Source organism: Ceratotherium simum, chromosome 5 (assembly GCF_057802395.1).
Source record: "Ceratotherium simum simum isolate JZ-2026a chromosome 5, ASM5780239v1, whole genome shotgun sequence".
Taxonomy (NCBI): domain Eukaryota; kingdom Metazoa; phylum Chordata; class Mammalia; order Perissodactyla; family Rhinocerotidae; genus Ceratotherium; species Ceratotherium simum.
The window spans coordinates 16,205,109-16,678,009 of record NC_141904.1 but is presented as its reverse complement, the minus strand read 5'-3'; the positions used below and the strand labels follow the sequence as shown (position 1 = coordinate 16,678,009).

At 37.3% G+C, this 472,901-nt stretch overlaps 2 protein-coding genes across 9 annotated transcripts; one reads left to right on the top strand and one right to left on the bottom strand.

Moving 5' to 3' along the window:
* The first annotated feature begins 22,991 nt into the window (after positions 1-22,991).
* On the top strand, positions 22,992-99,143 carry PCCB (propionyl-CoA carboxylase subunit beta). 5 transcript variants are annotated; one of them, XM_087430528.1, is made up of 15 exons: positions 22,993-23,206; positions 25,814-25,933; positions 26,944-27,012; positions 29,700-29,756; positions 31,224-31,337; positions 43,409-43,519; positions 56,868-56,976; positions 60,412-60,532; positions 62,311-62,392; positions 76,230-76,353; positions 89,194-89,301; positions 89,555-89,655; positions 90,043-90,141; positions 91,131-91,230; positions 98,460-99,143. In XM_087430528.1, the coding sequence occupies exons 1-15, from the start codon at positions 23,024-23,026 to the stop codon at positions 98,579-98,581; spliced, it is 1,620 nt and encodes a 539-aa protein (XP_087286654.1). In that variant the 5' UTR covers positions 22,993-23,023; the 3' UTR covers positions 98,582-99,143. The 5 variants fall into 5 exon arrangements, with proteins under 5 accessions (XP_087286657.1, XP_087286654.1, XP_087286655.1 ...); XM_004419342.3 differs by lacking the exon at positions 98,460-99,143 and adding an exon at positions 92,229-92,545 and having other exon boundaries at positions 23,009-23,206; XM_087430529.1 differs by lacking the exons at positions 43,409-43,519; positions 98,460-99,143 and adding an exon at positions 92,229-92,545.
* STAG1 (STAG1 cohesin complex component) lies at positions 98,550-453,215 on the bottom strand. Of its 4 annotated transcripts, XM_004419340.3 has the most exons (34): positions 453,021-453,214; positions 350,982-351,093; positions 344,268-344,370; positions 329,975-330,139; positions 281,638-281,734; positions 258,500-258,576; positions 242,572-242,776; positions 231,802-231,953; positions 229,671-229,744; positions 219,558-219,681; positions 206,661-206,759; positions 206,035-206,114; positions 199,830-199,937; positions 197,166-197,280; positions 187,268-187,385; positions 180,014-180,117; positions 174,334-174,426; positions 174,145-174,234; positions 173,778-173,981; positions 172,206-172,276; positions 170,492-170,579; positions 151,241-151,321; positions 135,168-135,260; positions 133,013-133,187; positions 130,821-130,960; positions 127,948-128,049; positions 124,337-124,485; positions 123,518-123,646; positions 109,318-109,523; positions 105,324-105,498; positions 103,025-103,135; positions 102,360-102,474; positions 100,677-100,757; positions 98,550-100,589 (listed from the first exon to the last, which is right to left on the bottom strand). In XM_004419340.3, exons 2-34 carry the CDS (start codon positions 351,008-351,010, stop codon positions 100,566-100,568), a joined length of 3,777 nt encoding a protein of 1,258 aa, XP_004419397.1. In that variant the 5' UTR covers positions 351,011-351,093; positions 453,021-453,214; the 3' UTR covers positions 98,550-100,565. The 4 variants fall into 4 exon arrangements, with proteins under 4 accessions (XP_004419397.1, XP_004419398.1, XP_087286652.1 ...); XM_004419341.2 differs by lacking the exon at positions 103,025-103,135 and having other exon boundaries at positions 453,021-453,215; XM_087430526.1 differs by lacking the exon at positions 151,241-151,321 and having other exon boundaries at positions 453,021-453,215.
* Positions 453,216-472,901: the final 19,686 nt, after the last annotated feature.

Below are 472,901 nucleotides of genomic sequence, written 5' to 3'. Positions count from 1 at the left end.
GACTCCCCCGCCGCCGTCGTCGCCAGCGCTCGCACGCATGCGCAGAACACACTCTCACCCCTCCCCCCGCCCTTTCCTTTCCCTTCGCTTCCCTTTTCCCCTGCTTCTCCTCTAAGAGCCCCCCTCCACACTCTCCCCAAGCTACCGGCTCCCTCCGCGCATGCGCATTCCCCTACCCAGTTCCGCCGCCTTTCGCCCTTACGCGTGCGCTTTGACCGCCCACCCAGAAAACCGGATAAACACATCAGCCCTATCACGCCAGCCCCTCCCTGCTGCCAGCCCACCCTGGTCTCACTGCGCATGCCTGGCTCTCCACTTACGGCTCTCAGAACGGAGCATGCTCTTTGCGAGCCGCTTGCTCTCTCCGCCCCTCCCCCATGCGCTCTCAAATTCCCTCTTAGGCGTGTGGGCTGTGGTGAAATGTTCGTTGGTTGACCCATCCTGGCCCAGTGTGGGCTGTAGGTTTCCCCACTACACTGCTTCCTCGGTGCCCGCCAACGATGAGGCCCGACTGGTCGCGCCATGTGGCACTCCGCCCTGACCTCATCGGCCTCTCCTTGCCCTGCCTGACCACTGTGTGAGGAAATAGCCCCGCGCGGCCCCAAGCCCCGCCCCCGCGGCCTTTCTCCTGGACCTGCGCTTCCCGACCACTGACAGGGCGCTGTTGCGGCTCTTTTGCCCTGGCCGAGCCGGGAAGGCGGGCAGCAGTCAACGTGGCTGCGCACCCAGCGGGCGTTCGGGCGGCGTTTGCTGGTTTAGGGCTGCAGCCGGCGTCGACGGCAGCCTGAGGTCTCTAAGGCCCCGGCAGGCGATCTGTAAGCGGGGTGGCTCGGGCCCACCGCCCCTCTCCCGCCGGTCACAGTGCCAGGCTTTTTTCACGGCCTCCGGTCCTCGGCGTCCGACGCGAGCGGCCCGGCCTTCCAGGGGCGCCCAGCAGGACCGCACCGAGCTGGTAGGGGAACAGAATCCAATTTGAAAACAAAACGAACCCCTGTTTTAGCTCCTGTGACAGACCTAGCCCTTCTATGTGATAAATCTCTTGAAGAATCCGTGGTCTTGCTTTAGAACGAACCCAAATCCTTGCAAGTATTATCTGTGTTTTTAAAATAGCATTTGCCTTATGTTTTTGCAGGAGACCAAGGACACTGAGATATAGATAAACAAAAGCCTAACTTAACATGATTCCCCTCCCCTCTAAAAGTACAAAACCTTTTTTGAACAGCACAAATAGAAACAGAGCATAGGAACTATTTCTTATCTCTGGATACACCAAAGCTCTTTGCATAATTTTTTTGCATAATTTTAAACGTGCTCTGCACGTTTGCAAAGTGAAATTGATGACATATGTAAATCTTTTGTGACACAAATACATGTTAGTTTTAGGGGCTTGCCACGGAGTAAAAATGAGTAGTTAAGATATCAAGGGAACCCATATAACCTCTGATGTATAATTTCTATTACCATTTGAAGACAGGTTTATTTTCTTTACAAGGCCTAGTATATTATCAGCACTTAAATATTAAGCAATAAAAATCTAACTTCCTAATTTTGTTAAGCAGCCAAGCAGAAATTAAACAAAACTGTGCAAAATATATTTGATGGTCTTGTTTCTGGAAAACAGCAAATATTCTAAAATTCATTCTCATTCTTAAAAGCCCCATCTTCCTTTTTTTGGGGGGGGGCTCGGTAAGAGATCTTTTCTAAGCTCATCTTCAAATAAAACTGTTATAATATACAGTTCTATTTTTTATTCCAGACTCTAAGGTCTTCTCCTGCAACAAACAGGTGGTTCTCCCTCAGAGGACAGTAAAACAATCAGCACTGTTTCCTTTCAGGCAGCATAAATTAGTAGTCATCCTAGGCAAATGATTACTTGCGGGGCCTTAACCTTGCTGATTTTCTCATAACTGGATTTTTTTAAATCTCTTGAGATGTGCACAACCCAAGTTAAGATTAATTCTATTGATGGTTAGTGTGTGTTAGAGACAGAGAGAGAGGGAGAGAGAGGGAGTCAGGGAGGAAGAGAGAGAAAGAGAGGAACTTAAGCCAGTTCTTTATTAGCTTCTGAAATTGGTTGCAAATGGTGATAGGCTATGGCACGTAGAGGCAAAGCATCTCCACATTGAAGTATATTCCCTCTCAAGCAGTTATTTGGATGCTTGAGGCTTGCCTAAAAAAGCAAACGAACTGTTTATAGAAAATAAAGCGCTTGAATCAAATATTTAGGAGAGGGCCAGCCCGGTGGCTTAGCGGTTAAGTGCTCGCGCTCCACTACTGGTGGCCTGGTTCGATCCCGGGCACGTACCGATGCATCGCTTCTCCAGCCATGCTGAGGCCGTGTCCCACATACAGCAACTAGAAGGATATGCAACTATGACATACAACTATCTACTGGGGCTTTGGGGAAGGAAAAAAGGAGGAGGACTGGCAATAGATGTTAGCTCAGAGGCGGTCTTCCTCAGCAAAAAGAGGAGGATTAGCATGGATGTTAGCTCAGGGCTGATCTCCCTCACAAAAAATATATATATATATTTAGGAGAAATTGTGTATATAACACAAATCCCTTAAACTATCAAGGTAATTTTTCATATTTTATGTTTAATTATTATTTGGAAGTAAAAGTGTTAGGGTTGCCAGATTTAATAGAATACAAGATGCTAGTTAAAAAAATTTTTAATAAACTTTTTGTTTTATAACACTTTTGAATTTACAAAATTTTTACATGGATAGTACAAACAGTTCTCACACATATTCCACACCCAATTTCCCATATTATTAACGTCTTACATTAGTATGGTACATTTGTCACAATTACTGAACCAATAGTAATACATCATTATTAACTAAAATCCATATTTTATTCATATTTCTTCCATTTTTCTCTCATGTCCTTTTCCTAATGCAGGATCCTATCCAGGATCTCACAACATTTAGTCATGTCTCCTTAGGCTCCTCTTGGCACCCAGTTAAATTTTCATTCAGAGAAACAACAAATACCTGTTTCCTTCTTTTTTTTTTTTTGTGAGGAAGATCAGCCCTGAGCTAACATTCATGCCAATCTTCCTCCTCTTTTTTGCTGAGGAAGACTGGCCCTGAGCTAACATCCGTGCCCATCTTCCTCTATTTTATATGGTACGCCACCACAGCATGGCCGGACAAACGGTGCCTCGGTGTGCGACAGGGATCCAAACCCGGGCCACCAGCAGCAGAGCACACGCACTTAACCACTACGCCATGCAGCCGGCCCCCCTGTTTCCTTCTTATTGTCTGTATTTCCTACCCATTTTGAATTAAAGCTCCCCATTTCTGTCCTCCAAGATTTCCAATTACTTACCTCTTTCATTGCACTTATGCTATGTGGCCTTTGTTGGTTTAGCCCTATCTTCTCCCCATTATACTATAACTGCTAGAAAGTTAGAGTTTCTCCCTCTTTGCCTTTCATCATCATTGCCTAGCATAGGGTCTGACATATAGTGAGTACTCAGTAATTGTTAAAAATAATGATGAATTAATAGAAATGTGATAATGTAAGTAAATCTCCCAGTACATTGTGTGGTGCCTAATAGGCATGGCTTTTCTTTGGGGAGAGGCATAAAATGTCTGGCAAATTTAAAGACAGTTCTTACTTCAGCTTGATCAATGTCAATTCTAAGATCTTTAATAAAACTAGAAGCGTGGATTGATTTGAAACACGCAGAATAATCAATCAACAAGTATTTATTGATTGCACTCTAGTACTTTGGGGACAATGAAGTAGATGCAGAAGTAGTTGTAGTTATGCTTTCAAAGAACAAAGATCAGGCTGGCAGTAAGTTAGAGGGACTTTCTGAGGGGTTAGGCCCTTTACAAAATTATTAAATAGTTGTTTGCCTTCCTTCCCCCTCCTCTTTCTCCCTCCTCCTCTGCCTCTCCTTTTTCTTCCTCGACCAAAAACTAGAGATAATGTTCCCTCTTCCACCTTCCCAGGTTGCATTCTCCCTAACTGCCTAACATCTCCACTCCGCTGCCTTCACCACTGTACCCACCTGCTATGGACTGAATGTTTGTGTCTCCCTCAAATTCATATGTTGAAATCCTAACCCCCAATGTGATGATATTAGAAAGAGAGGCCTTTGGGAGATAATTGAGATTACTGCCCTTACAAAAGGGACCCCAGAGAGCTCTCTCTCTGCACCACGTGAAGATACAATGAGAAGTCAGCTATCTTCAACCCAGAAGGGGGCCCTCACTAGGCAGCCATATTGGTACCCTGGTCTCAGACTTCTAGCATCCAGAACTGTGGGAAATAAATGTTTGTTGTTTAAACCACTCAGTTTATGGTATTGTGTTATAGCAGCCCCCGCTGACTAAGACGCCATCCCTACCAAATTTTAACAAGTGCTCAGTCTATCGTCATTGCGGAAAGAAATCAATCTAATTGACTTCAATTTATGGGAGAGTGATAATAGCTTAATCTAAACTCAAAACAAATCTTCGGAGACTGGCCAGAGCAAATACCTCTTGACAGGGAGCAGTAAACCAGAGGACATTAAACCAGAGCCTAATCCAGACCAATCCTTCTATTCTTTCCTGACCACTCTTCTCTGACTGTTACCAAACTTCCTCCTCCATCTTCTGCTCTCTAGCTGTGGTCATACCTCTCACCTTCTCAGTCCTAGAGCCCCTCAAAAGAACCACTTCCCTTTGCATATCAATTCCTGTTGATATTTTTTCTATGAACTTTTTCAAGTGAATATATCTATCCATTTATTTCATCCAAAAACATTTATTTAGCCAGTCCAGCACCCATTTATTTTATATTTCAAATAGTAAGACTGCCTTCAGCTCTTCATCCCTAACTCGAGCTTAAACAAAGCAACTGGCTTTATTGGTCATCCGCCTAGCACAGTGCCAGACACATATTAAGGTACCCACTAAATGTTACTGTTTTTATTCCCTAAGACACTTTCAACGCTATTCAAATGCCTATTAAATTTGTCCATTCATTTATGCAACCAACATTTATTGCCAGTTATTTGCCAGGCATTCTGAATACAAAAATGAATAATTCAACAGTTTCCAGCCCTCAAAGACTTCACAGTCTAGTTGGGAATGGCAGCTATGTACACAGCTAATTTATAATTCAGAGTGGTAAGGATTTAGGGATGCACTCAATGCAAATCTAAAATGCCTTAGCAGATATTCCTGTTACATTATGGGTTAAACAAGCTTCTGTGGACTTTCCTGGGAAAATAACTGCAATTATTCGTAGCATTGTTTCTAAGGGGAAATATGTTCTGCATTCCAAATGGTTAATTTAAAATTGAATTTTTGGAACACCGCCTGTTTGTCCCTGGGGGCTATTTCTCCATTATCTAAGATCCCTATCTGTCTTAGGACAATTTGTATCTCTTTGCAACTCCCACTTGTTCCATATGGCCTATGGTGCTACCTGAGGGTTGCATAGTCTCAGGGTCAACCAACTTACTCTCCAGAGCTCAGCACTACGTGACTGTGACAGTCCTTTAGTCAAGCAGGTTGAATAAAGCAGGTAGGACTAAGGAAGCCTCAGTCCTAAATTTGACTGTTCAACATTTTACTATTAGGGAAGGTAGATGGGAAAAGTCCATCAAGTGAGGGACGAGAGTTTGGAATTACTGCCATGTGAAATAAGAGAGAGAGCTGCTTAGGGACAGGAAAAGGGATTTCAGGAATGGTTTCAAAAAGGGAACATCTCTTAGTTATTTTTAGGAATCCTATTTTATCTAAGTATACACTCATGGATAATAAAGATTTAATTTAAAAAATGGTCTTTGCAACTCAAAGACAGACTAGGGACTAGGAATGAAGATTTCTAACTGGAAGTTGAGCAAACAAGACTTTATGAGCCAAATTATCCTTCTTGTTATTCTTGAGCTTTGGGAGGCAGCATGGGGTAGTGGAATGAGCATAAACAAACTTTACTCCAATACTTACTGTAGATTTGAGGAAAAAATATTCAAGCTCTCTGAGCCTTAGTTTTCTCATCTATAAAATGGGGATAATAATACTTTCCTTGAAGGGTTACCATGGGGAGTCATATCTTCATCAAATGTGTTTCTAACACAGGCACTATGGATACACAAGTGAAAATGACAGTCTCAAGGAGTTTCAGTCTACCAGCTAGGACAGAAATGAATATACAGTTATAATGTGATGAGACAAGTACTTCAATATGGTGCTATAAAAGTGTGAGAAGGGATACCTAAACAGAAAATATGGAGGAAGTGTTATATGAAATGTGACCTGGAAAAGAAGTAAGAGAAATAGGGGGAGGGCAGAAAGAGTCTGTAGACAGAAGAAGGAAGAGCATATAGAAAGGCCTAGAGGAAGAAGCTTGCACATTTGGGAAACTTCATGTAGTTGAGCAGGGCTAAACCAAATATAGTACATGGGGAAAAGTGGTGAGAAATGAGGTTGGAGTAATAACCAGAGACCAGATGACGAAGAATCTTATGGACATTATAAGGGTCATCCTGAGGGTAATGGGGCATCATGGAAAATAGATTTGGGGGGAATGCAAGGTTAGAAGCTGAGCAACCAATTAAAAAGCTATGGTAGTATTTCACCAAAAGATGATCTTGCCCAGGCAAATTATGGTCCAAAGGCCAAATCTGGCATCTTGCCTATTTGTGTATGGCACATGGGATAAGATTGTTTCTTATATTTTTAAATAGTTTTTAAAAATAATAATATTTTACAACACATTAAAATTATATGAAATTCAAATTTCAGTGTCTATAAATAAAGTTTTATTGGAACACAGCTATGCTTAATCATTTATGAATTGTCTAGAGTTTCTTTTGCACGACTACAGCAGATCTGAGTAGTTGCAAGCTACAAAGCCTAAATATTTACTATTTGGCCTTTTACATAAAAAATTTGCTGACCCTTGTTCTTGGGCATCAAGCTAAGATGGAAGCAGTGAGGGATGAGAGACATTAAGAAGACCGAATCGATAAGACTTGGTGAATGGTGGGATATGAAAATGAGGGACAAAGATGATATCCAAGTTCTCTAACTCTGGCAATTACAAACACTTACATGCCCTTACCACGTGCCAGGCACTGATCTAAATCCTTTAAATATATTAACCCACTAATCTTCTCAACAACCCTATGAGGTAGGTACTATTATTATCATCCCTATTTCACATATGAGGAAACCAAGGCATAGAGGTCTAGTAATTTGTTCAAGGTCACACAGTTAGTGTGAGATGAGAATTGAATCCATGCTGTCTGGATGGCTTCTCTACTCTTAACACTATTCTAGAAATTCACGGAGATAGGGAACTCAGCAGGAAAAATAGGTTTGGAGGGACATGATGAAAGCAGGTTTTGGACAAGTACAGTTTGAAGTGGTGTGGGACATCCAAATGAAATGTCCACTAGGCAGCTGGATAAATGAGTCTGGTACTCTGGGTTTAGGGGAAAGGGATCTAGATTGGAGGTATAGACTTGGGAGTCAGCAGCACACAGATGGCCACAGAAATCATGGGAGAGAGAGAGATTACCGAGAGAGTAAGAAGAGAAGGCTAAGAATGAAACCCTGAGGACCACCAATATTTAAATAAAGAGCAGGGAAGGGGATCCCCAAAAGAAACACAGAAGGAACAGTCTTAGAGACAGACAGCAACTGGAAAGATTTTCCACTTTTAGTGAGGTAATGTGTATAATGCATCTAGCAAAATAACTGGCATATAATAGGCATCACAAATGGTAGCTTCTTTTACTACTGAAGTCTTATTTGAAAGCTCTAGTCCTTTCTTAGCCACGGTGTGGGGCTGTTCCAAACCTTTTTCACATCCCCAAGTCTTTGAACCCCCATCTCACCTTGCCTTCCAATTCTTAGCAAAGGACCTTACCTCTACTTTAAGAAGAAAATCAGGATCTCCTTCTTCTCAACAGTAAAATATTCCATAATTCCCTATCTCTCATTCTCTCCTTCTGTTTCTGGCTTTCTCCAGGGCTTTGCTCCGTGGTTTTCCCAAGTGTTACTTCTTCAGCCCACCACCCTTTGTTGCTATATTCCCCAGTTCTGCCTAGCTATGCCATATGCTTCAAAAATCATCTCTCAGACCACATCTTCTCTCTCTTCCTTTAATCTGTCAAACTTTCAGAAGAAGTCAACCTTATTTCAATTTTTTCATTAACCACTAACTTTTTAATCTCTTGAAATCAGATTTCTGTCTCCACCACTCTACTGAAACTATATTCTTCAAAACCCCCACAGAGGTTCTGTACTGTTTGACCCTACTTTCAACAATGCTATATTAAATTGTCCTTTCTTGTCCCTGTATTACATCTTGGGTAGATTCTATAACTTTCCAGTTAATAAAGTCCAGTCTAGTTTAAAACTTTGAATCAGGATTAGGTTTGGCTGAAATCACAGAAAACCTAAAATAACAATGCTTAAACCAAATAGAAATTTACTTCTCTCACGTTAAAAAAAAAGTCCAGAGGTAGGCCATGCACAGGTGGTATGGCAGATCCACTGTCATCCGAGTCCCAGGCTCTGTCCTTATGCTCCACCATCCAAATACATCTACTTTTAAGGTTATCTTTTAGTCCAAGACGGCTACTGAAGCTTCAGCAACTAGCAGTTTCTGCTACAAAATATTTTAAAATCTCATCTCTTCCTCTCCCTTCACTCTTCAAGATCCAGCTCCTCTGGTATGTTGGCACAAATAGGAGAGGAAAAGGGACAGGTGTAGTGCTCTTAGACCCAAGCCTAGAAGGGCAACTCTGGTAACGCCTCTCCTCCTGTCAAGTAGAGGAGTCCACAGAGCCAAGGAGATTTGCTCAAGAGGCTAAGAGGTGGCCAAGGGACAGCAATTGGTATTACAGATTGGATGTCTGGGTTGAAGTGAGCGTGTTGAGATCTTTGAAGAAGGAGAAAGGGTCAGTGTAGGAAGAAAAGGGAGGTGGGCCAGGAGCCATGGTTGGGAGACCAATGCTACCTTTTCTGCCACATTCTGATGCGAAACTCCAAGGATTTCAATAATTCTCAATTCAAACCTGGCCCTCCATGTTGTTTTGAAAATATATTTGTCAAAGTAGGAAGATGAAACATATTTTATTTAAAAGTTTGTAAGTTTGATTTATAACTTGTAAATATTTAGACATATGGTATGTGGGCTGCCATTTGTACTCTTGCCTTAGGCCCTGCAAATAATCAGGGTGGACCTGGACAAGTGGCTGCCCCACTGGGAAGGACTGCAGTTCTTGCTCTGATGGTTACCACTGCTTCTCTGTCTAACATTCACTGGCAAGTAAAGTTCTGAGTGGCAGGCATCCAAGTGCAGAGTCTCTCTTAGGGCATGTGTTTGCATTTTTCTAGGACTACTTCTGGGTGTCCACTCACATATGCCCTCACATGGGAAAGTATCTCAGGCTTGGCCACTTCCAGGGCCTCTTCAGGTCACACTCTCAGCACTCTATCCCATAGCCTCTTGCTGCAAGGACCATCTTACCTGGTGATAGCTTCCTTAAATGGGGAACTGCCACAATGACTCAATCCCAGCTACCTTCCACAGGGCCCATCTAACAGGAAATACTCATCCTTGCTATGAGAGATAGTGGGAGTTTAAACTAGTCCATAGCCCACCCCCAATCACTGTTTCACATCTCTCTCCAGCTCCTTTCCATTTGCTCAGATCAAGTCTCCTGCCAAAGAATACATTCAACCAAGAAGTCAGCCTCCCCTTCCCACCCACCCCCATGCCAACCTCCCTTGGCAATGGGAGTAGAGAAAAAGCACAGCTTCCCTGGGAGAACAAAAAGCCTCTTGCCATAAACATACAACAACAAGGCTGGATTCTGACTCTCTATTTCTTCTCTCTTTTTCTATGAACTGGAAAGAGAGAGAGGGTTGGGGTGGTGGCTGGTGGTGGCAGGGCTGGTTTGTTGCCTCTTAGTCCTGAGGAAGACAGCTGCAACAATTGAGGTTCTCAGTTTCATTGTCCTCAGCTGTGGGCCCTAAGTTCCAATTCTAGAACAAAGGAAAGGTACCATTCAACAATATCAACCTACTATACCACATCTTAACACTTATTTTCCTTGACAGCTCTGAAAAAATTTTATCATTCATTAGATCTTTCTTCCTAAAACATTTTTTTCTCTAGTATTCTGTGATTTTGCACTGTCTGAGTTTTCCTACTTCTGTGCATTCACTTTCTCATTTGTGGATTATTTCCTTCCATTTCAATTTGATATTAAAGATGCCCCTAAATTGAAATCAGCTATTTACATTTCTGTCTCACTTATTAGACTATAAGTTTTTTGAGGGCCTGAAGTATTAGCTCATTTATTTTTGAATGAATGAATGAGTGATTGAATGCATGAATTCAGGCCGCAGCCTTTAGCCCTTCTTATTTCATACTCTCTCACTCTGGCAACTCATCCACTCACTCTAATGAATTGAACTATCCCTTCTTCTTGAATAACTATTATATCAATATCTTTACTTTGGGGCCGGCCCAGAGGCGCAAGTGGTTAAGTGTGCGTGCTCTGCTGCAGCGGCCCGGGGTTCACCAGTTCGGATCCTGGGCACACACTGACGCACCGCTTGGCAAGCCATGCTGTGATGGCGTCCCATATAAAGTGGAGGAAGATGGGCACGGATGTTAGCCCAGGGCCAGTCTTCCTCAGCAAAAAAAGAGGAGGATTGGCAGACGTTAGCACAGGGCTGATCTTCCTCACACAAAAAATCTCTCTCTACTTTGACATCTATTTTGAGATTCAGATTCACATCTCTAGCTTCTTGCTTCCATCTTCACCTAGATATCCTGCAATCACCTTAAAATTTAAATATCCAAAACCAAACTTATCATCGTTTTCCCAATAATCAGATCTCACTTTGCTCTTCTCTATTCTGTCATCATGCCATCACTCTCTCTTTCCTTAAAGCTTATAACCTTGGAATTACCACTTTAACCACTCCCCCCAACAAGTCTTGTCAATTCTTTTTCTTATTATGATTATTGTGATTCCACTTACAGGAGGTACTTAGAATAGTCAAACTCATAAAGACTGAAAGTAGAAGGGTGGTTTCTAGGGGCTGGGGGGGTGGGATAATGGAGAGTTATTGTTTAATGGGTATAGAGTTTCAGTTTTACAAGATGAAAAGAATTATGGGGATGGATGATAGTGATGGTTGCACAACAATGTGAATGTATTTAATATCACTAAACTGTACACTTAAAAATGGTTAAGATGGTAAATGTTATTTTATATGTATTTTACCACAAGAAAAAGTAAAACAACAAGCTACCTTATTACAAATGTTAATTGTAAACAATTTGCAAACACAAACAAAAAAGACCACCTATAAATCTACCTGTTAACAATTTGTATGTCTTTACAGACCTCTATTTATGTGTACAAATACATATATATTTTCTACCAAAAAGAGATCTTGAATATAATTCTATTTGGGAACCTTTTCTTTTTCACTTGACATTATGCCATAAGCATTTTTTCATGTGGTTAAATTTTCTTCTACAACAGTGCTTCTCAAATTGTGGTCCCTGGCAGCATCAGCATCACCCAAGCACTTGTAAACGCAAACTCTTGCACACTACCCCAGACCTACTGAATTAGAAACTCAGGGGGAGCCCAGCAGGCTGTGTCTTAACAAGCCCGCCAGGTAATTCTGATGTACACAGAAGTGTTAGAGCCACTGTTCTACAATGTGACTTTTTAACAGGTGATGATAGTCCATTGAATAGCAATACTGCAACCTATTTAAGTATTCTGCTATTGTTAGACATTATTATTGGACAATAACTAAGGTTATTAATAATAACACTCCAGTGAATACACTGAAAACATCTATGGGAGGGAAATAAACTTCTATTTTATTTAGGCCATAGTATTTAGGGGTTCTTTTATACAGCAACTTAGCCTTTACCCTAATGTACCTTCTTCACCTCAAACTTACAGTTGACTTCAAGCCAGACCCTCTAATGTAAGTCTCCCAGACATATAATTCATCCTACCCAGTATTGACTTATTAAGCTATATAAAACTCTATCTTGCACAAATATCACCACCTTCCTCTGGTCAAGAACTACTGTTCATTCATTTATGCATTCATTATTTAAGGTACTATGCTAAGTATGTTTCAGTCACTGTCCTAAGTGATATAAGAAAAACAAAAATACAGACACAAATACCTTGCCCTCATGTACCTTTACAGTATAGTTGGAGAGATTGACAAGACTGACATTAATCAAATATTCACACAAATAAATATAAAATGACAACTTTGATAATTACAAATAAAAGGAGCTTGGTACTAGGAGACATGTAAGAGAAGGATTTGATTTAGTTAAAGAAGTCGGGGAAGACTTCTTTAAGGAAGTGTCAAATTGAAATATGAGGATGAGTAGACATTAACTACTGAAAAGGGGAGAGATGAACCTTCCACCCAGTGAAGGCAAAGACCCTGCAGAAGGGGAAACTCGGTGATTGTAAGGGGTTAACAGAAGGCCGGTGTGGCTGGAGCAGAGCAATTGGGGGGATGGTACTAGATGAGTCATAGAGATTGGTGGGATCCAGGCCATGCAGGGTCTTATAGGCCACGTTAAAAATTTTTGTCTTTATCATACGAACATTGAGAAGCCATTAAAGAGTTTAGGTTTGAAGTGGCATAACCATGAAATATTTGCCTGGATGGATTAATTAATTAACTAACTAATTAATTAATTCTATCCTTAGACTTCTGCTCTTCTCTATTTATATTCTCTCCTGGGCAAATCACCTACTTTAAAGTCATGAGGAACTGCATAAAGGAGACTGAGAATGAGTGGCCAATGATATAGGAGGAAAACTAGAAGTATATTATGTCGAAGAAGCCAAGGGAATTTTTCACAAAGGAGGAAGTAAAAAAAGAGAGAGTAATCATTAGTATTCAACGCTGCTGAGAGGTTAGGTAAAATGTAGATATAATATGCCCTTGGCTTCCCAATACCTATAGAACAGAGTCTAAATTTCTTACCCTGGTATTCAACACAACAATTCTATCTTTACCTATCTTTCCATCATTTTTTCCCATGACACCGCTAAAATGAGCCTTTTAGATAAAGTGTCCTGCAGATAAGCTGCCCTATTTATTTTATCTAGAACACATAGTACACTCTGCCTACCCATCATCTTTGGATGTATCTTCTGCCCATTACCACTTATCAAAATCCTATTTATTTTCTTGGCCCTGACCCTATTTCACCTCCTCCATGAAGATTGCCGTGATGGCCATGAGAATATACCTCTCAGATCTCTGACTGCAATGAGCATAAGTGACTGAGGACCCCAGCTAGTGCCCTCTGAAATTCGTCACTGTGTTTGCACCAAGGCTCTGCTTCCTACAGGCTGCTCCCAGCCAGTGACTGAGCATGGCAGAGATACTAAGACAGGCTCATTCTGGGAGATGCCAGACTCCTCTGACAGGTGACTTTGGGAAATCACAAACAGCCTTGTCAAACTAAGGTCTAAGATGCTTCCATCCAGTCGTCCTTCCTTCCTTCATTCCTTCACTCAGGGTCAGACTTGCATTGTAGTCTGATGGCTCTCTCAGCCTCCCTTATTTGCCTCCTCATTTTCTCTCATAGGCATTTCATCTAATAAATTTATTGTACAGTTAATTCTGTCTTGCATCCCCTTCTCAGGGACCCTGACTAACACAAATGGTACCAGGAGTTGTCCAAGAAAACAAATGGTTAGATAGGAATTTGGGTTTTGTTTTTTTACTGAAATATATTGACATATAACCTTAGTAAATTTAAGGTGTACAGCATGCTGATTTGATACATTTATATATTGTAATATGACTGCCCGTGTAGTGATAATTAGTACTTCTATCGTGTCACATAATTGTCATTTCTATTTAGTGGTTGGAATAAAGATCTAGTCTCTTAGCAAGTTTGATGATTATAACACAATATTGTTGTCTGTATTCACTCTGCTGTGCATTACATCTCTAGGACTTATTTACTACTCCTTGTAAGTTTGTACCCTTAAACTACATCTGCCCTAGCCTCCACCCCCATCCCATGGTAACCACCATTTTACTCTCTGTTTTTATGAGTTTGGCTTTTTTAGATTCCACATATAAGTGATATCATACAGTATTTGTCTTTCTCTGTCCGACTTATCTCACTTAGCATAATGTCCTCAAAGTCCATCCATGTTGTTGCAAAAGGCAAGATGTCCTTCTTTCTCACAGCTGAATAATATTCCATTGTGTATAGATGTACCACATCTTTAGGTAAGATAGGAATTTGGACTGGTTCATCTACTGCCTATCAGGCAAAAAGGATGCCACCCTTGTTAGTAGGTGGGGCATAGGTAGTTCCCGGCAGAAGGTAGTACTTCAGCTAATAAAGATTTCACTAGTGTTAACCTCGGGAGATGTCCCAGTGGAGGGGAGTACTGTGGCAGATGTGATGATGCAGACGTTTGAAAAACATGGGAGAAAACAATGCTTACAAAGATAGTAAAATTGGGTGGTTACTACCAAGTTGTATTGATGCCCTGCAGAGAAATCATGAGAGACTAAGGGCCATTAACAAGCAGTTTTTGGTTTAATGAGAGAGCCATAGGGCCTTTGGGATACTTACAAAGAGGCCTTTATGTCTGTCAGGGCAGGGAATACATAGCTGAGCAGTAGGATGAAGACCTAATTGTTAGAGAAGCAGAGCTCCAGAGACGTTAGAATGCTCGGCCAAGACAGGTCTGGAATGGCCTTCTAAGGGCACTGAAGTACAGTATAGAGGCAGCAGTCTGGGTGGGTGGGCTGCCCTCCTTCAAGACACAGTGTAATACTAAATCAGAGACCTCTATGTGGTGAAGTGTCTTCAATTGGAAGAATACATGGATCTGGGAACCAAGAGATAGAAGCAGGAGTGATCTCACTTGTTATCACACCCAGTGCCTCACTGAAGGATTTTGTGCTTCCTGTCCCCACAACTCTTGACTCTGCAGAGTTAGAGGTCCTAGAGCCCAAAGAGGGAACACATTTGCCAGAGGATACAGCAAGGATCCCATTGAATTACAAGCTGCAGCTGCTGTCAGGGCACTTTGAACTCTGCGTATCCAGGAACCAGCAGGTAAGAAGAATCACCATCCAGCAAAAGTAATTGACATCGATCAGCAGGAGGGCTGCTTTTGCACAATGGGGACAAGGAGGAACACATGAGGAAACCAGGCCATCCACCTGGGTGCCTCCCGGTACTCTCTTGCTTTGTCGTAACCATGAATGGACATATGAAGCAACCCCGGCCTGAGAAAGGTATGATTATCAATGGTTCAGACCCTTTCAGACTGAAAATTCAGGTCACATCATTGGGTAAGTCACCAAGACCTGCCGAGATGATCACTGAGGGTGAGGGGATTTGAGAATGGATAGTGAAGGACGGAGAGGATGAGTACCAGTTGTGGCCCTGAGATCAACTGCAGCAACAGAGGCTGTAGTTTGTTCCACTAAACACCCTCTTCTGAGTTTCCCCTCAGGAAGAAAGGCCCACAGGAACCATAGAGGAACTGCTTCCCAAACCTTTGGGAAGAGGTAGGTCTATGTGGGGCAAAGGGTAGACTGTGGTGGCCATGGGAATGTACCTCTCAGATTTCCCATTGCAAGGAGTGTAACTGACCAAGGGCCCCAGCAGCTGCCCTCTGAAATCCATGGCTGGATTCACTCCGAGGCCGTGCATTTTGCAGGCTTCTCTCAGTCAATGACTGAGTATGACAGGGAAACTGAAGCGGCCCATTCCTGGGAGACATGGGACTCATCTGGCGGGTGATTTTGTTCAAAGACTCCCTGATGGTCTTGCTCCACTTTCCTTACCCTGTTCTACAGTTTAAGAGGCTTCCATCCAGCCTGGCTTCCATCTTTCCCCTCTCCTTCACTCTGGGTCAGATTCACCTTATATTTTCAGTCTGAAGGGTCTTCTGGACTCCCCTGCCTCTCCCCATTTTCTCTTACAGTCATTTACTTAATACATTTCTTACACATTCAATTCTGTCTTGGCATCAGCCTCTTGGAGGACCTGACCAAACACCTGCCCTAAGCCCCCAGCTGTCAGTGATAACTTCCTGCTTTGAACTTTTATAGCACTTCCCTCCACCACTCATCTGACACTTCCCAAAACAAAATGTATTTCTATGTACACATCTCCCCAATTAGTTTAGAAGTCTTTTGGAGATAGTCACCATTACGTCACCCTTGCCAACCTCTGCACTTCACCAAGTGCCCTGCACAAAGGAGTTTGGTTCAACCATCATAGGAAAGAAATTGTCAGATGTGCTGAGTTGTTCAGACAATCCTGCACCCCAGGATTGATGGTCTCTACTTAAACTTGCTAGTGCACTATCCCTTTCCCTACTCCACAAAGCCCCTACTCAAAACGGTTCCCCATCCTCTCAAGGTCCTTTAATCCTCAGTTCCCTGCCCCACCCCTCATACATTTTACCACATGCATTGATCAAGTAGAGGGTGTGCCATAGACAGCTAACCGTCAACCAAAAGTTTGTGACCCCCCCTTCTGTAGTGTGGAGTTGTTACTAGAAAGTGGCTGGCCACCAGGAACTACACTGCCAAGATTCCCCCTGTATCCAGGGGTGGCTGGGGTCTTTAAGAAGCAGGACTCCTCTTCCACTTATCTGCTTCCCCATTCTCCAGTTGAATACAGAGGACTCTAGGGCGGGTGAGGCCGCAAGATGGAAGAGGCCTGGGTCCCTGAACCACCACGTGGAGGAAAGCTGCCCACTATGTGGAGGAACACCTACACTGGAATGTTACATGAGCGAACAATAAGCTTCTATTATGTTAGGTCACTGAAATTTGGGAGTTTGTTACAGTTGCTATCATTATTCTAAATAATAAAGAAATCATTTGGGAATTTGTTTGTTACAGTTGCTAGCATTATTCTAAATAATAAAGAAATCATTTGTCCTTTTTTGGCTACTCACCATCTTAACTCCCTTTTATTTAGCGGGAGTCTCCCATTACGGGACTCTTGATGCCAAACGGGTTAGATCCTTCTCATGCTGGGGTGTGGGCATGTTACTTAGTCTCTGACAATCTGACGCATTCCCACTCAAGACTCTGAATGTGGGAGTAATGCAAAGATACATGACAATATAGAAACTATTCACAGTGGTGGTATGGCCTTGAGAATCCAGGGGCAGTGGCAGCAGGATCTGGCAACAGAGGTTTTTAGATCAATGTCTTAACCAGACTGTTCTTGTGGCATGACCTTGGCTGTGTTTTTCTGCTTTTAGATTCACTTGCTTTTTGACTTTTCTCCAGCCTTCTTGACATTCTTTCCTTCCAATAATTAATTTTCTTTTTTAGATGTCCAAAATCAGTTTCCATCTACACTATCCTTCCCATCTACACTGGACTCTCCTCCCAAACTAATAAATGGGATGACCATTTATTAAGCACCTGGTGCACAGGCAGCACTGTGATAGGCTCTTTACGTATGCTATCATACTTAAGTTAATCCTTCCAACTATTCTACAGGGTCATTATTATTATTGGCATTTATAAATAGAAAAATTGCAACTCAAAGAGATTGACTGACATTCCCAGTCATGCTCCTTGTGGAGTGTCACTTGGAATTCAGTTCTGATAGCATCAAAGCATATTTTTCCACTGCATCAGAAACCCTTCACCAACTCCTAATTACTGCAGTGCTTCTTTCTATGGCCTTTTCTAGCCTATGACTGATCCTGGAAGTGAAGAGTACATCCATATTTACCTAATCCTTTCCTACATATAAATATGCTTTATCCAACATAAAAAACGGGTTGTAAAGAGAGTTCTGTGGTTGCAGCTGTTTTCTAAGGCTTCAAAGAGTATGTGTTTTTCTTTTCCTTTCTTGTCCTTCCCTTTTCCTCCTTTCTTGATTTCTCTTTCTTTCTCTCTTACCCTCCCTCCCTCTTCCTTCCTTCCTTCTTGACAAAATAACAAACCCAGTGTGATAGCAGAGAGTGCATGGTGGCATCACTTCATTCAGTTCTCTTGCTGACTTTCCTTACACTGCACTGCAAAGATGATGCTTCTCAATCTTCCTTCCTTCTTTTTCTCATTCACTCAGGGTCACACTTGCATCAATCACAAGGTTGAAATTTTGGGGGGAGTTGGATGGGATGAACCATACCCTAATTATCTTTATTACTTTTGATGTTCCCCAATAAGTACCTCTCAAATGTCAACAACACTCTCAGGAAACCATATAGGTTTCCCATGCTCCATGAGAAAGCAGCTGTCTCTAGTGATGGAGCCGAGGGTCAGATAATTCCAGTTCCCCAGAGAAACTGAAGTAGGGAGAGACCAAGTTTATTCAGTGATTGAATACCTTTCATGTATCAGAAACCATTAGGCACTGGAAATACAGAAATAAAAATCATAAAATCTTTATCCTAAAAAAGCTTATAATCCAGTGGAGAGTCATATATGAATAGTTAATTTTTTCCAGTTTCTAGATGTTAAACTTAATTGCTTCAGAACAGCATAATTCATACCAAATGCTTAAAATCATCCATTATAATAGAAATAGTTGTGAAATTATCATAATTCTTATAGCCTTTTAGAAATGTAGCAGGAATTATAAAAGAAAAAGAAGTTAGGAAAAGAAGCCACTAATGAAAAGAAACATTTTTAAATCTAGTACCATGACTCTGGTCTTAGAACTTTCTAAGCAGTTGGAAGGGGGCTAGGAAGAAGGAGGATGAGGAAAAAAGAAAGAGTATTTCTTGTATCATGGCTGAATTTTACCTTAAATACAATCCACTATCTAGAAATGGAATCACTAAGGCTCTTTTGGTTGAAATGGGAATGGGCATCCTCAAGGGCAGTAGAATCAGTATATCAGAAGGCAATACTGGAACTGTTCTTGTAAACTCAAGCACTTTTTCTTCAAATCCAAATCCTTTTCATATCTTCTACTATTCCAGCAAGATGTACCTAGTATATCACAGTTCTGAACACATATATGCCACAAGAACAGTCTGGTTAGGATGTGGGTTTACTTCTGGCTCTCTATTCTGTTCTGTTGATCTATGTGTCTGTTTTTATGCCAATACCATACTGTTTTAATTACTGTAGCTTTGTAATATAGTTCAAAATCAGGGAGTGTGATGCCTCCAGCTTTGTTCTTCTTTTCAAGATTGCTTTGGCCATTCAGGGTCTTTTGTGGTTCCATACAAATTTTAAGATTATTTGTTTTATTTCTGTGAAAAATGCTATTGGAATTTTGATAGAGATTGCAGTGAATCTGTAGATTGCTTCGGGTAGTATGGACATTTTAACAATATTAATTTTTCCAATCCATATGCACAGAATATCTTTCCATTTATTTGTGTTTTCTTCAATTTCTTTCATTAATTTCTTATAGTTTTCAGTGTATAGGTCTTTCACCTCCTTGGCTAAATTTATTCCCAGGTATTTTATTCTTTTTGACACACTTGTAAATGAGACTGTTTTCTTAATTTCTATTTCTGAGAATCTGTTATGAGTGTATAGCAATGCAACAGATTTTTGTATATTGATTTTGTATTCTGCAACTTTGCTGAATTTTTTATTAGTTCTAACATTTTCTTTTTGGTGGAGTATATAGAATTTTCTACATATAATATCATGTCATCTGCAAATAGCGACAGTTTCACTTCTTCCTTCTCAATTGGAATGCTTTTTATTTCTTTTTTTTTCACTAATTCCTTCGGTCCATCTTGCAGACAGCACGCTGTGGGACTTCCCAGCCTCCATAACTGCATGAGCCAATTCTTGTAATAAATCTCCATATATATATCCCAATGGTTCTGTTTCTCTGGAGAACATTGCAGGTAGTGGGAAAAAGTGAGCCTGATGTGGAAATCACAGCAGAAAGAAAAGAAGGGAGCGGAGGGTGTATTGTGGAGGTCAGAGAGTGCTGAAAGGGTGGTACCAACAGATGGCATAAACTTCAAAGGAAGAGCAGTGCAGCAAGAGTAGAAGAATGGTCTAGAAGCGCCTCTGGAAAAAGAGGCCAGCTCTGCTCATTTCCCACAGAGCCCAAGGAGTCAGAAAAGATGAAGAATTTTGAAGATGGCTTGGAAAATGTGTGTGGTCTGGGGAAAATGAGGTTCCAGGTCTTAAGGACAATTTTAACTAGATTTTAAACCAGGGATCTTGTAACCCAATCTCAGCAGACAAAGAAACACAGACCAGGAAAAAAAAGTGAATTTAAAGTACTTCAGTTTTTTCCTTCAGTTTTTAAAATAAAACACTAAGGAGAGAAGTGCATTCACAAAGCACAAGAAATAAAAGTCCTCTCCCCACATGGATGGCAGCTGCTCTCCAAAATCTCCTCTCTCTCACATCCTTTACTCCTAAACACCCCAAATTCTGTGAGGTAAGAAGACACCTGGACTGTACTGGGCAGAACTGACTGAGAGTCCCAGCTGCTGTTCCAAAATTAACAGCTGAATTTGTGCTGAGGCCACACCTCTCACAGGCTGCTCCCAGACGAACAGGGCAGGAATACTTTGGCTCTAGGACTCCTTGACAGCCTTGCTGAATTTCCCTTAAAACTGCACAGTAGTCTAAGAAGCTCCCAGCCACCTTTCTTCCTTCTCTCTCCCCTTGACTGGGGGTCAGACTTGCATTGCAGTTGGAGAGTTCTCTCAGCCTCTCCCAGGTGAGGTCCCATTTTCTCTCCCAGGTGGTTCCCCTAACTGATTTCTTGAATGTTTAATTCCCCACTTGGCAGCTGCTTGTGAGAAGACCCAGACTAACACACTCTCCCAAATATGTGTGACTGATTCCAAATTAACTCTTTCCTTCCATTTCATCCATCCTTGCTGACAGTGCTCACTGACTGGAATAAAATGGCCAGATCAGGGTGACTCCTGTCTCAAAATGGAGAAGTAACTCAAACATAGCAACCCATCAAGGGGACTAGGGACAGGAAAATAGTCCAGAGCATGCTAGGATTCTAGAGGGCAATTACTGGGTAGTTCAACCCTCCTCCTACCCCACCCTAGGCTGGGACTTGCATCTGAGGTAGGAGGAATACAATATAGATCTATAGAACTGTGTATGGAGTACCCAGGGGTAGGGCACTAGGACAGTGAGGAGGAAGAATGGGAGGAGAGGGAAGACGAAGGGGAGGGAGAGAGAACCACCTGGAGGAGCACTTAGGTTCAGTCTAACAGTCATTTATAGATCCATCCTGCACTGGGCTTTCTGCTAAGCACTGGTTATTCAAAGTCAAAAAACTTCCTTGCTTCCCTGAGGGACCAATACTTTCCCCAACCCAGGCAGAGGGAGGATCAGGGTGGACTGCGTTGAGGAGATAATACCTGAGCAGAGCCTGGAAAGATGCATAGGTGTAGGAGAAAACCTCCCAAGCCACATGCAATTGCCTATTTGCTAGCTCAGTTCAATTCCACAAATACATTCTGAAGACTTCTTATGTGTTGGGCCTTGTTCTAGGTGCAGGGGCCATGGGGGTGAGCAAACCAGCCATTGTCTCTGCCCTTTGGCTTGGGAAGATAGCTAAACAAGCTTAACACAGTGTGAGATGTGCCATAGGAGAGGGATCTGCAAAGCACTTTAGGAGAAAGGAGTCCTACTGCTTCCATCCCAAATCAAGTCCCAATTTCTGAACACGGCAAAATTCTTCACACTCTAACTCCATTATTGCTTTCCAGTCTCATTTACCATCATTCCCCCAAAAGCTGGGGACACAACTGTGTGTGTGAATCTGAACATGCCACTACTCCTGTTCCTTGGCATGCAAGTTACCTTCTCAGAGATAGTCTCCTTGACACACCCAGACTTGCCCAAATTCTCCCCCGTACTACCAGGACAGTCCTTGGTCTGTCTACCTCTTTAGGTTGGTGAGGTCCTTAAAGCAAGGACTCAACTGCAGGGCCACAAGCATCCTCTCCGGAATCAGACAAGATACAGGTAGGCTTCATCTAGCCACATGACTTCAGGCCTTGGACCCTCAGCTTCCCTGCATATCTAGCTGAACAATTACTACTCCAGGAAACGTAATAAGTATTGGTAGTTAGTTCTCGGCACATAGTAGGTGCTCAGAAATGTTTGCTGAATTGAATTGTATTAACACTAAAGTCCCAGGCCAGACTTTGGACTTTATGAAGACCCTGGCTGTGAGCTGGAGCTTGGAGGGGTTAATGATCAACTTGAACAGTTTTCTGTGGCTAAGAATGTGAAATATACACCTTGTTCTTTGCCTCGACGACCTGCCTGTTAGCTGGGGAAACACATGGACAAACTCCCAGGAGTTCAGTTCTAAATCCCTAGAGCAGTGGTTCTCAATACTCGACCAAGCATCAAAATCACCTAGCTGTCACCTGTTGAAACAGATTGCTGGCCGCACCCCCAGAATTTGGTTCACTATGTTTGGGATAGAATCTGGGAATTTGAAAGGTTGCATTTCCCACTGGCTCCCAGGTGATGCTGAAGCTGCTGGGCCCACACACTGAGAACTATTCACTGGAAGAGCCCCGTGCTCAATATATGGCACACAGCATGTCTCTGTGTTTGAATCCTGGCTCCACCACATCTTTAGTCTTGGCTCTTGACCAAATCACTCTACCTCTGTGCTTCACTGGCCTCAGCTGTAAAATCAGGATAATAAGCTAATGCAACACCTGGCACAGTGTTCAAAAAAATGTTGGTTAACTCTTATTATCTGTTCATTTCCTGGAGGAAGTGGGACGACAAAAGTAGAGGTCTAGGTAGTCAGAGAAGAGCAAGGACTAAGTCCATCTTCTGTGCAGCCAGGCGGGCACAAGATCTGAGGACCAGTACTATACTCCTCTGGGCGAAACCTAGCGGGATCTCGGGTCTCGAACTCTCGGGATTTCCGCCCAAGCGCGTTCTGCATTCCTGAGTCCCGCCCACGCTGCGCAGGCGCAGACTCTGCAGTGCCCACGCTTGATGCACATGCGTACTCAGGTGCGTCGGCTGGGAGCGTGCCGCCAAAGCAAAAATGGCGGCGGCTGTGCGCGTGGCGGCAGCTGTAGCAAAGCTCCGCGTTGTAGCGAGCAGTCTCCGCGCGGCGGTCCGCAGCGTGTGCAGCCAGCCCGTCTCCGTTAACGAGCGCATCGAGGACAAGCGCCGCACCGCGCTGCTGGGCGGAGGCCAGCGCCGCATCGACGCGCAGCATAAGCGAGTGAGTCCTGAGCGGGCTCAGGCCAGCCCACCCTTGCGTTCGACCTATCACAGCGTGCCCGCCTCGCGGCGCCCGAGGCCTCGCAGCCAATCCGCGCGGCGCCGGGGAGGGGCGGGGACGAGAATGTTCACCTTGAGAACCTGTTGCCTTTTACTAAAATGAGGATAAGCACTTTTGTGCTTTATCACTCTGCTTTCCCTTTGCAGTTTTAGAGAGCTGGCCGGCCTCCAGTCGGCTCACCACTCAACAGCTCTAAACTTTAGGACAAGTTACTTGATCTCTAGGAGTCAATTTATTCTAAGCAGAAGATAGTAGTAATTCTCTCACAATCTTATTGTAGCGTAGACAGTGAAGCAATAGTAGGCGCTTAAACAAAAATGCCGCTTGTTTTTCTCATGCCCCCTGAAAGAGGGGTGGTAGGTTCTTGCTCTATTTATGGAAGCAGGAAAATCGAGGCATAATGGCAAGGGAAGTAACATGGGCAGACTTTCACATTAACCTGGGGTGGGGTGTGTGGTGTGACCGCAGGGAGCTTGTGGAACCCCTGCCCCAGAATGCCAGCGGAACCCCTTTAGGGTCTCAGTGTGCATCGACCTGCTGGGTAGGAAAGGTGCGTGTGGGAAGCAGGTGGTTTTTCTGGAAGTGCGCAGGCTACTCTGGATGAGGCTGCAGTGAGCAGCTGAGGCACTGTCACCACCACCCAGGTTTGGAGGCGAGAGGTGAGAATCGCAGCTTGCCTTCGGAGATATGCTGGGTGAGCCATTTATTTATTTTTTGGTGAGGAAGATCAGCCCTGAGCTAACATCTGATGCGAATCCTCCTCTTTTTTTGCTGAGGAAGATTGGCCCTGGGCTAACATCCGTGCCCATCTTGCTCTACTTTATGGGACACTGCCACAGCATGGCTTGACAAGCGGTGCGGCGGTGCGACGGTGCGACGGTGTGCGCCCAGGATCCAAACCTGCGAACACCAGGCCGCTGAAGCGCAGCACGTGCACTTAACCGCTTGTGCCACCTGGCCGGCCCCTGCGTGGGCCATTTAATCACAGAAGAAACTGAGGCCCAGATCCGTGACCTGGAACTTGAAAGGAGCCTCGCTCAGTGCGTCCCTGACACGTGTGTGAGTCTGGATTGATGTGCTAGATGAATTAAATAACCTGGAAGATGCAGAAGAGAAATTCTGAAGGGCACTGAGGCACAACTCACAGCATGGGGAATGTGACTGGGGTCTTCAGTGAGGAGATTTGAACCAGCCCTTTATTTAAATCTAGATTGATTGTTGATTTAGATGTTGTAAATTCCCACTTGATAAGGGCCTGAAGGTGACAGTTCCTTTTTGACACTTGGGAGTAATTTTGGTTGATAGTGTGTCAGCAGTGCTTTCCCTCCCTCCCTCTGGGGTGGCTCTGGGGTGAGGGAAATTTTACATCATCCTCTGGAAAGGCCTGTCAGTGCTCCCGTGCACTCTTTCTGTTAGGACCCGTTGCTCAATTCCTCCCTGGAACATCACTCCACCCCTTCCGGGGCAGATCCTAGTGGGTTTAGATGCAGCTTCCAGAAGCTGTTTTTCTTTTGCCAAAGCGGACTTAGTCAGGAGGCTGACTTGATATAAATCCCCCACTCCACCCTCTTTTAAACAGTTTTTGGACTACTTCCATAGGATAGATTCCCAGAAATGGAATTACTGGGTCAAAAGATACGAATATTTTTAACACTTTGGTATATATTGCCAAATTGCTTTCTGGTAAACAACTTCTACTTTACACGACAGCGTATAGGATTGCCTGTTTAACATAACCTCACTGGCTTTGGCTACTTAAGGGAAAAATATAGCCAATTTGAGGTGTTTTTTTTGAGGGTGGAGGAGCAGGACAGTGGGCCCGGGTGTTTGGCTTGGTTTCAGGGCTTGGGAGCCCGAGCAGTGGAGGTGCTTGCTAGGTTGAGGGCTCCAATCTCAACCCCTCCAAGAAGCATTTTTTTACTCCTCTCAAGTGAGTTCTTGAGCATTCTCCGTCCCACTCCTTTTCTACTCAGCCGCTCCCTGCTGTGGGGTTGTCTCTGTACCATAGCATCATTGTCAGGTGTGGGGGCCCTGCTTTGGGACAATGTAGGATAGTAGAAGAAGCCCATGGAGCACGTAGTCCTGGAAGTGTCTTTGGGGCTAGGCCCTAGTGAGGTGAGCCTCTGTGGGTTTCCCTAGAAGAAGCCTGTGGATCTAGGGGTGTAGCCTCAGACCCTTCACTAAGCCTGCTTTACTTTTCCAGCTCCTTTTTCTCCATTCTTCTTTTTATGGTCCTTTAGGTCTCCAGTAAATGTTTGTGGAACTAGTTATCTTGTTCCGGGGTCAGGCTCTCCTTAGCCCCGCTTTTCCTCTCCACATTTCCCTCCTCCTACTTCCTTATTTGCCCTCCACAGTTGGCTCCTGGAGCACCCTGTCTGCCCTGATGTCCTTATTGGCTGAAGTCTACTGATCATACCGGTCTCTTGGGCAGGTTGACAGAATAGGAGTGAAGGGGAAAAACCTGTCCTCCTGGCCCTCCCATGAGCACTCCTTGCTTACTAACTTTATCTATGAGGACATCCCTGAGTGATTTTTGTTGCATTTTAGGGAAAGCTAACGGCCAGAGAGCGGATCAGTCTCTTGCTGGACCCTGGCAGTTTCGTTGAGAGTGACATGTTTGTGGAACACAGATGTGCAGATTTTGGAATGGCTGCTGATAAGAATAAGGTATCTGTTCACAATGGTGGTGTGAGCCTCCAAGTTGCACCTTCCAGCTGTGGCCCTGCTGGCCTACCCACTAGACTAATGAAGCCTTTCTGGGACTCAGGATACATTGAAAAATGTTCAAGTTAGGGCCCTGGAATTGCAGGAGTGCCTCTGGAGAAGCACTGCTGGGGCCTCCAGGTTCCCCCACTTACTTCCCTTTGTCTGCAGATGAGTGCACTGCCTATTCCTTATGCAGTGTGACTCTGGCCCAATTCCAGGGCTCTGGTTGTGGGTTCAGAGTTCTTGCAGTATAGAATGACAAACTTGGAAGGAAAAGTGAGAATGTCTTTTCATTGTGCTCTGGTCTGTCTAGGCACCAGAGACCCCAAAAGGCCAACCACTTGCCTCTTGACATAATTTTATGCTTTGGGGTTTTTGGTATTAGAGTCACTGACACTTCTTCTTTAATTGGTTGTTCTCCATGGGTGCACAGAGTTCTTTGGATTCATTCTTGGTCACTTTTCTTCAGGTCTGTATATATGCTATTCGTGACCAAAGATTTGTAAACTTGGCACCAAACCACCTGGCTCCATTTGAACCATTATGGGCCACATATTGATTGCCAAGATTCCAAGCAAAATGATGAGTTTGCCTTTTTAAGGTTTGGGGGTGGGGTATGTGGCTTTTAGAAGTTGCTATGTTTCTTTATATGTCCTTCTCCTTCCGGTGAGCATTTAGTAGTGGTGATCTTCGGGGGTCTCTTGATTATTCTGCTTTTAGGAAGGAGGATGAGGTCTAAGACAACAGTGGCCTTCACTTCTGTTGTTGAATCAGTAGCCCAGTGCTTGCTGTTGCAGAGCTGGGAGGGGAAGGGGAGATTCCTTCATCTTCCTTATTCATACTGAATTTTGAGGAATTTGGGGTGGACTTTTTGCCGGGATTGGGGTGGGGTTTCATTGGGGCATAATTGCCAGATTCATTTAAAGAAGTATTTGAGGTTTTTAACCTTTATTTTTCTATTTTTCTGGCAGTTTCCTGGAGACAGTGTGGTTACTGGACGGGGCCGAATCAATGGAAGATTGGTTTATATCTTCAGTCAGGTATTTCGTAACTCCAATGGACTGAGCGTTCCTGGAGGGCAGAGCCAGGAGCAAAGTATATGAGAAAAAAACAGTCTTGGGGGGAATTAAAACTTGCCTGTAGTTTGGGCCAGATAAGGGATTTACTTTGTTTTTCAGTGCGTATGTCCAGAGTATCATACTATGTGTTTTTTCTTAGAGAGAAAGAATCCTTAGTCTGATTGGGGGAGGGTCACAGGGCAGTAATCAGGTTAGAAGTCCCAGGAATCAGGAGTTTATTCCACGTGAGTGAGATTCCTGTTGGCAGTTTGGGTGTGGCCTGGAGGGCAGCAGTGCGTGGGCCTGAGAGAGCACGGTGGATGCAGCCTGGGCGAGGACGCTTGACTTTCAGAACCACAGGCCCCAGAGTTTTGGGCGTCCATGAAAGTGTTCAAACAAGTTTTGTCAGGCTGCATCAAGACAGATGTGGTTTCTTCACACTGAGACTGTAGGAGAACGTAGTAGGCAGAATAATGGCCCCCGAAGATGTCCAAGTCCTAATCCCCGAAACCTGTGAATGTGTTACCTCACATGGCAAAGGGGTGTTAAGCTCGTAGATGGAATTAATGTTGCTAATCAGCTGACCTTAAAATAGAGTATTCTGGGTTATCCTGGTGGGCCCAATGTAATCACAAGGGTCCTTAAAAGTGGAAGAGAGAGGCAGAAGAGGAAGTCAGAGTGATGTAGTATGGGAAGGACTTGACCTGTGGTTGTCGGCTTAGAAGGTGGAGGAAGAGGGTCATGAGCGAAGGAATGCAGATGGGTCTAAAAGTTGGAAAAGGCAAGAAGACAGATTCTCTCTTGGAGCCTCCAGAAAGGAGCATAGCCCTTTAGCCCAATGAGATCTATGTAGGACTTCTAAATTACAGAACTGTAAGGTATTAAATTTATGTTGTTTCAAGCCACTGAATTTGTGGTAATTTGTTATAGCAGCAATAGAAAACTAACACGACGGGCATGTTGTATACTTTTTTGGGTTTAATTTTTTTCCTCTCCTGAGAGGTAGAAATACATCTATAAATCTAAATATTTAGTCCCTTTTACAGACCTAAAGTTATAGAGCTTGTTTAGGAACCTGAAATGTTTTCTGGGTTTGATATTAAAATCATTATGCTTGGTTAATTTTAAATTTGTATTTAGACAATACTCATTTGCTAATTGAAATGTTATAAATGGGTCTACCAAAAGCTTAGCTAGAAGGAATCGTCTCTGTTTTTTGTAATTTATGAGAGCTAGGCAAAAACTTGTACAGAAGGAACCATTAATAAGATAGCTAGAACAAAGAAAGTTACTGTGATTTGTGGGCACGGTGTTCTCCTAACTGTTAAGCAGATACAAAAATTCATTCAGTTGATACTTTTGAGCACTTCTTATGCTCATGGGGTAGGGTAGAGGTGAGGGGGAGGTGGAGATGACTGAGAGAGAATTCTTATCCTGAAGAAGCTAATCATTTTGTAGATAGAATGGGACAGAACAGGAGTGACTACAGATAGGGTGAGAGAGGGTCCGAGCAAGTGCTGTGGGCTCAGGACAAGGGAAGATCACATCCAGGATTGGGGAAAGCTTTATGGAAAGTGGGGCATTTGAAATAGGCCCTGAAGGATACTGAGAGTAGGGAGTGATGAGCCAGCTTTTTTTAGTGATCCCCAAAATGTTAATATCTGTGTGCATTTTTTCTGGAGAGCTTCTGTTTTTCCAGAGAAGCAGCTTCAGTCTCTTGCCTGATAATTGGCTGTAGGTGTGTTCTGGGTGGGAGAGTATGGGAAGGGAGGGGCCAGCACTGGCTCAACATTCAGTGTACAGGCTCCCAATCTCAGCTGTTCTCAGCCTCACCTTTGTCTTCTTTTGTGGCTGGTGATTGTGAGTCCAGAAGCCTTCTGCTTAAGTTTCTTTAGAGAAGAAACCTTTCTCCTCTCAAGGTGAAGGAGAGGCCCTGTGGGGTCTAACTGCTCCTAACACAGACTTCACATCAGTCTGTTTTTCACCCCTCCTCCCCTCCCACTTTCCATGGTTCCCGAGTTGTCCCCTCCTCGTGGTTGCTCCCTCTGCAGGTGTGTGGGCTTCCATTTGCTCCCTCTAAGTCAGATACTCTGCTTGTGCTTTCAGTTCCCCTCACATTTGTTCAATGTCTCTTCTGCTGCTGTTTCCTCTTCCTTTTTTGTCCTCATGGGCTGAGTCTGTTTTTAATTCCCCACTGTCTTTTTGAGGGGGTTTTAGGAAGGAAGTCATTCTTGCAAGAAGCCCTTTATATCAGAAGGTAATGAAAATCCATAGGCAAGAGGAAGCATGAGGGTTCTGATTCACTTTTTTCACCTCCCTTGTCAAAACAGCAAGTGTTTCCTAGCAGTAGAAATGCCTGACTGTTTGACATCCATTGAATCTGATTTTTCAGGTTAGTTCTGCATGAAAAGTTTTCCTTTCCTCAGAGCTACAAATCATTTTTGTAGAGCAAAGGCTAGGTCTTTTGCTCTTGATGATACATTAACTCCTTTTAAGATATTTTATTCACTATTCCATGGAATAATTTATGTCACACTTTAGTCTTAATTTTTAAACTTCTGAAAATCTTGTAAGATCGTTTGTCTGAACTTTCCGTTTCCTCCTCTTACTGGTTCTTTATCTCTGGCTAGTCACTATATTTTATGTTGATTTCATTGTTTTCTTTTTAGGATTTTACAGTTTTTGGAGGCAGTCTGTCAGGAGCACATGCCCAAAAGATCTGCAAAGTAAGTATTTAATACTGAAAACAAATCCAGTACTTTCATAAGTCTCATAGTGCATGTTGAGTGTTGTTGGGGTGCAAGACACTGAACTGGGTATGTGGGGTGGGGCAGAGGTGTGCAAGATTTGCTGCTGACCCAAAGGTGCCTTCAGTCCAGGGCAGGAATTTCTTAACAGTTTTCGTACCATAGATCCCTTTGGTAGACTGGTGAAGCCTGGACCCTCATTTTTTTTACATGCATACAGTAATATGTAGGATCACAAAGGATTAAAGATATTTAAAACAAAATCACATTTGTAAAGTGCTTCCTTACTAATGCATTAATAAGATTTAGCAGTGGATCTAAACTGCTATAATTTCAAAGTAGGCATGAGTGAAAATGATATTTCAGGATATCTGCAACAACTTTAATGTGACATAAAAATATCTGTGACTTCTATGAATGACAAAGTCACAGGTATTTCTAATACTACTGTGGTTTTTTTTGGCCTGTATTCGTAATCGAAGGAAATGCTAAAGATCAGCTAGAGTTAATAAAGATAAAGATGTAAGTTTTTTCCCATCCAGGTTCATCAACTCCCTGAAATTTATTCACAGACCCCTTGGGGTTCTGAGGATCCCAGGTAAAGAACCCATGGTCTCAGTGGAGAGTCCAGGTGCTAAAAGATAAAGAGCAGTGCAAGGATTACATGATGGTATTTAAAAAACCCTGCCAGAGATTAGATGCTTTGGAGATGAATAAAAGTGTAGACCATATTTGGGGAATTTTGGAATTAAAGGTAGAGTTGATTGGTAGTGGCGGGGCAGGGCTTCCTTCTATAATGGAACACCTGGATTCTAGACATGGTCCTGTTGTATATTACCCCTGAGACCTTGAGCCAATCACTTAACTTTTAAACCTTCCTAATTTTTCTCCTGCCTCCTATGATGGTTAAAAGAGATAATGGAGTGAAAGTGCTTTGTAAACTGTCAAGGGCTGTTAGTAACGTTGTTCATTAGGCTGTGAACTGCTGACTCATGAGGAAAATCTGTCTCATTAGAAGTAAAAGCAGGCCTGGGCCTGGCCTCGTGTTAGCAGATGGGTCCACACTTATTTTCACAGAAATACTACATTGTCATTCTGTCTACTATCAGCTCTTTCAAAAGAGTAACTGGGAACAAACTGGTTGCTGAAAAATATTACGACTTGGGCCTGTGGCTCTAGAAAGGTTGCCATGAGCAGTCTTACACCCTGGTAATGGGAGGTGCTTTGGCTCTTGGATGTTTGGGGGCCATTAATCAGCCCTTTAAGTATCTGGTTCTCTGTCTTCCATGAAGATACCCAACCATGATGGGATTGAAGGCAGTGTTACTGACTGCTGTTGTGAAAAGTGCATTCAGAAAATTTTCTAGAAAACACTGTGGTGCTTTGTAAATGCTATTTTTGATAATGGGATCAGTTGTCTCACAAAAGATTTCTCTGCTGTCTCAGATCATGGACCAGGCCTTGACGGTGGGGGCTCCAGTGATTGGACTGAATGACTCTGGAGGAGCACGGATCCAAGAGGGAGTAGAGTCCTTGGCTGGCTATGCAGACATCTTTCTGGTGAGAAACCTGTTAATAGAGAAGAGAGTAAAAAGAACAGGGCCTAGTTCTCTAAGCTGTGTCCTGGTCAAAGCTTCACATCTCTCCTCATTGTTCTCTCCCTTTGTGTCTGTTCTGTGGCTCTTTCTTGTGTCACTGGGGTGGTGTGAAGGGTGGATGAAAAGCAAGAGAGAGTAGATGGGAGGGTTTTTTTTTCTCATAGCTGCTTGGGAAAACAAAATTAAAGATCATTCATAAGGGAAAGTCACTTAAATATTTATCTTCTTTTTTCAGAAGCAAGGGAGAGGCTTAAAAGGTTAAAATGAACTCACTTGCTAGAATTAGAAATTTAAAAATGCAGTGCTTTTTATTTTTTGGTTAAAACACAAAGTCATTGTACAAAGTTGAAGTAGTAGTACAAAGAAAAAAATCACCCCAAATGCCACCATTCATAAACATTTGGTGAACATCATTTCACATATCTTTTTGCTTACTTACAGACCAAAAGAGAAAGAAATGAAAAGAAACACAAAAATGTATTATTTGAAATAGAAAGTATATTGTGAGAGATACAGTAAGGGAGGTTGAGGTGAGAGAGAGAGACTGCCAGTTGGAAACTGGAGAAAAGAGACAGATCAGCAATTCCAGGGAGGGGAGGAAAGAGAGGGAGAAGGGAGGAAAGAGACAGGCAGACATTGTTTCTAATCAGGCCAGCTGTTCTTGTCATCCCCTGGCCTGCAGGCTTATGAGGGTTTTTATCCCTAGCCACTGCCCTTTGTGATCAGTCAGAAAAATGTGTGTTTACTTTGTGGAAGATACTCTGCTGGTTGTGAGAGTACTTATGTTAGTTGAGAAGCCACTTTGTAGATCTTAAACCTACCTTTTAATCTTTAAACTTGAGCTCTAGGAATAACCTGCTGGGTAGAATTAGTTCTTTGGGTGGCTTGACCAGAACAATTTAGGCCTGGAAGGTCTCCTTTGGCCCCCAGCCTGGAAGTTATGCCTGTGTTAGAAACAAAGGAAAGGGTAGCCCTAAGAGAAGTGGTGTAAACCACTGCATTTTAGACCTCGTCAGGATTTTAGAATATCGTCTAGTCTAACATCTTTATGGGGGAGTGAGATTTTGTTTTGTTTTCAGGGCATATAGTCTTTAGTGACTTTAAGATCTGCTTTGCTTAATTAATTGCTTCCTAATGCTGCATGTCATATCTCCATCCCCACCCATTTCTTCCTGCCTGTATTATTTTTTGTTTTTTTGTAACTTTATTTTGATGTAATTTCCAACTGCATAGAAAAACTGCAAAAATAGTACAAGGAACTCCCATATGTCCTTTACCCTGATTCACCAGTTGTTTACATTTTGCCCGTTGGCTCTAACATTGTCTCTCCTTATATCCATATTTCCATGTTATATTTTTCTGAAACATTTGAGAGTAAATTGGAGATTGTGCCTTGTTTATCTCTTAAATCCTTGATTGTGTTTCCTAAGAACAAGGACGTTCTCTTATAACCAGAGTACACGATTACAGAAATCAGGAAATTTAACATTGATTCATTAATATTATTCTTATCCATGGTCCTTATTCAGATTTTATCAAATGAGCCCTATGTAGCCCTCTACAGCTTTTTTTTGGTTTTTTCCTGGCTAGGATTCAATCCAGGATTAAGTACTGCCTTTTGTTGTCATATCTCTTTAGTCTCCTTTAATCTGGAGCAGTCCTCCATGATCTTGACATTTTTTTCAGCAGTTTTGTATTGAGGTATAACTTATAAACCATAAAATCCATCCATTGTAAGCATACAATTCAATTATTTTTAATAAATTTATAGAGTTGTGCAATCCCACAATCGGTTTTAGGACCTTTCCCTCCAACAAGATCTCTCCTGCCCATTTGCAGTCAATCTCTACTCAGCCCTAGGCAACCACTGATCAGCTTTCTGTCTCTGCAGTTTTTTCATCTGAGTCTTTTCACTTAGCATAATGTTTTTTGAGGTTCATTCATACTGTATTTTGTATCAGTGCTTCATTCCTTTTTATTGCCAAATAATATTCTATTATGTGGATATACCACATTTTGTTTATCCATCCAGCAGTTGATGGACATTTGGGTTGTTTCTACTTTTGGCTATCATAACACTGCTATGAACCTTTGTGTATAACTCTTTGTGTGGACATATGTTTTCATAACCCTTGGTTAGATACCTAAGTGTGGAATTGTTGGGTCTTATAAGTTTATAACTTTTTAAGAAACTGCTGAATTTTTTCCAAAATGACTGTACCATTTTACATTACCACAAGTAATGTATTGGGAGTTTTGGATTCTTTACATCCTTGCCAACACTTAGTATTGTCAGTCTTTTTCATTACAGCCATTTTTAGTGTTATATTGTGGTATCTCACTGTGGTTTTAATTTGCATTTCCCTGCTGACTAATCATGTTGAGCATCTTGTCATGTACATGTTAGTCATTTGTGTATCTTCTTTGCTGAAATATCTATTCAGATTGTTCATTTTGTAATTGGATTTTTATTTTTATTTTTAAAAGATTTTATTTATTTTTTTCCCCCCAAAGTCTCAGTAGATTGTTGTATGTCATAGCTGCACATCCTTCTAGTTGCTGTATGTGGGATGCGGCCTCAGCATGGCGGAGAAGCGGTGCGTCGGGGCGCGCCCAGGATCCAAACCCGGGCTGCCAGCAGCGGAGCGTGCGCACTTAACCGCCAAGCCATGGGGCCGGCCCTTGTAATTGGATTTTTAAGTTGTAAGAAGAATTCTTTATGTATTCTGGGTACAAGTCCTTTATCAGATACATGATTTGCAAATATTTTCTCCCAGTCTGTGACTTGTTTTTTTATTTCTTAATGGTGGCATTTGAGTGCAGAAGTTTTAAATTTTGAAGTCCAATTTATCACTTTTTCTTTCATGGATCATGTTTTTATTGTCATATTGAAGAACTCTGCCCAATCCAAAGTCTGGAATATGTTAACCAATGTTTTCTTCGTGGAGTTTTATAGATTGGCTCTCTTAGATCTGTGATCCATTTTGAGTTAATTTTTGCATTTGGTCTGAAGTCAGGGTCTAAATTCATCCTTGTCCCATTACCATTTATTAACATGACTATTCTTTCCCCATCAAATTATCTTGGCAGTTTGGTGGACAGTCAATTGGCTATAAATATAAGGGTTTATTTCTGGACTGAATTCTTTCCATTGTCCTATGTGCTTATCCTTACATTAGAACCACACTGTCTTTTTTTTTTTTTTTTTTTTTATAATTTTTATTTCTTGATTGATTTTTCCCCCAAAGCCCCAGTAGACAGTTGCATGTCATAGCTGCACATCCCTCTAGTTGCTGTATGTGGGATGCGGCCTCAGCATGGCCGGAGAAGTGGTGCGTCAGTGCGCGCCTGGGATCCGAACCCAGGCCGCCAGCAGCAGAGCGCACGCACTTAACCGCTAAGCCACGGGGCTGGCCCTACACTGTCTTGATTACTGTAGTTTTCTAGTAGTTTTGAAGTTGGATCAAGTCACCCAACTTTGTTGTTCTTTTTAAAAATTGTTTCAGCTGTTTTGGGTCCCTTGCATTTCCATATAAATTTTTGCATCTGCTGTCAACTCTACAAAAATGCCTGCTGAGATTTGATAGGAACTGTATTGAGTCTACAGACAATTTTGCAAGAATTTACGTCTTAACATCTTGAGTCTTCCACTCCATGTAGATGGAATGTTTCTCCATTTATTTGGGTCATCTTTAATTTCTCTCAGCAATATTTTTTTTTGTGTGTGTGGGGAAGATCAGCCCTAAGCTAACATCCATGCTAATCCTCCTCTTTTTGCTGAGGAAGACCAGCTCTGAGCTAACATCTATTGCCAATCCTCCTCCTTTTTTTTTCCCCAAAGCCCCAGTAGATAGTTGTATGTCATAGTTGCACATCCTTCTAGTTGCTGTATGTGGGATGCAGCCTCAGCATGGCCGGAGAAGTGGTGCATCGGTGCGCGCCCGGGATCTGAACCTGGGCTGCCAGTAGTGGAGTGTGCGCATTTAACCGCTAAGCCACAGGGCCGGCCCTCAGCAATATTTTGTAATTTTCAGCATACATGTCTTGTGCTTCTTTTGTTATTTATACCTAAGTATTATTTTTGATGGTATTGTGAATGGAATTGTTTATTTCCTTTTTGAGTTTTTCTTTGCAAATGTATAGAAATACAATTGATTTTTATGTGTTGATCTTGTGTCCTGCAGGCTTGCTAAACTTGTTTATTAGCTCTAAATGTTTTTGTGTGTGAATTCCTTAGGATTTTTTATATATGTGATCATGTCTTCTGCAAATAGAGATAGTTTTTAATTTGGATGCCTTTTATTTCTTTGTCTTGCTTAATTGCTCTGGCTAGAACATGCAGTACAGTGTTGAATAGAAGTGGTGAGAGTGGACATCCTTTTCTTGTTCTTGAACTTGGGGAGAAATCATTCATTATTTTACCAGTAAGTATGATGTTAACTGTGTGGTTTTTTTTGTAGATGCCCTTGATCAGGTTGAGGAAGTTCCCTTCTACTTCTTGTTTGAATATTTTTATCATGAAAGGGTATTTAATTTTGTCAAATGCTTTTTCTGCATCTGAGATAATCATTTGATTTTTGTCCTTTGTTTTGGGTGTGTTACGTTTGTTGATTTTTGGATGTTAAACCAATGTCGTATTCCTGTGATAAATCCCACTTGGTCATGGTGTATAATCCTTTTTATAAATTGCTGGGTTCTGTTTGCTAGTATTTTGTTGAGTGCTTCTGAGTCTCTATTAATAAGAGAGATTGGTCTTTAGTTACCTTTTCTTGTGATGTCTTTTTCTTCCTCTCTAATTTTTTGCTGCTCTGAATTATTTTTTCCCCCAGCTTTATTGAGTCTTATGATGTCTTTTTCTGATTTGGTATCAGGATAATTTTGGTCTCATGGAATGAGTTGGAAGTGTTACTGCCTCTTCGGTGTTTTGGGAAGAACTTGTAAAGGATTGACATTAATTCTTCTTTCAATGTTCAGTAAAATTCACTAGTGAAGCCATCTGGGCCTTGACTTTTCTTTATAGGTAGTTTTTTGATTATTGATTTCAATCTTTTTGTTATAGGTTTGTAAGATTTTCTGTTTCTTCTTGACACGGTTTCAGTAGTTTGTATTTTTATAGGAATTAGTCCATTTCATCTCAGTTACCTAATTTGTTGCCATACAGTTAGTTGTTCATATTATTTTCTTATAATCTTTATTTCTGTAGTGATGTCTCCTCTCATTTCTGATTTTAGTGATATGAATTCTTTGTTATTCTCTTTAAAGGTTTGGCAATTTTATTGATCTTTTCAAAGAATCAACTTTTGGTTTTATTGATTTTTCTCTGTTTTTATATTCTATTTCATTTATTTCTGCTCCAAGTTTTATTTCTTTCTTCCTGCTCGCTTTGTTTTACTTTTTCTGGTTTCTTAAGGTGGAAACTTAGGTATTGATTTGAGACTTTCTTTTAATATATATTTTTACAGCTATAAATTTCTCTCTTAGCAGTGCTTTCACTGCATCTCGTAAGTTTTTTTTGTTTTTTTCCCTTTTTCTTTCCAAAGCCCCAATAGGTAGTTGTATGTCATAGTTGCACCACCTTCTAGTTGCTGTATGTGGGACTCCACCTCAGCATGGCTGGACAAGCGGTGCGTTGGTGTGTGCCCAGGATCCGAACCCGGGCCGCCAGTAGTGGAGCGCTTGCACTTTACCACTAAGCCATGGGGCCGGCCCCCTACTTTTTTTTTTTTTTTTCCCCCTGCATCCCATAAGTTTTGATATGTTACATTTTCATTCATCTCAAAGTATTTTCTAATTTCCTTTGTAATTTCTTCTTTCACCTGTTGGTTATTTAGGAGTGTTTTCATTTCAATGTATTTGTGAATTTTCCAGTTTTTTTTTTGTTATTCTAGTTTTATTCCATTGGGATTGGAAAAGATACTTTGTATGATTTCAGTAATTTTTAATTTATTGAGACTTATTTTGTGGCCTAACATGTGGTCGCTCGTAGAGAATGTTCCATGTGCACTTGAAAAGAATGTGTCTTCTGTTGTTGAGGGGAGTGTTCTGTATATGTCTGTTATACATACTGCTTTATAGTGTTCAAATCCACTATTTCCTTGCTGATCCTCTGTCTCGTTGTTCTATCTATTACTGGAAGTAGGGTGTTGAAATCTCTAGCTATTATTGTGTACCTGTCTATTTCTCCCTTCAATTCTGTCAATTTTTGCTTTGTATATTTTGGGGCTTTGTTGTTAGGTGCATATATTTTTGTAATTGTCGTATCTTGGCGTATTGAACTTTTTATCAATGTGTCTATCTTTGTCTCTTCTAACTTTTTGAAGTCTGTTTTGTTTGACAATAATATAGCCACCCAGCTCTATTTTGGTTACCCTTTGCATAGAATATCTTTTTCCACCCTTTTACTTTCATTTTTTTGTCCTCATATCTAAAGTGAAGCTTCTGTAGATAGCATATTGATAGAGTCTTTCTTTTTAAATCAAATCTACCAATCTATATTAATAGGAGAATTTAATCCATTTACATTTAATGTGATTACTGATAAAGGATTTATGTCTGCCATTTAACTATTTCTTTTCTGTATGTTACATTTACCTCAATTCCTCCATTAATGCTTTTTGTGGTATTTAGTTGATTCTTTTTTTTTTGGTAGCATGCCGTCTTGATTCACTTCTTTCATTTTTATTTTTTTTTCTCTAGTGGTTACCTTGAGGATTACAATTAACACCTTAAATTTACAGCAATCTGAGTTGAATAATCCCAGCTTAGCTTCAGTGATAAACACTCTGCTTGTTTGCATCTCCATCCCTCCTCTTCTATATTGTTATTATCAGAGATTACATCTTTATACATACCCATTAACAGATTTGTAATTGTTTTTTGCATTTGTCCTTTAGATCAGATAGGAAGAAGAGAGAAGTTACAAACCAAACCAAAGTACGGTAATTCTGTCTTATTTTATTTACTTAGGAAGTTGCATTTACTCTAGTGTTCTTTATTTTTTCTCATGGTTTCAAGTTACTGCCTCCTGTCCTTTCATTTCAGACTAAAGGATTCCTTGTAGCATTTCTTGTATGGCATGTTTACTTGCAAACAAACTCCTTCAGCTTTTTTTTTGTCTGGAAATGTCTTAATTTCTCCTTCATTCTTGAAGGATAGTTTTGCTGGATATATTTGAGGTTTTTTTTTTAATATATATAAATATAAAAATGTATTCGAGTTTATTTTTATATATAAATATCCCACTGCCTTTTGGCCTCAGTGGTTTTTCATACGAAATCAGCTGTTAATTTTATTGAGAATCTCTTGTGTGTGGTGAGTTGCTTCTCTCTTGTTGCTTTCAAATTCCTCTCTTTGTGTTTGAGTTTCACCAGTTTGACTATAATATGTCTTGGCGTGGATCTCTTTCAGTTCACCGTGCGTGGGGTTCATTGAGATTCTTGGTTGTGTATATTCACATCTTGCATCTAATATGGGAAGTTTTTGGCCATTATTTCTTTTTTTTTTTTAATAATTTTTATTTATTTATTTTTCCCCAAAGCCCCAGTAGATAGTTGTATGTCATAGTTGCACATCCTTCTAGTTGCTGTATGTGGGATGCGGCCTCAGCATGGCCGGAGAAGCGGTGCGTCGGTGCGCGCTTGGGATCCAAACCTGGGCCGCCAGCAGCAGAGCGCACGCACTTAACCGCTAAGCCACGGGGCCGGCCCATGGCCATTATTTCTTCAAATATTTTATCTACCTCTTTCTCTCTTTCTTCCTCTGAGATTCCTATAATGTGTATGTTGGTACATCTGATGCTTTCCCATAGGTCCCTCAGGCTCTGTTCATTTTTCTTCATTATTTTTTTCAGCTTTTCCCCAGACTGGATAGTTTCAATTGTTTTCAGGTTCTGTGAATCTTTCTTCTGCTTGCTGAAGTCTGCAGTTGAACCCATCTAGTTTGCTTTTTATTTCAGTTGTTGTACTTTTCAACTCCAGAATTTCTGCTTGATTTCTTTTTATAATTTCTATCTTTATTGGCATTCTCATTTTTTTTAATATAATTTTATTTATTTATTTATTTTTCCCCCAAAGCCCCAGTACATAGTTGTATGTCATAGTTGCACATCCTTCTAGTTGCTGTATTTGGGACGCGATGTCAGCATGGCCGGAGAACCGGCGTGTCAGTGCGCACCTGGGATCCGAACCCGGGCCGCCAGAAGCGGAGTGCGCACACTTAACCACTAAGCCACGGGGCCGGCCCAGGCATTCTCATTTTGTTGAGACATTATTTTCTTCATTTCCTTTAGTTCTTTTTCCATGATTTCCTTTAGCTCAATGAACATATTTAAGACAGTTCGTATAACATCTTTGACAAGTCCAGTGTCTGGGATTCCTCAAGGATGGTTTCTGTCAAATTCTTTTTCCTGTGAATGGGCCATACTAGCCTATTTCTTTGTATGTTTTGTAGTTTTTTGTTGAGTACTGGAAATTCTAAGTACTGTGTTTGTAATGTTGGAAATCTAATTCTCCCGCTCTTCAGAGATTGCTGATTTTTGCTTGTATGAGTCCTTATGTGACTTTTCCAAGCTATTTTTGCAAAATGTTTTGAGGTTGTCATTGAAGTTTTAGTTCCATTGTCTCTGCAGTCAACAAGTGATCTGACAAAGATTTCCTTAAATGTCTGGCTCCGAGAAGAGGTGAACTGTCTCTTTAAACTCCATTTCAGCTGAGAAGCTGCTTGAGTCTTTCAGGGTTGAAACAATGGCCAGCCTCTGTGCTGGCCCCTTAGTGATCAAAAGCCATGATCAGTAATCACGACACACAACCCTGATTTTTGGAGGACAGTTTCCTTATTGCCACCCTGACACCAGCTAGCTACACTAGGAACACAAGCTGCCCAGTCCCTGTGTCTGCCTGCCACAGGATTGTAGGGTATGGGATGGTAGCTGCTATGCTAAATTTGGAAATTGACTGAAATTTACCTGCCTCTTCATGAGACTCTCCTCTGGATGCTACAAGTGTTGCACTCCAGAGTCCCAAAATAGTTGCTTGAGATAGTTCCTGCCAGCTCAATAGTTGTTTTGGTAGAGAGATGGATTCTTAGAGCTTCCTATTCCATCATCTTTCATGACGTCGCTCAGCTCTTATGTTAAACACATTTTTAGTGTACTTTTCTAATTTCTCTTTTTTTTAAACTATTTTTTGAGGGTTTTTCTTTTAGTGGTTGCTCTAAGGGTTACAATATGTATCTTAATTGGTCATAATCTACTTCAAAATAATACTGAATTCTGGTAAAATGTAAAATTTCCTCCAATATAGCTCTGTTTTATCTCCCTTTCTTTGTGCCGTTATTGTTATATGCCTATGTTATAAGCCCTACAACAAAGTGTTAGAATTATTGCTTTATATAACAATTTTGTCTTTTAAAGTATTAAGAAGAGAGAACAATATTAAGAAGAAAGAATAGTATTGTATATTTAATCACATATTTACCATTTTTAGTTTACTTGCTTCTTGTGGACTTGAAGTACTGTCTGGTGTTATTTTCTTTCACCCTGAAGGACATCCTGAGCTGGTGTGGGCAGTGGTAGCAGCCTTAGTTAAGAATGCCACAGACTCCCAGTGTTCTTATCTCAAGTTGAGCATTTCGTTAATAAACAGTTCTCAATTTGTTAATGTTTGGTCTGATTTCAGAGCCCTGAAATGTTTGTTTTTGACAATTTTGTCCAGTTTTATAGTTGTATTTTGAGGAGAGTGTTTTCTGAACTCTTCACTCTGGCATAGTTGGGAGTCCACCCACCCATCTTGATATTTTTTGCAGAATATGGACAACTTCTTTTTCAACTTTGTTGTATTGTGGTTAAAGACATATAATATAAAATTTACCAACTTAACTATTTTTAAATGTACAGTTCAGTGGTGTTAAGTACATTCATAATGTTGTGCATTCATCACCACTATCCATCTGCATAACTCTTTTCATCTTGCAAAACTGAAACTCTATGCCCTTTAAACAATTACTCTGCATTATCCCTTACCCCCAGCCCTTGGCAACCACCGTTCTACTTTATGTCTATGATTTTGACTAAGTACCTCATATAAGTGGAATCATACAGTATTTGTCTTTTTGTGACTGACTAATTTCACTTAGCATAATGTCTTCAAGCTTTATGTATGTTGCAGCATGTGACAGGATTTCCTTCCTTTTTAAGGCTGAATGATATTCATGTATGTACATAGTACATTTTGTTTATCCCTTCGTCTATTGACAGGCATTTGCATTGCTTCCACATTTTAGCTTTTATGAATAACGCTGCTATGAACGTGAATGTACAAATATCCTTTTGAGACACTGCTTTCCATTCTTTTGGGTGTATCCCCAGGAGTAGAATTTCTGAATCATATAATTCTACTTTTAATTTTTTGAAGAACTTCACTGTTTTCCACAGTGGCTATACCATTTTACATTGCCACCAACAGTGCACAAGGGTTCCAGTTTCTCCACATTATCACCTTGTTTTCTGTTTTTTTTTTGTGAGGAAGATTGGCCCTGAGCTGACATCTTTGCCAATCTTCCTCTATTTTGTATGTGGGATGCCTCCAGAGCATGGCTTGGTGAGTAGTGTGTAGGTCCATGCCGAGGATCTGAACCCGTGAGCCCTGGGCCCCCAAAGCAGAGCACGCAAACCCAACCACTACGTCACCGGGCTGGCCTCATTGTTTTCTGTTTTTTTGATAGTAGCCGTCCTAAGGCATGTGATGTGGTATCTCATTCTAGTTCTAATTTGCATTTCCCTAATGATTAGTGATGTTGAACTGGAGCGGGAGGGGCTTGCAACAATGGAAGGACGTGCAGCAACAATGGCCTGCCACCTCTGTCACTGCACCTCTGTGATCAGAACCCACAGTTGGCAATTAGAGTACAGATCCCCAGTATTTGAAGGACTAGGTCCTGTTTGCCTACTCTGGCTCCTAAAGGCTTTGTGTAAGCGGCTCTGGGAACCCATGCACACAGCTGCTTGTGCACACCTGCCTCCCTTGTGGCTGGGGTTGGGGGATGAGTAGCTGCTACTGTGCTAAGAGCTGAAATTGACCAAAATTAACCACAATTTACCCTCCACATCTTCCCCTGGAAGTTGCAAGCCTTCAGTAGACTCCAGAGTTCCAAAATAGTTACATTAGACAGATTATGCCAGTGTAGTTGTTGTCTAGGTGGGGAGAAGATTCCTGGTGTTTCCTACTCCGCCGTCTTCCCAGACTCCTCTATCTATAGATGTCTTTTTGTACTGTCCTGAGATTTGTCGTATGATTTATAGAAATTGGGCTCAGAGCCAAGGGCAGGGCTAAAAGTGGACATACTTCTCTTAGGCTGATGGTGTTCAGGGGAAGGAAGGAAGTTGGGGGTTGGGCAAGGAGTCATTGGGCTCTTATCTTGCCTGAGTCTTCCAACCCCCAATTTTGTCTTTCCCAGGAGATGGCCTGAGGCTTGGCCCGTCACAACATCTTTGTCCCTATGGAGCCTTTCTGGCTCATGCTACCTCCCTCTTTCCCATATGCCCTGTCTCAGGCGGCAGACGTTGAAGACTCAGGGTAGAATAGCACCTGTCTCTTAGCCTTGCCTTGTAACTGCTGGGTACCCTCTGTGAACAGCGTGAAGGGGCTCCAGGATAAGTGGAGCCTGTATACTCTAAGGTTTTTGTTCCTTTTTTTAACCAGCTTTATGCAGACAGGGGTGCTGGGCCTGAGGTGTGTTTGGAGCTGGGGTAAGAATGGTGGAATTCTCTCTGAGCTCATGTCTTGTTGGAGGTTTTGGGTAACTACTGACAAGGAGGGGAGAAGGTATAAGCCCCAGAAAGTAATATGCCAGCCATCTCACAAGTTATGGCAATAAATTGTGTATAAATTCTGGAATTTACTGATTCGGTCTCTTGCCTCCAGGATAGAATTTCTGTGACTAAAAGCCAAGTGTAATTTTATTGTTGCCTTTATTTTTCTGCAGATAATGCCTTGAACACCTCTGTAACCAGATGTGTTTGCCTTTCTCTTTTGGCAGAGGAATGTCGTGGCATCCGGGGTCATCCCTCAGATTTCTCTGATCATGGGGCCTTGTGCTGGTGGGGCTGTCTACTCCCCAGCCCTAACAGACTTCACGTTCATGGTAAAGGTAAGAAAGAAGGGCCTGTTTCTCCTGCCCTTTGAGAGTTGGGCAGTACTTCACCTGCAATAAAAATAATAACTGACCCAGATCTGGGTTCTTATCTGTGTTCTCATTGGCTTTCAGCATAATGATGATAAGGTCTTAGTGGAGAGAAGGTTCTGGCACAAAATCTGTAGCTTGTTGGGGGTTCAGTGGCAGAGTGTGCTTACATGCTTTATTGGTGGGTGATTTTGCTTGTTGATCTGAATTGCAAATGGTTTTCAAGTAATAAAGTATCCTGTCCTGTGCCCAGACAGATGATTGTTTACTGAATCCTATTCAAAATGTTGCTGATGGAAGGCTTTTCTGTGATCTGTTTTATCGGGAAATTGTTTCTTATGTTCTACCTTTATTTCTTCAGCTGTGTGCTATTTTATTAAGTTTCGTCTGTAATGATAATGGATAAATCTGATCTCCAACTTCATTTTGAGAGGTACCTATCTTTATTACATGATTTTGATGGAATGATATTTTAAAATGATTTTTAAATGAAGCCTACTTGAATTTATACATGAGTAATTACTCCTAATCTGATACTTTTTTAAAAAAATCAGTCTTTTCCTCTTAAAATATTTTTAACAATGATGAACAATAAATGCCAAGCAGAAAGATTGGGGGTGGGGGAAATGGTCATCCAATGTGAGGGGAACAGTGCTGGAGGGAGTGTAAATAGGAAACACTTTTTTATGGGGTAGTTTGGCAATAGGAATTAAAAAATTTAGAAAAATGCTTACCCTTTGACCCAAGTGTTTTGTTCTTAGTGAGAGAATGAAAGCAACCTAAATGTTCAACAACAGGGGTGGGTTTTAAAAATTAAGATGACCACATCTCTTACTTCCTGAACAAAGCAGAATTCCCTGAACTTTGCCCACTAAATCTATATATACCGTACCTACCTGGTGCTCCCCCAGTCCTCTTCTCCTTCCTGCCTGGTAGGATTGGAGGTGTGGGATCAACTCCTCTGGCTAAGGCTGGCTAAGGCCATACTTTGCCCTTCTCCTTATATACATGCACATTGCTAAGTATAACTCGCTGCACCTTTTCAGTAGCCTTGTGCTGTCAGTTCTCTTTTATATACTATCTTCAGTCTCTGCCTTGGTACTGGATCTTCTCAACAGAACTTAACCATGTTCAGGTCTTTCCTGTCTTCAAAACAAAAAATGCCTCCCCTAGTCTGCATCTCCCTGTGGCTGTTGCCCTATTTCTATCTTCCCATTCTCTCATTAACACATTTCAATTTAGCTCTGTCCCCTCAGTCCACTAAACCTGTTTTTCTAAGGTCATCAGTGACTTCTGTATCAGTGTGAATGCTCTTTAACTCTCATTTTCCTCAATCTTTCAGCAACGTTTTTTTTTTCTTGGCTTCCATGATGCCACACTCTGGCATTTCTGGCATTTCCTCTCACATCTCTGACCTTACCTTCTTGGTTTCCATTGCCATTGCACCCTATTCTGCTCGCTCTAGTTGCTAATCTAGTTTGTTCTAAACTGCTTTCTCTCTTCTTTTTTATTTTCCAGCTCTGTTGAGATATAATTGACATATAAAATTTGTACACTTATATTGTAAAATGGTTACCACCATAGCCTTAGTTAGCTAACACCTCCATCATGTCATATAATTACCATTACTTTTTTGTGGTGAGAACATTTAAGATCTACTCTTAGCAACTTTCAAATATGTAGTACAGTATTGTTAACTGTTATCACCATGTTGTATGTTATATCTCCAGAACTTATTCTGGAAGTTTGTACCCTTTGACCAACATCTCCCCCTTTCCCCAACCCTCAGCCCCTGGTAACCACCATTCTGCTGTCTATTTCTATGAGTTCAGCTTTTTTAGATTCTATGTATAAATGAGATCATACAGTATTATCTTTCTTTGACTTATTTCACTTAGCCTAATGCCCTCAAGGTCTATCTGTGTTGTCGCAAATGGCAAGATTTCCTTCTTTCTCATAGCTGAATAATATAGTCCATTGTGTGTGTGTATTTGTGTGTCACATTTTCTTTATCCATATGGATATGGATTTCCAATGGAATAATATTTCATTGTGTATGTATGTATATCACATTTTCTTTATCCATTCATCCATTGATGGACACTTACATTGTTTTCATATCTTGGCTATTGTGAATAAAGCTGCAATGATCATGGGAGTTCAGATATCTCTTCAAAGTCCTGATTTCATTTCCTTTGGATATATACACAGAAGTGGGATTGCTGGATCATATAGTAGTTCTGTTTCTAATTTTTTGAGGAATCTCCATACCGTTTTCCATAGTGGCCATATCAATTTACATTCCTACCAACAGTGCACAAGGGTACCCTTTTCTGTACATCCTCACTAACACTTATTTCTTATCTTTTTGATAATAGCCATTCTAATAGGTGTGAAGTGTTACCTTATTGTGGTTTTGCTTTGCATTTCTCTGATGATTAGTGATGTTGAGTACCTTTTCCTGTACCTGTTAGACATTTGTATGTCTTCTTTGGAAAAATGTCCGTTCAGTTCCTCTGCCCATTTTTTTAAATCAGATTGCTGTGCAGAAGCTTTTTAGTTTGATGTAGTCCCACTTGTTTATTTTTGCTTTTGTTTCTTGTGCTTTTGATGTCATATCCATAATATTGTTGCCAAGACACTGTCTTTTCCCTTATATTTTCTTCTAGTTTTATGGTTTCAGGTCTTTAAGTCTTGAATCCATTTCAAGTCAGTTTCTTTCTTCTGCGTGTGGTTATCCAGTTTTCCGAACACTATTGAAGAGGCTGTCTTTTTCCCATTGAGTATTGTTGGCCCCCTTGTCAAATATAGTTGACTGTATATGCAAGGGTTTATTTCTGGGCTCTTGATTCTGTTCCCTTGGTCTGTGTGTCTATTTTTATGCCGGTACCGTACTGTTTTGATTACTATAGCTTTGTAATATAGTTTGAAATCAGAAAGTATAATGCGTCCAGCTTTGTTCTTCTTTGTCAAGATTGCTTTGGCTACTTGGGGTCTTTTGTGATTTCATACCAGTGTTAGGTTGTTTTTTCTATTTCTGTCAAAAATGCCGTTGGAATTTTGGTAGTAATTGCATTGACTCTGTAGATGGCTTTGGGTAGTATGGACATTTAAACAAGATTAATTCTTCTGATCGTGAAGATGGGATCTCTTCCCATTTATTTTTGTCTTCTTCAGTGCCTTTCATTAAAATCTTATAGTTTTCAGTGTACAAATTCACCTCCTTGGTTAAATTTATTTCTGAGTATTTTATTATATCTGCTATTGTGAGTGGATTGGTGTTCTTTATTTCTTTTTCAGATATTTTGTTGTTAGTGTACAGAAATGCAACAGATTTCTGTATGTCGATGTTTGTATGCTTTCTTTTAATTCTGCTTTCATCCCAGTTAATCCCGTCCTCCACTTGCAGAACTTTAGTTAATATCTGCATCCTGGTGCCACCGCCTCTTTCTTGTCCTCTGCCACTAATCACGTCTTAACTGTTTTACATCTTAAATATTCCACGTGTTTAATGAGAGTGCAATAAAAATGCCAGCAGTTTCTTTTTTAAAGGACTAGACAAGGTAAGGAAAGCAGTGCGTAAGGATAAATATTCCATGAAAGAAGTGTAATGAAGGGTTAGCCTCACCGGGTGATAAAATATATTATGAAGCTAAAATAACTAAAATTGTTTAATCGACTTATAAATAAATAGAAAGACCAAGGGAACAGAACGGAATTGAGAAATAGATCTAAATATACTTGGACATATAGTTTATGAAGAGAAGGGTATTGTTCTGTTAGGGTCACCGATGATGTCAGTTTTTTGAATCAGTGACCCTGATTCCTGTATCACTAAATCCAGTTGACATTTCTCAGTCCTTATCTTGCTTGCCCTTTCAGCAGCATTTGAGCTGGCTGATCACTCCTTCCTCTCTGAGACATCAGCGCACCAGACTCTCTTGGTTTTCCTCTTCTAGCTCTTCTTTCATTTCCCTGGTCTCAAGAGTTTAAATATCTATCTGTATAGACAACTCTCAAATCTATTTCTTCAGGTTGGAGCACTCCTAAACTCCAGGATTATACATTCAACTGCCTATCAACATTTCCATTTGGACTTTAATGGATATCTTAAACTTGATAAGTTTTGATCTCTACCAAGCCTCTCTTACAGTCTTCCCCATCTCAATAAATGGCAAGTCCAGTGGCTCAGGTCAAAAACATTGACACTATTTTGACTCAGCTTTTTCTGTCACATCCCAAATTCAATCAATCAGAAATCATACTTGCTCTGCTTCAGGATATAACGTAAAATATAATCAAATTGCTATATACTTCTTTCTACTTACACTGCTACCATTTTGGTTCAAGCAACTGCCTGGATTATTGCAGAATCCTTCTAACTAGTCTCTCTGCTTCTGTTTCTGCCTTCTTTCCCAGTTAATTTTTAAATTGCTAATCATTTTTAATTGTCTAATGTAATACATACTCAGGGAAGTACATAAAATATGTGCAGTTTAGCAATTATTGTAAAGTAAAAATCCATGTAGGTAACATCCAGATCAAGAAATGGCCCTCTGGAGCCCTGCCTCCATTACCTTCCTGATAGTTATTGCCTCCATCCGTCCTGCCTAGAATTATTATCTGTTTTTATGGTAATTTTTTCATTTGCTTTGCTTTAGAGTTTAAAGTTTTAAATTATGCCTCACTACACAATGTGGTTTAGTGTTACCTATTTTGACTGTAGTGTAAAGTGAAATCATATAATATGCATTGTTTTGTGCATGGCTGTGACTTCTGTTTTTTAGATTTATCCATGTTCCTTGTAAATGTAGTTCATTAATTTTAATAGCTATGTATTAAATTATCTTAATGTACTCATCCATTTTACTCTTGATTGACATTTGTATTTCAAGATTTTTGCTACTGCAAATGATGCGGATATAAGCATTCTTATACATGTATCGTGGTGCACACATGCTTCAGTTTCTCAAAGTATGGGCAATGTTAGGCCGTAGGATAAACATATCTTCAGTTTTTCTAGGTAATGCGTATTTACTAAAGAGGGTGCAGCAATTTACACTTCTACTAGCAGTGTGTGAGAATTTCCACTTGTTCCTTATCCTTGCCAGCACTTTTATTAACATAATTTAATTATGCCAGTTTACATGTGGTGTGATCTCTCGTTGTGGTTTTAATTTGCGTTTCTGAGACTAGTGAGGTTGAGCACCTTTTCATGTTTTTTCTTTTGTGGCATGACTGTTCATCTGTTTTGCTCATTTGAAAAAAATTGAGATTTTTGGGTTTTTTTCTTACTAATTTTTAGGAGTTCTTTGTATATTCTGGATATAAGTTTTTAATCAATTATGTATGCTGCACCTGTCTTTTACCACTCTGGGACTTGCATTTTTCCTTCTCTTAGTGCTATCCTTTAAAGAGTTTTTAAAAAATCTTTTTATTTTGAAATTTCAAATTTACAGAATTCTTAACCATTTGAGAGAGGATTATATGTATCATGTCCCTTTACCCCTTAATTCCTCAGTATATAATTCTTAAGAACTAGGATGTTTTCTTACATAACCAGTTATTCAAGGAGTTAATAACACTGATACAATTTTCTAAAAAATTATGGTAAAATATACATAAAGTTTACCGTTTTAACTGTTTTTAAGTTACAGTTCTATGGCGTTAGGTACATTCACATTTTTGTGCAACCATCACCACCATCCATCTCCAAAACTTTTTCATCTATCCCAACTGAAACTCTGTACTCATTAAACACTGACTCTTCATTCTTCTCAACTCCTAGCCCCTTTCTGTCTCTATGAATTTATGGAATCATACAATATGTGTCCCTTTGTGACTGGCTTATTTCAGTTAGCATAATGTCTTCAAGGTTCATCCGTGTAGTAGCATGTGTCAAAATTGCCTTCCTTTTTAAGGCTGATTAATATTCCTTTGTATGTATATACCACATTCTGTTTATCCATTCATCTGTCAGTGAACACTTGGGTGGTTTCTACCTTTTGCCTGTTGTGTATAATGTTGCAGTAAACTTTGGTGTACAAGTATCTGTTTGAATCCCAGTTTTCAGTTCTTTTGGGCATACACCTAAGAGTGGAATTACTGGGTCATATATAATTTTGTTTAATTTTTTGAGGCAACATCATACTGTTTTCCACAGCGGCTGCACCGTTTTACATTTCCACTTGCAATGTGCAAAGGTTCCATTACTTTTTATCCTTGTCAACACTTATTTTCTGTTTTTTTTAGTAATAGCCATCCTAATGGGTATGAAATGGTATCTCATTTTGGTTTTTATTTATATTTCTCTGATTAGTGATGCTTGAGCACTTTTCATATTCTTATTGGCAATTTATGTATCCTCTTTGGAGAAATGTCTATTCAAGTCTTCTGTCCATTTTTGAATTGGGTTGTTTTTTTTTGTTGTTGAGTTGTGGGAGTTCTTTATATATTCTGTATATTAACCACTTATCAGATACAGGCATACCTCGTTTTATTGTGCTTTGCAGATATTGTGTTTTTTGCAAGACTCTCCATGAGCAAAAATATTACAACTTGCTGAAGGCTCAGATGATTAGCGTTTTTTAGCAATAAAGTATTTTTTTTTTTGCTGGGGAAGATTCACCCTGAGCTAACATCTGTTGCCAATCTTCCTCTTTTTTTTTTGCTTGATGAGCATTAGCCCTGACCTAACATCTGTGCCAGTCTTCTTCTACTTTATATGTGGGACACCACCACAGCATGGCTGGTGAGTGGAGTAGGTCTGTACCTGGGATCTGAAACTGCTAACCTGGGCTACTGAAGCGGAGCACATGAAACTTGAACCACTTGGCTGTGGGGCCAGGCCCAGCAGTAAAGTATTTTTAATGTATATATATTGTGTTTTTAGACAATGCTATATTGCACACTCAATAGACTATAGTATACTGTAAACATAAATTTTATATGCACTGGGAAACCAAAAATTTTGTGTGACTTGTTTTGTTGTGGTGGTCTGGAACCAAAACTGCAGTGTCTCCGAGGTATGCCTGTGTATGATTTGCAGATGTTTTCTCTCATTCTATGGGCTGCCTTTTTATTCTGTTCATAGTGTCCTTTGCACAAAAGAGTTTAATTTTGACGAAGTCCAGTTTATTTCTTTTGTTGCCTCTGCTTTTGTTGTCATATCCAAGAAATTTTTGCCAAATCCAATGTCATGAGACTTCCCCTATGTTTTCTTCTAAGAGTTTAGCTCTTATGCTTAGACTTTGATCCATTTTGAGTTAATTTTTCTATATGGTGTAATGTAAGGTCCAGCTTCATGTTTTTGCGTGTGGATATGCAGTTTTCCCAGCACCATTTGTTGAAAGGACTGTCCTTTCCCCATTGAATGGTCTAAGTATCATTGTTGAAAACCATTTGACCATATACTTGAGGGTTTATTACTGGGCTTTCTATTTTATTCCATTGGTCTGTATGTCTGTCTGTCTTTATGCCAGTACCACACTGTTTTAATTTCTTTAGCTTTGTAGTTTTTTGTTTGTTTGTTTTGGTGAGGAAGATTCACTCTAAGCTAACACCTGTTGCCAGTCTTCCTCTTTTTTCACTTGAGGAAGATTAGCCCTAAGGTAACATCTGTGCCAGTCTTCCTCTATTTTGTATGTGGGTCGTTGCCACAGCATGACTTGACGAGTGGTGTAGGTCTGCACCCAAGATCTGAACCTGCGAACCTTGGCTGCTGAAGTGCAGCGTGCCAGGCTCAACCACTACGCCATGGGGCTGGCCCCTGTAGTAGGTTTTGAAATCAGGAAGTGTGAGACTTCCAACTTCGTTCTTTTTCAAGATTGTTTTGTCTATACAGAATCCCTTGAGATTCCACATCAATTTTAGGATGGATTTTTCTATTTTTGCAAAAATTGTCATTGGGATTTTGATAGGGATGACACTGAATCTATATATGGCTTTTGCTAGTGTTGACATCTTAACAGTATTGTCTTTTGATCCATCTACAGATGTCTTTCCATTTATTAGTGTCTTCTTTAATTTCTTTGAGTGATGTTTTATAATATTCAGTGTACAAGTCTTTTGCCTCCTTGGTTAAGTTATTCCTAAGTACTTTATTCTTTGAGAAGCTATTGTAAATGGAATGTTTTTATAATTTCCTTTTCAGATTCTATGTTGTTAGTGTATAGTAATACAACTGATTTTTGTGTGTTGATTTTGTATCCTGAAACTTGGCTGAATTCCTTTATTCCAACTTTTTTTTTGTGGAATCTTTAGGGTTTTCTCCATACATGATGTCATCTGCAAACATAATTTTACTTCTTCCTTTCTGATTTTGGATGCTTTTCCTTTTTCTTGCCTAATTGCTCTGGCTAGGACTTCAGTACTCTCTTGAATAGAAGTGACAAAAGCAGGCATCCTTGTCTTGTACCTGATGTTAGAGGAAAAGCTTTCAGTCTTTTGCCATTGAGTATGACGTTAGCTGTGGGTTTTTCATATATGGCCTTTATCATGTTGAGGTGGTTTCTTTCTATTTCTAGTTTTCCAAATATTTTTATCATGAAAGGGTATTGAATTTTGTCAAATGCTTTTTTCTGCATCGATTGAGATGAACATGTAATTTTTTCCCTTGTTTCTTTTAATATGGCGTTTTACGTCAATATTTGTGTGTTGAACCATCCTTGCATTTCAGAAAAAATTTCACTTGGTCTTGGTGTATGATTCTTCTAAAATGTTGTTGACTTGGTTTGCTAGTATTTTGTTGAGTATCTTTGCATCAGTATTTATATGGGATATTGACCTATAGTTTTCTTGTAGTGTCTTTGTCTGGCTTTGGTATTAAGGTAATTATGGACTTCATAGAATGAGTTGAAGTGTTCACTGTTCTTCACTTTTTTGTGGAAGTTTGAGAAGGATTGGTGTTTAATCATTCTTGAAATGTTTGGTAGAATTCACCAGTGAAGCCATTTGGTCTTGGGCTTTTCTTTGGGAGATTTTTCTTTACTGATTCAGTCTCCTTACTAGTTATAGGTCTATTCAGATTTTCTGTTTTTTCGTGATTCAGTGTTAGTAGGTTGTGTGTTTCTAGGAATTTGTCCATTTCATCTAGGTTATCCAATTTGTTGGTGTAGAATTGTTCATAGTACTCTTGTAATCCTTTTTATTTCTGTAGTATTGATGGTAATGTCCTCATTTTCATTTCTAATTTTAGTAATTTGAGTCTGTCTTATTAGTCCATCTAGCTAAAGATTTGTCAATTTTGTTCTTTTTGAAGAACCAACTTTTGGTTTCATTGATTTTTCTCTATTGTTTTTGTACTGTGTTTTTCATTTATCTCGGCTCTAATCTTTATTTCCTTTCTTCTGCTAGCTTTGGGTTTAGTTTTTTCTTCATTTTTTTAATTCCTTACAGTGTAAACTTAGATTATTTGAGACCTTTATTCTTTCCTAGTCGTAAGTGTTTACAGCTATAAATTTCCCTCTTAGCACTGCTTTCACTGCATCCTATAAGTTTTTGTTTATTATGTTCTCATTTTCATTTGTTTCAAGATTTTTTAATTTCTCTTGATTTGTTCTTTGACCCATTGGTTATTTAAGAGTGTGATATTTAATTTCCACATATTTGTGAATTTTCCAGTTTTCCTTCTGTTTGCTTTTAGTTTGATTCCATTGTGATTGGACAAGATAGTTTGTATGATTTCAATCTTTTTAAATTTATTAAGACTTGTTTTACATATGCCTAATATATAGTCTATTCTATTCATTAGTTTTGTCTACTCTACCATCCAGATTCCAGTTTGGTCAGTTGTCTCACTAATGTTCTTTATAGCATTTTCTTTCTCCAGTACAGGATCCATTTTGGGATCACGTAGTGCACTTAGTTTTCATATCGCATTAATCTGGAACAATTCCTCAGACTGACTTTGTCATGATATTGACATTTTTGAAGGCTACAAAATGAATTATTTTGTAGATTGTTCCTCAGTTTAGGTTTATCTGATGTTTCTTCATGATTAGATTCAGATTAGGTATCCCATCCTGTCTACTGCACAAGTGATGTTGTATTCTGCTCAGATTATCACCTCTAGTGACAAGCGATGTCCATTTGTCCCTCACTGGTGATATTAATTTAATCACTGGTCAAGGTGTTGTCTGGTTTTTCCACTATGTAGTTACTGTTTTTCCCTTGGTAACTGATAAATGCTCATTGGGGAGATACTTTGAGACCATACAAGTATGCTGCTTCACATTGCACTTTTCCTCCTTGATTTAGCATCTATTGATGATTATTGTTCAAACCATTCTTTATAAAATTATTTTCCAACTCCACCACTTGCTTCATATCAGATAGCATTCTACTCTAAAGAAGAGCCCTTGGGCCGGCCCCGTGGCTTGGCGGTTGAGTGCGCGGACTCTGCTGCTGGCGGCCCGGGTTCAGATCCCGGGCGTGCACCGACGCACCGCTTCTCTGGCCATGCTGAGGCCGCATCCCACATAGAGCAACTAGAAGGATGTGCAGCTATGACATACAACTATCTACTGGGGATTTGGGGGAAAAAATAAATGAATAAATAAAAGTATAAAAAAAAAAAAAAGAAGAAGAGCCCTGCTTTCCTGGGTATTTGTTTTTTTTTTTTTCTGAGGAAGATCAGCCCTGAGCTAACATCCATGCTAATCCTCCTCTTTTTGCTGAGGAAGACCGGCTCTGAGCTAACATGTATTGCCAATCCTCCTCCTTTTTTTTTCCCCAAAGCCCCAGTAGATAGTTGTATGTGATAGTTGCACATCCTTCTAGTTGCACTATGTGGGATGCGGCCTCAGCATGGCCAGAGAAGCGGTGCGTTGGTGCGCGCCCAGATCCGAACCCAGGCCGCCAGTAGTGGAGCGTGCGCGCTTAACCGCTAAGCCATGGGGCCGGCCCCCTGGGTATTTGTTAATTTCATCGATTTATTATTAATCACATAATGGGTTTATGGATTTCCTGTTTTACTCAATGGTTTATAATCCATTACTGTCATTTTTTGTTTTGATGCTCAGATGATCCTTAACTTAGCCAGTGGGAGTCCCTTTAACCTGGATTCTGTGCCCTTTTGATACGAGAACCAATGTCAGATGTATACTTTATGGGTAGTATATTTTAGTTCTTGAACTTTTTCCTACTCCAAAGTCATGAAGATAGTTTCTATTTTCTAGAAGCTTTATTATTTTGCCTTTTACAATTACATCTATAATCCAGTTGGAACTGATTTTTATGCACAGTATGAAGTAGAGGTAGTTTCATTTTTTCCAATATAGGTGCCTAGTTGATCTAGAGCCTTTTATTGAAAAGAACATCCTTTCCTGCTCTGTAATGCCACATATGTTGTAAATCGAATGTCCATATATCAAGAGTTTTTCACTGAGCTTTCTTGGTCTGTTTTATCTCTGTGCTGGCACTACACTATCTTTTTTTTTTTTTTTTTTTTTTTTTTGTGAGGAGATCAGCCCTGTGCTAACATCCGCCAATCCTCCTCTTTTTTTGCTGAGGAAGACGGCCCTGGGCTAACATCTGTGCCCATCTTCCTCCACTTTATATGGGACGCCGCCACAGCATGGCCTGCCAAGCAGCGCGTCGGTGCGCGCCCGGGATCGAACCAGCGAACCCCGGGCCGCCGCAGCGGAGCGCGCGCACTTAACCGCTTGCGCCACCGGGCCGACCCCAAAACACTACACTATCTTAATTACAGTAGCTTTATTACAAACGCTGATATCTGGTACAGCAAGTTTTCTCTCCTTATTCTTCTTCAGGTAGTATGGGATATTCTTGGCCCTTTGTATTTTCACGTTTTTTTTTTACAACTTTATTGAGATATAATTGGTATATGATGAACCACACATATTTAAGTTGTACAATTTGAGTTTTGGCACATGTATACAATCACGAAGCCATGACCGCAATCAAGATAATGAATGTAGCCATTACCCCTAAAAGTTTGCTCATGTATCTTTGTAATCCATCCTTCCCTACCTCCCAGCCCTGTCTTTAGGTAACTATTCATCTGCTTTCTATCACAGTAGGTTAATTTGAATTTTCTAGAACATCATGTAAACAGAATAATACAAAATGATATTTTGTACATACAAAATACATACAAAAAGTATACATTTTTTGGGAGGGAGCTGGCTTCTTTCACTTAGGATAATTATTTTGAGATTTCAGCTATTGATAGACATTGGGTTGTTTACAATTTGGGCTGTTACAAATAATGCTATTATGAACGTTCCTTTATGAGTCTTTGTGTGGAGTGGGGAAAAAAGACCTATCTATCTAGCTAGACCTTTCTAGCAAGATTCCAAACCAAGGAGTTATAAAGACTGATACAACACACGTAATAGTCTAAGGACTAATTTCCTTCGTATCTAAAAACAACTGATAGAAGAATGGGCAAAGAACTATGAACAGTGTTGAATAGAACGTGAACAGAGATGACTGTAGTAAGATATTCATTGCAGAATTGCTTATTATAGCAAAATACTGGAAACAACCTAAGTGACAATTAGCAGGTGATAGTTAAATTATGATACATATCCTATACTGATATGGAATGATCTTCAAGAAGTTTCAGAACAGTGTGTATAGGACACTGTGCTAGAAAGAAAATAAGAGGGCAAATGTATATATTAATGCTCATATATGCATGGATGTCTCTGTAGGGAGAGAGAGACTGACAGTGGTTGCCTTTAAGGAAAGGGGAGGCCTGGAAATAAGGCCTGGCATATACGTAGACTTGCTTTCCACCATATCCCCTATTCTTCTGTGTAAATTTTTTAATAATATGCCTTTATGATCTTTAAATTAGAAACTAAAAATTAAAAGCCTGTCACCCTCTTACAACACCAAAGCATTGATTATTCTTGTCTCCAGGTGGCTTGACTTATAGTGGCTGGTTAATTTTAGGAAGATGCATACCGTTTCAGTGCTTCGGTTTCTTTGTCTATAGATGGGAGTGGTAATAGTACCTAGGCATTAATGACACAATCCCATGAAGTACTTAGAAAAATTCTTGGTGCACAGCAAGCTCTGAATAAGGGCCACCTGTTATGGTGTTCTACAGATAAATAACGCTGAAACGTTAGCCACACTGTAAGTCATTCTGCTGAGATAGAACCATGCAATGAGTGAGGGAGGGAAAACTTGAGTCTTTAGTTTGGATAAGCATCTAAGATCTGTGTCTTTACCTGGTTCTGCCACCACGTCACTTCCTTCTCTGTCTTCTCGGCTCTGTGAACTCTAAGGCTACATCTAGCTCTGGTGTTCTGAGATTGATTCTTCTGGAATTCTGTGATTTCAGGACACCTCCTACCTGTTCATCACTGGCCCTGATGTTGTGAAATCTGTCACCAATGAGGATGTGACCCAGGAGGAGCTTGGTGGTGCCAGGACCCACACCACCATGTCAGGTTAGAGGCCTCAAGTCTCACCCTACCATTTTCAGACACTGAGAAGAGGGCATTGCCAAGGAGAGAATGGTGACAGTCTTTAAAAAATATCACTTAATTGGCAGAATTTATTTGAGATGACTGTGGTATGGTATATTGACTACAGAGGTAGTGATCAAGGTAGATTTAGTATCTCAAATTTAAGACAAATAAAAATGCTTTGATATTCTTTAAAATTCTTAAGCTAACTGGAATGGTGTTATGAGAGTTATGATGTATTTATATATGTATAGTTGAACCTTTAAAAAAATGTTATTGTGACCTTTTTTTACTCCAAAGTTGAGATATGTCTTAGAGAAGATAGCTGTAATGAGGTGGTCATGGCCCATGTGTGCATGAACTTGGTCATAGTTCTTCACCTCTTTGAGATTACGTGCTACACATGCAGAGTTTAAAATGTATAAAGATCATTCTATATTCTATGCTTTGGCGTTGAAACAAAAAGTTATTGTTTATACAGAAAGCCATGGAATTAGCAGCAGGGCATGAATCTGATATTAGTGAAGACATATTTGTCATTGGAGTAATGACAAAAATTTGGAATTCCAAATTTTTTTGGAAAAAGGCATCAAGTTGTGAAAGGATTTCCTATGCTACAGCAATCAGTGTAACTGAAGACAGGAGAAATTGCCTCTTGGAAAGACTTCAGGCAGTGACAGGCTGCTGTGACCGATTTATGCGCCACATTGTACTGTAGTTAAGGCGTTGGGTCATCATTTAGTTGTCAGCATTTTTTTCTTAGTGTAAGTAGAGAGGTGTGTCTTACTATCAGTGAAGTCTTGGATTTGATGAAATATGCTTTTTTTTTTTTTTAAATTCAAAGCTTTTGATTCCCTCCTGCCCACAAAAATTGTACCTCCCTCATCTCAGTTGGCATCAACTTTGTCTCATTCCTTTCCCTCACCCATCAACTCCATTCAGCTCCATCTCCGCCACACATCTAGAATTGAAACACATTTCATCGTGGACTCCCCCACAGCCTGTCATCACACTCTTGTCGCAGGGCTTAATTGGCAGCAGTTTTTCTTTCTTACTGGGATATAAAATAATGTGTTGGGTCTTGATGGTGTTTTAGATTTGATGAAATATGCTCTTTATTTTTCCTGATTTCAATAGTATTATGTACATGTTTGTGGTAGACAATTTAGAAAATACAGGAATAAAAATCATTAGGGATTCCATCATCCATAGATAATTGCCACTCATTTTTGCTTATTCCTCTGTAGTCTTTTCATGCAGATGGATGTGAGTACACACGTATATACTCAAGCGTAGGTGCATAATACTTTTCTGTAGCCTGTTTTTTCACTTGACGCCTTAAAGTATTGAATGTCTGCCCATGACATTAAATTTTCTTCAGCATAATTTTAGTTTTAAAGGCAGCATTTGATATTCTTTCTGGGCCTGAGGCTCTAGGATGGGCTGTGTCTGATGTGCTTAGCTCTGTATCCCCAGAGCAAGACCCAGAAAGTGCTCTATACATATTTTTTCTTTCCTTTTCTTTTGGTAACAGCTTTATTGAGATATAATTCACATACTGTGTATACACATGAAATATCCATTTGAAGTATACACAATTGAATGGTTTTAATATACTTAGTGTTATTCAGTCATCACCACAGTCACTTTCAGAACATTTTCATCACCCTAAAAAGAAACCCCATACCCATTAGCATTTGCTCCCCATTTCCCCCCAAATACTCCAGTTCTAGGCAGTCACTAATCTACCTTTTGTTTCTATGGATTTGCCTATTCTGGGTGTATATGGAATGGACATAAATGGAATCATACAATGTGTAGTCTTTTCTGACATGTTTCTTCTACTTAGCCTAATGTGTTTAAGGTTCATTTATATTGTAGCATGAATCAGTACTTTATTCCTTTTTATTGCTGGATAACATTTCAGTGTATGGATATACATTTTATTTATCTGTTGATAGGTTAATAAATATTTGGGTTGTTTCTACTTTTTGGCATCATGAATATGCAGCTATAAACATCCACGTACAGGTTTTTGTGTGGGCATATGTTTTCGTTTCTGTTGGTTATATACCTAGGAAGGGGATTTCTGGGTCAAATGGTTACTCTGGTTAACTTTTTGAGGAACTGCCAGACTGTCCTCAAGTGGCTGTACCAATTTATAAATATTTCTTGAATGAAAGAATTCTGTCGTGTTGAACATGCTTTTTATTCATTCAGCAAATATTCATTGAGTGCCTATGTCTCAAGCATTGTTCTGTGTGCTAGGGATACGTTTGTGAAAGAGACAAAGATCCCTGCCTATATGGGGCTAATATTCTAGCAGAGGAGATAGACAGTAAGCAATAAACCTTTGTAAATAAATACATTATATAGTATGTCAGAAGGTAATATGTGCCATGGAAAAAGTAGAACAGGGTGAAAGGGTTGGGGTTGTTGCAATTTTAAGTAGAGTGGTAAGGGTTAGGCCTCACTGTGAGGGTGACAGTTGAACAGATTTGAAGGAGTTTAACTGCGTGAATATCTAGGGGAGAAGCATTGCAGGCAGAGGGAATAGCTTATGCAAAGGCCCTGAGGAAGGAGAGTAACTGGCACGCTCAGTGAACGGCAAAGAGGGTGGTTGGAGTAGAGACGTAACATGATCTGACTTAAAGAGCTCACTTTGGCTGCGAGTGCCACGATCCCAGGTGAGTTGCAGGTCAGGCTGTAGGGGCAGCGGTAGAAGCAGGTAGTCTAGTAGGGTGAACTGAGAGAGTTTCTGGCCCTACTTTCTCTGTCATGTCTGTGGCTTTGTTTGGCTGTTGTGTGATTTCAGAGTGTTCTTGAGGAATGATGGCTTGATTCCTCACCAGGGCAAGGTGGTTCCCCTCCTTGCCTTTCACTATTGCTGAGTCCCATGATATTATGTGCCAGCTATTATTCTTATTTAAAAATTTTTTTTCTAGCTTTATTGAGATAATTGACATATAACTAGGCATATTCTTGATGGAGGACTACAGTGGTAAGACAGGTCCGGTTTATCCTGTTGGAGCTGATGTTCTAGGGGAGATGTAGGCAGTAAACAGGGATATAAACAGGTGCTGCAGGGAAAAGTGTGCAAAGAGAACTCCCACATGGTACAGGGATGGCAAGTGAGGGGGTGTGGGGAAGAATGTGTTTCTAGAGAGGGGCCAAAGAAAGCACTTCTGAGTAGGTGACATTAGAGCAAGGAGTGACCTCTGCAGAGGTGTGGATACAGAGCAGAGGGAACAGGCTTCATGAACTGAAGATCAGCCTGAAGGTATGTAGAGTGTGGGGAGGACAGAGCTGTCGGCACAGTCTGCTGTAGCATGGCCTAGCAGGGCAGGCGGGCATGAAGCAGCATCTTTGGGCTGACAGTCTTTGCCCTAGCCCTTTGTAGCCTCCCTTTTTCCTCAGGTGTGGCCCACAGAGCTTTTGAAAATGATGTTGACGCCTTGTGTAATCTCCGGGAGTTCTTCAACTACCTGCCCCTCAGCAATCAGGACCCGGCTCCCGTCCGCGAGTGCCACGATCCCAGGTGAGATGCAGGTCAGAGCACCTTCTGTCATTCACAGGATGGCTTGCACCTCTGTCCCTCTGTGCTCGCAGGACCTCCAGGGTCTGCCCCGTTGGGCAGCTTGGAGCAGACCGTGGAGTGGAGTTCATATGGCTCCCAAGTGTGGGCATGGTGCTGGCACGTCTGGGTACAGGAGCAAAGAAAGATGACTTTATTCACTTTTTTCCTCTCTGTAATATCTGATTAGTAGCTTGGAAGTAAAGAATGGCAAAAAAAAAATTGATTTCAGAGAGACTATTGATTTGTCCAAAATTGGAGATGGAAGTCATTTTTGTGTTTTGACATGAAATAAATAAACGTGAAACGGTGCAGACAATGTGCGCTTTAGGAGATGTGCTTATGCACACCTGCCTGTGGCCTGAGGCTGGGGCAGTCCGGGAAGGGTGTGTTGCTGGCCACCTAGTGAAGGCCTCGTTTCCTTCTTGCTGTTGGAGCCACTGCCTGATGTGGGGGGTACCACAGAGTAAGCCAGAGGCCCAGCCAGGGAACTATTAGTCCAGACCTCTGGCTGCTTCTCCATTTTGTTTCATCTCAGATTTTGAAGCAGTTGGCCTAGACTTTCTTCTGCATAAGGGATTTGGAATTGTATCCCTTGGGAAGAAGCCATTTTTAGATACTACCCTGTGGGGTGGACCTGGGTTCCCACCTGCCTGGCCCTGTTGGGGCCAGGAATGCTCTGAAGAGTCATGTCCCCAGGGTCTCACCCTGTCTGCCTCTGCCCTACTCCTCAGGGGACACAACCAGTGGTCCATTATATGTAGTTGTGAAAAAGGATGGTCACAAAGCCCAGAAGAAGCGAGCACAGCCTCCTTTTCTGAGCATCTTTACTATTTGGGGTCCTTGAAAGGTTTAGGACATTATTTGAAGTGTTATGGCCCAGGGGCCCAGAAATGTCTCAATAGCCTGGTTTGGCCCAACTGTATCTCCTCTCTGTACCATCCCAGCTGTCTGCATATGCATAAACAGCAAATAAAAAGTAAGGGAGGACTTGATTATCGGGTGAGGTACCCCAGTGCATAGCTCTCTGGGAAGTTCTGCTTGATGGAGCATGTGGCTTGACCCAAGGCCAGACCTCAGCCCAGGTGCACCTCTCAGCATCAGAACAACCTCTGCCTGTCCACGTGGGGCAGGAAAGGTGGGCCCTGGCTCCGGCTTCCTCCTCAGCCACATAAACACAGGAGGAAGCCGAGAGCCATGAGCCTGTGTGACTGTTTAGTCCTCAGTGATTCTGCCCACCAGGGGGCCTGCAGTTTTGCTTTTTAAAGGAGCTCTAGCAGGTTTACCTTCCAACAGGGAACGTGAACCCACAGCAGTTTCAGCAGAACTCTGACTTTGCATTTCCTAGTCCTTGTTATTTTATTTTTGATGTCTCAAGACCTCCCAGGACCTCCCAGGGCAGTGTCTTGTTCACTACAATGCCCTTGTGCCCCATAGAGTACCTGGAATGTAGGACGTATTCGGAGAGGATAAATGAAGGAATCACATTCAGGGGAATAAGCTCATTTTCTCCTCTAAATAAAAACAAAGATCTTTTGGGTTAATATCAAGCTCAAGTTCAGTGTAATATGGTAGTAGCAAAGGAATGCATCTTTGGGGACTGCTTTGCGAACCCAGCAGGTTCAGTCCAGCCCCCAGGATGTGTCTCCCCTTCTTCCCTCTCTTCCTCTTCCATCTCCCACCCACAGAAGGCAACTGGCTCTTCTGATATTGATTGTATCTGCTTCTTTTTCTATCTAAAGTGACCGTCTGGTTCCTGAGCTTGACACAGTTGTCCCTTTGGAATCTACCAAAGCCTACGACATGGTGGACATCATACACTCTGTAAGTGCTGCATCTCACCTGTGCTACCTTGGCCATGTCCATGGTCACTGTGCTTTGGTTTAGTGAGGATGTCTTGGACCCACAGGCCTTAACATTGGGCAATGCAGGCAGAACATGGGCGGGCACGGGACCAGGGGCCACCGAGTAGTGTGTTCTGGGAAGAGCTAGTGACTATAGCCACCCTGGTGGCTCAGATGAACTTGATGGCTGGAGGGAGGAGGAGCCGTTTGGGCCAGCAGAGCTCAGGGGTCTTTAGATAGCACTCTGAGGTGCATAGAGAAGGGGCCGTGTCCCCAGAGTCTGGAACTGAGGCCAGGGTGACTCTTTGTTAGGTACCTTTGTTTGGAGCCTTATGCTCAGAGGGCATCTTGTCTTTCTAGAGAAAGGAGAGTATACAAGGTGTATCCTATGACAAAGTCGAGGGGTGTGTGTGTGTGTTTAGGTTTGGGGAGGATGGGAGTCATTTGTACCTTTTTTTGGTGTAGTACATTCCTGGGTCATTTGGTAAAGGAGGACAGTGTTGGGGCAAACTGGGGGCATCTGTCTCCCTTACCCTCACATATGTACACTGTGCTCTTAGGAGTCTTTGCTTAACGGCGCCTCTGTGGGCACAGGCTCTCCCAGAGCCCTGGCTCTCGCAGGGACCTGTTCCTTCTCTTCCTGTGCTCTGGGGAGCCAGCAGGAGTCAGCAGTCATGGCCAGACTCTGCCCCTCCCCATTGCTGGATTCTGTAGCCTGTTGAGCACCTTTAGAGCAGTGAAGACTTGACCCTTCTACCAGCATGCCCTTCTCTGACCTCAGCCTTCAGTACTCTCGCCACCTTCACAGCTGTCCCTGTCCCTCCACCTCTGCTCCTTGACTCTCCAGCCCTCAGTCTCCCCATTCCTCTGCAGCCGTCAGCCCCTCCTGGCCTCTGTTTTCTTGGCCCACCTGGGACTCTGCCATTTTACCAAGTATTAATGGTCAGGCACTGTTCTCAGCGCTGGCGCTATATGATACTGTGATGGACAAAATCCCTGCCTCAGAGACCTCACATTTGAGTGAGAGAGAGAGAGAACTAAAGCATACATGGCATGAGTAATGAGGTCCAGAAATGCTATGAAGAAGGGTCTCTGTCCTCAGCACCCCTGATTCTCCTTTTGCCCTGTAGAACCCTGTGCCTGCTTCAAGGCTTCAGCCATCCATCCAAATGCTGCCTAGGGGGCCCGAAGCTGCTGGAGGAAAGCCCCAAGAGCCCTACTCCGGCCTTAGCTGGGCCCCCGGTGTGCCTCTCTGGCTCGAATATGTGCTGTGGGCCTCCCCTCAGCACCTGTTCTTGTCTTCTTCACTTTTCCTAAGGCCTGATCCAGCCCCTTACTTCTTTCTCCACTACTCACTCTGATCAGATGACATAGGCATTTTCTTCATGGAGAAAATTGAGAGCATCAATTTTCTTTTTTTTTTAAAGATTTTATTTATTTATTTTCCCCCCAAAGCCCCAGTAGATAGTTGTATGTCATAGCTGCACATCCTTCTAGTTGCTGTATGTGGGACGCGGCCTCAGCATGGCCGGAGAAGCGGTGTGTTGGTGCGCGCCCAGGATCCGAACCCGGGCCGCCGGCAGCGGAGCGTGCACACTTAACCGCTAAGCCACGGGGCCGGCCCAAGAGCGTCAATTTTCTTACTCCCTATAGGTGAGCATTTCTCCATCTCCACTGTCCTTCCCATGTCTCCCCAGGCTCTAAGAATGAGGTGCCTCCACCTGGGCTCTTGATTCCATTCCTCTACATCTAAGGTCTTGCTTTCTTGACTGGTTTTTATAAATCCCTAATTACTTCTCCCTCTCTTAACTCCTTCCTCTTAGCAATAAATGTGTATGAACATGTATAGATTTCTTGTCTGCTAAAAAAAAAAAAAAAAACCATCTTAACCCATAACTCTATTTAACTGCTGTCCAAATTCTTTTCTTCATTTTCTTTCAAATTACTCTTGTCTCTTCTTCCTTTCCTTCCCACTGGAATCTGACTTCTGGTTTTCTCCCTCTGTTGAATGACACACCTCCAAAAGGACCTCTCTAATTGCTAAATCCAGGGGACTAAGGGCATTAAAAAAGTATGGTTACAGAGGTAACCATTATAAAAACAAAAACAAAAAAAATCTTCCTAAGTAACAAAAAATTATAGAAAAGACCAAATAAAATGCATCACATAGAGAAACAGAGAAGGCTCCCTGGTGCTTTCTTCCAGTCACTGTTTTCCCCCAAACCCCTAAGGGAAGCCATCGTCCTGAGTTTTAACAGTGTGAATTAGTTTTTCCTGTTTTTGTGTGTTATATAAATGGAGTCACACAGTATATGGTCTTCTGTATCTGGCTTCTTCCACCATTGTGTTTGTGAGATATGTCCATGTTGTTGCATATTGTTCTTGTTGGTCTCTTTATAGTCTTGTGTGTGAACAGACCACAGTTTATCTACTGTTAGTGGGCATTTGGGTACTTGCTGCTTTGGGGCTATTACAAATACTTCTGGTATGAACATTCTAGGATGTGATTGTGGTAAATCAAGTACACATTCCTGTTGGATCCATACCTAGGAGTAAAAGAACCATGTCATAGGTTAGGCATACATTCAGCTTTAGCAGATATGGCCAAGGGGTTTTCCAAAGGAATTACACCATGTGCACTCCTGCCAGCAGCATATGGGGGTTCCAGTTTCTTCACATTCTCACCAACACTTGGCCAATATCATGCTGTTTTAGTTATTGAGACTTTATAGTATGCTGTCACATCTGGTAGGGATAGTTCCTCTTGATTATTCTTTTTTCAGAGTTTTCTTGGTTAGTCCTGCTTATTTTTCCGTATGAACTTTTGAGTCAGTTTGTCTTATTTTAAGGTGTGGAAGTAGGGAATCCTCTTGTTGTTTTTATTGGGATCCTGTTAAATTTATGAACTAACTTGGGAGAATTGACATCCTTATGAATCCGAAGTAACCTAAAAACATAGTTCATATTTTTATTTGTTAAAGTGCAGTTTTTTCCCCTTGAAGATTAAAGTTTTCCTTGTATGGATTGTTCACATTTCTTGTTAAGTTTATTCCTAAGTATCTTATCTTTTTATTGTAAATGGGGTCTTTTCTATCTTCTAACTGGTGAAAGCTATTGATACTGTTTATCAATTCTATATCCTGTTACCTGTTAAGTTCTCTTATTTGTAATAGTTTTTTACTGTTAATTCTTTTGGGTTTTTCAAGTGTACTAATATACTGTCTACATATATATAAATAGTTTTATCTTTTCCTTTCCGATTATTTTATGTCATTTCTTTCTCTTGTCTAATTGTGTTGTCTGTACCTCTGTGTTTTGTCAAATGCAATGATGATTAATGGTTGTGATAGTGGGCCTCTTTGTCTTGTTCCTAACTTTAGAGAGACTAATTTTACATCTTTTTTTAATGTTAAGAAAGCTATTTTAATTTTTGTTGTTGTGTACTTGTTTTTTAAAATCAGGGATGAGTATTGAATATTGTTAAATGCCCTTTCAGCATTTATGGAGATGATCACATGATTTTTCTCCTTGGATCTGTGTATAAATGTCTGAATATTGAACTAGTCTTACACTCCTAAAGTAAACCCTACTTGTTATATTTTTTAATGCTTTATTTTGAATTTTTGCATCGATATCATGTGATATTAGCTGATTTTTTTTTTTTGAGGTGTTTTTAAATCGGTTTTTGGTATCAATGTTGTGCTTCTTTCATGCATTAGTCTGCTAAGGTTGCCATAACAAAATACCACAGACTGGTGGATTAAACAACAGAAATTTGTTTTTCTCATAGTGCTGGAGGCTAGAAGTCCAGGATCAAGGTGCCAGCAGGGTTGGTTTCTGGTGAGACCTCCCTTCGTGGTTTGCAGATGGCTGCCTTCTTGCTGTGTCTTGATGTGGCCTTTCTTTTGTGTGCATAAGGAAAGAGACATCTCTGGTGTCTCTTCCTCTTCTTATAAGGACAATGTGTCCCATCGGATTAGGGGCCCACCCTTATGACCTCTTTTACTTTTAATTATCTCCTTAAAGGCCCTGTCTCCAAATATAGTCGCATTGGGGCTAGGCTTCAACTTAGGAATTTTGCGGGGGACACAGTTCAGTTCATAAAGTACCTTAAAAAGAATTTGCAAGTTTTCTATGCTCTGGAACAATTTAATATAGCATTGGGATTATTTGCTTTTTAAAGATTTAGTAGAAATTCTCCTGTGAGCTTGTCAGAGCCTATGGGTTTTGTGGGGGGTGGGGGGGTGGGAGGAACAGCTTTTTGATAACTTCCTCTGGTCTTTAGTGTTAATACGTCTCTTGAAAATTTATCTTTGCTGGGGTCAGTTTTGGCAGAGTATGTATTTTTTTTCTATAAATTACCTGTTTCTTCCAGGTTTTCAATTTTGTCTGCATAGGGTTGTGCACAGTAGTCTCACAAGATTAGTGAAATCTATTTCAGTGGTTTTCTCCTCTGACATTTCTTGTTTTATGTTATCTTGATAGGTTACCTACTGGTTTATCTATTTTATTCTTATATTTCAGAGTCAACTTTTTCATTTAATTTTTACTTTTTTAAAGTCTGGTATTTTCCGCTTTTATATTTGTTAATTTCTTTTCTACTTTCTTTCAGTTTATCTTCTTGTTTTTCTCCCCCCTCAAGCTTCTGAGTTACAAGTTTAATATATATTTTATTTCTGTCATTTTTGATATTGTAGTTAAGTCCATTGTAGAGAATGTAGTCAAATAGCCACATCTAACTGCAGGGGTGGTGGGGCTAGGAAGTATGATAGCCATTTGCCCGTGATTTCTGTTAACAGTGGTAGAATAGAAGTGCAGGCTGGATTTTTGGTGGATACTTAGCAGTCTCTGCTACACTCTCGTAATGCTTTTTAAATAAAAGCAAATAATATGTACATAAGAAAAAACTTTTTAAGTACAGAAACATAAAGCGAAATGCAAATCTCTCTTCTATGTTCGTATCAGTCTTCTTTCCCGGAGGTAACCACTATTAAGTTTCTTGTGTATCTTTCCAGAAAAAAAATTTATATGCCAAACATATATCCATATATATTGATATTTGAGTTAATTTAACTGAAAAAAGATTGTATTATACACACCTGCACACCTTGCTCTTTTTTTGCTTTCTTTTCCTATCATGGCGTATGGATTTACCTTATTCATTGTAATGACTGTATAGTACTCCACTGTATGGATGGAACGTTATTTAAACATTACCCTAATGATGGACGTTTAGATCCTTTACAGTTTTTGCTCTTACCAGTGCTGCAATAAACAGCTCTGTGTGTATATTAGTATAGTTTTGTGACTATATCCACTGGATCAGAACCCAGCAATGGAATTTGGTCAGTGAATATAAATATTTAAAACTTTAAAAAAAGAGATTTCTGGGTAGTAAAGATAATGGTGGTCTCCTAAATCCAAAACTCTACACAACCTCCAAAAACTGTACAGGTCAACAAGAACAACCAATAAAACTACCATTCCCGTGCATAACTGGAAGACAGGAAGCCACAAACTTCAAATAACAATACGTAGAACAATAACCACCACTTTCTGGTTGGGCTGTTGGAGTTCTCACTGCAGGTCTCTGGAGAGCTGGAGGGAGTGTTGAGAAACTGCACAGAAGAAAGATAAGAGAATTTAAACAAAATCACTCTCAGGAAGAGAAAGTTCACTGTAAGAGTGAAAATACTGGAAGAGAGTCCTGTTAAGTAAGAGCGATGACTTCAGGGAAGGGACTTAATAGTGCACATAGGAATAAAGAAGGCAGTCGTGGAAGGGCATTGCTTCTGGGGAAAAAGAGTAAAAAGGAAGGAGGAAGCAACTTTGGAAATTATGAAGTGAAGGAAAAATGAAGCCAAGAGGTAAATTTATGTCTGCAAGATAAAAACCGGAAAAACTGAAGGACATACTACTTTCCTTGCCACTCTCCCTAAAAATCGAGACACCCATTAACTAAACTGCACTTTGCTATACTGACAGAAGAGGGCACTCTTGAACTGGGATTCTTGTTTGCCATCCCAGACTGCCAACCCTGTCCACAAAAGGCCGAGATACAGTAGTTTATATATAACTACTAAATAAGAAAACCAAAAATGAGAATAAAAAACTTCCATTGACAAAACTCTTTTCACTGTACAAGTCAATCAGGAAGCAGATGGTCACACTGCAGTCTGAGTTCAGTAACCTCAAATGGGCCTTTGAGGTTATGAAAATCAGAAATTCAGAAACTAATGACAGAGTGGACAGAAAATAGGAAGAAGTGAAGTTAGAGCTGATTTAATTAAAATGGGGGGAGGGGAACAAAATCATATATCAGAAATTAAGACAAAATTGCAAAGTGCTCTAGGGAGAATGTATTTGAATGAAATTTAATAAGGAATATTGAAGAAAAGTGGGAAAACAACCAAAAAAGTGAAGATAAAGAAAAAGGTAAATATCAGAAAAAAGTGACTAAAATGGAAGACAGGCAAAGAAGACCAAACATACATATAATTGGAGTGTCTGAAGAAGAAAAACCAGGAACAGAATTAATATTTAAAACTATAATCCAAGAAAACATTCCAGAAATCAAGTTAAGACCCAGATATATGTAATGAAAGAATCCACCAAGCACCCAGGAAAATTGACTTAGAATGATCCAACTTGACTAAATATCCACCTATAACTGTTAGATTTTTAAAATAAAGAAAAATCCTTAGGGCCTTGAGGCAAAAAGATTAAATAACTTACAAGGATAAGAGAATTAGAATAGCATCAGACTTGTCAAAAGCAATGTGCAAAACAAGGCAACAATGGAAAAGCACTTTCAGGAGACTCAATCATATATTAAGACTAAAGAAAACCAGTTTTAAATATGCAAGAACTGAGGGAATTCTGCGTTCCCTGGCTTTTCTTGAGGTATCTATTAGAGGATGAGCTTCATTCAACCAAGAGATAACTGGAGAAATTTCAGCAAAAGGATTGATGGTGCTTATTTAATTATAATTCTAAGACTAAAACAAGGCTGGGAATGAGGTGGAGAACGGTGTGTAAATGCCGTTTTAGTTGCTGAAAAAATGCAACTGAAAGATGGGAGGAGAAGGAAGATAGAAAGAGTATAGCAGAATGAGTTCACTGATTGTTGTGAGTCTATAGGTATCATTAAAAATAGACAAACCAGGGCCAGCTCTGGTGGCCTAGTGGTTAAGTTTGGCACGCTCCGCTTTGGCGGCCTGGGTTTGATTCCTGGGCATAGACCTACACCACTCATCTGTCAGTGGCCATGCTGTGGTGGTAGCTTGCATACAAACAAAAAAGAGGAAGATTGACAACAGACGTTAGCTCAGGGCAAATCTTCCACAACAGCAACAACAACGGCAACAAAAAATAGACAACCCAGTTGATAAAATGTTAAATAAGGAAACAGACTAAGGGCGTTAAAAAGGTATAATTACAAAGGTAACCACTAGACCAAAAATATAAACTTTCCTAAATAACAATATAAAACACATCACATAAACAGCAAATATAATGTGGTACATAGAGTAATTATTAAAAAAAAGATAAGAGAAAACAAATATGTCTGTTATACCAATAAATACAAATGGCTTAACTTATTAAACTCTCTTATCTCATTTATTAAAAGAAAAGGATGTCCAATTTGCTTCATAAAGCAAGACCAACTATATGTGGTATACAACAGACACTTAAAATGATTCAGAAAGGTTAACATAGGGGATGGGCAAAGGTATACCAGGAGAATAGAAACAACATAACAATATTTGTGATCCTAATATTAGACAACATAAAATTCAAGTATTAATTGTGACAAGAAAAGACATTTTCAAATGCTAAAAGCCACAGTTTACAATAAAAGATCTATGCCTCAAATAATCCAGCTATCATTTTTATAAAGCAGAGACTATAGGAGATCCACAGAGACATAGGTAGAAACTAATAGTAGACTTAAACACACCATAATTAGTACAAGGCAGGTCAGATGGACAAAAATAAGTAAGATATAGGAGACCTTAATAACATAGTAGGTAGAAATCTTATGGATGTATTTCAGACTTTATAGCCTGTAATAGGCAATAAATCTTATTCTCCATTACACATAGGACATTCACAAAAGTTGATCATATATATTAGGTAAGAAAGCATCATTACATTCCATAAAGTGAAAATATTATAAACAACACTGATCAAAACTAGAAATTTATAGCAACGACAAAAACAAAAGCACTGTCTCACTTGGAAATAAATCTTCTGTTAAACAGTTCTTGGATGAAAGGAGAAAATATAAGCCAAAATGACAAAATTCTAAGAGAAAAAAGATAACTACATAACACTACATATCAAAATCTTAAACAAAAATTAAAAACACAACATATCAAAATCTATGGAATGCTTTGAAAACAATGAACAGAGGAAAAATTTATAGCCTTAAGTGCTTAGGAAGAATGAGAGAAGGAAAGTAAACTAAATTCCCATCTCAAGAAGCCAGGAAAGAAAATGTTCAAAAAGAAATCACAAGAAAGGATTTAATGAGGATAAGAGCAGAAATTTTATGATTTAGGAAATAGAAAAATAGTAGCTTTAGTTAATGAAATAGAGTAACCACTAGCTAACTAAAAAAAAAAAAAAAAAAAAAAAAAAGGAGAAAGCACAAATAAAAATATGGAGTGAAAATGGGGAACAAACATAAAAGTAGAAGTAGTTTACAAATCATAAGAGATTAGATGAATTGGATGATTTGTTTGGAAAAGACATTTTACCAGAAAATGACCCCATTAGAGGTAAGTTTAAGTGGCCCAAATTCCATAGGAGAAATTACTTCACAAAAGCCCAGATGGTTTCACGGGGGAATTCTATGAAACCTTCAAACACCAAAGGGTCACAAGGGTACATAAATTGTTTCCGAGCATAGACAGTAAAAAAAAAAACAAAATGCACCCCCTTGCTTCTAAATTCTTTTTATGAAGCAAGTATGACATTGATACCTGAACTTGACAAAGACAGGATTTAAAAAGATTTCAGATTAATATTACTTACCAATATTGATGCAAATAAATATTAGCTAACAGACTCCATCACCATGTTAGAATTATACACTATGACCAAGTGGAAGTTATTGTAGGAATGTGAAGTGGGTTCTAGGAAAACTAATAATATACTATATTAATAGATATAAGAGAGAAAGATCATGTGATTGTTTTCATAGATGCTGAGAAAAGCCTTTAAGGAAGTTCAACACCCATTCCTGATAGGAACACTCAAGAAAAGAGGAATTGATGAATACTTTAATATGATAAAATTTAGTATACACCTTTTCAAAACCCATCGTCTTACTTCGTAAGGAAAGACTTAGTCCCATTAAGATCAGGAACGAGGCAAGGATACCCACTGTCGCCACTATTTACTTAACATCGTGCTGGAGGTATTAGCCAATGCGGTAAGACAAGAAGAGGATCAACTAGAGGGAAAAGCCTTGGAAAAGAAGTTAAGCTATGTTTGTAGATGACATAGTATGCTAAAAATGCTAGAGAATGCATGATAAAATTGAGACAATAATTAGGGAACAGGATATGAAATTAATATATAGAAAATCTTCATATACACAAACAATAACCAATTATATTATGGTAGCATAAAAACTCCTTTTATATAGCAACAAAGACGATAAAATATCTAGTAATAAACTTATAGGGAAAATTGAAAAACATCTGAAAAACACAAAAGTAGTCTTGAGTAAATGGAGAGACATCCCTTGTTGCTGAATATTGGATTAACATCATAAAAATATCAATTCTTCCTAAGTTAGTTTATAAATGTAACGTAGTCTCAAACAAAATTTTAAAAATAGAACTAGGCAAATTTATACAAAAGTTTATATGGATTAACCTCAACTTGTTTTTATTTATTTATTTATTTTTAAATTTTATTTATTTATTTTTCCCCCCAAAGCCCCAGTAGATAGTTGTGTGTCACAGCTGCACATCCCTCTAGTTGCTGCATGTGGGACGCGGCCTCAGCGTGGCCGGAGAAGCGGTGCATCGGTGGGAGCCCGGGATCCGAACCCAGGCCACCAGTAGCGGAGCGCGCGCACTTAACTGCTAAGCCACGGGGCCGGCCCTCAACTTGTTTTTAAACTAGATTGCTTTAAAAAGGACTAAAAGTTTCCCTTAAGTTTAAAAAAAAAAAAGTTCATATGGAAAAATAGAAGAGTAGAAATAGCTAGGAATAGACCACAACACAAAAGCTATGGCCGTATTGTATATTCAAGCATACTGTAGTTAAAACTGTGTGGTACTGGCACATAAATAGATCAGTGGAATAGAACAGAAAAGCTAGAAGTTGATTCAAGTACTTATAGAATGCAGGTGCATGTAATACAGGTATTATCTCAAATTCAAGGGGCAAAGATTAGCTTTTTATTTATTTTATTTTTTTATTTTTAATTTTTTTGTGAGGAAGATCAGCCCTGAGGTAACATCCATGCCAATCCTCCTCTTTTTTCTGAGGAAGACTGGCCCTGAGCTAACATCTGTGCCCATCTTCCTCTACTTTATGTGGGACGCCGCCACAGCATCGCCTGACAAGTGCTGCCTCCGTGCACACCCAGGATCCGAACCCGGGCCGCCAGCAGCAGAGTGTGCACACTTAACCACTACGCCATGGGGCTGGCCCCGATTAGCTTTTTAATAAATGGTACTGGACAACTGGGTAGCTGGTGAGGAAAATGTAAAATTAGATCTGTACATTATACCATAAACAAAAATAAACTACAAATAGAGAACTAAATATAATAAGTGAATCCATATAAGCACTAAAAGAAAGAATAGATGAATTTCTCTGTAACTTTAGGGGAAGGGAAAGAAAAGACTTTGAACTATGACTCAAAATCCAGTTTCAGTTAAAAAAAATTGATAAATTTGACTATGTAAAAAATTTAAAAATTCCGCTCTGCATAGCATAAAACTAAACAAAGTCAAAAGATAACCAGCAAACTGGGAGAAAATATTTGCAACATATATCACAAAGAACTCATATCTCTAATGTGTAAATAATTCTTTAAAACTGAGGGAATAAAGACCAAAATTGATAGAAAAGTAGGCAAAAAACATAGATAACTCACAAAAATATAAAATGGACCTTAAACATATGGAAAGATGCTCAACTTGACTCATAATGGTAGAAATGTAGATGAAAATTACATTGAGTTATCATGTCTCATCTGTCAGATTGACAAAAAAAAAAGCTTAAACACTTCCCACTGGTAAGTCTGTGGAGCAACAGACGCTCTCGTATGTTGCTGGTAGGGGGATATGGTAGTACCTAAGACTAAATAAGCATTGACACTTTGACCCAGCAGTCCCACTTCTAGGATTTATCCTGGAGATACACTTTCCACCATATAAAATTATAGATGCACAAAGTTACTGTTACATTGTTATTTGTAATTGCAAAATATTCTAAACAACTTGAATATAAGTTTTAAAATAATGTAAACAAAGATTAGTTAAATAAACTCTGGTGCCCCCAATAGAGTACTATGCAGGAGTGAAAAAGAGTGAGATCTCTGAGAACTGATATGGAGTGATTCTCAGGAAATAATATTCAGTGAAGAAACTCAAAGTGCAAAAGAGTATCTGTAGTATGTTACTTTCCATCTAAGAAGGGGGAATTAAAACGATATGAATGTATCTGCTCATTTCTGCACCACACATGAAAGATAAATCCGAAAATAATGAGATTAATAACAAGGTGAGTGGAAGGGGTGGGGGAGTGACACTATCAAACTATATTAATAAGTTTACATATTAAAAAAATGAAAGACGGAGGGAGAACCTTTAAATGAAATAAAAACAAATGAACCTGTGTTTCAAATGAGTAACTTTCAGACACAGTATTTTGACTATATACCTTTAGTCTAAAGACAGAAATAGTTGTAAAGAAATACTGAATTTTAGTTACGTTTGTTTTGTTTGCAGTCATAGGGGTTAGCAAATCTGAAACTATTTTCTCTGTATTTGAGAATTGAATAAATAAATAAATACATTTTGAGGATAATGGGAATCAGATGTCCACTCCAGGAGAAAGGAGTTATGAATATGGAAAAGGGGAAAACTAGAATGTATCCTGTAGTTGAATTGGACTAGAATTGGAGTTATCAGTATGAACTCATGGTTTTCATATTACTTTTAGAAATAAGTTTGTGTCTGCGGATTTCCTAGTTCCTTCCTCTGGGACAGCTTCTTAGATGCAGACCCACACCCATACCCATACCCATTCTCCCTAAAAGGAACTTGGGCCCCTTGGAGAAATGGCTCATCACAGTCTTGAGGCAGGAAAAAATAAAAGATGAACCTGAAAGTAAGGTCATTCCAGCATGTAAGATAGGGCTCAAAGAATGATGGAGAAACATCAAAAGACCATAGGAGCCACCTTGAATGAGCTTGCACTGGCAAATATAGGACAATTTGAACATAAAATAATGATGGTAAAAGATTACAATCTACATAATAAAACAAGAATCCATAAGGTCATACTTGTGGATGATATAAGTAAGTAAATGAGAAAGGCAAAGACCTTTCTGACGGTAGAATGTGACTAATAAATGGAGAAGGAAGCGTGGAGTTAGAGAAATCACTGTTTGGCAACTAGCATGGCGGTAATTGGGTCAGGCAAGAATCATCAATGAATATTAAACTAGTGGGTGAAAGTTTGATGAAGAATAGGATTTTTATGTAGTTGCAAAATATTTCCCCACAAAATACTTATTAATTACAAATGGAAAAATAGTAACTCTAGAGGGAAGAAACCTGGCATATATCACCACCATTAATGGACAAATCGACGTCATGTGCTCTTGATGTGATTCACTGAGAGGGTCATTTCTGTGATACTTGGCCAAAAATGCCTAACCTGAAATTAAACATGAAGAAACATTAAACCCAAATAGATGGCAAATAACCAATCTGTGGAAAGATGTCATGATCATGAGAGACAAAGACTGAGGGAAACAAAGTAAAGGAGGCTAAAGAGACATGACCATTAAAAACACTAGGTGATCTTGAGTCAGAGTCTAGGACCAGAGTTTTGTTGCTATAAAGGATGAGATTGGAATAACTAAATAATATATGAGGTTTTTTAATAATTAAATAAAGTTTTATAATAGATAATAGTGTTAATTTCCTGATTTTGATAATATCACTGCAGTCATGAAATAGAATGTCCTTGTTGTTAGGAGATACACGCCAAGGAACTTAGAGGTAAAGAAGCGTCATGTCTGTAACTTACTCTCAAATGGTTCAGGAAAAAAAGTGTGTGTATATGTATCTGTGGAGAGAGAGAATGTATGTATGCATACACACACATAAATATAGAGAGAGAGATTGAGAGAGAAAGGGGGTAGGCAGGTAGGAAGGGAGAAGGAACGATAAAGCTTGTGTGGTAAAATGTTAATAAATGGGGAATGTGGGTGAAGGATATATAAAATTTTTTGTAGAACTTTTTGGGAAATTTTTATGTAAGTTTGAAATGATTTCAAAATAAGGTAAAAAAATATAATAAATAATGCCAAATTCAAATAGAACCTTTAAACAAGGGAGCGCTGGTTTATCCTCCCCAGCAGAGTGCAAGAAGGCTTTCTCCTCCAGCAGGGAGGAGGTGGTGTCTCTCTGCCTGTTGTTGTGCTTCCTCGGAGAACCTGCGGTGGTGTGGGAGCTAACCAGCCCTGTAATTCTGTAATCTCAATGTCTGTAATTCTGTAACATAATCATATCTTGTTCTTTATCATTTTGAGCTCAGGAGTAAATTTATCCCTGCAGGTTGTTGATGAACGAGAATTTTTTGAGATCATGCCCAATTATGCCAAGAACATCATTGTTGGTTTTGCAAGAATGAACGGGAGGACTGTTGGAATTGTTGGCAACCAACCTAAGGTGGCTTCAGGTAGGAGGGAGCAGCTCTTATAAACGTTGGGTGGTGGTTGGGGGCCAGGGCTGCCTGGGCCCACCATGTCTGCCTCTGCCTTCTCCTCAGACGAGGCCTTCCATGGCCAGCAAAAATCCCTCCAATAGATGTTGATGTAAAAGCTCCTTTCTCTTTTAATGTTAATTTCTCAAAATGCTTCTTTCATACTTCCCTATTTTTTCAGAGTTTATAGATAACTTTCCTCCTCAGCTTATACGGTCTTTACTTTTTCAGAGGTCTGCTTTCTGTCCTCTCTAGTTAGATTTATGACTCCACCACTGAACTGTGAGCTCCACGAGCGCAGGAGTGGTAGTGTCTTATTCACAGTTTATCTCCAGAGCCTTCAGTGGTGCCAGGTACATAGTTGGTGCATGACAAGTTAACAGCATCCTGCTGTGTCTGTGCCCCACAGCTTTCTGGTGATGTGACCAGACCTGAGTCACAGCCAGGGTGGGGACTCTTCCATGGCTGTGCTCTGAGTGGGGTGGGGACTGTGGGCACTGTGTTCCGCCTCACTATTTTCCTCCTTAGATTGTTTTGAATCCCTGTGTAGGATGAATATGCCCTCCCTTATTGACTCAGCTCCATCTTTTATTTCTGCCATGGCCATTTTTATGGGTCTTTAGAAAAGTAAATAAATATTTTTTACTGTGGTAAAATATATATAAATATTTTTTACTGTGGTAGAATATATATAACGTAAAATTTGCCATTTTAACCATTTTTAAGTGTATAATGCAGTGGCATTGATTACATTCACACTGTATGCAGCCATTACCACTATCTATTTCCAAAAAATTTTCAAATAACCCCACATAGAGACTCCTTTCCACTCTACCCCCAGCCCTTGGTAATCTAAGTCTACTCTGTCTCTGAATTTACCTATTCTAGATATTCCATATAAGTGGAATTGTACAGTATCTGTCTTATTTCACTTAGAAAACTGGTTTCAAGGTTCATCCATGTTGTAGCATGTATCAAAACTTCATTTTAACTTTTCATGGCTGAATAATGTTCCATTGCATGTCTATACCACATTTTGTTTAATCATTCATCTGTTGATGGACACTTGGGTTGTTTCCATTTTTTGGTTGTTTCAGATAATGCCACAGTGAACATTGGTGTACAAGTATCTGTTTGAATCCTTGTTTTCAGTTCTTTTGGGTATATACCTAGAAGTGGAATTACTGAGTCATGTGGTAATTTTATGTACATTTTTTTGAGGAAACACTACTGTTTTCCACAGCGGCTACACCATTTTACAATCCCCGCTAGCAATGCACAAAGGTTCCAATTTCTTTCCACTCTCTCCAACACTTGTTATTTTCTGGTATGTTTTGATAATAGCCATCCTATTGGGTGTGAAATATTGTCTCATTGTGGTTTTCATTTATGTTTCCTTAATGATTAGTGATGCTGAGCATCTTTTCATGTGCTTATTGGCCATTTGTATATCTTTGGAGAAATGTCTTTTCAAATCCTATGCCTGTTTTTAATTATTTGGCGTTTTTTGTTGTTGAGTTGTAGAAGTTCTTTATATATTCAGGGTATTAAACTCTTATCAGGTATATGATTTACAAATATTTTCTCCCATTCTGTGGGTTATCTTTTCACTTTTTTTCTTTTCTTTTTTTATTTTTGAGGAAGATTGGCCCTGAGCTAACATCTGTGAACTTAACTGTGTCACCGGGCTGGCCCCTGTCTTTTCACTTTCTTAATAATGCCATTTGATGCACAAAAGTTTTAAAATTTGATGAAGTTCAACTTCTCTCTCCTTTGTTTTTTGGTTGCTTGTGTTTTTGGAGTCATATCTAAGAGCCTATTGCCAAATCCAATGTCATGAAGCTTTCTACCTATGTTTTCTTTTAGGAATTTTATGCTTTTAGCTTTTTCTTTTAGGTTTGATCAATTTTTTTTTGTGAGAAAGATTGGCCCTGAGCTAACGTCTGTTGCCAATCTTCTTTTTTTTTCTTTTTTCTCCCCAAAGCCCCAGTACATAGTTGTGTATCATAGTTGTAGAGTCGTAGCTCTTCTACGTGGGATGCTGCCTGAGCATGGTTTGATGAACGGTGAGTAGGTCTGCACCTAGGATCTGAACTGGCGAACCCCGGGGCCGCTGAAGCAGAACACGTGAACTTAAACCACTATGTCACCGGGCTGGCCCCTAGGTTTGATCAATTTTGAGTTGATTTTTATATATGGTGTGAGTTAGGGGTCCAGCTTCATTCTTTTGCATACGGGAGTTCAGTTATCCCAGTACCATTTGTTGAATGGAATATTCTTTCCCTGTTGAATGGACTTGGCATCCTTGTTGAAAATCAGTGGGCTGCAGACATATGGATTTATTTCTGGACTCAATACTATTCCATTGGTCTATATGTTTTTGGTCTATATGTTTATCCATATGCTAGTACCACACTGTTTTGATTACTGCAGCTTTGTAGTAAGTTTTAATATTGGGAAGTGTGAGTCTTTTCACATTGTTCTTTTTTTTCAAGATTGTTTGGCTCTTTGGGGCCCCTTGCAATTCCATATGAATTTGAGTATTGGCTTTTCCATTTCTGCAAAAAATAGGCTGTTGGAATTTTGATAGGGATTGCGTTGAATCTGTAGATCACTTTAGGTAGTATTGACATCTTAACAACATTAAGTCTTCTGATCTATGAACACAGATGTCTTTCCGTTTATTTTGGTGTTCTTTTATTTCTTGCAGCAGTGTTTCATAGTTTTTAGTGTACAAGTCTTTCACCTCTTGGTTAAATTTGCTCCTAAGTGTTTTATTTTTTGAGACACTATAGTACTTGGAATTGCTCCCTTGATTACCTTTTTGAATTGTTCTTTATTGGTGTGTAGAAAGACAACTATGCAACTGATTTTTGTTTGTTGGTCTTGTAACTTGCACCTTTTCTAAGTTGGCTTATTAGCTTCAGTAGCTTTCTTATGCATTCTCTGGGATTTTCTATATATGGGATCATATTTTCTGCAAGTATCATTTTACTTCTTTCTCTCCAATTTGGATGTCTTTTATTATTTTTTTCTTGTCTAATTGCTCTGGCTAGAACTTCCAGCACAATGTTGAATAACAATGGTGAGAGCAGGCGTCCTTGTCTTCTTCCTGATCTTAGGGGAAAAACTTTGTCTTTCACCGCTGAGTTAGCTGTGGGTTTTTCGTATGCCCTTCATCATGTTGAGGAAATTTCCTTCTATTCCTAGTTTTCTGAGTGTTTTATCATGAAAGGGTGATAGATTTTGTCAAATGCTTTTTCTGTATCGAGATGATTGTGTAGTTTTTGTCCTTTGTTTTATTAATGTGTTGTATTACATTGAATGATTCTTGTGTGTTGAACCACTTTTGCATTCCTGGGATATATCTCACTTAGTCATGGTGTATAAGCCAGCCCTAGTGGTCTACTGGTTAAGATTTGGAGCTCTCACTGCCGAGGCCCAGGTTTATTTCCTGGTCAGGGAACCAAACCACTGATCTGTTGATTGTCACACTGTGGCTGCCACATGTTGCTGTGATGCTGAAAGCTATGCCACCACTATTTAAAATACCACCAGGGTCACCCATGGTGGACAGGTTTCAGCAGAGCTTCCATACTAAGACGTGGAAGAAGGACCTGACCACTCACTTGGGAAAACATTGGCCGTGAAAACCCTGTGAATAGTAGTGAAGCATTGTCTGATACAGTGCTGGAAGGTGAGAGTATGGTGCAAAAAGACCAGGCAGGGTTCCCCTCTGCTGTGCACAAGGTTGCTAGGAGTTGGAATTGACTTGATGGTTCTAACAACAACATGGTGTATAATTCTTTTTTTTAAAATAAACTTTAATTTTTAGAACTTTTTTAGGTTCACAGTAAAATTGAGTGGAAATTACAGAGGATTCTCATATACACCCTGCTCTCACACATGCACAGCTTACTCCACTATCAGTATCCTGAACCAGAGTAGTACGTTTGTTGCAGTTGATGAATGTACGCTGACACGTCATTATCACCCAAAGTCCATAAGTTTACATTAGAGTTTACTCTTGATGTTGTATATTCTGTAGGTTTTGATAAATGTATAATGATATGTATGCACCATTGCAGCATCATACAAAATGGTTTCACTGCCCTAAAAATCCTCTGTGTTTCAGCTATTCATCACTCTCTTCCCCCTAACCCTGATAACCCCTGGCAACCACTGATCTTTTTACTGTTCCCATAGTTTTATGTTTTCCAGAATGTCATATGGTTGCAATCATAGCCTTTTCAGATCAGCTTCTTCCACTTAGTAATATTCAGTTAAGTTTTCTCTATGTCTTTTCATGTCTTGATAACTCATTTCTTTTTTTTTTTTTAAAGATTTTATTTATTTATTTTTTTCCCCCAAAGCCCCAGTAGATAGTTGTATGTCATAGCTGCACATCCTTCTAGTTGCTGTATGTGGGACACGGCCTCAGCACAGCTGGAGAAGTGGTGTGTCGGTGCGTGCCCGGGATCCGAACCCAGGCCGCCAGTAGTGGAGCGCGCGCACTTAACCGCTAAGCCACAGGGCCGGCCCAGATAACTCATTTCTTTTTAGCATTGATTAATATTACGTAGTCTGGATGCCCCACAGTTCATTTATCTATTCACCTACTGAAGGACATCTCAGTTGCTTCCAAGTTTTGGCAATTATGAATAAAGCTGCTAAAAACATCTGCGTGGACATAAGTTTTCAGCTCATTTGGGTAAGTACTGAGGAGTGTGATTACTGGCTCACATAGTAAGAGGATGTTTAGTTTGTAAGAAATCACCAAATTGTCTTCCAGAGTGGCTGCGCCATTTTGCATTCCCACCAGCAATGAGTCAGAGCTCCTCTCGCTCCACATCCTTGTCAGCACTTGGTGTTGTCTGTGGTCTTGATTTTCGCCATTTTAATAGGTGTGTAGTGGTATCTCACGGTTGTTTTAATTCGCATTTCCCTGATGACATATGATGTGGAGCATCTTTTCATATACTTACTTGCCATCTGTATGTTTTCTTTGGTGAGGTATCTGTTCAGGTCTTTTGCCCATTTTTTAATTGGGTTGTTTGTTTTCTTTTTGTTGAGTGTTAAGAGTTCTTTTTATATGTTAGTTAGCAGTCCTTTATCAGATGTGTACTTTGTGAACATTTTCTCCCAGTCTGTAGCTGTCTTCTCATTCTCTGGACAGTGTCTTTTGCAGAGTAGAAGTTTTTAACTTGAATGAAGTGCAGCTTATTGATTATTTCTTTCATGGATCATGCCTTTGGTAGTGTATCTAAAAGGTTACTGCCATACCCAAGGTCACCTAGGTTTTCTCCTGTTATCTTCTAGGAGTTTCATAGTTTTGTGTTTTACATTTAGGTCTGTGGATCCATTTTGAGTTAATTTTTGTGAATGGTGTAAGTTCTTTGTCTACATTAATTTTTTTGCTTGTGGATGTCCAGTTGTTCCAGCACTATTTGTTGAAAAGACTATCTTTGGGCCGGCCCCGTGGCTTAGCGGTTAAGTGCGCACACTCCGCTACTGGTGGCCCGGGTTCGGATCCTGGGCACACACCAACGCACCGCTTCTCCGGCCATGCTGAGGCCGCGTCCCACATACAGCAATAAAAAAGGATGTGCAACTATGACATACAACTATCTACTGGGGCTTTGGGGAAAAAAAAAAAGGAGGAGGATTGGCAATGGATGTTAGCTCAGAGCCAGTCTTCCTCAGCAAAAAAGAGGAGGCTTAGCATGGATGTTAGCTCAGGGCTGATCTTCCTCACAAAAAAAAAAAAAAAAAGACTATCTTTCATGATATTGCCTTTGCTCCTTTTTCCAAGATCAGTTGATCAGTTGATTATATTTATGTGGGCCTGTTTCTGGGGTCTCTATTTGTTCTTTTGCCGATACCACGCTGTCTTGATTACTGTAGCTTTATGGTAAGTCTTGTAATTAGGTGTTGTCGGTCCTCTAACTTTGTTTTTTAATCTTGTGTTGGCTATTCTGGATCATTTGCCTCTCTATATAAACTTTGGAATCAGTTTGTTGATATCCACAAAACAACTTGTTGGGATTTTGATTGGAATTGCATTAAATCTGAAGATCAAATTGGAGCAAAATGACCTTTTGATGATATTGAGTCTTCCTACCCATGAACATGGAATATCTCTCCATTTATTTAGGTCTTTCATTTCGTTCATCTGAGTTTTGTAATTTTCTTCATATAGATCTTGTATGTGTTTTGTTAGATTTATGCCTACATATTTCTTTTTTTTTTAAAGATTTTATTTATTTATTTTTCCCCCAAAGCCCCAGTACATAGTTGTCTGTCATAGCTGCACATCCTTCTAGTTGCTGTATGTGGGATGCGGCCGCAGCATGGCTGGAGGAGTGGTGCCTCGGTGCGCACCCGGGATCCGAACCCGGGCCGCCGGCAGTGGAGAGCACGCACTTAACCGCTAAGCCACGGGGCCGGCCCTGCCTACATATTTCTTTTTTTTGGATGGTGTGCTAATGTTAATGGTATTGTGTTTTTAGTTTAGAGTTCATTGCTGGTGTATAGGAAAGCAATTGACTTTTGTATATTTGTATCCTGCAACCTTGCTAAAATTACTTATTAGTTCCAGCAGTTTTTTGGGTCAATTTTTGGGATTTCCTAATAAACGATTATGTCGTCTGTGAGCAAGGACAGTTTGATTTCTTCCTTCCTTTTATATATTTTCTTTTCTTGTTTTATTGTATCAGTTAGGACTTGCAGAACAATTTTGAAAAGGAGTGGTGAGAGAGGACAGTCTTGCCTTGTAGCTGATCTTAGTGGGAAAGCTTCTAGTTTTTCAGTTTCATATGATATTAGCTGTAGGTTTTTTGTAGATATTCTTATCAAGTTGAGAAAGTTCTTCTGTATTCCTAGTTTGCTGAGAGTTTTTATCATGAGTGGGTGTTGGATTTTGTGAATGCTTTTTCTGCATCTATTGATACGTTCATGTGATTTTTCTTCTTTAGCCTGTTGATGTAATGGATTACATGAACTGATTTTCTTTTTTTTTTTTTAATTTTTACTTATTTCTTTTTCCCCCAAAGCCCCAGTAGATAGTTGTATGTCAGCTGCACATCCTTCTAGTTGCTGTATGTGGGACGCGGCCTCAGCATGGACGGAGAAGCAGTGTGTCGGTGCGCACCCGGGATCCAAACCCGGGCCGCCAGTAGCAGAGCATGCACACTTAACCGCTAAGCCACGGGGCCGGCCCCATGAACTGATTTTCAAATGTTGAATCAGCCTTGCATACTTGGGATAAATTCCGCTGTATAATTATTTTTATACATTCCTGGATTTGGTTTGCTAATATCTTGTTGACGGTTCTTGCATCTGTGTTCATGAGAGACATTGGTCTGTAGTTTTCTTTTCTTGTAATGTCTTTGCCTGGTTTTGATATTAGGGTAATGCTGACCTCAGAATGAGTAAAGAAGTATACCCTCCCATTCTGGAAGAGATTGTAGATGTTTTGTAGAATTCACCAGTGAACCTTTCTGGGCTTCATTTGTTTTTTAAATCATGTAAAAAATAAAAAATGGTGTTACAAACCAAAAATAAAATAATACTGGCTTTTATATTTCTATCCATGTAGTTTTCTTTATTGGAGATCTTTATTTCTTCATATAGCTTTGCAATACTGTCTAGTATCCTTTCATTTCAACCTGAAGGACTCCCTTTACCATTTCTTGTAGGGCGGGCCTAGTGATAATGAGCTCCTCAGCTTTTATTTATCTGGTAATGTCTTATTAGTCCTTCATTTTTGAAGGACAGTTTGCCAAATATAGACTTCATGGTTGACAGTTTTATTCTTTCAGCACTTTAAATATGTTATCCCGTTATCTTCTGGCCTTCATAGTTTCTGCTGAGAAATCAATTGATAATCTTATTGAGGATCCCTTGTATGTGATAAGTCACTTCTGTCCTGCTACTTTCAAGATTCTGTTTTTGTTTTTTGACAGTTTGACTGTAATGGTCTCAGTGTGTGTCTGTTTGAGTTTATTCGACTTGGAGTTAGAGTTTCTTGGATTTGTGGCTTTATGTCTTACATCAAACTTGGGAAGTTTTTGGATATTGTTTCTTCATATCTCTCTGCCCTTTCCTGCCTCTTTTCTCCTTCTGGTACTGCTGTGCTGTATATATTGGTTCACTTGACTGTATTCCATAGGTCCTTTAGTCTCTATTCACTTCATATTTTCTTTTCTTTCTGCTCCTCAGACTGGATAATTTAAAGAGTCTTATCTTCAAGTTTCCTGATTCTTTCTTCTGTCTCCTCAAATCTGCTGTTGAGCCCTTGTAGTGAATTTTTCATTTTAGTTATTGTACTTTTCAGCCCCAGAATTTTTGTTAGGTTCCTTTTTATAATTTCTGTCTCTTTATAGATAGTGTCATTTTGTTCAGACATTGTTTTCCTGATTATTTAGTTCTTTGTTCATGTTTTCCTTTACCTCTTTGAGCATATTTATGACAGTTGTTTTAAAGTCCTTGTCTAATAAGTTCCATGTCTGGGCTTCCTCAGGGACAGATTCTGTCAATTTATTTTGTTCATTTGAATGGCTATACTTCCCAGTTTCTTTGTATGCCTTGTCATTTTTTGTTGAAAACTGGACATTTGAATATTATGTGATAACTCTGGAAATCATGTTCTCCCCCTTTTCCAGGGTTTGTTGTTTTTTTGATTGTTGAAGGCTATAGTAGTCCATTTGTCTAGTGACTTTTCCCAACTATTTTGCAGAGACTGTGTTCCTTGTTGTGTGGTCACTGAAGTGTTTGTTCCTTAGCTTGTGTCCAGCTAGTGTTTTGACAGATTTACTTGAACACCAGGTGTTAAAACAGACAGACAAAAAAATATCTCTCCTAGTATTTGTGAATTGGCTCTGTGCTGGGGCTCTCCTTCAACATTTAGCCTAACTTAAACTGAGTTTAGGGATCAGCCCGAGGTTAAAGCTTAAGGTCTTCTCACAGTTTGTTTTGTAATGTTGTGTTTTCATTTTTATTCATCTCAAGGTATTTTCTAATTTCCCCTTCTCAGGTCTTTTCTGAGTATGCACCTAGGCATACCTGTTTTTTCCTACAATCCCCTGTATACATAGGTGCTCTTGAATGCCCTAATTTCCCAAAGAAACTCTCTCCCTGGCTTTCTTCCCCCTGGGCCTTAGGTGGTTTCAACTATAATCTTTTGCCCCAGATGTCTGCAGGTTGTTCCTTTGCCTTACAGTGTTTTTGAGCAATACCTGCCACGTTTCTGGCCTGGGTGAGTTCCGAGTTAGATGAAACAGAGATGAAAGCTCTGAGTATTTCAGGCAGCCCCAGACAAGTTAGAACAGACCTACATGAACATTTGTGACTGAGGTTGTCTTTGCTGCCTGTAGAACCAGCGAGAGTGTGGAGCAGGTGTAATTAAAAATGCCACAAAGATTTTCCAGTGTTTTTAAGTTGCCTTTTTCTTGATTCAGCTTTCATTTTTCATTTAAAAAACCTTTGCCTGTTCCAGAGTTTTGACAAAATTGGTTCTGACAGTCTCTGCTTATTTTTTGATGTTTCTTTTGGAGGACAGGAGCTTGGAGCTGCCTACTCCACTATTTTTTTTTTTAGAAAAAGTGTTTAGGAATTGACACATACTGAAAATGCATTTTGTTCCTATAGTAGGTTCTCACCTGTTGACTTATCCCTTCAGTTCTTCCTCCTAGTGTGTGCTTGACATGATTTCCTGTCTGCTGAAAGATCTTTCTTGTCCCGTGACTGTATCTGCAGGTTCTGGTGCCCTGTAGCAGAAATTGACTTTCACAAGCCTGCTTTTTAAGAAACTGCTGGCTTGTCCTGGGAACTTTATCTACAAATGCTAGGATGTCTACCCCAGGGGTACACCCCAGCTCTGGCTGGAGTCTGAATACTTGGTTCCGTTGTGGTTCCTTGACTTACCTCTTTCTTGACTCAGTAATTCTTTTTGATGTTTATGGAGTGGCAAGGTATGGAAGTTCAGTACATCACTGCTTTTTTGAAGAAAGCCTCATTCATTTCATTGACTTGTTCATTGCCTCTCTGTTACTAAAAGGCAGCCTCAGAGACTCACAGAGGAGGCCTCCATTCTGGTTCTCATTTTTTCTTTGTAGGAATTAGCCAGGGCTCATTGGGCACTCTGGATGCCAGGCACTCTGACAGGCCTGGGAAAGCCTGATAAGGCCAAGCCCCTCGACCTGGGGCCCACTCCATGGCAGCTCAGGGCCACAGGTTTTCCATTTCTGACTGTGTTAATTTCCCTAACGGTTGCATTTTGTTTTGGTTGTCACAGCTCATCTTTTTTTCAGTTTGGTTTTTATCCTAGCCTTTTTGTACTTTTTGCAGTTTCTTAATTTAGAATTGTCTTCATCTTGGGACTCATCATTCAGATTCTTTATTTCAGGTCATTAACATATACTTTGAATAGAGAGGGAGGAGGGGAGATTTAAAAGAATTTTTTTTATTGAGTTATAATTTACACACAATAAAATGTACAGCTTTTAAGTTCCCGTTTTGATGGGTTTTGACAATTTGACAGTTGTATACAACCTTGTAATCACCGTCCAATACAAGATGTGGAACATTTCTGTCATCTGCAAAATGCATTTGGCAAGAGGGAAGTTTCGCCTATTTTTTTTTTTTTTGAGTTGTTTATCTTTTCATTGTTGATTTCTAGAGTTCTTTATATATTTTGGATGAGTCCTTTGTCAGATATACATATTGCAAATATTTTTTTCCTGGTCTGTGTCTTGCCTATTCAGTTAATTAATGGTGTCTTTTGAGTCATATTATTTAAAAATTTTGATAGTCCCATTTATTGATGTTTTTACTTGTGATTAGAATTTTTTGTGTCCTGTCCAAGAAATCTTTGCTTCCTACAGATTGCAAAGATAGTCCTGTATTATTTTCTAGGAGCTCTGTAGTCTGAGTTTTAAGATATATGATCCATTTTGAATTAATTTTTGTGTACAGTTTATAGAGTGAAACAGGAGTCTACATTCATTTTTTCCATACAGATATTTAATTGTTCCATCACCATTTGTTAAAAAGACTTCTTTTCCACATTGAATTGTTTTGGTGCCTGGTCTAAAGTTAGTTGTCTGAGTCTATTTTTTCACAATCTATCCTGTTTCATTGTTGCTTTTGTCTACCTCTATGCTTATGCCATACTGTCGTGATTACTGTAGCTTTGTAGTTCTCAGTGGTTCTCAACCTGGGGCAATTTTGGTATCCTGGGGACATTTGGCAGTGGTGGAAACATTTTTGGTTGTCACAGGTGGGGTTGGTGGGGGTGTGCTACTGGCATCTAGTGGGTAGGGGCCAGGGATGCCATTAAACATCCTATATGCACAAGACAAACCCCCACAACAAAGAATTGTCCAGTCCAAAATGTAGATAGTGCCAGGGTTGCGAAACCCTGCTTTGTAAGTCTTAAAGTCAGCTAGTATAAGTCTTCCAATTTTGTTCTTTTTTTTTTAATACTGTTTTGACTATTCTTTCTCCTTTGTATTACTGTATGAATTTTAGAATCTGCTTATCAATTTCTACAAAAGAACCTCCTATGATTTTGATAGGAATTACTTGAAAATATAGATCTGTCGAGTATGTATAGCTATTAAACTTTAAATCTAAAATAACTAAAATAGTATAAATAAATACAGTTAAATACAATTAGAAACTTAGTTTCTCGGTTTACTAGCCATGTTTCAAGTGCTCAATAGCCACATGTGGCTAGTGGCTGCCATCGAATAGCACAGCCAGAGAACATTTCCCTCATCATAGAAAGTTCTTTTGGACAGCACTGATATAGATCATTTTGGAGATTGATTTATTCTTCTGATCCATGAGTATATAAGTTTTTTTGTAGATAATCTTTATCAGCTAGTAGAAGTTCCATTATATTACAAGTTTACTACTAGTTTTTAATTAAGAATGCATATTGAATTTTTTCAGATGTTTTTTTCTCTATCTATTGAGATGACCATATGATTTTTCTCCTTTATTTAATAATTCCATTGGTTTTCACATATTAAATCAACATTGAATTCTTGGGATTAATCCCACTTGGTCATGATGCTTTAGTGTTTTTATATATTGCTGGATTTGATTTGATAATATCTTAAGAATTTTTGCATCTATGTTTATGAAGGATTTTGGTCTGCATTCTTCTCTTATAATGTCCTTATTTCATTTTGGTATCAGGCTAATGCTGGCCTCAAAGAATATGTTGGGAACGGTTTTAGGAAGAGAGATTTACTAGTAATTGAACTCTTTACTCTGTGCCACTTTACAATACCATCTCTTTTAATCCTTACAACTATGGTAGGAGGTAATAACATCCTTACTTCGTAGGTGAGGACCCTCAGACTCAGAAAGGTAAAGTAATTACGCAGGGACACATAGCTATAATTGGTGGAGCTAGAATCTGATTCTAAGCTACGGGGACTTGCTAAGACTAACCTCTGAATGATACCTCCCACTGCTGGTTCCACCAGGGTCAGCCAGGCTGTGCCTCAGATGGCAGCAGTCCTTCAGTTTACAAGGCAGAGCCTGGCCACCCCTACGGGCTATGCTCCCAGCAAGAGAGTCCTTGAGGCTGAGGCCACTCCTGGGCCCTCTTTGGCCAGTGCCAGGTGGGTTCTCCTGACTTCCCTGATTTTCCTGGAGTGTGAGGGTTCTTCTTTACCATTGTCTGATGAGGAGACTTGGTACCTCCATAGAAACCAGCTCTGGATGGTTGCTGAGGGCACATTTCCATTGTGGGTGGAACTAGGAATTGCTCATAAGCTCAGCATGGATAATCTCTCTTTATAGGATGCTTGGATATTAATTCATCTGTGAAAGGAGCTCGTTTTGTCCGATTCTGTGATGCGTTCAATATTCCACTCATCACTTTTGTTGATGTCCCTGGCTTTCTGCCTGGTAAGTCACTGACAGAGGTGGGGGCCAGGAGAGGTGGTTTTGCCCAGTGAGGCACCCACTTTATTTGGAGATCTTCTTGCAAAATTTCCCTAAGTGACTTCTCCATATTTTGGGTATCTAGAAGATGGGGCTGTGTAAGGGGTGGCCCTCTCCTGACCCTTTGGGGAGCAGGGGAAGTCTGCACAGCTGAGAGTGGCAGGCAAGCCTTTTGAGGACTTTTGTGGGTATCTGGTAACTCTTCCTCATGACCTAGGCACAGCACAGGAATACGGGGGCATCATCCGGCATGGCGCCAAGCTTCTCTACGCATTTGCTGAGGCAACCGTGCCCAAAGTCACAGTCATCACCAGGAAGGTGAGGAACTCACATTGGAAGCTGCGAGCCCACTCACTCCCAGCAGCATGGCCATTGTTGGAGGTCTAAAAAAGGTCTCGTGAGGACAGCATTTACAGCTCTGCAGACACACCCTGCAGAGATGTCCGTGTTGTCTCGGGAACTGGAAGCAGCTGGGAAAAACAATGAACATTAACTGTGAAAGGCCTCTGGGCTGCGCCCATGTGTTCTCTGCTCTGGCTCCCTGGCTTCACAGACGTTGGGCCTTCAGTAGTCCAAGAGGGCTATTCTCGCTTTTCATCCTCATTTCATTTGGCTTCCTGGGGTCTTTCAGGAGGAAAGGACAGATCATCAGGACATGATCTGGTTGCCTCAGGCTGTAACATTCAGCATTTGGGTCTGTTCTAGGCCTATGGTGGTGCCTATGATGTCATGAGCTCCAAGCACCTTTGTGGTGACACCAACTATGCCTGGCCCACAGCAGAGATTGCAGTCATGGGAGCAAAGGTGAGGACCTCTAGCTTTCCTTTTTCCTGGGTCTAGTACTCTCCCAGCAGGAGCTCAGAGCACAACTGGGAAATGTTGGAGCGGGGTCAGGACTCCAGAGCATTAAGGCCTAGACCTTGGCAAGTCTCCTTCCTGGGGCCCCAGGGCCAGCTCTGCCTCCTGTCTTGTACTCTCACTTCAGGCACATGCTAGTGTCGTCATGCTCAGCGTGGGAGGGGCCCAGAGTGGGTTTTGAGATTGTTATAAAGGGGAAAAGGTTGCGTCAGCTGAACTAGCTTTTGGGAGGATTGGACATCCCCCCAACCACATCTCATCTCCCAGGGAGGGTCCCAGAGCTACTCCTTTCAGCCCGTAGAAGCTGAACTGTAGTTCTGACCCTAGTGACTCCGGGTAAGGTACTTTCCTGCTGCTCAGCCTATTCCCCACTTCTTTCCTGCTTTGAAATAGCTGTTGGAATTAAACCAGATAACTCGTGGGGTCCCCCTGAGCTGACGTTTAGGGGTTATGATGTGAAGGCCCATCTTTCAGTTCCTCATACTTCTACATTTGCAGTTCAGTCTGTTCTTCTCTGGCCACTGAATTGTGTACTCAGGGCTCAGGATAATGAAAAAGGAAAACAGCATTTTACTTCCCCCTGATGCAGGGGACCATGGATCTAATAGTGGAAAATTGGCCAAAAATCTTGGCCTCAAAGAAGAATAAGTGCAATTGGAGAGGGTAGGTTGGAATCTGGGGAGACAAGCTGCTGACTTTGCCTGGGCTGCCTGTCATTGGGGCCACAGCTGAGTGTGCCATCACACAGCCCCTGGAATCATGATGGTTGACTCCAGGCAGTGCCTGCCTCTATGCCCTGGCACCTGGAGCTGGCACTTCTCTCCAGTACACTTTGATTTACCAAAAGTTCACAACCACAGACAGTGATAGGGAGTTAAGGGAGGTCTGCCCAAGTTGGGACCTCCAGCGAAGTTCATTAACTCCTCTCATGACAGGGTGCTGTGGAGATCATCTTCAAAGGGCACGAGAATGTGGAAGCTGCGCAAGCAGAGTATATTGAGAAGTTTGCCAACCCTTTTCCTGCAGCAGTGAGAGGTAGGGACTGTGGTGGGGATGGCAGCTTTGTTTTGGGGGGCACTTGGTCATTCTTTTACTCCAAAAAGTCTCACATAGCTGCCTTTTGCCCTTACAGTTGAATCTGGAGACTGGTGAGGGTTGGGTTGTCCCTGGGCAGTCATCACTTAAGGGCAATGGGGCCTGGAATAGGCTGCTTTGGTAACCAGGATCAAAACAACATTGCTGAAATGACTAAATTTCTTAGTGTGGTTCCAGTTACCTAGTACTGTTTAAAAATCTACCCCCAAAACAGTGGCTTAAAGCAACCTTTTTTTTTTTTTTTTGATCATGGTTCTGCGAGTCAGTGATTTGATCTAGGCTCAGCTGGTCTTCCCTGGGATCAGTCATGCAACTGTAGTCATCTGGTGGCTTGAGTGGGGCTGGATAGTCCAAGATGGCCTCACTTACGTGGTTGGTGCTGGCTGTCAGCTGGACTCGCTCTCCACTTGGTTTCCTGTTCTTAAAGAGGCTAGTCCACGCTTCTTGATGTGGCATCCTGAGGGAGCGGGAGGGTGAGAGGGGAAGCGCCAGGCACCTTGAGGCCTAGATTTGGAAGTTACATAGTGTTCCTTTTGCCACATTCTGTTGGCCAGGTGAAGGAATAGAACCCACTTCTTGATGGGAGGACTGGAAAAGTCACATTGCAGAAGGACTTGTATATAAGGATTTGAGGAATTTTAGCCATTTTTGAAAATACAAGTGTATTTTCTTAATTTTATTTCCCATCGAATTCATCTTGGCAGAGAGGGGTCAAATTTTCCTTTTCTTGCCAAGTGCTCCAAGGACAGAAATTGAGGGCCTGCCAGAGGAGCAAGGGATGCAGAAGAGGGTTCACAGGGCCCAGCCCTTCTTTTATCAAGTGGGGCCCTGCTCACACTGTTGGCCCAGAGATGGTGCCCAGGCACACAAGCACAAGATTGGGGGAGTGGCATCATTGAGGATGCAGATGATCTACTTCCTTTTCTGTGCTTCACCAGGGTTTGTGGATGACATCATCCAGCCTTCCTCTACACGTGCCCGAATCTGCTGTGACTTGGATGTCTTAGCCAGCAAGAAGGTGCAGCGTCCTTGGAGGAAACATGCAAATATTCCATTGTAAATGAATCAAATGAAAAGAAACAAAGAGCTAATTACTGCCTGGCCATTCACACTGATCCCTGCCATTTGCAATCATGAAACCTGGGAATCCAAATACTAGTAATAACTTGCAGTGGCTAAGTTTATTAAATTCCAGAAAGATTTCATTTGTCCCTTACTGTAAAATTATTTGCTTTATTAAAAATCTTAACTGGTATTTTTTGAGCATAAATTTCATTTTTTATGATAGAAATCTGAAAAATCAAGAAAACTACAAAGAAAACAGTATAGTATTGTCACCTAGAGCTGACCCTTATTTGACACCTTTTCTTTTTTCCCCCCCAGAATTATTTTTTTCCCATTGGTGAGATAATAAGCTTTTAGGGCAAAGTACTTATCTGCTTAGGCTTCAGTTTCTTTACTTTTAAATAGTATGCCCTATCTTTAATTCCTCCAGGAATTGTTGAGGATTAAATGAGATGTTTGCTTTTTTGTGTGTGGGTGTGTCTAGCAGAATAGATGCTCAGTAAGGTGTAATACCCTATATTAAGTTCTTTCCAGAAATGTTCTCACATTTTATTTATTTTTTTTAAAGATTTTATTTATTTATTTTTTCCCCCCAAAGCCCCAGTAGATAGTTGTATGTCATAGCTGCACATCCTTCTAGTTGCTGTATGTGGGACACGGCCTCAGCATGGCCTGAGAAGCGGTGCATGGGTGTGTGCCCGGGATCCGAACCCCGGGCCGCCAGCAGCGGAGCGCGTGCACTTAACCACTAAGCCACGGGGACGGCCCCTGTTCTCGCATTTTAAAAACCTATTTTGGAAATTTTCAAACTTACAGAAATGTTGTAAGACTTGTATTGTATGCCCTTCACCTAGATTCTCCAGTTCTTAACATTTTTTATGTTTGCTTTAGCTCTTCCATAAATTTATAATTATTATTTTTATTAACCCAATTTGAGCATAAGTTGCAGAACCATGACCCTTTGTCCCCCAAAATGTCAATGTTTATTTCCTAGGAAACAAGGCTCCTTGTCTTGTTAGTCTTTCATGACATTGACATTTTTGAAGAGTGTTCACCAATTATTTTGTAGAATGTCTCTCGGTTTGGATTTATCTGATTGTTTCTGGATGTTTAGATCCAGGTAAGATTAATACATAAGAGGTTCTTTCTGTGTATCACATTAGGAAGCACATGATAATTTTTCCCATTATTGATGAAACTGATCATTTGGTTAAGGTGGTGGCTGTAAAAGTTGCCATTTTCTCTTTGTAATTAATAACTAATCTAGGGAGCATTCTTTAAGCTTGTCTGTCAACAAACTTTTATCCAGTACTTTTAGTATCCATTGATGATTCTTGCCTCAATCAGCTGTTCTGTGTTGACTGTAAACAGATGTTGGATTTCTAACCCTGTCATTATGTCTCCATTTATTAGTTGGTACTCTACTGGAAGGAAGAGCTTCCTCTTCCCGTTTTAATTTTTTTAGTATCAGTTTAGGCTCATGGATTTTTTTTTTTTTTCCTGAATAGTTTATTTTTCTTACTATGCCATCACCATCAAGTTTTCACGTTACACTAGTTTGTTACATTTTTCTCGTTGTCTCATCCATACTCTACCCCAAGTTTCTTGCGATTGGGATCCTTTTATTATTCATAATTGAAATCTATGCTTGGTATGTAGTAGGTGTTTCATAAATGTTTGTTTTAGTGAATGAATATATTTATCGGTCCATCAAGGAAAAATACAGACTCGTGAATTCTTTTAAAATTTAATGTGTTATTTATTTTGATGCTCAGGATTTCCTGATTTGACCAGTGGGTGCTCCGTCAGGCTGGTTCCTCCATCCTTTTGAAATGTCACAATAATTTTTTCCACACTTCTTTATTTTTTGACACAGAATAATGTACCAGGCTCCTCTTATATTTTCCTTGCCCAGCCCTGGAATCAGTGAATTCACCAAGAGCCCTGGTTTCTTTTAGTAGATGTCATTTAGAAGATAAAATTGGCACTAGATGTTTGCACTGATACTGGGGTGTCATTGCTTCTAGGTATTTTCAGCAAGCTAGGAAATATTTATACAAATATGTTTATGTATATATATGGGGAATAGGTATATATATTATATATTTTTAAAATCATGAGTTCATACTGAAACTTTTAATTCCAGTCCAACATATGGGTTCTGCTTTGCCTTCCCCTATTCCATATCTGTCTGTCTTCTCTCACAGTAATAAAACTGGCTCCCATTATCTTCAATATATTTTACTCATTTACTCAATCTTACAATAAATACAAAAGTTTCAGAACCACTACATCAACAATAAACCTTCTAAAGTAAAGTTCAAGACTTTTGTAGTCTTGTTTTGTAGTTCTGTCTTTGAAGGTACAATGTGGTCAAGTTGCTTTGATTGGTAACTGTGTGGTCATGATATCAATTTGAAAGAGTCAGAGTCCTTTGTTTATGTCTGTAGACCACTTTAGAGTTTTTCCCCATCCTCGTTGACTTGATTTTACTGAGTATGTAAAGCATTAACAGTTGTATCAGAACTGGAGATTTTAAGTGGTTCCAGCATAAAGGCCAACTATGGAGTGCTGCTCCAGGGTGCTCCATGGGGTGTGCTTTTCTCTACAGTGGTAGCCCTGGGTCCTCCCTTTTCCAGCTTTTCCAGTCCTCCCTTTACCTCCCTTTTCCACCTTTTCCAGCTTTTCCAGTCCTCCCTTTACCTTTTCCAGCTCCAAAGGTCTGTAAGCACTGGTTGGATGTTGCTTCAAGCTCAACTTGTCTCAAGCCAATATGTGACTGTCTATCATCCACTTTCCCTGTTTCCACCAGCCACCCCACCATTCCAGGTAGCCAGGCTATGCCCTTGGAGTTATTTTTTTAGTTCTCTTGAGCATTTTTCTTCCTCTCCAATTGGAGAATAGGAATCTCCCATTCTAACTGGGCTTTGAGTACTTTTGCAAGTCACCCTACTAGTCTCTTTCTGTGGCATCCCACTAAGCCAGAAATCTTGTTCTGAGCTAATAGACTAATTCCAGGTCCAGATGTTGTTGCATTCCTCTGCTCTAGCACTTCCAGTGGATACTACCTTCCTCTCCAAAGTCTTTAGCCCACATAGAAGGTTCTAGTTTGTCCCTCCCTTGCTTGCTTAGTGTTTTCTGAGCCCACAGTCTTGTCATCTCCATCTTGGACCACTCTTGCTCTAAGTAGCTCCAATCTGCTCATGCTCAAGGGCCTGACTTCTCTATTAGTTCATCTCAGCTTGTGAGCTCAAACTGATTTCCACTTATAGCAGGTAGTTTTTTGTGTGTGAGGAAGATTAGCCCTGAGCTAACACCTGTTGCCAATCCTCCTCTTTTGGCTGAGGAAGATTGGGCCTGGGCTAACATCCGTGCCCATTTTCCTGTACTTTATGTGGGACACCTGCCACAGGCGTGGCTTGATGAGCGGTGCGCAGGTCCACACCCGATATCTGAACCTGTGAGCCCCAGGCTGCCAGAAGCGGAGCGCACAAACTCAACCACCACGCCACCGGGCCAGCCCCATATAGCAGGTATTTTTTTAAGCACCTGATTGTGCCTTTTTTTTTTTTTGCCTTATGCATATTTTTGTCTTCCTAAGTAGGTGATGAGTTCCTAGGGGGCAGAGACTATGTTGGCCAGACGTTCTTGGTACTCCTTTTTGGCACCTAGTACAGACCAGAAGAAAGACTGTAAGCTACTGGAAGCTGGGAAAGGAGTGGTGGTAGACTACTTGGCTTTTAGAGGCCTCGTGGCTAAGGAATCATGCAGGTTGGTTAGCTTGTGGCTCAACATCTTAAAATTGCCTGGCCAATCCAATTTTTGGGGTCAGCCAACCTAGGATTTGGACTGTTTGGGGGATGACTGTGCTATAGTCCATATAAAAATAATAGTACACACAAGCTCGTGGTTTTTTTATTTTCTTTTGGAGGAAGGAGTCCGAGAAGTGTTGTATCAGGTTGTGAAATCTAGGCGCTGAGAAGGGCTTGTGCCTGGGCCTGCTATGCAGTAGAGGAACCAGCCCAGTAAAGCACTTGGGCAAGAGGCTTCTGGAAAGCTTTGGAGTAGAGATGGTGGGGGAGGTCATCCAAAAACCAAGCTGGTGGCCAAGGAAACATGAAGCTGCAAGACCTTGGAAGCTTTGTCAAGTAGACCAGCCTCTGTGGACTGCAGAATGCCTTGAGAATGGTAGCAATGAGTATTCTCATTGGTTGCTATGTAGGAATGCCTTTCCCAGCTGGTATTCTTGCCTGAAGGGGAAAAAGAAAAATGTGGAATCTTTTAACCAGAGAAGACTTGGGTTTACTCAGCCCTGCCAAGTGTCTGTCTTTAGCCTGAGAGCAGGTAAATACGGTGCAAGTCGTGGTGGAGCTAGAAGTCACTGCGAGTGTCCTGCTGGACCTGCTTCTGCCCCAAATAAGTAAACCAATTTGTCCCAAGCCACACAGCTGATGTGTGGTAAAGCTGGGATTTGAACCCAGGTAGGTTTGTCTGAACCCCAAACCTGTCTTCTAACCATTCAGAGTGAGTGAGTATTGCCTCTCAACTGATGAGGTAGCTGGGATGAGTTCCTAAGGGTTGAGGTAAGAAGGTGGGGTCTGCTCTACTGGAATTGTCTCAACCCAAAGAAAGAGCTAGTAAATTTGGAAAGCTTTTCTACCTCATGCATGATGGCCAGTCATCTTTTTGAGTTGCTAGAGTAATGGGGAGGACATCCACAATGCAGCCTTCCAGTGCTTGTTAGAAAGTGCTTATATTTACAAAAAGTTCTTCCAGCTTCACTTCTCACCATGCCTTGGTCTCCCCAGCCCAATTCTCTGCCTCTGGATGCACTGATGCTGGTGCTTTAGATGTGGTCTGCCCAATCAGAGAAGCCTGTGAAGGAAACTCACCCATACACTGAGTTAACACTCTTGATGGTGTTATTGAACCAGCCTAGACGTCACCTCTTTGACAGATGTGAATATTTTATGTCCTGCTGGTTCCAAAGGGTTTCTGGAGAGCTGTGGCTTTATTCTTGAAATGAGAACTACTGGTCCTCACACTCTTGCACCTCTGTCAGCATGGGAGCTCCTCCACCATTCCAAGCAGGAGCTGTGGCCACTTAATGGTCAGTGCCTAAGTCTGAGGCCTCTGTGGAGTCCGGCCAGCACATCTGGGCAGATGTGGCAGCCTTCGTAGGTAGGTTCTGACCATGTCCCTATTGTCCTGGATGGTGAGAAATGCCTGCTTTATGTATCCTTGGGAGCAGAAAGCTGTCCTTCAAAAAGTGACAGCTGATTGATTGAGAGAGAGCCTGACAGGGCAAGGCACTTACTTAGGGATGACAGGGACAGAACCTTACCTGAGTTTGGTCTGATATGAAAAGCCTGAGTGGCACTAAGCCTTTGTTTCCCATGAAGATACTGTTCCTTGTTTGATGGACTCTTCTGGGAACAGGGCCAGATAGTCACAGTCAGTCAGGTCCTAACTGGGAGATATGCAAGCTTGTCCCAAGGTAGAGTCACACACGGGGAAAGCCCTGGTCTAGTCTCATAAGCTTGTAACCTTCAAGATGAGCAGCTATGGAGACAGACCCATTCTCATCACCCTCCCTCCCTGGCTGCCTGGAGAGCTCACCTGCTCATTTATCCTCTGCATCCCTGCTTTTTCTGCAGACACTTTATAGACTATCAATCAATCATCTTATGAACACAGCCCAAACGTCAGGGCCCGGCCCATAAAGTGTAGGGTATGAGTTTTTTAAGAGTGATTGATGTCTGGCACCACTATCAAGAAAAACCGTCACTTCTGTGGCCATGTAGAATCCAGGTGGTCTTGAAAGGGCAACTGCTAGGGGGCAACCATGCATAAGCCCAGGATCTGGATCTAGGGCAGGGGGAAGGACCCAGGCTACAGACAAGTGGATAGTCCCTGAATGCTGCCTCCAAAACTCAGCCTGCAAGAGACTTCCTCTTGAACCACAGACAACTTGGTGTACCCACTCTCTCATGGGAAATGCAAAGAATGAAAGAAAATTAATGAGCTAGTCCTAAATTTCTGCTTGCTTAAGAAAACAAAATAAAATACCTTACTAATACAGTAATTTTGCCATCATTTAACAGATTATCTGAACGAGCAACCTCTCTCAAGAGCAGCAAATCATCTCTTTAAAGCTTTACCTAGTAGGAACAGTAGGATGACTACCACAAGCCTGATTTTGAATAGTTTATTAAAGGAAAGGTGAAGCATCAGTTTCAAATTGTACAAAAGGAAAAAAACGTCATATTGCAAATGTACAATTTACAGAATTACTAGCAAAACCAATCAAGGAGACACTGAAAATACAAAAATTCGATTGACTTCAAACCGAACTGGAAACCCATTGGAGTAGATATTTAAGCCTTTTTTGTTGCATGGTAGTCCACAATTCTAAGTCAGCATCTGTTTTCCACATGAGACTGTCAAGCAAAGGATCAATCTGTGCATGTGCCAGGGTATCTCCTGGCTTGCTCCCTGGCCAGAACCACAGGCAGGCAGGGCTGGCATGGTGGACAGTCCAGTCATTCCTGCCCCTTCACTTCCAGTGAAGCCCACATTTCTAGAAGAAAGTGAGACCCCAGCCCCCCAACTGGAGCCCAAGAATTGCTAAATTAGCAGATAAAACATTTTCGGCAACCAAGTTTTTTCAGAACTGTACAAATGTTGAGAATATCTGTTTTGTGTATATTTATTAAAAGGATGAATAAAATAATCCATTTTGCTTTCCCACACAGAAGATAATCATTGGGTGCACAGATTTTTTTTTTTTTAAAAATGCTTTTCGTTTTTGGTAAAAAGGGAAAGCCTCATGATTCTGTTGCAGCTACTTTAAAAACCAGCCCAGAAAGAGCTGTGGATGGATTGGTTTGGAAATTCTGAGGCTTACTTTAAAAATCAGAAAGGAAGAAACTAAGTGGGCTTTTTAAAGCAATAGCAGCAAGTCATAAAAGGTCTAAGCAGACTGTAACTCTAAACCATCCAAGGCTGTCCTGAATATTCATAATTTCTTTCCTCCAAAGAATTATTCTTAATATGCACATTTAACACTGAAATGTAGCTGTATTTCAAGGTAAGCTTGGGAACGTCACCCTCTAAGCACAGACTTCTATGCAGCACATACTTCTATAATCGGTAAACTTAATTCACAAAATTAGCGCATAAGGGTATTAAGTGCATGGGAAGTAGACACAGTTATGTTACACTTAAAATTACTTTTGAATGGCAAAAGAGTTCTTCATGATTATCTTTTTAAGAAAACGGAAGTCTATGTAACTTGAATTTGGCAGGGCATGAAATAAGTGGTAAAAACAGCAAATTGATATAACTTGAGAACCGTTTTTGTTTTACTGAGAATACTTTATTTGCTGGTAGAAGTTGCTAAAAATGCACAGAACAAATACCAATAGAAAATGTACTGTATTTGAATCTCCCTATTCTATATAAAATGAACAGTGTACAGCATCTGTTGGAAAAATGGCTGCATGGACATTTCTTATTTTATGCCCCCTTATAAATAAAAATAAACCTTTTTATTCAAGAGTATATAAAATCTGGGAATTCATATCCATATCCACAGAGGGTGTGTGGTTTTTGGCAGAGATGCACGGTCAGAATTTCATCTTAGCTTGTCAATATTCTGCTCCACCATATTTCTATATTCCACAAGGTCAACCAAATCCAGTGAGCTCCAAAACACTCTTCAGCAATTAGGATGAGCTGCTTACTCATAGGTTTAATAAAAATGGTTAGCTTTTAAAACATAAAAAGGCAAAATGTTAAAACGGGTTTTAAATTGTACAACAGGAAAATAAAGTTAAAAATATTCTTTTTACTCAATGCTGAGTTTTCATAAAACAGGTGTATAACAGTGTTTATCTTGACAGCTGTTTTAAAAATTTAAAATTTCTTCCTCCCTCCAGAAAAACACACACATCTGTATTGGGATAAGTCCAATATTAGGACACAAATGATTTTTCAGGTCAGTCTTTCTGAGGTGACATTCACCAACATTCCCTTGGGTAATTTACATGCTCCTCTCTGTCACTGCAAAAAGGGATTGACCTCAATCATTTGATTAAAAAACAAATCAGATCACATCAAAAGTGTTTTCTCCCCATACAAGCTATCACAGTATATAGGCCTCTAGCTCTAAATAATAGAGTTCCAGATTTGTAAATTTTCTTCAGACTTCAGAACATAGGCATTCCAAATCCCTAGAAAAATGAAACAGAATTATTAACTTCATGCAAAAACAAGACCCAGAAACCATAAATAAAAAGCAATAATAATTTAACATTTACTGAATCGTCTTCTATGATAGCTGCAGAATCAAAGAAATCTGGCCTCAGCTCAGCTCTCTCTCGCCGATTTCTTGATGGGGGCTGGAAAGAGAAGCCAGTTAATTTTTTCCTGAGATACATTAAGACAATGAACTGTGATAATAAGCTGCTAATATTTCTGAAGATATCATAAATAATACAGAACTGTTAGGGGTCAATTTTGAAAGGAAAAGAATCTGGCTATTATATGGAACATAATTAACAGTGCATTTGGCTTTTAATTACCACTTAGACAAAAAAAGAGGCTTTCAAATTATGAATAAATTGAACATGTAAATGCATATAAATTTTTGGGCCTATAAACATAGAACATATCTTTCAGTCATGGAATAATTATAAAATTGATCAAACACTAGGTGACAAAACTTCACTGAATTCCCCAAAGCAGGAAGATGGAAAGCTACTGATGGGCTGGGAAGAGGGAGGTTACACATTGGAGTGACATGATCTCATGGAAAATTTAAAACATACAAAGCAGAATGTTATGGGCTAAATTTATGTCCCCCCCAAATTCATATGTGGAAGTCCTAACCCCAGTACCTCAGAATGTGACTGTTATTTGGAGATAGGGCCTTTAAAGAGGTAATTAAGGTAAAAGGAGGTCATATGGGTGGGTTCTAATCCAATATGACTTGTGTCCTTATAAGAAGAGGAAACATGCACAGAGGAAAGATCATGTGAAGACAAAGGGAGAAGGTGGCCACCTACAAGTCAAGGAGAGAGGCCTCAGAATGAAATTAACCTTGCTGACACCTGGATCTCAGACTTCTAGCCTCCAGAACTATGAGACAATGAATTTCTGTTGTTTAAGCCACCTGGTCAGTGGTATTATGGCAGCCCTAGCAAATTAATACATAGGGAAAGTAATATAATGAACTCCCATGTACCATTCACCCAGCTTCAACAATTGTCAAACATTTGGCGAATCTTGTTTCATTGAATCTCCTGTTTTTTCTTATGTCATTTCACCTATAACGACTTCAATATATGTTGCTAATGGATAGAAACTTTTTAAAAAACATAACCACTATGGCAGCTAGACTTTTGGTGGTGAACAAGATATAGTCTATATAGAGTTGAAATATGATGTACACCTGAAATTTATATAATGTTATAAACCAATGTTATCTCAATAAATGTAACAAAAAACCATAACCACTATGTATTACTATTCCTGACAAAGTTAATAATTTCTTAATATCACCTACACTTAGTCCAAATTCAGATTTTCTTACTTCAAAGATGTCTTTTCACACTGAAAATAAGGTCTATTTTCTGCATTTGGTTGTTAATACTGGAGCACAGTGCATATTGTCAGACTCTAAATAAAGTAGAAGAGACCAGACGCATATGCTATAGGGAAAGACAGATCCAGTGTGAGCTCTTTTTCAAGAAGGAACCAGTTCCTGTTACTGTCAGAATTCAAAATCTGACTGCTTTGAAAGCAGGCTTAAAATACACACAAGCTCATCCAAATGCCCACAAGCACTACGTTGGCCCTGCCCACTGCTGGTCAATGTTAGCCCCGCCTCCTCTCCTCTCCACCTTACTCCTCCTCCCACAGGGTTCTGAAAACAAAAGCATCATCTTACACCAATACCTTCACATGTTTTAACAGAAGAAAAATGTATGGAATTTCCTTACCAGATCAATAACCATGGTGTCTTCAAATTCTTCATTCATATCTTCTAACTGGCTCCGGGATGACATCATCACATCTTCAAAGATGGGCTCAGCATCTTCCTCCATTAGGCCCCGACTGATAAGGAAAAAGCAGTCAGAAAGCTGTTCAGACTCGTCAAATTTAGAGTCCTGGCTCTCTCCTACATTAGGTCTTCTAACCGATGAAAGCATACCTTCCAATTACAACCTATACACTGCACAAATTATGATACTGACCTCTAAGGTAATTAAGGATCATTCATTTGGTTCACTCAAGATTGCATCTCAACTCATCAGAAGGATGTATAATTTAAATGCAACAATAGTATTTAACATTTATTTAGCTATGTGTCAATTCCCCAAACTCTAAGTGATTGGTACTATCATCCCAACTTTACAAAGGAGGAACGTGAGGCACAGAGGTTTTAGAGCTTGCCCAAGGCCACACAGCTAGCAAGTAGCAGTACTAGAATTTAAACGCTGAAAGCTTTGAGAGCCCATGCCCTCCATTCCCATCCTATGCTGCATAGTGTATCCTGAATTATGATTTTAACTCCTAAGACCAAACATCAGAGAAACTCAAGTCATTCCACAAAATGACCAGCATCACATAGCCACTGTGTTCTTGTGACACTTGTAACACTTACACGGCATGCCTTACTCCAGTTCTCACTTTCATGTAGTTCATTCCTGTTCTGTCCTTCCGACTTAAGTCTTCTAATTTCGGCTGGCCTAACCAAGAGATCTGCATCTGAGGACTAAGAGAGGGTAGGTACTATTACTCATTTTGTGGCAGCAGATAATGAATTTTAGCTAATCAGTCCCATGCTAAGAAGGCCACAGTTGGCTGGCCTAATTCTCATGTAGGGGGAGTTAGCTGGATTTATTCCAGGGCCAAGGGTGAGATCATTGTATCCAAGGATCTCCCTTTGCAGAAATAGCAGTAATTGCCCAAAGAGATCCCTAAGTCTCTAAGAGAAGCTGGCTGTGGCTAGTTGTTAGGTGTGAAGGAAACCAGAATATGTCACCCCAAGATATGCCTCTTTGAGATAAAAATTATTTTGAGCTGCAGGCAATTATGTGCTAAGTGCAGAAAAAGTTCCCCTATTTCTGCCTAAAGGCAGGAAATAAATTCTCCTTTTACTGGAGACAGACTCTTATCAGCCTAGAGATGGCACCAGAGGAATCCGCAAACCTTGTGAAACTAAGCTTTATCTTCCTACTTAAGAAAGACAAGGACTACTTAGTCCTAGTTGGACTATCTCTAGTCCAAACCTCTTTGTCTTATCAATTCTTCACAATTTTATTGTTTCTTTGTCTAAAAGGTATAAAAACTTCCTCCTCTGGTTACTTCTTCAGGTCTTCATTCTCTTGTGAAATCTCTCATGTACATGTAAAAATTCAATAAAATGTGTATGCTTTTCTCCTGTTAATCTGTCTTTGTCAGTTTAATTTTCAGACCCAGCTAGTGACCCTAAGGTTGAGGAAAACTTTTTCTTCCCTTACAGGTACTTAAATTATTAACATCGTTCCCCAAATCCTTGTCAAACGAGCACTCCTCAGACCACTGTATCCAGCTGTTGCCCTACTCACAAATGTTCCTCACAGCCAGTCCCCAAAGGGACAGAAATGATGGTGGCTGGTGGCTCAGAGTGCTCCAGAGTCAAACAAGGAAGGGTATAACACATTTTTTCTCAGTCCTTTGGAGGAGATTTGGAGTCAGGTGCATGCTGGGCCAAATCTTCACATGTACTCTTATATTTATTGGCTCACGGACACTTGCATAAACACGCCTCTTAGGAATTTTATAGGATGTAAACTTTAATGATTTTTAGTAGATAAAATCTGTTGCATGAAGTTCTCTAAAACAGCTGTCTTATGCGGGGCTACCACCTTGATTAAACCTATAAACCTATAGCAGGGAAAAGAAGATGGATCACAGCCAGGAAGGACTGACAAGTGGTAATGTCAGGGAAGCAAGGCAGGCTGCTCTAAGGAGGGACCCACCCAGTAGGAAGTGGAGTGGGAATGCTGGTCATAAGGCAAACCACCCTCTAAGAATGCCCAGTTATGCAATGGCTAACAATGATTATCCTTTCAGCTTTGAGGAAAGGCAGATCTTCAGAGCAAAGATGCCTTATAAAAACCCAGGATCTGAATACTTCTAACACTGCCTCTTTCCGTTTTCAACCTGCTAAATTTGTGGAGTACAAGTGAGAATTCTCTCATCCATCAGAGCAACTGATAGCATTACCTCAATAGGGATAGAAATGAAAGTGAAGAGCTAAGAGATTTCAGAGTTGGATGAAAAACAACAAAAAGTTAAGATATTTTTTACAGCAAAAGTCATGCCACCACTCTTGCCTTTTCCACAATTTTCAGAGCCCTGGTACTAGAGAAGATTTTAATTGCTAGTGTGGGAAAAGGTAAGACCTTGATTCTCTCTTAGCGAAAGGGCAACTATTCTCAGGATTTAAATATCTTAATTCTTAATCCACAAACAGTTTAAGTTCAAAATATAAAATTAACCAAGATAAAGTACTATTAATTAAATGGATGATAAAAGTAATACCTAGTCTATCTGGTGTTCAGACTAGTAACAACCTTAGCAGAGACTCTCATATGCTCTCCTGCCAAGGAAGTAACCTGCATGTGTTCACGGCAAATCCCTGAGAAGAAACAGACTTGCCCAATAATCTGCAAACTCCAACTGAAATCAGCACTTAGTGAGACACCATGATTTAAAGGTTTCCAGACTCTGAGGAACTGATATCCACAAGTTTTTGCCGACTTTTTATACATCTTCTAATATAAATTATTTAACCTCTATTTGTGGTGGTGTTTTCTCATGAATTGACCAGTAATATGCTCTGATGAACAAATAGAGTTCTTCCTTCTTTAACAGTTAAAGGTTTTATGCCAAAGAAACAAATTTTTACTACTTACTTGTGTAAAAAGTCAGGTTCAGAACCATGTTCAGACTCAGGTTCCTGAATCTGCTCTCCCATGGGCCGGCTATTCTCTCGCAGTACAGTGGAAGTGAGCTGTGGTGCTGGCAAGGGGCCAGGAGTTTGAATCATGGTGTCAGTCCTGTTCAGCCATGTATTATCCAGATTTTCATCTGTAAAATTCCAGTTAGAGTCACAGAATATCCTGGGTGAACTCTGGTAGAAGTTACAGCATAGACTTGAAGAGCACGGCTCTGGAGTTAGACTGCCTCATTTGAATCCCAGTTACACCACTCACTTGTGTGACATTATGTAAGTTATTAAACTTCCAAAATTCAGTTTTCTCATATATAAAATGGAGATATCAGTACCTAACCTCATAGATTTGTAAGGATTAAATGAGGTAATGTATGTAACCATCAAATATTAGCTATCCTCACATTATCATCTCTTCCAAGTCCCTCCATCTCTAAGGATTAATTCACTATATAAAGGGAAGAATGGGGCCAGAGACCTCTCTAACCTTCCTTTGCTCAAACAATAAAGGGCCTATTTACTGGGCCTTACAAGGGCCCCAGGCAGCAGCACTTAAAGTCTGGCTGGCTTTTACTGAGAAATCAGCAAATCCCGTTGCATAACTGGACACTGGTCACCAGAGACATAACTCTTTTTGCAAGGTCATACGGGTAGGGACGGGTTGACAGCTCACTGTTTTCATGCCTCCAAGTTCTACCTCTTCAGGGAAGCCTTCGCTGATCACCCCAGCCACCCCTCAATTATTCTCTTAACTTATAGAGGAAACAGAATCATTCCTGCTCACTTAGGACTTAATTATACACTGTCCTGCATTGGCAGGTGATTTGTCATGTGTATATGTTATCTCCGTAATTAGATGTAAGTTTCTTCAAGGGACGAGGAACTATTCTTTCCTTCTTCTGAAGATCATTTACAAAGATTTGAGCAGATTAAAGCATTATTTGCATACCTAAACTATAGCCTGATAAAATATTACATAAAGTTTCTACCTATAAAAATTCTAAATTATTTTCTTAATATGAGATGACTTAAAAAAGTATTACTGCTATGTTTTTCCTTCTGAAGAATTATAATCACAAAGTATAATATCAATCCTATTGTTCTTCCTCCCTCATTAAGCTTCAGAGATGTATGCATGTTAGGTTCCTCATTAGCCATCAAGCATTCCATCTCTCTGTGTAGTATTTCTCAAGTTTCCAAAATTTTGTCAGACACATATATACATTCTGTTGGCTTTTGTCTCTGGAAATACCTACCAATTGTAAGGTCATTCTACCAACCTGAAGTTTACTACTGAATCTCTTCTTAGTTAATCAGCAAGGATATGTTTCATCTTCTTTTATTCATTCCACTTTTAATTCAACATTTAATTCAAAACTTATTCTCTGCCACACTTAAAATGTTATGATCATAAGAATAGTATCAAAAGGTTCTTAACCTGGTAAACGCATCTTTCAGCTCTCTACTAATTACATGTCATCTTTTCCAGAAAATCTTTCCCAATTTATTACAAGTTTGGTCACTCCCTGTATGTTCCCAGAGAACCTTTTTGGCCCATCAGAGCACTTACCATGCTGAACTGAAATTGCCTGCTTCTCTGTCTCCTCATCTGTACTAAGAGCTCTTTTATTAATACCATATCTCCAGCATCTAGCTGGAGTTCTTAGGAAGGTGCTTGGTAAAGATTTACTGAATGAGTAACTTCAGGAAGAACTCACTCTTCTTGAAGCGATCCCTCCTAACCCCTAAAGATTCCTCAGAAACACTTCTTGCAAAGCTCTCTCATCTTCATCCCAAACAGATGAAACTGCAGTCTAAAGGTTCTGGGCACATAACCTACTTTAGTCACTGGGTAAATTTCAAACTAACATAGAGCACATTTTCTTTTTTGCAACTTAATTACCAAATTAGGTTATCTGGTCCATATATGCTTCTCTTAGTCCTGAAGCTGATAATACTGACTGCTTCATTAGTGAAATTTTTTTTTTGGTTATTTAAATTCTCTAAGCCTTAGTTTCTTTTGTGTAAAATCTGGATATTAGTGTTGAACTCAGAGTTGATTTATAAAGCATTTACTATATGCTAGAGATTGACCTAAGTGCTTTACAAATATTAGTCAAGTAAATTATTAAACAATATAATGCACATAAAACACATTCCTGGTACATGGCAAGGATTTGATGAATGCTAGCTAATATGAATATTACAACTATGAAAAGCTGTGAGTAGGAAAAAAAAAAAAAAATATATATATATATATTTGTGGAGCACCCTGATAGAGGCTGTTCTAGAAGGCATTTTCAAAAGGAAACAATGGGAGTCATTCTTTAGAGAAAAGTTCAGGATGCTACAGTACAGAGTTTTCAATTTTAATTCTCTGGACCCAAAAAGATTTTACGTCCCACACATGAAACTTGAAAGGAAATCTTAAACTTGAACATTAATTCTATAATATTTTCAAATCTTTTATTCTCTTTGAAATATACATTCAGCCTAATCCACTGAATGATGCTAGATAAGAGGCATTACTATAGGATGATGATGATGACATTCTGACAACAGCAGCTAACACTTATCAAATGCTACCAAAAGCACTGTGCTAAGTAAGCACTGTGTGTACTAAGTGTTTTTTTTGGAGTATCTCATTTAATATTCACAATGGCTGACAGGATAGGTACTCTGATCATCCTTCATTTGATCAGTGATTGAGGCTTAGAGAGGTTAAGTAACATGCTCAAAGGTTACATAGCTGAAAAATGACAAAGCCAAGTCTGAATTCTAAAACTTTGATTTTAGAGTTTGTAGTCTTCATAAATCGTCAATACTGCCTCCCCAATGATGAGAGAAAAATTAGATTTAAATTCTAATTAATTTTGCCACAGATTTAGCAAAATCTTTGATGAGTCACTATTTTTTAGGCAGCAGAGGTGAGATGCTGAAAGGTAAATAGAAGGTTGTAAAAAGGAGCAATGGAGCAGGATTTAGATCACTGCCCTCCTCTCTTGGTTTGGAGAATATTTATTAGAAGAAGCATGGAGAAGGGGGAAGATTGAGGAAATAAGCATTTGAGTTTTCTCTTAGTTAAAAGAGTAATGCTTTATTTTAATAAAGCAATTTTTAGCCTTTTTGATATAGGAATATCTACTATTGATCACATTTTCATGACAATTCAACTCCCTGTTCCCCACAGTCCATAAGGGTTATGAAACCAGATTTGGCCATCATTATTTTAATGTACAAAAAATAAATTATCCAGGGTCAGCCTGGTGGCGCAAGCGGTTAAGTGTGCGTGCTCTGCTGCAGCGGCCCGGGGTTTGCCGGTTCGGATCCCTGGCGCGCACCAATGCACTGCTTGGCAAGCCATATGTGGCGGCGTTCCATATAAAGTGGAGGAAGATGGGCACAGATGTTAGCACAGGGCCAGTCTTCCTCAGCCAAAAAAGAGGAAGATTGGCAGATGTTAGCACAGGGCAGATCTCCTCACCAAAAAAATAAATAAATAAATAAAAAATAAATTATCCATCCAAGTGGTAGAAATGGAAAGTTGTTCTGATATATTCAGTTTGTTGCAGAGGGCTAGCCTCAATTTACCAGAATCTCTCCTATATTAGGATGAATTTCGATAAAATACCATTGTGACTATCTTAAGTTTTAATGTATTAGAGGACTATGGTATAGAATCAATTTTATAAACCTTCATAACTGATTCCTCTTTTTCTCCATGCCTATCTTCCTCAGTGTTCCATGCTCTTTTAACTTCTTTTTCCTTGACCCTTTTCTGTCCCACTTTGTCTATTCCTACCTTTTTGCTTGAACCTTTCAATGTGTATCAAACATACAAGGAAATAATGTGCTTAACAGTGTCATCTTGCTGCAAACAAAATATCGTTTGCCACTTTATTTATGTCGATAATATCAGGCAAACTATTTGTCTCATAGTGTAAAGGCAGACTTACCTTCTACTCGTTTTTTGTGAAGTGGGGGTCGTCCTTTCTTATTCCTTACTGAGGAGGTTTTGCTGCTGCTGCTTCCACTGTTCACAGACATTCTATCATCTTCACCTCCAGTGACTAACGAATTTCTATAGGAGATGAGTGGAAGCCATACATCTTCCCTCCTTTCCATCATTTGCTCCGTAAGGAATTTTTCTAGGTATGAATGACTAGAAACACAACAGAAGAAGCAGTGATTTTCATGGAAGCAGTTCATGCATCACTTATTTAATTTTTTCATAACCTGACGCTCTCTCTGAGGGTTCTGAAGACTCCCTAAGGACACACATTAAACTGTTAACAGTGGTTACCTTTGGAAAGAGAGGGACTGAGAATTTAAGATTTTGCTTCACATATTCCTGGAATACTTTTAAGCAAGCAAATGTATTACTGAGAGAGAGAGAGAGAGAGAGAGAGAAAGAATGTGTGTGTGTGTGTGGTCCTTCCTATATTTCTTCCTTTGCTTTTAAATACCAATGTTAAAAAAAAAAATAAGAAGTTTGGCTCAAAAAGGTTACTGAATTTTCTTTTATTTGTTTATTTATTTTTTTGTGAGGAAGATCAGCCCTGAGCTAACATCCATGCTAATCCTCCTCTTTTTGCTGAGGAAGACCAGCTCTGAGCTAACATCTATTGCCAATCCTCCTCCTTTTTTCCCCCCAAAGCCCCAGTAGATAGTTGTATGTCATAGTTGCAAATCCTTCTAGTTGCTGTATGTGGGACGCGGCCTCAGCATGGCCGGAGAAGCAGCACGTCGGTGCACGCCCGGGATCCGAACCCGGGCTGCCAGTAATGGACCGCGCGCACTTAACCGCTAAGCCATAGGGCTGGCCCCTGAATTTTCTTTTAAAGTATTCAAACCAAGGCAGGATTTCTGGAATGGTGGAGGGAGAAGCCTGGCATACCCTCTCCCCAGTAAAACAACCTTTTAACTGGTGAAAATTATAAAAGATAATCATTTAAAGTCTTTAGAAATTGTCCTAAGGGCACACAGAAAATGGAGAAACATTTATTAAAGAAAGTCTATTAAACCTCAGTAAGAACAGTTACAGTTTGTAGCATTTGAACCACCATCTGCTCCCTTCCCTTGTCTCCTCTCCTCTACCACAGCTCTGTGTTATGGAAACTCTACTCTAGGAGCTCTACTCTGGGCAGACACGGATAAGAAGACGGGAGCTTCCTCTCTCTCTAGTTCTCTGTCTAGAGCTACCTTGGAAGAAGGAGGCTATTGGCGTGTTGCAGAAGCTCTATTCTGGGCAGCAGCTAGGAGGAATGAGGCTCCCTTTTCCTTCCCATCTCATACTTGTGGGGTAGTAACTACCCTAGGCACAGCAGGCTGAGCATACTGGGGCCCTGAATGCCCCACTCCACCTCAGCTCCCTTGCAGAGCAGAGGTTCCATACCTGGAGAGGCAAGCCAAGAACCAGGGGTTATCCCTGGCCTCTGTTTGTAGAGGAGGGGTATTATTCTGGGAGTCAAGAGAGATGCTATCCCAGCCCCCAGCTCCTGTTCAATGGCATACAGATTCTGCCTAGGGGCTGAGGCAGACCATAGGATGAAGCTTTGCAGCTCTGTCTGGGTGGACTGACTTTATCTGGAATAGAGTATAGAAAATTCCTTGCCTAAGGGTGTTGTTAAAAACAATGGAGATCTTGATGAAAAGTAAATAAGAGGGTGCTGGTAGCTCTTTGATACTAGTGGCAACAAATAGAGAGTAGAGCCAGAAATTTAACAGAGAACCAGGGAAAAGACAGCCAAGAAGAGCCCTCCTGGGATCACAGTCAATCCTGGGAGTGGGCAAGGCTCTGTGCATATGCTAAGCTGCACCCACTCACAGGCAAACAGAACAGGGGATGGGGGCAGCCTGAGATCATTCCCAAGGCCCCACACAGATCTCTCAACACAGGGAGGAAGCCTCACTGGCACAAAGGGCTTAAAACACAAACTCTAACCAAACATTGGCTGAACAATATGCTGCTCTGACCCAAGAGCAACTCCCAGTAAGCCAGACTTACAAGTAAAATCACATGTGGAGAACAGACTGGTGGTTACCACAGGGGAAGCGGGTGGGAGGAGGGCAAAAGGGGTAAAGGGGCACATGTGTACGGTGATGGATGCCAACTAGACTTTTGGTGGTGAACACGATGCAGTCTATACAGAAGTCAAAATATAATGATGTACACCTGAAATTTATATAATGTTATAAACCAATGTGACCTCAATAAAAAAAATTTAAGGGCCTGGCCCAGTGGCGTAGTGGTTAAGTTTGCGCGATCTGCTTTGGTGGCCCAAGGTTCATGGGTTCAGATCCCAGGTGCAGACCCACACATCGCTCGTCAAGCCATGCTGTGGCAGCATCCTATACACAAAATAGAGGAAGATGGGCACAGATGTTGGCTCAGGGCCAATCCTCCTCACACACAAAAATTTTTAAAGAAAAAAAAATTATATATGAAAAATTACAAAACCACAATGGGATAACCACTTCACATCCATTAGGATGTCTACTATATTTAAAAAAAAAAAAAAAAAAAAAAAAAAAAGGAAAATGACAAGTGTTGGCAAAGATGTGGCGAAATCAGAATCCTAGAGCACTGTTGTTGGGAATCTGACATAGCGCAGCTGCTGTGGAAAACAGTTTGATGGTTCCTGAAAAAATTAAAAATAGAATTACCATATGATCCAGCAATTCCACTTCTGGGTATATACCCCAAAGAATTGAAAGCAGGGTCTCAGAGAGGTATTTGTACACTCATGTTCATAGCAGCATTATTCACAATAGCTAAAAAGTGGAAGCAACCCAAGTGTCCACCAACTGATGAATGGATAAGCAAAATGTGGTCATAACAAATGTGGTAACAATGGAATAATATTCAGCCTTAAAAAGGAAGGAAATTCTAACACATGCTACAACATGGATAACCTTGAGCACATTATGCTAAGTGAAATAAGCCAGTCACAAAAAGACAAATACTGTATGATTCCACTTATATGAGGTACCTTACGGAGTCAGATTCATAGAGACAGAAAGCAGAAGGGTGGTTATCAGGGGCAGGGGGTAGGGAATGGGGAGTTAAGTGTTTAATGGGCACAGGGTTTCAATTTGGGAAGACGGAAAAGAGTTCAGGAGATGGACGGTGGTGGTGGTTGCACAATAATGTGAATGTACTTAATGCCGATGAACTGTAATCTTAATAAATGGCTAAAATGGTAAAAAAATAAAATCACGATAGACTAGTTTCCATTTATGCATGTAAGGAGTTTGGAAGTTGCCAGTGCATCCTAACAGCAAGTAAAAAGCTGAACAGACTGAAAAATTAACAACTCTTCTTGGATCAATCAGAGAGGAGACTCACTGCCCCCAAGATTGACACAGGTGAATACAGGGGGTCACAGCTTACTGGAGCAGACTCATGAGTGGAAACAACCTTGGGAACCAGTGCTGGAGTAGGAAAACCTGTGTAATTCACGATTTACTGTAAGCTCACCGTGGACAACTCAGCGAGTTAAAAACTCCAAGGGGACCCAGTCATAGGGTCCACAATACTGTGAGATTTACCTCCAGAAGCTCAACCAGGTTCCCACAGTAAATATCAGAGAAAATTCCTGTTGTGTTTCCAGCAGGGGGAGGGGAAACTAGTTAACCAGAGCTTAACTTGCTGAGGTATTACCAGAGGTTAAGTGACCTGGGGGAAAGGAAATACCCAACTCCAGCCCATTCTATCTATTCTGTCCAACCTAAGGGTGAAGAAAAAATTGAGTAATATGTGTTAAGTTCACAGTCCAGAGGCACAGGCTCACTAAAGGACTGTGACCTAATGAAAGGACTACAGATAGCTTCCCCGAGCCCAAACCTCATCACCACATTACTAAAGGTCTATATACAGCAGTTGCTTTTACCCAATACATCATGTCTGGCTATCAAGAAAAAAACACAGGGGGCTGGCCCCATGGCTTAGCAGTTAAGTGCGTGCGCTCCGTTACTGGCGGCCTGGGTTTGGATCCTGGGTGCGCACTGACGCACCGCTTGTCCAGCCATGCTGAGGCAGCGTCCCACATACAGCAACTAGAAGGATGTGCAACTATGACATACAACTATCTACTGGGGCTTTGGGGAGAAAAAGGGAAAAAAAGGAGGATTGGCAATAGATGTTAGCTTAGGGGTGGTCTTCCTCAGCAAAAAGAGGAGGATTGGCATGGATGTTAGCTCAGGGCTGATCTTCCTCAAAAAAAAAATAAGAAAATAAAAATTAAAAAAGAAAAAAAAAAAGAAAAAATTAAAGGCATACCAAGAGGCAAAAAACACAATTTGAAGAGACAGAGTAAGCTTCAGAACCAGACATGGCAGAAATGTTGGAATTATCAGACTGGAAATTTATTTATTTATTTTATTTTATTTTTTGTGAGGAAGATCAGCCCTGAGCCGACATCCATGCTAATCCTCCTCCCTTTGCTGAGGAAGACCGGCTCTGAGCCAACATCTATTGCCAATCCTCCTCCTTTTTATCCCCAAAGCCCCAGCAGATAGCTGCATGTCACAGCTGCACATCCCTCCAGTTGCTGCATGTCAGACGCGGCCTCAGCATGGCCGGAGAAGCGGTGGGTTGGTGCGCGCCCGGGATCCGAACCCGGGCCACCAGTAGCGGAGTGCACGCACCTAACCACCAAGCCAGGGGCGATCGATATGCTAAGGGCTCTAACGGAAAAAAGTAGACAGCATGCAAGAACAGATGGGCAATGAAAGCAGAGAGATGGAAATCCTAAGAACCAAAAAGAAATGCTAGAGATATAAACTGTAACAGAAGGGCCGGCCCCATGGGAAGTGGTTAAGTTCAGCATGCTCCGCTTAGGCAGCCTGGGTTTGTGGGTTCGGATCCTGGATGTAGACCTACACCACTAATCAGCCATGCTGTGGTGGTGACCCACATACAAAATAGAGGAAGGCTGGTACAGATGTTGGCTCAGGGCTAATCTTCCTCAAGCAAAAAAAGAGGAAGATTGGCAACAGATGTTAGCTCAGGGCGAATCTTCCTTATCAAAAAACAAAACAAAAACTGTAACAGAAATGAAGAATGGCTCTGATGGGCTTATTAGTAGACTGAACACAGCTGAGGAAAGAATCTCTGAGCTAGAGGATATATCAACAGAATCCTCAAAAACTAAAAAAGCAAAGAGAATGGAGACAGAGAAAACCAGAATAGAATATCCAAGGATGGTAGTACAACTACAAAACGGGTAACATATGCAAAATGGGACTATCAGAAGGAGAAGAAAGAGAGAAAGGAACAGAAGAAATATTTGAAACATTAATAATGACATAGAATTTTCCCAAATTAATGTCAAACACCAAACTATAGATCCAGAAAGCTCAGAGAACACCAAGCAGGCTAAATTTCAAAAGAACTACATCTAGGCACATCATTTTCAAACTACAGAAAATCAAAGATAAAGAAAAATTACTGAAAGAATCCAGAGGAGAAAAATACCTTTGCTATAGAGGAACAAAGACAGGAATTATATCCAACTTCTCCTCAGAAACCATGTAAGCAAGAAGAGAGTGGAATGAAATATTTAAACGGTTAAGGGAAAAAACCCACCAGCCTAGAATTCTGTGCCCTGCAAAATTATCCTTCAAAAAGAAGGAGAAATAAGGACTTCCTCAGACAAATAAAAATTGAGAGAATTTGCTGCCAGTAGACCTGCTTTGCAAGAAATGTTAAAAGAAGTTTTTTAGAGAGAAGGAAAATAGTATAGGTCAGAAACTTGGATATACATAAAGTAAGGAAGAGCACAGAAGGAGGAATAAGTGAAGGTAAAATAAAAATGTTTTTCTTATTCTTTTTTTTCTTATTCTTAATTGATCTAACAAGTAAGTTTGTTCAAAATAATAATACCAACAATGGATTTGATTATGTATGCTTAGGTATATAAGTGAAATGAATGACAGCAATGATACAAGGGATGGGAAGGATGAACTGGATTATTTTGTTATCATAAGGTACTCACCCTACCCGTGAAGTGGTATAGTGTTATTTGAAAGTGGACTTGAATTAGCTGTCAATGTATATTGCAAACTCTAGGGCAACCACTTAAAAAAAAGGTATTGATATGCTAAGAAAGGAAAGAAAATGGAATCATATAAAATGCTCAATTAAAACCACGAAAGGCAGAAAAAGAGTGGAAGACAAAAATAGGAGCAAAGATCAAGGACAACAAATAGAAAACAGAAAGGAATATGGTAGATATTAATCTAACTGTATCAACAATCAATTTGAACATCCGTGGTCTAAATGCACCAAGTAAAAGACACAGATTGTCAGAGTGGATCAAAAAACAAGACCCAATTATAAGTTGTCTACAAGAAACCCACTTTAAATATAAAGACAAGTAAATGGATAGGAAAAAATATACCATGCAAACACTAATCAAAAGAAGCAGGAATAGCTATATTAATTTCAGACAAAGCAGACTTCAAAGCCACGCAAGTTATCAGGGATAAAAGAAGGGCATAATATACTGAGTAAAGGGGGACAATTCTCCAAGAAGACATAATTTAAACATTTAAAAGAATAGAAATCATACAATGTCTGCTCTCAGACCACAATGGAATTAAATTAGAAATCAATATCAGAAAGATAGCTGGAAAATCCCAAAATACATGGAGATTTAACAACACACTTCTAAATAACATGTGGGTCAAAGAAGAAATCTCAAGAGAAATTTAAAAATATTTTGAACTAAATGAAAATAAATACACAACTTATCAAAATTTGTGAGATGCTCTGAAACAGTGTTTAGAGGGAAATTTATAGCACTGAATGCACACATTAGAAAAGAATAAAGATCTAAAATCAATAATCTAAGCTTCCACCTTAGGAAACTAGGAAAAAAAGACCAAATTAAATCCAAAGTCCAAGGAAAGGAATAATAAAAATCAGAGTAGAAATCAATGAAACTGAAAACAGGAAATCAATAGAGAAAATACAATCAAAAGCTGGTTCTTTGAAAAGATCAATAAAATTGATAAGCCTCTAGCCAGGCTAGCTAAGAAAAAGAGAGAGGACAGAAATTACTAATATTAGAAATGAAAGCGGACACATCACTACAGATCCTGTTGACACTAAAAGGAAAATAAAGGAATACTATCAACAACTCTATGTCCACAAATGATAATCTATATGAAATAGGCCAATTCCTTGAAACACACAATTTGCCAAAACTCACACAAGAAGAAATAGACAATCTGAATAGGCCTATATCTATTAAATAAACCAAATCAATAATTAATAACCTTCCAAAAGAGAAAGCACCAGGCTCAAATGGGTTCACTGGTGAATTCTACCAAGCATTTAAGGAAGAAAATACACCAATTCTCTACAATCTCTTTCAGAATACAGAAGCAGAGAGAACACTTCCTAACTCATTCTATGAGGCCAACACTACCCTAATACCAAAACCAGACAAAGACATTACAAGAAAACTACAGACTAATATTTTCATGAACATAAATGCAAAAATCTTCAATAAAAATATTAGTAAATCGAATCCAATAATATATAAAAAGAATTATATAAACCATGATATAACCCAGGATGTAACCCAGGTATGCAAGGCTGGTTCAACATTTGAAAATCAATTAATGTAATCCATCACACACCAACAGGCTAAAAAAAGAAAAATCAAATGATCATATCAATAGATACGGAAAAAGCATCTGACAAAATCCAACATCCATTCATGATAAAAACTTTTAGTAAACTAGGAATGGAGGGAAACTTTCTCAACTTGATAAAGAATACTTACAGGGGCCGGCCCTGTGGCTTAGCGGTTAAGTGCGCACACTCCGCTACTGGCAGCCCAGGGTTCGGATCCCAGCCACGCACCGACGCACCGCTTCTCTGGCCATGCTGAGGCCGCGTCCCACATACAGCAACTAGAAGGATGTGCAACTATGACATACAACTATTTACAGGGGCTTTGGGGGAAAAAAAGGAGGAGGATTGGCAATAGATGTTAGCTCAGAGCCGGTCTTCCTCAGCAAAAAGAGGAAGATTAGCATGGATGCTGGCTCAGGGCTGATCTTCCTCACAAAACAACAAAAAGAACAAAAAAAAAAGCTATAGTATAATCATTTTGCAATATATGTATATCAAATCATCACACATTGGACACCTTAAACTTACACAATGTTATATGTTAAATATATCTCAATAAAGCTGGGGAAAAAAAGGAAAAAAAAAATCTACAGTAATCAAGATAGTGTGGTACTGCCAAATGAATATACACATAGATCAATAGAACAGAATGGAGAGACCAGAAACAGACCCACATAAATATGGTCAACTGATCTTTGACAAAGGAGCAAAGGCAATAAAATGGAGCAAAGACAGTCTCTTCAGGGGCCGGCCCCATGGTGTAGCGGTTAACTGCGCGCGCTCCACTGCTGGCAGCCCGGGTTTGGATCCCAGGCGCGCACGGATCCACCGCTTGTCAAGCCATGCTGTGGCAGTGTCCCATATAAAGTGGAGGAAGATCGGCATGGATGTTAGCCCAGGGCCAGTCTTCCTCAGCAAAAAGAGGAGGATTGGCATGGATGTTAGCTCAGGGCTGATCTTTCTCATAAAAAAAAAAAGATAGTCTCTTCAACAAATGGTGCTGGAATAACTTGACATCCACAAGCAACAAAATCAGTCTAGACACAGACCTTACACTCACAAAAATTAACTCAAAATGGATTACAAACCTAAATGTAAAATGCAAAGCTATAAAACTCCTAGAAAATAACACAGGAGAAAACCTAGATGACCTTGGGTACAGAGATGACTTTTTAGATACAACACCAAAGGCAAGATCCCTGAAAGAAATAATGGATAAGTTGGACTTCATTAAAATTAAAAATTTCTGCTCTGCAAAAAACGTTGTCTGGAGAATGAGAATACAATTACAGACTGGAGAAAATATCTGCAAAATATACATTTGATAAAGGACTGTTATCTATACAAAGAACTTATAACTCAATAAGAAAAAAACCAAACCAATTAAAAAATGGGCAAAAGACCTGAACAAACACCTCACCAAAGAAAACATACAGATGGCAAATAAGCATATGAAAAGATACTCCACATCATATGTCATCAAGGAAATGCAAATTAAAATAATGAGATACCACTACACACCTATTAGAATGGCCAGAACACTAACACCAAATGCTGGTGAGGATGTGGAACAAGAATTCTCATACATTGCTCGTGGGAATGCAAAATATTACAGCCACTTTGGAAGACAATTTGGTGGTTTCTTACAAAACTAAACATACTCTTACCACACAATCCAGCAATAGCACTCCTTGGTATTTACTCAAAGGAACTGAAAACTTATGTCCTCACAAAAACCTGCAGTAGCTTTATACATAATGGCCAAAACTTGGAAGCAATCAAAATGTCCTTCAGTAGGTGAAAGAATAAATAAACTGTGGTACGTCTAGACAATGGAATTTATTCTATACTAAAAAGAAATGAGCTATCAAGCTATGAAAAGACATGGAGGAACCTTAAACGCATATTACTAAGCGAAAGAAGTTGATCGGAAAAGGCTACATAGTCTATGATTCCAACTAAATGACATTCTGGAAAAGGCAAAACTATGGAAACAGTAAAAGGATCAGTGGTTGCCAGGGGTTGGGGAAGGGGAGGAAGGACGAACAGACAGAACACGCAGGATTTTTTGGGAAGTGAAAATAGTCTGTATGATACCATAATGATGGATACATATTATTATACATTTGTCTAAACTGACAGAATGTACAACAGCAAGAGTGAACTGTAATTGTAATGTAAACCATGAGCTTTAGGGGATTATGATGTGTGAAGTTCAATTGTAACAAGTGTACCACTCTGGTGGCAGATGTTGATAATGGGGGAGGCTATGCATGCGTAGAGGCAGGGATTTTTGGGAATTCTCTGTCCTTCCCCTCAATTTTGCTGTGAACCTAAAACTGCCCTAAAAAATAAAGTGAAAATAAATAAATTGAATTAAATTAAATCACATGCTTCCCTGTTAGTCTGGGAGACTGTGCATGCCCAGGGCTGTCCTTCTCAGGAGTAATCAGAGAGGGAACTTCCAAGCTGCTAGTCCCTTGGCTGATGGTGGGGCAAGGTAAACAGCCTGAACTGTGATAGCAGCCTTCAAGCAACACACACATCCGAGAGTAAAGGTAAAATCTAACTGGCTAAGGAGGTTTAAGCACAACCTTTGATTAAAAGAAGTTTATGTTGAGACAGGGGTGACCCCTAGGTACCCAAGACAAGTGATAAAAAATAAGGGAAAAAAGATCTGAGCAGGGACAGCAGAGGCTGCGCAGTGCAAGAGAAACAGACTTCACAGAGTCTGTTCATCCAAGACTCATCCAAGACTCTAAATAAACAAATGACCAAGCAAACAACAACATCAATCACTAGAGGGCAGAGAATCATTATCAAGAGTAGTAAGTTACTATTTCACAATGTATCATATATGCAATATATTATCTAAAATGTTCAATTTTCAACAAAAAATTATGAGACACACGAAGAAATAGGAAAATGTGACCTATATACAGCAAAAAAGAAAAAAAAAAAGCAAGCAATAGAAACTTGGCCCACAAAGATTGCAAAGCAATTATTATAGATATGTTCAAAGAACTAAAGAAAACCATGTCTAAAGAATTAAAAATATGATGGCACTCTCTTTCATTAAATAGAGAATATGAATAAAAAGATAGAAATGATAAAAAAACAAGAACCAAATGGAAATTCTGCAGTTGAAAAGTAAAATAATGGAAATTAACTACAGGGGCTCAACAGATTTGAGCTGGCACAAGAAGCAGTAATCTTGAAGATATATATCAATAGAGATTATGCAAACTGAAGAGCAGAGAGAAAAAAGAACAAAGAAAAATGAACAGAGCCTGAGAGAAACTGGGATATCATTAAGTGCACTGACATGTGTAATGGGAGTACCAAGAGAAGAAAGGAACAGAAATAAATTTGAAGAAATAATGGCTAATTACTTCCAAATTTGATGCACAACATTAATCTAAACACCCTCAAAGCTCAACAAAGTCCAAGCAAGATAACTGCAAAGAGATCCACACCCAGATGCATCATAAGCAAAACACTGAAAGCCAAACATAAAGAAAAAATCTTAGAAGTAATAAGGGAAAAGTAACTCATTACACACAAGGGAACTCCAGTAAGTTTAAAAGCTGACTTCTCATCAGACATAATGGAGGCCAGAAGGTAATAGGATAACATAGTCAATGCGCTAAAACCAAACTATCAAACAAGAATCTTATATCTAGCAAAAGTACATTTCAAAGCTAAAGATAAAATAAAAATACTCCCAGATGAACAAAAGCTGAGAGAATTTGTTACTGGCTGACCTGCCTTACAAGAAATACTAAAGGAAGTTTTTCAGACTGAAAATAATGACACCAGAGAGTAATCTGAACTTCAGTGAAAAAACAAAGAGTGCTGAAAGGTAATTACTAGGTAGTTATAAATGACAATATAATTGCATATTTACTTATCCTTTATTCTTTTAACTTATTAAAAAACAAGTGTATAAAATAATATGTATTACTGTATCATTGAGCCAATAACAGAAATGTTAATATATCTGACAAGAAACAAAAGAAGTAAGTGGGAGCAAAGATGTGTAAGAGTAAGAAAATGATGCTAGATGGTTATTTCCAATCCATAGGAAGAAACAAAGAGAACCAGAAATAGTAAATAAGAAGGTTAATATGGGGCCGGACCCGTGGCGTAGCGGTTAAGTGCACGTGCTCCGCTGCTGGCGGCCTGGGTTTGGATCCTGGGCACGCACTGATGCACCGCTTGTCAGGCCATGCTGTGGTGGCATCCCACATAAAGTGAAGGAAGATGGGCATGGATGTTAGCCCAGGGCCAGTCTTCCTCAGCAAAAAAAAAAAAAAAAAAAAAAAAGGATTGGCATGGGTGTCAGCTCAGGGCTGATCTTACACACACACACACACAGAAGGTTAATATAACAAACTCTATCAATATACACTTGGCTCCCTTTCTTCTCTCAGCTTATTTAAAAGAAATGCGATTATATCAAGTGATAATTATAACAATGTACTGTTGAATTTTTAACATATTTAGATGCAGTATGTGTAACAATAAAAGCACTAAAAAGAAAGGGAGGAAATGGAGCTATATAGGAGTAAAGTTTCTATATCTCCTTAGAATAAGTCTGAAGTAAATTTTATAAGTTAAGAGGTATATTGTAATGCTTAGAAAAACTGCTAATAACTAAAAGAATACAATTAAAGATTTCTGAAGGAATTAAAATGTTACACTAGAAAATATCCATTTAATATAAAAGAAGGCAATAAAGGAGGAAAAAACAAAGACAGACATGTAGAAAACAAGTATAATGGCAGAGATTAGATTAAAAAAAAAAACCCCAACCATGATCCAACTTTATGCTGTCTACAAGAAACACACTTTAGATTCAAAGACAAAAATGCAGAAGTGTAAGGATGTAAAAAAGGTATACCATGCAAATGATAACTGAAATAGAGCTGGAATGGTTACACTGGTATTAGACAAAACAGACTTGAAAACAAAAATTCCTAGAGACAGAGAAGGACACTTTATAATGATAAGTATAAGAGTCAATCCATCAGCAAGATATAATAATTATAAACATATATACACCTAACAACAGAGTCCAAAAATACATGAAGCAAAAACTGACAGAATTGAAAGGAGAAATAATAATTCAATAGTAATAGAGATGTCAGTACTCCACTTCCAATAGGATAAAACAACCACACAAAAGATCAACAAGGAAATAGAAGACTTGAACAACACTATAAACAAATCTATAAGCCAAGTCTGGATCTGACAGACATCTATAGAACAAAACTCCACTCAACAACAGCAGAATACACATTTGCCTCAAGTATACATGGAACATTCTCCAGAATACACCGTGTTGGTCCATAAAATGAGCCTCAATAAATTTAAAAGGATTAAAACCATACAAAGCATGTTCTCTCACCAAAATGGAATGAAATTAGAAAACAACAACAAAAGGAAAATTTTGCATTCTTCCTGCATTAAACATAAGCTTTCTAAGGCAGAAACTTTGTATTGTTCACTGCCTGGTCATATGAAAACAATAGCTATAGAACAGTACCTGACCGTATTAGGGGTTTAATAAATATTTTCTGACCAACATGAAGTCAAGATCCTTCCTTAGAACTATCACTAATATTCATATAAGCTTTAACTGTCTCTCCAAATTTCTGTTGATTTAGCATATTATTTAACTGACTCACCTTCCTATCAATGTATAAAATTTGGCATCCATTAGAGAATCACTCTCTTAAAAAGTTTTCTAGGGCCGGCCCCGTGGCTTAGCGGTTAAGTGCACGTGTTCTGCTACTGGCGGCCCGGGTTCAGATCCCGGCCGTGCACCAATGCACCGCTTCTCCAGCCATGCTGAGGCCGCGTCCCACGTACAGCAACTAGAAGGATGTGCAACTGTGACATACAACTATTTACTGGGGCTTTGGGGAAAAAAAAGGAGGAGGATTGGCAACAGATGTTAGCTCAGAGCCGGTCTTTCTCAGCAAAAAGCGGAGGATTAGCATGGATGTTAGCTCAGGGCTAATCTTCTTCACAAAAAAAAAAAAAAAGGTTTCTAGTTTGTTCTAAATAAAACTTATTCCATCAAAATTTTTTTTGAAAATTGCATATATTATTTTTTAAACTGTTATTATAAAAACTAGAAAATAGAAAAAAAAATCTTCTTGAAAGAAGTTAAATAAAATTTAAAGTAAAACTAAAATATAATTAATATAAAAAGAAGAAAGGGTTATACAATGGCTAAGCCAATGTTCATACATCTTCGAATTGCAGAATAAGAAATCATTTCCACTTGCTTAATTTAATCTTGCAAATTCTAGGGTACTAAAAGGTGAGCAGTGAGAGACAACTATATATAAAAACTTGAAAGAAAACTACAGTCCTTAAAACAGAGTCTAAGTTATCAACAGTAATCATACCTAGATGATTAAAATTTTCTCAAAAACTAAACATTTAAAATTACAATGGTGTCATGATAACAGCCACTTCTCTTGCAATGTGCAACTTACACAGTCTTTTTGTCCTGTCGAAGAAGTTTTGAAGAAAATTCACTTAGTACTTCCAGGAAAGCCAGATTAGGAGGTGGATATTCTTGTCCTTTCTGATTTTGGTATTTAAAGGCAAATTCTATGCCATCCCTGAAGTAAAAGAAAATATCATCTTATTTTTCTGGATAGCTAGGGTGGTTCTCTCAGTGGGCTAGAATTTTAAAACAGTTGGGAAGGCAGCGAAATCATCACTAAAGGTAGTAAAATCTGATAAATTCAAATGGTAAAATAATGTTAATTTGTATGACATATTTGCATAATATTTAATTTTATTATTTACACTAGAAAACTAAGTTGTGAAAAATAGTAATAAAAAATAATTAAGCAGCCACAAAATTAAATTCATATGTGTATCTTTTAGGGGTAACAGAATACCCTGGAAAGATAATTAGATTGCCAGAAAATTTGGTTATTAGAGTTGGTCATGGTACCAAGCAGCTGTGTTGAGTTTTTGTAAGGCACTTAATTTTCTGTCATTCAGTTTTTAGTTATCAAATGAGGTTGACCAAATCAGTATTGCACAGTTTTTAAATTCATGTCTCCCACAACATTTTCTCACCATCTGATAGACTAGACAAGAATATTTTATTAAACTTTACTTTCTTATACTTCATAAGATGAAAAAATGGGCGGTTTAAGTGTTTTTCAAATTAAAAATGCCCTCCTAGTTGAGAATCACTAGACTAGACAATCTCTAAAGTTCTTATAACTTGAAAATTCTATCATTTGTCATTTTAAAAATGGGTCAAATAATAGAAAGTGTTTATTTAGCTCACTCACTTGTGAAGTGTGGCAACTGCTTCTCGTGTCTTGATTTGGTCCAGTCCAAATGTAAGGGCAAAGCGACGTGCCAATTCTTTAATGCCACTCACATGGGCAGATGTCCTATCTAGGTTGGGACCTTGCTCTTGAACAAGTTCATTAAACAACTAGTAGAAAGAAAAAAGAGGAAAAAGCCTACAGCTAAGAAATATTTATTTTTGAATAAGCAATATAATGTAAAAATATTTAGAAGTCATACAATACAATATGTATTTCCCTCCTTCCATTTAACTGTAGCCACACCATTCTTCTCCAAGTCATCTACTAGTTTCTTGAGCTCATTTTCATAATAGTTGTGTGATTAAATGCAAAGAGGAATTTATTTTTAATAAGAAAATAATGCATTTTGGGTTGGGAAAAGGAAGTATGTTTATAGACATACTATATATTCATAAACATCTATTATTCTTTTTGTTGTTGTTTTCACAGGAAAGGCAATATATTAAATATAGGGTTCAGAACTTTTTGTTTTTTCACTTATTATACCTTAGACAAGAACAGTATGTAAGAGAAGACTATTTGGATATATGGGGTTATGATTTTTCCTACCGAATAACAAAATATAGGAAAAAGTTCTTAAGCTGAGTGGAGGGGTTTTATAAATTACATATACGTTACATATATTGTGTCAAAATAACAACAAAAAGAAAACTCTGGAGTACTAAAGAATATAAAAGCAATCATCATGTTACCATCAAAGTCAGAAACTTAACTGTATCTGTACACATCTGCCTCCCCTCCTATTATGAGAGATGAATAGTCGATGCGTTCATCTAAAGCCACCCCCTCCTTATATCCTGGATCTCACTCCCTTTTACCTACTTAGTGCTTTTGCTCCTGTGCTTACTGTTCTCTCCTGCATCATTCACTATTCCCTCTCTACTAGATGCATACATCTTTAAAAAAAACCCAAAAAAACCCTACCTTCTTAACTCCAATCACCTCTGCCAGCTACCAACCCATTTTTCTGATTCTCTTTATGGCAAAAGTCCTGAAAACTATTGTTTACATCTGTTTTCTTCACTTCCTCACCCCCAATCTCTCACTTCACTCTAATCACACAATTAAATTGAAATAGCTCTTCTCTTCTATTAACTATGTTGTCCACCTTTTTAGTTTTCTTCAGCAACAGACTTGCCTAAACTACTTACTGTGCCATGACTGGAAAGAGCAGTTTTCCCAGAGATTTTGAAATTTATTCACAGGTAATTCTTTATAAATGCTTCAACTTTAAAATGTTTTCACAGATAGTTGTACACAATAGCTTCAAACTTTAAAATTTACATTTAAAGTGAATACAAAGAATGCATTTCAGGGGCCAGCCTGGCGGTGTAGCGGTTAAGTGAGCGCGCTCTGCTGCGGCGGCCCGGGGTTCGGATCCCGGGCGCACACCGATGCACCGCTTGTCAAGCCATGCTGTGGCCACGTCCCATATAAAGTGGAGGAAGACGGGCACAGATGTTAGCCCAGGGCCAGTCTTCCTCAGCAAAAAGAGGAGGATTGGCGACAGATGTTAGCTCAGGGCTAATCTTCCTCACCAAAAAAAGAAAGAATATATTTCATTGTACAACATTCACAGAATAATAAAGTAAAAATTCTCTTTTTATCTTTCCCACTAAATATCATTCTTCTCTCCAAAGGTAATCAATGTTAAAGTTTGAAAGTTTTCTAGACCACTTTAGAAACATTAATATATTACATATACAAAGTTTTAACTTTTACATAAATGGTACTGTACTATATATTTTGTCCTGAAACTTACTATTTTTCACTTAATATTTTGTTTTATAAATATTTTAGATACTTCAGAGTATCACAGTTTATTTAACCATTTCTCTGTTGATGGACATGTAGATTATTTCCAACTTTTCAATAATACAGAGATTGCTGCAATGAAATAGCTTTTACATATATATCCTTTTCCACCCCTGCACTGTATCTATATACAGTCGTGTGCCAACTAACGATGTTTCAGTCAGCAACGGACTGCATATATGACAGTGGCCCCATAAGATTAGTACCATATAGCCTAGGTGCGTAGAAGGCTATACCATCTAGGTTTGTGTAAGTATACTCTATGATGTTTGCACAACAACGAAATCACCTAATGACACATTTTTCCGAGCGTATCCTTGTTAAGTGACATATGACTGTAGATACCTAGCAGCAAAAATACTGGTTTAAAGGGAATACATATTTTATTTTTTTTTGTGAGGAAGGCCAGCTCTGAGCTAACATCTATTGCCAATCCTCCTCTTTTTTTTTTCCCCGCAAAGCCCCAATAGATAGTTGTATGTCATAGTTGCACATCCTTCTAGTTGCTGTATGTGGGACGCGGCCTCAGCATAGCCAGAGAAGCGGTGCGTCGGTGCATGCCTGGGATCCGAACCCGGGCTGCCAGGAGCGGAGTGCACGCACTTAACCTCTAAGCCACGGCGCCAGCCCGGAATACATATTTTAAATTTTGAAATATAATGCAAAATTATATTCTAAGAAGGCAAGAGCAATTTCTTTCACATGAAACTTTTTCTTCACATCTTTATCAATCATTGGCATTATCAATCATTTTAATTCATGCCAATCTGTTCAGCAATATCTCCTTGTTTCACTTTGTATTTCATTATTAATGAAGTTATGCTTCTTTTCATATGTTTATCGGTTTTCAAGATTTCCTTTCCTGAAAAGTGATTTTTCATATCCCTTGCCTACTTTTCTATGGGATTTATTTATCTCTTTTATTGATTTGTAGGATTTGTTATATATGATTGAAAATATCTTCCCCCAATCTGTTATTTATTTTTTAACTTTGTTCAGAGTGCTGGTTGATGTATAGATCTATTTAAGTTTATATATACCATCATTTTTTTTTTCACTTTGTGGCTTCTTTCCTCAGTAAGAACTTCCCTACTCCAGGATATTAAAATATTCTCTTTTATTTTCTTATAAACTTTTAATTTTTAACATTTATATATAATTTACCTAGTAGTTATTTGGGTATATGTTAGCTAGGGCTATAAATAGCTATTTTTCCAAATACACAGTCAATTGACCCATCATCATTTATTAAATAGGTCCAATCATTTCCCCACTGATTTGAAACAGGACTTTTATCATAGACTAAATATATACATACATACCTATGGCCACTGGGCCCCCACCCCAATCTCTATATTAATTTACTAGGCATTTACTAGGAATCTTATTTATGCTATATATGTGACATATTCTCTTATTTGGATATTACTGTTGCCTCTTCCTCATTAAATACTTTTAAAATGTATTTTTGTTTTTATTTTTAAATAATTACTTTTCAAATGTCCAATTTAGCATTTCATCTGGTCCAAGAGTAGATCACTTTAGGATTTCATCTATTTGAAATGTGAACTATAGTATAATCTTCCAAAAGAAAAGACATATAAATATATCTTTGTACCAGAAAGTATCCATTGTAATGTATTTTTATAATGACATAATTTAAATGAGGTAAGATACCTAGCACATACTAAGCACATGGAAGTGCTCAATAATATTAATTCTACTCTTTATCTCTTTCCTTTCAAATTTCTTACCTGCTGTAAACTGAGAATGAGGGTCTTGGCACACTGAATTTTATCAATCTGCCTGGTTTTACTCAGTGTTTCCTTAATAATATCACCATAGTCATTGTAATACTGTGAGAAAAAGAAAGAAAACATAGTTTTAAAATTATTGAAATTTCATGAGATAAAGAATGGGTTGGTGAAAGAAATGGAAAGGTGTGTATAGAGGTATTTAATTTCTCCTTCTTAAACATACTGAGAGTTAAAAGATATTATCTAAAGTTAAAGGAATATACATTTGATACTTAAGATTATGAAATAATTAATAATAGTAAAACTTAAAAAACTAGGAATTCCAAGAGGAGAGGAAGTGATACAGGTGAGCAAAATTCCTCATTCTTTATAACATGCATTTCATAGACATCATTTAAAAGGTGAAAAATCAAGAAATAGAACTTTGGTAGAAAGTTCCTGAAGAACTAAAACCAAAACAGTTAAAACTGCTTACCTCTGGGGAGTGGGCCTAAATAAGGGGGTTGTGCAGGTTACGGTAACAGACTTAACTTTTCATTTAATACTTTTGTATACTATCTCATTTTCTTCCCTAATATGTCTATATTTTACTATTACAATAAAAAATAAAAATAAAAACATTGTGACTGAGAAAAATTTAAATAATTTCTTTATAATTCAGTTTTTTGACACAGGATTTAAGGAATTTTCCTTGTGAGTACATAATTAGGAAAAGCTTTATTTGAAACCATTAAACCCATATGTTATTTCCAAGCTAAAGCCTAAAACCTATAACCTATGTGAAGAAGTGAGTATATCAGCTTGGTAGCTGGATTTTTATAATCTTCAAATAGATGGATATGCTTCCATGATATGAGGTGCAAAAAGGGAAACAGCTCAAAAGAATCATCCTTTCAGTGCAATTAAAAATTATCCTAGTGCAGAAAAGAAAGAGAAAGATATATTGACACTAAAGTGGTTCAACAGGCAGATCTCTAATAAATTCAGGTTTGTAATGATCACATAAAGCAGTGGGGCAAAAGCCACATAGCCAAGGATATATAACAAAGAGTAGCAAATAGCTATTAGAATACTCACAAAAAGATTAAAGCCTATACACAGCAGAGGTATGCAAAAATTGCTAAGGATGATAAACACTTTGGAGAAGGCTCACTTCTTGAAACCAATGCAGTATTGTTAATGGATGACAAGGAAAAACCATGGTAAGCTCATATTCATCCATCCAAACCCTGTTTAGACATTACAGTACTTTAGGAAGCCTTCTCTAGTTCCTCTCACGTCTCTCTCTATATATCCTGCGCTTGCTTTGTGATTTGTACATCTATCACTACAATAATCATGCTGAGGCTTTATGGTCCAGTGGAAAGAGCTAAGCTTTGAAGCTAGACAAACCTAAAATCAAATCCCAATTTTTGCTACTTTAATAGTTGTGTAACCTTGGAAAGTTATTTACCCTCTCTGAGCCTTATCTGTATCTCTGAGCCTATCTCCTTATCTGTAAATGATGATATTATTTCCTACCTCACAGGGTTATTGTAATCAACAAAGATAATATAAAAGTTGAGAACAGTGTCTCAAATATAAATGGCACAGAACACATAGGGAGCCATTCATTATTAGCATGTTACATTATATTATGTTTACATTTCAGTTTCTCTGTTTATCTGTAACTCCTCAGTGCAGAAGTCATGTCTTACTTAAATCTCTGGCTACCCGCACAGTGATCATCATATTACAGTTGTTCAGCAAAATATCATAAATTAGTTTCTATGTCATAACTAGAATTGGACCATATCTAAACATGGATAAAGACACAAGTGGATTAATGGCACACACAATATTCTGAACATGGGCAAAATAAAATATTGTCCCTGACAGGAGAACAAGGCAAAAACACGTAAACTGAGAAGTGTTCCCTCCTCTCTGTGCCTGTCAGGCTGTATTATAAAGATTTCTGAGCACTGCTTTTTTAGGGGGTCAGGAACAAAATGGAGATTATAGAAAGGAGAACAGCCAGTGGGGTGAGCACCTAACAAAGTGCTGTCATATGAAGAATGGTTTAGAACTCTTCAACATCTCCTTACCTCCCTCAGGAAAAAACCCAAACTCCTCACACAGTATATAAGGTATAACCTGCCACTTTCTTTAAATCTTATCTCTAGCTCCTTTCTCACAAGCAATCTCCGTTACTATATCAAATTACTTGCATTTCCTCCAAACAACTCCTATTCCTTTGTGTCTTTGTACATGAAGTTCAATCTGCCTATAAGTCCTCCCACTGCTTCTTTGCTTGACTAATTTATGCTTATTGTCTCAGACTTAGTTCAGAAGTCACTTCTAAGCAGTTTTCATTAACCCTGATATTTCTTAAGAGTTGGGTATCTGTTTTATATATTTCCAGGAACCCCTATACATACCTCTCTTATACTGTATAATGCAATTGTCTAATTACTTGACTATCTCCAGCTTTAGACCACTTTACAGCAGGAATTAAGAAAGAAGTCTTTGTAACTTTAGTGCCTGGCAGGTGGCATGGTACATACACACAGTAGACACACTTATAAAAAAATCTGAAGAAATGTCATAAGAGAGATTAGCTTTCTTCCACGTTGATCAAGAGAGTCCACGGCCTCATGAAAATGAAAAAGTGCTCTTTCATATAAATGTGAGGCACTCCCACTTTATGGAATTGATATAATAGTAGAGATTGATAAAAAAGCTTATACTTATATAAAAGAGAGAAACTTTGAATACATCAAATAATCATTATATAGGTAAAAGCTGTCAATTTTAACTTCCGTCATCATCCTTTCGTTTTTAATTTCAAATTTCTCTGCCACTTGGAGAAAAATAAGAATATGAAACTATACCTTCATGTAGTGTTTGAAGATGTCTGCAGCTGCATGCATGTCAACAATATCATAAATGATAAGTTTGCTAAAGGCAGCAAGTAGATTCCTTCTTTTATGTAAGGCCTCAATTTTATTAGCTTCATCTTCTTCATCACCCTCTAACCAAAGAAAACAAATTGGTTATGAACTTTGGCCCTTTATCCGAGGTAAAACCATGTAGACAATCTGTATAATAAAAAACCAGCTTATATTATAAGCTTTACAAATAGGTACAATTAAGTTTTAGATGGTATAAAAGCTGTTAGTTATACCGATTATTTTAGGGTGTTATATTTAGTTTATATTATATACTATGTTATATATAGTTTATATTTACACACTTATCTAACACTTGTTAGGCACTAAGGTTCCTATCTTCTAGGAGACTCTCATAGCAAAGACTGAGATAAGCAAACCATATATAAAGAGTTTTTTTCCTGATACTTTTGTCATAAACTCTTGCCTGTGTACCTTAAAAATGCTATCTTTTCTTATTTCAATATTCCTTATGTGCAAATATATTTCCACAGAGAAAAAATTTCTGGAAATTTTAAAGACACAGGGAAAAAGTTTCCTTCCAGAAAAATATAAGGGGAGTAATGGAAATATATGGGGGAGTTAGTTTTCAGTGCTTGTCCTAAACATGGTTATATTATCAGCTGAGAAATAAAATACATTTTGCAAACCATGTTATACACATACTTTTTTTTAAACAAAAGCCTATTAAGTACTTTCAAAACAAGTAGTGTTTCTTCCTCAATTTTTAAATTCTTAGATCTCCCTGGCTTGTCTATTTCTAATCCTAGGAAAGTTTTCTCCATAAGGCTCCAGATAATAAAAGTTCACACATCTGTTATAGGCTCTGTACTGATCCTCTCATGTCTTGGCCTGCCCTTATTTGGGGACAGTGCTCTTTCTTCACATGTATATATTCATAAAAGAATTTACTCTCAACTTCTCTCTTTCCTTTCTACTAATTGGTCCTGCTGTGAAGCATCAATGCTTTGAGAAGTTGGAAATCTTTTTGCTTAAGAGAAGTAGCAGGTAAATTTTATCTTCTGAGATTAATATGGACTTTAAATATACTGTTTCACAGTCTAGTATTTTCTAGAACTGGTTTAAATTTTAGAAAATTTTAAATTTTCTAAAAACTGTTCTGTTTTAAATTTTCTAAAATAGAACTGTGGATCAGATATGCCACAAATCTTATTTTAGAGAGCTTAAGTCATCTATTTCACAAATAACCTATTCTATATAACACACATTTACAATTATTTATATTCAGTCTAATTTTGCTAAGTTATTGCAGGCTTAGCACAATTTTGACTGGTGAGGTTTGATAACAGTCTTTCAGCACTTAATATCTTATAGTTATATTTTGTTAATTTAAGTAATATATGATGATCATTCAGGAATAGAAAGCAACTCAGATGCTTTCCTTTAGAAAAATTGTGAACCTGGATGCAGTTCAATTAGAAACAATATCTATCCTACATATACATTTTGCACGTGGGAAATGACAAATGTACATAATTGTTCATTACAGCATAGTTTATAACAGCAGAAGACTGGGAACTAGCCAAACATCAATCAATATGAGATGGATAATACCTAAAATATGCTATATTTAAACAATGAAATACTATGTAGCTATTAGAAAAAGACTAAGGAAGCTCTGTGCTTCCTGATAGGGAAAGATCTCTAAGGCACTATGTTAAAGGAGGGAGACTTCATTGTGTACATTTTTATTCTTTTTGGTTTCTTAACTACATGAACCTATTGTTATTAACATTTTTTTTTTTTTTTTGGTGAGGAGATCAGCCCTGTTCTAACATCTGCCAATCCTCCTCTTTTTTTTTTTTTTTTTTTTTGCTGAGGAAGACTGGCCCTGGACTAACATCCATGCCCATCTTCCTCTACTTTATATGGGACACTGCCACAGCGTGGCTTGCCAAGCAGTGAGTCGGTACGCGCCCGGATCTGAACCCACGAACCCCGAGCCGCCGCAGTGGAGTGGGCGCAATTAACCGCTTGCGCCACTGGGCCAGCCCCTTAACTTTTCTTTGAGAGAGAAATTCCAGTATTTTTTATGATTAAATTTGAATTTTTTTTCCCTCATAATTTTTGGGATTGAGACAAGACCGATACTGACAAGAAATAGCTACAAATACCCATGCTCTGGTTCTCCTCGTCCTGGTCAATGAAGACGTGATCCATCACAAAACTGAGGAGTTCAGACTGGAGCCCAGTATCTGGATTAAACACCAAAGGCTGAAGGCCTTCCCTGCCACCTGTCATTAATTGGTGGCTAAAAATCATCAAAAGATCACAGAGTAACATGAAAGCCTGAAATGCAAAAGGAATTCATCAGTAAAATATTATATAAATATAGCTAAAACTACAAATCAATGTCGATGAGAACATACTAAATTAAATACAGTTCAATAACAGTACCATAACAGAAATTTTGAGTATTTAAATTCCAACTACTTAGTTTTAATTTCCAAACAATAAAATTACTTTTTCTCATTAAATACTAGTTATATTTAAGACTTTTTCTCCCAAATAGAATCTATTTCTTTTACTTGGCTGTATTAACTCAAAACAGCTGGTAAGACACTTTGACTTGAAAAAAAATGAGGTCAACTCAACTCTGGAAATACGAAATTGATACAATAAATTACCACAGAGGTTAGAAATCAATCACATACTCCTTAATCAAATAGTAAGCATAAATCTTAAGAAAAACTGCATAATTCAACAAATTACAATGCAGTATTATAAACCTATAAGCTACTATTTTGGATTCTTCTTTAAAAAAATCTAACATAAAAAACAAATCTCTAACAGTAGGTTTAAAATTGAATTCAAGACCATTAACATAAAAACCAATATCTAAAGGCTTCCCAACAAAGTTAATTACATAAGAGAACTTTCGATACATTTCTCCAAAGAGAAAGCATTATACTTATGTTGCCAAATTTGCCCTATTTAATGGATAGTATGAAATAAATCTGTGTCGCCAGTTTATTTTAAGTGAAAGACTCTGTTGTGGGATAAGTGAGGGCTCTGATACTTCAAAACAATCCACTCACCCCCTCCAAAAATCGATTTCTACGGGAAAGCACAATTTTGGCATGTGTTTGGAGACAGCTATATACTTGCCTGTCCACCTCCAGCAAAAATCACGGCAGTTCCTGCTCTGACTACACAACCATGAAATACATAAAGATATTTAGAAAGAGCCACATGAAAAGAGGGAACCGTGAAGAGAATGTTTTTACTAAGGCCATAATTTTGGATATCACCAAACAGTGACGACGTAGAAACACTGAATTTTTGGCTTAAATATCCAGAGCTAGGTATTTTTAGACAGCACTGGTGGGATTCAGAAGGTTTAGAGAATAAGGTTTAGGAAAGACCATCTCTGTTCCCATTTTAAGTTAGATGCTGATAACTCAATAGAAGAGACCTGTGATAACCTATTTGTAAGAGATAGCAAAGGATAAGTATTACTACACCCTTTAACTAGACTCTTTTTCTAACCAACATCGTAATAAAAAACAGTATGGAAAAGATATATTCTGTTTTATATAAAAGTATTTCCTAATAGAAGAACAGTATAATTAGTTTACAAAATTACTTCATGGAAATGGTACTGCTTTGGGCTCCACTTTGACCCTCTTCAGGCTGCACTCCTTCTCAAGGAGTGAGGAGTCTGTTGGACCAGATATAATGGGATAGCCTACCCATAGCCCTACTTTTAAACCTTCTAAGTCCAGGTACAGGGACTCAGGGATTCCTTGCCCTATCAGACCTGACTCTGCTACCAGAGACTGCACAGACCACGTCCCTAGGCACACTGCATCTTCAATGTGTATATTCCTAGGCCCCAAGGTGGTCAAGGAGCAGCTGTTTGAGGGGGTGATGTTGACTGAGTTTGGACATGTGGGCTGAAGTGTTCACATGCATGTGTGAGAAGTTCTTCCTGGTGTGGGAAAGAGCTGAAGGTGAGATGAGAAGAGGGCCAGCTCCCCAACCCTCCAAGTTCTGGCATAGAACTCTTAGGAGTCAAGAATTCTAAATTTGAAGCTGACCTTCCAGGTCATTATAACAGTAGACTCATCAAGGTAAAAAGACATAAACAGGTTTATTAGCTGGCTTTGTAACTTAAATATTCAGACATCTATACTCTTGTCCCAGGTCCCATAAATGTTAGGGATGGACCTATATGCTAAGAACTGCCATAAAAAATTACATCTTCCAACTGTTCTTCAATACATTTGAGTTATTTCTATTGAGAGCTCTTAACTGATAATTTCTTACCTGTTCCTTTACTGGAGTATTAACATTAGATAAGCACTGTTGGCAAACAGCCAAAAAGGATTTCACTGTTTTCCTCAATACCAACAAATCCTCCTGTAAGACACATTCAAATTTGCAAGCATGAATTACAGTATCCCAGAAAACTTATCCAGAGGAAATAATAAATGGGACATAACCAAATTGGTTTATTATCAAGGAAATTCACAAAACCAAATTTATTGTTGGGAACCAAATCATATAGTAATTCCTAGTTATCCTAACGGAAGGGGGGGGGCAGGGAAACTGATAATCACAAACACTCAGTTCTATTTAGCTATGGAATGCTCAGTATGATTTCCTCTAACATATTTTCCTTTATAAATATGGTTTACTTAAGCTGACATTAAAATTGTTAACCATTCCTATAATACACACTACCTGGTAGTAAGGTGAGGGAGCACAGCAGCTCATTGAAAAAATCAATTAAGCAATAAACATATATTGAATTTCTCCCATATTCTCAGCATTCTGCAAAATGTCAAGGGAAAAAAGATAACTTTAAGATAGTGTCCATGCCCTCAAAGAGTTAACAACCTAGCAGGGAGTTAGACCAATTAGAGGGTAATTTAAGTGTTCAAATTTTTTTGTATTAACTCTAACTGTAAGCAGAGATAGCTGAACGGGATAAACTTTCATAGGAGGATGGGCTTTAATTTAAGATCAGATAGGTGACTAGGATTAATTAGATGGCCATATAATACTTAATATCAAACATCTGAAAAGTATAAAAGGAAATTTAAATTTGTCAGGCTATAATGTGTCAGGCACTGGTTTGAGAGCTTACTGTTATATATCTTTATATTGATTAGAAGAAGTTGTCATTATTAACAAAGGTTTGAAACCAGGACTGTCTGATATCAGAGCTCATAGTCTCACGGACTAATGAGCAAGACGTACGCAGATAATTCAATATTAAATCGATATTTAAAATAGTAATGAAGAGTAACTAAATGAGCAAAGGCTGATGCAGGAATCACTTTAAAAAAGCACTCTATTAAATTAAAATTCTTTAAGCTACTCTTATTTTGTACAGATGACAATATTTATTCCTTTTTGGAATCTACACATCCCAAATAATAATACTTAAAAAATTATACGCATGTTTCCTTTTGCTAATATGAGTACAGTATTAGGAAGAAGGAATAAGCTCATCTTCTGCAGAGTAGTAAAAAGGACATTGCTTTGAGAATCTTTGATGTTCCTGCAGATGAACATCCAATAACCAAACCTCAACATTCCTTAACCTTCTTTAATTTCAAAGATTCACAATGCATTAGGAGAAACAGATAAGGGAACAGGCAGCTGCAATAGAATGTAAGGAGTGCTATGTTGGAAAACCTAACCTAGAGCCAAGAGCAGTCACAGAAGGGTTCCCAAAGAACATAATATAGAAGCTGAGTTCTGAACAACTAAAAATTATCTAGCTGTAAGAAAAGGTGTTCCAGAGGACACAGAATGTTCAAAAGCCTAGCAGTGCTTTTGAGAGACTGTTAATTTATTGTAGCTGGGGCATAAATAGGGAGGAGTGGCAAGAGAAAAGCTGAAGAGGAAAACATAACCCATTTCCATTTAAATGAAAGACCATTTAAGATGCTATGTTAAAATCATTTGGAGATTATCCTGATGGTAATAAAGAACTACTGAAGAAGGATTTTTATCATGAGAGTGCTAAAATTTTGTGTTAAAGAATCATATTCTAAGCAGAACTGGGGAATGATGTGGAATAAGGAGGCTAGTTAATAGTAGATACAGTCTTCTGTTGATGGCTTATTATGGACCAAGCACTGTTTTAAGGGCCATAAATTTAAATCTCACAATCACCCTATGAAGTAAAGTGGTAATATTCCTATTTTACAGATGAGGAAACTGAAGTTCAGAGCACCCATAGATTCTAAGTGATAGAGTAAGGACTGAAACCTAGGGTTACCTGACTCTAAAGTCCATGCTCTTAATCATTATTCTATATTTTCTTACATATTAACAAAGGCCATAGGAATAATCTTGAATGAGGGCCTGAAAATAAAATGTTGGCAGTAAAGATGAAAATAGATTGAAGAGAAATTAAAGCAGCAGAAATGATAGAATTTAGGAACTAATCGGAACAGAGGCTGTTGATGATTACTCCTAAATTTCTAGGTGGTCTGTACTAGACAGATTATAGTATAAGTCACCGAAGTAGTTAACCCAGGAACAAATGCTAAGGTAACAGTTCAATTTTAGAGATGATGATCTGAGATCCCTGAAAGATATCCTATTGGAGATGTCTAGTAGGCAGCTGAATATATGAGTTCAAAGCCCAAGGGAAAAAATTTGAGCAAGAATAGAGATTTGGGGGTCCTCAGCATTTAGTAAGTGATGGAAGTAGATGAGATTATTCAAGGGGAATATGTAGAGAAGGCCGGCAAAAGTATCCTGGGGAATACGAATATTTAAAAGATGGATGAGGGCCGGCCCCGTGGCTTAGCGGTTAAGTGTGCGCGTGCTCCGCTACTGGCGGCCCGGGTTTGGATCCCGGGCACGCACCAATGCACCGCTTCTCCAACCATGCTGAGGCTACATCCCACATACAGCAACTAGAAGGATGTGCAACTATGACATACAACTATCTACTAGGGCTTTGGGGGAGAAAAAGGAGGAGGATTGGCAATAGATGTTAGCTCAGAGCCGGTCTTCCTCAGCAAAAAGAGGAGGATTAGCGTGGATGTTAGATCAGGGCTGATCTTCCTCACAAAAAAAAAAAAAAAAAAGATGGATGAGAAAGAAGAGCTTATGAAGAAATCTAAGAAATGGTCTGTGAAGCAGGAATAAAACCAGAAGAACATGGCATCCCAGAGGTATGGAAAGAAAACACTTAAAAATGGAATAATTTAACAATGACAAATGCCACAGAGAGAAAAGACAGATAAGGATTAGCAAGTATCCCAAGGATACAGCAATGATTAAGTTGTGAGTGACCCTGGGGAGAAAACTTTCAATGGAATTACAAGAGCTGAAGTCAGACTACAGATGGGTTGAAAGGAAGATAAAGAAGAAGGCCTCTTTCAAAAAAGTTTGACTGTAAAGAGTCAGAGAAAAACAGGATGGCTCCAGAGAGGTCTTTTTAGGATTCATGGAAGATTTTTTTTTTGTCTTTGTTGACCTTTTTAATAGAAAACTTTTGAGAATGTTTGCTGAATGAATGATGGAAAGAAAAACAAAAAGAAAGCCATCCTACTAACTAGCTATGTGACCCTAGAGAAATTATTTTATATCTCAGGATTACAGATTTTTAAAATCTATAAACAAGAGAGTTGAACTACGGGGGCCGGCCCGGTGGCACAAGTGGTTAAGTGTGTGCACTCTGCTGCAGCGGCCCGGGGTTCGCGGTTCGGATCCCAGGTGCACACCGATGCACCACTTGGCAAGCCATGCTGTGGTGGTGTCCCATATAAAGTGGAGGAAGATGGGCATGGATGTTAGCCCAGGGCCAGTCTTCCTCAGCAAAAAGAGGAGGATTGGCAGATGTTAGCTCAGCGCCAATCTTCCTCACCGAAAAAAAAAAAGAGAGAGAGTTGAACTATGTATTCTCTGAGGTTCTACGGCATTCTCTGATATTCTACTGAATTAACTACTAAGCACTCAAATGAGAACAGATAGGTGTTAACTGGTAAACCTTCTAGTATTTAAAGGATGAATGTTCACTGTTCCATTGCTAGTAGCTAGAACAGTGCTCGGCACATGGCAGGTGTTTAATAAATATTTACTGAGTGAAATGCAAGTATACATAATACAGAAGATACCACAATCCTAGGGGCAACAGTGTAATATGTTTATTTTCTCAAATAAACAGTTAATGTGTCATATGTAAAATGATTACTTGCCAATTCACCTGAACAGTTGTAAATTTAACAACACAACTAAGTAAGCAATCTACTGATGACTACTCAGTAGCAGTATTTTAAGAAGAAACTGGAAATCGGAAGCAACCAAGGAAATAGAAGCTAAAGGCCTTCTTTAGCAGTAGTTTGGCCTAGATTTGGATGCAACCTCAATATTATTTGAGTGCTCAAGAAAGTTAATTTAATTGTAATTAGATTCCATTGAGAGAAATATAAATACCAACAGTTTAGGTAAATGGGCACAGACACTGCACATTTAATAGAGTTAGCTAATCTCATATAGTAAATCCCTTTGAACAGCTGGGAATAGAATTTAGGTTCTTGTGGATTTCAGAACACAGTGCTTTTTTGCATTGCACAACTTTCCGCTTCATTATGCTAGCATCTTACATTTCATTTGATTTAAATAGTTGGAATGATGATTCCCAAGACTGTGATTTTGTTCCAGTTAAGGCAGGCAACCATTACTGGGACATGTGATAGTATCTTTAGAATTTTCAGGATGTTAAATTAATTTTTTAAAAGAGGTTCAGGATTTGCCAGTTTAAAACTCCAGTATTGGGATAACAAATAAGTTTCATAAAGTGGCCTTTGTTCTTACTGACCTCTGAAAAACAAGAATAGATGATATTCAAAAGGAAAAGAAAAAGAAGAAGCAATATAAAAAGATTCTGAATAGGGCAAACAATAAGAGCTTGGACAAAACAGCAAAAATTAGCACATTTACTTCAAACTCCTTTAAAATAGAAATCATTGACTGTTTTCAAATTTGAGAAAATTTGTTACATTCCTTATATTCCGGAATAGAATACCTTCTTGTCTCTCCTGCTGTAACAGCTGTAAGTCATTATGAAAAAAATTAAATATGCTTAACTTACACTGAATAAATAGGAGCATTTTATATGCAGTATTTCATTTTTTTCTGGGCTAGAATTCCATGATAAAATTAACGTTTACTGGCACTTACTCTGTACCAGGCACTAATCTAAGCTTTTCACATATTAAGTCAACTAATTCTCACAACTGTGATGGGTATTGATATTATTAATCACTCCCATTTTACATATGAAGAAACAGGCACAGGTATTAAATGCAGGCCCAAAGACACACAGCTAGTAAGTGGAGGAGTGAACTAACCCAAGCAGTTTGCCTCCAGAGTCTGTGCTCTCAACCATTTTGCTATAATGATTCTTTCTATAATATGAAAAAATTAACATGTTGAAGAAACAGGCAGCCTTATAGAGGTAAGAAATTTGAAACTCAAATTACTCAAATATATTTATATACAAACAGAAAAGCCAGTCAACCCAAAAGATGTTGAAAAAGAACAACTCAAGAACAAGGTATGCTAATTATCCAGACTGCAATTTTAAGAAACTAGAATGTTTAGGGAGTACCTCTACCACTTGGAACACGATGGAATTTTACTTAAACTACCTTTCTAGCCAGAGACCTGAATTACAGGGGTGAGAACTGAAAGTAAAGAGTGAATGGAAGAGTAATTCTACTCCTTTCTCTTAGTCCACATAAACTATATGGACTAAGTATACAGCACTTCTTTTCAAATGCTTTTTCCTACCAGAAATCTTATTTTCTCTTATTTTCGGAAAGCACCTTGGCATCAAGAGCACTCTTCCTAAAGTAGCTATGGAAAGGAATTCCAACGGGTCAGATGATAAGATTAAACTGAGATTTAAATTAAATAACATCTTGGCTTTATTCTTTTGTATCAAGGACCTAAACCAGGTCAAAGATCTCAGAATATGAAAATAAAGCCTGTTAAGAATTTAGTGATCAATTTTCATGATAAAAAGAGGCATAAAACTAAACTAATTACTCAGAATAGGCAAAGAGGGTAAAGTCTAGTAAACAAGACCAAGGGGTTACCTTACTAGGCCAGGGATCGGCAAACTTTTGTGTAAAGTGTCAGATAGTAAATATTTTAGGCTTTATGGGTCATATAGTCTGTCCCAACGACTTAACTCTACCATTGTAGCATGAAAGCAGCCCTAGACAGTACACAAACGAATGAGCATGGCTTTGTTCTATTAAAACTTTACTTACAAAAACAGGTGTCAGGCCAGATTTGGTCCATGGGCTGTAGTTTCCCTAGTCTGTACTGGGCTATAAAGCTCTCTGGAGGCATAAACTATGTTATGGTTATCTGTACTTAGAACAGTTACTAACACATAATGAAGATTATTAAATTATTTTTCAGCTCAACTAAGTCAATATCCATACTAAATATGAAAAAAACTGACAGAAGCGAGAGATAAAAAGCCTCATCATTGTCGGAGGGTAAATAAACCCTATGTCACACTTTTGAAATTGCTTTCTTATATGAATAACTGCTACCAGCTTCTCTTTTGGGGGCGAGGAAGGGAGTGTGCTACTTTTGTGAATACACAATAAAATAACTATTGGATATTTAAATCCCAGTTGTAATACCTAGTTTTCAGTGTTGTTGCTGTTCTTGGCGATTTGAATCCCCACCTGCTGACTCCTGCAAATGCCTCAAAGGCTAATCCACTTATGATCCAGGCACCCTTATGCTGCCTACTGTAGTTCCAAAACATCTTCTGATTTCTCTTTCCTGTAGTGTACAAAGATGAAGGAAGCTAAAGGAGGAGGAGTCAGAGGGACAGGGGAAAAGTAGTGACTATTAGGACCAAAGTGAGAGATTTGAATTCTCAAATTATTCCAAAATACAGATGGAGGACAAAAATCTACCATGCTGTATTCCAAACCTACACTAGCTACTGAGCATGTTTACATACTCCCATAGCCTTAGATAATAGTTTATTTAGTATCAATTCTTGGTTTTGGTAGGGGAGAAAATTAGGAAAGCATAGAATAGGACTGCGATTTAATACCATCAAAACAACAGTTATTGTTTACTGAAACACGTCTTTCAATTTAATCTTCCCAACAACCCTATCCAGCAGTGACGATCACACATTGGGAAACTGAAGTTCAAAAGAGAAGGAGCCGGCCCAGTGGCGCAGCGGTTAAGTGCGCATGCTCCACTGCGGTGGCCGGGGATTCGCTGGTTCGGATCCCAGTGTGCACTGATGCACTGCTTGTCAAGCCATGCTGCGGTGGCGTCTGACATAAAGTAGAGGAAGATGGGCATGGATGTTAGCCCAGGGCCAATCTTCCTCAGCAAAAAGAGGAGGATTGGCATCGGATGTTAGCTCAGGGCTGATCTTCCTCACACACACAAAAAAGTGAAGTAACTTGCTTATCTTTGTCACAGGTGGTAAGAAATGGAGCCAAAATGTGAACTTGGATTTAACTCCAAAGACCACGTTCATCCAAAGACCATGTTCCAACACAAAAAGTGCTGGAAATACACCCTATTTATAAACTGGAGCTTGTTATATATATAAATTGGGTCAGCAACAAGAAGTCATTTAACAAATACCTAGTAATTATAGAATGGCCACTGGAAAAAACATTTTTAAAATAAAAAACCTACTGTAGGGCGGCCTGGTGGCGCAGTGGTTAAGTGCACGTGCTCCGCTGTGGCGGCCCGGGGTTCGCAGGTTCAGATCCCCGGCGTGCACTGACGTACCGCTTGTCAAGCCATGCTGTGGCGGCATCCCATATAAAGTGGAGGAAGATGGGCACGTATGTTAGCCCAGGGCCAGTCTTCCTCAGACAAAAGAGGAGGATTGGCACTGGATGTTAGCTCAGGGCTAATCTTCGTCACAAAAAAAAACAAAAAAAAAAGATTAAAAAAAAAACAAACCTGGGGCTGGCCCGATGGCGCAAGCGGTTGGGTGTGCGTGCTCCACTGCGGTGGCCCAGGGTTCACTGGCTTGGATCCCGGGCACGCACCGATGCACTGCTTGGCAAGCCATGCTGTGGTGGCTTCCCATATAAAGTGGAGGAAGATGGGCATGGATGTTAGCCCGGGGCCAGTCTTCCTCAGCAAAAAGAGGAGGATTGGCAGATGTTATCTCAGGGCCAATCTTCCTCACAAAAACAAACAAACAAAAAAACAAAACCTACTGTAGGAAGGAAAAATGCATTACTATGTCACTCGGGATATTAAGTATGATAAGACACCTATTTCCTTTCTATTCAAATAAATGTCATGAAAGGAAAGTGAACGTCTTTTATCGCTAATTTTGGTGGAGAAAATCTCCAATCTCTGCACTAGAAAGTGACAAGTGTTATGTTTTGTTTAAATAATCTTAATGTTATTTAGGCCTCTGATAAGTTCAGTTAAAATACATTTTTACATTATAATAACTGTTGTTTAGAATAGATCTTCTCAGTTCTGGCTCATTACTTAGATAATGAGGTACTAAATATCTTAAGGAGTTTGAGTATTTAGAAGTTAGATGCTTTCAAGACCACTGTCCCTGTATAAGTAAAAATAGCATCCAAGTGGACAGGCTAGTGAAGCTGAGGAAGCCTTATGCTGCCCTTCAAGGGGTAGCAGGGTATTCCCTACCGTAAATCAAGCTCCAAGACTGTAGGCCCAGAAATAGGGTTGCAAACACAGCATGGCACTCTTAATGGAATGTTGGAATGATAACTCATAAGTTCCTTTCTAAGTTGAACATATTTACTTCTGGTTTCCAAAGGATTTTTTTTTTCCTCCCCAAAGCCCCAGTACATCATTGTATATTCTAGTTGTGAGTCCTTCTGGTTCTTCTATGTGAGCTGCCGCCAAAGCATGGCTACTGACAGACAAGTAGTGTGGTTCTGCACTCGGGAACTGAACCCGGGTCGCTGAAGCTGAGCATGCCGAACTTGAACCACTAGGCCATCAGGGCTGGGTCTCCAAAGGATTTTAGAATGTTAGAGTTGGAAAAAATTTTGGAGAAGTTCTGAATTTGGTATAAACAGCCATTTACTTCTGTATTCCAGATTTTTTTTAAAAAAAGAACATTCTGAGAACTGAACAAGAAATGGATATAAAATGGATCATTCTCCTCTAACAATCCCAGACCCACCATTCAGGCACTTGAGATAAGACATATATTAATAGAAACATAACTATCAAAGAACGACTCTGAAGTCATGAAGCAATCAAAAGGAACGGCTTAAAACTAACTAGACAGTTATTGAGGATAGCATTCTCAAGAAATAAAACGTAGGGGGAAAAGATTCTAGAAGAAAAGAATGAAGTAAAATAGTTATACACTATTAAAAATTTGTTCCTAGAGGGATAGCTATTATTTCCCACTCTTGGCCCCATTCCCTTCCCTCTCAAAGCAGTTAACTCTGACGATGGAGAGGCGCTATCTGTATTTTGTTATTATAGGAATTTGGGGCAAGGACCTGAGTGAGCTATCTCTTTCTTATTCATTGGTATTCTAAAGGACTTGGAAGAGAAGAGGAAAGGAAGAGGTGTAGTAAGCAGTCTGCAGATTTTTATACATTTGAGCCTATTTCTAGCACTTTTCTAGGAATGTATGTTTGTATGAAGAATAGCAACGTTAAAGGAGTCTCCTCACAGGGGCTGGCCACCACCAGTCTCACTCTAACTCCTCCCTTCTCCAGTCTGTTTGGAGGTAAACAAGCTGGAATTTGCAGAGGAGAACCTTCAGTCAAGAGGGTAATGGAGGAACAAATTTTGCAGCTAAACATCTCAAAAATGATTTGATTTGTAGCTACCTGAGGAATGTTGACTTTAATTTAAAGGATTAGAAACACGGCCAGGGTCCAGAAGGCAGGAATTTTTGCCCCAGGCCCTCCCTACTGCTGTCTAGAATAGGAACATGCAGGGTAAGGCAGAGAGCACTACAAATTTAAGACTACAGAGAGTAGGACAGCTCCTCCCAGGAGAAAAAAAAAATTGAGGATAAATTCTAGGGGCAATAGGGGCATTATTTTAGCCCTAACTCTTATTTACCTGGCTCTTTAAATGTCTTTGTGTATGTCCAGAAGGAGCTGAAGGAAGAAGGATGTTTTCTGCTACAGAGAAGAGAAACTGAAGGCTGCTTCTACAGGACCAGCACTAGGGGGCACCGGAGCAAAGTATACTGAGCATGACATGTGAGACTGCCAAAGAGCTTCCACTCTGGAAATTAGGGGAACAGAGGAAATACCCATTGGTGAAACCCAGTGCACTTCCATTTCAAATAAAGATCTAATCCTGTCCTTGATATAATCTTTTCATACACTTCATTTTATAAAGTAGTGTTCACTGTTGAGTTAAATTATAACTTGAATGTAAACTTCAAATATAACTACCATTCATAATCTCCTGAATGACAGTGTTCATGACAATAAAGAAGAAAAATAAATTTTAGAAAGTACTCTCTAAAAAGCAATTTGGCAATATGTATCAAGCCTTAAAAGTATGTACAATCTTTGACCCAACAATTCCATTCCTAAGAATATAATACAGATGAAACAATTCAAAACATAAATAAGCTTCGGCACCAGAATGCCCATCATGGCATTAATTTTATTAGTTAAAATGTTTAAACAACTTAAATATCTAAGGGAGGAGAGTGGTAAAATAAATTATGGTATAGCTACATTAAAAATATTATCTATAAACATTTCTTAATAACTGAAGAAAACGTTATGTTAATTGAAGAGGAGACACACAATTTTAAACACATTATGATCTCAATAAGATTGAAAAATATGTAAGAAAAAAATACTATAAGAAAATACACCAAAACATTAATAGTTGTTATCTACTAAAATTTGGATATTTTATTTTACTTTTTTACAATGAACACATACTCAAGTAAGAGAGCCCTAATTTATGAAAGCTACTCTATCTTATATTTTACAACAAAAACTAATAAGCATAATTTATTAATTAAAAATGTAAGTGTCAGGGCCGGCCCCGTGGCTTAGTGGTTAAGTGCTCGCGCTCCGCTGCTGGTGGCCCAGGTTCGGATCCCAGGTGCGCACCGACGCACTGCTTCTCCGGCCATGCTGAGGCCGCATCCCACATACAGCAACTAGAAGGATGTGCAAATATGACATACAACTATCTACTGGGGCTCTGGGGAGAAAAAGGGAAAAACAAAAAAGGAGGAGGATTGGCAATAGATGTTAGCTCAGAGCCGGTCTTCCTCAGCAAAAAGAGGAGGATTAGCATGGATGTTAGCTCAGGGCTGATCTTACTCACAAAAAAAAAAAAAAAAAAAAAAAAAGAAAAGTAAGTGTCCTCTTCAGAGATTTAAATGAGTTTCTACACATGTAATAATGAGTACAGAAAAACAAACAGTGGTCAGCTGGCTAGCTCCCTCACTAGCTAAATGGCTCATTCCATATTAACATAATAATTATTCAACAAAAACTCAAAATTAAGTCATGTAATAAGACTTTCAAATTGTCTCTAAATGATCAACATTACAAATGTTAAATATATAGACCCCCAAGGGTCTACTGTATTATATTTAAATTTCGGGAAACAAATTAAAGGGAAAAAAATGGATAGAGGGTTTTAGGTGCATCACTACCCAAGTCCTTCCTATACTTTATCTGTAACCCAATGGCATTACAAACTGAAGCATTTAAAATCACAGTAACTTCTCATTTAAATGCTCTTAAGGATACGGAATGATGAAAGGAAACTGGGTACGTGACATAACTTTTCACTATCCAACTGATCAATAACAGACATTTCTAGTTTGTGTTCAGTGAGGAGTCAACTAATGTGCCCTTAGAAAATTTGTTAAAAAGAAAACAAACACCCACAACAAAACTCTCGGGAACTACTTGTAATAAAAACTTAGTAACACAAGAATTTAAAGAGTACTAACAGAGAGACCACTAGATTGAGATTCAAAAGACTTGTGCTATATAAGTCTGTGATCTTAAGCAAGTCCCAATTTTTGTATCAGGTTCCTTATCTGTAAAATAGGATTATGATAACATCCACTTCATAGGATTATAAGATTTAATTAAATTAGAGCATTTATATTCAAGTGATTTAAGAAATGTAAGACATACCAACAAGGTAATAACAACATCCCCTTCTAGGCCTTATCTAAAATGAACAGGATTCATCAGATCATTTCCAAATTCCCTTATAGCTCTAATGTACATTTATAAACAACAGAATAATGCTGCTACAACAAATAAGATATAGAACACACTAAGCATTTTCATTTCCAAGCTCCACAACTCTGTGAGTTATATCTGATAACCCAAAACCTAAGATTAGAATGGAGAATCAAGATATTTTTGCACTAGTAGTTTTTATTTTTTATTTTTTATAATTTTATTTATTTTCCCCAAAAGCCCCAGTAGATAGTTGTATGTCATAGCTGCACGTCCTTCTAGTTGCTGTATGTGGGACTCGGCCTCAGCATGGCCGGAGAAGCAGTGCGACGGTGCGCGCCCGGGATCCGAACCTGAGCCGCCAGCAGCGGAACGCGCTCACTTAACCGCTAAGCCACGGGGCTGGCCCACTAGTAGTTTTTAAAAGTTAATTTTTGTGATAAAATTATCACTGTTAAATATTATTAACAACAAAAACAATCTCTCAAACAGTATCAAAAGGTATAAAGCAAAAGGTGAATTTCTCTCCTTATGCCTGCCCCCAAAGAATCTGTTTCCCAGAGGTGACCACTATCAAGATTCTTGTATATCCATCCAGACACCTTTAGTACAGCAATTATTAACCTTACCATAGATTGCAGAATATAAAAGCTAGAAAAGATTGACCCAATACAATTTTCAATTTTATAAATAAGTAACCTGAGATGCAGATAAGTGATTTTTTAATTGTTATTACTATCTGGAAAACACTTAACAACTGATAAAATGCTTTGACATAAATTATCTGCTTTAAAATTATTTAAGTGACTTGCCTCAAGGTTATATACACAACAAGTTAATGATGTGGCTGGAACTATAGTTAGAAAGTTGATTATCTTACCAAGTGGGATCTTTTTTTTTTTTTTAATTTTTATTTAGTTATTTATTTTCCCCCCCAAAGCCCCAGTAGATAGTTGTACGGCATAGTTGCACATCCCTCTCTAGTTGCTGTATGTGGGATGCGGCCTCAGCATGGCCGGAGAAGCGGTGCGTCAGTGCGCGCGCCCGGGATCCGAACCCGGGCCGCCAGCAGCAGAGCGCGCGCGCTTAACCGCTAAGCCATGGGGCCGGCCCTCAAGTGGGATCTTAATAATACAGATTATATGTATACAAAGCTTATGTATGTGGCTCTAAAATTTTCAAAAATATCCTACATCATATAGGGGATTAGAAAGTTCGGCAATTCCTGATCTAGTAATTATTATATATAAGAGTCATTAAAATAATTGTTTTAAAAGGAGTAATATTAGCAATGAAACATTGAGTTTTAAAGTTTGCACATGTCTTGAAGATTCATGCTTTTTAAGATTATCACTTTGAGAAGATTATCACTTTTCTTTTTTTTTGCTGAAGAAGATTAGCCCTGAGCTAACATCTGTTGCCAATCTTCCTCTTTCTTTTGCTTGAGAAGACTGGCACAGATCTTCCTCTATTTTACATGTGAATCGCTGCCATAACATGGCAGACAAGTGGTATAGGTCTGCGCCGGGGATCCGAACCCGTGAACCTGGGCCGCTGAAATGGAGCGTGCCAAACTTAACCACTTGGCCATGGGGCCGGCCCCTAGAGAACCACTTTTAAACTATAGATGTAACTGATATACAATGATTACTGAATATACTTTGGATAAGAAAATTACCTAGACCTTCAAAGTGAGAAGAAATGAGAGAAACTTAAATAAGGAGTATTTCACATATGATATACATGCACGCAAAACTATAAGTAGAAATCAACTGAATAATAAAGCACCTAAAAGATGCTGCAGTATTCCTTCTGGCATAAAGAAAAACCAGTGTTGGCCACAAAATCTGCATTGCACTGTGGCAAAGACAACTACGAAATCTGTATTATGATTAATGACAAAAATGAAGCTATCTTTTATTAGAAGAATGTGTCAGACCAAAATTAAACAGAAAGGCAAGGAATCTCAAAATAATTCTGCTGTAAGAGAATTAAAAAAATAGGAAATATTCAAAGAAGTGGGTTTAAGAATAGAGATTCTCACTCCAATTACAGAATATGGTTGTAAAAGAATAAAATTTAAATCAAATTTAATGGAGGAATTAACTATTAATTATGCTAAATTTTTAGGTAAGTATATATTCCAAATTTGCTAAAATGCAATTATCAACATTCAGCTAAAATACAAATAATTCAGTTAACCAAAATGATCTGTGGGAAAAAATGGCATACAAAAATCAACCAGATGAAAAAATCAGAATAAAAGTAATTGTGTGTAACATATAAACTCTTGCTATCAAATTTTAACTTACATATATTCATTCTCCTTTAATTTTACCATATTAAAGAATATTCCAAAAAATATGAAAACATAACACAGTTTTAAAGTGGCTTTTTTTACTAATAAAAGAAGGTTAACTTTGATTTTTGCTTTTCAAGACAGAAATTGTCAAGAAAATAGAGAAAACCAGGAGGCTAACCAGAAAATTACCATCTTTCTAATTAAAAACAAACAAAAACCCCAATTACTTTCCAAAGGCAGAAAAATCCTCAAATTATTAATCAGAAAGGACAAAAAGAAAAAAATTCTTTCTCTGAGAAAAGAATGCTCTGTATCAAGCTGCTGGTTCTAGATGGAAATGTATTATTAACCTTCTTCACCGGTTAAACACTTTCTGTTTTGTTAAGATGAGGATATGTAAACATATTAATATTTTTATTTGGTTCTTTTATCAAGTGTTTGCTCTTTACTCATATGTTCAAGTCTCTCATTTCATGAAATGACTGAAACATTTATTTTATATTTGTGTCAGATAATTCCAATTTATAAAGTGTTTTTTGGTCTAGTTCTCTTCATGGTCTATTCATGGTTTCTTGTTTTCTTTTAACTTGAGTGGTTTTTTTACTATAATCTCATTTTTCTTAAAATTTTATGTGTGGAAAATTCTTTGAGGAAAATTCCTTCAGAAAGAATTTATATTTAATTCTTGGGGATACCACCACTCCAGAACATTTTAAATTGAAATCTCCATTTTGTTTTTAACGGACCATTGAAATAGTATGAATTGAGGGTGGAAACCCATGCGAAAGCTAACTCATGGTTACGCTTTCATGGGAGACCTATTTTCTCCACTTTAATCAGTGACAAATTTTAAGACAGGCTGGGGCCGGCCCTGTGGCTTAGCGGTTAAGTGCACGCGCTCCCCTACTGGCGGCCCGGGTTCGGATCCCGGGCGTGTACCGATACACCGCTTCTCCGGCCATGCTGAGGATGCGTCCCACATATAGCAACTAGAAGGACGTGCAACTATGACATACAACTATCTACTGGGGCTTTGGGGGGAATAAGGAGGAGGATTGGCAATAAATGTTAGCACAGAGCCGGTCTTCCTCAGCAAAAAAAAAAAAAAGAGGAGGATTAGCATGGATGTTAGCTCAGGGCTGATCTTCCTCACAAAAAAAAAAAAAAAAGACAGGCTGTTTTCCTTATATTCCCCCATGGATAGAGCTGGTGGGGTTTATTTCTTATTTACCCTTGTGCTGGGAGTAGCTCTTTAGGATCCCAACTTTACTGGGGAGATGTGCTACCTATTAGACATTCTACCTTGGGAGAGCCTTGGGATTTGTCTAGATTAGAAAAGATCTTCAAGGTTAAGTAGGCTTCAGTGCTCTGCTTGACTCTCTTGGATCCTAGTTTCCCTTAATGTCTGGTTTATATTTTCTTTTTGGTTTTGCATGGTCATGGATAGATTAAAATGTCTTTTGAAAACAATTTAAGTTGTTTTTAACAAGAGTGCTGTTTAGTTTGGGCCCCAAGGTGCCATAATGCCAGAACCAAAAGCTACATCTATTATCTTTCAATATTCTTCTCTTTTTTATACCATGTCACCTATCAGAGCTCTTGTGGTTTCTACTATAGTTATTTCTTATAAGAATTTTAACTTTGTGTATATATACAACTATGTGTCTATGGCTTAAAGACTGGTTATCTTCCAAAGAGGTAAAATATACTTACTCATAGGATAAAGCAGGAACTGATAACAATAATTACTATATCTTTTATTAAAAATTATAATTTATTATAACTGATAATAAATTTTTAAATAATGAGTTAAGCAAGGCTACTTTATTTTAGTAATAACCCTTCTGCCTACAGAAACTCTTACTTACTTTGGAAGGAGAACCATCAGTAATTTTCACCAACTGCCAAAGAATCGAGTAATGGGAACACTGCAGTGCCTGTACGACTATCTGTATCAAATAAAAAAATTCAAACAAATGAGACATAATTTATGTTTGCACAGTATTAAGAGAACAATATTTATCATAGTTTTTATCTTATAATAAGGCTTCAAGTCCAAATTTTTGTAGAATTAATGAGAATGTATAAAATAATATTTAGTTAAAAAAAGATAAATCAACATATCAATCTAGAGAATAAAGATAGAACGTATCTTGATAAATATGGACCCAAATAACACTATGCTTTAAACAAAAAATGTACTATCATGAATACTTTGCTTAGTTAGCTTTTTAAAAGGAGGTTGAAGAAATTATTTTTATCCAGATTTTGTAACTGAAATATATGAAACTGTAAAATTTATCCAAATTTTATAATGAAATGATTACTTATTTTGTTAGAAAACATTTTTAATGTGAAACGTAACACCCATATAGAAATGTGCATAAAACATATATATATAACTTAATGGATTAATATAAATTAATATAAAAATAAATATAAATAAAAATATGTAATCACCATTCAGGTCAAGAAACAGAACACTGCACCTTCTCCCAATATAATATCTTTCCTCCTCCCTAAGAGTAACAGTTACTTTGACTTTATCAGGCAGTCAATACATTTTAACTACGTAAGTCTGCATGCCTAAATACTGAGTTTGTTCTGCCTAGCTGTGAATACTATATAAATGGAATCATGCAACATGTATTACTTTGAATCTGACTTCTTTTGTTTGATCATTTGTGTTTAAGATTTATACATGTTGTTGTACGTAGCTGTAGTTTATTATTTTTTGGTCCTCTATAATATTTAAGATATCCTCCTATTTATTCATTCTATTGTTGTTGAACTTTCACAATGCTTCTAGTTTTAGGTCATTATGAATACTGCTGCTATGAATAGTCTTATTATGTATGTCTCCTGGTGCACCGATGTTTGCATTTCTCTAGTGCAGAGGTTCTAGAAGTTTTTAGTTTTCAGGACTTCTTTACGCTCTTAAAAATTACTAAGGACCCCAAAGAGCTTTTTTTATGTGAGTTATAACTATAAATATTACTATATTAGAAATTAAAACTAATAAATGTTTAAAATATTAACTCATTTAAAAATAAACTCATTATATCATAACATTAATAAATATTTCTGAAAAAGAACTAAAGATTCTAAAATGAAAAAAATTTAGTGGAAAGAATGGCATGGTTTTACATTTTTGCAAATCTCTTTAATGTCTGGCTTAATAGAAAACTGCAGTTTCATATCTGCTTCTGCATTCTGTTACAATATGATGTTTTGATTGAAGTATATGAAGAAAATCCAGTGTCACAGATTATTTAGAAAAAGAAGGTAAATATTAATAGTCTTTATAGATAAACGTGGATATTTTTTAATACGACATCAAAACTTCAATGTATACTTGTGAGAGAATGAGAATGAACAAAGCAAATAACATGTTCCTCTAATTATAAAAATAGTTTGACCTCATGGATTTGCCCTGGAAATCCCCAGGTGTTCCTGAATCACACTTTGAGAACCACTGCTTTAGGAATAAAATTGCTGGGTAATATAGTACATGTATATTTAAATTTATAGTAGATAGTACCAAGCTATTGTCCGAGGTGACTGTATCTAGCAGTTTTTGACAGTTCCTGCGGCTCCATGTCTTCACCAACACTTGATATCATCAGATGTTTTAAATTTGGTGATTTTATTATGTATGTATGTATGTACTAGTAACTTAATGTGGTATTAATTTACACTTTTCTAATTAACAGTGGAGATGAGAACCTTTTCATTTCTTATTACCATTGAATTCTTTTTTTGTGAAATGTTTGTCCCTGTTTTTCAGAGAGACAATAGAACTCAGGAAAATAAAACTGATTAAGAATGACAACATAAAAGAGAATTTCATTTTGGACAGGTCTTTTACTACATTTTTGTTTGAATACATGGTGTATCTTTATTATAATAAAATATATCTGATAATATTCCATTTTTAGTGTGTCTATTATCTTCTCTACTTGCTAAACTAAAAACTATAAGGATGAATATGTGGAATGCTGCAGAAAGTAGCTGAGAGTTTTAGCTGGTTTTTCTTAAAAAATTTCGTTTCAGATCACTTAAAAGATATCTCCAATGCGCCTACTCAGCACTGAAAATAACTCAGAATTAGAAAGATGAGTGGTGCTGCTTCTGATGCAACACTAATGAGATGATGTCAGGGTTTTACTAAACATAATAATTAAATGATTGATTCATGTCAGAATGCCAGAAACTAGACTACTGAAACACTGTCAATTTATGAACATTAATGCTAAAGAAATCACCTCACTATACTTAGAAGATGCTCAATACGGTATACCTACTGGTCCTAAGACACCTTTTGATAACCTCTAACTTACACTATGTATTGGTAAAGTGGTTTGTGTGGAAGGAAAAGAAAAGATTAAAAAGTTTTCACTTGAATTTGAAACAAATTGTATCATTACATTACTTGAAAAACTGACACACAAATTAATAGTAATCAATAGGAAATTAAGATATGGAAAAAACTAATCTTGAAGAACTGCTTAATTTTGGTGACATCATTTATCCCAATCATAACAAATATAATTCCCTTTCTTTCTACACTTCTATTGACCTATATACTAGAATTATTCAAACTGTTCCAAAGTTTTGCAGAAGTTTCTTGGAGGTGATTATGAGGGAAGAGACAGCTGGTCATTCCAATATCTATTTCAAATAGAGCATCCCCATTTTAATCTGTTTCATATACTGGTATTAGTCATAAGTTTAATTTAAAAGGGCTCCACTATATTTTATTACAATAAAAAGCTCATTCTCATTGACTGGGAAGCATTTTGTTTACTCACAGGTATAATTATATAACAATATAGCTGATCACACTTCAAAAGAAAATTCAGAACTCTTCCTTCCAGGTTTTACATCAGTCATATTGATATTTTATTCTCCATACTAGCAATGTTATCCTAACTTGTCTAGAAGTCATTTATTCAGCAACTTTATCTTTCTGCAGTACAGATGAAACAACAAAGGACAAGCAATAAAGAACTGAAAAAGCCAAAAGAGACTGTTTCAACCTATCAGCACCACAGTTCTTCTGCCTTTTCTTGACTAACATTGCTCTGACCCTGGAGAGGATCTTCAAATAACAGCAAGTATTGGTCTGATGACTAAGAACTTCTCCCAACCCTACTCCTCTGTCCTCATGTTTCCACAAGGTAACATTACTCCTGGGAGGACACAGTAATGTGTATTGCACATTTCTGGGCAAACGTAGTTAAGAAGCAGGAGTGCTTTTTCCATCTCCTCCCCTATCTTGCAGCAGGATACCAATGCCCCAGGAGATCTTGGGTCACTGAATGATTGGGTGGTGCAGTGACACCCCACTGTCCTTAATTTTATGGTTATGGGGTAAGAAGTAAATTTGTATTGGGTTAAGCTACTGAGATATTGAGGTAAATTTATTATAGCAGTTAGCATTACCTTAACCAACATAAAAATTCTTTTTTTATTAGCATTTTCTTTAATAATTCTTTTATCTATTTAAAGGAACTATAGCTCTTTATCTTTGATTAGCAGATTGAATCAATGAGAATCATTCAACCCGTGGCTAATGATATCAATATCTTGAAGATGAACTGTATTATTACATGTAAACTGAGACCAAGGGATAAGCTCCTAGAGAGTTTAAGTTTAGAAAAACTGAATTTGCATGGAACATAAAATCCAACTAGAGATTAGAGAATAATAATAAGTAAAAATTATTATGTATATGTAATACATATGCATGTGTAGATATATATTACTACACATACAGAACACGTTTAAAATTCTGAAAATCCACATAATGACTGTGGGATAAATCTGGGCTCTTTCACTTCTCTGTTTGCAAGAGACTTTTTTTTTTTTTAAATAATTTTATTTATTTATTTATTTTTCCCTCAAAGCCCCAGTAGATAGTTCTATGTCGTAGTTGCACATCCTTCTAGTTGCTGTATGTGGGACGCAGCTTCAGCATGGCCGGAGAAGCGGTGCGTCGGTGCGCGCCCGGGATGCGAACCCAGGCCGCCAGCAGCGGAGCGTGCGCACTTAACTGCTAAGCCACGGGGCCGGCCCTTGCAAGAGACTTTAAGGGGAAAGAGGATCAAATTCTTTAGTGGACATGTGGGATATCAGAAGCAGAACTAAACACTAGTCTGCTTCTGATATCCAACATTGGTCTTTCTATCACATTTAGACTAGGTTAATATAAGTAACAATATGTTCTTTTAAAAAGAGCCTTTAGATGCAAATTAATAATCAATATAGCTTCACTAAAAAAGATATGAAGCTGGCAAAAAAGCAAATGACAAGGTACTCAACATCATTAGCATTAAGGAAATGTACATTAAGAGCACAATGAGATACCAGCACGTACCTACCAGTATGTACCTACTAGACTGTAAAGTAAAAGGGATAAATACTGACAATATCAAGTGCTGACAAGAATGTGGAACAACTGGAACTCTCAAACACTGCTGGCAGGAATGCAGAATAGTACAGCCACTCTTGAAAATGGCTAGGCAGTTTCTAATAAAGTTAAACATACACTTATCATAAGATACAGCAATTGCACTCCTGGGCATTTACTTTAGAGAAATGAAATCTAATGTTCATATAAAAGACTGTACACATATGTTCACAGCAGCTTTGGTGTGACAGCCAAAAGCTGGAAACAACCCAAATGTCTTTCAACAGGTGAATGGATAAAACAAACTGTGGTGTATCCACACAATGAAATAGAAACTGAGCAGTAAAAACAACCACCTATTGATTCACACAACTTGGATTAATCTCAAAGGCATTATGCTTAGTGAAGACATTATGCTAAGTGAAAGACTTTATGCTCCAAAGGGTTATATACCATATGATTCCATTTATTTGGAAATCTCAAAAAGAACTATAATGACGAAAAACAGATCTGTGGTTTCCAGGAGTTGTAGGTGGAGCAAGCATGAGACTATAAACGAATCATATGAAGTTTTGGGGATGATGAAACTGTTAGGTATCCTGATGGTGGTGGTGACTACATAAGTCTATACACATGTTAAAATTCATAACTTTACAGAAAAAAGTCAGTTTTACTGTATAATAATTTAAAAAATAATAATCAATATGGCAAAGAGTAGAGTTTGCAGTAATATTTTTCTCAAGGAAATTTGAACAAAAGCACAAACATCAAAGCAAATCATACTGATACAAAGTGAAAAACAATTCTTTAATAAAGAGGAAAGATTCCTAAATTCTACATGTGCTTTGAAAATGAAGGATTATCCAATATGTTGTATTATCAGCAGGCATACTATACTATAAATTAAAAAAAAAATCATTAGAAGGGTAAAAACATCAGGAAAAAAATTCAAACAGTAAAAGTAAAAAAAGTAACTTCTGCAGCTAAAAAATTAAGACTTCCCAAGGAAAGGATTATATAGGAGGATAATGCACATTAATCCTTGACAGTTCTGGACCCTGGCATTTTACTGTCAAGCTTTCTTATAAATTTCAAGAATCTGAAACAATGAAGAGTATGAAGAAAAACATGGTATGTCAGTAATAAGTCCAATGTGGAATACTATATTCTCCTTTTGTAATTCAGTCATGAGTTGCTTAATGATGGGGATCTGTTCTGAGAAATGCATCATTAGGCAATTTCGTCATTGTGCGAACATCATAGAGCATACTGAAGAGGAACAAAATTTGCCATCCCAAAATGTGTCTCTTTAACATGAGGATTATTTTAGGCTGATTATTTTTAAGAAACCAACGACTACGAAAGTTTTTCTTGTTATCTCCCCCTTAACCGCCTAAAGGAATTCAGATTAAAAAAACCTGTCTCAGGAAGTGAGCTATCTCACCTTAGCACAACATAAACTAGATGTTAGGCAGAGAGAAACCTAAAAAAGCTTATTTGTTGGGCTCCTCTCTGTTCTACTGTTTCTGTGTGGCCAAACACTTGTTTTCCTAACGTCTGCTACTTTTCACCTACCTGTGAATTGCCTTCCTTCCCTTTGAAGTCCCTGACTCTCCCCACCCCAACATCTTCTTCTGTCTTTGGCTGAGGATGGTATTTAGGATGAGGGCTTTGGCCATTTTGGCGAGTTACTCACTTTTCCTGGGATTCTCCCATGTATACACGTTACTAAACTTTTATTTTTCTCCTGTTAATCTGTCTCATGTCAATTTAATTCTTAGGCCAGCCAGAGGAATCTAGAAAGGCAGAGGAAAATTTCTTTCTCCCCTCCCAGTCCTTACACAAACTTAGATGGTATAGTCTACTATACACCTAGGCTGTATGGTACTAATTTTATGGAACCAGCATCATATATGTGATCTGTTGTTGACTGAAACATGTTATACAGCGTGTGACTGTATCTTTTATTTATCTTCAAAAGGGGATGTGGTGTATAGTGGAAAGCACAATGGACCAGGAGTTCACATCACACAACCTCAGGTCTGCTCTTACACAGTTCATGTGCACTATCCTTTTCTCCCCAAACACATCAAAAAGGATCTTGCCACTTCCCATCTCAGTGACCTGCTGATGACTTTGAAATTCTAGAGTAATCCAGGCAAACAGCTGTCTAAACAAGATACACAACATCTAAACCATTAAGAAACAATAACATAATACTTTGTGGAGACAGGATTACGGCCCACATAAAAGAGTGGAAGTAAGGAACATCCAAAATTTCAAAAGAATATTCACTTAAAGAGATATTCAAGGTGAAGTGAATGATTCAGGCAGATAGATTTCAAAGATTTAAATATAAAAAATAAGACTATTAAAATAAAAGAAAAAAAAGAACTGGCTACTTAAGTGACTTGGAAATGTATGGAAAGGCTTTCTAAGTAACAGATCAAAGAGAAAAAACATAACAGTAAACAACAGATAACTTTGATTTTATAAAAATAACATGTATATACCAGACACCACGATATATATAATTAAAATTCCAACTGGTAATTATTGCAACGAATGACATAAGGTTAAGAACATTAAATACAGAAAAAAAGCTTATAAATTAAAATGAAGCTAGAGATCTGCTGTACAAAATTGTGCATACCGTTAATACTGTATTATAGACTTAAAAATTTAAGGGAGTAGATCTCATGTTATGTGGGGTTTGTTTTTTTTTTTGGTGAGAAAGATAGGCCCTGAGCTAACATCCATTGCCAATCTTCCTCTTTTTGCTGAGGAAGATTAGCCCTGAGCTAACATCTGTGCCCATCTTCCTCTATTTTGTATATGGGACGCCATCACAGCATGGCTTGATGAGCAGTGCATAGGTCCGCACCCGGGATCTGAACCTGAGGCACCCTGGGCTGCCAAAGCAGAGCATGTGAACTTAACCACTACACCATCAAGCTGGCCCCTGTTATGTGTTTTTCACCACAACATAAAAATAAAATTAATACAACAAAAAGATGGGGAAACATAAAGGTAATTTTACAGAAGTATATAAATAATAATCAGAGATATAAATGTATGAAAATGTAAAATAGTAACCATTTGAAAAAATAACAAGGTTACCAAATGTTCACTACCTGAACTCTGTTTTCCAAACAGATGTTTATCCAGTATCTAAGCTTTCTGCTAGACACAAGGGCTTAAAAACAAATATATTCCCTGATCTCAGAGAAGAATCTAAAGAGAAGACAAATAAGTATCAACTATAACAATTTAATAATTGGTCTGATAACGTACACACAAACGGGGTCAGATGTTGAGGAGTAAGAGGGAGATTTACATCTTAGTCAGGAAGAGAGAGTGATAAGAGAAGCAAAAACCTATACTAAATCTTTAAAGAAAGACGTAAGATTTAACCTGGCAACAAAGGGACAATATAATAGAAGAAAGGGAAATTTCAAAGAATGTTTCACTGATAGACTGTTAACAGGTTGGTACAACTTAAGTGTAAATATAAACTGAGGCTAGATCAGCAGAAACCAAATCTTAGAGGGCCTTATAGGAGAGTGACCATACATCGTGGCTTATGCCTATGTCTTGGAAAAACGATTATTAATACTCCTTTCACTTTCAAAAGAACACTTGTTTGGACAATAACATGGTCACCGTACCATGACAAAGATATCTGGATGTTTTCCTAAAAATGCTAGGTAATACATAGAGAGATATTTGAACAGAAGAGTAACATGATCAGATGTTTTAAAATATCTCACTAGCAACAGTAAAGAGAAGTGGTCCTATTTGTTCTTTGTTAGCTTTTTAAATGTAGTATTTGATACTTCAAAAATAGTTGTATTATAAGGCATAATAATAAAATTAACCTATGAACAGAGTACCAAATTTAAGAACTAGTATGATACCAATAACTTTTTATCTACCTATGAGCTCTTCCCCCATTCCTTAGGGCTGGTAAATCATTCCACTAAATTTCATGTATATCATGCCCTGGCTCTTAAAAAAAATATATTTTCAACACATATATCACATGTACATATCATTAGACAATGCACTGTTTAATTTTGCTAGTTTTGAGCTGTTCAAAAATAATATAAAACTGTATATAGTCTTTTGAGAGAGCAGATGTACTTCACCCTAGCCATGCCTCTGGGGGACCTATGAAAAAGTTAAAAACTACAAATTTCCATGCTCCACCCCTGAAGATTAAGAGTCAACAGCAATAATTTAACCACAAAAGACTCTGAATAGACAAAGCAATCTTGAGAAAAAAGAACAAAGCTGGAGGCATCATATTCCCTGATTTCAAACTATATTACAAAGCTATAGTAATCAAACCAGTATGGTATTGGTATAAAAACATACACACAGATCAATGGAACCAAATAGAGAGCCCAAGAATAAACTCATGCATTTATGGTCAATTAATTTATGATAAAGGAGCCAAGAATATACAAATGGGGAAAGGACAGCCTCTTCAATAAATGGTGTTGGGATAACTGGACAGCCACCTTCAAAAGAATAAAATTGCACCACTATCTTACACCATACACAAAAGTTAACTCGAAATGAATTAAACTTGAATGTAAGACCTGAAACCATAAAACTAGAAGAAAACATACGCAGTAAGCTCCTAGACTTCAGTCTTAGCAATGATTTTTTTGGATTTCACATCAAAAGCAAAGGCAAGAAAAGCAAAAATAAACAAGTGGGACTACATCAAACTAAAAAGCTTCTGCACAGCAAAGAAAATCATCAACAAATGAAAAGGCAACCTATGGAATGTGAGAAAATATTTGCAAATCATATATCTCATAAGAGGGTAATACCCAAAATATATCAAGAACTCATATAACTTAATAGCAAAAAAATAAACAATCCAATGAAAAAATGGGCAGAGGATCTGAACAGACATTTTTCAAAAGAAGACATACAGATGGCCAACAGGTACATGAAAACATGCTCAACATCACTAATCACCAGGAAAATGCAAATCAAAACCACAATGAGATATCATCTCACATCTGTCAGAATGGCTATTATCAAAAAGACAAGAGATAACAAATGCTGGTGAGGATGTGGAGAAAAGAGAACCCGTGTGCACTGTTGGTAGGAATGTTAATTGGTGCAGCCACTATAAAAAAACAGGATGGTGGTTCTTCAAAAAATTAAAAATTAGAACTACCATATGATCCAGCAATTCTACTTCTGGGTATTTATCTGAAGAAAATGAAAACACTAACTCAAAAAGATAAATGCACCTCTATGTTCACTGCAGCATTATTTACAACAGCCAAGATATGGAAACAACCCAGATGTTCACTGATGGGTAAACAGATAAAGAAAATGTGGTATATAAATACAATGGAATATAACTCAGCCATAAAAAAAGAACGAAATCTTGCCATTTGTGACAAAATGGATGGCCCTTGAGGGCAGTATGCTAAGTGAAATAAGTCAGATAGAGAAAGACAAATACTGTATGATCTCGCTTATATGTGGAATCTTAAAAAAAAAAAAAACACCCAACAAACCAAACTCATACAGAAAATAGATTGGTGGTTGCCACAAGCAGGGGGTGGGGGGTGGGCAAAATGAGTGAAGGGAGACAAAAGGTACAAACTTCCAGTTATAAAATAAATAAGTCATGGGGATGTAATTTACAGCATGGTGATATAGTTAATAATACTGTACTGCATGTTTGAAAGTTGCTAAGAGAGTAGATCTTAAAAGTTCTCATCACAAGAAAAAAATAACCTATAACTATGTAATGTTATGGATGTTAACTAGACTTATTGTGATCATTTTGCAATATATACAAATATCGAATCATTATGTTGTACACCTGAAACTAATATAATGTTGTATGTGAATTATACCTCAATAAAAAAGAAATAATTTAACAACTTTTTTTTACAGTTTAAGTAATTTTTGCAATGATTATATAACTTCCAGCTTTGGTTGAAAGGGTTGGAATATAAAAATAAAGATTGTATTACACTTTCCTATGGCTCTTGCTTCTGAAATTTCCATCATGTGATAAATGCTTTCTTCTGTTGTGGTGGTTGTGTTTTGGTCTGGGGCTTTCTAACCTCAAAATATACATTGGCCAGGCTTAATGAAATGGCCTTCATTAAGTATGAGAAATAATTACTCCTCTCCTTTTATTTTTATTCCTTTTCAGTTAAAAAAAATTAAGGTATAATATATATATAAAGGGAAATGTACTGCTTTAATGTACATTTCTGTGAGTTTTGACAAATGTATAGTCACGTAACCACCAAAACAACCAAGATAAAGAATTCCATCATCCCTCTAATTCCCCCATTTTGTAGTCAGCCCCTCCCCACACCCTAGAAATCTGTTTTTTCTCCTACAGTTTTGTCTTTTCCAGAATTTATAGAGAAATTATACAGCATATAGTTTTGTGCATCTGGCTTCTTTGACTCTCTATAATCTGGCTATTGAGATTCATCCATGTTGTTGCATGTAACAGTAGTTCCTTCCATTGTATTGCTGAGAAGTATTCTATTATATGGATGGCAATATAATTTGTTTTCATACATTCACCATTTGATGGACATTTGAGTTGTTTGCAGTTTAGGGCAATTATGAGTACAGCTGCTATAAACATTCAGGTATAGGTTTTTATGTCAACTTAACACTTCATTTCACTTGGATAAATACCCAGAGAGTAACTGCTAGGTCATATAAGTGTATATTTAATTTAGTAAGAAACTGCCAACTACCTTCCAAAACAGCTGTACTATTTTGCTTTCCTACCAGCAACGTATAAGAGTTTCAACTGTTTTATAAAAGATTTGTAGTGGTATCTCATTGTAGTGAGAGACCTTTATATTTTGGGGTACAAGTCTGTTATCAGATACGTGAGCTGCAAATATTTTCCAGTCTATTAGTTTGTCTTTTCAAATCTCTTAACAGTGTCTTTTAAGAGCAGAAGTGCGTAACTTTGATGAATGTCAATGTTTGAACTTTTTCTCTTATGGAGCACGCTTTTGGTGTTGTATCTAAGAAATCTTTGACTAAAGGTCACAAAGAATTTCTCTTATGTGTTCTAGATGTTTTATAGTTGCAGGTTTCACATTTAGGTCTATGGTCTATTTTGAGTTAATCTTTGAATATGGTGTGGAGTATGGATTGAGATTCATTTTTTTGTATATGGGTATCCAACTGTTTCAGAACCATTTGTTGAAAAGATTATCCTTTCTCCAAAGAACTGCCTTGGCACCTTTGTCAAAAATCACCTGACCATATATGTGTGGGTCTATTTCTGGATTCCCTATGCTGTTCCTTTGATCTACATGTCTACCCTTTCTTCATTACCACACTAAGTTACTGTTTATAGTCTTAAAATCAAGTAGTCTGAATCTTCTAACTTTGTTGTTCTTTTTCAAAATTCTTTTGATTATTTCATTTGCCTTTCCATATAAATTTTATTTACTTATTTTTTATTTTTTAAAGATTTTATTTATTTATTTTTTCCCTCCAAAGCCCCAGTAGATTGTTGTACGTCATAGCTGCACATCCTTCTAGTTGCTGTATGTGGGACACGGCCTCAGCATGGCCGGAGAAGCGGCGCATCGGTGCGCACCCGGGATCCGAACCCGGGCCGCCAGCAGCGGAGTGCGCGCACTTAACCGCTAAGCCATGGGGCCGGCCCCCATATAAATTTTAGAATCAAGTTCTCAGTTTCTACAAAAACGTCTGCTGAGATTTTAACCGGAATTGTGTTAAATCTAAGATCAGTTTGGGGAGAAATAACATTTTAACAATATTGAGTCTTCTAATTCACGAACATGATATATCTTCATTTATTAAGATCTTCTTTGATTTCTTTCATTAGTGTTTTGCAGTTTTCAGCATACAGATCTTGTATATATCTTGTTAAGATTTATACCTAAGTATTTAATGGTTTTTGCTGCTATTATAAATGGAACATGTTTTTAAAATTTCAATTTCCAGTCGTTCATTACTAAACAACTAGCATTTAAATTTAAAAAGCAATAGATGTACATGGTAAAATATCCAACAGTATAATGGTGTACAATTCAAATTAAGTTTCTTGACCACTACAGATCTCTAGTTTTCCATTGAGAAATCCACTGTCAACAGTTTCCTATGCATCATCCCAGAAATAATCTGTCAACTAAAAGATGTGTGCATATATAAATCTTCTCATCACCCTTTTAAATATACATACTGTTCTGTTCCTTGCAGAAATTTTTTCATCGAATTTCTTCTCACATAGAATGGTATAGCATAAATAATATCAATCTCATTGTTGCATAGCATTGCATAGAATCAAAACTATCCTACCATATCTAACTGGTCCTCTATTGATGAACATTTAGATTATTTCAAGTTTTAAATTTTTATAAATAATGCTAAGATGAACATCTTTATACCTACGTCTTTGTACACATTTCCAAGTATATATCTGCAGTCTACAATCCTAAAACTACAAAAGCTCAAAGGGTATGTCCACTTTTAATCTAGATAGAGACTGAAAAATAACTTTCTAAAATACCAATTTATTCTCACAATGGTATTTGAAAGTATGTCAGTATTTAAAAAAAAATACTCCATAAGGTTTCCTGATGCATACATCCAGTTGAAAATTACTGGAACAGAGCCTAGTTTGGAGAAAGGGTGAAATTGAGGTTACTGAGACAAAATAGGCAGCGACTGCTGGGATTCACAAGAGAAAATATGAGGGATTAAACTACGGAAATGGTAGTAGGAATGGAAAAATGATGACAGGAAGAGATATTCAGGAGGTAGAATTTTAAAAAAGATCAAAAGTCTCTTGAGATTAAGAACTGCTTTTAATATACCCTTATTTCCTCAGGAACTGACACTGAAACACATTTCTGGCCAATAATGACTAGGTAGGTAGTAAACTGGATGTGTGTGTGGGTGGTGGTGAAGTCCCTAAAGGTTTTCATATGGCATGGCCAAGGAGTAGTCAGAAGCGGGTAAGTGAAATAATTTCTAAGCCCCGTTAAGGATAAGGGTGTAGTCTTCTAAGGAGAGCTTGACTCCATCAACATGCTTCTAAAGAAAGCATGACTACATTATTTAAATAATAAGCCATAATCCATCCAAAAGCAGTAACCTGACTAAAGTTCAACTCAGCCCCTATATTATGTTCAGTCTAAAGAAATGTTGTTGATTTCCAGTTCACTATGATAGATTAAGTACCAGCATCTAATCTCTCCTCACAATTTCCACTGAAACAATAGAAAAGATGTTTGGAAAAAATAAAAACACACAAAAATAAAAGTTTGACATGCGGCAGACATCAGAAGGCATGGGACACCATAAACAATAGTAGTAGAAAATGTAGAGAGATACTGAAAAAAATTTAAAAGCTTGGTTTGAGTGGGTATGCATAGAATGGTATAGCATAAATACCTTAGGCAAGTTATTTAATATCTCTATTCTTCAGTTTCATCATCAATAAAATGAGAATAAGATACATATTCCATAGGGTTGTTATGAGACTTAAACAAATGTATACATTTGAAGACTTAAAATAGTACCTGGTACATAATAAATGCAAAACAAAAGTTTTCTGAGAGGCCTGAAGTTAATGACATATGATTACCTCTCCTCCTTTATGTGTTTAATCATACTATTTTGTTATATAGCAAATATTTACCAAAATAATTTACAAATGTTCTTTACAGGTTTTCAATTTTTAGAATCAACTCAGACAATTCTGGCAACTACATATTAAAGCAGAAGTTTAATATTTTATTTTTCTTAGATGTTATCTAAGACAAGGTTTAAACTTAAAACTATATCAACAGGAAATAGGCACAAAGCTACAAAACAGGATAAGAAGACTTTAAATATTTCTTGCCTTTATTTTACAAAAAACTGTATGAAGAAATACTATAATATATACTGAAATGTGGGTTCTTTATAAGCTGATGATTATCGTGTTATAGAATTGCAATAACATCTAATACTTTTTATAGGTTAAAAATTCATTAGCATAGGATCCCAGAAGGCGTAAACAGACGCTGGAGCATATGCTTGTGCCAGAAAGAATGGAAGAGCTCAAAAAAAGTATCTAAAGTACGCAGGAGAAAGTTTGAAGGGAATTCCCTCTGGCTAAATCTGCAATAATTTGAGCACCAGAATAAATAACAACAGTATTCAATTTAAACCAGTTGAACAGAACAGGAATAAAATAGGAACCCATGAGTCCATACTGATACTAAATTTTAAAAAAATAAATGAATGAATAAGTAAATAAAGGGAGAGGGGAAAGCTTTCCTTATAGCAGAGTGACAACAAATAAATATAAAATAAATGACAGAATTAGAAAATCACCACTTAAGTTACCATTTTGTGACCACGATAGTAAAAAAATAAGTCAGGCAAGAATCATGAATGGATGCTAAAATTATTAGGTCAAAAGTTTGATAAGAAACAGGACTATCTACATAGTCTTAAAGAATCTTCCCACAGATTACTTATTAATTAAAAAAGAAAACGGTAACTCTACACAGGTGAAACTTGGCAGACCCCACCTTACTAAAGTGATTTAAGTTAATATCACCAATAGCGAACAAATTGACATCATGTAACTCCTGATGTGATGCACTGAAGACAGAACACCATTTATGTAGCATTCCTGCCAAGAATGCATAATCTGAATCTAAATATGTAGATAAGGCAAAACTAAATTGAGAACATTCTATACAGTAACTGGTCTGTACTCTTCAAAATGTCAGTATTATGAAAGACAAAGGCTGAGAAACCATTCCAGATTAAGGGAGACAAAAAAAGACATAACTAAATGCAATGTGTTATTATGGCTTTGATCCTGGGCTGGGGAAAAGCGCTATAAAGAATATTATTAATATATGTCTTATACACACACACACAATAAATGTTTTATACACACACGTATACGGAGGGACGGAGGGGGAGAAGGAGAGAGAGAAAGCAAGAGAGCTACAACTGTGGAAAGCTACTGACAACTGACGAATCAGGTGAAGGGAATAAGAGAGTTTATTTTTCTATTATAACTTTTCTGTAATTTGCCTTTAAAAAATTATTATAAGAATAGATAAATTCTTTTAAATTTTGGTCTTACATATATTCTAAAGCTATAATAGTTAAAACAGTACTGGCATGACAAAAGATAGATCACTGGAAGAAGAAAAAAAAAAAAGAATTCAGTTAACTCTGAAGAGTAAGACTGGGAAACTTTTAGCTGAATGGTTATCGTGGAAAACAAATAGTCAAGCCTATGGACAATACAGTTCCCGAATACAGCTAGACAGTAAATTTTAAGGTATCTTCAAAATGTTAAGTATAACTGAGGGTTAACAATAGCAAACATTTCGGTATTTCTTTCATATCCTTGCTCTAAAATCTATATTTCTCTGGATTCTAATTCAAAGTACAGAGTTGGAGTCAAAAAAGTGAGCTTTCATGATTCTATGAAGAACTGGTTGAATATAGTTTTTGGATTTTAAATACTGAGTACCTAAAGAGATATTTCCAAGAGCTGCTAAATGTTAAAATTGCTAAAATGAACAAGAGTACAATCTAGTAGTGATGCACTTAAACTTCATACACATGATTAAAGAATATGTGTCTAACGCCAAAACTATCTTGAGAAAGAAGAACAAAGCTGGAGGTGTCACACTTCCTGATTTCCAACTCTACTACAAAGCTGTAATAATCAAAACAGTATGGCACTGGCACAAAACAGATACATAGATCAACGGAACAGAACAGGGAGTCCAGAAATAAACCCATGCTAATATGGTCAATTAATCTATGACAAATGAGGCAAGAATATACAACAGGGAAAAGACAGTCTCTTCAAAATAAACTCAAAATAGAGTCTTAAATGTAAGACTTGAAACCATAAAACTCCTAGAAGAAAATATAGGCAGTAAGCTCTGTGACGTCAGTCTTAGCAATATTCTTTTAGACTTATCTCCTTAGGCAAGGGCAACAAAAGCAAAAATAAACAAATTGGACTACATCAAACTAAAAAGCTTCCACACAGCAAATGAAACCATCAACAAAATGAAAAGACAACCTAGTGAATGGGAGAAGATATTAGCAAATGATATACCCCATAAGGGGTTAATATCCAAAATATATAAAGAACTCATACAACTCAACAGCAAAAAAACCAAACAACTCAATTAAAAAATGGGTAGAGGGCTTGAATAGACATTTTTCCAAAGAAGACATACAGATGGTCAACAGATACATGAAAAGATGCTCAACATTACTTATCATCAGGGAAAGGCAAATCAAAACCACAATGAGACACCACCTCACACCTGTTAGAATGGCTATTATCAAAAAGACAAGAGGTAACTGTTGGCGAGGATGTGGAGAAAAGGGAACCTTGGTGCACTGTTGGTGGGAACGTAAATTGGTACAATCAGTACGGAGGCTCCTCAAAAAATTAAATATAGACCTACCATAGGATCCAGCAATTCTATCCAGAGAAAACAAAAACACTAATTTGAAGAAATATATGCCTCCCTATTTCATCACAGCATTATTTATAACAGCCAAGATATGGAAGCAAACTAAGTATCCATGAATGGATAAAGAAGATGTGGTGTGTGTGGGTGTGTGTGTGTGTATATATATATACAAACACACAAATTGTATATTATATATATACAATTATATATTATTATATAATATACTATATATACAATTATATATTATTACATAATTATATATATATAATTATATATATAATTGTATATTACATATATGTACAATTAATATATATACACACACACACAATGGAATATTACTCAGCCATTATAAAGAATGAAATCTTGCCATTTGTAACAACATGGATGGGCCTAGAGGATATTTTGCTAAGTGAAATGTCAGGCAGACAAAGAAAAATATCATATGGTTTCACTTACATGTGGAATCTAAACAACAAAGCAAACAGAACAGAAACAGACTCACAGATACAGAGAACAAACTAGTGGTTGCAAGAGGTGAGGGGAGTGAGAGAATGGGTGAAACAGGTGAAGTGGATCATAAGGTAAAAACCTCCAGTTAGAAAATAAATAAGTCATGAGGATATAATGTACAGCATAAATAATACAGTTAAGAATATTGTAATAACATTGTATGGTGACAGATGATAATTTAGCATGATGATCATTTGGTAATGTATAAAAATATCAAATCACTATGTTGTACAACCGAAACTAATATAATAGTGTACGTCAATTATACTTCAATAAAAAAGAATATGTCTAAGAAGTTCAAGTTAAAGCAAATGTCACATAAACATGTTCTCTTATTCAAAGAAATTAAAATAAAATGAGGGTAAATAATACAGATGCAGTGAAAATAAGTAACAGAAAACCAAAATAATCACAGAAGATAACACCGTGAGACTGTCACAAGTCAGTTCTGATAATTATTGATGATGTAGTGAATTAAAAAATAAATTTAGATATAGTTATAATCCCCAAATGAAACAGAGATGTGCTCTTCTTATTCTCTTCTTGAGGAAAATGAGGAAACCAAAAAAGCAATATCTTAACTCTATTATTCTCTTTCAACTTTGAAGCACAGCTTGAGAATATCAGTGAATTGTATTCAGGCTATTGAAAAGTTTGAGATGAAGAGAGGATGGAAGTTGAAGTCAGCAATAAATGAAAAACAGGGTCAAATATTTAGCCTCTTTCCACAAACTACAATAAAAACACCTAACTATCAGGGACATTTGTTATTAAGAATGGCTGTTATATCAAGCAGGGATAAAAAACATGAATAGTGTTTGGCAACTTGAAAGAATTAATCATAGCAATAATAAAACACTGTTTCTGTGATAAACTTGTAATATGAAATTATAACTTTGTTATCTGTTGAAATTCCTATTGCTTTAGTGAAATGAGGTGCCATCTAAGCATTCCATATTACCAAATGCGAATGGATGAGATCATCTTTAAACGCTAGCTATACCTAACTATGGGGTTGGTATTTTGGTCTACACGAATGTCTGCAGTGTGTCTGTAGTATACAAAATAATACTTAACTCTTAACAAGAGATTGTTATTGTTAATTAACAATAATTGTAACTGTTAATTAAAATTAACTGTAATAACTCTAATTGTTAATTAACAACTTAATTTTACATGAGAATTAAGTTGTCTATTCTAAGTGTCTTCCAGACTAGAGAAAGTTTAATTTCTGCCCTTTCCACTCCAACTTACATAAGAATGCAAAAACTTCTAAAATCTGCTACAGGCCCCCAAGCTTATTTAACTATGGTTCTATTACAAAAACGAAGTCATACCTAAGGCTTATTATTATCAATACCTAGAACAGTGCCTGGAATATAGCCATGATCAGAAATTTTCATTATAATGAATTAATCAAGTTTTAAAATTGCTACTGTAGTAAGAGTCATAATGTTTGCCTTAATATTAAATTTTTGAGGTATATTATAGCAAAGGTTCTCTATTTTTTTCTGCTCAAACCTGAAGATGTAACACACCTATGAGTAACATTCAATCACTATGGCAATAATTCTCAAAGGAGGTGGCTGCATTCAAGAATTATCAACTACTTTCTATGAAAGCCTTTTGATAAATCTCAGAAAAGCTTAGCATTCTAAAATGACCCAGAAGGAATACCAATACATTCCTACCTGTTCTGGCATAGCTCCATGTTCAATTCCAGTCTTCAGTAATCTGTAGCAATTACCAAACAGATCCCATTTTGTGAGATCATGAGCACTAAAATAAATAAAAATGCATTAACTTTATTCTAGAGTGAAAGAAAATTTAAATTTGAGCTCAGTTTCAGTGGGTGGAAAAATAAAATAACTTCATTTTCTTATTGAATTAAAAAAGATCCATAAAGGAAATATTCAGTGCAGAAGGAAGGCAGGAAGGAGGGAAGGAGAGATGGATGCAAGTAAGGAAGGAAGGAAAGAAGGAAGAGAGGGAAGGAGTGGGCAGAAGGAAAGGGGGAGAGGAGAAGAGAGGGAGGGGGAAAAAAGAGTGCAAGCTGATATTAGGAATTCATTAAAAGAAATCAGTAACAATAAAACTTCATACACTTAAGTGAACGTTGACCACATAGTCAACATAAGCTCATATTTCATAGATGGGTAATCTTTCTGTCTAGTATAGTTTAAAATACATTTAAACAAATCCATTCACAATTTCAAAATATAAACATGTGTTTTTTTGAAAGAAAGATTTGTATTCACAAGATAGAGATAAAGACAGACAAAACCAGGAGAAAGAAAATATGGCAAAGCTCAAAAACTTTAGTGTAGCTCTTTACATGGGCTGACGACTTCTGAATGAGATAATGCTGACTTTTAAATTCTCACAAGCTCTACTACTAAAAATAGTAGGTCACTAGTTGTCAACTTTTATTTTCAAATGTCAAAATATTTTTTAAAGGAAGAGTTTGTTTTTCCATGGAATTTCAAAAAGTGTACTTGTGGATAAGAAAAGGTTTAGATTTTAGACACTGCTTCGAAATTGAAAGTACTCATTAATGTAAGGGCTACACCTAAACTTTTTTTTTTGGTGAGGAAGATTAGCCCTGACCTAACATCTGCTGCCAATCCTCCTCTCTTTGCTGAGGAAGATTGGTCCCAAGCTAACATCTGTGCCCATCTGCCCATCTTCCTCTGTTTTATATGTGGAACACCTGCCACAGCATGGCTTGATAAGTGGTGCATAGGTCCGTGCCTGGGATCCGAACCTGCGAACCCCGGGGTGCCGAAGCACAGTGCTTGACCTTAATCACTATGCCACCAGCCGGCCCTCTAAACAGTCTTTTTTTTTTTTTTTTTTTGTGCAGAAGCTTGGCCATGAGCTAACAGCCGTTGCCAATCTTCCTCTTTTTGCTGAGGAAGACTGGCCCTGAGCTAACATCTGTGCGCATCTTCCTCTAATTTGTATGTGTGACGCCACCACAGCGTGGCTGTGTAGCTCCGTCCCTGGGATCCAAACCTGTGAACCCCAGGCCACCGAAGTGGAGTGTACAAATTTAACCACTGTGCCACCAGGCCGGCCCCAGTAAGATTTCTAAAAACTGGCAATTGAAAATTATACCTATAAAACTCTAGCTTATATAACAAGCCCATTTAATAATACTAACAAACTTTTACAGCGTACATTCATTACAGTGAATGATAAATCTTCCTCTATAAGTAATTAAATTATAATAAGAACCTCTAATTTATCTGGAGAAAATCTGAATAAGAGAGAAAAAACATCACGACATCTCAATATTTCTCTAAAATTTTCCATTGTTATATGGATGTTAAACGTTACAAACACAGTCTGTTTTATGTTGGCTAATGTGTCATTCACTAAATCTACTTTAAATAAATGACGTACTTGTGAAAAGAAGTTAACCGCTTTAATGTAGAAAGAACATTGTAAATATCATCATCATCAGCTTCTTCTCCCTATAAATAAAAAGTAGACATCACCTCATTACCATAATATTATTCATACTCAAATTCACATGAATGTCTGTTAATACTTACTGTCTAAAGAAAAATTCTTTTTAATTATATAAATAGCACATATTCACTGTTGGTAAATAAGAAAATACAAATAAGCAAAAAACCAAAAAATCAAAAACACTCATAATCCCAACACCCATAGATAACTAATTTTTGCATTTTAAACAGTGTCATAAACATGACTTTGTACACTCTTCTGACTAATACTTTAGAATAAATTCCTTGAAATTGCTGAGTGAAAGGGCATGTACTTTAAAGATTTTAATGGCTATTTCAAAGATTTTACTGATTGTCAGTTACTTCTGCAGCTTCAAAATCACAATGAAAAGTCAAAAATGGTTGAAAAAAATCAAGAGTTAAAAAAAAAGTTAAAAATTGAAAGTAGGGAAAAATTGGTTATATGAGTTAAAAAGAAAATCCTGTCAGCTCAGCCATCAGAACATAGAAAGCTGTGGGGTTCTAGATTGTCTTATACAGATTGGAGGGAGAGGGTAAGAGGTAGGAATCACAGATAAAATTATTAAAATAACCAGTTGGAGATGCTTGCCGCTATCTTGGGCACACCACTGGTAATCAGCCATCTCTTATAAGCACACTTAATTTTTATGTTCTATTCATTAGCACATCATAATAATTCAGTAATATTAAAATTAGGTCCCAAGAATAGAGAATGAAAAAATGAGTCAGAAAAGCCAGATCTTAAAAAGATTTTTCTTTTCTTTTTTTTTTGTGAGGAAGATCAGCCCTGAGCTAACATTGGATGCCAATCCTCCTTTTTTTTTTTAAAATTTATTTATTTATTTATTTATTCCCCCAAAGCCCCAGTAGATAGTTGTATGTCATAGCTGCACATCCTTCTAGTTGCTGTATGTGGGACGCAGCCTCAGCATGGCCAGAGAAGTGGTGCGTCGGTGCGCCCCCGGGATCCGAACCCGGGCCGCCAGCAGTGGAGCGCGTGCACCCAACCGCTAAGCCATGGGGCCGGCCCCAATCCTCCTGTTTTTGCTGAGGAAGATTCGCCCTGGGCTAACATCCGTGCCCATCTTGCTCTACTTTATAAGGGATGCCACCACAGCATGGCTTGACAAGCAGTGCTTCCGGTGCGCGCCTGGGATCCAAACCTGCGAACCCTCGGGCCATGGAAGCGGACTGTGCGCACTTAACCGCTGCACCACTGGGTCGGCCCCATTAAAAAGATTTTTCTCAAAAGAGGAAAAAAAAAAGGCCTAGCTTTAATGAAAACAGATTTTTTAAATAGAAATAAACTATAACCAAGATTGAGCTATATACGATGAACAATCGCAATGATGCTGCTAAGTTTTGAAAGAATTAGGGAATTCTACTAGATTTTACTTTAAAATGGAAACAATTTACACACTCAGCTACCTTGAATAATTATTAGCCAAAATAATTATATATACATATTAACTTTAAAACAGACCTCTTGCAATAGATCTTCCACAGAATGATTGAATCGATCTACAAACTCATCAATCAGCTGGCTTCGAGCTATGTCAACTCTGTTCTGGATGGTATACTCTTCACTGCATAAGATGCTATAGGTTTTACTGCAGGCTTCTAGAACATCTGATTCTACATGTTTCTCCACAACAAATTTAATCTGTTTTAATAAAGCATCCAGATGCTAAGGAAGAAAGAGAGAAAAACTATGATACTTAGATTAATAACTAAAAACAAAATAAGCATCTGTCAAATAACAAATAAGCCTATATGATTACATGAAATTAAAATCATTCAGTTAATAAAACTGACTATAATAGCAGAATTTCAGTTTCATAGTGTCTTACCTTTTCCATTCTACCTGTGCTATAAATTTCTAGATCAAAATACTGTGGGATTTGTAGCAAGTTTGCTACTTTCTCTGCATCTGCAGAATACTAAAAGGAGAAGCAAAGAAAAAAGAATCACTTTAATAGTACAGTGTAATAAGCAAACTCAGTGGCATATTATCACAAAAAATGTAAATGAAACTATACCTTTGATAGCAACATAGGAAGTGTGATAATAAAATGCTCAGTCAATTTGTTTCTATCATCAATTTGAGTTTTCCTTTCTTTGGCAGTTAGCACCTAGAAATAAATTTACATGGGCAAAGAATAAGAGTGTCATGCACTAATTTATAAATCTAGAATGTTACATAGAAGAAAGTAGCACTGGCAGATAACGTAACTGAGAATTTTAAGAGGAGCTTATCAAACTAATTAGTAAAATAAATACATCTCGTTTTACACAAATTTCTAGTTAACATGCACTATTACTTTATTAAATAGCTACTTATTTAGGAATCACTAAAGTTCAGATAAACTATTTGTTTTAGATTAAAGCAAATCAAAAATAAATATTTCTGTAATACCACAGTTATGAATATAAAAATATTGGAACCAATGGAGAAATAATTTTTCTAGAGTTTTAATTTCAATATGTTAATAGTGATCTCCCCTATGTTAAACACAATTTTCTAAAAATACTTTAGAAAGTAATGCTTTTTTAATACTATAAGCAGCTAATAAATTTTCACTTATTTTTAAAGCATATACTAACAATATCTCTGGACTCATTTATATTTGATTCTCCTTGTAATTAAGTTCACAAATCTGTTAGGCAATAATCAAGACACAGGGGTATATATCCTGTGGTCATTGAACAAACTCAAGCTGATGATGCCCATCACCTTAGCCTGTATTCAACTAGTTCCAAAAATAAAATATTAAAATGCAAGCTCAGTTAAGATAATCATTTCCCCAAAATATTCTGCATTTTGTTATCATCTTGAAGAAATTTACCATCATAAATTTGAACGGTTTTATAGAAGAGAAATATTCCAATATAAATTGCCACTTTATAAAAATGAACCTCAATGTTTGAGAATATGTGAAAGAAGTAATAGGGCCTCCTACCTAATTCTTCCTCCAGGGGCTTTATTGTTTTTCAACCTCTTAAATATATAAAATAATCACTTTGGAATGATCTACCAAGTATTGGGTTTAGTTCTGCAGAAGGCAATTACATATGGGATTACATATGAAGTGGAATATATACCTAGGAATGTATTCAGGATATTGAGAAATCTTGAAATTCACCTGACAATATATGAAAGGTCGAAGGATATTGATTTTAGGGAAATAGCTACTTTTGACTAAAGGATCACTATGTCCGGCACTCTATATACATGAATTCATTTTATCCTCATATTATCTCTGATGGGATAGCAAAAATGGCATAATACCTATGAAGGGGGAATTTGCCAATATCTAAAAAAAATTGTATTTAGTTAAATTTTTCCTTTGATCTAGTGATCCCACTTTTAGCAATCTACCCCCACCAACACACCTGGTATAGGAAATGACAAGATTATTCACTACACGTTATTTCTAACAGCAAAAGCCTGGCAACAACCCAAAAGACCCTCAATAGTATATCCACATACTGCATACTAGATCATACAGAACTTCTCTGAATATATATTTTTACATGGTTTTGACTTTTTAACTATGTAAATGTTTTACGTATTTCCATAAAATAAAAATGGGAAAAAACATTAAATCAAAGAGATAAAAATCTCGTTAAATTTAAGTCAGAAATGTTATGAATGTGACTTAAATATATATGTGTATATATAGAGAAATACATAGCTGCCTACCAAAAGTACCTAGCAGAAATGATAACCAATTGACAACGAGTACTCTTAGTGCCCAGATTTTGATCTTTAAATACCACTGTCTATTAAAAGGAACCAAGGATTGTTGGAGATTCCTGCGCTAGGGTAGTGTAGAATCAGCCGACAAGATGACTCCCAATAACCTCTCCCTCCTGGTATTCATGTCCTTACAGAGTCTCTTCCCACAATGAATAGGGCTGACATGTGTAACCAATAGGATATTGTGGAAATGATGTTGTGTGACTTCTGAGGGCTAGATCATACAGAAGTTTCCACCTCACTCTCTCTTGGATCATTCACTCTAGGAGAGGCTGGTAGCCACGTCATGAGAACATTCATATATTGAGAGTTCCACTGGTGAGGAGCTAAGGCCTCCTACCAACGATCAACACTAACTTGCCAGCCATTTGATTGAGCCATTATGGAAGTAGTAAATTAACATCAAGCCTTCAGAGGCAGAAGCCCTGGCTAACTAACATCTGAACTGCAACCCTATGAGAGACCCTAGGCTAAAAGAACAGCTAAAAGCCACTCCCAAGTTTCTGACCCACAGAAACCATGAGATAATGAAGGCTTATTGTTTTAAGACTCTAAGTTTTCAAGTAATTTTTTACATAGCAATAGATAATATAAACAGTAAAGGTAGAAAGTGAAACTGGGACATCTTGCTCTGAGAGAAAGTGCTCAAAAAATGAGAAGACATGTCAAAAGGACAAGAAATTAGCCTGAAGAGGCTCTCAGTCAAAGTTGGGACTATACATATTTTTAAAAGTTTTATTTTGGAAAATTTCAGAAACACTCATTCTGTCATTACTCTTTCATCAATTCCTCTAATTTTTTTTTTTTCTGTAGCAGTGTGAGGCAAATTCGTGGTATATCATTTCACTCATAATATTTAAGTATATGTCCCTAACAGATGTAGGCTTAAGAATAATAAAACTTACTATCTCCAACAAAATTAAACAGTAATTCCTTAGTACCATTTCATACCCAGTCCATAGTTTTCTCAATCTCTACTTTTCGGAGTCTTTCTTATATTCACATTTAATGCAGCTTTTGATACGGTTGAATTTATGTCAGCCATTTTCCTATCTGTTATCTGAATATCTCAAGTCTTTGTTTCTCTGTTCCTCCTTTACTTCCTTCTTTGCAGTTAAACATTTTTTACTGTCCTATTATAATTTCTCTGTTGATTTTGTTTTCCTTTTTTAGGTATGAGTGGTTGCTCTAGGGATTACAATATACTTCTTTAACTTACTACAATCAACTTCAGGATGATATTGAATTAATTACAGCAAAATACAGCAATTTTGCTCCAATATATTTCCATTTTCTTTACTCTTCTTTGTGCTATTGTCACATATATCCAAATATCTTATAATCTTAATACTACAGTGCTATAATTATTGCTTTAAACAATCTCAAAACCCTTTAAGGAAATTAAGAAAAGAAAAAATGTATAACATACACAGCCTTTTATATCCATCATATATTTACCATTTGTGGTACTCTTTATTCCTTCCTGTGGATTAGAGTTACCATCTGGTATTATTCTTTACATACTGGAAGGACTTCTTTTAGTATTTCTCCTAAGGCAGGTCTTCTAATAAGATGTCTCTCAATATTTGTTTATCTGGGAAAGTTTTTATTTTGCCTTCATACGTGAAAGATAATTTTACTGGATTTCGAATTCTTGGTTGGCAATTTTGCTGTCTTTCAATGAATATGTCATTCTACTGTCTTCTGGCCTCCATGTTTCTGATAAGAAGTCAATTGCTAATCCTATTGCTATGAGTTGTTTCTTTCTTCTTGCTTTCAAGATTTTTTGTCTCTGGATTTCAACAGTGTGACTATCCTGTGTCTAGAGTTAGATCTTTTGTGTTTATCCTACTTAGGCTTTGTTAAGCTTCTTGGATCTGTGGATTAACGTTTCTCATCAAATTTGGGAATTTTCTAGCAATTATTTTTTCAAATGTTTTTCCTTCCTGTCTCTTTCTCTTACTCCTTTCTTTTTTGGGACTTCATTACACAAACTTGGTACACTTGATGCTTCACACATTTCTGAGGCTCTGTTCATTTTTCTTCAATCTTTTTTCCTCTCTGTTCCTCAGAATGGATAATTTCTATTAAAATATCTTCATGTTCACTGTTTCTTTCTTCTTTCATCTCAAATCTGTTATTGAGCCCATCTAATAAATTTTAAATTTCTGTCATTGTACTTTTCAACTTGAGAATTTCCATTTGGTTTTTCATTATTGAGATTCCCTATTGCTTGTTATCACGTTTTCTCGTATTTCTTTGAACACATTTTCCTTTAATTCTTTGAACATATTTATAAAAAGGGCTCTGAAGTCTTTGCTAAACCCAACAACTGGGCCTACTGAGAAGCCATTTCTATTGTCTGCTTTTTTCCCTAAGTGTGGTCATATTTTACTGTTTCTTTACAGGCTGTCGTTTTTCTGGACATTTTTGGATAATATATAGTAACCATGGATTTTTAACTTATTTTTCTAAGTTTTATTAAAAAAAAAAAAGAAGTAACCTTTAACTTAAACTATAATTTGTCTCTCCCATGATGTGTGGCTTCTGCTTGAAATTATTTTTATTTTTGATTTTTAGCCTGTCTTCCTAGGAGTCCCCACTGTGTTTCAATAGATTACTGGTCAGCCAATCATTTGGGCTTATGTTCTGCTCAAATACTTGAAATCTATGAGGCTTCTCCACTCTGAGACCTAATCTGTTGGTGAGTTAGAGCACATATTCAAAGTTCAGCCAGTTCTTAAGTCTGGCTTGACTTTTATTTTCTGTTGGATTCTCTCAAGTTTCCTAGTCAGCCAGGGATGTGTGGAGACCTTATCTAACCTTTTTATGGTTTTCTCATTTCCAGAATTTTTCAGTTAGATTCTTGGCTGGTCTACTGTTCTTACCAACTGGGACCACAACCTCTGAATATCACAGCTGTGGGTTTTCTTTGGTTGCTTCTACCAACTTGACCATTTCTAGTTGACAAAGCTGTGGGCTTTTGCCACATTTCCCATATCGAGTCTATCCCCTCTGAGAGCAAAGCTGCTGGTTTTTGCAGACAGTGCCACTCTGGTAAAACTACTTATCTCACCAATCAAGCTTATGGGGTATGTGTGTATGGTAACCTGAGGCAAGAAGGCCATAGACTACCATCACTTTTACCTGAAGCTTTGGCAGTTTTTCAAGAATAAATGCTTCACAATTTGATTTTTATCTTTATCTTTGATGAATTTCCAGAGCCCTGATATGGTTTTTTGTTTACAATTTTTCCAGTTTAAGTTTCTTTGCAGAGAGGAATTGCCTACCTCTTTACACCACCAGAGCCAGTCTTTCCATCTGTGATTATCTCAATTCATCTCTAATCCAATTACACCTGCATTATTAGCCCCATATTACAGATAAGGCACAAAGAAAATAATCAACTGTCCAAAGATTACATAGTTGCTAAATGGAAGAGCTTGCAAACTAGGCAGTTTGTCTTCAGAGACTTTCTGCACTTTTAACAGATATGAATATGAAAATTCTTTTTTTTTTTTTAATAAAGATTTTATTTATTTATTTTTTCCCCCCAAAGCCCCAGTAGATAGTTGTATGTCATAGCTGCACATCCTTCTAGTTGCTGTATGTGGGATGTGGCCTCAGCATGGCCGGAGAAGCGTTGCACGCCCGGGATCCGAACCCCAGGCCGCCAGCAGCGGAGCACGCACACTTAACCGCTAAGCCACAAGGCCGGCCCCTGAAAATTCTTAAAGTACTAGAAAAGAAGCAGGTAGAGGTGCTATAGAAGCATGGAAGAAAAGAGTCTATTTTTGTCACCTGAGTAGACAGGATATAAAGATAAAGCACTACAGCATGTATCATTTACAAAAATATCATGTTTTTTAAGGATACATATACCAGTAAAATTTTCAAATATTTAAGACAGCTAGTTACATTAAAAGCCTTTTTGTAGATTTCTCACTAATATAACTTACTCTCTTGCCAGTACCCCTTCCCACTGGAGGATGTGCCTCAGCAGCTTGACGAATTGTACAAACCATTAGCTCTATAAGAGCACTCTCTTGTCGGTCAGACATTGCTAAGGTGAAACAAAACACATAAGTATGAGAAGATAGTTTTATAATAACAATATATTAAAAATGAATACAATTAAAAAAAACTGCAAACATTCTATTACTGATTAAAGACTGAAGTTAAGCTCTGTACTTTGTCTTACTTTTTCTTTTTTTACGAAGTAATATGTGCTTGTCATAAGTCAAATAAGAAAGAGACATACAAAATAAAGAAAAAGAGGATAAACTGGTTTCTTCTAATACCATACTTACAAGTTAGGCATTCCCAAAATTTTACTGTATTTCCTTCTACATCATTTCAAAGTTCATGTAAGAAGATAGCTTTTTTTATTTTTTGTTTTTTTTTAGAAAGATCATGCTGTATATTTTTAAAAATTAACAAGAGATTTTGAATATCTTTCAAGTCCCTACACACACATATGAATAATTATCTTAAATTATAATCACATAATTTGTGTTCCACAATTTAGTCAACCTTCTCCTACTAATGTTCAAACTGTTTCCAAATTTTTGTCACTGTAAACAATGCAACAATAAATATCAATATACACATATATATGTAACTGATACTTTTATTTCTGTAGCGTAAATTCCGAAGAGAAGAAGTAATGGGTCAAATGTTAAAACCTTGATACTGACAAATCATAAGGTTATTTATTGCTGCAATGAGAATGTTTGGGTCCTCATATCCCTGCCAGCACTGGATGTTATATAAATCCTTTTAATTTTTGGAATCCAATTATTAAAAAACAGTATTTCATTGTTATTTTCTGCCTTCCTATCTACTAATGGAGTATATTTTCTTGTTCATTGGTTCAGAATTTTCTTCTGAGATTTTTCTATGTTTATTCTTTACCCATTTTTCTACTGATAGTCACATTTCTTATCCACTTATGAACTCTTGTATATTAGGAACAGTAACTCTGTCTTCTGAATGATGCAAATATTTTCTCCCAGTTTGTCTTTTTGTTGTCAGTCTCTGCATGGTATAGTTTGTCAGAAAGAAACTGTTAATTTTACATAATGTCACATCTGTTATGATTTGTTTTATGGCTTCTCAGTTTCCTTGTTTTTCCTTTTCAGTTTTACTGAGGTACAATTGATATATATAGCACTGTATAAGTTGTACAGCATAATGATTTGACTTACATATATTGTGAAATGATTACCATAATAAGTTTAGTTAACATCCATCATCTCACATAGATAAAAAAGACTTCTGGGTTTCTTGTATTCCTATTAAAGATCCCCTTGTCCTAGAGATTATAGAAACATATTTTCTTATTTCTCTCTGTCTGTCTGTGCATCTGTTTGTCTCCGTCTCTCTCGCTTGCTTTTACATTTTTAATCTGCCTGGAATTTATTTCTGCCAATAGTATGAAGCATGGGCCTGTTTATTCCCACCAGGTGAACAGCCAGTTATGCCTCCACCCCTGTTAAATAAACCAGCTTACCTTGTTGAATTTAAATGCCGTTTTTAAACATGTTTTAGGCTTTCACATATGCTTAGATCTACAGTATTTCTAGATTCTTTTAGTCTCACTAACTTGTTTATTTCTATCATAATGCCATACTGTTTTGATTATAGCAGCTTTATAATGTTACACTATACCTTAATACGTAATTTAATTCAACTAATTTGAATATTTAGTTGAACAAGTTTCCCTTATCTAGTCCTTTTCCTAAAATTTTTCTAATTTCTATAAGGCTAATAAGCAAACAATTTATTAAGCATTTTCTATGTACAAGGCACTGTCATAAGTGATTTCTATGTATTAACTTTTTTTATCCTTGAAACAATTCCGAAAGATAGGAATTAATATCTTTATACTTTACGGATGGAAAAAATGAGCCACAGAGAGGTTAAATAATTTTTCAAAGCACTGAGCTAGTAGTAGAGCTAAGATATGAACCCAGGTAGTCTGACTCCAGGGTCTGTGCTCTTAAGCACTATGCTATACTGCCTTCTTACATAAGCTTAAAGTTCTATATAAATTTTTAAATCATTTTGCTTAATTACCCCTCTCACCTCACCTCCCAGAACTCTCTCAAAACCCCTGGAATTTGGAAAGGCATTTTAAGAAAATTACACATTACACTGGGAAGAGCTGACATTCTTATTATCTTTTCAGCCAGGAACATGATGTAGCTCTCTTCACTTCTGATATCTTATTTTACGTCATTTAACAAAACATTATGGTTTTCTTTACATTGATTCTGTATTTTCCTTGTTGAATTAATTTCTATTTTTAAATATTTCTGAAGTATTTTTAAATACATTAAATGTATTTAAAGTATTTTTAAAGACAGATTTTGAGACTAATTTGAGTAGTTTAATTCTATCTTTCTGACTCCCTCCCTCCCTCTCTCTCCCTTTCTCTGTGTAGTCTTTTATGTTAAAGCCCAACAGATGTGGGGATTACAGAGTCAAAACTAGGTATAAATTTTTTTTAAACATTAAGCTTTACAAGTTTATACTGATTATTTTAAAATGAATCGGGGCAACAGCAATGAAACGGCAAAGACATAATAACATCTTGTCCTTTAATCTGTACCAAAATTATTCTGTGAAGGAATACGTACTATGTACATCTTAATTAAATCATTTTTTTAACATTTTGTCTTAGGAAAAACACATGAAACACTGTCAGCTTTTCCATTTATACTCCCTGATGCAATGCCTAATAATATGAAAAGGCTTCCCACTCAATAAAACAACTAAGTTTCTATTTTTATGATTTTAGAATTCCATAATTTTTCACATTTGGCTAGGGATAAAGGAATGACAAGGTTGTTTATGAACTAAATGCATTTTCTTTTATTTAGGAAGAAAATCTAGTTCTATGGAAAGCGAGGAGAGAACAACTTATCTCAAGTAGGGAAACATTCTCCTACTCTATACTAAAATCCATATAAGTGTTGAAGAACAACCCACCCAACCTTACAGTGTCCAATGCCATCAATTTTGTTATTTACTTTATAATTTCAAACCATCCATTTAGACAAGGTAAACTCAAAACAGTTGAAATTTAATTGAAATCCCTTTTGGGATATGACAGCAAAACCAAATAATAAAACTGAAAGCAAAGCAGCCTTAAGCCACATACAAGAGCCAAATAGTCACAATGACTGAATCAAATGGGTAGCTGTTTGTACTATGAATTATCAGATAACTACACAACTTTCTAAGTCTTCCGAAATCTCTCTGCACATTATCTCCATTTCCTTACTATTCATTTTACTCTGATAACTTTGAACCCTGACTCCTCTCCTCCTTACCACTGCAAAGAAACGCTTAAAAGTCACCAACAACCTAAACCATCACTAAAGCTAAAGATCTTTGCGTAGTCCTTTTACTCCTCCGCAATATGTGATGTTATTAACCACAGCTCTCTTACCCGGCTTCTATAGGGTATAATTCTCTCTTACCTTTTTAAAGCTTGCTGGAGCTCTCACTCTCTCTTTCTCTTCCTGCTTCTGTCTCCTACCTATAATCTTTAAAACTCAGCCATCGGCTCTTTCTTTCTTTATAACCTATCTTCCTCTTCTATATTTTTATCATGATTTCCCATAGAGACCACTGCAACAGTTACCTTAACTGGTCTTCTGCCTATTCCAAACCATGTTTACTAAAAGCTTTTTTCTTAAAATATGAACTAGATCACATTGCTCCCCTGTTTAAAATCCTTCAATGGCTCCCTATTACACTTAGAATGAACTAAATAAATCCACTTATGAACTAAAATGTTCTACATCATCTGGCCTCTGCCTCTATCTCATCTTGTGCCCTAGCTCACTATGCTTTACCTGTTGCAGCTTCTGGAACATAACAATATCATTCATGCTTCAGATATTCTGCAATTGCTATTTCCTTTATCTATAGGGCTTTTTTGACACTTCCCATGGCTAGTCCCCTCATGCTTTAGATTCTTAGTTCACAGGTGGCCTCCTCAGAGAGATCTTTCTTTCAGGATTCAATCTAACGATGGACCCCTCCTTATTATCATCCATCACAGACACTTATTAACTCTTGAAATTATTCTGACTGTTTACTTGGTTTGGTCTGCCTTCCCCACTAGGAGGTAAGCTCCATGTGGGGAGTGAGCTGACCTCACTGCTTAGTAAAATAGTTAGCACATAGAAGGCGGTCCATATTTTAAAGTTATAAATGAATTATTTACTTCGAAGAATTGCATTTATCCACATTTACTTCACCCATCATCTGGATCATAGAACTTCAGCATTAGAAACAATCACAGAAGATTATCTAATCAAAGGTCCTTTTTTTATAGATAAAGAAGCTGAGACTCAGTGAAGTTAAATGACTTAGTTATGGTATTGTTGTTACCAGGTTACCTGTTACCCAGACCTTCACATTATACTAAAAATTTAACTAACAATTTGATTTCGCCATAGAATACACACACACACACACACACACACACACACACAAACAAAAACCCCCGTCCCTTAAAAACACTACAAGTCAGTCTGAAGACTACTGTGATTTAAATTGTTAGTGGTAGTCTTTGACAATGCATCTGTTTTCCCAAATTCTAGTCATATATCTCCAACTGCTAACCAGACTTTTACCCACTGGAATATCTCCCCTCACACTCCACCTACCTAAAATATAACTTAATTTCTAATTAGTCGTACTAGAAGCATTTTGTTATCATAAAATATAGCAAAATACTAGCACAGAAAACTGATTTGGATGCTATTCCATGCCAGAGCTTATATGAGGCACAGAATGCAAATGCACAAATGTATGAAAAAAGTTGTGTCATAATGTAGATATGGTTCTGCACTTGTTATGCATAATTTCCCCAGCCCTGCCTTCCCAGATTCAATCATACCCTAAAACTGAGGTTCACTTAAAAAATGTTTCATATTTCATAATTCACTTTTCTAGCTTAAATCAAACCAATCAAACCCAAGCCAAACCAAGACAACCTCTTGACTGGAATTAAATCAAACCCAACGTCAACTAAATTTAAACTACAACGAAACACCTAAGACAGTCATGCACCGTATGACAATGTTTCAGTCAATGATGACCGCACACAAGATGGTGGTCCCATAGGATTAGTACCACATAGCCTAGGTGTATAGTAGGCTATACACCTAGGTGTGTGTAAGTATGCTCTGTGATGTTCATACAACCACGAAATCACCTAACAACGCATTTCTCAGAACATATCCCTGTCATTAAATGACACATGAGTGTAGTATATGGTTATTTTAACAAGGTAAATCCATCTAGAACAACCTGATGACTGACAGACTCAGTAATTCCGATTTACTGACTTATACATCTTATTTAAACAAGAGTAAAAAGCTAACAATACCAAAGCATTATTACCTTGGCTCTTCTTTCCTTAATTTATATCCTCTGCCTCCCTTCTCCTTGGAAATAACCTTATAGAGCATAAGGTGATAAAAAGAAAAATGGCTTGTCATCATAAATAAGAAGCTCTGATAATTTGCTGATTCTATAGCCACAAGCAAGGGAAGGAAAATGGATGCAACACACTACTAAATACTATGCTGGGTACTTTGCTCAGCAAAGTGTTGACTGGGCAGTAATGATTAGAAGGGGAATTGATTTCATTAGAGAAAATATTAAGACTAGTTAGAATGTATGAAGTCAGTGAACTTAGCAGAAACATGTATGAGTAAAATAAACAGGAGAAAATATAGAATGTATGTTCATATTTCTGTGATCACAAAAGTGAAAGGAGTCAGAGTACAGTCGAGAGTTTGATCTAGTGAGCCGAAGGTCCTGTCAACTTAGTAACAGGGCCATCTTCTTACCAAGGATATGGAGAAGGAAAAATAAAACCACATGCAAATAAAGTAAATAATAATCAGAGGTGAAGCCAAACATACTATAATAACCTCCACCTTGAAGGAAGGTCTGAGAAAAGTTTGGGAAGGATTTGCATCACAGATTAAGAATACAGCTGTGAGGCAAATATTTTGAGTTTAAAAGAAGCAATTTGGGCCAATTTACTGGAGTTTATCTGGGTCTGATGCATACCCCTTGTCTCTCTCATTGAATTTTGTCAAAGCCAGAGTAGATAATACCAATTACCACCACCGCTTAGAAAGAACACTGGGGCATAGTCACTCTCCTGGTGACCTGTTTGGGGAGTCTACCGCAGGAGATGGCTCGTGCTGCTCTTATATCCCAAAGGGTCGAACCACACAGAAGAGCAGGGGAAGTAGAATAGGGAATCAAGAGTATACTATTCTCGTGCAGCCCTCTCAACAACTGTAAGGTATAAAAGGAAAACAATCTTTATGTTATAAAGAAAAGGAAGCTAAGGATCAGAAAAAATGAGGACATTAGTCACTAAAGAGTTAAAAATCTGAATCTATTTCTTTTGATTCTGAAGTCCATGTTTAGTTCACTACAAGACTCTCTTACATCAAGGTATCATCTACATTCCAGGATTGTTGTATGGATTAAATGAAATAGCAGTTCTCCAAAGCACTACCATGGGCTAGTTTGAAAAACAAGCCACATGTAGGAAAAAGCATTTCTAGTTTTAAGGAGCTAACATTCATATAAACTTTTAGAATATAAATGCTTTAGTAAGTATACATATCCATTTTGCTGTTCACGTTATTATGCAAAGTGTAATAAGATGTATATTTCAATTATCATATAGCAATTATTTCTATTTCTTGAATAGCTAGATAAATGATCTTATTTTTGATTTCCTGACTTTAAGATTTAAGAAAATATAACAAAAGAGGGGATGGTTGTGGTCTAATTAAATCCTTTTGTGTCAAAGGCTTTTCCAAGTTCCCATATACATATAACAAAAAGATTCTGGATGCATGTTTTTTTTTACATTAAGTATGTCAGTATCTTTTGACTCAAATTAGCATAAAGAAAACTTTTTTGAATATTACACGGCACTTACATGGAGTTAAAAAACTTGTGCAGCATGGTAACAGTCAATCTAGAAAGATGTTATAAACTACTGAGACATCCTTATTTGTTACAGAAAACAAATTGTTCTCTTTGCAAAAAGACATGCATGCTTGCGTATATTCATTTTTAAGAAGTGATATATACAAGATGGTATGATTATTAATAGAAACCCAAAACAATATGTAAATCAACTTGTCAAAATACTATACCTTCCTCTCCTTGAACAGGTTCTTCTAATAGCAACTCTGTCATACACTCCCAGTCTTTCAACAGTTCTTGAGAGCTCTCCCACAAACTGTCCACCAAGTAGGCTGCATGTTCATGTAACTAAAAATAACAAATCAAGTGTGACTGAAGAACATTTAATGAAGAAACTACTAGTAATATTTTGAGTTAAAAAACCATTTCTTCATAATTAAAATGGCTTGGTCACAATGTTTCCAAGAGCCACTTAGAGAACAATATATATACTTGTATTCCACTGTCAATAACAGGGATGCAATATGTAGAATCAATCAAAAAAATTCTTTTTATAGTGGTAAGGTTAAGACCAATGGCATCATTTATAGATGAGGAAACAGAGTTTAACTAGTTAACAGAATTCTCGAAATTATAAACTGGATCTAGTTCACTTTACATTACTCTTGGTTTGTCTCTTTGTAACAATCTTTTTTTTTTTTTAAGGAAATCAATACTTTCTCTCAGAATTCCATTTGAAACTTTGGTACCAGCCTTACTTACTTTACATCTTGGTCAAGGTCAAAATGTTAACTTATTCCATCTCTCCTTTTTTCTACTCTCACTTCCATTTAACTCAGTGCATTCCCTATCTCACCCCACACCCACTCCAATAAGCTCTTTGGGAAAGGTAAGTAGAGAAGGTGTTGGTATTGTTCTTTTTCTGCTACTTACAATTAACTTCTCCACTCTTGTATACAAGTTCTTCCACCTTTGAGGCTCATAACATCGAGCTAAACCACTTTCTAGATCAGTGTTTTTCAAACTACAGATTGCAACCCATTCACTGGTTGTTAAACCAATTTAATGCATTGAGACCAAAGTTTCAAAAAATGAAACAGTAAAAAAGAGTGTATAGCACATGGAAAAGTAAGTACTATTTCATATAACTTTTTTTTTTTTGTGAGGAAGACTGACCCTGAGCTAACATCTGTTGCCAATCTTCCTCTTTTTGCTTGAGGAAGATTGTCCCTGAGCTAACATCTGTGCCAATCTTCCTCTATTTTGTATATGGGATGCTGCCACAGCATGGCTGACGAGTGGTGTGTAGGTCTGCGCGCAGGATCCAAACCACCGAACCCGCGAACCCAGGGCTGCCGAAGCGGAGTGTGCGAACTTAACCACTACAACACTGGGCTGGCTCCTCATATAACTCTTATTTCAGTAATCTGTGCTTGTACTTGTGATGAGAAAATGGTTTTCTCATCACGAGTAGTGGCTCAAAAATGTATGCAAGTCACCTTCTAGACCTACTGGTTGTCTGCTGATGTCTTGGCATATTTGGCATGTGAACTGGTTTTCTTCCTCACTCCTAATTCTATCATTATTCTTAAGTTCAATGTGTTGACTTATTTAAAGCTGTGCCTCATTTGACCTCCTTAATTCTATACTTCATTTCTACTGCATTTCAAACCTCACATTCTGGCTCCTGAAATGCCTCAGGAAAACCACACCCACACACCCACTCACAACCCACATACAGTCTCCCAATGATTTCTGTCAAAGCTAGAGTAGATAATATCGATTAGCATCTCTGCTTGGAAACAAGAGGGGCAAAGATTTGCAGCAAAACATCTTCAAACTTTCCAAATTTACATATCCTAGGAAACTATTACTAGACCACCAGTAACATCATTCCAACAGTGAATGACAGTGATGGGTGCACAGCTATGTGAATGCACTTAATGCCAATGAACTGTGCAGTTAAAAAATAGTTCAAATGGGTAAATTTTGTTATGTATATTTCACCACAAAAACAAAAAAAACCTATGTTGAATAAATTTGCTTTTATGCCTAACCACATATACATGTTTAAGTGTGTCTGTAGAATAGGTACAAAGACATTCACAATTATATTTTTGGTGGATTATATCTTCTATACATATAAAATATCCCTTTCTCTGTCCCTCTTAATGCTTTTGGTCCTCAATTCTGGCTTATCTTATATGACATTGTCCCTTTAGCTTTTTGTAAGCATTTGTTAATTATATCCAGCCTTTATCCAGTTTGTTTAATTCCTATGTTTATCTGTAAATTTCCTGGGTTATTTCGATTAAGATGTGTTTGTAAACAACATTTAAATTTCTTTATTTCAACCCTAAATGACAACGTGCCTTTTAATAAAGCATGTTAATTCATTTACATTTATTGAGATTACTGATATTGGAAATATTCCTGGCAACTGATTCCCAGTGTTCTACGGATAACATTTTCTTGTTGTATCTGTATCTCTAACTTCCTTCAGAGTTTTATTTCCTAACTTATATTTTTCCATCACCAAGACTCTGAGCACATTTATTTACTTCTCTTCATTTACTGAACATTATACCTCTACATTTTAAGAATAATTTTTAGATATTTGCCTTTAAGCTTCGTGACCATATTATTTAGGCTTAGTTCTAAGTTTTTTCAGATTTATTTGCTCACCAATGTTTCTTATATTCCTTGTTTTCCTTTTATTGTATCCATTTTTCATTTTGCTAGAAAACATCCTCAGGTAACACTTTGCATATAGGGTGCATGGATAGTAAACATTCTAACTGAATGTCTTTAGATTAGTTCCTTCTCTCCATTCTCTCTGTTCTCTTTAGAGCTCCTACTAGATGATATAATAAATATTCTTAATCTGTACTCCCTGTCTCTTAATTTCTCTCTCAAACCTTTCATTTCTTTCTTCTATTGCATTATTTTCTGGAAAAATTACTTGGTTGAAACTATAGCCAATCTTTGGTTGTGTCCATTCAGGCCATTTAATGATGTGTTTCACCCTCAAATTTTGCAAATCATGTTTTTAACTTCTAAGAATCCTCATTCCTCTTTCATAAAAGCTTCTTCCTATATCTGGGGGTATTAATCAAAAAATTTCATCAATATGTTGGGTTCTGTGCTTCTTTTTCATGGTATTGATTTTTTTTGAGTTTCAGTGTTTCCTGGTTGCCAGTTCATATATGTTAATGAGTCTAGACTCAATGATACCAATAGCTAGAATCCCTTTCTTGGTTTTTTTTGGTGAGGAAGATTAGCCCTGAGCTAACATCCGTTGCCAATCCTCCTCTTTTTGCTGAGGAAGACTGGCCCTGAGCTAACATCTGTGCCCATCTTCCTTTATTTTATATGTGGGACACCTGCCACAGCATGGCTCGATAAGCGGTGCATAAGTCCACGCCTGGGATTGGAACCCGTGAACCCCAGGCTGCCGAAAAGGAGCACTCAAACTTAACCACTATGCCACTGGGCCAGGCTGCAATTTGTCTTTTGAATGCAAAAGTTCCCTTCCCTCTTGGTGGCCATAAATTATCTGGGGCATTCATTCACTACTTTGCTTCTCAGACCAATGTCCACATCCCAAATGCCTGGACCAACATTTCTAAAGGGAGGACTAAGCTCAGCTAAACAACATCCCCTTAATTACTATCTATAGCTTACTTCATTCATCAGCTTCTGCTGATCTTTAATGTATTTCAGATTTCTACCATAAAACCTCAATTTTTTCCCCCTATTTTTGCCTCAAATGGGGCAATGGGTTACTTAACTATAATGGAATTCACAGTCAATTACTTTATGGCTTCCACAAATTCCTCACTGTTCTGGTGAGCTAGTAATATCTCTTTCATCTTGAGTTATTTAGCATGAGGTTTTCAGTTGGATGAGCTGCTGGCACATTTTGAGACTTAAGGTAGTATACAGTCGGCCCTCCGTATCTGCGTGTTCCACATCTATGGACTCAACCAACCATGGATCAAAAGGCCTACAACGGTTGCATCTGTACTGAACATGTACAGATTTTTCTTCCTTGTTGTTACTCTCTAAACAATACAGTATAATACCTATTTACATAGCATTTATATTACATTAGGTTTTATAAGTAATTTAGAGATGACAAAGTACATGGGAGGATGTGCATGGGTAATATGCAAATACTATGCCATTTTACACAAGGGACTTGAGCATCACTAGATTTTGGTATCCGCGGTGGGTCCTGGAACCAATCCCTAGTGGATACTGAGGGATGACTGTAATTCTATTAGCACTGGCATTTTTAAGGATGACTTTTCCATGCCTTGAACCAAGGCATATTAAAATTTAGCATAGGCATGTTGTCGTTGTTCCAGAAATATTTTGTGTGTGGTAGCCAATATTCTCAATGTAGATGCTAACTTCTTTGACCATTTCCTTGTCTCTCTGACCACAAGGCGGTGGCTTAGTAGTCTGCGTTCTGTTAACACCAATAACCAGTTGTTTCAAACTCAATGTGTACACCAGAAGGACAAGAAAATGTCCTGGCCCATTTTCTGATTAAAAATTTCAAAGTCACCAAGATTAGCAACAACAATCAGTTTAACATGGTCAATCAGGAATTGGCTTGACATAATGTTTATGATACAGTCTTTTTGTCTTTAGGCATTTGTTATGGCCACATAACTTGCTAGGCTCAAATCTCTGCAAGAATACCAGGAAAATCCATGTGTGAGAAAAAAATTCTAACGTGGCCAGTAATGGTAAGAAGGTTACAATCACCTTTCAGGCACTTTATACCAAGGACCTTCTACTGGTAGTGAAAGACGAAGCTCTAAGAAGTAAGGCCTTAAGGCATTCTCAGTGGCTATAAAAACTCTGGGTTTAAAAAGGATCTGGAACCCTAAAAATAAAACAAAAATGAATTTTCGAAAAACAGTGGTATCGGGGCCGGCCCATGGCGTAGTGGTTAAGTGTGCACGCTCTACTGCTGGCGGCCTGGGTTCGGATCCCAGGCGCGCACTGATGCACTGCTTGTCAGGCCATGCTGTGGCGGCGTCCCATATAAAGTGGAGGAAGATGGGCACGGATGTTAGCCCAGGGCCAGTCTTCCTCAGCAAAAAGAGGAGGACTGGCATGGATGTTAGCTCAAGGCTGATCTTCCTCACACAAAATAAAAAATAAAAACAGTGGTATCATAATTTTATACAAATAGCCTGAAAATCAGATATCTACAAGCATTCTTTGTACTCTTCAGGAATCAGATGAACAAAAAAGGTAACTCATTATTGGATAGAAAGCTGCTATATAGCAAAATGGATAATTAAAATTATATTAAAATTTATTTATAAATTATATATAACAAATATAAATTAAAATTATACATAATATATTTATATCTAGGTGGATTTTACCCTGCTATATCTAATATAATTTTTTATAGGATTTCCTCTAAGGTTGCATACAAGACAACGAATCTCATTTTCCTGGTGTCATTAATTACAATTTTCTGGCCACATTCTGACTCATTTTTAATTGGCTTCAAGGTTACTCACAATATTTTACTTCCAGTTTTCTCCACCTGCTAACTTCTCTGTTAAATACACTAAAGGAGTTCACCGTATAACGGAACCTTACATTGATTCCTTTTATGAAAAATAACTTACAATGCAAATACAGTCATGTGTCGCTTAACGACAGGGATACATTCTGAGAACTGCGTTGTTAGATGATTTTGTCATTGTGCAAACATTCTAAGAGTGTATTTACACAAACCTAGATGGCATATCCTACACTGCACACCTAGGCTATACAGTACTAATCTTACAGGACCACTATAGGTGGTCTGTTGTTGACTGAAACATCATTATGCGATGCATGATTGTTATCATCCCAAGTTATTTAGTCTAAAATTTCTGAATACTCCTATATTGGGTTTTATTCTCTGCTGAAACAGAGCCAGTCATTGGTGAATCTTGAAGAATATATAATAAACAACAAGAAAAAAAAAGTTATTCATGCACAAGGAGTGAGCACTCAGATTTCTTGGATATATCACTAATATGTCTGTTAACTTTCTGTCCCAAATGACTGTCATAATTAGCCTCAACATTCCATATGCCGAGAAGGAGGGTGACCATACCTCTAGATTGTCCAGAAATGTGCTGGGTTATGCTTATTGTTTTGGAATAATTATTAATAGCATCCTTGTCCCTCTGAAAAGCATCACAGTTGGTATAGTAAATTCTACGGTCTCACTACCTTTAGGGAAATCTGGACTCATTGCATTCAAGTACCATTCATCCTACCATTTGGTATGCATCTAAAATATACCAAGTATTTCGTCACCTGAAACCAATGACTGCTATAAAGGTTGTGATGGCTTAAAAATGTCACTTTTAGGTACAAAAAGAAAAGAAAATCAACTAGTTTAGGCAGATCTCTTAATCTCCATTATTTCACCTGTAATTCATATATAAAAGAGGAAGTCTACTCCATGGACTATAAACCTCTCTCAAGTCAACATTTTAGAATTCTATTATTAAAATGTTACTACTATTTAACATCCTAGTAAAACAAAGAAAGTATGATAATCAGTTCAGTTAACCCTAGTTAATTGATTGGTAATTCATCCATAAGATGAACTCATTCTGTTTATGATTTCTAAGGTCTCTTTCAATTCAACTTTTTATGAGTCTATTACTAAAATATTACTAATTAACGTGTTACAATAAAACAAAGAGGAATTCAGAACAAGACACAATCAGAATCCCACCATACTATAAGAATATGGCTTTAATAAACATTCAGCTATGGATGTACACTAATGTAACAGGATAAGAAGAGAGATTTTAACAAAGAATGTTTCTTGTGAAACATAGGAGACCATAAAGACCAATATTATGATCATGAATCAACGAGAAACCTTTAAATATGATTTGCAGTTGCTTTTGCAGCTGACAAGAATTGGGAAATATATTTTAATTTTCTTGTAACACTTTAGTAAACAGCAGCAAACACAGGAATACAGTACAGTAGTTCCCCCTTATCCTCAGGGGATACATTCTAAGACCCCAGTGGATGCCTGAAACTGCGGATAGTACTGAATCCTATATATAGTGTTTTTCCCTATACATACCTACCTACAATAAAGTTTAAGTTAGGCACAATAGAGATTAACAACAATAACTAATAATAAAATAGAACAATTATAACAATACACTGTAATAAAAGAACTGTAGGGGCCGCGCCGGTAGCGCAAATGGTTAAGTGCGTGTGCTCTGCTGCGGCGGCCCGGGGTTCGCTGGTTCAGATCCCGGGCACGCACGGACGCACTGCTTGGCAAGCCATGCTGTGGCAGTGTCCCACATAAAGTGGAGGGAGATGGGCATGGATGTTAGCCCAGGGCCAGTCTTCCTCAGCAAAAAAAGAGGAGGATTGGCAGATGTTAGCTCAGGGCTGATCTTCCTCACCAAAAAAAAAAAAAAAGTTACTGTAGATCTTAGCAACCTTAGCATGTGATTTTTTTTCTTATTAAGTGGTGAATTTTCATCTTTTTACTTAAAGGAAGCACTTTACAGCTTCTCTTTAGCTTCTGTGAATTGTAAGCATCCCTACTCTTGTGCTTTGGGGCCATTATTAAGTAAAATAAGAGTTACTTGAACACAAGCTCTGTGATACCGAGATAGTTGATCTGATAACCCAGATGGCTACTAAGTGACTAAGGGGCAGGTAGCATATACAGTGTGGATACACTGGACAAAGGGATGATTCACACCCCGGGTGGGACGGCATGAGATTTCATAATGCTAATCAGAATGTTGCAAAATTTAAAATTTATTATTTCTGGAATTTTCCATTTAATATTTCTGGACTGTGGTCAACTGCGGGTAACTGAAACTGAGAAAAGTGAAACCACAGATAAGGGGGGGGACTACTGTAATACCATCTGAAAATAGAGCAGTAATACACATTACAAATTACTGCTTTAAATAAAAGATGAAACTGTGTAAAATTAAGTACTTGTGCCTTTTAATATATCAAAAATAAAAGTCCTTGGGCTTGCAGAGATCCAAAATGTTTTCCTTCCGTTAATAATCAAGTTCAATTAGCCTTGATCATCATATTCCCTAAACTTTTCAGCAAACAGTTTAAAGACTATTTGCATGTCTCATCCCTATCAATTTTTGAATTGTTGCTATTGAAGTCAAATTTTCATACAGTACTTGATTGTTGCATAATACTTTTTTATCCCATTCCTCTAAAACCTAAGGGGGCTAAGGGTATAATTTGAAATGGTCTATCACAAGTGTGATATTTACTTGAGTATTTAGTGTTTTATCTTAAACATTCACAAGCACTTTGTATTTTACTCCATAATATATCCACATTTGCTTTGTTAAAAAAGTAATGATTTAAACCTTTACTATGCAAAGCGTGGTCCCTAGACCAGAAGCATAAACATCAAGGAGCTTGTTAGAAATGCAGCATCTCAGGCCCTACCTCAGAGCTACTGAATCAGAACTGGCATTTTAACAAGATCCCCATGTAATTTGTATACACAGTTAAAATACGTTCTTAAACACATCCTTAAATGCCACCCTCCAGCTTGCTTTGTTTCTGACTTTATTCTTTCTCTATTCATTGCCAATTTACTTAAAACTATCGGCAACTTCTTTGCCACTTTTCTGCTCCACTTTGCCCTAAACCCACTCATTCCACTGACTCAGTTCTTACTTCTCTCTGATTTTAATTTTTATACAGGCTGCCTGTTTGTCTCTTTAGTCCTCATTCCTACAGTTTCTCCAGCACTTTCAAATTTGAGCAGTTCTAGAATCTTTTAAGTTTCTTTTCTTCCCAGAATTCCAACACAAACCAAAAATATTTTTTCCCAGGTAAAATTGAGAGTCTTAGATTTCTAGATTTTCTCCATGTTCTTTGCAACTCTGTTCCCACTCATTTTTAAGCCAAGCAGTTTTTCCATTCAGGGGCTCTTCAGGATTAGTTCACCATTCCTCCAATGTCATACCAGTAGTAGGAAATACAGTTCTAATATCAAAGAGCACTTTAATGGGCAAACCAAAGTTCACTTGCGTACACAGATTCTGATAGATAATATATTATAAATGTTAATTAGAAAATTGTTTAAGTGATAACTGTCAGGGAAATCTCACATGGAAGTACTGCTATGAAGCTTGTACAACTATTAATTAAAACATTTTAATTTATATATATTTTTTCCTCCTTAACTAATATAATTTTCAAATAACATAGAACTAATGGTTTTAACAGCTTGAAAACTTTTCGCAAACTGTTTAAATAATGTAATTTAAAAGCTATAGGCAAGGGCCGGCCTCGTGGCTTAGCGGTTAAGTGCGTGCGCTCCGATGCAGGCAGCCCGGGTTCAGATCCTGGGCGCGCACAGACACACTGCTTCTCCGGCCACGCTGAGGCCGCGTCCCACATACAGCAACTAGAAAATGTGCAGCTATGACATACAACTATCTACTGGGGCTTTGGGGGAAAATAAATAAATAAATAAAATTATTAAAAAAAAAAAAAAAAAAGCTATAGGCAAAAATTCAAGAAAAACAAAAAGCAACAACACAAAAAAGTACGCAGTGGGGCTGGCCCGGTGGCGTAGCAGTTAGGTTCGCGAGCTCTGCTTCGGCAGCCTGGGGTTCACTGGTTCGGATCCTGGGCGCAGACCTATGCACCACTCATCAGGCCATGCTGAGGCAGTGTCCCACATAGAGCAACTAGAAGGATATACAACTATGACATACAACTGTCTACTGGGGCTTTGGGAAGAAAAATGGAAAAAAGGAGGAGGATTGGCAACAGAATAGCTCAGGGCCAATCCTCCTCAGAAAAATAAAAAGTATGCAGTACTGCAATACTGCAAAAATTTAAAAATTGCTAGTCTATATTCAGTGTTGATCCACACCTGCATATATACTCCCACGAAAGGCACTGTCCTGATTCCATAATCAGGCAATCCATGAAGGCAATTTTTAAGAAACAGGCTTGTTTTCTTTGATTGAAAAATATCAATTACAATGAACTAAATGACAATTTTATTTAATATGTAATCTAATACAAAAAGCAAAATAAAGAGTTATGTTAAAAATTTACCTCACTTTCAAGAAAGAAAAGAACCAGCATCCTAATGAGGTTTCCATTTGGACTGTTCCTTCCCCTCCTCTTTGCTAATGCTTCTTCTGCTTGTGGGTCATGTCTGCTAAACAGCCTGGAAACAAGTAATAAAATAAGAACATTACAAATTTACATGGATATGAATTTTAGTCTTTTCCTTCACTACACAAATTATTTCAGTGTTTAAAAAAAAAAAGAAACAACATCAGAGATCAGGTTACTGATTTATTTCAACACAAGTATGTAACTGATGTTTTTATAGGTCAAAAAAATAGGTCTGAATAGTTTTATACAGTTCAATCGTATATAAAGTGTAAAAGAAAATTTCTTTTCTTTTAATAATAAAATAAGAATAATCTCATGGGACACAAAAATAAACCAAACTCAAGCAGAAAATGAGTACAGAGAAGTTAAATATCATTTGGGGTGTCCGGGGGGAAATATATGGCAGGGGGAGAAGACTAGAGTATTATCTTGAAGGTATATCTGCATAGCTATCAGATTGGTTTAGGAGAAAGTTGTGTTTATTTGGGTGGCTTTTGGAGGGGGGAAGAAATGGAAAATGTGAGGGTCCTTTATAACTGAAATGTACAAATTTGGATAATCGCATTCACTGTATATAATATAAATATAAGGTACTAAAGAATTAGCTTAATTTTTCTAATATTAAAATATTCATTTCAGATACGTTTTAGTATTTTTTGGATGCCTGGTTAAGCTTGTGTGTAGCTTATACACTAGACTACAAAATAGACTACGTATGTATGCACATGCATGCATTTATTTTTTAAAAACTTAATCATGCAATTCCTGGGGATACTCTATAGCTCGCTTGTTAAGATTTTAAAAGACCACAATGTTACAGGGTGGGAGAATGCTCAAAGAGATCATTAGGAATCAAAAGTTCTGAAACTGTGACTATCTCCAGGGCAGGGGCATAAAATAAGCTCAGTGAGTGAAGCTCTCATTTACATAGGAATTGGTTTCATTTTTACAAAGAAATAAGAAATAATGGAGGCTTATAGTTGTGGATTTTTATTCCAATTTAAAAATTTTTAGCAAGTATTTCAAACAGAAAAATACAATACAGATAAAATCAAATATATCCAAGGGCTCTTTCTGACTCAACTGCAGCCAGTTTATGGCCTCTATTCTAAAGAGAACCAACCTTTTTAGTCTATTTTTTCTTTGAAACTATAAAAGCAATAAATTCTTTCTATAAACACAATGTTTTCTGGAAAGTTAAGTAGAGAATAGAGACTAACTAGAATATAATAGTCCTGGAAAAGGAAGGGAAGTTAAGACTACAGTACACTCTTGAAATTTATGACACCTCAAGATAAATATGAAAATAGTACTACTCTATTAGCCATAGATGTCAGAGTCACTGGCAAATTCAATATACTATTTTAAAAGTCATGCCTGAAAATCTTGACTTTCTTCCTCACTTTCATTACTAGCACGCACTAGTAGCCAGCTTCCTTCTTAAAGATTTTTCACATAGAAACTACTTTTCCCACTTTGAGAGGTACCACGGAGTAAAGAACAGTTTGTTGTTGCAGCACTGGGATGCAGATGCTGGATGGAGGGCCAAGCCTGCTCATTATCAAAGTTAATCACCCATGCACAACAGTTGCCCAGTGCATGATTTACATCTGTGCTTAGCATAATCACAAATTACTACATGTAATGGACTTCCGGGTTCACCTGCCAATGATCAAGTCTAAGTTAATGACTTGTCAATGACTAAGTTAAATCTATGAACAAAAAAAACAAAAACAAAGCAAAACATATCACACACAAGAATGTGTTTATATTTTAAGAATGAATTAATCTACTAATAAATTATAGGACATACACAGTAGACCAAAAATATATTTCAGAGGCCGGACTGGTGGCATAGTGGTTGAGTTCGTGCGCTCCGTTTTGGCGGCCCAGGGTTTGAGGGTTCGGATCCCGAGCACGGAGCTAGGCACTGCTTATGTTGTGAGAGGCATCCCACATATAAGGTAGACGAGGATGGGCGCAGATTTTAGCCTGGGGCCAATCTTCCTTGGCAAAAAGAGGAGGATTGGCAATGGATGTTAGCTCAGGGCTAATCTTCCTCATACACACACACACTATATATATATATTTCATAAGAATGTTTAATTACACATTCATAAACTCTCATTAGCTCTATGCTTTGTCAAAAAAACAGATGAGGTGTTGCTTTATTTAAACTGCAAATGTATACATAATTTTCAGAATCACTATGGATTACAGATTAAAATAATCCTTACCTCAACAGAAAGAATGAAAAAAAAATATGAAAAGTTGGGAGGCATTTTGAAGGTGATTTTAGATTACAAATTTACCTCAAGAAGATTTTATAAACTTCATGCACTTCCCCAATCTCCACTCGCACTCCTAGCTGAGAACCAGCCTTTTAGATTGTGGGGAAAAAGATATGTCACAAGGGACATCATTCTCAGGGCTGTGACTCATGATGTACATATAGGCTGTGAGGATATTATAGCCCCCAGAATTTGAAATGGCCACTTCTAACACTTTTCAGTCACGATTACTCTCTTCCATTAACTCTAAAACAACGACAAAACAAAATACAAGTGTGGAACCTAGTTTCAAAGATAATTAACTTACTTTTTGTGAAGGAATTCTCCAGCTGCCACAGCAACAGGGCGATGTGCTGAGTACACCAAGTGGTAAACATTTTCACAGTCTTCATTGGAAAGAGCTTCTTCACTTCCACTGAAAAATTCAGAAAGTAACATCTGAGCCAAAACAAATGTTTACTTTCAGTTCTACCTTTATTTACATTTTGTAAAGTTCATTATAAAAGCTCAAGGCATATTGATTTTATTTTCATCCTTTTTTCTTTTGCTGAGGAAGATTCGCCTGAGCCACTAGCCATTGCCAATTTTCCTCTTTTCGTGTGTGAGACGCTGCCAGAGTATGGCCACTGACAGACGAGCAGTGCAGGTCCACGCCTGGGAACCAAACCCTGGGCCGTCAAAGCAGAGTGTGCTGAACTTAACCACTAGTCCACTGAGGCTGGCCCAGATTTTCATCTCTTTTCAACCCTACTTTGAAATAAATATTCCTCTTTAATTAAAAAAGACATTTAATGATTATAAAAAATAGATAAAACAGGAAAATAAAATGTCCACAGTTCTTCCTCCACACACCCATAGACAATGACTATTAATACCTTGGGAACTACATTAGCTCAAATTAGTTCAAGTTCTTTAAATGTGCATAAGATTTTTGTTGACAGGCACTGCGAATATATTTGTCCCTATTTCATAGAGTTAAATTATTATTATGCTATATAACTCTTCTTTCTAGAATTATCTATTTTAAACTATATTTTATCACCATATACAATAGTATTTAGTATTCTTTCTACATAAAATGGATTCGGTAGTCACAACTATTCCTTTACTAAACACAAATTTCCCACCTTTCCATTCATGTATTAAAGTTTGAGCCATTTCTTAGTTTGTTGGAATGCGTCTTTTAAGTATTTTTTTTTCCAAAAAAGGAACATCTGTTTCCTGACTATTAACATGCTTAAAAATGTCTATGATATGATTATAGATTAATGACAACTAAATGAAGTATAGAATTCTTGCGCTGTCAAGATTCTTCACAAGATGTAAGGGTATAAACTCAATCCCCAGAATTTAATCTAGGAGATGCCTCAGAAGCTAGGAGGAGGTTAAGGGATCTGTCAAATAAACATAAAATTGGAGTGACCTTTGCAGCAGCACAAGGTGGTTGCATCACAGTATAAGGGAGAAATTATTTAGTTCTGAATGAAAAAGAGCTGGATATCAAAGATGGAAGATAAGATAGAAGCATTTTTTGAACTATACTTTTTTTCCCTCTCAACAATGCCTGTTCTAATTCTGTGAAGCAAAAATAGTAGCCAGCGTAGTGTGAGTGGGTTATAATAGGGTTGTGATGGAACCAATAAGCATTGGGAAATTAACAACAGGTATAGGCAAACTGGCTAGCTCATGAACTAACTCTCCCTGTATATCCCTTCCATATACTGAGAGTTATGAGATTACAAATGAAGGAGAGAAAATTTTTAAGACTGCCAGGGAGGACTTACAAATTATAAACACAGGCTTTCTGTCCTGTAGCACAATTGTCTCTGCTCATGCTCAACTTATACCCCTAAATTATAAGGAGGGGCACAAGGCTAAGGCCTAAGTTTTAACCGCTTTATCCAATTATATATCGTTAGCTCAATTAGCTAACACCCTGAAGAGAAAGTTAAACTCACAGAAAATTTAACAAGACATCTCAGGAACCCAAGCTCATAAGCGAAAGGAAAATAAATAATCTATACCAAAAAGAGAATTAACAGATGGAGAGAAAAAAGATTTAAAGGAAGTATAACAGCATGTTAAATGTGACTTTACCTGTTGTTTTGGAAAGTTTTGGTAGAGATTCCACAAACCAAGAAAAATAAGGCCAGATCATTTCAAGCAAAAGCTATAAGAAACTGGAAGCTGGTTTTGTGATCCTTAGCTCATTACTCACCAAAATAATAAATAAATAAAAATTAGGAGATTGAGCAATACAATGGGTAGAGAGGATTTCTTTCAAGAGAAAGATGTCAGAGTGCTGTGGTACTCTGAAACGGCCTCCCCAAGCCAAAGTGGAGCACAAAGTTTCCGAGAACCACTATGAAAACTTTATAAACATTCCTTACAATTATGAAGAGGTTTAGGAAATAGTACTTGGTGCAGGGCTTAAAAAAAGTCCTAATGTGAAAAGCTGACTAGAGCAACCTATGGAGGTAGATTAAGAAGAGAGGACTACAAGGGGAGTGAGTCGTACTTCATTCATTCAAAAATGGTCCATTTTCCTGTAGGCCAAATATGGAATACTTAAAGGGAGCTAGCTTGAATAGTTTTAAAAGACTTTGCCCAACAAGACTACTCATAGAGCAAACAACTCCAAAAGAAGAAACCTGAAAGCCAGGGGCTGAGTCATAAAGCAAATAGCCAGGGAGGCACTGTCCACTCTGGGAACTATAGTCACAAATACCTAGAAGTGGGAAGAGCTCTCTGAGAAATCCACAAAAAGACCAATGTACCTAATGAATTAGAACATCTGATACAGCTGGAGGGCCATAACTGTACCATTTAAATAAGACACGTTCTACCCTTATTTCCTCCTATGAAAATGCAGAAATGAACCTTAAAAATAGACTTTCAAAACCAGCCACACCATTTTCTAAATTCATGATGAAAGCAGGATTTTTCAGCCAAACAAGGTCTCAGGTGGTTTGAAAACACTCTTTAAGGAAGTAAACTAGCAGGAAAAGATAATCTTGGAGGCATCTATGAGATAATTAGTCTTCCCTGGAAATAAGGGGGAAAAAAATATCAAAGGAAAGTTTACTCCTGTCTAACTCAGCAAGTATTGAATCTAAATGAACAAGGAAGCAAAAAAAAAAAGTATATTCTTAACAATACAGATCTTAAACTCTAGATGATTCCAATGAAACAGATGGGTGGGTGGAATGTCAGGGTACTTTTTTGTTCAAGGGAAAGATATTGATAAGCTCGTGAAATTTACAAGAAAAATATAACTAGGGGCCTAATATTTTAAAACAGATTTGAACAGAAAAAAACTCTTCATAAACAACAAGGAAGAATGGTATGTAAGGATAAAATGAATACTATTAGAAGGTGTACAGGGCCAGCCCCGTGGCTTAGCGGTTGAGTGCGCGTGCTCCCCTACTGGCGGCCTGGGTTCGGATCCCTGGCACGCACTGATGCACCGCTTCTCCTGCCATGCTGAGGCTGCGTCCCACATACAGCAACCAGAAGGATGAGCAACTATGACATACAGCTATCTACTGGGGCTTTGGAGGAAAAAAAAAGGAGGAGGACTGGCAATACATGTTAGCTCAGAGCTGGTCTTCCTCAGCAAAAAGAGGAGGATTAGCACGGATGTTAGCTCAGGGCTGATCTTCCTCACAAAAACAAAACAAAACAAAACAAAAAGAAGGTGTACAAATCATGAACACATCTGCTGGTCTGTATACTGTGAAGTATACCAAGCAACAACTTATAAGGAAAGACACATCAACAACAGTAATTGGAGACTTCAACACATCCCTCTTAACAAGTAGATAAAAAATAAGCAAAGGTATACACATTTTGAATGACACAGCAAATAAATTCAAAATAATGAATATAAACACATAACTATTTACACAACATAGCTATATGTTGTTTTTAAACACACTGAGAAAATTTAGAAAATTGACCAAACCACTCAGAACACATTCTCAAATAATACAATAAAATAGAAAAGACAGTTTAAAAAAAACCTGATATATCTGGGGAGAACAAAAACATACTACCGAACAATCCATGTTTAAACTGAAAATCATGAAGGTAATAAAAATATTTATCATTGAATGTCTATGAAAATACCGTATGCCTAATTTTTTAGAAGACCAGTAAAATAAGTAGTACTTAAAGGTATTTTTATTACTTTAAATTTAACTATTAAAAAGCAAGAAACAAATGAGCCAAAGAAGCTAGTTCTTTGAAAATACTAAGATGGACAAATCTCTGGCATGACTGATCAAGAAAAAGAGGACACAGATGAAATAGAGGATGAAAAGGAGGAACTAACAAGAGAAATAGAGTTTTATGAAGTAATAAAAATATGAACTATAAAATAATAAATTTGAAAACTGTGATGAAATTGATATATTAAAAAAATTTACAAAAAGCCAAAATGAGCACAAGAAGAAACAAAAGTTAATTTAGATAGATAACCACTGAATAAGCAGAAATGGTAATCAAAGAACTTTTCCTCAAAAGAAACTCAAAACTGATATGGCTTTAACAAGAGAATTCTCTCACAGTCTCAAGGAAGAACTAATCTCTGTCCTAGAAAAATTTGTTTCAAAAAACACAAAAAAGGTGAGAGACTACTGAAGGTATTTCATAAAGAGATTATAACCTTGATTTCGAAGTTGGATAATGGACAAGAAAAAAAATGTCAAATTTACACATGAAGCACAGATGTGAAAATCCTAAATAAGATATTAAATATAACACTGTATTTAAGCAAAATACAGTAAAACCAAATATATCATGTTCAAATAGGATTTATTCTAGAAATGCAAGGGTGGTTTGCCATGAGACAAATCTCTCAATTTGATTCAGGCTCATCAAGGTATGAAAGGAAAATTCCAGAAAACTCAGAATACAAAGAAGCTCTTCATCATGTATCAAAAATCCATCTCAGAAATCACAGAAACAAAGAACTCTAGATGCCTTATAAAGACAAAAAAAAAAAAATCCACCATCAGTGATACTTTTATAGTGCTAGAAGTCCTGGCTAATACAATTAGACAAGAGAATGAAACAAAAGTTTTAAAGTTAGGAATGCAGGAGATAAAACTGAAATTGTTTGCAGATGATACAATCTACATAGTAAACCCATAGAATCAACAAACCATCAGAATGCACAAGAGTTCTAATAGGTTGCACATATAAGACCAACATAAAAATTAATAGTTTCTCTGCCTCAGCAATGAAAACACTAAATACAAACCACATAACAATAAAACGATAAAATATTTAACAATTAACCTAATAAATAATGTAAATACCTCTATGAAAAAATTTAAACCTTATATAAAAGACCCAATGAGATTTGAATAAGGAAATGCATCATTTTCATGCATAAATAATACATAATTGTAAAGAATTCCATTCTCTCCTAAATTTACGATAAAATTAAATGCAGTTCTAATATTTAAAATCTCAGCCAAAGTTCTGGAGGAACAAGACAAACATACTTTAAAAATTCATATAGAAAAAAAATCCACAAGTAGCTAAGTGGATTTAAAAATAAAAGTTAAAGAAGAAGGAACCACCCAATAAGAGAAGGCCATACTTATAACATATAACATACAGTATATTCTAAAGCTACAATAAGAAAGAGTAAAGTACTAAAGCAAAAAGTGGTAAAAAGACATCAAAACAACAACAGATCCTGGCAAAGATGATATTTAGTACATGATGGATGTGGCATCACAAAGAAGGGAGGGGAGGATTTGTAATGACTTTGCTAGCATCTACATTCTCTCACACAGATTCTTCCTAGTTTTTAGTCAAAGCTCTATCGATAAAACTTACTATCACTATTTATAAATCTCTATCATATTAATGACATAATTTAAATGCCTTATTTCCTTTCTCCTACTTCTATACCATTCTAAAGAAGCCTATTTGAAAACGCTATCTCTTTCGAAACCTTCTCTCTCTCTCTTTTTTAAATTGAAAAGCATGTTTCTTCACTGATATTTCCTCTGGACTGCATAAAAGAACTTTTATTTGGAGGAAACACAACAGTCAAAATAAAAACAAAAAGAGAGAAAAACAGAAAACTTTTTTTGTGTGTGTGAGGAAGACCAGCCCTGAGCTAACATCTGATGCCAATCCTCCTCTTTCTGCTGAGGAAGACTGGCCCTGGGCTAACACCTGTGCCCATCTTCCTCTACTTTACATGGGACACCGCCACAGCATGGCTTGACAAGTGGTGCGTCAGTGCGCGCCCGGGATCTGAACCTGTGAACCCTTGGGCCACTGAAGCGGAGTGTGCGCACTTAACCACTAGGCCACCGGGTCGGCCCCAGAGAACATTTTTTTTCAAGCCTAACCTTAAAAGGTAAAAGTAGAACCTAAAGTGATAAGAATATATATTAGGGTTATATATGTGACGTATATCAATAACGCTGAGAAAAAGACATTAAAATATCAACAGATTAAATTAAAATATTAACAAATACTACACTTACTGAAGTATCAGAGTAACCAATCGAATAGCTTCCACAGCAACATCATATTCCTTATCAAGTGTCATTGAAACAATGCGATCCTGAAAAAAAGTTACAAATCAAACCAACCTGGAGCAGAAAATAAGTTGGGAGAGATCTAAAGTAATGTATTTTGGGGAGTACATGCAAGACTAAGGATAGATTAAATGAAAAGCTTTACCCTTGAAACTGTATCATCATAGTCCTAGTCATACAAAGGAAGCACTAGCATAAATGTTGATAATCTACAATCTGTCTCATCAATTGGCATTCTCTAACACTGAGACAAAGTAACCTTAACTTGCAAAATTAATATAATCACAAAAAGCTGTATATAAACAAAGTCTTATTTTAAGCAGGAGAACCTTCTGTCAAAGGCAATAAATAAGAACTCAGAGTGGTAATATCTTTTGCAAAGCAGTGATCCATTCATCTATTTAATATAGCTTAATGAGTGGTGCACAGGTCCACGCCCGGGATCTGAACCAGTGAACCCCAGGCCGCCGAAGTGGAGGGCACGAACTTACCCACCACACCACCAGGCCGGCCCCTATAACTAGCATTTTTAAAGTGAAAAATACAGTAAGCTAAGCATTCTTGACGCTTACCTTGAATCGGTTTGTGAACAGCTCCAATTTGGGGAATAATTCTCTATTGGTATATAAACTTTGTAGAGCTTTCAAACACTTCAGCCTGACTTCTCCTTGCTGCAGAAATACGAATAAAAACACAAGAGACGTGATCAATTCCATGCCACAAAGGTTGAAAAGATTTTCAAGTCTATATGAAGACTAAAGTAATTTTCAGCTTAACCATTCCATTTACTTCATATTGTAATTCAACACAGGGTGGAACTGAGCTATTGTACAGTCTATTGCACTTATATTTAATTAAAAATGCACTGAAAACCCCTTCGTTACTTGACAGTAAGCTACAACTTTTCAAACGTGCATCAATTCTGATTCAACATGGAGTATTTCCCATGTTATATGTGGCACCTTGAGAGAATTTTTAACCTATGATTTTAAATAGAGAAGGGTATGTTAGTATGTCCTTTATGCTACTGAATAATCCTGCAGAAAAGCCTAATTTCATATTAAAGTTATTATTTACTCATTTAACAAATATTTACTGGATGCCTTTTTTATTCCAGAAAGAACAGTTAGGAAAACAAATAAAGAGCAAATGTTTAAATCAGAGGCAAAATGATAGAGTGAAGTGTCCTCGGGCTGCTATTTACTCATGGAATATCTCTAATAAAGTCATTAACTTGGAGTAGATGTTGGTGATCAAAGCACATTCACGATCACCTAGAAATTTAGCCAACTCTCTCAAAAGATTCAAAGAAGACTGAAGTTTCTATGTTCAAAAAGAAGCAACGTGTTGTAAGACTAGAAGTTCAAGTTCTGGAATCAGACAAAACTAGATTTTATTTCCAATTCTGTAGCTTATTAGCTACATGAGAGATAGCAAGTATATTACTCACTCTGATACTCAGTTTTGTCATGTATAAAATGGTGATAACCAACTTCAGAAGGTTGTTGTAAGGATTAAATGCAGAGGTATGCTGGGAAAAGTTTTAACAACCAGCTCTGGGGAATGCGGCCCTGAACTGTTGCATTTGCAGATTTATGGAAAATAAATACTTCCTCCATGGCCAATTTCAAGCTACCAATGAGATGTTATTGAACTTGTATTTGCAAATGGATGTGCACAATCTCGCTCTTGCAAGCTGATTCAAGGTAGCTCTAGCACACCACTGAATATGATGATGTTTGTTGGTAAAGTCTTTAACAGAGATACCTTAGTAGATGGCTGGCCCAGATCCTGTATCCTAACAGAAGAGGCTGATCTTCCCGCTTCCTCCTATGTTGACAGCTAATGGCTCATATCTGCACCTGTCTCTGGAGAACTGACCAGGGTTGAAAAGAACCACCTGGCATAGAGATTCCTGGGAGGTTATGCTCTACCTTGCCTCTCTTGTCCACACCCTTTCCTTCCTCCAGGCTGAGGCCCACAGCCAGTACGGAATGATATAGGGTAAAACAGCCCAACCTCCTTGCCTCAGAGCAGGACAACCTCCGAGGTGCAATTTATTCTTCAAAGCTCCTTGTAAGAGCATGCTGAAAGAAGACTTCGCCTGAAACCACATTTCTGTTAGTGTGTTTTCTGCTTTATCCTATTTTCCTGACTTTCTTATAGGCTTCTCTTCAGAGTACAAACCTGAATCACTAGCACAAAAATCTAACTCAGGCTTAGCTTCTATGGAATGTGATCTAAACAGCTGGTACCAAGCATGGTCCCAGGAAGAAGACTTTAATGATGGGATTCTGGGGTTGGATCACTTGAAGGAAGGATTACTATGAGGAAGGACCCAATTACTGGTGGTAGGTGAAGTACTGATAGTCTCTGATGTAGGATAGTAGCCATTTGCTAGTTCACCTGTGGGTGAAAGGAGATGTGCATTTAGCTTATACAGCATGCCGAGCATTTGAAGGAGCAGGGTGAACGGTAACTATAAGGACTATGGAACTGGGTGACTAAGTGTCACTGAGATGCCAAAGAGAGAAAATGACAGGCTAATTGATCACCCGTTTAAAGCAAGTGTTTAAAGAGACACTTATCTCTTGTAGAAAAACAGCTGATCATACTGAAGACTAGGCTCAGGACTCAATTTTAAGGGTGGCAGAATTTAAGGGACTCTGCACCCAGGCAAGACTCCCCTGCCACAATCAGGGCCATAAAGGAAAGAAGTACAAGTCTAAAGAATATCTGGGTGGATGCAGCTGAGAACCTTGAACTCCAAGTTGCATGAACTCATGGGCCTGAAAATAAGGTTGATGTCCCCTTGTTAGAGGATAATATGTCCCATCGTCCCTCCTACCCCCAGGACTAAATGGAAGCCTCAAACGAAGCAAGTGCCTTAAGGACAATGCTAGTAGCCCTCCTCATTTGCTACACCAACCTCCCCTTGTGGTCACCAGACCAAGGTCAAATCTCAGCATGGCCCAAATGGAGAAGCACCGGGTCGGCTAAGGGAGGAGAAGGATTATATGTTACAAGTGCTGCAGGGTTGGGCCAATTTGAACCAGCAAGAACCAGGAGAATATGCTAGGGAGTGGTTGCTGAGGGTACTGGACCAGGGAGTAGGAATATAAAACAGAACACGGGAGAATTTTTGGATATAGGGCACTTTCCCATAACTCAGGATATAAGGCCTTGTTGAGGGCCCCTGGAAATGGCCTAACACATTGCTGGATGGCTCTTGGAAAAAGCAATGGTGCATATTAAACGAAACAGATGCCAGAATCATTGTGACAGACCATGAAGGAACAAATTTAAAGATCCAGGGAAGTAAGAAGTCCAGAAAAGATCTATTATATAAGCTCAGAAGACCTATCAGTTGAGTATGTTCCCCAGGAGCATCCAGAGAATACTATTTACCAAGGCAATAAGGAAAAGATTGGTGATAGGGGCAAAGGCATTACTGAGAAGCTCCATAGTGACTGTGTTTTGTAGGCTAGGGTGGCAGTAGGAGATACTCAAACTGAATTTAGCTTCCAGTAGCAACAGAGATGACAACATCACAGAATAGCAGAGACAACGCAGCATCAACTACATATTAGATTCAAGGGAGCATAATAATTGTAGTGGGCAGCAAGGTTGAAGGGCAGCCCAGGAGGATCTATGGAGGTGGCTCACAGGACATGGTATTCCTGGAGACAAGACAAGTAGAAAGCCAACAAGTATCACATAATCACAAGAGACCAACAATGGGTGAGCAAAAGACTAAGAATAGCTGTGCCATTGTAAAATGAAAATCCCAGATCTAAGATTGCATGTAAGTAGTTTCCTTACTTCTCTCCAACGACAGATTTGAAAATAAGGCCAAAAAAGAGGAAATTACTCCATCCATCCACGTTCACAGCAAATTATAGGTAGAGCAAAGACATTAATCAAATCTTATCTTCACCTTGTCCAGTGATACCTCCCAATCAACTACCTCTCAAGTCTTGGTTCTTCACCTATAACATGCCCTGCCTACATCACAGGAACTTAACAATTAAATAAGGTCATGCCCATAAAAGTACTTAGAAAACTGTAAAATACTTAGAGGAAAACTCTGGTTGCCTTTTTGGTAACTGCTCTACTATACTCTGAAGCTATTCCTATAAATGCTTTACTGTTCTCCCATTACATAAAATCTTATTCAAATCTCAATACTGTGTAACACAGTGCGTAACAAATAGTCACTGCTCAATAAATATTTTTTTTTTGTGAGGGAGATCAGCCCTGAGCTAACATCTGTGCTAACCCTCCTCTTTTTGCTGAGGAAGACTGGCTCTGAGCTAACATCTATTGCCAATCCTCCTCCTTTTTTTCCCCCCAAAGCCCCAGTAGATAGTTGCACGTCATAGTTGCACATCCTTCTAGTTGCTGTATGTGGGACGCAGCCTCAGCATGGCCAGAGAAGCGGTGCGTCGGTGCACGCCCGGGATCTGAACCCGGGCCGGCAGTAGCGGAGTGTGCGCACTTAACCGTTAAGCCACCGGGCCGGCCCTCAATAAATATTTTTTAAATGAATAACTATATAAATACATGAAAACAGAAAAGAAACACAGAAAGATAAAATGATTTGTTGAGGGAGGGGGCTGTGCATATATGTCAAAGGCTCTTCAACCTATCAATATTTTTCCAAAATTACTTTTGGGAAAAAATATTCAGAGCTATAAACAGTATTGTGTAGCATAACGGCCTGATTTCAAAATGAGTTGTATTTTTTTTTTTTTGGTGAGGAAGTTCAGCCCTGAGCTAATAACACCTGTTGCCAATCCTCTTCTTTTTGCTGAGGAAGATTGGCCCTGGGCTCACACTTTTGCCCATTTTCCTTTACTTTATATGTGGGATGTCTGCCACAGCATGGCTTGAGAAGCTGTGTGTAGGTCCGCATCCGGGATCCGAACCTGCAAACCCTGGGCCTCTGAAGCAGAGTGCCCAAAATTAACCACTACACCACGAGGCTGGCCTCCATAATGAGTTGTATTTTTAAGGGACAATAATTCACACTTCTAGGAAAAAATGCTGATTGTTATTAAAATACGTATGTATAACATGAATCCTTCAACGGGAATAATGTGAAAGAGTTAAAATGAAGCAAATTCCGGTGGCCTGTCAAGGAGTGGATGTGTCTGTATCTGGCAGGAGTGAAGAGAGTAAAGAGAAGGAACAGACTTTTTGTTAGTTTTACTGGGACATAACTGATATACAAAAAACTTCACGTTTGTTTGATGAGTTCGGATATATGCATACATGCAGGATACTATTACAACCAAGGCAATAAACATATCCGTCACCTCCAAAAGTTTCCTTGTATCCCTTTTTCTTTTCTTTTTTTTAATTTGGTAAGAAGAGAACAAGTAGTCTTGAGAGGGACATTGTTATGCATTGTTGGGAAAGGCAGTCTTGTGTATGCAGTCTTCTGACCTCCACTTGGCTGTATAAGAATAAGCCTTGGGCTTGGAACACTTCCTTACCAAGAGATACAGAGGAGCCAACAAAACACACCATGGCATGGTGGAAACAAAAGGGCTACTCAGCCCCATTGAGAGGGTGATGCCAGCTCTGGGGGTGAGTGGTGGTCATGGACTGACTGAGGTGCTGGCCTCCCTCTGGCCATATGGGGATAAATGGGATACAGATGATCTCCTTGTCAACAGGGCTGAGCTGGTGCAATGGATGAGGGTGGAAATGTGAAGTGGGTCCTAAAAAGAGTGGGAAACTATATTCTGCCTCTTGGACGCCTCTGTTCTCCCATGCCACCTCCAACTCCCATGGTATCTCTGGGGTCACAAATGATGTTTGAGAGAAGTAAAGGGGTCTCATGCAGGAAAATTCACCTGATCCAAGCTGCTTGCAGGCCTTAAATAAGACTTGTTTTCACTCAATGCAAAACAACCAATGAAAACAAAACTGTTGAAATGAAGTCCTTTTCTGAAAGTGAAATAGGAAAACTGAAGGACAGACATGGACATGAGCAAGGGGAGTCTCATGCAGCCTGGTCGGTGCATCTGTTTGATGAAGGGGCACTGGAGACTCAAATGTCTAGGGCTGAACAGTACACTTAGGGATGGGGTCAAGGTCTCTGTGTCCCCACTGGGGACCAGAGGCCCTATGCCCCTGTCAGGATAGAAGGAAAGTGAGGGGGAGATTCAGACTTTTATGGAATTCTTGGATACTAGTGCCCAAATGACAATAATCCCAGGTCCCCAAAGGGACAGGATTAAAATAGTGGCTTTGGGTGGTTTTGGGGAGGATGTAGTTACCCATGAGAGACAAGTCCACATGTGCTTATAGATGGGGCCCTGTGGACCATTCAGGCACCAATGGTTGTGGTTCCCACCACCAAGTACATAACAGGCACTAACATTTTGGCTGCGTGCAGTACTGAACACCATCATCGCCTCCAGGGGTATGCACCATAACAAGGACAAATTGAAGCATAATGGGTCAGGTGCATTCTTGGCCAACTCCTGAGTTGCTCAAACCGTGAACCACTGTTCAACAAATATACTGAATCTATGGTAGGTAAAAGGACATTATTCTGTCAATTCAAGACTTAAAACAAGCAGAGGTGCTGATAACCACCCTATCACAATTTAAGAGCCCAGTCTGGCCAGTAAGGAAGGCCTCTAGAGCCTGGAGATTGACGGACTACCACAGGTTAAACAGGGAAGTTCCAGCTTTGGACCCAGCAGTCCCTAATATTATCACCATCACTGAGACAGTGGCAACCCATATAGGAAACTAGTACACTGTTACTGATGCGGCTAATGCCTTTTACTTGATCCCTTTGCAGAATGAGGATCAGGACCAATTTGTGTTTACATGGAAGAGCCTGCAATATACTTTGACTGTACTTCTGCAGGGATACCTGAATTCCTCTGCAATATGCCACCGTGGCAAGGGCTTGATCCTCAACAAGCTTGAGTCCACACAGAAATTTTAGTCATTATATTAACGTCCATTATACTAATGACATCCAGATAGCAGGGTCAACCGAAAAACATGCAGCTATAGTGCTGCACATAGTCAGTGATAAAACGATTAGTGCCAATTTGACTATAAATCCAGATAAAGTCCAGGCTCTGGCACAGCAGGTGCAATGCCTAGAGGCTAACTTGGCAAAAAGCCAAAAGGTATCTGAGAGACGACCAAACAAAAACCGTAGGCCCTGGCAGCATCCACTAATAAAAGGGAGGCCCAATAGCTAGTGGGCCTCTTTGCATAATGGAAACAGCATGTGTCCCACCTACATGCTCTCTTGGTCCCTTTAACCAAGGAGAGCTGTGAACAGCCAGTTTTAAATGGGGCCCTTTACAGCAGCAGGCCCTGGAAGCTGTTCAACAAGCCGTGGCCCAGGCACAGCCTCCAGGACCTCTGAAGCCTGGTAGCCTGATTGAACTAGGTTCCAATACAGGTTTCTGCAACTCTCCCACATTGATTGGAGTCTGTGGCAATAGGAAACTACCACTGGGGTGCACTGGCTTCTTGGATTCTAGACCCACAAAATTCCGGAAGCTGCCACCCCGGGACATCCCTTTTGAATGACATTTCCTTGCTTGCTATTGTGAAATGGTAGAGATGGAGCATCTTACGGCTGGAGGGCCACATGTGACGTGCAACCTCAACTGCCCATTACCACTTCGGTGATGACAAAGCCTACCAATAAAACTGGAAAGGCTCAACAAAGCTCAATCATAAAATGGAAATGGTACATCCAAGATCAGGCCTGGCCAGAATCCCAAGGGACCAGTAGGCTCCATAAGCAAATAGCCAGCTCACCAGAAAGGCCCAAACAACCTTTAGGGGATGCTTTAGCCCCTCCTGGGGCTATTTGGGGCCCAAGATTCAAAGACGTGCCTGCTGACAGTATGGCATGGTTTACTGACAGCTCTGTGAAACTAAAGGCAGATGGGGTCCGCTGGGTTGCAGCTGCCATCCAGCCAATGGATGGCCACCTTTTAACTGAGACCAGATATGGGCCAACCAATGGGCCAAGCTTCGGTATGTGGTGATGGCTGTGCAGGCAACCCTTACTCTATGCCTTGATACATTTTCACCAACTCATGGGCTGTTGCCAATGGCCTAGCCATCTGGTCAGGAGAATGGCAACTAAAAGACTGGACAATTAAGGGAACTCCTGTATGAGGAAAAGAACTATGGCAACAGCTTGCTGCCTGGGAAGAAAAAAAACACATCAGTCATATGGATACTCACAGGAAAGGACCTTATAAAATAAAAACATAAACAGAACTCGCGTGATTCTTACCAATGTATTCAAATCATCCATAGAGGAGAATTGGGACACATTAACCAAGGACTGGGACCCGCTTGAGTCTGGAAGATTGATCACATCAAACCCCTGACCCCAGCCATGGGCACAAATGTCCTCACTGCCATTAACACCTACTCAGGCTATGATATTGCTATTCTAGCCTGGCTTGTGGATGCTGAAACTACCATAGTGGCCGTTAAACAAAACTTATGTCATATTTTTGGATACTCCATGGGACTTCACTCTGACCAAGGAACATCCTTCACTGTCCAAGCAAGACAACAAGGGGAACACTCTCATGGAATATGATGAACTTTCCATGCACCCTATTACCTGCATGTCAATGGAGCCATGGAAAAAATGAACGGCTGACTTAACCAACAAAGAAAGGATACCAAGACAGTCTGCTAGTGGATTGGTACCCCCATCTGACTAGGGCTATATGGCTGCTAAACACTGCACTCCAGTGCAAGGGAAACTGCAGTGCATGCTGAGAAATACCCAGCTTGGATGGGAGTGGACTAGGCAATCGCGTTTAGGCTGTGCCTGCAAAACCCCAATCTCAGGATACCAATCATTCTTTTTCTTTTTTCCCTTTGGAATGTAAGTCTCTGGGGAGGTCTGTGGTTCCGGCTGCCATAGCACCCCAGACAGGGCACCCTGATTCTAATTTGGATGCGATGCTTCCCTTGGGAACCTCTCTCCTATGGGATACCACAAGGGTGGGAGACAAAATCAAGGAGTACCAGGGAACATTTGACCCTTCCAATCAGGTGCGTGATGTCATCGGACATGTTGAATTTGTGCAGGATGTGACCTCCTTTCCTGGACTGGCTGAGGCCAAAAAGTCTGGGTCAAGGAACAAGGGCATGCGTGCTCACAGAGGTAGTAGCATCAGTAGTGGGACCGACAGTCTGGACTGCAATATCTGGGCAGCCAGCACCACAAGTACTAGGCCAGAGCATCTCTGGCCTCAAGAGGTTCATAGAGTGGCAGAGGGGTGGGAACATTAATCTTTCCTCTTCTCATTCCTACAGAATCTTCTGCTGTGCCTGGTACAACACCACCCTGATAAAAATCAGTACAGCCATAGTGAGAGGAGGCAAACTTAAACAATGCTGGATTTGTCATCCCAGAATGAAGTCCCTCTCATCCCGCACTCCCATTGTAATGGTCTGGCTGATACACAACTACTCAGACCTTCCTCAAGCTATCAATGGGTCAAATCACCAGGTGACTCCTTCCACAAAGGTCCAGATGAGGCATGCTCTGGAGTCCCCTGCTTTAATATTACCTATGATGTAACAGAAAAAGACCTCTATACAAGAATGGTTATTACTGATCTATATTGACATTTCAGATTTTGACGTCTCATGTATAACTTTTCTCTCTCTGCAACCACACGGCAAAAGCAGGCTGAGACTAAATATAACTGGACTAGTCAGCACTATGAGAACAAATCCCTGATGAGTGTCACCTGCACCCCTCTGGGTTATGTATTTCTCTGTGGACCCCAATGTGCAACAGAACGTCTGCCTCCACAGGAAGGATTTTGTTGCCTTGGAGTTCTAGGGCTCACTGTCCATGTCAGCAACCACACAGAGCATTGGAAAGGACCCACTTTGCTAACACACCACAGAGTGGCTCACAGTATCCTCCTGGGAGACAAACTAACCACTGGTTTCATTCTGCTGTCCAAATTCTAATATTGGGCATAGGTATACAAGCCCTAGAAAAAAATGGTGTACAACCTGTCCTTAACTATGGCAGAAATAGCTAACGCTACTGTCCAAGCCATACAAGACCAACAAGACTCAGTAAACTCACTAGTCAAGGTGGTGATGGATAAGCAAATAGCTCTCAATCATCTGCTGGCAGAAAGGGTGGCGTTTGTGTTACTGCCAGCATTTCTTGCTGTGTATCAACAATTCACGGAATTTAAAAACTGAGCTGGTGACTATCCATGCTCATGTGGAATGGTTATCAGCTGTACATTCACAGTCCTCCCGTACTCACTTTTTGACTTCTTTAGTTGGCTTAATCCAGGCACTTGGAGTTCCTGGTTGAAGACAGCCTCCAGGGAGGTCTGATCGTCCTCCTGGGTCTGCCTCTTCTAATGACCTTAGTAAAGTGTTGTCTCCAAATGACAAGGAGGCTCTATGAGGAATCCACATCCATAGAGGTTGTTCAAGGACCCCAGTGGACCCAACCCCACCTCCAAGTTTGGGGTGCATGATGGTCCTACAGGATTTGAAATATTTTATCTGCCACTTCGGTGGCCCACCCCAGTGGGGGTGGACTCTTAGGAAAGGCAGTCTTTTGACCCTGACTTGGCTGCATAAGAATGGGCCTTGGGCTTGGAACACCTCCTTATCAAGAGATAAGTGCCCTCATAGCCTGTGCTGAGTTTATCACCTTGTGTGAGAATACCTTTCCTATTTCAGACTTAATGTGTGTTCTTTTGTTCTGCTTAAGCATGTGCCTCATGTGGCACCTGGCCAACTCCACTAAATAAATCTCTTCCCTGAGGGGAGGGGACAGAGCCCTTAGTTCTGCGGCATAAGAGGGGTGCATGCGGGCAACTGCTTTGTGTTGACTGCTGGGAGCGACCTTCTGGTCATGGGGGACTGACACCTACTACTGAAGTTGATCTTGTTCTGTCTCTTCTCTTTGTAAGTAAAGCATTCTTCCATCCAGTGCTTGACTGTGTTGTCTTTTCCTTGGCAACTCTGATATCAAGATGCAGTGGGCAAAAGTGTCTGAACTTCTACTTCTGGTGATAGGCAACAGGCGACATTTGCTTGACATATACAGAGCTAAAAAGGTTTTCACTGAACTTAAGAGAAACAGATTATGGGATGAGTCAACACAAAGAAGAGGTCATGGGGTGGACTAACTGAAAATAGATCCCACCCAAGCACTACAGAGATTTTGATTTGACATGAGGAATCAAGCAATGCAAGGAAGTAGAAGAAATGGTACACATAAGCTAAAAGCAAAAACGGTATAGAGCAATACTGACAAACTGGAAAAGATAGAGAAAGGCAATCTAGTGTCATGAGCATAAATAAAAAAAGAGATTAAAATATTTAGCCCAGAACACAGAGATTACTTGAGCTATATTTAAATTAGACCTATTCTGTGTCACCCTCAATGACAGAACTAATTTTCTACTGACCAAAATAAAACTTATATAAATTGGCAGTATTATAAAAATAAGTTTGTCTTCTTTACGAGGTAGACTAGGTTCTAACTTCTAAAATTCTAAAATCAAGACAGAAGGAATATCAAATCATAAAATTGTACACTTTAAACTAATACAATGTTATATGTCAATTATACCTCAATGAAACTGGAAGAAAAATGCAAGTGATAATTAAAATGTAATCTTAAAAAAAAAAGACAGAAGGAGTTTTATCAGCTCATTTGAAAAGGCACAGGATGAGTCTGAAGGCAGAGGCCATAGCCCACGGAATGAGCAGTTTCAACCAGATGACTAAAATGAGAAAAAGCATATGACTACTGTCCTCAGAGAAAAAGAGTACAAGGAGATTAGAGTGGGAATGACAAAAAGGAAAGTTTAGAAGGGATTATTTAATACTTACATTCTTTTCTAAATAAAGTAATTGGAGATTGTAGGAGAAGTTCATAAAATCATTCTACTGAAAACTGTACTCCTTATATGATTTTATCAACAACATACAAGAGAAATCTACCTATTCCTTTATCTGGACAGAGGATTTCTACAAACATACAGTTACTTTAAAACATGACTTATTTTAAAATGATGTTTATCTTTTGGTAAGCCACATCAAATTGCTGTTTTTCTCAGAATCTGTGGTCATATATATAAATTCTGTTAAAACTAGTAATTATTATTGCTATTTAAATTCAGTAGAATACTCTATTGGGGAGGTGGGGGGAGCAAAAAACTGGTGGGGTAGTGTGGGGAATAAAAATGCAGGACTTTAAATTTATTCCTACTAAAAAGTTTGTCTTGTGGGATTTAGCAGTCTGTTTACGCATGCGTGAGGGCACATTGTACAATTCTACATTCTCTCACACTGTAGTAAAATTTAATTGGATAAACCTAAGATGAGGCTTAGATGTGAAGGTCCCCAATTCCACATGAGGATTAGACAAAAAAAAAACATATAATCAAGTTTGGGATTTATTTGTGTAGAGAAAAGGATTTGAATTGCTAGGGAAGATAAATATTAAAAAAAAAATTCGCGATGTACTAACTGGATTTTCCTTCAAATGAAGTGGGGAAGAAGAGCCCCTTTTAATCATCAATTAAATATTAGTAATTGTGAAGTTGAGCAACCAACTTGTGACGGTTTCCCTACACTCTGAACTTTCTCTTATAGCAAAAATGGCCTATAAAATTCCCGAGGGACCTTTTATTATAATTTATGTAATTTTGTGGTTTTCAAAATATCTTTGATAATACTTAGCATACTGCGATTTAAAAAGTAAATACTCTGCAGGCTGATAACGGTAAAATATAGAAAATAAGCTGTAGAATATTACCAAATTTGCCTTATTTCTATATTTGTGAACATCTGGCAATTCAAGTTAAAGAATGTCAGGCCATTCAATATGAAAGTTCCAATAATTTATCATTGCTACCTTTGGTTATTTTGAAGATTACTTATTCAGGACTCAATAATGTGGGATTCCTTTTAAAGTCAGAGCCTTTTCTAAGCGGGTAGAAGTAGAAATAGATTTTTAGATCAAATATTCTAGAATCCAACAAATCTATTCAATTCTGATAAAACACTTTACTATGATACGACCCTAGAGAATTCAAAACAAGAAAGCTTATTTAGTTTTTATGTATTAAGAGAAGGAATCTCTTTTGATTCCAAACTACAAAAAGATTATAATTAGCTTCTGGGGATACTATATTCTCTTAAAACTTTAGCTGTACCAGGTTGTCAATCTTGGTTTAAGGCAGCATTACAACTAAGTCAGACAGTGTTTTCACACACGGGTTGATGTCTCAGGTTTCATCATGGCTATTAAGTGAACAGTTATTTAGCTGTATCATCTTAAATTTTCATATTATTATAACTCTTGAAAAATCAACTACTGCCATCTTAATTCCTAGCACTCTAGTATTGAGACAAGCATATATTTTATCAAAGCCTAGAACAGAGTAACTTACCCTGTCATGAAGAGTCCAGCCAACATATTTTAGGTAACTGTCATTTAGGAAGGCGTCACTATACATTTTCATCCATACTCCAATTTCTTCAATACAAATGGCTCTAATCTCAGCAATAGCATCACTAGAAGAGGAAAAATAAAGAGAGAGAGAGAAACCTTTGATATATATATATAAATATTGATATTATTCCTAATACTGTATTTACACCTGCACTCTCAAAGGCCTCCAACTTGACTATCTTCTGTTTTTCTTGTGGCTTCCATAAAATAAAAACTACCAATACTAAGCTGGAAAAAAATGCTTCTGGAAATCATCTTATTTTGACTCAATTGCTCTATTTTCATTAGACTAGGAAATAGCATTTGAAGCTTTCTGAAAGTGTCACAACTATTATGGAGTTAACAAACATGTCAAATCTTCTGAGGAAACCAGAGCACTAACATCCAAATATGGAATAATGTAGAACCCAAAAACTGTTCCTCGAAATAACTGTAAATCTTTCTAAGCTGGCACACATCTAATGAGCTCAAAGAAAATAATTTTTATGACCCAGACACAAACTAGTATCCATAAGGCAAAATCGTAGAAGCCAATATTATTTGAAAACGTGTGATAGTTTACAAAACCCAAAGTATTGAGGTAATTGCACAGGGAAGAAGAATAATTCACATTTAGTCACAATGGGAACAATCTTGGTGACTACACTGAAGTGGTGGCAAAACCAACTCCAACAGTCAGGTTTCTGGCTCCACGCCCAGATGGCTTTTCACCTCACTATAAGCATCCCATATAACCCTCCTGAGATGATTTTTCTACTCTAAAATCTGTGAACCGTGAACAAATACAATGTTAATATTTTTACTTTATCTTTCAACAGGTTATTAGCTCTAGATAAAAAACAAACCAACAAATCATATTAAATATAAGATGAATCCTTTCCTTTGTAGATCAGTCTGCCAGGTTTCTGATTTACCATATGTATGTTAAAATTTTAGGTAATTTTTAATTCTCCAATTTACACAGGCAATCATCTGTCAATTAATTAATTAATCTGGCAATAATTTGGCTGAAATCTTAATGCTAATTAAGGAACTTTTCTTGGTTGCTCTTTTGTGACAAAATGGGTGCAGCATTCTAACATCTAATTATCTGCTTTAATAAATCTCAGTTCCTTCTAAGTCCCTGTCATTACTTAAGAATAAAAATGTGAGAAACTTGCTCTTTCAAAGCCATACTACCAATCACAGTCTTTAGTTTTCTTACATTTTTTTGTTAATAGCTTTTCCTCATGGAGAGATTCTATAGCACAGAGGCTAATGGTACAGGCTCTGGAGCAAGACATCCTGAGTTCAAATCCTGACTCTACTATTTACCAGCTGTGCTACTACTATGTTCACTAATTAAGTGTCATCAATCTACAGACATTTACAGGCAATAGAGTATAAAAGTAGCTTTACTAGAACTGTGAAAGGATGTTCCTAGACCTTTATAATACTGAACATTAATGGTTCATATTTTCTTTTTTCTAAATATAAAAAATTTCAGAAATAAAAAAGTTACAGAGGACAATATAATGAATATCTGTATATCCACTGCTCAGTTAAGAAATAAAATATTACAGTTGAAACTTCTTATATACCTCTTACTGATGGATTTCCCTCCCCAAAAGTAAATGACTATCCCTGATTCAATGACTATCATTCCCATCTGTATCTTTATTTTTTTTTAAACCTTTTTTTTTTAATTTTATTTATTTTTTCCCCCAAAGCCCCAATAGATAATTGTATGTCATAGCTGCACTTCCTTCTAGCTGCTGTACGTGGGACGCGGCCTCAGCATGGCCGTAGATGCAGTGCGTTGGTGCGCCCTGGGATCCGAACCCGGGCCGTCAGCAGTGGAGCTCGCGCACTTAACTGCTAAGCCATGGGGCCGGCCCCTATCTGTATCTTTATGCTTTAACTTTGTTAAATATATATTGTTTTACATATTTTATTCTTAAAATAAAAATAAAAAATAATTTATTTAAAAATAAAAAATAATTTTCTGTGAGGACAATTAGCCCTGAGGTAACATCTGTTGCCAATCCTCCTCTTTTTGCTGAGGAAGACTGGCCCTGGACTAACATCCATGCCCATCTTCCTCTACTTTATATGTGGGACGCCTGCCACAGCATGGCTTGATAAGTGGCGTGCAGGTCCGTGCCTGGGATCCAAACCTGTGAACGCCAGGCCGCCAAAGCAGAGTGCATAAACTTAACCACTATGCCATTGGGCCAGCCCTTGAACTTAAGTTTTTATTTAGGATTACTTTCTTGGCAGAGAGAATTCAAATTATTTTCTGCTATTTTATCTACTTCTCCCCATCTTCTCCCCCCTCTGGTAACCACCTGAAACTAACAGAATACTGTATGTCAATGATACTTCAGTAAAAATTAAAAAAATAAAAATTATTTTCTGCTTACAACAAAATAAAATTTAACTCCAGTGAATTTTAATTAAATGTTTCTTGTATTACCCTTACAGATGCTTTCCCAGTAAGGAAGTTGACTAAATTAAAATGACTGCAATGCAAATTTCAGAGAATAAGTCTTGGCTAATGTGGATGTTTTGACACTTACAATTATCTCTCACATACTAGGAATCTCACAAGAGCTCTAGAGTGAGAAATAATTACGAGTGCCAAGAAGGTCCACTATCTAAATTGTACTACGCAATGAATTTACTTCTCTACTAATTTTGTCACTAATATTTGGCTAAAAAAAATTTACGTTTTCCAAAATAGAACAACTATAGAGAATTTTTTTTTGAAATAGCCTAAGGGAGAAAGGAACAGCTAAACAAGCTACTGAAAAGTCACACTGTATCCTTTATTAGACTGAGAACAAGAACTTGAGAATAGAGATCATAACTTACAGAAAGATGATTAAAATAAATATTATCTTAGAGCACGGTAAATGTTAGTAAAGAGAAATACAGGAAACATAGAAGCATGTAAAATGATGTAGGGGAGTAGAAAGGGGCAAGGAAGGCTTCTGAGAGTAGTAATGTTTAAGTCCAGACCTAAAGAACTGAAACGCTCTTGTTTGCTAATTAAATCCAAATCTTTCATTTCATTATTTCAGGATGACCAGAGTTATTTAAAATACATTAGAAAGGTAATATGTTTATTAAATTGGAAATACTTTTATCTCATTTTGTTGAATTATCCATTGTGAAAACTGTGACAAAATACATAGCAAGGCATGCATCACTAATAGTCTCATACAGAGCAGGTGACATGGCTATCTGCATTACTCAATATTTTACTATTAACAGAATTTTATGCATAAATAAGATTAAAAATTGAATGTCAAGGATACATTAACTTTCAAAGAAAAATATCTTTAATTAATATTCACATTTTAACTATCAACCTGACCCACAGGTTAGGTCAAAGATAAAATGTTAGGAAGTACGAAGGTTAAAATAACAGAATGAAAGTTTGCTCAGAATAAATCATATTACCGTATACTATAAAAATAGCTTTCACTGTAGTATAAAAACATGAAAGACTCAACTAGAAAATAAAAGACATCCAGTTTTCACCCCCTCAAAATTGCTGAAAGCTTTCCTTTGTTATCTCTTCTTCCATTAAGTTTGTTCTTATAGCCTAATAATTTTTAATTCTTTTACCATCACTAAAATAACAGATAGTCTTTCTTTTGGTTGCTTTTAAGACTTTCTCATGATCTTTGATATTTTGCACTTTGACTATGGTTATGTCTAGATGTGGAATATTTTTCTTAATCTACTCAACACTCAGTAAGTGATTCCAATCTGAAGATTCAATTTTTTTAACCAATTTTGTAAAATATCAATTCTCTCATTAATACTACTTCTTTCCAATAGTTTTCTCTTCTTTTGAAATCTTATGTAAAGGACTTATGAAGCCTCTCAAACTACCCCTCATGTATCAGAAATGTCGTTCCATATCTTCTAGTCCTTTATACTGTGCCTGGATAAATTCCTCAGTATTATATTCTAATTCACTAATTGTCTCTTCAACAGTCTAAAGTATATCTTGATCACTAAATATATACCTATGTATATATTTTTCATATCCAGTATTTTAAATTGTTTTTATATCCACTTGTTCTTATGTATGCCATTTATTTTCTGAAGGAACTGGATCATTTGGTCTGTACAATTTCCCCCATTCTGGACTAAAATAACACCAAGAGGATTCAGTCAGACAAAATGTTCTTCCATTTTCCATATTTCCTATAAACTAGTAGCTACATCTAGCAGTGTGTAGATTAATATTCAATTTTTGTTTAAACTTGAGGGAGCAGGAGACACAAGGCATTAACTTGAAATGCCATCTCTGCACAGCACCTTCTATTTCTAGTATGTACATGCAGTAACATCTCCCCTTAATCAATAAAGTGGATTAAGCTATACTTCAGAAAAATCGATGACAGATATCCATGATCAATTTGGCAGGCAGGTGACACACTTAAACTATATTTGCAATCCTGTTTTGACCAGGTGAGATTTTAATGTATCAAAAGTAAGGTGTGACAGATCTAATACTAGTTTAATGCAAGATCTGATTAAATAGAAAACAAACCAATCAATAAGGTAACAGTAGGAAACTCAGGAATTGTTGTTTCTATGAGAATAATAGGTTGAAAGCTTTGGCAAGACTTGATAAGGGTGAGTCACTAAAATAAATGCTATGTTATTTTGGTATTGAAGACTGAGGTAAAATCATAAAAAATGATATGGATTCTACATGCAAGATTGCATGGCTGAGCTAAGATGCACAGGATTTATTCTCCCACTTGAAAAAAATTACATAAAATATATAAAATAATGGTTTTTAAATGCTGGATACCAGGCAGAGTAAGACAATAATCTGTGAGAGAGGGTTAACAAGTAAGGTGAGCCTTAAGATCACCCCAGATTGCTGCCTGCTAGGCAGCAGTATAGGCAGGGGAACCCAGGCAGAGCTGAGGGGAAGGAGCTGGGACTCCAGAGGACAAAGTGACTAGATTTTATAAGGCATAGTACCAGAGGGAAGAGATGCACAGAGTGAGCAAGCTCTGGAGATCTGCAGAAAGATCCTATTTATTCTTTAGCTGAGTACGAAACAGCATATACACGTGAACAAACCAGCCACGGCTGGGGAAGAAATGCAAAAAGCAGAGAGAACAATCTCTGGAGCAAACAAAGGGCTGGGAATACTCTGTGTTCCAATGAACCAGAGCACAAAAAGATAAATTAACTACAAAAGATACAAGATAAGAATGACAGCAGACTTCTTTCTAGTTGGAAACAAAGGCAAAGCAGAAGTAGTGGATCAATTCCTTTAAAGTACTGAAAAAAACAAAAATGTCAATCTAGAATTCCAAACCAAGAGAAAATACCTTTCAAAAATGCAGGTGAGGCAATGGGAGAGGAGAGTGGTTGGAAACTTCTTTCCCCCAAAAACAAATACAATCATTTCAGTTTTCTGAAAATCAACCAAAAGAATTGAGAAGCATTTATTCATAAAAAGCTGCTAAACTTTTTGTTAAAACAGTGGAAACCTATGGCATTCTGGCATGGAACTAACCCCTTCAAACATCCTAAAACCTAGAGCAGCAGGTGTAGTAGAGTTACCACGGTTGGGGATGCCCATGAAAACCACCAGTTTTAATGCTAGGGAGCTGACTTGATTGGGAGCCAAGGGTTAAATACCTATATCCAGGGAAGATGCCAATAAAAAAGAGCAAACTCTAAACAAAATGAATTGGGAAAGACCAAAGCCCTACTGGCCTAAAGCTGCAGACTCACTTGGGCTGGGCTAAGCACACAGGTGGACTAGCTAAAAATATGACAGAGAGATCCTGGAAATGAGTCATAGAGTGAATAGATAAAGCTTCCCACAGATAAATGGCTGGCTAGAAGGCTGTGCACCAATTCAAGAGTAACCTGAGCAGACCCATGTTCTCCACATGTCACTGGCTGAGAGGGAGGCTGTGCACAAGCATCAAATAAAAAGTCCCAAGAGAGCCAGGGCTGGTGGAAAGTAAAATCCAGGATAGACTTGAAAAAAAAGATGATGTTTTTATATATTAATAAAGAAGAGTCTAGAACAGAAATTAAGAAAACAATTCCATTTACAACAGCATAAAAAATGAAAACAGAAATAAAATTAACAGAAGTAGTAAAAGACTAGTACACTGAAAATCATAAAAAATTGCTCACAGAAATTAAAGAACATCTAAATAAACAGAGATACAATCTATACTGATAGACTGGAAGATTCAATATTGTTAAAGGGCAATTCTCTCTAAATTGGTCTACAGATTCATTATATTCTCCATCAAAATTCCAGCAAGCTTTTGTGTAAAAATTGACAAACTGATTCTAAAATTTATACAGAACTGTAAAGGACCTATAATAATCACAACAATTTTGAAAAAGAATAAAGTAGGAGGACTTAATACTACCTACTTTTAAAAACTTACTCTAAAGGACAAATACTGTATGTTCTCTCTTACACGTGGAATCTAAACAAGCCGAAATACAGAGTTGAATGGTGGTTGCCAGAGGCTGGGGGATGAGGGAAATGGAGACATGTTGGTCAAAGAGTATAAACTTCCAGTCATAAGATGAATAAGTTCTGGGGATCTAATATAACAGCATGGTGACTGCAGTTAACAATATTGTATTACATACTTGCAAGTTGCTAAGAGAGAAATCTTAAATGTTAGCACCACACGCACACAAAAAGGTAATTATGTGAGGTGATAGAGGGTAAACTAACTTTATTGTGGTAATCATTTCACAATATCAAATCATCACATTGTACATCTTATACTTACATATGTCATATGTCAATTATATCTCAAGAAAGCTTTAAAAAACACTTACTCTAAAGCTATTATAATCAATATGAGTGGTATGGATGTAAGAATAGACAAATTAGAAAATCCAAAAATAAAACTTTGCATTTATGGTCATTTAACTTTCAAGAAAAGTGCCAAGGCAATTCAACTGGAGAAGGATAGTCTTTCACCAAATGGTGCTTGGACAAATGAATATCTATACGCAAAAAGCAGACCTATACCCTTATATTGTACCATACACAAAAATTAACTTAAAAAATGGTTCATATATCTTAACTGAAAAGATTGAAATTATAGAATAAAACACAGAAGAAAATTCTGAGTTAGGTAAAATGTTCACAGATAAGACACCAAAAGCATGACCACAGAAGAAAAACTGATAAATGACTTTATTCAAATTGAAAACTTTTGTTCCTCAAAAGACATCATTAAGAAAACGAAAAGAAAGCTGCCGGAAAAAATTGCAAATCATTTATGTGATAATGGACTTGTATCAAGAATACAAAAAGTACTCCTATAAAATCCCTCTCAATAAATGTCAGAATAAACAGACAGAAAATCAATAAGGATAGAAGACTCGAACAACACTATCAACAAATTTTGACCTAACTAACATAAAAACGAAAGTACAAAATATATTATTTTCCTGAGCAAACAAAACACTTATCAAGATAGACTATATTGTGGGCCATAAAAAAAAATCTCAATAAATTTAAAAGCATTCAAATCATACAAAGTATGTTGTGTGACTATAATGGAATTAAACTAGAAATCAGTAACAGAAAGTTATCTGGAAAGTTCTCAGATATTTGCAAACTAAATATCACACTTCTAAATAATCCATGGGTCACAGAAACAAGTCAAAAGGGAAACTAGAAAGTATTTTGAATTTAATGAAAATGGAAATACAACATATCCAAATTTAGGGGATAGAGCTAAAACAGTGCTAAGAGAGAAATTTATAGAAGTAAACTCCTATATTAGAAAAAAAGGTAGGCCTCAAATCAATTACCTCTGTATCCATCTTGAGAAACTAAAGAACAGAAGAAGCAAAACTCAAAGTAAGCAGAAGAAAGGGAATAATAAAGAGCAGAAATCAATGAAACAGAAAACAGAAAAACAATAGAGAAGTTCAATGTAACCAAAATCTCATTTTTTAAGAAAAATAAATACAACTGATTAGCTCTAGACAGACTGATGACAGAGAGAGAGCGAGCTGTGTGAAATCACCAATATTACGAACAACTTTATGCCGACATTTATTGAATATAATTCAACAACTTAGATGAAGGTATCATTTTCTTGTAAGACGTAAACTGAACAGTCTTATATCTACTAAAGAAATTTAACTTGTAGTTAAAAACATCCCTACAAAGAAAGCTCTAGATCCCAATGGTATAATTTATATCTGAAGAAGAAATAATACCAATTCTATTAAACTCTTCCAGAAAATTATAGAGGAGAGAATACATTGCAACTCATTGTACAAAGCTAGCATTACCCTGGTACCAAAAGCAGTGAGAGACATTCAATAAACAAAAAGTTGGAGATATATATCCCTCTGGAACACAGATGCAAAAATTCTTAGAGAAATTTCAGCAAATCATATCCCACAATACATAAAAAGAACAGTAGGTCATGACTATGTGGGTTTTATCCCAAGAATTTAAGATTGAGTTTAACACTGGAAAATCAACCAACTGAATTCACCACCTTAACAGTCTTCAGAAAGAAAAACAGCATAATGATCTCAAAAGATATAGAAAAGCCTCTGACAAAATCTAACATTCATTCCTAACAAAAAGTCTCAGAAAACTTGGAATAGAAGGGAAACTTCCTCAACTTGATAAAGGGCATCTATGAAAAACTTACAGTTAACAGTCTTAATAATGAAAAACCTTAATTTTGCTTAGTGAAAGAAGTCAGACCCAAACAACAACAAAAAACAGGAGTACATACTGTATGATTCCATTTCTATAAAATTCTAGAAAAAGTAAACAAATCAGTTAGCAGATTAATGATTGTTTAAGGATGGGGAGGGGGAGAAGCGGCAGGAGGGGAGGTAGGGAGGAATTACAAAATGGCATAAGAAAATTTTTGAGGACGATGGATATATTCATTAATCTTGCCTGTGGAAGTTCTACTGGCATATACATGTCAAAACTCATCAAATTATGTACTTAAATGTGCAGTTTACATTAATTATACCTGCATAAAGTTGTAATTAAAAAAAAGAGTACACGGAAGTTCTTGTTTTTCAAATAAATTTGTCAATAATTCATTATATGTGTAGTTTATGTAAGAAAGAGGACGTGAAACTCCAATTAGACAATCCAAACTGAGAGTAAAGACTTGGGGCTATTTCAAAACACCTTTTTTATAATGAATTAAAATTAAGTTAAAACATCAAAGTTACATTTTTCTTTTTTTTCAACGATTTCCCTGTTTCAACTAACTTTTTGAATTACATGGCCAATTAAAGTCTTAAATATGTCTAAAAACAGTGCTTCTATTACCCGTGACTACCTACCTAAACATATCATGCCATGCCTACTTAAGAGAAGATAACAAATGTATGTATACGATTCATTAATTCTCTGTGAAATATGCTCTTTAATAATATAGTTAATATTTTAAAAGTTCATAGGTTTCATAGAAACACAAACTAAACTCATTTCCAACAGAGTATGACAAAAATACTTTGGAAATACTTTGCTTCTACTTTCATGTACGCAGTTGAAGGTAAAGAAATGCAATGTTAAAGAGCTGTTGCATTATCTGAAGAAGTACCCTTTTCTGTCCATTTTTCTCCCATCTTCACAGAGGTATTTTAAAAAGGCTGTTGGTTAATTCGACCATGGAACAAGATGAGTGCCACAGGGCAGGAAGTAGAGCATTTAATTTTTTCAAATATCAAGAAAATCACATCTTATCAAAGCCACATTAACTTCATGATATCTTATTAATTAATATTCCATCAGTACAAATGCAAATCCACTGGATGCCTCTAACAGCATATGTTCTGAATTTAGAAGAGTGTGGCAAGTGGTAGTGGTGGTACAATTTTCTCCACTGTAATAGTATGACATTTATTTAGCTTTTATAGCCAAAGCTGTTTTCCAGAAAACAAAACAAAACAACAAATTAGAGTTTTATACCTTTATAATTACCTAGGACTAACAAGCAATAAATTATTTAAGTTAAAAATCTTCTAAATGATTTTTAAAACCCCTTACCGGTATCTATGAACAAAGATACCCTTAAAAATAGAGTTCATCATATTTTCGATTTCATCTTGATTTTCTTGTAGCTGAAATGAAAAAAACAATAAAAAATATTAATTAAAATACTGATCATTTTATTTGGAATGAACAGTTCCAACTGATTTAATTCCTCATTATTCTCATTCTGGGTAATTATCAACCCTTGTTCTCACTTTCTGCACAGTAGAGATGTTTGAAATTACCAGTATTCTTGCATTATTTCTAAAGCTTTACTACATTGGCTTTAGAACCTTTCTTTCTGTCTCTCTCGATACAAACTACACAGTGTCTAACAAGGAGTGGTGTTGCTAAGTGTGGCCAAATTCCTATCTCCAAAATATCATCTGCTTTGGGAAGGGACCTCAATTTCCATATGTCTTCTATTCAAATCAGTTCCCTGGTTTGGTTTTGCCTTTCTTGGTAACAGATTATTCTTGCTTGTCATATTTTCCACTGTACAAGAAACTTCCTATTCCACCCAGAAGTATCCAAATATTACTCTGCATCTGACGAGCCCATAACAGAGTAGGCTGAGAGCCCAATATGGGAGGCATAATAGAAGATAGCAAGGATCCTAGCCATTACTAGTGGAATGCAGCAACAAAATTAAATACTATAGAAAACATACAAATTTCAGGCAAAACTACTGATCAGAGTTGATGTTTGAGTTGATGCTTGAGTTTATTCACTGCCCGAAAGGAATAAAAGCCCTGATAAAAAATTACATTCAAGGTGATATTTCTTATTCTGATTTGTTCTGTAGTAATACTCAGCGAAATATTTGCTTTTACTGCATACGCGAATGTGACAATAAAATTTCTTCAGACCTATTCTTTTGCTATATGCTTTGTTTCAGATTTTACTGAAATAAGTTTGGGAATACTTTTATAGTTAAGTCATTCAAATTATGGCAACTTACTCTAAGTTTTAAAAATTACTTTTGCTGCATTTATTATATGAAAATTAATTTATAAGAGGCATACAGTTTGGTTAGCAGTACTTAATTAAGCACTGTTTCAAAATTTACTTCTGTAATATTTTAAGTGTAGTATGTGTTATGAGTTGAATCGTGCGCTTCAGAAATTCATATGCTGAAGCCCTAACCCCTAGTACCTCAAACCTTATTTGGAAATATGGTTGTGGCGGATGGAATTAGTTAAGATGGTTATGGTGAAGTAGGGTGGGCCCAAAATCCAATATGACTGGCGTCTTTACAAAAAAGGAGAAATTGAGAGAGAGAGAGAGAGAGAGACAGAGAGACAGAGAGACAGATAGACAGACAGACACAGACACAGACACACACACACACACACACACACACACACACAAACACAGAGAAGGCCACGTGAAGACTGGAGTTATCTTTGACTTCCAGCCTACAGAACTGTGAGATAAATAAATTTCTGTTCTTTAAGCCACTCAGTTTGTGGTATCTGTTATAGTAGCCCCAGCACGCTAATATAGTATGGGTAATAATTTAATCATACGTTTGTTGCTTCTTGTTGTCTCTTATAACCCATTATTCATTAAAAGCAATTTACTTGTAGCAATGTGATATTTTTTTTTCAAGTTAAAATTCTTTTTTCATGACTAATACAGCAGATCTAAAATTTTATTTCCTACTGGGTGAATAAAAATGTTACCTACTAAAAATCTAGTTTAAAATCATTTTCAACACATATATGAAAATTTTATTGTAAAACTGGGATCAATCTTATTCACAAGAATGCCTTATATCAGCTAATATGTAGTCTTCGGCTTTCTCCTGGAAATGCAGCTTTGCTAGCCCCCAGTTCTGACATTAGTATTTATCATACTTTTTGAGCCCATAGCCTGATAATCTTTTTGAGTTACCTAACTCCCAGACCACTTTCTTTTAAAAAGAGGATTGTTCTGTGATTCTCTTCTGCCATCAGAGAGCACTCAGATAATCACTGGCTGAACACTGCAGTTTCATTTGAAAACTTTGAGATCAAACAATATAACTCAAAAAAATAAATTTTAAAAATACACACAAACCTTTTTACAGAGAATAAAAAAACTAATATGATATATTTACTACACATTTACAGGATATAAGAATCTTAGTAACCATGAAACTTACCTCTTTACGTTTCTGAAGCAGTAACTCCAACCTTTCATTGGCCCTCTTTCCAATCATTTTATTTCTCTCAGCTTCATATTGTCTCTGTGTATTATCCTGATGAATACTGAGGTTTAAGGCAACATTCACCAGAGCAGTCATGAGCTTCATGGCTATGAGGTAAAGGAAGATTATAGCATTCACTTATGAATCAGACTTTCATTCATAAGATTGCAAATTCATAACAGAAACGGACGAAGGAAGTAAACTAGTCAATTTCTACATTTTACAATCCAGGTATAATTTAAATTAAAAAGAAAAAGAAAAATTATTTTATAGAAACAAAGTTGTCTTCTTACTCTGCAAAATAATTTTCTCTGCCTCCGTGTCCCTATAGCTTGGCTCATTAACATTGTCCACTTAAAAATAGCCTCATCCTAATTATCAGCAGGAAGGATTTAAGTAATATCTTCAACAATCCCTCTCCTCCGCCCTCAAATACACACACCTTAGTGAGGGCATACTAATCAAGCCTACTAGACCTCTCTTCTGACTACGTGTTCTGTGTATACAATTGCTTCCTTAATATCTTTACTTAGATGTGTCAAAGATGCCTTAGATGGTTACAATCAATTTACAATCTTTACCCCCAAGGATGGTCCTCTCTGTGTTCCTCACCTCAGTGACTGGCATAACCTTTAACCCTTGAAAAATAGACTGATCCTACCAAACTCACTAAATTCATTAAAAATGTATTCTTCGAACTTCTAATTGACCTATTTTCCCAGTCACAGTGTTAATCTACTTTTAAATGTTCACTTGTACTTATAAATCTTGTTAAGTGTTGAAAAACTTCTGTTTCAAGTCCTCTGAAAAGCAGGTATGACAAAACAAACTTTTATTTTTCTATTCCTATTTATTTTCATTATTGATATGGTAAGAGTGTATGAAATACTGGAAAAAGAATAAGAGAGTTTGTACCGGTAAAATAATTTCCCTCTTTTTTCTTTTTAGGTTATTCATCCACAAATACAAACATTCAGTTATAAAAATGAACTGATCAGTGTTTTGGAAGAACTAATCTACTTAGCTGCAAACATATCCATAACCAAATATGAGCATGCATTTCTTTTAAAACTTCACTATTTCCCTTTAACTACATATATAAACATATACACATAATGCTGTATCTCTATCTATATATATACATTGTGACACACACACACAATTTGTTACTCTGAAACTCTATCTACATTTTGGCCAATTCCATGTTAATAGTGATTGCTGCTGCCCTTAAACCAAAATATAAGACATAACTCCTGAAAACAAATGTATTTTAAGTTAGTAACCACTTAGAAATGCATTTAATAAAAATGTTTCCCTTTTTTCTGAGATAGTGTCACAACCGAGTAAACTGAGAAATATTCTTGTGTTTTAAAATACAGGCTAGTGATTTTATAGCATTTTACACATTGTCAGTAGAATATCCGGTGATACCACAAAGGTTAAAAGGACTTGCTAAATTAATCTGTATAAAAAAGGAGACTAGATCAAAGACAGGAGGGATCTGGGGCATTCAAACTGCCCAAGTCAGGGATAATAGTTTAACAGAGCTTGTCCTGGGCATACCAAGTCATACCCAATGGAGCTTCATTCAGTATATACTTCTAGGTCTCTAAAACAAAATGACATGAAGATCAAGAAGTTGGAAAGCATTAAAATTAACACCAACCCTGGCTGGAATTCACCAGTGGAAGCTGAGACACAGATTTCCTTGAATTTAATGGCTTTTGCTTTCAGCTATATATCTCCTTGTGAACCCAGATCTCAAACTCCAACTGTCATTGTATAATGACCCTCCTCCCATCCTAGATATATAAATAACAAAATAATCAATATACTAAAACAAAGTGTAAAATGATCAATATATTTTCAGAAAAGTATTAGATATGATATAGTAGTAGTTACTGAGATAAAATGTTTATGAATCTGTAAAATTTAAACTTCACTGAAATTTTCATTTCACATACCAACATACAAGCAAATAAACAGCTATTAAAGAGAGACTTCTAATTTAATGACATAGATACAACATGGGGATTGTGATGTCTTATTGAGACCACTGAAAAAGACTCATTCCTGCAAAGAGTGAGCACTAATTAAGTTTTACTAGTATTACTAACAGAATCATTTTATAAATTAATAATCCTACAGGAATTCAGCCTGGATTCTATGACAAACTGCATTTATTATATTTAGTAATACCTACTATACTTTTGAAAACTATTATTGTACACCCTAAAAATATGTTTGATAATGGAACAAACTAAATTTTTAAGAGGTATGATTATATTCCTTCTTTAGTTTTAAAAACTTATTTAAACAAACAAAAAGGCTTACAACAAATTTCCACTTTTCAAATGATAAAGATTTAACCAATCCCTTTGTCTCTTAATAACCTAATCAAAATAACAATGAGAAAACAATTTTCATCTTCAATAAATCCAGAAAATACCTGTAACTCCAAACCACAATATATTAATATATGAATATGAAAAGCAGACGGATGAGCAGAGAGCATACAAATCAAACCAAACAGTCGAAAAAGCACGACAATTTATATCTAAAAGAAAAAAAACAGTTTTGCTCTGCAGAACCCAGAAGCATTCAGGAATTAGGTTCTATAGAAGATGGAGTGAGATAAGGTCTGAAAATAGGAGTATTATTTCAAAGTTTATATAATAAGTAACTAAATCCTCAAATCTCCACTCCAACCTAGGCAGTCAGGCAATTCCTCTACCACATACTGATCTTGGAAGTCCAGAAGTGTATTCCCTGAAGAAAATAAACCAAAGATTTGGAATCGTCAGACACAGAGAAAGGATATATGTGAAGTGCAGAGTGTTCCTTCACTCTGCCCAACTCCCAAATAGGACACAGCAACGAAACTTAAGTAGACTGAAAGATCCTTCTGCAAAGAAACTGAATTTCCCCAGGGAAAATAATTATCAACACCAACACTTTAGGGTCTACAATAATAATGCTAGCTGACCACAGGACTACTCTACAGTGGTGCTCACCAAAGAAGCCAGAGCCACTCCCCAACCTTGTCCAACACAACACATACACATACACACCCTCTCTGACAATCAGCTTTTTAGTGTCTCACTCTCAGCAATGACTAGAGAGCCAAGTAAGAGATATGTGAGGAAAGTTTCCAACATGAAAAACATAACATAAAAAGCAAAGAATCAGAAAAGAAGAGGTCAGATTAGGGAGAAGAAAAAAACTTCAGAGTAATAATTAACACTGTCAAAGAGATAAGAAAAGATATTACATCTACAAAACAATGTTAAAAAAAAAAACTTGGAGAATGAGAAAGAATTCAGAAAATTCAAAATGATTGTCAAAATAAAGTTCAATAAAGTTGAGGAAATACAAGAAAAGTAAACACAAAAAGACTAAGAAATGGAAAAGAGAAGAGAAATAATAATAAGAAACTCAGGAATGATTCATGAGATTAACATCCAAGCAACAGGTATTCAACAGAGTGCCCAGCATCATGAATGGGAAAAAATATATACACATCAGAATACTTTACCATGTTATTTCAGAATGCTAGGAACAAAGAGAAAAGTCTAAAAGCTTCTAAAAACAAGAAACAAGATCAGAATCAGAAGTTGAAACAGCACTGGACTTCTCAACAGCAATACTGGAAGCTAGAGGAAAAATTCTGAAGAAAATTTTCAGTGATGAATTCTGTACTGGGTCAGACAATTAAACATAAGAATACGATATACTTTTCAGGCATGTAAAATTTCAAATACATACTTCCCCAATACCCTTTTTCTCAAGAAGCTATAAAAGGCCACCCAAAAAGGAGAGAATAAATTAAGAAAGAAAGCAAAAAATGACAGAGGATCCAACAAAAGACCAAGGATCTAAACAATGGTGGAACAGTTAAATAATTTAAAGGACATCCAGATTTTAGAAAATGAGGCAGCCACATTAAACATGATTATAAAAAATTAAATGTAAAGAAAATGCATACCATAAGCTTGATTATAATATTATTTAAAAATAAAAGAAAAAATCTTCATAAATACGCACATGAGAAGAAAACTTAAAGGACATAACATGTTACAGCACAATTAGGTATCATTACAGCTAATTTTTATTTTTGTGTTTTTCTCCTTTTCTGAATTCTCTATAAGTAGTAGATGTAATTTTATATGTGCAGAAAACGTTTAAATGTACAACATGGAAATATTAATTAAAAAATCTACCAAAAATTTTAATTTCTCTGCCTTCTTTAGAACTAAACCAAGTAAGCTTTGTCATTCTATCATAGTTATAACATCAGACAATCATTGAGTGACTTGTATATGTTAAGTATTTAACATGAATTATTTCATTTAACCCTCACAACACTCTTAAGGGATGGAACTATTAGTATCGGCACTATATAGATGAGGGAAGTGAGGCACAGAAGTTAAGTAACTTGTCCCATGTTATTAAGTTAATAAATGAAATGCAGTGCTTGTAAAGTGATTTTAAAAATCATATTTCTTTACAAAAACTGGCCCCTAAAAGAAAGCTGATTTTCATACATGATAACAAAGTAAGAGATAAATCTAAGAAAATGACAGTTAACTAGAAAACTTAAAACATTACTCTAGATGCCTATATTTACAGATGTGAAAGAGTACTTGCATTTTTAAAGTTTACTATATTTTATGGGTACAGTTACAGGATACAGTGTCATTTGCAGATGTGGCCAATTATTGGACATTAATCCCATATACAAACCCTAGAAACCTGAAAGAAAGTGTTATATCTAGAAGAGGGGTGAGAAAAACAAAGGTGATAAAGTAAAAAAAATGCAATGGTGAAAGTACAAAGCAATGAGCAAGTGAAGACTCTAGAAGAAAAAAAATGAATATAAGAAATATAAAATATAAAAAAGGAAGAGAAATTATTTATACTTTATGGTCTGCTCTTTGATCATGCCAGATTGATCTAAATTTTTCAGGTCCTAACCATAGAAACCAGAAATATTCTACCTGGTTAAGAGTTAGAAAGTACTTATTGAATTTAATAAATAGAATTTGGGACCTGAGAACCAAAAGACAAGTAAAATAAAAATGCATGCTGTTACTTTTCTTAATAGCAATTTTTGAAAGATCTAATTTATTTACTTGTTTGTTTCTGATTTCCTCATTTGCAGTGTCATTTATTACTAAAATAGAATAGGTAGTCAATAAAATCTAAGTAAAAACATAGATGAAGGGAAACAATGAAAACGCTATTAGCTCTTCTTGTCTTTACAGAATAACAGCAGGAGCTTACTAAATGTCAGGCACTGGTCTGAGCTCTCCTAATTTCTTTTAATGAATGAGGTGGCTATCATTATCTTCCTCACTTTGCATATGAAGAAAGTGAGGCCAAATAAGTTAAGGACTTGTCCAAGTTACCCAACTAGTAAAAGGCAGAGAGGGATACGGATCCAGACAGTGTGGCCCAGAACCCATTCTATGAACCTCTATAATATGTAGTTTCAGCTACTGAAAGCCAAAGAAAAGATTTGTCAATTTACAGAGGTAAAATGATTTTCAGTCTATAATTGGAGAACAAAACAATTTCATATACCATATCTTTCCTCAGAGTAAAAATCCAGACATGTGGATCAACAATGCATGATGTGTAATCAACAATGAATCATATGTCAATATAAAATCAACTATATGTCAACATAATAATGTTAAACAATAAAGTATAAAAAAATATTTAGTTCCCAAGAGTCTGGGAGCAACCTCTTGTTAACTACTGGTGAAGACTGGCCTCTCAGCATACTGAAGCCAGTTGACTGTCATATGAAGATCTTAACCACATTTTCCAATTTTTCCAAAATTCACTTTAGAAGAAAATAGAATAGAATCAATCACCATGCTATTATTAATACAAATTTTGTATTCTTTATCCCCCTTGGTTCAAATTAGCATTTTCACCTTAGAACTAAGAGGTAGCCAATATTAATTTATTTGTAACATCATAGAAAATTATGTGAGAAAACAGCAAAAATTTAAACCAACATTACTTATGCTGCAAATTGCCATCTAACAAAAACTTGAAGTCAAGAACTTGTGAAGTACTGGCAAACATTTTAAAAGCAAATGCCTAAGAATAATATAATTATAAATCTGAAAAACAGATCCTTTGAGCATATAGAATTATCTTCATAATACCAAACAACAAAAAGGTAAAACAAAAGAATCCTATTTTGACCTTGAAAAATTTTTTCTCATGAAAATTTCAAATTGGAAAAAAAAAAAAAATGTGCCCAGTCTCAGATTATAAATCCACAAAAATAATAATGATAAATGTTACTTACAGAAAACAAATCCACAAACTATGTTTTAATATATCCAACTGAGATATACAGCTATTTACAACAGAAATAAGGGCACTTAATTCTGAAGATTAACAGTCGTAGTGCAATGTGAAGCTTCTTTTTTAAGATGGGTCAAACAAACAGGACAGTATGTTTTAAAATTTCAATTAGGAGGGCCGGCCCTGTGGCTTGGTGGTTAAGTGCGCGCGCTGCGATGCTGGCGGCCCGGGGTTCGGATCCCGGGTGCGCATCGAGGCACCGCTTCTCCGTTCATCCTGGGGCCGAGTCCCACATGCAGCAACTAGAAGGATGTGCAGCTACGACACGCAACTGTCCACTGGGGCTTTGGGGGGAAAAAATAAAATAAATAAAAAAAATCTTAAAAAAAAAAAAAAAAAATTTCAATTAGGAGAACAGAAAAAATTAGGAAAATATTTGCTAACAGTCTGTTTGGTAAAAAGAATTCCAAAAAAAGAGGGAAAGCACAGTTTACTTCCAACGAAAAAATGAGATTACTTATAACTGCAGAATAAACAGACCTGAAGAACTACAGAATGATCAAAAATTTTTTTTAAATGTGGTAAAAGTATACAATTAAATGCAATGCACCAACACTGACAATAGGGACATATTATTTAACTGATAACAAGAAAATGGGATATTTGGAAAACAAATTAAAAATACTACTGATAAGACCACTCTGATGACTTATGAAGCTCTGCAACTCATCACATCTGTACCCTACAAAACAACTAACCTGATTGTCTCTCTTCTCAGCTAAGATATAAGCAATGTCAAGGAGCATTTTATTCCAAAGCCGATAATCATATCTGGCCATAACTGCCTTGTAACTGTCCATGCACATAGTCTCTGAAGCAGAGGATTAAATGTTCCTGCCCATTTTATCTAGTCCCCAAGACTCGTCCTGCAAAGTGAATAAAAATGATTATCTTTTAATCTACCCCTCACACACATATCATGAAAAAAAAACAAAACAAAAAAACAAAGGCGGCGGCAAAGATGAGAACAGAAAAATCCTTGAAAAGATGGATAATTATTATCCAGCCTGGAATTAAGTTTTCAGCAAGATCTCTGTGCTTTGTTGAAGGGTAGGTGACTGGTATGTCTCACATTTTATGAAACTGAGCCTTGGAAGATATGATCATTAATGTAGACACACAGGTATTACAGTAATATTTTCAAGTAAAATTGAGAATGACTTGAAAAATAGGTTTTAGCTTTTGAAAAATCAGTATATACATAACATTGATCTCCCTCTGTTTTTCTTGATATTTGATTTTGAAAAATAATTTCAAATTCAAATAGGCTAGATGATGATATAAAACGTGCTTAGGTGAGACAAAATGGCATTTATCAAGCAGTTTTATAAGCTATCATGATCACAGATAAATAGTTGGAAGAGAAAGACAGAAAGGTCCTGGAAGAAGAGGGAGCTACTGAACCCAAAAGGAAGAGGAGGAAAGCCATAATTAAAATATATTTAAGCAATTGTAAAATAAGCACATATAGATTACCAAAAGGATAAAAGTCACTGAAAACGGGCCAATAAAAAGGAGAGCTGAAATGGACCATAAGATAGTCAGGAAAATACAGTAATACATTTATATGGCAGTGAAGGACAAATGCAAATGAACCAAAGTGCATTTTTCAGGAAATTGAAATGTTTTAAAAATCAAAATATTCTGCATATTTCTACCATATATTATTCCTTCTCTTGTGTTCTTAAATGGAGTATGTGGCATATATTTAATCTTTTACACAGAATGCACACAGTTTTCTGGATTAAAAAGAGGTAGCTTGCCCCTACAGAGAAGCCCCAGATGGCTCTCTATGGTGTTATTTGTCTTCCGTTTCTGTTATCAGTTGTCATTTCACAATTCTTTTTTTTTTTAATTAATTAATTTTTTTTATTGTGGTAACACTGGTTTATAATATTATAAAATAAATTTCAGGTGTACATCATTATATTTAGATTTCTCATAGTGATAGTGATTTCACAATTCTATCAGAAGGACAGCATCTAATGTTTGCGATCCATTCATTTGTTGCTTCTCTCCTTTTCTCTTGGCCTTGGGACACCACATAACAACTTTTAACGACAGCAACTTCGGCCATTCAGAAGTAATTTCTATTTTATGTTTCAGTTTTGTTTATTTCAAATCAACGAATTTACTATGCATCTGACAACCAGCTAAATGGGCATTATTGTACATAGAAGAAAGTAAGATGAAAAGTAAACAGAAAATATAAAGAAAAGGAAACACCAAAAGCAGAAGATATTAAAAGTCTTAAAATTAGAAAAAAAAAGACTGTATAATATCAGACAATTTTAAAAAAATAAATAGTATATATACAGAACCTTTTTTAAAAAAAGGCAACTGGGTACAAGATCTCTTTTTATTCCTAATACTGAGGAAGAGGATACTCTCAAAACACAGAGTAAACTGTGTTTGATGTTTGTTCTGTACAGAAATCTTTCAACAATAAATTGTGTTTTTATTTTGCCTGTTTAAAAAAGATAAAATTGGGTAAAAGATCTTCCTCTTTTCCTAATAATGAGGAAAATGACACTCTCAAAAGAAAATAAACTGTGCTTCATGTTCGTTTCCTATAGAACTGTAACTAAGAGAATAATGGACATTAATATGGATTAACTATGTTGAGTAAGGGGAAAAAGAGAATTGGAAAACTAGAGGAGTGGAAAAAAATATGGATGACTATATAATATTGACATATTCGCTTTAGGTAACAGGTTAAGCCAGAAAACGACAAAATTTTAAATCAGGGGTTTGCAATATGTAGTCCCCAAAACATCAGCATCAGTGTCACCTAGAAACTTGTTCAACTCTGGGGGTAAAGCCACATAATCGGTTTCAATAAGCCCTGTAGATGATTCTGATGCATGCTGAAGTTTGCAAACCAATGCTTTAAATAAATTAGATAAATGAGAAATTTAAATTTAAATGTAAGACGAAATGCAATTAATGAAACTAAATCTGGTTTTTGTCACGGTAATGTGTAACATGAATATAGACAAAATTACTGCTACTAAAAATTATGTAATTTGGGATTATTTAAATATATGTGTATGTACATACACACACATGCTCTGTATCATATATGAAAAAGAACAGTAATTTTAGGCAAGTACAGTTAAAGTAGTTGAAGGAAAATAGAACAATTGCTAAATTAACAAAATTACCTTGTTACAGAAAAACAAGGAAAAAATTAATAAACTTGTCTGAAAAGTTGTCTAGATAATTCTAAAATGAAAGTAAAATTGAAAACTGTAATCTGTTAGTTCTTCAGATTATTTATGGTCTACCTAAATGAAGTGATTTTAGAGACATTATGTTTAGATATACTTAGGTTATTATAACACTAGGAATAGGAAAAATGTTGGTTAGGCAGCAATCACCTAGTACAATTAGATAGAACTGTTTCAAGTACATAAACAAATAAATATTTACACACATATGATAATGAGCAATAAAGCAACATAATTAAGTGGAAAAAAAAATACTATGAATTTGGAATTTTAACTACAGTCATGAACTGCATAATGATGTTTCAGTCAATGACAGACAGATATATGACGGTGGTCCCATAAAATTAGTACCATATAGCCTAGATGTGTAGTAGGCTATACCATCTAGGTTTGTGTAAGCACACTTTATGATGTTTGCACAACCATGAAAACCCCTAACAACGCAATTCTTTCTTAAAACGTATCCCTAGGGGCTGGCCCAGTGGCATAGTGGTTAAGTGCGTGCGCTCTGCTTTGGTGGCCCAGGGTTTGTAGGTTTGGATCTTAGGCACGGACCTAGGCACCGCTTATCACGTCATGCTGTGGCAGGCGTCCCACATATAAAGTAGAGGAAGATGGGCACGGATGTTAGCCCAGGGCCAATCTTCCTCAGCAAAAAGAGGATTGGCAACGGATGTTAGCTCAGGGCTAACCTTCCTCACCAAGAAGAAAAAAAACAAAAAACAAAAAAACAATGTATCCTTGTTGTTAAGTGATGCATGACTGTATTATTATTTGGATTTATCAAAGAATATGGCCTAGTGGACTCCTAAAATTTCTTTGGTTATAAAATAAGGATGTAGGAAAATAACTAAACATTCAGAGAGACATTTGCTAACATTTGCCAGAAATTTTCAATTTTCATTCTCAAGGCTATCAAATACTAGTTATCAAATAGGCATACATTTTACCTAAACAGATAACACAAACCATTCAGACAAATTTGGGAGGAAAATGGTATTTTTCAGGAGCTCAGTAATTTAAATTAGTATTTAATCTAAATAAAGTTTAATGAGAATAGAACACCTTTAACAAAACAAAATAAAAAGGAAATAAAATGTTGGTTACTTACCAGCAAGGGTACTTGTATGCCTAAAAGCTCTGACCTGGGAGTCTGACAAACCAGTCAAAAGGGAGATTACTGTGTCCATCATATACTCATCATAAATTATGCTATACTGACACTGTCGAATCAGGACTCCAATAAATTCACAAAAGTTTGAACGAAATTTTTTCCACTGAGGTCCAGGCATGGTAAGGGGATAATCACCACTGTCCTAGAAGAGATAAAAAGAACACATTAAATATGACATATGATATCAGTTTGATCAGTTTTTTTCCCTCCTACCTGTAAAGGAACAAAACTTTTTCCCAAAGTAGATGTGGACAGAAATTGAAGGTGACCTACATAGCACATTGATAGTTTTATCTTTTTTGTTTATTTTGGTCTTCCATAACTAAATAATTCTTAAAGTGCTCAAAATTATTATTTAGAACCACTACTTAATTCGTTATTCTAAGCCATTCATTCAAAATAGCAGTTCCAGTTTTGATGTACTTGGGTCCTCGTTGAGATAATTTGAAGTAGAAAACAAAAAAAGTTTTTAAAGTTTAGACTAGAAAGGATATTTGCCATTGAATTCAGATCAAATTATCATGATACCTGTACCACATAGGATCTTTTAATTATTTTAAATAGAATTTTTAAGAACTGAGAATTTCAAAAGTATAATCATTTCATTAAGAAGTCCAAAACTAACTTTTCACATCTGAAACCACAACCCCATTTTTTCCAATTTTTCTATGAACTTTCTATTAACTCTTTTATAGAGTGGGTCTATTAACTCTTCAAAGAAAAAATCTAATATGGGCTCTTGGTATCACTAGATTGTGTCATCTTGTTTAAAACATGAAACTTACAATTGAAGGCAACTAGTTAGAGGTTTCCCTCTCTAGTCTAAAATACTTTAGTAGAGAAACAGAAATTCCTAAGGCAGAGAGTGAGAAATTATGTGAACATGGTTATCCGAATATTCTCAATTTGTGGCTGTTTGCCTTTTCTAGGCCAAACTGTTGCTAGGAAAACTGGTTTTAAGTAAGGACTTGAGCTCTGCTGGTGCCCCAGGAAACAGAACTAATCTGATACTTAGAATAGCAGGAGATCCCAAGAGCAAGGAACAGAAAGCAGAGAATGAGAAGAGCTTGGCACTTAACGCAAATCTCTCAAAAGAAATTTAATGTTGGTGCTACATGAGTTTTATGGGGTTTACTAAGCCCTCCAAAGATCAAAAAGGAACTGAAGGGGCTGGCTGAATCTTGGCAGCCCTAGAGACTGGGGGTGTCAGAGATAGACTGGAGAGGGTAGTAGAGTGGAGAGGTGAGATACTTCTCAAAGGTATCTCAGCAGGCTGCCAGCTGCTTCTATGTCACAGAAGCCCACTAGGGCAGAGCTTCTCTTGCTTTATACCAGATGTGAGATTCAGCCATTTAGTGTTCCACAGCAACAAGACCTGTGGCCCAAGGAGACTGCAAAGAAAATAATCCATCTAAAACAGGCCCAAAGCAAGCAAGAGGAAAGAAAGGCAGAAAAATCAGCACATAGGAAAAACTAAATAAAAAAATAAGTACACTTCAAAATTCAAATGTAGCACAAACAAAAACAAAACAAAAACTTAAAAATCTCTAGGAAACTAAAATACTTTAAGATTTTTTTTATTGAGGTATAATTCACATATAACCATTATATTAGTTTTAGGTATATAACACAATGATTCAATATTTATATATATTTAGAAATGATAACCATAATAAGTCTAGTTAACATCTGTCATCACATATAGTTACAAAATATTTTGTTTTTCTTGTGATGAGAACTTTTAAGATCTACTCTCTCAGCAACTTTCAAATACGCAATACAGTATTTTTAACTATAGTCACCATGCTGTACATTACATCCCCAGGACTTACTTATTTTATAACTGTAAGTTTGTACGTTTTGATCCCCTTCACTCATTTTGCCCACCCCTCACCCTCTGCCTCTGGCAACCACCAATCTGTTCTCTGTATCTGTGAGTTCAGTACTATTTTTTTGTTTTTGATTTCCCATATACGTGAGAGCATATGGTATTTGTCTTTCTCTGTCCAACTTAGCTTAATACCCTCAAGGGCCATCCATGTTGTTGCAAATGGCAAGACTTCATTCTTTTTTATGGCTAAATGATATTCCATTGTGTAGGTACATCATACATACATACACACACACATCACATTTTCTTTATCCATTCATCCATTGATGGACACTTAGGTTGTTTCCATATCTTGGTTGTTGTAAATAATGCTGCAATGAACGTGGGGGTACAGATATCTAAAATATTTTATTTCTTAATTAAATAATTCAGTTGATGAACTGAAGGACAGAATGGTCACTGATAGGAGATACATTAGTAGCCTGGAAGATAATGTACAAGAAATATCTGAGAAAAAACATGTAATTTGCCAGATGGAGCTTCTGGAAAAGCCTTTTAAAATGGACAGACTAGGACAGTTGGACCTCTTCAGTGCTTTGTCCCCTCCTCTTTCACTGACTTGGAGCTCATATGTGGTGCTGGATGTTCAAGAGCCATTCTGCAATCACGAAGGAACAAATATAAAGATAAGGGGTAGAGGGAAACATGGAAAATGTGTAGGTCTTTGCTTTGTTTGGGTGCAGTAGCAACCATGCACTGTCTACTCCCAGATTTATTTTGCATGAGACAAACTGAATTCAACCCTTCATTGGTAGGATTTTCTGTTACTCACAGACAAATGCATTCCTACTGCTATAGCAGAATTATGAACAGTGGGGAAAGATGAATTATTTATGTACCAAATGATTTTGGTACAACTGGCTGTTCATTAGAAAAAAATAGTACGTATTGTACCTTGCATCAAAATAAATTGCTAGTGAATCAAAACACTTAAAAAAATCAATCAAAAAAGAAATAGAAAACATGGGAGAATATTCTCAGAGTGGGAAAGTCTTTTTCTAAATAAAATACAAAAGCCAGAGGTCATAAAAAAGACCAACAAATTCAACCACATAAAAGTAATTTTTGTATTAAAAAAAAAAACACTAAAAGCAAAGTCAAAAGAGTAACAACAAGGTTTAGCCTCCACTTAGGATGTAGAAGGCTACCAACAATGAGAATAAGCTGAATCAACAAAAAATCATAACTTTTCTTGAGCCAAACTACAGCTGAAGTAACTTGAATTCTAAAGAATGATAAGCTCTCCTAGAAGAGATGAGACACACAAACTCTAAATCTGTGGAAAAGCCTAGGAAGAAAAGGCGGCCACCATAAAAATGAACAAGAGGGGTCAGCCCGGTGGCGCAAGTGGTTAAGTGTGCGCGCTCCACCGCAGCGGCCCAGGGTTCACCGGTTTGGATCCCGGGCGCGCACCAACGCACTGCTTGCCAAGCCATGCTGTGGCAGCGTCCCATATGGAGTGGAGGAAGATGGGCACGGATGTTAGCCCAGGGACAGTCTTCCTCAGGAAAAAAAAGAGGAGGATTGGCAGATGTTAGCGCAAGGCTGATCACCTCACAAAAAAAAAAGAACAAGAAATCAGCTAAGGTTTTAATGAACTGTCAAAGACCAAGTGTGGGCTAGCTTGTCAGTGTGGAATAACAAGGAGTTTGCACTCACTCAAAAGCTCTTTTCTACAGGTCTCAACCAGGTACTTACAACAAAGGCTGAGACAAAGCAGAACAAAGAGCACCTCTCTTGGTGGTACACACCTGCAGGGAACGATCCTCAACTTTTGGGGAAAGGTAAGAAGCCCAGCTCATTTCTCCATACCTTTGTTTCCTACAAATCAGATGCCTTAATCTTTGATGGGGGACAGTCAGTAAACTGAGTCACCAATATGGCACAGGCAAAGACCCACTGAAGCTAGGAAAAGAGTAGAAGAAAAAATCCTCAACCTGGGGGAGAGAGGGAGGCAAAACACTGTCCTAGATCCTGAATCCTATACCAATACCAGAGGTCTGCTAGCATTGGGAGAGCGACAGGAAACTCCCACCCTAGGCCAACCACAGACATAAGGCAGAGTTTAGCTGCTAGAGGAATGAGGGACAGGAAAGCTGAGAAGGTCCCTCAGGGGCTCCAGGCACACAAGGCATGCTTAAGACTTAGGCAGGACTAGGACAATAGAGAATCCCCATGCCCTCATCATAGTACTAGAACAAGCAACACCAGTCTACCACTAGGGGGAGAGGCAAGAGTGTGGAGCAGGAGTACTCTGTGGCACAAGAGTGCAGAGGTTGCAGAAAGCTGAGGGCACAGTATGAACAGTGAGAAAAACCCACTGGTATCCTAAGCACAAGGCAACAGCAGCCCAGCACTACAGAAATCTGAAGCCTGTGGTACACTAAATGTAATGATAGCAACAACTGAACACCAATCTACCTCAGTTCCTAACTAGACTATGTATACTATTTTGTCCCTTTTAATTTTTGTATCATGTGCAAATATTGTGATTAAAAGGAGAAACATTATGAAAAAGAAAGAAAAATCTCCCGTACCCACTTCAAAAGCCAGTTTCTTGCTTCAGTCTACTACTAGTTATAAATTTCTCCTTGTTATACATACTTAAACATGTCATTTAAAAAGAACTGTCTAGATGGCCAACAGACACATGAAAAGATGTTCAAAATCACTAACTATCAGGGAAATGCAAATCAAAACTACAATGAGATATCACCTCACGCCCGTCAGAATGGCTATAATTAACAAGACAGGAAACAACATGTGTTGGAGAGGATGTGGAGAGAAGGGAACTCTCATACACTGCTGGTGGGAGTGCAAACTGGTCCAGCCACTATGGAAAACAGTATGGAGATTCCTCAAAAAATCAACGATAGAACTACCATATGATCCAGCTAGTCCACTGTTGGGTATTTATCCAAAGAACTTGAAAACATCAATTTGCAAAGGTACATGCACCCCTGTGTTCATTGCAGCGTTATTCACAATAGCCAAGACTTGGAAGCAACCTAAGTGCCCATCAAGGGACGAATGGATAAAGAAGCTGTGGTATATATACACAATGGAATACTACTCAGCCATAAGAAACGACGAAATCCAGCCATTTGTGACAACATGGATGGACATTGAGGGTATAATGCAAAGTGAAATAAGTCAGAGGGAGAAGGTCAAATACCGTATGATTTCCTTCATTAAGTAGTAGATAATAACAACAATAAACAAATACATAGGGACAGAGATTGGATTGGTGGTTACCAGAGGGGAAGGGGGGAGGGAGGAGGGTGAAAGGGATAATTCGGTACATGTGTGTGGTGATGGGTTGTAATTAGTATTTTGGTGGTGAACATGATGTAGTCCATGCAGAAATAGAAGTACAATGATGTACACCTGAAATTTTTACAATGTTATAAACCAATGTTACTGCAATAAACAAAAAATTAAAAAAAATAAAAAATAAAAAAAAAATAAAAAGAACTGTCTAGTTAATGATGGGCAGTGGGGTATTTAAAACTAGCTTCCTTCACAAAGCAGTAATGTCTTTTTTCAGGAAAGCTAAGAAGATGAAATACTAGTAATAAAAAAAAGATAATAATCAAGTAGCCTAATGTTTTATCCACAACTAATATTTAAGTTCTTCAAGGGCAGTCTCATTATGATGCTTTGCACAAGGAATTTATTGAATAAACTAATGAAAAGGTAAATCATATCAAATAAGAAACAGGTATAGAAAGGCAGAAACAAGCTTAATGTAGGAAGAATATCAGGCAGAAATCTGCAAGAAATATAATACAGAGCATACCCAAAAGGTCTAGTAAGAAAGCAATTCCCCCAAATATGTTCAGGTGAATACAAGAGGAGAAATCTGGATGTAACAAAACATAACATAATATAGCTAGCATTTATATGGTGTGTACTTTTCACATATATAATCCTATATTATCCATATACTGTGGTAACTATTGGTATGTATAAAGATGAGAGAAATAAGATCTTAAGAACTTGTCCTAGATCTCAGAGCTACAGGGTTCTGGTTCTGGGATTGTAAAGTTCATGTATTTTCTACTCAACAATGGAGCTTCATCTGGTTTACTCCAGGAACCTTGAAGGACAGAAGGGCTGTCCAATGATTGCTCTTCCGAGAGAGGAACACTGGGGTTCTGCTCCTAAACGAGGAGACAAGCAACTAATAGAAAAGTAAACTTCAGAAGTTTGGGGGACACTTATGGGGGGAAAAAAGGGAAAAGGGTGCCAAGCTTCAGAGACAAGAACCAGCATCAAAAACTAGATTTAGAACCTCTGACTGGGATGAGAACAACAATCTTGAGAGGCTCACTGCAAGGTAGAGCTCATGCAGCGAGCAGAGATAGAAGGCCAACTACCTAATCCTTAAGCATGTGAATTTTAATAGTAGCCAAGAATGATTTGTAGAAAACAGAAATAGCAATGAATGGTCCTCACAAACATTTGAGAACCCAATTTGGTCACAAACTGTAGACATCTAAACATATAAAACACTAAAAGTAAATCCAAGAGAACTGATTTTTAAGCGAGCTGATGGACAATGTCACAAAAAAAATGTCACATTTTTGGTGTAACATTGGCTTTTGACCACCTAATTTCAACAGACTTATCCAAAGATATATACCACCATTGCTTAAAACAGTAATTGGCAAACACGTGTTTGGAGAAACTATCCACCCACCCAACCATCTATTCCTATACTTATTGAGCAACAAATATGCTCCAGGTACTAGACTAGGCCCTTGGCATACAAAGATGAGCAAAACAAGGATCTTCTTCTAAGAACTTTTACTTTTTTTCCAGCTTTATTGAGATATAACTGACACATAACATTGTGTAAATTTAAGATGTACAATGTGTCGATTTGATACACTTATATATTGCAGAGTGATTACCACCACAGCATTAGCTAATACCTCCATCCCATCACATTACCCATTTCTTCTTTTTGGTAAGAATATTTAAGATCTACTCTCTTAGCAACTTTCAAGTATATAATACAATATTATTAACTATAATCACCATGCTGTATATTAGATCCCCAGAACTTATTCTTCTTATAACTGGCAGTTTATACTCTTTGACCAACTTCTCCTAATTTCCTCCACCTCACAAAGAACTTCTACGTTGAGAAGATGGACACATAAAATAAGTGAATTAAATACAATGATAGGAATTTTATAAGAGTACATAGTACTTAGAAAGGAATGTCAATTCTCTGCAGAGGCAACTGGCAGGCGAAACAGGGTCAACAGCATCCTAGGCGATAACATTAGCAAAGGCCTGTATACAAAGGTACAATAATGGGACTGTAGAGCTGCTTTCAGTTTCACAAACTAAAATAGATTTTGTGGTGGTAACCAAAAAGAAAGATGGGGCCAGATCACAGGGAGCCTTCTTTATGTAATGAAGGTTAAGGAAACCAAACTTTATTCTGGAGGCAATGGGTGGCCACGGAAGGATTATGAGCAGTAAGTATCATGAACAGATGTGAGCTTTAAAAAATATTTCTGATTCCAATGTGGAGAACAGTCAGAAGGGTAAAGGTGAAGGAAAGGAGCAAGGAGACTTACCACTGCAATAGATCCAAAAACAAGAGAGGGAGGGCAGAGAGAGTTTAAACTAAGATAGTAGCAATGATCATGGACAAAATGGGAGGGATGTGATGAATACTCAAATATTGAAGAAATAATATCTACTGAAGTAAGTGACTTGATGGACAAAAATGACTTCTGTTTCTGGTTTGGTTTACTGGATAGGTTTATTTAACAGGAAACAAATCAAGAATTCTTTGCACTTGACTCCCTGTAGGAGGCATAACTTCTGTTTAGAAATGCCTAATTAATATGTCCCCAAAGAAGAGACCAACTTCCTTTAATTCATGAACGACTGATACAGAATATCCGATTTCCAGGCTTCAGGCCACACTGGCTTCTACATTCAAAATAAATCCAAAATTTCAGAAACAGATCAACAGATACTAAACCATTAAGTGGCAAGTTGGCATAAGCAGATAAGCAGAACGTTAAAGTGCCATTATTTGATAATTGCAAAGAGAAAAGTACTTTTACAAAAATATTAAGTGGTCATCACTTTAAACAAGTAATCAATCTTAGCATCACTAATAAGTGGACAACCTGACATTACGTGCTACCTACTGTGACACAAGATGAAGTACACAGCATCACCTATGAAATTTTCTTGCAAAAAAATGTGTAATTGTAATCTAATGGAGTCATTAGATCTAACTTTCAGTTACAAAATGATACCATGAGGGAAAAAAAAAAAACAGAGAAATAAAAATGTGGGATACTTTACAAGATAACTAGGTTGTTGTCTAAAAATTACTGTCATGCAAAGAAAAAAAAAAGCAGAGGAACTGTTTTATATTTTGAAAAAGTCCTGACAATACAACAATCAAATGCAATATATAAATCAGCTAAAGCCACACTAGCTTCTTTGTTGTCTCTCAGACATCCCAGCTATGCTTCTACTTTGGGGCCATTTTGCCCTTCTCTTCCCCCAGATACATGCATGGTTGCTCCATTACCTCCTTCAAGTCTTTACTCAAGACCACATTCTTAGAGAGGTTTTCCTGACCATCCTATTTAAAATAACCCTTCCTCTCCCAATCTCTTTCCCCTTGTCTGCTTTATTTTTCTGCATAACGTTTACTGTCATACTATAATATTTTGCCTATGTATTTTATTCATTGGCTTTCGCTCCCAGCTAAAATGTGAATTTTATGAGGGCAGGGATTTTTACTTGGTTTACTCAGTGCTATATTCTCAATGCTTGGAATGTTTAACAGACACTCAAATATTTCTTCTTTTCTTTTTTGTTTTTTGCTGAGGAAGATTCGCCCTGAGCTAACATCCACCGCCAGTCTTTCTCTATTTTTGCTTAAGGAAGATTAGCCCTGACTTAACATCTATGCCAGTCTTCCTCTATTTTGCATGTGGGTCGCTGCCACAGCATGACCGATGAGTGGTATAGGTCTGTGCCCAGGATCCGAACCTACAAACCCAGGCTGCCAAAGCAGAGCGTACCGAACTTAACCACTACACCACAGGGCCAGCCCCTCAAATATTTCTTGATCAAATGAATGAATCACCACAAAAATAACACTGTCAAAATGGATCTAAAATAATGGTAAGGATATCTGAAAGATCCCTATAGATACTTTTTCCTTAATCAATCATATATTTTGACAATTCGTGTTTCCTTAGCCACAGATAGAAATGAGGAAAATATATAAAGTCAAACCAGCAATGGGACTGCCAAGATCACTCTTTTTAAATATGTCCTGCTCAAAACTGGCATCAATTAGTTAAATGAAGTGCTACCAAATGTCTGGCCTCTACTCTCATCCATGGATTTTCACAAACATTTCATAAAGAGTGGTAAGTGATCTATCAATGGCTTAATAAGAAAAAAACAAGTTTACAAAATTCAAGGTATTGATTACCTCTGAGGAGAACATTGGAATGGGAAAGTGGAGGAGCACACAGCAGTATTAGTAATATTTCAGTTCTTAAGGGTAGCAGACTTACATATCTTACACACCTTACATATATTCTTTTGTGTGTATCAAATGATATATAATTTTTAAAACTGAGTACAGTAAAAAGTGTTTGAGGGGCCGGCCCCATGGCCTAGTGGTTAAGTTCGGCGTCCTCAGATTCGGTGGTCCAGGTTCACAGGTTTGGATCCCAGGTGCGGATCTAAACCACGCATCAGCCAGGCTGTGGCGACAACCCATATACAAAATAGAGGAAGACTGGCACAGATGTTAGCTCAGGGCCAATCTTCCTCACCAAAAAAAACGTGTTTGAAACTATCCACATTAACGTCCTTGAGGATACTTCTAAGATCACTAGAAGAAATTCCAAATTCTGGAGTACCATTATCCAGATTATCACCATGTCATAGGCACCGTTTAAAATGTATAATCACATCTGTGATTTGCATATCATAGTGATTGGAAGAGTTTGTATTTTTATTTTTCCTCAAAAAAGTCAGAAAGCATAAAAACTGTGTCAGGGGAACAAAGAAAAGCATACACTACTTATCCTTGGAAAGATACAGTGGAAAATATTTTTACAAACAAAACTTTGAGTGGCCAAATGAATAAAATTTATTATTAAATATATTGTTTGAATTTTTGTTTTTAAGTTCTATCATGCATTTAACAACAAAAAATAACCATAAAGATTAATTATTTAGACAGATTATTTTGGCTGACTGCCATAATGCAATTAAAGAGAAATTGCTCTTTACTATTGTATCTCTGCTAATTAAGCTTAAGCTAACTCTTTCGATTCTGGAAAAAGCCTCAGACTTTTAAAGTATCAGAAAATTCAACTGGCCCATAAAGACATATATACACCAATTAAGGAATACACATAAATACATTTGGAAAGAACCATGCTTAAAAAATTTTATTTTAATTTTCAAAGACCATATCTTATTCATCTCTGTATCTCTAGCATTTACCTAGGACACTGTCTAGTATGCTTAGGAACACAACGTTTTAAGGATGGCTTATTTATTAGTACTAAATCCAATCTCCTTAGTCTAGTCTACAAGGCTATTATTCACTATCTCTAGCTTTGTATCACACTGTTTCCTCCTATATATATCCTAAACTCCATCTTCCCTATAAGCTCCTTCCTGGTTTTTCTGGTGAACTTCTATTCATCTTTAAACCTAGTTTTTGGGCTAAATAATTTGTGAAGCCCTTACACCTCAGATAATTAACCCATCCTTTGGGTTCTCACTGGGTCTTGTATTTCTCAACCATCAAATTTGTCAAGATATTACTGCTATTAGCTCACAAAGCTGTCTCCCCATTTAGAACATGAACTCATTGTCTCAAGCTACAATTTCGTTGATCTCTAAATATACAGTTCCTAAGTAAAAGTTAGACAAGTGTTCAATAAATGTTTATTGAACAAACACAAAAATAAATTAATCCTATTAAATAAATATGAAAAACCATATAGTCCATTTAACACTTGTTAAAATAAAAAATTATACCTACAATAAATAAAAAAGATACAGAATTTGTTATACCTAGCTTTAGCTAGATAACAGGTCTTAACAATTATTAAAATATATAATAAAATATAAATGTGATTCATTTATATTGCTGCAAAATCATGTTTTGTAGATACATTTTAAAACTGAATAAAAATCTTGAAATTACCAGGGTATAATTATAACCTCAATATATAGTTGATCATGACTAATCCAGATGAGGATTTAATCTAGTACCCACTGACACAAATGTTACTAAGTACTTGCTATTATTATTATTCAACATATTTCCTCTTGTCTCCAATATTTTGCACTGCAAGGTTCACAGTTGTAGTATTATTTCCTGTTATACCTTTTCACATTACAAATTGATTACAATTTCTTGAGTCTTCATGAGTTTTTCTACTTGATTATTTCTTTGTCTTTTGGCATTTCTCATTTCCAACTTTGCTTCCTTTCTTTAATATTCTGTTTACCTTTGTCAACTTGGAGCAGTCTCCAAAGTGATATGTACAACACAAACTGAGTGGTATATTGCAAAAATATATATATTAAGACTTCTCTTTATTCTTACCTAAAAATAAGAAATAAATTAATTGTTACTAATATTTAATATCTAGAATAAGCTTGATGTGGCCTCACTAGGCCCATATTTCAGATTCTTTTGTTACAAATGGTATTTGAGGTATCCTGAGAGAAGAGTAAGAAGAGTTCAATGCTCAAAGGAGTTGACATTAGAAATGGCACTCTTCACTGGTTTGTTCACTTTGTAAGTTATGTATGATCAATGAATGAATTTATGGTTTATACTATCTATTTTTAACTCTTCACGAAATGAAAACACAGATTTCTGGAGAAAACAGAAACAAAAATCTGAATATGTAATCATAACTGAGTAATAAGAAATGTGGCAGCACTGACACTTTCTGCACAAGCTCTTCTTAGACCACTATAAAAGTTAAAGCCATGACGATCTAACGACATCGGACAAGAAACTGATTTAGCAGTAAGTGCATTTAATTCTATAAATAAATATACATAGCTGCAAACCACACCGTAACATAATAAACGAGGACTACGCACTCAGTCTTCCGATTACCAAGGGTGGAATGAAAAAAAAACAACCTTTATCTATTTATATTCACTTATCAGACATTTAGGAAACAGACTTAGTTTAGAACTAAGAAAGTCGGAAACAATCATCAGGCAGTTTCTTCTTAAGCACTCTCCCCACAAGAACTCTAACTAGCCTTTTCACAAGGAGTATGGGAAAGAGGGAGAGCAGGAGAGAATAATTTTATAGACAAAATTAGCCTTATCATAGGTTTTCACTATTAAGACTATAGGCTGAAAAATGTTTTATTGGTGGCATGCACAATCAAAAAAATTTAGAAACTTTAACTTGGGAATGGAGATAATTTGAGCTTTCCTTTACCATATCTTTGGTATTTCCCTTACATTTTCTTAGTTTGTATACTATTTAACCATTTTTACATTTCTTAAAATTTTTAATCCTTTGATTAATAAATGCTCAAATGGATAAACAAATGAAAAGTTCTACATTTAAGTTTAAATAAATAAATTCACAGAAGCATATACAATTAGAATTGAGAAGAGAAAAAAGCTAGAGGATAAGTTGTACTCAATACAGAAGAGCACAATACACAAAATCTCTATAATTGGGAGCAATGCAATACAAAATAACACAGACAAGAATTAAAGGCACTAAGCAAATACATCAAATGTGCTGTGTTGCAAAGGCTCTCCTACACAGATGCTACACTTAAATATATGAAAACTACACACACTGACTATCAGGAAATACATCCAAGAATTTACCTAGGAAGATGTGATTCTAATAATCTGGGGAAGAAATACTACTCCATTTTGCTTTACCTCACAGTGGTTGGCTCCTGTGTTGCTTCTCCAACAGACACACAGGAACCAAGTGTATCTGTTGACTGAAGAGCTATAGATTGCTCTAGGAATTAATACCTTTTTAAATGAGGTTGATATTACAATTACAGAGCACTTCTGGCTGTGTGCAGGTGTGCAGGAGTTTAAAAAAAGTTTAATAACAAACATTATAACCAGATTGGATAGGAGCTACAGTACACTTTTTCAGGCAACAGCACACTCTGGGACTACCTTTTCCAAATTTAAGCACTTTCAATCTCAGCTACTTCTAACTCATCTCACCTTTACTTTACTTTGCTGTAATACAATATATTCATTCATTTAACAAAATTTTAATGGCTACTCCCTGTGAACCAGACATTGTTCTAGGCTCTTGGGATCCAAGGGTTCCTGTCATCAGATCAGAATTTTACCACAAAATACAATTTACCAAAACTAATCTCCCTCTACTCCTGGGGGACTAAATGACCTATATGGTATTTTGAAGGGAAAAAAAACAACAAAATATATTTAATAATATACAAGCATTTAAATGCAGTTTAGTGTATAGAGTAGCAAAAGATCAATACCTTGCTAAAGTGACTGAAGATAAAATAGATAGCCTCAGAGATATCTAATATATAATTCTGTTTTAAATGAATACATTCTAATCATAATCAAACTGTTTTAGTTTTACTGTTAAACAGATAAAAATTAGAATGATGACTTTTGAAACAGTCTTCTTTGATTAGGCCCATAATCTCCAACACTGGGAGAAAAAATATTTAGGAATATGAAATAAATGCCTTTTGAAAAATTTAAATGAACATCTGCTACATTTAACTCATTATCAGTCTTGGTAACAGTTTACTATTTCTCCAATATACCCTGAATATTTGACAACACTCACAGGAACATTTTCTTAGGTATACCATGACCTTCATTTTGCTGAATTCCTTATCTTCCTCTAGTTATCTCAAAATCTTACTATTAAAGCAATGATTTCCTGTCATTGTGCATTTTCACAGTGTATTCATTTCTGTTTTCCCCTCATTCTATTCTCATATATGAAGAGTTTTTATAACTTAAATCTTGGCTTTCTCCTTTTTATTTCCCTCAGAACAGTAGTTCCCAAACTTTGTTGTACATTAGAATCACCTGGTGAGCTTTTAGAACTCCCTATGCCCAGGTCACATGCCTCTCAAATTAAATCAGAATGTCTGGGGGATGTGGGAGGGAGCCAGGCATCAGCAGTTTTTAAGTATCCCCAGGTGATGTTAACGTGCAGCAAAGTTTGGGAACTACTGTCTTAAACTCTCAATAATCACTCCACCACGTGTTAGTGCCCTGAAGGTCCAAGACGCATACTATGTTTTAATCTGTGACCTGAATCATCTGTACTTCAAGCCTGGCATGGTAGCTAGTATAGTAGCCAGTCAGTAAACTACCACTTGCACCTTAATCTGGCTTTATCTTCTATTTGCCACATATAAATTCACAAAGTAACAACAAAAAATATTTTTTAGTGAAAAGTAGTCCCACAGAAAAGTTTCAGAATCCAGAAGATTTTCATAAATACAGAAGTTAATACAGTACATATACTTTATGTTCCATCAAACTCCAACAGAATCTGGGGCAGGCCCCTGTAATCAAGAACATTAATATTTCATCAGCAATACATATAGATAGTCACACTGACTGGGATAAATAAAAATTATAAATAGCCTCATGTCAGTTGCGGCCAGGTTTTACCATCAATTAAATTCCAAAAAAGGAATTTGGAATTTCAGAGCTTTTTGGATTACAGAAATAAAGACAAGCAATTATAGACATATACATGCATGGGTCACAATATAAGGTCTCCTCTACCTCCCATGGAATGTGACTAAATAGTCTGAAAGCCACTGACAGAATGTTTCTGTAAAGACGCACATGAAAATGTTTTGGTGTGTTCTACTAGAGTAAAGGTGAACACCTGATGAGAAAGACACATATTGCGCAATGTGTTTGTTTACCATACATTTGTAGTACTTTTATCAACCAAAAAAAAAATACTACTACTACTAATAAAAAGCCTGACCCCACCCCCTGGAAAGAGTGCGCCTAGAAGAAAACCAGCCTTGTTGTTAGCATTGAAAGTGGAGAAAAAGGAACATCTACCAGAAAATAGAAATTTTATTTAAATCCAAAGACAGAATATTAAAACTGGAATTAATGGTGGCCTAAATCATGACATGAATTGAATTCACCATAAATACAATATAGAAATAAAACTGTGCAAGTGTTTCAACATTTACTATCAGTGTAAAACTGCTTGAGAGAATAGTTCAGTGAAAATGGAAAAATCATGTAGAAAAAATGATTCCTGTATGATTCATTTGTAAAAACTAGCAAAGAGAACATGTATTCTAAATGGATATCAGAAAGTTCTCAAGCAGAGTGTCCTGAACAGAAGCTTAAGTTTAAATATACACATGCAAATGGGGATTGGGGGGAGAGCCACGTAAAATAATTTTGGGAATTCTGGATTAAACAATGTTAGGCAGGTTTTTCTCCATTAGGATTTCTAAGAACCCTAAATAATAAATAATGTGCTTTAACAACCTCCAAGACAGATATAATATGCAGCCAGCTCACACTTCTTTGACCTCCAAAACCTTTTTTCTTTAAAGCATTTAATAGGACCTGCATTCCACAGAACATGAAACTGTTTGAGATGTTATTTATAAATTCAGGAATTTTAGGGGGTCTTCAAGAATGAATGTCAAAAATCAACTTCTACCTCATACCACTAATTTTCTTATCCTTATCAGTCATTCAGTGCTACCTCCATGCAACGCAATCAAATCTGAAAGATCATTAATTTTGGAATTAGTAGCATGGATTATCATATAAATGAGAAAATAGTATACCTTCTCTTACACTAAACACCAAACCAAAACACACCTTAAAATAATCAACATATTCACCATTTAAAAGTATAAGTAGGCAGTTCGTATAAATATTGAAATGCTATACCTCATCAAATTCTTCAGTCATTTTTCTGATGATTTCTGCATTCTGCATATTTCGAAACATCTCTATTCTCACAGTACCTGTGGAACAAGAGATTTTACAGTTAATCTTTTTTAATTCCATGCTAACATTAAATTTAATCCGACCACTGTTTGAAAAGTTTTATATAAAAGTTTTGGGGTTTTTCTTTCCTCCCTCAAACTCCTATCTATTCTAAAAATGTCTCTTGTTTAAGAACTTCAAAGTTCTTTATAAATTAAAGAAAAACTGAATATCTTATCAATTAGATAAGTATAAGGAAAAATACTGAGAGGAGTGTCAAGGAAGGAAAAGACAAAGACATAAAACAATGAATTTATATTGTAAGGAGGACCCTAAGGATTGACTTTAATATATACTGGTGATAACCAGAGATATAGCTGACTGCCTTAGTCTGAAAAACATCCAAGTATAGCGTTATCTTGCTTCATGGCTCTTTCTGATATTCTGTATCATCAGATTATTCTTCTATAAATTAAGACTAAATTTCCCTTCATCTGATAACACATTTCAGTTAAATCTGTTTTCTCTGAACAGGAAAAGTTGTTCAGTAACTTCTACATAATTATCAAACAATCAAAAAGTTAACCCCTTTCTCATTTCATTCTTTCATACTACTTTTATCTTAGCTACTTTATTTTTATCTCAAATATGATTATGTAAATATTATCACTTTTTTTTTTTTAATTTTTATTTATTTTCCCCCAAAGCACCAGTAGATAGTTGTATGTCGTAGTTGCACAGCCTTCTAGTTGCTGTATGTGGGACGCGGCCTCAGCATGGCCGGAGAAGCGGTGCGTCAGTGCGTGCCCGGGATCCGAACCCGGGCCGCCAGCAGCGGAGCGCGTGCACTTAACCACCAAGCCATGGGGCCGGCCCATAAATATTATCACTTAAAATAATGACAAGAGTGGTTTATACCAACACTTGTGTTAAAAATTAACATAATTTAAAGAAACTGAAATAAGACTCAAAATTAAATTGGAGTACCGAGAATCCAGGCTTAATAATTAAATGAGGTTCAGTTCCAACTGTATAAATGTAAAATAGTCAAGTTAAGAATCACATGAATAAGATTCAATGAATCAGTAAGAAAATAATTACTTTATAACCTCTAACAACCTTCTTGCCAGTGATTACAAGCTCCATTTCAAATCACATTTAGGAATGTAAGAAGGAAGAGACTCTGAAATGTACTGTACTCTTATAGGAAAGAGTACGAAGCTGTAGAACAGCCACTAAAAGTCATCAAAGTATGCTCTTAATTCAGAGTCCCAACAAAAACAACGATGGCACATTTGGTACATTAAACTTAATTTGACCTAATTTTTACTAATTTGTAAAATGAGAAAAAGGATATCTGTCCCATCTTTTAATCAGAACCATTTTTTAAGCATGTTTTAATTACTTGATATATAGCTCTCTCGTTCATTTTTTGGAAGCTGAATTCACTAAGTAGTACCACCAACAGGCATTTCCTATACCCAGCTGTAGGCATGAGAGAGTCTAGGTTGGGAGGTAGGTGAAAAGGAAAAATAGTCTTAAAGAGTTCCTCCCCAACATGCAACATCCTAAGCAAAATGGGAAATTTTTACATTGTGATTTTATTTTTTATGCCCCAAACTGTATTTTAGACAGTATTAGTATCAAAGACAGGTTGTTTATGTACTACAGTACAGCTTTTATTTTCAGAGGATTTTAAAAAATTAAATAAACAGGAAACATTAAATCGCTAATTATGAATTATCTCAAGTAAAAGTAACTTTCTTCTTCCTTTTTTTTTTTTTTGTGAGGAAGACTGTTCCTGAGCTAACATCTATGCCAATCTTCCTGTATTTTGTATCTGGGGCACTGCCAGAGCATGGCTTGACGAGCGGTGCATAGCTCTGTACCCAGGATCCAAATCTGTGAACCCCGGGCCACCAAGGCAGAGCACGCAAAACTGTCTGTCAAACATTCCTTTTTTTTTTTTTTTTTTGTGAGGAAGATCAGCCCTGAGCTAACATCCATGCCAATCCTCCTCTTTTTGCTGAGGAAGACTGGCCCTGAGCTAACATCTATTGCCAATCCTCCTCCTTTTTTTTTTTCCCCCTTTTTCTCCCCAAAGCCCCAGTAGATAGTTGTATGACACAGGTGCACATCCTGCTAGTTGCTGTATGTGGGATGCCACCTCAGCATGGCACGAGAAGCAGTGCGTTGGGGGGCGCCCGGGATCTGAACCCAGGCCGCCAGTATCGGAGTGTGCACATTTAATCACTAAGCCACAGGGCCAGCCTCTGTCAACATTCTTACAATCACTCAAATTAAACAAAATTTTTTAACTGTATATAACCTTGTTGGGGTCATGAACTATTCTGTCAACCTGAAATAGATTCCCACAGATAAAAAGCATGTAATTTCAGGGGTTGTTTCACAGTACTCTTGATAAGTAAAATTACATTCATAACTACTAAACAAGCTAAAGAAGTAAAATTAGATTTTTAAGTTATTAAATATGGGAAGAATTAGTTGTTCTTGGGGAGATGGAAATACTTTACATTTTGATTGGAGTGTTATTACATGGTTGTATGCCTTTGTCAAAAGTCATCAATCTGTATACCAAAGGTGTGTGAATTTTAGTAAGGAAATTTGATCTTGGTAAAGTTGATTTTTAAAAAACTCAAGGGGCCGGCTCCGTGGCTTAGCGGTTAAGTGCGCGCGCTCTGATGCTGGCGGCCCGGGTTCGGATCCCGGGAGCGCCCCGAGGCACCACTTCTCCGTCCAACGCGAGGCCGAGTCCCACGTACAGCAACTAGAAGGATGTGAACCTATGACATACAACTATCTACTGGGGCTTTGGGGGGAAAAAAATGAATAAATAAAATCTTTAAAAAAAAAAAAAAAAAACTCAAGAAAAAGAACAATGCTAATCCTACTATTTTAGTAATAAGTACACTTACTGCCAAAAAACGTTCAGTGTAAGTAATGCTCAACTCCATTTTCATGATTGATAAGGCAGTTTTCAGATACAATGGAGTCTTAACTATAATTTCAAGAACTAGCTGTGTTAGTTCATAAAGGGAAGACTATTTCATTACATTAACTTAATGTCGTAAAATGAAAAGCAACAAAACAGTAACTAGCATTAAAAGCAATATGGAAAAAAAACACTTCATGCTTATGAGCGTCTTTAAAGGTGACTACCATATACAAAAAACAATTACTAATAAAATAAAATTAGATGCTTAAAGACAAATGTTCATTTGAAAATAAACAGAAGCTTGTTACTGAGATTTGTTTTAAAGTGGAAAATCCTTCTGCTGCCACCATGACTATTCCAAAGATTAGCCTATTTACTTACTTTCCAACTGTTCATTCTTCTCCAGTTGGGTCCCACAACTATACTGAAACTGCTTCCTCACACCAATTATCTCCTAATTGCTACATCAAACAGCCTTTCCTTAGTAATACTACATCTATTCTATTTAAAGCATTTGCTCATTATATTGGTTTCCATAGCACTATATCCTTGTATGTATTCTCTGACTACTTATTTTGATTTCTTTCACTTACTTTCAGTCATTTACTTGAGTAGAGATAAGTAACTTCAAAGTTCTATCCAACACATTCTTCTTGGTCCCTTTTTACATTTTCTAAGTTGGAAATGGGTTCCTTGAAAAATGCCTGACATCTTAGGCTTTTCTCTCTTCCTATTAAGCTTTTTTTGACAAAGGAAAGAATCTTGCTGTAACTCAAGACTAGTACTCAAAATAAATTAAAAAGCTAATCTCAGTTCACCATTGCATTCTTGGTTCTTAAAGATGCATATTTCTCATAGAAGATTATTTTAAGATTATGGATAATAAAGATAAATTAAAGATCTGAAATAATTCCAATTCCTGGAAACATAAATATCTGAAAATAAAGAATGGAAAAAAAATAAAAGACTATCTTCCACTCTCTTAAACACTAACAAGTTATCTGTGAGAATCCTGAAAGAATAACCTACCAACATACATATTTTAGATTAAAAAATAAAAGGTTGTTTGAGCAGGCCCTCCTGACAAGACTATACTTCTAATGAAGATAAAGGAAGAACTTTTAAAATTGTCATTTTTCTCTATGAATAATTCCAGAAAGAGAAGTAACATCAGAAAGCTACCATCAAGTTCTTGATCATTTAAATTATGTCAAATCACTGGTGAGAGCATAATTTGATACAATCCCTAAGGTATGAAATTTGGCAAACGTCTACCAAAATTACAAAACTTACATACTCTTTGGCCTTGACATTGTATTTGTTGCAAAACATCCATAAACTCACACGTGCAAAATAATGAACAGACAAGGTCATTCCCTGAAGCACTGTTTGTAAGAGCAAAAAGGAAAGAAAGCCCATGTACCCATAAGTAAGAATTTGATTAAATAAGTGCAAGTGCTGATGATAATGACAATAGTGGTGGCAGCTAACATTTAGATGCTCACTATCTGCCAGGCATTGCGCTGAATAAGCCCTTGAAGTTAACACGTTTAATCTTCACAACAATCCTATGAAGAATCTACTATTTTTCTTCTATTTTATAGACGAGAAAATTGAAGCACCTAGAGATTTAGCAACTTGCAAAAGGAGTTTCCCAGTAGCAGATCCATGGTCTACACGCAGGCAGTCTGGCTACAGGGTCCATGACTAACCACTACTCTAACGTCAATGGATGTCATGTAGCTGTCAAAAGCAATAAACCTGTCTATGATTGACATGAAAAGATCTGTAGGATATATTCATACATGCAAAAAAGAATGGATATATATGTATTTGATTGCACATGCAATAAAATATTTCTGGAAAGATACACAAATATCTGGCAAAATTGGTTGCCTATGGGAACGAGAAATATGTGGTTGAGGTTTAGGGATGTAGTGGAGACATTATACTGCATACCCCTTGCATTTCCTGAAATTTGAACTATATGAATATATACAAAATGAATGAACACATTTCAAATAAAAAATTAGACGTTAAAAACTAAACTGAAAGATTGCTCTTAAATCTTGCCTATCGAACACTTGTACAGTCACTATCAAAATGCATTCATTAGAGGGCAGGCATAAGAATGATCCACATAAGTTTGCCACAAATGTGAAATTTTATGTTTTCCTTACCAGCTATTATAGGACACAAAAGATGGATTTGAAAAGCAACATGAAAATAGGGCTGGAGAATATCCCCTTGCATAATTAGCAATACGGACAACAATAAAGGGAAACTGTAATTGTGGTTTTAGCAATCACAACATATAGCAGAATCCCCAAGAAGTCATCCTAAGAGTGGTTTAAAGTCTTTGGAATCCAACATAGTAGGGTTTAAATCTCAGCTCCACCAGTTACTAAGCTCTGGGACACTGGAAAAGTCAATTGTTCAGATTTCTAATCTTTAAAACTGTGACAATACCACTTCACAGCAGGGATCTTGTTTTGTTCAATGCTGTAATTCCTAGTGCCTGGAATAGTGCTTAGCACAAAGCAGGCATGCAAAAAATATTTGTTGAACAAACGACGAAGGATGATATTAGAACTAAATGAGAAAACAAAAGTAAAGTATTTAGCACTGTACCTGCAGCATGTTAAGATGCTCAGTTAGTATTAATTAGGCTCTCCTACTTTGAGCATTGATTTGTTCACAGATTATCATGCCCATTTTGGAGGCAAGCTAAAAGCTCTAGTTCTTTAGCTGAGGTCTCCTGGAAGCCAGATTCCTACTTGTGCATGTTGCCAGGTTAATGCCGTTTGGAGAATGAGGCCAGTCACCTTTTATTCCAGAACCAGGGAAAGTCACTCCAGCAGTCTTAACATCACCCAGCCCTACAGCTTCCACCTCCAAAATGGAGACAATCAGAAACAACAGCACTAAACATCCCTCTCCAAAATGCCTAGAACTCACCGTAGGGATGAGTTGGGATGAGTTAAGAGAATAAAGAAGTCATTGTCTCAAAAGCCAAGTGGGAACCAGAAAACCGTCTTATCCTCATATAAATAAACCCATGGCTTAGAGAACTGTCTCACAGTTGTGATTATATCTCCAGTGACGAGTCTGTCTCTAGATGGCAGCCTGCACTTTGTAACATTCCTTGCAAAAAGCTAATAATACTTCTTCTGTAAATACAAAAAGTAGGTGAAACATCAAACCAAATGCTCAAAAAGAAAAATCACATATTGGCACATGACATGTGAGTACCAATTAACTAGTTTTTCAAGACTGCATAGGGTACATTTCATCCATATCAAGAACAGATAAATTTACTAAGTATTAGAATTTCAAATTTTGGAGCTCAGTTGAGTCATGCTAGTATAGCCCAGGGCCAAAAGCAAGCATTGTCCTAGAGCTATAAACTTTCAAACTATTTTCACCAAATCTTCAACAACTACTAAAATAACCTCATCTTCAGTGCTAGTGCTGTTCACATAAGACAAGAATTAGAGGAAATGACAGTGAGGAAAATAAACTTATTTTTTAAAATGTCTGTCTGCTACCTCAGGCTCTATTACTAACATTAATATGATTCAAGACAGGCAGGGCTTCTTAATCTGTGGCACACAAATTCCTAACTATCTACAAATCTTTGAAACTGTAGGGAAATTTAGGTCTATGCACTTTTGTGGAGAAGGGCCCCAAATTTTCAGGACATTATTAAAGGAATATGAGAACTCAAAAAGGTAAAAACTACACATTAGAGGAAAAATATCACCCAAAGATTTTTTGGTCTTAAGGAATTGAAGGGAGAAATAAAATGGCGAAAGCAAAGAATAATACTAGAAAAGACAACCTTCATAGTGTGGTATAAAAAAACAAAGACTCTGGACTGGAGAATGGAGAAAAGAAAAGGCTGAACTCTTCCTTTCTAATAAATCAGGCCATGAGTGTATCATCTAAGGAGAGCCAGGTTTCTTCTCTAAGTAGCAAAGAAAAAAAGCACAAGTTTGCCATAATGTTATAGGGATCCATAAATTCAGAGTGAAAATTTTAATTTATCAAGTATCTTGTTTATAGCCAACATTATGTATTTGACTCCAATTATAAATCATATGTGTAAGATAATCTCAAATATTTAAATCCTAAATTATTTAGGATTATTTGGCAGTTTCTTATCAAACTAAATATAAATGACCAAGTCCTGTTTCTTTAACCTGTGCTTCAAAGCTATGTCACTAAGAGGTCCCAAATAATCAGAAGTATACTTTTGTAAGGTCCCTCTTAGAATTTTATGTGCCACTAAGACTTCCTCAACTCATCTTTTGTCTAGAATACTTCTTTTTCTATTTCATCAAACTTTTATGTATGTGACTGGAGGAAAAAAAAGCTAACTGGTTGGCCTTAATAAAAAGGTCTCAAAGAGTTTTCATTAAATTGAATTCCCCAGTATTTTTTTTTAAATACACTTTTTATTTTAGAATAGTTTTAGACTGACAGAAAAGTTACACAGTACAGAGGTTCCCACATACACCACAAATTGATCACATTATTTTTTCCCCAGTTTTGTTGAAAAATTGAGATACATCACTGTGTGAGTTTCAGGTGTACAGCATGATGGTTTGATTTACATATATTGTGAAATGACTACCACAACAGGTTTAGTTAACATCCATCATCTCATATAGATAAATTAAAAAGAAAAGAAAAAATTTCTCCTTGTGATGAGAACTCTTAGGATCTACTCTCAACAACTTTTCTATACATCATACAGCAGTGTTATCTATAGTCATTAGGGACATTATATCCTTAATATTTACTTATCTTATAACTGGAAGTTTGTACCTTTTGACCACCTTCCTCCAATTCCTCCTCCCCGAACCCTGAACAACATTATTATTAACTAAAAGTCATACTTGATTCAGATTTTCTTAAGTTTCTACCTAATATCCTTTTTCTGGTCCAGGATCTCACCCAGAAAACCACAAAAAGTGGTAGTTGTCATGTCTCCTTAGACTCCTCTATACTGTGACACTTTCTCAGACTTCATTTTTGATGACTGTGACGATTTGAAGGAGCAGTGGTCGGGTATTTTATAAAACGTCTTTCAATTTGGGTTTGTCTGATGTTCTCACCGTTAGATAGGGCTTATGGGTTTTTGAGAGGAAGAGCAAAGAGATAAAGTGCCCTTCTCATCACATCAAAATAAGGTATATGCCATCAACATGACTAAACACTATTGATTATTAATCATGATCATCTAGCTGAAGTAGTATTTGTCAGATTTCTCCACTGTACAAGTTACACTTTTTCTCTTTTTCAATACTGCACTCTTTGGAAGGAAACTGTACAGCCTATACTTAAGGAATGGGGGAGTTATCCTTCATTTTCTTGATGTTTACGTAGGTATCTACACAAATTATTTTAAATTCTTCTACATGGAAGATTTGTCTATTCTCACCCATTTGTTTCATTATTCAAGGATTTATTTGTATCATACGGACTCATGAAAATTTTATAGTTTGAGTTATAATCCAATTCTATGATATGGGTTTTGTTGCTCAAATTGTTCCAGCTTTAGCCATTGAGGGCTCTTCCAGTTGGCTCCTGTGACTTTTTGACATACCCTTATCATTGTTTTATTTTGTTTTCTTTGAGTACTTATTCACTTTTGGACATTATGAAATGCTCCAGGCTCACCTTGTATATTCCCTGTCCCAGTCCTAGAACCTAACATTTCTTCAGAAAGCCCTGGTTTCTTTTATTGGAGAATGGAATTAGAAACCAAGAACTAGGTGCTAGATGTGCTCGTTGCTACTGGCTCATTGCTAGTCTGATGTCATTTCTTTTAGGCCCTCTCAGCTGAAAGAACAAGGAAATATATATGTGTGTGTATATTAGTGTGTATACAAACATATCTATAAATATTCCTCTATGTAGCCACATATATCGATATTAAGCTGCATATGAGTTATACTAATGCCTTCAACTCCACTACCACATGGGTTATTCCAGCATTCTCCCCTTGCTTACCCATAATCTCCAACTCCAACAGTAAAAAATCTGGTTCCCACCATCAATCATCTATTTACTTAATTTTTCAACTCCAGTATACATGTATAGTCATTTCAGAATTGGTAACCTTTCTCCCATGGGAAACAACTTTGCCAACCAGAGTACAGTACTTACATACAGTTTCCTTTTGCCTTCAGTTTTACAGTCTCCACTCATTTCTTCAGCGACTTAGGACAGCACCTTTCCGCAAACCCCTTCAGTGAGGTTATTTCATGTATTTTTAATATAGTTAGATTCTTTTGTCATAGTCTATATTCATTTTGGGATGACCTCATCACAACTAACTTTTTTAAAAAGTTGGCATGCATCAATGTTTATTCTTTGTGCTGTAAAGTTCCATGGGTTTTGAGAAATGCATAATGTCATGTATCCACCACTACAGTATGACACATACTAGTTTCACTACCCTAATCTCCTGTGATTCACCTATTCAACCCTCTCTCCTCCCCAAAACCCTGGCAAACACTGATCTGTTTGCCATCTATACAGTTCTGCCTTTTCCAGAATGTCATATAAACTGGAATCACGTAGCCGTTTCAAACTTCTTTCACTCAGCAATATGCACTTGAGATTCATCTATACTTTTGCATGGCATGAGGGTTCATTTCTTTTTATCACCAAATAGTATTCCATTGTATGGATGCATCACACAGCTTATCCATTTCAACTACTGAAGGAAATCTTGGTTGCTTCCAGTTTTTGGCAATTAGGAATATAATTACTATAAGCATTCACATGCAGGTTTTTGTGTGGACATAAATTTCAAATCAGATGGGCAAATACCTAAGAGTGTGGATTCTATAGGAAGGCTATATTTAACCTTGTAAGAAACTGTAAGACTCTCTTCCAAAGTGGCTCTACTACTTTTGTATTCCCATCAACAACAAATTCCTGCTGCTTCACATCCTTAGCAGCAATTAGTATTGTCAGTTTTTTGGTTTTTAGCCATTCTAATAGCTGTGAAGTGATATCTTATTGTTGTTTTAATTTGCATTGCCTAATGTCAAAAGATGTCAAGCATCTTTTCATATGCTTTTCACCATGTGTATATTTTTTTCATTGAGATGTCTGTTCAGATCTTTTGTCCACTTTTTTACTGGGATGTTTATTTCCTTATTGTTCAGTTTTTAGAGTTCTTTAAATATTTTGGGTACAAGTCCTTTATCATACGTGTTTCATAAATATTTTCTCTCAGTCTGTGACTTCTCTTTTCATTTTCTTAACAATACCTTTTGCAGAGCAGAAAAATTTTAATTTTAGTAAAGTTTAACTTGTCAAGTTTTTCTTTCATGGATTGTATTCTTGGTGATTCTATCTAAAAAACTCATCACTAAATTCAAGGTCATGTGGACTTTCTCCTATATTTTCCTTTAGAAGTTTACAGTTTTGCATTTTATATTATCTACTTTGAATTAATTTTTGGGTAGAGGACTAAAATCAGTAGATTATATTTGTGTGATTCCTGTAATATTTTTTAAAGGATAATTTAGGGTATAAAAATTTGATATATATACAACTCTTCAGAAACCCACTGGAAAAAGGAAGATAAAAAAATACCAAAATATTTCAGATTCCATTCTCTTCTTATTTTAATAATTTTCACCCTATTCTCTGTACATCTAACAGTTTTTACTAAATGACAAGCCCATCAGGATTATCTGTAGTTTTCATTGTACTCTACCTATAATAATACATGTATATGTCTATATTAAAAAGCTCTTCCAAAAACATGAGAATAATAAGAAATTAAGACTTTTAATTAGTCCTAAGAGATTCAAACTCCATGAAAGTAGAAATTACCTTACAATAATATAAAAAATAAATGTGCTAAACATGTCCAAAGTGTGAAAGTTTTAAAGTTATGAGTTACATTTACAGACACACACCATTTCCAAGGGAAGAAATCACTTTAAATTGATATATACAAGTTCTGATTATGGTAATATTGTAAACAATATTATCTATATAAATCTTCTTCCTAAAATGCTAAATAAATATGAAAAACATTTTGAAATTACTAGTATAAAAACAAAATAAATCAGAAAGCCAAAATATAGAAGGAGCACTGAAATCACTTTTTCTCTGATAACACTTGCTGAGCCTACAATGCATAAGTTGGGACTACTGAGGTGAAGGGTCTAAAAGAAACAACTCTTCCATGAAGTGGGGACTCAAAGAATTTCATCTCTAGGTTAAGGCTGAACTAGCAGTAAACCTAACACCTCAAACTCTGGGGACTACAAAGACAGATTTTTGGATACCGTGTGAAAGGAGATAAATGTACGTGAGCGATAGTAATCAAAAACTGGTGCTCACAAATATCCTAAATTCACATAATCTGATCCAGAAAACTGCAAACTGTATTTAGTTGCAAATGGTCCTAGATTGGTAGTACCCCTGGGCATCTGTCAAGCAAATGATAAATGCTCTCCAGAGGAACATACCGTTATCCTAGGCTTCAAATAAATTTGAGAGAAAACATGGAGCTTAGAATAAAAACTAACTAAACATATCAAGAAGAAAGGCAATATATAAAAGAACAAGCAAAAAAAAACCCCACAGAAATAAACTCACAAAGACTTAAAGTATTAGAATTATCAGATACAGATTGGAAAAGAAATAAACTTCATGTTAAAAAAAGAAAACACAAAACTGAATATCCACAGGGAATAAGCCTATGGACTGCTTCTGCTTCAAAAAAGAACCAACTAACTACAATTTCTAGAAATAGACAACAATAGCAACTGAAATAGATCGGCACAGATGAAAAAAGAATAAGTGGTGAACTGGAAGATAGGGGAAAAATTATACATAATGCAGCACATAAATTAAAAACGTCAGAACGGTACATATAAGACAATATGCAAAGTTTAAAGAAAGTTACTGAGGAAGAACAGAAATAAAATGAGAAGAAGCATTATTTAAAAAGATAACTGATGAAAGACACCAATCCAAAGAAATATGTTTTAGACCTAGAACATAATATAGTCAAACTGAAGAATACCAGAAACAAACAGAAGAATCTTAAACTTGGGGAAAAACAAGCACTGAAAGAGAGAAAAATGATTATTCCAAGTTCTCAACAATACAAGCCAGAAGACAATGAAATGTCCTCAATGTGCTAAAAGAAAATAACTGCCAAAATAACCCATCAAAATAAATTTTAGGAAATAAAGACAAAATAAATTGTCAGGGTGACGTCAGCATCACAGCAGAGTGAACTCATCCCTTAGACCCTCCCACCTAAGAAATGCCGGAAAGGACATTCATAAACCAACAGAGGACATTCACACAACACAAATGATGTCTGAGAGACCCACGCAGCCACGTATCTGAAGGTGGAGGTGCTGGACTCCCCAGGAGGAAGTGGAGGGAGGTAAAGGGATCTCCTCTCCCTCCCCAGCAGCAACCCAGGGTGCGGGACGACACATGGCTCTGAGAAGTGGGGGTGGGGGCTCTCCACAGAAACACCTTCGCTTTCCAAGTTCACTTACAGCCTATGGGAAAGCTCCATACAGAGAAGGGTAAGCTATTACAGGGGTGTCTTCATCAAGCCAGCACCCCAGAACAGCAGACAGTGACGGTCGAGGGAGAATGCCCCTGGGATCACACACGTGAAAGAAAGTGCCCCTCCTCCCGCCCGGCACTCCAGATCAGCCAGTAGGCCAGAGTGCCCACCCATACACTAGAAAAGCAGCAGCTGTGAGTGAGCAAGCTGGCAGTCACAGACAGGCCCTGTCAGCATAGATTCCAAAGGACAGGCACAGGCAACAGGGGTCACGGTGGGCTCAGAATACACAGCTCTTGACCATCCACATCCAGTGGCAGCAGGTGGAAGCTATGAACAGATACCATCATGAGGCGAAGGTACAAATCCATGCTGTCAAATAGTATGAAGAAATATGTTAATACCCCAGACTAGAAGGAAAGTGACAAACACCCAGAAATCAATCCTAAAGGCACAGAAATTTATAATCTAAATGACAGAGAATTCACTATAGCTATCATACAAAAACAATGAGTTACAAAAAAATACAGATAGCTCAATGAAATGAGGAACAAAATAACAAACAGAGGGAATTCTTCACAAAAGAGACTGAAACTAGAAAGAAAAACCAATCAGAAATGTTGGAGATGAAAAACACAATGGATGAGATGAAGAAAAATCTGGAGTACCTGAAAAACAGAGCTGATACTATGAAGGACAGAATTAGCAGTCTGGAGGACAAAAATATACAAATACTTCAGATGGAGGAAGAGAGAGAACTAAGACTAAAAGAAATGAAGAAACTCGCTGAGAAATATCCGACCCAATTAGGAAATGCAACATAAGGATTACAGGTATTCCAGAAGGAGAAGACAGGGAGAATGTAGCAGAAAGCTTGTTCAAAGAAATAATAGCTAAGCACTTCTCAAACCTGGGGAAGAAGCTGGAAATACAATTAAAAGAAGCTAACAGAACTCCTGATTATATCAATGTAAAAAGACATTCTCCAAGGCATATAGTAGTAAAACTGGCAAAAGTCAATGACAAAGAAAAAATATTAATGGAAGCAAGGCAGAAGAAAATAACTTACGAAGGAACCTCTATCAGGCTTTCAGCGGATTTCTCAACAGAAAGCTTACAGGCAAGGAGAGAGGGGAATAACAGATTCAAAATTCTGAACAAAAACTTTCAGCCAAGAAACTCTATCCAGCAAAAACATTCTTCAGATATGATGGAGAAATAAAAACTTTTCCAAATAAACAAAAGTTCAGAGATTTCATCGCCACAAGAACCCCCTATAAGAAACAATCAAGAAGCCCCTCATACCTGAAAAAAAAAAAGAAAGGGTTTACCAAGCCTTGAACAAGGAGAGAAACAGGCGGACAAAAGCAGAAAATTGTAGATCTATATCAGAACAAGTTAGCAAACACTAATGTATAACTTTAAAGATAACGAGAAGGAAAACATAAAAAATAACCATAATCTCGTCATTTTAACCACAAACTCACAACACAAGATGGAATAAGTTGTGATAACAATAACTTATAATGGGAAGAGGAAAGGGATAGAATTGGCTTAGACTAAGGAAAGAAGAGGCTATCAGAAAATGGACTATCTTATTGATGAGATCTTTTATACAAACCTCATAGTAACCACTAAACAAATAATCAGAACAGGGACACAAATGATAAATAAAGAGAAAACGATCATAGAGAAACTGATGTTACCAAACTGAGTTGGCAAGTCCGAAATACACGGGATGTGAAACAAGGGAAATACAGAACAAGAAAGAAAACGTGTGATAAAATGGCAGCATTAAGCATTCATATATCAATAATCACTCTAAATGTAAAGTGATTGAATTCTCCAATCAAAAGACACAGAGTGGTGAGATGGCCAACAATATGCTCCCTCCAGGAAACATAGCTCTAACACAAACATAGGCTCAGAATGAAGGGATGCAAGACGATACTCCAATTGTATAAACATATAAACTTAACCCGTACATATATAGTTTATGCACTCTTCTATAAATATAAGATGTCACAATTACAAAAGGTTTAAGAAAAAATAATATTGAACTACCTACATACACTGTACATGCAAAGAGATAAGAATTCATTAAAATAGACTTCTAAAGAGCAAACTGATTAATATATAATAAACCATAACAAACACTTGTTTCTATCCCTCAAAGCAGACACTGAGACTGTTAGAATACCAGTACAAGTAATTTATTTAGGAGGAGATCCCATAAAATACTGGTAATGGAGTGGGGAAATGAAACAAGGAAAGGCCGACAATAAAAAGTGTGTTATCTAGCCAATTACTACTATGGATAACTGGAGCCTAATTAAACTCCTTGGGAAACTGTGAGTCACAGTAGGCCATGCACTTAAAAGTTATCTCATAGTAGGGGCAAAGGATTTGGGGTATTTATACACTAACTCCCAGCTAGTCACTGGTCAAAGCCATAGTGCCCAACTTGTGCACTGAGATGTCACTGGCCACTGAAGCAAACTCATATGACCACTGTGGGGTATATTAAATGTTCAAAGGGAAATAGCAATATTTACTGTCTAGTACGATAGGAACTATTAGCATGACGTAATTCACAGTTTCAACATCAGATCATTCTTTATTCCTGTTGATAACATCCTATCTTTGAGAAGCTGTTTTCACAAATTCTGCTGGAAAATCAATATATTTTGAAATATATTGATTTATACCAGGTTAAATCAATATAAATCACCCTGATTCCACCAAGAAATGAGGGTGACTTCAAAATTTGAGCAGTTGTACAGTGCCCAACGGGTGCATATATCCACTAGTAAATAATTGTGGTTATTTAAAAACAGAATATAATTTTTATTTTTCTTTCAATTATGTTTATCATTTTTCCAAATAAGTTGTTAGGACATAAATAAATTGTTTGGACCTAACTACTTCAAAAAGAAAGAGTTAGGTATTTCTTTTGGCTTACAGGTTCCACGAAAAAATTAATGAGACACTAATCGGCCTAAGAAATGGGAAAATTTAGGAAACTCTTGGAGTAACTGTTTCTGATTGAGATCAATTCTCCAGCAATCCTACATTCCTAGAAGGTCCTCAGACATTTAAAAGTCCACTGTTAGGGCCGGCCCCGTGGCTTAGCGGTTAAGTGCGCGCACTCTGCTGCTGGCGGCCCGGGTTCGGATCCCGGGCGCGCACCGACACACCGCTTCTCCAGCCATGCTGAGGCCGCGTCCCACATACGGCAACTAGAAGGATGTGCAACTATGACATACAACTATCTACTGGGGCTTTGGGGGAAAAAATAAATCAATAAATAAAATTATAAAAAAAAAAAAAAAAAGTCCACTGTTAGGCACAAGCACTGCAAAATAGAATTACTTGTTATAACCAACTAAGCAAGAAGGTGTTTCTAACCTACAATTCTCAAGTTTGATAAACACACCCTTTATTAACTAAAAACAAGCACATTTTTCAATGAAAACTATTTATAAATATCCAATATATATTTCTGAAGTCTGTTATATACTGTCATTAGTATATACCCAAAAATACATGCCTGTACCAATGGTGTATTAAACAATGATAATATTTTGAATAGAGATAACATATCTTTATTTTGTCATGCATAATACCATAAATATATCCTATCATTCTATGTTGTCTTCTTAGCTTCCTCAGAACTTATTTCTACGAACACTTATGAAGTTACATAGCTTTAAAATGCAACTCAATAGCTTTAAAATGCAAGTCAATAGTGTTTAAATCAACTTTTCCTTTGCCATCTTTCGTACTTCACTGATACTGAATATATCCTATTATCACATTGAATTAATATAGTCTAACTGAAGGGTGCAGCAATAAACAGAATTCACTCCAGATGCTTCAAATGAAGAGATTTTAGTGAACAGACTATAGATGTGTAGGCACAGTTAAGGAAACAACTAGAGGTGCTGATGCAACTTAAGATAGCATAAACAGGAAACCAATACCAATCCCCAGGCTCAAGGGTCAAGATGAGAAAATAGTGATAGTGGAGCCAAATGGAAGAAGGGCTGTCCAAACTCTTCTCATGACATTAAGTTCCAATTTGTCATGTCATTGGTGGGAGTGTCCCTTCTAGCCAAGAACTAGGAAAAAAAGTTTTGTGACTTTCCCCTCCCTTCTCTGGTTCTCTTCCTGCTTTAGTCAATTTTTCAATATCCTTTTGCTCTTGGTTCTTATGTAGCTTCAGGGGAAAATGGGCTGATACAATAGAACACCAAGCTGGATTTTGGAAATCACTTTGCAACACAAGAAGTCCTTATAAAATGCAAATCTTACCTCAACAAATAATAGAAATTAGCCTTTGTAATAAAAAAAAATTCCCTTTTTGCCCTTTCTCTTTTGATTTTCCCTACAATGTGCCCATCATGTAAAAATTTTCAGTGTAGTTTAATTTATCAATCTTTTCTAACTTACAGATTTTTGAGTCACAGTTAATTTTGAGTCACGTTATTAAGAGGTCTTTCCCACTCCAAGGTTATAAAGAAATTCTTCCCTGTTTTCTTCTAGCATTTTTATTATTTCTTTCTTTCTAGTATTTATTTGTTGCTGTTTTTTATTTAAACTCTTGATGCATTGGGAACTTCTCCTGGTGAACATTATGAAATGAGGTGTAGATATGAAATAATTTCCCACATTTTCCCCATTTTTATCTTAAAAAGAGGGTCTTTTATTCCATTATCTCTTCTAACTGGCTATTCTTACATAAACCAAACATATTAATCTATCTATATTAACTCTGTATCCCAAAAACTCACTGAATAATTATTGCTTATATTAGTTTTGCAAACTGATTCTCTTGAACTTTCTAAACACTCAACATGATTTTCAAATAGTGATCATATTTACTTCATTTTATTGTCTAAATGTGTCTGCTTGTTATCGCCAATATAATGCTATACAGGAGCTGTAAGACTGGGCATCTATGACTTGTTTGACTTGAGTGAAAATGACTCTACTGGTTTCCCTTGAGCATGATGTTGGCTTTGGAGTTAAAAGGCTTTTTTTTCCCCCTTTCATTTTTCACTTTGACATTTCAAACTTTACAGAAAAGTCGTAAGAAAAGTACAAAGAATTTCTGAATATCTATCACCAAATTCCCAGATGTAAACATTTTACACTTGTTTTACTCTTTACACTCTTCTTTTACTCTTATCCCTTTACTCATTAAAACTTCAGTGTATAGTACCCTTGAACAAAAAATCTCTTATACAACCATAGTACAATGATCAGAATCATGAAATTAACAATGACACAATACATATGTTCTAATCCACAGAACTGGTTCAGATTTTAGTATTTGTCTCAATAATACCCTTTATGTCAAAAGAAAAATCTAACATCGTGCATTCCGTTGTCATGTTTCTTTAGTCTCTTATCTGGAACAGTTTCTGAGTCATTTCTTTGTATTTCAGGACACCCACAGTTTTAAAGAATACAGGACAGTTATTCTGAAGAACATACCTCAATCTAAGTTTGTCTGATGTTTCCTCATGAAGATTCAGGCTCTCCACTTTAGGCAACAATGCTACAGAAGTGAGGTTGAGTTCTTCTAAGTGCACACCAGGAAGCACACCCTATCAATTGGTTTTATAACTGACAATATTGGCTTTCATCATTTGGTCATGGTGGTGTCTACCACGTTGGTACATGGTAAAGTTACTATTTTACCCATAGAAAATAACAGATATCTTGTAAGGAGACACTTTTAGACTAGGTAAATATTGTGTTCTTCATCAAACTTTCCACCACTAGTTTTATTGCCCAAGCACTGAGTTCAGAAGTTACTTTAGTTAGTACCTCTTACACTCCTTAGTGTGGTTATGTTATTTATGGTATGGCATGGTATGGTTTATCTGTTCTATCTGCATCCAATTTTAGGATTTTCCTTCCATCTTTGTTGATTTCTCTTTTCTTTTTTCTGAATATGTGAAACATTAAGATAACTCTAAAAGTCAGGACTATTCAAAAAGTATATTCAAATTAGTATCATTCCTTCACCCCAATTCCCTCTAAACATTCCACCTTACTTACATAAACACACAGCCTGCAGGTAACCAATCACTATTCTCTGGTTTATTTTTCCTTTTGGTCAAATGAGCAAATATATGTGTATATTTCACTATTTCCCCTTCTTTCTTCAAAAAAAAAGTTGCACACTTTAAACACTCTTTTCCACTTTGCATTTTTCCCTTAAAAATGTATTCTGGGGGCCAGCCCCATGGCCTAGTGGTTAAGTTTGGCACGCTCCGCTTCAGTGGCCCAAGTTCAGTTCCGGATGCAGACCTACACCACTCGTCGGTGGCCATGCTGTGGTGGCGACCCACATACAAAACAGAGGAAGACTAGCACAGATGTTAGCTCAGGGCAAATCTCCTTCAAGCAAAAAGAGTAAGATTGGCAAGAGATGTTAGCTCAGGACGAATCTTCCTCAGTTAAAAAAAGAGAGGAAAAAAAAAGTATTCTGAAAATCTCCCTGCATCAGAGATCTTTTTCTTTTTTACGGCGCCTAAAAACTCTACTGTGTAGCTATACCACAGTTTATTCAATCACTGTCCTATACGTGAGCATTTAGGTTGTTTCAAATATTTTGCAATTATAAATAATATTGTATTGAGTAACCCTGTGCACTTATTTTCATAATGCTGGAGGTATATCTCCATAGCAAAATTGCAGAAGTAGGATGTATAGGACAAAACATAAAAACGTATGTCGTCTTGCTAGATATTGCCAAATCTCTTTCCATGAGAGATGCACCAATCTGTATTCCAACAAACAATGTAACAGTATCTGTTTCCTCACAGCCTAACCAACAGAGTATTGTTAAAATTTTTAATTTTTATCAATCTAAAAAATGAAAACTAGTATCTCAGTGTGGTTGCAATTTGCAATTCACTTATTTCATATGTTTGAAGATCTGCTTACTTAAAGTTTCATAGGTAATTGGGTCTACTTCTGGATTTTTATTATATTCCACTGAGTGAGAGACAGTGTGCTTCCTTTGTTAATCACATTAAGAAAATATGCATCTGTGTCTCTTTTATGAAAACCTTTAAAATCCATTTTGTCAAATGCCTTTTCAAGAACAATGAAGATAGTCAAAAGGAAAACTGACAAGGGATAGGAACAAAAGAAGTCACAGAAAAAGAAATAGACATGGCTCTCAAGCCTCACTTAGAAGAGAAATACAAATTAAAATTATCCATATACAAAAATTAACCATGAATCACTGACCCAAATATAAGACCTAAAACTATAAAACTATTTGAAGAAAACACAGGGATAAATCTTCATGTCCTTGGATTTGCCAACAGATTCTTAGATTTGATACCACATGCATGAGCAAAAAATCAAAAAATAAATAAATTGGACTTCATAAAAATTTAAAACTTTGTGCAAAGGACATCTTTAAGAAAGTGAAAAGAGAACCCACACAATGGGAAAAAAATAGTTGTAAGTTACATATCTGATAAAGGTTTAGTATTCAGAACACACAAAGAACTCTTACAACTCACAACAATAACAAAATCATCTAATTTAAAAATGAGCACAGACTTGAATACACATTTCTTCAAAGAAGATATACAAATGGCTAAAAAGCAGATGAAAAAGATGTTCAAATTCACTGGTCATTAAGAAAATGCACATCAAAACCACAAGATACCACTTCATACTCACTAGAACAGTTAAATTAAAAAACTGAAAAATAAAAGTGTTGGCAAGGATGTGGAAAAATAAAAATCCTCGTACATTTCTGGTAGGAATGTAAAATGGTGCAGCCACTGTGGAAAACAGTTTGGCAGTTCTTCAAAAAGTTAAAACAGAATTACCATATGATCCAGCAATTCCACTCCTAGGTATTTACCCTAAAGAATTTAAAAACAAGTACTCAGATATTTGTTTACGAATGTTCATAGTCGCAATATTCACAGTTACCAAAAGGTGGAAACAACCCAAATGTCTATCAGCAGATGAACGGATACACAAATTGTGATATATATATACAATGGAATGTTATTCAGCGATAAAAAGGAATGAATCATTGATATATACTACTACTTGGACAAACCTTGAAGAAATTATGCTAAGTGAAAGAAATCAGACACAAAAGGTCACATATTATACAACTCCTTTTATATAAAACGACTAGAACAGGCAAATCCGTAGGAGCAGAAAGCAGATTAGTGGTTGCCAAGGGCTGGGTGCGGGAGGCGAATGGGGAATGATTACTTAAGAATATGAGGTATTCTGGGGTGACGAAAAGGTTTTAATACTACAGAGAGTGGCCGCACAACATTGTAAATGCGTTACACGCTACTGAATTGTAACTTTAAAATGGTTAATTGTCTGTTAAGTGAATTTCACCTCAATTTTAAAAAATCACACTGACACATTTTTAAATCATTCACAAAACCAATCCAAAAGTTTGACGAAAACACTTTGTTGAAAAGACTGAGAAGAAACAAGCATTCTCATATACTACCGATGGGAGTAAAAATGGGTACAATTCCTATAGCAGGAAATTTGGCAATATCTAATATAATCACAAATACATTTACCTACAGACATTCTTCCACAAAGAGCAAATAAGGTATACACAAAATATACTGTTTGTAACAGCAAAAGACTACAAATAACACAATGGTCTGTAAATAGAAAACTAGTTAAGTAAATTATTGTACATACACTCAAAGGAACGCTATGATGCTGATTAAAAGGAAAAAAAAAACCACTGAGAAAGCTCTCTATACACCAGTATCTTCTGTGTAAGAGGGGTGGGGAAGGAAAGAGTATATATTTCTACTTATACGTACGGAAATTAGGTAGAGAAACAGACAAATGGCTATACAACAAAGTAGTTAAGAGCAGTTAACTCTGTGGAGATAGATGGGAAGGGAGAAAGTGGTAAAGATTTTTTGCTTTGTATCTTCCAATTTTTTTCAGTTTTTTTTTGAACCATGGGAATGAATTATAAAAGGAAAAATTTTAAAAGACTACCAGTTATTTTAAAATCAAAACCCAATCTAACAGGACACTTAGATAGATTAGATGAGCTAATAAATGTAAAGCATATCACTCAGTACTTGCCTTGCCCAATTTAAGGCTGTAAAATTAAACTCACTTTCCTTCAAATAGCCAAATCTCTTGCCACTCCTCACCAGTCTCCATGGTCTAGGATTCAGCCACAAACTGCCATGCTTTCTTGTCTTCAGGCATTTTTGCACAATCTGTTACCTTTGGCCTTTCTCCCCCCTCTTAACCTTCTTTAACTCAATCTCAGTCTCACCACAGAGTTTCTTCCTCTGGGATGCATTTTCTCACAAGTATCCCCATATCACACATACAGAGAAACACACAGCCTGGGATGGATCAGAAGCCCCTTCTTATTATTCCAACCACAGTGTCCTGTGGTTAGGTATATAGACTCCAGACTGAGGTAAGCCTGACTCTGATACGTGAATTTGGCACTTACAAACTGATGTCCAAAAACTTACCTAAGCCCTTTATTCTCCATTTCCTGATCTATAAAATAAAGATCACATCTGCTTGATAGGATTATTAACCAATATAATATAAGCTAACGTACATAAAGCACATACTAAATAGTCATTAAATAGTAACCAGTTTTATTATTCTTATGATGTCACAGAGCACTTTACTGAACTATTGGTATATTTCCCTCTTTGTTCCTTACAATAAAGCCTCCCTTAAAAATTACACATACTCTAATACTTACTGGGACAGAGACTGTCTGGATAACATTTGTATAATCTGGAACAGTGCTCAGCACAAGGTAGGTGCTCCGTAAATATTTGATAAACTACTTATGTCTATATGGTGAGTGATAGACAGAAATAAGAAAGCCTTCAAGAAATTGATTTGATCAGTGATCAATAAAAGAAAACTGTTCTTTCTGTACTGGAAACAAAGAATGGTGATTTACCAACTGATTTCCTCCACGTAGCAGAATTTAATCTGTTAAGATTTATCTATTCCAGAGAATCTATCACTTATCTGTGAATATGATAAAAATTTCTACTTTAACAAACTGTTTATGGATTTGCAGCTGATTGTCAACTTAAGAAACCTGATTCTGGTACTTAAGCAAATTATTTGAGCTTCAAGTACTTCATCTATAAAATGAGGATCAAAATACTGACATACTCATCTATAAAATAAGGATACAAAATAATGAATGGTAGCAACTACTATAGTTCCTAAGATGAAGCATAGGTACAAATAATATCAGTAAATATTAAGCATAAAAGCTTATTATCTAAAAACTGAATTAATAAATTCATTAAATGAATTTTAGATTTTCTTCAAAATTTCAAAAAATTCAGAAGTCAGTTATTTTATAGGAACAAAATGGACCAGAACAAAATGAAATATCCTTAAATAACTTTACAATAATTTTATCAGAAAAAGATGAGCACATAATTCTAGGATGAATTATACATAACTAATCGAAGGTGAAGTAAATTTGAGACTGTTGGACTGCCAGGCTCAATGTACATCATTTATTCCAACATTCTGTACCTCGACATCCTGAACACTGGATAAAAAAGTTGATTAAATCCAGAAGTGCGATGTCCCTGTCTTGTTTATATGATTCAATCCAGTCATCCACAACGGACTGTGGGGGAAAAAAAGAAAAATGAAAACTTGAAAAAAATTGATATTATAGCAAATAAATTTCCAAAAAAGTTTGTGGTTTTCTCTGTGTGTGTCTATTTAAACAAGAACACTACTTACCTGAAATTATTTCTCTGTAGCCATAAAAGTAGAGATTCCCTCACTTTTAAAGGCAATTAAAAGGTGAGTGACCAGGTTTCCAAAATGTGTTCAAAATAGAGCACAATACGAACCTGACTTTACCAATTCCATTAAGTCGAATAATTATTAAGCAACTATCGATACTAATACTCAAACTATGTTGTGAAAATAACAAAAACAAAACTAATTTCACTTACACGCAAATATAAACTTTCTATCAGAAAACTTAATCTACTAGTAGTCCATAAAAAGAGTACATACCATATTAAAAAATGCATTTTCCCAGGAATGCAAGGATGGCTCAATATTGGGAAATCAAGTAATTCAATTTATCAACAAAGGAGAAAAATAAATTAAATGATTATATTATTAGATTTCTAAAAGTTATCTGATAAACTTCTGCAGCCAAGCTTAAAAATAAATTTCTAGAAAAACTAGGGTTAAATGAAATGAAAGATAAAAACAAAGACTAAAATATTTTTCTTGTTGAAATGCTTAAGACATTTCAACTCAAAAAGAAACAAGACAAGAACACATCCCTAACCACTCAAAACAACTTTTCATCTTTAGTTAATGGAAAAATTAGTAAAATACTGGTAAAGACAATTCTCCTTTCCAACAGCTGATAAGAAAAACCTAAGAGTCTCTTCTAAAGTGACACAAAAGATTAATAAAGGAAAAATCTGACAAGACAGCTGACAAAAGATAAATGTACAAAACAACTTCTTGATATTGGCAATATATAAGAAACATAAATGAATGAGTAGCCTGTTCACAACTAAAAATATCTAACAATAAATTCAAGAAAGGTATAAATGTTAATGAAGAAAATTATAAAAACTCACAGGATATAGAAAATGACCTAAATAAGTATTATATACTGATTTTTGTTAAAGGCTTAGTGTTGATAGTATCAATAAAGTATTTCCAGATAATTAGGCAAATTTAATCTGATTCCCCTTAGCATACTAGTGAGCAGAACTGCTTGGGGTTTTCTTGGGTGGAGGAATGGGATCAGAGGAAATGCATAAAAATAATTTTACATTTTTTAAAATATGTTCTTATCTCTATACTGAGGTATAATTATATACAGTAAGATGCAGAAATCTTAAGTTACCACCTTGATGAAATATTACAAGTACGTACGCCTGTGTAACCATAACCAAGACGAAAATATAAAACATTTTCAGAACTGAAATAGGCTCCTTCATGTTCCCTTCTGGTCAGTAACAATGCCCAGATTATTTCACTAATATTCCTTGATAGTTGACATTATTTTTGAAATTCATATAAATAGTATCATCTTTTGATTGATTTCTTTCAAAGCTGTATCAGTGAGATTCAGCCACGTTGTTATGTATATCAGTAATTTCTTTTTTGCACTGCTGGGTAGTATTTCATTATATCTATATATCATAATTTATTACCCATTTTACTGTTGATGGACATGAGTGTGGTTTCCATTTTAGGGCTATCACAAATAAAACTGTTATGAATATAACTGTATACATCTTTTGATGGACATAAACATTTTTCTCTGCTGTATATAATACCTAGTAGCAGATCTGTTAACATAATAAATGTATGCTGAGGATAAGTATAATACCAAACAATTTTCCAAAACAAGTGTACTAAATTATACTTCCACCAGCAATATAAGAGATTCAGCAATGTGTAAGATCGAGTGCTCCACATCCTCACCAATACTAGGTATTGTCTGTCAGTCCTTTTAATCTAACCCATTCTGGTTGAACACACTTTTTTTTTAATGAGCTCTTCTACTGAGGAACAACCATGTTCCCTTCTTGCATGTGAAAGAGAAGACTTTTTGTTAACTGCAGATGTACATAACACTTGTTTTTCTCTGTCTCATCACATCAGTGTCTGGGAGGTTTTGTTTTAAAAGTAAACAGAAAATTAGAAAATTACAGTTGTAGGAGAGGGTAAAAAGAAAAAGAAAGAATGGGATGGTATCTGTTCAAGGTTCAGCTCTACTGAATAATGTGTCAGGCCTTGTTAGCTAAGAATGGTGGTAAGGACTAAGAATGGACGGAGCAGGTCAAGAATGACTTTGAGACTCACGGCCCAAGCAGAAATGCTTTGTGATCCACGTAATGAAGTGTGGCACAAAGCTGAGGAGGAAGCCATTACCCTAGTTCTACACAGGGCCCAACACTGTGAAGGCACTCTGAAGATGGTGACCAAAATTTTCTTTAATTCCCAAAGTGATAGTATCAATTTGTAATCCCATCAGTTATATATGAAGAGCCCAAAACATTCCAAATAAGACTACTAAGCAGGGACTTGCATTAGAAATGTTAAAACGTAACACAAAGATATTGAAAACAAAATTGACTGAAAATAATATAGGACTAGAAAAGTAATATAAGAGAATAGAGCTTAGAAATAGGTCTAGGCATACACAGAACTTAAGCTATAACAAAGGAGATATTTCAATTTTAGAGGGAAAAGGGTGGTTTATATAATAAATGACACTGAAGTAACTGGTTATTCATCTGGAAAGAAACAAAGTTATATCTTTTAAAAGCTATCACCGAATTGTGGAGGCAAAGGAATCTAAAGAACTAAACTCCAGAGAGATAAGCCCTTCTTGATTTGGCAGAGACTGGTGCCCGTTAGAGGCATTGCCAAGTACAGGCATCAGTGGGTCTAGAGACAGCCTGTCATAATACATAGAGTCTTGGCCGGGGGTCAGGATAAAACAGAAAACTATATAAGGCACATCAAAATCAAATTGCTGGGTATCTTCAATTAAGAGAAAAAAATTTAAAGCAACTATAGCGTATGTATAAGAGACCAAAGAATAAGAAATATGGCACACTTTTCATCAAAAACAATGAAAGCCAGTGGATAATGGAATGATATGTTTAAAGTACTGAAAGGAAGAAAAAATTGCCTATTGGTTGGCAGAAAAACCCAACTTCCTTGTTGCCCCACAAAGATGAACAAATGGACACCTATCTATGAGCAAAAACAGCTCTGGGAGACGTCTAGAGTCCGCTTAGAAGTTTTAACAACAACAAAACTGAGAACATTCACACAAGAAAAGGAAGGCCAATTCATTTTGCCTACATTATCCCATCCCCCAAAACTGGCACTGTTCAGCACTAAGAAGGAAATTCTCAGCTAGAAAGAATTCCTCTTGCGAGGAAAGGAAAAGTGAGATGCCAGCCTCACAGGGCACTGCACAAAGATCCCACTTCAGTTTCACCCTACTCAGAATAGCAAAACTGAGATGTATGGAGACAGCTAGGAACAAGGAATAAAAGCAGAGGCTATTATTAGCAGACAAGTAGTGGGAGTGATCGCGGTTCACAGAGACCAGCTCTGCAGACAAACTCAGCAGATTTAGGACAAAGCCAAAGGCCAGCACAGCGACTACTGACTCCTGCAGATCCTGTCAGCCTTCCCCACCAGAGACACTTGCGTTTGCTGAAGCCAGCTGTCTGACTCCCTCCCTGCTACCACAGAACCCACACCACAACCATTCAAGATCTCTGCAGCTGTGCAAGTGTAAGATACCAGCCACCTGAGTCCCTCCACATCCCCACGGTGCCCAGGAGCCACGCTCACAGCCAACTCAGGCTTCTGCAGCTGTGCCAGTGCAAGACACCAGTCTAGCACTACCTTCCCCCCCGTCCACTGACACCCACCACTGTGCACATGCTCAGGACTAGCCCCTCTTGCTGTGTACCACTGGCCTGACACCCATCATTGACCTCCACTGTAGTGCACATTGGATGGCGGGGAAATATGCAGCCACCTATGAGAGCATCGACAACAAAGGCACCTGCAGCTACCTGTGGGCCTAGATTGGGCCCTGCCTTCTGTCACTGGCCAGCACGACCATACCCACCTGTAGGTAGCTCCTCCAAGCTGTGCACCTGCACACCCCAGTCCAACCTCCAGTCACTGGCCTCCACTGCAGTGTGCGTCCCTAGAGGAAGAGTGTGAAACTACAGGAGAGGACGCTGACAGCCAGGGCCTCTACAGCTTATCAAATGCTTCAAAAAAATTAAAGAGGAGGGAACTTCCCCAAACTCATTTTATAAGGCAAGCATTCTTCTGATACCAAAGCCAGGTAAGGACACTAAAAGAAAAGAAAATTATAGACCAATATCCCTGATGACCACAGATGTAAAACTTCTCAACAAAATATTAGCAAACTGAATTCAACAGCACCTTAAAAGGATCATTTGCAATGATCAAGTGGGATTTATTCTAGGATACAAGGATGGTTCAACATCTGTAAATCAATATATGTGTTACACCACATTAATAGAATGCAAGATAAAAGCTGTATGATCATCTCAATAAGTGCAGAAAAAGCTTTTGACAAAATACATCATTCTTTCATGATAAAAACTCAAACTGGGTATAAAAGGAACATATCTCAACAAAGTAAAGGCCAAAGGTGACAAACTCACAGCCACCATTACACTCAATAGGATAAGGATGAAAGCTTTTCCTCTAAGATCAGGAATAAGACTAGGGTGACCACTCTCACCACTCCTATTCAACATAGTACTGGAAGTCTTAGCCAGAGCAATCAGGCAAGAAAAAGAAATAAAAGACATCCAAATACAAAAGGAACAAGTAAAACTGTCTTTGTTTGCAGATGATATCATTTTACATATAGAAAATCTTAAAGACTCCACCTAAAAACTGACAGAACTAATCAACGAATTCGTTAGACTTGCAGGATACAAAATCAACATATAGAAAACAGTTGCATTTCTATACTAAATAAAACTGCATTTCTATATTAGATAAAATCTAATAAGTTAATAAATGTAATAGCAAAAAACAACCCAATTAAAAAATAGGCAGAGAAACTGAATAGACAGTTTTCCACAGAAGACATACAAAAGGCCAAGAAGTACATGAGAAGATGCTCAACATCACTAATCATCAAGGAAATGCAAATCAAACACACAATGAGATATCAAATCACGCCTGTTAGAATGGCTATTATGAAAAAGACAGGAGATAATAAGTGTCAGCAAGGGTGAGGAAAAAAGGAAACCCTTGTGCATTGTCAGTGGGAACACCAACTGGTATAACCACTACGGAAAACAGTATGCAGGTTCCTCAAAAAATTAAAAATAGAACTAACGGAGAGAAGTCAAGATGGCGGCATAGGCAGACTCTGAACTCACCTCGTCCCGCGGACACAGCCAATTTACAACTGCTCGTGGCAAAAGTACCCCTGAGACAGAACTAAAAACTGCATAAGAGGAACTCCTGCAACAACGGACAATCCTAACTGAGGTAGAAGACGCAGAAACTCCCTTCTGGAGAGGAAAAACGCTGCCTTCACAAGCTGCAGCGCCTCACGGCCGCCGGGAGCAGCCCACAGGTACGCAGCCCTCCCTGGAGGTGCGGGGCCCTGAGCCGGGAAGCGCCCCCGCTGTGGGCATTTTGTGGACCCAGCACAATCGACACGAGTGGCATAATATCTGACTTTGCCTGCTACTAAAACATTGGGGAGTACCCCCAGAAAACCTGGTTCACAAAGACATTAAAACCGGCTCTTAAACGGCCCACGCGCAAACTCACCCGTTTCAGAAAGCAACCTAAAATTACCAGAAAGAAAGGTGCACAGTGCTTTGGTGAAAAGAGACTCACCTAATAGGCCCTGTGTGCATCTCGGTGAGAGGTGAGACCTCTCCAGGGACTAGGACATTGGCGGCGGCCACTGTTGTGGCCTGCTGTGTGCGTGCTGACACAAATGCCATTGGAGTTCTCCCTGGGGCCTGCTAGCCCAGGTCTGCCACCCTAGAGACTGGCTCCACCCAACAACAAGCCCTCAGGCAACTTGTGGGCCTGCATATATTGGTGACTGGATTCTCTGCAGCCTGGCAACTGAGCCCACTTCAGTGGGGCAGGGCATGCACAAGGAGCAGGTTGAGAGTGTGGGGCGGCGGTGGAGCGTGTGGGGCTCAAGCCGTGGAGAGACTGGGTCCGCTTCGGGAGGTCGGGGCATGCACACGGGGCAGGACTGTGTTGACTGTGCGTGTGGACCTGTGGGCGGCAGGGCTTCTCAGGTGCAGAAGACTTGTGCTTCTCAAAGACCCACATAGGGGGTTTGCCCCACCTTCCAAAGCCTGAAACAATTGAGTGCTCCGGTGCCTGAGGCCAGCCCCAGACAGCTGCAATACTCAGAGAACTGACAAGAGACCTAAAGGCTGGAGGCTTATAGCAATTGTAAGGCCCTGAGCCTAACAACCTGCCATGCTGGGGGCCTACTCACTTAAAAGAAATACTGCAATACAAATGTGGTTTTAGAACTTGCAGCCAACTGTGCTGGGGCTCCCCACACCTGATAAAGAGACTGAAGGGCCCACAACAACTACAAGCAGCTGAGCATTACAACAGCTGGTCAGGAGCATAGCTTGGCCTCCCTGGGCGCCTACAGGGAGAGCAAACAGGCCACAACAGAAGGACACACGTAGCCCACATAGGGGTCGCCCCTGGAACATTGAGAACTGAGGGAAGCACATGGCAGGCCTCCTAAGCCATCACTTACATAAGGTCACCTATCCAAGAGCAGGAGACGTAGCTGACCTACCTAATAAGTAGACACAAGCACAGGGAAAGAGGCAAAATGAGGAGGCAAAGGAATACATTCCAAGTAAGGGAACAGGACAAAACCCCAGAAAAGGAACTAAGTGAAACAGAAATCAGCAACCGACCCGACAGAGAGTTCAAACAAAGAGTGTTAAGGATGCTCACTGATGTGGGGAGAAGAATAGATGAACTCAGTGAGAATGTCAACAAAGAAATGGAAGATATAAAAAAGAACCAATCAGAAATGAAGAATACAATACTGGAAATGAAAAATTCACTAGAGGGACTCAAAAGCAGAGTAAAGGATACAGAAGAACGGATCTGTGAGCTGGATGAAAGACTAGAAGAAATTACCCAAGCTGAACAGGTAAAAGAGAAAAGAATTAAAAAGAGTGAGGACAGTCTAAGGGACCTCTGGGACAACATCAAGCGCACTAACATCCGTGTTATAGGTGTCCCGGAAGGAGAAGAGCGAGACAAAGGGGCAGAGAATCTAATTCAAGAAATAATAGATGGAAACTTCCCTAACCTAAGGAAGGAAACAGACATCCAGGTACAGGAAGCACAAAGAGCCCCAAACAAGATAAACCCAAAGAGGCCACACCAAGAGACACATCATAACCAAAATGTCCAGAATTAAAGATAAAGAGAGAATCCTAAAAGTTGCAAGAGAAAGTCAAGTTACATACAAAGGAAACCCCATAAGGCTATCTGCTGACTTCTCAGCAGAAACCTTACAGGCTAGAAGAGAGTGGCACGATATATTTAAAGTGCTAAAAGGAAAAAACTTACAGCCAAGAATACTCTACCCAGCAAGGTTATCATTCAAAATGGAAGGAGAGATCAAAAATTTCCCAGACAAGCAGAAATTAAAGGAGTTTGTCACCAAGAAACCCGTGCTACAAGAAATGTTAAAGGGACTGACTTAAGGGGAAAAGAGAAGACCACAAATAGGAAAAATTATCTATTTCCATGATAAGAGGGTAATGGATACAAATGCACAAAAAAGAGGTTAGATATGATATCAAAAACATAAAAGGAGGGAGGAGGGGAGTTAAAGAGTAGAGCTTTCAGACAGAGGTCAAACTAAAGAGACCATCAATTCTGTATAGAAGAAGGAAGGAACAGAGAAGGACTACTAAAACTCTGAGGGAAAAAAAGTTAAAAAATGGCAGTAAGTACATACTTATCAATAGCTACTTTAAACGTCAATGGACTAAATGCTCCAATTAAAAGGCACAGGGTGGCTGACTGGATAAAAAAACAAGACTCATATATATGCTGCATACAAGAGACACACTTCAGACCTAAAGACACTCACGAACTGAAAGTGAAGGGATGGAAAAAGATACTCCACGCAAATGGCAATGAAAAGAAAGCTGGGGTAGCAGTACTCATATCAGACAAAATAGACTTTAAAACAAAAACTGTAAAAAGAGACAAAGAAGGGCATTACATAATGATCAAGGGAACAATCCAACAAGAGGATATAACACTTGTAAATATCTACGCACCCAATGTAGGTGCACCTAAATATATAAAGCAATTATTAACAGACATAAAAACAGAAATAGACAGTAACACAATAATAGTAGGGGACTTGAACACTCCACTTACACCAACGGATAGATCATCCAAACAGAAGATCAATAAGGAAACATTGGCCTTAAATGACACACTAGAACAGATGGACCTAGTAGATATATACAGACCATTCCATCCAAAAACCGAAGAATACACGTTCTTTTCAAATGCACATGGAACATTCTCCAGGATTGATCACATATTAGGCCACAAAACAAGTCTCCATAAATTTAAGAAGATTGAAATAATACCAAGCATCTTTTCTGACCACAAAGGTATGAAACTAGAAATCAACTATAGGAAGAAAATCAGAAAAGCCACAAATACGTGGAGATTAAAATGCTACTGAACAACGACTGGGTCAATGAAGAAATCAAAGAAGAAATCAAAAAATACCTAGAGACAAATGAAAATGAAATTACGACATGCCAGAATTTATGGGATACAGCAAAAGTGGTTCTAAGAGGGAAGTTTATAGCAATACAGGCCTATCTCAACAAACAAGAAAAATCTCAAACAATCAATCTAACAATGCACCTAAAGGAACTGGAAAAAGAAGAACAAACAAAGCCCAAAATCAGTAGAAGATGGGAAATAATAAAAATCAGAGCAGAAATAAATGAAATAGAGACCAAAAAAACAATAGAAAAAATTAATAAAACCAAGAGCTGGTTCTTTGAAAAGATCAACAAAATTGACAAACCTTTAGCTAGACTCACCAAGAAAAAAAGAGAGAAGGCACAAATAAGTAAAATCAGAAATGCAAGAGGAGAAATTACAACACACACCTCAGAAATACAAAAGATTATAAGAGAATACTATGAAAAGCTATATGCCAACCAATTCGACAAACTGGAAGAAACGGATAAATTCTTAGAATCATACAACCTTCCAAAACTGGATCAAGAAGAAGTAGAGAATTTGAATAGACCAATCACCAGTAAGGAGATTGAAACAGTAATCAAAAACCTCCCCAAAAATAGAAGTCCAGGACCAGACGGCTTCCCTGGTGAATTCTACCAAATATTCAAAGAAGACTTAATACCTATCCTTCTCAAACTCTTTCCAAAAATTGAGAAGTGGGGGAAGCTCCCTAACTCATTCTATGAAGCAGACATTACCCTGATACCAAAACCAGACAAGGACAACACAAAAAAAGAAAATTACAGGCCAATATCACTGATGAACAGCGATACAAAAATCCTCAACAAAATACTAGCAAATCGCATACAACAATACGTTAAAAAGATTATACACCATGATCAAGTGGGATTTATTCCAGGGATGCAGGGATGGTTTAACATTTGCAAATCAATCAACGTGATATACCACATTAATAAAATGAAGAATAAAAATCACATGATCATCTCAATAGATGCAGAGAAAGCATTTGACAAGATACAGCATCCATTTATGATAAAAACTCTGAATAAAATGGGGATAGAAAGAAAGTACCTCAACATAATAAAGACCATATATGAGAAACCCAAAGCTAATATCATCCTCAATGGTGAAAAACTGAAAGCTATTCCTCTAAGAACAGGAACTAGAGAAGGATGCCCACTGTCACCACTCCTATTTAACATAGTACTGGAAGTCCTAGCCAGAGCAATCAGGCAAGAGAAAGAAACAAAAGTGATCCAAATTGGAAAGGAAAAAGTGAAACTGACACTATTTGCAGATGACATGATTTTATATATAGAAAAGCCTAAAGAGTCCACCAGAAAACTTTTAGAAGTAATAAACGAATATGGTAAAGTTGCAGGATACAAAATCAACATACAAAAATCAGTTGCATTTCTATACACTAACAACAAAGCAGCAGAAAGAGAAATTAAGAATACCATCCCATTTACAATTGCAACAAAAAGAATAAAATACCTAGGAATAAACTTGACCAAAGAGGTGAAAGAGCCTACACGGAAAACTATAAAACACTGCTGAAAGAAATTGAAGACGACACAAAGAAATGGAAAGATATTCCATGCTCTTGGATTGGAAGAATTAACATAGTTAAGATGTCCATACTTCCTAAAGCCATCTATAGATTCAATGCAATCCCTATCAAAGTTCCAACAACATTTTTCACAGAAATAGAACAAAGAATCCTAAAATTTATTTGGAACAACAAAAGACCCCAAATAAGTAAAGGAATCCTGAGAAAAAAGAACAAAGCTGGAGGTATCACACTCCCTGATTTCAAAATATACTACAAAGCTATAGTAACCAAAACAGGATGGTACTGGCACAAAAACAGACACACAGATCAATGGAATAGAATCAAAAGCCCAGAAATAAACCCACACATCTGTGGACAGCTAATCTTTGACAAAGGAGCCAAGAACATACAATGGAGAAATGAAAGTCTCTTCAACAAATGGTGTTGGGAAAACTTGATAGCCATATGCAAAAAAATGAAAGTAGACCCTTACCTTAGACCAAACACAAAAATTAACTCAAAATGGATTAAATACTTGAATGTAAGACCTGAAACTATGAAACTTCTAGAAGAAAACATAGGCAGTAGGCTCTTCGACATCGGTCTTAGCAACATATTTTCAAGCACCATGTCTGACCGGGCAAGAGAAACAATAGAAAAAACAAACAGGGGGCTGGCCCCGTGGCTTAGCGGTTAAGTGCGCGCGCTCTGCTGCTGGCGGCCCGGGTTCGGATCCCGGGCGCGCACCGATGCACCGCTTCTCCGGCCATGCTGAGGCCGCATCCCACATACAGCAACTAGAAGGATGTGCAACTATGACATACAACTAACTACTGGGGTTTTTGGGGGAAATAAAATAAATAAATAAATAAAATCTTTAAAAAAAAATAAAATAAAATAAACAAATGGGACTACATCAAACTAAAAAGCTTCTGCACAGCAAAGGAAACCATCAACAAAACGAAAAGACAACCTAATAACTGGGAGAAGATATTTGTAAACCATACGACTGATAAGGGCTTAATCTCCAAAATATACAAAGAACTGATGCATCTCAACAACAAAAAATCTAACAACCCAATTAAAAAATGGGCAAAAGACCTGAACAGACATTTCTCCAAAGAAGATATACAGATGGCCAACAGACACATGAAAAGATGTTCAAAATCATTAACTATCAGGGAAATGCAAATCAAAACTACAATGAGATATCACCTCACGCCCGTCAGAATGGCTATAATTAACAAGACAGGAAACAACATGTGTTGGAGAGGATGTGGAGAGAAGGGAACTCTCATACACTGCTGGTGGGAGTGCAAACTGGTCCAGCCACTATGGAAAACAGTATGGAGATTCCTCAAAAAATCAAAGATACAACTACCATTTGATCCAGCTATTCCACTGCTGGGTATTTATCCAAAGAACTTGAAAACATCAATGCATAAAGATACATGCACCCCTGTGTTCATTGCAGTGTTATTCACAATAGCCAAGACTTGGAAGCAACCTAAGTGCCCATCAAGGGACGAATGGTTAAAGAATATGTGGTATATATACACAATGGAATACTACTCAGCCATAAGAAAGGAGGAAATCCAGCCATTTGTGACAACATGGATGGACATTGAGGGTATTATGCAAAGTGAAATAAGTGAGAGGGAGAAGGTCAAATACCGTATGATTTCCTTCATTAAGTAGTAGATAATAACAACAATAAACAAACACATAGAGACAGAGATTGGACTGGTGGTTACCAGAGGGGAAGAGGGGAAGGGGGGAGGGGGGAGGGAGGAGGGCGAAAGGGATAATTTGGCACAGGTGTGTGTTGATGGGTTGTAATTAGTATATGGGTGGTGAACATGATGTAATCTATGCAGAAAAAGAAGTATAATGATGTACACCTGAAAGTTATACAATGTTGTAAACCAATGTTACTGCAATAAACAAAAAATTAAATAAATAAATAAATAAAAAATAAAAATAGAACCAACGTATGATCCAGCAATCTCTCTTCTGGATATACAACCCAAGGAACTGAAATCAGGATCTCGTAGAGATATTTGCACTCCCATGTTCATTGTATCATTATTCACAATAGTCAAAATATGGAAATAACCTAAGTGTCTGTCAACAGATGAATGAATAATGAAAATGTGATATATATATAATGGAATAAATACATAATATATATAATAAATATATATTTAATATACATTTATATATGTATTTAATATAAATTTTAATTTATTATATATTTTATATATAATGGAATACTATTCGGCCATGAGAAAGAAGGAAATCCTGCCACTTAAAACAACTTGCATGAACTTTAAGGGCATTATGCTAAGTGAAATAAGGCAGACAGAGAAAGACAAATACTGCATGATATTACTTATATGTGGGATCTAAAAAAAGCAAAATTGTAGAAACAAAATATGGTGTTCTGGTGGTGGTTACCAAGGGCTGGGGAAAATGTGGAGATATTGGTCAAAGGGTACAAATTTCCAGTCATAAGATTAACAAGTTCTGAGGATCTAGAATGGTGATTATAGCTATTAATACTGTATTATATAAAGTCATGTGCCACATAACAATGTTTCGATCAATGACAGACCACATATACAATGGTGGTCCCATAAGATTAGTACCATTTAGCCTAGGTGTGTAGTAGGCTATACCATCTAGGTTTGTGTAAGTTTGTGTAAGTAAACTCTATGATGTTTACACAGTGATGACATTGCCTAATGACTATTTCTCAGAACATATCTCTGTCATTAAGCGACACAAGACTGTACTTGAATGTTGCTAAGAGAGCAGATCTCAAATGTTCTCACCACCAAAAAGAAATGGCAATAATGTGATGAGACTGAGGTGTTAGCTAATCCTGTGGTGGTAATCATTTTGCAATATACAAATGTATCAAATCAACATATTGTACACCTTAAACTTACACAATGTTATAAGTCAATTATATCTCAATAAAGGTGTGGGGGACTGCCCATCCAGAATTTATCTGGCAAAAAATATCTTTCAAATAAAAGTAAAATAAAAACTTCTCAGACTATGGGCCGGCCCCGTGGCTTAGTGGTTGAGTGCGCGTGCTCCGCTGCTGGCGGCCCGGGTTCGGATCCTGGGCGCGCACTGACGCGCTGCTTCTCCGGCCATGCTGAGGCCGCGTCCCACATACAGCAACTAGAAAGATGTGCAACTATGACATACAACTATCTACTGGGGCTTTGGGGGAAAAATAAATAAAAATAAAATTATAAAAAAAAAAAAACTTCTCAGACTAAGAAAACTAAAACAATATCAAGCAAATGCACTAAACACTCCTATTAAAAGACAAACTATTCAGACCAGATAAAAGACCCAAGCACATGATATTTACAAGAGTCATACTTTAAATATAAGAGCACGAACAGGCTGCACCAAAAGGACGAAAAAATATATACCATGCAAATGTTAACTACAAAAAAGCAGTCATGACTATGTTTATATCAGACAAAGTAGAAATCAAGTCAAAGTATTACAAACACATAAAGATATATTTTATAATAATGAAGCGGTAAACTCATCAGGAAGATACAGGAACTCTAAATTTTTATATATCAAATAACAAGAGTCTCAAAATACATAAAGCAAAAATTGAACTCAGAAGAAATACACCAATTCATAATCATAGTTGAGATGTTTAACATCTCTCTATTGGTAACTGATAGAAGCAAACACAGAGACATAAAAAATAAGTATATAGAAGATCTGAAGAGCACTACTAATAAACGTGACCTACTCAACATGTATAAAACATAACAACCAACAATTACAAAATACACATTCTTTTTAAGTATACATTGAACATTCACCAAAAGACCAAAAAGCAAGTCTCTATGAGTTTTTAAAGACTGAAAAAATAGCGCATATTCTCTGCCCATAACGGATTTAAATTAGATATCAGTAACAAAAACATACCTAAAATATCCCCAAATGTTTGGTTATTAGAAAATATTTTGAACTGAATGATAATGAAAATATAACTACCCAAATTTGTATAATACAGGTTAAACAGTGCTGAGAGGGAAATTTATAGCTTCAAATCTTTATGAAAGAAAGCTCTAGGGGCTGGCCCGGTGGCACAGGTGGTTGGGTGTGCACGCTCCGCTGCAGCAGCCCGGGGTTCGCCAGTTCGGACCCCGGGCACGCACCGATGCACTGCTTGGTGGGCCATGTCGTGGCGGCGTCCCATATAAACTGGAGGAAGATGGGCACGGATGTTAGCCCAGGGCCAGTCTTCCTCAGCAAAAAAAGAGGAGGACTGGCAGATGTTAGCAGAGGGCTGATCTCGTCACACTCACACACACAAAAAGCTCTAAATCAATGATTTAAGCTTCTATCTCAAGAAACTCACATTACATTACAACGTGGGTTGTCCTCCTTTAGCACAGTAGGGAAGATAAGCAGTATACCTCCAGCATTACCAGAAAGAACACTTCTGATAACATACTGACAGTCCCTCAAAAAGAAGCTTTAGAATATCTGGATCACAAGTTACAGCCACACAATCATTCTGGAACCGAAGCTGACAAAGCCTCCAATATCCTCTAGAAGAAGCTTCCGAGGTTGACCCTGAGAAATCAATAACCCGCTGATGGAAGACAAAAACATAGAAAAGCACAGCAGATTTTTATAATTCAGATTTGGAAGTGGTACATATTACTTTCGCTAATATTTCATCAGCAAGAACTTGTTAACTAGCCACATCTAGTAGCAAGGGGAGTGAAGACATGTTGCCAGTACCCTCTTTGAACTTTCTCCACCATAAAAAACGAAAAATAAATTTTTGGTAAGTGGCCAGTCATCTCTGCCAAAATATGCCCCTCTGGCTACCAGTATTTATACGGCATCTTCTTTCTACACAGAAAAAATACTCACCTGCATGGATATCGTAGTAATGTTTACTGGGGCAAAAAAAATGAAGCAATCTAAATGTCTACAAAGAAATGTTTTATTAAATTATGGTATATACGTACAGTAGAATGATATATAACTATTAACACAAATGAGTTGTATTTATATATTAGTACTAATGATATAGGTTGTTTATGACATACTAAGTGAAAAGAGAAATGTGTATAATATGATTCTACTTTTAAAATAAATGACATCACACACATGCATACACAGTAGCACGGAAAAAGGCATGAAAAAATTTAAACTGCGACACTGCAAGACTTGCCCTGGATTCATTTCAAAAAGTTTAAATCTAAGACTTTACTACAAAGAACATCTCTAAGAACTTAGCCACAGACCCTCAATGAGAAAACCATAACAAGCAGCATCTGAATCACAGATCACAATCAAATGACAAAAATCATGACATCAGCTATAATAATGATTTCATCATATTATAATAGAGGACAGTATAATAAGGAATTTGCAGTAGTTATAAAAATAACATTTTAAAAATTGAGAAAGAAAAACTAAAGAGAAAACAAATGTCAAGGCTAGGAAGAAGAAATATAAATATGTAGAACAGAACAGTCAATGTTGTAGTTAAAAATGAGTTTTAAATCTGCCTCTATGCTTCTTATAAGCTAAACCTAAAAGAAAGATCAATCGATATAATCTGGATATCTACACAATACACTGAGTGCATACTCTTTAAACTCTATTAGATAAATATACCTCTTTTGGCAGGCCATTTGATAGGACCTTAGTTAAGCAGACAAGGGCACAGAGAATTGGTATTCTGTACTGTTGCTCAAGAGTAGATTCATTTGCTTTGGCGAAAGACAAGCAGATGGCAAAGATAACACACTACTTTGTAAACTAAAGACCCTAACTAGGAATCTTGAATGAATGAAGGGCCCTCTCCCTTCCTGAGAATCACTGTGTAACAAATTAATATTCAGATGATGTTTTTCAACATAGCTTTTAGCAATACCATATACATGTTTTCTGTGAATACAAATATAAATACTACATAGGTAGACTGAGAGTTCTTTATTACTCCATGAGACAAGGCTGTTATTTTACCCTCAGGTGTAAGCTAAAATGTTCTTGATTTTCAGAGCTCTCCAAAGCCTTTTTTCTCCTTGTTGTTGATTTTTTTTCTTAATGTAACTCTTCAAGGGCTTGTGGAGAAAACCTGATTGATCCTACACATACAGCACTATTTCTTTCATTCCTACTCCTATTCCTACTGCATTAACTAACTGCAGTTTCTGGCCAACATGATCATATCATTGTCCTTTTATACAATTATATTATTGCCTAAACTCAGAGAAACTTGTTTTTAAGCTCAGAGAAATGGTGTGACCCTTCACGTGACAAGCCAGATTTTATTCCATAGCTAAGAATGGAATCACAAATCACAATATCATTTCAATGCCATTTTTCAGAAAAATAAATATAATGCCCCATGCACAGCATATTTCATACTTTCACTTGATACTACTCTCAGTTTTGTGTTTCTTTGTTTTGTATTATTCTGCTTTTGAAATAGAAAGCCATTATCAACAAGTATACTTTTCAATTTAACCTGGTAACCTAAGTAGGTTTAAAGCTGAGTACTGTAAAATAGCGATGTTTATATAAAACGTTACAGAAATGGTACAGATAAATTAAAATGCTATTTTAAATATCAATCCTCTTAATGTCAAATTTTTATAACATTTCTCTCCAGTTTGTAAGATGCCTTTACATTTGCGATATTTATCTTGCAAAAGCTCTCATCAGAGGACTTTTGGCAAATGACAGCCTGAATATGCATTCTTGATACACTCTCCAACACACTCGCATTCAGGAAAAAACAACTGCTATGACAAGCAAGATAGCAAAACCTGCAGGGTTCAACCAAAGTTATGGGTTCTGTAGGGGTTGCTAGAGAAGACAAACAGCACAAAATTAAGTTTTCTTCTGAGCTAAGCATGAGATGGGTAGATACTGGGAAAAAAACCCAGAAAAGACTAGTACTTCTCCTTCCTTCAAGAAAATTGAAACCTTCAGGGTCCAGCCCAAGAGCGTAGTGGCTAAGTTCACATGCTCTGCTTCAGCGGCCTGGGGTTTGCAGCTTCAGATCCTGACACAGACCTACACACCACTCATCAAGCCACGCTGTGGCAGCGTCCCACATACAAAACAGAGGAAGACTGACACAGATGTTAACTCTGGGCCAATCTTCCTCATAAAAAAAAAAAAAAAAGAAGAAGAAGAAGAAGAATGAAGGTTTCAAAGATTACTAAGTCTTCTTTAGGAAAGTAGAAGCCCTCAGGTGTGTGGTCCTAGGAGGGCCGGCTGCAAATTCCTGGCCTCAGGAGAACTGCAGGGGACCACCAGGATAAGCTGAGTTGCCTCCTACTCCTAAGGCTGGGAAAGCACTATTCAATTAACAGAACTGTTGGTTAGTATAATACTCACAGGAATGGAGACCACGGCAATACCTATTATACATTAATTTGTGCCAATGGAGGGATCCTAATACAGTCATGTGTCGCTTGATGACAGGGATACGTTCTGAGAAATGTGTCATTAGGCAATTTTGTCATTGCGCAAACATCATAAAGTGTACTTACACAAATCTAAACGGTATAGCCTACTATACACCAAAGCTATATGATACTAATCCTATAGGACCACCATCATATATGCAGTCTGTTGTTGACCAAAACGTCATCATACAGCACATGACTGGAAATTTGACTTGACCACCCAAATTGAAAAGAGCCTTAAGAAATCAAAGCAAAATAATATGCCTAAAAGACTCAGCAATCAAGATGGAGAAAGAAACAATAAATTGGGTGTATATGAAACAGATGGGAAATTTAAGCATGGAAAGGACTTTCTGGAAGTTAAAAAAAAAAAAAGGATTTTCAAATTATTCATTGGATGAATGAAAGAATAATCACTATGGACAATGAATTTAATGCGCTGGAAGTTAAGTGGGGGTAAAAAATCTCAACACACAACAAAAATATAGAAATGGCATCCATGAGGAAAAGAGTAAAAGACTTGACAGATACATCCAGGCAATCTAACATATACAGGTGTCTGAGAAGAAGGGAAAAAAAAGGAAGACAGACAATTAAACTGATCATTTTAAGAGGAAAATCCACTGATCAATAAAAGATTTAAATCTGAACATTAACATGGCTTATCTAGTGGCTCCTAGAATTAATGAGAATATGCTACATATAAGCATAACCAGGTAAAATTCATATATTCCAAGGAAAAAGAGAAAATCTTATAAATATCAGAACCAACAATTAAAGACAGACAACATATACAACATATACAAACACACAGAGCATCCAATCTGCATTCAATGCCTCTCTCTTGAGATAACCAAATAGCTGCCAACACCAGACACTGAGGAAAGCCTGTCAATTATCAATTTATGGTGCCTCACCTCCAAAGTTACCCTTCAGTATCTGCTCTACAATAATGGACTCGACTTTATAACCATTTCTCCTTCACAGTAAGCACTATGTTAAGCTTTATTAGCATAGAGCTCTGGAACAACACTGCAGGAGGAAGCAGGCTTCTCCTCCTGGTTTACCTATGTTAAGGTTAGCTTTTCTTGCTCTTGCTGCATAGTCCATCAGCAGTGAGTGTATATAAGGAAATCCAGCGGTGGTCTGGATTTCCATCTGACCTCCCACCAAGAGTGTGCAGTTCCTTTGGCAACCTTGTGCCCTGGCCTGGGATTGGTGATTACACTCCCGATGCAACCCTCCTGATATGGATACTGGCATGCTCCAAGTCTCACGCTGGCAGCAGTGCCTCATCTTCCACTGTAGATACACTGTACAACTGTCTACCATATTCAACACAACTATACCTCAGAGTATTGTTTCCTGCTGCCCAGCAACTGTGAACCAGCTCTCGCTGACACAATCCAGTGAACTTCTCCGTCATTCAATAGGCTGCAATCCCACCTTCCGCAACAAGGTCTGAACCTCAGCCTGGGGAAGGGGACACCCCTTCCAAGTCTGTCCTTCCTTGAGAAATGTCTTTCAGCCCTAGGGTTCCCTTTAGAATTATCTTTACATCTTTATAGTTATTCCTCTATTATAGTTTAGTAATTATTTATAATAAATTTTACCAATTCAAATTACTGTGTGTTTTCTGACTCCTGACTGAATCCACATTGATACAGAATTGGTCCCAGGAGTGGTTCCAGAAGATAAACCAGTAAAGATGAGATTTGAGGACTGGTTTGGTCATGTCCTTGGGATTAAGCACAAAGCTGGGCTCCTTGCCAAGGAAATGAGATGCTAGTAATCTATGGCATGCAGTAGTTTCAAGAAAAGCTATCACCTGTGGTTCATTGTGATGAAGCATCAACTCAAGCACATGTCTTGGGAGCTTAATTGGCTGTTGTATTTGCCATTATGGTAGTAATGATGACTATAAGGACAGCAGCGTGAGACAGATTCTTTTGTGTACACTTGAGCACTTAGAAAACGACAAGCTCAAGTCCATTAACTCTCAGCTTAAGCTAAGTCACAGTATGAAAACCAGAGAGTTTCCATGATTCCTCTAGAAGAATCTCTTCTTTCTTGTAGGTGTGGGGGCTGATATTGCTGAAAATCAAGCCTAAAATTTAATTGTGTAGGTAGCTGAATTACACCAACAGTTGAATTCAGTCTCATCTAGTTTCTCATTTGAAAGTTAGGACCTTGATCAGGAAAGAACAAGATCATGAAACTTGGAACAGAGATACCTGGTTAGTCCTAGATGAAATTAATAATTTTGAACTTTCTTCCCCCCACCCCATCCCTTGCTAGTAATTGGAAGCCTCCCATACCAGTGGGAGTAGGTTGTTTTCCAGTGTCTGAGAACACTAGCCTTCCTTGGCTTGAAAACTCTCTGATAATCTCACATGGGCAGATGTCTTGAAGGGGGATGCTCATTCTCCTGAATACTCACCCCAACCAGCCGCTGTTGCCACTAGATCCATAACTAGGGTCAAATCTCACCATGCTCCAGGGGTACAGGTACATACTATGACCCAGGAGGACACAGCTTACATACCCAAAAGAAACCCAAGGACCATGTGTGGGAATAGATTCTAGAAGTATTTGACCAAGGAGGGTGGAATATAATGCTACATCAGGCCAAACTAATTGATATGGGTGCACTTACTAGAGATTCCAGATTTAATACATTACTTCATGTAGCTGGAAATGGTGATAATAGCTTACCTGGTTGATGCACTGAAAGCTGGATTTAAAGGTTGAGATGCCAGAGCTTTCTGGCATTGATATGGATGGAGGAAAGAATCTAATAATTTAGGAGGTTAAGAATGTTGGACTGGATTTATCATGTGAAAATGTCATACCCCTAACTCCTCAACTATGCTCCACAAGAGGGCCCAGAAGGCAATGAGAACCACATTAGTGAAGGGAGGAACTATATACACATCCTTATAAAGGTCTGTGATTACTCTCCTTTATAAGCCAGGTATGAGCGTAAGGGATGTGGCCATCAAGAAGAGTTTCTAGTTTCAACAGAGATGATGCGATCCAAGGTAACACAGCCCAAGTGGCCATACTTAATCATTAAAGACAATGTGGGCACATTATCTGTTATGGGCAGCAGGGACATACCGGTAATCAGAATGTCTTGGCCTGCCTCTCTGAAGATCTCCTCTTTGGTAGTAGTAGCTAATTGATTACCATGTCCCTAGGAACAAAATAGGTGGCCAGCCGACTACAGTACTGTTTGATTTATATAACAAGAAAAACTCTAGGTCTGGTAGCCAGAAGTCTAACTTACATCCACACAGTGGAGAGTTACAGCTGTCGCACCAGTTGCCAAACCTGGGTTAGTTCACAGATCCAGAGTCTACTGAATAAAGCAGAGATCACGTCTCTTGAAGAAGGACCCTGCATAACCACTGCAAGTACACACTATACATCTTTCCTCTACTCCTTCCCCAGAGACTTGGAGCCATTAATTAGAGGTAATGCACATTGTTAAAAGAAAATATCCAGACTTTTCACATATTAATAGACGCTGTCTCTGAAGTGACCTTAATTCTTGAAGATTAAAAATGCTACTGTGGTCCACTAGTTAAATTAGGGGCTTTCAGTGTTCAGGTGATATATGGGATTGTAACTTAAACCTAAGAGATGGTCCAGGGACCTACCCTGTGGTTCTTTTCCCAGCTCCTGAATATATACTTGGAATAGACATACTTGGCAACTGGAAGAACCCCACATTGACTTTCTGACCCACGGGATAAGGGGCTTTATGGTAGGAATATCTAAATGGAAGTTCATCTAACTTCCTCTCCTTACCACGATAATAAACTAGAAACAATACTACATCCCTGGGGGAAAAGCAGAGTTTAATCAAAGACTTGAAAGAATCAGAGGTGGTAAAACCTATTACATCCCCTAAACTCACCAGTTTGGCCAACACAGAAATCAGATGGATCTGCAGAACAACTATGGATTATCATAAACTTAATCAGGTGGTAGCTTTCACTGTAGTTGAAGACCCTGGCACTGGATATGAAGCTACTGACCTGGCTACTGCCTTTTTCTCAAATTAACAAGGACCACTCAAACTAAGTTGTCTTTACCTGGAATGGACAAAAGTATACCTTCACATTGTGGCTTCAGCACTATGTTAATTTTCCTGCTCTCTGCCATATACAGTTGTCTTGGTTATCTATTATCTCACAACTTCTGTGCTTCAGAAGTCTAGACATGTATCAGCTGAATCTTCTGCTTAGGGTCTCACAGGACTGCAGTCATGGTGTGTGTTATGCTATATTCTCATTTGGAGACTCAAATGGGGAAGAATCCACTTCCAAGCTCACTCACATTGTTGAAAGAATTTATTTCCTTGTGGCTGGTTGCAGAACTGAAGTCCCTGACCTCCTGGCTGGCTATCAGCTGGAGATAACTCTCAGGGACAAGAAGACGCCTACAGTTCCTCGCCACGTGGGATTCTACAAGACGGTCACTTACTGTGTCAAGCCAACAAGGAGATTCCCTAGAGCAAGTCTGATAGCAAGACAGCATCTTATATAACATAATTAATCACAGAATTGCCCTCCTATCACTTTTGCTATAATTGGTGGTTAGAAGCAAGTCACAGGTGTCAACATACTCCAAAGGATGGCTCAAGAGCATGAATACTAGGAGGTGAAAATCATGAGGGGCCATACTTGAGTCTGTCCACCACAAGAGTCCACAGATATCTTGATCATCTTTACGTTCCACAAAACATCACACTAGTTCACTATTTGGATGTCACGTCCCAGACCACTGGATGCCCAGATACTTCACTGAGGTGGCAACAGGCCCCTAAATTTTTTAGGGGGTCATCTCCCACCCTCTATTTTGCATTTGTCTTACTAAGACTTTGGATATGCTTGCTACTTCCTGCTCATCATATCTAATTAACACAATGCTGTCAAAAACAACAGTAAATAATCACGTAAATACCAGAAGAAAAAGCTAAAAGAAATGAAAACATTACTCTGAGGAACAGGACTGGAGGTGGATAGGGAAAGACAGGGAATTGCTATTTTGGTCACTGTACCATTTGATTTTTTAAACAATCACGTACATGTATTACTTAAATCAAAATAAAATTTGGTTTTTAAAAAGAAGAAAATAAAGATATGGATCAAGAAATACTAGGTGAGGGGGCTGGCCCCATAGCCTAGTGGTTAAGTTTGGCACGCTCCACTTTGTGGCCAGGGTTCGGTTCCCGGGTGCAGACCTACACCACTCGTCGGTGGCCACACTGTGGCAGTGACCCATATACAAAATAGAGGACGACCGGCATGGATGTTAGCTCAGGGCGAATCTTCCTCAAGCAAAAAGAGGAAGACTGGCAAAAGATGTTAGCTCAGGGTGAATCTTCCTCAGCAGAAAAAAAGAAAAAAAAAAAAGAAATACTAGGTGAATAAACAAAAAAGGAAATGCTGAAGTGGCACTATTAACATCAAACTGGCATTTAATATCAGAAGCACTAAACAGGAAATAGGTATTATATAATGATAAAAGTTAAATATTCAAGGTATTTAAATGAATAAAACATTTGCTTTAAGTTCGCTTTTACACTTTCGTAATTCTCAAAGCCAATAATTTTTCATCTAAATTCTTTTCTAATTATTTTGTTATTGTTTATATTTAATTCTTTACTACATCTAGACTTTGGTGTATGGTATGAGGTAAAAATCTGTTTTTGTCAAGTTTTTAATCAATTGTCAATTATAAAGAGAAAGGAATAGGCAAGGACATAATTTTTAACATTAATTAAATTATTATACATAATAGGTCTGTTTGTGTTCAGCTGATCCATCTGCCAGTTGTTGAGCCAATAACTTAAATTGATATTTTCTGTAGCTTTATGATACAGTCTACTGATTGGTAGACTGAGTCCCTCATTACTCTTCATTTTCAGAATTTTCTTGGCCACTTAAGTGTACTTTGCTCTTCTCAATCACTTTAGCAATTTCAAAAACAATCCCTAAGATTTTGATTAGTGTTGCATTATATACATCAATGAGTTTTTAAAGGTTTTTAAAGGAAATATAAATGGACAATAAATATTTCAGGGAAAATTTAACCTGACTTTCCTCTAATCAAAGAAACACAAATTCCTGGGGATTCAAAATGCCACCATTTTTGTCTTCAAAATGACAGATACTATTTTTAAATGACAAGTCTCAGGGTTGCCAAGGATTTGCAAAATAGTTATTTTCAAAGCTGATAGGAATAGAGAGCTATTTGGTAATATTTATACAAAGCCTTTAAAATAATATATTTTGAATCAATAGCCCTAGTTATATAAATCAATCCTAAAAAATGATATAAGCATCAAGGTTTTCTAAATGTTTTATTTATGATAATGAAAAATTATCAAACATTCAAAATGAAAATAATCAAAAGGGAAACGGAAACACTCCAAATTATGGAACCCTATGCATTAAAAAGCCTTGTATTTAAGGAATACCAACAATGGAAAAAATTAATCATTCTACTTTTATAAAACAGGTGTAATTTTAATATAAGCCTAGAACAAACTCTAAACAGAAATACACCAAAATATTAAAAATTATGATTATGGGTGATACTTTTCTCTCCTCTTTTAAAAATTTTTTCTAAATTTCTGCCAAGAGTTTATATGAGCTAAATCAAAAAGTAATGGATTTTTACAAAATTATATATCCAAAGGAAATCATTTTCCAACTGTTTACTAAGTGCTGCCTAAATGCATTTTACTGTGGAAGGTGGTATAGTGGATACAAAAAGTGCTTGCCATAGTTCCTGATACCCAAAAACATTTAATATTGGTTTTTTTGGGGCTGGGGAGACACAAAGCTATCATATATGGGTAGCTAGTATCTGGTATGAGAGAAGTCTGTGTATTAAATTTGATTGGAAGAGGCTCCCCATACATTAAGAAAAGCTGAGGGAGTTTGCCTCACATTGAACAGATGCTTTTCAAATAACAGTTAGCTCTGACCACCTGTTTTTCAGTAAGCCATCAGCAGGAGCTGATAATGGAAAACTGAAGAGAAAATGTCCTCTGCTAGTTGCTAATGGTATGATGTCAAACTTTAAGTTTGGATTCTATAAATTAGTGATTCAAGATGTTTGTATTTCATAAACCAGCAAATCTCAAAATATATTTTGAGAGATAAGCAAAGGGCTGTCAACATTTAATAGTAAAAAAATAAATCACAAAGAAGGAGGACGAGACATTTATTACATGCCTTTATTTTTGTCTTTTGTGTGAATTAGTGTCAAGGAATTTGTGGAGTCATTCTGAATTGCTACACTTCTTTGTATAGTCACATCACTCTTATTAAAGAGACATAATGGTATCAAAAGAAACCAACTAAAAATGTCCAAATGAGTTATTTTTATTAACCTGAGCATCTTATTCTAAGCAGTAGTTTCTTAGGTAAACTTTCTAAAACACCTTTAAAACGAATATGATTAATTTGGGGTGAGGGACATTACATATGCTTGGCAAGGTCTTTCCTGGCTCAAAACATGACTTCTCAGAATCCTTCTCCTTATAACTGTTTTCCAGCCTTAACCTAAATTTTAACAGGATGTATTCTAGAACTCAATACGATATCAACAAATACAAAATACATTATTCTACAGAATCAGAACCAGACTGAGCCCACTGAGACGTGAGCTCTGAACTTTATCATAAACCCAAATAAAATAGGTTGTATCCCAAGACATTGACATAAATCAGCCTCATTTGATTCCCACAAGAAGCTTAATAAGCAGATATCAATGACTGATAAGGAAACTACAGGTAAAAGATGTTTAGTGCCTTGCCCAAGACCATCCTAGCTAAATAATGACAACCTTCCACCTTCGTCTTCTAATAGTACAGTATTTTTCCCACTATAGAATAATGGCGGTCAATTATAGGTCAATCAAAATAAAAAACACCTGGAGAGCTTGCATTGAATGTTCAAACAATTTTAAGTCAAATTTATTCTGAACCCTGAAGCCACCATATCTCTTAAAGTGACTATGTAATCGGTATCATCTACAACCATTAAAAACACAAAGTTATCCTGGTTTTTTCCTGTTCTTTAAAATATCAGACAGCTCTTGGTTTCTTTCACTTAATTCACTCTTCCACTGATTTTCCTCTGAAACTATTTCCTCTGAAAGCAACTGGAACTAGCAGTTCACTGTAAAATTCCTCTACACATTCAACCAGTTCACAAAATCTGCCTCTACCTCCTTGGCCCAATCTGAAACTTGGCTGTTCTCCCTGTGGCCTCAGAATACTACGATACTTCCCTTTTTCGTGCTTGATAATAAGTGCTATCTCCTGGCTACTGTCATATCCAAGCCACCCTGTTTCTAACAGCATTCAAAACTGATCAGCCTTTAAGACTCTTGCCAGGTGGTGTACCTCCCTACTACCATTCCTCCTTTTTCTGATATATTAGCCTCTTGATTCTCCCCCCCCCTCCATCCCCAGTCACTGAACCTTTGTATCTTGGTTCATAGTCTTCCTCTCTACCCTAATAGAGCCATCATCCTGAGGCATTTCATCATCCCTATTGAAGATATCTAATATCTTAAGATCAACAATTTTTACTTCCGTAGGTCTGAAAATTATTAATATTTTTACTTCGAAACCCTCCATTCACATCCAAGACATCTAGGAACTACTCTCTGAAATCATTGTTTCCATACTATCTGGTATGATCTCAAGTCTTTGTCCATTTGGCACACAACCCCTTATACCCACACTATGCCTTTTCAAGCCTCATCAAGAACTTTAGTCCTCTAACCTCTTCCTTTATCTTGAGCTCATTTCCTTACCTACTCTTCTTGGGGTGTCATTACATTTATCATACAAACTAGAACATTTGTAGGGTGAAAGAGGGCGCTATTAATAATTATGCTAGAAAAAGTCTGTCCTAAATCCTACAATACATCAATTCAATCTCTTGCCAGTCAATTGCCTTGTGTTGAGGCAGGCTTCAACCACTAATAGAAGGCTATTCTAGAATTTCTGCTCAAGTAGCAAAAAACTGGAGTTAAGGTTATCCTAGTTGTTTTTTTCTCCTCCATTTTACTCCATGATTGATCAATTCCTTTTGGAATTTTTGAAGAAACTAAATATCAAACATTTTAAAAGCCAAATAGTTCTGAAAGGACTTAAACTTATTTAAAAAAAACTTGTCAATGTTTAATAATTGAAGAATAATCTGCTGTTGTATCAGTGTGAGAAAAAGATGTGAAATGGCTGGCTCTGAATGATCAGGAAATGATATCATAGCAGACAAATCTAAACTATATGGGTGGACATGATGGCATGCATTATTATGACAGACAATTTTAGTGAAAATATATCCTTCTTGCTGTTAATGCACAAGCTGTTGTCATCAAGTTGGTAACAATTCTTTCAAAGCACTGAATATTTGTCTTTAATGTGTCTTCTGAGATCAAGATACCTAAATTATGAAATACTGGTATACTCATAAACAAAGGTAGGCTATGGATATTGTAGATAAATGATTTCCTATCATACTGCCCAGCTTACTGTCCAGTCCTGTTAATCAGACTCTTCTTAGTTAAAATATAGGATCTTAGTAAAAATATAGATCAATACTTGTAAGATGGTGGTCCTTTCTGTAGCCAGTTAGGAGACATTCATATCCTAACTCAATGATGCTGCAACCAGAACATCTATAAACACTTTCGAAAACTATGCATGCCAGATCAGTCTTTGTCTTATTTCAAGTAATTCAGAAGCCTCAAAGGACTACAACTACTGAAAAGGAGTTCCTGGCATCAATCATGACTTACATTTTTGTTCTTTTAATTGAACAGTAAATTCACATTTCTAATATTTGGTGACAGAGCTGCAGGAGGAAAATCAAACAATTATATGGTACTGCTACAAATTTAGCCTTCAATGCCATTAACAATCCTTTTAAATATCCTGGATCAGCTTTCTTTCTTCACTTATTTCTTTAAAATCAATTCCAAATTTTTTACCACTCTCCTCATCTATGTTCATGCCTGACAAAAATTCTACCATTGACTCCAGGTTAAGAAATTCTGTACTAGATCAAGGTTCTCATCAGGAGAAAACAAGTCACTTTTGTCTTCTTATCTCAAAGGCTTAGGACCAAAGCCTAGCAAAAAATGAGGAATTACATCAACATGTATATAACTTTCTTTGGCACTTTGGAAACAAATTGTGCAATTTTTTTGGAAGGGTTCTGCTTTACACATGATTAAAGTTAATGTACAGAGTAAGAAACAGCATAAGCACACTCAATCCAAATTTACTGAGGTGGACAAAACAAGAAATCTTAAGAAATCTCATTTATAACTTGATATATCTTTATTCATGTGACGTTTTCTATATTTCAATTCTTAAAGTATAAGCAAGGTATTTTGGCTAGAAGCATTAAAATAAGTTAGGTCTCCTCTTTTTAAAATAAAACTAGTAGAAAGCACAATATTTTATATATTTAAACATCTATAAACAATAATATAAATACATATAAGTATGTACATAAAGGCCATTTTTTCTAAAAATGACTCAATAAAATAAAACTGCTATATACATACATACTCAATATGCTATCTACAAATACAAAATACAGTATTCTACAGAATTAGAACCCCATTAAGCCCGCTGAAAGGTGAGCTCTGCATTTTATCATGAATATATATATATTTATCATAATCACAAACATAGCAACAGTCGTATCTTTATTTACTTGATATGCCCTAGACCATCTGTATAAAATGTCATATACTACAGATGATGCCTTTAGAAGATTATTTAGGGGATATCACAAAGGGAATTAATAATATCTGAAAAACCCAAGTTAATTTAAAGCCACAAGCTTGACATCAGCAAGCACACAAAAAGTAACAACGGCAATGTGTTTACAAAAGCTAAACGTGAAAAATAGCAGGTACCTTTGGATATAATTCTATAGAGGCTATGAAAATTCCTAATTAGAGTTCCTAACTTCCTTTAGAACTTTATAATTTATAGGCAGTTAATGCTCTTTTCCTAGCACTATAATCTACTGTGTTTTGGAGAAATTAAACAAAATCAAAATATTTATGCATACCTTCCCTCTAATTATCTAAAAGCAACCATAGTGTGGCAAATCTGTGTTCTCCCTTCCACAGTATGCACTAAAGTGGGGAAGCAATTACCCAGCCATGGACTACATTACCCAGCTCACCTTAGGATGTGGTAAGTTACCATCAACAGAATGTAAACAGAGGGGCCAAAAGCTTCTAAAAAGTAGGTACTGCTCCATTCTCTCTCCTCTTCCACCCAATGAATGCAAACAACACTGAGGCTCTAGGGGAAAGAGGAGCCAGAAAATGGAAGGAGCATGGAGCCCTGAATCAGCATATGAAGGAAAGATGTCTACCACTAATTCTGGTATTGGACAGTTACATAAATGAGAAATTAATGTCTATCATGATAAGCCACCAATTTGAAGTTTACTTTTTATAGCATGTAGTATTACTCTATGTAGCTGCTAGAATTGCTGAGCACAGGTTAAAATGGCCACAAAATTAATTTCAGAGAGATACTCTAATTACGTGAAAAAACAAAAACTCACTCAAGTAAATACTAACCTATCATTTGAAGATTTGCAAATAGCTATGAAATGAAATAAGCAGTTTACATCTTCTGCCCTAAAACACTGTGTATATTCTACATATTACTTTTCATTCTAGAAAAGAGGGAGAAATCAGGACTCAAGTGCTTAAAAAAATTAGCTTACAGTTAATCACACGTGTTATTAGGCTAAAGCAAGAGTTAAAGATAATCAAACTCAGAGAGAATCAGAAATTTATCAAATCATTTTTATGTCAACATCTTTTCTCATAAATACATTAACACACTGCTCAAAGAGCAAAACAATTCTCTCCTCGCTCATTTTTCTACCGGGGTTGGTAATCAGTAGATATATGCAAGTATACACATACCTTTGAGAAACAGAAAACAACTTAATTAAAATACTATATAACTAAACACAAAAAACTGGAAGAAATGCAGTTTATGTTTAGACTTTCTTACTGTTGCTCTTCAATAACCTAAGAGTTTTAAGGCACTAAACTGACTGTGAAATATCCTGGACCAGTTCCAAATGTCAGTTTAAGATATGCATGAGATGACATGTGACCATGGAGCTTAAACAATGGAGTTTAAAGGTAATCCAGCTGAATCTCTAAAAGAGATCAACAAAAATGATTGTAAAACATATAATCATTTGGGGGGAAAACCATGGGCTATAAAATCTGAACATTTCTGAAGATCAAATTAAGATACTGTGATTCTAAGATATGTGCCTTAGTTTGATAATAACTTGACTGATGTAACTACTTCATTTATCCAATTAGTATTTGTGAAGTTCCATTTATTTCATCTGCCTCTTATGTACAAACTCCCCCAGGATCAAAAAAACAAAAAAGTTGTTTTTTAGTGGGGCATAATCTGATACAAGTTCAAACTCTATCTTTTGCTTTATGTCTTCTTCATAAATTCTATTAAATTTGTTATATTAAGAAAGTCACAAAAATTACCAAAGACAAAATTTGTACAAACATTTTTATATAATAAAACATTTCTAATATCAGCTATAATAAGAGTGAGCTGGAGAATCAACAGTGACAGTTTCTGGACAGAGTCTCCTCTCCAAAAAAAATGTGTTGAGGCAACTATGATTCCCTTTTAAGTGAGAAGCATATGTGTTGGTGGTATAACAAGAGTAGCGTGGCTATTACACAAGTCCAAATAAAGCCAAATTTTCTTCTCATCAGGAAGACCACAATAACCTAGTAAATAATTCAGGATGAAGATGCTCTTCTTTCCTTCGTAATGGAGACAGAGCTAGTCAAAGTAACTCAAACTCAAGAAAGAAAAGCATTGTTCCTCACTTAAACTCATAAGCCTTCAAAAGGTATTCCATCACTTTTAAATGATCCTGGGATGTCATACATAATCAAAGTTATCATTTACTGGAGACCTCTTGTGTCTACCTTTACTTTACAAAGTTAGCCTTTTTGTCCCTGGACCAAGAGAAAAAAGGAATACTATTAGAAATAATTCTTCAAGAGAGGTTGGGATATAAAGACAGAAAGAGAGGTAACCCTAGGACCAGAACTGTTAGGATGGAGGGGGAGGGAGGGAAGGAGATGGTGGTAGGGGAAGTACCTGTTTTAGGCCAAGAATCAAGTCTCACCCTGAAGTGGTCCTGAATCCTATCCTTTGACCCTCCCCACTACAGACCTATGCTGGGTTATATATTAAACTCTCCCAGTCCTTGATCCCTATGTTCTTGTACTTCCCCAACTTCCTCCTAATGGTGATCACCAGAAATGCAATGTCAGCAACAATGGTCACCAGGACCACCACAATGACAACACTGCGGCTAGGTGTCAAATGTTTTATAGGGGGCTGGGGCGGGGGGTGGATTTCTTATCATGTAGAGATGACCAGTAGGGGACTTCCATGGAAGTGAATATTGAGACTGCTATCACCCAGAAAGAATAATTCATCCCTAGCCCTCCTCTCAAAATAGGTAGAGCCAGCAATGCCCATCTCATCAGCAGTCTTCTGAGAGGTCTGCTGCTGCTGCTTAATATAAACAGTGGGTTGCCCGTAGTGCACAACCAGTATGTACTTGGAATGTAGCCAGCAGCCGTCACAAAAGAGCCAGTGCAGCTCAGCTTCCCAGTCTGAGTTTAAAGACACAAGCATCCTGGTAGTACTGCTTTTGCAACAAGAGTGATGATGTTGCAAACCATGGATGCCCATCAGGCTCATCCACCAGCTCAATGACATCTGATTGCACTGCTGGGCCTTCAAACACCATTTCTGTTACATTTGGGGTTGTACCGGCAATCAATATCCACAAAGGTATGCTTGCTAGGCTTCATCAGGCTCTGGCCACTCTTGTGGCCACTCACGCACACCTTTATCTGCAGGAACTAAGAGGGTCTAGAACAGAGCAGTTCAGTTCAAGAGCCCAGTGTCTGGCACCAGCAGCACTCTCACCCTCCACCCCAACTCCCAAAACATCAACTTATTCATGGGACACATGAAGTGGGATGTGGCTCGCTGTCGCCAGTAGTAGGAACATTAGGCCCAGACTCCCCACCTGGATCAGGACAGAAGAATGAGAACTGGACAGGACAGAATGATATTCATGAGGCTTAGAACAGGCACCAATGTCTGCTGCCTGCATGAGAGTCTACAATTGTGTTGCCCTAACAGCTTCTTCCTTTTTTTGTATGTAAATGCAATTTTGAAAAAATCAACATGTACAGCTGCTGAAGTTATGATTATGTATACTGTAATGATTATTAAACATTAACAATTTCAATTATTTGACAATCTACTTGCTGCCATGGAAAAGACCAACTATGATCTTTTACATAGAAAGAAATAAAATATCTAGTTTAAACAACTGTTATTTTCAGTTTTCTACTTCTACCTTCAGCTAAACTTAATCTAAACGCTTTTTTATGTTAAATTTAAATTTATTATGATGTTGTTAAAAATCAGAAAGAATATTTTAATATTTTATTATACGATTTTAAATCTTATACCCAATATCCTGCACTGCAGCACTCACAGCTATGAACACATATTTCTTGTATTACACTCATATATTGATTCTATTCAAGTACTTATATTCGTTTAGTTCTGTAAGGTTTTACTCCTCATCTTCACTGCAGTATTTCCTTCCTTCAATATTTTCTGGCCATTTTTATTATCAAGTTTCATTTCAGTCAATAGTATATTTTGTTTTCCCCTCTAATGTCTCGTTAGCATTTCTTTTATAATTACTCACACTTCTTAGATATTCTTCAGCCATTTTCATACTTCTTCAAACTTTTAAGCTTTTCAGTGAACATTCAGAAATTTAAAAATTATTATAAACATTTTTATTCACTCTATTAATGGCTCAGAAATGCATACCATTCCCATATAGTCACTATGTAACTGTCAGTTCAAACACAAGCTAACAGGTGAGATTTCAATAAGCTTTCCTTGGTGTAGTCATAGAGGCTAAATCTTGGGGGAGAATACTTCTGCATTTGCTATGCTGAGATTTGGTATCAAACCCATTTGTAAGTTGGGGACTAAAAGAAATCAATGTCCTATAAAAGTTCATAGTTTTCTTTAACATCAGAACAAAGCTTCCTCCCTAAAGCAGAGAGAATGACTGATTGCAGACCATCCACTAAGACACCCATGTCTTTCCCAATAATACTTAAATGGACAATATCAGTTTTACCTTCAGAGTCACCTGTTAAAAGCAAACAGAAGATCAAATTGTGTCATTAAGTCTACCTCATTTATAGGCTGACTCCAATTCCTTATCCACATAAGTTATTATTATCAGTACACTAAATCCAAAGGGAGTTTTCCTAGCATTAATCAACAGTTTGTAATGACATATTAACAGATCATCTACTTAGTATGGAGGATTTCCTTTCCCTTCTACGATTAGGAAGTCTATGAGGGCAAGGGTCAGACAAGTTTAGTTCATATTGTATGTCTTACATCTAACCCAATGCCTGAAACAATCGGCTCTCAATGAATTTTTGTTGAATAAATAAACTATAGTCCAACTTTTCCAGTTGACATCTAGAGGTACAAAATGCAAATACCAATGGATTACAGAAATTCATTTAGATGCTACTAACTCATAACTACTAAAGCAACAAATATCAGATTAAATAAATACCTTGAATGTTCCAAAATTCAACATGTATTCAGTGTCACACATCTAAAATTCAAAATGTCCAAACCAAACTATCCCCATACCCATCCTTCAACAACTATACTCTTGCAAATTTTCTTTCAGTGAACACCACCAAGACAAACAACTAAGAATAACCTTAGATTCCTTCTTCTTTCTCATCTTTCAGAATCATTAATATTTGTAGAATTTGTTGTTTCCTCTTCATCCTCACTGACACTCTATAAATTCAAGTTTTCATTACTTCCCACTTGGATCAGTTAAAAAAAACCCTCCTAGGGACCGGCCCAGTGGCGTAGCGGTTAAGTGTGTGCACTCCGCTTCCGCAACCCAAGGGTTCGCAGGTTTGGAGCCGAGGCACGCACCAATGCACTGCTTATCAAACCATGCTGTGGTGGCGTCCCACACAAAGCAGAGGAAGATGGGCATGGATGTTAGCCCAAGACCAATCTTCCTCAGCGAAAAAAAAAAAAAAAAGCCTCCTGGGGCCGGCCCGGTGGCACAAGCGGTTAAGTGCGCACGCTCCGCTTCGGCAGCCCGGGGTTCACAGGTTCGGATCCTGGGTGCACACCGCCGCACCGTTTGTTGAGTCATGCTGTGGCGGCATCCCATATAAAGCAGAGGAAGGTGGGCATGGATGTTAGCTCAGGGCCAATCTTCCTCAAGAAAAAAAGGGGAGGATTGGCATTGGATGCTAGCTCAGGGCTAGTCCTCCTCACAATAAAAAAAAGCCTCCTAACTGGTCTCTCTGATTCCAGCCTTACACTCCTCAAATCATCTAAACTGCTTCCAGAAGGTCTTTCTAAAAAAGCAAATATGATCAAATCATTTTCTTTCTAAAATGCCAGCAACTTCACAAAAAGTCAAAACATTCAATGTTCAGAATCTAGCCTCTCTCTTAGCTCTATTTTTACTAGTGCATCTTACGCCCTCTATGGTCAGAGTACAGATTTCATCTTTGCATGTCCTGTTTCTACTATAAATAAGAAATACCCTCTGCTACTACCTAGCTAACTCTTACTCATCTTTCAAGTCTCAGTTCAAGTTTTATCTATTCAGGCAAGTCTTCTATGACCTTGTCATCTAGACAGGCCTAAGTGAATTTTCAGTGTTTTCAATCATGTATGTTTCTCTTACTAAAGTATTCTCTAATATCTATTTCTAAAGAGACTATATTCCATGAGGGCAGAGCTGTGGCTTTATTTCTGTACTTACAGGAACCATCTATATCTAGCACAGCCTCTGATTATAGGAAGTACATAATAAGTATCTATGAAGCTAGTGAAACTGATTCTTTACAGTTCTCATAGGGAGAAAAGACTAAAAAGAAAGAACAGTCATAAACAGTCATAGGAATCAAGGGTTTGTAGAATGCTGGATAAACAAAAGAAACCAGGTTCTTTAAAACAAATCTTATCAAAGCCTTCACATTTTGTACCTCTCCAAAAGGGAAGTGATATAGTTATTTTCCAAATATACTGACTATAGAAGCCATCCTTTTGGGAAGCATTTCAGACACTTATCTATTTTTATTTCAAATAATAAAAAAGACAAGAAGGTATGGAACATTCACCTTCAACAACACAATATTTTACAGCCATATTTGTTCCTTTTTGCTTCTTTTTCAGTTACAGCTGTAGCTCCCCATATACAACTGTCTAGTCCCATTCTTTCTCCTAACTTCTCAGTAAGTAATCAATATAAAGTCATTATATAATCTTATGTATGTGTTTATACTTTACCCATCATGATAGCCAGAGCTCTAGTTCACTCATTTAAACTGCTACAGAGTCTATGCAGAATAGCAGTATAATGATGTATGCCTGAAATTTATGTTATAAACCAATGTTACTGCAATAAAAAAACAAATTAAAAAAAATTTATTAAGCATTAAAAAAAAACTGCTACAGTGTATTTAAGTGTTTGAATCCACCACATTTTATTTACCAATTGTACTGTTCATAGATATTTAGGTTTTTTTACTTTTTTTTTTTTTTACTATTACAAACAAAGCAGCAATAAGAACTCCCATATTTGCCTCCTTTATAAACATACACAAAAATTTCTCTAGAGGTTACAGCTAGGAATTGAACTGCATTTTATCCAAGTATTCTCAGTTAAAAGAAAAGAAAGAAAAAGGAAAAAGAGGTGGCTCCCACAGTGTAGGCACTCATTAAATATTTACTGAATGAAAGAAAAATGGATAGATCACTCAACTTTTCTTGATGCTGCCAAAATTTTCTCCAAAGGGATTATACAGATTTGTATTAGGTTGCTACTCTATGGCCTTACTGACTCTTAGTATCTTCCAGCCATTTCTATGTTACTCAATATGATGAGTATGAAATAGTATTATATTCTGTTCCACACAAAATTTTATTCCCTAATCCCTATACTTTATTGAATGGGGGCTCTTGTTCCTATTACATGTTCTAATTGGTTATTACTGCTATACAGTAGGCTACTGATTTTTTTAATGTTAATTTTCTCTCTAGGAATTTTGCTGAACACTCTCATTAGTTCTAATAGACTATAGTTCATCTTGAAATTTCTACATAGACAACTGTATTCTGCACAAACATAATTCTGTATCTTCCTTTTTAATTGTTAGAGTTTTTATTTCTTATTTTATTTTATAAGTACTGAATAGTAGTCAATACTCTACTGCTTGGTCCTGTGAATACACCTAAATTTCTCTGTTAAAAATGATGTCATATGAACTATAGGTTTTTGGGAGATAACCTTTACCAAGCTAAGGAACTTCCCTCTTGTTCCTAACTCATCAAGAATTGTTGTTCATCATGAATATGAGCTATGATTTTTCTAAACATTCTACATCAATTCAGATAAGGATAAGGTTTTTTCCCCCATAACATGATTATTTGATATATTATACTAAAAGATTTTCTAATACTAAACCATCCTTGCATTCCTGAGATAAAACCTCAAGGTCTTAAAAAAAGTATTGAGAAGGTGATGTCAGCAATATGGCAGACTGAGCTGTTACCTTTGTCTCTCACCCTCTAAATTACAAATAAATGGACATTCATTAACCAATAGAGAATACCTATAGAGCACAACAGGACACCTGAGAAACCCACGCAGCTATACATCTGAAAGTGGGTGGACTAGATCCCGAGGAAGTAGTGGAACTAGGTGAGCACACCTCTCCCCCGCCCCAGCAGCAGCAAGTCAAGTCAGAGGTCCTCACAAAGCAGCCAGTGCGACTCTAAGAGGAGGCAGTAGCAGCCCAGCCTGAACATGAATGCCTTCAGACGGGTAGCCCAGTGTACAGAAGCGCCCACCATGCCACAGTGGCCCCAAGTGGGAATGCTCCCCACTGAGTGGCTGCAGCTCAGCCTCCACAAAGGAGCCCTGCACACCAAGCACAGAAGCCAGTGTGATGGTAAGAGGAGGTGGGGGTACCCTGGGACACATGACATCGCCTTCACAGGGGTAGCCTGGCCTGCAGGAGCGCCCACTGTGCCCCAGCAGCCCCACCAGTGGGAATGCTCCCCACCAAGTGGCCGTGACTCAGCCCCCGCGAAGGTGCCCCACCCACCAAGGACAGCAGCTCACCCAAACCACAAGCGAGCACAGTGCCAGCTGGTGCCTGCGCAACCCACCAATGAGCACAGAGGCCCCACCCCCAAGAGAGCCACCCAGCAAGCAGCTGTGGCCAGCCCACACAAATGCGGAACAGCCATATCCACACGACTTCCAGCAAATGGGGCAAGATCAGAAACACAGTTCTTGCTTTCCTCCAGCAATGGCAGGTGGCATCTGTGACCTGATACTACCACAAATGCGCCAGCAAAGGATCAGTTCGCCAAACACCATGAAAACCTACAGTAACACTTCACAGCACAAGGAAAATGACAAGGTCTCCAGCAACCAGTCCTGAAGTCACAGAAATTTATAATAAAAATGACAGTGAATTTAAAACAGTGCTCATAAATAAACTCAACAAGTCACAAGAAAACTCAGAAAGACAGTTCAATGAGCTCAGGAATAAAATTAATGAGCAGAGGGAATATTTCACCAAAGAGATTGAAGCCCTTAAAAAAATACACAGAAATTCTGGATATGAAGAACACAATTAATGAGATAAAAGATAATCTAGAAACCATAAAAATAGGACAGAATTAGTGAATTAGAGGACAAGGAATCTAGATATGCTTTAGGTGGAAGATGAGGGAGAAAAAAGATTTTTTAAAAAATGAAAAAATTCCTCAATAAGTATCCAACTCACTTACGAAAAGCAACGTAAGGATTATAGGTATGCCAGAGGGAGTGGGAGAAAGGAGCAGAGAGCTTGTTCAAAGAAATAATAGCTGAGAACTGCCCAAACCTGGGGAAGGAATAGGACTTACAAGCATATGAAGACAATAGAACTCCTAATTACATCAATGAAAAAAAATGCCTTCTCCAAGACACATAATAGTAAAACTAGCAAAAGTCAATGACAAAGAAAAAATATTAAGGGCAGCAAGGCAGAAGAAAACAACCTACAAACGAACCCCTATCAAGCTTTCAGTGGATTTCTCAGCAGAAACTTTATAGGTTAGCAGAGAATGGAAGGATATATTCAAAATACTGAAAGACAAAAACATTCAGCAAGAACACGCTCTATCCAGCAACATTTATACTTTAGATACGATGGAGAAATAAAAGCTTTCCCAGATAAACAAAAGCTGAGGGAGTGCATCACCAATAGACCTCCCTTACAAGAAATGATGAAGGAAGCTTTCATACTAGAAACAAAAAGGCAAAAATTTACAAAACTTTGAACAAGGAGATAAACAGACAAAATCAGAAAATTGCAGCTCTCTATCAGAATAGGTGAGCAGATACTTAACTACAGCATAAAAGATAAAAGAAAGGAACGCATGAAAAATAACATAAACACTTCAACATAGTCACAAACTCACGATACAAAGCAGAATAATTTGTGACAACAATAAACTCAGAAGTCCTCACATGTAACCTCTTTAGGCTAATGGAGATAAGAGGCTATCAAAAATGGACTATCTCATATGAGATCCTTCATACAAACCTCACGGTAACCACTAAATAAAAAATCAGAACAGAGTCACAAATCAAAATAAAGATAAAACTGAGAAAACCATCACAGAAAATGCCCAAACTAAAATGGCAGTCACAAATACAAAGGAAGAGAAATAACAGAAATATAGAAAAACTGTGAAATAAGAGATAAAAGGGCAGTATTAAGCCTTAATATATCAACAATCACTCTCAATGTAAATGGACTGAATTCCCCAATCAAAAGACACACAGTGGTGGGATGAATTAAAAAACAAGACCAAACAATATGCTGTCTCCAAGAAACACATCTCAGCTCTAAAGACAAACATAGGCTCAAGAGTGAAGGGATGGAAGATGATATTCCAAGCAAATGGCAAACAAAAGAAAGCAGGTGTTGCCATACTTATATCAGACAAAGCAGACTTCAAGATAAAAAAGACAATGAGAGGGGCCAGCCCTGTGGCACAGTGGTTAAGTGTGCACGCTCTGCTGCTGGCAGCCCGGGTTTAGATCCCAGGCGAGCACCGATGTACCGCTTGTGAGGCCATGCTGTGGCGTCCCATATAAAGTGGAGGAAGATAGGCACAGATGTTAGCCCAGGGCCAATCTTCCTCAGCAAAAAGAGGAGGATTGGCATGGATGTTAGCTCAGGGCTGATCTTCCTCACAAAAAAATTAATTAATTAATTAATTAAAAGTTTAAAAAAAAATACAATGAGAGGCAAAGAGTACATAATGATATATATAATGATACAATGCAGTATATAATGATAAAAGGGACATTCCACCAAGAGGAAATAACACATGCACCTAACACAGGAGCACCAAAGTATATAACAGACCTAAAGGGAAAAATTAACAGCAACACAACAATAGTAGGGGACCTCAACACCGCCCCCTTAAATCAATGGATAGATCATCCAGACAGAAAGTCAACAAGGAAATAGTGGACTTAAAAGAAACACTAGACCAGATGGATTTAATAGATATATATAGAACATTACATCCAAAAACAGCAGAAGATACATTCTTCTCAAGTGCACATGGAACATTCTCAAAGATAGATCATACGGCAGGAAACAAGGCAAGCCTCAATAAATTTAAGATGAAAATCATATCAAGCATCTTTTTCAACCACAATGCTATGAAACTAGAAATCAACTACAAGAAAAAAGCTGGGAAAGTCATAAATATGTGGAGACTAAACAACATGCTACTGAATAACCACTGGATCAATGAAGAAATCAAAGGAGAAATCAAAAAATACCTGGAGACAAATGAAAATGAAAATACAACATACCAACTCTTATGGGATGCAACAAAAGCAGTTCTAAGAGGGAAATTTATAGTACAGGCCTACCTCAACAAACAAGAAAAATCTGAAATAAGAAATCTGAAACTATACCTACCAGAACTAGAAAAAGAAGAAAAACAAAGCCTGAAGTCAGCAGAAGGAAGGAAATAACAAAAATTAGAGCAGAAATAAATGAAATAGAGGCTTAAAAAACAGTAGAAAGGATCAATGAAACTAAGAGCTGGCTTTGAGAAGATAAACAAAACTGACAAAATCCTGGCCAGACTCACTATGAAAAAAAGAGAGAAGGCTCAAATAAACAAAATTAGAAATGAAAGAAGAGAAATTACAATGGACACCACAGAAATACAAAAGATTAGAAGAAAATACTATGAAAAACTATACACTAACAAATTAGATAACCTAGAAGAAACAGATAAATTCTTAGAGTCATACAACCTCCCAAAACTGAATCAAGAAGAAATAGAGAATTGTAATAGACCAACCACAAGTGAAGAAATTGAAACAGTAATCAAAAACCTCCCAAAAAACAAAGTCCAAGACCAGACGGCTTCTCTGGAGAATTCTACCAAACATTCAAAGAAGATTTAATACTTAACCTCTCAAACTATTCCAAAAAACTGAAGAAGACAGAACATATCCTAACTCATTCTATGAGGCCAACATCACCCTCGACCAAAACCAGATATGGACAACACAAAGGAGAATTACACGCCAATATCACTGATGAACATAGTTGCAAAAATCCTCAACAAAATATCGACAAACCAAATACAGCAATACATTAAAGGATCATACACCATGATCAAGTAGGATTTATACCAGGGGCACAGTGTTGCTGCAAAAACCACAAATCAATCAATGTGATATACCAAATTAACAAAATGAACAATAAAAATCACATGATCATCTCAATAGATGCAGAGAAAGCTACTGACAAGATCCAACATCCATTTATGACAAAAACTCTCAATAAAATGCATATAGAAGGAAAGTACCTCAACATAATAAAGGCCATATATGAAAAACCTATAGCTAACATCATACTTAGTGTTGAAAAACTGAAAGCCATCCCTCTGAGAACAGGAAAAAGACAAAGGTGCCCACTCTTGCAACTCCGACTCAACATAGTACTGGAGGTTTTGGCCAGAGCAATTAGGCAAGAAAAAGAAATAGAGGGCCAGCCCCGTGGCTTAGCAGTTGAGTGCACGCGCTCCGCTGCTGGGGACCGGGTTCGGGTCCCGGGCTGGCACCGAGGCGCCGCTTCTCCGGCCATGCTGGGGCGGCGTCCCACGTGCAGCAACTGGAAGGATGTGCAGCTATGACATGCAACTATCTACTGGGGCTTTGGGGGAAAAATAAATAAATAAAAATTATAAAAAAAAAAAGAAAAAGAAATAAAAAGTATCCAATTGGAGAGGAAGAAGTGAAACTCGCACTGTTTACAGACAACATGATTCTATATATAGAAAACCCTAAAGAATCCACCAGAAAACTATTAGAAATAATCAACAACTACAGCAAAGTTGCAGGGTACAAAATCAAATTACAAAAATCAGTTGCATTTCTATACACTAATAACAAACTAACAGAAAGAGAACTCAAGAATACAATCCTGTTTACAATCACCACAAAAAGAATAAAATACCTAGGAATAAATTTAACCAAGGAGGTGAAAGACCTATACAATGAAAACCATAAGACATTACTGAAAGAAATCAAAGACGACATAAAGAAATGGATAGATAATCCATGCTCATGGATTGGAAGAATAAAAGTAGTTAAAATGTCCACATTACCGCAATCTACACATTCAATGCAATCCCAATCAGAATCCCCATGAGATTCTTCACGGAAATAGAACAAAGAATACTAAATTTATATGGAAGAAGAAAAGACTCCAAATAGCCAAAGCAATGCTGAGAAAGAAGAACAAAGCTGAAGGCATCACAATCCCTGACTCAATATAGTACAAAGCTATAGTAATCAAAACAGCATGGTACTGGCAGAAAAACAGACACACAGATCAATGGAACAGAACCAAAAAGCCCAGAAATAAAAACCACACAGCTATGGACAGCTAATCTTCAACAAAGGAGCCAAGAAATACAATGAAGAAAGGAAAGTCTCTTCAAAATTGGTGTTAGGAAAACTGGACAGCCACACACAAAAGAATGAAAGTAGACCATTATCTTTCACAACATACACAAAAATTAACTCAAAATAGATTCAAGACTTGAATTTAAGATCTGAAACCATAAAGCTCCCAGAAGAAAATATAGGCAGTACACTCTTTGCCCTCAGTCTTAGCAGCATCTTTTCAAATACCATGTCTACCCAGGCAATGGAAACAAAAGAAAAAAAGGGACTATATCAGACTAAAAAGCTTCTGCAAGGCAAAGGAAAGCATCAACAAAACAAAAAGATAAACCACCACCAACTGGGAGAAAATATTTGTAAATCATATATCCAACAAGGGGTTAATTTTCAAAATATATAAAGAACTCATACAACTCAACAACAAAATAACAAACAATCCTATCAAAAAATGGGCAGAGGATACGAACAGACAATTTTCCAAAGAAGATATACAGATGGCCAACAGGCACATGAACAGATGTTCAAAATCACTAACTACTGGGAAATTCAAATCAAAACTACAGTGAGGTATCACCTTACACCTGTCAGAATGGCTGTAATTACCAAGACAAAAAGTAACAAATGTTGGAGAGGATGTGGAAAAAAGGGAACGTTCATACACAGCTGGTTGGAATGCAACCTGTGTAGCCACTATGGAAAACAGTATGGAAATTTCTCAAAAAATTAAAAATACAAATACCATACAATCTAACTATCCCACTACTGGGTATTTACCCAAAGAACTTGAGATCAGTAATTCAAAGAGATTTATGAACCCATATGTTCACTGCAGCATTATTCATAATAGTCAAGACGTGGAAGCAACCCAAGTGCCCATCAATGGATGAATGGATAAAGAAGATGTGGTATACATATATACAATGGAATACTAGTCAGCCATAAAAAAGACAAATTCGTCCCATTTTCAACAACATGGACGGACCTTGAGGGTATGATGTTAAGCGAAGTAAGCCAGACAGAGAAAGACAAACACCATATGATTTCACTCATATGTGTAAGACAAACGAACACATGGGTAAAGAGAACAGATTAGTGGTTACTAGAGGGGAAGTGGGTGGGGTGTGTGTGAAAGGGTTAAAGAGGTACATATGTATGGTGATGGATAAAAATTAGACTATTGCTGGTGAGCATGATGCAGTCTACACAGAAACTGATATATAATAATGTACACCTGAAATTACACAATGTTATAAACCAATATGACCTCAATAAAATAATTGAGAAAAAGAAAGTACTGAACTCAAATTGCTAAGATTTTGATTTAGTTGACCTTTTCTACCATTTCTTTTTCTATTTAATTTCCAATTCTACTTTTTCTTATAGGTGTGCCTCATTTTACAGCGTTTCGCAGATACTGTATCCAGCAAGAAAGATTACAACTTGCTGAAAGCTCACACGATAGTGTTTTTTTTTAATAATAAAGTATTTTTTAATTAAGGTATGTACATTTATTTAGACAACTCTTATATGCACTGGGAAATTAAAAAATTCGTGTGACTCCCTTTATTGCAATATTTGCTTTACTGTGATACTCTGGAACCAAATTCACAATATCTGTGAGGTATGCCTGTATTTTTTTCTTCTAATTAAGTTTGCTGTTTTCCTTTTCATAGTTTCTACTACTTTAATATTAATACATTTAAATTTTTTTTTAATTTTTATTTATTTATTTATCTTTTTTCCCCAAAGCCCCAGTAGATAGTTGTATGTCATAGCTGCACATCCTTCTAGTTGCTGTATGTGGGACGCGGTCTCAGCATGGCCGGACAAGCGGTGCGTCGGTGCGCGCTCGGGATCCAAACCTGGACCGCCAGCAGCGGAGCGCACGCATCTAACCGCTAAGCCACAGGGCCGGCCCTATTAACACATTTAGACTGTATATTTATCCAAGTAGTGCTTAGCTGGCCCCAATATTTTCACTAACATTACTTTCACTAGCATTCACATTTCAACTTTGTATATTTCTTCTCCATCACGTGAATTAGTTAAAAGTCCTTTTTCACTCTTGTGAGTATAATGTAATTTAGAAGGGGAATTTATTTTCTGTATCTCAACATTGTAGTCAGAGGACAGAGTCTGGCATTCCTTGATGAAATATTTCAAGATTTTCTTTTAATCCTCAATATTCTGCAGTTATCTATCCCTTTAATAGCTATGTAATTTTCACTTATCTTGCTCACTTATGAGAACAAACTCTGGATATGAGCTAATGTATCTGGAAATTTCTCCAAAATTATCTCCTCAAAAACTGTATCTCTTCAATTCCCTCTGATTTCTTCCCCTAGTATATTCTGGAACCCTTCAATCCAAACCAAGATCACTCACATTTCTCTGGGCTACATTCTAAATGAATGCTTAATGAATGCCAATTCCTGAATTCTCCCTTTGATGGCATCTAATGTAGCTATTTTTCCCTCAGTAAAACAAATTTTAAGTTTATCCCCTTTTTTGTATTAGAATTTCTTCCCTCTTTTGTCTAGCATCTTAAATATACTTATTTATTTCTTTTACTATTCATCCCTCTGAATCTAATGTTTTTGTGATTACCTCTGCTCATCCTGGTCACTCCACTGTAAAACTAGGTCACATAATGTGAGCTTAGAACTTCCTGCTCTACAATAATATTGGGGATTTCTACAGACCCAGTCACCAACCAAGTATGTAGACACTTCAATTCAGGTTCTGATTATAAGGACTATATCTGTCCTCTCCCTTCCCTCAGCCCTTGATTTCCCATAAGTGAAGTTTTAGTATAAGTTTTTATCCAAACTAGAACCCTCTTGAGTATTAAAGGAATGTCTATTAATAACTACACGGATGATAAGCATAAACTGGGAGTCACAAGGGTAACCTGAGATATATGATCACCTAAACATAAGTCTTAGCCTACGCAGCAGTTATCAGTGGCGTTCTTCAGTCTCTTCACTAGTATGGAGACTCATGTTAGGCTCTGGCTTCGTGAAGTAAACCTGACTCTATTCCTCTTTCTTCGTGAAATATTTTTAGTCCTTTTAACACACAAAAGCCAAACTGTTGGCTACAAGTACCTGCTTCTCCACCCTAACCCCAATCCTGTTCATCACTTTGTAGTTTTTCTTCTACATAAACTACAGAAACACTTACTTTCTAAACTCATTAATTTCTGTATTGTCTTTTTAATATTTTATCTATCAATACTATATGTTTGAAATGAGGAAATTGGGCCGGCCCTGTGGCTTGGTGGTTAAGTGCGCGCGCTGCAATGCTGGCGGTCCGGGTTCGGATCCCAGGTGCGCATCGAGGCACCACTTCTCCGTCCATCCTGAGGCCGAGTCCCACATGCCGCAACTAGAAGGATGTGCAGCTATGACATACAACTATCTGCTGGGGCTTTGGGGGGGAAAAAATAAAATAAATAAAATCTTTAAAAAAAAAAAAAAAAAAAAAAGAAATGAGGAAATAATAAACAGTGAAATTAGTGTGCCCCTTTCAATAGAAGACCCTTATCAATTTTTTAAACATGTACTCCCTTTGCTCAGCAACCACTTTCATGAATATATGCTACAAAAATACTCCCATGTATACATTTCAGATGGATAGATAAGGATATTCAAAGAAGTACTATTTTTAATAGAATAAAACTATTCTTAAATAGTTATCTTAATTATACTTATTTCTTTTTTCAAGAATAATGCAGCTCAAGTGAAAATTGGTTAAATAAATCATGGTCCAGCCATGTTAGGGAGTAGTATACAAATATTAAAAATTATAAGGCAAATTCATAGAAAAATACCCACAATATTGAGTGAAAAATAATTACAGAAGTTTGTAGATTAATTTGAATATAGCTAGGAAGGAAAAATATAATACAAATAATAAAAAACTACAACAAAGGGGGTCGGTCCAGTGGCACACTGCTTAAGTTCATGTGCTCCGCTTCGGCGGCCCGGGTTTCACAGGTTCGGATCCTGGGCGCGGACGTACGCACTGCTTATCAAGTCATGCTGTGGCAGGCATCCCACATATAAAGTAGAGGAAGATGGGTGTGGATGTTAGCCCAGGGCAAATATTCCTCAGCAAAAAGAGGAGGATTCGCAACAGACGTTAGCTCAGGGCTAATCTTCCTCACCAAAAAAAAAAAAAATTATACCAAAGTAAAATATGTTTGGGGCTGATTTCAATAGAGCAATAGTGAGAAAAAGTTGAAAAGGTGGGTTAAAACCAAATTATGCAAAGTCCCACGGTCCTGACTACTAATCTTTACCTTTGATAAAATGTGGATGCAAAAGAACTTAAGCAGAGGATGACAGTATAAAACAGAGTTAGGGAAGAGTAATCTAGATTAAAAAAATAGTACAGGGGTGGCCCAGTGGCGCAGTGGTTAAATGCACACGCTTCGCTGTGGAGGCCCGGGGTTTGCCGGTTTGGATCCCGGGCATGCACTGACGCACCACTTGTCAAGCCATACTGTGGCGGCGTCCCATATAAAGTAGAGGAAGATGGGCATGGATGTTAGCCCAGGGCCAATCTTCCTCAGCAAAAAAGAGGAGGATTGAAATTGGATGTGAGCTCAGGGCTGATCTTCCTCACCAAAAATAATAAATAAATAAATAATTTTTAAAAATAGTACATAGTAGATGAACAAAAACTTATATTAGTCATTATTTTGCTTCAAATAGATGACTAGATTTTGTTCATATTAAATATTGAATTTAAAGATTTTGTTCATATTAAATAAAGCTGGTACTGAGCTTTAATACAATATGCACTAAAATTATCTTTACATATACAAATATAAAATATTTACATGAAAAATCAAAAGCAAAATACTGAAATGAAATTTAAAAATTTTTACATAAAAATAAACTTCCTTCATTTTTCTGCTTCTATTTCCACCTAAAGGCGGGAAGCAATAAAGTAGGTTTCAAAAGTTAATATTTCTGTACCGTTAATTTTTCTATTCAAGTGTAATAAAAAAATAGTCAAGCTTAATGTCTAAAGGTCACAATCTATTTTTAAATTACCTTGTAATTTATAGATTGTCCACTGCTTTGGATAACTAGGAATTCAGTATTTCTTTTACCACATAGCATCATCCTACTACTCACTCCACCTCCCTCCCTTCCCACATAAATTCCGACGCCCCTAAACATATCAATCTGGTAACATACATAAAAATCAATAAACACTATACTCCCTTAAGGAATTCAAAAGGAAATACAGGTAAAAAATACAAAGTATACTAATGAAAAGTTGCCTGCTTTCAGTTCTAAAAATAAATGTTTCATAAATTACCTAAATTTCAAGCTTGAATTGAAAATTAAGTATCAAAAATGAGCAAATAAATATCAAATAAAAAGATTTAACATATCAATCATTGATGATCAAAGAAATGTAAATTAATGAATTATCATTTTCACATATGTTATCAAATAATTCTTAAATATAAAATAGCCAACTGCTAGCTACATTTCTGGTGAAAGATAAACTAGTATAATTTTTTGGAGTGTAACATGGTATTTATGTATCACACAGGTAAGAAACACCTGTAAACTAAATAATTTCACCTCTAATATTTTAAAATGAAAAAAGATGTAGAGATGTAAACACAAATAATGAATAAATTTTATACTAATGAAAAAAAGTAAAGACATACTAAAAAAATAGTAAAATAATTATGATTTACCCTTATAATAAATTAGTAAGAAGCCAATAAAAATGTGCTCTTGCAGAATATTTAATGATATTTGTTGAGTCAATGAGGAGAGAAAACTGAGTAAAAAGGTTATAAAAGATCACATACACACACAAAATAAAGATGAAATATTAATTGTGGTTATTCCTAATTCACCACTTAGAAATTTTTTTTATACCCTTTCTTCTCTCAGATATTCTGTAGTACATATATGTTACTTACATTAAGTCCAATTCTAAAAAAATATATTAAGGCAATAAAAATTCTCTTACGCAGCTCCTATTATATGCAAGTCTTTTTACTCAACACAATGTAATCTAAAGTGTATCTTACTATTAAACAAAATGCCTTTCCTGACACTCTTTACAAAACAATCAAACAAAGAAAAGCCTGGAAGGATAAACTTCTTGATCACATAATCAACAAGAGTATATAAAATGTCAATATATACACTAACAGGTTCCACATAGGTTATTGACTCTGTTGCTTTATAAATAAAATAAAAACACTGAACATTTACCTGCATTGCACTTTTCCCCAGTTTCACCACTTCAAACAATGTGACAGGCTCCCCTTCGCCATTCTGCTGAGGGTGCCCATTAGCTCTTCCACGGCCTGTTCCTCTAACTCCAGCTTCAATTCTACTCTTCTCTCCTGGAGATTTTCGAGGTTTCTTATTTGTAGACTGAATAAAAAGGTCAGGAAAAAATTAAATTAAATGCAGGCATACTATGCTTTATGCAGAATGATCTCAAATATGTTTGATCCTGTGAAAGATAGCTAGCACTACTACAGATAAGAGACATAAATCCCTGACCAAAAGAAGCTTTACAATTTGTTTTCAGCGATAAAAAAAGAAGGTAAACAGCAAAGCATAAGTTAATTTATATAAGGTATGAATATAAAGCAAAAAAAAAAAGAATTAGAATTTTGTAAAACAATAATGCCAATACTGAATATTTTAACCACGCCCCCTCTTCACATTTCCTTCTTCATACCGTCCTCAATACTCTCCTACTTCCTCAGAAATCTTACTTGCATACACTGCATATTCAATTTCTCCCTCTACTAAAGTGCTCAAGTATTTCTCATCCAGCCATGCAACAAATATATGCTGGACATACTTGGAAACATCCTAGGTACTAGAAATACAGCGATAAACAAAACAAACATTCCTGCCTTGATGAAGTTTACATTCTTCAATTAACATCTCACCCCATGCCTCCAATTTTTAAAAAAAGTCAACACTAGCTACCACCTTATATACTTCTCACCTTTAGAATCAAGGGCAATTTGATAGAATTGCTTGCAGTCGCTGTTATTATTCCCATAAATTTCATTCATATATAAACTCATCATAGTTGCTGCTTCACCAAACTCACCAATGAAATAAATGTAATAGACATTTCTTGAAACTCTCTCAATAGGCCATGTGATTTCTTCCTTTCTTTTCAGATATCTTTTCCCTCCCTATATTCCTTACCTGTTAGTGTTACCTTAGGTCTCTCCTGAGAATCTTATCTTCTCAATCTTTATATTCTCTTTGAGTGACTTAATTCACTCTCATAATAGCCTGTTTCAGTTATCAACTTATTGTCCCTCATCACCAAATCCACCCTTATTTGTTTTTGTGATGCTAGAGCTGGACCCTGTAAACATTTCTCTTTTGTCATCTGCTGCAGTGTTAGGCTTTGTAAACAGAGGGCACTAAAGGAACACTACAAAGCATAGCATGGAGGGGCTTCTCTCCCTGCTTTACCATACCTGCTCCCTTGATTTTCTATTTCTGTGTTCTTCATGCACTCTTTCACTTCTCTTAGTAGTTCAGAGCCTTACAACCATTTTTGTGTGTGGATTAATAAATAAGTTTCCTGCTTATTCTTAAATAAATTATTTTTATAACAATTTTAGATTTACAAAAAAATTGTGAAGATAGTACAGAGAATTTCCACATACATCACATCTAGTTACTCCTATTATTAACATCTTATCATTTGTATGGTACATTTGCTACAATTAATGAACCAACCTTGATATATTAACAAAAGCTCATAATTAATTCAGATTTTCTTAGTTTTTGCCTAATGATCTTTTTCTGTTCCAGGACTCCATCCAGGATACCATATTACATTTACATCATGTTTCCCTAAGCTCCTCTTGGCTGTGACAGTTTTTAGGCTTTCCTGGTATTTTGGTGACCTTGACAGTTTTGAGGAATACCGGTCAGGCATTTTGTACAATGTTCCTCAACTGGCATTTGATGTTTTTCTCATGACTAGACTGGGATTATGGGTTTGGGGAAGAAGATATGAGAGATAAAGTGTCATTTTTATCACCTCATATCAAGGGTACATATTATCAACACAATTAATTACTGTTAATAGTGACCTTAATAAGCTGGCTGAGGTGGTGTTTGTCAGGTTTCTCCACTGTCAAGTTACTTTTCCTCCACTTTCTATGATATAAACTTTGAAAGGAAGTGACTACGTGCATCCCACCTTTAAGGGGTGGGGAGTTATTACTTTTATTTAAGAGGTGGGAGTATTTACACATATTACTTGGAATTCTTCAGTATGGGAGATTTGTCTATTCTCACCCATTCATTCATTTATACTAATGTGGGCTTACCGACATTTATTCTATACTTTGGATTGTAATTCAACACTATTGTATTTTGTTGTTCAATTTGGTTCAGCTTTGGCCATTGGTAGAGCTATCAGTTGGTTCCCTGTGTCCATTTGACATATTCCCCCCAGAGAGAGAGAAAAAGAGAGAGAGAGTGTGTGTGTTTAGCACTTGGTTACTTTCTGGCAGCACAACATCCTCTAGACTCACCTTGTATATTCCCTTCCCCAATTTTACAATCAGCCAATACTCCAAGGAGCCCTGGTTCCTTTTACTGGAGAATGCTATTAAGAGATGAAGATCTGGGCACTAGGGTTTTGCTCCCTGATACTGAGTGTCCTTGCTTCTAGGCCCTTAAGCAGAGAAAGCAAAGAAACATATGTTCCGTATATGTACACTGTAACAAAATTTCTGTATGTAATGATCTGTTATCTGTATTAAGCTAAACATAAGTTCATACTGATACTCCAACTTTAATCCATTACCACATCGATGCCTCTTTCCTTTGCTTATCAATAAACTCCCACTCCAACAGTGAGAAACCTGGCTCCCACGAGTATATATGCATAGTAGTATCAGAATTCTTAAACTATACCCCATGGGAAACAACTTTATGAACTCCAGAGTGCTTATATACAATATGGACAGTTCCTTTGACTTTGGTCTTACAGAGTCATTTCCAAAGTTACTTAAGTCAGCAACTCCCCTCCCCACCAACTCCCTTGAGTGACATCGTTTTTTTTTTTTCCCCAAAGCCCCAGTAGATAGTTGTATGTCATAGTTGCACATCCTTCTAGTTGCTGTATGTGGGACGCGGCCTCAGCACGGCCGGAGAAGTGGTGAGTCGGTGTGCACCCAGGATCCGAACCCGGGCTGCCGGCAGCGGAGAGCACGCACTTAACTGCTAAGCCACGGGGCCAGCCCAAGTGACATCGTTTTATACATTTGCAATAGAGTTAGCTTGATTTATTTCATTCTACATTCCACTCTGGTATCACCCTAACCTCCTAAATGATTTTTTTTTATCTGTATTCATAAAATTCACTCTTTTTCTGTGAAGTTCAATTGGTTTTGACAAATGCATAGTGTCATGTATATACAACTATAGTATCATAGAGAAGAGTTTCACCACCTTAAAAAATTCCTGTGCTTCACCCAATCAACCCTCCTACCTTCCCCTGGCAAACACTCAACTTTTTAATCATCACTATATAGTTTTGTCTTTTACAGATAGTCATACAATTGGAACCACACAGTATGCAGCCTTTTCAGACTGGCATCTTTTACTTTAACAATATGCATTTAAGATTCATCCATGTCGTTTAGAGGCAGAATAGCTAATTTATTTTTCTTTCTAAATAACATCCCACTGTATGGATGCACCACATTTTGTCCTCTATTTACCTAATGATGGACATTTTGGTCACCATTTTTTGGCAATTAGGAATAAAGCTGCTAATACACATTCACGTGCAGGGTTTTGTGTGGATGTAATTTTCAAATCAACTGTGTAAAACACCTAGGAGGATGATTACTGGATCATAAGGTAAAACTATGTTTAGCTTGGGGCCAGCCCCGTGGTGCAGCGGTTAAGTGTGTGCGCTCCGCTTTCGCGGCCCGGGGTTCACAGGTTCGGATCCCGGGTGCACACCCAACACACCGCTTGTCAAGCCATGCTGTAGCGGTATCCCATATAAAGTAGAGGAAGATGGGCACAGACGTTAGCCCAGGGCCGCTCTTCCTCAGCAAAAAGAGGAGGATTGGCATTGGATGTTGGCTTAGGGCTAGTCTTCCTCACAAAAAACAACAACAAAAACTATGTTTAGCTTTGTACAAAACTACCAAACTATCTTCCAAACTGGCTGTACCATTTTGCATTCCCACCAGCAATGAATGAGAGTTCCTGTTGTTCTGCATCCTTGCCAGAAAATTGGTATTGTCAGGTTTTTGGATTTCAGCCAATCTAATAGGTGTATAGTGGTACTTCATTGCATCTTAATTTGCAATTCCTGAATTATTAAGGACTTTTTAATAATTTTTACTTTTATATTTTGTGAGGAAGATCAGCCCTGAGCTAACATCCGTGCTAATCCTCCTCTTTTTGCTGAGGAAGACTGGCCCTGAGCTAACATCTATTGCCAATCCTCCTCCTTGTTTTTTCCCCAAAGCCCCAGTAGATAGTTATATGTCACAGTTGCACATCCTTCTAGTTGCTGTATGTGGGACGCGGCCTCAGCATGGCCGGAGAAGCAGTGCGTCAGTGCGCGCCCAGGATCCGAACCTGGGCCTCCAGTAGCGGAGCACGTGCACTTAACCGCTAAGCCATGGGGCCGGCCCCATTAATAATTATTTTTCACATTGAATTTTTCTGTTCAAATTACTGGCAAGGATTTTGTCTCCTGACTAGAACCTGACTGATTCTCTATACTTGCACTACCCAACATGGTAGCCACTAGCTTCATGTAGCTAAATGATCACTTGAAATTCAGCTAGTCAAAAATGAGATTGCAGTAAGTGTAAAATATCCACAAGACTGTGAAGATTTAGTATGAAAAATAGCATATAAAATTAATTTTATATTGATTACATGATGAAATGATAATATTATAGATATATTAAGTTAAACAAATTATATTATTAAAGTTAATTTCCCCCATTTCTTGTAACTTACTAGAAAATACTAAATTGCAGAAGTGGCTCACATTATATTTCCGTTGGACAATGCCACTCTGTTCTAATACTTTAACCACAGTAATCCTTATAATACAAACCTAATCCCATCACTTCCTTGTTTATTTAATCTCTGATCCTCATAACCATCAAGTTAAAGTCCAAACTCCTCGGCATGGCATGTAAAGCCTTCAATTACTACCTGTTCAGTCATCTACCACACCAGATCCCTCTTTACAGGCTACAATCCTGCCATACTGATCAGTTTAAAGTTGCCTGAAAACATCATTTCACACATTCATCTTGTTTAGCTGGACTCTAGATCCTGGCTCCTTGTAACAAGTCTTGTTTCTGTGCTCACTATTTGGAGTAATAGGTTATCTTCTCAGTACTGTGCTCACACGCGTATGTGTGTATAAGTGCTTACACGTTTGTGTATGAAGAGAGGAGGGGAAAAATGTTATTTTTCTTTATTGAATAGGTAATGCATTCACATGGCTCAAAATTCAAAAGGTGATTAAAGTTATACAATGAAAACTTGTCCACTTCTGTCCTCAAGCCACAATCTTCTTTCTTAAGAGGCAATCAACATTATTCATTCCTTAAAAGCCCTTCCAGAGACATTTAAACATATAAAAAACAAATGCATATGAAAGAAATTAAAGAAGACATAAATAAATGGAAACCCATCCCATGTTCATGGATTGGAAGACTTAATATTTTTAAGTTGTCAATACTAACCAAAGGGATCTACAGATTCAGTGTGTAATCCCTATCAAAATCCCAATGACCTTTTTTGCAAAAACAGAAAAACCCATTCTAAAATTCAGAGGAATCTCAAAGGACCCCAAAGAGCCAAAACAATCTTGAAAAAGAACAATGCTAGAGTACTCACACTTCCTGATTTCAAAACTTTCTATACAGCTACAGTAATCAAAACAGTGTGGTGCCAGCATAAAGGCAAACATACAGACCAATGGCAGAGAACACAAAGCCCAGAAATAAACCCTCAAATATACGGTTAAGTAATTTTTGACAAGGGTACCAAGACCACTCAATGGGGAAAGAGTAAAAAGGCAACCCATAGAATGGGAGAAAATATTTGCAAATCATATATAAGGATAAGAGATTAATACCCAGAATATATAGAGAACTCCTAAAACTCAGCAACAAAACAAACCACCTGATTGGAAAATGGGTGAAGGACTTGAACAGACATTTCTCCAAAGATATACAAACGGCCAATAAGCACATGAAAAGATGCTTAAAAACACTAATAATTAGGGCCATGCAAATAAAAACTACAATGAGATACCAACTCACACCTATAATAACTATGATAGGATGGCTACTATCAAAAATAGAAAAGTCTTGGCGAGGATGTGGAAAAATTGAAACTCTTGTGCACTGCTGATAGGAATGTAAAATGGTACAGCCATTATGGAAAACAGTATGGCAGTTCCTCAAAAAATTAAAAATAGAATTACCATACGATCTAGCAACTACACATCTGGGTATATACCCAAAAAAACTGAAAGCAGGGTCTCGAAAAGATATTAGTAAACCTATGTTCCCAGCAACATTATTCACAACAGCTAAAACTTGGAAGCAACCCAAGTGTCCATTGACAAGATGAATGGATAAGCAAATGTGGTATATACATACAATGGAATATTATTCAGCCTTAAAAAGGAAGGAAATTCTGACATATGCTTACAACATGGACAAACCCTGATGACATTATGCTAAGTGAAATAAGCTAGTCACAAAAAGACAAATACTATATGATTCCACTTATATGAGGTACTTAGTCAAAATCATAGAGACAGAAAGTAGAATGGTGGTTGCCAGGGGCTGGGAGGGTGTCGGAGGTGGTAGTTATTGTCTAATGAGTGTAAAGTTTCAGTTTCAAAAAATGAAGAAAGTTCTGGAAATGGATGGTGGTGATGGCTGCACAACATTATGATTTTATTTAATATCACTGACCTGTACACTTAAAAATGGTTAAGTTGGTAAATCTTATGTGTATTTTACCAGAATTAAAAAAAAAAAAAAAACCAAATGCGGGGCCGGCCCCATGCTTATCGGTTAAGTGCACGTGCTCCGCTGCTGGCGGCCCGGGTTTGGATCCCAGGCGCGCACTGACGCACTGCTTCTCCGGCCATGCTGAGGCCACGTCCCACATACAGCAACTAGTAGGAAGTGCAGCTATGACATACAACTATCTACTGGGGCTTTGGGGGAAAAAATAAATAAAATTATAAAAAAAAAAAAACCAAATGCATATATATTTCCACGTATCTATTATATTTTATATTACTTATGCACAGTTCTGCACCATTCTATTTTCACTATCAACATATTTTGTAGTCAATCTATAGCAAGACCTAGAGAAGGTCTTCACTTTTTTCTGAAAGCTACAGTGTTGCATTACATAGATGTATGGTCATGCACCACATAATGACATTTTGGTCAATGATGGACCACATATATGACAGTGCTCCCATAAGATTAGTACCACACAGCCTAGGTGTGTAGTAGGCTATCCCATCTAGGTTTGTGTTAAGTACACTCTATGATGTTCACACAATGACGAAATTGCCTAATGATGCATTTCTCAGAACATATCCCTGTCATTAAGTGACGCATGACTATACGTTAATTTATTTAGCCATTAACCTGTTGACGGACACTTATTTTGTTTTAAATTTTTTACTATTACAAATAATACTGCAACAAATAAGCCTGTGTATGTATAGGAAAGTTTCTCTGTGTCACACACACATACGTCATTATACGTACACAGTATATATGTAGTATGAACTAAACTCCATGAATAAAGAGGAAATAAACCATAATTCTCACACCTGGGAGCCTTTTAGCATTGGTTACAAAGAGGGGAAAAAATAAGAACATAAAAATCCATTTGATCTTACCTAGGGTCTATCTATATTTTATCCCCATTATCACAAGACTGATTTTCTTATTACAGATCCAGACAGTAATAAACAGTAAAGATTCAGAAAGACAAATCAAAAAGCTGATGTTCAGAAAGATTGTCCCTAATAAACAGAGTCAGGAAGAGGGAAGATCATAGTAACATAGGATACAAACAATCTGTAACTTATACCCAAGGGATACAATTTTGCAGTCCTGAGAGTAATTCCTCTCTGAGACATATAGCTGTACTTATCCCACTCAAATCATGCTTGTTTAGGGGTTTGCGGGGGGCAGGAGTGTAGGGAAGATTTAAAAATAAGAATTGTGACAGTTATTTGAAAGAGTAATAATACATACATAACCCTTCAATTACTTGTGACTTATCAGGCTCCATTTCCTATAGGTTTTTTGCCACATGTAGATGTAGTCCCATTCCTGGACAAGGATCCAAGGTGCTCTCAAATGAAAGAAATGGATCATGTCCTATGTCAAACTTGCTTGGCTGGTCCAGTTCTGAGGTCGTGCCATCTTAAGAATGGAGTAATTGCCTTAATTCTCAGGCTACTAATGCCTTAGTAACCTAGCCAGCAACCTAGTTCCTATGAAGCTAGAGTTCTGTCCTATCATTATCAGCTTACCCCAGGGACTGAAGTCCCTGAATACCAGACCATTAGATGCCAGACCCCACAGACACTAGTTCTACCATAGATCTAGCTCAGCACAGATCAATAAATGCTTACTGATCCTAGAGACATAACCTCCCTGGTGGTACATTATCAGCTCACTCCATCTACCCCAACTGTTACCTGCCTAGGAAATCTTTCTTCCATTAATAGCAAGTGGATCTCTTCTCAAATATCTGCCTCAATCTAGGGGACATGTCTAGTTTCTACATCTTGTCTCATGAAGTCTCATGTATTCTAACTCAGAATTCATGCTTAAGAGCCTAAGTGACACCTATGTGGTATTATTGCCAATTATGCATAACATGAATCTAATCCTGAGCAAACGGACAAATTCAAAATGATTCACTCTACAGAATACAAGGTGTTAGAAAACAGATTTTTTTTCACTCATTCAAAACAACTGTTATTTCTTCATTCATCATGCAGTTACTATGTACCAGACACATAAAAAAGTTGATCCTTCCACACAGCACCAAACACAGCTTTCAAAGAACTTATAGTATTTAAGATGTATTTTTCAAGATCCTAATACAAATTTGTCAAAATTGGTGGTGGAGGAGGAACACTCATGCTTCAAATCCCATAAACAGTGTAAGTGAGATGTCTACGGTCCTGAGGTTAGTAATACAGAAACTAGAGTCATGTGTTCATTGCTGCAGCTAATTAAAGGGACACAATGGAAAAAAATGCTAATGAATATCTGTAGGAAAATGAAACTATCTGAAACAAAGTCTGCCTCTACATATTAAGTAATGAAGTTTATGGAAAATATGCTCAGAAAGAAAGCTATACATCCTTTACTGCATCTTCATGAAAATGATGCAATCTAATGTCCGAGTTTAGAATAATCTTTAGGACAAATGTTTTACTACAACTATAATACTACTTAATTTAAATGTGTACCTATACTTCTGGTAAACTGTTTTAAGTAAAAGTCAGCACTGCTGGGTAGGAAAATTAACCATCCAAAATTACTCTATCCCAAAAGCTCTATACAGAGTAAGTTGCACCCTGAATGCACAACAACTTTTCTAGAAGCTCTAAGAGACACAGATACACCAACTTTTTTTTTACTTTTGTGCCTTATTTGAACTTATTTATAAGCTATAAATGTGAAATAACCCCTACCCTTTCACAAATAATGTACATAAACATATTTGGGATAGCTTAGTGCAAAATCTCTACATATATATAGTTTAAAAAAAAAAACCACAAATGACTGCAATATAATATAGTAAACTATAGTATATAAAAAATACTTTTCATGGAAATTTGGTTGAAGATAAGCGTTGGAAGGATTCTATGAAGGGAAAGATTATTTCCAGTGACTGGTAAGCAGGGAAAGTTTCACAGAAGAGATGAGCTGCAAGTTGGGACTTAATGAATAAGTAAAATTAGTAAGATTAGTATAAATAGAATTTAGAAAACAAGGATTTCAGAAAGCAAGAACATCATGAGCTAAAGCGTAGAAGTGAGAAAGCACAAGCCACGTACAGAAGGACAAGAGAGATGTATCTGACGGAATGAAAGGTTATGAGTAGGGAAACACAATAAAATATTAGGTTGCAAGGTAAGTTAGAAGAACACACCCCACAACAAAAAGGCACTCCTTGCTATTTGAACAGGTTAAAAAAAGGTCAACCTGGCAGTATTAAAAATGATAGACTGGAAAAGGGAAAAGACTCAAGGTAAGAAGGTAACAGTCCTATAAAGTGAGGCCTAAAGAAAGGAACTTGGGAAATGTAAAAGAAGGGACAGATGTAGAAGACACTGTGAAATAAAAATTCATCAGATCTAGAATCTCATTAGCTATAGGAGAGAGGGGAAGGGACATGGGGTAACGAAATTTAATGGTGACTCACATTTTAATTCTGGGTTCTTGGAAGACTTATGGTATATTTTAACAAAATTAAGAAAGTCAGAACTAAAAACTAGTCTATGGAAGAAAAGCTAAATGAAAAATTTAAAAGATAAGACAACAAGCCTAGTTTGAGAAAGAAGAGGAGATACAAGTCCAACTGATAAATACATTTCCAAAAGTGATCATAAAAGTACATACGCATAAGCTACAAAAATTATTTTGTAAAGAGATTTTTGTTTCTTAGAAAAATAAAAATAGAAAAAGTGATACAGTAATGATAAATAGGCAATTCAGAAAATTTCAGAACATACTGATAGAATTTTACACCACCTAAAAATTAGCAAAGATTTAACAATCACTATAAGTAAAGGTTAAGATGTGCAATGCCACATATTTTGCTGTGTGAAAGGCAAAACAATAACACACACCAAAAGCTTACAAAACATACGGCATACCTTTCGACTAACCAACTCCACTTTTAAGTATTTAGAACTGGAAAAAAAAAAAAACAAAAAACAATGGCTCTAGAGCAACACTTATTTATTAGATAGTTTACGTCAGCACGGTTTAGATCAGTAAAGAATTTTTAACACAAATGTTCAACAATAAAGAATTAAATAACTTTGTACAGAATACTATGCACCAATTAAAAACTGTGTAAAATATTTAAATGATATCATGAATTCACAATATTCTAAATAAAAGTACCAAATAATTTAGAAGATCCAATTTTTATAAATAAATTCACCTGTTAACCTATCCTTCTGATACTCATTGTTATTACTTCGTTCTGTATTCTCCATCTTCTTTTTATGTGTATGAATACATAGACATAAAAGTAAAAACTGTACCTCTTTTTGGATTCTAGACCAAGAAGATAAAATTTTTTTTTCCTTTTGCTTAGGGCATTATTAGGACAACTGGCAAATCCGAATGAAGTGAATGAAGATATGGTCAATATTATATCACTGTTTTCCTGATTTTCATAATTGTACTATGGTTGTGTAGGAGAATGTCCTTGATTTTAAGGAAATTTATACTAAAGCTTTAGGAATAAAGTGGCATCATGTCTGCAACTTATTCTCAAACAGTTCAAAAATAATAATAGCTATATAACAGATTTACATATACAAACATATAGTTACATGTATATGTATCTGTATACATATATAGAGAGAGAGGAAAAAAAATGATAAAGCAAATGTAGTAAAATGCTAACATTTGGACAACCTGCATGAAGAGTCTGCATAGAAATTTTCTGCAGAATTCTTGGAACTCTTCTGTGTCTGAAATTATTTCAAAATAAAAAGAATTTTAAACACAAGGGGGGAAAAGCGACGATTTAACAAAATTAAACACCATTCATTCATTCAATAAACAGTTATTGAAAGTCAGACACTAGTACACAGCAGTAAACAAACCAGATAAAAATCCCTGCTTTCATGCAGCTTATCTTCTAGCAGGGAAGACAGACAATAAGTAAATAAGTACAATGTATACTACATTAGATAGCAATAAGTGCTACAGAGAGCAGGGAAAACACACACACACACACGAAGGGAACAGTAAGTCTCCTTGGGTTTTCATCTTTAGGGGCGGCCTCAATGAGAAGATGAGACAGGGCCCTGAGACAAGGAGTAAGCCTGATAGGTTTCAGCAAAAGCATATGATGGTGGCTTAAACCAGTTTTGTAGTAAAAAATGACTGATGCAATTTGCAAATAGATTAGACAGGATTTGCTGATAGATCAGATACAGGCTGAGAAAGAGCGAGCCAAAGATGATTACAAGGTTTAGAGCCTGAGCAATTATAGGAATAAAGTTGCCATTATGGAAGAGAGCTTGGCAGGGGATAGGAAGCTTGAGAGTTCAGTTTTTTAAACATCTTGGGCCCATTAAATATCCAAATGAAGATGCTCAATGGGCATTTGGATATGAGTCTGAAGTCTAGGGGTAAAGTCCAGACTGGAGACATAAATGTGGGTGACATAAGCTTAGAGGTGGTATTTAAAGCCATGAGATCAGATGTGATCACCAAGGAAATAGCGTGTGTAGACAGAGAAAATTATGTTCATTATTTGTTAATACAATCATAGGTTGGCATAAACACGATACTGTTTGTTTCGAGATCATTAATTATTTGGGTAGAAAGCTACAATAACAACAAATATGAATTAGGACAACTGCAAAATCAGGGTTAATAAGAAACAAAAGTCTCTGATAATAGTATACCGACAAGAAATACCAAAAATGAGATGCCCCCTAAGAATTTAGAAATAAGGAAAACAATACTGCTCATAACAAAAAGTCCTTATACTATTTGTTTTCATTTGACTGAGTAAATGAATAAAACCAGAGACTCATGAAGTCCTTTCAAAAAGTATGAACAGTATTACAATAGCTAAACAAAGAGTGTATCAATTGAAACTTAGAATTGTTCAAAATGGAGCCAGTTGACAGAAAATGTCCAAGCAATCTTCAGAACTGGTATTGCAGCATAACTCAAATTTGATCATTCTGAAAATTATACCTCTCAATATTAATTAATAGCTTGGCACTCTGGCATTCTTCAGAGAAAGAGTTTGGAAGTTAAGATATCAATTTAAACCCTGGCTTTGCCACTGACACGCTTTGTGTGACCTTAGGCAAATTAACACTTCCTATTTTTATTTCCTACTCTATAAGCTGCATATAAGACCTATTTCATAGTGTTGGTGTGAGGATTAAATGACATAAAAAGCATCAGCTCAGTGCAAAGCTCAGAGTAGAAATGCAGGAAGTTGTGTGGTTTCCAAAATCAAGAAATGGGCCTGAGTCAGGTGGAAGTGTAGGTAGCCATGTGAACTAATAAGTGTGAAAATGTGGACTAAAATGTAACTAACACAAGTCTCTAGAATGCTACTATCCTATCCTGGTCGATATTTTTTCAATTCCATGAACAGAGATGAACATGTACTATTTACCTATTAGATTATGTAGTAGCAAATTCACTAAAAATCAAATCATCTTTCCAACCCCAAAAGAGATAAGTATTTGGATATACAGACTCCTTATCATCAAGGAAAGCAAAATATTACAGGGATACATCTGTAGACACATCAAAATTAAACAGGTTCTAAAGAATAATACAATAGCCTGCTGAAGGGGTGATAAAGTCTCTCTAGGGAAAAAAATAAAGGCTTTCTTGAAGGAGACAGCACCTAAACTGAATCTTGCAAGTGAAGACTTTCAATTGGAGGAGAAAAAATTCAAGTAAGCAATCCTGTAGCCAGTTCATTCTCCTACCTTCAAGCAAGTTTAGTCTTTTTTCCAATTGTGCACCTATAACCCATGAATCCTAGAGAAACCAATGTTAACTTGCCTATAGTCTCAGAAAAATCATATAATAGTACAGGGCTACAAAAGGAGGCTGAAATTTTCCATAATAAGAACTTTCATAAAATAGAAAAAACAATTGCTAAGAGCAAATCACATCATAAAAATAAGTATAAAACAGTATAAGCCTTGACCTCTTAAGACACCGATATTACTGTCTCTGAGAGCTTATGCTGCCTTAAATTAAATGATGACTGTTGTACTCAGAATACATAAAGATATCCCTCAAAGTAAGGATACATAGAGCTCTTCTAAACTTCTCAATCATGTATCAATGAGAATATATTCTGAGACTGGCCCCAAATCCCAAACTAGTACTACCAAAACACATACTTAGGAGCTCACAAGAAATCAGAGTTGCATTTAAAAAGCAGGGAAGTCATAACTAACTACACCTCATTCCATGTTAATCATCTTTATGCCTTCACATGGACCACCATTTATTTACAAGAGAAGCATGGAGAGCAAAAAAGATACTATAATCAATTTCCTTTTTCCAATCACTGCCAAGCCAATTTGTGAAGCAAAGTTGCCAAGAATCTCAAATGTGTCACTGAAATTTTAAAAAGTATTAACAGTACTAGAATTATCAGCTCATATCAAGCCCCTTTACTCAGTAACTATTATAAGAACAAAGAAGACAAGCATAATACATACTGGAGGCCGGCCAGGACGACCCCTCTTTCTTTTTCCTTTGACCTCTGTTTCTTCAAGTTCACTGCCAGCATCGGAATGGGCAGTAGTTTCATTAGTTGAATCCCTAGAAAATGTGATATATTATTTTAGTGAACAAAGTAATTGATAAATATAATGCAGTTCTGTTGCACTACTTTCCTTACCTCCTGCTATACGGCTGATTAGAAGTGGTTTATACTTCTAGAAATAGTCTTTAGCAAATCAAAAATGTTATCCTCCCTGCCTAATATCACATAACATTGAGTGAAATGAATCACCCAAATAGAGAAATAAAGAGGAGGAAACGACTGTGGAAATGGCAGCTGCTATACAAACTATAAATGCAAAACACAACTGTAAAAAACTAATTCTTCAATATAAAAAGATAAAGGCTTAGGAAGAATTTTATTCATTTTATAAAATCATAAGTCAGTGCGCTGGTAAATGTTTAACAACGGGCTCTTCAAAAAAATATATGCACAAGTTATTAGAAATGTTAGCGATATAAAGAATGCATTGCACACAATTTACAAAAAATAATAAAATATACAATATTCTTTATTGTAAATTCCATATAGGCAATTGATTCACATAAAATGATTTTGATAATTTTGCTGAACTCTTGTATCCACAGCTAATCTTTGGTTGCAACTGATGATCAAATAGGGTTTTGACACGAAAGACGGTTGATACCTTTGTTCACTTTAATGAATAGGATGCAAGTGAAATGACAAAGATATTTCTTGGAACTTCACTCATTCATCAATGGTGTGAGCAACTTCTTTACTGAATCAGATAATATTTCTCAAATATTGGAAGGATATTTACTCAATTTTTTGTGCTATCATAATATACTGGCTATAGACCTGACACACCTTTAAGTTTAATCTGCATTATTAACAATTTCTCCATCACTTATTAAGTCTAAAGACAATTTCAAACTAGCAAAGTGACATCATCAAACACAGAGTTGGGAAGTACTGAACAGTAGTGGTACACCACTAAAAAATACTTCCACCATAAAGATACAATAGGTGCAAATAAAAACCAAAAGAGCATAAAAAATAGTAACATGTAAAACAATTAGGAAGTGGTGAGTTTTTGAGTATTTATTACTTTTATACTTAATATGATTTATTTAAAGTTTGTATAATTTAACTTTTTATAATGGCTGTGTTATATTTAATCAAGTCACAAAATTCCTGGAAATTTAATATTCACCTCTCCAGGCAAGTACAGGATGGCTCCAGCACAGCACTGAAAAGGCATAGAGAGTATGAACAATAACTTCTTCATTAAATTCTACAGTACTAACTGTATAAAGGATCTGCATAAAACTGCAAATAGCAGGAAGGGTGCACAGCAAACGGTAAGCCCAACTCACAACCTATTATTTCTCAGTCTACTTCACTGAATGCTCTTAGTTCCATTCCCTCTTTGTGCTGATTCCTTAAAGCTCAATTCTTCAGTGTCTGCTCTTCTCCCCTTACACTACACTCTCTTGGAGATGTCATCCACTTGATGTGTAACTTCTATGCAAATGACTTCAATATATTATCAATAGACCTGACCATCTGTGATTCAAGATTTTTAACTGCATATGTAACATGTTTCTTAGAATGCCACCTCAAATTCAGCAAATACCACATATAAAATTAAGTCCAGGGGCCGGCCCAGTGGCATAATGGTTAAGTCTGTGTGCTCAGCTTCAGTGGCCCGGGGTTCACGGGTTCAGATGCTGGGTGCAGACCTACACACCACTCATCAAGCCACACTGTGGCGACATTCCATATACACAAAAGAGGAAGATGGGCACAGATGTTAGCTCAGTGACAATCTTCCTCAAGCCAAAAGAGGAAGATTGGCAACAGACGTTAGCTCAGGGCCAATCTTCCTCACCAAAAAGAAGGAAAAAAAAATTAAGTGCAATACTGACTTATTTCTAGCTCTTTGCTCATAGCAACATCATAAACTGATTTATTAAATTAATGCATGAGTGTGCTTTAAGTTGTTACACAAATTTATTATTGTCATTATCCTGTCTTACTCAAATTCTTAGAATCACATCAATCTTCCTCTTGTGCCATCAGCTAAGTCCTCCTGAGTTGTCCTCAGTATAATTGTCTCTCATTCTTTCCATGATTATTACCATAATCACCACTCCTGAATTAATCTCAACTTATCTCTCTGCTTCTACTATTTCCCTTGTCCAAGTCATTCTACACACCACTGCCAGTAACATTCTTATATCACGTTACCTCCCTGCTTGCAAATCGTCAAAGGTAATCTGGTATTTAAAATTGTAAATATACTGATCTAGTCCAGGGGTCAGCAAACATTTTCTTAAATGGCTATATAGGAAATATTTTAGGCTTGGGGGTCTTGAGGTCTCTGGATCTACCACTCAACCCTTGATACCATAGCATGAATGCAGCCATAGACAAAATGTAAATGACTGCACGTGGGTATAGTCCAATAATATTTATAAAAACAGGCAACTGAGCTAAACTAGCAGCAGTTTGTCAATCCCTGATCTAGCTGATTTTATTCATCTCTATTAAAGAACAATAAATCATACTGCTTTTTCTCCTCACCACAATCCAAATAGACTATGTTTAGCATATACTGTATGCCAGTTTATATACATTATCTAGAATGAATATGCACAAAAACCTTGTAAGAAAACACATTATTGTTCCAGTTTTACAGAGAAGGAAACAAAAAAAAATCTGATAAACTGACAATCTTGTCCATAGTCACATACCTAGTAAGTAGTAGAGTTCACTTAGATCTCAAGGTAAACTTGAATTCTCTATCTCCATGTCAGAATACCAGAATGCAAATACAATGTTTCATATGTCTCATGTGAACAGAATCCACTAGTGCTTTTGATGCTTATATAAATCTCCAGGCAACTACAGGAGCAGGTTGGTTCCAACATATAATATGTGACCCATTAGTGAAACTAATTTATCCTTAAGCTATACAGTTTACTGACAAAAGAGAAAAGAACTTTTAATTTTGCCAGCTGCAGCCAGCTTAAAAGGTGACAGCTATTACCAACAAATAACTAATATACTCCAATTAGTGTATGTATGTATGCATGTTTGTTTACTAGAATATATGATACATAAATGTTTGTTTTTTACTTTCAAGCAATAGAGAAGATATAAGAATACAAGGAAGAATTTCACTTCGCCACACCTAAATCTGAATCCCAATCTGCAAAATAACATTGTTAACAGTTTGATCAATACCCTGCCATAAATATTTATGTTTTAGCACACAGATGTATATATAAAACAATATATTTCAATTTTTAAAATTTAAAATTAACAGGAATGTTTCATACAAATATGTAAGATTCCTGTATGGTTCCCCATAATATGGATGAAATTTATTTAACTACTTCTCTATCAATAAGAACTTAGATTGTCTCTAGTTTTGCACTATTACAAACAGAACCGAAACAAATGTCCTCGTATATTAACTCTTATTACATATCAACAAATATCTCCCTAGGATAGACGCATTAGAATGCTGGGTCAAGGGCTGTACAGATTCAAACTTCAAACCACTGCTCTACAAAAACCCTGCAAATGACTAATGTTCGCAATTATAAGACCACTGGACATAAATTAAGAGAACAGAAGAATAAGATCAAATCTTATTAAATGATTTTTTTGCTACCTAAAACTCTCTAAATTCTGTCTACCTCTCTCCATTTCCACTGTAATCACTTTAGTTCAAGATGCCATCATCTCTGACCTGGATACTGTAACATGTTTGTCCTAATAGGTCTCCTTGCTTCTACTGGGGCCCCTTCCAATCTAATCACTATACTGCACTAAGAGTGATTTTCTAAGTATATATCTTATTACGTCTCTCCCATGCTTAAAATCCTACAGTGGCTTTCTACTGCTCCTAGGAAAAAAACTAAAAATTCTTAATATGATTTAGCAAGTCCCTGTATGATATAGTCCCACTCGATTCATAAGCCTTACCTCATGCCACTTTCCATCCCCAACCCTGACAAAAGAAGAAAGTGCCTCAAACATACCATGATTCCTCCTACCTCAGTGTCTTCACACATGCCATTCCTTCAGTCTTGAATTAATACCCTGATCCCTTCTTCCCTCAAACCCTCCCTCCACTTCAGATCTAAGTTCAACTGTCTCTTCCTTAGCAAAGTAGACCAAATCAAGGCATGTGTTAAAATTCTCATAAAATCCTCTAATTTTCCTTCATAGCACCAATGGGAGTTTAGATCTATATATCTGTGATTATTTGATATCTATCTATCTATATAAGTTTCATGGCAACAAGGACTGAGTCTCTTCTACATGCTCTTTTCTCCCCAGAACCTAGCATACTTCCTGGTACTGCACTATGTGGTGAAATATGTGGTAAGTGATAATGCCTAATAGTAAATAGCACTAAGGTGACAAATTCATTGGTGATTATATTATCCAAGTACGCCAAGAAATAATAAGGTAACTCATTAGCGTGACCTTTCCAGTGTCTACATTAGAAAAATCACTATTAAATTGAACATTAAGAATCGTTGGATCCAAAATTTTCTTGTTTGTTTTTGAGAACAACTTAGAGATTAATTTCTAATATATTATCTTCAATTTACAAATGATAGAAACTGAAGTTTACAAATACTAAGAGACATACCATGTTTCCTTTCCTCTACAATGCAGATATAGTATTGCTGGATGGATGTATTAAACAAGATTATCTATGCTGCTAATATATCTGGCAAAATCCTCAGAAAATTGTATGTCTTCAATAAATGCTTCTTAGATCTTAACTTGACGAAGAGTACCATCTCCAGCTGACAGACTGAAAGCCAAGCTCATTATTCACCTCACAGATCAACACTATCCACTACCCATAGTCATATTACAGGTTTACATTTTTGTGAGAACAAAAAATCAGTTACAAAACATATGATGTTAAATACTATCATCATGATACAATCTCTCTTTAATTACAACATCTATTTTAATGTAACTTCTGTTTCATATTTAATCAAAGAGATATTTACTAAGGACCTAGCCTAATACCCAGCAGTGTGCCAGAGCCGGCCATACAAAAATAAGGCACAAAGGTGCATAATTTAGGCAGAAACAATAAGAAAGGGTTACAAAAAATTATGTTAGGTACAGTGCTAGGAAAAAAGCAAAGAGTATTACAGGCGCACAGGAGGGAATCTACTCTAATTTTCAGGAGTCAGAGGAGCTTTGCTGGAGGCATGATATCTCAGCTAAGACCTAACAGACTAGGGAGTTGGCCAGGTAAGGACAGAGGTACATAGGCATTACAGGCAGGACGAAGATAAACTAAAATACAAAAAAAAAAAAGAAAATACTACGTGGAGATCTCCAAACTCTATATCATACTCAAGTTAAGGACTAATAATGAACCTGAGGTAAGTAACTAGAAAGAGATTAAATTTTATCTCCTATATTTGGGGAAAAGAAGGAAGGTAGGTATTGATGGTTCTTCAAGCAGATAAAGTAATCTGGACAACTCTTTTCGTCTTAGAGCTCTGGAGGAAAAAAAGAAAGGCCAAGAGAACAATTAACTGGAAGGTGACCACAGTCTCTTGGAAAAGATACATATAAATGAACTGAGACAGTCAAAACATATAAATAATTGCATAAACTGTTAATCATTTTCATTATATCTAAGCCATTGTTATCATATAAGATCACAGTATACAGATTTCTAATAGCATCTTGATGAAACCTATAAAAGGAAAAGTATCTGCCATTAAACTGATCGCATTTCCAAGAGAATCTAAAATAAGACCCAATTCTAGATCTATCCTACAACTCCAACAAATCTAATGAGATCCCACCAGAAATGCCAACTGGTATGTCCTTCATGTTATTCTGGCAACCAGAATGGCTCAACGATCTCAATCTCATGGAAAAGAAGAGGGGACGGGGCGGGGCACATAGGGCACACAGGTGGGTTAGAGAAATAGTGTAACGTAAGATAGGGGTTTACAAACTTTTTCTGTAAATGGCCAAAAAAAAAATTATGCTTTGCAGGTAATTCATTCTCTATCACAACTTGTAGCACAAAAGCAGTCAGAAACAATCTGTAAAAGAATGAGTGTGGTTTTGTTCCACTAACACTATTTTTTTAAACAAAAATAGGCGTCATGACTGATTTGGCCCATGGGTCATAGTTTGCTGACCCCTGATATGATTGTGACATCTTTTTTTTTTATTCCTTGGTGAGGAAGATCAGCCCTGTGCTAACATCTGCCAATCCTCCTCTTTTTTTTTGCCGAGAAAGACCAGCCCTGGGCTAACATCCGTGTCCATCTTCCTCCACTTTATATGGGACGCCGCCATAGCATGACTTGCCAAGTGGTGAGTTGGTGCGCGCCCAGGATCCAAACTGGCAAACCCCGGGCCACCGAAGCGGAGCGCGAGCACGTAACCGCTTGCACCAGCGGGCCGGCCCGATAGTCACATCTGTTTTGTTCAATTCCACAGAACATATTGACATTAAAATAAAAAGAGCCATGGATGGATATAGTAATTATACACTTCTAATAGTTCTTTCAAACATATTGCCTGACTATCAGAGAATATATTTGATCTGTCTCATTAAAGAGAATATTTTGATATAGAAAAATATTATACCCTTTTAAAAAGAAAACTACATACTTACTGTAACACTGGTAACTCTGAAGTAATCATCGCTAGAGAGGACTTTCCACAATGGAGCAAAAGAATCAAGTTCTGTACAACCCAAAACTTTTTAAATAACCTCAAAGGCAATCCTGTTAACAAAAAAAAAAAAGAAAATTATTTCTTTCCAGCTTTATTGAGGTATAATTGAAAATAAAATTATAAGATAATTAAGGTGCACAACGTGATGATTTGATTTACATACACATTGTGAAGGACTTCCTTCCATTGAATTAATTAATACATCCATCATCTCACATATTTACTTTTTTTTGGTGACAACATTTAAGTTCTACTATGTCAGCAAATTTCAAATATACAATACAGTGTTATCAACTACAGTCACCATATTATACATTAGATCCTCAGATCTTATTTATCTAGAGCTGAAAGCTTGTACCCTTTCACCAACCTCTCCCTATCTCCCCCACCACCTAGCCCCTGGCAACCACTTTTTTACTATCTATTTCTATAAGTTCAATTTTTCTTTTTGATTCCACATATAAGTGATGCCATGTGGTATTTGTCTTTCTCTGTCTGGCTTATTTCACTTAGCATAATGCCCTCTAGGCTCATCCATGTTGTCAAATGACAACAACTTCCTTTTTTTTAAGACTGAATAATATTTCACTGTGTATGTGTGTGTGTGTATGTGTATATATATATATATACATACACATACACACACACACCAGGTTTTCTTTATTCATTCATATGTCTACAAACACCAGATTGTTTCCAAAACTTGGCTATTGTGAATAATGCTGCTATTGAACATAGGAGTACAGATATCTCTTTGGAATAATGATTTCATTTCCTGTGGATATATTCCCACAACTGGGATTGCTGGATCATATGGTAGTTTTATTTTTAATTATTTGAGGAACCTCTATACTGTTTTCCATAGAGGCTGTACCCCTTTACATTCCCACCAACAGTGTACAAAGGTTCCCTTTCCTCCACATCCTCACCAGAATTTATCTTGTCTTTTCGATAAGACATCCAAACAGGTGTGAGGTGATATCTCGTGGTTTTGATTTGCATTTCCCTGATGATTAGTGATATTGAGTACCTTTTCGTATACCCATTGGGCACTTGTATGTCTTCTTTGAGAAAACATCTATTTATGACCTTCGAAAATTATTTTAATATAAAATGAATATTCCAGAATATATAGACTACAATCAATCAGTACTACCAGAAACCACACTCCTTGGTATTTGCCCAAGTAAATTGAAAACTTATAGCCTGCAGAAAGGTGTTTACAGCAGCTTTATTGAAAATTGCCAAAACATGGAAGAAACCAAGACGTCCTTCAGGAGGTGAAGGGATAAATAAACTGTGGTACATGCAGACAATAGAATATTACTTGGGACAATAAAAAGAAATGAGATATCAAGCCATGAAAAGCCATGAGGAAGCTCAAATACATATTACTAACCAAAAGAAGGCAATCTGAAACGGCTACAAATTGCATGATTTGAAGTACATGGCAGTTTGGAAAAGGCAAAATTATGGAGAGAATAAAAGGATGAGTGGTTGCCAGGGGTTAGGGGGCAGGAAAGATGAATAGGCAGAACACAGAGGATTTTGGGGGCAGTGAAACTATTCTGTACACCACAATAATGGTGGATACGTGTCATTATACATTTATCAAAACCCATGGAATGCACCACACCAAGAGAGAACTCTAATGTAAACCATGGACTTTGGGTGATAATGACGTGTCACTGTAAGTTCACTGTAGCAAATGTACCACTCTGGCGTGGGATTTTGACAGTGGAGGAGACTGTATGTATGTGGGAAAAGGGGGTAGAGGGGGAATCTCTCTACCTTCTGCTCGATTCTGCTGTGAACCTAAAACTTTTCCGAAAAATAAAAGTCTGTTAAAGAAAACAAGTAGCAGGGGAAATAGCACAAAACAGAGCATCCCAAGACAGGCCATGATACAGTATCAAATAGTGTAACATAGGTATAATTAGAATTACAGAAGGAAAGAGAAAGTACAGGGTACAATAATAACAGAAGAGATAACAGACAAGAACTTTCCAAAACTAATTTAAAATATTAAAATACAGATAGACAAGAAAATTTCCAAAGAGAATTGATACTCTAAAATATAAGTACTGCTAAAAAATAAAGAGAAAATTCAAAAGATGTTAAAGAAACAGGATTCCTCCCATACCGATAAACAAATCAGACTTTCCTGTGGAAACTATGTAAGCTGAAAGATGACAGAAAAACATCATTAAAGTACTGAGAGAAAAAAATGTGGACTGGAATTATATACCCTGTAACAAAAATCTTTAAAAAATGAAGAGTGATGTCATAGAAAATGGAGGAGTAGGAAACTCCAAGAATCAGCCCCTTTAGTGAAGCAAAAACTGACAAAATCAACTTTTACAGACCTTTGGAATCTAATAAAAACTTAGAACAAAGAGATGAACACTTAACAAAGGAACAATCTGCTAAATTTGTTAAGAAAGCACTGTAAGGGCCAGCACAGTGGCATAATGGTTAAGTTCATGCATTCTGCTTTGGCGGCCCGGGGTTCATCAGTTCAGATCCTGGGCACAGACCTACTCACCACTCATCAAGCCATGCTGAGGAGCCATCCCACATAGGGCAACTAGAAGGATGTACAACTATGACATACAACTATCTACTGGGGCTTTGGGGAGAATAGGAAAAAAGGAGGAAGACTGGCAACAGATGTTAGCTCGGGGACAATCTTCCTCAAAAAAAAAGCACTGTAGCATTTTTGCTTACCTGTCTACTATCTCCCCTCTCCCAGATCAACGGTGGCCTTAGGGACCGGAGACCAAATTCCAGTGCAGTTTACTGGAGCCAAAGAGAACATGGACCTTATTCTCAACAACTGTGGCTGTGTGTTTTGAAGGGCTTCCTGGTCGTCATCTTTCAAAAAGATTTAAAATCATACACTACAGATAGCTGCCTGGACAAGAGATAGTGGATGAGAGAAGCAGCAGACAATGTGAAAAGCCTTGAAATAAGGAGTCTGAAGAGAAAGATATTTTGCGAAATAGGGGCTTTAAAGGGCTATCACGTATACCAGGAAATCAAGAGTGCTACATGCATACCCATGGCTGGATGCACACTTAGAGAAGACAGGAGAGTAGTAGCACAGGCCGGCAACTCTAGCTGATCTTTGGGCTCTGTGCAGGCACAAGGTGAAGACAGAGAGAGCTGCACGCAGCCTGGCCCACCTTTGAAGGAATACCTTAGCTAAGAGGAAACATGCAAACACCAAGAGATTACTTTTTTCCTTTTGACTCCCGTTGGCTCAGGAAATGTGGAAGATCCCTGCTGACCGCGAAGATAAAATTTCAGGGACTACACATAATAAGGAACACAGTCTTTGCAAAAATAGTTTGAAAAAGTCACTATACAGATGAGTGCAGCCCTCAAGAAGCAACAACAGTAAACCATGGGGAGGAGGGGAGAATCTAGTGTCCAGAGTTACTATAATATTAAAACTATCCAGTTATTTTTTTATTGAGGTCATAATAGTTTATAACATCGTGAAATTGCAGTTGTACACTATGATTTATCAGTCACCATATAAATGTGCCCTTTTACCTCTTATGTCCACCCCTCAACCCCCTTCCTCTCTGGTAACCACTAATCTGTTTTCTTTGTCCATGTGTTAGTTTATCTTCCAAATATGACTGAAATCATACTGTGTTTGTCTTTCTCTGTCTGGATTATTTCACTTAACATAATACCCTCAAGATTCATCCATGTTGGTGCAAATGGGACAATTCTGTCTTTTTTTATAACTGAGTAGTATTCCACTGTGTATGTATACCACATCTTTATCCAATTGTCAGTTGACGGGCACTTGGGTTGCTTCCATGTCTCGGCTACTGTGAATAATGCTGCAACGAACACAGGGGTGCATAAGTCTCTTTAAACTGTTGATTTAAAGTTCTTTTGATAGCTACCCAGTAGCGGGATAGCTGGATTGTATGGTATTTATATTTTTAATTTTTTGAGAAATCACCATGCTGTTTTCCATAGCAGCTGTACCAGTTTGCATTCCCACAAGCAGCATATGAGGGTTCCCTTTTCTCCACATCCTCTCCAACATTTGTTATTTTGTCTTCGTGATTATACCCATTCTAATGGGTGCAAAGTGATATCTCAATGTGATTTGCATTTCCCTGATGATTAGGATGTTAAACATCTTTTCATGTTCCTATTGGCTATCTGTATATCTTCCTTGGAAAAATGTCTGTTCATATCCTCTGCCCATTTTTTGACGGGGTTGTTTCTTTTTTTGTTGCTGAGTTGTGTGAGTTCTTTATATATTTTAGACATTAATCCCTTGTCGGGTATATGATTTGCAAATATTTTCTCTCAGTTGGTGGGTTGTCTTTTCATTTTTCTTCCTGGTTTCCCTTGCTTTGCAGAAGTTCTCCAGTCTGATGAAGTCCCACTTGTTTATTTTTTCTTTTGTTTCCCTTGCCTGGGTAGATAGGTTATTCTAAAAGATCCTTCTAAGATCATTGTCAAAGAGCGTACTGCCTATATTTTCTTCTAGGAGTTTTATGGTTTCAGGTCTTACCTTCAAGTCTTTGATCCATTTTGAGTTAATTTTTGTGTATGGCAAAAGATAATGGTCTACCTTCATTCTTTTGCATGTGGCTGTTCAGTTTTCCCAACACCATTTATCGAAGAGATTTTCCTTTCTCCATTAAATGTTCTTCGCTCCTTTGTTGAAGATTACCTATCCGTAGATGTGTGGTTTTATTTCTGGGCTTTCAATTCTCTTCCATTGATCTGTGTGTCTGTTTTGCTGACAGTACCACACTGTTTTAATTATTATAGCTTTGTAGTATATTTTGAAGTCAAGGATTGTGATGCCCCCAGCCTTGTTCTTTTTTCTCAGGATTGCTTTGGCTATTCAGAGTCTTTTGTTGTTCCATATAAATTTGGGGATTCTTTGTTCTATTTCCGTTAAGAATCTCATGGGGATTCTGATTGGCATTGCACTGAATCTGCAGAATGCTTTAGGTAATAAGGACATTTTAACTAAGTTTATTCTTTCAATCCATGAGCATGGAATATCTTTCCATTACTTTATGTCATCATCGATTTCTTCCAATAATGTCTTATAATATTCATTGTATAGGTCTTTCACCTCCTTGGTTAAATTTATTCCTAGATATTTTATTCTTTTTTTGAGACTGTAAATGGGATTGTATTCTTGAATTCTCTTTCTGTTAGTTAGTTATTATAGAAATGCAATTGATTTTTTGTAATTTGATTTTGTACCCTGCATCTTTGCTATAGTTGTTGATTATTTGTAATAGTTTTCCAATGTATTCTTTAGGATTTTCTATATATAGCATCATGACATCTGCAAACAGTGAGAGTTTCACTTCTTCATTGTCTATTTGGATTCTTTTTATTTCTTTCTATTGCCTAATTGCATTGGCCAAAACCTCCAGTACTATTTTGAATAACAGTGGCAAGAATGGGCACTCTTGCCTCATTCCTGTTTTCAGAAGGATGGCTTTCAGTTTTTCCCCAGTGAGTATGTTGGCTGTGGGTCTGTCATATATGGCCCCTATTACGTTGAGGTACTTTCCTTCTATACCCATTTTATTGAGGGTTTTTTATTATAAATAGATGTTGGATCTCGTGAAATGCTTTCTCTGCAGCTACTGAGATGATCACGTGGTTTTTATTCCTCATTTTGTTAATCTGGTAACATCACATTGATTGATTTGTGGATTTTAAAGCATCCCTGTGTCCCAGTATAAATCCCACTTGATAGTGGTGTATGACCCTTTTAATGTATTATTGTATTCAGTTTGCCAATATTTTGACGAGGATTTTTGCATCTATTTTCATCAATGATATTGGCCTGTAATTCTCCTGCTTTGTGTTGTCTTTGTGTGGCCCTGGGATCACGGTGATGTTGACTGCGTAAAATGTGTTAGGAATTCTTCCACCTTCTTCAACTCTGTGGAATATTTTGAGAAGGACAGGTATTAAATCTTCTTTGAATGTTTGGTAGAATTCTGCAGAGAAGCCATTTGGTCCTGGACTTCTGTTTGTTGGGAGGTTTTTGATTACTGTTTCAATCTCTTTACTTGTGATTCGTCTACTTAGATTCTCTATTTCTTCTTGATTCAGTTTTGGGCAGTTGTATGAATTCAAGAATTTATCCATTTCTTCTAGATTGTCCAATTTGTTGGCATATATTTTATCATAGTATTCTCTTATAATCCTTTGTATTTCTGTGGTATCCATTGTAATTTCTCCTCTTTCATCTCTAATTTTATTTATTTGAGACTTTTCTCATTTTTTCTTAGTGAGTCGGGCTAAGGGTTTGTCAATTTTGTTTATCTTCTCAAAGAATCAGCTCTTAGTTTCAGTGATCCTGTCTACTGTTTCTTTGGTTTCAATTTCATTTATTTCTCCTCTAATTTTTATTATTTCCCTCCTGCTGACTTTGGGCTTTGTTCTTCTTTTTCTACAAAATGTCCAGTTTTTAACAAACAAACAAAAAATCACAAGGCATATAAACAAACAGAAACATATGGCCCATTAACAGGAAAAAAAGAAGTTGACAGAAATCATCTCTGAGTAAGCTCAGACATTGGACTTAGACTTACAAAAGAAGATAGATTTCCAAAAGATAGAGAGAAAGGGATAGAAAGACTATCTAAAGACATAATGGCAGAAAATTGTCCAATTTTCATGAAGTACAGAAATGTACACAATCAAGAAGGTCCAAACTCCAAGTAGGATAAATTCAAAAGAGATGCACAGAGGTACAAACTAATCAAACTGTAAAAGCCAAAGACAATGAGAGTCTTGAAAAAAGCAAAAGAGAAATGACACATCACATACAAGTAATTCTCAGTAAGACTAACAGCCAATTTCTCATCAAAAACCATGGAAGCCAGAAGGCAGTAGGATGACATATCTAAAGTACTGAAAGAAAACTGTCGAACAAGAATTCTACATACAGCAAACTATCACTCAAAAGTGGCAGAAAAATTTAGATACTCCTAGAAAAACAAAAACTGAGGAAGACTGTTGTTAGACCTGCCCTACCTGACAAGAAATGCTAAAGGGAGTCCTTTATGAAGAAAGGAAATTATAACAGACAATAACTTGAAGCCATATGAAGAAAAAAGAACACTGGAAAAAGTGATTACAGAGGAAAATATAGAAGCCAATATTATTATATTATTAGTCTCTAATTCTCTTTTTGTTTCCTATATGATTTAAAAGACAAATACATAAAACAATAATTATATATCTATGTTAATTGACACACAATGTATAAAGATGTAATTTATAACAACATAAGGGAGAGGAATGGAGATGGGAGCAGAATTTTATGTTACTAAAGCTCAATTACTATCAATTCAAACTAGATTAGTATAAAGTTAGGATATTAATTGTGATCACCAGAGTAACTATGAAGAAAACGATTTTAAAATATACAGAAAATACACAGAAGAAGATAGTGTAGGAGGAATTGAGCAAAGAAGATATACAATACATAGAACAGTTAAAGGGCAAAAGTCCTTATCAGCAATCACCTTAAATGTAGATGTATTAAGCGCATCAGTTAAGAGAGAGATTGGTACAATGGATTAACAAAATTGACCCAATTACATGCTGTCTACAAGAGACTCATTTAGATTTAAATAAACAAACAGGTTGAAAGTAAAAACATGCAAAACGATATTCTATGCAAATAGCAACCAAAAGAGAGCTAGAGTGGCTATGGTAATATCAGACAAAATAAATTTTAAGTCAAAACTTATGAGAGACAAAGAGGAACATAATATATTGGGTAAAGATGGTCAATTCATTAGAAAGACATAACAATCATAAAGAAATATACACCAAATAGGAGAGTTCCAAAATATATGAAACAAATGCTGACAAAGTTGAAGAGAGAAAAAGACAATGCTATAATCATAGCTGGCAATTTCAATACACTACTTTCAATAAAACACAGAAGATGCAGACAGAGGCTCAATAAGGAAACAGAGGACATACACCAACTAGGTCTAAAAGACATATACAGAACATTTCACTCAACAACAGAATACTCATTCTTCTCAAGTGCACATACAACAAGCTCCAGAATAGCTGAATAGGCCACCAAAAAGTCTCAATAAATTTTTAAAAATTGAAATCATAGAAAGTGTCTTCTTTGAACATAACGAAAAGGAGGTAGAAATCAATAACAGGAGGAAAACAGAAAAATTCACAAAAAAGTGGAAATTAAATAACTAGTAGGTCAAAGAAGAAATCACAAGAGAAATTGATATTTGAGAAAAATGAAAACAAAAACACCTTACACCAAAAATTTATGAGATGCAGCAAAAGCAGTGCTCAAAGGAAAATACAGCTGTAACATCTACATTTAAAAACAAGAAAGATCTCAATTCAATAACCTAACTCTACACTTCAGGAACAAGAGAAAGAAAAAGAAACTAAACCTTAAGGCAGCAAAAGGGAGGAAATAATAAAAATTAGAGCAGAAATAAACAAAACAGAGACTAGAAAAGCAATAAACTTAATGAGATTTGAAAAGATCAACCAAATTGACAAACTTATAGACAGACTAACTAAAAAAGAGAGAAGATGCAAATAACTATAATCACAAATGAAGGTGGGAATATTACTACCAATCTTACAGAAATAAAAAGATTGTAAGAGAACAGGGTGAACAACTGTATGCCAATAAATTACATAACCTATATTAAAACGGACAAATTCCTAGAAACACACAAACTGCCAAAACTGGCTCAAGAAAAAATAGAAAACCTGAATAAACCTATAATACGTAAAGAGATTATCAAAAATCTCCCGACAAAAAAGTCCAGAACTAGAGAGCTTCACTGATGAATTCCACAAACATTTAAAGAAATAACATCAATCCTTCTCAAATTCTTCCAAAAAATATACAAGGAAAGACTTCCTAACTCAATCTCTGAGGCATTTCTTTTATACAAAAGCTAGTCAAAGACACCACAAGTAAACTGCAGAACTATTTCCCTTATAATTATAGATGCAAAAGTCCTCAAAAAAATATTAGCAAACAGAATCCAACTACATATTAAACGCAATATGGGTAAGTAGGGTTCATCCCAGGAATGCAACAGTGGTTCAACATTGGAAATTCAATCGATGTAATACATTACTAGAAGGAAGGAAAAAAGAACCACATGATCATCTCAAATCATGACAAAAAGCATTTGACAAAATCTCAAGGGATACCAAAGAGCCAAAATACTCTCACGATAAAAATATTCAAAAAACTAGGAAGAGAAGGGAACTTTCTTAAAGGACAATTATGAAAAACACACAAGTAACTTCATAATGGTGAAAGACTGAAATAAAAACTTTCTTCCTAAAATCAGGAAGAAGACAACTATGTCCATTTTCACCACAGCTTTCAACAGAGTACTGTATGTTCTAGCCAGAGCAATTAGGCAAGAAAGAGAAACGGCATCCAAATAGGAAAAGAAGTATAAGTATCTCTATTCACAGATGATATAATATTTCACATAGAGAAAAATCTCAAAGAATCAATAACAACTACTAATAGAGAAAAGTTGCAGGGTGCAAGATAACATACAAAAATAAATTGTGTTTATTAGAACTAATAAATAAATGTATCAGTGTTGCATACTAAATCAACACACAAAACTCAGTCCTGTTTTTGTACACTAACAATGAACAAACCAAAAAGGAAATGAAGGGAAAAAATTCCATTTACAATAGCATCAAAAGAATAAAATACTTAAAAATAAACTTAACCAAGAAGAAAAGCTTGTACACTGAAAACTACAAAACACTGCTGAAAGAAATCAAAGACACCAATAAACAGAAAGACATCCAATGTTCACGGATGGGAAGACTTAATATTGTTAAGATGTCAACACTGTCCAAAATGATCTACAGATTCAATGCAATTACTATCAAAAACCCAATTACATTTTTGCAGAAATAGAAAATTTCACCCAAAATTCTTATGGAATCTAAAAGAAGGGACCCTTAAAAGCCAAGACAATCTTGAAAAAGAAGACCAAAGTTGAAGGTCTCACACTTCCTGATTTCAAAATTTACCACAAAGCAACAGTAATCAAAAGAGTGTGGTTTTGGCATAAAGATAAACATGCAGACCAACGGAATAGAGAGCTCAGAAATAAACCCTCACATATATGGTTCAAATAAATTCTGCCAAGGGTACCAAGACCACACAATGAGGAAAGCACAGACTTTTCAACAAATGGTGCTGGGAAAAGTGGATATTCACATTCAAAAGAATGATGTTGGACCCTGACCTTAAACTATATACAAAAATTAGCTCAAAATGGATCAAACACTATAGAGTTAAAACTATAAAACTCTTATAAAAAACCACAGAGCAATAGTTTCACTGGATTTGGCAATAATTTCTTGGATATGACACCAAAAGCACAGGCAATAAAAGAAAAAACAGATTAAGATGGACTTCATTAAAATCAAAAACTTTTGTGCATCAAAGGACACTATCAACAGAGTGAAAAGGCAACTCAAGGAATGTGAGAAAATATCTGCAAATCATATACCTGATAAGAATCTAGTATCCAGAATATATATCCTTACAACCCAACAATAAGACAAAAAAATCCAATAAAAAATGGTCAAAGGACTTGAATAGAGACCTCCCCAAAAAAGATATATAACTCACAAACAAGCACATAAAAAGATGCTCAACATCATTAGTCATTAGAGAAATGTAAATCGAAACCACAATATGATACAATTTTGCACCCATTAGGACAGCTATAACCACAAAAATGGAAGATAACGTGTGAGAAAATCTTTGTCATTTTTGCTTAGGCAAAGAGTGCTTATATGTAACACCAAAAGCATCATCCATAAAAGAATAATAACAAAAAAGATTAATTGGACTTCATCTTTTTCCTCTAAAAGACAATGTTTAGAGAATAAAAAGACAAGTCACAGACTGGGAGAAAATACCTGCAAATCATCTGACAAAGAACTTGTAAGAAGAATATATAAAGACCTCTCCAAATTTAAAAACAGGAAAGGAAACAATTTGTTTTTTTAAATGGGTAAATCTGAACAGGGGCCGGCCTGGTGGTGCAAGCAGTTAAGTGCACGCGCTCCGCTGCGGCGGCCCGGGGTCCGCCGGCTCGGATCCCGGACGTGCACCGACGCACTGCTTGTCAAGCCATACTGTGGCGGCGTCCCATATAAAGTGGAAGAAGATGGGCATGGATGTTAGCTCAGGGCCAGTCTTCCTCAGCAAAAAAGAGGAGGATTGGCAGATGTTAGCTCAGGGCTGACCTTCCTCACCAAAAAAAAAAAAAAAAAGATTTGAACAGACACTTCACCAAAGAACATAAATGGGTGACAAATATTCCAATGGATGTTCTTTATCATTAGGGAAATGGAAATTAGAACCACAATAAGAGTGGCTGGCCCCGTGGCTTAGCGGTTAAGTGCGTGCGCTCCACTACTGGTGGCCCGGGTTCAGATCCAGGCACGCACTGACGCACCGCTTGTCCAGCCATGCTGAGGCGGCATCCCACATACAGCAACTAGAAAGATGTGCAACTATGACACGCAACTATCTACTGGGGCTTTGGGGAGAAAAAAGGAAAAAAAAAAAAAAAGGAGGAGGATTGGCAACGGATGTTGGCTCAGGGCCGGTCTTCCTCACACACAGAAAAAAAAAGAACCACAATAAGATACAACTATATACATATTAGAATCACTAAAATTGAAAAGATCATTTCAAGTGTTAGTGAGGAGTCAGAACAACTGGAAACCTCATATGTGGCTGGAGGGAATGCAAAATAGCACTATCCATTTGAAATAAAGTTTGGCATTTCCTTAAAAAGTTAAACATACACTAACCATATGACCAAACAATGCCACTCCTAGGTATTTATTCATAATCACCAAAAACTGGAAATATCCCCAAAAATGTCCTTAAGTGAACGACTGGATAAATATACTACGGTACATGCAGATAACGGAATACTATTCAACAATTTAAAGGAATGGACTATTGATATATGCCACAATAGTGATGAATCTCAAGTGTATAGATTACATATATACTGCTTAATTCCATTTATGACATACAGTCATGTGCCACATAATATTTTGGTCAATGACAGACTGCACATACAACAGCGGCCTTGCAAGATTAGTACCATACAGCCTAGGTGTGCAGTAGGCCATACCATTTAGGTTTGTGTAAGTACTGTAGGGGAGGAAGAAATTTTCCTCTGACATTCTAGGTTCTTCTGGCTGGTCTAAAAATCAAATTGACATGAGACAGATTAACAGGAGAAAAACAAACAAAAGTTTAATAACACGTATACACAGAGAAATCCAGAACAACTAAGTAACTCGCCAAAACGGCCAAAGCCCTCATCTTAAATATCATCCTTAGCTAAAGACAAAAGAAGATGCTGGGGGTGGAGAGAGTCAGAGACTTTAAAGGGAAAGAAGGCAATTCACAAGTAGGTGAAAAGAAGCACATGTTTTAGAAAACAAGTGTGCGTCTGGCCACACAGAAACAGAAGAATACAGAAGGGATTCCAACATAACAGGCTTTTCTAAGTTCCTCCCTGTCTACCAGCTAGTTCATGTTATGCTAAGGTGATAGCTCACTTCCTGAGACAGGTTTTTTGTCAGAATTCTTTTAGGCAGTTAAGGGAGAGGTAACAAAAAAAACTCTGAGTCTTTTGTTTCTTAAAAATAATCAGCCTAAAATAACCCTCATGTTAAAGAGACACATTTTGGGATGGCAAATTATGTTCCTCTTCAGTACAGTCTATGATGTTCACACAACAATGAAATTGCCTAACACATTTCTCAGAACATATCTCTGCCGTTAAGCAACGCATGACTGTATTCTGAAAAACTACAGAGATAAAGAACAGTTAAGTGGTCGCTAGAGGTTGGAAGAGAAGAGAATTGACTACAAAGGGACAGGAAAATACAATTTTGGGGGTGAACAGTGTATGCAAATTAAAACTTTTCTTTTAAATCCAATCAGAATCTTTTGCAGAAATTTCTGAGATAATTCTCAAATAAATATGAAAAGGAAAAGGAACTAGAATAACCAAAACAATTCTGAAAAAGACCAAAGTCAGAAAACTCATATTACCTGATTCCTATAAAAATACAAACTTACACAAGTTTATATAAGAAACACAAAAGTGGAATATTTTACACATTCATATGCATTGTTCACCCAGAAAAGCATTGTGGATATTCTACCTCATGTGTTTTAATTATTATTTCTTAATATTTATATGTCATAAAAGTATTTAAACCATTCCTTAGTGAAAATTTTGTCTGTCTCTAATTTTTTACTACTATAAACAATGCTATCACGTATCCTTCCTAAATTGTATGAACATATTTGTAGAACAGATTCCTTGTAATGAACATTTATAAAACATTCATGCAATTTTTTACTGCCAAATTGCCCTCTAAAAATATTGTGCCAATTTACACTGCTTTTACCAGTATATGTTGTATTAGTTAAATATAAAAATATACTTATATTTAAACTTATTTAAACTAGTAGGGATTCAGTTTTATAGCAACACAACTTTAAAATTTAGAACACATCAGTTCAGCCTTTCTGCTCTAGCCTCTAATCCTCCTGCTTGGAAAATAAAGTCCACTGCCAAGCATTTGGATCATACACCAAGATGTCTAACAATGGTTCCAGGACATTTGCAAGAGTTTGAGAATCTCTATTCAAGGATATTTCACTTAAGTAAAATAATGTGGTGTATTCTTATTCTTTACTCACCCTTTTAATCGAGTCTCTTATTTTATTAGGCACATCCAGCTTTGTCTTACAAATCTGTATGTTTTGCTCTGTGTACTCTCTATAGCTTTAAAAATCTTTCCCTTGGTGGAGAAGATATAAATAAATGATGAGCCCCAATCTTTCATTTAACAATATACCATCCTTTAATTTTTTATTTTTGTACTAATCATAGCTTTAAAAGTCTTGTTTGTATTTAGTACAGTTTTCATAAGCCATTCTACCATTAGTCCCACAGTTCTAGCACTCACATAATTCATCCTTGGTCACATCCATTCCATTTTTATAGGTAATCTTCCTTAAACTGGTATTGTTCTGTAACCACTTGCTTTTCCTTTTTTCTTCTTTATTGAGAACATCTAACATTCATTAAATAAGTATCTACTGAGTACTGCCTACATGTTAGGCACTGTGCTAATTTTCATTTCCCCATTCTTTCTGAGTTATCCTGGTTTTGAAGATCCTCTACCTAAAAGAAGATAGATATGTCTCTCTCTTCAAAAGTTTTTCTATTAAGTTAACACTCCTCATGATCACCAATGTTGTCTTCTAAGCTGACCTGATTACTTCTTCTCCGAGTTCCTGTCTGTTCCATTTCTCCAATCAGTTCTCACACTCAAAATAAAATGCAAAAGAGTTGTTTCTCTCATTTTTTCAAACTTCTGAGGATAAAAAATGGCAACAAACCTAGTAAACAGCAGGCAGAAAATCATTAACGACACAGGTGAACTCAATAACACCACCAGTCAACTGAATATAACTGATATCTGTACACTACTTCATCCAACAACAGCAGAATTCACATTCTTCTCAAGGTCACATGGAACATTCATCAAAACAGATCACATTCTTGGCCATAATACACACCTTAACAAATCTGAAAGAACAGAAATCATAAAATGTGTGCTCTCAGACTATAATGGAATTAAGCTAGAAATCACTAACAGAAAGATAGCTGGAAAATCTCAAAATATTTGGAGATTAAACACGCTTCTAAACAACATGAGTCAAAGAAGAAATCTCAATAGAAATTTTAAAATATTTTGAACTAAATGAATATGAAAATACAACTTATGAAAATTTACAGAATGCAGCAAAAGCAGTGCTTAAAAAGAAATTTATAGCATTGAATGCATATATTAGAAGAGAAAAAAACCTAAGATCAAACTTCTAACCTTTCATCTTAGGAAACTGGAAAAAAAAAAGAAAGGACAAATTAAACAAAAGTAAGCACAAGAAAAAAATAATAAAAATTAGAGCAGAAATCAAAGAAGTTGAAAACAGTAAATCAACAAAGAAAATCACTGAAACCAAAAGCTAGTGTTTTGAAAAGATCAATAAAATCAATAAACCTCTAGCCAGGCTAACTAAGAAAAAAAGAGAGAAGACACGAATTACTAATATCAGAAATGAAAGAGGGGACAGCTGTACAGAATCCCATGACATTAAAAGGTTAATAAAGAGAAAGTATAAACTATGCCCACAAATTTGATAACTGAGATGAAATGGACCAATTCCTTAAAAGACACAACTTGCCAAAACTCACAAGAAAAAACAACAATCTGAACAGGCCTATATCTATTAAAGAAATTGAATCAAAAATTAATAACCTTCCAACACAAAAAGCACTAGACCCAGATGGGTTCACTAGTAAATTTACCAAATATTTAAGAAAGAAATTACACCAATTCTCCACAATGACTTCCAGAAGATAGAAGTAGAGGAAATATCTCCTAATTCTTTCTATGAGGACAGTATTGCCTTAATACCAAAACCAGACAGATATTATAAGAAAAGTGCAGACCAATATTTCTTATGAACATTGATGTAAAAATCCTTAACAAAATATAGGCAAATCAAATTTAAAAACGTATTAAAAGAATTATATACCACAACCAACCGGGATTTATACAAGGCTGGGTAACATGTGAAAATCAAATAATGTAACCCATCACAACTAAGAGGCAAAGAAGAAAAATCACATGGACATATCAATAGATGCAGGAAAAGCATTTGACAAAATCCAACACCATTCATGATTTAAAAAAAAAAAATTCTCATCAAGCTAAAATAGAGAACTTCCTCAACTTGATAAAGAACATCTACAAAAATCCTACAGCTACCACCACACATAATAGTGAGAAACTAGAAGCTTTCCTGCTAAGAAAAGGAACAAAGCAAGGATGTCTCCTCTCACCACTTCTTTTCAACATTGTCCTAGAAGTCCAAGCTAGTGCAATAAGACAAAAAAATAAATGAAAGATATATAGACCGGGAAGGAAGATCACAAACTTGCTTTATACACAAACTACATGATCATCTACATAGAAAATATTAAAGAAGAGACCAAAAAATTGGATCTAATAAGCAATTACAGTAAGGTTGCAGGATATAAGGTATATGAAAGTTAGTAACTTTCATATACATAAGCAATGAACACATGAAATTTGAAATTAAAAACAATTGGGCCGGCCCAGTGGCGCAAGTGGTTAAGTGTGCGCGATCCGCTGCAGCAGCCCGGGGTTCGCCAGTTCGGATCCCGGGCGCGCACCGACGCACTGCTTGGCAAGCCATGCTGTGGCAGCGTCCCATATAAAGTGAAGGAAGATGGGCACGGATGTTAGCCCAGGGCCAGTCTTCCTCAGCACACAAAAGAGGAGGATTGGCAGATGTTAGCTCAGGGCTGATCTCCTCACACACAAAAAAAACAATACCATTTACATTGGCACCAAAAATAAATAAATACTTAGGTATAAATCCAAGAAAATATGGACAAGATCTATATAAGGAGAACTACAAAACTCTGATGAAAGAAAGCCAAGAACTAAATAAAATGGATAGCTATTCCATGTTCACGGATAGGAAGACTCAATATTGTAAAGATTTCAGTCCTTACCAACTTGATCTACAGATTCAACACAATCCCCACCAAAATCCCAGTGAGTTATTTTGTGTATATCGCAAATGATGCTAAAGTTTATATGGAAGGCAAAAGACCCAGATCAGCCAACTAAATATTAAAGGAGAAGAACCAAGTTGGCAGACTGACACTATCCAACATGAAGACTTACTATAAAGCTATGGTAATCAAGACAGTGTGATATTGGCAAAGGACCAGACAAATAGAACAATGTAACAGAATAGAAAGCCCAGAAATAGACTCACACAAATACAGTCAAGTGATCTTTGACAAAGGAGCAAAGGTGATACAATGGAGAAAAGACAGTCTTTTCAACATATAGTGCTGGAGCTGGACATCCACATGCAGAAAAAACTGAATCTAGACACTGATCTTACATTCTTCACAAAATTAACTCAAAATGGGCCTAAACGTAACTTGAAAGTATAAAACTCTTAGAAGATAATATAGGAGAAAATCTAGATGACCTTGAGTATGGTTTAAGATACAACACCAAAGGCATAAGCTATGAAAAAAATAATTGATAAACTGGAATTCATTAGAATTAAAAACTTCTGCTCTGCAAAAGACACTGTCAAGACAATGAGAAGACAAGCCACAGATTGGGAAATAATATTCGCAAAGACATTTTTGTCTTTCTAATATCTGAAGTGTTATCCAAAATACACAAAGAATTCTTAAAACTCAACAATAAGAAAACAAATAAACTGCTTAAAATATAGACAAAAGACCTGAATCAAAACCTAACCAAACAAAACACACAAATGGAGGAGAGCCTATGAAAAGACATTCAACATCATATATCATTAGGAAACTGCAAATTACAAAAAACAATGAGATAGATACCTTTACACACTTATTAGAACAGCAAAAATCCAGAACACTGACAAAACCAAACGCTGGCAAGAATGTGGAGCATTCATTGCTGGCAGGAATGCAAAACAGTATGGCAGCTTTGGAAGACAGTTTTGCATTTCTTACAAAACTAAACATACTCTTACCATATGATCCAGCAATCATGCTCCTAGGTATTTATCCAAAGAAGATAAAAACTTATCTCCACACAAAAAGCCGCATACAGATGTTTACAGCAGCTTTATTCATTATCACCAAAACACGGAAGCAAGTGGGGCCAGCACCATGGCCTAATGGTTCAGTTCAGCACATTCCACTTTGGTGGCCTGGGTTCAGTTCTCGGGCATGGACCTACACCACTAATCAGCGGCCATGCTGTGGTAGCGACCCACGTACAAAACAGAGGAAGACTGGCAAGGATGTTACATGAGGGCGAATCTTCCTCAAGCAAAAAAAGAGGAAGACTGACAACAGATGTTAGCTCAGGACAAATCTTTCTCAGCAAAAAAAAAAAAAAACAAACAAAACACATAGAAGCAACCAAGATGTCCTTCAGGAGGTGAAGGGATATACTGTGGTATATACAGACAATGGACTATTACTTAGCAATAAAAAGAAATGAGCTATCAAGCCATGAAAAGGCATGGAAGAAGATTAAACACACATTACTACATGAAAGAAGCCAATCTGAAACTGCTACATACTATGTGATTTCAACCACAGAGCATTCTAGAAAAGGCAAAACTATGGAAACAGTAAAAAGATGAGTGGTTGCCAGGAATGAGGGGGCAGGAGGGATGAATAGGTGGAGCACAGAGGATTTTTTAGGGCAGTGAAACTTTTCTGTACGATACTATAACGATGGACACATGTCACTATACATTTATCAAAACCTATAAAATATACAACACCAAGAGTGAACCCTAACATAATCTATGGACTTTGGGTGATAATGACGTGTCAATGTAGGTTCATCAACTGAACAGGTGTACCACTATGGTGCGAGATGTTGATAGCGGGGGAGGCTATGTATGTGGGGCAAGGGGTATATGGGAAGTCTGAAACTGCTCTTAAAAATAAGGTCATTAAAAAAAAAAACCCCAGTAAATAATTTATTCATCAGACTATGGTTTTCAGCAGATGCTAATTTATGCCCTTATAACTTAACATTTCTTTCTCCCTGGACAATTTTATGATCTCATGTGGATTTATGCATGGTGGGTAAGAGTGCATGTGTACACACAGATACAGAGGCACAATGCCCCACCTACTTAAACATGCAGTACCCCCATCTATTTGCCATGCACTGTGCCACAAATGATGAGAGGAAGAAAACTAAAATGGCAGAATATTAACTGCTAGCCTGTTCAGTTCCTAGCATAACATCCTGTTTTACAAATTCTTATTAACTGAATCAAGAACAAGGGTTAAAGAGCAATAGCTGAAGCACAGTTTATTTCCAATTACATGCAGTTTCATTTGTGAAGTACAAGGTCCTATTTTCTAATCAGAGGAATTCATCCTCTAGGTAAAGACTTATGTAATACAATCTTATTAATTCAGGCACCTTTTTTATCATTCCTAAAATTTTACCTGAGTTGTCTTAAAGAATCTCTTAGTAGTGAATGTGTACGCACATGCACACACACACACAAATAGGCAGTGGTGGTATATCTCATGATTTGTGAAGCAAAGCAATGATTAAAATGATAATGACATTATTTCTAAAACTGCTTTTATCAATTTTGATTAAGTACTACTCTAACTACACAGAATTAATATACTCATTTACTATCTTTACTAGAATTATGATTATGTTACCTATGTTTATGATATCAAATTAAGAATATTAAGAGAAAAATTTTAGTCCAATACAACATACATGAATATATACTTCATATTATAGAGAGTCTAAGTAGCATTCCATCAAGAAAACAAAGCTCCAATCTCTCTTCCCGGTAAAATTTAGCCTATAAATGAGAAAGATTTTCTAGCTCTTTTAGTGAATATAAAGAATGTCAAAAAAGAATTAGATCCTCAAAGTTACCCAGCAATTCACACTACATGATGGCCCAAATACCATATAGGCAACATTAAGACCAAAGAAACGGGGAAGTAGTAAACTTCTGAAAACAGTAATCTAAAATCTCAAATGTTAAAAACAAAAGGATAGCGGGCCGGCCCGGTGGCGCAAGCGGTTAAGTGTGCACGCTCCGCTGTGGCGGCCCGGGGTTTGCCGGTTCGGATCCCGGGCGCACACCGACGCACTGCTTGGCAGACCATGCTGTGGCGGCGTCCCATATAAAGTGGAGGAGGATGGGCACGGATGTTAGCCCAGGGCCAGTCTTCCTCGGCAAAAAAAGAGGACGAATGGCAGATGTTAGCACTGGGCTGACCTCCTCACAAAAAAAAAAAAAAAAAAAAAAGGATAATCTACACCAAAATCAAATAACGTGCTCAATGGGACAGAGAAAAAAAAAGTTCATTGGTGTCAGCAAGTTGGCTCATTATTCTGCTCTTTCTCCTCTAATAATGTATTATAAAAAGCTATCCTTCTTCTTAGCATTTCTGAGTAACAATCTTAAAATCAAAAGGAAATATAGCAGAGTAGTTTAAGAGTTTGGGCTCTAGAGACAGATTGTTTGGGCTCTTAGAATAGATATGCTTTCTAATTTTGTAACTCACTATGCCTCAGTATTCCCATCTCTCAAAGAGAAATAATAAAAGAAGCCATACTTCATATGGTTGTTGAAAGGAGTAACTGGAAGAATAAGTGTAAGTCTTTAATAAATAAACTAATAATTTTAATTAATAATTATTATTAATAAATAATAATTAACAATAAATAAATATTAAATCTTAGCTACAAGAGGAAGGAGCAGATAAAAATATAAAGGAATGTCAGCTCTGCGAGGGCAAGTATTTTTTTGTCCTTTTTGTTCACTGCTACATTCTTAATGCCTGAAACCTAGGTAAACATTTGTTGAATTAACAATATATGTGTGTATGCATACATGTATGTATATATACATTTTTTTTTTAAGATTTTATTTATTTATTTTTCCCCCAAAGCCCCAGTAGATAGTTGTATGTCGTAGTTGCACATCCTTCCAGTTGCTGCATGTGGGACGCGGCCCCAGCATGGCAGGAGAAGCGGTGCGTCGGCGCCCGCCCGGGATCCGAACCCGGGCCACCAACAGCGGAGCGCGTGCACTTAACCGCTAAGCCACGGGGCGGCCCTATATACATATTTTTTAAAGCAGAGGATGCAAAATCAAACATGAGGAGAACTCCCAGAATAAACAAAACTAAGCAAAGTAGCAGCTTTTCCTTTAAAAGAAAACACAAAAACAGTTGAGGGTTCTAACTGTGACTCATCTAGTAGTGACACTTAATAAAGCTCGTGGAGGGGCCGGCTCCGTGGCTTGGCGGTTAGGTGCGCGCGCTCTGATGCTGGCGGCCCGGGTTCGGATCCCGGGCGCGCCCCGAGGCACCACTTCTCCGTCCAACGCGAGGCCGAGTCCCACGTACAGCAACTAGAAGGATGTGAACCTATGACATGCAACTATCTACTGGGGCTTTGGGGGGAAAAAAATGAATAAATAAAATCTTTAAAAAAAAAAAAAATAAATAAAGCTCGTGGAGGGGGAAGGTGGGAGGCCAAGATTTAGGGGATGAGACCCGAGAGCAGGGTATAATAGAACGGAGGAGAGTTAAGTTTGAAAAAGCCCATACAAGTGATCTTATATACACTTACAATCCCACAACACAGATGAATATCCCTCAACTAAAGGAAAATGTCAGGGCCGGCACCATGGCTTAATGGTTAAGTGCGCGCGCTCTGCTGCTGGCAGCCTGGGTCCGGATCCCGGGCGCACACCGACGCACCGCTTGTCCGGCCATGCTGAGGCCGTGTCCCACATACAGCAACTAGAAGGGTGTGCAGCTATGACGTACAACTCTCTACTGGGGCTTTGGGGAAAAAAATAAATAAATAAAATTTATAAAGGAAAATGACAAGCCAAAATAAGACTCTCTCACACCCAGAGAACTCTGAATATTTTCTGTGTTGACCAATCTCTCCCAAAGCTTTACACATTAACCCTCCGAAAATGCAACTCCATGATAAACATACTCAATCTCTTTCCCAAAATGCTGCTTCCACATCTTCTCCACATCTAGTTACATTTTTCCTTTACTTTCAGTGCTCCCATAACTTTATCTTCTTATACTCCAACACCATGAAATGGCACCAGCAACCTTCAGGATCTCCTACAATCTCAACTTTCACTGCTCCTCTCTCCTTACTCTTACTCTTAACTCCAAAGTGTTTGTTATTTCTCTTACAAAACCAACTCGCTTCTGCTTTTGTGTATGTGCACATACTACCTCAGGCCCCATTCCCCACTCTTCCTGAAGTAAATTGGAAAGCTCTAACTTCAAAATCCAGGCAAGGTTAGGTCTCACACTTATAAGCTTTCATACTACCTTGTACACACCACTCAGAATACTTTTTGCCACGTATTGTGTGTGTATGCACGCACACACACAAATGTATTATTTTATAAATGGCAGCATTAGAAATTTCATTCAGTTTCTTACTTTTATCACACCACTCTATGTTGGTCTTTAATTAATAAACTTTATTTTTTTAGAGCAGTTTCAAGTTCACAGCAACTTGTCACATATTTTTAGTGATTCATTCACATATCTAACTCTTCAGGAGATTGTATCATCTTTTAGGGAGAATTGTCTTCTCTTTCTGTTCCTAAGGAATTGTCTAGTACCTGGAACCCATGAAAGGGACTTAATAATTAGCAAATATAAAAATAAAAATATACCATGCCACTAGGATATAACTATTAATAAAGTGGTAAATAAACAGCTAATTCATTAGTAGTTTGTTTTTAATGCTCCTGTGCATGGGATCTTTTTCTCATTGTAATTTCTAACTAGTTACATAGCTATTACATAATTTACCTTTTAATTTAACTGAAATTTCTCATTTCTGGAAATCTGTAAAAAGCTGGAGCTACAAAAGGAAGTCAGATTACAGCAAGCTCCACCCCTGGTTCTTCTATGGAGAAGAACACAGCCTCCTGGCCAAGGTAATGAGTTGGGTTTCAGGAGTCCAACTAGGGCACGTATAGTATGTGAAAAAGGTAAAAAAAAATCTAAGAGCATCAACTGGACAGATTCAAACTAGAGTTTTGATGAGGGATTAGAATCAGAAGTCAGACGCAAAATAACAAATCTAACAAATAGGAGTAAAATTATAAACGCAAAGTGGAACCAAAAGAAAAGAATCACATATAAAGTACTACAATAAAACCAGAGCAGGTTGGAAACAAACAACAAAAGTTCAAAGACTGCAGAGATTTAATATGCAGATCTATGGCAGAATCGAGACATTTACTCATATCTCTATTATTAATCCAACTTAATCAAAATTTAAGAAAGCATTAGATATGTACTCATTATCATTTTAAAGAGAAAAACTTAATTTATTTAAATATAAAGCCACCCAAAATTATTAAAATACTAAATAATACAACAAATTGATTACAAATAAATATGTTATTGATTGGCCTGCTCTAAATTTAAAGAGCATTAAAAATACCATCAGCCTTTAAAATAATTAGCAAGTAAAAATGAACCCCAAGGAGGCCGGCCTGGTGGTGTAGTGGTTAAGTTCGCACACTCCCCTTCAGCGGCCCGGGGTTCACGGGTTCAGATCCCAGGCACAGACCTATGCACTGCTTATGAAGCCATGCTGTGGCAGGCGTCCTACATATAAAGTAGAGGAAGATGGGCATGGATGTTAGCCCAGGGCCAATCTTCCTCAGCAAAAACAAAAGGACTGGCAACAGATGTTAGCTCAGGGCTAAATCTTCCTCACACACCCCCAAAAAAAGAACCCCAAGGAAATTAAGTTGCCTTATACTAAATCACCTTGCACTAAATATATAAGAAAGAATGCAGGCAAATAGAAAACTTATATACCAGTCTGTCAAAATTACAGGAATTTATGTCTCTATGTGCTTTATGAAAACTGCAGTGTGATTTTTTAAAATCAGAGTTTTTTCCAAAATTCAAATACTACCACCACTTAACTTCTCCCCAGCTAAAAATTACATCTTTTTAAATATTTCACTAATGGACATACCTACTCATACAAATATGAATTATCTGACAACAGCTTCATTAAGAAAAATATAGGAGCCGGCCCAGTGGTGCAAGCTCCGCTGCAGCAGCCCGGGGTTCGCCGGTTCAGATCCCGGGCACTCAATGAAGCACCGCTTGTCAAGCCATTCTGTGGCAGCATCCCATATAAAGTAGAGGAAGATGGGCATGGATGTTAGCCCAGGGCCAGTCTTCCTCAGCCAAAAAAAAAGAGGAGGATTGGCAGATGTTAGCTCAGGGCCAATCTTCCTCAAAAAAAGAAAAAGAAAAATATATCACCAATTTAGTGACTACACAAGGGGAACAATAAAAATGTTCATTTTTATTTTTTTGAACATTGTTCACGTTCAAAAATGAACAAGTGGTTCATTACTTTGTGGATTGGTTCAGGAAAAGTTCTTTTATACCTGGAAATTCTGAATAAATACTGTTTATTGAACAATAATTAAAGTATCTAATTTTGTGTTGTTACTTTAAATCCAGAGAGAGTGCTACCTGTGAGTTCTCCTCAAATCTATTGCTTCACCTTCAAGTAACATTTTATCTTAAACTGTGAAAAATCCTTCACATCTTGAGCACAGATATAATAAGAAAAACCTGAATATAATCACAAGGATAATGAGATAACTCCAAACTGAGGAACGTTCTACAAAATGAATGTCAATATTCTTCAAAAGTGTCAAGGTCATGAAAGACTTAGGCTGAAGACCTGTGCCACGTGAGAGAAGAGACATGACAACTAAATGCAATGTGTGATCCTAGACTGGATCTGGATCAGGAAATGGACATAGTGGGACAATTGATGAAATCTGAATAAGGTCTGCATATTATTTAATAGTATGGTATCAGTTAATTTTCTGGTTTTGATAATTGTGTTGTGGTTATGTAAGATATTAGCATTGGGGAAGCTAAGTGAAGGGTACAGAGGAGAAACTTCTGTATTATTTTTGCAACTTAGGTAAAACTGAATTATTTCGGGAGGAAGGAGAAGAGTCAAAACTAACGCCCAAAGTGTACACTAAAATACAACTCATTAAAAGATCCAAGAACATGAAGAAAAAACAAGTGAGATATTCTATCAAATGATCTTCCCACTTTCTCCCCAGGGTTCAAAACACTTCTTTATTCTTAGTAATTCACTTACATAAGACGGGCATCAGTGCTATGTAGGCTCCTTCTCCCCTCCCCCTACACAATAGATGGTCTATATCTCTTTAAGATTGAAATTATGATAACTATTCTAACTCATTATAATCAAATTGCACTTGAACAAAACTATTTGTACATCCCATAGCGTTCCACGGGACTATACTGTGCAACAAACAGAATTTCAATAAACCCCTGCAAGGAAAAAAAGAAACCACCTGATAAAACCAATGATATTTTTACATGCCTCAACTGTCATAATATTGAATCCCATTAAGAAAATTACTAACCAAAGAATGTTAAAAGCCAGAGGCTACAACGAGAGTAAGTTGTTCCTTTATCCTTTATGCTTATATGTTGCATTTCCAAGGCTCTTGGCTCCTATTAGTTTCCTAGAGCTGCCGTAACAGAGTACCATAAACTGGGTGCCTTTAAACAACAGAAATTTATACTCTCATAGTTCTGGAGGCTAGAATTCCAAAATCAAGACGCAGGGCCAAGCTCCCTTCCCAAGACTCTAAGGGAGGATCCTTCCTTGCTTCTTCTAGCATCTGATAGCCCCAGGTGTTCTTTGGCTTGTTGCAGCATAACTCCAATCTCTGCCTCCATCTTCACATGGCTGTTTTCCCTGTGTCCAAGTGTGTCTGTGTTTTCACATGGCATTCTCCTCCTTGTGTCTTTGTCTTGTCTTCTCATAAGGACACCAGTCATATTGGATTAGGGCCCATCCTGAGTATGACTTCACGTTATCTTAACTTCATCTGCAAAGACCCTATTTCCAAATAAGGTCATTCATATAGGGGTTAGGACTTCAACGTATCTTTTGGGAGACACAAATCAGCCCACAATACCCCTCTATCACATAAAAGTACTGCTTAGAAGTTACTTATTCAACATCATTTTAAGAAATGTTTACTGCACAACTCCTACATGCTACACAACGTTCTAAATAAGTGCTGAACATAGAGTGGTAAATAAATCAGATGAAATCCCTGTCTTTAAGAAGCTGGTATTTCTAGTTCATATAATCAAACAACAAATAAAGAGATAAACATGACAATTTCAGATTGTGAGAAGTGAGAAAGGGGTGATAAAGTACTTTTAAAGGATGGTCTTGAAAAGATTTTCTAAGGGGGTAATATTTGAGCTAAGACTTGAATGACGTGCAAGTGTAATAGCCAAGGGAGGTTGGAGCAGAGTGACTATTCTTGACAATGGAGGGAAGGCATTTGTTTACTTAAGTGATAAGACCACCTGGCAATGGTGCAGACAGTTTACAATTTATCAGGCATACCAACTTTGAAATTACGTGATTTTTTGTGTGTGTGAGGAAGATCAGCCCTGAGCTAACATCCGTGCTAATCCTCCTCTTTTTGCTGAGGAAGACAGGCTCTGAGCTAACATCTATTGCCAATCCTCCTCCTTTTTTTCCCCAAAGCCCCAGTAGATAGTTGTATGTCATAGGTGCACATTCTTCTAGTTGCTGTATGTGGGATGCAGCCTCAGCATGGCTAGAGAAGCGGTGCATCGGTGTGCGCCCGGGGTCTGAACCCGGGCCGCCAGTAGCGGAGCGTGCGCACTTAACCACTAAGCCACGGGGCCGGCCTGAAATTACGTGATTCTTAAAGATTTTTTTTTTTTACTTTAAAGAGTCTTATATCAAATTGTGCACATCAAAATGTTACACACAACTTTTTCTATTATGCTATTTCAACTCTGGATAATCTAAATTTGTATAGCTCATTATCACACCATGAGAGTTTGCTGATCACAAACTGTGAGTTACAAATGACATCAACTTAGTAATTGTAGGCTAAGTCAAGAAAATGTGTTGTTATAATACGAAACAGTAGATTACACAGTTGTATATTTACCAATAAATAAATACTATGCTCCACAATTAAGAGAAAATTAACTTGAGGGATAAATACTTTAGCAGAGATTGAAGAACAGACTAGAGTATTCCCCGAATAGAAGGCTTTTCAGAATCCCCCAGACTGTGAAATTGGGGGTGAAGCAGAAAGTTAGGTGAAATATATGTATAAAAGTCTCAGAACAATCATAACCATACCCTTTCATCAATGTTCACTGGAGCACCATGCCTGCCGGTTGCCCCAGGCAATCATCTTGATTAAAAATACTCCAGGGATGCCTCTGATCAAGTTTCTCCTCTTTATTTCTCTAGTTTTCCCCACTGCCAAGCTCACTACCTTCAATGGTAGTGATTCAAGGAATTAGTGAAGATGCAAAAACTACTGTACTAAGTACAAAATTCTAGGATAATATCATTGTTGTAGCTTAATAGAGTTTAACACACTGATCAGGTTTAATGCAGACTGTTATATTTAATTACCAGTTTACTAGACTCATTTCTTATGTCTCAATTCTCCCAACCATGCAGTATTTCTTTCATGTGCTCTCATTAAACATTTGGTACTCTAGAGACCTCTGCTAATACAATGTGTAGAGTATGAATGAGTCCATATATAACTGTCTGGAACAACTGATATTTTTTGCATTATGTCCTGAAACACTTAAGCATACTGAATGACAAACCTAAATTATACTAAAGTCACCCTTGATTTCACGGCTCAAGAGATACACCTTTTATCTCCCACCCACAAAGGGCTCTAAGGGATATTCTTTTTTTTGAGGAGGGGGAGGAGGATTAGCCCTGAGCTAATATCCTTTGCCAATCCTCCTCCTTTCTGCTGAGGAAGACTGGCCCTGGGCTAACATCCGTGCCCATCTTCCTCTACTTTATATGGGATGGCGCCACAGCATGGCTTGACAAGCAGTGTGTAGGTCTACGCCCGGGATCCAAACCTGTGAACCCCAAGTGGCGGAAGCAGAGTATGCCAACTTAACCGTTACGCCACCATGCCGACCCCTCTGAGGGATATTCTTATGGGAGAGCTAGGTTTTAGCTGGAAGAATCTGGTGAAAAGGCTCAACATATGAAGGTGAGGTCTTTTGGTGCTAAACCTACTACTTTTCTTCTCCAACTACCCCTTCCCCCATGCTCTATTATAGGTAAAATGGTAAGTTTTGCTGTCTTCAGCCTCAATCACCTGTGTTCATACCACTCTCCACCTCCGTTTCACCTACACCACCACCATCCCTCTTCTTCCATATTTTCATACCTTTTAACATTTCAAATGTTACATTCACAGAACAAAGTGATAAATCTTTTCTTCAAAAGTTTCCTAGTGGGGCCGGCCCCGTGGCTTAGCGGTTAAGTGCGCGCACTCCGCTGCTGGCGGCCCAGGTTTGGATCCCGGGCACGCACCGACGCGCCGCTTCTCCGGCCATGCTGAGGCCGTGTCCCACATACAGCAACTAGAAGGATGGGCAACTATAACATACAACTATCTACTGGGGCTTTGGGGGAAAATAAATAAATAAATAAAATTATAAAAAAAAAAAAAAGTTTCCTAGAATATCACCGGCCAGGCCATTCATGGCACCTACTTACAAAACTGCCTTGTTTCATATTTATACATTACTATTTTGAACTTATGGTAAGGTCAAACTCTCAGACATCTTCTATAAGAAACATTTTATCTGGAACACAGCTGGAAACTAGGACAAATATTCTTCCACACTCTGAATTCTCTTAGTTACCCACCAGCTCTCCTAAACCATTATCGCTCCCACCCTCCACATGTAATACTACCCTCTAATCTTCCTCACTGGTATCATCTAATCACTTCCTGACCACCTACTGCTGCTCTTCATCTTCACTGAAGATGTTTGTTATCTTGGTTAGATTTTTTCCCTACCATATGTCTTACCACCTTTGGCAACGTGTATCTAAACCCCAAGTCTCAAGATTCCTGAACCTTTTCAATTCCAAAGACCTTCACACACAGCCTTTGGATTTTATCTACCAACTTTCACAGCCAAACACTTAACCAATCTTATGATATTCACAGCTCTCTCATGCCCTCACTATCCTTACATCTGTTCCTCAATTTCATACACACAGCCTAACACTTACTCCTTACATTGTCTACCCGTCCCTTCATCATCTCCTTTCCTTTACTAAGCCTACACATACACATGAATGATCTTCTAAACCACTTCCTTACCAACACTTTTTATTCCAGTCCTTCGGTAGGACCTATCATGGAAAGTCTAAACCGAAAATAATAATACCACAAACTATCTTTTCTTAAACATCCAAGTTATTGAGCAGTGTTGGAAAAAGAATCACAGAGATATGAAAATTGATCCTACTCTAAATTTTGGTCTCCAATTTCAGATGGAATGTTAATCCCACTAAAGCAATCTTCTTATTTGTCCATGGTGGGCTCCCTCTCCCATTTTCATCAACAACTATTCCAAATTTTCACTAATCTTAAGACCCTTTCCTATGGCCAACAGCCACCCTCCCTGAAGTTCATTAAAAGAAAAAAAAAAAAGAGGTCATTTGTTATGAACCATCTGCTCTATTTTTTGCCTCTCCCTCATTCTTTGTCCTTCAATATTATCTCAGAAAATAAGATATCCTTCCTCTTGTTCTTGCTCCATCCTCCCATGTCAATATTTCATTCTCTACTATCTCTTGCCCTAAGCCTACAAACCACTCAAGTGTCCTCTATCACTTAAAACATAAAGACTGTAGCTCCTTAACCTCACTAAGTACCACCCTCCATTTTCCTTCCTAGAAAAGCGGCTTATATTCACTGCTTCCACCTCCTTGCTTCTCATTCCCTCCTCTAGTTAAAAAAAAAAAAAAAATCTTACTTTAGCACTAATTCTCTGCTGAAACTACACTTCAAGAAAATCACTAGGAAATATTTTATGATATTATGAAATTATTATTGATGTTTTTAATGTTTCTTAAAGTTATTATCTTTCATAGATACATACTAAAATATTTACAGATGAAATGATATGTCAGAGATTTGCTTCAAATAAATAATTGGAGGTGTACAGATGAAACAAAATTAGCCATGAGTTTATAACTGTTGAAGCTGGGTAACAGTTATACAGCGGTTCACTCTACAATTCCATCTACTTTTGTATATGCTTGAAATTTTTCCTTAACAAAAAAAAGAACACAGATCTCTATATTGCAGTATCTCTTTCAACTAGAGCGTAGTTTTTTTTTTTTGTGAGGAAGATCAGCCCTCAGCTAACATCCATGCCAATCCTCCTCTTTTTACTGAGGAACAAACACTGGCCCTGGGCTAACATCCGTGCCCATTCCTCCTCCACTTTATATGGGAGGGCGCCACAGTATGGCCTCACAAGCTGTGCATGGGTGCGCACCCGGGATCCGAACCCAGGCCGCCAGCAGCGGAGCGTGCACACTTAACCGCTATGCCACGGGGCCGGCCCCTAGAGCACAGTTTTTAACCACCACACTGAGTCACCTGGAAGTATTCCCTTCCCCCAACCTCCCAAAACATTCCCCAACCCTTGCCCTCATTCGATAGTAAACTGGCTTTAACCTATGAAATGTGATCCATCCTTTAGATATGTTAAGCAATTAAAAAGGTCGTTAATGCTAATTTTTAAAGTACCTGATGACTCCAATATCTTTATTTCAGATCTGATTTTACTACCACTTACTGTATACATTTTCTCAGCTGCAAAATCGTGACTTTGGTCACGACATTCCATAAACGAGCTTCTCTTCTCAATAGTACCCCACACTTCCCTGTCTTTCAAATAAGAAATTAATTTAATAAAATCAAATTTTAAAATTATGTTTTTCCTCCAAATTATTCATCTCATCTAACAGAATCATCTTGTCACTCAAGCTGGAAAATCAGAAATCCTGAATTCAGCCTTGACTCCCCCATAAAATCCTGAAATCTTGCCCATTTTACCAGTAAAATGTACCTTAAATCCATCCCTTCCTCTCTAATCCTACTCGCACTGCCCTAATAAAGGCCTCCATTGTCCCTAGGAATATCTCAATAGTCTCCTAGTCTTCTTGCTTCCCTCAATTCAATCCTCCATTCTATAGTCAGACTGGTTTATTTGAAGTATTAATTTAATCACACCAGATCCCTGTTTAAAATCTTTCAAAAAGCTCCCTATCATTTCTAGGATAAAATTCAAGTTCCTAAACACAGCAAGCAAAAATCTTAACAATCTGGCTCCTCCCTAGCCTCACCTCCAATCTCTGCCTGACATTTTATTTGGGTCTCTCGTAATACCAAACTACTTGTAGTTCACCAAAAACACCTCTTTGTTTCACACATTCATGCCTTTGCTCACACTATTTCCTCCCTAAAACATTCTATTCATCATTTTGTTTGTTTGTTAAATTGAAAGAGTCTGGTTAGAGTTAATAAAGACTTCAGTAAGGTAGCCAATAAAATATAGAAAAATAAATAACTTGTTTTTATAACCCCCAAAAAATTGAATAAAAAGAATACAAAATAAAGACTCCAAAGTTCATAATAACAATACAAAAATAAAAAGTTATGTATAAACTTACCAAAACATACACAGGATAAATATAAAAATAAATACTCAACTCTTCTGAAATTTATTTTAAAAGATTTGACTAATGATTATCTCTGAATAGTTAAAAAAGTATGGACAACTTTTATTCCTTGCTTTTGTTTCTCTGTACTTACTATAAACAAGTATTACACATGCGATAAGAAAGAACTCTAAGATTTTTTTAAAAAAGATTTGTATAGATCTGGATATAACTTGTTAGGCAGGAATACATTACTATAAAGTTACATACACATATACCTACATATACACACCTCCTAGAGCCTAGCCAAATTGTGAAAGGCTTTCAATGTCAGTTCAGGAAACTTAAGACTTTATTTTGTCCATGAAGCTATATTTTATAAATACTAATTTGAGGCAGGGTATACGAAAGACCAGAAGAATTAAAGCCTAGATATAAGGAAATCAATTATAAAGCTATTAAAATAGTACTGGCAAGAGATGTTAAGAAACTCAACCATGGTGTAGCAGCAGGCAAACAACAGAAGAGATAAGTTCAAGAAAAAAATATAAAGACCAAACTGGTAGCTCTTAGCAGTGAATTGGATGTAGTGGATTAAAAAGACAGAGGCATTAAGAGTGATATATTTCAAATGCTGCACATGAGAAAATGGTGGTAAAACATAAAAAAACAAAGAAGTAATTAAGGATAAAGAATTGGAGAAGGAAGCACTCCCCAGGGGAAAAAGGGTGAAGATAATGGGCTCAGTTTTAGAAGTGTGAGGTGACAATGGATCATTCAGTCACAAATGTTCAACACAAAGATATAAGTATCATGTAATGTACCAGAAACTGAATCTGGATTCAAAAAACATTGACGCTAATCTTGGCTTTGATATTTACTAACTTGTGACCTGGCAATTAAACTCTGATTTCTCGTGCTAGATCAGTATATTTTTCAAACTTTGCTTTCTCTCTCTTTATGGCAGAAGGAGCTTTTTACAAATAATAATCTTATGCAGACCACCCATATAAAGATAATCATATATTGACATCCAACATAAAAGAGTTGAACCTAACAATCTGGGTAGGAAGCCTGGTGCCCTGCCCACTTACCAAACCCACATCTCAGTGCCATGTCTCCAATGACCCCTGAGATACCTCCATAAAATCTTGAGCTCTATGGAAACCAATGGGTGTGGGGAGGGAAACAGAATGGATAATTATTTATGATCACCTTCAATTCTAGCACTTCAGGGGAAGAAGTAACACCTGAAGTCAGGTGAGTGACTCAGAACAAAGGAAAAAGGATTGATAAGAATACCCTTGTTTAACCAGGAAAATGTCACAGACGAAGTGGAAAGATCACAGGGACGTTTCAAGAAATTAAGTGTCTTCTTGTACATAAAAGCAATAAAAGATCTTACCAAGGATACGTAGATTTGACTTTATAAAAATTAAAATCCTGCATATCAATAACAAACAAACAAGCTAAGGAAGCTACCACAAAAACAGCCACAGAGTTAATAATAACATTTGAATAAGTTGTAACTTATTTAAAAAAAAACAAAAACACTGAAACAAAAAAACCTGGTAAACGACAAAGATACAGTGGAAAAACAGCTAATGCACTTGTAGAAAAATTCTTGACATCACCAGTGAAATACAAAACATCATTTCATAATTGCTTTAAATCACATTTCTTTGATCAATAGTGAAGTTAAGCATTCTTCCTTCAACAACATATTTCTAGTGGTAATACTCAATAAAGGCAAGGGAAAATGAGATTGACACTCTCTTATATTTCTGATATTACTTAATATTAGTTAAGAAAGTTTAAATTCATTCCATAAAGTTGGGAACACTACAAAGATGCCACTATCACTGCTACCATATAACATAATAGTAAAGGTCCTGGCCAATGCTATAAGAAAAGAAAAAAAGAGAGAAGAGGAGAGAGAGGGATGCAGGGAGGGAGGGAGAGAAAGAAATTAGAAAGGAATAGACTGGATCATCTACAGAGAAAAAAATCAGAATCTACAGACAGACTGAGAACTAAAGAATTCAGCAGAATAGCCAGATATAAGGTATCAGAGAAATCCGTAACATTTCCCTCCAATAGCTATAACCAATTAGAAAACAAAATCAACACTCATTAACAATGGCAACAAAAACCATATATCTAAACAGGATTTCTCAACCTCAGCATTACTGACATATTGAGCTGGATAATTCTTTGATGCGAGGGCTAGCCTGCGCATTGTAGAATGTTTAGCAACATCCCTGGACTCCACCCACTAGATGCAGTTAGCATCTCCCAAGTTGTGACAACCAAAAATATCTCCAGACACTGTCAAACGGTCCCTAGGGGGATAAAATTGCCCCTGACTAAGAACTAGTGATCAAGAACGAATACTATGGAGAAACAAAAGAAAATCTAATTTTACCAAAATACATTAAAAGTCTTGATCAGTGGAGAGCCAAAACATGCTCTTGGATGGTGCAACTTATGATGTGATCTCTCCCTCAAATGTATCAATTCAATGCAATTCTATTCTAAATTCCAGCTGGGTTTTTTTTTTTTTTTAACTTTGGTAACAGTAACCCACTTACATAACATTTACTGTGTGCCAGGCACTATTCTAACACTATACACATATTCACAAATTTAATCCTCACAACAAGGGCAAGAAAATTCTCTTAATTTCATTTTACAAATTACAAAACTGAAGCATCCAGTGGTTAAACAAGCCTAGGGTCACACACTTACTAAACAACAGAGCCAGGATTCAACCCCAAACTGACTGAATACAGAGTACATGCTCTTAACCACTTCACTATCCTACCGGGCAAGACAGTGCAAAGATATAACCTATGAGGATGCTCTTTTTCAGCACTGTTTTCGATCAGCAAACAGCTGGAAGAATCACGGTGTCCATCACTGCACTGGGGTAACGACTAAACGAAACATGGCAGATGCGCACTATGGAATACTAAGAAGCCGTCAGAGTCAATGGACAAGACAGGCATAGAGCAATGTGAATAGATCTTTAAAACACAACTCTGAATGGGAAAAAATGGTAAAGAACAAAATGATGCCAATTCTACTTTATGTTTGACTTGAAAAAAATCAACACAAGACAACGATATATGTCTTACAAGAACACATACAAATAAATGTATATATACCAAGCATATTAAACAAATGCCTATGGGAGGAGAGGGAAAAAAAATGGATAATGCAGATAAAAGGAAATAAATAAATAAAGTGAAAGCAAGACCTTGAATGAGTCAATAATTACAGTGTGCCATGAACTGAGGACTGGATTAATTCAACACTCTGCACTTGAGGTCCAAAAACTAAATTTAAAATTTCAAAATCAAAAAAGTAAAAGTTCTTCTAGAAAGCAACTAATACATATCAAGACCTTTAAAATATCAATAATCTCTGATTTAGTAATTCCTATTCCATGAATCTGTGAAATAAAAATAAATGTAAATATATTTACATGTAAAGGTGTTCACCTGTCCTGAACTATTTACAGCAGCAAAAAAAAAACCAACTGGAAACAACTTAATGCCCTACAAATAGGGACCAATTACTTGTGAAATATTTTTATATACCATTAAAAACAATGCTTGTGCAAAATTAAACATGAAATGTTTATGATATAATATGGAAGGAAAACATATAAAGGATGACCTCTACTATACATGTTTTACATACACTCAGGTGCACAGAAAAAGACTGAAAAGGAAATGCACTAAAATGTTAATAGTAGCTATCTATGAGTTATGGATTTATATGTGACTTCCTATACTTTTCTTTATATTTCCTGGTATTAAATATAAAATGGAAGTGCTATTAATAATTACATTACGTAACAGCAAAATCCAGTACTACCAGAACTGCCCCAGGTAGACCAGGATCTACACTAGTGTCTACAGACACTACCAATTAAAAATAAAATGATTAAAAAATATATTTCCAAAGGCCATACTTATGTTGCACTTAGGTTTTAGCATTTAGAAGGCATTTATTGAATTTCTAAACTGTCCAAAGGCCATACTTATGTTGCACTTAGGTTTTAGCATTTAGAAGGCATTTATTGAATTTCTAAACTGTTTTTGTCAAAAAAGTAACGGGCGTACCCTATATTTCTATGTGATCTGTTATGAAAAGTTTTTCTTCAATATCCCAAAGTATTTCTTTAATAAAGGAGATAATAAATCAACAGTAATGTAGAGTGTTAGTAAGTACTAATTAATCTTTTTATCACTAGTTATTTTTGCTAGCAAAATCAGAAAAATCTAAGTATACACACCAACACAGCTATAACTTATTTTGTGTATCAATTTCAACACTACCACCATAATCAATAATTCTTTTTAAACCCTAACATACAGTAGACACAGCAGATACTTAAACTACATGTCTTAGTCCTATTTCCTACACTTGCAGAACTAACCTAGCTGAAGTTGGTTTTACAAAGTGAGATCACTTCTAAGGTGATGTTAACTTAATATTTTAATACATTTTATCTGAATTTTAAATTCCATAATTATAGTTTAATTACATTGGGTATTATTTAACTGCCAAAATTAGTAAAACTGCCCTCATTCTAGCATCACAGTTACAAAAGAGGTGGTATGTAGATACTGCTGAAAACTCCAACATTTAACAAGACAGATATTACTGTGCCATTTTGCATGGCTCTATTAATTTTTATTATGGCAGTTCTTAATTAGACTTGACATTACTTACTTTACAGACCTCAAAATCCAAAGTAAACACCACCACCTCCCTTTTCACACCATTCACATACCCCTAAGAGAGGCAGGTTCATGGGACTACCTTAAGAATCCAAGTGAGAGTAGACTCTAACTCTCATAACCAGAATAAATTTAGACATTATTCCTGGTTTTACCACTCTTTCTGATCCTGCACAATTAACAACCTTCCCATGCCTCAATCTAATTCACTCCTCTCAGGTAGGTGCTAACGAGGGTAGAATACAGAACGTAACTGATAGCTGTGAGTGTCTCTTTAAACAATAGTAAAATGAGGAAAAGTGACAACACGAGCTTCCAACATTCTTAAAAGGTTTTGGAAAATTATTTTTTCCAAAAATTGCTCCTGTCTCACTCTTATTATTCATAAAACTACTTCCAGTAAAATTGTGTAACAGTAATATAAGTGTTAAATTTTTGTGTGCTGTTCTGTTAAACTTCAAGAGGTTTAAGAGGATTCCTTCAAAACCTTCTTTCATTTGCTCAATTCTCTTCTCAAGCATATTAGACTCCATTAACAGCCAATCATGTAAGCTGAGCTGCAAGTGACCCGAGAGTTGCCATAGCAACAGCTGCTTTCTGAAATACGTGTTATGCATTTTAAAAGCTCTCACAGAGAGGATACCACATCTATCAATTAACAACCAAAGCTCAACACAGCACATTACCCAAACGAAACAAAAAAAAAACTCAACTACCTTAACAGGGCAACTACTTCTTAACAAAAGGGATATTTGATATTCTTGAACCAAATACTATTGTAATTTGTAAATTTCAAAATCAAGCCTATAATTAATAACACAGAATAGTTGAATACCATGTTTAGTAACAAACAAAATTGATACAGTAAAGGAAAGAAGAATAATCAGGACCACATTTAGCAATGGGCCATCAACAGTAATGAATGAACATATGCTATAATAAACTGCCAAATTTTCATGCAATTTTACTAATGAAAAAGTTGGCCCTAAATATGGTAAACCAAAATGTTTTTCAACGCACATATGGCATATATGTGCGTTTGTGTATGTACGTGTCACACACAAACTTCATAGATAATGAAAAGATGTGCAAGCAAATATTAAATACAGAAGACATTCTACTGTTTTCAAGAAAAATCATTCTTTTGGCAATTCATCAGAGATAGCTATCTCTTCTTCAAAGACTATCCTGGGGAAATTCCTTCTCATTAAGAGATGCACAGCTAGGCAGGGTTAACCAACGAAGTCATTTTAACAGTGTGCAATTCTGCAAAAGAAACTTTCAAAAACAAACTTGTCTCTGCAAAATAACTTCAAAATTGATACTTAATGTCCATAATTAAAAGAAAAAATAGTAAAGTCTTGTTTACTATTGTAAATAGTAAACATTGTAAATAGTTAGCAGTCTTGAAAAATCTATTTCTAAAAGTGTAGTCAAGGGCCGGCCCTGTGGCTTAGCGGTTAAGTGCGCACGCTCCGCTACTGGTGGCCCGGGGTTCAGATCCCGGGCACGCACCGACGCACCGCTTCTCTGGCCATGCTGAGGCCACGTCCCACATACAGCAACTAGAAGGATGTGCAGCTATGACATACAACTATCTACTGGGGCTTTGGGGGAAAAAATTAATAAATAAAATTATTTTTAAAAAAAAAGTGTAGTCAGACATCTAACTCATGAAAATAAATAGAATGCATAAAAAATATTACTACAAGTGTTTTTTATCAGGAAAAAATTGCTACAAATAGGATAACTAGATAAAACATACCGAAATGTTTTATCTAGAATGAGATGATAATCAAAAACTCGAAAGAAAAGTATTTTGAGTAACATACTCTAAAAAGATTAAAGGTGATATATAAGATTCTGTTTTGTACATATTTTACCTTTAAACTTGGTACAACTTCAAAGGAAGGATTAAAAAGAAGTGGGGACTAACTCCTGTTACCTACTAAAGAAAATACTCCGAAAATAAGGTATAACAAGGATGAAAGAGAGAAATTGTTTTAATGGCTGTTAAGTGAGAGAACTAGCAACATGTCACCAGAGCAATGACTAGGTGTGGCCCTAAACACCTCAAAACAACCCAGAAGACCCCATGATTGAAATATTATTGTATTAATGAAGTATTCAGTAATCTATGTTAATTCCTTTTCCCCAAATGCTATTCCTTCTCTAAATAGTGGAAAACACAGTACATTTCTCCTTTAAATAGAAAAAGCTCATCCTTTATTTCAACCCTGTATTCCTTATACAAACTCCAAACACAATCAAACACTGAATTCAAAATCCTAGCAGAATATTAATACTACTAACAGCTAAGTACTTCTAAGCAATTTATGTGTGTTAATTCATGGGACCTTCACAATATCCCTTATTATCTCCACTTTACAAATGATGAAACTGAGGCACAGAAAAGTTACATAACTTACCCAAAATCACATAACCAGTAAGTTCTGGAATCAGTGTTCTAACACAGACAGTCTGACTCTATATCCCTTACCCTTAACTATTATCCACAAAGCCCATGTAAATGAATATGGTTTGTTATCTTCAACCCTTCATCCTAACAAACTGACATTTCTCTAGTCACCTCTCACCCTTTCTCTCCTTAGTCACCTCTCACCCTTTCTCTCCTTAGTTTAACTAACTCCTTCTTAATGATGCCAATTTCCCACCTTAATAATTCCAACAAAGCGAAAAAGAATTAGATTTTTTTAATAAAAATCAAGTAGGTTGAAAACAAAAAAAGACGCAACTGCTTCAACTATGAAGCCTAGATAAAAACTGTTCAAGAGGATAAAATATATGTGATTTCTTTCTTTTTAAGCAAAAGGACATATATGTATAGGTATGATGATGATATAGACAACCGTTATTAAATGTTTTCTACATGCTAAGCACCGTCCTAAGAGCTGTCTTTACATGGCCTAATACTTAATTCTCACAACAACCCTATGAAATAGATACTACTATCTCTGCTTTAGAATAAACAAAGAGGTATAGAGAAGTGAGGTAATTTGCCCAAAGGCACACAACTAATAAACGGCTGAACTGGAATTCAAAACCTCTGACACCTACCAGAGAAAGCCTCACTCTTAACCATGACCAACCAATTAGCACCAGTGTAAAGGGAAAGCAAAGATTTTACAGGTAAGTAGATATGTCACACAGGCAATCAACATGTTGTAATCATTCCTAAAAATACTCATGGTTATGCGCGCAGATTTAGCAATAATAAACTTTTAGAAAAATTTGAAAACACCAAAATATAACACTTGAAGACTGTTAAACTATAGGACTTTCAATTCAAGATGGCAGACTGAGCACACAAATGTGCCTTTTCTTCACCCCTAGTCTTCAGGTAATGACCAAAAGTTGTTTAGTTTGCTTTTAAACAAACTCAATAAGAAAATAAATCAGGGCCGGCCCCGTGGCTTAGCGGTTAAGTGCGTGCTCTCCGCTGCCGGCGGCCCGGGTTCGGATCCCGGGTGCGCACCGAGGCACCACTCTTCCAGCCATGCTGAGGCCGCATCCCACATACAGCAACTAGAAGGATGTGCAGCTATGACAGACAGCTATGTACTGGGGCTTTGGGGGAAAAATAAATAAATAAAATCTTTAAAAAAAAGAAAATAAATCAAATCATAAATCATAAATGTATGGGAGAAAAAGCATTCCATCATCAGATTAGAAATTTTGGGTGACACCTGGAAAATACAAAACAAATGAGATCAGATTAAAAACAAGTGAGCAAAGGAAACTGCAACCAAAAGAGCAGTTTGGGTCTTCCCAACAACCAAAGAGAGGCTCCAAGCTTAAAACACGAAGAGCAGGAGGTACAGGTAGGATATCATCAAGGATATAAATCAGTAAATCAGTAATTAAAGAACTGCATTCCAAATGACTTAGTCAACTAGGCCTCTCCTCCTCTCCCTGCTTGAAGACAAAGACCTCAGAGCAATGGCTGTCAGCCTCAGGACTAAGCCCAGGTACTAGTCTAAACTGTTCTTCAAACTATAGGTTTGAAATAATTTGGCTGGGTTACAACTAGCAATTTTTAATGATCTAGAACGAATAGCACAGAAAATACAAAGTGAAGGTATGCACTGTTTCATGGAACTTTTGCTCAATTATATATCTATAAATTCATATATACGTGTGTACTAAGTTGCAACGCAAAACATTTTATACTACAGATCACAGTTTTTAAAGTTAGAAAACTACTGTTCTAAATAAAGTCTGCAGATCTGTGGAGGGCTCCTACGGTGGGTGTTGAGGCCTGAAAGAAAAGCAGAGCAGCTCTTGAGACATCAAAGCATTCCACTCCCCAGATAAGCCAAGATTAGTTTGGCAATTGTGGGTATGTTAAGAGCCTGCCTCCTCCTCAACCATATACCCTAGAGCACCATCTCCCCACCTTTCTTTCCATTGTCAATCCCCTAAGGAGTTTTTTTTTTTTTTTTTTAACACATTTTCCCCCTAGTCACCCCGTCCCTGAAATTTTAGTACCACAGATACACTGTATATCTGTTTGTATACGGTATGTGTGTCTGCGGTTTATACATAAAAAGGGCAACTTTGGGGTCGGCCTAGTGGCAGAGCGGTTAAGTGTGCATGCTCTGCTTCAGCAGCCCAGGGTTCGCAGGTTCGGATCCCAGGCGTGCACTGATGCACCACTTGTGAAGCCATGCTGTGGCGGCGTCCCATATAAAGTAGAGTAAGATGGGCACAGATGTTAGCCCAGGGCTGATCTTCCTTAGCAAAAAGAGGAGGGTTGGCATTGGATATTAGCTCAGGGCTGATCTTCCTCACAAAAAAAGGGGGGGGGGCAACTTTTTTCTTATTCCCTATAACCAATTTTTACCCCTTTGAGAATGCATGCCTTAGAGTAAATAAAGAAGCCTACCACATGACACCATCTAGGGAGAGACCTATGAATGAAACAAAGCTGCAGCAGAGAACCTCACTTCAGTTACCTAAACTGACCAACTTAATCTTTCTTTTATGAGTATAGATGGACAACCAAGAATTACCAAATCTGAGGAAAAACAAAAGATGAAAAAACAAAAACAAAAAATGATCAAATGGAGGACAGAGATGCAAGCCCGGAGGGTAAAGCTTCAAACCATAGAGGATTATTTCCAGGCCTTGAAATCCAGTGGTGTTTCCTCAGCTAGTTTTTGAAATGACTTGGGACTTGTGAGTCCTTTTTTCTGTTTTCTCCCTTTTGAACCAAAATATCTATAACTGTCATCCTAAGGCTGTTCCACCATTGTATTTTTGGAGGAGATAACATTTCTTTAGTTTCACAGGTCCACAGATAGAAAGCTACGCCCATAGTTGGTTCAGATGATTTAGATATGAGATTTGGAACTTCTGAGTTGATCAAATTTTGAACTTTGAATTGATACTGTAATAGGATGAGACCCTTGGGGACACTGCGATGGGGTGAATGTATTTTGTATGTGAGACGGATATGGATCACAGAAGCCAGAGGAAGGGCTGTGGTAGGCAAGATTTTGGCCCCCCATGATCTTCACTCCCTGCTGTTACTCCTGTGTATGTTTCACTACATGGCAAAAGAGTTAGGAGCCTTAAAATAGGGAGATTATCAGAGATTATACAGGTAGGCCCAAATGTAATCACATGGGACCTTAAAAGTGAAAGAGGAAGGCAGAAGGTCAAGGATCAGTGGAAGAGACAGGAAAGATTTAAAGCTTGAGAGGAACTCAACCCTCCATTACTGGTTCTAAGTTGAAGGGGACCATAAACTAAGGAATGTGAGCAGCCTCTAAAAGCTGAGAATGACTCTCCTCCCCCAAGTCAAAAGCCAGCAAGGCAATGGGACCTCAGTCCTACAACCACTTGAATGAAAACCAATTAGGCCAACAACCTGAAAGATCAAGGAAATGGTTTCTCTTCCAAAGCCTCCAGAAAAGAACCAGCCCTGCCAACAGATTTTGGCCTTGTGAGACCCTACATAGAGACTTAGCCTAGCCCACTGAATTTCTGACCTATGGAAACTATAAGATACTAAGTCTTGTGGTAATTTGTCACAATGGCAACAGAAAACTAATAAAAGAACCGTTACACCAATTTTGCAGATTAGAAATCTTCAGCACAGAGGGCTTAAGTAACTTGCTTAACATCACATTACCAGTAACTGTCAATGCTGGGATTCAACCCCAAGTAGTGTGGTTTGTGTTCCTAACCACTAAAGAAGACATGAGCAACAAGGAAAAGAGACAGCTGAGCAGCTAGAATGAACCTTGAAGACTTTCCTTGGCAGAACTAAGATACATGGAATTATATTTCTTCTTTATAGTTTAAATCAAATCACTTGGTTCAGGACTAAATTATATTTATGTAATTATAATACAGCAAACACTACTGTTGATTTTCAATTTTTAAAATCTATGTATAGTCAAAGCACAGTCCAAATTATAGATATATAAAATTATGTATAAACAAAGCCTTGAAAAGGTAAAAACAGTATCACTAGTTAACAAAAATTAAAAGATGGGAGAGGAAAGATAAAAGGAATGTTAGATACACTAATTCCTGGGGCCGGCCTGGTGGCACAAGTGGTTAAGTACACACACTCTGCTGCAGCGGCCCGGGGTTCACCGGGTTCAGATCCCGGGCGTGCACTGACAAACCGCCGGTCAAGCCATGCTGTGGCGGCGTCCCATATGAAAAAAAAAAAAGTGGAGGAAGATGGGCATGGATGTTAGCTCAGGGCCAGTCTTCCTTAGCAAAAAGAGGAGGATTGGCAGATGTTAGCTCAGGGCCTATCTTCCTCACAAAAAAACAAACAAAAAGATACACTAATTCCTTTATCTTTCAGAACTATAAGATAATAGATACTACCTAAAGTTGATAAATCAAGAAATGATATAAATGTGAATATAACATGAGTATAAAAATGAACATGTGCAGATGTTCTGAGGGTTTGGAAAAGAGGTGGATACTTTACTTTTTATTTTGTGCATTTCTCTGCTTTTTTAAAACCAAGGACATAGTATAACTCTTAAAAATATTTATTAAACCACACACACACCTGGAAGTGTGTCAGGTCAGGTTCCCTGGGAAGCAGACCCAGGATGGAGTTAGAAGTATAAGAAATTCATTATGAGAAATGCCCACCAAGAATGAATGGCAGAAGGAGCAGGAGTTGAGTAAGGAGAGAAAGCCTTCAGGCTGTGATGCAGATCTGATGACTGTGTAAGCTTCAGACCAGTTCACTCTGGTCTGCTAGCCCAATAGGGAGCTCGCTGGGAAGAAACGGCTAGGCCCTAGTGCACTGCTGTGCTCAGTTACTAGCAGAGAGCAGCCTAGGGAGAATGCGGCCACAGCTCAACACTGCAGCAAATCCCAAAAGATAGAGGCTGTCAGCTAAAAACATTCCTCAAGGCAAGTTTCTTTCAAGGGAGATCTAAGAACACCTACAAGGCTATCACAGATGCCGTATAAGAGAATACTCTGCAGCCATTAAAAATGTTAGCAGTATTTTCAACTGTGCTTCCTAGAAGAAGCCCTACAGCCCTTCAGCGGTACCTCCAACGTAGGTTGTGCAGGCTAGTGAAGAAAGCTGAACACGGAGGCTTTCTATTTCCATCTCACCTTCAACCAAAGCAGCTCCACTTTTACCTGTTTTATTTACTGCATTTCTCCCTAAGATCTGTTTGAACAAAGGCCTGCACTGCTAAAAAGAATTGCAAAATCATCTCTGTCACAAAAAAGTAACAAAAAAGTAACAAATGTGTGTTTAGAATTAAAGTTTTGTGCTTGCCCTGTAAGCCTGAGCCTGCAACATGGACAAAAAAGACTGGAAGGATAAACATCAAAATGTTTCAACAGTTGTTACCTAATGGGTGGTGAGATTATAACTTTTTCTTTTTGCTTACTTGCATTTTCTATACTTTTTACAATTCACCCTACAAGATTTTGGTAATAAGAAAAAGTAAATTCACTTAAAAATTTATGTTAAAAAAAAAAGGGCCCGGAACTGACAAATTGACTCTTCTCACAACTTCAGAGCTACATTACTACAGAAAATTATTTGGCCTCTTATTAACTAGTAACAAAATACCACATTTACAAATTATAGCATTCACTTCAAAGAGCACTCTGCCTGTTAAGGCACAATATATGCATTTAATTATTACATGTAACATCTTTACATTCAATGAAATCATTGCACTTATTAGTAGCACACTAAAATATATCACATAATTTTCAGGAAATTTTCAATAATTTCAATATATAAATGTCAGCAGCAATTTACAGTCAAATTATTCATTCAATTTTATATAATCATTCAAGATCAGCAGCAATGTGTGTAATAAAAAGCATATAATTTGCATATTACTCTCTTGGTTTTCCCAACCCTGTAGCCAAGAAAGCCTCTAGTATTCTCATATAATAAATGCAGAATTTGATGTATGAGGCCAAGGTCACCAAATAAATAGGTGGCAATGCCAGGAAAAAACACTGATTCATAATTAAGTGATTTTTAGATTACAGTGGTAAGGCTACTGTAGAACTCACATATTCCACCAGGATCCTAATTTTCCAGAAAAAAAAGTACATTCACTTTCAGGAACTAAAAAAACTCTCAAGTTTCTTTTTCTTTTTATCAACTTGTATTTTCAAGAAAAATCATGTATCTCAATACATGTTTGGATGAATATTAAATGACACCACCAGAGGTTTCAATAATGGATGGATATTCCAGCTCTCGGTGGATTTTGTTTGCTTTCGTTTTGTATCTAAAAAGACTATGCCAGAAACAAGACAAAAACGAAGAGGCTCTTAATTTTTGTGTGTGTGTGTGAGGAAGATCAGCCCTGTGCTAACAGGTGCCAATCCTCCTCTTCTTTTTTCCTGAGGAAGACTGCCCCTGGGCTAACATCCATGCCCATTTTCCTCCACTTTATATGGGACACCGCCACAGCACGGCCTGCCAAGCGGTGCACTGGTGCGTGCCCGGGATCTGAACCGGCGAACCGCGGGCCGCCTCAGCAGACCGCGCACACCCAACCACTTGTGCCACAGGGCTGGCCCCAAGAGGCTCTTAATTTAATGAGATTTTTTTCTCTTTAAAATAAATTACCAAAAATGTGTATACAGTCACACACCGCCTAACACTTCAGTCAACGACAGACCACATATACGACAGTGGTCCATAAGATTAGTACCACATAGCCTAAGTGTGCATGCAGTAGACTATACCATCTAGGTTTGTGTAAGTACACTCTGATGTTCGCACAGTGACGAAATTGCCTAATGATGCATTTTTCAGAACGCATCCCTGTCATTAAGCAACGCATAACTGTATAACCATATAGCTCATGTCTTTTTCTCTTCCAGATGCTTTATATACCTATGACAAACATTATCTCATCCTCTATTTGGTTCTGAGTACAGCCTACTATCTTCACAAATGCAGATGTACAGGAAATAAAAGCTAATGTCTGGACCCAACATATCTCTAGATAACATCTTTGACAGCATTAAGAAAAATGTAAAAATAAACAGAAAGACTCGAAAAATAGAAGGGCTCTTGAAGGATTTTAATGAGAAAGAAATATACTGAAACAAAGCACAGATATAAATAGATACAAATGAACTCACTGATATAAGTGCAGAACCAAAGAAATAAAGGAATAAATTAAAATTCTCCTCTTCAGTGATTTATGAGGTGGCAGTAAGTTGCGCTGTTGACACCCAAGCTAATTCACATAACCCATTCACCAATAAGGCACATTTCTACAGTTTCACTCAAACAAATACCCAGAAACACTTTTCTATTTTTTTGTTACTGTTTACCAAAGCAAGGATTTCCCTGACCTATAGCTGGCATTCTAGCTAACCCACATGTACCTAAACTAGAATAATAGAAATGTCATGAGAATTCAGATTAGCCCACAAAAATGAAACCTACAAACTGAAAATTAGCGCTCTCGCTAAATGCATCAGTTAAGATGGAAACAGCATTTTTAATGGATGTGTGTGCACACAACAGAAGATCTTAAATTTGGAGAGTAGGGGTTAAAAGGTAAATAAGGAAACAGAGTGAAAAGTAAGACTTCTACAATCCCTGACCTCAGAGGCAATCGAACCCAATTTTGTCTGTATCTTTCCAGATGTATTATATGCCTAAACAAGCATACATGTATATACTGGATGTACATTTTTTTTTTTAAGATTTTATTTATTTTATTTTTTTCCCCCCAAAGCCCCAGTGGATAGTTGCATGTCATAGCTGCACATCCTTCTAGTTGCTGTATGCGGGACTCGGCCTCAGGATGAACGGAGAAGTGGTGCCTCAATGCGCACCCGGGATCCGAACCCGGGCCACCAGCATCGCAGCGCGCGCACTTAACCACCAAGCCACAGGGCCGGCCCTGGATGTACATTTTTTAAACAATGTAATTTAGAGAAAGAATAAGACTATGACAAAACTTTGCTATTTTGTATCTTGATATGTATTTGCATTAAAAGTTTACCACAGGGCCGGCCCTGTGGCTTGGTGGTTAAGTGCGCGCGCTGCGATGCTGGCGGCCCGGGTTCGGATCCCGGGTGCGCATCGAGGCACCACTTCTCTGTCCATCCTGGGGCCAAGTCCCACATACAGCAACTAGAAGGGTGTGCAGCAGTGACATACAACTATCTACTGGGGCTTTGGGGGCAAAAAATAAAATAAATAAAAAAAATCTTTAAAAAAAAGTTTACCACAAAACACAGAAATTAACAAAGCTTTGTCACCAAGATGTAAAAATCAACAACTGGAGAACTTGGACCAAGGTAAGCATTTAGCAAATGTACTAACCACTCCACTCTACTCCCAATACACACACACACACACATAAACACAAACAATCTAGTCAAGAGAAGATACAAAGAGAATTAGTATAGCAGGTAAATTTCAAATTTTGAAATAGAAGAGTATTGTTAGACAAAAGCCATAGTAAAGAGGCTATCTAAACTGGTAATTCACACAGAAGAAGAAATAATAGACTAAGCAGAGCATAACAACATGGAGTACTCAAAGCCCACCAACCCAGAAGAAAGATGGAAGAATACATGACTCCCAAAATGAAAACCTGATGTTATCTACTCTTGTAGTAAAAGTGAGCATTATCCTAATAGATGGTACATCTCAATGAAGAGAGAGTTATTTTCCACCAAGTTGGGCAGGGGAATAAGGCATATAACAAATAGAGAGTGATCTTAAAGACAGAGAGTGAACCTGTTTACTTTTAAATTTTCTAGAAATAGCAATGCTGGATTTAGCGCAGTTAAACCTGCATAACTGGGTTATCAGAAATGAGGAAGAAAATCTCAAGAGTTAGTAAGGTAGTAAAGGGTTATGCAATAAAGAGACAGCTAGTATTAGCTTTAAAACATATTGAATGACTGAATTTGCTGACAATTCTAACTAGTTTATACCTTAAAATCTGTTCATCCTGTGATAAAGTTGAGTACAGTCGGCCCTCCGAATATTCAGATTTCGCCAACCACGGATCAAAAGACCTATGATGGTTGTGTCTCTACTGAACATGTACAGACTTTTTTCCTTGTCATTATTCTCTAAACAATACAGTATAACAACTATTTACATAGCATTTACAGTGTATTAGGTATTCCAAGTAATCTAGAGATGATTAAAAGTATACGGGAGAATGTGCATAGGTTATATGCAAATATTACACCATTTTATAAAAGCACTTGAGCATCAGCAGATTGCTGGTATCTACAGGGAGTCCTGGAACCAATTCCCAGCGGATACCGAGGAACAACTGTACATACTGAGCCCAGGATGAATAGATATTTCATTTCCTTATTATTTTGGGGGGAGGAAAAATGGGTACTAATTATAACACATGAGTGATAAGATCTAAAAGGAGCTGAAGGTTAAACAAAGATAAATTTAGGTCATCAGAAATGACTGCTTGATGTAGAGTTTAGAAAACTACTATAACTGAGCCCAACTGCCCTACTATGTTGTATGTATATGCTGTAATGTCACTGCTTTAATATTTCAATCTGTTATCATAACCAATAGCTAAGAAGAAAGGGAGGAAATTTTTCATTTGAAAGCCTGCCCATTAGATGACACAGCTTGGTCTCCAATTTTGTCTCTGTCCCTGAAAGAAACGCAGTGGCTACATTTGGAACAGTTTAAACATCAAAAAAGAATAACTGCAATTGATTATAGAAAACATAAAAACCACGAATCCACAAGGGTACTCAAAAAACAGAAAGAAACTGACTTGCTATCATAAGAATGTACATAACATAAACTCGTTATTCTCAAAAAATTGTTAATTAAAGGTAAAGACTTAAGTATTTTTACACAGAGCTATATAGTTCATCTCCTGGTTGTAGAGGGAAAGTTCTTCTTAACAGAAAAATGCCAGCGAATAAATGTAGAAGAAATAAAAGAATTAGAAAATTACCATTTTGCAATCCTTAATGAAATAACTGATTCAGGTAAGGATCATCAACGGATTCTAACACCATTACATGAAAGATATTCCGGGTAACAATATGACTTCACAAATTGCAAAGGGAAAGATCTGGCAAATCTTACATCTTATTAACTAAATGATCAGATTCATCATCATTAATGGTTGAAAAAAACTGACTTTATGTTCCCCCTGAAGCGATGCAATATAAAGTACACAACATCACCCATAAACTATTTGCACAAAAAAAAAAAATGTTTAACCATAAGTTAATTAAGCATTTAGACTTAATTTTCACTTCACAAGAAATACACAAGATAGAGGTACAAGTTAAAAAACGCCTCTAGGGCCAGCCCCGGTGGCCTAATGGTTAAGTTCAGTGCGCTCCGCTTCAGCAGCCCAGGTTCAGCTCCCGGGCACAGACCTACACCACTCTGTTAGTGGCCATGCTGTGCTGGCAGCCCACATACTAAAACAACAGAGGAAGACTGGCACAGATGTTAGCTCAGGGTGAATCTTCCTCAGCAATTAAAAAAAAAAAACCTCTAAAACAGTCAGAGGTAAAAAAAAAAAACAACCAGGTTGCGACATTTTAAAGATAAGCAGACTTGTCTATTAAAAAAGTCAGTGTCTTAGAAGGAAAAGAGAGGAAGTTATTCTAGATTAAAAGAGAACAAAGACATAACAACCAAGAGCCTTGACGTGGTCCATTACCCACACACACAAGGCGGGGAAGCCACTGAGAAAAACTTTTGGAATCAACTGGGTAAGTATGAATACAAACTTAATACTATACTATAGTGTAAAAAAATTACTGTTATTTTTCTTAGACATAATAATGGTAATCATATAGACAAATGACATTTAAAGGCAATGTAGGCTATTGTATTTATGGAAATGAAAACTTATGTTCACACAAAGACTTGTACACAAATGTTCAAAAAGAGACTTATTCATAATAGCCCAAAATTGATAACAACCTAAATGTCCAACAACAGGTGAATGGATAAACAAACTGAATATATCCATATAAAAAAAAATGGTATGCAGCAATAAAAATAGTTAAAATAAGGATCTAGATGGGAAAGCCCACTGTGGCAGAAACTTTCTGACCAGAAACTCATTCCCTAGCACCATCTTTTCCCCAACCAACTTCTGGCCAAGAGTGACCATTTAACACAGTCCAGCCATTCAGAGAGGAAGACTGCTCTGGAGTTCCTGGAACAGTCATTATTGCTTTCCCTTCCTCTGTCTTTCAGTGTTTAGGGCCATAACAGCCATAAGCAAACATGAAACAGAGTCCAAGAATTAATCATGGAGACATCTGTTCTGATATCACTGTACCAGTGAACCAACACTAGCAATTATGTAAGAAAATCAAGTCCTATTTTATCAAGCCAGTGCAGTCTGGTTTTATGTTATCTAATGCCAAATTCAACCCTAACTGATATAATTACAGTCACCATTTCTTTTTTAAAATTGAGATACAATTCCTATACCATAAAATTCATCCTTTTAAAATATATAATAGAGGTTTGTAGTTTATTCACAAGGTTGTATAATCTTCACCACTATCTAATTCCAAAACATTTTCATCATGCCGAAAAGATAGCCATACCCATTAGAAGTAACTCTCCATTCTCTCTATCTGTAGCCCCTGACAATCACTAATCTCCTTCTTGTCTCTCTGTATTTGCCTATTCTGAACATTTCAAATAAATGGAATCATACACTATATGAACTTTGGGGTTTGGCTTCTTTCACTTAGCATAATGTTTTCAAGGTTCATTCATGCTATAGCATGAATCAGTACTTCATTTCTTTTTATGACTAAATAATATTTCATTGTATGAATATGCCACATTTTGTTTACCCATTCACCAGCTGATAGAGAAAAGAGCAATATGGAAAAGTCAATCGTTTTTGTGCTGGAGAAACAATAATCACAGAAATGAAAGTGAGATTAAAATGTTCTCATTATAGGGGCCGGCCCTGTGGCTTAGCGGTTAAGTGCGTGCTCTCTGATGCTGGCGGCCCAGGTTCGGATCCCGGGCGCACACCGACGCACCGCTTCTCTGGCCACGCTGAGGCCGCGTCCCACATACGGCAACTAGAAGGCTGTGCAACTATGACATACAACTATCTACTGGGGCTTTGGGGGGAAAATAAATAAATAAATCTTTAAAAAAAAAAAAATGTTCTCATTACAACAGAAAACAAAGACCTATATAATACTTTTGAATAAATTAAATAATTTGCCACTAATATGAAGAAACTATACATTCTTATTAAAAGGCATAAACACTATCATATTTGGAAAGCACTATCATAGAGGTGTCAGTTGTCCCCTATATTAGTTAATAAATTTCATGTATTTCATGTATCCAAAGGGCTTTTGTTATATTTTTAAGGAAGAAATGATCATGATTATATATAAAAACTAATGCTGCAGCCCAGCCAAAGATGAAAAAGAAGGGTAAGTCAGAACTTGCTTCAAATATCAGAACATATTAGATTGACGTCACAGACAACAACTTAACATAGTATATAGATACAGAAGAAAAAAAATCAATAAAGTAGTAGACAACTGAGGAAAAAAGCACCATAAAAATGAAAATTTTGAATAAAACAAGGGCAATCACTCAAGTCAGTGTGAAATTGACTTAACTGGCTTAATTTTTTAACAAGTGCTGGTAATCTTCTAGAAGGAAAACTGGATGCCCCAATGTTATAAGAAATACAAAAATAAACTCAAGAATGTGAATTGTTAGAAAATAAAAACAATAAAAATCTTGCGATAAAGAGAGTCTGGGCAATATCTTATTCACAACTTAAAACTAAAAAATGCAAAAGGATTCATATAAAAATTAAAAGTTTTTGTAGGGGGCCGGCCCAGTGGCGCAAGCGGTTAAGTGCACGCGCTCCGCTGTGGCAGCCCGGGGTTCACCGGTTCGGATCCCAGGTGTGCACCGACGCACTGCTTGGCAAGCCATGCTGTGGCAGCGTCCCACATAAAGTGGAGGAAGATGGGCATGGATGTTAGCCCAGGGCCAGTCTTCCTCAGCAAAAAAAAAAAAGGGGGGGGGGAGGATTGGCAGATGTTAGCAGAGGGCTGAACTCACAAAAAAAAAGAAAGAAAAATTAAAAGTTTTTTGTATCTGGGGAAAAATAAAAACATTTGCAATACAGGTAACAAAATATTTATGTTTTAACACACAGTGAGCTCTTACAATTTGAAAAAGACAACAACTCAAATAGAATTTGGGCAAAGGATATCAAAAGAACAATTCACAAAAGAGCAAAACCAAACGCCCACAAAAACAAAAAAAGACATTCAAACTCATTTGCACTCAGGGAAATTCAAATCAAAAGTAACAATGAGATATAATATCACACCTATTAGGCTGGCAAATGCTTAAAAAGCTATAGCCAAATTTCTGGCAGAGATGTAGAAGAACAAGTATTCTCACACATTGCTAGTGGAAAATTTTTGTGGAAAGCAATTTGGCAAATCTACTAAAATAAAAATTATAAAACCCCTTCAATCCAGCATTTCTACTTCTGGAAATCTATCCCACAGAAATAAAAACATCTGGAAGTAAGACATATATTCAAAGATGCAACATTATTTAAAATGGCAAAGAACTGGAAACAGAGAATATTGCCATAAATGTGGGAATGGTTAAATAAATTTTATATAACACATCATGAAGCATTCACTATGGAGTCATGAAAATAGAAATTAGTTATGTCTTAGATGGATAGCAGAGTTATACCTTCGATATGGGATTTCTCAGAGGTATACTGAAAACAGTTGCAGAAAAGTATATATACTGATCCCATTTTTTTAACTCATTGTCACAACAAGCCTATATATGTAATCGGGAATACAAATATCTGTATAAGATTCTTTGAACAAAGACATAAATATAGAGCAATATATAATACTATGCTATTTACACAGATTTAGGATGGGGTGAAGTAGTTCTGATGCAGTGGGAAGGAAAAGTTGAGAGCCAAGCCAAAAAGACTGGCACAGGGAGATAAATCCTCAATTATGTCTTTACATAAAATTATAAACTAAATATTTTTAAATTTCAAACAGATACATCAAGATATAAATTTTCAATATAAGGATGAAAGAATGACATATATAATTAAACTAAACTAAGCATTGATTGTTGCAACAGAAAAAAATTTAAATAGTAGTAAAAAATGTATATAAATATGGAATAGGAAATATCAATTGAATTATACTGAGGAAAACAAAATCATTTAAAGTTGTGATCTCTTTCTAAAATTATATTAAACTGAGAATTATAGTTCAGAGTGCTACAAATGACAACTTGCCTTTGCCCTAGTTGCAGAATATGCGTCTTTTATACTAGAACTGAAAACTGTATCAAACTCACCAATATTTAATGGTATGATTTAAATGAGCAACTTTCGTATGTGAAATTAAACCCTTGTTATATTATGGATCTGCCTGAAACCTTAGGGGAGCAATATACTCCCTCGACTCAGGAATAATCCAAACAAGGCATCATATAAGCATGAGGTCACAAATAAGAACTGAAATACCAGGCTATGCAAACTCTCTGTCTATAAAATAAACATAGCCCCTACCATTTACTAAGGTTGGCATTATATAAACAATAATATATTTATTTTTTTAATGTTTCAAGATTCAACTAAACACTAGCAAACTGAACTCAGTAGTATATTAAAAGAATTATACACCATAACCAAATGGGATTTATTCCTAGAAAGCAAGGATGGTTCAGCATAAGAAAATCAATCAATGTAATACACCACATTAAAGGAATGAAGAGAAAAAATTACATGATCATCCCAACCGAGCAGAAAAAGCACTCAACAAAATTCAACACCCTTTCATGTTTAAAAACACTCAACAAACTTGGAATAGAAGGAAATTACCTCAACACAATAAAGGCCATATATGAAAAACCTACAGCTAACATCATACTCAACAGTGAAAGGCTGATAGCTTTTCTCTAAAATCTGGAGGGAGTTGAGGATGCCTACTCTCACCACTTCTATTCAACATAGTACTAGAAGTCCTAAGTACTAGAAGCCACAGCACTTAAGCAAGAAAAAGAAATAAATAGCATCCAAACTGGAAAAGAAGTAAAACTGTCTCTGTCTATAGATGATATGATATTATATGTAGAAAATCCTAAAGATTTCACAGAAAAAAACTTCTGGACGGGTTCAGCCTGGTGGGGCAGCAGTTAAGTACCCGTGCTCTGCTCTGGTGGCCTGAGGTTCACAGGTTCGGTTCCCAGGCACGTACCAATGCACCACTTGTCAAGCCATGCTGTGGCGGCGTCCCATATAAAATAGAGGAAGATGGGCACAGATATTAGCCCAGGGCCAATCTTCCTCAGCAAAAACAGGAGGATTGGCATCGGATGTTAGCTCAGGGCTAATCTCCGCCCCCCCCCCCAAAAAAAACTTCTGGCACTAATAACAAAATTTAACAAAGTTGTATAATACAAAAAAAATCAACACACAAATATCAGTTGTGTTTCCATACACGAAATATGAACAATTTGGAAATAAAATTAAGAAAACAATTCCATTTTTAATATCATTAAAAAGAATAAAATATATAAGAAACAAATGTAACAGAAGGCAAAAGGCTTGTACACTATAAAACGTTGCTGAAAGAAATTAAAGATGACATGAATGATCCAGCAATTCCTCTTCTGAGTATATTCCCAAAAGAACTGAAAGCAGAGTATTGAAGAGATGACCTGTACACCCACATTCAGAGCAGCACTATTCACAACAGCAAAACGTCAAAGCAATCCAAGTGTCTACCACACAACATTAAAAGAGAAGAACAAGGTCAGGAGACTGACACTATCCAACTGTCACACTTACTATAAATCTACAGTAATCAAGATGGTGTGATGTTGGCAAAAGAAGAGACAACTAGATTAATAAAACAATTTAGAGAGCCCAGAAATAGACCCACATAAATATAGTCAACTGATCTTTGACAAAAGAGCAAAGATGATACAAAGGAGAAAAGGTAAGTCTTTTCAACAAATGGTGCTGAAACTAATGGACATCTACATGCAAAAAAAAAAAAAAAGAATCTGGATACAGATCTTACACCCTTCACAAAAAATTAACTCAAAATAGATCACACACCTCAATGTAAAATGCAAAAGTATAAAACTCTTAGAAGATAAGAGAAAATCTAGATGACCTTGGGTTTGAGACTGACTTTTTAGATACAATACCAAAACCAAAATCCATGAAAGAAACATTTGATAAATTAGACTTAGTTAAATTAAAAATTTCTCTGCAAAAGACACTGTCAAGAGAATAACCAAAGCCACAGATAGGGAGAAAATATTTGCAAACAATACATCTGATAAAGGACTGTTATCTAAAATATACAAAGAACTCTTAAATCTTAACAATAAGAAAAAAGAACCATCCAACTAAAAAATGGGCAAAAGATCCGAACAGACACCTCACCAAAAGATATGCAGATGGCATAAGCATATGAAAAGATACTCAACATCATATAAAACAACAAGATACCACTACACATCTATTAGAATGGCCAAAATCTGGCACATTGACAATATCAAATTCTGGCAAGGATGCAGAGTAATCAGGAACTCTTTTACATTGCTGGAAGGAATGCAAAATGGTACAGTCACTTGGAAGACAGTTTGGCAGTTTTTTACAAAACTAAACATACTTAGCACACAATCCAGCAACTGCACTCCTTGAAAGTTATCCAAATGAACTGAAAACTTATGTTCACATAAAAACCTACACACAGATGCTTACAGCAGCTTTATTCATAATTGCTAAAACTTGGAAGCAACCAAGATGTCCTTCAGCAGGTGAATGGATAAACTGGTATTATCCAGCAATAAAAAGAAATGAGCTATAAAGTCATGAAAAGGCAAAGAGGAAGCTTACATGCATACTACTAAGTTAAAGAAGCCAATCTAAAAACACCACATACTGTGTGATTCCAATTATATGGCATTCTGGAAAAGGCAAAACTATGGAGGACAATAAAAATATCAGTGGTTGCCAGGGGTTAAGGGAGCGGAGGAACGAATAGGTGAAGCACAGATTTTTAGGGCAGTGAAACTTCTGTATGATACTAGAATGGTGAATACATGCCATTATACTTTTGCCAAAGCTCAAAGAATGTACAATAAGAATGAACCCTAATGTAAACTATGGACTTTGGGTAATAATGACATGTCAACATAGGTTCACTGATTATAACCAATGAACCACTCTGTTGCTAGTGAAGGAAGCTGTGTATGTGTAGGGCTAGGGGCTATATGTGAACTCTCTGCACTTGCAGCTCAATTTTGCTGTGAACCTAAATTGCTCTTACAAAAAAAAAAAATGAAATGAAGTATTGATAAACACAATAACATGGATGAATCTCAAATGCATTATGCTTAGTAAAAGAAGCCAGAATCAAAAGGTTACATACTAGATGATTCCATTTATATGACATTCTGCAAGAGGCAGAACTATAAGATGAGAAAAGAGAACAGTGGTTGCCAGGAGCTGGGGTTGAACCAAGGGTTGGTTGACCACACAGAAGCATGAGAGAACTGTTAGAACTCTTCTATGTTTTGATTCTGCTGATGGTTGCACAACTGATGAATTTGTCAAAACTCATGAAAGAGTAAATTTTAATGTATGTACATTATATCTCAATAAACCTGACAACTGGGCTGGCCCCGTGGCTTAGCAGTTAAGTGCGTGCGCTCTGCTGCTGGCGGCCCAGGTTCGCCTCCCGGGTGCGCACCGACGCACCGCTTCTCTGGCCATGCTGAGGCCGCATCCCACATACAGCGACTAGAGGGACGTGCAACTATGACATACAACTATCTACTGGGGCTTTGGGGGAAAAAAAGGAGGAGGACTGGCAATGGACGTTAGCTCAGAGCTGGTCTTACTCAGCAAAAAAAAGAGGAGGATTAGCATGGATGTTAGCTCAGGGCTGATCTTCCTCACAAAATAAATAAATAAATAAATAAACAAACCTGACAAAAGAGACAGAGAAAACGTTTGCTTTCTTTAACATCTCTGAGGATATTCTTTTTTGGTAAGTTATTATTTATGATGCTTGGGATTCTTCATTGTAAATGAACTTTAAAGATTTTAGACATGAACATAATGAATATAGTAATATCCTTTCTGCTTTATAAATTAAAAGTGAGAGTTTATCACACTTAACCCTTTTTACTTTGAAATCTATTACATTTCCTGTCTTCCTTACGGACTTAAGTTTCCTTATTTAATATTATATATCCTCCAAATTAAACAAGTGGTTCACAACCTCAGTCAGAGTGCAGTTCTCCAAGTGTGATCCTTGGACTAGCATCAGCATCATCTGGGAACTTTTTAGAACTGCAAAATCTCAGGCCCCAACCTTGACCAACTGAGTCACAAACTCTCGGTTTAGGGCTCAAAAATCCCCATTTTCACACAGTTTAAGAATCATTAGCCACAACTCAAGACCAATTAAATTAGATTCTCTGGGGGTGGGGGTCTAGCCATCAGTATTTTTTAAACTCTCCAGATAATTCCAATGTGTAACCAAGGTTGATTTTGATTCAGTAAGTCTTGGGTGGGCATCAGAAGTCCGATTTTTAATAAGCACTCCAGTCTTTTCTAATGTCAGTAGCCTAAGGACTTCTGCTTGTGGGGGGGGGAGCATTCAATCACAAATAGTGACCACCACCTACTACTGCACTACCACAATGCACTGTACTTTTTTTATTACTGGTAACCTTCATCTACTTGAACTCTTTGAAATTAGACAACCCAGACATTTTAAAATCTGGAGTCATGCAACTAAGAGGAATAGAAAATGAAGAGACCAAAATTTCCTCAGCCTGAGTGCATTCCCTGGATGTGTAACTTGTTAATAGAGGAGTTAGAGCACATATTTATAGAAACTGGACTACACAGCAAGTGTTTAAATAAACATGAGATACATACATTTAGCACAAGTCAGATATCCCACCATCATTTTTTTTTTATGAAAGGCACATTATAACTATAGAAAACCCCATGATTATCAAACATTTAGCACTAACACAGGTCCTGTTTGTTTCAGATTTTTTAAAACATTTGTTGAAGAAAAGTAAATGATAGTTGAGCCAACTGTCGACATTTGCTATAAATAATTCATCTTGGCATTAAATATTCTTTATAAAACTTAAAAAGTAAAATAAAATTTTATTTAAAATTTTAATATTATAAGACTCCACTTTTAAACAGTTCTTTTCCTTTTTTCCCTGTTTTCCCCGGCTTTCCATTTACAATCTTTAAAAGCAGAATATATATACGAAACATCCTTACATATATATCATTTGACAGTTTACTAATCACTTTCAGCCACATTCTCTCAGTCCCGTTAACAATTTAAAGAAAAGGAAACTGTGACTAAAGGAACTATATGACTTTTTCAAAAATCAAAGTAGTGAGAAAGCCAAGACTTAAACCTACACTCTCCTGCCTCCCAATGCTATTTTATTATAGTAATCCTAAAGACCAGGGATTGACCTCCACCTTAAAACTTACTGGTCCTGGAAGAATAGTTGCAAAGTAATTCTTCTTAAGATGATTCCTTACTTACTAAAAGTGTAATTTTCTCTTCTTGGAATTCTGTTTCATATCACAAAATAGTAAAGAAGTTTGTAGAGAACACACTTTCTTGTTTTCTTGTTTTTTTAACCTATATAAATAGCATGGAAAATCATTGCTTCAAGGAATGTAGTTTCCTGTAAAATTGGGGTTCCTCTTTGTAAAAATCTCCTGTTGTGAGGGATCATTTCAGAAAGTTGAGAATAATAAACACTGGCAGAGATACTGTTCCCAGGGAGACTCTTAGGCAAAAATCGTTATTCTGGAGTTTCTCTGTCTAACAACTCAACCACACCTGCTTTATAGTCAAGAATCAAGAAATTGTTTCCTATTTTGTTCACATTAAACATCTGAACAGAACTCAGCTATTTTAGAAAATACTTTGTGTATTGGTGCTTATAGTTTTCAGAGCCTTTAGATTTGCTTACCAGTACTTACTGAAGAGATCAAACCATCTTTTGCTCCTATTAAAAATGTCTTCCTTTAATGTCTCATTAGCCTACTTCATCTTATAGGGAGATAATGTCTTTGCTGAGATAACTGCTTTATTCAAATACTTAAGGATTCTGTGTCTGATCGTTTATCCACTGTGATAATATAATCTATAATGGCAAAATATATACGTTTGGTCTTCATGGCACAAAGCTCCTAAAACTCTTGTAATTTCCTAAGTGACTAGAGCGATAAAGGTGTCTTGTGTTATTCATAAGAAACCCCTTTCAACTACATCTGAGTTTATGTTAACGAGGTGATTTTTGGAAAGCCCCTAAGGATGGGGGCTGGTTGCCAGGGGAACCAACCAGATTTCAGTGATTAAAGGATAAGACCTTTCAGGGCCAGCCCCGTGGCTTAGAGGTTAAGTGCGCGCGCTCTCCTGCTGGCGTCGCGGGTTCGGATCCCGGGTGCGCACCGATGCACCGCTTCTCCGGCCATGCTGAGGTCGCGTCCCACATACAGCAACTAGGAGGATGTGCAGCTATGACATACAACTATCTACTGGGGATTTGGGGGAAAATAAATAAATAAATAAAATTTAAAAAAAAAAAGGATAAGACCTTTCAGCCCCATCCCCTGACCTCCAGGGAGGGGAGAGGAGTGGGACTGGAAGTTGAATTAGTCACCAGTGGTCAACGATTTAATAGATCATGCCTACCTAATGAAGCCTCCATAAAAACCCAAAAGGACAAAGTTCAGAGAGCTTCTGGGTTGGTGTACACATGGAGGCACTGGGAGGGTACCACACCCCTTCTTCCAGACCTTGCCCTATGCATCTCTTCCATCTGTATGTTCCTGAGTTATATCCTTTTACAATAAACCCATAATCTAATAAGTAAACTATTTTCCAGAGTTCCATGAGCCACTCTAGCAAATGAATCAAACCCAAGGAAGCTGTCATGGGATCCTCCAACTTCTAGCCATTGGTCATTATACAAGTAACAACCTGGACTTGCTATTGGTGTCTGAAGACATGCATGCTCGGGGGTAGGGGAGGGAGGGTGTCTTGTGGGACTGAGTCCTTAACTTGTGGGATCTGATGCTAACCCCAGGTAAACAGTGTCACAAATGATTAAAATTGTAGGATACCCAGCTGGTGTTGTGGAATTGCTTAATAAGTGGAAAATTCCACACATCTGGTCACAGAGCATTCAGTGTTGTAGTAGAGGAGAACTACAGGAGTGTTTTTCCTATTCATCCACTTAACCAAAAATTGTTCCTGCTTAGATCAGTCAACAGTATTTTTTCATCATCACTTGACTATACTGGCCTAATGCTCTTCACTTCTTTCAATGTTTTTCAGTGTCCTTTATAACTATGTTCACGTCCAACAAAAACTTCAAAGGCAAACTCTTTCATTCACTTTCATTCCTAAACACTGCTGACTTTCCTCATTATGCACATTTCCAAAGTGTTGTTGAGCTTTTCTTAACTAAATGACAATTTGTCATTCACCTATTTCCTCTGGCCAGACATAAGAAAAAGTAAAGAGAAATGAAGATATACAAATTTTTCAAAATTGAACAAAATTCATAAAACTTATAGGGTATTCTGAATCAAATGATTAGAAGAGTAACTTCAGACAGAGCACACTGAATCTGAGCCATCTTTCACAGACCTATGAATCAACAGACATCAGTCTATCATAACAGTAGGAGACTTAGTTAAAGGAAAAGTGATGGGATGAATCAAATCCTCAATGTTGGAAGGGGTAGTTTATATAGGAGTTCCTTGACTAAGTAATTCATTACTTAATTTTAGAGTGGGGATCAAGTGGCAATTCAATTCACTAGCCATATTTTCTGTTAAATCTATTATTATAGGAGCAATACGTCTTTCTTCTTTGATCATTTTTCTTCATTTAAAATAATCTAAGATGCCCTGAATATATTTAATTTCAATAATTAAGATCATTATGATGCTTTCTTTGATTTTCACAAGATACAGGATTTTTATTATGAAAGGTTCATGTCATGGTTTATATCTCTACTTTCACTGATAAACTAAGCCATAATTTCCTTGAAGAAAACATAAAGGACTATTTCCCAAAGTTGTGAGAAAGAAATAAAAGATATCTTTCAGGCATTAAATCTACACACACATACAAGAGTTGAGTCTGAAACACAAAAATGCAAATTAGAAATCTAGGCATATGGTTCAAAGAAGAGTGGTGTGAGAAGGTATATCTAGAACTCATGACTTTAAGTGGTAAGAGTTGCAGTTCATGACAAAAGTGGTTTTCTATTGGTCACAAAGTACCAATTTTCTGTAAGTTAAACAATTTTATTAATACAAGACTACCTGATATTTTAAGTTGAACCTATCAAACTACATTCACAAGGTTCCACTTTTATCTTCAAAAGTTACAAAGCTCTTTTTTTATTAAACTTTTTATGTTAGGGTAGGCTTATTCTTAAATTTGATTAAACTAATAAAGGAAGATAATTTTACATTGCAAAGAAAAGAAAATTACATATTTGTCTCTTAAAAATACACTTAAATTTTACCAAACTTTAATATTTTCCTTTAACAATAAGTTTGATTTTAGGAAGCTTTATAAATAGTCAAGCATGATAAAATATTTAATTTCACTAGCAATTAGAGAAAAGCAAAACATAACAGTAATATACTATTTTTATATATTAGATAAGAGAAATTAAAGATTTATAATATTCAGTGTTGGCAACACTCAAACTGAAGGTGGGAATATAAATTAAAAGATCTTAGGAGGGTATATTTAGCAGATATGCTAGGAATTTAATGGACAGAAATATACTTGAGCAACAAAGATCTAAAAACAAAATTGTTTATTGAAGGATTAGAAATTAGAAATAAGCTGGGGCCGGCCCCGTGGCTTGGAGGTTAAGTGCGCGCGCTCCGCTGCTGGCAGCCTGGGTTCGGATCCCGGGCGCGCACCGACGCACCGCTTCTCCCACCGTGCTGAGGCCGCATCCCACATACAGCAACTAGAAGGATGTGCAGCTATGACATACAACTGTCTACTGGGGCTTTGGGGGAATAAATAAATAAATAAATAAAATTAAAAAAAAAAAAAAAAAGAAATTAGAAATAAGCTAAACGTCCATACCACGCCATGCATGGACATGCCACGCATAGCAGATCCATCCTATGGAAATACAATGCCGTTGCTATATAAGAACAAAATCTACCCATATGCAGTAACATTAGGGATGCTCACAACAAAAAGTTAAAAGCTGTAGAGCAAGATGTACAGTATGAGCCTATATTAGTTTCCTTGGACTGCCGTTACTTACCACAAATTTGGTAGCTTAAAACAGAAATTTATTCACAGTTCTGGAGGCCAGAAAACCAAAATCAAGGTGTAGGCATGGCCCTGCTCCCTCCAAAGGCGCTAGAGGAAAATCCTTCCTTGCCTCTTCCAGTTTCTGCTGGCTCCAAGTGTTCCTTGGCTTGGGGCTTGCTTAAATTCAATATTTGCCTCCATCTTCATGTCACCTTCTCCCCATGTCTGTTGTCTTCACGTGGCCTGCTTCTGTGTCTTCTCTTCCAAGGAGACTTGTCATTAGATTTAGTGCCCACCCTAATCCAAGATGATCTTATCTTCAGATCCTTAATTATATCTGCAAAGACCCCTTCTCCAAAACTCACATTCACAGGTTCCAGAGGTTAGGACTTGAACATATTTGGTGCGGGCCACTATTCAACCTTACACAGCCCAGTTACTTTTTGTTTTTGTTTTGTGCTGAGGAAGATTTGCCCTAAGCTAACATATCTGCCAGTCTTCCTCTCTTTTGTATGTGGATCACTGCCACAGCACAGCTGCTGACGACTGGTATAGGTCCATGCCCAGGAACTGAACCCAGGCCGCCAAAGCGGAGTGCATCAAACTTAACCACTAGTCCACAGGGCAGGCCCTATATTTTGTTTTTAATTGTACATATGTATGAGCAAACAACTGTAAGCCAGAAAAAAGGATATGGAAAGATACAGAGAAAACCATTAGCAGTAGTTACCTATTAGGAAGGGAGGCAGAGAATAAAGTGAATGGGAACTCTCATATTCTATTTTTGTTGTTGTTGTTGTTGTTGTTGAGGAAGACTCGCCCTGAGCTAACATCTGTGCCAATATTCCTCTATTTTCTCTGTGTGTCACCACCACAGCATGGCCGCTGACAAGTGGTGTAGGTCTGTGCCCAGGAACCAAAACCAGGCCGCCAAAGTGGCATGCTGAACTTAACCACTGGGCCACGGGGCTGGCCCCTCTCATATTCTATTTTACATACTTCTGAAAAAAAAATTACATAATGTATATTTACTTTCCCACTGTCCTAGACAACCATTTCACCAACATTAAGTCTCTCTTCAATCCCACAACAAATCTCCCATCTTTGCTCTGAGCGTCTCATTTCACTGAGAAAACTGAAAGCACCAGAAAACTTCCACAAACTAAAAACCCCACATCTACCCACCCACCAGCATCTACACCAACATACTCTGCCTCCCTTCCAGCTGCCTTGTCAAAGATGTGATCCCACAATTCCTCAATCTTTTTCCTACATCAATTTTTTTTCTTTTATTGCGTCCTACATCAATTTTTCACTCACTATTTGATCATTCACCTCAACATAGAAGCATGTTTTCAATTTCTTTTAAAAACCTTCGCTGGAGCTTATTTTCTATTCTAGATACTACCCTATTTTTTTGGCTCCCGTTTGCAACCAAGTGCCTCAAAAGAACTGTTTGTACTTGCTATTTCCAACATCTCTCTCCCATTCTCTCTTAAACCCATATAAGGCATTTTCCCCACTATGCCATCAAAAACAGCTAATCAAGATCACCAGTAACTCCTTGTTGCTAAACTCAATGGTCAATACTCAGTCCTCGGGCCGGCCCCGTGGCTTAGCGGTTAAGTGCGTGCGCTTCGCTGCCGGCGGCCCGGGTTCAGATCCCGGGTGCGCACTGAGGCACCACTCCTCCAGCCATGCTGAGGCCGCGTCCCACATACAGCAACTAGAAGGATGTGCAGCTATGACAGACAACTATGTACTGGGGCTTTGGGGGAAAAATAAATAAATAAAATCTTTAAAAAAAAAAAAAAAAATACTCAGTCCTCATCTTAACTTGACCTATCAGCAGCACAGTCAAAACTGAAAATATTTGTCGGCTTCCAGAACACCTTACCCTTCTAGCTGTCCTCCTTTCCTGGTACCAACTTTACTGGATCCTCCTCTCCTCCCCAACCACTTAAGACTGGAGTATTTACCCTTGCACAAAATAACCCATAGTGCTCTTCTATATCTATACTCAGTCCCTGCAAGTGATTTCATCTAATCTTACAGCTTTACAGATCATCTAAACTGATGATCTCAATTTTATATCTCTAGCCTAGAAATCTTTCCCAAACTCCAGGTTTGTATTAAGCAACTTCCTACACTGACATCACCACCAGATATTTGCAAAACTAACTTTCCCCACCACCAGATATCTACATCAGATATTTACTCCTTCAGGTCTTTGGTTCTCAACACGTTTATTCTTACCATTCTAATAAAAATTGCAACCTTCTGCCTCCCAATACTCTCAATTGCCTTACCTTGCTCTACATTTTTCTTTTACAAGATTACTTACCACCTATCATTGATTTACTTACTTATATTTACCTACTGTTTACACAGTGCCCTCCTCCCCCCAACTCAAAAGTAATTTCCATTAGGACAGGAATCTTTGCCTTCTTTGTTCACTGATTTATCTAGAATAGAGCCTGTCAGGTGGGAGAGACTCACATATTTACTGAATTTATTTTTTAATTAAAAAATTTTAATTAAATAAAAAGGCCATTACTCCTTCTGCTAACATTTGTAGTTCATTTGCTACCCAAATTTTACTTCTGTCTAGCTATACAATTCACCTCTGACGCTTTCTATTTTTTTCCTAAAGATAATTGGATAAGTCCTCCTCTGAGACACCGAGTCACATCTACCCAAAGCATCAATCCAGTTTCAGTTTTAAGTAAACTTATTTTAAAACTCATCCTTATTTTAAAGCTCTCTTGATCAACCAGACTCCAGCCAAAATTGCTGGCTTTGACAGAAGATTTTAGTTTGATTTTTTTTTTTTCTTTTTTATTTAATCCCTTTTTGGGAGGGTAGGTAGAGAGCTGATGCAGAATAATCACTTGGGTGGTTTTTTCCAAAATATGAAAAGTATCTTCCTCTCTACTCTGACCCTACATTTTCACATTCTGATTTACCAGAGGGAGACATAAATGGATATATGCTTTCGGAAAAGCCTCCCTAGACAATTTTGATGTAATACAACCCCACCCCAATCGCTACAAGCCCTACCAAGTAGCCATGTCACGTCTACATATGATCACCTTCAAAATTCTATGCTTGTTACCATGTTACATCCCTCAATTCTTCCTCTTGCCTGCTAATGCCTACAAATTTACTATAGAATATTCAAAACTGCCCTATTGTTGAAAAGGAACAGTTTATTCTTCCCTTTCCCTGATGTGCTATGTAGTTCTACACGTCTATAATGTGTGACAATGTCCTTGCAGCTCCTCTCCTTTTTGGCATACCTCCTGAATTGTTTCTTCCTCTCTGTCTAGAAAACTCTGCCTAGAATTGGTATTTATGGAAAACGATTTCTAGATGTTCATGCTATCCTCCATGCCTAATCTTGAGCCATTAAGCACGAAGGAAAGCTTACAGAAAAAGGATCACTAAACTCGGTTTCTAACCTCAGTAATTCTCAAATTCAGCTTTCTCATCTGTTAAATGGGTGCATAGGACTAAATTATTTCAAAAGCTCCTTCCAGTTATAGAATATACGAGCCAATGATTCTGTTATTTATAATGGAATTACTAGCAAGAAATTAACACAAGGTCTGTCAAGAACAATTTAAAAGGACATAAATGTGCTATCTCAAATATTTTAAGTAGACATAACAATTCTTATTTTGAGTTACTGTATCTTCAAAAACCTTTAAATATATTTTATTTAAAAAATATCCAATTAGTCTGGAAAATATTATATTAAAATAGACTTTTTATAAAAACTGATTTTTACCCTTTAACTTTTTGGTTCCTGATTAAAATTTAAACCCTAGCTGGCATACCACCACCATTATTCTATCATCAAATGTCTGTGTGTGTATACATATACAAAAAATCTTATTAAGAAAGAACCTATACTTTAATGAAAACATCAGTACCCAATATCTCATTATAGGAAAATTGTCTCTACAGAATAAGTAGTGCTCAGTCTACCTTTTCAGCACTGTATCCTATAATCAAAAGCAGCTCAGTGCAGTACAAAGAGCTGGAAAGACGAGAACTTGCTTCCTACCTCTGCCACTTAACAGCTGGTATGCCTGCCCTGCCCATGTAAATACACTTAACCTCTCTGAGCATCATTTTCTCAACTAAAAAGATAAAGAAAATACCTATTTGGTAGGGATGCTCTGAGGATTAAAACAGAGCATCTAATGCATCTTTTAGTGTTTTAGGAATACAGCAATCACTCACTAAAAGGTAGCTATTATTTTTGGGACAATCATTTTACAAATCCATTCTTTTTACCCATTGAAATTTCAAATGAAGTCTGCTACTTAACACCATAAAATATGAAGAGCTATTTCTTTGCTCTCCCCTAGTTTTACCACACAAATTAAATTAGACTTTATTTACTGACTCAAAATTAATTTGGTTATTCTTTTACATTTATTTTTTAAAATAAAAATCACTACTTGTTAAAATTACTTCTAACCAATATCGACCAATATTAAATTAATTTAAATTATTAAATTAAATAAGCAATATAAACTTAATAAATTCACTTATAATTAAACTTATAATTCACTTCAATTATCTAAGTTCATTCACAGATTTTAGGCCAGCAAACTATTCAGATAAAATGTCAATATATAAAAGTAAAGGCCAAAGTGACATCACAAAAGATGGCAAAGAAAAAGTCTCCAAGAATCAGTCCCTTCACTGAAACAATATTGAGCTGGCAAGAACCATCAGAATCAAGTATTTCAGAACTCTGGAGTCTAGTCAACTTAATAGCATCCACACAAGTGCCTAATGAAGAAAGAAGCTGGTAAGCTTTGGTGAATTTCTGCAGTTTGTGTAGGAGTTACCATCCTCCATCCACCAGCCTAGACACAGGAACCTGTAGGTACGGCTGCATGTGTTCCTGGTGCAGCTTACTGGTGCCAGAGTGAGCAATAAGGACCTAGGCTCTCCAAAACTGGGATTGTGTGTTTTGATCTGCCTGGCAGATCACTGAGAGACTACCACAGAGGCTGGGCATTGTTTCAACCCCACTGGGCTAATGTGGCGTCCTGGCAGCATCTGTCAAAGAAATTAAGACACAGAACACTTTTTTTTTTCCTTTCTTTATTGGATCCAGGCACTAAAGGACCTGTCAGGTCACTGGGTGGCCAAGAAGATAACACACTTCAGTGACCATATACAAATAGCAAAATGGCAGGCATTCTTACCAGTAAACACTTTAAATGTAAAAGGTTTAAATTCACCAATTAAAAGACACAGATTGGCAAAACTGATTTTAAAAAATATGATCCAACTATATGGTTCTCACAAGAGATTCACTATAGACTTGAAGACACAAATAGCTTGAAAACAAAAGGATGGCAAAAGATATTTCACGCAAATAGTAACCAAAAGAAAGCTGGAGTAGCATACTAACAGCAGACAAAATAGATTTTAAGTCAAAAGTTGTTACAAAAGGGGCCGACCCAGTGGCATAGTAGTTAAGTTCACGTGCTACCCTTCGGCTGCCCAGGGTTCACAGCTTTGGATCCCAGGCGCAGACTCACGCACCACCCATCGAGCCATGCTGCAGCAGGTGTCCCACATGTAAAGTAGAGGAAGATGGGCACAGACATTAGCCCAGGGCCAATCTTCCTCAGCAAAAAGAGGAGGACTGGCAACAGGTGTTAGCTCAGGGCTAATCTTCCTCACCAAAAAAAAAAAAAAAAAAAGTTGTTACAAAAGACAAAGGACACTGTATATTGATACAAGGGTTCATTTGTCAAGAAGATAACAATTATAAGCAAACAAAAAGACCCAAAATACACATGCAGATGCTGAGAACTGAGAGGAAAAATAGAGGGCTGTATACTAATAGTTGGAAACTCTAAAACCTCACTTTCAATAATGGCTGGAACATCTAGACAGAAGATCAATAAAGAAATAGAGGACCTGAACAACACTATAAGCCAACTAGAAACCAACTAGATATAACAGACATATACAGAACACTCCACCCAGCAGGATCAGAACACACACTCTTCTCAAGTACACATGGAACACTGTCCAGGACAGACCATGTGTTAGGCAACAAAACAATCCTTGATAAATTTAAACAGACTGAAATCTACAATGTATCTTCTCTGACTAAAATGGAATGAAACTAGAAATCAATAACATAAGGAAAACTGGAAAATTATCAATATAAACCCACCCTTAAATAAGTCAAAGAATAAACCACAAGGAACATTAGAAAATAACTTGAGACTAATGAAAATGAAAACACAACTCACCAAAACCTTGGGATAGAGCAAAAGCAGTGCTCAGAAGGTAATTTATAGCTGTAAATGTCTACATTAAAAAAGAAGAACTAGGGGCCGACCCGGTGGCGTAGGGGTTAAGTGCGCGTGATCCACTGCAGCAGCCCAGGGTTCGCGGGTTCGGATCCTGGGCGCACACTGATGCACCGCCTGTCAAGCCATGCTGTGGCGGTATCCCATATAAAGTAGAAGAAGATGGGCATGGATGTTAACCCAGGGCCCGTCTTTCTAGGCAAAAAGAGGAAGATTGGCATTGGATGTTAGCTCAGGGCTGATCTTCCTCACACACAAAAAAAAGAACAACAACTATCTCAAATTAATAACCTAACTTTATACCTTCAAGAACTAGAAGAAGAAGAGCAAACCCAAAGCCAGCAAAAAGAAGGAAATAATAAAAAATAGAGCAAAGATAAAGAAAATAGAGACTAGAAAAAAATAGAATCAATGAAACCAAAAGTTAGTTCTTTAAAAGATCAACAAAATTGACAAATCTTTAGCTAGATTAAGAAAAAAATGGACAAAAAGTAAATAAGATCAAAAATTAAAGGGAGGACACTACTACCAATCTCACAGAAAATAAAAGATCTTTAAGAGAACACTATGAACAATTATACACCAACAAATTAAATAATCTAAATGAAAAGGACAAACTACATTTGTCTATGTTTTTAGAACTAACTCAAGAAGAAAAACAGGATCTCAAGACACTTATAACAAGAGACTCAATAATCAAAAACCTCCAAACAAAGAAAAGTCCAGGTCCAGACAGCTTCACTGGTGAATTCTGTCAAACGTTTTAAAAAGAATTAACACCAACCCTATCAAACTCTTCCAATAATTACAAAAGGAAGTAATACTTCCTAACACTTTCTATGAGAGCAACATTACCCTGATACCAAAACCAGACAAAGGTACAAGAGGCCAAAAAAAAAAAAAAAGCACAACTATAGGCCAATATTCTTTATGAATATACATCAAAAACCCTCAACAAAGTATTAGCAAGCCAAATACAACAGCACATTAAAAGGATTATACATCATGACCAAGTGAGATTTATCCCAGGAATGCAGGGATGGTTCAACACAATATCATCAGTGTAATAAGCCACATTAATAAAACAAAGGGGAAAAAAACCCACATGGTCATTTCAATAGACACACACAAAAAGCATCTGACAAAGCTCACATCCGTTCATGCTAAATACAACCAGGAGTAGAAGGGAGCTTCCTTAACATGACAGAAGGAATTGATGAAAAACCTACAGCTAACATCATACTCAATGATGAAAAAGTAAAATAAAAGCTTTCTTCTCCCTAAGATCAGCAACAAGACAAGGAGGCCCACTGCTATTTAACATTGTACTGGAAGTCTTAGCCTGAGGAATTCGGTGAGAAAGAATTAAAAGGCATCCATATTGGAAAGGAAGATGTATAACTACCCCTGGTTGCACATGACATTATCCTATATATATAGACTACCCTAAAGAATCCACAAAAAAAACTAAGCTAATAAACTAACTGAGCCAAGTTGCAGGGTACAAGATCAACATAAAAAAATCAGTTCTGTTTCTATTCAAAATGAACATCCGAAAAGGAAATTAAGAAAACAATTCCATTTACAATAACATTCAAAAAATAAAATACCTAAGAATAAACTTAATCAAGGGGGTGAAACACTTGAAAACTGAAAACTACAAAACACTGCTGAAAGAAATCAAGAAGACAATGAAACGGAAAGGCATCCATGCTGACGGACTGGAAGACTATTTAATATTGCTTAGGTGGCAATACTCCCCAAGCGATCTTCAGATTCAGTGCAATCCCTATCAAAATTCCAACAACCATTTTGCAGAAATGGAAAAGTCCACCCCAAATTCATCTAGAACTGCAAGGGGCCCTGAATAGTCAAAATAATACTGAAAAAGAAAAACAAAACTGGGCCAGCCCTGTGGCTTAGCGGTTAAGTGTGCGTGCTCCGCTGCTGGCGGCCCGGGTTTGGATCCCGGGCGTGCACCAACACACCGCTTCTCCAACCATGCTGAGGCCGTGTCCCACATACAGCAACTAGAAAAGGATGTGCAGCTATGACATACAACTATCTACTGGGGCTTTGGGGGGAAAATAAATAAATAAAATTATTAAAAAAAAAACAACAAAACAAAATTGGACGGCTCACACTTCCTGATTTCAAAACTTACTACAAAGCTACCGTAATCAAAACATTGTGGTATTGGCTTAAGGATAGATACATAAACCCACACAAAAGAATTGAGAGTCCAAAAATAAACCCATACATCTACGGTCAATTGATTTTTGACAAGGGTGCAAGACAATTCAATGGGCAAGGCATAGTCTTTTCAACAAAAGATGTTGGGATAATTTGACATCCACATGAAATAGAAGGAATTTGGAGGCTTACCTCACACCACATACAAAACAATTCAAAATTGATCAAAGATCTAAATATGAGGGCTAAAACTATAAAACTCTTAGATGAAAACATAGGAGTAAGCTGTGACCTTGAATTGGCAGTGGTTTCTTAGATATGACACCAAAAGCACAACTACTTAAAGGGAAAAACAGATTAATTGTACCTCATCAAACCTGAAAACTTTGGACACTATCAAGTCAGTTAAAAGACAACTCACAAAATGGGAGAAAATACTTGCATATCATATATCTAATAAGGATCTAGCACTCAGAATACATAAAATATTATTTTAACTCAACAACAAAAAGACAAAATCTCAAATTTTACAAATGAGCAATGGACTTGAAAAGACATTTTTCCAAAAATGATACACAATTGGCCAAAAAGCACATGAAATAATATTCAACGACCATTCAACTGGTCATTAAGAAAATTCACGTGAAATAGTGAATTTTTAAAAAGCACATGAAATAATATTCAATGACCATTCAACTGGTCATTAAGAAAATTCAAGGCAAAACCATAATAAGATACTACTTCATACCCACTCAGGTATGGAAATGGAAAAGTCAATCCTCAAACTCATATGGAATTGCAAGGTACGCCAAATAGTCAAAACAATACTGAAAAAGAAAGACAGTGGGAGGGCTCACACATCTCAATTTCAAAACTTACTACAAAGCTATAGTAATCAAAACAGTGATTTTTTTTCCTAATCAAAACCATAAAAAATAAAAATAGCAGGTGTTCATGAGGATGTGGAGCAACAAGAATCCTACGTTGCTGGTGGAAATGTAAAATGGCGCAGCCACTGTTGAGAACAGTTTGGCAGTTCCTCAGAAGGCTAAATATGGAGAGGCCGGCCTGGTGGCACAGTGCTTAAGTCTGCAAACTCTACTTCGGCGGCCCAGGGTTCACAGATTCAGATCCAGGGCGAGGACCTACGCACCGCTTATCAAGCCATGCTGTGGCGGCGTCCCATATAAAGTAGAGGAAGATGGGCATGGATGTTAGCCCAGAACCAACCTTCCTCAGCAAAAAGAGGAGGATTGGCAACAGATGTTAGCTCAAGGCTAATCTTCCTCACCAAAAAAAAGTTTATTTTATGTTATGTGACTTTCACCTCAATTTAAAAACAAAAGTAAAAGTTAATGTTGAGAAACCAATATAAACAATCAAACACTAATATTAAATAAACAGTTTCACTGCTTACCGTATTGGTATTTATACTACTGTTAAGGTGCTTAGTTCACTCCTCCAACACCCCAAAAAATAATGTGTAGTAAAGAGTCATGGAATCTTTGAAATGTGTGGTAAATCCTTACAATTATAAGCATATACCTACTTTATAACCAACCCTGATAGAGAATTTATGATCTAGGAAAATCAGATTACAGAATAATTTACACAGGTGAACTGTGGTTCTTTCCTTTTAAATGGACTTTTTCCTAATTAAACAAGGATTTGAGAACTCTAGATAATTATTATAGAATTTATTCATAAAACATAACGTAACATTTTCTTGGCCTATATACCCCCAGAAATATGCTGGGTTTTGTTCTTTTTCCTTCCTTTCTGGATATTCTGTTTCTAAGGCCTAGAAACGTTCACCTACACAAAATTCCAATGTAAGCTTTTATAAAAATGCTTATTTGGGGGCCAACCCAGTGGCGTAGTGGTTAAGTTCGCGTGCTCTGCTTCAGCGGCCCAGGGTTCGCAGGTTCGGATCCCGGGCATGGACCTGCGCACCACTCAACAAGCCATGCTGTGGCAGGCATCCCACATATAAAATAGAGGAAGATGGCCAGAGATGTTAGCTCAGGGCCAATCTTCCTCAGCAAAAAGAGGAAGATTGGCAACAGATTGTTAGCTCAGGCTAATCTTCCTCACACACAAAAAAACGCTTATTTCTCAAAGTGAATTTTCTTACATTATTGAAATCTGAATTCATAATGGTTTTCCAAAAACAACTAAGCTGTTAAAATGTTATTTTATCATTCCCTTCTCCAAGATGTTTCATTTTCCCTTTATTCTGATTCTTTTCTCCCTTACTCTCTATTCCAGTGCTCCAATTCCAGGGCTCCTGTCTAATTTTTTTCTCTCTCACACACACACCAGTATGCAGAATTAAGCCTATACTGAATTTTGTTTCCTTTCCACAGTCCTAGAATTTCAAAGTCTTTTTATATTTCATATCCATTGCAACAAGTTTGCAATTTGCATAATGTACTTCACTTTAATGTTTATTTAGGTCATAGCTCCTACCCCCATTGCAACCATGGACCAGAAGAAATTATTTAATGCAAAGTAAAGTTTACCAAAAAGAAAAATCTAAAACTAAAAAATAGTAAATAAACCATTTTATTTAAGCAACTATTTTTTTGAGTAGCTTAAAACTTTTTGAGTACTTAAAAACTTAAGTAGCATAAATGCACTTAAAAGCCAAATACAGAAAAACACAATCTACTCAACCAAGCTGAGATAAGTAAGTGAAATGGTCATATGAAGTACGTTTTTACTACAAAACACAAAAATCACTTTGTCCAACTTCTTGGAAAATAATATTATCAGAAGCAATTATTTTATGTAGCATCTTGGACTCGCTCAGGCTGCAGGATGCTTTGGACAATCTGACTTAGAGGTAGGATGAAATTTTGTTCACAAAAAATTTGCTACAAAACTCCTGATTAAATTATCCCAATACCTGTGAGCCCTCTTTAAAAAATAATTTAATGATAGCACTTACAATGGAACTAAAAACAATCAAATATGTAAGAAAAAAACTAAGATATGCATAACTTCTATCCAGAAGGCTATAAAGAATGTCAGTTCTCCCTACCCAGAAACTGACCTAAAAGTAACAATGCAATTCCAGTCAAAATCCCAACAGGCTTTGTGATTTGGCTGGGGGTTTTATCAGTTTCTTTGTCTGTCTGGTGGGGGGAGACTGACAGGGTGATTCTAAAATGCACATGGAAATGCAAAAGAATAGACTAGGAAGTCTTGGAAAAGACCAAGGTGCAAAGACTTGCTTTATAGGATACTCAGAGTTATCATTAAGCTCAATATAGAAGGCAACAGTACTAGTGCAAGGATAGACAAACAGACTAATGTAACAGGATGAAGGCCCAGAGCCTAGACCATGCATATATGGACATGGGCTATATAAAAAGATGACACTGCAGAACAATGGGAAAGGTTTTTGATTTTTCATTTGATAAATCATGCTGGGACAATTGGATATCTATATGAAAAAAAGTTAAAACTTCACCTAACACTACACACACACAAAAATTATTTCCAGGTGAAGTACATACCTAAATGGGAAAGGTAAATAAAGCTTCTAGATGATATAGGACAGTAACTTCATGACCTCCAAGTAAGGAAAGATCTTTTTAAACAAGGGACAAAAAGCACTAAGCATAAAAGAAAAGACTGATAAATTAACTACATAAGAACTTGTCTGCACCAAAAGATACCATTTAAAAAGGCACCTTAGGCAACTCCAGAATGGAAGATATTAGTAATCTACTTAAACTGACAAAAGACTCATATTCAGAGTATATAAAAGAGCACCTATGAATCAAAATATAGACAATCCAGTACAAAGATGGACAAGTGACAAGAACAATCACTTCACAGAACACGGTATCAAAATGGCCAAAGCTGAGGTGCTCAACATCATTAATAGCCAGTGAAAATACAAAGTAAAGCCCTCAAAAGCAGCTAAAAACTTAAAAAACTGGCAATAAGTGCTGGGGAGAATATGAAGGAAAGGGAATTCTCATATACTACTGGCAAAAGTAAAGTTTGGTAAAACCACTTTGGAAAACAACTCGGCATTTTCTATTGATGACATCTCTTAGGACCAGGAGATTTCACTCCTAGATATAGATCCAACAGAAATGGCTGCACATGTGCATTAAAAACATACACAGGAGTGTTCTTACAGGCATTTTTGTTTTGTTATTGTTTTTTAGGTGAGGAAGATTAGCCCTAAGCTAACATCTATTGCCAACCTTCCTCTTTTTGCTGAAGAAGACTGGCACTGGGCTAACAACCATGCCCATCTTCCTCTACTTTATATGTGGGACGCCTGCCACAGCATGGCTTGATAAGCACTACAGAGGTCCATGCCTGGGATCCCAACCCACGAACCACAGGCCACCGAAGTGGAAGGCGGGAACTTAATCACTACACAGCCAGGCCAGCCCCCAAGACACTATCTATAATGTCCTCAAACTGAAAATAATCTAATGTACATCAACAGTACAATGCATAAACTGAGGCATAATTGCACAATTGAATACTAAAGTAATAAAAATGAACTACAGGTCCACAAAACATGGATGAATCTCACTAAGGCACCACTGAGTAAAGAAAGCACGACACAAAAAATAGAGTGTGATTCTGTCTATAAGAAACTCAAAAATAGAAAAGCCAAACTATAGCATTTAGGGAGTACAGACTTGAAAGGTAGAAATATTTTTTAAAAACAAGAAAATTATAACCATAAAAGTCAGGATAATGGTTCATTTAGTGGAAAGGGATGGGGCTGTAAGGCAAATAGGCATGCAGTGGAGGAGTTTCTGCACTGCTGACAATGTTCTGGTTCTTGACCAAATTAGAGTTTCACAATGTTTACTTTATAATAATTATTTTAACAGTACATTTATGTTTGCTGCACTTTACGTATTTTATATCACAATTGAAAGTTCTTTTCAAAAGGCGAATAAAAGGGAAAAATCTACCAGACATTTTAGACAATTACTGTAGCTAAAAAAGGTATATATAGGGGCCGGCCCGGTGGCGCAAGCGGTTAGGTGCGCGCGCTCCGCTGCAGCGGCCCGGGGTTCGCTGGTTCGGATCCCGGGCGCGCACCGACGCACTGCTTGGCAAGCCATGCTGTGGCGGCGTCCCATATAAAGTGGAGGAAGATGGGCACAGATGTTAGCCCAGGGCCGTCTTCCTCAGCAAAAAAAGAGGAGGATTGGCAGATGTTAGCACAGGGCTGATCTCCTCACAAAAAAAAAAAAAAAAAAGGTATATATACAAGGTATATATAAATTGATATGAAGCACTTCTAATAGTTCACATCACTTACATAAGTCACTTTTGGCCTGATCACAAACGGTTTCTGCTTTGGTCTTGCGTTCCCTAGTATGAATGCCTGCACCTTCCTTCGCTCAATCTTGCTCTATCAGCTTGTTTTATCTTTTAAAAAGATAGAACATTTAGGGTTAAATCTTCCAAATCTGAGTTTTCCAATGAGTGATATACAAACCACTTGTGGCTAAGGAATAGTTTTAACCAAAAGTTCTTAATCTAAGAGTTGTTATTGATTTTAACAGTTACTTTTTATTTATGGCAAGTGACAGTTTCCCACTCACCATAATATTCTAGTTTCCTTCGAAATCAATTCTGGAGGATAATAAAACTTAAAATTTTTTTAAATTAAAAAAAAATTCAGTAAGTAATAGTAAAGGTGGTAAATACATATGGCAAAATTGTTGACGTTTGTACCTGAATAACTTAAGTTCTGAAAACACCGCTACGACCCACAGCTTTGACCAGGTGCTTCTGGGATGCTTAGCCTACAAACCCATTTTAGTCATGTAGATAACAGAATGTAATTCAAACAACTTGTACTCCTCTGTAAAACCTGAATAAAATTACTGACCAAACCCACAAACATTGCTATATTACAACAACATTCTAATTAGCTATCTGGCCAAAGCAGCTTTTAACATTTCAATGCTCAAAAAAAAAAAAGCATAAAAACATCTGTGCATTCTCTCTCCGGTATACAACTGCCCGCAGTAGAAAGAAGCATAAACTTTCAAGTTAGAGCTGCCCTGGCCTCAAATTCTGACACTAACTAGTTCTAAGACTTTCTGCAAATTACTCCACTTTTCTAAGCCTTAATTTCCTTACATATAAAGTGAGGATAACAATACATACCTTTTGCAAATTACTTCACATTTCCAAGTCTTGGTTTGGAATGAATATAATAATACACTCTTTTCGGCGCTGTCATTAAGGATTAAGTGGGAATTTATGTAAATGGCTTATCACAATGAATTGTACATAAGAGATACTTAATAAATAGTTGCCCTCTGTTTCTCTATTTCTCTTTGCTCTTCTTTGTAAATGTATGGAGCATAAAGCCATACAGTATTGTTACCATTGCACCAACATCTACATCCCCCAAAAAATCCACGTGAACTTACTTCACCTTCTCATTTTATCCTCTGGACAATCATAAGTGAATAAAGAACAGATATTACAATATCTTCATTTCACATGTGGACTGAGTCTCAAAAAAGCAGAGTAGCCCAAATAAATAAATAGTGGAACTAAAATTAAAGCCCACATTTACCATAAATAGTTATCATTGACCTTGATGTTACAGGCATCTTAGCACTAATAAGCAATCAATTCCACATATCAGGAATAGAAAAATTATAGTGTTTTCCAAAAACAGAATAAAAAACTGACCACAGATCTGGGAGTATCTGGTGGATCTACAATCCGTATCAGGAAACATGTTATATAGAAAGTAAAACTTAGGAATTTATTTTTTAAAGCAACTGAATTTTGAATGTAAATAATAAAAATAATTTCCTTAAAGCAGCAATAAAGTGAAATCCAATTAGAAGTGGCAAATTCCTTCTAACCTCACCCCAAGTTCCAAAGATATTTATTTTCATGTAAATGGACCAAATGAAAACATAACCTCAGCTTTTGCATCCTCAAAACTTTATGATTTTTCTCCTAGGAGGGAGGAAAGGAAGACATACAACCTAAAAATCTCTAAACGGGGGACCTTTCTTTTAAACACACACACACACACACACACACACACACACACACACAAACTCATGTACTTATATAAAAGCACTCCAATTCCTGAGAATGGACACCTATTTTTAAGTGTTTCCATTTTTAAATAAAGGTGAATCTTCCTCAGCAAAAAAATAATAATAAAGTAATCAATTTTTACCACTATTCTATGAAGTGCTTTGTCTTGCTGTATTGAAATTTTTCGTGTAATCACATTCATCTAGTAGAAATCTAGGTTTGTAAACATTAAGCATTATGTTTTTCCATTTGACGTAAGTGGAATTTTAGTATTTTTTTCTACCTGGAATAGTAAAACCCTGTGATGCTATGATTCTTATTTGCTGATAGCAGCTAATGTCGTGTGTGACACTGAATTCTAATCAAATAGACATCCTAAACATTCAAATAAAAAGAAGAGGCAAGATGAAACCCTCATACATTGATAAGCAGAAATGTAAAGTGGTATAACCATTTTCGAAAACAGTTTGGTGATTTCTTAAAATATTAAACATAAATGTATTATATGACCCAGCAATTCCACTCACAGGTATCAACAGAAGAGAAATGAAAACGTCTACACCAAGACTTGTATATGAATGTTCATAACAGCATTATTCACAATAGCCAAAAAGTGGAAACAACTCTAATGTCCATGAATTGGTGAACAGATAAACAAAACGGAATACTCTTCAGCAATAAAAAGGAAAGTACTGAAGCATGCTATAACATGGATCATCCTCGGGCCGGCCCCGTGGCTTAGCGGTTAAGTGCGTGCACTCCGCTGCTGGCGGCCCGGGTTCAGATCCCGGGCGCGCACCTACGCACTGCTTCTCCGGCCATGGTGAGGCCCCGTCCCACATACAGCAACTAGAAGGATGTGCAGCTATGACATACAACTATCTACTGGGGTTGTGGGGGGAAAATAAATAAATAAAAAATTAAAAAAAAAAAAAACATGGATCATCCTCAAAAACACTGTTAAATGAAAGAAGCCAAACACAAAAGACCACATATTATATGATTCCATTTATATGAAATGTCCAAAAAGGGAAAATTTATAGATACTAAAGAAGACAGGTTAGTAGTTGCCTATTGTTAGGGGTGGAAATTGGAACTGACTGCAAATAGTCACAGAGTTTCTTTCCGGGGTGATGGAAATATTCTAAAATTAGATTGCGGTGATGGCTGCACCATTTTGCAAATTAACTAAAAATCACCGAACTATACATTTAAAAATGAGAGTATTTTATGTTATGTAAATTATACCTCAAGCTAACTGTGAAAGAGAAGGGGAAGGAGGGAGGGAGGAGCAGGAGGATTACAGTGCCTCTGGGATGAAGAATGAATGGATAGATGGATCTTAAAAAAGTAATTTAACCAAAGTCTCATTCAAATAGATGGCAGAGCCAATACTGAAATCTAGGCTTGATTGTAAAAGCCATATTATTCCTACACACAGAAGTAAGGGTACACCAAAAGCACTGGAAGCAATATATATCTTACTCAACTTTGCAAGGATAAATTCAATTCACTAGTGAAGCAGTACATTGGACACACTGAAAAGGTTCCTTTAAAACTGAGGTTATGGCAAGAATTAGGAAGAATCGAACATAAGAAGATATATTATCTGTATAATGAAGGAAGTAAATACACAAAATCAAAACAAGGTGGCATGGGATGCAGGACTCAGATCTTGTCCATGACTACTGAAAGCTGAAACTGAATTAACCAAATACTAAGGAGTGTTCAAACAAATTAAATTTGGCAGTTTGTCTCCAACACTGTCCCTGGATAGCGTGTCCTAACCCAGATCTGTTGTAGTGCAGACAGATTTATCAGTCTATCACAGCTCAATAATACTGACAACTAAGACAATTCAACTCACTTTGGCTTCATTCCAGGTCAATCTTCAGATTATAATCTGTGTCTGATATAGGTCTTCCTACAGGAGGTAAGCACAGACTAATTGGTGATTGATGAGCACAGACTGTCCATTTCATTTGAAAGTTACATTTCTCAATGTGTATCAATAATCTGTCACCCTCGTTTATACTTTAGACTCGAAATCACCTTAAACCTAAATTACTCCTAGATGTAAATAATAAATTGAACCTCTAACCATATGAATTCTGAGAACCAGAGCTGGTACACAGTTCATCAGTTTTTGCCACACTTAAAAACTGACTCATCAGGCAGTCAGCCTTCCCTAGAGACAGTCTTCTGCCCTGCTGCATGCCTCTGAAAACTACAACTTGTATTTTGTTTGTTTCACAAACTGGATGAATGCTGCTTAGAAATCTGTGAACGTACAAAACGTTCCAACCAAAAGACAACTATTTATATTCATATTTCATAGTCTACAGAGCACTGTTACACTAGCTCATTTACTAGCCAACATCCGCTGAGATGAACAGTACATATATGCTTACTCCCAATACAAATGAGGCAGCAAGGTAAAAGTAATATACAAAAGGACATGCTACTAATAAAACAACTAACCTGGATTAGAATCCAGGTCTTTGGTCTCCAAATCCAGTAGTTCCTTCTACTTTAGACACTACAAGTGTCTAAAAGGCCAACCCAATAAAACCAAGAAAGCCTATGTTTCTGCCAGGAAAAGCAATGATTATTTTCTGTAGTCTACGAGCAGTCAGAGAAATCTTCTAATAAATAAGAAAGATAATCTTACAGAGATCAAGACAGACTATAACAGAAAGAAATGTTCAAATCTGAAGAAAGGAGGGAAACAAAAGATTTATAAAGAATACTGAAGGAAGTACTAACAGAACCAAATAGTTCAATTTGAAACCAAACGAATTTTAATTTCATATGTAAATGAAAACAAAGAAGAGCCTTCTTTGAGAATACTGTTAGAAAAGCTAATGCTCTTTTTGTATTCTTTATCAAAAGGAATAAAACTGCTTATAGATAGGTAGAGGTAAAGTTAATGATGTGGTTCCATTACAAAAGTGGTATTAAGAAGTATACTATGATCCAGCAATTCCACTCTAGGCATATGTATCCAAAAGAAATGAGGGCCTATGCTCACCAAGAGACTTGTACAAGAATGTTCACAACAGCTTTATCATAATAGCCAAAAACTGAAAACCACCCAAATGTCCATGGACACAAGAGAATGGATTAATACATTTTGGTATATTCATACAGGAGAATACTGCATAGCAATAAAAAAGAACTGCTGATACATGCCACAACATGGATGAATCTCACAGACATCACGTTAAGCAAAACAAGTCAGATAATTAACTGATGGCTACAAAAGTTGGAATAGGTGTGGGAGAGGGGAAGGAGAGAGAACTGAGAAGAGATATAGAGAACCTTCTGGGGTGCTAGAAAGATTTTATATCTTGATCTGGGTACATGGGTAAAAATTCGTCAAGCTTATTAATACATGAGTACACTACTCATGTGTATACAGCAATAAAAAAAGTTGGCATAAGATATTTGGAATCTTTTACACAACACAGAGGAGCTTCCTTTAATCTCAAATTTCAAAACAAAAAACCTCCAAAAACATAACTATAATTGAAAAAAGTGATTTTATATTAAAATTAGCCCACAGTAGACTCAACCAAAATTATCACAAAGATACATCCTTCAAATTTTGTTCTAAAATTTATATCTTAGTTTGCTGTATGCCTCCAAGGGTTAGGCATAGCAAAACTCAGGGTAATCTTTATCTAGCCTCATTTTAATCACTTCAACAACTGCTAGAAGTAAAATAATAACTAATTCCAAGTTTCTCAACAAACAGATAAGGTCATCTACTGAGAAACAGAGAGGAAGTGGCAAAATTAAGTGTTCAAGAGAGTAGAAATTTTTAAGTAACTGGTATGAGAAATGAGAAAGATCTAACCAGGAACAAAGATGAATTAATGGATAATGCTGAGAGTCCAATTAAGACTGGAAAGCATGACTACTGAGTGGCTCCAGTCTGCGAAGTTGTGATTTTCTCCAGATGTGCTCAGCAGCTCAGAGCCAGGTACACAGAAATCAGAAAGATTAACTCATCTGTGGTTGGGTATTGGTTAGACAGATGCGATGAAGAGACAAAAGTGCAAAGCAGCTCACAACACAGTTCAAAGTTAAATAAGGTTCCAGGCTAGAAAAGAAAATTAAGGCAGGAGGGGGACAAAAGAGGTGTCGAAAGACTAGTGGGCTCTATAAGATTGAAAAAAAACCGTCGATGTCTACATTCAAATGAAAAAAAACTGTCAATGTCTATGTTCAAAAAAAAATCAGAAAGTTCAACAACATATGCACGAATTCATGAATAGGTCTTTTATAGCAAAGTACCATCTCTTCTTATTTTAGAAAACAGAATGCTCCTGCCTAACAATTTAAATTTCCTTTTTTAAGGGAACTAGAAAGGTTCCAAAAGGAAAAGGTCAAATGTTTAAAGTATTTTAACTGCCAATCAATATGTTCCTTAACATTTCTATGTAAATCCAATGATATTTTTCCAATGATATTTTGAATCAACTAAGGATTAAAATATCTTAATGAATATCTTCCAAATATCTTAGTGAATCAGTAAATCTTTACCAAAACTTTTACTGTAAGCAAACCAGTCACCCCACACATCAATATACCGCCCTTTAATAGACAATTTTTTTAATGTGAGTTTGTGTGTGTGCATGCGTACCTGCTTAAAGTGAGGCTGTACGATGAAAGAATTGTTTCCGACTTCCAAGCTCTGCCTAGCTTGACCTTAGAATGAAAGTGATCAATAACAGCAAGTAATGAATGAATGAACTAATAATAAATTAGACAGTAAAAAGGTGGCTGAAAAGATTTAGGAACAAATAGCACAATACAAGAATTAATCTCAGGGCCAGCACAGTGGTTAGGTTCGCACGCTCTGCTTCAGCAGCCCGGGGTTCGCAGGTTCGGATCCCAGGTGCAGACCCACAATGCTCATCAAGCCATGCTGAGACAGGCGTCCCACATACAAAGTAGAGGAAGATGGGCGCGGATGTTAGCCCAGGGTCAATCTTCCTCAGCAAAAAGAGGAGGATTGGCAATGGATGTTAGCGCAGGGCTAACCTTCCTCACCAAAAAAAAAAAAACAAAAGGAGTTAATCTCAGGAAAGAATAATGTTATCAGCATATCTGAAGCTATAATGAAATAAGCTCTAATAAAAAGTCTTAAAGTATAACAATCAAGCTTGGTCTATGGTACAAATCTAAATTATTTAATTTGGTTGAATTTAAGTACCATTTACTGAGTGTCTATTATTTTGCCCAGCACTATGCTCTGCTGCTACGGAGCACACAACAGCAACATGTCCCTGCCCTGATGACATTTAATAGTATAGAAAAGAAAGCCACATCTGAATTTTCAGTTTATCACAATACAAGGAGTATTTAATTAAGTGCCAAACAAGTATAACAAAGCCATCGTAGAGTATTTGCAATTTAAGCAATGTGATTATTTTACTTTGTTAATGTAATCTCAGAAAGAAATGATCATTTGGGGAAATCAATTAGGGAAAAAAAAAATCACTCTCAGACCTGATAGGAGTATCTGATGTTTCTGGGACGTCTGGCTATGGGGCTTAGACTAAAAAGCCACAGCTGTGTTCCTGGTGAAGGGTGGTTGTGGTAAAAGATTTGGGTATTTTACATCAAAGAAGTTAATACTCACATACACACATGAGCACACCATCATACACATGGGAACTTTGTTTTGGTTAATAAAATTTCAGTATCTATTTTAGGTTATGGTTACTGTTCTTTTAATATACTGCAGCAAAACTACTGGCAAACTGTTTTTCCAAAACTATGTAAATTAAACTAGAACTCATAGTGCAATGTGAAAAAATGGCAGCTAGGTTCTCTAACTAACCAAAATTAAGATACATTTGCCTCTAACTTACCCTGTACTAGCAGTGCTGCTAGTACTGGCATACACACATACACCCTCAAAACAAACATATATACTGAGAGCTTCATTGCTTTAATTCCATCACTTAGCTTACACAATATTGCCTAAGAACTATTTCTTACTTGTTGCCCGTTTTACCCATTCTTTCAACAAATTCTACCACTGTCTGAACAGCTCACTGCCAAATGCACATTTTCACCACCCAGCGATCTCCTTTAAAAGGTGAGCTTCCATTACACAGAAATCATTCATCCTATTAACACTAGTACCATAAGTACTGCTATTCATCCATTTCTACCCATATCATGTTAAATGGGCTGGTACAGGAAGCTTCTCACCATCTACTGTATTTCACTCATACTAACATGTACATTTTTTCTCCTTATTTTAACATTTCTCAGGTAAAGGTGAATCTCACAATCAATGGCAGTTTATGATTGGCATTTTATAATTTATAATATAATTATAATTATAAATGGACAGACAGTAATTAAACAGCTGTCATTGTTCATCCATGAACTCAGTCACAGCTGTTCACTTTGTCATCAACTAAGTTATTTGCATTGTTAGTTTCATGTATGTTGAGTTTACCCTTAAAATGTCTTTTAATACTCTATAATTTGGCATTGAAATGAAAAGTTACTATGTACAAAGGTACAAAAATTGAGATTAGCAAATCAAATACTCATTATATCCAGTAATAATTCCAATTCCACGTTTTCTTGCAAAGCAATAATAAAGTGACTTATGGGATATGAGAACAGCCACAAGTAGATGAAGCTGTATTATGTTTTGTTACTAAGATACACACAAAAGGACAGCCTATCACATGTCAAGCAATGCACATGAAGGCAGAAGAAATTGCCAAATTTCTGGGAATAGATAAGAGTTCAAAGCACTAAGTGGCTGGTGTGACCAATTATAGATTGTACAGGCATATGGCATATGTTTCCTTCTTACAGTACATAAATTACAGTTGTGTCTTCTATTAATGGCAACTCAGGTTCCACGAAATAAGATTTTAAAAATCAAAACCCTTCATTCTTGGTCTTCTCTCCAGTATTCCCCATCTTAGGATGGCACCACCATTCACTCAATTAGTAAAGTCAGAAACCAGGAGATTATCCTTGACTCATCCCTTTCTTTCATTGTCTACTCTATCTCTAAAACACATACAGAATCAGAACACTTCTCAATATTACCTCTATTACATCCATGGTCCAAGGCACTATCATCTGTCACTTGGACACTGCAACAACCTAACCTTCCCCTCTTCCATTCTACCCCCACTACAATCCAATATTCATACAGCAGCTAGAGTAGAAGTTCTCAACCTTGGCACTATTGACATTTTGGGCCAATAATTCTTTGTCATAGGGGGTTGTCCTGTTTATTGTAGAATGTTTAGCAGCATCCCTGGCCTCTACCCACTAATGCCAGTAGGATATAGCATCACCCCCAGCTGTGACAACAAAAATGTCTGCAGACATTGCCAAATGTCCCCTGGGAAGCAAAATCACCCGCAGATGAGAAACTACTGAGCTAGAGGTTTGTTTTTAAAATGTTCCTCTGCTTAAAACCCTCCACTGGTCTCTCATTTTACTTATAACAAATCCTGCACTCCTCAGAGTCCTTACTAACCCAAATACACGCCTACATAATCCAGATTCTGGCCTACCTCTCTAACCTCATGTGATGCCACTACGTTCTTTCTGCATATGCTCCCTCGAGTCACTATGACCTTCTCTCATTTCCTAAAATACCACAGCCATTTCTGCTATAGACATTTTTGCCTTTGCTCTTCCTTGTGCCTGGACCATTCTTACCCAGGTTCTGTGCATGTCTCAGCTTAAACTGTACATCCTCAAAGATGCCTTCCCCAACTTTCCCTATTTATGTATGTATCCCATTATTACCCATCACAGTGCCTCATTTATTCCCTTTATAGCATTTATTACAGTATATGATTATTTCATTTGTCTGATTATTGACTGTCTCTCACATGAGAACAAATATCTCGTCTACCTTAATTCCAGCATCTAGCCAAAACAAAACGAACAAATTCATAACTGGAGAACCTTAAGTACTAGATGAGTTAGCATCAATGACAACCTCAGCACCACCTCCATCTCACTCCCCATCTATATTTATGATCATTTCCTCTTGAAGTGGAAGGGAGCAGAGTACAGGGGAGAAGAAGAGCCTAACAAAGCCCTCATCTGTAAAATATCTTTGCCATCATCATGTTCTCTAAAGGGGTGTGTGCAGATTAAAAGACACATGTAATGAATTGAAAGCACTGGAAGGGTGTGATAAACCACTTGTATTCAATAAATGATGGCTATCTATGTAAAGCACCAAGCACAATGCCTCTAATAGATAAGTGAAAAATAACAGTTCTCCTGTCCCTTTTAATCTCACTCTACCACCACCAGCTTGCCCTGAATATGATAAGAATCAAACTCTGTACCTAAGAGATACCTTTCCCCTTCTGCACTTCCAGGAACATAACATACTAGGTATAACGTAGGTTAGTTATTCATATATGTTGACTAGGGAAAGCCAGATATCCATTAACCAAAGCCAATTCATCACAAAATGACCTCACAATTACATTTCAATTAGTTTCAGTAAACAAAATAACCATATTAATATTCAATTTCTGAACCGAGCTTTAAATTAATCTTGGGGGAAAACAACCTAAATTACTGTTTAACAGTATCAGTGTTGGTTACTAAAAATATCTACTACATCTAACACAAGTTTACTTAGAGGAAATAAAATAGTAAATTCAGTCCATGACTACACTCAAATATTAACAAAGGGCAACAAAGTACTATAAACTATAAAGTACTGAACAATTTTTAGTTAATAATTAGAACTAAATGATTTTTCTTAAATTCCTTTTAATATACTGTTTCTGACAACACTCTGCGTATACATTTGGGGGTTTGAGGAAAGTGATAAAGGAGTATATTATAAAGAGAACATAAAGGAAGCCAGAATGCCAGGGTCTGAATCCTAGTTCTGCTAATTCCTAGCTATGTGACCTTTGGAAAATTCTTAACTTAAGAATTTAACTTCTCTATGCCTCAGTTTCCTCATCTGTAAACTGAGATTAACAATAGCACCTACCTCATAGGGTGTTGTAAGGATTACATAAGTTAATATATGTAAAATGCTTATAACAGTGCCTGGTATATAAGAAGTACTGTTAGCTATTACTATTACTATATATGTTATTATATTGCCATTAACTATTATATTATTTTGTTTCTTTGCAGCATTGCGGTTAACAGCTACCACACCAGACAGCACATATACAAAACATTTCCATCATTGCAGAAAATTCTGTTGAACAGCACCGGATCAGACTAGAGGATAGTTAGAATGCCTGGTGAGATCATGCATATCATCATGTTCTCTAATTTTTTAGGAAGTGCTTAGAAAAAAGCACTCTAAACCCAAAGTATTTTTTAATCTAGTAACTTTGACACATAACAAACAACCTGGGTTTCACTCCTATTTAACAAGTCAAATAAAAGAGGAGTGGGGAAGGAAAACGAGACTCTCTTTTAAAAGGATCTCTAGGGCCGGCCCTGTGGCTTGGTGGTTAAGTGCGCGCGCTGCAATGCTGGTGGCCCGGGTTCGGATCCCGGGTGCGCATCGAGGCACCACTTCTCCATCCATCCTGAGGCCGAGTCCCACATACAGCAACTAGAAGGATGTGCAGCTATGACATACAACTATCTACTGCGGCTTTGGGGGGAAAAAATAAAATAAAAATAAAAAAATAAATAAATAAAAGGATCTCTACTCTGAGAGATAACCAAACAAGTACATTTTTTTATTCCCTGTCTATCCTACATCAAGTTGTCCACTAAACTCTCTCAGCAAATGGTACCATACTTAGAAAAGGAATTAATTATTAATTATATTCAAATACAATTATCAACATATTAAAAAAGCAAATTTGTGATATAAAAATATATGTGCTTCTTTAATGCAATAAATAAAAGATCTAGAGGTGAGTCTAACAGTTAGCCTAGTTTTAAAGTACTGATTAGGATAAATAATACTTTGAGATATCGGCAACATCTGTAATTTAATATGAAAATATTTCTGATTTCTATTGGCAACAAAGACACAAGTATTGCTAATACAGCTGTGATTTGTTGCCTACTCTCAAAATCGAAGAAAATGCTAAATCTCACTTAAAGGTAAGCGAAAATAAAGATGTGATTATTTTCCAGCTAAGTTTATGAAACCTGGGTTTAAAAAAAAAAGACTGCTTAAGAGATTAGACTTTAGAGTCACAAAAAGCTGGAGTCAAACCCACCACCTTCCTACCTAGGTAATACTGGGAAAAAGGACTTAACCTCTCTACCTCATTTGTGAAATGGCAATAATACCTACATAAGACAGCTGTGTTATTTAATTATTATCATACTACTTGACACAGTATTTGACATATCCTCAATAAATGTGAATACTATTACAATCAGTAACCAAGTTCTATCAATTATATAGTTCACAACCCTCACTGTGCATCAGAAACTCAGAAATTTGGTGTCAGTTGGTCTGGAGTAGATCCCAACGACTAATATACATTTTTTTTAATTGAAGTATAGTTGACATACAATATTATGTTAGTTTCAGGTGTACAACATAGTGATTTCACACTTACATATGTTACGAAATGATCACCACGATAAGTCTAGTCACCATACAAAGCTATTACAATATTATTGACTATATTCCCTATGCTGTACAGAATTACATCCCCATGGCTTAATTTTTTTTTTATAACTGGAAGTTTAATCCCCTTAACCTATTTCGCCTAACCCTCTCACCCCCTCCTCTCTGGCAATCACCAGTTTGTTCTCTGTATCTATTAGTCTGTTTCGGTTTTATGTTAGTTTGTTTTGTTTATTAGATTCCATATATTAGTGCTATCATATGGTATTTGCTTTTCTCTATCTGACTTATTTCACCTAACATAATACCCTCTTGGACCATCCACGTTGTTGCAAATGTAAAGATTCCATTCTTTTCTACAGCTGAGTAATATTCCATTGTGTATACCTCACATATTTTTAAAGCTCCCAGGTGATTCTAACGTGTAGCCACCAGCCTAAGGAGAAAGTTCAAACTCTTTAGTTTGGCACACTAGGCACTCTGGTCACTGCTTACAGCTCTGTATTTTAATCACTCCTCCATAGGTACCCCACACTCTGAAACACACTCAACCAATGATTCCTCAAGAAGTGGACTATAGCTGTGGCTCTCCAACTTCAGCCTGCATCAACATCACCTGAAGGACCTATTAAAACACAAATGCTGGTCTCTATCTCCAGAATTTCTGATTCAGTCGGACTGGGGTGACGTCCAAGAACTTGCATTTCTAACAAGTTCCCAGGTAATGCTGACAACTGCTGGTGCAAGGACCACACTTTGAGAACCACTGGGCAACACCAGATCACAACCCTGTCCCTTTGCATTCACCTGGAATGCCATTCCCATCTCCAACATCCCACTGTTGCCTAGCTAACTTGAACTTTTCCTTCAAAACTTATATAAGAATTCACCTTCAGGGGCCAGCCCCGTGGCTTAGCAGTTAAGTGCGCGCACTCTGCTACTGGCGGCCTGGGTTCGGATCCCAGGGGTGCACCAACGCACCGCTTCTCCGGCCATGCTGGGGCCGCGTCCCACATGCAGCAACTAGAAGGATGCGCAGCTATGACATACAACTATCTACTGGGGTTTTGGGGGAAAAAAATAAATAAATAAAAATTATTAAAAAAAAAAAAGAACGTAATGGAGAATTAAAAAAAATATATCATCTTGATTAAATAATAAAGAGATTCTGCAGAAAAACTCTTCTGACTCATGTTTGTTACCTCCTGACATATAAAAATTATTTTATTATTTAGGGGGACCTGACAGGGAGAAGGACATCTCCTCTTACCTTTGCACTTTATGCTTCCAAAGTATCCTGAACCTAACCCCCTCCACAATATTTCATGTATTATCCCTGTTAATTTGTTTTGTTGCTTTGGTGTTTCTGTTTTGGTTTTTAATCTCTCTCAGTAGAGTAGAAGCAAAACCTCCATAGTTATCAACTTTGTGTACTCACTACTAGTCATGGAGCAGGCACTCATATAAGTATTTGTTGAAAGCACCTTAACTGGATTCCCATCATAGAGATGAGACAACTGAGGCACCAGAAATTAAATGGAGGTCACCCAAGACCACACAACTATTATATGGAACAAGAAAGAAAACCAAATTTCTGTAAAATAAACTTCAAACTGCAATGGATTTCAACATGCAGAAATGAGGCTGAGAGAAAAATGGCCTTTTAAGAGATTTAGAGTTTGGGTTCTGAAAGTAAACCTGGGTTTAAATCCTGGCTCTGTAATTTATTGCCTGTGTAGCCCTGGGACAATTAGTCTACAACTTTATATAGGATACTGTGTCTTATGAACACCACTACATAGCAAATCTTATGGTGCCAAAAATAAATGCAATAAGTCATTTGCAATAAATGAAAATACACAGAGGGTGATAAATGTTGGCTAAAGTTATCAGTAAAGATTTACACAGACAGACCCTACAGCTCAGTATTTATGTGCTTTTTCTGCTTTTCCTTTCTTTATGAGTTATACCAATTATACAGTACAATACATAAAACCTAGATAACAGTTTAAAGAATTATAAAGCAAACACTCCATGTAACTACCACTAAGGTCAAGAAATATAATACTCCAAAAGCTTCCCTACAATGTGCCTCTCCCTCATCACCAACTTGGAGAGTTTAATTTAATCTAATCAATTTAATTAATTAAAGATTAAATAAATTTAATCTAACTTGTAAAGATTTTATTTATTTATTTATTTTTTCCCCCCAAAGCCCCAGTAGATAGTTGTATGTCACAGCTGCACACCCTTCTAGTTGCTGTATGTGGGACGCGGCCTCAGCATAGCCGGAGAAGTGGTGTGTCGGTGCGCGCCCGGGATCTGAACCCGGGCCACCAGCAGCGGAGTGCGAGCACTTAACCGCTAAGCCACGGGGCCGGCCCTAATCTAACTTGTAAAAGAGATATTATCAATGTAGCAGTAACAACGTCTCAAGGATGTTGTAAAATGTTTACTGGTACACAGCAAATGCTCAATGAGTATTTTCTTACACACACATATACACCAGAACACAGACATGAGGGAAAGGATACAAGTATGTAATCCAATTTGGTGAGAGCATACAACCCATAGTTAAGCAGAATGCAGAGACAGAGCTGGAAAGCTAGGCTGGGGCCATGTAAGAAAAAGAAGAAAAGCTTAAAAAGTGAGTAACATAGAGGAAACTGAGAAAACTCATTGGGCAGTTTTGGGAGACAAAGCTTAATGGTCTCTCGCTTTTCTGCACGTCTGGAAAACAAAAGCACTGACTGCCTTTGCACCACTCTTTTCATGGATATTTGTATAGTGAACAGTCTTGGAAAAGAGAAATAGCATCTCCCTCAGAAAAAAGGAAACATGCTTACTACCCATTATAGATTTTATTTATTTATTTATTTATCTATCCCCCCCAAAGCCCCAGTAGATAGTTGTATGTCATAGCTGCACATCCTTCTAGTTGCTGTATGTGGGACACGGCCTCAGCATGGCCGGAGAAGTCGTGCGTCGGTGAGCACCCGGGATCCAAACCCCGGCCGCCAGCATCAGAGCGCACGCACTTAACCGCTAAGCCACGGGGCCGGCCCGCTTACTACCCGTTATAAAGAGTCAAGTTTCCCTAAGCTTGGAATTCCTCTCCTGTAACACAACCCACTCCACATGCAGGTATCACATCTTCACACCACCCTGTGCAAACTGGGGCTCAGAGATCTGATGCAAATACTGATTCTGTGGCTACCGCTATTGCCATAGTGCATTGTTCTTAATCTCTAACCAAGGAGGCTCATGGTTCCTACCAGCATCCATTACACTGTGACAGGTTAACTTATTAACCTGCAAGTAGGAGTAAAATCTCAGACCCTCCACACTTCTTGACAGGCATTAACACATAACCAATGTTTATCATAACTGAAAGAGAGATTCCACTTCCGTATTGTTAAAAAACATAAAAAAGCAAAACTCGATTACATGCTGCATTAAGAGGTACGTTTTAAAATAGATAAAAGAGTTTTAAGTAAACAGACAGAGAAAGATACACTATGGAAACAATAAGCTGAAGAAAAGTTGGAGTGGATAAACAAAATTGACAAACCCTTAGCTAGACTCTCTAAGAAAAAAAGAGAGAAGACTCAAATAAACAAAATCAGAAATGAAAGAGGAGAAATTACAACGGACACCACAGAAATACAAAGGATTATAAGAGAATACTATGAAAAGCTAGACGCCAACAAACTTAATAACCTAGAAAAAATAGATAAATTCTTAGAATCATATAACTTCCCAAAACTGAATCAAGAAGAAATAGAGAATCTGAACATATCAATCACAAGCAAAGAGACTGGAACAGTAATCAAAAATCACCCAAAAAACAAAAGTCCAGGAGGCCAGCCCGATGGCATAGTGGTTAAGTTCATGCGCTCTGCTTCAGCAGCCCAGGGTTCACAGGCTTGGATCTCAGGCGCAGACCTACACACTGCTTATCAAGCCATGCTGTGGCAGGCATCCCACATATAAAGTAGAGGAAGATGGGCACAGATGTTAGCCCAGGGCCAATCTTCCTCAACAAAAAGAGGAAGATGGGCAACAGATGTTAGCTCAGGGCTAATCTTCCTCACACACACACAAAAAAAGTCCAGGACCAGACGGCTTCTCTGGTGAATTCCATCAAACATTCAAAGAAGATTTAATTTCTATCCTTCTCAAATTATTCCCAAAAATTAAAGATGGAACACCTCCTAATTCATTCTATGAGGCCAACGTTACCCTGATACCAAAACCAGACAAGGACAACACAAAGAAGGAAAATTACAGGCCAATATCACTGATGAACACAGATGCAAAAATCCTCAACAAAATATTAGCAAATTTAATACAATAATACATTAAAAGGACCATAGACCATGATCAAGTGGGATTTATTCCAGGGATACAGGGATGTTCAACATCAGCAAATCAATCAATGTGACACAGCACATTAACAAAATGGGGGATAAAAATCACATGATCATCTCAATAGAGGCAGAGAAAGCATATGACAAGATCCAACATGTATTCATGATAAAAACTTTCAATAAAATGAATATAGAAGGAAAGTAACTCAATGTAATAAAGGCCACATAGGACAAACTCACAGCCAAAATCCTCTTTAATACTGAAAAACTGAAAGCCATTCCTCTGAGCACAGGAACAAGACAAAGGTGCCTACTCTTGCCACTCTTATTCAACACAGTACTAGAAGTTTTAGCCAGAGCAATTAGGCAAGAAAAAGAAATAAAAGGGATCCAAATTGGAAAGAAAGAAGTAAAACTCGCACTGTTTGTGGATGACATGATTTTTTTTTTTTGGGGGTGAGGAAGATCAGCCCTGAGCTAACATCCATGCCAATCCTCCTCTTTTTTTGCTGAGGAAGACCGGCCCTGAGCTAACATCTACGCCAATCCTCCTCCTTTTTTTCCTTTTTCTCCCCAAAGCCCCAGTAGATAGTTGTATGTCATAGTTGCACATCCTTCTAGTTGCTGTATGTGGGATGCCACCTCAGCATGGCCAGACAAGTGGTGCATCAGTGTGCGCCCGGGATCTGAACCCGGGCCACCAGTAGCGGAGCGCGCGCACCTAACCGCTAAGCCACAGGAACGGCCCCAGATGACATGATTTTATATGTAGAAAACCCTAAAGAATCCACCAGAAATCTATTATAAATAATCAACAAATGGGGCCAGTGCGGTGGCGTAGTGCTTAAGTTCAGCATGCTCTGCTTTGGCAGCCTGGGTTCACAGGTTCAGATCCCAGACGTGGACCTACACCATTCATCAGCCATACTGTGGCGATGACCCACGTGAAAAATAGAAGAAGAATGGCACACATGTTAGCTCAGGGCGAATTTTCCTCAGCAAACAAAAAGGAAGAATCAACAACTACAGCCAAGCTGCAGGGTACAAAATCAACATACAAAAATCAGTTGTGAGCCAGCTCTGATGGCCTAGTGGTTAAAGTTTGGCACTCTGACCACTTCAGTGACCCAGGTTCATTTTCCAGTCATGGAACCACAACACCCATCTGTCAGCTGCCGTGCTGTGGCAGCAGCTCATATAGAAGAACGAGAAGGACTTACAGCTAGAATATACAACCCTGCACTGGGGCTTTGGGGAGGAAAAAAAAAGAAAGAGCACAATTGGCAACAAATGTTAGCTCAGGACCAATCTCTCCCTGCCAAAAAAAAAAAAAATGACTTGCATTTCTATACACTAATGACCATCTAGCAGAAAGAGAAGTCAAGGATACAATCCCATTTACAATTGCAACAAAAAGAATAAAATACCTAGGAATAAATTTAACCAAGGAGGTGAAAGACTTGTACACTGAAAACTATAAGACATTATTGAAACAAATCAAAGAACATATATAGAAATGGAAAGATATTCCATGCTCAAGGATTGGAAGAATAAACATGGTTAAAATGTCCATATTACCTAAACAATCTACAGATTTAATGCAATCCCAATCAGAATCCCAATGACATTCTTCACGGAGATAGAACAAAGAATTCTAAAACTTACATGGAATAAAAAAAACCTCCAAATAACTAAAACAATCCTGAGAAAAAAGAACAGTTAGAGGTATCACATTTCCTAAATTCAAGTTATACTACAAAGCTATAGTAATCAAAACAATATGGTACTGTCAGAAAAAGACACACAGATCAATGGAACAGAACTGAGAGCCCAGAAATAAAACCACACATACATAGACAACTAATCCTTGACAAAGGACCCCAGAACATACAATGGAGAAAGGAAAGTCTCGTCAGTAAGTGGCGCTGGGAAAACTGGACAGCCAGATGCAAAAGAATGGAACTAGACCATTATCTTACACCACACACAAAAACTAACTCAAAATGGATTAAAGACTTGAATGTAAGACCTGAAACCATAAAATTCCTAGAAGAAAACATAGGCAGTATATTCTTGGACATCAGTGTTAGCAGTATAACACGTCTACTCAGGCAAGAGAAACAAGAGAAAAAATAAATGGGACTATATCAGATTAAAAAGCTTCTGCACAGCAAAGGAAACCATCAACAAAATGAAAAGATAACCCACCAACTGGAAGAAAATATTTGCAAATCACATATCCAACAAGGGTTTAATTTCCAAAATATATAAAGAACTCATACAACTCAAACAAAAAAACAAACAGATCAAAAAATGGGCAGAGGATATTAACGTTTTTCCAAAGAAGATATAGAGATGGCCAACAGGCATAGGAAAAGATGTTCAACACCACTCATTATTAGGGAAATGCAAATCAAAACTACAATAAGGTATCACCTCATACCCATCTGAATGGCTATAATTAATACGATAAGAAATAAGTGTTGGAGAGGATGTGGAGCAAAGGGAACCTACATACACTGCTGGTGGGAATGCAAACTGGTGCAGCCACTATGGAAAACACTATGGAGATTTCTCAAAAAATTAAAAACAGAAATACCATATGAGCCAGCTTTCCCACTACTGGCTATTTAGCCAAAGAACATGAAATCAACAATTCAAAGAAATGTATGCATCATTCTGTTCACGTAGCATTATTCACAATAGCCAAGATGTGGAAGAAACTGAAGTGTCCATCAACAGATGAAATGATAAAGAAGATATGGTGTCTACATATACATGTTGCAAATCATGCTATTTGCAACAACATGAATGGTTCTTGAGAGTATTACGCTAAGTGAAGCCAGTCAGATAGAGGAAGACAAATACCACATGATTTCACTCATATGTGGAAGATAAACACATAGATAAGGAGAACAGATTAGTGGTTACTGGAAAGGAAACGGGGAGGAGGGGGAAGGGGGTGGGGGGAGAGAGACAGAGGTAAAGTGGTACACATGCATGGTGATGGATAAAAACTAGACTATTGGTGGTGAACACAATGCAGTCTATACAGAAAATGAAATATAATAACGTACACCTGAAACTTACACAATGTTATAAACCAATATGACCTCAATAAAATAAAATAAAAAAGAAAGTTAGAGTGGCTATGTTAACATCAAATAGACTTCAAGACAAAGACTATTACCAGGGATAAAGAAGGACATTTCATAATGATTAAAAGGTCAATTCAGAAGGAAGACATAACAACCATAAATTGTATGTGCCTAATAACAGAGCTTCAAAATACATGAGGCAAAAATTGACAGGTTTAAGGGAGAAATAGACAATTCCACATTCATAGTTGGATATTTTAACATCCCTCTCAGCAACTGATAGAACTAGACCAAAAAAAAAAAAAAAACCAGTCAAGACATAAATGATTTGAAAAATACCATCAAAACACCTTTATCTAATTGATATTTACAGAATACTATACCCAACGATTGCAGAATACACATTCTTTTGAAGTGTGAAAGGTACATTTACTAAGATAGGCTATATGCTGGACCATAAAACAAGTTTCAATAAATTTAAAAGGATTAAAATCATAAGAGTATATTCTCTGACCTCAAAGTGAAATTAAGTTAGAAATCAATAACAATAAGATATCTAAAATAATCCCAAGTATTTGGAAATTAAACACATTTTAAAGTAATTCAAGGGTCAAAGAAGAAATCAAAAAGCAAATTAGAACCTTTTCAAACTGAATGATAATAAAAATACAACATATCAAAATCTGTGGGATACAGCAGAGCTTAGAGAAAAATCTATAGCTTTGAATGTTTATACTAGAAAACAAGAAATGTCTGGAATATACGACCTAAAAAAAGAGGAGCAAAATACACAGAAGAAAGAAAATTATAAAAAACAGCAACAAATAGGAGGGAAAAGACAAATGGAGAAAACTAGCAATGTTATTGTTTGAAAAGACATCTAAATTGATAAACCAAGAATTAGACTGGTCAAAAAAAAAAACACATTAACACCACCAGAAACTAAAGAGGAGATATCACTACAGATCCTACAGACATTAGAAGGATAAGAACAGATTCTTACAAACAATTTATGCCAACAAATGAAATGATGAAATGAACAAATTTCTTTAAAAATACAACTTACCAAAACTGACAATAAGATGAAACAAACAAAACCTGAATAGCCCTATATCTACTAAAAAAAAAATGAATTTGAATTTGTTACCAAAAACCTTCCCACAAAGAAAATTCCAAGTCCAGATGGTATCACTCATGAATTTTAGCAATTAATACTGAAGGAAGAATTAATATCAATATTACACAAACTCTTTCAGTAAATAGACGGAACATCTCTCAACCTATTTTATGAAGCCATCATAATCCTAATACCGAAACCTGACAAAAACATTACAACCAACGAAAACTACAAAGCAATATCCCTCATGAAGAAATACTTCTGAGCCCCTAACAAAACATTAAATATAAAAAGGATAATACATTGTTAAGTGAGGTTATCCTAGGAATCAAAATTATTTTAACTTTTGAAAACCACCATTTTTTTTTTTTTTTAAAGATTTTATTTATTCATTTTTTTCCCCCCAAAGCCGCAGTAGACAGTTGTATGTCATAGGTTCACATCCTTCTAGTTGCTGTACGTGGGACTCGGCCTCGCGCTGGACGGAGAAGTGGTGCCTCGGGGCACGCCCGGGATCCGAACCCGGGCCGCCAGCATCAGAGCGCGCGCACTTAACCGCTAAGCCACAGAGCCGGCCCATGAAAACCACCATTTATTTATCCATTCTACCACTGATGGACATTTTGTTTCTAAATTTTGGCTACTGCAAACAAGGCTATTGTGAACATTTTTGTTCACATATCCTTGTATACAACTACAAGAATATCTTTCATCAGGAATATAAACACAGAAGTATAACTGCTAGGTTTAGGGTACATATATCTTCAACTTACTAGATAAAACATATCCTTTTGCAAAATGACTGTGTCAATTTACAGTCCCACCAAAAGTGGAAGTGTAATTTCTCCACATTCTCACCAACACTTGATATTGTCAGAACTTTTAATGTTTGCCAATCTGATGGAAGTGAAATGGTTTCTTCTTTTGGTTTTACTTTGCACTCTCCTGATTACCGATCAGATTATAATTCAGCACTTTTCCAACTCGAGGTTCCTATGAGTGATGATATCACATAGGTGAGTTGCAACGAGCATTCTTAATTTTTTAAAAAATGAGAAAATATCTGAGTGCACTGCATAAAGGTTAAATGTTATTTCATGAAACTTTTATTTCCACTGTGTATGTGTTTGTACTAGATCAAACTGAAAAATGTTTTTGTAACTGTGAGCTTCTCGCAAGTTAAAAGCCATTACCATATCTGTTTAATTAAAGCAAAACTCCTTAGCGACATTTGGGCAACTAACTGGTGCATCAACTAGGCCCACAGACCAAGGAACGTATTTTATAAAGAAGATAGGACTTGCCATGTCCTTCAAGCACTAACTGACAAGAACAGAGATTTAGAAGAGGAAGAGGAAAAAACCTGAGGGAAGCAATAACAAGTGTATTATATGGAGAAAACGGTTTTATTCTATAAAACCAACTGGTCTATGACCTACTTAAAGCTCACTTAAAAAGAATCACGTTTCTCAATAAGAGAAGATTTCTCTCAGCACTAAAAGGAAGCCAGGATCCTATCCTCTTAACTACCAAAATGAAAGAAAACTGATCTCTCCTTCTCTGTAGACACAACCGTAATTCCTACCTCAAGAATCATCTCATTCTGGGACTTAACGCAAGAGCTCTCTTTTAGGTCTCTGCTTCCTACTCTTCCCTACAGAGTGTCACAGTAGCAAGAATCACCTAAATTCTAAGGATTCATATTTTTATTCAGCTGACAAAGATGTACCACATCCCTACTACATCACCTCTCTATTAAGAAATTAAGCTATATCTCTCTAACAATTTTAACTCCCAGTTATAGTATTTAAAGCTTGATATCCTTAACTAAAACTGTCCTAATTGCTCCTCTTGCAAATATTTTGCTTCTTGGATTGTTAAACCATCCCACACACCATGACCAAACTTCTGCTACCTTCTTTGTTCCATCAATAACATCCCTACTCTGCCACTTTCAAATAACTGTTCTTTGTCACAAGAATTCCCGCGTCACAAGCTGCTGGACCATTCACACCAAAGCAACTGTCTGGTGCAATGAGTGTGTGAATCTACCTGTCACTTAATAGGAGTGTGACCTTAAGCATTTAAATTCCTTAACTTCTCTGAGATTCAATCTCATCTCTAAAATGGGTAAAACGATAAGTATCAAGGAATAATGAGAATTACATAATCTCTCCTATTGCCTTCCTTCTTTTTACTTAAATTTTTTTGTTTTTAGTTTTTATTTCCTCTAAATGCAACAAAATGCTTTTATAGAGGGAGGCACTTAATCTGAGGTATCAGGAAATATAGGAAATGAAAAAGCGTGAAGAAAAGACAAAATAAGTATGAGTAAATTCATCCAGTGGGATTATTACCCTGTCTATGTGCTCTCCTTGTATGCCCAGATTCTAAAAAGGCAAATGTAAAGATAACTTCTTTCCCCATAGCAGGCAAAATTCTAAGAACCCTCTATGATCCACATCTGTATAACGCCCTCCCCTTGAGTGTGGGAGACATCTGTAGATACAATAAGATATCACTCCTGTGATGGTTATATGGCAGATCGACTTTCTGCATATGTCCTAATCAGTTGAGTTCACCAAAAGAGAGATTATCCTGGGTGGGCCTGACCTAATCAGATGAGCTTTTAAAAGGGGTCTTAAAACGAAGTCTAGAGGTCAGAGACAGAGGGAAGTCAGAGAGACTGGCTCCTGCTTGCCTGGATAAAAGTAAACAGCCATGTTGTGAACTGCCTATGTGGACACATGGTAAGGAGCTAAGAATGGTCCCTGGCCAACAGCTAGCAGGATGGTGACTTCAGTCATACAGCCACAAGGAAATTAATTCTACCAACAAGCAGCGAGCTCAGAAGAAGACCCTGAGCCTTAGATGAGAAATGCAGCCACAATTGACATCTTGATTTCAGCCTGGTGAGATTCTGAACAGAAAGTCCAGCTACAGAGTACCCAGATTTCTGACCTATGGAAACTGTAATATAATAAATGTATGTTGTTTATGCTGCTAAATGTGTGGTACTTTGTTATACATCAAAAGAAAACTAATACACTCCCCTCAATATAGGACAAAACAGCAAAGGAAAGAAACGAGAAAGACGTGTATCTTTTTCCCCAAAGTGTATTATATATTTCCTCACAGCACTGATTATGAAGCTATACAGACCCAGAATCAAGGAAAATATATTAAAACTGTGTAAAATTGCATAAATTTTTAAAGTTTTAACAATTAAAAAAGGGCTTTTTCACACATATCTTGTTAAACAACTACTATATAATTTATTTTCATTTTAGTGACGAGGAAAGTAAGGCTCAAAGAGTGACATCCCAAAGATCAAAAACCTAGGGAAAGTTTAAAGTAACTTAAGTCCAGGGCTCTCTTTTTCCCTACACCACAGCCCCCTTAAGGCTTTAAAAGAGCCATTCAAAACAGCAGTAATTTTATTACTGTCTTCAAAGGAAACAATCCTAGTAACGTAACAATTGTCCATATTTCACATCTATTCAAATATCCCTTAGCTTTGTCAGAACATCAAAACTAAAACGGATGGAATTTCCACTCAAAAGTAGGTTGGTTGTAAAAATGTCCATTGGTAGACCACTTGGATAAATTTAAAGTACACCTTGAAAACGTAAAGAAAAAAAATTTTGCAAAACCAACTGTAGATTTTTTCCAACTTTATTTGGACAGCAAACAATTTGTGTTTATAAGTATTGTCAAAATCAAAAGCAAGTAAACAACCTTTCTGGATCTTTCAATATTTCCCCCATTGGGCAGATACTTTTTAGACTGAATTCTTTATACATTACAAATATGAGGGCGCGGTACAATATATCACACAATAACAAGTCGTTTTTATTTTCAGTGCTGTGTATATCTCCCTAAACGCTTCACCATCAGAATTTGCAATTTTCTTAAACACACAAACACACACACACAGAAAACTAAAAGGTGGAGTCTATTCAAATTCCACATAAGTTACAAATCACACAACTTTATGCCAATTCAAACACTTTCACAAACACTAACTACATTCGCTAAGAAAATGCAAAGTATAGTCCTTTCTAGTCACAACTACAAGGAATAAACTACACTCATCATAACACCAACTTTAACAACAAATAATTCGGTAAGGCCACATACAAATAGCACTGTTTTGTGTCTATAAGCTTCCAAAACCATCCCGTGATTTACACGCTCGGGGCACAATTCTCTGCAATGTGAAGAGACTCGATAACATTTCAAATGTGGGTAGAAGGGTGACGTGACAATCCTAAGACCAGAAAATTTCTTAGTCCCTACAGCACACAAGAAGCACCCAGTTCGGACTCTCCAATCGAGGCCCAGGTCCAACTCCAGGCACTCCAGTTTCAGTTCTTCACCCCGCCCCCACCCCGAGAAAGGAGGGAAAACAACTTTTATTGGCCTCGTCTCCCGGGGCACTGGCAAACTAGCGGGGCAGCGCTCGGGCCTGGACACGTTTCCTAAGGAGGCCTCCGTCGGGGGCGGGGAGCGCAGATAGCGGGAAAGCCCGGCTTCGACGCCCCTTCTCCTCCAGGCGCCAGCCCCCTGGCCCAACCCCCCCAAGAAGAGGCCGGGGCCGGTCGCCACGGCGAGCGACCCCCAGGCCCCTCCGCTGAGGCGAGCTCGTTGTCATGTGACGACGCTGCCGCTAAAACACCGCAGAAACGCAGGGCGGCGGGCGGCGGAAGGCATTCGCAGCAGCCCGCCTCGGCCCGGCCCCGCCGGGCGCGGGCGAGTCCCGAGAGTCCGGGCGGGGGGGCGGAGGGCGGGCTTGGCGGCGGGCCCGAGCGCGCCACAAAGGCTTCCGCGCCCGTCGCCGTAGTGCCCGAGCGGGCGGGGGCACAATATTCGGGGCCCGCGGGAGGGGTGGGGAGCGACGAGAGCTCCGGGGTGCCCGCCGCGCCCACAGCCGCCCCTCCGGACGCCCGAAGGGCCAGCGACCGCCGCGCCCCGCACAGGCCCGCGCGGCCTCCCTCCCCCGCGCGGGGCCCGCGCCCGGCCCGCCCGCTCCCCGCTCGCGCTCTCTCGCTCTCGCTCGGCCTCCATCTTGGATCGGCGCTTCCAGCCCCCGCGCCGCTGCCGCCGCATTCCCCCTCTTTCCCGCCCCCCGCCGCCGTCGCCGCCGCTCGCACTCACCTCAGCTGCCCATCCGGGCGCCGCCGGCCGTCGACCTAGTTTCCCCCCAAAAGTCTCCGGTGTGTTATTCCCGATGTGGGGGGGTTGTTACGGGGTGGTCGCCGGGGGTTCGGGAGCGGGGGCCGCGCCTTCAACAGAGCTGCAATCCTAACCCGCCATCTGGTGGCATTTTCCACACGCCAATGGCGCCGCTGCAGACTTGGGTCCGGACCGCCCTCTGCTGGCCGCGGTGCTTACTGCCTAGCTGACGGGACGGGCCTGCCCGGAAAGGGGAGGGAGCTGGGGGCCGTGACGGGGACGCGCGCACACGCTTTCCTGTGGGGATTGCGCGCACGCGCACCAGCGGGGCGGGAAACGTGGCCGCTGCGTGGCGGCCCCGCCCCCGCACGGAGCGCTAGCCCAGCTCAGCCAATCGCGAGCGGCGGATACCTCTCGGTGAGGGGGCTGTGGACAGTTCGAGGGCCGCCTGAGGCGGGCGGAAGGACGGCCACGGCGGCGCCTGCGCGTCCGGGTAGCGAGGTTGTCGCCCGCCATTTTTGGAGCTTTTCCGAGATCTGGGAGGGAAACCCGCCCTCGGCTCCTTCACCGAGGCCCCTCCCCAGGTCGCGCGACCGGCGCTTCCTTGCAGCCCCGCCCGGCTCCTGCTGCCCACAGCCCCCTGCCCGGGACGCGCGCTGCGGAAACGGGAGGGAGTGGAAGCACAAAACCCTGCTTCCGCCTCTCCGGGGGTTAACGAAGGCCTCGGAGTTTAGCGTTGTGTTAGCGATTTATTGTTGACTGTTGACGAGGCACTTTCCCGGCGAGGGTGAAAAGGTTGCGAGAACTGTTTGGGACCTCCCTCGCCGCCTTTTTAGACGCTACAGTGCCCGCCCCAGGCCGATTGGCGTCGTCCCTGTCTCTCTAAAGCAGCATCCTCTCCGTGGTGCTGGCTTTGCATAAGGCGGCAGCATTGGCTAGTTAGTGAGAAAGGAATGTAGCTAGACTGGGAAAATACAGCCTCAGTTTTGAATTAGACTTTTCCTGCCACAGCCTAAGACTACTCTCAGTGTCTCGAAAACGAACGTGAGAATCCTAGCCTTGTAGCTGCCGAAAGGGAGATAATTGACTAACATGAGGTCCTGACCAAAATATCCCGTTGAACGCCCCTTCCCTACTCTCCATCCGCCTCTGTGGCCATGGCTCTAACCTTTCACCTGCTCACAACTTTTCAATACATAAGTGAATCGTTAGTCTCCCAGGTCGTCAACCCCGTTTATGACTAAATTCCCTGTTGCTATAGCCAGCTCTATTTCAGTGTTGCCTTAGAATCGCTCAACTCCTAAATAGTCTTCAGGGCCAATCTCCAGTAGTTTACTCTTATTTCTAGTTTCCCTCCCAAACATCACAAGGTGTGTGGCTTTTCACTGGAGAAAGTCACAACCTACCTTGTTGGGTTATAAATTCGTGTCTGGAATATAATTTGTTTTACTAGTCTCTGGTTGACTTATTGTGTTCTCCGCAAAGACTATTCCTAGCTTTCCTTGTTATTAAAGGTGCCACTCCCAATCCATACTAATAGATAGCTTCATTTGGTTTCCTGGGATCGAAACACTGGGACTCCAATTCTGGTTTGATATTCTCTCCATCTTAAAATATCTGTAGCCACATCCTGTTCATGATCTCAAAAATTTTCACCAAATTAACCCATTCTCCCATTCTCCCCAAAGCCAGGCGTGCTTCCTGGACTCAATATGCCTTCCCTTCCCACTTCTTCCTTCCACCACTACATTCACAGGGTCATATATCTTCAATATCTTCTTATCCACTGGCTTCGTCCTTTCTGTTTTTCAACAGACAGATTCCGTTGTTTTTAAAAAAACAAAAAACAAAAAACTGAGTGCTACTACTCACTCCAGTTACTGTACTGCCAACTTTACTTTCACTGTCACATTTCTCAAAAGAAGCAGTGACTTCCTTCATTTGCACCTTATTCCTTAGCTTTTATCCATCATAACAGCAAACTGATATTACCCTTTACGGTTATCAGAATTCTAATTTCCAACCATTTTCTCATTCCTCATTTTCTTGGCACACTCAATTCCTATCTCTTTTTTGAAACCCTATTTCCCTTTCTTTTAACACAATTCCTGGGATGTACAACCTACCTGGTTTACTGGTCTTCTGATTCTTTTGCTAGCTTCTCCTCTTTCTTCCATCCCATAGTTAAACTCCTAGCTCTCTGTTCTTTTCTGCTACATTCTTTCTCTTCAAAAGTCTCCCGAAACTACTGTCTGTTCCTGATTTTTCCTTAATGACGATTCCTCATGTTCAGCTTCCTTGCCAAGAAGATCCAGCTCAAAATTCAACACTTAAAATAATGCATCTTCCTTATTTGAATTTCCTATTTTCTCTTAATAGCATTGTAATTTCGGAATAGTGTACTAATTAAGAGCACGGACTCTGGAGTCAGACTGCTCTGGAAAGCTATGTGACCTTGGGCAAATCTCTTTGTGCCTCAGTTTCCTCAACTGTAAGATGGAAATAACAATAGTACCTATCTTATAGGGTTGTTAAGAGTATTAAATGAATTAACACGTATATGGAAATGCCATTGGTATTAATTACAGTGTTGTTATTGTGGTTGTTTTGCTGAGGAAGATTCCCCAGAGTTAACATCTGTTGCCCATCTTCCTCCTTTTGCTGAGGACGGTTCACCCTGAGCTAACATCTGTTGCCCATCTTCCTCTATTTTATAAGAGAGCTGCCATCACAGCATGGCCACTGTTAGACGAGTGGTGTAGGTCCGTGGCAGGGAACCCAACCTTGGCCATGGAAGCAGAGCGTACCAAACTTGACCACTAGGCCACCGGGGCTGGCCCAATTACATTGTTGTCTTTCTCTTGCTTAGAACTTTTTAGCAATGTTTTAAAAATATCCAAGGGCATGGGTAGTTAACTTTATGAATGTATAGAAATTTAAATTTTTCTTTATTTTGCCTTTTCACTTAATCAATAGTTGAGCTGGTGTTTGCAAATAATTACCTAGTCCCCTAGGCTCTAAATTGTAGGGCCAGACTTGACTCTTTTCCTTCAGAGAAGCCTAAGTCCCACCATATCCTCGTTCAAATCCCTTGCTTTTTCTGCTCTATCCTCATTTAAGACCTTCCCTCCCCAACTCCCATTGCCTTACATGAGAAAAGTTATAACAGCCTTCTGAAAAGTCCTTGTCTTTCACTCATCTCCCTTTAAAAAAGCACAAAAGTTTTCTGTAGTTCCTATGGTTTACAAAATATAATCTAAAATACTTAGTGACATTCAAGATATGCTTTGATTTTTTTCCAATTTCTCTCTATTTTGTCACAAATTCTTCAGATTAGTTGATCTACTCTGATAAATCATAAATGTAAGCAAAGTGCAGATACATTCAACCTTTAGCTGTTTGGTAAGATAAAGTTATAGGTCCCATAATGTGTTGACTGTGTTACAGGATCACATTTCCCAGGAGCCTCTGCTTTCATGAAATTCTTAATCAAGATTCCATATCTCTTGGCAAAGATTTTCAAGCACCACAATTTTCACGAATAAATTCAAATCATAGGTATGAACAAAATATCAAAAGTGTATCTGGAACTTGTGTGGGTACAAGGTAAAAGTTCTTAAATATTATTTAGGGTAGGGAATAAAGTGTCAGTAGATCAACTATGCTTAGTCCAAGTTTCTTGGTATCCTTGGAATTGCTACCTCATTGCTCATTTCAAATGATCTGAAATGTGGCCTGGCCCACTTTAAGGATTCATCTTTGATAGGTTAGATGTCTAAAGAAGAAGACACATGCCCATTGGACTTTCATTTCAACTCAGTCTCTTAGCCAACCTGGTCCAAAAGTAGATATTTAATATTATAAATTTAAAAAATTGCATTTATAGAGTTACACATTAAGGTAATGTAAATGTAATATAAATGCATTACAGAATAAATGGTTAACATTTGTTACCAAACGAGGTTCATTTTTGCCCGTCGAACAGAAAGCCAATCATTCATGGAGATGATGAGATTGCAGCAGAGAGAGGATTTAATCACAAGGCAGCCAAGGCAGAGGAAATGGGAGAATGAGTTTCAAATCCGCCTTCCCAACAATGGGGACTCAGGGATGTTTACAGGGTACAAGGTGAAGTGTGGGAATAGATGATTGGAGGTAAGGAGAAGTGAGGTATTTGATGATCTGCACAAGCACAGTCAAGCTTCATGCCTCTTCATAGGATGCATGTTCACAAAATGGCAGCATTACCATGATCTGAGAGTGGAGGTTTTAGCTCCTTGACTTCAAAAAGTCACTTGTAGAGCATTTGCACAGGCCTAATTGGTGGGTTGGTGGTCTCATCCGGCCTTAACTAGACAAGTGGGTCTCAGTTCCTGAAAAACCACTGTTAATTACTCCGTTGATAAGAAGGGTCAGTTGAACTGATCCTGGAGGGCCCATAGTTACACATTTATTAACCAATAACGTGAAGAACTTTGCCTTATAACACAAAGAGCTAGTTTGTGACTGTTTAGATGGCAGAACTTTTTTAAAAATTTTGCTAAACTTACATTTTTCTTCTCTCTGGATAATTTTAGCATGAAGAAGATGTCAAAGTTATTCCATTGACTTTAGAGTTTTGCTTAAAGTAAGATATGCTCAGCCAACTTGTTTTAATGACAATAACAGTGTTTTTCTCGCAGAAGGCTTTTTTTAAAATAATTTTATTATTTTGGAGCAGTTTTGGGTTCACAACAAAATTGAGACAAAGGTACCGAGATTTCCCATACTCCCCCTGCCCACACACATGCATAACCTCTCCCCCATTATCAACATCACTCACCAGAATGATACATTTGTCACCAAGGGTGAACCTATATTGACACATCATAATCACCCAAAGTCCATAGTATACTTTACATTTCACTCATGGTGGGGTGCATTCTATGGGTTTGGACAAATGTATAATGACATGTATCCAACAATATAATATCATACTAGTATTTTCATTGCCCTAAAAATCCTTCGTGTTCTGCCTATTCATCCCTCCTCCTACCTCACCCTGGCAACCACTAATCTTTTTATTGTCTCCATAGTTTTGCCTTTTCCAGAATGTCATATAGTTGGAACCATATTGTGTAAATATACTATGTAATACTATGGAATCATACTATATAAATCATACCATGTAAATCGTAGAATATGGCCTTTTCTGAATGGTTTCTTTCACTTAGTAATATGCATTTGAGCTTCCTCCATGTCTTTTCATGGCTTGATAGGTCATTTCTTTTTAGTGCTGAATAATATTCCATTGTCCGGATATACTACAGTTTATTTATCCATTCACCTACTGAGGGACATCTTCGTTGCTTCCAAGTTTGGGCAATTATGAATAAAGCTGCTATAAACATTCCTATGCAGGTTTTTGTGTGGACATAAATTTTTAACTCCTTTGGTAAATACCAAGGAGTGTGATTGCTGGATCATATAGTAAGAGTATGTTTAGTTTTTAAGAAACTGCCAAATTATCTTCTAAAGTGGCTGTACCATTTTGCATTCCCAACAGCAATGTAAGAGAGTTCCTGTTGCTCCACATCCTTGTCAGCATTTGGTGTTGTCAGTATTCCATATTTTGGCCATTCTAATAGATGTAGAATTATCTCATTGTTGTTTTTATTTGCATTTCCCTGATGACGTATGATGTAGAACAACTTTTCGTGTGCTTATTTGCATCTGTATGTCTTCTTTGGTGAGATGTGTGTTAAGATCTTTGGTCCATTTTTTATTTGTGTTCTTTGTTTTCTTACTGTTGAGTTTTGAGAGTTCTTTGTATATTTTGGATAACAGTCCTTTGTCAGATGTGTCTTTTGCAGATAATTTCTAGTTTGTGGCTTGTCTGCTGATTCTCTTGACATTGTCTTTTGAAGACCAGAGTTTTTAATTTTAATGAATTCAAGCTTATCAATTATTTCTTTAATGGATCATGTCTTTGGTGTTGTATCTCAAAATGTATCACCATACCCAAGGTTATCTAGATTTTCTCCTATGTTATCTTCTAGGAGTTTTATAGTTTTGCATTTTACACGTAGGTCAATGACCCATTTTGAGTTAATTTTTGTGCAGGATGTAAGATCTGTATCTAGATTAATTTTTTGTGTGTGTGGATGTCCAGTTGTTCCAGCACCATTTGTTGAAGAGACTATCTTTACTCCATTGTACTGCCTTTGCTCTTTTGTCAAAGATCAGTTGACTATATTTATGGGGGTCTATTTCTGGGCTTTCTATTCTGTTCCAATGATCTATTTGTCTATTCTTTCACCCAATATCACACTTACTATAAAGTGTAGCTTTATAGTAAGTAGCTTTATAGTAAGTCTTGAAGTTAGGCATCATCTGTCCTCCAACTTGGTTCTTCTCCTTCAATATTGTGCTGGCTATTCTGGGTCATTTTCCTCTCCATATAAACTTTAGAATCAGTTTGCTGATATCCATAAAATAACTTCCTGGAGTTTTGATTTGGATTGCATTGAATCTATAGATCAAGTTGGGAAGTACTCACATCTTAATGATATTGAGTCTTCCTATCCATTAACATGGAATATCTCTCCATTTATTTAGTTCTTTGATTTTTTTCATCAGTTTTGTAGTTTTCCTCATATAGATCTTGTGAGAAAGACTTTTCCAAATAACATTTGATTCATGATTCTTCCCTTCCCCACCTCTTTTACAGAGTTTCAGATGCAGCTACTGGAAATTTAGACCAAAGAGAGGTCTTCTGATTTTGCTTTCTCACTTTTCACTTTTACTACCTCTACAAACCACATGAATATCTGTAGCATAGTATTTTAGGGATCGAGACCACTGTCTCATTTTATGCTCCCAAAATCAAGTATTCTTCCTTTGCATTTTTCACTTAATTACAGGATATTTACTGTCACTTATATTGCTGGAGCTTTTCAAAAATCAGAAATGGTTTTCCCTTCTTTTCTACTCTTATAATTAAGGTGTGCTGCTAACTGGTGGTAGTAATGTGCCATAGTGTCCTACCTACCAGATTAAACCATGGTTTTCTCATTCCTTTTTTAATACTAAAAACACAGTTCCTTGAACATGAGAACATGTTGTAATCCATGCAGAAATAGAAGTACAATGATGTATACCTGAAATTTTTACAATGTTATAAACCAATGTTACTGCAATAAACAAAAAATAAAAAAAACACAGTTACTTCTAAACATGAGCAATCAATTCAGTCCCAAGCTTGGTAATAAGAGGAAGCCCGAATACCTCCTCTTTCAGAATCAGTAACCTGGTTGCAGGCAAAAGCCTGTCCCCCAAAAATGGAGCACCAGAACTACTCAGATGCTTAAAAAAGAAATTTCACATTGGGCTGGCCCCGTGGCTTAGCGGTTAAGTGCACGCGCTCCACTGCTGGCGGCCCGGGGTTCGGATCCCGGGCAAGCACCGACACACTGCTTCTCTGGCCATGCTGAGGCCACGTCCCACATACGGCAACTAGAAGGATGTGCAGCTATGACATACAACTATCTACTGGGGCTTTGGGGGAAAAAAATAAATAAATAAATAAAATTAAAAAAAAATATATGAGGAAGAAGTTTAAAAAAAAGATAAGGATTATGCTAACATACACTCCTCCAATATTTAACAATTACGTTAATTTTGCCTCTTTTGTTGGTTATCTTTATAACTTTTAGTAATACATTGTGAAACTCTAGATAATATTTCAACCTTAGACAGTATTTCAACTCTCCGATACTAATACCACTATTCTTCCTTCTCACCTTCTTCTCACCTCCCTTAAACACAGTCGATAAGTTTTTTTTGTGTTTTGTCTATAGGTTTACTCAAAATTAACAGCCAACTTCCAGACTAAGGAGAATGCAGAATTACGTTTTCTTTTCTACAAGACCTCTGTCACAACCACTAGAAAGCCACTCAAAGGAAAATGTGCAAAGCATCAGGAGCAAATGGATTCTCTTCCCTTAGTATCAATTGCCCAAATATTTGTGCTTCATATTTGAGTCACAAACTTCTTGTATGGCTTTCTTTTTCCTGGAGTTTCAAATTGCTTTTTTCTCCCCTGCATATTTTACCTAATTTATCATATCTAGTTTTTCCATTGTCTCTCCTTTTACAGAGATGCTTTCTTTCTTTTGCCCCCTGGTGATTGTCCATCAGGAACTTTTGGCCTTCTGCCTCCACTTAGCCTAATTGTTCTTCAACTCTGCTGTACTGCTGAGAACTTCCCTTTACTGTGCTCCAACGTTGGAGCCACTCTTTTCTAGAATTCATATCTACTTTCTTGGTTTATCTTCTTGTTTTGCTGGAGAATATCCCCGATAATTACTTCTAAAAGAATGGAAGGTAAACTTTCAGTTTTTGAATATTTGAAAACATCTTCATTCTCTGGGTCAGTATAGCTGAATTTACTTTCCCTTAGAACTCTCAAGGCATTGTCTAATGTATTCTAGTATTCAGTGGTACTGATAAATTGGATGGAAGTGTGGTCTTATTTTTAATAGATGACTAGTTTCTTAATTCTCTCATCACCACCAGAAACTTACATATGTTTAATTTACTTTATTGGCTATAAATCTCTGGGTTAAAATATTTTGTGGAACCATATTCAGATCTCTTCCTGTGATCTTTTACTGCATGTTTTTTATAATCAAGTTATTTCTAAAAAGAGATCTCTTTTTTACATAACTATTACTTGCATGTGACTAATTCAAACAGTTGAAAGGTACTTGCAGGGCTGGCCCAGTGGCACAAGGGGTTAAACGCTCATGCTCCGCTGCTGCGGCCCGGGGTTTGCCGGTTTGGATCCTGGGTGCACACCGTCGCACCACTTGTCAGGCCATGCTGTGGCAGGCATCCCATATAAAGTGGAGGAAGATGGGCACGGATGTTAGCCCAGGGCCAGTCTTCCTCAGCAAAAAGAGGAGGATTGGCAGATGTTAGCTCAGGGCTGATCTTCCTCACACACAAAAAAAGTTACTTGCCTATCCTTTTCACCTAGCATGTTAGTTCTCTTCTCCAGAGGCAGCCACTGTTATCCATTTCCAGAAGCTTTCAGACTTTCCCTTTAATCTTAGTATTATGACATCACTAGGGATAAGTATTTAATCACAAGTTATCAGGATCAGAATTACAGATTTTTCTTTCTGAATTAATGTAAGCAATCAGTGAATAAAAAATGAATATAAATATCTTCTGTCAATGACACCTGGGTAGACATGCATTGAGCACCTACTAGTATTGATGGCAAGTACTGGTGTGTTTTTTGGTTTGTTTTCTGTTTTGGATTGTTTTTTCTTGTTACAGCTTTATTGAGGTCTGATTGACATATAATAAACTGCACATATTTAAGGTGAATGGTTTGGGGAAATGTGACATACGTATAAATCCATGGAACCATCACCACAATCAAGATAATAAGTATATCCATCAATTCCAAAAGTTGCCTCATAGCCTTTTGTAATCCATTCCCCCCCACCCCCTTTATTCATCATATCCCCAGGAAACCATGGGTCTACTTACTGTCACTATAGGTTAATTGCATTTTCTAGAATTTTATATAAATGGGGTAATACATTATGTACTGTTTTTTGTCTTATTTCTTTACTCAGCACAATTATTTTGAGATTCATCCATGTTGTTGTGTACATCAATTACTCATTCCTTTTTAGTACTGCTGTAGTGTTCCATTGTATGATTGTTCTACAATTTGTCTATTTACCTGCTGATGGACATTTTATACATAGTTTTTGTCTTACAGTAAAGCTGTTATGAACACTCAGACACTGTGATTATATCTCACTGGATTTGGTCTTTAAGGAGACTTAAAAATGCTGTCTGCAGAGCAAGGGCCAAAAACTTAAATGCCTACAAGAGCCAGACAGATAGCATAAGTAAGTAGAGGGAAGGGGGAAAATTCAATGTAATAAAAACAACAGTTTAAGCCTTATGGTGAATGATAAACTGACATGTGGCCTCCATGTTGGGATGGGTGGAGATCATGACAAATGGGAGAGCTCATACCCAGTCTAAAGCAGGTAGCTGCTTCTCAGAGCCAACTGGTTGTTGCCAAGCTGTCCAGTGTTGCCCATTTTTCTTTTTCTTTTCCCCTAGGGCAGTCACAAATCCAGATTTTATGTGAAGTTTCTTGATATATTTTTTTTTAATCTTTAAAATGACATTATTTTCTCCCCTTCCCAAGTATGGAAACAAATGAAAAATAAGATTCAGGAATCAGACAGGAGGAAATCAAAATATTGGCTTGAATGAAAATCCTGACATTTGTTTAATTGGGTACTGAATATATGTTCATTCGTTGTACTATTGTCCTCTCTCTTTTTGGTCATGTTTGAAATTTTCTTAATAAATACAATTTATAAAAATTAGCTTGGATAAAACCAATTAGAGAAAGGGGCTGGTGTGGCAAATGGGCTTGCTATTGGTCCCCTCATCCCAACTCATAACTGAATACATCACACAGTCATAGGCAAAACTGGGCAGCCTCAGGCCTTCCCATGGGATTCAGGCCTGCCCCATAAGCTTATAACACTGAGGGGCAGAGAATTTGTTGAATCCTACTGACAAGCCAGGAGATAAAGAGAGACAGAGAAAAGGAGTGAGACAGAGACAGAAAGAGAGAAAGCCCAGAAAGGGTTTAGCCTTTCAAGCTTGATTTCTTCTCTAATCTCATCTGTCAGAGAAATCATTCCTACTTCGCTGGGGAGAGAGACTGAGGAAAAGCAAAGACTTCTCATTCTTTTTTCTCACGGGGAGTGGAAATTCTCTCCCATCATGAAAACAAAAGAAGTGAGAGATTTAAATGCTTCACCCCGGTGGTGGACATTGTGATGAGCTTCCCAGATCCCCCCTGCAATAAAAACTTGCCCCAGGTACTGGGTGTGCCATTGGCAGAGTCTTTGTACCTTCAGGATTGCTACATTTGCAGAAAACTACATTGCTCAAGGTTAGGCCTCTTCCCAGGATGTCCCACATTCAATTACTGAACAAAGTTGGGGTATAAGAACCTGACCATCTTAGCCGACTTGGGACAAATCTAAAGGTCCACTCCAACCTGAGCTCCCTGTGGGACCTGCATACAGCTCAATTTCTCCCTCTGCTCAGTCCTACTTCCTCCCTCTCCCTTCCACAAGTATTAATTCCAAGGACACTCCTTAATAAACATCCTGCCTGTTAAATTCTATCCCATGGTCTGTTCCCAAGAACCCAACCTGTGACAGCTGGCACCAAGAGTGAGGAAGCAGGCACTAAGATGGGGTTTTGGAGCTTGATCATTAGCTGCCCACCTGACAACATGGACCCCATCACAAGATTATAGTCTGGTTGTTAACTTTCATGGGTGGTGAATCAGGTTGGTACACCAGTGGAAGAGTATGTATTAACTAGTATGATGTATCAGGTATTTGAGAAATATAGGGAAAATAGTAACTGTAAGAATAGTGAAATTGAGTGGTGCTATGGACTGAATTGTGTTCCCCCAAAATTCACATGTTGAAGTCCTAACCCCTAAAGTGGTTGTATTTGGAGACAGGGCTTTTAGGAGGTAATTATGGTTAAATGAAGTCATATGAGTAGGATCCTAATCTGATAGGATTGGTGGTCTTATAAGAAAAAAAAGATATCTCTCTCTCCTCCTCCTCCTCCCTGCTCATGCATGCTGAAGGAAGGGCCATGTGAGGACAATAGTGAAAAGGTGGCTGTCTGCAAGCCAGGAAAAGAGCTGTTACTGGGAACCAAATCAGAAGGCAGACAACTTGATCTCACACTTCCCAGAACTGTGAGAAATGAATTTCTATTGTTTAAGCCACCAAGTCTATGGTATTTTGTTATAGCAGTTTGAGCTGACTATGACAAGTGGCTATTCCTTAGCCAGATTGATGCACTGGAAAAAGATAATGAAAAGCTGAGAGCAATTAATCACCAATTGAAAGCCAAAAGTGATGACCACAGGGTCTCCTTGACAGCATACTAAATGGCTCTCATCTCCTGCAGTGAGAGACTACAGTAAGCTAAAGAATAAACTCAGAGTGGCTAGTTCCAAAGATTAAACTGCCAATCAAGACAGATACACTAAGCCAAGGTCAGGCCCTCGTTGGGAAAGAATGGAGCTTGGCACATTAGATGAGGATATTCCCAGATGTGGCCCACTCTTCCCTATTAAGACCTGTCCCTTCCCCATTGTTCAGAGATGATACAGAGACCTTTTCCCATCAAGACAACAAGTGCCCTCTCTTAAGATTGCTCTCAGGTTGTCTCCTGTCCAGGAGGCTTCAACTGATGTTAAGTGTCAATGTGCTGGATATGATAATGGAGGAAAGGAACTATACTCTAAAGGAGCTTCAATATCTAGCCAGCATGAACTGAGAGAGTATGTGTGGGATTGAATTTTGAGAGTGCTTGATGAAAAGAAAGGGAATATAGGGATGTATAAGGGAGAAGTTAGATTTGGGAGCATTCTCCCTGTACTCAGGTATTAATAACATAATAGGAACCCCAGGAGACAGTGTGAATTTGCTAGTAGGATGATTTGTAGAAGCATGGAAAAAATGATGGCCCATACGAAGTGAGGGTAAAATGCCATATTTACCATGGCAGAGAAAGGAAGAAAGAATTTAAAGGGTCAGACAATTGATTATGCTGGAGACCATATACTATTGTGGGAGATCAAGATTTGGCCATCCTGAAATATATCTCTTTACCTTGATTGTTTTCTCTGAGGGACATTTGACCTCCCCCACTAACTGACTAAAGAATTTGACATGGTGGCTCCTTCCTGGAACAGATCTTCTATCATGATGGCTGTAATGATAATGTAAAATAGATGTTACAATGGGAGGGGCACCAAGCCCCTTTTATCAAAAAACTCTCTCTCTCCCTGACCACATTATCTATAGATGACCCTGAAAAGAATTGTCTTCCTGCGCTCTGAAGTCCCAGACCACTACCCACCCCCAACACCTTCCTTGCCTTTAGCTACAATACTTAAGCAAGCAGCTTAGACAGAGTTGCTCATTTCTGAGTTTCTCCCATGTATACATGTTATTAAACTTGGTATTATTTTCTCCTGCTAACCTGTCTTGTTGATTATTTGGCCAGCCATAAGAACCTTAAGGAAAAGGGCAGAGGGAGATTCTTCCTCTCTCCCGACACTATGTAAAGATGGAAAACCCACAAGATGATTAGTTTACAGAAGGCCAGGAGACTGCACCATATTTCAAGGACATAAGAAATGTACTGTTGGGCCGGCCCCGTGGCTTAGTGGTTAAGTGAGCACGCTCCACTGCTGGCGACCCGGGTTCGGATCCCGGGCTCGCACCGACGCGCTGCTTCTCCAGCCATGCTGAGGCCACGTCCCACATACAGCAACTAGAAGGATGTGCAGCTATGACACACAACTATCTACTGGGGCTTTGAGGGGAAAAAATAAATAAATAAAATCTTTAAAAAAAAAAAAAAAAGAAATGTACTGTTGTGAGGGATACCAGTCTCATTAGGAGGCTCATTTGTGACTTTCTATAGGCCAGAGCTGATGGTAAACGAGCCTACTAAAGAACTAAGTTTACTGATAGCAATAGGGATAATAGGACCCCAAAATGATATAAGCCAGGTTTTGGTGTTTAAGGGTCAGAAACCAAGTTGGAATTACTATAGTATAAAGTCAGGAGAGCAGTCAGGGGGAAGTTACCCACAGAGAATTATGAATAGAATAGAATAGAATAGAATAGAATAGAATAGAATAGAATAGAATAGAATAGAACATGGTATCCCTGGGGGAAAAATAGATGGGCAGCCAATGAGGGTACTACTCAGTTTGTATCATCAGATGAATTCAAAGATGTATAGCAAGGAAACTAAGGCAGTCAATTCAATTAAAATCAGGATTCCTTTCCAAGTTTCAAAACATGAATCTGTTTTTAGACCTAGAGCCCATTAGAAGCCCAAGAAGAGATCAGGTCCCCAAGAGGAAGGAACCTGCAATACCAAGGCAAATGTACACAGTAATGATTTTCTCAGTCCTTCCCCAAATGTTGTTCCAGAACCTTTGGACCTAAGGCCATTTAGTCAGGTAACTGTCCACTGGGAAAATGGGAATATGTGAACATTTCAAGGATTGTTGATCACAGAGTCTGAATTGATATTAATATTCGGAGACACAAAGAATCGTCATGGTCCCCTTGTTAGAGTAGGTGCCTATGGGGGCCAGGTCATAAATGAAGTCTTATACAAGGTCCAGGTCACAGTGATCCCACAGGTCTATAGACCCACATCTTGGTCATTTCCTCAGTCCTCAAATATATAATCAGAATAGCTATACTTCATAGTTGGTACCAGCTCCACATTGGGTCCTTGGCCTATGAAACAACAGCTGTCATGATGCAGAAGGCCAACTGGAAGCCTCTGAAACTGCCTCCTCCTCTAGCTAAGATATAAATAAAAAACTATTGCTGGAAGGAATGATAGAAATTAGTGCCACTCCTAAAGATCTAAAGGATGCAGGGGTGGTGATTCCCATCATACCTCCATTTTATTCACCAGTCTGGTCCCTCCAAAAACCAGACTGATTCTGCAGAAAGATACAAGACGTGGTGTCTGCTAGAGCAGAGTAACATGGACACAGGTACATGGTATGTGACCATTAAACTGACAAATATGTTCTTTTCCATCTCTCCCAGAAAAGAGAATCAGAAACAGTTCTCATTTACATGGAATGGATAACAATACACATTTACATTTCTGCCCCAAGACTATGTTAATTCTCCCACTCTTAGTAATAATATAGTTGCCAAGAACTGTGAAGGGTTTGAGATTTTACCCTGTTTGCAAGCTCACAAGTTAGATTGCCACTTTTATGGATGCTAGCAGAAGACACGAGACTCCTGGGTCAGAGGCAGAAGGCTTCATTGTTCATAACAAAGCAAGCAGCATAACGCTTATGATTGCATTGATTTCCCTTGTTCCCCAAGTACCATGAGGAAGATGTGGAGTGGTCTAGATAGATGCTGTACATGCAGGGGGTTTGCATCAAGGCTGAGGTACTCTGAGTTTAGAGAACCCGGATATTTTATCAAACAATCTGCCCAAACTTTTCCCCAGAGGGAGACATTATCTTTATTATACTGGACAGTAAACAAAGCTGTCTTTTGTTCTGAAGAGAGACCCCATCTTTATCTTCTATGGCTGTTCACTATACAAACATCCTTGTAAAAGATCATTGAGAACAAAAGCTGTTAGTGTCTGCTTGCAAGGCTGCAGAAACACAAGAGATCCATGGGAAATTGTCTCCCAGCTCTGAGCTCTGCAGGGCTGGTGCAGGTCTCCAAAGGGAACACAATTTTACCAGGGAACACAGCAAGACTCCCTTTGAGCTACAAGCTATGGCTGCCAACCTAAGTTCTTTGAGTCCAGGGACTAGCAGGCAAACAGAGGAATCACTATTCTGGCATCATCAGAAGATTACACAATAGAGGCATGGAGGAATATGTTTGGCATTTGGGTGATCCAGCTGGACACCTCTTGGTGTACCCTTGCCCAATTTTGACCATAAATGGACAAGTGTAGCAACCTTAGCCCAAGAAGGGCATAGTGACAATGGGTTCATACCCTTCAAGGATGAAGGTCTGGGTCATGCCACCAGGTAAGCCACTGGGACCAGCAGAGGTGCTGGTTGGGGGTTAGGGGAAAGAAGGAGACAATGAGTATCAGTTGTAGCCCTGAGACTAGCTGCAATGCCAGGGGTTGTAGTTTGTTCTATTAACCTTCCTTTTTAGAGTTTCCCACAGAACAGGAGGCCTACCCTAATCCTGGTGTTTCTGCTCCAGAACGTATATGAAAAAGTATATCTGAACAGAACAAACAAAAGACTGTGGTGGACACTGTGATATGCTGCCCAAATCCCTCTTCAGTGAAGAATTTGTTACCCCAACTTCTGGGAATGCTATTAGCTCCTTCAGGGATTGCCTCTGCGGAGAGGCATGCTCCTTCCCAGGATGGCCCATATCCAATGACTGATCAGTGCCAGGGTATACAAAGGTCTGGCCATCTCAGTCCAATTTAGGATAACTCTGTGGAGCCATTCCAGCACCAGAACTCCTTGTGAGGTCAGCTGAGCCTCTCTTTGGGCTTGCATCCCAGTTTAACTTCTCCCTCTGTTCAATTCTGCTTCCTTCCACTCCCTTTCACAGATATTGATACCAAGGGCACTCTTTAATAAATATCCTGCCTGTTAAAATTCATCTTAGAGTCTGCTTCCCAAAGGACCCAATCTGAGACAACCACTTATAGGATGTCTTTAATAATAATAGATTTCTATGTACCTATTAAGAAGATACTCTACCTCCATATTATCTATTGGCTTAGAAAGAAACATTAAGTTAAACAAAATCAGCTTAATATTAGGAAAAAATCTGGATGTATACCTTAGTGTTAATGGTGAATATCTCTGGATAGTGATTTTTATTTTCCTTCTTACAACTTTCCTGTATTTTCTGAATTTGTATATTTAGTATGTTAATTTTATAGTAAAAAAGTACAACAAAGCTATTTTCATTTTGGAAAATCAACTTTATAGTAAACAGACAATCTCTTCTATACCTGGAACAATAAATTGGTATAGACATTGTGGGAAATAATTTAACCGTATATAAAGACACTTAATGCCCAGTAATTCTACTTTGAGGAATTTATCTTAAGAAAATAATTTAAAATCAAATTAAATAAATTAATGGAATTGAATATGTACAAAGATATTCATTACAGCTTTACTTATATTAGTCAAAAAGAAAAAAATAAATATAAACAATGCATACACATACACAGATATGTGTGTGTATAAATTTTTATAGCCATTCAAAATATTCTTGGTTTTCAAAGGATATTCATTGACATGAAAAAAATCACAATATAATAATAATAAATGGTATAAATTAATACATAAGTTTACATATACAGTTTGATACCAATTTTGACATTATCTTGGAGATTGTTTCCTATCAGCATGTATACATGGCTGTATATGTATCCACACACATATACATATGCTCACACCAAGGAAAATTCTGGGAGAAAATACATCAAAATGTTGACAGTAGAGATTTCTGAATATTAGAATAGCAGATCCTTTTAAAAATCTTTAACTTTTTCCAATTAAAAAAAGTAATATGCATGCATATGGGTATAAAAAAAGAAAATTACATTGCAAAAGAGTATATGCAAGGGAAACTAAACCTTCCTCACATTACAGACCCCCAGACCCCTCCCAGAGGAACCATTTTTATGAATTTCTTATATCTGATTCCCGAACATTCTGTGCCCATATTAGCATAAAGGTATATAATTTCCCTTTTACACTTTTAATTTTTTACACAGAAGAGAGTATACTATTAACATTGTCCTACGTCTTCCTTTTTATCTAACAATTGAGTTTGAGGATTATTTATTGATATATATCACTTTCTTTCTAATGGTTGAATAGTATTTCATTGTTTGGATATACCATGTGAACATTTAGGTTGTTTTGAGTCTTTTACTTTTAAAACATTCTTATATATCCATCTTTTCTTGCACATGGTGTACACTTAGAGAATAAATAGAATTGCTGGTCAAAGGGTATGTGGATTTTAAATTTGTATCATTATTTTTAAATGCCCTTCAAAGAGCAGGTACCAATTTATATGTACAGTCTACAAAAAAAACCAAGCAGAATGCAAAATTTAAAATGAATGTGATTTCATTTTTCCTAAAAATTAAACTGTACGATATGGATAACATAAACAGTAGAAGAAACTACACAAAAGTGTTAATAGTAGATTTCTCAAGGTATTAGTATTATAGGTGATATTTATTTTCTTCATATATTGTTGTGCATGTTCCAAATTTTCTATAGTAAACATAGACTATTATAATCAGAGAAAAAATAAACATGTTTTTAAAACTAAAAAATATTGAGTGTATGATACATTTTGATGTATTCATTTCTAGAAACTAAATAATGTTGTAAACATCACTTTGTATTTTACCTCTGAGGCTATCAAATAATTGCATTTAATTTATTACAACATACCGTAAAGGGAGAAGACATTAAAATACGAGTATTAATATTTAAATAATTAAAGAGCTATTAAAAATAATCCCATTTAATTTTCACTACCAAAAAGATTATTTTAACTTAGTGCTAAAGCACTGAATGATTCTTTTAAATGAATGGTCTCTGAGCATACGTGCAATAAGCAGACATCTAGAACTGGAAAGAGACCATGAGACCAAAGTCCACGAATCCTCCCACTAGAAAGAGTAGACCCCTTCTGCATGTTCCTCCCAGAAGCTGAGACCAAGATGGATTGTGAGTCCTTAAAAAGGGGTTTCTCTTCTGACAGAAGGCTGGGAGAACCTGAGAATGGAGTAGTTCCCACAAGTCATGCTTTCATGCATTTGACAAATATATTTGAGTGCCTATTATATGTGAAGCACAGTGTTGGGTGTTGAGGAGACAATGATGAACAAGACAGACACAGTCCCTGCCCTCTTAGAGATTTACTGTCTTGCAGAGGATAAAAGCATTAAACAACTAATTATGTAATAACTACTTATATAATAAACAACTAGTTATGTAACAACTAGGTGTATAATAACTATTCTAATTGTTACATGTACAGTGAAAAAGTACAAGACTCTATGAAGCCACATAACAGGAGCACCTGACTGGCATGAGGATTCTCAGAAAGACAACTTCAAAGAAATGAGGCTTTAGCTGAGAGCTGAAGAGGATGGGTTGCTTGTAAGAGTTACTTGTACACATCTTCCCGACTGTGTTCTGTGATGTCAACTTGAAATTGGGATTTACACCACGGATATTGGCAAATGCTACAGTGATTCTCCCCTACTCCAGCCCTTGAGAGCCAGTTGTTAAATATTTACCAACACGACTCTGCTACTAATATATTTTGCCAATGCAGGGACTCAGTCACAAGGCAGTAGATACTATCTGCACCTGAGAGGAGAGGTAGGGTGAGGGCAGTGGTGGAATTGAGTATGTCTCTGAGTTTAGTAAGGGATGTTCACTTTATCTTTGCAAGGTCCATCAGCTTTTTGAGAGAAGCACTGATCTTGTCCCAGGAGTATGCATGATGGACTTACTTGCTTATCCTTTTCCCCTAGCATCTTAGTCCAACTCTCCAGAGGCAGCCACTGTTATCCATTTCCAGAAGCTTTTAGACTTTCTCTTTAATCTTAGTGTTATGACATCTCTAGGGATAAGTATTTAATCACAAGTTATCAGGATCAGAATTGCAGATTTTTCTTTCTGAACCGATGTAAGCAATCAATGAATAAAAAATGAACATAAATATCTTCTGTCAATGACACCTAGGTAGACATGCATTGAGCACCTACGAGTATATATGGCAGATACTTGTTGTGTTTTTTTGTTTGTTTTTGTTTTGGGTTTTTTTTTCATAGCCCTTTGTAATCTACTCCCCCTCCCCTTTATTCATCCCATCCCCAGGCAGCCACTGGTCTGCTTTCTGTCACTATAGGTTAATAGCATTTTCTTAGCCAATAGCCCCACTCTCCACCTGGGAGCCCAGGTCGACTCCTCTCCTTGATCCCCAACTATCCAGTTGATCAAGTCTACCTAGTCCTGCCTCCTAGGCAGTACTCCTCTCTATACCCGCTGTCGCTGTCCTAGATCAGGCTTTGGCATCACTCTCCTGGACTAGACTTCCTGCACTCCCGGAAACTGACGTTTGAGATTTGGGACACTTCTGAGACAGCAAGCATTAGGGGTTTGGTGTGTTTATTAGTTATCCATTGCTGTGTAAAAATTACCCCAAA

Coding starts and splice junctions, on each gene's coding strand:
- PCCB (XM_087430528.1), top strand. CDS start 23,024: ATGGCGGCGGCTGTGCGCGTGGCGGCAGCTGTAGCAAAGCTCCGCGTT. Junction 76,354..89,193: donor CCAACCTAAGGTGGCTTCAG/GTAGGAGGGAGC, acceptor CTCTCTTTATAG/GATGCTTGGATATTAATTCA. Junction 89,302..89,554: donor TGTCCCTGGCTTTCTGCCTG/GTAAGTCACTGA, acceptor CTCATGACCTAG/GCACAGCACAGGAATACGGG.
- STAG1 (XM_004419340.3), bottom strand. CDS start 351,010: ATGATTACTTCAGAGTTACCAGTGTTACA. Junction 258,577..281,637: donor CCAGTGTTCAGGATGTCGAG/GTACAGAATGTT, acceptor CTTGTTCCACAG/GTACTGTGAGAATAGAGATG. Junction 173,982..174,144: donor GCACAGGTAGAATGGAAAAG/GTAAGACACTAT, acceptor TTTCTTCCTTAG/CATCTGGATGCTTTATTAAA.